This window comes from Heteronotia binoei, chromosome 7, assembly GCF_032191835.1.
Source record: "Heteronotia binoei isolate CCM8104 ecotype False Entrance Well chromosome 7, APGP_CSIRO_Hbin_v1, whole genome shotgun sequence".
In the NCBI taxonomy this organism is placed as follows: domain Eukaryota; kingdom Metazoa; phylum Chordata; class Lepidosauria; order Squamata; family Gekkonidae; genus Heteronotia; species Heteronotia binoei.
In genome coordinates, this window is record NC_083229.1 from 69,253,276 (window position 1) to 69,829,991 (window position 576,716).

Below are 576,716 nucleotides of genomic sequence, written 5' to 3' on the forward strand. Positions count from 1 at the left end.
AGGCTAGGGAAATGTATAATAAAAGTGATTGCTTTGTTATATTTAACAGTCTATTTCTTTCTGTGTTGCTAAAAACACCTGCCAGGTTAAATTAATTAAAATATAATTGGAAAGGGTGCCAACAATTGAATTAGTAAAGTGCTTTTCTAGAAGTTTCCATTTGGTTTTGACAAGATAATTGTTTGGGGGAGGGAGAAGCACATATCTGAATGTCTTGTTTATTGAGGGCTAGTGTACAAAGTTAAAAAATAATTCCTAATGAGAAAGCTGTGAACTCACTTCCAGTGCTTTGTAATAATACAAATACAAACTGAATTATTTTGATTAATTATTTTCTTAAAGGGTAGTACCTGTTCTAAAACTGTTGTGGTTACTTATATGAAATTATTTATATGAGGTCCTAAAACTGGCCCTTTATCCACTTCTGCTCCTGTTCAGAGCCTCCTTGTTCTCTGTTAACTTTAATATAATGTACACATGGGGACCTGCAAGAAATTGGTGGGGTGGCTATTAGGGATGGGCACAAACCAGCTCATGAACTAAAGTTTGTGAAAAATTTTGGCCTGCTCATGGTTTGTGAAGCATTGTTTGTGGAAGGGCAACTGGCACGAATATTCCATAATTTTGGCCATTCATGGCAATCTGTAAATGGATTTATTTTCAGTCTCCCCTGCATTGAATTGTTTACTGAACTTCAAAGCAACAGCTTCTTCGGACATGGAAACACCAATAGGAGCCCTCCAAAACCTAACCGGCACTGCTGGCTGCCAATAATAGAGTTCCAATTCTGTTCTATAGGATCAGAATGCTATATATCAGCTCAGCTCCCCAACTTCCCCTCTGTTGACGGTTGGCAGTTAGATAATGCTCCCTTTAAGCTGTGGAGTCTTGGGAGCAAAAAATCTACTTTGTGAGTTTCTGGCATTAAAGTTGTGAGTATGCAACTTGGCTGCTGCATAAATTAGTTTACTCTGGAGCCATCCTTCCTGAGCTAAGACAAAAATGTGTGAGCAGGAAACTAAAAAACTTTGACCTAGCTCACACTAGTTCAGCTTTGTCGGAACACTGATGGCAACCCAAACTCCTTTCCTGGAGGGACCTCCTGCTCCCCCTCTGCTTCTCCCTGCTGAGAAAGTGTGGGCCTCTTCTTCCTCTTGCTGGCTGTCACTCTTTCCTCCAGCAGCAATATAGTTGGGGCACTCTTTGCAGGTGTCTATGGAGGAAGACAAATGTTAGGGGGTGTGGCACACCTGGCATTCTGCCACACAGGGGTTACTGAGGATGGTGCAGCAATGTTTTCAACTGTGGGCTTCCTCCAAGTCTGTGACTCACTGCTGTCATAGTCCTCCTCTCCAAAAAAGTGTTAGCACAAAAAGTGTTAGTTACAGTGCTAACAGGTCTTCTGCCTCTGTGGAGAGCCCCAGGAACACATCTGGGGAAGTAGGCTACAAGACCTCTGGTGATGCCCTGCTAAGACCAGGCTCCAGTGGCTTGCAGGATGGGCTTGGTGCAAAGGGTAGAGAAATTCTTTCCCACATGATGAGCACCCTTTGCGTCCACTTTTACCCTTATGGCACACACAGGTGTTCACTCAGAAGGGGTGGGAGGGTGTAAATTTGGAAGACCTTTTGGGAGTCTGTAACTGGGACCCCAGAAATGTAGTCCACCCCTAACTTGGAGAGATTGTAGGGGACTGGGCGGCAGCGTGAGGTTCCCTGTGTGTACCTTGCAGTAGGTTCATTCTATTCACTGCCGGGCTTAGAGCTGCCAAGCTCCAGGTGGGACCTGAAGATTTCTCAGAATTATAAATAAACTCCAGATAAAAGAAAAAAATGGCTGCTTTGGAGGGTGAGCTCTGACAGTAAATCTGGCTGAGGTCTCTTCCCTGCCTAAATCCCGACTTCCTCAACCTCCACAACAAGATCCCTATTAATTTCCCAACCTGGAGCTAGCAACCTTTGTCAAGCCTGGACCCAAGGATTCCTCCCTCAATATTTTTTTTTTTTTAAAAAAAGAGTTTAAAATAAGCCTGGAATGATAATGATGTATCCTCCTTAGGCACCTTTGAATATATAATACTGATGTATTTTCTTGATTTATAAAATGAAAAGCACCCAAATACAGTGTGTACTGTTAAACATACAAATGTTAAAGACAATATGTAATGGTATCATTATGAGTTACATCTCAGTGGGTTTTCCAAATGGGTCTTCCACTGGCCAAGAATGAGGTCTTCTCTGGATGGTATTATCAGCTTAGAGTTGCCAGGTCCAACTCAGGAAATATCTGGGGACTTTGGGGGTGGAGCCAGAAGACTTTAGGGGTGGAACCAGGATCGAGGTTGTGACAAACACTGTTTAATTCTGAAGGGGGCTCAGGCCATCACATTTAAATGGACCACACTCCTTTTAAATGCCTTCCTTCCATTGGAAATAATGGAGGATGGGGACCTTCTTTTGGGGCTCATAAAACTGGATCCCCTGATGCAATCTTTTTGAAACAGGGAGGGGGGGGGGTGAGGAGAGGCATCAGCTGCTATGCTGAAAATTTGGTGGTTTTACCTAAAAAACCATCCCCCTGAGCCCCAGATACCCACAGATTGATTCTCCATTATACCCTATGGGGACCAGTCTCCATAGGGTATACTGGAGAGCCCAGCAGACATTCAACTCCCCCCACACACACTTTCTAATAAACCTGAAACAGGGGAAGGGCCTCCAAACCAGGGGATCCCCTACCACCAATTGGAGATTGACAATCCTATGTTGGACCTCATAGGTTGTGATAGTGACTACTTATCTCTCCACTGTCTTTTAATCCAATTGTTCCCTCAAAGAGATCAGTGAGGAATGCATGATGGAGCCTTCTTCCATTTTATGCTCACAAGCACCATATGAGGTAGGTTCCACTGAGCATAGTTGACTAACCTAGTGAACTTTGTGGCTGAGTGGCAATTTGTGCCCAGGAATCTCCAGCCACAGCCTAATATTGTATTGTATTGTCTCTGGCTAATACTGCCCCTTTGGCTTAACTCCCTGTTCTTGGCACAAAATTAGTTCTTTCTACCAGGACACTAAAGCATGTTATATGCCACCTATAAATTAATGGGAAGCATGCAGTGATATACAATGACTTACAAAATTTTAATAGATGAGTTGATGGATTGAAAGTCTTTTATTAGCTGACCTAAGTACTGCAGGCATCAGAAAAAATGGTCTTCATTAGTTTTATTTATTACTTGAATTAAAGCAACAGCTCAAGGAATATTACTATGACCCCCTCCCCACAAAATACTGGATGTGCTGTACAGAAAAGAGGAGGTGATAATCCATTCACTCTGTGATGGTGAAGAACTATTTCTACTGTGTACACTTTAATTTCCTTGCGATTGAAAGGGAGGACAATATTCTAAATACATTTCCTGCTGAGCAGCCCCATAGCAAGGAACCTGGGGAGATGACAGGTGGTAATTAAATTTAGTCACTAATAATAACATGCTTCCTCCCAGGCAAGCCTCATGCATGCCAAGGAGCCCTGCAGCACTGGCTAGGACAGGCTGCGGGCAGCACCATGGAGAGTGTCCTTTCTGAGTGTGCATGCATCAGCAAGTAAAAGGAAGGTATTTAAAGCTTCCAGCACGACACAGGGAAGGTACTTAAAGTTTAAATACCGACTCTTCCCTCCCTGAGTTGTGCAGCAGTAGTGGCATGCACCAGCAAGAGATGGGAAGATATTTAAAGAGACATATGTCTATTTAAATACTTCCCTTTTATTTGCTAACACACACACACACACACACTTGGACCGACAGTCAACATGGTCATCATCAGTTGCCCCAGGCTCCCTCCCCCTCCTGGGCAAGAGGAGAGGGGCCAGGAGGGCTGGGGGCACTGGAAATTGGACAGGGAACACAACCCTATGTGCCCATGCTGGCTATGGCCCAGCTGCTGAAACTCATTCAACTTACTTAAGAATGATGAAGATAATCAGCGACCTGGAAACCGTCCTTTGAGGAAAGGTTGAGGGACTTGGGAATGTTCAGCCTGGAGAAGAGGAGGTTGAGGGGGAATATTATTGCTTTCTTTATGTATCTGAAGGGCTATCACTTAAAGGAGGGCAAAGAGCTGTTCCTATTGGCAGCAGAGGATAGGACTCGCAATAATGGGTTTAAATTAAGGGTAGGAAGGTACTGGCTTTTTTATTAGGAAAAACTTTTTAATAGTAAAAGTTGTTCAACAGTGGAATCAGCTACTGGGGGAGGTAGTGAGCTCCCCCTCCCTGACAGTCTTTAAGCAGCAGCTGGATGAACACTTATCTGAGAGGCTCTAGGCTGATCCTGCATTGAGCAGGGTGTTGGATAAATGGCCTGTATGACCCCTTCCAACTCTATGATACTATGAGATTTTAGACTGAAACAGCTTCTTTCTATAACCTGCTTCTTGGACCTAATATTCTGTACAACAAATATGTATGTTGCATTTATGGAGAAAGCCTAAGCAGTTATATTCAGAAGTAAGTCCCCATTTTATTCAATTAAATTTACAGCCAGGAAAGTGCTCTTAGGAGTTAGACAGGTTGGTGTGGTCTGGCTGTGCCTCTAATGACATCATTTTATTTTGTTATGGGAAAATTTTTAACAAACATCCCATCTTGAACTGGCTTCACCCCATGGTCAATCATTCAGATTATTGCTGCATGTCAACCATAGAATGGCCAGCTGGCCAGTATCCTTTTTTGTTGTTGGTTTTTCATGCATGCACATAAGTGCATAGCCAAAGCACCAGTTCCTTTTTGAAAGCTCCACAATCCCTCCTCCAAATACTATGGGCCCTCTCAGCTTCCTTCGCTGTACTTCTCTTCCTTGGAATACATGGGGGGAAGTGTAAGTATCATGCAAATTTACATAACAGTAGCCCCATTGTTTTCAGTATGTTTACTCTTGGGTCAACCATAGGATGCTCTCAAACAGCAAGTCTGAAGCTGAAAAAAATATAGGAGCCTAACTAGGGTCTATTTCCATAGGTTTCCACCCCAAGAATCAAGGGAGAGGAGTTTGGGGGGAATTTGTTGCTCAAAAACAACTTCCCTGGGGGCTCTCAATCCTCACAGAGTGTTTGAGTGAAGAAACATGCAAGCGGTGATTCAAAACCCTGGAGCAAAGATCTGCTTATGTGCACATAACTAACTGATCAAAAAAGCAAAAAGGAAATCTAATTATATCATTACTATCTCTAACCCATATGATATTTTCCAATCCCCCCTCCCTCTGTTACTAGACTCCCACCGAGGTTATATACTTAAGTTCAGTTATAAAGGTACCCTTAACCAATCAAAGTTCAATATCTTTCTTTTCTCATATTCATATTAAAAAATTGTCCAATGACTTTTTACATTCCACTCTTTCTCTACATATCCTCTAAATTTCTTCCACTCCTTTTTAAACACATCCAAATCATAGTCTCTTAAAGTTCTTGTTAATTTGTCCATCTCACTCCACGATAAAACTTTCACAATCCAATCCCATTTCTCTGGTATTTTTTCTTGCTTCCACAACTGCGCATACATTGTCCTAGCAGCTGAGAGCAAATACCAAATTAGAGTTCTATCTTCTTTTGGAAATTTTGCCATTTGTAATCCCAGCAGAAAGGTCTCTGCAACTTTCTTAAAGTCGTATCCCAAAATTTTAGAAATTTCTTGTTGTATCATCTGCCAAAACTTTTTCACTTTTTCACAAGTCCACCACATATGAAAAAAGAACCTTCATGATTTTTACATTTCCAACATCCATCCAACATCTTTTTACTCATCTTTGCCAGTTTTTTCGGAGTCATATACCACCTGTACATCATCTTAAAACAGTTCTCTTTAATACTCTGACATGTTGATATTTTCATCGAGTTCTTCCAAAGATACTCCCATGTATCCATTTGAATTTCTCTATTCACATTAATTGCCCATTTAATCATTTGAGATTTTACTACGTCTTCTTCTGTAGACCATTTCAATAATAATTTATATACTTTCGATATTAATTTTTCGTTATCTCCAAGCAGAACCCTTTCCAATTCCGTTTGCTCACGTATAATTCCTTCAGATTTAACATCATTTTCCATCAAGCTTTTTATTTGTTGCATTTGAAAACAGTCATACTTATTATTTAACTCTTCTGCAGATTTTAATTCAACTTTATCACCTTGAATCTTTAGCAGTTGATTATATAACATCGCTCATTCTTCATCAGATTCAGCTGTTATTTTTATTACTACTGCTGGCACTATCCAAAGCGGCTTTCTCTCATCACCATATTTCTTATATTTTATCCAAGTATTTAGTAAGCTATTTCTAATATAGTGGTGAGAAAAAAGACCATCCATCTTGTTTTTCCCATAATACCTATAAGCATGCCTGCCGAATTTATTCCCTTGAGCTTCTAGCCATAACAGGTTTTTTATTTAACAGCATTATCCAATCTTTTGTCCATGTCAAGCAAACTGCATCATGATACAATCTTAAGTCTGGAAGCTGGAAACCTCCCCTCTCCTTAGCGTCTGTCAAAATTTTCATCTTAATCCTTGGTTTCTTCCCGGCCCATACAAAATTGGAAATCTTCCTTTGCCATTTATTAAATTTTGCTATCTTTCACAATTGGAATAGTTCGGAACAAATACATTATTCTTGGCAAAATATTCATCTTAATTGCAGCAATCCTGCCCAACAAGGACAAGTTAAGTCTGTTCCATTTCATCATGTCTTTGTCCATCTTGCACCATAACTTTTCATAGTTATTTTTGAACAGATCAATATTCTTCATAGTTATTTCTAGACCCAAGTATTAAACTTCACATCCCGTCAAAGTCTGCAATTCTTTCTGTCTGCTTGATTGCATATTTTTACATAAAAATTTTGACTTCTCTTTATTTATGTATAATCCTGCCAATTCTCCATATTCTTTTATCTTAGCTATCAACAAAGGTATCACTTGAATCGGATTTTCAGTTATAAACACAATATCATCTGCAAATGCTTTATATTTATAAGAGAATCCTCTAATCCTTCTATTTCTTTGTCATCTTGTACTTGTCTTAACAAAATTTCAAGAGTCATTATAAACAACAATGGTGAAAGCGGACATCCTTGTCTTGTACCTTTGCTCACCTTCATTTCTTTTGTAAGATCTGCATTTATACACAATTTTGCATATTGATCCATGTATATTGCTTTCATCATTCTTATAAAATGTTCTCCCAAACTTATTTTTTCCATTACTGCAAACATGAAGTCCCAGTTCAAATTATCGATGGCTTTTTCTGCATCCACAAAAAATAAAGCTGCTTCTTTTTCTGGATGTTTCTCATAATATTCTACAACAGCTCTTACATTATCTCTTATTTGCCTTTTGGGGAGAAATCCAGCTTGATCTTCCTTTATAAAGTTGATCAAATATTGCTTAAGTTGTTCTGCCAGAATTCTTGTGTAAATCTTATAATCATTGTTTAATAGTGAGATTGGTCTATAGTTCTTTACATTTGTGACATCTCTATCTTCTTTGGGGATCAACGAAATTACAGCTTCTTTCCAGGTATTTGGAATTTTCCCTTTTTCTCTTATCGTATTCAACAATTTTTGCAATTTTGGTACTATCTCATCTTTGAGAATTTTATAAAATTTAGTTGTATATCCATCTGGCCCGGGATCCTTGCCAACTTTCATTGCCTTTATTGCTGCTTCTATTTCAATTTTTTCTATTGGGTCATTTAAAGCCTTTTTCATATACTCAGTCAGAGGTGCTATTTTGATATTTCATAAATACTCTTCCATTTTTTTCTTTTCTAATTTTCGCAACTTTAAATAAATTTGCATAATACTTAAAAATTCTCTTTTAATTCCTTCTTGATCAACTATCTCTTTTCCATGAGCCATAATTTTGTTAATAATTTTTTTTCTTTTTCTTCAATTGCCAGGCTATGTATTTCCCGGGTTTGTTCGCGCCTTCAAACGATTTTTGTTGCAAACTTTTAAAATTCCATTCTAATTCTTTATTCAACAAATGTCTTACTTGGGATTGTAGTATTGTAATTTCCTTTATTAATTTCTTTTTTTCCTGGACTTTTTTTTTAATCCCCCTTCTTTTTTCTTTATTTCATTTTGTAAACCTAGCAACCGCTCTTCTTTTGCCCTCTTATCTTTATTGTTCAATGTAATTAGTAGTCCTCTCATAACTGCTTTATAAGTATCCCAAACTGTTTGAAATTCTATATCATCAGTCTCATTTATTTGAAAGAATGCTGCAGTTTCCTTTTCTAGAAATGTCACAATATCTTTATCTTGTAGCAAGTCCTCATTGACTCTCCGTCTTCTTGTTTTCTTTTGCAATTTTGTAACCCAACATATTGGGTTATGATCTGCACAAACTTTTGATAGAATCTCCACTTTTTTAGTTATGAGGCCCAAACTTTTGGAGCCCCATAACATATCTATTCTGGAAAAAGAATTATATCTCGCTGAAAAGAAGGTATAGTCTCTTATTTCAGGATTAAATTTTCTCCAAATGTCTTCTAAATTTTCTTGTTTAACCAACTCAAAAAAAGAATTTGGCAATTTTTCTTCTTTATCTTTCTTTTTTCGGCTTGATCTATCTATACTGTTTTGTATTGTTCCATTGAAATCACCCATCATCAAAATCTGATCATATGACATTTCGTCCAACTGTCGATTAATATCTTTAAAAAACTTGTCCTTTGCTCCATTGGATGCATATAATCCTAATAACAACTCTTTTTTTTGCCTCCATCATCACTTTAACTGCAATATATTGGAAAATATCATATGGGTTAGAGATAGTAATGATATAATTAGATTTTGTTACCATATGTTATCAATAAAATTGTTTAAAACCAAAAAAGCAAAAAGGAGATGAAATGGAAGGGAAGGTTCAAACTTCCCAAATGGGTTCACAGCAGGGGAGTTCAGACAGCTGGAAATGTGAGATGAAAGTGCTGATATCCATAAAGACCAGACTTCGAACTCTGGTTCAAAGATGGGTCAGAACAGGGTGCCAACTGGGAAAAGGGAGGCAGATGTTGCTGTTTGGCTGTGCACTTTATATCTGGAAGGGAACAGCAACCACATCAATCAAACTGCTTGTCTGACTGCAACCTTAGAGACATGTCCTATTTAGTCTTTCTGCTTGTCTATCTCATGATTTCATTAAATTGAACTAGCACCTGAAAATCCTCTATCCCTATGTTAATTCTGTGCTGAAATAATTCTCCTCTGCAACTACTCTTAGGTCATATTTGGTTTATGTCACTGCAAATGCAATAGGATCTGGTTTTAACAATGCTCAAAGCAAACAATAAGGTGAGGGAAATAGACTGATTTACAACAGGTCTGTGCAATGTGATTTTCCTCTTTCTGGAGTGGGACATTAAATATCTATTTCTATGTGCATTCAATAAAAGCATTTTTCAACAGAAAATTATTAGCTAAAAAAAAAGAACTGCAATCCTGCAAACAAAAAGGTCTCTCATATCTATCTATCTATCTATCTATCTATCTATCTATCTATCTATCTATCTATCTATCTATCTATCTATCTATCTATCATCTATCTATCTATCTATCTATCTATCTATCTATCATCTATCTATCTATCTATCTATCTATCTATCTATCTATCCATCCATCCATCCATCCATCCATCTATCTATCTATTAGGGGAGGGACGGTGGCTCAGTGGCAGAGCATCTGCTTGGGAAGCAGAAGGTCCCAGGTTCAATCCCTGGCATCTCCAAAAAAGGGTTCAGGCAAATAGGTGTGAAAATCCTCAGCTTGAGACCCTGGAGAGCCGCTGCCAGTCTGAGAAGACAATACTGACTTTGATGGACCAAAGGTCTGATTCAGTATAAGGCAGTTTCATATCTATCTATCTATCTATCTATCTATCTATCTATCTATCTATCTATCTATCTATCTATCTGTCTGTCTGTCTGTCTGTCTGTCTGTCTGTCCATATTTGTATACCATGAGCAAAATAAAGGTTGATTAATATCTGGCACTCACTTTCAGAAAAACAACATAGCAATTCTGTTACGCAGAGTGTGTGCTGGGATTTGGAACAGACTGTGCAACAGTTTTACAGCTTTGAAACTTGCTTTACCTAACCATATCAACATTTTAAAATTGTGTTTGTAATCACAAACAGGAGACCTCAAGAGACAAAATCCTGATTGTTACTTTTGGTACCCAAGGAATCTTGTGCATTCACTGTGAGTTTTCCTTTAGAATAGCAGACTTCTAACCCTTTGAATTCAAAAAGTAATTTAACTTGTGGACTCAATGATTCTTGGCAATCTGCTGGAAAGATTCATTCATCACACAAGAGGCCAAAGTTCAGTGATGGAGAAAATGTCACCCTGGTGTAGAAAGCTCCCTGAACTGGTCAAGTGATCCAAACCTTAATTTAAAGTTTATGCTTCTACTTTGCTTACTATATAATTTCAATCTGATATGTGTGTTGTTGCTGTTTTAATTTTAAGGTAAAACTCTTTCCTTTCTAGCTCTTGAAGTTTTAGTAAGAATTTGAAGGGATCCAAAGTCCTACGAATGGGAGGAGTTCACAGAAATGGATTTTCCTACCACCTCCTTCCCACAGCAGCTCCTTACTACCCTCCTTTATCCAGAATCTTCTGTCGAGGATCAGACACACACATATACACACACAGAGAACATTATCCAATGTGACATGGGCACCGAAGCAATAAGGGGGAATTAACCAAAATATCCACCCTTCAGTCATGCACAAAATTTATGGAATTTGCACTGGCCACACAACAGCATACACCATTCTTGCCACCTCACTCCCTGAGTCACCTGGTATATTGTTCTTTGACTTTACATGGGAGAGGGCTCCTAGGGAAGGGAAGCAGCTTGCTTCCATGAAGCCCTTCTATGTACAAGAGTTGGAATCCAGCCCCTTGAATATGTAGGCAATGTCTGCAGAACACCCAGAAAAACTAGTGCCACCAGGTTGCCATTTCTGGCAGATGGAAGAGAGGTGGTTACCCAAGAGGGAATAAAAAGAGAATTGTTTAAGTACTATGCCAAGTTGTTTAAAGGTGTTAAAATAAAGAAAGAAAAGATGGATGAGTATTTACAAAAGATAAAAATAGAACCCTTAACTGAAAATATGCGAAAAGTTTTGAATGATCCAATTGAAAAAATAGAAGTTGAAGCAGCAATTAATGCAATGGAAAATGGAAAAGCACCTGGGCCAGATGGATATACAGCTAAATATTTTAAAACCTTTAAAGATGAGTTAACATCAAAATTGCAGAAGTTGATGAACATGATAAGAACAAAAGGGAAAATACCAAACACATGAAAGGAAGCTGTTATTTCGTTGATACCTAAGGAAGATAGAGATGTCACGAATGTAAAAAATTATAGACCAATTTCGCTATTAAATAATGACTATAAAATATATAAAAGAATCTTGGCAGAACAGCTTAAACAACTTTTGATAAATTTTATAAAGGAAGATCAAGCGGGGTTTCTTCCCAAAAGGCAAATAAGAGACAATATCAGAACTGTTGTAAATATTGTAGAATATTATGAAAGATATCCAGAAAAGGAAGTAGCATTATTCTTTGCGGATGCAGAGAAAGCATTTGAAAATTTAAATTGGGACTTTATGTTTGCAGTAATGGAGAAAATGGAGCTGGGAGAAAGCTTTATAAGAATGATAAAAGCAATATACACTGAACAACGTGCAAGGCTATGTATAAAGGCAGATCTTACAGAAGATATGATTATCAGCAAAGGTACAAGACAAGGTTGTCCACTTTCCCCATTGTTGTTTATAATGACTCTTGAAATATTACTGATGCAGATTCAAGAAGAAAAAGAAATAGAAGGATTAAAAATAAAAGGATTTACTTACAAATACAGATCATTTGCAGATGATATAATGTTTATAAATGAAAACCCCATACAAGTCACACCTTTGTTGTTAGACAAAATACAAGAATATGGGGAGTTGGCGGGACTTTGTATTAATAAAGAAAAATCAAAACTTCTATGCAAAAATATGCAAATAAATAAGCAACAAGAATTGCAGAGACTAACGGGCTGTGAAGTCACCTCCAAGGTAAAATATTTAGGTGTGGAGATAACAATGAAGAATATTGATTTGTTTAAAAATAATTATGAGAAGCTATGGTGTAAAATGGATGAAGATATGTTAAAATGGAATAAACTTAATTTGTCACTGCTGGGTAGAATAGCTGCAATTAAAATGAATATTCTACCAAAAATAATGTATTTGTTTCAAACTATTCCCATTGTGAAAGATAGTAAACAATTTGATAAATGGCGAAGGAAAATTTCAGAATTTGTGTGGGCTGGGAAGAAACCAAGGATTAAAATGAAAATTTTGACAGATGCAAAAGAGAGAGGTGGATTTCAACTACCGAATTTAAAATTATATCAGGAAGCAGTTTGTTTAGTGTGGATAAAAGAATGGATAATGCTGTTAAACAAAAAACTCTTAGTGCTGGAAGGTCACGGAAATAAATTTGGCTGGCACGCGTATTTGTATTATGGAAAAAAGAAGATGGACGGTTTTTTCTCTCACCATTATATAAGAAATAATTTGCTAAATACGTGGATGAAATATAAGAAATATGGAGATGAGAGAAGACCATTATGGATAGTGCCAGCTGAAGTAATAAAAATAACGGCTGAGAAAGGTGAAGAAAAGTGGTTATATAATCAATTATTAAAAATACAAAGTGGCAAAATAGATTTGAAAACTGCTGAAGAGTTAAATTATAAATATGGTTGGTTCCAAATGCAACATATGCTGTTCATCACCTCTAAGAAGTGGGCACCGCGTGCCTCCACCATCCTGATGGATGAAGCACCAGCATGCCACGAGATCATTCTGTCGAGACCAGTGCGAGGGGGCAAGGGCGGTGGAAACCCCGGCGAGAGGGGGGATGACTGTCCCAAGAGGGATGAGGATGAACGGGGTGTACCTAGACCAGATGACGACTATCCCGTTGGATCTGAGTCGGAGGAGGAAGATGGGAGTCCCCCTAAAGAGATGGTCATTCTAAAGACCGTGAGGGGAGAGATGACTACCATGGCGAGAGAACTACGGGATGAAATACAAGTGAACGCTACCTTCATGGCGCAAGAGATGCAGAGTCAGATCGATCAGCTACTGCTGCGCTACTTCGGGAGAGCTCCACCAGCCCCGCCCGCAATGCTGGCACCACCGACACCACTGCCAGCACTGGCACCTCAAATGCCTTCGGCAGTACTGGCCCAACCAGGGGCCCCAGCACCAATGCCGGGACCCCCGACCCCTCGAGACTATGGAAGGGGCAGAGAACTGGATGCCACCTTCGACGGCGACCCCGAGGAAGTGGAGTACTTCATCATTCAAGCCAATAGCTACAGGCATTATTGGGGGAACATGTTCCCTGATGACTTTAGTCGAGTGGACTACCTCGGCTCCAAACTGAAGGGGGCAGCGAGACGGTGGTACGTGAGTCTGTACGAGATGAGGGGGCCTGAGCTCGACACTGTGGCCGGGTTCTGCAGGCGCTGTTAACTCAATACGAAGATCCCCTCCAAGAGACCAGAGCCATCACGGCCTTACACGACATGCAATAAGGGGCGAAGTCGGTACAAGAGTACACAGCTGACTTCAGAGCACAGTCAGCTAAAGTTCAAGGTTGGAGAGAAATGATGAAGATTGAAGCATACTAGAGAGGGCTGAATGCAAGCCTACTAGACCGAGCCCTGCAGCAAGCCTGCCCCACCACACTCATGGGCTGGGTACAACTGGTCGGTGAGGTAGAAACCAATATGAAGCAGGTGGCCCTCCAACGCCAACTGCAGCAAGGGGGAAAGGGGGGATGTGAGGCTCGGTTGGGAGCCAAGACCGACGGGAAGAAGGGAGCGGCCCAGGGAGGGACCTCCAAAACTCCCCCTGTGTGCAAATGCTTCCAATGTGGGGACCCAAACCACACTGTTACTAAGTATCAGTTCCAATACCTAGCTCGGCTGAGTCACATGGATTATCAATAAACCACACTTTGTTTCAAAACCCAAGGACTGGTTATTTTGAAATCTCATGCTTGACAGGGTTCCATCATGCTGTATTCACTGCACATTTTTCTTTTTCTTTTTAAATCCTATTACAGTTCTGATTGCAGTCACTAGGGGCACAGGAAAGGGACAGCACAGTAAATAATATTAACTTTGACACTGGCCTAGGCCTTTCTGAAAGTTTGCTACCAGTTTAGGATAAGCCTAAACTGCTTCCCAGATCCTGCTAAACCCATCAGCCAAGCCAGCATTGCAGCCAGGACAAGCTACAGCCAATGCCAGTATGCAGCCCGCAAACAAGGCCTATGGTTTCCTTTTTCCTTGAGTTCCACCCAGCTCCTGCACAGCCAGATCTTGCAAAGGGGCAACCTTGTTAGTGTGTGGTAGCATAATTTAAAAACAAATAAACAAACTTTAATTGGTTTTTCATCCATTTATCTAACTCCTTCCCATACTTTTCTCCTTCCTTTTGCTGCTTTCCTTCTATAATATCCCATTCTTCTAATTTCCCCCTATTTTTCAGTCAACATCAGTAGGATATAATACCATAGAGTCCACCCTCTAAAGCAGGAACAGTTATTTATAGAGTAGTTGAATATCCCAGTGCTCTCCAGCCCCCACCTGGAGGTTGACGCCTCTAGTTCCACTGGAGGAAATGGCTACTTTGGAGGGTGCAGTCTATGACATCATATCCTTCTGAGGTCCACTCCCCTCCTCAAACCCTAGTCACAAATCTCCAGGAATTTCCTAACCTGAGGTTGGCAACCCTATCTCCTTCCCACTGAACAGCCAACCTGTGTCTATTTGCCCCTCTGTCTTAAACTTTCCCTCTCCCCTCTTTTTTAATCTTTTACCAACCTACCTTCTATCTGCCTCCCCATCTTCAGCTATTTTTCTTCATTTATATCCCACCTTTCTGCACAGTGGTGGCCAATCATTTTCCCTAGGGCTGCCAGCTCCAGGTTGGGAAATCATTGAAGATTTGGTGGGTGGAGTCTGGGAAGGGTGGGAATTGTGGGAAGGAGGGACTTCAGCTTTGTGGAAAGCTATAATTCCACAGAATGCACATTACAAAATACCATTTTCTCCAAAGGAACTGATCTCTGTTGCCTGAAGATCTTTTGTAATCTTAGATCTCCAGCAATCATCTGGTGGTTGACAACTCTATCTCCTTTTATCCTCACAACTACCCTTTGAGGTTGGTTAGATGAAAGTGTGTGACTGGATTTACATCACCTAGTCAGCTTGCATGGCAGGCAAGTGATTTGGATCTCCCAGACTCTAGCGTGAAGCTCTAACCAGTGTACCACATTAGCTTTCATTGGTGGGCTATGAACAGCAGCAAGCAGCCAGACCTATGCAAGCCAGTGTAATTCAGGTAGTAGCAGATAGCTTGATGGTTGCTGCCAGCCTGGCCATGTGGAATACTTTCTGAAAGGCCAAAATAGGATGGGACAGGGTCCTACCCCCATCTCCTTTTACAGATAAACACTGATCCTAGAATGCCATGGTCGCCTAGCAACAGCTACTGAAGGAATCGGTGATCCTTTTATCATTTTAGGTTCTTTTTAAAATGCTTTTTGATGGGTTTTTTAAATCCAGATTTTTCTGCACCCCTGGAGCATTTTTTCAGGCTTGTGGAAAGCTGTTTTGCCCATTCACAGTTCCAATCACCAAATTTAAGTATCTTCAGATTTAGCCAACTTGGCTATTGGTATATAGGTGATAACAGCCAGCCAAGTGATTTGTTACAATATTTAGTTTGGATCAGCTTTTGATAAAGTTCCTCATCAAAGGCTCCTTAGAAAGCTTGAGAGTCATGGAAGCTTTTGATAAAGTTCCTCATCAAAGGCTCCTTAGAAAGCTTGAGAGTCATGGAAAGCTTTTGATAAAGTTCCTCATCAAAGGCTCCTTAGAAAGCTTGAGAGTCATGGAGTAAAAGGACAGGTCCTCTTGTGGATCAAAAACTGGCTGAGTAATAGGAAGCAGAGAGTGAGTATAAATGGGCAGTCTTCGCAGTGGAGGACGGTAAGCAGTGGGGTGCCGCAGGGCTCGGTACTGGGTCCCATGCTCTTTAACTTGTTCATAAATGATTTAGAGTTGGGAGTGAGCAGTGAAGTGGCCAAATTTGCGGATGACACTAAATTGTTCAGGGTGGTGAGAACCAGAGAGGATTGTGAGGAACTCCAAAGGGATATGTTGAGGCTGGGTGAGTGGGCGTCAACGTGGCAGATGCGGTTCAATGTGGCCAAGTGCAAAGTAATGCACATTGGGGCCAAGAATCCCAGCTACAAATACAAGTTGATGGGGTGTGAACTGGCAGAGACTGACCAAGAGAGAGATCTTGGGGTCGTGGTAGATAATTCACTGAAAATGTCAAGGCAGTGTGCATTTGCAATAAAAAAGGCCAACGCCATGCTGGGAATTATTAGGAAGGGAATTGAAAACAAATCAGCCAGTATCATAATGCCCCTGTATAAATCGATGGTGCGGTCTCATTTGGAGTACTGTGTGCAGTTCTGGTCGCCGCACCTCAAAAAGGATATTATAGCATTGGAGAAAGTTCAGAAAAGGGCAACTAGAATGATTAAAGGGCTGGAACACCTACCCTATGAAGAAAGGTTGAAACGCTTAGGGCTCTTTAGCTTGGAGAAACGTCGACTGAGGGGTGACATGATAGAGGTTTACAAGATAATGCATGGGATGGAGAAAGTAGAGAAAGAAGTACTTTTCTCCCTTTCTCAAAATACGAGAACTCGTGGGCATTCAATGAAATTGCTGAGGAGACAGGTTAAAACGGATAAAAGGAAGTACTTCTTCACCCAAAGGGTGATTAACATGTGGAATTCACTGCCACAGGAGGTGGTGGCGGCCACAAGCATGGCCACCTTCAAGAGGGGGTTAGATAAAAATATGGAGCAGAGGTCCATCAGTGGCTATTAGCCACAGTGTGTATGTGTGTGTGTGTGTGTGTGTGTGTGTGTGTATATATATATATATATATATATATATATATATATATATATATATATATTTGGCCGCTGTGTGACACAGAATGTTGGACTGGATGGGCCATTGGCCTGATCTAACATGGCTTCTCTTATGTTCTTATATGTGGGGGCCCAGATGGAGCCTTTGTCTGAGGGCCTGTGTTGCTCTCAGCAGCCCTATACTGTTCCATCTTATGTCAGATTCAAAGAGGACAAGAACGGAGCAAAATCTTTTCAAACAATATTCCAGGCAGAATGCAAACCCAAATGATTTATGGATGTATTTAGACAGAATGTGCTCAGTTGTTAGTAATTGCTATGATAATAATTGTTATATCAGAAATTGGGATCAGCGGTAACTGGATACTGAATAATAAATGTTAAATCTTCAAATAAATAAAAGAATAATTATGTAAATTTGTATTTACAGCATGATTTGCTATTCAGTTATCCATATACATATATTTGACTTTAGAACAGTTGATAATAAATACTGATGTTTGAATCTGAGATGATTAATCTCTGCCAGTTTTCCCATGTCAAAGGGAAGCTGGCCACACTGTCTTTATATATGATAATGCTGAAACTAATAAATGCTATCATTGCATAATTATGCTTCCAGAGAGGGAAAAGGAGGAGAATTCCTCTATGGGGAGTGGAAACTTGGCAGAAAAGCTATTCCCACAGTTGCTCCACTGCGTCTCTCCAGTATCTATATAATCATTCTGTATTAGCCATTTGCTTTATTGGCATGCTTAAACATAAAATCTAACTTCATAAAACTGAGATTTTTTTTTAAAAAAAAGTATTATGCATTTGGCTTTTTTAAGTAGAGGGAAAATAAGCAGAATTATCATGATTGTTCACCATTTTTCAGTATGACTGTGTATACATTGGGCAATTAGCTCCTCTACAGGAGAATCTGAACAAGGTACAAGGCAGGATAATGCAGGGAAATGAAAGAGAATGTGTCTAGGAAATAAGGTTGTCAGCTCTGGGTTGGGAAATACCTGGAAATCTGGTGGGTAGAGCCTGAGAAGAGTGGGATTTAGGGAGGGGAGGGACTTCACTGGGGTATAATGCCACAGCCTCCACCTTTTAAACTGGCCATTTTCTCCAGGTGAATTGCTCTCTGTCACCTGAAGATCTTTTGTAGTCCCAGAAGATCTCCAGACATCACCTGGAGGTTGAAAACCCTATCTCCTTTTATCCTGGAAGGTAAACCTCAGAGCTGTAAACCCAGGAGATCTTTATCCACCAGCTGCAGGTTGGCAACCTTACTAGGAAACCATTAGTTCAAGTGAATGGTTTTAAGTGGGGGTGGAAGAGGGAACAGTTTCAATAAGTAGTTAATATTCAAGGTTCAAAATATATCCTGAGAACTGGGATTTGTATTTCTGGTTTTTGTTTTTTGTTTTGTTTTGTTTTTAAAACACCATCATTTATTCATTAGAATTCTTGTGGAAGACTGGAATGTGTGTTGTTAGTTCCAGGATCCTAAGGTGAATTGTGTTAGTTTTGTGTACATGCAGAGGCAGCAAGGATACCCAAATCTAAGGAAATATGGTATCCCATGCCTTTGATAGCTGCAGTTAACTGTACCTTATGCAGTCACATTTCCAGAAATGGTTAAGAGTTGTTTATCATGAGAACAAGGCTGGGAAGTAACGATCACTTTTTCAGGTGTTCATAAAAATCTGTATCCCAACTAGTATTAACTTTAACAATGAAAAGCCCCTATGGAGTATACAGTTCAATGCAAATTCAACCCAGCACTGTCTAAAATGGTTGTTACTCTTGCTAAGCTATAATCAGCATAGTTTATGTTAGTATTATACTATTATACATTTTATTTAACACATGAAAGTTGCTGTTTCAGAGTGGGATGAACCTCAAAAGCCACCTTCTCATTAAAATATAGGGTTTTGTGCTGAACAGCGTACATTGCAGTCCAGGAAAGCACTTTGCTAAGTGAAAGATTCTGCTGTGCACCATTCTGCAGCTCTGCCTTAAAGTGATAAATGCATTAGCATCTGTGAAAAGGAGATGAGCTATGGATCCCCTCTGGTACTACAGCATCCTATAATGTTCTGCTCCTTTGGAAGAGACAACCTCAATGTGGGTAGAGCAAACTTGAGGAAAATGTTTCAGTCATTCCCATTTTCCCACTTTTTGTTCTCCTTCTGGCTGGCATGTCTTAGCATGCCTTAGACTAACTAGCCATCCACCTTTCCTGTCTGAGCTCCCTTTTTTTACCCTGTAAAGACTTGGGCCCAGGGCCGGATTAAACCCTATGGAGGCCCCTAGGCAGTCAAAATCTTGGGGGGCCCCTCACAAATCATCAAAGTTGGAGCACCTGCCGCGCCACCTGCAGCCCCTGCTGCAGCCTGTAGGCATCTTCTCAAAAGCCCCTTTGACAAAGCTGTGGGGGAGAGGCAGAGAGAAGTAAACTTGCTGACGACACCAGAAGCAGCTGCACCAGGCAAGTCAGGCAAAGAGGACTCAGTTGCTGACTGTAGGCGTACAGGCTAAGAGGGCTGCAAGCAGGGGGGGAACTGAGGGGGGGGGGAAACCAGCTCGGGGCCTTTAAAGGCATGGGGGCCCATAGACCAGTGCTTACTTGGCCTAATTGTTAATCCAGCCCTGCTGGGGCCCAGAATTTGTCCTGACTCTTTGCAGCAGGTGACATCATCTGGGAAACTCCGTGGAAGGTACAATGTTTCACTTGCTAATGAAAAATCCCTACTTCTCTCCAAGGGCAAAAAGACTCAGCTGGCCTGTTCAGAGGTGATCTTGCTTCCCTTTTCCCTTCTCTCACCAGCTGGGTGACTGTGACCTCTTAAGGATGGTGCAGCCAGACGTCATCACCAACTCTGTGTTCATCCCAGAAGTTCATACTCCTTTAAGGACCCCTTAAAATGAGTGGATCGTCCTAGCTGAGGTGTGTCACAACTCCTCTTGCATAAGTTCAAAAGAGCAAAGACAGACTCCAGGCATGTGTCAGGAAGGCATGTGTCAAATGATTGTGCTACTGAACTACCATTATTGCCACTTTAAAGACAATTCCAAGTCGGAGCTAGGACTATCCATCCCCTTCCCTCTCTTGGCAAATGCTAACAGTATGGAAGACTGCCAAAACAGATGAGCCCTTTCATATAGCACACAAGATTTCACAAAACAGGTCCCATTTCCCCTTTCAGCTCAAAAACAGGCTAGGCATAAAGCAAATTTGACTAAGGAGTGCTGAGTATCCCTTAAATACAGAAAACTGCTTCTGAAAAATCTATTGGATGCTAAATAATCAGCAGTTGGTTCATCCACGTGAAATGCAGAGATTTATTTTAGGTCTCAGATTGCTCACTAACTCTTCACTCGGCTTTGACCCAGTGCATTGTGCTTTATATTAGCTTTTCAGGCACCATAAAGGTTAATAATCTAAATGGCCAGTAAAATCTGAGATCTCAGGGAAAACAGAGCTCATACTTGAATGTTATTTGGATCCAGTTTTCCTTAGTTCTTATTTCATTTCATTTCAGGCAATGTCTTCATGACTTCTTAGTCAGTGGCGTAGGGAGGGGGGGCGGGGGGGGCGGGTCCCCCCAGGTATGGGAGGTCTGGGGGGCCCCTTGGCAATGCCAAGGGGCCCCTCAGAAGCCGGCTGCCTGGCATCCCGGCGGGAGGTTGCCATCCACGGCTCCTTGACGTCCTGCAGCACATCGCTGCCGCTCTGTTCCGTTTCGCGCCCCTTTGCGCTCCGGAACATGGCCGCCATCCTCGTGAGCCGCCCCAGCCATGCGCGCCTCTTTCCCCACCGGGGAAGACCAGCGCCGCTTTCTGCCGCTCCTCTGCGGCCCGCCCCTACAGGGCACGTTGCCGGCAGCCGAGGCAAGACCCGAAGTCATGCCGGCTCCGGAGGACGCCTCTTCGATGCTGCGCCGGCCACTTGTGGGAGCGTCGTCCCCCATAAAGGCGTCCCAGAACGAAGCGCCTGTCCATCTCCTCGCGCCGCTCCTCTGTTCACGCCGCGGCTTCGTGCCTGAGCCGCTGCGGCGCTGTTCTCCTCGTCGAGGGAGGAAGAGAAAGGAGGAGGGGAGGGCAGTTCTTGTAAAGAAGAGAGGCAACAGGAGGAAGTTCAAGAGGGAAAAAGGTTTGTTTGTTTTTTTTAAAGGTATAAAGAAAGGTATACAGGAAGGGATAAGAGGGAAAAAGAAAGAGTAAACAACGAGGAAAAAAGCTTAAAGGGATAGGAGCCTATCCTAGAACTTGCTCTCCCTGTCGAGGCAGGAAAAAGCCTTGAACATTTCACTAAATATAGATTTTTATTTGTCAACTTGAGCCTGGAGTGTATCTTGGCAATGAATGATGGAGCTGGTGAAGGCCTTTGGCTTCATTTTGAATCAGTGACGAAAATAATACTGGAGGTCCCCAGCTCCCTCCAACTGCTTATTGGCTGCCCTGAACTACCTGAGCTAGAGGTCATTGTTGCTTAAGTTAATCAGTCCTGATGGTTTATGGCTATTCTAGTAAAGGACAAGTACTCCCATGTGCCCAGTCATTTATTTTCTATTTAGGCATTTCCTTTGCTTTTATTGACTTAGAAAGGAAAGATATGAATTCTGTGCTTAGAATAGGGTCCAAGAACTAGTCTGCAGTCAGACAAGGTGGTGTTATTTTGGAACACATCATGCTTACTTGCTCTCATGCCTTTATCTTGTTGCCTCAAATTCATTTCCCACACATATGTCTCCGCCTGGCTTCTCCAATACATTTATACTATAGAAAATGGTGGTGGTAGTGACCCCTAGCAGCCACCTCAGTAAGGGCCTTAGTTAGGACAAGCAAAGCAGGGGAATAAGAAAGAACAAACAGGACAAGTGATCAGGCTAGTGGAAGTGTAGAAGGATTAAGAAAGGAAATAGTCCAGAGGAACCGAAGAGGATATGACTAAAGAGGTTGGTCTCTTGCATTCTGGCTCCTGGAGCAGCATGCTCAGCTGATAATAAGAACATAAGAAAATCCATGTTGAATCAGGTCAATGGCCCATCCAGTGCAACACCCTGTATCACACAGTGGCCAAAACCCAGGTGCCATCAGGAGGTCCACCAGTGAGGCTAAAACTCCAGAAGCCCTCCCACTGCCGCTGCCCAAGCATCAAGAATACAGAGCATCACTCCCTCAGGCATAGTGTTCCATCTATACTTTGTGATTAATATCCACTGATGGACATCTGCACCATAGGTTTATCCAATCCCTTCTTGAACCTGTCCATGCTGTAGCCACCACCACTTCTTGTGACAGTGAATTCCACATGTTTACTCTTGAGTGAAAAAGTACTTCTTTTGTCTGTTCTAACCTTGCTGCTCATTAATTTCATTGAGTGCTCTCAAGTTTTTGTATTATGAAAAAGGGAGAATTAATAATAATTATTGTATGGCATTGTATGTAGTATATGCAGGATATCTGAAGATTATCTGGCAACCTTAACTCTTTTAGATGACAATAATACCAAGATTTACCAACACAATAATACCAAAATAATACCAACAAACAATGATATCAACACCCCTCATTAGTACAATGTTTCACAGGGTGGGTTAACTCTTGGCAGCAATTCTAGCAGCGCACAAATCCTCAGAGGAAAATTGATTCCAACAATAAATAAAGGGCTTGGTGCAAAAGAGTGCTCGTCTAGAAAATGATTGGATTCTCATTTGAAAGCCCATTTCCAGAAGACTCCGCAAGGTCGACCTCCGACGTTTCACTTCCCTTTCTCAGAGGGGAGTCTGAAGTTCTTCCACAATGTCCACACCAGAAAAGTATCCTGTTACATCACTTCCTGTTTCCAGCAGGGCTCCCTTGCAAGTGGTGGCCATCTTGCGGAAGTGACATCACCGGAAGTGACATCATATCCTGTTTCTGGCGGCGTGCACACACATAGGGGGGCCCACATAAATCTTGGGCCCCGGGCCCCCAAAGCCCTAGCTACGCCCCTGTTCTTAGTAAAAAGCACATTTCAGTAACATTGTTCCTTTTTGATTTGATCACAGTTTTCCCTATGGGACATTTCTATATCCCCATGTGCAAATGAGATACCAGATAAAATGATTTAATGTATATGCATTATTAAATAAAGGCACGGTCTAATAAAAATTACTGAACTTGAGCCTAGACGTGTATGTCACTGTCCTTCTCAGTCCTCGAATCTGTGACCCAACTAACTGCATCAGCAAAGTACCTAAAGGGACAAAGATATTCAAGGTTTTGCCCATTTTTAAAATAAAAGATTAGTACATTAATATAGAGCAACAGTTACATGTGAAAATACAAATGAAAAAATATTAGGAAATTAATATTTTAAAGTATTTTGCTAAGAAAATACATTACATATATTATATGATGCAGGCTTTATTTTTACCTTAAATATAGTCCGGAGATAAACCAAAAAAAAGCATAAACAGTTCACACCTCTAGAAAATATGAATCTCTTTAAATTCCTAACATTTTGTGTAGGACAGAAGGCTGTTCAATTAATTAAAGCAATAAAGATGATAATGCTGAATAATTTATTTGAATAAAGACTAAATTTTAGAATAAAGACTTATTTTAGTCCCAGGTCAATAATTAGAGTAGCACCATTATTTTTCATCTCACTGAGAAGTCAAAGGATTTTGACATCTGTTATCCTCTTGAATTGCAAGCACTGGCTTGGTTTTTCAGCTAGTTTATGCTCAATTGTCCTGATCTAACTAACAGATACCAGTATACAGAAGCAGATTCCCACACACATAGCTGATAAGGATGAGTCTCAGCAGGCATGTTCCCATTCACGTTGCAAAGATTATGTAGGTGCTATCAAATCGGTTGGGTGAGCCTTTTCACATGTATCTGAACCATTTCATTTTGGTCCTCTTTCTGGGTGTTCAAGTCATTATTTCATGGAAGTCAGCCAAAGATGAACTATCCTGAATACTTTCACAAGTAAAGATTAGAACGGTTTGTGTCCTGTGGTACCTTTAATCAGGGCTTTTTTTCCTAGAAAAAGAGGTTCCAGAACTCTCAAGAGAGAAATTAAAGAGAAACACATGGGTGCTTCTCATGAACTTAATTTTTTGGGGAGAATTTTGTTTCTATGATGAGATTCCAGAACTCCATTCTGCCACATTCTCCCAGAAAAAAGCCCTGCCTTTAAGACCAATGAAGTTTAATTCTGGGTATAAGCTTTTTTGTGTATCAGATACATTAAACTGTTTTCCTAAAGCCTTACATATAGGTAGAGAGGGGGAATAGTTGCCATGAAGGACTAGCTAGAGTCAAGATGCATAAGTAACTGGGCATTATATGTACAGAGTCCTGATTTATTATTCATAAGTGTATAACATTTATATGTCATCTCTTCAGTGACCTTGCCTGAGAATGCTCAAAAAATAAACAATAAAATCATACCAAAATAAAATTATTGTTAACAACCATTAATAACAGCCAATGGAGAGGAAAGATGGCATCTTGCCAGATCTTGGAAGCTAATTGGGGTTGGTACTTGGAAGGGAGACCACCAAGGAAGACTCTGAAGAAGAAGGCAATGGCAACCCACCTTTACTTTTCACTTGCCTTGAAAGCCCCTTGCTGGGATCACTATAATTTGGCTGTGACTTGATGGCATTTTACACATTGTAAAATTGTAAAGATAGTTTAGAAGATCAAACCCTCATTAAAAGCCTGGGTAAAAAGAAAGCCTGGGTAAAAAGAAAGATTTTGACCTAAAGGAGCATAGGATAGTCTCCAGGTGAGTCGCCAAAGGAGTGTTCCATGGCTGAGGCACCTACTGAAAAAGGCTTGCAGTTGGGGGCACAGAGAATATGACTTTGGAGGAGGATTTTAATTGGTTGGCTGGGTAGTACAGGAGGTACCAATTACCCTGGCTTCAAACCTTTTATGACCTTATAGAACCAACACTTTGAATTGTGCCTTTGTAAGCCAAATTGCCCTCAATGAGAGGATACAGCTCTATCAATTGTACTGTCAGGCATATATATGTAGCATTTTACAAGTGTAAAAATTCTGTTATGAGCTAATTTACACACACAAGCACTCCTGTGCTACAACCTCCTCATGCAATATTACTAACTTTATGTCAGAATATGTCTTTCTTCTGCCATAACCTTCTTCTTGGTGAATTTCCTACTTTTCTTTTAAAACATTTATTACTTGTGTTTCCTTAAGCTCAAGACAGTTTCTAAAAACTGATTTTTAAAACAAAACACATACTCAGTTGACATTACAGTAGTGAATTACTGTTCAGGCTAGTTGGGACCAAGTCTCACTTTACCTTTGAATCCTGTTTTAATATGTTGCTGTCAGTTGGTAAACAGCTAGTGTTAATTACATTGATGGCAGTAGATACATATGCAGACTCATGTACTTTTTGTAACCATCTCCAAATGGCAAAACAGCTGAGCCATGGCAGCGGTTTGTTCAGTTGTTTAGATCGGAAACAACTGAGCCACAGGAGCAGGCTGCCCCCTCAGCTCAACTGTTTCAAGTACAAACCTCACAAACTTGTTTAGTTCATATGCAAGCTGACTGGGTTCTTGAGGTTTGTGTTTCAGTTCATGGTTCGCTCATGAACCACAAACTGAATTGCATTTTTGTGGTTCATGCCCATCCCTAGTTGGGATGCTAAACCCCTTCAGTGGCTGCATCGTTAACAAACCTTCTTTAAGGGGTGACGTTGGTTTGTTTCATAAAGCAAGTAAACACTGCATAAAAATCGACATGGTTTTTAAGTAATAGATTCAGCATGGACTGAAGAAAGAAATCAAAGCATGAAAATATTCATTTATCCAGTGTCATGCATTGTTATGCATTCTGTTTATGAGCCAATGTTAGTTCCCCTCATACCTAGTATTTCTCAAACTTCAGGAAGGTACCCAGGTATCTGTCACTAATATTCTGAGGGAGTATATTCTGAGGGCTACACTGTAGGAAGACCTCAGTATTTACTTGGCTCTCTGTATGTAGGTTTAAGTCCTCTGGGAAAAATCAAGTTTTAAGCTTTTAATTGTAAAATATGACAGATTTATTATTACAACAATATTAAAGTACTGACCAATGCTACAGTGATCACACTTTCTCATCAAGCTCTTAGTTAATTTACTGTAGTATTAAATAGCTTTCACATTCCAGGCCCTACTGCTGAGACTACCTGATGAAGATTGACCTTACTTGTTTGTGGAATATTTCTTCACAAGCATGTGTCTCAAAAACACTCATTAAATTCCTGCCCCCCCCCCCCCCCCTGATGGGAGGTTCATGCAATCAAGGCAGGATAGCAGGCTGGCTGTCCTGCTGAAGAGAAGTGCAGGTTCACTTGGTTGCAATGCAGATAAGTTACCTACTGTGTGACCTTCTTTGTGACTCAAGTTTAAAGTAGACATGACTGGCTTCTTCCCCCCCCACACACACACACGCACACTAAATTGTGGCCTCATGTAGCTCCAAATTGGACTGGAACTATGCTGGGAAAGAAAAGGAGGTTTAATATGTTCACGTCCACATGGTTTCACTCATCTAAACCATTCTACCCACACTTGGAGGGGGGAAATGCACACAACTTACTGATCTTTTTTCTCTTTCAAGACTAATAGCAGCAGGAGGGGATGCCATTTTGCTAAGCTATAAGAATTAAAACCCTTTGCCCTATCTGAATTACAGCAGTATACAACTGCAATTTAGTTTTATAACAACAACAACCTTTAATGGCCGACCACAACACCACAAACAGGCAAGAAAATAGCAGAAGAGCTTTATAAAATATTGGGAAGCCTCATTGTCTTGTCATTTAACCTTCACACAGACATAAATGTGGTAGAGGTGATGGGAAGATATAGAGAAAACTCATATGTAATAAAGAGCTAATACATTTAAAGGGCACTTCATGATCCTCTCCTTCCTCATATAGGAAGCAGAAAACATAGGCTAGCAGAAAATGGGTGAGATCACACAAGAGAGTTGACCTGACCAAGCTTTCCCTCCAGATTGAATGTCCATGATCACATCCACACATCTGCCCCCACAATCACATCCACACATCTGCACCATACTTACCTCATTTTAGGATGGACTGGGACCAGATTAAATAGCTACCAGGAACTTCCCAGTAGCAAATATTTAAAATGCATGCAGGACACATTTCCTGGCTGTATGAATAACCAGGACATGCAATGCACCTGCCCCACATGTGCAGGAGCAGTCTAAATGCTCCTCTTGAGCAAGTGCAGCCCATGCCTCTCCCAGCAGCAGGATGAGGGTTATGTGAGTGCCATAGTATGCATCAAAGAGCACCGACTTTTTCAAAGCCAGGATACTGCCACAGCAAATTCCCAGTGTGATCCCAGAATTATAGATTTCTCTGTTATGAGTGCATTCATGTTAGTGGGTTCTGATCTCAAAGAAGATGGCAGTGGTCTTCTTGATTATTCAAGTGCTGTCTGTTTTCTTTGAGGGCAATTATTATTGGCAAAAGATGAGATAGCTGGAGAGCATTACTGATGTAACTAACAGAAATTTGAGCAGACTTCGGAGGATGGTGGAAGACAGGAGGGCCTGGCGTGACTTGGTCCATGGGGTCACAAAGAGTCGGTCTCGACTGTGCAACTGAACAATAAAAATTATCCTTTTAATTATTAAGTGGATTGATAAACGTGATGGTTAGCTAAAACTTTTTGACTGGATTAAGTTTTACAGTAAATTTCATGTAGAAGATACTTTATAATGTTTAATTATAATGTATTAGCCTTAGGCAATAATTAGTTTTCCTTTGTTTGGTCTTGGTAGCTCTGTGAACATTTTCTCTTGCTCATCTAGATGACTGATTCATTATGGTATAGTCAGTCAGGTTTTTAGTTTGAGTAATGTGCCAGTTCCCTTACTGAACTTTTTACAAATTAAAAGTCATATTTGTGTCCCCCCCCCCCAAGTTATTTTATAACAAGCTTTTAAAGAAATACAGGTTTGGCACACTTCAGTAAGTTTATAGTCTATTTATACTACTTTTGGTATTTTAATCCTAACAGTATGTGCACATATATGCCATTAACATAGGAGAAATTTGTAATTTAAATATTTTGAATAATTTGCATATAGGACCACTGATTAAGACAGTTTGTTGAAATGTCTTTGGTCTTCTGAAGTGATTGCTGCATATTTCTTAAAACATATTTATTTTGAATAATCAAAATACCATGGCACTCACATAACCCTCATCCTGCTGCTGGGAGAGGCATGGGCTACACTTGCACAAGAGGAGCATTTAGACTGCTTCTGCATGTGTGGGGCAGGTGCATTGCATGTCCTGGTTATTCATATTTATTTTGTTGACTTTTAATAGGCAGCTTGTTTATACCAGTGACATGCCCAAGCCAGGACTCAGAATATTGTCCAGAGACTGTTACAGAGCATAGTTTTCACATAGACTGTGTTATGATGCTAAAACTGAAAATTAGCATCTGTGATAAAGTTGCCATCTAACTACTATTGAAAATGCTCAACCGTCATGGGTGTAGAAAATCACAGAGAGAAACCAGGAAGGCAGCCAGTTGTCACTTGCATAATAAATGACTTTTTTTTTTGCTAGCCTGCGTTTGTGTTTTCATTTGAACTCTAATTTCATCTGGTGTATTTATTTCTTCCACCTCTGTGGACCATAAAATAGTTTTGCAATGTTGTTAGTATACACTTCCTAGCTATGCTACCTCAGCACTTCCAAGAACAATGATTTTGCTTTGAAAACAAGCTACTCTGAATGCTCTTCAGCAAATTCAAGTTGGATTTGTATAACAGACTCTTCAAATAACTTTGCTACTGTGTACAGCTGACTAAAACCTGATATGCTTTTAATACTTAATGCTGTCAGTATTTGAACATGCTTAAGGCAGATTAATAATTAATATTGTACTCAAATTTTATTTTTTTTCTTCTATTGATGTATTCACTTTTTTATTCCAGCTTATTCTGAAAGTTCAAAGTAGATACACAGAAAATATGAGATAATGTTTCAGATTATATCAAATAACTGTTGTTGACACCAAATACTAGCTCAAACAGAAGAACCTTGGATGCTGCTCAGGAAAATCCTAAAGGCTGCAAGATGACATGTGAGACTTCGTTAATTCCCCAAGGGTGGCCACCTTGGTATATGTCCTTGTTGTTTGGTCATGGTTCACCTCTTGGGTTTGTGGGGGAAGGTTGATTGACAACGGTTACATCAGAAGACAGTGGATATCAATGATTTCATCTCTAATATAAATAGCTTCTAAATTCTTTGTGACCTTATATCAGCTCAAGTATACAGAATTATCTGATAAAAAGACAAAAGCAGCCAGTCTGAATCCTGGAGTGCCAGTACAATAGCCTTCTCACTGATGCATCTTTATTTGGATAGGAATTGTATCATTTATATACCTGTTTCCAAAGGCAGTGGCAGTAAATAAAATGCATTATGGCCAGTTCTCCTGATATTGTGCTCATTTTTCTTAGATAGTTCTGATGTACAACCCATAGCTCCCCACCAATGTTAAGGAAATCCCTTCCTTTTGTTTTTCTTGCCCTGTGCAATTTGAAATGCATATTATTTCTTAAGGTCCTCAGTACATGTTTCAATAACATCTATGGAGCTTGTGAGGGGCCTAAATGTACATCTGGCTCAAGGCAGCTTCAACTGATACTGGCAAAACAATGGGAGGACTTGGGAGGGCAGAGAAAAGTGATTTGGTGTCATGTAAGCCAAAATGCCCTCAAAACGAAGTTGGGGAATTGTCAGGTGGGCACCTGGCTTAATCAGGATCTTTTACCTGTGTATACAGGATTCCACGTCCAGAAATTAATGCTTAAAAATATTAGGGACTCTAATTAAGTAAAACAATTAAAATCTATTCCAGAAAAATATAGGCTTCCATACAAGATAAAATACTCATAAAATCATACATACGGTCCTAAGAAAAATAGAGAGAGAGATAGAGACAATGCATGGGTAGATGAACAGGGTGATATTTACCAATCATAGTCTTCAAGGAAGGCTCCAATGGCGATGAGCGAGGAATTGGGAGAGGGGACCTGAAACTTGGCCTTAGAATCGGGGATGGATCTAGACAGCGGAATTGGGATATTGCTAGAAGCACACCTGTGGGTATCTAGTCCACAGGTTATAAGGACTATCTTGAGCCCTTAGGGGATGGGAGATACGAGGGAGGAGAAAGGTGGTCAGCTGATGCATGACCTCCCAAAAAGGGGAGGCTTCGCAGTGACCATAAGGCTGGACTACTGTGATAGCCAATAGAAAGTTCATTGGTGGCACCTAATTGGGTGCCCATAACTGACCAATGGACAGGCTTGGGTTCTGGTTACCTGAGTGAACTTTCAGGTTGAAATGGACCAGGGTGGGGATGCTCCAAGGTGACAGTACAGAGAAGAATGAGGGAAATCACTGGGTGGAGGTGTGTTTGAGTTTATCACACTTATCTAAGAGGGTGACAATAGATGACCAAATTGTTATCTAAGGTAACACCCAGTCGGTAAAAAGACACTTGGCTCCGGGTGAAGATATTCTTCCTCTTCTTCAATCTTCTATTGTCACCAGTGTTTTGTCCAAGGTTTCACTGGACAAAGACAGTGGCGGTTGGACAGTTGGCCACGCCTAGGGTGGGTTGATTGCCTGCAATCACAGGTGACATCTGGCAAGTACGTGAGCCGTTCACTTCGCTGGAATGGAGTCTGGCCTGGTAGGAAGATGGCTGTGTGTGGTGTTAGCCCTCCACAGTGGATTCCATGGTCAGTGCTTCAAAACCACTGTGATAGCTCCTGGCGGCGCAGTCTGTATGACGAGATGGACATCATACAGAACGGCGGGAAGCCCTCTGTTCTCCTGGTGGGCACTCTTGTACCGGTTTTGAGTGCCTTCGTAGCATTATGGCTGCTAGTACTGCTTAAGTCCCTTTGCCCATAGATAGGTTCACTCACACTCTCTGGCCAGACATGTGTGAGCTACTTCTCCAGGTGCTCTGGCAACCAAGTTGGTGACTACAATGTTCTATAAGGGGTTTTTCCTCACAGTCACACTGATGTTCAATGTCTATTCCAGCATGAAACTGGGTATGATATCATCATATCAGGGTGACGCTGTAGAACTAATTCCAACCTTTATGGCTTAATCAAACCTCTACAGGTTAATCCTAGAGCATTTCCTAAGGAGATGATATCATTCCTGGTTTCACAGTGGAAGTGACATATGGTGGTGCAACACTGCTATGCCCCCCCCCCCATGGCCTATCCTCACTCTGCCTTCTCCTACTGATTTTGAAATGTCTGTGGGTTGAGGGACCCACAGTCTTCCTGGATGTTTCAGTAGGTAGCTATGAAACTGCATCAGCTTGCTTGATAGGGAAGTAATATATAACTAGAAGGGCAGGAGGGTGATAGGTTGGCCATTAATAGTGTAACATTTAGACTGCCTCACATGCATCAGACTTGCTGTCATGTTCTCAATCTTTTGTCTCGTGTGTATTGTACAATGCCTAATGGTTTCTGATTAATCTCTCTGCTACCTAGTATGTTCTCTACTGGAAAATGGTTTAGAACTGCACTGTTGACTTTTGTTTTATTTATGCTTATCCTTTGGTGTAGTGGTTAAGTGCACAGATTGTTATCTGGGAGAACCAGGTTTGATTCCCCATTCCTTCACATTTTGATGTGGCCTTGATTCAGTCACAAGTTCTTGCAGAGCTGTTCCTCTCAAGAGCAGTTTCTGTCAGAACTCTCTCAGCTCCACCTACCTCACAGAGTTTCTGTTGTGGGGACGGGAAGGGAAAGGAGATTGTAAACCACTCCGAGACTCTTTTGGGTAGTGAAGGGCAAGGTATAAATCCAATCTCTTCTCTTCTTTTTCTTTTATATATCTAACATTATTTGCTGTAGCCATATAAACTTTTCATGCTATTTCATATGTATTCATGTATCATGCATCTGACTCAGGTTACAATTTGTTTTTGAAAGGTACTGTGCAAAAGTACCTTCCAATAAATTGCTTAATTTGTATCAGTCAGTCAAAGGAAAACCATGTGCCTAATTTGTATCAGTAACGTAATGGAGTCCATGTCTTCCTACAGATAGTCACATACTCATCAAGGAGATAAGAACCCACAGGAATAAATACGGGCCTTCTGCTTAAGGGGACCAAACTAACACACATGGACTCCTAGGGGAGGAAGCAGAATGCAGTTCCTGTAAGGCCTACCAGTACAGGCAGGACCAAAAGCAGAATAAACAGCCATGTGAAGATAAACAGGAAAACAAATGACAGTAACCCCTAGCCATCACCATAATTTGTTCATCTGAATTAGGTCCACTTTGGCATGCAGCTTCCTTGCTTTCTACCAGAGTCTGGCAGAAAGGGAAGAAAAAGAACAGACAGGTGTAGGGTTGCTAGGTACAATTCAGGAAATATCTAGAAAGTTTGGGGATGGTGCTTAGAAAGGATATGATATAACTTTTGTGATGTCATGTCCTATGATGGCACTTTCAGGTCAAAGGCACTTCCCAATCCCCATCCCTTCTGATAAAGTTCTTTCCAGCATGCTATACTCAAACTCCTTCCCATCCCCACTTTTCATTCACCTTATGTTACTTGTAGGCTTACTAGGCCTCCTTCCAGTACAAAAATAGCAAAAATCTGTAGACTACCAGTGCATGCTTTATCAATATAAAAACTATTCTGGATTACACTCACAGCAGTTTACCAAGGGAAATGAAGGGAGAACTTTTCTAAAAACAGAGGTTCTGGGACTGTGTGGAAGCAAATTATTTACAACATGCTAACTGCCTTCTGAGTAGACCTCCTTAGACTATAGTCTCTCTCACACACAAACAAACAACACCCCTCCTTTCTTTGTTATACCTTCTCCTCTCCTTTTTGCCTCTTCTTAATAACACTGGCTCTCACACACACTTTCTCTCTCTTTCAGTCACACCAAGCCCTCCTGATACATGGAACTCCTTTAGTCTGAGCAGCAAGGAGAGAGCAGCTGTGTGCAGCACAGAAGCTCTTGGGCTGCTGTTTTCAGTCCTGTCCCGTATATGGTTAATGAAAAGCAATTGCCTTCCTTCAATCCTGCCCTTAGCTCTCCTTCAGATTTCTCAACATTCTAGAGAGCTTGTACTGCAGCTGCTGAAGACAGCTGTGGGTTTTTTTGTTGTTCAGTCACACAGTTGAGTCTGACTCTTTGTGACCCCATGAACCAAGTCACGCCAGGCCCTCCTGTCTTCCACCATACTCTGAAGTCCACTCAAATTTGTGTTAGTTACATCAGTAACACTGTCCAGCCATCTCATCTTTTGCTGTCCCCTTCTTCTTTTGCCTTCTCTTTCTCAGCATCAGGATCTTCTCTAGTGAGTGCTCCCTTCTCATTTGGTGGCCAAAGTATTTGAGCTTCAGCTTCAGCATCTGACCTTCCAGGGAACAGTCAGGGTTCATTTCCCTCAGGACTGACTGACTTGATCTTCTTGCAATCCAAGGGACTCTCAAAATCTTCTCCAGCACCGCAATTCGAAAGCATCTATTCTTCTGTGCTCAGCCTTCCTTATGGTCCAACTCTCACAGCCATACATTACTACTGGGAATAGTATGTATTTTGACTGTACAGACTTTTGTTGGTGGGGTGATGTCTCTACCTTTTATTATACTGCCTAGGTTTGCCATAGCTGTTCTCCCAAGGAGCAAAAGTCTTTTAATTTTATGGCTACAGTCACCATCTGCAGTGATCTTGGATCCCAAGAATGTGAAGTCAGTCACTACTTCTATGTCTTCCCCTTCTATTTGCCAAGGAGTGATGGGGCCAGATGCCATGATCTTTCAAGCTTACTAAATGCAGGAGCCTCTCCATACCCCCTCCCCAGAGCCACTTGCCCAAGAAGGACTGAAGCAGGGGGGAGACTGGAAACTTCATAATAGCTGGGGCAATGAAGCAACTTGCCCTAAATGCCACACAGACAGAGGAACAGCATAGGGGACCCTCTACCCTTAAACTTGTCTGTATTCCTTAGACACTAGGAGGAAGGAACACTAGAGCATTCCTTTTTGGCTGCCATTCCCCCTCCCCCCGCAAGCCTGATAACACCTGAAGTGAGGGAGGGGCTCCAAATTGGAAGATTCCCACACCCATTGGTGGACTGGCAACCTTAGCCAAGTGTATTGAGAAATGGAGGGTGGCCCAAAGGTGGAAAGAGGTGGGAAGGTGGTAATGTGTGCTGGCTAACCTGTTTATGCACAGTTATTATCATCAGTTATTATCATCAGTTATTATCATCCTGTGACCCTGGCATGATTATAGCAACCTTGAGCTGTGTAGTTTCATTCTCTTGTTTACTTCAGTCTTCTGTCATTGCATTCATCAGCCTAAAGCAATGATGGCTCTTTTGATACACAGAAATGCACCCTAGAATATGATATAGCTATGTACCCCTGGAATATAACACAGCAATCCCCACCTGAACTGGGATGGTCTCTTTTCCACAGAAGAGAGGCAAACCCAGTCTGATCTCTAGGCCCCTAGGCAGGCCGGCATTACACTGAGTCTGGTTCACAGGCTTGGCAAACATTTTGGCTGTGCTGAAAGGCTAAAAGACAACCATTTTTCTGATCCTGGGAATGAAGAGACCCAGGCCCAGATAAGGAAATATAGTGGGCAAGTCTGTAAAAATTACTTCACCCTTTTGGTAACCTTTCATGTCCTGTTTTTAGACCATAAATAAACAGGACACGAACACCCCCTTGCAATTCCTAAACAAATGGCCTGGATTGTATGGTCTATTGTCCCTGAGGAAAGACAACAGAAACACAAAGGTTAAAGGCTAAGTGCCATCTTGTTATGGTGAATGTGTGGTATATCTCCAATCTGGTCTCACACTTCTGTCAGGGAACTAGTAACCATAGAATCTATATTTTTCTTTAATTACTGCTGAAGGCTATCAAAGTGAAGCCATCTCCAAACACATGATGAATGGATGTCCATCCTGACACATAGAGAGAGATTCATCACTTCTCATGAGCTTCAGGGGAACCAGCCTCCACAATAACATAAACCATAAAGCCATTTGTCCAAAGTAATTAAAATTCCTCTTTTGGGGTTTGCATGTATCTGACACCCTCCTTTTCATTGGATACTTAGAATCTCTTGATGTGATGTAATTTACCCTACAAAACAGGCCATCTTACCTGTTAGGAGAGATTCCCTTAGGGTTCCCTTCCAGAGGGCTCTCTTCCAGCCTGCCTTCCCCCTGTCCCTTGTTGAGAGGGAGTCCCCTCTCCCTCTGACTGAGCCTACCCTGCAAGGACTAGGTAACTGTATCACCTTCCCCACCACCACCTATCAGCTAACCTCTGTAATTCCTCTTGTATGTTTGAAAATTCTTTGATTGGGATGTAACTATTTAAAATCATTTTTTCAATAATAAAATCCATTAACTTAATCAAGGATTCCAGCAGTCTGTCTCCGTAAACACTGACAGAGATCTTGCGTACCTCACCTCCCGTAGCCTACCATTTTGAGCTAAGAAAAATTAATATTCCCCAATAAAAAGCTGGTTGAGGTAACACTTTCTGTTTTGTTTGCTCACATTCCCCTTCTGTGGTATAATTGTTCAGCAATGTCCATTTTCATAAGGGTTATATTTTCTTGCATACTGCAACACACAGCAGAGGATGCCACTGATGCTGCAGCTCTCTCCTCACACCTCATGTAGACAACAATATGCTCATACTTTCTCATGGAAACATGTTAGAGTCCTTGGTTGGAAAATATGCTAACCTTATAAGGTGGGAAGAAATGATTTTTTTACCTCACTGGTAAGTCATTTCTATGGAATATATGGCCCTCACATAAATACATGTCTGTTTGTCTCACATTATCTAAAACACACACAATCTCTAATTTGAAAAAAGAAATTTTGAAATGAGGCTAAGAGCAAACACATATGGGGATGGCCTCAAATTCATTGGCTACTACTCAAAGAACTATGCGAATATTTCTGCATGCTAAATGGAATATGAACTTTCTTGAGTAACAGTTCCCCATGCTTCAGGACAGTTCTTTTCAAATTAAGTAATATTTTTGAAGTAAATTGTGACATGGCATGGACTCTTGTGTTGAAAAGGAAGAAGTCATAAGTCATATAGGGTATGCGCAGAAGCTTAGGTGGACTGATAGAGTTATTCAGCTCCTGACATTGCCTTATTGCCATGGCAAAAAAAATCCATTTAGAAAATCTGGAATCGGTTGAGAGGCTGTTGCCACAAAGTACAGGAAATGTTATTTTAAGCATTACTTCACCTTAATAAAGTTACTCTAATTTTAATTAACTAGATATTTGAACTGATTGCTCAACAAAAATACATTTAATGAATATGAAATAGCAAGCCAATCACAGACCTTCAAACTGAGCAATCAGATTTAATGTACACAATGAATATTTCCCAAGTGTTACCTCAACTGCAAATGGTTATTAACAGAAAATAATCTTGATTTGAATTCATCGACTAAATAGCATGTCCTCTTTGCATGAGAATAAAAACACATTTTACTTTCCTGAAGGTGCCTCATCAGATGAGCAAACTGCCAAGGATGATTGGATTGTAGTTTCCTCTGTCAGCCCCAAAGGCAGATCTCATATTTCCAAAAAGGAAAGGATACTTCCTTGCATACTCAGAACAGTATACCTATGAATATGAAGTAAATCCTCTGCAGTCTCCCATTCCCTAGTCCCCACCCTCCCATTCTTAAAGGTAGGGAGTTGTATGTTTGGGGATAATTCTCATAGAAGGCTGATTTGTGATCACAGTTTCAAACCAGGCATGGTTCTGAAAGAGCATAGGCCTAAATCAAAATCGGCTGAGGCTTTCTGAGTTGGATGGGAAAAGCTCTTCTGCATTCAAAATTTAATGGCATTACTGGAAAAACATGATGTGCTACAGATAATTAATTCTGCCTGGAAAGGGTGCTCTGATTATTTGGAATACCATCTCTGTCATGCAGTTGCCACTATTGTTCATTCCTGTGTTTTCAAAAAGCATTGCTTGCTGCATGTAGCAGTGTTGTCTTTATTAAATCATGTAGTAAAAGTGACCCATGTTTGAACTCTCTTTTGGAATTTACATGCCAGAACAAGATTCCCAAATAACAGCAGAACTGTATTCAGGAAGGACCTGAAGCATCATTACATCAGCTAAAGAACTGTGACATCCAGTAGCTATCCTCAACTAAATGCACAGTGACACCAAGAGAAAACAGATTCTGGCAAAATGAATAGCACAACAGAATGACAAAATAACCTGTCAGGAAATGTCACCTTTATCCAAAGGGGTACCTCCATTTCATTAAATAAATGTACTTGATCCTACAGTATTAAAATACATCCCATAAGTCAAAACATCGGGAACTGGTGCTCAAGGTGACCACAATGAAATATCAAGATGTGTGGGGGAATAGAGACACTAGTCTCAAACTAACATTTTGGTAAAATATAGTTACTAAAGCTACAATGCTTACTTGAAAGTAAATACCATTTTAAATCAGTGGTTTTTCACTCAGTGTTACTGATTTATTTGTTTTTAGTGTCACTGCATTACCCTCATATTGAGATGGATTAGAAATTATATATGATAATTTTATCTAAATAAGGTGGAGGGAGGAGAATTTATTTAAAATCAATGAAATTTAGAAAGCTGAAGAGAGAGAAGATTCAGACACACATCCAAGCGATGCAAGAGATGCTCAGAATCACACTATAAGAGTTGAACATAAAACTACCAATAAAGAATAGGTAGGAAGTAAGTTCAGAGAACAAGAGGGCTGGCAGCATTCTCTGAGCAATTATGAGGATGTGACCATTCTGTGAGACAAGAGCAGAAATGAGAAATCCATTCACACTCAATCCGTTCACACTCAAAGAGAGCAATCCTAAACAGGTCTACTCAGAATTGTGCTATGCTCTATTGAATGGAGTCTATTCAATGAAACTTACCTTCAGGGGAGGATTCTTAAAACTATGCTGGAATAATCCAGATAGGAGCAAGCTACATGTACTTTATGGGGAATAGCAGATATCAAAATGTAGCCAATATTCCCTTTAAGCTGAGTTAGTGTGAGCTAGGTCACAGATTTTTCACCCCTGGCTCACACATTAGCTCAGGAAAAATGGCCCCAGAGCACACTAATTTATGCAGTACCTCACAACTTGAATGTTGGTAGCTCACAAAGTAGAATTTTTGCTCACCTGACTCTGCAGCTTAGAGGGAACATTGAATGTAGCCCCAAGTTAGAATCTGATTGCACCAGCATGACTTTCTTCAAAAGACAGCAAAAATGTTGCTGAGCTGACACACATTTCTACTATGTCTTTTATTACTAGCATCTTTTTCAAAAAAATCAAAGCACTGTGGAACTGTCCTACTCTAGCCTGCAGGTCCTGTTCCACCCTGCCCTCCCAGGTTTTCTCAACACCTGTAGGGGCTTTTTTCTCTCTGTGTTCAACTGCCGCAGCCACCACCTGATCTTTGCCCACTGGGAGGGTCAGGACTCCCAGCTTTCCTTCCAAGTCCTGAGGCCTTGCCGCTGTGTCTCCCACTACCCAAGGTCTGGTTACCATGGGGACAGCTTGATGCTTTGTGAACCAATGGGAGTAGCTACTTGCCAACTGATTGCCCTCCCCTTCCTTCTGGCACTCATATTGAAATAGCATGTCAAGGACAGTGGAGGTCTATGTGGCACAGAGAACCACTACCAGAATCAAAAAGTTATAAAACATTTATTAAGAAGAAAATATTCACAAGCATACTTTTAGCACAACACCAAACTGAGCAAGGGATTCAAAATAAAAGAGTAAAATGCAGTTCCTCCTTCCCTCCCTCTACACATGCAAATCTAAGTCAAGCTCCCCCACTAAGCAAACTAGGTGGTTGCCTAGGGCGCCAGGAGGGGGAGCCGAATTGGGCTTCCCCCTGCCCAAGACAACCGCCTAATTTGCCTCCCTCCCCGCCCTGTCGCCGCCACCAGCTCCCTCCTGCCTGCTGCACTCCCACCCTCCCCCAGAAGCTCACCCTGCCATCGCCAAAGCTTGCCCACTGCCAGCTCCCTTCCGCCCACAAGCTCTCCTTGCTGCAGTCAGCTCCCACCTGCCTGCTGCGCTCCCCCCCAGAAGCTCACCCTGCCACTGCAAGTTCTGCCCCCGAAACTTGTCCTGCCACCACTGCCAACTCTAGCTGCCCCCCTTCCCGCTTGCACTGCTGCCACCACCGCTAGCTCCCACCCGGCCCCAATAAGCTCCAATTGGAAGGACCCTGAGCCATACCCGCTTCGAGGTCTGCCTGCATTTTGAAAAGACCTCTGGAAGAAGTTTCTTCCAGAAAGAAGGGGGGGAGAAACTTCCTCCACAGGTCTTTTCAAAACACATGCAGACCTCGAAGGTGGCATGACTGGGCATCCTCCTGACGAGCGAGGGGGAGGGCGTGAGGGGGAACACCTGCCTGGGTGTGCCTGCCTTTGGGCCAGCAAATGCGGGCTACTCGCAAGTAGCCCATGCCTGCCACTTACTCATGAGTACCCCATGCCTGCAACTTACTTGCAAGTAGGCCCCCACACCTGCCACTTACTTGCGAGTAGGCAGCGGGTGCTGGGCTATTCGCGAGTAGGCAGCAAGCCTGGGGTCTCAGGGGTGGGGGCAGAGCTGTGCTGCCCTGCCTAGGGTGCAAGAAGGGGTCGGGCCAGGCCTCCTTAGAGAGTTACAGATTTTTTGTTACCTTCAAATCTTCTTCATGTGAGCAGGTCAGCACAGGGCAATGGTCACCTCCTCCAGACCACAGTTAAGAGATTTGTCTGCTTGGATGGAATCAGCATCAAAGAGCCCATTCCTCCTTGCTCCCAGGACTTTTATCATATCGCATCTTTCCCCCATCCACTGACCAGGTCAGGCTAGATCAGTGATACTTTTCCTGAAGTCTCTGGAAGTTTCTTCTTGAAGTCCAACTAGTACTTAATATCTCCAAATCTCTGTTCCCTGCTGGGGGTGGGGAGAGCTTGACCATCTTATTGTCTTTTGCTCAGACCTATTAGCATTTCTTAAAAGGTGGCTGAGGTAAGCCAGAAAGCAATTGAACTGTTTTCCCCTCTCCTGCCTGTTCTCTGTCCAGAGAGAAAAACTTTTTAAAACATGAAGTGAAGGTTTTGCTCAGTTTAAACCTCTAAAAGAAAAAAAGGTATTTCTTCACAGTTCTTTCCTAAGCAAAACCAAGAAGTTAAAACAGAGAGTGATAAAAAATACACAACTGAAGAAACTGTGAAGCATTCTCTCAGGTGGCCTTCAGCAAACCAAAGTGCTCACCATTCCTAAAGGGGAGGGGGGATCTTCTGTATTGAAAATAAAAACTGAGGGAGATCAATATTGACATGCTGTGAAAAAACCCACATTTACAGTTACTGCAGAGCATGTCACATTCAACATAGTCCACAGAGCAGCTATTATTTTCTTGTCTTTATGTACACTTTCTTCAGAAAGCAGTTGGCCAAGACCCCCTAGGCTCTGTATCAACACATCTACTTTCAAATGACCTATACATGGCTGCCTTTTCAGTGGATGTTGTGTCTGGGTGTGGGTTTGTTTTTTTTTAAGTACATACAGCTTGGCCAAAGTCTAATATTTTGTGTTCAAGTGATCTTTCTGTTAAAATACTATGAGCAATAGTTTTCTTTATTGGTAATACTTCTAGGGGTGTGCAGACAGAAACTGCTGACTTTAAAGACTTGGGGGGGGGGGAATGAAAGGGATGGGAGCGGGTTTTGTTCCACAAGGTCTGCAAAGGGCACAAGAAGGCAGCCTATCCCAACCTCTAGCAGGCTGATTGAAGCCACCTTCTGGAGCCCTTTTTCCATTGGCTGCTCTGATTGTTAGCACCTGCAATTTTCCTTGTAGCACTAAATGGTGCTGCACTTTTCTGTTTATAGGTCTGTTGTGAAGGAAAAACAGAGGCAGAAGCTATCTTTCAAGATCCTATTTGGAGAAGAGTCTTAGTGGAGGCTGTTGCTCACCTCAAGTATGCATTGGCTGTTTGTGGGCCAGGAGGAAGGGCTTGATCTTGGGCTGATTCCCCATTGCCTTGCGAATGACCTATATATGGCTGCCTTTTCTATGAATTTTCGTTTTCTCCGTAGAAAGAATGCAAGGTGTACTTTGAAAGGGGGTTAACATGAATTGCATTTGAGAGGAGCGTGGTATCTGAAGAAGTGTGCATGCACACGAAAGCTTAAACCTTGAATGAAACTTAGCTGGTTTTAAAGGTGCTGCTGGACTCAAACTTTATCATGTTTGAAAACAGAATTGGTGAACTTTCTTTTGGAATTCTAGACCCTGAGCTTTTTTCTGTTTCAGCCTATAGAAGAATCTTGTTCAGAATGCCAGCTAGCTCTCTTGCTCGCATCAGATTATCGTGCTACTAAAACTACATACTCTGCCAGCTTAAAGCCTTGAGTGAAACTTTTTCACTACCAGATAGTTCTCTGGAAAGTGGGGGTAATAATAGCTCCTTCAACATTATGCAATCATAACAGTATTGTTGGTTGAAGTCTTGGTTTCTGTTGGCACAGCCATTTCAAGGGCTGTTTTGGCCTTTTATGGATGACTCACCGGGGCTAGGCCTGGCAGCAACTACTGGGTGATTGGATACCATACAAGTAAGGTTTCCATTCCTCAGGCAGGGGCAATGGCAGCATATGGACATTACACCATCATGTTGGGAATGTCAGTCAGCAGTGCTCCGGTTTGAGGGCAAAACTCTATGGTTTGAAGGCAATTTTACCATAGTTTTGCCCTCAGACCAGAGCGTTGCTATGCAACATTCCTGATGTGATGACATCACTTCCACATGACATCATCATGTTAGTGACATTACATGAGGATATTGCTGTTTGGGGGCAGAGCACTGCCCCACTTCTCAGAATGCTTCCTTCCACCCTCCATCGACCACCAGTGAGTCACAGGGACCTGGTAACCATACACAGAAGTTCTGTGACTTGCCCAGACCCAGCTGCTTGCTACTGTTATACAGCAGTTACCCTACTGAAGGCAGTGTGTCATAGCAGCTATAGTTTCAGACTAGGATCTGGGAGACTCTAGTCTCCCCTGATACTCTGTGCTGCCCTGCACATCCTTGCAGGTGACCCACTGCATGAATGGGCCTGGCTCGGCATGCAGTACCATCCACCATAGTTTCCAGCAGGTAAGGCTGCACAAGGGAGGGAAGGAGGGAAAACTGTAGATGGGCAGATAAAGGTAAGTTAGCTGGTGGGTGGGAGAGAGAGAAGGAAGAGAGAAATGGGGAGAAGGTATGGAGGTTTCAGGGAAGGGAAGGGAAAGAGGAAATAATGAGGGTGGGGGATATTAGATGCCTCCTGCAAGTCCTTGTGGATCCCCTGCTTGTGCCTTATAATTGGGTCAAACTAATATACCTCACAGGGTTGTTATGAGGATAAAATGGAGGCAGGAAGAATATTGTAGGCCATTTTAAGTCCCCATTAGAAAGAAAACTGGGGTATAAATAGCTAAATAAACAATCTATTAAGAGCCCTAAAAACACAGTTCAATACTTTTGCTCCATTTATTCACACCTAATCCTTTGACAACAGTTGCTTTTTATGAAGTGTAGCTGCCTTCAGACATCATTATTATAACAAGTCCCTTTTTTTCCAAATTTTCCTAGACATCATCTTTGAGCCCTATCCAGAGGTTCAGCATAAGTATCTTATGATATTCCACTGGTTCTGAAGTTTTGTGTGTGCATATATAAATGTGGAAATACAAGTTGATATAGTTTTCTGATCATTATATATGTGGACGCCAATATATTTTTGAACAGATCTGAGTTGTGCATTCCTTCATACTAGAGATCATTTGTTATCCTTTTGCTTCTAATAGAAATGTTTCCCACTATGAATGTGGGATGGATCAATACAACAGTTTCTTCAGCAAAGAAATACTGAGAGATTAATTATTAAGAGAGAGTGGTAATTTCTCAATTGCCATTTTTCCCAACCTTTGATGCCTTCCTGATCTCTTTCTATAACTTTTGGCAGTGGCCTCCTTTATTCAGAATTCACCACAGGCACAAACATGTGAAAAATATTACAGTGCATCACCCATCTATAAAAGGCAAAAGGTACATACAGTCCCAGTTCTGACTGAGGCCACATAAGGATGAGTTTAACCTTTAACTCCTACTTGGTTTGATTAATTAAAACTGGGTTCCCTGGGCTGTAAGAGTTGTTAAAGGAAGAAAAAGACTGTTACATATCATCAGAGTCCTTTAAAGAGGGGAGAAGATGTATCTTTTCACCATTTTAAACATTAATAGCAGTAGAGGGAGTTTTGTTTAATTAGCAAAACTGTGTTAAGTTGATGAGTTGAATCTCTTCTTCTGTTTCTACTTGGCTTTGACCCAATAAAGGTCTACCCACTTTTGTCATATCAGTTCCTGTCACATGTCTAAGTACCTCAGACTACATTCACATGTACATTCTTCACATGGCTGAGAAGCTACAACCAGCCAACGACATATCTGAGCGCACAACTGAACATTACGGTGTCCATGAGCCTGATCTATAGATGCTACACCATTCTACATCTGCACCTGGGCCATTTAAACATGCCATGAGGTCTCAATACTGATCAGACCTACAGCATGGAGGACTCATGTGATCATCTTCCCCTCCTCCGTGTCTTTTCAACAGGTGGCTGTTCTGGAACTTGAAAAGGCACCAGAGAGTGCATGTCTTAAATGGCCTGATTTCAGCTGTAAAATGGCAGAAAGATTCATGGGCTGAACATGTAAGCAACATAATCTCTAGTTGTGCTCAGAAATTAGGAATGAAGCTAAACCTATTTAAAAATTAAGCACCCTTTATACCTATGTTACCAAACCCATTTTAAAAATTAAGCACCCTTTATACCTATGATACCAACTCCACTCGCAATTCGATTTTCCACAGTATGCTCATGGGAATAAGCTGATTTCACTGTCTCATTTTTCAGCACAAGAAATTAGTGTTTGTATTTGTGACCAAACTTCTATTGAGGACCTTTCTCATGCCATGTTTTATTGCCCTGATTTTAACTCTGAACGGAATAGGTTTCTGGGTTTTATTCTGTTGTCTCTTCTTGGGAAGTCAGATCAGGAGAAACTAGGTTGTTTTACTATCTGATAGAGATAAATACACTACTTTTCAAGTTGCAAGGTTTGCGGCTGTCGTCATGGAAAAGAAAATGAAGACCGCGCCTCATTGATCGCTCCCTATTATCACTCTCAGTTCTTTTCTAGTGTAGTCCTGGTTAAATTTTGTTGATGTTTTAAATTTTAAATTTAGATTGTTAAGGTTCTAAAAGTTTAGAATGTATAGATTTTTAGGTTTTAAAATTTTTATTGACATTTTATTCTAGATACTTTAGGATTGTATGATTTCTTATCGTAGTATGGAATGAGGTACTGGATGCTGCCTTGTGTTTTCTCTTTGTTTCCTTTTATCTTATTGTTGTATTTGGTTGGTTGCTATGGCAATATTTTGCTAATGCAATAAAGATATTTATTTATTTATTTATTATTATTATTATTTTAAAAATTAAGCACCCTTTATACCTATGATACCAACTCCACTCGCAATTCGATTTTCCACTGTATGCTCATGGGAATAAGCTGTTTTCACTGTCTCATTTTTCAGCACAAGAAATTAGTGGCATATATAATGAGTCATTCTCATCTTGACATATGAAACATCGCTCACATCTTGAATAAGTAAACACATTTCCTCCACCACCAAAATTTGCTAAGGTGGTATGTTCAACACTACCAAAAATGTGCATGAAAGAGCATCTTGCCTTCTTTATTACAATATTTAATCATGTCCATTGTTATGAGCCACAGTTATTTTATTACTGAAATGACAATTCAGCTTGTGTTGTATCTTGCCCTTCTTGCTGTGTGAGGAGGACAATGGAAACCATGCTGAGAATGGATGTGTTCCTTTGAGGATGGAATTTTCTATTCACAAACCTACTTGATGTTCAAGGGATAAGCTTTCATAAAAAGAGAAACAGGATTGTTGTTTTGTGGGTGACAACTGATGTCTTCCTCTTTTCTATCAATTATTTGTCCCATCATAAAGCTCCACCATATTATACCGGTAAGGGCTTGCTGCTTACTGAGAACTCTGCAGGGTATGCTTACCTCTTTGTTTATTTCTTTTAGAGAAAAGCCTGTTTTTCTTTCTCTTTCCATGATTAAAACAGTCCTTTCAATTCAGCCCTATGGGCTACTTTCACTGGGGAACAATACAATGAATAAAATTAATCAAAGTGGTAACAAAGGATCAGAGTTCTTTTCACCAAGTGTCATTTCTGCAAACACTGTTATGAATTCTTTTAATATAAATGGATGTATGTTATCCAGGGGAACATATACACATTTTGAGGTAGAAAAATTGTTTAGGAGCTTTTGGGGGGGGGGGGTTATGATGAATCTGCTTTATACATTTCATGCTCAAGTACACTGAATATATTATTTGTCCAACCTAAAAAAAGAAAAGAATTTTTGTATACCAGAGGTATTAGGGCTTAACTCCTTCATTTCTGAATCAAAATAAATCTGGTGCCTTTACCGCTTGCTAGTGACAAACCTTCCCTCAACTGCAGTTGATAATAAGTTCATTGAAGTAATCTAGTGGGGTAACTTCTGTTGGCTTCTCTGCCAACTTTTTTGAGCAGGAATGCACAGGAATGCGGTTCTGGCTAGCTTGGCATCAGGTGATGTGGCCTAATATGTAAATGAGTTCCTGCTGGGCCTTTTCTACAAAAAAGCCCTGTGTGAAACAATGGTGATGTCAGGGTGTGTGACCTAATATGCAAATGAGTTCCTGCTGGGCTTTTTCTACAAAAAAAGCCTTGTGTAAAAGTAACAGAGTACTCAAGGCTTTACAGCAGAGGAACTGGGGCAAGGTGTGACAGCAGACTTAACAAAGTTACATGGAGTCAGCAAGTAGTGCTAAGACTAATGAATAACTTTTATTCAGGACTCATCTGCATATTAGACCACACCCCCTGACATTACCATTGTTTTACATAGGACTTTTTTGTAGAAAAAGCCCAGCAGGAATTCATTTGCATTTTAGGCCACACCCTCTGATGCCAAGCCAGCCGGAACTGCATTCCTGCTCAAAAACCCCCCTGCTTTTATTAAAAGAAATACATGCATGGTAGTACAAGTAAGAAAAACAGATAGATTACCTATTCTTGCTAACTAGGTGGTGCTGGATGCTGGTCACATGTCTAGCTTCCATGGAGATGGAGAGATCATGCTCCTTATTTGTGTGTGTGCAAGAGAAAGGAACTGAGAGAGGAAATTGCACCTTAAGAATAGCATTCTGGTTCAAAGGAAAGTGTCAGACAGCAGGAAAGAAAGGATGCTCTGTGTGTCCTGACCTCTCTATCTGTCTAAACTCTTTGGTGCCATCGCTCATGTTTGAGACAGAAGACAGCACAAAGTCCACCACTTCCAACAACTTCAACCCACTTTTAGAGTTTGATGGCTAATTCATATATGCCTTTTTGCCAGAATAAAAATTTTATGCTCCCGTTCACTATGCAGATCTCTGCTGTAACTCACCCTGAGCTGGCTTGCGGGAAGGACAGGATATATATTGAAGAAAATAAATAAACAAAATAAATAAATACATAATTAAATGTCCATACAGCATCCAGAGGTGGATGTGGAATAACAGGCACAGCTCAGTGTTGCACTTGTGTTTTCATTCTCAAATCCCACAATCAAAGCTCGGCCTCCAGACCTTTCTTTAATGGCTCAGATCAGTTGCTTGGAAAGGAAAGCTAGGTTGGTTGAAATATGTCTTACATGTGGCCTTTCAGTAATGCCATAAATAGATGGCCCACTTGTCATTGTGCTGTAGGTTCAGTTTAATAAATCCTGGCAATTGTCATGGCTCTGACGACCTGAGACCACGGAATAAATTAGAACAGAATACAAAAAACCCCTGCTGCTTGACAAATTTAGGGTGATATTGCAAACTCTTTTCATGAAAGCTTATCCCTTGAACATCAAGTAGGTTTGTGATTAGAAAATTCCATCCTCAAAGGAACACGTCCATTCTCAGCATGGTCTTCCTTGTCCTCCTCACACACCAAGAAGGGTAAGATACAGCACAAGCTGAATTGTCATTTCAATAATAAAATAACTGTGGCTCATAACAATGGACATGATTAAATATTGCAATGACGAGGGCAAGATAATAAATAATAATAATATCATTTTATTTATATCTCGCCCTCCCCGCCGAAGCAGGCTCCGGGCGGCTAACAACATAATCAATCTGTACAATGAGTTATACAACAAATTTTAAAATCAACGTTCAACTTAAAACATTCCAATTTAAAATTAACATTTCTGGTGCTATTCTATTAGATTGCAAGTATGTATGATGGCAGAATCACTTAAGGCGAGTCCATCAGTCATTCAGTCAGGTAAAGGCCATCCTAAAGAGGAAGGTCTTGCAGGCCCTGCGGAACTGTTCAAGGCTCTGCAGGGCCCACACTTCTTCTGGAAGCTGCTTCCATAGGTGTAGAGCTGCAATGGAGAAGGCCCGTGTACGAGTATTCTTTAATTTTGCCTCCTTCGGCCTGGGGATAGTCAGTTGGTTCTTCCCCACTGACCTCAGTGCTCTCTGGGGTTCATATGGGGAGAGACGGTCCTTCAGGTAGGCAGGTGCTCGACCATATAGGGCTTTAAAGGTAATAACCAGCACTTTGTAGCAAACCCGGTATACAACTGGCAGCCAGTGCAGTCCGCGTAGCCCCGGCTGTATGTGCTCCCATTTCGGTAGCCCTAATAACAGCCTAGCTGCTGCGTTCTGCACCAGCTGCAGCTTCCGGGTTTGGCACAGAGGCAGCCCCATGTAGAGGGCATTACAGTAATCCAACCTTGAGGTGACCGTTGCATGGATCACTGTTGCTAGGTCCCGACGCTCTAGGAAGGGGGCCAACTGCCTTGCCTGCTTCAGATGAAAAAATGCCAACTTGGCAGTGGCTGCTATCTGGGCCTCCATTGATAATGAAGGCTCCAGTAGAACTCCCAAGCTCCTGACTCGGTGCACCGCTTTCAGTGGCGCACCGTCAAAGACCGGGAGAGGAATTTCTCCTCCCAGAGCGCCGCGACCCATGCAAAGGACCTCTGTCTTTGTTGGGTTCAGCTTCAACCCACTCAGCCTAAGCCAACCTGCCACAGCCTGCAATGCCAGGTCGAGATTCCCTGGGACGCAGTCAGGCCAGCCGTCCATTAGCAGATAGAGCTGGGTGTCATTGGCATATTGATGGCACACAAGCCCATATCTCCAGGCAATCTGGGCAAGGGGGTGCATGTAGATGTTAAATAACATCAGGGAAAGAACTGCTCCCTGTGGCACCCCACAATCTAGTGTGCACCGCTGGGATAGCTCACCCCCAATTGCCACCCTTTGTCCCCATCCCTTGAGGAAGGAGGAAAGCCACTGTAGGGCCGACCCCCTAACCCCTATGTTGGCGAGGCGGTGGGTCAGTAATTAATGGTCGACCATATCAAATGCAGCCGACAGATCTAACAACATCAGCACTGCCACGCCACCTCGATCCAGATGCCGCTGGAGGTCATCTACCAAGGCGACCAGCACTATCTCCGTCCCATGGCCCAGGCGAAAGCCGGACTGGCAGGGGTCTAGGATGGAAGCGTCATCCAGGAAGCCCTGCAACTGCAACGCCACTGCCCTCTCTATAATTTTACCTAAAACCGGTAAATTAGTTACCGGCCAGTAATTTGCCAATTCAGCCAGATCTGCTGTACTCTTTTTCAGGAGGGGACGGACCATAGCCTCTTTCAAGGGTGTTGGAAAACGCCCCTCCAAGAGCGATCTATTTATAATGTTCCGTAAAGGACATCTAAGCTCCCTCTGGCAAGATTTAATCAGCCAGGAGGGGCAAGGGTCCAAATCACAAGTTGTTGGGTGTGCAGTCGAGAGAATTCCATCAACTTCCTCGAGGCTGAGTGTGTCGAAGTGATCCATAACTAAATCAGAAGACAGGCTCGGGGCCTCAAGTTCATGTACTGTATCAAATGTGGTAGGCAAGTCCTGGTGGAGCGACGTGATCTTATCTGCAAAAAAATTTGCAAAAGCCTCACAGCCTATCTCTAATTCTCTCACATTTGGTCTTCCTTGAGGCAGTGTAGTAAGATTTCCAAGTATTCTAAATAATTGTGCCGGGCGTGAATTTGCAGACACAATCCTAGCCGCAAAGTAATCTTTCTTTGCAACCTTGACTGCCATCTCATAAGACTTCATAAACGTTCTATAGGATGTTCTCGTCGCTTCATCACGAGTATGCCGCCACTGCCTCTCTAGCCGTCTGAGCCCTTGTTTCAGCTGTCGCAGCTCCGAGGTGTACCATGGAGCCAGCCTCACACGAGGGCGCAGAGGGCGTCGAGGTGCGATCTCATTGATAGCCCTGGATAGCCGGTTTTGCCAGGTCTCAACCAGGTCATCAAGGGAATCGCCAGGGGGCCAGGGATCCCGCAGAGCCATTTGGAACCGTTCTGGGTCCATCAGGCTCCGCGGGTGAGCCAAAATAGGCTCTCCGCCCATACAGGGTTGAGGCGGCGTCTCCATACGGGCCTTGAGGGCTAGGTGATCCGACCATGGCACCGCTTCTGCTGCGATATTATTCACTAAAATCCAGGACGCAAAGATCAGGTCTAACATGTGCCCTGCCTGATGCGTAGGAGTCGTAACAAATTGAGAAAGTCCTAGTGTCACCATGGAAGACACTAGACCCATCTCTTGATTGGAGGCTGCATCATCAGCGTGGACATTGAAATCACCCAGGACCATAAGCCCTGGATATTCCAACGCCCAGCCCGCCACCGCCTCCATCAGGGGTGGTAAGGTGCTGGCTGGTGCGTTAGGCAGACGGTACACCAGCCAGATCGCCAAGCCCTCTCCAATATCCCATGCTAGGCCGGCATATTCAATGCCATCGATCGTTGGGGCCGGGAGAGCCCGGAAGGAGTAACCCTCCCATATGAATAGCACCACTCCTCCCCCCTGCCCGCTAGTCCGTGATTGGTGAAAGACCGAGTAGCCCGGGGGGGTCATCTGGGTGAGAGCCACCATCTCCCCATCTCGCACCCAGGTCTTGGTCATGCAAGCCAGGTCCATGTCCTGCCGGAGCAGGAACTCCCTAAGGATCGAGGTCTTGTTATTTACAGACCTGGCATTGCATAACACCAATGACGGAGATGAGCAATTCCTCTTGGCCCCACTACCTGTCACTGCTGGGATGGGAAGTAGACTGGAAGGAGGTCGAGCACTGTTTTGTCTCCTCCTCCTTCCCTTATAATTCTGTCTATTCCCACCGTCATTCCTTCCCCTCCCCAGGAGCACTGGAATCTTCTGGCAAAGCATCCACACCTATGCCCAGTATGGTCTTACTGATACTAGGACAACCTGCCCTTCCCACCTGGCTAATCTGAAAACTTACAATTTAGGTTTCCACCCCACCATCCACTTCAACCCCCTAATTATCAGACTCACTATTTATTTAATCGATAATTAATTAATATAAAGCCCACCCTAATATTCCCCCCTAATTGATTAGTTGAGATTAATTAATTTCATTCTTAGCATTTTAATAAGAAAGTCCCCCCTAATTCCAATCCCCCCAATTAATCTGCTAAAAAAATATAAATATATAAATATATAATGTTAAATCCGTAGTACCAATCAATTGACTAATATCTAATTAATTAATTAATAATAGTTTCCAATCAAAATAGTGGTCAGTAAAAATCTATTGTTCAGTGGAATGGGAGTCCAGGATCCCAAATTAGGGAGGAAGATAGTAAAGTGCTATTTTTAAAGTGTCAGTGCTCAGCTATTCACGAATGTTCTCAAAGTGCGGGTGCAGTTCATATGGATGTGGCTTTCTCAGGGGCTACTAGCATTCGCAGCTCAGGCGACCCGGGGGGGGGGGTTCTTGTCCTGTTGTGCTGTATCCTAGTACTAAGGCACTTTTGTGGTGTCAAGAGTTGTTTTCAGGTATGCCTGAATGCTGACTGGTGGTTACAGTATACTGGAGATTATTAATCACTGGCAGGATCTCAACTTTTAAAAAAGAAATTAACTCTGTGGGGCTTGAACAGACATACAAAGCTTCCTTATTCTGAGGTCCACTTCTCTATTAAAAGCAGTATTATCTACTCTGACAAGCAGTGGGTCTCCAAGATCTCAGGGAGATCAGACATACTATCTAATCCTTTTAACTGGAGATGCCAGCGATTGAATTTGGGACTTCTTTGTATGTGTTTTTGTGTTTGATTGAATTGTTTAAACATTTTATATATACTTCGTTTTAAATTCTGCTTTAATATCCCAGATGTTTTAATGTTGAAATGTTTAAACATTTCTTTGGGGACCCTATTTTTTAAATAATTGTTTTAAATAAGTAAGTCAATAAATAACTAAATGCTTTGCCATGGGCCACTTATTCCACTGAGAAACACACACACACTACAATATGCTCTCCTGCTCACAGAGGAATTTTTTGTTCATATGAGTAAAAACTGTCCTTCCATGAAAAACAGATTTTTTTAGCAAAAAGACCCTTTGCATGCAGCACCCAAACTGTAGATTTCTGTAGCAGAGTTTATACAGATTCTATTTTTAAAATACCCTCAAAAATAAAAGATTCCTACTCTTTTACATCTTCAATATCATTCCCTAATGTCTGTACAAGCAAATCATCTGAACAAAAGGGAAACATTCAGTGTTTGAAAGTAGGCACTTCAGTTTAATTGCTTGTGACTTGTCCAGTGTTTCTGTATACGACTAGAGTGATCCAATTTCCTCATGTCATTAAATAATGGAAACATCCATAATAATGGCTCAGATCCCTGTCACATTCATTCCCTATGGACATTTCCTCTCAGAACAAGAAATCCTTATGTTCTTTGTCAGTTTAGACAATTAATTGCATGCTCTGCTTAAGCACAGTTCACAAGAGGTGATGGAAGGCCAAACTTGCCTGAAGAGATAAAAACAAGAAAGAAAACACAACTCTTTACCAGCTAAAACCAGGCAAATATGAAAATCCTGTAATAATCTTTTCAGTACAAACACTTGCTTTCTATATAGATTTGTATATACAATTTCCTTTTAAATTTCACTTTTTGCAAAATCCAGTAACAAGTCAAGGAACGCATAAAAAAATGCACTGCCTTTATTAAAATTCATGTGATTTCCCTTGAAAAACTTCAGATGGCAATATGGCAGCTGCTCTAGAAGCCACTATTTGAATGTTTATTTTGGACAAAGGGAAGTTTACCTGAATAAATCAGATTAGCTGCTCTTGACATGCAGCAGTATGAGAGATGGTAAAATTCTGATATGGTATGGGCTATGCCAGTTCAGAATGTGGTAATATGTTAATGCTCTCCCATGTAAAAACTCCCTGTGAATGAAGGATTATATATACAACTGGAAGTTTAGCATGGCACATTTCCTGTTGTGTTTATATTCTATTTACAAGGAATGATTTGTATTGTGAATTCTGGAAAATGCAGTTCCTTACCTTAATCTGAAGTGGTGTGGTTCATTCTACCATCCTAGCACTTTGTCATTTCATTACTATTATAAGAGAAAATATCACATTTTAAAGACACTTCTGAGCATTTGAATAATCAGTACCCTCCCCCCCCCCCAAAAAAAGACAAATTAGACTGGCTTTACCATTTTAGCTACCATTTCAAATTATTGTACCAGTAATAATGTTCTGCTAAATATGCCTTCATTTGTTTTTATGTACATTGTGCTGCCTCTTTTCAGATTCCTTACCTAGGAAAACTATTGGTTGCCACTTATTGCCTGTTGTCACTTATCACCTGTAGGATTCCACCTGTCTTCTTCCTGCTTGCCATTTATTTATGTCCACTACATTGTTGTCTATTGTTCTACCTGACCCTGCTTTGCTGGATTCTATATAAACCATGCCACTGAGTGTCTCATATAGGTGAAAGAAAAAAGGAAGTAAACATGGGTGTTGTTACATAACTACATACCCATGTACTTCAAATAGTCCCCCTAGCTCATTTGCCAAATTGGACCTTTGTGCTCTGTGCCAAGAGTCTCCTCTGTTTCCTCATTTCCTATGAGTCAAATAGCAGTATGCATAGCCCAGCATTTAACCTGGGCTCATCAGAACCTGGGAGCTAAGGAAGGTTGGCCATAGTCAGTATTTGGCTAGGACAACTTGGGTTGCTATGCAGTGGCAGAGGGCAATGGCAAATCACCTCTACACATCTCTTTTCTGGAATACCCTGTAGATTGGATCACCATGAGTCTTCTACACCTTGATGGCACATTCTTGTAGATCATATCTTCCTCTCCTCAGGTCTCCAGGATAATACAATATAGGCTCCCATATCTCAAGTTTCTGTCACCTTCTAAGTAACAGATATTAGCTAAGGTGTGAGCTGGTAAGTGAGTGAGTGTCCTCAGATCCTTTTAACAGTCAACAAAAATGGCAGTTCTGTAGAGGCTAATGACCCAACAGATTAGGCTCTGTGATCCACCTGAAAGTATAACCCATGAGTTTAAGACCATAAGTTGAGAGCATTCATCCATTTAGTTTATTGATGTCCATCAGCAATTTGGGCAAAGAAAGATTTTTGCTAATACTTAGCATTTGAGAACTTAGGAAAGACAATGACTGACCCAGGTTTAGGGGGTGACTAGTTCACCACATGTAATAATTGCCAGTAGATTTGTGTGTATTTGTCAGACTCATCCTATTTTACTAACTCATCGATAGTCAGGAGTGATCCACTCAGGGTGGATCATTTACTCTTTTGATTGAATATGTGTTTTGTAATGTAATATAACACTTCTTGAAATTACCATCACTTTAGGATAACCTCCCCAGTACTTTTTCCATTTGTAATTTAGTTTTTGTGGGAGTTCCAGTTAAATTTAACTATTCATGCTTCTAAGAGGACTCTGGCTCATGAAAGCTTATGTGCTAATCTTTGAAGTGCCATGGAATTCTTTATGTATGTAAAGTATAATCATTTTAATAAGCTTTGTGGGTTGAAGCCTTAAAAGCCTTTTGAGGGCCCACACATTTAATATATGTTTGTAATTTGTTTTTATCTCTTTCTTAAATTGATTGAGTTGATGTGAATCTAGCTTTTGCTAGAAATTAAATTTGAACATATTCCTCTGTTGTGATTATCTGCCAGTAGTTCATTTTAATGAAATATTTGCTTTCCTGATAATGATTGATGAATCATGTGTTGTATAACTATTTAAACAAAATGTGATTTTTTAAAAAAGTCTCTCCTGTCTATATCAGCAAATTAAAGCTAATCATTACAAGTTTTCAAATGCATTTAATTTTAACTGTGTTATTAAAATTAAGCATGTATCTAAAATGAAAGAAGAGATGCCTTTAAAAGCATAGCAATAAAAACTAATGTATAAACCTAGAACAATAAAATAATGTGTATAACTTTTAAACAATGTAATGATTTTAACTAAGAAATCATCATTCCTCTGCAAGGTTTGCACTAGTGAATAGTTTCCTACAGATTCAAAAGCTGTCCTATTTTATGAACATATAATGATATTCACTATAGTCATATAATTGTGTTGTTTCCATTGTGATAGATTTACAGTCTAAGGCAATTGGTTTCAAGATCATTTAGACTGTAGTAACTCTGCATAGGATTGCACAGACAGCATCCATTACAGAATGAATATCTTTGTTGGGAGGGAAGGTGCTTGAATGTTATAGCTCTCCGGAGGGGGGGTGTAGAAAAAGCCCAGCAGGAACACATTTGCATATAGGCCATGCCCCCTGACATCACCATTGTTTTACACAGGGTCTTTTGTTAGGAAAAGCCCATAAGGAACTCATTTGCATATTAGGCCACACTCCTTGACATCACCATTGTTTCACACAGGGATTTTGGTAGTGAAAGCCCAGCAGGAACTTATTTGCATATTAGACCACACCTCCTGATTCCAAGCCAGCCAGAACTGCATTCCTGTGCGTTCCTGCTCAAAAAAAGCCCTGTAGCTCTCTTTTACTAAACTCATGTCAGGCACACTGCAAACATGGAGCTCAGTATCTGGACCAAACGATTCTCTTCTGTAAAATGTAATTTTATTTAATCTTATGTGTTTTCATGAACAAAGTTGCAATACTCCATCACAGTTAAATGAAAATACACTATGGGAAAAGAACGTAGAGAGCAATAATGGATGCTTTTATCAGTGACAATCCTGTGTTGGAAGTAACACATTGACTCTATGACAAGCTTCTAACAATAGTGTAGTGTAGTCAAGAGAATGGTGCAGTAGTTAAGAGTGGCAGATTCTAATCTGAAGAACCAGGTTTGATTCCCCACTCCTCCATGTGAAGCCTGCTGGGTGACCTTGGGACAATCACTGTTGTCAGAATTCTTTCAGTCCAACCTACCTCACAAGCTGCCTGTTGTGGGGAGAGGAAAGGAAGGTGATTATAAGCCACTGTGAGACTCCTTAGGTAGAGAAAAGTGGGGTATAAAAACCTACTTCTATTATTTATTTTATTTATTGAAAACATCTATGCCACCTTCACACCCAACTCACAGTTTCCCAAGGAGGCAAACTGAACATTAAAACATTAAATATTAAAGCTTTAAATGTTTCAGACAACAAAACATTTCAAATCTTATAATAGTGTTTAAAATCCAAATATATAAAATATTTAAAACAAACACTTAGAGATATATAAACACACAAATAGGTAGGAAGAGGACTAATAAGAGTTAGTGAGGTGCCGAAGAAAACCCACTGGCAGAAGGCAACAGTAGAAGGAAACATACACATCTCCCTGGAGAGGGAGTTCAAGTGCCATGACTGATAAAGCCCTTTCTTGAGAAGCTATGCATCTAGCTTCACATGGCAGTGACACCCAAAACAGAGCCCCAGAAAATGACTGGTGTTGTTAGGCAGGTTTATATGGAAATAGCAGTCCTTGAGGTACCCTGTGCTCAAACCACATACAGCTTTAAAACTCAACACCAGCACCTTGACTGTGGCCTAGAATCAAATGGGAGCCAGTGTAGATGGAATAAGACTGGAATTATATGATCCCTATGACCCACTCCAGCCAACATTCTGGCCACTCCATTCTATACCAACTGTAACTTCCAGACAATCTTCAGGGGCAACCCCACACAGAGCCCCATGTCTACTGTATACACATAATACAAAATCATGGTTTATGTTAACTAAAGTTAGTTTGTGAAACTAGAATTCAGTTCCCATATTCAGTTCCAGATTGCCTTGAGAAATCCTAGTTTCAAATAGGGTTGCCAGGTTTAGCTGGTGCCGGTGGGGGGGAGCTCTCTGGGAGTGAATGCGGTGGGGCAAGTCATACATCGATGCTCTGGTATTTTAGGCAAAACTCTATGGTTACCATAGCATCACCACATGACGTTCTCAGTGTGGTGATATCACTTCTGTGTGATGTCATTATATTGGGGACATCAAATGAGTTCATGGCTGTTGGGGTTTGGGTTTCCCCTTCTGGCCAACTAGTTGGTAGTGGGCAGAAGCCTTCAAAACCAGGGGATTCCCAGTCCTACCTGGAAGCTGGCAATCCCAGTTTCAAAGCATGGTCAATCTCTTAAAGATATATATATATATATATATATATATATATATATATATATATATATATATATATATATATATATATATATATATATATATATTTATTTATTTATTTATTTATTTATTTATTCAAAATATTTCTAGTCTGCCTCATCTCTTCTGACTTAAGGTGGAGGCTGACAAAGCTGCATAACTGCAAAGACACATACACAAATGTCTAGTAACAAGATTAAGATAATACAAACACACACTGTAAAACACATGATCAAAACTGCTAGAACAGTTTACTCTTCATCAAATACCTTCTGGAATAAAACTATCCTACATGCCTGCCTAAAGGCAGGAACTGAAGGTACCATCCCAGAAGAATGGACCTACCACAGCAAAGCCCATGACTTAAAATGTTGCAATAAGGACAGGTATATTGTCATATTGTCATAGTGTCTTTGTTAAAAATTGAATAAAGAAGCCCTTGGTTGGGGGGAGGGGGAGGATGACTGCATGGGGACAAGGTATGTAGCTGCCATGCAGACTGGAAAATCTACATAGCTGCCATGTAGATTGGAAAAAACATAGCTGCAACACAGACTGGAAAATCTGAATCTTCCCACTCGCAGCAGCCATCCAGGCTTTAATTGATCTTTTGCAAAACTTTAGAACAAAGGAAGTTTGAGAAAGATAGAAAAAGCCAGGGAAACACTAGCAAGTAACACAATTCTGTGAGGAAGCGGGGGAGGGGGAAACCCTAATAGTATTGAACCCAAAGCAGCTAATGGCCTGACTATCACATTTGATACAGGCTGGGGGCCCCAGAGCTAACCTGTTTAGTCTGTAATGTGTGGCAGCACCATTGCCACACAGATGGCCAATCCAGCTGTGGGTCAGGTGAGGTGGGATAGTAGCAGACAAGCTCAGGCACCTGGGTAGTAGGTGGGTAGGGCGGAGGGAGAATAAAGGTTCTGTGGAGAAGGCCCGGCCTGTGCCTCACTGGGCAGGTTGCACATCAGGGCATGTCCTCTCCTCAATGATTTTCTTGCTATGGGGCTGCTGAAGTGCAAATAAAAAAATTAACAACATAAGCTAACTGGGCAATTGGCAGGAACCATTTCCTCAGTAGTGAAATTCCATGCATTGACTTTTTTAAAACTGCACATTATGTGAAATTTTCCTCAGTAGATTTTTCCTCACCATGCATTTTTGGAACTCACTAAAATTGGGGGTTACAAAAATGTGAGGTAAGAAGAAAACTTTAGATTTGTGCCTGGTGAGAAAAAAATCTGCTGTGGAAAATTTCACATAAGTTTTAAAAATGTCAATGTGGAGAATTTCACTACTGCAGAAATGGTCAAGAAGATATTGAAATATAGCTTCAAAATGACCTGTGAGATTGGACATAGGCTCCAAGGAGCCCCTTTTTAAAAAGTAGCTCTTGTTATCAGTACTTTTGACAGAATGAGCAAAAATCATAATGAATAAGCAATTAATGTCATAAAATACAGAGATGTTGGAAATACTGTGAAAAGAATGGCATTCAAATATTAATGTTTGACTGGAGAATGTTGTTCAAAACAATACGAAAATGTATGTGCTAAAGATTTTTGTTTGTTTGTTTGTTTAAGCCCAAATGGGAAATAACTGGCTAGGAAAAAGCACTGCTGCGATGGGGCCTTAGGGCAGCTGCTATAATTGATCACAGATTAAATATGAGCCAAAATGTGATGCTATTGCCAAAAAGTCAAATTTCCCAGCAGATTATGCTTGGGGAAAAAAATTAATCTAAAACCTTTAGAGCCACTGTTGCCAGGAGTCATGCTGTGTTCCCATTTAGCTTTCACATAATAAAAAGCATCCTAGAGATCTGGAATTGGAACTCAAGGACAATTAGTCATTGAGCCCTAAAACATGTCATTTTTTCCCTTGGACATTTTTATGCTATGAAGCTGATACAAATGTTGAGATATTTCATGAAATTAAGTGGCTAGACCATGATCTGAAACTACATAGCTTAGTTTAATAGATAAAAATCTGTTTTTCTATTTCTCGATTGCATGTTATACAAGCAAAAAGAAAACACAGAAGATCAATAACAAAACCTGAAAAGTTCTATGAAAAACACAAAGAACAACATGTTGGTAGTAACAAGATAGGGCAAAATGAACACCCAAACTCTAGCAGAGAGATAGGGTGTACCTGCATGCTCTTGGTAGTAACAGGGTTTTCACATATAATCTAGAGGTGTATGTGTGTGGAGGGAGAGGGTGGACAAGATTCCCAGGAAAGGTTCAAAGTTCTGCTGTAGAAAACATTGAAAATTGCCAAACAAATAATATAAAATAAAACCTCGCAGCAAATTAAGAGCATTTTATTGTTACCTTTTTTTTTGCTCATAACCAACATGCAAATATAGATGTCAATATTTATAACTTCTTCTCTATAATAAGAAAAAGACATGACTTACTATTTGGAGAAGTCTAACTGCTGCCTTTACTCAATTTATATGACACTGTAAAATGGAAAATGCTCAACATATCTGAATTTTTCTAAATTATTTGGCTGCTGCCAGGCCTTCATACATGAAACAGGACAAATAAAAAGTTGAAACCCAGTCCACATCCTAGATCCTTTGAATTAGGGGTGTCTAGATGGTAGCTCATTGCCTGCTGCAGTTCATACAGCCCGTAGAAAACCCAGCAAAACATCATGAAAAGATCTGCTGTAGCCTTTTTAAAAAAGATTTTTATTTCTTTATGCTGCTTAACTGTCCATGTTCTGGTTCTCGAATAGAACAAAACTTGGTAACAAGAGGATGGTGAGTAGCTCAGTTTTTTAAAAAATTATTATTATTTTTAATTCAGAAGTAGCTCTTTGGTGATGACTGCCTTAAATAATACCAACATGGTGAAAAGTGGAAATGATCATACAAGATTTATCTTGCACATCTTTTAGTCTACTGATTGGAATGTTTTCTATATAATGATATAAGCATAAATATCATTAAGCACACAAAAATGAATTCGTGCAGCAAAACTACTCATCAGACCTATTATCATTTCAAGACTATAACTGAACATGGTTAGGGAGGTCTTCCTAAGGAAAAAAATACTGAAGCCAAGTCAAAAGTGCTTGATAGACTGAACACAGATTAAAAGTTGTGGCTGACATTTAAAAGCAATATTAAATCATTTTGTTGTGGTTTCTCACCATATGTCCTTTGTAAACACGTATCTACCCTGCAGCACTTACTAAATTCTGTAACGATTAGTCTTTATGGTGACCACATAAATCAATGCGAAAGAATGTGGACCTGATAATACACAGATGGCTTCAGAAGCCATCATGTTTTCCCATCATGTGCAGATATTATTCCTTTTTGTATTATTACTTCACTCATAATTTTCCCTTTCTGGCCTTGTATATTTTAGGAGAAAGAGAGGCAGGCAGGCAGAGAAGCTCCTTAAAGAAAAAGCAGCATAGTATGTGTGGGGGTATAAAATTGTGTGGAGGATTAGGGCAGCACATCACCTAAATCCACTGGACTGGGAATTGCTGGAGCAATTTTCCAAAGGCGCAATGGGAAACAGGGAGACAGAGAAGCCCCCTAAAGAAACAAACAGCCCAGTGTGTCTGTGGGGGAGTATAAGATGGCTTGTAGGACTGGGGCAGTAATTCCAAGTGTATTCCAAGACCGGCTGAAGCATTTCCCCCAAGGCAGATAGGGAGACAGGCAGTCAGAGAAGCCCCCTAAAAAAAAAAAAAGCAGTCCAATGGGGGGTATAAAATGGCATGAAGAACTAGGGCAGTAATGTCACCCAAGTACCCAAGGCTGACTGGAGTAGTTTCCCAAGGCAGAAAGGGAACCAAATAAGGCAGTCAGTAAGAGAAGCCCCCTAAAGAGAAAGTGTGGGGGGAGGTATAAGATGACATGGAAGAATTAGGCAGTTCTCAAGGCTGGAGCAAATCCCCCAAGGCAAAAAGGGAAACAGGCAGGTAGGCAAGCAGGCAGAGAAGCCTCCTAAAGAGAAAGCATCCCAATGGGGAGTATAAAATGCAGTGGAGGACAGGGGTAGTAATGTCACCCCAAGTCAGCAAGGCTGCATGAAGCAATTTCCCCAAGGCAGAAAGGGAAACAGGCAAGCAGGCAGAGAAGCCCCAAAGAGAAAGCAAATCAGTGTGGGTATGGCAGAATTTATTTTGGGTTGGCCCTCTTTACGATCTTTATGATCTTAACCATAAAGCTTTTTCACACAGCCTAAGTATTCCGGTATGGCAACTGGTCAGTTACTGGCATTTCAGACAGACCCGATTCAGTAACTGACTGCTACCGGAATACTGTTACCTTTTCACACTGTCCCACGGCTGTCCCGGTAGTGAGGCATGCCCGAGTTGTTATTAACAAAGAGCAGCTTCTTTCAGTTTTCAACTCCTCCTTCCGGGTTGAAATCGCTATGGGACGCTGTATGAAATGTCCTGTAGTGATTCTGGGAGTGCCGTTTTCACGCCCTTTTTTGCCTGCCATTGAGATACCTGAGATCGCTGCGTGCCAGTGATGTCAAAATTGTACAGGGGCAAATTCTTTTGACGGTTAGGCAGTCCAAAACAGACCAGCATCAGAGGGGCACGATTATTACAATTGGCCAGTGTGTATTACTAGATTTGTGCCCAGTCAAGGCCCTGGAGCAGTATGTACAGCTCAGGGGGGGAGGGCGATGGCCCCCTGTTTCGCCATAGTGAGCCCCCCCTTACAAAATATCAGTTTTGGGCTGTGACAGGCAAGGCATTGGCTGAGTTGGGGTTGGGGGGTGTCAGGTTTGGAATACATTCATTCCGGATTGGTGCTGCTTCCACGGCAGCAGTGATGGGCTACACCCCCTCCACCATACAGCGTATTGGCCGGTGGCGGTCAGCAGCCTTTATATCCTATGTGCGCCCGTTGGTCACTTAGGATGGTGCAGGAGCAGTTTGGTTTTTTGTTGCCCTTTGGCATATTTCCGGGTGGTGACATTTTTCTGTTTTACAGGTGCTGTGGCTCATAGGGAGAGGTGTCGGATCCTCATATGCGGGCACAGCATGGTGTTCTGGGCGACCCACCAAGCCAGGAGGTCGCCAGTGGGCACCCAGCTGAGTCTCAGCGAGTGGGCAACGGTGGAGTGGCTGGGTCGCCATGACCTGCGTTGGCCAGGGATCATGCCACTGTTGTTCCGGGGAAGGATGGCGCCTCCTCTTCATATCCTAGTCATCCACCTGGGTGGTAATGACCTGGGATTTATGAAAGGGAAGGCCTTTTCTTTGCAGGTGCAGACAGAGCTTTGGGCAATTAAGCGAAGATAGCCGGGTGTTATTTTGGTGTGGTCTGCAATTCTGCCACGCAGGGTTTGGCGGTCTGCCCTTTCCCCCGGGGGAATAGAACACGCAAGGTGTAAGGCCAACCGAGCCTTCCAGAAGGCCATGGAAAGGGGCCTAGGGATATTCCTTCCCCATCCAGCCATACGAGTCGAGAATGCTGACTTGTATAGGCCGGATGGGGTTCATCTGTCTGAGTTGGGCAACCGGGCCTTTTTGGAAGAGCTTCGGCAGGGGTTACTGTTGGCTCTGGGCCGTCTAGTGGGCGCTAATACCTAAGCAGAGGCTTGGCATTGGCGGTGGCAGGATGAGGTATTGGCCACAGTGTTTTCAGGGGAGCACCTATGGCTCAGCACCAGTTAGTGCGGGTGGTCTGTATGAACTGCAGATGGACTGTACGGCTCAATGCGGGGAGTGCAGATCACGGCAAAGCCTCACCAGGGCGGATCTTTCCAGAGGGATTGATGCTAGCCCAGGTGGAGGCGGGCTTTGGGCCTGGCTGCTCAGCACCAGCCAGAATACTGGGCTTGTGCTGGGCGCAGGGTGGCTCGCCCTCCCAGGACAAGGCAGGGTCATGGGGCTGACCCCAGGGCTTGTCCTGTTAAGCCATACCCCTTGTCGTTCTAGTTTGCTCAAGTTTGTTTCCAATAAAGCAGCCCAGTTTATCCAACACACTGTGTCAGCCTCTCCATTCCAACTGGGGGTGCAAATTAGACCTTGGAGTTGTAGTGGGTAGCTCAGTGAAGTGTCAGTGCATTATGAAGTGAAAAAAGTAAGCTCTGTGCTGGGGATTATTAGGAAAAGGATTGAAAATAAAACCATTAATATGTTTTTATTTGCCCCTGTATGGTGCAACCTGATTTGGAATCCTATGTGTATTTCTGATCACTGTATCCCAGAAAGGACATTGCAGAGTTGGAAAAAGGACAAAATAGGCCAACCAAGATGACTAAGGGACTGGAGTATCATTCCTATAAGGAAAGGCTTGGGACTTTTCAGTTTAGAAAAGAAAGAGCTAAAGTGGAACATGATGTGTATGTGTGTGTGCCATATGTGTCAATTGCCATCAAGTTGCAGCCAAATTATGGCGACCCCATCAAGGAGCTTTCATGGCAAGTGAGAAACAGAGGAAGTTTGCCATTATCTTCTTCCTCTGCAGAGCCTTCCTTGGTAGTCTCCCTTCCAAGTACAAACCCTGCTAAACTTCTGAGATGATCTGACAAGATCAGAGTCTATCATACTGCCTTTCCTCCCAAGGTGGTAGATGTTTATAAAATTATGGACAGAGAAATTATTTTTCTTCTTCTAAAATACTATAACTCTAGCATCTAGTAAAGCTGATGGGCAGTAGATTCAGAATGGACAAAAGGAAATACTTCTTTACACAACAAGTAATTAAAATATGGAATTCACAGCCAGAAGATATTGTGTAGCCACAGACATAGACAGCTTTAAAAGGCAATTAGATCCACGGAGGATAGATTTATTAGTGGCTACTAACCAAAGTGACTGAAAGGAGCCTCCATGTTCAGACACAGTCAGCCTCTGAATCTTAGTGCCAGTAGGCAACATCAAGGAAAGACCCCATTTGTTGGACCTCCAAAGTAACCAGTTGTCCACTGTATGAGACAGGATGCTGGACTAGATGGGCAATTGGTCTGATCATCAGCACTGTTCTTCTGTTCTTAGACATCCAAATGCAGCCTTAGTATTTTAAACCATCCAGGCTACGGGCAAGTCTTTTGTCATGAAGAAAAGAATGTTATAATTTCTTCCCAAGTCCTGAGACATTCAGGGAAAATGTGGGTATATAAATGTTAAATAAAATCTCAGTCTGTCTGCCACTCAGTGATGTTGCTTTACTGAGGACATAGTGGAAAGCAGGATATTCTGGAGGAACTCTGAGACATGTGGGTATTTTGTTTTGGGTACCAAACTTTTGATACTATTCAGAATTTCAACTATTTACTATCCACTGCAGAAAGCTGTTGTTTCCTAAACCCAATATTATTATGCCTCCAAAACATTAGTTATGTCTCTCATTTAAAGACTCCTATAATCAAAGCCACCATGATAAATATGAATTACAGCTGCTTCTCTGAGAAAGGTTAATAGCTTGTTTATCAAACAGAGACAACTTTCTTGAATATATGTGGCATTCAGCCGCCATGTGGGCCTCATTAGATGTTTTGGAAAGGAGGTTTTTCAATTTCTTTAACTTTCCTAAATAGCAGAAGTACTTTCTTGCAACAAGGTTCTAATTAACCTGCATCTGACGCAAAATCAGTTCAGAAATCCATCCAGGCAGAGTTTTATTTTATCATTTATATAATAGTCATTGTTTTCTAGCCTGAGAATTAAAATAAAGGCTTAGGTGAAAATATTGCTTAGATCATTAGGAACCCTATATTAGTGCTATACCAGGAGAAAATAATATTCTAACAGTAGTCATATTATTGTATCAAAATATGCCATTTAGTTTTTGGCCAGAAAAGACCTACCTGACAAACAGCTGAAAAAGAAGGGGCAATATCTCCCAGTTTCATCTGAGCCAACTCTGCAGTTTAGTTTTTGTGCTTATGAGATGAGCTAAGTAGCTAGTTCAACTTCAGCAAACTATATTTCTGTAGCTTTTTGAACTTGAGGCTTCTGTGGCACATCTTAAAGCTATTCATATACTGTTTGCATGAAGTGGAAGCAATATTCCAAACACTCTTGCTCCATCATGAATGCATATATTTATTTTATTATTAATTAAAACATCTTAACAACAAAATGAATCACAACATACATAAAATCAAATGGAACACAACAAATATAGCAGAGTGAAAACAATTATCATGATGTTAAGTCCTATGCTCATTTATAAAAAGCAAATAAAAACACTGTTTCAGGAAATATAGATTGAACAATCATTACAAAGAAACCTATATATGGAGGGAATTTTCCCATGTTTATGACATTTCATTCACTCCAAATAAGAAATAAGAGGCATCCACTTATCCAAAAAATGAGATAAATTAGAAACTGAATCTGCAGGGTTTACCGTTAAAGAGATTTTCTCCATAACCATAAAGTCCCAAGTTTTAACCTTCTACAATGTTAAAAATAGAGATTTAAGGTTTTCACGGCTGGTAACATCATTAGGGTTTGTAGAATCTTTCGGGCTCAAGTGCCATGTTCTACTGGAGAAAAGATAAAGTTTGAATATTTAGTGCGTCTGAGTGAATGCATATGATGCCCAGACTTCATGGCAGTCATTATTAGTGATGGGCATGACAGGGGAAAATGCAGTTTAGTTAATGGTTTGTGGTGTGCGTGGTTCGTGAACCATGGACTGTCATGAACTTTTTGACGCTAGATTGGTTCATTTCATGGTTCATGATATGGCAGAATGCCCTTCCAGCATGTTAGAGTCACCAAATTCACAGGGAATCTTTGGCTGACTCTCCTCTACCTGCCTGCCAAGGTTGGTGAGAATGGATTTATTGGGTCCAAATTACATCCCCCCCCAAAAAAAAAGAATGTGTCCCCAGGAAAGTGACTTCTGGGGAAATGACAGGTGAAGGTACAGGAGGTTCAAGAGTATACAGAACAGGTCCTGTGCAAGCTAGAAACACCAAATTCAAAGCAGATCTCTGACTGAATTTCCTCTACATGACCTCTAAGATTGGCAAGTATTGGATTTACAAGGTCTGAATTATGCCCCCCCCCCCAAAGAAGGTGCCCCAATCTTCCATTTTTTTCCCAATGGAGGGGGAAAAGCAAAAAAGAGAGAGAAAAAGCAGCAAGGGCAACAGAAACCCCACAGAATAGAATCAAAGTTCCAGGGAATCTCTGCATTAGAAACTGAAGGTGGAGGGCATTTTCCAAGCCCAGCAAAACCAGTGCACAGTGTCCAGCAGAACCAGTGCCACTATGGCACTGCAAACCTACACAGACTAAGGTCAAGCCAGGAAAGTGATTTGGAATGTCAGGCATAGGTTCAAAATACAGAATGGACCCTCTGCAAGTTACACACACCAAATGCACAGGGAACCTCACTCTGCCACCTTCTCCTTACAATTTTCCAAGTTTGGAAGCAAATTACATTTCTGGAATTCTGGTTATGGACCACCCCCCCCCCCCAAAAAAAAAAGACTCTCCCCAGTGCTCACTCTGGAAAAGAAAGCTACAGTTACAGGAGTCTGTGGAATGTCTCAGAAAACTGACCAGTGACACCAAACTCACAGGGAAACTTCTCCTGAGCATACTCACACCCCCAGCCAGACACTGGAAGCAAGGCAAGCATCCCCTATACACTCACAGCCTTTCCAAGTCTCCAAAAGGCAGGTTCTGAAGGACAGAAAGACAGACATCCCCTGAGTTTTGACAGGGGCTTCCCAAAGTTACCCCACAACAGCTTGGTGCACACCCGAGCCTCACCCGACGAATGAAAATCAAGAGTTTTCAATTTTAAGAGATGCAGTGACAGAAAGGTAGACATGACAAGAGACTTTCAGCAGGGACTCCTCAAATACCCCATGATGATAGCTTGGCAGACATCCCAGTCTCATCAGACAAGCAAAGGTAATGTGCCCAGTGACCACAACTCTCACAGCCCCCCAAGGGCTGAAACAACCCATGGCAAAGTCTTCTACTGTGTAGAAGAAAAGAAACACCTCTCAGGCTGGCTGAGCCACCCATAATTCTACTTAGGCAGATTTGGAAGGACAGAAAGGCAGACATGACAGGAAGCTTCCAACAGGGGCTCCCAAAAGTTACCCCATGACCACTTGGCAGACACCCCAGATGCACCAGACCAATGGAAACCAGAGTTTTCCATTTTAAGCGATGCAAACTGTCCTTGATAATAAAGAAAGACTGCATTTCTTGGCCAACCAAGTGTTTATGGAGTGAAGTGTTGATGTTATGTTCATACACTGAAATAATGCATGGGGACTATTTCAAGTATGTTTCTAAGTAGCACTTATGCCTCTAGGATTGGCTCCTCTACAATCTCTCCAAGTTGGGGGCAGATTATGTTTGTGGGGTCCCAGTTATGGGCCCTTAAAAAAGGTCTCCCATATTTATACCTTCTCACTCCTGTTAAGTGAATGAATGAATGAATGAATGAATGAATGAATGAATGAATGAATGAATGAATGAATGATTGAATGATTGATTTATTGTACATGACCATTAAGTGGTATCACCTCTGTGTGCCATGGGAGTAAAAGTTTGTGCAGCTGTGTGAAGTGTGCTAGTCATCCACCCCTTACATACCACAGGTCACTGTCCCCCAGGCACCAAAGCCATCCTGCCATGCCACTGGAGCCTGGCCCTAGGAGGGCATCACCAAGGGTTTTGGAGCCTCCTGATCTGTCCCTGGGCAGCAGGAGTCAGATGAAGAACTCCACCAATTATATGATTGCATGTTTAGTGGAGCAGAAGAGTTCTACACAGGATGTCATCTCCTCCCTGACCATCCTGCATGGAAAAAGCTTAGCATCAGCTGCAAAGATGAAATGATAGTGAGGGAGTACCTAACCAAGTTCCCTGAGACCACCAATGCTGATTCCCTGGAGTACTGGTCACACAAGCCTGTCATCTGGCCTGACCTCTCTTGTATAGCCATGAGCCCTAGGTTCACCTAATACCCAAACCCCAGCAGGGGGGAGGAGTTCACAATCTGGAGGGTATAAAACCTGGGCCCTCAGTCAAGGCACCCAGTGGCTAAGCCTTACTGTTCAGCATGAGTAGAGAGACAGGGTGGCAAAGAACCCTGAGTCTACCTAACACCTAACCCCAGCAGGAGAGAGGAATCACAATCAAAATGTGGGTCCTTGCTCAACCAAGGCACACAGTAGCTAAGCCCTACTACTCAGCATGAGCAAAGAAATAGGTTTGTAAAGAGCCCTGAGTTCACTTAACACTCAGACCACATAGGAGATAATGTTTTTATCTGCCAGATCAGGGGACAAGTATCAGTATTTCAAATTCAGTATCTGCCCTTCTGTTGACTTTCGTAAAACCTGCAGTACAATAAATATTTCTAAGTTCAGAGACCCATTTTTTCCAGAGTTCTTAATTACTTGGGAGGGGTAACATACAAAACAATGGCGTACTACTTGAAGCTAGGTCCATTTGTTGGTATGGTCTTTCTTAATGTCAACTTCTTCTTCATTTGTAGTTAGTTAAATTGTCCAAGAAACTAGCTCCAAAATGTCCCATCAATGGTACCTTTCACTGGTGAGGTTAGCAAGGATGCATTTAAAAAAAAAAAAAACCTCCAAGGTGCTTGTAGGTTTTGTAATGAAGAAAAGGTAAACTTTATATATAAGTGGTGTGCTTGTGCTCACATACAGGGTGTGTTCATACACTCTAAATAATGTGCTTTGCAACTGGATTTTTTCTGTGTAAGAATAGCAAAATCCACTTGCAAACAGGTGCCATGTGAAAGCACCCACAGTCTTGCCCAATTCCCTTCCTCACTGCAGTTCCATTCTTCATAGCCTTTGTCTACATTGGCTGCATTAGCCCAAGTGTAATCTTTTTGGTCATCACAAGGGTTCTTTTCTCTTTTTTGACAGAGGAAAAGTTTATAGGATCTAATATTTAAGTGCAATGGACAAAACCCCTTGATTTTATCTCAAAGATTATGGATTAGAATTGCCCATTATCTTGGCAGCATTATATCTTGCTTTATTTAAACCAAACAGAAGAAATTACGGTATAACAACTGACTTGTTTATTTAAAATAAGGTTCAAAAACAGTCTGTTTAGATACTACTACATTTCAAATCAGTGGGGTGAAATCAAAGCAGTGGGGTGCTGCAGGGCTCAGTACTGGGTCCCATGCTCTTTAACTTGTTCATAAATGATTTGGAGTTGGGAGTGAGGAGTGACGTGGCCAAGTTTGCTGATGACACTAAATTGTTCAGGGTGCTGAGAACCAGAGAGGATTGTGAGGCACGCCAAAGGGATCTTGTGAGGCTGGGTGAGTGGGTGTCAATGTGGCAGATGAGGTTCAATGTGGCCAAGTGCAAAGTAATGCACATTGGGGCCAAGAATCCCAGCTACAAATACAAGTTGATGGGGTGTGAACTGGCAGAGACTGACCAAGAGAGAGATCTTGGGGTCGTGGTAGATAACTCACTGAAAATGTCAAGACAGTGTGTGATTGCAATAAAAAAGGCCAACACTATGACTTAAAAAGAAAATTCTTAGAATAGCAGCCTGTAAGCTTGTCTCTTCTTTAGAAAATCATGGGATTCTTGGAGCTGTGATCTATCAGCTTCTGATAACTTTCAATGAGTTGTCCTTGATACAGTCAAATTGCACAAAACATGTAAGATCTAAGCCACAGGAACCTATGATGTGATCATATCTAGATCATGGGACTGCCTTTGAAAACTGTTAGGAAACTTCAGTTTGTCCAAAATGCTACATTGGCATCTAGATACAGGGATCATATGTTTTTGTAAACCACTTCAAACAGGACTCTGGAAAGACAATATAAATTTTCTACATTAAATATATAATAATGAAACAAAAAGGTATTTTGTGCTTTAGTAATCTGTCTACAAAGAATAAAGCGCTATCCCTTCGCACCACTGAGTCATTTGTGCAACTTCCATACCCCAACAATATACATTTTGAAACTGTCTACATACAATGCAAAATCTGCCTCCCAATTCTTTAACTTGTCCACAACAAAAATTCAAATGCTTCCAACTATTATGAGCTTTAATCATGGCGCTATGAAACAATACAAAAAGAAAAAAAGAAATGCAGAGAGGCTGGAGTGGAAGAAAAGGGGAAGAATAAGAAATAACAGAATTTTGAAAGGGACATAGCAATCAACTTTTCTGTTTTACTGAGTGCAAATCTTCATTGGGAACAGTAGCTTGGAGACTTAAGACCACATTTGTTCAGCAATCACTGTCTTCTCTCTCATCAAAATCAGTTGTTTTCTTTGATTGATTGAATCAGTACATTTTCAGTCCTTTGTCCTGTCACTGGAGAATTTCACTGCCAAAGTGAGTCTTTCTTTTAGACACTCCCTAGGCAATAGTTAATTAATAATCTAATTAATCTGCCTACTTCATTGTTTAGCTTATATGCAGCTAAGTAACATTTGACCAATAATAAAGGACCAATGAACTGTTCATTGTTGTTGTTGGTTGAACCACTTATCCAGCAGAACACAGGAATTTCCTCACCAAAACCATCACATTCCTGCTTTTTTATTGTTATATTTATTATTTTAAACTGTTTTTCATTGTTGCTATAGTTTATTTGTCTTTATGCTACTAATGAATTTGTTTGGACATTTTCTTTTATTGGTAGCCATCTCAGAAGTCATATGGCCAAGAGGGTTTTTTTTTTTTTTGTGGAATATAACTAGTAAATATTGCAATAAGCAAACTCATGGGATTTAGCCACACAAATTAGATAAATTAGATAAACATTCAATTTAATTCAAACAGCTTTCTGTGTTAGTTCAGGCTCATTGGAAAAGTGCCACCAATGCTTTGGAAATTGCTTTTGATTATATGGAGGGCTGCTTGGTCCAAACATTATATTTGCCCATGTCAGCATGTTTCCATTCTGCTTGCATGGATACAAAATGAATTAAGAGCTTTTAGGACTGTAGTAAAAAAAAAAAAAGACATTAAAATTTACTACTAAAGGGGGGAAATACAAAGGGCAACTTTTGGAAGTAAAATAAACAAATAAATAACTGCATGGCCAAAATAATCAACAGAACTGCTAATGGATGAAATCCAAAATCTGATAGGAAAAAGGTATTCTGTATTCTTTGTCTGTGAGCAAGCTAGCTCCAAAATAAACTGGCTAATATGCCCCAAAGCAGCAAATCAATTTGCCAGGTCTTCTGATGTTTTCTAAAGAATTATTCACCTCCTCCAAGTCCAGTCCTACATTATTGCATCAAAGCACTAAGCAGATTAAGGGCAACATTTATCCCTTGGGTAACAAAACAGCATTCAGTTTTAATTACAAGCATGAAACAGCCACAAAAATGTAAAGACACAGATTACGTTAAGACATCCTTTAATCGGACCAATTTGTTGGTCTACCAGGTACAGTTATTTAAAATTAACCTGAAAGTGAGCTGATTCCTTACTTAGTACATTAGCAGGCAAATTATTTGTTTGGCTTTAGAATGCCAAGTTGCTGAGGCTTTTCCAATGTCACTGTCAACACTGAGTCACTTTATGCATTCATCTTAAGCATTTGGAATCTTTCCAACTTTTGTTGTTGTTGTTGTTCAGATGGCCTTGCTCTTTCTTTTTTCCTCATGAGTTGTATTGCTTTGTTCTTTTTTCTCCTGTTGGTCACAATCTATTCCCACTTGCTCTTTGCCACGATATCCTAACAGTGTCAAATGTTTCTCTTCTATTTTAACTTTTAACTTTTCCTAATCAATATCTTCACCTTTCTTCCTCTATCTGATTTCTGTACAATCTGAAAGGCAAAGGAAAACACCAAAGCAAGCTATATTTAGAAGCCTGTTGTCTACAAGATCAGTTTTGTCTACAAGATCAGTTTCCTGCACTTCAAAAGAGACACTGGCAGAATATATTGTTGTTGTTTTTAATGGATCCAGTCCCTCCCACACATCATGTGTCAGGAACTGAAGGATACAGAGAGATCTGCAAACATATCAAACATGGAATGTTTAGCCTGGAGAGGAGGTGGCTGAGAGGTGATATGATCACTATCTTCAAGTACTTGAAGGGCTGTCATATAGAGGATGGTGTGGAATTGTTTTCTATGACCCCAGAAGGTAGGACCAGATCCAATGGGTTGAAATTAAATCAAAAGAGTTTCCGGCTCAACATTAGGAAGAACTTCCTGACGGTTAGAGTAATTCCTCAGTGGAACAGGCTTCCTCAGGAGGTGGTGGGCTCTCCTTCCTTGGAGGTTTTTAAACAAAGGCTAGATGGCCATCTGACAGCGATGGAGATCCTGTGAATTTGGGGGGAGGTATTTGTAAGTTTCCTGCATTGTGCAGGGGGTTGGACTAGATGACCCTGAAGGTCCCTTCCAACTCTATAATTCTATGATCCTATGGTGGTTTTTTTGGGGAAAGAAGTTACATGTCCATTCTACCACATGGAAATTAGCAGATTCACAGGTGCATAAAGTAGCTCAAAGAGTAGGCCCCTGATTAACAAATAAAGGCAAACTGAAACAAACCAATTTGGATCTAAAGTACTTGAGATTGTTTATGGCAAAAGCATGTGGGTAGTTTTTATCATATGTGGTGGCCATGCAAAACAATGCAGACTTATTGGGCAAAAGTACATGAACTTTTACAGAAAGTTTTAAAGATGACTGTACCCTTTAAACTGTGAGCCAAAGCCCTCTTTTCATCCTATACGGACATTGTGTTTTCTGCCTACCTGCCAGGATGCCTGGACTTTCAGTTCTTACACACATCTATACATGGGCATAGGCCAAGCTGCCAGTTTCCTGCCAGGCCTATGCGAGCTGTTTGTGCCTCAGTCATCAAGGCTATGCTCCCACAGAACAACCCCAACCCAGCAAGAAGGACTCCCAGCCTGCTATTGTGCTCAAGTCCCCGGCTCTGCAGAACAAGAGATCACGTGGCCGCCATGAGCTGTCCAGCTATATGGTTTTCAGCCCTCTTGATGGAAGCCATCGCAAAGGCTAACAGCATCTGCAATAATCTTCCTGCATCTTGGGACGCCATGAGAGCAAAGCAGGAGCCTCACGTACCAGACATGTAACCTGGACATTTTCATAAAGCAATCAAGCTTATCTCAGTATGCATCCCTCCAGCTATTCCAAGCTGAACATCACACAAAAGACTTTGCCAACCAAGATGAGTCAAAGACAAAGACCAAGCCAGACCCAGAGACCAATACCATTATGTAGGTCGGGTGTCACTTTAGATAACAATTCGACCCTATATTATCCCGTCAAATAGCGTTGTTTGATTATGCTAAGTCCATTAATCCTGTTATTTTCCAAATGTCACCATGGAGCTTCCCCTTTTCTGAGGTAACATACCACATGTCCCAGCATCATAGCCCACCTGACCCTTGTGTCACAGGTCACCTGACCTCACCCCCCTGAGGGCACATGGTAATCCTTAAAAGATCTGACCCATGGCTCCTCAGGTGCGCATCTGACAGTATTCCTACCCTGCTGTATAGATTCACCCCCAAAACCAGATCAGTTTCGGGGCCCCAATAGGAAGATACACTGGCCGTGTCTTGCTCCCTCTTCCCTTTTTCGTCGCTATTGGAGCTTCAACTGAAGACTACGATAGGTAAAGTATCACCTTGTCTGTGTTCCCCCCTCATATTACCCCTATCAATTTCCTTCTAATTCTCCTAGGTCTGTGTAGGTGTTGAATAAAATTTATTCCCTTGTATGTTTTGAGAGGAGTGAAATAATGAAATGAGCTGAAACAGGAGGAACCAAATGTAATGTCTTAGTGATTGTTAAGGTGCAAGGAGCAGAACCGGGTACAAACATTTAGTAACCATAGCACAGGGGTAGTAGCCATTGTTAAAACGCAGAAACCGAAAAGAAATAACACGGCTGAACAAGCCATGGCAACAGTAAAGATTAATAGCAATCGAGATTAATAAGCAGCAAGTACGCAGGCGTAATCAAGTAATGAATATTAACTGACACACCCCACCTCGGGGAAAGGTAAATTTAAATGCACATGCAATGTATGTAACGGGAGGGGTACATGTCAAGGAGGGGGTGAAGTAGGCGTGCCGGGTAGCCTGTACCCTCTAAGTACCTCAGCCTATGGGGAAAGGAGGAGGGACTCATCGGCCGGGAGTAAAGGATAAAATGGCATGTATGGAACTAATCAGGGAGCTTGTTGAAAAGCGACTCCCCTCTTTCTTGATATCAATAAAGTTGTATACTTCAAAGGAGACTCCCGACTGACAGCTCTTTTTCTTTGCATCTCCTGGAGGGGCCAGGGGAGGCATACAAATTGTCTCTAACATGTTTGACTGATTTTTCTAATAAAAGCCATTTATATTTTACCAAACATTCTCCTTGTCCTTTGGAGGGAAGTTCTGGAAGTCATTTCCTGTATACATAGGTTCTGGATCCCGCCGAGCCATAGTTTCCACCACTCTAATTCCTCTACCTCTCATTGAGGGCAATTTAGCTTACAAAACTTGTATTATTTTTGTTAAATATGATATCACAAATAACCAATACGAATTGTAAACATTTGGTAATACATATCGTAACTGCAGCTAGAATAATCTTTGCCAAATACTGGAAAAAGAACTGATACAGAAAATATTAGAAACAGCTGAAATGGACATATTGACAGACATTTTAAAGAATAAACCTAAACAAGAAGTGTTGGAGAGATGGACTCTTTTCTATAAATGGATAAAGAAGAAATGAAAATGGGACTTTTCCTTAGAGTTTAAAGGTGTTTAAATGTTTACCACTTATGGGTTGAAAGAGAGTGAAGATATTTATTGTTTCAAGAAGTATATTGTATGTTCTCATCCCTCCTTCCCACCTTTTTCCATTTTCCCTCCCCACCCCCCGGTTTCACTCCCAATTGTATTTATAATAACAATAAAATTCTTTGAAATGTCAACAAGATTGTTTATGGCAGAAATCTTACTACCTTGCTTTCTGGAGGCAGTGCAAGACACCTGAGCCCCTTTGAGAAACTCTCTATTGCAACCATTTAAGAATAGTGAATGATTGTGGTGGGGGGGAAGGAGAGAACAGAAATCAGCATGCCCTCCTATACATATTCAGAAGATTGGATTCAACCCTGTATAACTTCAATGTATGTGAACAATTAAGATTAAGTTATTTTGTAGTGTGCTGCAGTCATCAAAACAGTATTGGTTATGAAAGTGATGTATTAGGGTAAAAGAGGACAAACATGATATCCTTTTCCCTTAAAAGAACACCCTTTTCTACTCCAGATCTTTACTATTGTTCAGTCCACCTTAAAGAACTATTTAGGAGAAGTCAATTGGCTGTCCTAACAAATAAAATAGTTTCCTGTAGATTCCTACCCTAAAGCATGACTTTAAAGAGCTCCTCTTGCAAATTGCCAGGACCACTAAAAACCTTAGGGGATGATAGTGGGTGAAGAAAAGGCATCAGTCTTACAGCTTGATGAAGCCTCAGAGTACAGCCTCTCCCAAAGTAGGGGGTACACAAATTAAGTACAACTGGGAAGTCCAATTAAACTCAGCATAGCTTGTTTATGAGTAAATGTATTTAGGATACAGATACAAGGGTGTAAATCTGATGGTTTATAATCATGCTATGCCTGTTCAGGAGATTACTAAAACCAAACCTCAATCCTTCCCCCTTTTTTTCTTTACAATGTATACTTTTTGTACAGAACTTTCAGTATTTAAACCCAGATCAGCAACTATATGATATTGTGGAACTAGTGCACAATTCTATAATGGATGCAGTTGGGGGTCTGGTAACTCCCTACTGGCAAGATGGAAAGCTCTCCTGGACCATCGGGAGTTCTAAGATAGCTGAAGTTGGGTCCTTTGGTGGCAGAAGGCCTGTGCACAATGCAGATATGAGAGGTTTTCTGGCAATGCAGTCCCAGCAGCCTGAGTCCCCTCTTCATTCACCAGGAAGGCTCTCTGCTTGCAAGATATCAGTTTACAGGGGCCCTGAGGCCTGGCATTGCAGCTATGGGCCTCCATCCCAGTGAGTCTGTTATGTATTGAACATGTACCGCATGGCAATCTCTGCTAAGGGCGACCTATGGGTCCCTGGATGTGGCTCACCAGACGCCCCGCCCATCAAGATCTACGGTGGGAAGTTTGACTGGCCAGGATTGGTCTGGTCAGTCAAGGGGGCAGTTCCGGGTAATGTATATAAGCGGGACCCGGCCCGCGTGTTCTCTCTCTTGTAATGTGCTACTGAATAAACCATGTTGCCTTCAAACCGTCTTGGTTCTCAGTACATTACAGAGTCACTCCCCAATAGGAAATAGCACATAGGCAAGTAACATATTATTATTTTATTGTATTTACTGCTTCATTGCTTTACTTGTTTCAATTTACCATTCATTCTGTATATGGCTGGGGGAATAAAGGTCTCTCTCTTTCTCTCTCTCTCTCTCTCTCACACACACACACGCACTACTCCAAATTGGGCCTCCTGCATACCGTAAACAGATGACTCCCAAATGAGTTAATTAACCAGGAGAGACATATCTCAACTGATAGGCAAGGTGGATGCTGTGTGAATTACTGGCCCTACATGTGAATCTCTTTGGGTAACAAACTATAGTCCTATTGTAATATAAAGTTCTGACCTCATTGCGTAGCACAGAATTTTCAGTGCAGATATGATGGGATGTAGGTGCAAAAAAAAATACCATTAAGCTCTGCTTAAGCTGTTCCTACTGTACATTATAATGACCTCAAACTCTATCATTATGTATTACTTCTCTATTCTAGAACAGTGGGCCAACAGTGGTCTTCTGTAGCTCCCTTTTCTATACCTCTTATTAAAACCAATGATTATGTGGTAGTGTTGCTAACCTTCAGGTGGGACCTAGTCTAAAGATCTCTTAGAATTACAAATAATGTCCAGACTTCCTCCACTGGAGAAAATGCCTGCTTTGGAGGGTGGTGGATATTTTTGGCAATATAATTTAGGTCTGTTCCCTTCCTAAATTGTCATCCCCAAGCTCCACCCCCGAACCTCCAGGAATTTTACAATCCAGTTTTGGCAACCCTATTATATGGTAGCTATTACCAAGAAAGGCATCACAAAGCTAACATGACAGCTGTGCCAACAACAAAGTTCTTAATGCTGACAGTTTCTGATTTATACATTAAAGAGTGGTATAGGAACTACTTGCATGCAGTTGCATCCTATGCCACACCAGTAATATCTATAAAGGAAAAAAACTGTGGGTCAGGCAACTAGATTTTCATACTTCTTTAGGAATGTATAAATTGTTTCTAAAAGTTGAGCCTCACATCTATATACGATTAGCAATCTGTGTCTACAATCTGTGAATATCTAAATCTGCAGATCATAGAGGCTAAACAGATCTTTCTGTACTCCACAGGTGTACAGAAAAAATGATTTTTTTTTAAATTATGGGGTTTAAATAGTTGAAGGAGGCCAGGAGCCACTTGGAGTCCAGCAGTGGGAGCAACACAGCCTGGGGCTCCACGCTAGGCCCAGTGGCTGCACAGTGTGGGAGCTCAGTAGGGTATGCTGCCAGCAGTACCAAAGTCCCTCAGTCACACTGGGCCCTTCATAAAAGTGGCTGGGGTGAAGTCTGCAATGGTAGCATACCCTGCTGGGCTTGAAGCAATTCCAGATGAGCCAGGAAAGACTGTCCCCCAGTCACTGCAAGTTGCAGAGAACAAGAGGACACTGTCCTGGCTTGCCTGGGGCTGTTCCAGGTGAGCCACAGAGAGCAGCAGGTGGCAGTCTCTGCTAGCTCACTTGGAACTGCTCCAAGCAAGCCTCAGAAAGATGCCAGGCAGCCCAGGGCTCTGTGCTGGGCTTGGTGAGAGAGTGTGAAGGGGAGATGTTTATTTTGAATGCTTGACATCTTCTTTTAACATGAAATACAACCAGTTAAACAAATGGTGAAGTTATCACATCAGAACAGATCAAAGCTAATCCCAGATTTGGGGGATCATAAGAAGAGTGTCTGGGGAACCCCTGCCTGCCACCATGCCCACCGCTCATGCTTCCCTTCTTGCCCACCTGCCCAAGTGATCCTCCCCCAGCATCTGCCCATGCATCCTTCTCTTGCCTGCTCACTCATGGTGATGGTGCTGGGCAGTGCATGCACCTGGGAGTGTGGCTGGCAGAAAGGTACACAAGTCAGCAGAGGAGGAGCCCTGCCAATAGTCCTGAGCCTCAATGGTCAGTAACACTCATGGTACCTATTCCTCCACCCTCATACACCAACATAAGAACTGAAAAACTACCTTGCTGGAACAAGCCAAGATTCATCTCAGCTTGAACTCTCCACTAGTGCCATTGCACAGTCTTCTGAACAGCAGATCATTATTACCAGGGGTCGTTTTGTAGAAAAAAAGGTGGTGGAGCTCATCCAGGGATTGTTATGCAGCTGCACCTCCTATTCAATGGACAAGGTGGGAAAGAGGAGGTGGAACTGTCAGAAAGGTTTAGGAGCTGTGCTCCTGTGAGCTCCCACTGAATCTGAGGCCTAATCATTACCATTTGTCCTCGGTATCTGGGGGGGGGGGGGAGGGCTGGGCTTCCTCTTGGGTATCCTGCCCCCCAGGGAGAGTGTATGCGCAATACATAGCCTCTCCTTTCCCGGTGTAGTGAACGCCGCGTGGTCACTGTCCGGCTATGCCTGGCAGATGGTCACTGCAATGGCCTCTCCTGCATTACTGCATCTGTGGCAACACCTTCCCGCTGGTCCCCCCCCGTTTCTCACAGAGTTTGCCACGTCATGGTGCGACCGAATGTCCGGCGGTATAACCAGATGGGCAGGCTGGGCTCACCAACCTTGCCAGCCAAGAGAAGGAAACCATGGCAGATGACCCCAAGGTGAAAGGGTGGAGCCAGTACCGCGCACACTGTGCTTCACCTAAAAATTCCTCTGTGCAGGCCTGAAGGGCATAGCCACATCCACAACACACCAAGTCCTGCAGCGATGGGCAAGGGGTGAAATGGCAGGTGGAAGATGCCACTGGAAGCCGCAGTCCCGATCCTGCATGTAGGCGGTTCAGGGTACTGGTCGCCTGATGCTGACCCGGAGATGAAAGCATTTTTCGGCAGCACCCTGAACGACCAAGCAGCCTTATCTAGGGACAGCACTGCTTGCTCCACACGGAGAGGGGCCTAGAAAAGGTGGCCTAAACAAAGCTTGTCTCCCCCACCCCAGTTGGCTAGCCGCGGTCAACGGGCATCCTTACTTGCGGTCAAAAAATAACAACAAGAAAAGGCATGCGCCTGCCTCACAAAGTGTGCAAAGACTAAAGCTTGCATGTTGGAACATCAGAACCATGTTTGACACAGTAGACAGTGGTCGCCCTGAACAACGCTCTGCTCTAGTTGCCCACGAACTTCTCAGGTTGAATATTGACATAGCAGCTCTCAGTGAGGTCCGTTTCCCTGAGGAAGGTAGTCTTCAAGAACATGGTGCTGGCTATACCCTCTACTGGTCGGGTAAGTCAAAGGCTGAGAGCCGCCTTTCTGGCGTTGGCTTCATGGTCAGGAAGTCCATTGCCTCCAAACTCAAAAACCTGCCAACAGGTCACTCAGATCGCATCATGTCCATGTGCCTCCCACTTCAAAACAAGCAGCATGCAACACTCTTCAGTGTGTATGCCCCAACCCTTCAAGCAGATCCTGCAGAAAAGAACAAGTTCTATGCTGATCTACGCAACCTCGTACGGAAGACCCCTACAGAGGACAAGGTGATCATCCTTAGCGACTTCAATGCCAGAGTAGGTAAAGACTCGGAAGCCTGGAAAGGAGTACTTGGCAAACACGGCATTGGCAACTGCAATGATAACGGGCGCCTCCTGCTAGAATTCTGCACGGAGCATCAGCTCACCATCACCAACACTATCTTTCAGCAGAAAAACAGCCTGAAGACAACCTGGATGCACCCACGGTCCAAGCACTGGCACCTTATCGACTACATTCTGGTGTGCCAGAGAGACCTTCGAGATGTCTTACGCACCCGAGTAATGCCCAGTGCGGAATGTCATACGGATCATCGTCTTGTACGCTGCAATCTCCGTCTTCACTTTAAACCCACACCCAGGAGAGGAGGTATCCCTCGGAGGAAGCTTCAGGTTGGCAGCGTTCAGTCAGCCAACGTTAAAGCTGCCTTCCAGGCAAAACTCCAGTCAAGAATTGAGGACCCCAGTTGCCCCACAGACCCTTCTCCAGAAGCACTCTGGGAACACCTAAAAACTACCATCCTGTTGATCTCTGAAGAAGTCCTTGGGTTCTCCACAAGCAAGAACAAGGACTGGTTTGACGAGAACAATCGAGAGATCCAAGAATTACTAGCGAAAAAGAGATCTGCCTACCAAGCACATCTTGCTCAGCCCTCCTGTCCCGGGAAAAAAGCAATCTTTCACGCTGCATGTAGCAACCTCCAGAGCAAGCTTCGAGACATTCAGAACGAGTGGTGGACCAAGCTTGCAGAGAGAACCCAGCTGTATGCAGACACTGGTGATTTAAGAGGGTTCTACAAAGCCCTGAAGGCAGTATATGGCCCATCATATCAGGCTCATATCAGAGTCCCTTGCGTAGTGCAGACGGCCAAGTGCTCCTCACAGACAAGGCATCCATACTGAACTGGTGGTCGAAGTATTTTCAGGTTCTCTTCAGTGCCAACCGCGTAGTTCAAGATTCAGCAATCCACCTCACCCCACTTCAACCAGTGAAAACAGAGTTGGATGAGATCCCCACCCTAGAAGAGACTGTTAAAGCCATCAAGCAACTGAAAAGTGGCAAGGCAGCGGGAGTTGATGGAATCCCACCAGAGATCTGGAAGCATGGGGGCACAGTACTACAAAGCACACTTCACAAAGTACTTGTCACCTGCTGGGAACAAGGCAAACTACCACAGGACTTTCGCGATGCAGTCATCATCACTCTACACAAGAACAAAGGGGAAAAGTCAGACTGCTCCAACTACCGGGGGATAACCCTGCTCTCCATCGCAGGCAAAATCCTTGCCAGAATACTCCTGAACAGACTGGTGCCCATCATTGCAGAAGAACTCCTCCCAGAGACCCAGTGCGGCTTCAGAGCTAACAGGAGCACCACCGACATGGTATTTGTTCTCAGGCAGCTCCAAGAGAAATGCAGGGAACAAAACAAGGGTCTATATGTGACTTTTATCGACCTTACCAAAGCTTTCGATACCGTTAGCAGGAAAGGCCTGTGGCAAATCTTGAAACGTTTAGGATGTCCCCCAAGGTTCCTCAGCATGATCATCCAGCTACATGAAAATCAGCAAGGCCAAGTCAGACACTGCAACGACCTCTCGGAGCCCTTCCCAATAGGCAGAGGTGTAAAGCAAGGCTGTGTTCTCGCGCCAACTCTCTTTACGATCTTCTTTAGCATGATGCTTCAAAGAGCCGCAGTAGATCTAGATGATGACGATGGTGTCTACATCCGCTATCGCACTGATGGCAGCCTGTTCAACCTGAGGCGACTAAAGGCTCACTCCAAGACAATGGAAAAACTTATCCGAGAGCTACTGTTTGCTGATGATGCTGCACTCGTCTCCCACTCGGTATCAGCTCTGCAGCATATGACGTCCTGCTTTGCAGAGGCTGCCAAGCTATTCGGCCTAGAAGTTAGTCTGAAGAAGACAGAAGTTCTCCACCAGCCTGCACCCCAGGAAGATTATCACCCTCCCTGCATCACTGTGGGTGAATCAGTTTTGAAGACAGTCCAGCAGTTCAGCTACCTGGGGTGCATCATCTCCTCAGATGCCAAGATCGACAAGGAGATTGACAACAGGCTGGCAAAGGCAAACCGTGCATTTGGCCGACTGCACAAAAGAGTGTGGAGCAACAAGCATCTGAAAAAAGGCACACAGATCAATGTTTACAAAGCGGTTGTGATGACAACCCTCATCTACGGCTCCGAATCGTGGGTTTTATACTGTCATCACCTGCGACTCCTTGAGCGCTTTCATCAGCGCTGCCTTCGCACCATCCTCAACATCCACTGGAGTGACTTTGTGACCAACACTGAAGTCCTCAAGAGGGCGGAGGTTACAAGCATCAAGGCACTGCTGTTGAAGATGCAGCTGCACTGGGCAGGGCATATTTCTAGGATGGATAACCACCACCTTCCCAAGATTGCTCTGTATGGCGAACTTTCCACTGGCCATCAAAATAGAGGGGCACTAAAGAAGAGGTACAAGGACTCCTTGAAGAAATCCCTTGGCACCTGTCGCATCAACCATCACCAGTGGTCTGACCTAGCCTCAGATCGCAAAGCATGGAGGCACACCATCCACCAGGCTGTCTCTTCCTTTGAGAAAGCACGCATAGCTGGTCTTGAGGACAAAAGGAGATTGAGGAAGAATCGCACTGCTACAGCACCAACCCCAAATCAGACTTTTCCCTGCAGCCACTGTGGCCGGATCTTCCTCTCCCACATTGGTCTTGTCAGCCACCAGCGAGCCTGCAGCAGACGTGGACTACTGCACCCTTCTTAAATCTTCATTCGCGAAGTCAAGCCGAGATCTGGGATTCAGAAATCTGAAAACAAATCTTCCATTTCTGGTGTCATAATTAATAGCTATCGATAGGGCAATAAAACTATTTAACCTAGTGACCAGGGGTCATTTTGTAGAAAAATAGGTGGTGGAGCTCATTAGCATAACTCATTAGCATATGCTACCAGCCAAAAGCAACCCAATACAAGAAAAGAGAGGCCTGGGTGAGTGAGGCCTGCATAGCCCTCCCCCAGTCAAAAGGCCAGTAAGCCATTCGTTACCCAAAGTCACATAAGGAGTGTATAAAGGGTAGTACAGGCTTCTCCAGGGGTTAATGAGGGCTACTGGAGGTGTGGCAAAGCTCCTGGTGGCTGGCAGACTGCCCGCTCTCCTAGTCCAGGGATTATTATGCACCTGCACCTACTATTCAATGGACAAGGTAGGGAAGGAGGGGGGGAACCATGAGAAAGGTTCAGGAGCTGCATTCCTGTGAGCTCCTGCTGAATTTGAGGCCTGCTAGTGACCATTACTAAATTGTGTCATAGTGAATTCTTTTAAGCTTCACAGTGGCTGAAGAAGTAATTTCTTTTGCCTGTACTACAAACTTGCCCCAGCCCAGGTATATTCCTTTCCAACGAGTAGCTTCTTTATGGAGACACTCCAACAGATCCTTTTAGTCTTCATGTTGGGAAGGCACAGGGGAATTCAAGTTTTTTAGAGTTTAATAGATAGAAGACACAGTTCTGAATTAGGCTAAATAAGATTCAAATTAAATTTAGAAGGCACACATTATAAGCTGAGATTCAAAATGAAGTAGTTAAAAAAGTATTTTATTTTCTATTTTCATTTCTGCTTGATTACAAATCAAGGAAACAAAATGGAACAGAAGGAAGGGTTTTCTTTGTGATACAGTAATGAGTTTAAACAGCTGGATGAGCTGTGAGTCACAATCACAATACGAACAACCACCAAATATAATTAAAAATGAAATAAATATTTAGATAATTTTATCTTATCTCTTAAACTTCAGTATTTATAAAATATATAGTGCTTTACATTACATTTGCTCTGTCCTCTTCTCATTACAAATTAAAATTCAGTCATGAGACATTACTAATATACTGAAGCAATAAGAATAAGCCAAAGTTAGACAATTTAAATATGGGTTGGGTGGGGAAAACAATTCTCAGCTGTATTATTCTACATTAATATTGTGCATCTTCTGGAAAAATAGTCATTTTTCAACCAATATATACATATTTTACTTAGAGTTATATTTATATGATTAAACAAATGTAAAATATACCATGAAATATATAAATAAATTTGATTTTTGCTGTGTTCAGTAGTGTCTGGGGTTATTACTATCATTTAAGAAAGAAACGGAGTTGGTAGATAGTGTTTGCAACAGTTATCAGGAAGGGGCTCAAATTAAAGCCAACCACATGCCCAAAAGATCAAAGATAATTCTTGTGAATATGATTCTATTGCTCAAATTATTGTTACATGCTATGGCCAAAATGCTGTAAGGTATGTGCATGGAAACCTAACAGAATGGCTGCTCTCACTGAATGAAACCTTATTAGAATTATTCAGAGTTACGACCCCAGAAAGGAAAACACTTTTATTCGTATTGATTCTGTATACTAACATGGGCCCCAGGTCAGTGACACGAACAAGTGCATGAGTGCATGTGCAAGAGGTTTCCTCTATCCCTAGGGGTGGTTTCATTCATTTCAATGTAGATCTGTTTCCATAATGCTAAATATAGAATGCATTTATTTACTTTCTTACCTTGGACATGAATAGAGCAGCCTGAACCATGCATCACAGTACATGGTGTGATCTGAATCAAAGCACAAAGCTGAAATCCTGAACAAGGGTACTTGTGCATAACACTTATTTCTTACTGTTGTCAAAATTTGTTTTCCTCATGGAAACTAGTGCCATCTAGAATATGATTCAGGTAAGGTTTTAAACTCATGCAAGAAATATTATTTATAGTCAAGCAAGTACTCATAGCACATGCCTGGAGCTAATCATATCTTCAAGCTAATCATATCTCCTGCTGGAATAAATATTTATCTCTGTATTTGTGAGTGCTCCTGTCTGCCCTATACTCCAGTGTTGCAGAGGCCCTTGAACCAACTGAAATATGCCAAGTATAGCTAGCCCTGCTAAAAAGTAGCAAGAACAAGAGTTTTAGAAGCTCTTCTAGATGTTCCCATTCTTAGTGCTCATTCAGAGTGGCATTTAGAGACTGATAAAATATTGAAAACGGTTACTAGCTCCCAATACTGCAAAGAACAGAGCAGAGGTTTCTCACTCACTGTGTACATCCAAAGCGACTTATTTGGATAGCAGCTGAATCAAATATTTTCCTCTTCCACCCCTCCATTAAAAGGTTCAAAAGAATTCTATAGGTACTGTTTGTTTTTTACTCCTCCTGAGTTGATCAGAAAAATAATGTTCCCTATATCTTGAAACCTGCTGATTACAACTGAATGAAATGTTCAAATTAGGCTGCAATTCCCATCATCATCTATGCTAAAGAACAGGTAACTATTTGAACCACACTTGTGGATATGACATGGATTCAAAGAAAACCCTGAACCATCATAGTGAAACATACCATTGATGCAAGTGGATTTTGAGACAGAATATTTGGCATGTACATGATAAACACCATCGCAATCGCAGCAAGTTGGAATTTTTCAAACTATTATCTTGTGTGATAGCTGTTACAACATCTGTTGAAATAGGCTAGAATCCAAAGGATGCTTATCAACCTTGCTCCCTTCTCACTATGTCTTTTTTTATCCATTTGAAATGGATAGAATATCCAGAGTTTCCATATGCCATATAGAAGCTCTAGTCAAAAGGAAAAATAGGAGGAGCCCCACGCACATTTAGAGGCATTTAGGTGAGTTCCTGGAGTTCAGTGGATTCCAGTTTTGGCTTTAGTTTTATAAAGTTTTACACAGATAATTTCACCTACATAAGGCAGATCTGCAAAACAGAATTTTGCAAAAGATGCACATACTTTCTCATGTTTAAAAAAACTAGGCGTAAAATGATCATATTTTACTAAATGAAACAATTTTTTTTGTGTTGGCCATTACTCACAATAGCTGCAGCCTCTACGTCCTGGGGTATGCGCACATACAGTTTCTGTCATTATTCTCTCTATTAACACATAGTGCAAGCTAACAAATCATCCAAATGATTTTAGACAGTCTCCAAGTTCAAAACAGGATTGGTTACAGAGCATGAGCCAGGCACATTGAAAGTACACTGAGAGTTTGAATTGTATATAATTTCATACAGGTATTTTCACAGGGATTAGGGAAATTTGGAATTTAGCGTAATTTTGTACTCATCAACTGTTAATGTAAGTATCAAAGTAAGCTGAATGCCACATTAATTACACATACAAGAGAACTAGACACACAGCCATAAAAATAATCCTTATTACTAATTATCTTGAAATGGACAGACCCACAGGTCATATTTTACATACAAAAGGTCTGCACCCCCCCAGTTAAAAGGATCTCTGGTTGCAGGGCTGAGAAATGCCTCTTCAGGAAGCCTTAAAGAGCAAAGTCCAGTCAAGTAGACAATACTGGGCAAGCTATATGAGGGCTGGGATGAGGCAGATTCATGTTTGTATGGATTACTATGAACATAATTTTTTAAAAGTGACACACAGTTTGACTAAAGATGGTAAAGTTTAATAATAATAATAATCCATCCTTATTTCTTTTAGAAAGTCCAAATACAGCAGCTCTAGCATTATCCCACAGCCAAACTACTACACAGTAGCCATTATATTAGAAATCTGGCTACATCAATAATCTCCTATTAATATAAACCTTTTGTCATATTTGTTATTTTACAGCCTGTTTAAATTTCAAGAATTTTAGTTTTGCTTAGCAAAATAGAGTTTTGAACTTAATTACAGTAGGACCATCATGATTGTTAAAATGGTTGCTACTGTGGAACTTAATAACATAGGGATTACTGTAAGTTTATTGGATGTGATAACAGGTATTTTTAAGGCACATTTATAATAATTCTCATTAACAAATACTAATCTTAGTAAGCAATTTAAATCATTAGAAGGAGCAAAACATAACAAAATGCAGCCATGCTCAGAGCTTTATGTGGCCTTTTCTTATTTCAGGTAAAGCTAGTAGATAAGATTTTGATGTTGCCCTTGATTCTAATCACAATACATTTGTTTAGTGAATTTTTTTTTTTGCAGTTGGGACATTTGAATACAGGAAGGAAACTGAATTCCCAGAAGCTAGAAATCAAGATATTCAAGACATATGGACCCCCCATGCTCTCTCAGACACATTACTCCGAATTTGTAATTAAAACAACATAACATGGACTCGCACAGTAGATCTGATGTATTAACTGGCATGATGACTCATGTGTGGAAGGACCATCTGTGTGAGACAGGGGTGAATTATTATAAACTCAGCTCAAATGCCAATATAGTTTAGACCCTGTTCTCAAGCAGTTCCTCAATGCCATCATGTGTTCCTACAAGTGCTGCTGCTTCTTTTCCCTTCCCACTTCTCTCATGGTCTAGAGGTATCACTGGAGTCTCACTCTCAGAGACTTCTGTAAGATAATGCCTTCCTACATATGAAACTCTGAACATGAAATGTAGCAGATTCTTTGTACTGGGATGCCTCCAGTGAATATTAAATGTAAATATGTGTGGGAGAGGAGAGGAATGTGGAATAACCTGCATTCCTGTCGCTGTTGCCTCAGCAACCAGGTCCCTTGGGTGGAGGCTGGTCAGCACCTTGAGAGGGGAGATTTTGTGTGAACCATATTGTACTCCCGATACCAGAGTGTAACAAAGTCCCAGCTTTGGAAATTAGCTATTTCCTGATTTTTTAAAAAACAAATAACTTGTTTTAAAGTATCCCATTCAGAATAAGGACAAGGAGTTAGCCTATAATTCACTGTATTTTGTCTCTGAATTTTAAAGTATTCCAGATACAGTAGGATTCAAAAGAGTGAGTCTGTTAGTGTGGACGGTCATGCCTTAGCAATATCCTTCATGTTGGACAAACAAGAGCTCTTGGGTGAATCATGCATTTATTGCATGCCTGATGTCCTTAAATGTGTGATCTGCAGATAGGCAGAGACTGACTGGCTCAGAAAGCCACCATTCATGAGATACAAAGGGTACCCAGGGCTTTTTTTTTTTTTTTTGCAGGAATGCACAGGAACACAGTTCTGGCTGGCTTGGCATCAGGGGTGTGTGGTCTAATATGCAAATGAGTTCTTGCTGGGCCTTTTCTACAAAAAAGCCCTCTATGAAACAATGGTGACAACAGGGGTGTGGTCTAATATGCCAATGAGTTCCTGCTGGGCTTTTTCTACCAAAAAAAGCCCTGGGGGGACTTAACATGTTACTATAGGCTCAAAGGTATGAAGTAGGGCAAAATTTTGTTTTACTTAAATGGCAACACTCTTAACTCTGGTAATTTTAAAAAGCGTGATTGTTTCAAAAGCAATTAACAATGTGCAACCAGTATACAAGTAAACCATCAAATCAAACTAATTCCAAAATTGGTTGGATCTTGTATATCCACCTACTAACAACAGCATTTTCTGCTAAGTCAAGGAACAAGAGCCAGTTACTAGAAATAATGGAACAATTAATGCATAAATATATCGCAGACATTCCTAAATGTTAGATAGGGATGCCAACTTCCTAGTGGGACCTAGGCATCCCCCAGAATTACAGCTCATCTTCAGACTACAGATATTAGTTTCTCTGGAGAAAATGATGCTTTGGTGGATGGAGTTTATGGCATTGTATCCCACTGAGGTCCCTGCTCTCCCCAGGCTCCACCTCCAAATCTCCAGGAGTTTTCTAGCCTGGATCTGGCAACCCTACATCCCCATCCCACCACTGGCCAGGGGGGGGGGGACCTGGCAACCCTAACTATCACTGTCTTGCGATATAATTTATACGTTGTACATCAGGTGAATATTTTGAGTTACAGGCTTCTATTTATAGCATTGATCCATGCCAGATATTAATTATATTTGAACATTTGGCTGATAAATGTCTTACGCTACAAAAGTGTCATTAGGTATGTGCATGGACTCATACAAATGCAATGAAGCTTTTACAGTTCTTTCCTAAGCAATTCTCTAAGAAAGCATCTTGTGATGCATTATAGGGATGACAGGTTTTTAGAAGTCAAAGGTTTGCAACTTTAAAGCCATGATTCTCAAGTAACTACCTGTGGTATACTTCAACTAGCTCAATCACAAATTTTGAGGAAAATGAAAAGTTCTATTGCATGGATGGATCTCTCTGTGAACTTTTATGCTTCAAGGCCAAACAAGCAGAATCTAAAGGGTTGAGCACATTAAATAGCATTGATTAATATTGAGCCTAGGAACAGTTAACTGTATAATAGATTGTGCCAATTCTATCTAGGACAAAACAAAACTTATTTATGAAGCTACTTCATAATGGCTATTTGAAACCTCTTCAGTTTATGTGCATTGCCTATATAATAGAAAGCAAAACATACTGCTTGTTGATTGTACATTCATCTCAAACCAATTTAAATATCTATGGTCTTGCCTTATGTGTTCATTGTTATATAAACATTGCATGACAGGAATTCTTTCATAACAATTGTATGGTTTCCAAGTTTTACTGCAGAAAATTAGAAGGGGGGAAATTGTTCAATTTAATAAAAAATCTTTATTTTTGTAAGGTTATTTTTAGCAGCTCTGAATTAAATAATGGAAAAACTAAATATGAGTTCCATTCCTTGGTTTCCAGTTGGAGATACGAAAATCCGCTTTAAAACTGAAGCCTTGTGCGACTTTTATTGTGTCTGTAACAAAATAAAATACTTGGGAATTGATAACAGCCTGGTAGATTAAGACACTTCTGTATAAAAATGACCAACAAGAAATAATTAAACAGGTTTCACATTGGCTTGTAATTTATCCATAAATGAAATCACACTGACTGAAACAGATTTCAAAAACACCCCCCACAAATATCTAGAAATACATTTTTTTCTGATATAAGGCCATGATCCTCAAGTCGCTAATTCTGTATAGTTGCACTATCTTAATGGGACAATTCCAAACTCACAAATAGCAGATATAATTGTGTACCTGTGGCCATACTTTACCACTTTAGTTTGCAGGTTGGAACTCTGATGTTAGAAATTTGTCACATACACACAGATCTACACACACAGAAAACTAACATGTCAAGGAGAAAGTCATGCTATAACTATTCTCCACAACATCTCATTTTCTAAATGCAAGGCAATTTTTGCATGACACCTTGTGAGCTGCAACTGCCATATGAAATTAATTCAGTCCTCTAAAGTTGAACAAATGTTTGTGAGAACCAGGCTAAAACATTACAGTGGCTTAAGTATTATAGTATTTGAGCTGATGGCTTAATTATGCTTATATGTCCTTAGAAAAACTGTTGTACTAATTTATGGCTATATTTTTATAATTATTATTACAATTATGGGGGAAAGCAAAATAAGGAATGATGTGAAAAGGACACAGATAGGAATTTGCAACAGCATTTAAGGTGCTTTCTTTGCTAAGTAAATATAGCAGCATCTTTTCACTTCTTTGTTGAGCCTTTGCTTGCAATGATGTCACCTATAGCCTAACAAGAGGACATTTGTTTCGATCCAGAGCTCATTGTGTTATCATATAAAACACTGGTAAACAAGAAAATGACAGTTCCTTGTGTACTACTATAGAGACTTGAAATTTGTACTAAATACTTAAGTGCATTGTTGGATCATTTGTTTTTTGTTCCTTCTGTTTCCAATGTCATTCAAGCACAATCAGACTGTACTTAAAACATCTTTGTCCACTTCAGGTATTTCCTCTTGGACTGTGTTCCAGTGCCTTGCAAAATTAGGATTTAGTTAATGACCCCATGCGACCCACATACTGCTGAATACTGCCACTCAGTTGAAATAGATCTCACTCTTGCTGTTCTTCAAAGGACTAGGCCAATGAATATTTATACATAATGTTATATATTCTTGGAAAGTGGCAAGTGCAGAAATGGGTGATATCAAGTTGTATACTTCAGTTTGTTAGCGCCAGAAGATGTAGCAACAGCAGCTGTAGCCGCAGATGCTGTGGCTTGACTGCCGACATAAAGTGGGTCCAAACATGCTACTTTGGCAGCAAAGAATGAATGAATACAATGCAGGACTGCAAACAGATTGGAGAATTCCAATTCCTGAAAGGGAAAGGAAAGAGATTAAATGTAAGAAGAAATCCATCCATTCATCCATCCATCCATCCATCCATCCATCCATCCATCCATCCATCCAAGCACATTTTCCAATGCCATGCTGCAGTGACAAACTGGAAGAATCTTAATCATATCATATAAGAGCTCTGTTGTTGTTTTACAGCAGAGCACCAAACCATTGGTTGATCTGTGATAAAACGCTTGCTTTGAATAACACAGTACAATTATAAGTGGAATGGTAACTATTTTATATTAGAACTAGGAGTAAGGCCCGTTGTGAAGAAAAAAATGCAATGGGCTCTAGAAAGAGGCTCTGGGCAAGTGCCTGCCACCCTTGCTGTCTTCCCACCCACCCAAGTTAAGGCACTGACTCCCCCGCCACACACACACATCTCAAGGGGATCTGATCTCTGCCATCTAGAGAGCAATTGTAAATCTGAGTGAACTCCAGTGGTTCCCCAGGAGGAAATGGCATTGTACCTGTCTGAGGTTTTATCCCTCCTCAAACTCCACCCTTTCCAGGCCCCACTCCATAAATCTCCAGGGATTTCCTAACCTGGAGCTGGCAACCCATCTCCTTCCCTTTATCTGCCCCTCTGACTTCAGCTTTCCATCGCCTTCCCCCTCCCTGCAGCCTCTACATGGGAAAATGACAGTCTTTCTTCACAGTGGTGGGGGTGGGGAGACCAAAGCAGTTTACATCATTCTCCTCTCCCCGTGTGATCTAAACAACAACTCTGTGAGCCAGGGCTGGAAGTCTGTGACTGTTCTGAAATTACCCAGTCAGCTTCCACAGCAACCTGGGACTGGCAGACCCTGCTCTGATGCCCTAACTCTATGCTCTCCTCAAACTCCACCACAGAATCTCCAGGAATTTCCCACCAACCTGGAAAGTACCACTAAAGGCCTTTGGGTTACTGGCTCCCCAGCCTTGCTGTCTTCCCACCCACCCAAGTGAAGGCATTAATTTCTCCCCCACACACACACCTCAAGGGGAGGTGATCTCTGCCATCTGGAATTTCCTAACATGGAGTTGGCAACCCTGCAGCCTCTACATGGGATATGGACAGTCTTTCTTCACAGTGTGTGTGTGGGGACCAAGCACCTGGAGGTTGGCAACAGTGGTTCCTTGGGAGTAAATGGCTGGTAGTATCAAGCAGCTGACACTGTGGAGAAAGCCATTGCAAGCCTCCCTTTCACTTCCTCTGTTTATCTGATGGTGTTGGTGGCCCCTCCCTGCTGTCAATGAACATTCCTTGAAGAGATGTAACTGCTACTTTTTGTGTGGATTAAAGGGAGGAAGGTAGACAGACAGAATGAAATAAAAAGACTGAAAGACAAAGAGAAAGAATGAGAGAAAGAACAGAAGGGAAAAGTAGAAAAAAGAGGGGGACAAAGGAGTTGAAAGAAAGAAAAATGAGAAAAAGGAAGATAGATAGGGCTCTGAGGAGTGGAAGTAGTGATCAGTAAGCCCCCAGTAGAGAACTGTTTCCCTCAGAGGTCAGTGGCTTTCTGATGGTGTTCTTGCCTGATGGGGCTGGTGGTGAGTGGGGGAGTGCAGAATCAGCCAATGGCATGGCAGAGACAGATTGCAAGCCAATCCTGTAAGAACGTGGGGGAGGCTGCAGCTGGTGGGTGACAGAGAGGCTACCCAATGGTAGTGGAAAGTGGTGACAGATTGTCAGCCAATAGTTGGTGCAGTACAGTCCTGGTAACTGCAATGAATCAGGATGCCAGAATTTGCCACCATGACTTCGGTTTTATGACTAAAGGATGCAGTTTCTAGCATTGTTACAAAACTCAGTCATGGGATGGTATAAAAAACTAATAAAGGTAGGGAAATAAAAATCCCCAATACTATGTTCATTGGTTTGAGATTTTCATAGATCACATGCCAAGATGAAATGGTAGCTCAAGGGTTTTTAAACCACATTTCAGGGTTTCATTTTGAGGACAACAAAAGGACCACATACCCATGAGATGTAATTTAGATTGTGCCTGGCTCAACATAGTTTTCTGCAAATCATTACTTTGAGACCACATACTTTAAAAATAGCAGTGATTGTCATGCTTACTACATATTGCTAGGATTACTTTGGTGATAAGATGGTTTGATTAAAATTAAAGGGAATTTAAAAATAAAATAAAATAATGGTTGATTAAACCCCTTGAACACCCCCCTCCCTTTGGTATCACTTCTGAGTTTATTTTGTAATTTACCACATTTGTATATTTCCTCTAAAGAGGTCAGACTAGCTCACAAAAGGGATAGCTCCCTTTATAGGTAAGTTAGACAGCCAAAGTGACTCAATAAGCTACATAGCCAAGCAAGAATTCGAAGCCAAACCTCTTAGATCTACACCATAGTCAATATTTGCTAGACCAATGCCTTGCTTCGGAGAAATCTTTTTTAGGTTTCTTCAGATTGATTTCTGAACCCTACTGCTACCCATTCATTAGCACACATTCACCACTCATATTAGTTAATATATGCTATTTCATAATTTTAATCTAATATCTGTTCACTAGTGATAACACTACTACCAGCATGTATCCTACCACTCCACTCAGCAAAGTCTGAAGGTTTCCAGTTTTCCTCCAACCTAACAGAAGAACCACACAAGTTGGAAGAAGGCTTGAAACTTGCTATCTGGGATGACAAGCCACCAATAGTATCATTTGCTAGTAATCTTTGCAACACCCCTGCATGTTTTGACAATATTACTATATTCTCACATTGCAGATGAGTGACCAAAGCCACAAACTTCCAGTTTACCAATGAACGACTTATGGCTGAAGTATGATCTTAACTGGGAACTCACACATCATACTTTGAGCCACTATACTTCATTAGGTCTACACAGTAATAAACACACAGGTAGCATTTTTCATTGCAATTTAAAAGAAAGGAAAAGTTTTCATGTGCTAGTTATATTAACCTTTCTCCTTCTATTTTGTGTAATGTATTTCATCCACTGATTTGAATGAATAAAGAGAAGATTGGTGAGCTACTGACTTTCATTTAGAAGATAATAAATAAATGTAATGGGAAGTACATGTAGGCCTCACTAAAAGGGAATGGAGATTTGACAGTAATTCTCCTCTCACCAGCCACCAATTCTGGTTGTTACAACATTTGTGAACCTGAGAACAAAACAGTAACACTATTTTTACTAACTACAGAAGCTGTGAATAGAGTGTGAATTTAAATTACTGAAGGAGGATATGAAATGGCTGAGAAGCTAAATTAATTTTTTGCCTCTGTCTTTACTTTGGAAGATGAGAAGTGTTTGCCTGCTCCGGAACCACTTCTATTGGAAGGGATGTTGAAAGACCTGAGCCAGACTGAGGTGACAAGAGAGGAGGTCCTACAACTGATGGATGAATTAAAAACTAATAAGTCACCAGGTCCGGATGGCATACATCCAAGAGTTCTGAAAGACCTCAAAGTTGAACTTGTGGATCTCCTGACAAAAATATGTAATCTTTCATTGAAATCTGCCTCCGATCCTGAGGACTGGAAGGTAGCAAATGTCACCCCCATCTTTAAAAAGGGTTCCAGAGGAGATCCGGGTAACTACAGGCCAGTCAGTCTGACTTCAATACCGGGAAAGTTGGTAGAAACCATTATCAAGGACAGAATGAGTAGGCACATTGATGAACACGAGTTATTGAGGAAGACTCAACATGGGTTCTGTAAGGGAAGATCTTGCCTCACTAACCTGTTACATTTCTCTGAGGGGGTGAACAAACATGTGGACAAAGGAGACCTGATAGATATTGTTTACCTTGACTTCCAGAAAGCTTTTGATAAAGTTCCTCATCAAAGGCTCCTTTGTAAGCTCGAGAGTCATGGAGTAAAAGGACAGGTCCTCTTGTGGATCAAAAACTGGCTAATTAATAGGAAGCAGAGAGTGAGTATAAATGGGCTGTCTTCGCAGTGGAGGACGGTAAGCAGTGGAGTGCCGCAGGGCTCAGTACTGGGTCCCATGCTCTTTAACTTGTTCATAAATGATTTGGAGTTGAGAGTAAGCAGTGAAGTGGCCAAGTTTGCGGATGACACTAAATTGTTCAGGGTGGTAAGAACCAGAGAAGATTGTGAGGAACTCCAAAGGGATCTGTTGAGGCTGGGTGAGTGGGCATCAACGTGGCAGATGAGGTTCAATGTGGCCAAGTGCAAAGTAATGCACATTGGGGCCAAGAATCCCAGCTGCAAATACAAGTTGATGGGGTGTGAACTGGCAGAGACTGACCAAGAGAGAGATCTTGGGGTCGTGGTAGATAACTCACTGAAAATTTCAAGACAGTGTGTGATTGCAATAAAAAAGGCCAATGCCATGCTGGGTATTATTAGGAAGGGAATTGAAAAGAAATCAGCCAGTATCATAATGCCCCTGTATAAATCGATGGTGTGGTCTCATTTGGAATACTGTGTGCAATTCTGGTCACCACACCTTAAAAAGGATATTATAGCATTGGAGAAAGTGCAGAAAAGGGCAACTAGAATGATTAAAGGGTTGGAACACTTTCCCTATGAAGAAAGGTTAAAACGCTTGGGGCTCTTTAGCTTGGAGAAACGTCGACTGCGGGGTGACATGATAGAGGTTTACAAGATTATGCATGGGATGGAGAAGGCAGAGAAAGAAATACTTTTCTCCCTTTCTCACAATACAAGAACTCGTGGGCATTCAATAAAATTGCTGAGCAGTCGGGTTAGAACGGATAAAAGGAGGTACTTCTTCACCCAAAGGGTGATTAACATGTGGAATTCACTGCCACAGGAGGTGGCGGCGGCTACAAGCATAGCCAGCTTCAAGAGGGGGTTAGATAAAAATATGGAGCAGAGGTCCATCAGTGGCTATTAGCCACAGTGTGTGTATATATATATATATATATATGTGTGTGTGTGTGTGTGTATAAATTTTTGGCCACTGTGTGATACAGAGTGTTGGACTGGATGGGCCATTGGCCTGATCCAACATGGCTTCTCTTATGTTCTTAAATTAAGTGTTCACTGGGACATTTTCTGAATGGAGTTTCAAAGTAGCCAAACACCATACAAAATCTTTTGAGCTTTCAAAAACAAGGATATAGAAAACATTTCTAGTGTCATTTAAAAAATATAAAAGCTGCATTGGCCTAGGAGAAGGAGGGTGGCTGCTGCTCAGGAGATTGGGGTAGGGAAACCTGCCACATAGAAGCCCCATTGCTGCTGCACTTTATCAGCAGTCACACCAGCAATGAAGAAACCAGACAAGCCCCTCTCCATGTGAAAACCACCTCAGTCTGCATTACATGCTCCTTCCTTCCTTCCTTCCTTCCTTCCTTCCTTCCTTCCTTCCTTCCTTCCTTCCTTCCTTCCTTCCTTCCTTCCTTCCTTCCTTCCTTCCTTCCATAGTAAAAAAATCCAACATTCTGGAGCAGCAGCCTAAATTTCCTGTGAGAGCACAGACCCTCGCAGGTGGCCAATAGTGAGGCCTCTATAGCCTGCTGGGGAGGGATAATAGCGGGCAGCATGCCAGTGGGGCAACTCTGTACAAAGGTGGAGGTGCCCATAGAAAGGAAGAGAAAAAAACAGAAGCAACCTCTTTCCCTGTCCATTCCAAGGCTCATCAAGCCACCTCTGTAGAGAAACGGTACAACCAGGGCCCAGTCAGGGGGACACCCCCCTCCAGTAACCAGTCACTGTATGACCCTCTCAGTTTTATACCTAACAGCATAAGGACAAAGCTCAATCTATATTCAGTTTTTCAACACACTCACTGACATATCTTGGACACACTACCTTCATGGGTAAAGTTGCTTTGTTCTCTCTACCAATAGAGAGAAGTAGAATTAGCTAAGGTACAGCACCTAATGGAAATCTAAATTTCAAGAAGGTTTTGTGCTAAACATAAACTAGCCTCCTATTATTGTCGTAATTTATATCCTTGGTAATCTAGCCTTACAGGAATGAAGCACTGTGTGTTTTCTTGGCTTGTTTTCCATACTGTAGAAAAAATATATATATTGTGCTGAAAATCTCTGTATAGTGGTTATAGTGAGTAACTCAATACTCACTCTGAATGACATTTAATAAACTGTTTTCTGCATCCATTATGAACTGATCTACAGAATAATTCATTCAAGAAATCAATCACAAGGTTTGTTGAACAAATGGACCATTAAACATATATTTGTATATTTGCAATTTAACTATCAGCCTGTAATTCACAAGGAAGCAAATGATTTCTTTAGTAAGTTTTGTGTTAACTACCAGTACCAATAACAGTATTAATATGGGTTTCATAATATATTTCAAAATTGAATCAAAGTTTTATATCCTATACATCTGATTGATGTGACAAATGTACACAAAATAGATTTAAAATCAAGCATATCTCCTGAGTTGGGATCTTCCCCATTCTGAATGCATCTTAACAGATAAAAATTACTAGATGCTACCTGACATACCCAGATTCATGAGTCAAGTAGCACCTTTAAGACTAACAAACTTTTATTCAGAATGTAACCTGGATCTATACCTAGATTCATGTTACAGCTACTAGCAGATAAAATATTATATGACTGGCTGAATATCAATACAGTTCTGTAGCTCAACATAATAGATACAGTATGTACAAAGCAGCCTGATCAGAATCTGTTCTAACAGAAAATGTAGAATGCTCTGGCTTGCATCTCAAATGGTTTTATGAGGGGACAGAGTTGCACACACAGATTCTTATCCAGATGTGACACATGAAATAGTCTCAGCTCAAAATTACAACCACTGTATTCCTTGTGAAGAAATTTGTGAATTATCTTCACTAGCGAAAGTCGATATATCTGATCTTAGCGATTCTCAAGTTGAACACATTAAGCTACCTTATGCTGGCCCTGTTCGCAAAGTACATTTAACTTACATACACCAGAGGCCTTCTGCTGGATAAGCAAGTGGCAGCTGTGGCCAGGAGCATCTTTTACAAGCTGTAACTTGTAAGTCAGCTGTGGCCTTTCCTGGGCACCAAAGATTTGGTCACTGTGGTACTTGACCTGGTTATATCTAAATTAGATTACTGCAATGTGCTCTACATGGGGCTGCCTTGAGATGTGGAATATTCAATTCATACAGAATGCTGTAGTCAGGATGGTGGATCATATTGCTTCAGTCTTGGCTCATCTACACTGGCTCCCTATTTGTTTCTAGGCACAATTCAAGGTGCTGGTTTTGACCTTCAAAGTCCTATATGATTTAGCAACAACATACCTGAAGGACTATGTAATCTCTTATGAACCTGCCCAACCAGTACAATCATCTTTGGAGGCCCTCTTCAGGGGCCCCCACCTTCTGAGATTAGGTGAGTAGAAACTTGGGAAGGGGCCTTCTTGGCCATGGCACCAAAGTTCTGGAACTCTCTTCTCATTTAGATTTGTCTGCCTCCCTCTGGCAGATTTGTGTGCCTCCCTCCTTCTGCTGGCAGACTTTTTGGGGGGTTGTTTGGCATTCCCTCAGTGAGCCTTCCTTCTTAACCAATGTTTTTATGTATTGTGTGTATTTAAGCTCTGTTTTTATTTTTTTAGTGATGAGTTTTACAGGAGTTGATTTTAATAGTTTTAAAATGTGATTTTATCATATGTGTTTTAAATTGTTAGCTGCCTTATTTATTTAAATTTTGTAAATAAATAAATCTGTATGTAGTGTACACTTGATGGTTCTTTGTATATGTTTTTTACGTTACAGTCAACATATATACAACTGAGTGTGTGATAAAATCCAGGTACTGATCTTTGGATTCATTTATAAACTGGTGTTGGCTTTTTCTCACAAAGAAAATTCAGTTCAGTACCTTCAATGGCATACATAAAAAAATACAACAAAAAATACAGATTGAAATGCTTTGAAATACAATAAAAATCACCCAGTAAGAGATGTCTTACAAAGAAACATACAGGCAGAATATTAATGCATTCATTGTAACACGTGAATAGGGCTATTTAGATTATTTGTCTATCATTGGGTGTGATTAGATGAGCAGATTGCTACAGCAGGATCTCAGCTTTAAATAAACCATGTGAGTTTGGGGTGGTTTATGTTGATCACACAGTGACTTCTAAGCTGGCATCATAGTGCAGCAGGCCTGTGGTTTGTTGTCTACATTGCTAACATGCATCAAACGATGGGCCAGCAGTTGGGTTGACTGATTTTTTTCTGGCCAGTTCTTTGTCACAGTGGGGTGACATACATACAACTTCCAAAGGAAACGCTGGAAATGGAGTGGAATGATTACACTTCTCAAGCATTTCTATGGTGCGCCAGGGTGATCAGATGACTGGAAACCCACCATGGAAAAGCTTCGCCAGGGAAGCCACCCAGATTTGCTGGTGGCTCTTTAATCTGGATGGGAGCCATTTTAGTGCAAGGCAAGGGTGAGCAGGTGCACAGGAGCCAGATGTGATCATGCCCTTTTAATCTGGAGGGGAGCAGTGGCTGTGATCATCTGATTGCACCCAGTATCAGTGCTGCCTTCTCTGACTGTCATCAACTCTCTAGGGTCTCAGGTAAAGTCTTTCCCATCTCTTTCTACCAGATCCCTTTATCTGGAGATGCCAGGGATCAAACTAAGACCTTCTGCATGAAAAGAAGATGTTCTAGCACTGCTCCATGGCCCCTACCCTGTAGCATCTGAAGAAGTGAGCAGTGACTCATTAAAGCTCATACTCTGCCACAAATTTTGTTAGGCTTTAAGTTGCCACTGAACTCTTGCTTTTTTTCTACTACCCTATAGTAAGTAGTCCATGTTACCCCTAATGAACACAAAAAAGAAGCAGCTCATTAATACATGCACAGCCAGCTCTAGAAAAATAAGGAAACAATTTCTTTCCCTGTTGCACGGAACCTCACAACTGTGTGCATATTATATTGGCATTAAATGGTAGTAGCAACAATAAAAGGAGAGACCAACTTAAAATGATACACTATGTCATGGATTCAGCAGTATGCAAGCAGAACTATAACGAGACTTAGGTCGTTTTCGCACTTAGCGTTTGCTCCCCTTATTCCGCGGCGCAATTATGTCCGGATCATTTTTCTCATTTTCCCACTAGTGACTCTTTGCGGAGTCGCCTTCCCTGAAGCCCCGGCTCAAATCGTTTTCCCACTGGCATCGACTTGAGTTCGATGCCCTGTCAATCATTTTTTTTTAAGCGCAAGTCTGGTTGCGTAATGACGTACTAACGTAACATCGAGCTGTTCCCTCCCCTTCTTTTCGTGGACAAACCGCATCACGTGTGCTGCTGCTGCTTATGGATTGGCTGCAGCTGTAGAATCCTCCACAGCCCTTTATGTATTAACAGAAGCATTCACAGTGGAGAATCCTAGCACTAGATTCCCCCCCCCCCCAAATTCTGAAGCACTAGATTCCCGCCCCAAATTTCCTCCGCTCTCTTTCCCCTCCCCGGCTGGCGCTTGCAACGGGGACCTGACTGATTCCTGCTGCCAGAGCTCCCCCCCCCGCCCCATTCTCTCCTTCCCCTTCTGTGGCGCGTGTGAAGAGCGAGCTCGCGTCTATTTTCTAACCGAGCGGAATGTAGCCAGGGAGAAGAATGCAGGACTCCAACTTCCCATTTTATACATGGCGATTTTGTGCAGGTCCAGAAATCCTGGTGGCACAGCTGAGGGAGGCATTCCCTTTTTAAAACACACACACATGAACGCTTTGGCCCGCACCGGCACTAGATTCCCCCCCCCCAACAATGGTCGTTTTCGCATTATCGAGATAACGCAACAGCGAAATAACGCAACTAAAGTCAATAATAATAAAAAAAATCTAACGAAACCAATTGAAGTGGCAATTGAGGCTATTCCAGGAGGGTTTTTTTTTTTCCTATTTGTAATTTCGAAATATCGCTATTACACAAAACTGTGAAGTTTAAAAAAAAAATGGCCGTGCCGGCACTTTGGGGAAGCGCCGCGAAAGGCTGATGATTGGCCAAGGGGGTGGATGGGGTGGGAGGACGGAAAGGGAGAGGGTGCCGCCCACACAGCAGTTGATCCGGCGTGGATGGATTTCCCACAGAAAACTCCGCGGAGTGGATCCGGAGTGGATCCGGAGGTTTTCAAAAACTCCGGAAGGAGGTGGATCTAGATACTCCGGCGTGAAACCCCTGCAGCGCCGGAGCAAACCGCAGCGCCGGAGCAACAGGTGGGAAAACCAGGAAAAGATCCGGAGGTAAATGGGGTGCTACGCCGGAGTAAACGCTAGTGCGAAAACGGCCTTAGTGAAGTTCTGCTCGCACAAGATTGTGTACAACACCTGACCATTTCCTCTCCATATACTATAGGGCCCAGAAATTTGTTACACAAAATCTTATGCCAGTGGAAATGCAAGTGGGGATATTGTAAGTTTGACCTAGCATAAGTAGCATCCATGGTTTTTCTCTTCCATTTCCACTTGTGCAAGAGCTCTAATGCAAGTAGAAATTTCGTGCTGGATCCAACCCAATATGTATTCAATTCATGAAAGATTACCGAACCACTTGACTTGGCAGCCTCATTTGAAATTAGAATTAATAAGACAATTTTTCAACTCAAAACGGTCATGCAGGTGGAGCAATTTGTCTAGTTAATTTTGACAATGAACTACTTAGTCCTAGTGAATGGTGCAGAGGTAATTTTGTTATTATGGAGCTTTCCTGGTACTTTTGTTTATTTGCACAGTTTGATTGTTTATATTGATATTAACTAGGGATGGCCATGAACCAAAAAAAGAACTGGGCTGGTTTGTGGTTTGTTTTGAAGTGGCTCATTTGGATGTACTATGCCCAAAACAGAAAATTAACTAACTTTCCCCCTTGGTTATTCATTTGGTTTGTGGTTCATTTTTCCAGGCAGCCCAGCGCTGATTCAATTAATTACTAGGCAACATTGTGGGTAGACCTCTGGAAGCCCTAGAAATACCCATAGCAATTGTCCATAACTTGATTGGCAGTTCTGAGAGCCAATCATGGAGCTCCCATTCTGCTCTATGGTAGCAAACATACTGACTCAGCTGCTTTTACTTTGCAGCATGAAGAGAAGAGTTAGTTGTCGTGAAAGCTGAAGCTGAGCTTTCCTGGGAGCACCTGCTTTGTGGGGCTATGACTTGGACATTTCAAATCCAATCAGCAAACTTAGAGGGCAGGTGAAGGAGAGTCTGCTGAAGACTCCTGGTGAGTTTGGCATCTCTAATTTGCGAGGGGGCTGTTCCACAACTTCTGAACCAAATGAACCATGAACCAGTTCAGGAAATCAAACAAGCCATGAACCAACACGAACACCATTTTCCTGCTTCATCCACATGCCTAAATTATGAATGTATTGAATATAAAACCACTGAAGTGATTTGGGAATCCAACTCAAGCATCATGTGGCAGTTATTTCTTGCACATAGGCAGCCCTTTTATACTTTGATCCCATAACTTTAGGAGCAGGTTCAATCTGTCAGGAATTCAATTCACTTGTAAGGGTTTTATAGTTCCAGCTCCACTTCTCTGCGACTCTCCTTACAAAAAAGAGAAAGATTCCCTAAAAGCTTATAAGGCCATTCCATTGTTAATTACTGAAAAAACTTACCAGCAAAACCTAGACTGTTCTGGTATTCTCTTCTGAATCCACACAATGAGACTGTTCAGACGCACAGTATAATCAGTTGTTGCTGCTGTTTCATACCGGATTAAAAGTGGCTGATCAGACAGCAACATCTGCCTCCCAGTATTAACTCGTAGTAGCCCCCCCCCCAATCCTTCTCAGAACCGAAATATTTTGTTACCTGCTCCTTTGCGGTGTTTTTTGAGTTCTCCGGTTTCACCTCGTAGTTCCCATCTGGATAGTTCTTGACCAACTTCCGGATGTCTGAAGGCTGTCCCAGGGCAAAAGGAGCCTCAGACATCCGGTTTATGGTCGCCATTTTTTTTTTTTTGCTACTTAGCAATATGTGCATAACTGCATAACCACATAATGTTTTAACCTATGTGCATGCGCATGATGCGCATAAAAGGAGAAAAAAGAACTGCATGGTGCCGTTGTGTGGACGGCAGAAGACGGTTTCACCGCGGAGTGATTTGAATTGCAGTATGGCAGTCTGATCGATAATATCCGGAACAAAGATATTCAGAACAGAACCAGGTCAGTTTAACACAGACTCAATGCGCTGCGTGAACAGGGCCTATGGCTGTTTCTGCACCATGTGCTTGCTTCTCATTCTCTGTGTGCTGTTTTGCCTTGGGTCTGATTTGTTGGTTCTGTACAAGTGCCTTATCTCCAAGGTTTCTTTTCAGTTGCTGCACAAAATGTTTTCCACATTCACATCTAGCTTGATCCTTTTCGGTCACTCCCCTGTTCTCGTCATTGGTTGTTAGTGCCACACTCTTCCCCACCTTAATTTTTTTTAAAGCAAATGCATGGTTATGATATAACTCAACCAATAGGCGCAAAGCTCACTGTGTGGATGAGTGAAACCAATAGGCGCAAAGCTTACTTTCGCAAAGCTCACTGTGTGGATGAGTGAAACCAGCCTGCAAATTGACTTACCACCATTGCTTAAACTGAGTTTTTAAAATTTAATTTAAAAACAAAAATCACCATCTTGGATCCCCTCTCCCCTCTGCAGAGCCTTAATGTTGTCACAGCAACCCTCCCCCCCCCCCCGCAAGAACCCACAGCACACTATGAGCTAGGGGGATGGAGAGCATTTTAGCTGAATTGCAACTGGTGCTTGCCTGGCACTCTCTGGCAGCTGAAATGCCCAGATGGGTATGTGGAGTTGAGGGCAACCAGAGAGTGAATGAGGCATGTGTTGTCACCCCCCTCACCTCCACTGAGTTTTACTGCTGCTGCAGGGCATGCTCTGATTATGGTGGCTGTTGCAAGGTGCCTGGATAGGTGTGTGGGGTCAAGGGCTAGCAGGGGGGGATGAGGGATGTGGTGCCCACTCCCTCTGCAGAGCCTTACAGCACATGAACACTGGATGTTTTGTGAATGCCACAGTTTTAGGAAATGAGCAATATACAGCAGCTGTTTCTGTGGATGACGCTTCACTGGAAGGCTTCTTCCTAAAAATGGTTACAAAGGGCAGCCCTCTATCAGAAGAGAGTGGTGTGAAAAGGGGGTTCACTGCATTGTAAAAAAAAAAGGGAGGCGTGAAAGGTGTGTTGTGGGCAGTCGTGTCACAAAGCAATCATCAAAAGAGGGTGTGGAAAACAAAGGATGATAAAGAGGGAATACTTGCCTCAAATGGAAGAATTCCATGTCTGTAGTTGCTAATAGTCAAGGCAAGGAAGGAAAACCAGGGAAAACAGGAGTATGAAAACCACAGGAGAGAAGCAAAAAGAAGACTTGACCTGCATCAGTATGTGGGGAATCATTTACTAACTCTGAATTACTTTGCTGGCTTGCATCGGGGATAGGTGAGTGCAGAAACAGCCTGGGAGTCCTAATTTCTTATGGGTGTATTTGGTCAGAATCTATTGTTTTCTGGTTCCACCCTATTCATATATGAGTCAGCAGGGCTTTTTTTGAGCAGGAACACACAGGAACGCAGTTCTGGTTGGCTTGGTGTCAGGGGGTATGGTCTAATATGCAAATGAGTTCCTGCTGGACTAAGCCCTGTGAGTCACCATCCTGCAAATTCAAAGGTTGGAATTAGGAAGCAATGAGAAGACAAAAGAAAAGAAGTCAAAAGAAACTTTTGACTGCCTGGCAAGGTGGTTTTATGTTAGCCTCTAACTTAGCCGCCCTTTGGCAGGGGAGGGCAGGATACAAAAATAAATTTATTATTATTATTATTATTATTATTATTATTATTATTATTATTATTATTATTATTATTATTATTATTATTATTATTATTACAGAGTATATATATCTAGCAATTTGACCTGCAAAGTGGTAAATTTTTACCCAGATATACTTATACCACCAGAAAGAACTGAATCATAGCATAAGTAGTCAGATTATCCATTAGACCAGAAGTCCCCAAACACTGGGCTGTGGACCGGTACTGGTCCCTAGCCAGCTAGCGACTGGGCCATGGAGCAAGGCAGAGCAGATCCGCCACCCCTTCTGCCTGCACAGGACCCAGGCAAATGAAAGAGGCACCGCACCTCGGAATAAGGCCACTGCCTCTTTTGTCCCAGGCTGGCAGAAGGGGCAGAGTATATATCTGGCAGAAGGAGCAGAACTGCTGTGACCTTAGCATACCCTTCATTTATAGACTCCTGCTGATCAGCTGGGGTCTTTAAATGGGAGGGGAAGGCAGACTGGCCTTCTGCCACCTGGCCACCTAGCAGGGAGGTGGCAGAAACAGCCCCAGTCTCCCCCCCATTTAAGACCCCCATTGGGGGCAGGGATGGGGCACGGGTGGGGGAGAGCAGCCTAGGGTGGTAAAAACCCCAGTACTGCTTCCCATACCGGTCCATGGAAAAATTGTCTTCCACTAAACTGGTCCCTGGTGCCAAAAAGATTGGGAGACACTGTATTAGGCAATACAGAAATTACATAAATAAGATCCTGCTTATAATAAACTAAACACAACAGTATAGACCACAGTCCTTAATCATTTATCCAGCAAATTTGTAAAGCCATTTTATACAGTGCAACCCTATTACCTGCACAGAAAAACCCTCCTGAATAGTTCACTTTTGTATAGTCTGCAGAATTCCAGGAGAGTGGGAGCTTTCCTGATCTCCATGTGAATTTATGGACATGCCAGAATTAGGAACACTGAATGTGCCTCCCCTTTCTTGTGCCTCAGAATGCTGTTCTATACCAAAAGTTGGTAACTCTGTTATAGAACAGAAATAAAACTTGAGTATGACCTCAAATTACAAGTCCAAGAACCACCCCAAATATTTACAAATATATATGCATAATTAAGGATTAAATTCAAAACAAGGGGGGCAATGCAATCATATGTTAATTTATTTTTTTTTTTCATCAGAAAACTGAAATAGTCTAAGCTAAATTTAGGTAGGCAATGATGTCCAGCACCCTGACTTGGATATCCCAGATTTGCCTGATCTCATCAGATCTCAGAAGCTAAGCAGGGTTGACCCTGGTCAGTATGTGGATGGGAGACTGCCAAGGAATACCAGTGTTATGACGTGGAGATAGCAGTGTCTCTTGCCTTGAAAACCCCATGGCATCACCATGTCAGCTATGATGGCAAAAAAAAAAAAAAGATGTCCAGCACACAGCATGCAATTTTGCATTTTGGCAGGTCAAACAAGAAGCACACTTTTGAAAATGCTGACAACTTTATAAAAAATATTAAATAGTAATGTCACTAGAGGTCATTCCACTGCTGCTTGAAATATAAATTCCAAAGGTGATTGCTTTGGGGGGGGACCCAAAGTTGACTTTGATGAATAGGTGTTATTTCACATCTTCAGGCAGCAAGTGGCTTTCTTGGATTAACATCAATCCTGGTACCTCTAGATGGCTACATTCTTTCAGAATACAGAAAGGCTGCTAAACACAAAGCAGGCTGTGGAGAGAATGTTGAAACTGCAATTGAATATCTATATAGTGCCATGGAAATAAAGGGGAGGCGGCAGAGTGTTGCATGCTAATCAAAAATCCGTTGGTTTTGGTTGCATTCTCATATATTCTTAGTCAATCACAGTGTACAAGCTGTAGGGTTGCCAAGTCCAATTTAAGAAATATCTGGGGACTTTGGGGGTGGAGCCAGGAGACTTTGGGGGTGGAGTCAGGAGACATTAAAGGTGGAGCCAAGATCAAGGCTGTGACAAGCATAATTGAACTCCAAAGGGAGTTCTGGCCATCACATTTAAAGGGACGGCACACCTTTAATTGACAAAACAGATCTTTCTACAAACCTGAGAATGGTATGCAGAAAAATCAGAAAGCTAAAGAAAAATACTCTGGGTGGTTTGTGGCCATTGCTAGGCAATCACAACACTATTGCCAGGTAAAGCCTTGGTTTCTCTCAGTAAAAGCACTGGGACAAGGCAGCACTCTTTCCAGGGCTGTTTGGCCTTTGAGAGAGGACTCATCATGATCAGACCTGTAATAAATCCCTAGTCCAAGGGTGTTTGCTTAATGGGGCTGCAGAACACAAAATTACAAAATCCTGACAATGTGAACCTTCACTCACCAGTCTGGTAAGGTGCCACCAACCCCTTTTACCATCCCAACAGTCAGAAGACAAGAGGCAAACTTCTAACCTTCCTGGAACTAAACAAGAAAGTCAGCCCTGCAAGGTTGGACACTTGCAAAAATGAGTTTCCACAAACAATTAAACTGTAGGCAAGCACTTGGCCTAGGAACTGAAATTAGGATTGAAGCCACTTGAGCACAAAAGTTCACAAATATAATTAAAAATAGATTTATTTAAAGTGTGCAAGAATATTTCAAAAGAGAACAAGCAGCAGGAAATCAGATCAATAAAGTTATTTGTATGAGACTAACTACACAAAAATACAAATTGCAAGATGTTACCATTCCAAAGTTGCTCAGCAAGCAAAGTCTGTCTCCAGAGTTTGCATGGGCAGAGTGTCTGATCCATGTCAAGTAGTTTTCAAAGAATGCATCCAAAATCAAGGAGCAAGAAGCTACTCATGCCTTGCCAGTTGTGAACTGCTAATTGAAAAGGCTAACACTGAAGATGGGATCCAACGTGGTTTGGGTCTGTAAGGAGTGGAAAGTGGTCTAAAGGCCCCACCAGCGTGACTACCGCCAGGCCAGCCAGGGACACTCACCTGCTGCTGCTGCCGCGGGAGACTGCCGCCCGAGTGGAGTGGAGCGGCGCCGATAAGGGCGCGACGGCGCCAACGCCAGGCCAGCCAGGGACACTCACCTGCTGCTGCTGCCGCCGCCGCGGGAGACTGCCGCCCAAGCGGAGTGCAGCGGCACCGAGGAGGGCGCGACGGCGCCAATGCCAGGCCAGCCAGGGACACTCACCTGCTGCTGCTGCCGCCACCGCAGGAGACTGCCGCCCGAGCGGAGTGCAGCGGCACCGAGGAGGGCACGACGGCGCCAATGCCAGGCCAGCCAGGGACACTCACCTGCTGCTGCTGCCGCCGCGGCGGGAGACTGCCGCCCGAGCGGAGTGCAGCGGCACCGAAGAGGGCGCGACGGCGCCAACGCCAGGCTAGCTTCCCCTTCTCCCGCTTCCGTTTTTTTAGGGAGCGGGGGGAAAGGCTGGAAAACCTGGGGTCCCCCGCCAGGGCGGGAGGGTTGGCAGCCCTAACAAGCTGCCTACTTCTCAACTCTAAAAACAGTTTAAAACCCCCCAAAGCCATATCACAATACAAACAAAAATAAACAAAAGACTAAAAGCTTCATATAACTGTCTTCTATGTAAGTCTGCTTGTAACATACAGATACTAAAATTTGCTGACATAAATTACAAAGGTCTTAATATATTTCCTTGAAGAAGGCTGAAACCACCAGCTTTTCAGCTATTCCTTTAGTATATTTGGCATCTCTTCTTGGTTTTGGTTTCTATAAAACTTTCAGAGCTCTTCTGAACATAATTGGACATAAAAATTTGAACAATTCTAATATATACATATGTTGGAAAGGGAATGGAAAGGTCCCCTGTGCAAACATTAGTCGTTTCCAACTCTTGGGTGACGTTGCTTTCACAACGTTTTCATGGCAGACTTTTTACGAGGTGGATTGCCTTCCCCAGTCTTTTACACTTCCCCCCCAGCAAGGTGGGTACTCATTTTACCGACCTTGGAAGGATGGAAGACTGAGTCAACCTTGGGCCAGCTACCTGAATCTAGCTTCCGCCAGAATCGAACTCAGGTCGTGAGCAGAGAGTTCAGACTACTGTACTGCAGTACTACTGCTTTACCACCCTGCGCCATGGGGCCGCTTCATATATGTTGGAGACATAGATATATCTCCATCATTATAATAGTTCCCTTATAGGGTCCTTAATCCATCCACTATTAAATTACTTGTTGAATAAACAAGTGATTCCCTTTGTCTGTACAGAACCTGCTGTCTTTCAACTTCATTAGATGCCCACAAGTTTGGGAGAGAGAGAAAAAGTTCTCACTACTCATGCATTTTGTGCTGTGGGCAATTTTATATACCTTTATCATGTCTCCCCTCAAATACATTTTCTCAAAAAGGTCCCCAGACTTTTTATCCTTACAGGAAATATGCTTTCCTTAATTGTATTTATTGCCTTTGTCTGCACTATTTCCAGCTCTGTAATGTTCTTTTTGAGATACAGCAACCAGAATTGTAAATAGTACTCCAAATGAGATGGTAACTGGAAAAAAGCCCAAAGGAAAAAAAACTCAAAGAAAAAACCCCATGGACATAAATGTTTACAGGAAAAAAAGCCTAAATGGAAATAAACCCACATGGCAAGAAGCCCATACTGAAATAAGCCCATATGGAATAGGGTTGCAAAGTCCAATTAAAAAAATATCTGGGAACTTTGGGAGTGGAGCCAGGAGACTTTGGGGGGACCAGAAGCAAGGTTGTGACAAGCACAATTAAACTCCAAAGGGAGTTCTGGCCATCACATCTAAAGGGACCACACTCCTTTTAAATGTCTTCCCTCCTTTATTTACTAAATGATACTGAGTGGGAGGTTAGCGAGGCTATGGCAAAATTTTTGGCTGACATCCTTCATTTTAAATCTGACCATGTATGAATGCATTTGTAAACTCGATTTCTTTTTGATTTTATCCCCAATGTTTACATTTTTTATATTCTGTGTATTTTCATTTGCAACTGTTATGCCATTAAAGGTTTGGTATGGGTGGGCCTTCCCTCCATAGGAAATAATGAAGGATAGAGTCATCTTCTTTTAGGGCTCATAGAATTGGACCCCCTGGTCCAATTCTTTTGAAACTTGGAGGATATTTTGGGGAGAGACACTGGATGCTAAGTTGCAAATTTGGTGCATCTACCTAAAAAACAGCCTCCCCCCAGGATCAATTCTCCATTATGCCATTTTTAATTAATTCCATGTTTATTGATTTCTTCCTTCCAGATACTTGCCAGAGTCAGCCCTGCTTAGCTTCTTAGATCTATGAGGCCTTAACTACTTCTGCTATTTAAGAAAGTGAGAAATACAAAAATACAAAATATTGTGCACAAATACTCTTAACTGGTGTAAATAAAGTTCTATTATAATGAAATGAACAGCCTACAACAGTGGGCATACATTCATACAGTATAAATAGAAATAGAAAACAACAGTCTCAAAACAATATTCCAAGGAGGACCCCACACAGTCACAGAGTTTTCAAAATGAGTACAATGACTCAAAAATAAAGTTCCACAGGAGTCCCTCCGTTGTTTGTTGACTTCTGAAGGACAAATTCTAGCCTTCACGCAAACCCCGGATTTGATTGCGTTCCGCTGCTCCTGCAGCTTCCTCGTAAGTCAACTGAAAAATCCAGCCAAGTTCTTTCTCAAACGCCCATTTTGATATCTTAATGGGCGTTTGAGAAAGAACTTGGCTGGATTTTTCAGTTGACTTACGAGGAAGCTGCAGGAGCAGCGGAACGCAATCAAATCCGGGGTTTGCGTGAAGGCTAGAATTTGTCCTTCAGAAGTCAACAAACAACGGAGGGACTCCTGTGGAACTTTATTTTTGAGTCATTGTACTCATTTTGAAAACTCTGTGACTGTGTGGGGTCCTCCTTGGAATATTGTTTTGAGACTGTTGTTTTCTATTTCTATTTATACTGTATGAATGTATGCCCACTGTTGTAGGCTGTTCATTTCATTATAATAGAACTTTATTTACACCAGTTAAGAGTATTTGTGCACAATATTTTGTATTTTTGTATTTCTGTATTTCATATATTGTGCTGCCACTGTTCTTTTGCATTTAAGAAAGTGAAGCAGCAGGAGGAGGCAGTGGTAGCAGCTGAGGGGGAAAGATATCATAATTAACATAAGAAGAACCCTGCTGGATCAGACCAGTCTCCCCAGTTGGGGACCAGGGATATAAAAGGATTAGCCTGTTGTGACCCAGGCCATTTATTATCCAGATAGTGCCAAATATGTTTTACCAACTGTACACATGGCATGCCAAAGTGGGTAATTCATATCCACCATGTATGTACATTTTACTTCAAAAAAAGAACATGGACATCTATAATAGAATGTTTGAAATAATGAAGCTATTGATTCCAGATCTGTCACCTCAAAAGGTTTTAGTAGATTTTGAGAAGGCTTGTATGAATGCAGTGAGGATTGCCTTTCCACACACTGAGGTCAAAGGGTGTTATTTTCACCTCTGTCAGAGTCTCATTAGGAAAATCAACAGTGTTGGCTTGAAAACTGAATTTGAAATTAATATGAATATAAAATTTACACTGAAATCTCTTGCTGCATTAGCTTTTGTTCCAATCAATAATGTGAGAACTGTTTTTGATGAGCTTGTTGCCACATTTCCAGATGAAGTCAGCTACAATACAGTGCTCACATACTTCTTTTTGACATATTTCGAGGGTGCAGCAGGTAGAGATCCTCAGTTTCCTATAAGAATATGGAATCATCATGATGCAGCCCTGGAATGGTCACCAAAGACTATAAACTGTTGTGAGGGATTTCACAATGCTCTTAATTCCTTGTTCAATTGCAGTCATCCCAGTGTGTGGTCTCTATTCGATGGACTGCTGAGGGACCTGGCTTGTCACAAACTAATGTTGGCTAATGCACAGGCAGGTCGCCTAGAGGTAAAAAAAGAGGAAATATGAGGCATTACATGACATGGTTGCCACTTCTGTGCAACAATATTGGCAGGTGGAAGATAAACTTAGTTACTTAAAGAGTATGGCTAATTTGCAATGAAGAATTATATCTGAGTTATTGTTGTTGTTAAATAATTGTTGCTTTTATTATTAGGGTTAGATAGTCTTTTGTCGTGGTCACTTGTATTGACATTAAAAAGTTAAAAAGTTAAAGTATTTAATTTTATTTAAATATATTTTTATGTAGAGTTTAATTTCTGTTATTATTGCTTTTCCTTCTTAATAAAGTTCATTGATAACAAATGGTCACTTCTTGTCACATGTGAATATGACATGTTTTAATCCTAAAATAACAATACAAAAATAACAAAATGGTCACTTTTTGTTGCATATGAATATGACATATTTTAATCCTAAAATAACAACAAAATATTATTAATGGTTATCCACAATTATAAACATCTATGATGCTTTACATATTTTTCCATGTGGGATTTTTTCCACGTGGGCTTTTTTCCTCTGAGCATTTAAGTCCATGAGTTTTTTTCTATGGGCTTTTTTCCTTTTAGCTCTTTTCCTTTGGGCTTTTAGAAGAAGAAAGAAGAAGAAGAAATTGGATTTATATCTCGCCTTCCGCTCTGAATCTCAAAGTGGCTCACAATCTTCTTTATCTTCCTCCCCCACAATAGACACCCTGTGAGGTGGGTGGCGCTGAGAGTGATCTCAGAGCAGCTACCCTTTCAAGGACAACCAATGACCCAAGGCCATTCCAGCAGGTGCAAATGGAGGAGTGGGGAATCAAATCCGGTTCTCCCAGATAAGAGTCCGCACACTTAACCACTACACCAAACTGGCTCTTCTAGAACCAATGAGACTGTATCAGAGATTTATGCAGGGGTGGCCAATGGTAGCTCTCCAGATATTTTTTGCCTGCAACTCCCATCAGCCCCAGCCATTGGCCATGCTGGCTGGGGCTGATGGGAGTTGTAGGCAAAAAACATCTGGAGAGCTACTATTGGCCACCCCCTGATATAGGGGCATTATAACATTAGAGGTTTTATATTCATTTCGTTTCCTGATTATCTTTAGCATGGAGTTTGCCTTTTTTCTTGAGCTTTCTACTACAACCTCAAGATCTCTTTCAATCTCAGTCTTAACCAGTTTTAACCCATCAGCATAAAGTTAGGATTTTTTTTTTTGCTCCACTAAGCATCACTGTAAATGTACCTACAATGAATGTCACTTACCAAGTTGCCCACTCACCCAGTTTGGAGATTCCCTCCTAGAACCCCTCACAATCTGCCTTGGTTTTCAGTAGGGATGGGTACGAACTGGGAAAATGTGGTTCAGTTTGTGGCATGCCTGATTCACAAACCATGAACCACCAAACTTTTAGCCATCAAATGAACTGGTTTGGTTATGAGGTTTATGATGCAGTAGAATGCCGTCCAGCATGTTAGAGGCACCAAACTTGCAGTGTATCTCTGGCTGACACTGCTCTACCCGCCATAAGGTTTGGCAAAGATTAGATTTATGCAGGGCTCACTTTGTAGCAGAGGTTATTTTTAGTCACAAGTTACAGACCAACAATTTCACATCTACAAACATACACATGATCTTAGACCTAGGACCGAGAAGCAATTTCATTTCTGAAATACTTAAGAATCTTCTGGTGTATGTATTCAGTTCTGAAGACTTACTCATTTTCAACATGCCTAGTAGTCCTATATCTCATCACCTCAGTTTGACTCAATTATTCAGATACCTTTTTCCCAAACACCCACTTCATTGGGAGTATATGCCCCACATTTTCCACACCTAAAAAGATGGGGGGGGGGGATCAGTTTCTGTTGTCTTCCCATCTTCCTTCCACAGTCCTTTAATTCCCCTGTCAATTTCTCTGTTTGCCTCCTTAGTAAAGTTCCTGCTCCAAATAATAGTTGAAAACAACCATAAAGGCATAATTTTAGACTTGGTGATACCTAATGAAGTATGCATCAATTAGTGTGGCTTTATAGTCTCCCTGGATCTTAGAGACATCTGACTCTCTTAATCCCCCCCCCCTTTAGTTTACTCAGGACTACTCCCACGTCTGTAAAATACCTTCTTTTGAAATAATACCTTCTTCTCAATCAGTGCAACATCTCTATATATTACCTCAGGTCTCAAGCCCCACTCTGAACCAAGGTCAGTACCCCTCTCATCAACTCTTTGACCAGGTAGTATCATCATCATCTTAATTGCCCAATCAGATAAAGCAATACATCAGATAATACAAAAGTTAAAATGGTATAACAATTCAGGTTTAAATAATACAATTTCAAAAAACAAAAACAACCCAGTGGCATCCTGCTAATTGAGTTCTTCTCCCATATCACCAGAGTATATTTACAGATAGTTTTTATGGATATGTATAGATATTCTTTTTGTTTAGGATGCTGGCTTTTGCCGTAAATATATCGAGGGCGGGAAGAAAAAACTTCTGGACAAAAAAGAAGGAAAGAAAGGTGCCAGCTGTTGCTGTCCTCAATCAAAAGCCTGATGGAACATCTCTGCCTTGCAGGCCCTGCAGAACTGCGTAAGGTTCTACGGGACCCAGATATCAGCTGGCAGAGTTCCACCAGGTTATGGTATTTACAAACCTTATTTCTATGGCATGACTCAACCTCACATTTGCAAAGTAAATGTGAGAATTGAAGGCTCCTGGTATTATAACATTTTTCATTCAGACACTTCCCTTATTTCTCTTTTTAAGATCTCCCTCATACTTTTGATCATGAGGTCAATACTACACCTTCATTTTAAAGCAACCCTTAGCAATGGACATATTTTACTTATAATGACTCCATTTCCCAAAATGACCCCATGATACCACCTTCTCATCCATGCTTTGAGACCCTTAATATCTAGCTGGCCCTACCCACAGACTATCTCTAGTATAGCTCTATAAGAAATGGGACTAGAATCTCAGGGAAAGCAGGTTTTGCAATTAGGAATATTGGGTTTACATTTGTTTATAGTAATATTCTTACTGGTAACATTATATCTGAACATGGTGGCTTCTTAACATAAAAGTAAAGTAAATACATGTGTTAATTTTCTGTTCATATAGATTCCATAAGGATTTCGTGTTAAAAGGACTAAAATAAAGATAATGAAACTAGTTTGTTTTGTAATAGGTTTGGGAGCAGGATGCTAAAAATTTCAGCTAAGTTTTATAGAAGACATCAACTTAATACTTTAGCTAAAAAAAATAACCTAGGGAATATTAATTGTTTCAAATAACATGCTGTATTATTAAAAGTTAATACTCTCAAATACTTTTAATGGCTAGTAATAGGAGATAACCTGGATAGAGTTAGTATGGAAAGTAAGAACAGGCTTGCCATGAAAAATCACTACAGACCACTGCCCTAGAGGACTGTCCTTTTCTGATTCCCTCCACTCCCAGAGGCTCCCCAGTCCCATCTCCCCTACATCCATGGGGTGCTTGGTTGCCAGTGTTGCCTCAGTCTTATGTGGTTGCAACAACCTTCCCTGATAGGTGCATCATTACCTAGACCTGTGATGCTAAGGTTCCTGCTTTATTCACCCAGAAGATGTAGCTCATCATTAGCTGACCCTAGGTGGGCTTAGGTGGCTTCTGCCATGCCACACAAGCAGGGGATGATGCGTCACAGCTATCAGAGGCAGTGAGAATGAAGCAGCATGGACAACTGAAGCAGGACCCCAGTTTTAAACAGAGATGTTCAAACGCCTGCTGGTTTGGTTCATGTCCTGTCCACCAGCTGCTAACAGGGAGATAGTTTTTATAATGATTGATTGGACTATTCACTGACCTGTTTGTGAATGTTTGGCAGGTTGCTCACTGTATATTCCTTCCCAGCAGTGCAATTGGATTTTCAAGCAGCTAAGGCCACCATTTCCTCTGCCATGCCAATGGGAAGGGTTTTTTTGAAGACTTCAAAAAATTGGCAACTGCTATTGCAAATGTCAATACTAAGTTTTATTTTTATTTTTTTATTTATTTCATTCGATCTATATCCCGTCCTACCCCACTGAAGTGGACTCAGGGCGGCTCTGTGATTTCTGAATTCCCAGCATTCATTTGTGTTTTTAAAAAGTAAGTATGTAGCCCTTTTCCTTGCAACAAAAAGTGCTAGAGACTAACTTGTGAAAGCAGCCGAAGTCTACTACAGTTTGCTAGAATGTTAGCACATGTTTGCAACAGCAATTACCATTTTTAACAAAGTCCTCCAGTAACACAGCAGAGAGAAAAGGGTGTCTTGTTTTCTTCACTGCAGCCATAGTCATAGTAAGCAGTTATATCAGTCACAAATCATATAAATGGCATGATTTAAAAAAAAAAAACCATACTGTTTGATGTCCTGATTGAGGCTAATGGCTGCCATTCTATTTGGATCAGCACTACTTTGACACAAGCTCCATTGTGTAAACATCCAATGCAAACCCATCCAGCAGGCATTCACAGCTTGGCAGGAACCAAACACATGGGGCTCATGTCAGATCAACGCCTTCAAATTTGGCAAGTTCAACTGTCAGACACATCTGATGCAACATTACTTAGTTTCAAATTTGGCTTGCTTTTGCAAAGTCCCAGATGGTGATGGTGGAAAGTGTAGCCAATTGATGGTAACCCTGCAAGGTTTTCAAAGCAAGAGATGAACAGAGTTGGTTTCCTATTGCCTACATCTGCATAGCAATCCTGGACTTTTTTTGGTGGTCTTCCATAACCAGGACTGACTCTGTTTAGGTTGTGAGATCTGACAAGATTGGGCTGACTTTGGCCACTGGGAACTTTAATGCTCTCATTGGTTCTCCAACAGTTAACTAGAGATTCCAAAAGATACAGGTATAACAAGCACACCAGTAAACCTGCACCTTTTCCTGCCCTATTCACCAGGGAAAGAGCCACTGGGGTTTACTTCTTTGTAAGTAGTGAAAGTTGAAATTTTGGGTACTGGGGAAAAAAACAAGAAAATGAGGTCATGGCTAGTTCCATAAAAGAACTTCCATAAAAGAGTCCTTTCTAGGGTTGCCAAGTCTCTCTGCCACTGCAGCAGGGGAATTTTCTTGTGAGTGCAAAGCGCACACAGCACAATGTTACCTGGTAATGACATCATCATGCTGGGCATGTCATGCTGAGGACACTGTAGGATTTGCAGAAAAAACTCTATGGTGTTATAGAGTTTTGTTGTAACTCCTAGAGCATCCCCAGCATGATGTGCCCAGTGCAATGATGTCACTTCTGGGTGACATCATTGTGCAGGGCTTGTCATGTGACAATGGGGCCCTTTGGGGGTGGGGATCCCCCAGCAGCCTGCTCCATGCTGGTGGGTTGGGGCCCCCCAAACCGGGGATCGCCTGCCCCTGATGGGAGCTCGGCAGCCCTAATCCTTTCTCCTCCCCCCCTTTTTAATTAATAGATTTTATTTTATTGAATCTAATCCAATACAAAGGGAACATAGGGAACATAGAGAACATAGGGAAAATAAATAACAGAAATATAAATCTAACATACAAGAATCCAATTTAGATCATTGGATGCATATAACAAACAATTTACAAACGCAATACATAATATTTTAGGTATTAAGAATTAAGAAAAAGCCTACAATCATTCTATTAGGCAAAAAGGAAATATTCCCAAAGAATTCCAAAACCAGGGCTCAAAGCAAATCATAATCTAAAGCCAAATTATTTTTGAAGAAAGGGTTATCCATTGTCTTACCCGTTACATACTGGTCCCATAACTTATCATACCACATTTCAATCATGGGAGTATGTGGGGGTTCCCAATTTTTAGTAATCATCATACGAACTATCGCCAACATTGTCAAGATTAAAGATTTCTGATCTTTTCTCACCAATTTATCAGGCCAGATATCAAATAAAAGAAGTTTAGATCTACTGGAATGATTACTCCTCTCCCCTAATTATCATAAGTTATCACCAACTGTGAAAGCAGTTTATAACTTTGCATCTAAACCTCATGAAATGCAGAATGGGTTCATGTGTTTCACTTTATTGAATAAACAGCTTTTATTGTCTTATTAATTCATTATTTGCTCTGATTTAGATGACGCAGATGCTTCTCAATTTCTAAGTCTACATTTAAGAAAAAGCACATTAAAGGGTCATCTGTGTAAGTCTGTTGCACTAAAAATAAAGACTAACAAAATTCTATTCCAGCATATTTTTGTTGTCTTTGACCCTCTTGCTCAAATGCTTATGCCGGAATAAAAATTCACTCCAAGTTAAATTCTTCACTTTTCAGTCATTACATCTCTGCTTAGCATTCATCTCTAATTCAGAAAGCAATCTGTCTGTCTATCTATCATCTATCACCTATCTATCTATTGTCTGTCATGCACACAAACATTTATGAATATATAAACATTCATCCAAATATATATCTTTTCTTCTTCTCCATTGCCCCAATTGGGCTGGTTATCGCCGTCCCAGCACGTAGGGGACGTTAGAGGGCAGAGAAGGCAAGGATTCCCCTTATGGCAACCCTCCCCCAATAAACACAAATACTTTCAACCTTTTGCAATACAATGGCCTTAACTTTACTGGTTACAGAGGTAAGAAGCCTTGGAACAGCAGGGCCCACCGGATCCTGGCATTGACTGAGCTGCCTGCTAGTTGATGTACCCTGGCTCACCCCAGGTGAGCTGCTGGGATGGGGGAGAGCAATGGGATGTGGCAGGATGTCAGATTCCACAAGGATGATTGCCACTAAGTAGCCTCTCCTGCTATTTGAGCATAAAGGTAACCCATTGGCAGCTCCTGAGCTGTGCGTGCCCCTTGCAAGTCCTCACCCCAAGATTCCTTTGTATATATATTCTTCCTTCCTAACACTTCCTTCCTTTGTATATATATTCTTCCTGTATATATATTCTTCCTTCCTAACACTCAGAGAGGGATGGGTGAGCAAATATCTCATGCAGCACGGTGCGCTGGCTGGGTGGCATGGTGCATTTTACTTTCCAGAGGCTCCCCTTCCCCCTTCCCTTGGCCCAGTTCAAGCTCCATCATAGGACACCCTGGGAGGGGGCTGGTGGTTTTTTTATGCCCTTGCAGCTGTCTGGCCCCCAGCTGCCCATGTGGCCACCATTGCCCCGCTGTCTCTCCTTGCCTGAACAGGACCACAAACAGGCCCACAGGTGACTCAAGGACCCAGCTTTCTGACAAGATAAATCTCTTAAGGTTCTGGATTAATATTATCATTATTACCTTTGCTTCAATTTGCTTAGTATCTGGATTTTGAAACAAAAATTTGATTTTACTCTTGCCATCGTCTGAAGAACCTTTAAGCTGGGAAAACTTGTATCTCCATAGTACAACCTACAGGAAACAAAATCACAGAAACACATCAACAAACCAAAAAGAAAGAGAGGAAAATATCCTTCCTTGTATTCCTTCTAAACTACCAATCCTATTAAATTAAATGCAACAATGTTTTCTAGTATGAAGCCTCTTTGATTGTAAAGCTGTATTATACTGTGACAGTGTTTGGTTCAGAAAGATTTCAGCTGTAAAATGTTCTTTGAAACTCTTTAGTTTTACAGGACCCTGATTAATTCAAGAAAAAAAAGTCATAGTTTATATCAGAACTCTGGTTAACCAGATTCATGTCCTGATCATTGACATCTCATAACTTCAAATACTTATTATTAATTCTTGGACAATATGTTCATGTTAACCTTGTTCTCAAATAAGGGTCTATTTACAAATTCTAACAACAGACCACAGACCCTCAAGCCATTAAATAATTTTACACACACCCCCGCCCCCCCAAAAGCCCTTATTAAGTCTTAAAAAATCTCAGTACCAAATAAATGTTAAATTTCTATCAATCTTGGCACAAAAGTTATAGCCATCGAAAAAGGGCCTGTCTAAGTTTATTTATTTAGGGTATTTCTATGCTGTCTTTTCAGAGTTCTGCTTGAGGCAGCTTATAAAGTTTCTCCTGATATAAACCTGGGCTTTGGGCAGGCAGTTTAAACCATGAATCAATGCCTGAAATCAGCAATTGACAGGATGAGAGCATGGAATCAGAAATTTAACCCCAGAAGACTAAGGCACCCTCTGTCAGGGTGGATTTTATGCCTTCTATAAATAAGGTTGCATCATCTTTGAAAACCCAGGTCTTCAGCTTGGGTGTGATACTAGATCCATTGCTGTTGCTTACTGAGATCTTAACAATATCCAGACTAGACTATTTAAATGCATTCTTTACATATTACTGCCTGAAAATGTTTCAGAAAGTGTAGATGGTCCACAACATGGCAGCCAGATTGCAGCGGGTGGGGTAAAACTGTAACTAACATGTTTTCCTCCCTTGTTTCATCTATGCAGGTTTCCAGACTCTATTGAAAACTCTGTTTCCAATATTTAAAGGCCTCAGTGGTCTGGGACCGCAATATTTTAGGAATTGCCTTCTCCCATACAGATCTACCTGCATGCTGAGGTCATCTTCAGAAGTCCTTCCCTGTGTGTCCCCATCACTGGAGATAATGTGACTGGCCACAAGGGAGAAAGTCTATCTGATAGCCATGGATCTTTTCCATCTTCCCTCTTCATGAATCTTTAGCCCTGGATCTTTTTTATCTCCCTCCCACTACCATTCTGTGTACAGAAACCTCTGGCATAATTGGAAAATCCACCACAGATAAGTGAACAGGGTAAATGTCACCAAATACTTATGCTTCACAGCAGCACCCAAGACTCTGTGGCATTTTTTCCATGGCATTCTAGTTACATTGAATATCAGCTTTTCAGAGGTCTGAGGAAATGAGCAAGATCCTTGTACATGACCACCTGAAGTTCCAAGAATCCAAACTGTTGTCAGATAAAATGATGGATTTTAACAAATTTTATTTAACTGTTGCCTTTAAAGCGCACTCATACATGAACAGTCTAGTTAGCCCACTGAAGTCAGGGGGTTTAGGGTTGGACTGTCAACTGATTATTTAGGCTGACAGTTACTAAATTTATAGATTAGGAATAGTCCAGGTGTTTTACTTTTAAAACCAAGAGTGTTTTACCGCCACTTGCACCTGCTGGAATGGCCCTGGGTCAGTCATAGCTCTGGCAGAGGTTGTCTTTGAAAGGGCAACTGCTATGAAAGCCCTCTCAGCCCCACCCCCTTCACAGGGTGTTTGTTGTGGAGGAGGAAGGTAAAGGAGATTGTGAGCCGCTCTGAGACTCTGAAATTTGGAGTGGAGGGTGGGATATAAATCCAATATCTTCTTCTATCTTCTTTTAAATTTGTTGGGGAATGTAATTTGAATTCATAAACTTGTTACTAATTATTCACAGAAGGGTGGCCTCTTAAAAGATGGGTCAGGATTAGCCCATGAACTTTTTCTGAAGCTGGATTTGAATCTAGTCTTTTTAGACTTACACTGAATGTAATTTCAATTGAACCAACCTTGGAAGTAAATAATAGTAACAACATCATCATCATTATCTTATCTTTGAAAAATAATTTTAACTCTCTAAATTCAGGATTGTGTTCTTTAAGGAACTAGATTTAAATTGTGAACCTTGTCTTGACCATTTGTTAAACTTTATTTTTCCTTTGGTAAAAGTGGTGGTTGTTGTTATTGTCTATCATGGGCATGTTGGTTTTATGCTTTATCAGTGTGTCTTGAAGACAGTTGAAATGCCACAGTAATTGAACAGCATATAGAATTTAAAAAATTACATCTGAAGCTTTGTCTTATTTTTTAAAACAAAACAGCTCCTTCTCAGAAACAATAAATGATGGATTTATGATGAAATGAATACATATGTGCTCCTTGAACACACATATTCCCTGTTTCTCAAAATGGAAGGTCAGAGAAAGAACACAGTATTGCAGTTGTGCCAATAGAAAGAATAATACAGAATATCAGCCTGATTGTACACCTCAGTCATATCCCATACCAATAAAACAATAGTAAATTGCAGGATATGGCAATGTGGTTGAGGAGGAGCGGGCTGAAGTTGAATCCAGCGAAGACAGAAGTCCTTTGTCTGGGTCGGGGCGCCCGGGAAGGGGAAATACCTCTTCCGGTCTTCGACGGGGCGCCGCTGAAAGCGGCGCACCGGGTTAGGAGTCTGGGAGTTCTACTGGAGCCTTCATTATCAATGGAGGCCCAGATTGCAGCCACTGCCAAGTCAGCCTTTTTCCACCTGAGGTGGGCAAGGCAGTTGGCTCCCTTCCTAGAGTGCCAAGATCTGGCAACGGTACTTCACGAAACGGTCACCTCGAGACTGGATTACTGTAATGCCCTCTACATGGGGCTGCCTCTGTACCGAACCCGGAAACTGCAGCTGGTGCAGAACGCAGCGGCCAGGCTACTGTTGGGGCTCCCTAAATGGGAGCACATACAGCCTGGACTGCGCGAGCTGCACTGGCTACCAGTTATATACCGGGTTCGTTACAAAGTCCTGGTCATTACCTTTAAAGCCCTATATGGTCGAGGACCTGTCTACCTTAGGGACCGTCTCTCCCCATATGAGCCCCAGAGAGCACTGAGGTCAGCTGGAAAAAACTTGTTGACCACCCCCAGACCAAGAGAGGTGAAGCTGCAATGCACCCGAAATCGGGCCTTCTCCTCTGTAGCCCTGAACTTATGGAACCAACTTCCAGAGGAAATGCGGGCCCTGCGGGACCTTGAACAATTCCGCAGGGCCTGCAAGACTTTCCTCTTCCGACTGGCTTTCGCTGACGAGGAAAGTAATTGCTAATGAGACCGCCATCATAATAAAGAACAAATAGCAATAGCATTAACATTTTTATTAAATTAATTAATTTTAAACCTATTAGAATTTTTAATGTTGAATGTAACCTGTCTCTGTATAATGGAATGTTACTGTTAGCCGCCCTGAGCCTGCCCCGGCGGGGAGGGCGGGATATAAATAAAATTATCTAATCTATCTAATCTAATCTAATCTAATCTAAATTGAAATTGAATCTGGCTTCAAATTATAGTTTCTTTGTGGAATCTCTTATTTCCTTTCCTATTTTTCAAGATTTTTTATTTTTGTAAACAAAACAAAATAGTTTGTTGGTAAATGTCAATCATTCTGTTTCACAGAAAAACTTGTTGTGAGAAAAATATTGAGCTGCTTCATTGTAATATTCTCAGTTGTGATAAAAAGGATGTTGAAGTTTTTAAAAGGAGCTATGTCATTCTTGAAATTTAATGAACTTTATTGATACTGGAATGAATTAGTTTCATGGTTAATTAAAGATACTGGAAGCCTGTTGACCACAGTGATTAATTACAGATGTAATAACTAATTTGTACCATTAAAATATGTAAATAGCTATGAAGTAAATAGATATGATTTCAAAGTAACTTATTAATTCTGATGTATATCCTTAGCAGCATTAACTGTAACTAAAGCCCTGACCTGGGTAGCCTAAGAGAGCACATCCTCATCTTGGAAACTAAGCAGGGTTAGCCCTGGCTAGTATTTGGATGGAAGACCACCAAGGAATACCAGGGTCATGACACAGAGGTAGAAAATGGCAAGCCACCAGTGAATGTCTCTTGCCTCGAAAACTCTATGGGATCACCATAAATCAGCTATGACCTGATGGTGGCAACAACAACAATCAGGTTAAAACAGAAAGTGCCAAGGCAGGACTATAGCTGAACTTCAAGAAGACAAGAGTAATGACTACTGAGGAATTACATAACTTCAAAGTTAATGATGAAGAAACTGAAATTAAGATTTTCTTTTCCTTGGCTCCATCATCAACCAAAAATTCTTTAGGTGTAAGGATGTGTCACTGGCAACCAAGATAAAGATAATTCATACTATAGTATTCTCCATTACTATGTACGGGAGTGAAAGTTGGACAATGAAGAAAGCTAACAGAAAAAAAAAGCTGATTCATTTGAAATGTGGTGTTGGAGGAGAGTTTTAAGGATACAATGGACCACCACAAAGACAAAAAAGTGGGTTCTAGATCAAATCAAGCCTGAACTCTCTCTGGAAGCTAAAATGGCCAATATAACTTTGGTCACATTATGAGAAGACAAGAGCCAATGGAAAAAAACAATAAAGCTAGGAAAAGTTGGTGGCAGAAGGAAAAGACAAAAGACCCAGCATGAAATATATTGACTCAGTGAAGGAAGCCATGACCAGTAGTTTGCACGACCTGAGCAAAGCTGCTATTTATAGGGTGCTATAGAGGTCATTAATTCACAGGGTCACCATAAGTCAGAAGCAACTTGATGGCTCTTAACACACACACACACACTGTGTGTATTGTTATAATGTTTGAGCCTGCAGCAGACGTGGACTATTGCACCCTTCTTAAATCTTCGTTCGCGAAGCCAAGCCAAGATGATGATTGGAGAACTGAATGAAGTACTGTTAAATACTGGGTTAGATATGGAGGAGGATGTTCAGTGGAGTGATCAGCATCTTTTATTATAGATACAGCATGGCAAGTAAGAACAGAACTAACTGGAATGGACCAATGGGGCCAACTATATACACATTGGGTTCCTGCACTGGCACACCATAGGCCTGTTTGAACCAGTATGGGGGACTGCAATTGGTCAGAGAAATGCAGGGGCTAGGATCCTGCTCCCATTGTTATGATAGTTCCAAGCTCTGTCTGTAGGCTCCAATGAGCCTCTGCAGGAGCACCAGAGCGCACAAAACCCCAGACACAACAAGTATCATTTTCAAATGTCTTTGGATAACAATAAAGTCCCACACTGACATATCAGCATATCTGGCGGTCATATTTTTATCCTGCTTTTCTGTCCAAGAAGCCTTGGATGGCTTGCTTGCTTATGTATGTATGTTAATGTGTATTCCACCCTTTTCTGCAAGCGGGCTCAGGGAGGATAACACCAAAAGTTAAAACAATTAAAAACAACAAGCTAAAACATAAAAATACAATAAAACAAATAGCACATATGTCACAGGTGATGGTTTCCATTGGGTGTATTCTATATATCAGTACAGCACTTGGTCCAGAGATGGAATAATAAATTAAGGTAAGATAACATAGCATCGACAGCAAGGGAGGCCAAGCAGACGGAAATAAGGATGTCCGCTGCCTCGACCGAAGGCCTGGTGGAACAGCTTCATCTTGCAGGCCTTAAGAAATGGCATCAAATCAGGTAGGGCCCAGAGGCAAGTCGAACATCCTTTGGGTCAGGGACAGTCAGAAGATGCTTGTCACTTTATTCTCACAACAACACTGTGATGTAGGCTAGGCTGATGATGTCTGACCTAAGGTCATCCAGCAATCTTCATGGCAGAGCATGAAACTGAATATGGCTATTCCAGATCCTATTATCACAATACTGTGATGTAAGTTAGGCAGAGAGACACCCAGCAACAGATCAGGAATTTGAATATGGTGATTCCAGATCCTAGTCCAACATGTAAACCAGTATACCATACTGGGCTGGATTCAGACTAAATTTTTCCTCTGTGGAACAGAACTTTCATGTCTCTTCCCTCCCCTTGCAGCCCACTCATATACACAAAATGATGGGAAGAGGCCAGGAAAAGAATAAGCATGATTGTAGCATACATCTAATACTGCAGATACTCAGCTCAGGAGGACACAAAGACCAAAAGTGTCTGCTGCCCCAACAGGCAGTGCAAGGACAGGGAAAGTGTTTAGCTTAAACCGTGCCTACTTGCTTGCTATATGCACCTCTTTATTGTTCAACACCCTGTATTCTACAACAGTAGCTAGTGGCATGTAGAAGATAGAAAGAAGGTTGCAAGGCTGAAAGGACATCACTGTGTTATAAGCATAATACACTGCCAGCATAACCCACCGTCCAAGTGGGGGGCACAGGAAATCTATCTGGGGTGACCATGAACCACACCAATCTAACCTTTGGTACTGCTGACCAATAACACATGATATTGTTACCTTGCAGGAGCAGTGCCTCTAGAAGCAGCCCAGAACACAGTGCTGCTCCCTACAAAGGATGGTCATGTCCCTCAACATGGGCTGCCCATGATACAGAGGGGGTGATGGCAATCTTGCAAGAGTGGGCAATCTTTGGAGCCACCTTGCTTTTTGTTGTTACTACAGAATGTTATTTCTTCTGTTTCTTGTGACTTTATGCAGGCATCCACTCAACAGAGGGAGAGGCCAGGAAAGAGTTTATTCACACTACCAAATAATGCCAACCATCTGGTGAGTCTGCAGTGTGTTCACCCAATGTGACCAGCTGCCAGTTGCTGGGTTGCCAGTTATCTTGTTCTAACAATTTTTTGTTCAAGCTGCATTACAGATTTTTTGCATTGCAGATCTGCATTACAGATTTTTTGTTCAAGCTGCATTACAGATTGATGAGCACAATTGTTCCTTTATGGGCATGTAGCGATAAGGATAGCTTTAACTATGGTTCTGTAATCTGCCTATGCAGTATGCAAAGGCAAGGGGGCAGTGCTGTGAAGATTTATGAGAACAACAATAATCCTGCAGATTGGCCAAAGCAGGCTTTTAGCTCAGGGCAAAACCCAACAAAGGCTGTCTTTGAAGGGTTCTGGGGACTGAGCAGTCCTTGAGCTAATCTACAGTTCACAGCTCAAGAAAGCTCCTTAGCTTTGGGAATAAAAGAGGCACAGCTTGGAGTAACACTTAAAGCTTAAGCAGAGTCACATATAGATGTACAGTTTAAGGCCTACTGTTCTCAAAGAGAGAATGCATCAAGAGATTCTATTTAAGCTTTAGCTCAGTTGGGAAGTATATTTCCCCCCAAACTTGGCCAAAGAAGCTCAGTGATTGCACACTTTTTTTGTCCTTTGGGTTAACTGGCTCTCAGTTTTGATTAAAGGACTTGAATAAAAAGGTGAAATACTTCCAGCTTTCATGCTATTTGCTTAGCTGATTGATTAAAGCCTCCTCTTTATTGACAATGCAGATTTTGACTGGAAATTGAAACTCAAGAGAATTTGACTTGGCTCTTTTAGAAAAATACCACACAAGGTGTTGAACACCCATAGAAAATAGATGATGGTGTGTAAGTCTTTACAAGCTAAATCTGTTCTTTAGGGCAGGTAAATACTTTGGGAAAATTATCTGCAGTGTTCTCCAAGAAGTCCTGAGGTGTGTTTTTGAACAAATCAATGGGAAGGCACCGACTTCAGTGAAGTATAAATTGGGGTTGCAGTAATCACAATAATATAAGAGCTGATGGTATGTCATGGGCCTGTTAAAACAAATTATTTGCTTCAGGTGAGTAAGATTTTAAAAGGCAAGAGAAAATATTACAAGGACTGAGGCTGCCTCTAATGGTGTATGTCTGCTAGGCAGCTGAGATTTCTCTTACACTGATAGCACCGGTAGTAGAATATTTTGATTAAACTAGTTGAATTAGGTTTCGTCTGCCATGAAAACATAAATATGAAACTATAACTGTGTCTATAATGTCTATTAATACAGTTTCAGATTAGAATGATAAAATCTTTTAGAGGAAACTGCAACACAAGATTTCTTAGAGGAAGAAAGCAGAGCAACAAAAGGAAATAAATAAATTGTGCTTGAATTACTGGTTACCCAACTCTGTGACATTACAGGCATGACATTTGACCAGGAGTGTGGTTTTTTCTGTAACTAGATTATAAAACAATCACCCTGATCTAATGAAAGGAATGTACAACCTGTTTCATATTATTTGCTAGGTAAAAGCAGCTGGTCCAGGTACATTCTTTCACATGCTTGCAGACTGCCATTAGACATTGGCAGGGCTGTTAATTTTGGGAGAAGGACTTCTGTAATAACAATGTAGGCATATGTTCTAACTTTGCTGTTTCTTGTTTGGATTAGGTCAATGCTTCATATAATTAAAAACGTTGACAATATATTTTAATATTTTCATTTCATGCTCCCGTCTATGTGTAGTAGGTTGTTTTTACAACATTTCTGCAGCGTATAGCTTCAGCTCCTTGGGACTTGGCTTCCCATATTGCTCAGGGAAAGGGGGGAACAGAAAAGGAAAGGAAAAGGTGGACGAAGAAATTCAGTAAGTGTAGAAAATGAGCTGTCCTCTACCTCAGGATACAAAAATATGGGGATTTTAACAAATGCATAGTGAGTATTTGATAAAGGAAGAGAAGCTGCAGCAATGGACTTCAAACAATTACTTAATTTTCAACTGAAAAATGTAATACTTTGAACTAACATGCCCATACCATAAAGGGTTCACTTCTCATGGCTTTACCTTTGTTGCAGCATCAAAGCATACAAAGCCCATTCCAAAGTCAATAGTAAGCCCCATAAGATGACTCTCCAGCACACAGGCATATGTTTTGCACTAGAAACAATTGGAAAAAAACAGTATGTTAAGTAGTACTTTAGTCAAGTACATACAACTCAAAAATATGGTTGCAGGTTGGGAGAAATACTTCAACAGGTACTCATGTTCAACAAACTTGTGAAGTAAAACGCATTACACACATTCTTGACTCTTTCTTGATGACAAACAGATGAGACCTTGAGAGATCCAAGATCAGATATCCTGGAGGTGTAATAGCGGTAAACAGTAGGTTTTGGAGACCCTGATTCAGACCAGGGCCATGGCATGAGAAGAGTGTCATGCCATGCACTGTTTTCCTGAGTTCAGTTGGCCCTGGAGCTGTTATGTGTCTTGCAACACTAAGATGGTTTCCCTTGCATCTTAGCAGCATTCAGATCACCAAAATAGATGAGCAGGAGAAACCATTTTTTTATTACCTTCCCATCCTGCAGTAGTCAGCCCCACCACAGCTTCTCAAACAGACAAGGGAAGAGACAGGCTTCCCTCCTTTCTTATATTACATTGTCTCTGATGCAGTAGGGGAGAGTGAGGAAGAGGAGTTCTTTTCAGGCCTAGATTAAAATTGGAGCAGGAGAAGAATCTAGGGCTGGTATGCTTACCTTCATTTTTAAGGAGAACAAAATTTATTCAGTACATGTCTACCCTCTGAGGAGCTCAGGGCAGAATATATGTTGTTTTCCATCCTCCCATTTTGTCCTCACAGCAAACCTATGAGAGGTCTTTAAAGAAAGTGACTAAACTTAGGTCACCAGTGAGTTTTATGGAAAATTGGAATTTGAACTGGGTCTTACAAATCCTAGTTCAACACTCTAATAGCTACATCTCGCTGTCTCTATATGTTGCTGACATTCATATTTCAGGTTTTGGAAGTTCAAACATTAGCAGCAGCATCCCCTTAAGATATACCTAGGGTTTCAAATCACCCTATGAGTGGGTGGGGGGAAAAGATACCTGCTGTAGCATGAAGACTAGGATGATTCTTACTGTACCATTCTAGAGAACCCTGACAAGTCAATCAGTGCTCATATCACCATCTTCTTGCTAAATGGATTGATAGTTAAATTATATTTTGTAATCAGCATATACGGTATTTTATATGGTTTAAATAGTGTTTTATTATTAGAGTGATTTATGATAGCTTTTTCATATATGAATTACTGACTTTAAATGTAAAGAAAGAATAGTATTAAACACAGAACAATTCAGGATGCTGCTTAATTGATCAAACTATGGTTTTTGCAAAGCTAGCACTTTCCCTGAAGCTGACTTCTACTTACAGCTGTAGGTAACCACAGACAACATTTTAGTCTGAGAAAAGGAGACTATGTTCTACCGCCACGCATAGAACATACTATTAAAGGTAACAAAAACAATAGGCAGATAAGCCACTTAAGATGTAGGATGGTATTACTGTAACTTTTTGGCTTAGATCCATATGAATTTGGGGAGGAGTAATACAGTTGAGGCAGGGGTCTCCTGATACAGGTCTACCTCCCTGCAGCCAATCAGCTGGGCCTGTGGGAGGAACTTATCCCCCAAAAGAGAGAGATCCATCCAATGTGTAGCAATGTGTCTACGTCACTGCCCAAATGACCTTGAAGTGACATTGGGGTGATGCTCCAGAATTTGTGCAAAAACTTTATGGTAGAAGCCAAATTTACCATAGAGTTTTTGCCAAAATTCCAGAGCATCACCCTGATGGCATGAACTTGATGACCTCACTTCGAGATCACATGGTCAGTGATGTAGACACACTGTTGTATGTCAGATGGGCTACCCTGCTGCTCCTGGTAAAGTCCCTCTTCCTCTGCCAGTTGCCAGGAGGGGCCCAGCATCCTTAGTTAGTAAGGTTACCAGACAAGATTATCACTACAGTTACAACCTACACCATTCCAGAAGATGGTTAACCTTCAAGAAAAGCTGTTCAAGGGTTCAAGATGCTTTAGTGAACCAAAAGCCTGAGAAGTTTATGTCCTCATGCTGTTATCTGAATCAAAGCATTTGCCTTAAAGGAAACTTTGCAGAAATGTATATGATGAGACCTCCTTTTGTATACAAATTCTGCATAGTGCTTCTTTATCTACAGGACAATGCACAACAAAGAATGTACCTACGAAGGTCAATTATTTCATGGAATTATAAATAATCAAGAGTCAGAGAATGGAAAACCTTTAGATTTCTGTGATTGTCCTTGCAGGGTCTATTTTCGGTTTGTACCCAGAAAAATCTGGAAATGAATTTTTAGATTTTTTTTGTACTTTCATTTAGACTTCAGGTGAATATACCATGATTTAAAAAACTTCTTTCCAAATAATTTATGAACATACAGGTATTTAAAATGTATTCCATCACAAAAACTGCAGAATTTAGATTGATAAATTATTCAATTTCATTTAGCAGTTACTAACACAGCTACTAAAATAACTGATTCCTGATATGTTTGTCATTCTAAAGGATTTACTCTTTTAAAAACATTTCTATCCCTACCCCCATGTGACATTTTGTTCTGTGTTATTAAACACTGGGACCGATTCCACACTAGGCTTGTTCTGATGTCAGAGTTCTTTCCCTTACAACACTTCCATCCGATTTTGACAAGCTGCCCTGTGGCTGTGACTTGACCCGCCTTTTTCCCGTGGCAAGCAGAAACCAGTTTTCAGAGAATCTTGCTTGCCACGGGAAAGAGGCAGGCCAAGTTGCTGCAGTGCAGCAGCTTGTGTGAAATTGGATGGAAGCATTGGGGGGAAAAGAACTCTGACGCTGGAACAAACCTAGTGAGGAATCAGTCTGGGATTCAATTAGTGACACATTTCATTATCAAATTGCTCCTTGCAGAAATGTTGGTTTCTGGTTCATAATAGAAAACATAAAATCTCATCTTGTATTATGTATTTTCCTTTCAAATATTACTGTCTATATATGAGACACTGTAGTACTTGAAAGGGCCATCCTGTTCGTAAGGGTTAGGTGAAAGTTTTAAATTTTTAGATTAAAATCAGAAACGAAAATGAGGGCTGCTGGGAGTGAGGCAAAGCTTCTGGTAGTTGGCTGGCTGCCCGCTCTCCTAATCCAGGGATAGTTATGCAACTACACCTACTATTCAATGGACAAGGAAGGTGGGGAGGAGGAGGGGGTGTCACAAAGGTTTAGGAGCTGTGCTCCTGTGAGTTCCTGCTGAATTCGAGGCCTGATTTTAAAGTGTGATTTTATCAAGCATGTTTTAATTCTTAGCTGCCTTGGTGATCCTTAATGGCAGAAAGGTGGAATAACATTTTTGTAAATACAAAAAAATAAAATAAATTCTGCATTTGGCATGGGTTTGTTGTCTGGTTATTTCTCTTATAAATATAGGGCTTTACGTATGAGAGCATAATTCTGGAGCCTTTTCTGTTTTGGCTGGGAGAGCTCACGCTTAATAAAACATCATTGTCCTTTAACTGGTAGGGTAAGATAATGTGAATATCAGTGGCACCCTACCCCATCACCAGGCAAACCTGAAATAACACAAGAGGATTTCATTATGAACTAGCCTGCTAACATTCGGTAATTTTACTACGTGCGAGCCACTAGTAAGATAATAACTAGTGCTGATTACACCTGCCTCTGGCATGCTGTGAAAACAAACTTGTCCTCTCTCCTACCCTGGAATTTAACCCATTATAGTCTGGCTAGAGTCTGGGTAGGGTTATTAATTTCGGTTTAGGAAATTCTTGGAAATTTGGGGGTGATGCCTGTGGAGGGTGGAATTTGAGAATGGAAGGGAGCAGGGATGTGATGCTACCAAGTTTGCCCTCCAAAGCTCCCTGGAGTCTGGAGAGCAGCTGTAATTCCAGGAGAGCTCTAGCCCTGACCTGGAGATTAGTAACCCTATGTCTATGATAAACAAAACCAGAACATCATTCATTTCCCTGTAGACATATTTCAATGTTCAGGGATAAATTGTATACAGTGTAGCTGTGGGAAAGACTTAACTTGAAGAAATAGCATCACAAATTGATAGTTGTTACAGAGAGAAAGAGCAATCCAGAAACTGCCAGGCTACTATATGATTAATTTATCTCAGGTTTTCCAATGTGGATTTCTGGAGCCCTTACCAGAACCGTGAGATAGGTCAGGTTGAGAGAATGTGATGGCCCAAGTTTTCAAGCAAGTTTTCAGACAGAATGGCATTTAAACCTGGGTCTCCCAGATCTTAAGAGCCCTGTGGCACAGAGTGTTAAAGCTGCAGTACTGCAGTCCTAAGCTCTGCTCACGTCCTGAGTTCGATCCCAACGGAAGCTGGTTCAGGTAGCCGGCTCCAGGTTGACTCAGCCTTCCATCCTTCCGAGGTCAGTAAAATGAGGACCCAGCTTGCTGGGGGGAAAGTGTAGATGACTGGGGAAGGCAACGGCAAACCACCCCGTAAAAAGTCTGCCGTGAAAACAATGTCACCCCAGAGTCGGAAATGACTGGTGCTTACACAGGGGACCTTTCCTTTCCTCCCAGATCCTAGCCCAGTGCTCCAACTGCTATACCACACTGGCTTTCACTAGAAATTGTATCTCCTAAGAGTTATTCCTTAGACAGTCTGAACACACTTATGAGCTTTCTCCTAGAAATAGCAGTGAGATTGAGAACCCTGGGGAGAGTCCATGGCATTCCCTGATAGGAGGAAATGAATGTGGGCATACATGAAATTGACAGGGGAGAATTGTCTACAAAAAGATTGGGCTTAGAGGTGCAGGTTTATCATTGTTTTTCAAAACTGTAGCAGAAAAGGAGCCTCAAAATCATTAAAATCAATATTGGATATAACATGTAATGATTTAATTTAAAAAAAATTGGACTAAAAAAATCGAGATTTCTGAAAAATTCTGGAACTGAATATTTTGGCAGTAGTGGGATACAGGATTTAATTTTTTGTGAAATCTCAAATTTTGGGGGGATCCAATAGACCCGAACTAGGGGGAAAAAAACTGGGAGAGAAATTGCATGCCACTACATAACACATTTCACAAAGAGCCACTGAGAATTGCAAGGATTTCCAAGGATTTAACCTTGAAATTGAGGGCAGCCAGGAAAAAAGTTCCTTCAGTCAGGCCTTTAAAACTGGCTCCCATCAGACCACACCTCTAGGCTTCTGGTCAGATCTGAGAGAAGACAGGAGGGGAAAGGTTTCTTTCAATCAGGCAGTGTCTGCCTGGTCACACCTCCAAGCTTCATCCCTTGGAATGGAGAGAAGGGAGTAGTAGGAGGAAGTTCTTCAGTCAGGCAGCCTCCGCCAGGCCACACCTTCAGGCTTCTTCCCTATTAGCCATGATTGAAGTGCTCATTGTCGTGATACTCATCCTAATAAATGACCCATGGTGTCTAAGTTTGCATGTGTGTGTAAAGTGCTGTCAAGTCAGAGCCAACTGATAGTGACCACATAGGGTTTTCAAGAAAAGAGAATAACAGGGGTGGTTTGTTATTGCCTGCTTCCATAACTGTGTGCAGTTCTGGTCGCCGCACCTCAAAAAGGATATTATAGCATTGGAGAAAGTCCAGAGAAGGGCAACTAGAATGATTAAAGGGCTGGAACACTTTCCCTATGAAGAAAGGTTGAAACGCTTAGGACTCTTTAGCTTGGAGAAATGTCGACTGCAAGGTGACGTGATAGAGGTTTACAAGCTAATGCATGGGATGGAGAAAGTAGAGAAAGAAGTACTTTTCTCCCTTTCTCACAATACAAGAACTCGTGGGCATTCGATGAAATTGCTGAGCAGACAGGTTAAAACGGATAAAAGGAAGTACTTCTTCACCCAAAGGGTGATTAACATGTGGAATTCACTGCCACAGGAGGTGGTGGCGGCCACAAGTATAGCCACCTTCAAGAGGGGTTTAGATAAAAATATGGAGCACAGGTCCATCAGTGGCTATTAGCCACAGTGCGTGTGTATATATAAATTTTTTTGCCACTGTGAGACACAGAGTGTTGGACTGGATGGGCCGTTGGCCTGATCCAACATGACTTCTCTTATGTCCTTATGTAACAATACCCTGATATCCCTTGGTAATCTCTCATCCAAATACTAGCCAGGGCTGACCCCTAGCTTGTGAGATCTGATGAGATTTGGGCAAACCTTGGCCATCCAGGCCAGGGTCAGATATAGACATTTTTATTTAAAATCCCAAGGTGCCCCTTTGAGTCGTGGATGAAACACAGGTTATTTTAACATGATTATGAGAACTGAGACCCATTAGACTGAGCGGAAGGTCTATTTTAAAAGGCACTGGCTAGCCAGGTTCAATGTTCTAATTTAGCAGATCAATACCTCTGACTATGCTAGATTTGCTCCATCAGTCATTTTACCTGAGGGTCAATCTGTTGCTTTCTCCAGCTACAAAGCTTTAAGTAAGCAAGCACAACTTTTAAGTAAGAAATATTGAAAGGTTAAAGATTATAATGGGCTTTGAACAGCTGTCAAAAACTGGTAAAGGGAGATTAATGAATACCAGAGGTTAAAATGGTAAAGGTCAGCTTCCAGTTTCTTGATCTTTGGCTTCGAGCCAGAGGTTTTATTTCACCTATAGTTTCTCTGTTTACTTTAATTAATCCCTTTAGCTGTGAACTGGGAGAGAATGAATAAGGAATATTGCCAAGAGAGTACATAATGTCAAAGATCTTACAGCTTTAATATAAGCCTTAAAAATGTAATACCCACCGTAAAAAGAGTGAATGATTTGGTTTTGATTATTGATTTCACACCCTAAAACCCATAAAAAACCTTTTCAAAATGAAGGTTTCCTATATTACAGGGGGCTCAATATTTAATCTTTCACTACCATTATGATCCAAAAATATAGAATCTTAAAATTGGATCCATGAATAATTCAATAGCTATGGTTCAGGAGCAGAGCCTAAAGCATTTCATTTCTCAGACCTAAGACCTGCAGCACAATGCAGTTTGGCAGGAGGTGTTTGATTCAGAGAAAGAATGATGTAGTCTAAACCCATCCAAACCCATTTTGAAATGGAAGATGACTTTCAGATTCTTGGGTCATAAGTTTATGCCTGAATTCTGACTTTTCAAACATTAATGACCGCACAGATATCTCTATTATATTCCTTTATCTTTTTGGGAGGGGGGGTTGTATGTGAGGGGAAAATGATAATACACATGTACACTGATTTAAAAATATTTCCAGAGAAGAGGCAAAATCCTTCTTAAAAACAAGAAATAGTCAAATTACTCATTATGGACAAAAGCTGTTTGAGCTGCTATACTGATGGGTTTCTGGGATTGAGTACGTATGAAGCCTTTACTGAGACAGAAAGCACTGTCACCTAGAGGTTACAAGAGGTGTATCATATTTGCATTTTTTTAAAAAAATGAAACGAAAACCTGATAGTTTTTTAAGGTAAAGATGTTGGAGCATGTTTTGATAGACACAAGGAATTCAAAATGTGTTAGAACTGCTGCTAAGCATGCTATGAATTTTAAAAGAATCAACTAGAATAAAGTTATAGATACTGAGCTGGAATCTTTTCAGAGAAGCGGGTAAAAAGGGGTTTTTCCATTTTGGGTTAGAGTTGTTTCCTGTAAGTAAAGTGAATCTAAATTCAAAAAAAGCCTTCCTCTTGTGCAACCTTTAGCTCAAACATGATTTAAAAAAAAAAAATCTACCTAGGATAAGTGTAAATTCTTTCAAGCACTTGAAGAATTTCACTGCTATTTTCCTTCCACACAGAGATTTTGGATCAACCATGTACCTTTTAATTCAAGACACACCATTCAAATATCTGAAGCATAGTTTCCTCCTAGTCTATTTTTCTGTCCCCCATTCTTCTCCACTCCCCTTTCCAAAGCCAATCCCTTTTCAGCAGTCCAGATGTGTTGATTCATTACCTCATAATTGTCTGGTACTATGACTAGTTTTTCCCCAGAACCCAATCACTCATATGCATTGCTTTATCTTCACCCATTCTATAGTGAGTTTAGAGCAACTATTGAGCTCCGCCATGATCCTATGAGGTTGATTAAATCTAAGATAACTCAGAGAGCTTCACAGATAATGCAGAGATTTGTTTTTTAAAAAACAAAATATAAAGTTTATTTAGAACCTGTCATATACATATCATTCCACAAAAGGGGAGGGAGGGAAAAGTGAAAATATTCCGGGATGTGTAATAAATTTTAACAGTAAAATTCATAAAAACAAAAACTTCTACAGTTAAGCGCAATATCAACAAAGAATCAAGGTAGAGAGGGTCAACATTACATTTCAAGTTTGATCAGAAAATCCCCCCCTACGGAATGTGTTGAAATCTACTCTATACCACAGGGGAAAGACCACTACTATTCTCTCTAAAGTATCTGAGATCTGCCAACAAGAAAGAGAAAACTACTCCATGTTTGCATACAAACTAAGTAGGGAAAGGAAGGAGCCAGAACAAATTCATATATGTATCATTCCATACAAAAGAAAGGGAAAAATATGGAGCACAGGTCCATCAGTGGCTATTAGCCACAGTGTGTGTGTATATATATAAAAAAAATTTGCCACTGTGTGACACAGAGTGTTGGACTGGATGGGCCGTTGGCCTGATCCAACATGGCTTCTCTTATGTTCTTATGTCCCAGCTTTGTGGAAAATTCTGAAATCTTAAAAAAGAAAAAGACACTGGCAGGGTTTTAAAACCTCCCAATAATAGAAGCATTGTAGCATTGGGGTATGTTAAAAGATCTGTCTGTTCATGATTCCAATGTCCAATTTATTTCAGATTTCCCCACAAAGCTGAAGCATTTGGGGGTTTATAGAAAGATCTGTGTTGTTTGCTTCTGACTCCAGTCTCTGGATTTAAGCATTCTCAGATTTGGTCATGTTGAGATTTAGATATGTTGATATAACTACTGCCATGTCTCAGCAGGAAGACTTACTCAGAAAGGTCTTCAGAACATCAAACAACATAACAAAAAACTGTAACTCAACACTGCAAGTAGCCAAAGCCACATCTTGGCTTGACTGGCAGTGGCAGCACCTCTCTCATCAGTAGTTTCAGAGCTATGGTTGCAAGAACCCTAGCATTAAGCAAATACAAATGAAGCTGCTTGAATAAAAAGCCAGTGGTATATTAGTAAAAAGTTTTTGTAAAATGTACTATATGAACATTCTGAAGTAGCTGGAGGCTTTTTTTTAAACCCATCATCTTGAGTATCACACATCATTACTAGACAAAATGAGCACATCTCAGGTGTCCTACCTGTATTCGTTCAACTTCTAAAAAAGTTGCTGATTGGAAGGCCTTTTCCCATAATGTGAGTTCACATTCTAATTCCACAGAAAAGTAGAGATCCTCTCCGTTTTCAGATTGGACACCAAAGCAATGTTTCCGCCGGTCCAGTAGATCACTGTCCTGATGAAAACCTGGAGTTATATAATCTTGCATACATCAATTAATATTTCTTATGGTACAGGCATGTTAGATTCAGAACTAGCTTACAATAATCATTATCTACTCTGTACTGTCCTCAGTCTTGATTCACATTAACAAATTTTCACTTTAAGCAACAGCATAGAACCCATAGGTGCAATGTTCAGAGTTCTTTCCTAGCTAATTTCCATGGAAGGGGAAATCAGCTCTAGAAATAACTTCTAAAATACCTTTAACTACGATATGCAGTCTGCACATAAACACAGAAAAGAAAACTGACCAATGTTTTAGAAAGATCCAAGTAGGTAGTTGTGTTTACCTGAAGTAGTAGAACAAAATAGGAGTTGATTGCACCTTTAAGACCAACTTAGTTTTATTCAGAACGTAAACTTTCGTGTGCATGCACACTTCTTCAGACGAAGAATGTATATATTTATGTTACATGTTAAGAGGTAAATTAGTTGGACAGGAAAAACTTCTGGGAAAGAAATGCCCTCACATTGACCCAGGTTTATTAGCAATAGAATAATTAACAGGCATTCTCACATTCTGACATGTTACTGTTTTATGGTTTCCCATGCTAATGCAACCCAGATCAAAGGTTTTCTGAATTCGTTAATTTTACTATTCTGCTATTTGATTTTAACTTTGTACCACTTTGCATTCTAAACCCCACCAGCTATGTGTGGCTCTGCTTACTGTACCTTATTCCTCGTCTGAAGTGTGCATGCACATGAAAGCTTACGTTCTGAATAAGACTAAGTTGGTCCTAAAAGTGCAATTGACTCCTATTTTGTTCCAATGTTTTAGAAGTTATACCACAAACACTTTCTGTTAAAGCCAAAGATCATACCTAAAACAAAAATAAATGCATATTTTGGGTTATTAAACCAAGGTTCTTCAAAGAATAGCATCACACCCCATTTTAAGAACCAAGTTTTTCCTGACAGTATTAGATCATTTTTCACTAGTGGAGCTTCAGCTAGTTTTTGCATTTTATGGGTCTGTAAATTGAGTAAAATGCTTTGATTAGATAGATGATAGATTATCTATCTATCTATCTATCTGTCTGTCTGTCTGTCTGTCTGTAAATCTCTTCCTCTGGGCAATGGACAAAATTGGTACTGACTAACCTCAGAGAACTCTGGAAATAAATGGATCCATAAATCTCTGAAGAGAACCACCCCAATGGGTCCACCACTCTTGCCCAAGACCAAGTATTCCTTGATATCTAGAATTAAGAAGGAAGTTATAACAGCGCGCCTCGCGGTCTCACTGGATCACTTCTATATGCGGCTTATGGCTATCCCAGTCCCTCTTCAGCCTCAGTTCTTCCTCTGAATTTTATGAAACGCAAGGGGTGGGTGTAATATGGATTTCTCACTACTAGTCTCTTCGGGGTTTTTGTTTTGCTTTCAGATGGATATAAACTTAGTTTGTAGGGGACCACAGCAGCTTTGATAATTTTCCCAATATACTGGCACCAGAGAACTTTAAGGTAAACCACAGAAATTTATTAACGTAAACACACCGTCTTCAACTGGGGAATGGGAAATATATACATGGGCTATATTGTATCTCAAGCAGTTAACAAGTTCTTCGTAGTTCAGGCTTTATAATATCTGGTTCACTTAGGTCTCTCAGGTTTCACAGATCATACAGCTTTCACTCTCCAACACCATTCTGGGTTGGCCTCTTGGGTATGATGTGCCAAGTCCCTTAAGTCGACTGGTGTCTCTTCTCCCAGCCCTTCAGACTTCTAGACCCACATCTTTCCCTCAACCACCTCTTTAGCTCTTAAGAGAAGTGTCTCTGTGTCTATGACCTCTCAGGTCTTTTACTGTGACTCTTCTCTAGTCACACACAGCCCTGTGGCTGTCTAAATAGAGTGAACAGTGAGCTTTGCTTCTCTTGAAGACTCAGCTCAGCTCCTTCTCAGACCAACTGCTCACTTCAGCATTCTCCCTCAGACTCCGTCTGACACTAACTGCCCTCAGCCGTTAGCTGTCAATCACCTCTGAGAGTTCCGAGCACTCTGGCCCCCACCCTCAGGTCACCTGACTCAGGCTGTATGCGTCCTTAGTTTTCATGTTAACCCGTTCATTACTGTCACAGAAGTTCTATTGCTCAGAGGATGTTTTCAGGCAGGAACGAGGATAATAATCTAAAGTTATTGATTTTTTAAATGGAAGGGATCTTATACCTTTAACAATAGATGAAAATTTGCAAGTGAAGATTTCAGTGTCGTTCAAAAATAGTGGAATGATAGGCAGAATGTTATATACTAGCAAATATTAAGCTTGCTAAAATGTCTGACATAGGATTATAGGAAAAAATATTGCAATCCTCCTAGTACCTCTCATTATTCAACCCCTACTAGGATGTATTAGAACTGTTGCTTTATAATTATGTTTTCATAGGATTCTACAGCTCTGCATTGCTCATTGTTTTTGAGAATTTGGATTTAATTAGTTCAGTGTTTCCAATACTTTGTTGTCCAGACTCCCTCATCTTCATGTATATTGCCCCTTGATATCTATGCCCCCCAACTACTTTATCTACATGTCCCACTTGGCCAGTAAACAAGGTCTGGACCATAACTACAACAAAAGACAGTTAGTCATTAGAAGGACAGCAACAACATCTAAACCCATAATGCTAATTGAAACTAAATGTCTCAGGGAGAACCCTCAACTTGTCCAAAGTTTGGTGATCAGATAATTGATAAAAGAATTGTGGTGGTTAATCTGAGGGCTTTTGGTCACATCAAGAAACTTCTGTATTAGCATAATGTTGAACTAGGACCTGGGAGACCCAGTTTCAAATCTTCACTCTGCCACTGAAGCTTATTGGTTGACCTTGAGCCAGTCACATACACTCAGTCTAATCTACCTCCCAGGGCTGTTGTGAGGATAAAACAAAGGTGAAAAATACAATTTAAGCAGGTTTTGGTCCCCTTTTTGGAGAAGGGGGGTATAAATGAAGTAAATTGTGGCCCCCCACTGGTGGAACCAACTTCCAGAAGTAAGGGCCTTGCAGGACCTTGCTCAGTTCCGCAAGGCCTGGAAAACAGCTCTATTTTGACTTGCCTTTAGTTGAATTACAGTATGATGCCCAACACTGCTGAATTTAATGAAATCAACGCTAGCACCAAAATTGTTTTAAATAATTTTAAATTGTTTTAAAATAATTTAATAGGTACTAATTATTGTTAACAATTTTAAATTGTTGCTTACTGTTTCATTGTTTTAGTTGAATGTTGTTAGCCGCCCTGAATCTGCTTTGGCAGGGAGGGTGGGATATAAATTTGAGAAATAAATAAATAATCTCCCAAAGAAAGGATTTCCTGCTTCAAATGTGCAGCACCAATAATCTGTTGGACTGTCGGCACTGCTTTCAAAGTCCTACTTTACTGATAAATGAAAAAAGCCTCCAAACCCACCCATTTCTATTTGGAAACCTCCCTGTTTCAATCTTATTTGGGACTTTTTCAGATTGTTGACACATCCCTCCTTCCATTTTTTTAATTTCAGTTTTAAGCAGTTTTATTTGAAGTTTAAACATGGTACAGTTATGATGTGACGTGTTTGTCCCTCCCTCTTACCAAGCCTAGAAAGAGAATAAATCTTCCTCTCTTTCTCTTTTACAGATTTTGCTACCTAGTCTATAACTGAGACCAGAATCTGCCCCCAACTGGATGATATAGTCAAAGAGCTTCCCATTGACACAAATTACTTGTTTCTGCTTCTTCTTGCTCCCTTTTGGGTGTGTGCTTGGTCATGGTGTGCTCTGACATCACCCATGGAATGGAGCCAACCTAGTCATTCCCAAACTTTTTCTGACCACTGCCCCCTTGGTTCCATAAACTCATTCCCAGTGCCCCCTGCCCTACCATTAAAAAACATTATTAAAAATAGCAGTTCGCATGACCCACTAATGAAGATAATAGCAATAAAATTCAAATAAGCAACTATAAATCACACATTTATTTAAAATCCAATTAAAATTTATGAACTTCATCCAGTGATGCCAGCTTTTCAAAGTCTAATAATGGTCATTCAGTAAGAACCCTTGATACCACATTTAATAACTATTTCATTGTCTAGTAGATTGTTAATGAGATGGATGGGCTTGATGAAGTGATACATATTTCCCAATGTTTGCTTTAATTCTTTTAACAGGAGTCTTAAATCATCACATTTAGTAATCTGAAGTCAATTTCTTTACTTGGAGAAACGTTGGATGACCACACTAAAACTGTATGTCCACCAAATATGATACTGAAAATTCAACAGTGAACTTCTTAACCACTGTCCATAGTGCAGGACAGTGATCAGAAATTTCCTTCTGTAACCAATACTCTTGGTAGGGTTTCTTAAACTTTGGCTTCAGATTAGTGTCATTTTATAGCTGAGTTAGTTTTTCTCCACTCCACCTCAACTTCTGAGTTCTCCTTGATAAAATCAGAACACAAATTGTTGCATGTGAATATGACACATTTTAATCCCAAAATAACAACATAAAATAGGTAATACCTGTTCATTCTTATAAATGGAGGTGAATGGTTATCCACAATGATGTCTATAGTGCTTTACATGGCATTTTCCCATGTGGGCTTCTTTCCATGTGGACTTTTACCGTGTGGGCTTTTTTCCTGCGAGCATTTATGACAGTGGGTTTTTTTCTGTGAGCTTTTTTCCTGTGGGCTTTTTTCTGGTTACCAACTAATATATATACCTAATATATATAACTAATATATATACCTTTGATTTAGTACGCAAAAATATTCTCTGATGATGGAATGTTACCACAACTTAACTATAGGCTTGTGACCCTTTCAAAAAGGGTCACAATTTTTTGAAGAAAAAGGAGGAAGAATTGCAAATCAATAAACTGTATAGCATGACTGTCAGATACTCATATTCCAGTATCATATAAGAGCATCTAAACTATTCCAATTGCAAGCAGAAGCTTCTATGAGAAGTTAAGCTGAGGATTATGGGGTATTCATTTTCAAGATAAATATCAGAGAGGGGCAATACATTGCTTTAATTAATAATGTTTTTCACTCTGAATGAAGGACATACATTTGTTTCCAGAACAGAATATTTCATTAGCCAGCTGTTTTCACAAATACTCCTCAAATGCCAAACAGTGGCATTATCATGACTTCAGCCATAAGAACACAAAAGAACATAATAGAAGCCATGCTGGATCAAGCCAATGGCTCATCCAGTCCAACATTCTGTTTCAGACAGTGACCCAAAACCAGGTGCCATCAGGAGGTCCACCAGAGGGGCCAGAAGTCCCCTTACTGTTGCCCCCACCCCCAGCATCAAGAATACAGAGCATCATTGCCTCAGACATAGAGTGCCATCTATACCTTATGGCTAATAGCCACTGACGGGCCTCTGCTCCATATGTTTATCTAATCCTCTCTTGAAGCTGTCTTTGCTTATAACTGCTACCATATCCTGTGGCATCTGTGGACCCAACCCATCAAGTTGCCATTCCTTTTTTGGGATCTTTGACAGAGCTCCTTTTCCAACATGAATACATAATGTAGGTTTTAACTGGTCTGCAGGCAGGTTAATTTTGAGGGTGCGTTGGCGGTGCATGTGCAGAGTGTAAAACAGAGTGCTGTGCAAAAGTATACTCCGGGAAGAAGGTGAGCCACACACCAGCACCTAGTATAAAAGTAGTGTATTTACAGACTATATACAGTACAACTAGCGTGGTGAATAACATTAAGCTGAGTGACAAAGTGCTATGCCAGGGACCAACTCTCGACTGAGAGGAATACAGTCTGGCACTGTAGTGCTTATATATACATGCCAGCCAATCATGGCAGTCCAAACAGTTGCTGACTTCAGCCGGTACTTTCCCCTGGTTACAGTCCAGCCAGAACCGGCTTGCTGACAAGGTTGATCTGACCTCACCTGTCAGATAGATCCACCTGCTTCTTCTTGCTTCTGTCATGCTGTGGAAGGAGGACTCAATACACTGACACACCTCCTAGTCTGATGTACATAGCATGCCCAGTAACTTTACAACTTTACAGTGTTCATTTGCATTTAGACACTTTACACATAAGTCAGCAGCATTTCCATCATACAATCTGCACTTTGCCAACCTCCCCCAAACCCAGGAACTTGTTTCACACACCAGTTCCTGTTTGGTACTGAGTTCAGACATTCAGTCACAGACCCACTGTGACTCAGCAGAGAGTTATACCTCCTCTTCATTGCTGAAAACCGTGCCTGCCTTTTTTCACTCTCCAGCTTTACCACCTCCTGATAGAAGTCAGGCTCAGGCACACTAACAAAATTTACTTCTGGAAAGCCATATCTCTCCGGAGGAATACCTTTGGTTATTCTGGAGGATACCCATGACCCCTGACCAGAACTGGCCTCACTCCCTCCTGAAGCCACCTCCTGAGCTGGAGATTCAGGTTCCAGTTTTACCTCCCGTTTCTCTGCCTCAGAGCTGCCCTCTGAGCACGGCAGTAAAAAACTTTCGCTTTCCGAGCCGTGCAGCGTTGCCCAGCTGCAGTGTTCATTAAAGCTTGCTGACCGGCTGTATGTTATCTTCGCCTGCTTGTTACAAAAGCGATAAGATTTTGTTCCTGGTTCGTAGCCCAGGAAAGTTAAACATTTCGCCCGGTCATCTCCCTTCCTCCTGTGTTTTAAAGGTACATTAACCCATGCCTGGGTACCAAACACTTTTAGGAATCCCAAATTGGGCAGTTTTCCATACAACCTCCGGTAAGGTATATCATTTGTGGCTCTTGTCCACACCCTGTTACAAATGTAAGCTGCAGATTTCATAGCCTCAGCCCAATATGTAAATGGTAGACCAGCATCCTCCACCATGGCATACATATAACTTTGAAGAACGGCTCCCTTTCTCTCCGCCAGGCCGTTTTCCTCGGGAGTAGCAGGGTTAGCCAACCTGTGCTCAATCCCTCTGCTCTTTAGCCAGTTCTTAAAGTTATTTGAGGTGAACTCACCCCCACGGTCTGACTGCACAGCCTTGATTTTTAAATCTAGCTGCCTTTCCACAGCCTTTGCCCACTGTGTAAAACATTTGAACACGTCAGACTTGTGTTGCATTGTGAACACCCAACAGAACCTAGAATGGTCGTCGGTCACGGCCAAGCAATACCTGTTCCCCGAATGGCTCTTGGGGAAAGGCCCCATCATGTCTAGGTGTAGCAGTTCCAGAGCCTGCTTTGTCACCCTAGAGCTCTGCTCTGCTTTGCTACAGCACAAGCCTTGCTTTTTATTTTCTTGCAGACCTGGCAATCTAAAAAGCATTTGCATGGCTTCACTTTTAAATCTGGCAGCAAAGACAGGTCTTATTTACAGCATGGAAGCCGCAGTGCCCTAGCCTGCGGTGGAGTAAATGCACACACCTGTCATGTTCAGGCACGTTTGTGACCTGAGCAGCCCTGACAGACTCACTTCCCAGCATATAAACATTTTCAACCCTGTGGCCAGTAGCCAGCAATTTCCTCCCTCCTCCAAGAATCTTACAGCATTTCTGAGTGAACAGAACCTCAAGCCCTGCATCATTTAGAGCACTGACACTCAGTAAATTCGATCTCAGAGTGGGAACACATAATACATTTCTCAGTTTACAGTCAAGTGAAAGAAAATCAACAACTCCCTCACACGGCACAGCAGCCGATGACCCATCAGCCAGTTTGGAATGTTTAGAGTCCCGCAGCAGACCTCTCTCATTGCAGAGATGACTTGTAGCTCCTGAGTCTAGTATCCACGGCGACCCAGCACACACTGCAGATGATGTAACCAGCCGAGCTTGCTTCTCACAGCTGCTTGTGGAAATCTGACTCCTCTGCCTCTGATGACGATTCTGCCTTCCAGCTTCAGGACAGGCACGCAAGAAGTAAGATGCAGATCCACATTTGTAGCAACGCCTCACAGCCAACGCTCTCGGCTCTGCCTCCATCTTTGGCTGCCTGCCAGCAGCATGGACCGGCTCCCCTCCAGACGCTCCTGCAGACACACGCTCACCAGCTGACACTCCTGGATGGATAACAGCAGCCACTCGCTCCTGGAAGTCGTATAGATGGGCACAGACATATTCCATCGTCAATGCAGCCACATCCACCGTCTCCAGCGAAGTAATGAGTGGAGAAAACTCCAGCGGGAGGGAAGATAACAGTATATAAACCCTGTCATCGTCCGCAATCACTTTCCCCCGGGTCTCTAACTCAACAAAGCAGTCGGTCAAGTTCTTAACATGCTGTCTCACACACCCACCAGCTGGCATCAAAGTGCGGAACATCTTGCATGTCAAGGCCATCAGGGAGCCTGCAGTAGTTCTCACATACACTCCACTGAGCGCATCCCACGCAGCCTTTGCAGAGTCCTTGCCTCTCACATAGATAAGCTGGTCGTCCCCGACAGCCAGCACTATGTTTGCAAGTGCTTTCTCTGCTAAGACAGTCTCAGCTGGAGATAATGCAGCAGGGGGGTTACTCACGAATGTCCACAGACCCTCACGCTTTAGGAAGTGCTCCATCCTCAAGCTCCATACAACGTAGTTGGTAGATGTGAGTTTCTCCACCATCACGGCAAACTGTTGTTGAGCCATCACACCGACTCCACCAGACAGCTGGCTGCCGTCCTCCCCCTCGCTCTCAGAAAGAGATAGCTGGAATTCCTCGTTTCTGTCCTCCACGGCTTCTCTCGCCTCCGGCTCCACCACAGCGTTCCGACAGCTCTCAAACAACCTCTGCGCAGCGGAAGCGTGCTGGGACCATAACCCTATTGGCGGTGCATGTGCAGAGTGTAAAACAGAGTGCTGTGCAAAAGTATACTCCGGGAAGAAGGTGAGCCACACACCAGCACCTAGTATAAAAGTAGTGTATTTACAGACTATATACAGTACAACTAGTTCGGTGAATAACATTAAGCTGAGTGACAAAGTGCTACGCCAGGAACCAACTCTCGACTGAGAGGAATACAGTCTGGCACTGTAGTGCTTATATATACATGCCAGCCAATCATGGCAGTCCATACAGTTGCTGACTTCAGCAGGTACTTTCCCCTGGTTACAGTCCAGCCAGAACCGGCTTGCTGACAAAGTTGATCTGACCTCACCTGTCAGATAGATCCACCTGCTTCTTCTTGCTTCTGTCATGCTGTGGAAGGAGGACTCAATACACTGACATATTTATCATTTTTTAAATTGTTTTATGCTACAGAATCATGCCCTTAAAATTAGATCTCGTGTGCAAAATGTTTGGGATTATAGCACAATCTAATGTTTTTATGATGTTTGGGGTACATGTGCATTTGTATGTGTGGAGAGAGAGGGAGGGAGACAGAGGGAGAGAAAGGGAGGAGGGGATTGTTTGTTGCACTGTTATGATTCTAGGAAACAGGCAGCAAAATAAAGAACTTTTCGGTAAACTGGTTTAATTGTTTTCATTTGCAAACTTCAAATAATTTATTTCTTCCATGAAATTATTTGCCAATATTCCAAAATTATTCTTTTTTGCTGAATAGAGTAAAACCCAATGCATGAGAAACATGCAAAAATGAGGGAACCCATAATCTTAACTTCTCTGTTAACTAACCTGTTATGAGGATTCACTGTTATATATTTGCCACTTTACAACCATCAGCTCTTGGGGATTCTAGTTTAAGGTCAGTAAAACATCTACTAATTTAGACTGTGCTATAATCCCAACTTTCCCAGTTTCCTGAATGTACTTTAGATTGTTAAAGGGATATATGATTATCTTCTAAAATCCTGCTGAGTTGCTGAACCCACTTATGGTTTAGATCCAAGGTACTGCAAGAGGACAGTTTACAGAATGAAACTTTCCTGTCTCCTCACTAATTCAAGCAGCTCTCAGAATCTCCCAAAATTCTACTTTTGGTGATCAGATGATCCTCGTGAATAGAATAGTCAGGTGATGTGGGGGGTCTACAGGAGGAGGAGGGTACTGGCAAAATTCCTGCACTCCTTCACCAATCGAGGTGATGTTCTGTTGCCACAAATTAAACCAAAAAAAAGGGAAAACAAATTAAACATATGTAAAATTTTTCTTGGCCACAGTCCTGTGTCACATAGAAAGCCATGTGAGAAACTGCCTCTAGTATTGTTTTAAGGGATTTAAATTATGATATGATAGCTCATATATTTTCTCTTGCTTCGTATTCCTAAATCCATCTTGAATTTCCCCAGTTCTTTAAACTTGCATTCCCTTTACTTTTTTAAAGTCTGACTTTTCAAGTTCACTTAAGAGTCACTGAAAACACTGTCATTACAGCTAGCCTGCATATGAGAAGTTTCATTTTCTTCCAATAGGAAAATAAATTTGGAATGAAAGCTAGAGAAGAGGTCTGAAAGTAAAAAAGAGACCATGCAGCCAAGTCCTTATCTTTGTGTGTGTAAGGCCAATATCCACAGGACTTATATCAAGAAGGATACATAGTTCAAGCCAAGGCCCAGTAGAAAAAGCTGAGAGGTCACTCATCTCATATTTTCAGAAGTGTGATGTTCACAACTGAAACTAAATGCTATTCCTACCTGCTATTTTTTGAAGTGCGGTAGGTCTGTTGCACATTGCAGAACATCAATGAAGTGGGTGTACCAACTGATGAAGAGCAGAAACCATTTCATTATACTGTTGCTACAAAAAAATCCACTCTGATTATTTTCAGCTGTGTCTACCATCAACTTTACAAAATGTAACAAGCCCCCCCTTGTGCTCTCAAGTAATCAATGACATCGAACTTCTTTCAATGAAGACTTTTCTCTCTCAAGAGATGAGGTTCAACTCTTGTAAGTTTCTAACAAGAACATCTGCTTTCAGTCATAAATAGGTAGATAGAAGCCCCACTTCATCTCTTTCAGTATTAAAACCCAATTATTCAGGACAAACATTATGTAATGCATGTCCATTAATTTAGGTGGTTTTATAAGGAAATTAGACAAATGAATACAGAATAGCTGTTAACACCCACTACACATGATGAATAAAACTGAACCTTTACACTATTATCCAGGGCTTTTATTGTAGAAAAAGTCCAGCAGGAACTCATTTGCATATTAAGCCACACCCCCTGACACCAAGCCAACCGAAACTGTGTTCCCATACATTCCTGCTCAAAAAAAGCCCTGCTATTATTTCTGCTGAACTGATACAGACTTCATGTCCTCTTCATGGGTTTTCCAGAGGTAGATGCTTGGCTGCTGTAAGCAACAGAATGCAGGATTATATGGAACTCTACTCTGATATTCCAGGATTGCTCTTCTTTTATTAAATAGATATCATATGATCTGTCTGCCTGCCTGCCTGCCTGTCTGTCTGCCTGCCTGCCTGTCTGTCTGTCTGTCTGTCTGTCTGTCTATCTATCTATCTATCTATCTATCTATCTATCACTAATGGTGGTAATCAAATGGAGCTCTCACATTGGCTTAGGAGTGCATTCCATACACTCCATAATCCATTCACCCATCATGGCTCAGACAGTGTCTCTGGCCTCCCATTTGCTGACTCCCCTGCTGCCACCTACTGTAGGCCCAGGAATGTTGAACAAACCACCAAAAAGAGTCTTACCTCAGAGACAGACACATCTCCAACTCTTCTCTGTGTCCTCTCTGTCAACCAGCCTCACACTAGCAACAGACCTCTGCCGCCCCATCAACAATCCACACAGATGCACATGAAACTTCAGAAGACGACAGAAATAGCCAGGGAGCTGCCACCATTGTAATACAACTAGGTGGCAAGGCCTGGCCCTGCTGAGAGCATTTCCTCAGAGGCCATGGCTCTTTCTTCTCACTCCCTCTCTCCCCTCTCTCCTCAGAGTTGCCTCTAGCTGTTGCTAGGCAACCAACTTCTGTCAGTAAAGGGAGAGCCCTCTGGTGAATAGAATGGGATACAGTCCACTCTCCAAAGCAGTTCTTTTCTCCAGGATGGTGAGAGAGAGCTGTTGTCTAGAGTTCAGTTGTGATCCCAAGGTCTTCAGACTCATCTGGAGGTTGACTACTCTATGCCTGGCAGCACCCTCTGGGTGACTTGATGCCACCTGGCTGGCATGACTTAACTAGGCCTGGCTGCTTGCCTCTGTTCAGCAGGAGCCCCACTATGACAGCCAGTGTGACTTAGCAGTTGCCAACTGCAGGTTTGCAAATTCTTAGAGATTTGAGGGGTGGAGCCTGGAGATGGTGGGTTTGAGAACGGGTGGAACCTCAGACAGGTACAGTGCCATAGACTCCACCCCAAGCCAGCCAATTCCTCCTGGGGAACCACTGTTGCCAATCTCCAGGTGAGAATGGAGAAAAAAAGCTCAACCGGCTCCGTGTATGTTTAACTTACACACACTTCCTATATTTGAAGTATACTTCAATAAAGTCAATTTCACCACTCTTAGGTTGCACTTCTAGTTTATTATGTAGGCACAAAACAATAAGCCTTGAAAAAAGTGTGAAATATTTCAAGTTTCTGTATATTCACACCAAATACATTCTCTTTCTTCCGCAGTCAATTAAAGCTGTAGCGCAGCGCGACAGGATCAATCGATTTTATTTTCCGTTTTGCTTTCTTGCTTTATCACCAGCATAAACTTATTCAATCATCCCAAAATGTTTCTCTTATATCCAATGCTCTACTCTCATTCTTTTAGCATCACCATAGATTCCCTGGAGAAAGCAGCAAACCCAAGAGTTCCACAGAACAAGATCTATACACACACACAAGCCAAAACTGTGGGGAAAAAATAACAAAAAATCCTAACACAGTTTCAACTATTGAAAAACGGCTGTTTTGCAGGGTGAACTCTGTGTCATTATATCCTGATGAGGTCACTTTCTTGTTCTTCCCACCACCCAAGTGAAGGCATTATAAACAGTTGAATGTCCCATTATACAATTGTGTATCTCTCTCTCTAGAAATATAATGATGACACAATCCTGTAGACATTTCTGATGCCTTCCTTCCCTTTGACAAGCTCTGGAAGAGAATTGTTATTGCTTCATGTCCCATTTTCCCTTCAAACAATTGGTGCGAGATTTGCCTTTAAAGCAGTCCCATTGTTGTGTTCAGTTAAGCAAAGAGGTATCTGCATTAGTAATTGTTGATTGTTGCTTAAATGACTATTGCCAAGGAGAGCCATTGGGGGATAGCAAGAAAACTAAATGAGGGAGATGATGAGAATGAAAAGAAGAAACTGGAAAGCAGATTTGGACAGGAAAATCAACTGCCTGAGGCAGAAACAAGGGAACAGATTTAACATAAAAGGATGCCTATGTTTTCAACAATAAATGCACATGATGCAGGAAGATTGGGCTAGTTCTAATCATTGCCTTGAGTCCAATTGTTTGTGTGATCAGAATTACTTGTGAACATAGCGTTTCCAAGAGCAGAGCCTTGTCAAGTCTAAATAACATTGACTAGATGCTGCAACACTACATCACTTGAGACAACATGGCATTAAGACTGAACTGATGTGAAAAACTGCTTCATGGCTTCATGATACATATCAGTTTTGAATTAGGCATAATAAGCATACACCTTTAACACTTCCCACATAAATCAGTAAAGTCAAATCTATTTTGCTATTGCCAGATGCCACAGCATAGTAATATTGGACAAATGCTAGCTTTCTATTCTACCACTGTTGGAAAACATGAGCCAAACAGCTATTTCTCCATATATAATCCTAGAAATCATGTTCACCAACAAAGGAAAGCATTACTGCAAACATACATAGAATGGCAAATCATAACTTCTTTTCGTTACATCATTATCCATCTGCTGGTTTGCATTTTCATACATATTAAATGTATTAAGAAGATGATATTGGATTTATATCCCACCCTCCACTCCGAATCTCAGAGCAATCTCCTTTACCTTCCTCCCCTACCATAGACACTCTGTGAGGTAGGTGGGGCTGAGAGGGCTCTCACAGCAGCTGCCCTTTCAAGGACAACCTCTGCCAGAGCTATGGCTGACCCCATGTGGTTTACAAATGTATGAATTTAAAATATGGTTCTTAAGGTCATTGGCAAGAGTGCTGTGAATACACAACATAGTATCATTAATGAGTTTTCCTTTTTATTACTTTAAAATACAGAGAGAATACAGGAGTAATGAGAGACCTACAGGGAGTAATAAGAGACCTACTCTATGAGAGGTGCATCTCAGCCCTGCTTTGAAATTCTAACCTCTTATTCCAGATCAGAGTCAGCATAGTGTAGTGGTTAGAGTAGGATTGCCAGGTCTCCATGGCATGTAGGGAGTGGGAGTCTTATGGGAGTGGGGTGAGGTTCTGCCCTCAAACAGAGACATTGCAAAGTGATGTCCCCAAAATGATGTCACATGGAAATGACATCATCACATCAGGGATACTGGCAATGATGCTCTGATTTGAGAGTGAAAATATATGGTAAAATTGCCTTCAAACCATAGAGTTCTGCCCCCAAACCAGAGCAACACCCCCAGTGTGATGGTGTCACTTCATCATGCTGTCACTACATTGCTGTGTGATGCTGCTGTTTAGGAGTGAGGCCTCCCAAAGTGGGGGGATTCCCTGTCCCCACTTGGTGAATAGAAACTAGGATCTGGGGAACCTAGGTTTGAATCTCCAGTCTAACATGGGTCCTCGCTGGCTGACCTTGGGCCAGTCATGCAATCTCAATCTAACCTACTTCACAGATGTAGGTGGTGGGTATTGGTGTTGGTCTGAAGCAATGAAACAAAGTTTTAGTCCAGTGGAATCTTTAAGACCAATGAAGTTTAATTCTGGGTATAAGGTTTTAAAAGCTTATATCCAGAATTAAACTGTTTGTCTTAAAGGTACCACTGAACTCAAACTTTGTTCTACTTCACAGAGTTCTTGTGATGATAAAATGAAGGTGAGAAGAATGATATAAGCTGCTTTGGGTTCCCATGGGGAGAAAAGGAAGGTATAAGCTATGGTGTGGCCTTATTTGGAATACTGTGTATTCTGATTGTAATATCTCAAAAAGGACACTGAAGTACAGGAAGAAAATACAAAGCCTATTAGAAGGTTGAAGCACCTTTCCCATGAGTAAAGGCAGAAGAGTCTGGAATTTTTCAGTCTAGAAAAAGGATGACTGATTGAGGTTTATAAAATTATGTAGGGAATGGAAAGAGTGGGCAGAGAAAGCTTTTTCTCCCTCTTTCATAATATTAGAATTCAGGGCCCCTGAATCAAGGGTATCCAATGAAATTGTACAGAAATAATTCAGAACAGACAAGAGGAACTATTTCTTTACTCAAGAAGTAATGGCAGTGAACACATCTAGCTTTAACAGGGGATTATGGAAATTCATGAATGAGAGGTCCATCAGTGGCTACTTGACCTTGGTGACTGAAGGCAGCCTCCATATAGATAGGCAGCAAACCTCTGAAAACCACGGCTGGGAGGAAACAGCAGGATTGGGCCTTGGCCTCTCTGGTCTGTTTGCCCTTCAGGGCAACTGGGTGACCACTGTGTGAAACAGGATGCTGGACTAGATGGGTAGGTTCTTTTGTTCTTATAAATGAAGTACCGTAAATCAATAAACAAACATATATGGATTGACCGTGGCTGTTCAATGCCCTAAAAAATACACCTTGTGTTTCTTATTTCATCAGATCCTGCCAACACAGTTCAGATTTAATAGTAAACCCCTGAAATGATGCGAACAAGCTTTGAAGGACAGTTGGGCTCACGTACCCAAACTCTGCTTAATCTCCTTACTTGCACTAACACAATTATGGAAGCTTCTTCAGCATCTGTTCACACAGTAGCAAACCATAGTTTGCTGTTATGCCAATGAGGACAAGATCCTATGGCAAAACATTGTCTTCTTTATTACCTTCTCTTTAATTAATTAATCATTAAATACCAGTTATTTTTCAAATCTGATCAACTCAGATACACCCCATTTTTTAATAATTTCTAGTTGTAGGTCACCTGAACAGGGTCAGAAAAGGGTCCAAGAAATTTGTACAACTGCTCATAGAAATGGACATGAATCACAGAAATCTTAAACTTCTGGTATTCAGTTGAAAACCACTACAGGGTACTGTCTATAATTATACATTTCTTTCTTTCATTCATTCATTCATTTATGGAATTTTTATCCTGCCCTCTCCTACAAGCGGGTTCAGGGCAGGTCACAGGAGATGGATAAAATTGTTAAAATAATACAAAATATACACATTAAAAGTCTTTAAACCCAACAGCATTAACACCCTCCCCCCCAGCAAACTAACTATAACCTTGAACTTGATCCAGTACTCAACTGGGCATCAATGCAGCTGGCAAAGCAGTGGATGGATATGCACCCGCAAGGGCATCCCAGTCAGGAGGTGCACTACTGCATTTTGAACCAGCTGAAGTTTCTGGGTCAAATTCATGGGCAGCACTGCATAGAGCGAGTTATAGTAAGTGAGTAATGGTCACTGGAGGTGACCACTGCATGGATCAATGTGGCTAGGCTGTGGGAGAAGAGATGGGGACCAGCTGCCTGACTAGCCACAGATGATAAAACGCTTACTTAGCAACATTCGTGACCTGGGCTTCATTGACAGTGAGGCATCCAGGACCTCTCACAAACTCCTCACCATTGACATCAATGGTGTCTTACTAACAGCTGGGAGTTGTATCCCCATCTTTCCCCCCATCCCCGGCTCAGGCACAGGACCTCTGTCTTTGATGAATTTAGCTTCAACTTACTCTGTTGAAGCCAACCAGCCACAGCCTCCAATGCCCAGCCAGAATATATGGGGAGGAGTCTACCCATCAAGATATATAGCTGGGTGTTATCAGCATACTGGTGACAGCCCAGTTCAAACCCATGTATCAGCTGGACAAGGGGCTGCATATATATGTCAAATAACAATGGGGAGAAGATTACTCCCTGAGGGATGCCATATACCAGAAGGTAATGTGGATACACCCTCTCCCCAAGCGCCATACTTTGTCCCTGAGCATGGAGAAAGGAAACCAGCCACTGCAAAACTATCCCCTGCATTCCCATGTTGGCAAGACGGTCTGTGTCTATGGAATGACATCTATATATATGGTGAAAGCATTTACATGTGAAAATAGATTAAAATGTAATTCAATTTTATACCTGAAGCAGGTATTGGGATTGTACTTCCTTAGTGCCACACAGCCACTATGCCTCTATTGGGATTGTACTTCCTTGGTGCCACATAGCCACTAGGACTAAACTAGTGGTTCCCAGCAGTTAATGTTTCCTTGCTGGTTAACTATAAACCGTGGGTAGTATGCCTCTATAAGCTTCCTGCCTTCAAAAGGAGAGGAAACAAATTATGTCTTTACCCTTGAGGTGGACAGTATCTGCCCCATTCCAGGAAAATGGAGAGAGCTCCATTTTCACATTAGTCAGATGAGAATGGCTCCTTCTATGAACTTAGAAAGGATTTGCAGACCCCATGTGTATCCCCATGGACCTCAGACCTCAGTTTGAGAAATACTGTAATATACAATTTGCTATAAGATGTCATTTGTTAATGCTTAAAATGATCTTATGCAAAACATATTTCTGAAGCAAGCAAGTTTCTTTTCATTGTGAAAAGTGCTCTATTGTAAATTAGATTGGACAAATAAACAGTACAGTTATTTTCAGATTATTACAGTAACAGCCAAAGGCAATAAACTGATATAATAGGTATTGTAGAATTATTTTAGACTTTATTATATACAGTAGGTCATATTTTTAAAAACAGTTAGAGGAACTACTCAATTCTAACAGATATTTTTCATATTCATCTTTAATACCCGTGAGAAAGAGTTTTGCTTTGAAATGCAGCGTTCTTGAATAATCCTTGAATAGCCATTGGATATATATATTGACACTATATATTTAGTGTCATGTTAAACCCAGTTCTAGATTATGCCCATCACTCTGGTCTTTTCCACACACACCACTGTCTGGCATCAACTTAGTTTCAGTGGGAATTTTTGTTACAGCTGATAAGGACCCTTCAAGATATCTCTCTTTCCCCTCCTTCAGAAAATGTTATAGTTTAAGTCTTCATACCTTGAATATTTTGTACATAATCTCATATACAGAAAAAGTTCTTTCAGCTCGTGTCCAGTCCCACGTAGTAACCTTGGGTGAAAACACATGAAATATAATTGCATTGGTTTTTCATTCAAATATATATGATGGGATTTTGGATCTATCAACAAATTTGGATCTATTAACAAATACCCATGGTGGACAGATGATTAGAAATTACCTCTGAAATGTCTTCAACATTTTATAGATCAGGTTTATTTTTCCTAACAATATTTGTACATAATAACATGTTTTGAAACCTGCAATAAAAATGATCAAGGAGTTAGAACATATTTCTAAAAGCTAAAAAGTTTGGGACTTTTAGAAAAACAGGTGGCTAGGAGATGACCTGGTAAGAGTTTAAGAAATTATGCATGTCGTCGATAAACTGGATAGTGAAAAACATTTTTTTTCTCCCATAATACTAGAACTCAGAAGCACCCAATGAAGCCAGTGTACAAGCTTCAGGTCAAACAAAATACTTAACAAAACAATTAACACATGGAACTAATTTCCAGAGGATAAAGTTGATGGTGACTAGCTTATATAACTTTACAAGGGGTTTAGAAAATTCATGGAGAAAATGAATTTAGCTATTCATACTAATCAATACCATCCAATAAACTCCTTTTAAAAAATAAAATATTTTTGCTGCCTTTCATATTATAGATTACACTATCCAGCTCTTTGATTGGAGAAAAGGATGGAAGTTAACACGAGTCAGTCTTCGTTGGTTTTGATTGCATTGGAGAGGTGGCATAATTTGCCTGGGAACGTGACCATGTTTCATGTTCAATATTTATATGATACTGCTAAATGAGATCATCTGGAGCTCTGGGTTTGGGTGTCCTCAATATGTCAATGATACTCTGATCTATATTCCAATAACTAAGCCTCAAGATAAAATACTTGAAGGACTGCCTCCACTCACACTGTCCAGCCTATCAGTTACAATTAGGGATGTGCATACACACACAATCAGTATTTTTCAGGTTCTGGTATACTGAATCTGAAAAATATTGATATTGCCATTTTTGGCATCATTATACCCTATAGGGACCATTATAGTAAATGGTCTCCATAGGCTATAATGGAGTATCTGGTGGCCTTGGAGGGCCCATTTTTTGAGGTAGAGGCACCAAATTTGCAGCATAGCTGCTGATGGCTCTCCTCACCCTCCTCAAGTTTAAAAAAGATTGGACCAATGGGTACAATCTTATGGGCCCCAGAAGGTGCCCCCATCTTTCATTGTTTCCAGTGGATGGGGAAAAGACACATAAAGGGACCACAGTCCTTTTAAATGTCTGAGAGTTCACTTTGAAGGCATTTAAATGGACTGAGAACCCTTTACATGCCCTATAACTGTGGGTATCTGGTGGCTCCAAAAATCCTGAGTATTTTGTTGTTTTTTTTCCAGGGCAGCCATTTTCAGATAGTTGAATCACCAGCCCCCATAAAGTATTTATTTGGGGTTTTTTTACTCAGTTTATACTGAGCACACACCCCGAGTTACAATCTCTTCTTTCTAAAACCTGCCTTCTGTGTACCTACCTGAAGAGCTGAAGTGTATGGTAACCAGAGGTAGTGTTTGTTAGTGGTGACACTTTATTTTTTTAAATGCCCCCCTTCAAAGTGACTCTTTCTCAGACACCAGGACAAAATATTTCTTTTTACAGGTTTTTAACTAAAGGTTCCCATCTTCTTTACCTGTCTCTATGGCCAAGTTCTAGACTGTGAACTATATTTTAAATATTATTTGTAGACTGTTTCATGTGGTTTTATGCCTAGGCTTGTTTTATTGATTTCACTTACTTTTTAAAGAAAACACTTAATCTGACTTTCCTAGGAATCCTACACATAGTGGCTTACAAAATTAAAAAAAAACATAAAACATGAAAAGGAAATTAAAATTCAGCACTAGAGCATAAAAACACAAAGCACCAAGAAAGTTAAAATGAAATTAAGAGTTTTCAGGATAAAAGCTATATAAAAATGGTGTTATATGAACAATGCCTAATTAAAAGCCTAATTAAAAACAATGTTTTGCATGGCACCTGAAGTGTAGTGTAGGTTTTAACTGTAGTGCATGCTCTAAGTGAGCTTCATGGGGGAGGGCATTTCACAGGCAAGGTGCCACTGCTGAAAAAGTCCTTTCTCTGGTTGCCATTCAGTTCGCATATGAAGGTGAGTGCAGAGAACAGGGCATGTGAGAAAATCTTAGTTGGCAGGCTGAAGCATGGGAGGAGACAGTCCTTCAAGGATCCTGGTCCAAAATAATTTTGAGCTTTAAAGATTAGAACCAGCACTCTGAATTGTGCCTGAAAACAAAAGGACTGCCAGAGCAGATTTTCAGCATGGGAGTGATATGATCTCTATATCTCACCCTTGATAGTAGTCTGTTGATTGCCTTTTATGGGTCATTTTCAAAGGCAGCCCCATGTAGACCACATTGGTTATATAATCTGGTTATATAGACCACAAACCACTGTAACTGGTGTATCAGTCAAAACTCATAAAATTACATTGTGTAACAGAGGAGACCTGAGGCTCCAATCACAGGCCAGGATCCAGAAGCATTCCAAGCAATAAACCTGCTCCTTCAAGGGGAGTGCATCCTCCTCTGTGGCAGATTTACTCCTCAGTCCTTGAACAATTTTATCATTGCCCAACAATATCTTGGTCTTATCTGTACTGAACTTCAGTTTTTCAGCCCTCATCCATCTCATTACCTTCTCCAGGCACCTGTTCAGGACTTCCACAGACCCACTTGACTGAGCTGTTAAAGAGAAACAGAGCTGGGTGTCATCTGCATATTGGTGGCACCTTACTCCAAATCCCCCTGATGATCTCTCCCAGCAGTTTCACAGATGTTAAATAGCAGGGGGCACAAGTTAGAATCCTGCAGGACCCCATAGCATAAATGCTAAAGAGCTGAGCAGCAGCATCCAAGAACCACTTTCTGGAATTTTCTCTATTAATTATTACTGAACCCAATAAAGCATGATATTGCTATTCTTCCAGTAAAGTATGATCGCTCCCCCACTCCCAACCCTCCTAGCTTTCCAAGAGGGTGCCATATTTGTTGGTATCAAATGCTGCCAAGTGGCTCAGGAGAATCAACAGGACTGACTCCCTCATTAGTTTTCTGGCAAAAACCATCAGGCAAACAAAGGCCATCTCCTCCAAGATTACTTGAAGTTGTGTGACTACCAATGGTTGTGTATTAATAATGTCTATATTTTTATGATTTTTGTATCATTTTATATTGTGATCCACCTCAAGTAGGTATCTTTAATAAGCTCTGTGTGTGTATGCCCTTGAAGATGATTAGAAGGTTTTGGCTTCAGCAATTATTGTAGCTCTGAATGTTTGTAAGGGATTTTAATTAATTGTAGTGTGAATGCGCACTAGGGATTCTTTGCATGCAATTTCATCTTTTTAGTTATAGCTGTATTTAAGTAAGCATTTTATATGTTGTATTTATTTATTTGATTTGATTTACAACCCACTCTTCCCAAAACTGGCTCAGAGTGGATGTCTATAAAAATACAATTTTAAACCTTCTAAAATGCAACATACAGCTAAACAAAATCAATAAATAACAATAAGATCAATAAAACTCTGAGTACCTAGAAAAACCAGATACAGCTTTGAAGTACACATTAAATAAAGATCCATATTGAGAAGCAATGTACCCTTGAATATCAACTGCAAAGAAGTACCAACAGAGAGAAACTCTATCTTCCATATCCCAATTAGTGGGCCTTTCTGAGGATACTCTGTTTGGTGATTGTGGGAAACAGCATGCTGGACTAGCTGGATCTTTGGTTTCATCCAGCAGGGTTCTTATGTTTTTTACCATAGCCTCTACAATTTGTGTTTTGAGGTCTTGTAATGATTACCTTCCTACATGGCATCATTATTTTAACTTTCTACATCAAGGAATTCTAAAAAGGTGTTTTCTATTTTGAGACACATTTCCACTAGGTTCATGAAGATCCAAGCATTATCTGGATATACTGCAGTACCCTCCTATTGAGGACGGCAATCACTGCATAGCAAACAGCAGAGTATCCTTATAATAACATATTCTCATTATTATATCATCATTGGACACACTGGTCAAAGTAAAGCCCATTTAAAGCTCTTGATTTCATGATTTGCAAAAAGTATATAGTACATCCTTGTTTCAGGGAACTGAGAAAATAAATGTAACTAATTTAAATAATTATGCAGGAGCACTGAAACTGGAAATAAATCATTAGGGTTTGTAGAATCTTTTGGGCTCAAGTGCCGTGTTCTACTGGAGAAAGTTTTCCTTCCAGACGTTTCGTTCTCAGCTGCGGAGAACATCCTCAGTGGCGTTGCAGCCGGAGCAGGTGCTCAGACCTTCTTGGCTGCTGTGCATTGAGTGGGGCCAGGGCTGCTGGAAATAAATCAGTAGGGACTGTATTTTGGCCTTGTATATGTGAGCTAAGGATTTTTTTTTTTTTTGCTTAAATGTGAACAAAATTGCATCCAAGAAGATTCAGTCAGAAAGCCTAGTTTGAAAGCAACTTTTCTCATGCCACAGAGAAAGCTCCATTTCCTTATATTCACAGCATTTGTAGACTGAAAATTGGACTATAGTTCAGTGCAAACAGGGTAAGCTTTCATCTTGCTTGTTAGTTTCTGCAAGTACGACAGTAAAGAGGTCAAAGTGTTTCTTACAGTACTGGGAACAATCAGGATTTATTTATTCCCACAGCTGTTTTATGTTTATAAATCAGTTTCTCACCACCATCATTGACTTTCTTGGCCTAGGAATGAAATGTCTAGGAATAATAAAGTCTTTATATGAATATCATCAAATAAAAGTTATCTACACATTTAACAGGCAATCAGTAGCAAGTAACAATACTTACTGGAGGTGCTATAAATTTATAAAGTGAAGAACCCCTCAGCGCTAGAAATTTTGGTGTATACATTCGGTCTTGAAGAGAATCTTGTTCCCGTTCTTCTGTCCAGCCCATGTACACTATCTAGCAGAAAAACCAACAGTGTTGACAAATTTTACATATAGGCCCTTAAATAAACAACATATACTAATACTCCTCATGCAGACAACTAATTACCTAACCACACAACCATCAGTTCAAAATTCTTGTGAATGCCCCCAAGATTCCCATGCCACAAACAGCGTTTTCAGCTAGTAATTCTGTAATTTTAGCACAAGAATAAGGAATGGGGCAATCAGGAGAAACTGTTATTATCTGAAGAGATACTGTGCCATCTGTTTCTCAGTTCAAAGGTATCATTATGTTGTGAACTAGGAAAAGCCTGAAAATTCTTCCAGTATATCTGTTGTTTAACAAGCTATCTGGCTGGACCGATGGGAAAAACAGGTTGCTTACCTGTAACTGATGATCTTTGAGTGGTTATCTGTGCAATCCCACACATGGGTACTGTGCTCAGCCACGACCCCAGCTCGCACAATTCAAAAGCTCACCTCAGGCTTTTTTCCCAGCACATTCCTCGCCCGTCCTGCGGAGTAGACATGCTCTGCACATGCCTGGGACGGGGGAGGAGCAAGCCACCCACTCAGTTTCTTCCAGCCACTACTGACAAGAGAATAGAAGTAAGCAGAAAGGTTCAAACTGGTTGAATGCAAAGAAAACAAACTGTGCCAGCAGCAGGAAAGACTGGGTGGGCGTGTGTGACTGCACAGATGACCACTCAAAGATCATCAGTAACAGGTAAGCAACCTGTTTATCTTCTTCGTGGTCTCTGTGCAATCCCACACATGGGTGATTAGCAAGCTGTCTCTAGTAGTAGGATGGAGGGTGCTGGTATGAAATAACCCAACTGCAAAATATCATACCTGCAGGAGACTTTTTTGAACAGGCTTGAATGAAAAATAGAATGAAGAACTGCTTGGCCGAAAGAGGCATCTTGTCTGGCATGAACATCCAGTGCATAATGTGAGATGAATGTCAATGGGGAGGACAACACTGCAGCTGCACAAATGTCCTCTAAAGATGCCCCATGAAGGAGAGCTGACAAAGTGGTCACAGCCCTAGTGCAGTGAGCTTTCGGAGGATCAGGTAAGGGTTGTTTACAGAGCTCGTAGCATAGTGAAATTGCAGACAAGACCCACTTAGAGAGGCGTTGCATTGAGATTTTTGTGCCCTCATTGGGTTTTTCGTAGGCCACAAAAAGACTGGGTACCTTCTGGAAAGAGCGAGTCTTAGACAGATAAAAGGCTAACACTTTGCAGACATCTAGGTTATGTAACGCCTTTTGGCCTGCATCCTTAGGATCCTGAAAGGAGAGTAGAACTGTAGAACTAGATAAATGATTATACAACTTTAGGGAGAAAGGTAGGATCTGGACATAAAACCAGCTTGTGTCTATGAAAGACGGTATAAGGTGAATCTGCGCAGAAAGTGCAAATGTCACTAGCCTGCTTCCCCGAAGTTAGGGCTACCAACAATGCAGTCTTCCAAGTAAGTAACTGAAGAGAAATAGAGGCCATAGGCTCAAAAGAGGCTGCATAAGGCATGAGAGAACCAAGGACAAACTCCAGGAAGGAAGGAAGTTTCTAACTGGAGGGTGTACACGAAGTAGTCCTTTTCAAAAATGACTTGGTAATAGAATTTGAGAAAACAGTCTGCCCATTAATAGGAGGGTGATAGGCTGATATGGCAGACAGATGAACTTTGAGTGAGGAAAATCCTAGACCAGAGTCACGGAGAGTCAGAATATAAGTCAGTATGTCTGCAATCGATGCAGACTGGGGCGCAAAATAGTGTAGGGAGGCATAAATAGAGAAACGCTTCCACTTATAATGGTAGGAGTGGCAGGTAGATGGCTTCCTCACATTAATAATAACCTCTCGAATCGAAGGGGGAAGCATCAGAAGTGTATCTTCCAGGCTGTCAGTTTCAACATGGCCGGATCGTAATGAAGCACTTTCCCGTTCTGTTGGGACAACAGATCCTTGGTCAGAGGGAACCGGTAATGGAGAGAGAACAAGTAGTCTGGTGAACCATGGCTGTCAAGGCCACTGTGGTGTTACCAGGATACAGTCTGTTCGGTCATCAAGAATTTTCTGAAGGGTCCTGCTGATGAGGGGTATTGGCGGATAAATGTAATGCAGACCGCCTGACCATTTGCGGAGAAAGGCATCTTGAAAATCTCTGCTGGAAATATTTGGAATAGAACCCTGTTCTGTGATGGTTGCTGGGAACAGGCTCTATGGCTCCCTTGTCCAGGAGAAGCAGGAGTTCGAATGAAATGATGAAATCAAGTTTCAAGTTTATTTCAATTTATATCCCGCCCTTCCCACCAAAGTGGCTCAGGGCGGCTCACAACACATAAAATCTAACATAATTTTGAATTTAAAACATCTTACACAGTTAAAACAGTAAAATAATAAAACATTTAACAGCGGTCTATCAAAACTACACTCAGTTTCCAGTGCCAGTTAGTTATAAGCCAGCCGGAAGAGGGCTGTCTTACGGGCCCTGCGGAACTGGCCAAGGTCCCGCAAGGACCTCACCTCTTCCGGCAGCTGGTTCCACCAGAAAGGAGCCGTTACAGAGAAGGCCCTGTCCCTGGTGGATTTCAGGCGAGCCTCCTTTGGCCCGGGGATAACAAGCAGATTTTGAGATCCTGATCTCAGTACTCTCTGGGGAACATGTGGGGAGAGGCGGTCCCTAAGGTAGGCAGGTCCTAGGCCATATAGGGCTTTAAAGGTAATGACCAGCACCTTGTACCGGACTCGGTATATTATTGGCAGCCAGTGCAGAACCCGGAGCCCTGGCTGAATGTGCTCCCATCTTGAGAGCCCCAATAACAACTGGGCTGCGGCATTCTGCACTAACTGCAACTTCCGGGTTCGGCACAAGGGCAGCCCCATGTAGAGGGCATTACAGTAGTCCAACCTCGAGGTGACTGTTGCATGGATCACCATTGCTAGATCGTCATGCTCCAGGAAAGGGGCCAACTGCCTCGCCTGCCTAAGATGAAAAAATGCGGACTTAGCAGTGGCTGCTATCTGAGCCTCCATCATTAAGGAAGGCTCCAATACTATCCCCAAACTCTTGACCTTGTGCGACGCTGTCAGAGGCGCACCGTCAAAAACTGGCAGGGGGATTTCCCGTCCCGGACCACGACGACCCAAGCAAAGGAACTCTGCCTTTGCCAGATTTAGCCTCAGCCCGCTCAGCCTGAGCCACCTAGCCACGGCCTGCAACGTCCGGTCCAAATTTTCTGGGACGCAGGCCGGCTGTTGATAAGCAGATAGAGCTGGGTGTCATCAGCATACTGGTGACAACCCAGCCCATACCTTCGGGCAATCTGGGCAAGGGGGAGCATATAGATGTTAAATAACATCGGAGAGAGAACCGCCCTTTGAGGCACTCCGCAATCAAGTGTGCATCTCCGGGACAGTTCACCCCCAATCGTGACCCTTTGTCCCCAACCCTCAAGGAAAGAGGAAAGACATTGTAAGGCCAACCCCCTAGATCCCCGCATCGGCGAGGCGGCAGGTCAGTAACTGATGGTCGACTGTGTCGAACGCAGCCGACAGGTCCAACAACATCAGCACCACTGAGCCGCCCTGGTCCAGATGCCATTGAAGGTCATCTACCAGGGCAACCAACACCATCTCTGCCCCATTGCCCGGGCGAAAGCGGGACAGAAGGGGATCAAGGACGGAAGCATCCTCCAGGAAACTCTGTAGCTGCATCGCCACTGCCCTCTCGATGAGTTTGCCTTAAAAGGGCAAATTCGAGACCGGCCGGTAGTGTGCCAATTCGGCCAGGTCTAACATTGTTTTTTTCAAGAGGGGACGGACCACCGCCTCTTTAAGCGGTGTTGGGAAATGCCCTTCCATCAGGGATCAATTTATGATATCCCGTACAGGATATCTAAGCTCCCTCTGGCAGGATTTAATAAGCCAGGAAGGGCATGGGTCCAAATTGCAAGTTGTTGGGCATGCAGGTAAGAGGATCCTGTCAACTTCCTCCAGGCTGAGAGCACTGAAACCATCCAGAACACAATCCAAAGACAGGCACGGTGCCTCGGGTTCGCAAACTGTCTCAATATGGCAGGGAGGTCGCAGCGGAGCGACGCGATCTTATCCGCAAAAAATTCGCGAAGGCCTCACAGCCACTCTCCAATTCATTAGAATTTGGTCTGCCTTGTGGCAGCATTGTAAGACTCCAAATTATATTGAACAGTTGTGCCGGGCACGAAATTGCGGATGCAATCTTAGCTGCAAAGTATGTTTTATTTGCGGTTTTGACTGCCATCTCATAGGACTTCATAATCTCTCTATTAGATTTCCGAGTCGCTTCATCTCGAGTACGCCGCCATTGCCTCTCTAGTCGTCTGAGTCCCTGTTTTAATTGCAGCAACTCTTGGTTGTACCAAGGTGTCGGCTTTAAACGAGGGTGCAGAGGACGCCTAGGTGCGATCTCATCAATGGCTCTGGAGAGCCTATCATTTCAAGACTTCACCAGATCATCTAAGGAATTGCCAGGGGAGCAGGGATCCCACAGCACCATCAGGAACCATTCCGGGTCTATCAGGCTCCGCAGGCGAGCTAAAATACGCTCTCAGCCTAAACAGGCTTGGGGTGGCACATCCACACAAGCCTTGAGGGCATAGTGATGCGACAGCACTGCTTTAGCAGTAATATCATTCACTAAGACTCCCGCCGCGAAGACCAAGTCTAACATGTGCCCCGCCTGATGAGTGGGCATTGTAACAATTTGGGAGAGTCCCGGTGTCGCCATGGATGACACCAGGTCCATCACCCGATTGGAGGCCGCGTCATCGGCATGAACATTGAAGTCACCCAAGATCAAAAGCCTTGAGTACTCCAATCAAGGGGGCGAATCGAACTCTATGGTGTATCCGTGCTTTATGACCTTCAGGACCCACACGTCTGTGGTGATGGATTCCCAGGCTTGCAGGTAGGGGTGAAGTCTTGTTGAAGACAAGGTGCCGGGTGAGTCAAAAGGACTGTTTAGGAGTCTGAGAACATTTCTTAAACGACTGTGACCTGGGCTTGTGTTGAAAAGCCTGCTTGGCAGGTGGGGCCTTGCACTTCCAAAACTCGGATTGTTTTGGAGATCTAGGGCGTTTATAAAATAAGATGGTTTCCAGTTACGGGGATGATACTGTTGTTGTGGAGGTTGCTGTGGCACTCCCAGGCGCTTCACACATTTCCTGCTGCCATCCACGGATGTAAGGAACCCATCAGTTGTGGTACTGAATAGACCTAGACCATCGAAGGGTAAGTCTTCTATCTTGTGTTGATATCTTGTTGTAAGGATGTGCTGCGTAACCATGCATGGCATACTGAATTTATCTGTTGCTTACTCACTCTGGAGAGTTTGTACAGAAGATGTGTCATGGATTTCTGGGAGGACTCAGGAAGAGATGGAACAAGACAGGTCAGCTGGCTGGTCAAATTGAAAGCATAGGTGGAGAAATAAGCAAGGTAATTGTGAATTTTTGCAGTTGTAGTAGTCATGAAGTAGAGCTTATGACCCAGAGTGTCCAACTTTTTCCCTTCCTGGTCAGGAGGAGCAGGATGTCATGTTTGCTTAGACTTTGAAGCTGAATGGACACTCACAGAGTTAGGTGGTGGGTGGGTAAAAAGGAATTTGGAATCTGGTGTGTGAATCCTGTACAGGGATTCCAAGTGACAAGCATTGGGAGGGATGGAGGCAGGCTTGTCACAGGCCTCTCAGAGACCGTCCAAGTGTACCGGCAACATTGGCAAATGAGAGCCAGCAGGGAGGTCTGCTTGAACAAGGTCATGGACAACGTCAGGTACCCTGGGAAGATCTGTAGACAGTTTAATGTTGAGAGCTTTGGCAATATTAGAGATCAAGTCAAGATATACTTTGGAGCCTTCAGACAGTGACAAATCCAAAGAGGGAACAACAACTGAAGCAGGAGAGGCTGGGGCCTCATCTTCCAATGAGCAATCTTATTGGTCAGTGTTGGACTCATCTGGGGCTTGATGATTACTAGGATGAGGATCTGGTAAGTATGCATCCTCAGAGTGTTTGTTCTCAGGGTGCTTGTCCAGAGGTACAACAGGTTGAGCTGGTAAGATAGGTTGAACTGGAGAAAGTCTAGATTGAACTGGAGAAAGTTTAGGTGGTTGCACGGGTTCTGGAGCTAAACCAGGTGACCGATGCTTAAGTGGAGAACAACATCCATTGGAGATAGTCTCGCTGGACTATGACGGCACCGAGGATAGTACTGAAAATACCGTGACGAATAGTATTCTTCCGAGGAAGGAGAGTGGGAGAAATAGCAGTGACGGTGTCGACGGCCATGCGCTCTAGGAGATGGAGACCTAGATGAGGATGGACTATCAGATTGCCAATGATCACGGTGGGATTGAGGCGAACCACGGTATCGACAAGCTACCTAGCCAGCATCATGTGAAGGAGAGTATCAAACCCGGGACTGAGATCAAGAACAAACACCGGTGGTCATATGCGTAGCCATGTCTCTGTAAACCGGAGGGTATTTGTGCTGTAGAGTACGAGAACGACGGGGTTGAAAACCCCAGACACATGCACTGATGACTCCCTATAACGCGGAGAGATTGCCATGTCTAGAAAACTGTGGGTGTCGAGGATATTCAAATTGAAGGCTCGACCCCGAGATTGGGACAAGTCACTTGGTACGGGTTCGAGAATTTCCTCAGGAAGATCCAGATGGATGGATGGTGATCTCGAAGGGATTTGAATTACAGCGGATGAAGCAGTGTCAGAGTTCATGTTCAATGGAGCCGAAAGTTCTGACGGTAATGTCGGCACAGACGCCATTGTGGACTGGCTTGGAACCGTGGATCCCAACTTCAAGCCCGAGGAACTCAACTTTGAACCTGAGGGCACCGCTGTTGTGGAAGGTGTTTGATCTCAAGTCGAGGAGGTGGAAAGCAAACCTGAGGGCACTGCTGTCATGGAAGGTGTTTGGTCTCGAGAGGAGGCGGAGATCAAACCCGAGGGCACTGCTGTCGCAGAAGCAGTTTGGATTCGAGTCAAAGAAGTGGAAGTAGAACCCGAAGGGCGTGAATCAGGAGCAGCCCAAGCACGGGACATGAGACTTCTTGGATGGAGTTTGCTCAGTGTCCATGGCCCGCTATGAATGTTTGTCAGATTTATGCTTCCCGGGAGCCAAAGCCACTGAAGCAACTGACGAGGCTGAGGCCATTACAACTGGTAGTGAGGTGCCAGAGTCGGACCCGTGGGACATATCAGGGTGAAGGGAAGATTCTAGAAGATGGCTTCTCAGTCTAGTCATGTGTTTTTTTCTAGCTTGTTTCCCAAAACTACTGCAATGCATACAAGTCTCTACAAGATGTGACTTCCCCAAACAAAACAAGCAAAACCAGTGTCCATCAGTCGAAGGGATCTTAGTCGCACACCTAAGGCACTTTTTAAAAGTGATCTTGTCTCTTCCTTCCATAAACCCGCCTGGGAGGGCCGAAGGGCGGAGGGAAAAAGGGAGGGAAATCCGAAGTAAAAGAAAACAAGCCTTTTTTTTTTTTTAGAAAGATCCAAGAAGAAGAAGGAATGGAACAATACCAGTCGAAGATGAAGGGAAGGCCTGAGGGAACGACGAAAGATGGAGCTCAACGAGAAGAGGTGTTGACGGAGCGGTGGTAAAGAAGAAACCAAGTGGGTGGCTCGCTCCTTTCCTGTTCCAGGCATGCACAAAGCATATCTACTTCCCAGGACGGGTGAAGAATGCGCTGGAAAAAAATGCCTGAGATGACCTTTTGAATTCTCCGAGCTAGGGGTCGTGGCTGAGCACAGTACCCATGTGTGGGACTGCACAGAGACCACAAAGAAGATAACTTGGATCACATGCTGAGTACTCCAGATACTGGATGTTGGGTAGATTCACAGTCCACACCATGATCTCAGAACTTTGTGAGTACCAATTTACAGTTCCAATTTATATGTAACTGGGCCTATGCTAGATATAGCTTTTTGTACTGTCCTTGATGTGAGAGCTCTGCACCTCCCCCTCCCCGTCTCCTCCTCTTCCCTCCCTTTGGACCCTCCCATCCCATGTCATTTCCAATGCCGGAACTGGCTCTAGTGCCGCGTTCCAGCTACCTAAAGTCCCCCCTCCCTGGCCGATCACTCAATTGCAGGTAAAACCACGCCACAGGGCCAGGATGCACTTACAGTCTGTCAGGATCAGCATCCTGACAGGGTGACCCCGCTGCTGCTGACTCCTCCCCTCCCGGCTTCCTGGATGGAAGAGGAGTCAGAGGCAGCGGGGTCGCTCTTTCAGGACGCTGATCCTGACAGTCTGTAAGTGTGTCCCAGCCCTGTGGCGTGGCTTTACCCACAACTGAGTGATCAACCGTGGGGAGGGCTTTAGATAGTCAGAACGCGGTGCTAGAGCCAGTTCCAGCATTGAAATTGGCATGGGGTGGGGAAGGGTCCAAAGGGAGGGAGGAGGAGGCGGCGTGGTGGGGAGGGGGAGGTACGGGGGCACAGAGCTGTGGAGGGGGAGATGAAGGGAAGGGAATGGAGGGACGGGCAGCAGCAGCAGTGGTAGCGGGCAGCGGTAGCAGCCAGGGAGGCAGGCAAACTAGGCGCTTGCCTGAGGCACCGGGAAGGGGGTAGGGAGCCCAATTTGGCACCCCCACCCTCCCAGCGCCCTAGGCAACCGGCTAGTCTGTCTAGTGGGTGAGCCGGCCCTGGGTGTGTGGGCAAAGGAGTTCCTGCTCCAAAAAAGCCCTGGAACTGGACAACCAATGATGTCATTTCTGTGCCAATATTTCAAGACGAGGCTGTCAGTTTTTTGACAAGGAAAATTGTGCATATACCCAATACCACACAGCAACAAACTTCTGCACCTTAATCTACATTAATATAAGTATCTTAGTTTTCTGCTGTCTGAGATAATTTTTTTAAAATATAAAGCACACATTTTGAGGTAAACAAAAGGAATTTTATTGTTTGGACAAGAACTTTCTAATACAAACACAACAGGAGAAGCAACACATTGAGTTATTCTGCTGAACTGTGTAAAACTGAAAACAATAATGTATTATAATACACAGTGTAGCATATTAACAATGGATACAATTAGAAACATTTAAACAGTATGTCAACAGTACACAGGAATTAGAGTTTGTTAATTGGAAAGCAATTAGTATGTTATTGGTTGAATAGTTAGTCTTAGTGAAGGTTGAAACCCACATACAAAGAAGTGTACATGAAAAGGATGGCACTAACTTGTATGAAATAAAATCTAGCATATAGAAAAATGTATGGATAATAATTTAGAACAAACTGGACACCATCAAATTCCATCCTTCCTCCTCACTAACCTATTAAGTCAGCCACTTGGTGGCCACCCTGCCCACATGCACCATCTCCATGGCTCCAGCTGCTCTCTAACTCACACAGAAGGGGGGGATGTGATGGCATCAGCTCGGTTCTTCCTTCCTGTCTGCTTCAGACAGGCGAAGAGGGCAGGACAGATCCAATTCCTCCTCCCCCATCCCTTTCCCCCTTGAAAGGTCCAAGAAGGTAGATAAGATTTCTGTTGTTGGCTACTGAGAGCCTGATCCCATGCTTGTGGGTTTGCTTGGAAATCAGTCAGTTCCATTCACCTTTTATGAGGCAAAAGGACAAAGCAGAACTTGCCAGTTGCCAAAAATATTGATGCCCCTAAAGTTGCCACAAGTTACTTTTTATTGTACTGCAGCCTGTCTACATTTTAATTCTTTCCTCCTACTCTTCTTGAATGGTGAATTTAGAGGGAGAAATTTGTGAATTTCCTACATTGTGCAGGGGGTTGTACTAGATGACACTGGAGGTCCCTTCCAACTCTATGATTCTATGTCCCTGCCCCCTCTAGTCAGTGGAGTCTCTTGTACATAGTCTCTTATGTGCTCCACTTTGGGCTACAATGATAAATGGACTATACTTCCTCTAGCAACATTAGAGCAAAAGATTCAATTTCACCTAGAGGATTCTAATTCCCAACATAATTATTTTATTGCTCAATTTCTAGAATCTGCTGAGAAGTGTTGAATGGAGGTGTTTTTAGACATGGCTTTTATTTAAGTTTTTAGGAACTTAACCCAATATTCTGGGAACCCATTTATATTTCAGCATCTCTAGAGATGTTGAGGGGTTTTTTTTTCAATTGAGTTTATTTCCTTAAGGATTTCTTTTCATTTTTTTCCAATTTGAAAAAAGCCCCATAAAGTTTTAGGGAGCACTGAAAAAAAACTGCTATGAAATATTCTTATTGAAATAAGTGGAGTGCTTTCTAAGACAAGGTTTTCCTCATTCAAAGATATAGAGCTTTTTCACACAGCCTAAGTATTCCGGTATAGCAGCTGGCCAGTTACTGAACAGTAACGGGTTTCTGCTGGCATTTCAGACAGACCCGATTCAGTAACTGGCTGCTACCGGAATACTCTCACCTTTTCACACACTCCCACGGCTGTCCCGGTAGTGAGGCGTGCCTGAGTCGTCACAAACAAAGAGCAGCTTCTTCCACTTTTCAACCCCTCCTTCCGGGTTGAAATCGCTATGGGGTGCTGTGTGAAATGTCCAGTATCTAACCCGGGAGCAGTTTTCGCGCCGTTTTTCGCCCGCCGGCGCACGCGATCTCCGGCTTTTTTTTTTTTTGGAACGTCAGTTTAGATCGATATAGCGATATATCGCTATATCGACCTGTCAAAACAGCACCACCATAGGGATGGCTAGGCTCCGTTGAGATGCCAGAGATCGGAGCCTAGCCATCCCTATGGTGGTGCTGTTTTGACAGGTCGATATAGCGATATATCGCTATATCGATCTAAACTGACGTTCCAAAAAAAAAAAAAAGCCGGAGATCGCGCGCGCCGGCGGGCGAAAAACGGCGCGAAACCGGCTGGCACTGGTGGAAGCGAGATAAGAGCGGAACAGTGTGAAATGGCTCGCTTCAATCACGCTTCAATCACGGAACCCTACTGGGGAAAAAAACATGTGTATGAAAACTCCCATCGCTGTCTTGGATTACTGCAAGCGGCACAATACCGACTCCCTTCCGGTTTCCACCGGTAAGTGTGAAAAGGCCCATAGTTTGAAGATTTGTATGTAAGTTAATCTATAGCTTTAGAGAATTGGTTCTATTAGTTGAAATTCCAATACAAATATCAAAAACACAGATTCCAATGGTTGGTTTCATTTAACAAACTTTGGAGACTTGCTGCATTAGTCTCAAAACGTGAAATGCATAATTAAGATCACTGAACTAGCCACTGGTTGGAGATTCATCAATGTTTTTCCTTAAGATTGTTTACATTTCCCTATTCTTATGTCACAACATTATTTAGCAGCAATTTCTCACAATTAATAGATTGCCTTTTAGCATTTTCCTGTTCAATTCTTCATGGAAATCACATTTTAATAAACTTTTAAAACTATTACCACCACAGATATTAAGAGACCAATATAAAAAAATCAAAGAAATGAGTCAACTAAAGTTAGTCATGACCAATTCCCAGGGTTTCAATGGATGTTTGACATCTCAATGAGGGCCAGGACCTTTTCGACCCTGACACCTGCCTTGTGGAATGAGCTCCCCCTGATGATCTGGGCCCTGCGGGACCTATTTCAATTCCACAGGACCTATAAAACAGCTCTTTCACCAGGCTATCAGCTGAAGCAGTAGATGTCACTTGTTACTGGCCTCCCATTCCACCTCAGTGCTGTAGAACCTGCTGGACCTGGACAACAATTTGTAATTTTTAGCTTCCAATGTTTAGTCTGCAATTTTAGATTTTATATATTTTAATTCAGTTCAGTTTGCTTTATTATGGTCCATGACCAAATACACAGCACAATGCAGGCCAACAACAACCACATACAAATTGTAAAAATCAAGATGGACCTAAATAGGTAAAACTAAGATATTTAAAAAATAAATGTGAAAATAAAATATAGGACATTAGTATGAATAATGAGAAATGACAAATAATACAGTAGTGGTCAAACATTTTCTAGCTTAATAAATATAGTACATATAATAAAAGGTTTTAAAATTATACAGCTCCAGAAAAAATATTAGCTAGAATACACTGGTTAAAATTACAATCTGTTACCTCGACATTAACTTGTAAGAACCATAAAATGCAATTTGATTGCATGGGAACAAAATTTGGCAACTTTATGCATGGTCTCTGTATTTATATCAGTTTCAGTAGCATTTGTGATGGTATACAGAGTACTCAGGCATTTAAGAAAAGATAAAATACAAGCTTGGAAATATTCAAAAAACAGTCAGTTCAGGACTCCTCCTTTACATAATCCTCACGAATTCTCCTAGCTGCCGCCATAAATTTGGCACAATTAATTGTGAATTGGGGGTTAAAATCTGATAACAGCGTATTTCTGATTTTGAAATCAGAAAACCCGAGACATCCCTCCAACAAAGAATAAATGTATCTGGCTCATATGCCAGGGTATAGGCCACACCCAAACAAAACATGGTCAATCGTTTCAACTTTATCTGCACCACAAGGACAAACCCGCTCAGCCATAGGCACCTTTCTAAGCAGCCCTCAACAACTGCTGAAGGAAAGATATTACAACGGGCCATAGAAAAGGCCCTTCTGTGGGATGGTATTGTTAGAGTTGAGAGATAGGGGGCTGGAGCTAACACATATCTCCTTTGAGGGGGAGCTAGATAATCCGGGACCTTGGCAATATCATTCTGTCTCTCAATGTCTTGTAGTCTCTGTTTGACTACGGCCCTGGCTTGATCCAGGGTCATTATCTGGAGAGATTCAGATGAAAAGCCAAGCGTAGACAATTTCTGATGGATGGCTCTAACCCAAGAGGAACAATAACTATCCTTTAAAATCAACGATATGATATTCCTGGGGCAATGGCTGAGATTAAGCCAAGTGGTGATTGAAAGTAGGCGTACCCTAGCCTCTATCCTTAGCAAGCCAGTTTCCAAATGTAGTACTGCATTGGAAACGCAGGTTGGAAAGTGGAAAATGGCTCTCAAGAATTTGGACTGAATTTTCTCAAGGGGATCAAAACTTGATAAGGATGGACCCAACATAGTTCCATAAGTGAGTTGGGGTATTGTTTTGGCCAAGTAGAGTTTTAATGCAACTGGTATAAAATGCCCCCCTTTCGTGAGAAAAAACCTAATGGTTTGCGACCAGAATTGGCAGCACATTCGTGGTGAGCCTTCTTTGACCCTGAGGACTGAATCATGACCCCCAAATATTTGTAAATTGTTACCTGTTGTAGACTATGACCATTTATATTCCATCTCCTTAGCCTAGGTTTTGGGCCAAAAGCCATTACTTTTGTTTTCTGATAATTAATCTCTAAGAGGTTATGATCACAATAAAGACCAAATTGAGCTAATCCCTTCTAAGGCCTACTGGTGTTCTAGACAGCAAGATTGTGTCATCTGCAAAGAGTAAGGCTACCAGTTGCCTATCTGCCAGGGAGGGGGGATGAGTATCGACTAGATGGAGGTTGCTGATCATATCATTAATAAAGATGGCAAAAAGGGAAGGGGCCAGCATGCAGCTTTGCTTGACTCCTTTTAAAGTTGGAATAGGGTCAGTAAGGAGACCTTGCTTATTGCACCTGACACTAATAGACGTGTTGGTATATAATGCCTGGATCAGGAATAAAAGTCTCCTGTCAATTGAGGTGGCACTTAACTTCTCCCATAATTTCCCTCTGGGAATGGAGTCAAAAGCAGATTTTAAATAAATAAAGGCTGCATAAAGAGAAACCGTTCTGCTGGTTGCGTATTTTTCTATCAAATGTGATAGAATCAAATTATGTCCCAACGTGGATCGTCCTTCCCTAAACCCAGCCTGCTCATCTACCAAATACCTTTCTTGAATCAGCCAGCACTGCAATTTCTCTAGAAGATGGCTAGCGTATAGTTTGCCCAGAATACTCATGAGGCTGATTGGCCTATAATTGGCTGGATTATCCTTCTGCCCGGACTTAAAAAAAGGAATGATGATAGCCTCTCTCCAGGCCTCAGGTAAATCCCCTGTCAAATCTATATTTTATATATTTTAATTTAGTTTTAACTGTTGATTGTCTTCTATGACATAACCCACCCTGAGCCTGTTCTACGAGAAGGGCAGGCTATAAATAAATAAAAAAAATAGCAATGGCTAAATTTATTTATTTATTCATTTTATCTAGATAGCAGCTTAAAACTGAGAAACTGGAATAAATACAACATTGACCATCTTTCGACAATACACTAAGCACGTCAAATTCCCTTTTCATTATTATGCAGCTTTATATGGATGTTAACTGCATTATTTAAATTAATTTATTTCACACTCCCAGGGATTTAACAGATTATACACTTTAATTAATTTCCTTTCTTGTAATAATTAATTTTCTTTTAATTTGTCACAAGAGAAAATTTGAAGGCAAATTCCTTCCAATATTGTCTAACAATCTCATGTTGACACAAAGCTTGTTAGAATAAAAAAATATTGTTTATTTCACAGTACAATTAAAGACACCACACTTACTGAATGCAATCCATGATACATCATTGACAAAATTTCCATAAATTTTAATAAATACTGAAATATTGGGAAACATACTCCCTGCCTAGGCAATTTGCATGTAGAATGCATTATAATAATCTACAGGAAATGCATTGGAATGGCTCCAAAAAGTTCAAAGTAGACCAATTACAACTTCATTATTCCTTATTATTCTGGAAGTGAACCAAACCACAGAACTGGAAATACTGTTGAGCCTAAAGCAAATATAAACCAAACTGATTTGCATTCTTTTGCTTTATATAGTTCTGTTCTGAAACAAACAGTGGATAAAATGTTTAAATTGTACTGCTTAAACAGCCTAAGAGTAAAATATAATTGTATTATTTTGACAATGCCATAGCAGTGTGAGAATGCATGGTAGGTAGGAGAAACTGAAACAATGTAGGACAAACTGAAAATTTTCAAATAAGTTTTGCTTAGTAATCAAATCAGTATTACATATTAGATCTGGACAAAAAAAAATTAGAATTCGGAAATGAATATTTACTAGATCAGACTAGCTCTTGGTTTCTGCCACTTACACAGTATGAAAAGCCATATTGTTCATTTATGAAGGTGTCTGTATGTGTTGGGTTGTTATAGAAACAGAACAAAAAACAAATTCGTGTGTCCATTTAACCATGAAACTCACATAAATGTTATTGATTATGTAAATATACATGGCTTAAAACAATATTTTGACTATTTTTAAAAATACATTATTATTTTTTGCTGAACTTTTACAGAACTTAGCCATGGACTGACTTAGCATTATCCCTCACTAATTCCATTTGGCTCTTAGATTTATCTCTGGAAAGAACCATCTGAGCCCTTTCAAGATGATTTTAGTTTGCTCAAGGACCTAGTGACATTCTTTCACAGTCTCAATAGAACACATTTTTTCATAAATTCTTTGCTATGCGAGCTTCTTATAATATGATATGCTTCTTATAAATTTTGGCTAGAGATTCCCCATGCATCAGAATGTCATGAATTGCCTCTTACGTCCTCTGAAAATCCACAGCAGAATGTTTTATACTGTAAAGACTGTAGTTGTGAATGACAAATTGAACTGAGATGTGGGAAGATTTAGTGAGCCTGGATTAATTTATTAATCTCGGGGAAGTGGAAATGAAGCATGTTTTTGGAAAGCCTTCTGAGTGTTGAATTTCCTGTGGAACAGTCCCACTTCCATGGATAATACTTAGCCAGCTAAATAATGGCCTCCAACAGGTTGCTGCCCATTTATATACAGGCACTGAATGGCTGTGGATAAAGAGAAATTTCTTATTAATTCCCTAATTAAGTCATTTGTTGTTGCTGTTCACTTTCTCTGAGCATCTTTAGATTTCTTGCTGTGTGGCCTGATTCTGGCTACTGAAACCTGTCCTTTCCTCCACATAACAGCTCAACAAAGATACCTATTTCACTCTAATTTTAAACTCTGCTCCCAAGCGATACTCAACTATGTTACTTCTGTTTTCTAGTCCTTCTGTCCATTGCTTCCAGGCAAGCAAACTGGTGTTCTTTGTTTAATTTCTTTGGACCTGTTCTTATGCTTGAATCACATTTACTTTCTTTCCAGAATTCCCTTCACATCCAAACAGCAACTCAGCCTTAGTAGTGACAACGCAAGGTCACCTACACCAGTTCCTTACATTAAATTGTGAATAAAAATAAATTAAAAAGTTAATGTTTAATGTACATATTCATTACTCTGAAGAACAAGTAGCATACTAATACCTTAAAGTTATTAACAAATGAGGCCAAAAGGCCTACAGATTTGAGAAATGAGTATTACTAGGCAAAGCCAGTTGGGACTGGGAGTGTCCAGCTAAAGATCTTGCTGCCACAGCAAGATGAAAAATGTATCTAAGCCTCTAAAGGGGGATGATTTTTTTCCTCTACTGAGTAAAATAACATCGGTATGTTTTGAGCCTAAGGGCGTTTTCGCACTGACCTTAATTGGCAGCGACGTCCCTCTTCACCGCGCAGGATCTGCACGGATTTCGCGCTAAAAACCAGTTTCCATTTGCGCCGCAAAAGCCGCGGGACTTTGCGGCTCTTCCGGGTGCTCCGCAGCAATTGGTGCGAAATCCACGCAGATCCTGCGCGGTGAAGAGGGACGTCGCTGCCGATTAAGGTAAGTGCGAAAACGCCCTCAGTCTAATAGTATCAGATCTTCATACAAATTCCAGTTCTGCAGGTTGGCACTGGAATAGTTCTTCGGCTGAGGAATGACAACTTTAAATTTTATTATTGGGGAACAAGGGGGAAGCTGGGGAGCATAAATTCCCAGCTCTGTCCTTTTGGCAAAGGAAGTGGACAACTTTTCAGGACGTGTTTACAGCTTAATACAATTACTGCTAGTAAAACAGTAAAAAAGCAGTTGGAATCTTAATGCATTTAGAAGTATCAACTCACCTATTTTTTCACTGAACTATAGTGGCCACTCATCCCTCCCCAACCCAAAATTTCTCACTACAGGTCTACTGTTAATTAATATGTTTTTGAAAGACAGCAGCTCATCCTAAACCAGCCTAAATTGTTGTCTTCTTCTTTTTTCAAAGCATCAAGCATTTTGGCAACTAGTTTTCTTTACACGCTCTCTCTGACATTGATAGGTAACCAAAGCATTGCTGATTTATTTACCAAATTTATATGCTGCCTTTCTAAAAACCTTGAATAAGGGTGTGGAAATGTTTTCAAGAGGTTTGTCTTAACATTTGTTATATATTTGTGAACATATTTATGTGCACTTCCTTAAGAATTATTAATTTAATGTTATAACTGTTGTTATTTAAAGGGTAGGCATAGGACCTTCTAAGCAAATCTCTTTCCCCTATATGGTGACTTTTCATATCTTCTCTGTGAAAATAATCTCTCTTTTGATTTCTGCTTTCAGACTTAATAGTCAATCTGCCTTGTGAACAGGAAATGTAAAAAACAAACAAAAAGCAATTATATCAAGGCTATGAGACACACATGCACGTGGATTATGCATTTTCAACCCACTTGGAGTATTTAGTGTTTGGTGTTGTGATCTGTGAAACAAAGATAAAAGAATAGCTAAAGGAACACCAACATCACAATTAATCAGCCTTGAGGATGCATAATAGATACAGAATCCTTGGTATAATTATATTGCAATGGAGAGGGTAATTTATCTTTTTAAAGAGAAATCAATGGTTGTAATTGAAAGAGGACAAAATAATCAAGCAACTCAATTTCATTTTCAAGTCCTGAAAGAGTAAAATATGTACTTAGGCTTCACATAGTTACATTACAATTTATAAATATTGGGTGGTATCCAGAAAAAAAATCCACTTTCTCTAGAAAGCAGAAGTATTTGAAAAAGACTGAGATAACTGTTTGCACTAATTCAAGTTCATTGTACTCCAACGGGCATGTGCAAAATCTTGTGCAACCTATTTCTGGGCACTGTATAGGGAAGAAAATGCTAGGTGTTACGCAAAAACTTGCACAAATGCAAGTTGAGTCAACTCATTTTCTTACTTATGTAATTTTTCTTCCAAACCCTTCTGAGAGGCAAAAGGCTGTGATTACACACACACACTCAACTATAGGACAAACTGAACAAGATGACAGAAACTGAATTAGTTTCCATTCATATTTGTCTGGGTCCTGTTCAACTGGACCCAGACTTAGCAACACTGCCCACAAGGGCCACAACACGCAGATGACCAACAAGCTTCCACATTACCACAATTGGGAATACCAAACATCATTGAGATGAGGAGAAATCATTCCCTTTGGGCAGTACCAAAAGATATTCTCCACCAATCCCAACATTCCTTCCACCCTAGAACCCACCATCCCTCCCCCAGACCCATAACAACAAATTCCAACCTTCTGACAAGAGGGTGGGTACAGAAAAAAGCTGAACTAAGACACCCTCTACCCCCAAGAAGTCCCTATCCCCACTCCATCATTTAGTACAGATCACAAACTGCTCTTTTCCTATTGATGGTCCACCTCTACATTCCCTACAAAGAAAAGAAACAGTTCCAAAACCAAGTTCCAGTCCAAGCTGAGAAAAGGGGACTGTGTCTAGGGAACACCAGGGAAATCCATGAATGCTGTTTGGGGAAAGAAAGGATGGGGCAGTGGCAAGAAAGAGAGAGGAAGGAGAAAAATAACCATAAATAGCAAAGTACCATTTAAGGGAGGGAAGGGTGGGTCAATGAAAAGAACAAAAATGAGCAACTAAAGAGAATCAAACTGCCACCCCAGAGCAAATTCCAATATATCTCCCCCCTCAAAAAACAACATACCCTTGTGGTAGCAGAAAGCATTGTGTTTCAAAATTTGAAAACACACTTTCCCACGTGGTAGGAATAGGACAACCATATTTTGCTAGTGTAAAAAGAGGACACTGTTCACCAACAATATTTTTTTCTTGGATACCCAGTCAAATTAGAATTTCTTGCTGTCAAATGAAACTGCAGTAAACTCTCAGTCATTGTGGATGGTTTCTCTCTCTCTCTCTCTCTCTCTCTCTCTCTCTCTCTCTCTCTCTCTCACACACACGGAAAACTATTACAAATGTATATACATAACTGCTTACTTTTACTGAAATGGCAAGTTTGCAGTGAAGCAGGAAAGAAATAACACACTAACCAAATAACAAAAGAAATTCTTCCCAGTACTAATTTACCTATCATTACACACTTTTACGCTTACAACACCAATACCTGTATACTTATGCTGAAGTGGCACCTGAATACTTGTTGGAAGATATTATTTTCCTAAACAGAGTTGGTTGTTCAAGTACGTATTTGTAGAACTGCAAAGCATGAATAGTCACATAGGTTATATCGCAGTAACAGACACTCTTTATAGCTTCAATGGCAAAACTGTTCCTTTCATCTGTCCACTGGGCATTCATTAAAGAAAAATATTCTCTCAACATTTGCATTATTTCCTGGAATGCAGAAGAAAAATTGTGCTATTTTAAGCAACTCAGAATGGCAGTCTGTGTTGCAGAACTTTTGAAATTATTTAAGCCACTTGTCACTAACTGGGGCACTTTTGAAGTCTTCATCTATTTGAGCATTTCAGCAAAAGTCTTCAGGTTACTGCACTGGTTAAAACATTTTACATCATCCACCACCATGTCTCAGCCACCCATGTGTTTTATGGTATGCTAAACATAATCAAATGAAAGTGTATAAGTTAAAGTCATCCAATGAAAACAGTCAAACATGAAAAGAAACTCTCAAATTCTGCAAATATTCCAAACACATTTTCTACAAGAAGCATCTTCCATAAATAGACTAACTTGTTTCTCCAGTCCATCTTTCTTTCCTTTGCTTAGGATCTCAGTGAAAGGATCTCAGCGGTTTCAATTTTACGTTGCAGCGTTTGACCAACTGACTACAACAAAGTGAAAACTTCCAAAAACTGAATCACTCCCAATCCTTCTATTTCCTGGATTTTTGTACAGAACATTGGCATAAAGGAATGTAAGTGCCACAGATATGCTTCTGTAAAGTCATTTTCAAAGAATTTTTTCAATATGGATGGTGGATTTGACTGAGACAGAAAAAAAAAAATTCACCTCTTGAAACATCTGCAATAACCACTGTATGACAGGGAAAAGCGATAGCCATCGTGTTCTGCTTTGTGACAATAATTGTCTAATTATTATCAATGAATTCACAGTAACTCCATATTCTATATGGAGAATAATTGTAAAACTTCATTATGATGCATTCTGCGTCTACAGACAACGTGACTGCCCCATGTTGTATGCAGTGAAGGGTATGTGCTGGACAATCAACACCAGTACGTCTCTCTTTAATTCACGTGTCAAGACATGGAAGACATTTTTGTTACCACACTGATTGATTCCTCCAAAATTAGTGTTTATGTTGTCACCAGAGAATACAATACACTTTGTAAGGATGTCATAGTCTTTTAATGCTTGTGTAACACTATAATTTCCAATTTTCAGCTGTATCACTTTTGATTTGATACCATGAACTTTTAAAAAATATTGTATCACAACAGGGAACAGTTTCTGTGACCCATGGTTGCTGTCATCTGTGGAAATACCTAAGCAGAATATTTTATTTACATCTTGAATTGCCATAACAACAGAATGTGGAGCAAGTACTCTATTGATAAATGCCTGCTCTTGTTCTTCCACAGGAAACCTTTTCCACTATGTCTGAATCAGAATATATCACATTTAATTTTGAAGTGCAATCTAAAGATCTATGAGGTAGGTGATGTTTTACTGCATGAAATGGCAATACTCCTTCAGTTGCTATAATTCGGTCTTCTGCTTCTGAATTTTGTTTGATAAAGAATTCACTGACCTTTAGAGCCTTAAGACAGCTCTGGACTTTTTTCTTCTGCTTGTCCCTGTTGACATGTGCTTCCAAATTATTTTGTTTACCACAGACACAAAACTCTTGAATGTAGTGCATTCTGTTTCATTTCTGCCAGCACTGAAGCAATGAATGTTATTTTAAGTTCATTGCTAAATTTACACTTCATCTTTGGCATATTCTTAGTCATGAAGAAAAAATATAACCTGCTTCACCATCCACCTTGCTGGTCTGGATATTCCAAAGGGCTTCTCTCCAGCACACAAGGTTGCTCACCAGCAGCACTAGCCAGTAAATGCAATGAAAAGCCTCCAGTGCAAACTCACTCGCACTCCAAGGAAGAGAGATGTTAACTAGAGCCCAGAGCTCATTCACACAGATAGATTCAGGTGGGTAGCCATGTTGGTCTGAATCAGCAGAACCAAGCTTATACATTTTGCACATGAAAGCTTGTACCTTGAATAAAACATTATTGGTCTTAAAGGTGACACTGGACTCAAACTTTGAGTCCACATAGTCTTGGACTAATAGATAAGATAATTAACTTGGATTTGAAATTCAAGAAGATTAAATCTTAAAGAGCACATAAACACAAAGCATTCAGAACGGAACAGAAAACAATGCCTTCAGTTTTCTCTCACACACAGGTAGAAGTTTCCAGTAGAGAACCCAAACTATTTCCAGTCATGATCCACTGCTACTGCACAGCTAACAAGAGGAACACCAGGAATTTCCAGGACCCCTGCACTTCCTTGCAGTGTTTGGGAATATGTGCCATTGCTGTGGGGAGGGAAGGAGTCAAGGACATGGAACAAAGCAGTCCACAAACCTAAGAAAACACTACTAGGAATTCGTGCTGGTGGAAAAATGGAAGTTTCTCTCCACTGGGGAATTGTATGGCAAAACAGGCTCAGTCTCCCAACAAAAAAAGAAGACATTTTCATCATTTTTAAAAATAAAAAGAGCTCCAAAGAGGTTGGTCATAAAAAAAGAAGAGGTCATGTCAGCTAAACCAATGGAGGGAGGGCTGTCCCTTTTATTTTAAACATCAATTGCAATGATCCACCAAAATATGATGGTCAACTGTATCAAATACCATTGATGGGCCTAATATCAGCAGAGATGGATGACCTGTTCTTTGGGGATACTGCTTTCTAAAACTAGTGATAATATCCTGGGCAGGGGGGTGAGAATCTCTATGCATTTTGTCAAAATGGGATAGAAATACATCCCAAGAATGGCTTTTCCTAATATTATTCAGTACTACAAAGCCACAATATTAGCCCACATGGTCAAACTGCTTTACCATCAACCCACTCCTTTATGGGCAGCTATCGAAGAAGCATATCCCCGCCCCCCAATCAAATATTATGAATTACTCTGACTCAAAAAGTCTGAATGCCCCTCCTGGCTTTTCATAAACCCCTTTCTCAAGGCTCTACTGAACATTTGGGACACTGAGCAACCTCAACTGACACCAAACCCATCTATCATCTATTCTTTTATGAGTCATAGATGGTTTCCACCTGCCTAATCACCTTGCCCTTTCCCCATTTGGAGAAGAGCTTCGAAGGTTTATTTACTTGATTTAGTTTCCTATAAAAAAAAGAAAAAAAGAAATTCTAACGAAAGATGAACTCGACAAAAAACTCTCTCACTTGACACTTTGGTTTGAATACTTTCAAATATTTTATCTTCTAAACAACTCTAACATGCGAGAGACCATCTTACGCCCTCCTATAAATCCTTGATTCTTCGCTCTGCTGATTCAAATAAAGTTCTCATTTCCTGCATATATGAAATACTACTTTCCAAGTTAGAATCCTCACTACCCTCTTACTCTTTTAAATGGCACAAAGATTGTAACATTTCTCTTACCCAGGAACAATGGTCTTCCATTTGGTTCTCTGATGCACTACAACCCAATATAATGAACGTATTCCAACTAAACTTTAAATTGATGGCACGGTGGTATTACACTCCTCAGTGCCTTTCCTGTATATCACCACAATTCTCTTCCCTCTGTTGAAGAAGCTGTGGTCTTAAACCTTCTTACATTCATTGCTGGTGGGAGTGCCCGGAAATCAACCGATTCTGGAATCTTATCTTAGCTCAGATCACCAACATCACTAATCATAGAATCACATAGAATCACAGAGATATCCAGAGTCATCTAGTCCAACCTCCTGTACAATGCAGGAAACTCACAAACACTTCCCCCTAAATTCACATGATCTTCACTGTTGTAAGATGGCCATCTAGCCTCTGTTAAAAAACCTCCAAGGAAGGAGAGCCCACCACCTCCTGAAGAAGCCTGTTCCACTGAGGAACCGCTCTAACTTTCAGGAAGTTCTTCCTAATGTTGAGCCGGAAACTCTTTTGATTTAATTTCAACCCATTGGTTCTGGTCCTACCTTCTGTGGCCACAGCAAACAATTCCACATCATCCTCTATATGACAGTACTTGAAGATGATGATCATATCACCTCTCAGCTGCCTCCTCTCCAGGCTAAACATGCCCAGCTCCTTCAACTTTCTTCATAGAATTTGATCTCCAGACCCCTCACCATTTTCGTCGCCCTCCTCTGGACCCATTCCAGCTTGTCTATATCCTTAAAATGTGTTGCCTAAAACTGAACACTATACTCCAGGTGAGGACTTACCAGAGCAGATTAAGGCAATACCATCACTTCACGTGATCTGGACACTATACTTCTGTTGATACAGCCCAAAATTTCATTTGCCTTTTTAGCCACCAAATCACACTGTTGACTCATATTCAGCGTGTGGCCCACTAAAACCCCTAGATCCTTTTCACACATACTACTGCTGAGACAAGTCTCCCCCATCCTATAACCATGCATTGGATTTTTCCTACCTAACTATCATACTTCCAGCAAAGCAGGACCTCATCTTACTTAACCACTGGTCTAATTTCTAAGTACCTGCCACTAAGAAAAGACAGGTTGCTTACCTGTAACTGTAGATCTTTGAGTGGTCATCTGTGCATTCACACTCATGGGATAGAGCGCCTGTGCCGATCCCCGAATTGGTACCTAAAAAGTCCGGGATTTTTTCGTGCTCGGCACCAACGACTATGCGCAAGCATCCCAGTGTGCATGCTTGCTGGTGCCAGCGCGAGGATCCCGCCAGTTCCTTCCTCACCGCTGGAAGCCCCTACTGGAGGGAGACCGTCAGCAGTGGGGAAGGAGGGTGGGTAGTGTGAATGCACAGATGACCACTCGAAGATCTACAGTTACAGGTAAGCAACCTGTCTATCTTCTTCGTGGTCTCTGTGCTTCACACTCATGGAAGATTAGCAAGCAAGACATACCTGGAGCCGGGAAGATGGTCAACCGGAAGAAACAGCTTGCACCACCGCAGCTCCCAGACGAGTCCTCTGTTGAGCATGCACGTACAGCGTGTAGTGCTTCATAAAGGCATGCGGAGAGGACCAGGTGGCAGCCTTGCAAACGTCCATCAGGGAAACGCCTTTCAGAAACGCCACCGACATCGCCATCACTCTTGTAGAGTGTCCGCAAATAGGCCCGGGTAACGGCTTCTTAGCCAACAAATAACACAGTTTAATAGTCTCAGTGAGCCATTTCGAAAGCCGCTGAGATGAGATTCTGGAGCCTAACTTAGGAGCAGCATAAGAAACAAAGAGATGCTAGTCCTTACGAAAACTCTTGGAGCGACTCGAATAAAACAATAAGGCACACTTAATATCTAAAGCATGCAACCTACGTTCCTCATCTGAGGAAGGTGTAGGATAAAACGTGGGCAACCAAACTTCTAAGTTAAGGTGGAACTGAGAAACCACCTTGGGGAGAAAGGAAATATCAGGAGCTAACGACACTCCAGACTCCTGAAAAGCTAGATATGGGTAGTCACAATGCATAGCCGTGAGCTCCCCTGCACGGCGTGCTGATGTGATGGCTACCAAAAAAGCAGTCTTCCAAAATAGGAGATGTAACGAGCATGTGGCCATCGGCTCAAAAGGATGCCGAGTCAGCCTGTCCAACACTAGAGTCAAATCCCACAAGTGTGGGGGTGATCTCAAAGGAGAATAAAGCCTAAGCAAACCCTTCAAAAATCTCTTATTATGAAGGTGTGCAAAAACTGAATGCCCCTCCACTGGTTCATGGAATGCAGATATTGCCGCCAGATAAACTTTAATGGAGGAAAAAACAAGGCCAGCATCCACCAGAGATAACAAAAACTCAAAAATAACTGGCAGTCCCACCCTCTGGGGCGAAACTGTAGGATCAGCTAAAAACTGAAGAAACTTCCACCACTTCCTATCATAAGAAGCGTGGGTAGACAGCTTCCTGCTATTCAGGAAAACGCGTTGGACTCTGCTGGAGAACTCACAGGCTTGATGAACCACGCTGTCGGCTACAGGTGGGGCATGTTGTGATGGAATACATGACCGTCCTGAGCTGGCAGAAGATCCGGTTCAGCTGGAAACTGGTAGAAGACCCCCCTCGCCAGTTGGAGCAAGATCGGGAACCAGTTCTGCTGAGGCCACCATGGAGTCACCAGGATGCTGCATGGTCTATCTCTTGCGATCTTGTTGACCACCCTTGTCAATAGTGGCAGAGGTGGGAACAGATATAGGAACCGACCTTCCCACAGGAACAGCAGACTGTCTCCCAACGACTCTGGATCCAAGCCCCCTCTGGAGCAGAACAGAGGACACTTCCGGTTCTCGGCTGTGGCAAAGACGTCCACCTGAGGATACCCCCAGAGCTGAAACATGGGTTGAAGGAAGCGCCACTGTATCTCCCACTCGTGCGGGGAAGCCGCACCCCTGCTGAGGGAGTCTGCTTGCAGGTTGAGCACCCCTGGGAGATGCGCAGCCTTCACAAAGATGTCGTGGTCCAGGCACTCTGACCAAAGTTCCAGTGCCAGCGCACAGAGCCGTTCAGAAACTGTCCCTTCCTGTTTGTTGATGTAACACAGGGCAGTGGTATTGTCCGTAAACAGAGCAACAACCTTCCCCGCCACCATGGGGCGAAAGGATCGAAGAGCAAAATGAACTGCCAGCATTTCCAAGTAATTTATATGGCAGTGAGTCAATTTCAAAGGCCAAGGGCCCCCACACACACAAAGCGTCCATGTGGGCCCCCCAATCCCATAAAGACGCATCTGTTGTGATCGTCACTGTTGGTACAGGTAGGTTGAAGGGAGCTCCCTGACAAATGTTGTCCTTTGATTTCCACCACTGCAGTGTTTGAAGTGTCACACGTGGAATTACAAACCTCTTTCGAGGTGAGTCCCTTAACGGTTGAAACTGACGAAGAAACCAAAGTTGTAGGCCTCTCATCCTCAGCTTCGCAAAGATCAGCACGCTTGTAGTCGCCGCCATCAGCCCCAGCATGTGCTGCAGCTTCTGCGCCACGCCCCACTTTCGACTCTGCAGAAGTTCGACAAGGTTGATAATGTCCATTGCTCTTTGCTGAGGCAGGAAAGCACGATGAAGGTTCGTATCCAGCAAAGCCCCTATGAACTGAATTGTCCGTGATGGAGTAAGGTGTGATTTTTCCAAATTGACCTGCAGACCCAAGGTGTGAAGAAGATGAAGAGTGATGGCAATATGGTTTGACAAACTTTCCTTTGACTCCGCCACAAGGAGCCAATCGTCGATGTATGGAAAGACGACTATCCCTTGAAGCCAGAGGTGGGCAGCCAGAACGCTCATCATCTTCGTGAGCACCCGAGGTGCAGTGGACAGACCGAACGGAAGGGCCTTGAACTGGAAGTGTTGAGAACCTACTGCAAACCGAAGGAAACATCTGAATGCAGGATGGATGCTGACATGGAAGTAGGCATCCTTGAGGTCCAGCGTTGCCATCCCCTTGGTTGATGAGGGGCAGAATTGTTTGCAGAGTGGACATTCTGAACTTCTGGTTCAGAATAAACTTGTTCAGATTCCGAAGGTCCATGATTGGTCTCAGACCCCATCCTGCTTGGGAACCAGGAAGTAATGAGAGTAGAAGCCTCCCGTCCTGGCCTCCACTGGGACTTGTTCTATGGCTTGTTTCTGTAGGAGGTTGCTCACCTCTGCCAGCAGAGGTGGGGAAGGGGGTGTGGTGATTACCACAGATTGGTTCAGAATCTGAGCAAAGTCTATTTTGTAGCCTTCCGTGACAATCGAAAGCGCTCACCTGTCCATAGAGATGGACTCCCAGGCCGACAGGAATGGGCGGAGGCAGATAGACGAAGAAGAAGTGGGGACGGTGATGCGTGCTACCAGAAAGTCAAAGGCCCTGCTTTTGAGGGTGAGTGCCCTTGGACTTGCCGGTGGTCTGTGCTGAAGCGTATTGGTTTCTATTGTTCCCCCTGTATGGGGACCTACTCTCAGGTTGGGGAGAGCGAGAGCTGAAGAGGCCTTCATCCTCGAAGGGCAGATCTTCAACGAAGGCCCTGGTGTCTTGCTGGAGGGCCGTTGACCTGAGCCAGGATTGGCGGTGGAGGCAGACAGCAGACGTGATGGTTTTCACTGAGACGTCCACGATATGCTTTGCTGCAGCCAGTTGTTGCTTGGCTACAGCAAAGCCTTCTTTCTGCAACTTTTTTGCAGCGGACCTCTTCTCCTCACTCAGGGAAGACAGGAGAGGGGTGAGTTGTTCCCACACTGAGTATTGGTATCTAGCCATGCACGCAGCATAGTCAGATACTTTTACTCCCAGCGCTCCAGCAGAATGAAACTTCCTCCCAACGTTGTCCAACTTCTTTCCCTCCTTGTCAGGTGGAGAGGAGTGAGTCTTGCGGGCCTTTGACGAAGAGGATATGACTACTGAATTGGGTTTCGGGTGCGTGAAAAGAAATTCAGCACCGGCCTCTTGAACGCGGTACATGTGGTCCAATCTTCTTGATGACACAGGTGTAGAAGCAGGCCTCACCCAGGGCTCCTTCACCACCTGTAAGATGACCTTCGTAACAGTCAGGGCAACCGCTGTAGACGTATCCCGCTGCATGATGTCGAATATGGTATCGTCTATGGGTTGAGGTTGTGTCACCAGGAGAGAGAGGGAGAGTGCCATCCTCTTCACCAGGTCCCCATATGACTTCAGATCCTCTGATGGTGAAATGGGAAGATCCTCAGCGGCATGCGACACTGGCGAAGGTTCCAAAGCCCTGTCCGGATCGTCGATACTGACTTCGGAGTCCGATGATGAAAACTCTCTCCTCAAGGAATGTTCCGAGAGCACTGGTGTTGACTTTCTGATGGGTGACCAGATCGACACCGACGACCTAGGCTGGACTTCCTCCACCACCATGTCGCGTCTTTCGGGCAGAACGGGCATCAATGCCGAGGGACGCCGCCTAGAGTGTTGAGAAAGCCTCTACATATGGGATGCCTCGGATTGCTGGTCCCAATCTGCAAACTCACAAGGAGGGTACCATTGGTATGGCAGGTATGGATAGGGGTAGGGGGGCCACTGATGCTGCTCCCACGGTGGAAGCGGTGGGAAGCAGCGAGCTACGGTGGTCAGCTCTAGCTCTCTCCGACTTCTTGCCTGATCCAACGGTGTCAACGTCTCCATCGGTACCGACACCTCCACCTCCAAGACAGAGTCGCTCTCACTGCGACGCCTCGACCCCAAAGAATGAGAGCGCTGAGTGAGGTCGATATCTTGCTTCGATGCCGATAGAAACAACTGCTGCGAAGCACTGCTTCTAGACACCGAAGGGCTACGATGTGGAGACGCCAAGATCTCCCTTGGTGGAGCGGTTGACATCAATGTCGAAGCGTCATGAGAAGGGGAAGCAGTGCAGGACGATCTCTTCTTCCGCTTCTCCTTGGATTTCACCTTCTTCGGTGCGGATGATCGGGTCCCTAAGTCATCCCGACGCTTCTTAGCTGGGGTGTCCACTGACCCTTCAGATGGTCATTTTGTGGAGTGCCTGCGCTCGACTGGCATCTCGGTCCTGATCGGCGATGTATCGGCCGATGTGACTGTCGGGGCCACGGCCTCTCCCATCGGTACCGACGGGCCCAATGCCATCTTTTTTGGACAAAACTACTATAGCATACTCCTGGAAAGGCTCCTCCAGCTTATCTCTTGATACCCGGCTATCAAAAATTTGGGACCATATTGTTATGGCCAACTCAACCAACACGGCCAAAAGCCTCGCTGCTCGATTCTTGTGAGTTTGTTTAGAAAAACTCAGGCATTGCGAGCAAGAATCAACATGATGTCCCTCGCCCAAACAAAGGAGACAGAGGGAATGGCTGTCAGGAGGGGCAATCTTCTTTCCACAAGAACGGCACCTCTTAAAAAAACCCCAATGCCTTTCCATAGATGCCAAGGAAAAACCCACACAGGAAAAAACTCTGAGGGGAAAAATGGGGGAAAACTGGGCCCTGAAGGGCCAAGTCCAACTTTTTTTTAAACAACATTAACTATCTAACAACTAACTAACTAACTACACTAAGAAAATAACAAACGGGCTATATACAACAAGAAATGCAATCCAAAGATTACTTTACCGACTGGGGACACGAAAGGAGATCCTCTCAGTGCAGCAGTCAGAAAGGAACTGGCGGGATCCTCGCGCTGGCGTTGGCGAGTATGCGCACTAGAACGCCTGCGCATGCCCATTGGTGCCGAGAGTGAAAAAATCCCGAGCTTTTTAGGTGTCGATTCGGGGATTGGCACAGGTGCTCTATCCCATGAGTGTGAAGCACAGAGAGCACAAAGAAGATTCTCTTATAATTAAACTCCTAACCACTGCTAAAACTACTATAGCATACTCCTGGAAAGGCTCCTCCAGCTTATCTCTTGGTACCTGGCTATCAAAAATTTGGGACCATATCGTTATGGACAAAATCTCAGCAGGCCTGAACCAAACTGACCCGTACCAGGCTTCCTCCAGTTATGTTGCCATTTGGCTTCCTGTTCTAGAAAAACTTGATAATGACCCACTTTATATAAATTCTATTACAAGACATCCAATTTATAAAGATTTTTTACTACTTTGATTCACCCAAGGCATATATACAATGTTTTTTATTAACTTAGAGGTTGTTATCAATCACCTATTTAAGTTTTCCTGAGATTTATCGTATATATAGATATTATTTTTTTATAAAACTTAAAATTGTAACTGTTAGTTCCTCATGGATTTCAGTTCCCTTATATCACTTCTGACTGTACTTTGAGAACCTAACTTTATGATCAATAAAGCTTTTTTCTTTAAAAAAAAGAAAAGAAAAATATATTCACCCCAAATGATGCTAAAAGGGTTTTAATATAGACTTTGTTCAGAACCTATACGTTTGCTCTCATGGGGTAAATGGGAGCTCTGTGAGGCTATTCCAGGTTGGGAAATCAGTATGAAGTTGAAGGCTTAAATCACTCTCATCCCAAACAGCAATACCAAGCCAAATACCTGTGGTATTAAATTATTATCAGTAATAACAAAAACAACTTGAAAGCTAATTCATAGAGCTGCAGCATCTCATTACCCACTGCAAACCCACTATACCTACCATGTAGTTCAATTTTTATTTGGTGGCTGAGAGAACTACTTTGCACTATTGATTATTATATGGAATTACATGAACATGGCTAATGGATGAGTACTAGATTGGTAGCCATAAAATTCATTAAGGACTTTAGATGCGTTACTGAACCAAGACTGTAATCATGTACCTTCTTATTATTATTTTTTTTGGGGGGGGGGGAAATGCATGCATTTGTGTGAGTAGATCAACACATTCAGTATTGCAACTTGAACAGTCCATTTTAGTTACATTTGGGGAAGCTTAGAAAGTTGTTCTCTTGACTTAAAAAGGATCATTGGAAGCAATTTGAGAATCTCCCTTTAAAGCCAGCATGTGAAAACATGGAAAACCTTTTCTTTGGCATATGGCACCATTGGTTGCATTGCTAGCTGAAGTACCTATAAGATGAAGCTTCTTGTAATATATAGTATTTATATAGCAATGTTAAGTGCTCAAAGCTCTGTTCATAGATAGTACTGGTTCCTACAAATCTTAAGGCATTAATGGAGACTAATATTCTTGCTTTCATCCAGCAACACCCTGAGGGTGGGGCTGGGGGGGCTGCAGTGGCAAATGAGTTTCAGACAAAATATCCCCCTTCACTGAAGAGGGAAGGAGCATTTTCACCTGCTTCCCTTCCCTCACTAATCATACAATGTGACATTTTGTCTTCTGAACCTTAGGATAAGCTTTTTTTGGAATTAAAAGTGGGCTGCTGTAGGGAAAATCCACTTTTATTCTACAAATACCTACTTAAAGCATAGGCCCAACTCATTATCTACTCTTATTGATTTAGTGGGGTAGGTGAATGTTATTATTCAAGTAGTGAACATGGATCAGTGATGCGAGGGGTAGCTGCCTATTTATTCATTTAACTGCATCTATAGCCCCAGTTTCCTGTGAAAGTATTCAAGGCAGTTTATCATATGAAGCACTGAAATAAATTAAAAGACACAACACCTCAGAACTATAAAGCAGTAAAGCAGCTTTCATGGAAGCTTTACTGGCTCCTCCTCAGCTTAGCCTAGCAAAGATTATCTAGAGAGTTTATGGAAGAGGGAAGATGTGAACCAGGGATCTTCTGGTTGCCAGCTCAGTCTGTTTAGTTGCTTGCTTTGCTATACTATGCAGAGGTTACTTCAGTCTAAACTAATTGATTTCTGGAGTACCCCTGCATAGGATTGAACTGTAGTTCGCTTACAATGATCCAGATTAGGAGTCCTCAACATGGTGTCATGGGCGCCACCAAGTCCACTGACACTTTTTCTGGTGCTCACCAAGTGCTTTTATTTTAAATGGGCAAAGCCAAATGAGACTTTTGCCCAGCAAGGCTTCTTATTGGCCAGTGGAGATTTGATTGGCAGTGCAAATTTTCAAAAATGTTAATTGGCAGCAGTTGCCACCACAGCAAAAAGATCTTCACTGCATGACTGAAGATTGAATGTATTAATGAAAATAACTGCTAATACATTTAGCAGTATGCTTTACAAATAAAAGCCCTATGGTGGTGGCCAAATGGAGCTCTCCCAGTAGCTTAGGGGTGTATTCCATGCACTCCATAAACCACTGGCCCATCATAGCTTGTTCAGTGTCTCCACCATCCCATTGGCTGAGAGGCTGACTTCCCTGTTCCCCATCCAATGCCTGGACTGGGAACATTGAGAATACTCACCAAAGCACTCTTACCTCAAAGACGCTCTACTACAGTTTCACGAAGCATTTTCCCAGAGGCCATGGTGGCCATGTCTTCTCTTTCACTTCTGCCCTCCTTCCTCCCCTCAGCCTTGCCCAAGGACAGACAAGGATTGGGCCACTGGGGCTAGCACTGAACAGAGACTGTTGCTAGTCAACCAAGGTTGCTTCTGTCAGTTAAAGCAGGAGGGGAGTGACCTCAGCTGGTTATAATACCATAGAATCCACTCTCGAAGGCAGTTATTTTCTCCAGGGGGAGAGTGATGTGTTGTCTGGAGTTCAGACTTCACCTGGAGGCTGGCTACCCTATGCCTGGCTGCTTGGTACTGTTCAGCAGCAGCAGCCCCCCTATGACAGCTAGTGTGGCATAGGAGATAGGGCTTCAGAGTGGGGTCTAGCTGACCCAGGTTCTTGCTGTGGAAGCTGACTGGGTGATTTCAGACCAGTCACAGACTTTCATTCTAATCTACCTCACAGGGTTGTTGTGCAGATCAAAAGGGGAGAGGAGAATGATGTAAGCTGTTTGGTTCTCCCCTCCCTTGAAGAAGAAGAAGAAGAAGAAGAAGAAGAAGAAGAAGAAGAAGAAGAAGAAGAAGAAGAAGAAGAAGAAGAAGAAGAAGAAGAAGAAGAAGAAGAAGAAGAAATTGGATTTATATCCCGCCCTCCACTCCAAAGAGTCTCAGAGAGGCTCACAATCTCCTTTACCTTTCTCCCCCACAACAGACACCCTGTGAGATGGGTGAGGCTGGAGAGGGCTCTCACAGCAGCTGCCCTTTCAAGGACAACCTCTGCCAGAGCTATGGCTGACCCAAGGCCATGCTAGCAGGTGCAAGTAGAGGAGTGGGGAATCAAACCCGGTTCTCCCAGATAAGAGTCTGCACACTTAACCACTACACCAAACTGGCTCTCCTTTCTCTTGGAGAAAGATATTGCTTCTTTAAGGTAGAGGTTGCAGGGAGGGGAAGAAGATGGAAAGCTGAAGTCAGAGGGGCAGATAAAGGGAAGGATATAAGGTTGCCAACTCTAGGTTGGGAAATTCCTGGAGATCTGAGGCCTTGAGAGGTTCGGATTTGAGGAGAGGTGGGACTTCAGACAGGTAAAATGCCATATACTCCACCCTCCAAAAAGTGGTGGTTATAGGTAACTGCTTACTCTTCTGCAACTCACTCCAACCCCAAAGTTGCACTGATTTATTACCAAAGTTGGGGGAGGGATAAGGTTTCCAATCCCCAGGTGGGGGCAGGGGATCCCCTGGTTTGGAGGCCCTCCCCCTGCTTCAGGGTCATCAGCACCGGGGGAGGGGAGGGGAGGGAAAGATCTTCTGGGAACCCTGTTATTCCCTATGGAGAATTATTCCCATAAAAAATGGATAATTGATCCACGGTTATCTGGGGCTCTGAGGGGGACTGTTTTTTAAGGTAGATGCATCAAAATTTCAGCATAGCATCCAATGCCTCTCCCCAAAATGCCTCCCAAGTTTGAAAAAGATTGGGCAAGGGGGTCCAATTTTATGAGCCCCAATGGAAGATGCCTTATACATTATTTCTTATGGAAGGAAGGCATTTAAAATGTGATGGCCAGAACTCCCTTTGGAGTTCAATTATGCTTGTCACACTCTTGCTCCTGGCTCCACTCCCAAAAGTCCCCAGATATTTCTTGAACTGGACTTGGCAACCCTAGGGGGGGATGTTATTTGCATTCTAAAGAAATTTCTTGCACTTGAACACTTCATAATATTTTGTTCCAAAGGTTCTCAAAAATGCATCCTATTAAGAATATTTGAAGGATGGATAAGCCTGGCACACACTGACTGGAAAATAAGCTTTTGTGCACTTTCAGACAAATGGACGGCCACCAGTGGACTTAGAAAGAAAACTGATGAGGATCATTAACAGCTCAAAAATTGCATCATTTTGTTTGTGTTGACTTAGCTTATTGTCAGAGCAACACTAAAGCAGCAACTTCAGGTACATAGGCAAAATAACTTTCTGTTTCTCATACATCTCTCAAAAATGTTCTACATTTATTTAGATCACTTTATAATACGTGCTTTATTTACCTTCATGAAGCACCCATACCAGGAGTCAAGTTTCCATGGACAGTAGCAAAGAGATTCTTCATATTTCAGAGGTCATGAGAAGGAAATGGCCACGTGGATCATCCAAACATTAGAATGCCTAGATATTCTGAATACTGAACACATATAATGCCTATCATTCTTTGAATAGGGTTGCCAAGTCCAATTCAAGAAATATCTGGGGACTTTGGGGGTGAAGCCAGGAGACTTTGGGGGTGGAGCCAGGAGACATTGGGGGCGGAGCCAGGAGCAAGGGTGTGACAAGCATAATTGAACTCCAAGGGAGTTCTGGCCATCACATTTAAAGGGACAGCACACCTTTTAGAATGCCTTCCTTCCATAGAAAATAATGAAGGATAGGGGCACCATCTTTTGGGGCTCATAGAATTTGACCCCCTGGTCCAATCTTTTTGAAACTTGGGGGGTATTTTGGGGAGAGGCACTAGATGCTATACTGAAAATTTGGCGCCTCTACCTCAAAAAACAGCCCCCCAGAGCCCCTGACACCCGCAGATCAATTCCCCATCATTCCCTATGGGAATCGTTCCTGGAGGTGCATAATGGCTATGGGGGTGGAGCTTCCCCCGCCGGCCAGCTGGCTGGGGGAGGGGGAAAGCCTGTAAAACCAGGGGATCCCCCGCTGGGACCTGGGGATTGGGAAGCCTATCTTTGAAAGAATTCAGGGCAGCATCTTATCCTTGCAATAATCTAATGAGGTAAATTTGACTAAAAGAGGGTGACTGATAACTTAAAGCTTCATAAAACCAATAATCTAAAGTTTTGATAGAAGCCCTGGGAGGATTAAGGGATTTAATGAGCGTCATGTAATTCAAAAATAAAACAAACAAAACAAATCTGAAAGAAATGGTATTTTAAAAGTTGTTACCTATAACTGGATCAAGAACACTACCACTTGTCCTTTTTCCTGACCTGAAGCTTGACTTTTTTAATCTATGCTTTCTTGATTTAGGGTTGTTTTTTTTTTTTTAATGGGATATTTAAGAACTCACCCTAGGTGCATTTGCTCAGAAGGCAAACAGAATAAGGTGTTTTTAATATATTTGATAGTTATTGTATTTTGTTTTTCTTAGGCTGTTACCTACCTCAGGTTTTAATTTGTCAGGAGAAAGGAAGGTTTTGTTGTTCAGTCGCACAGTTGAGTCCGTCTCTTTGCGACCCCATGGACAAAGTCACGCTAGGCCCTCCTGTCTTCCACCATTCTCCAAAGCCTGCTCAAATTCATGTTTGCTACATCAGTAACGCTGTCCAGCCATCTCATCTTTTGCCATCCCCTTCTTCTTTTGCCTTCTGTTTTTCCCAGCATTAGGATCTTCTCCAGTGAGTGCTCCCTTCTCATTTGGTGGCCAAAGTATTTGAGCTTCAGCTTCAGCATCTGACTTTCCAGGGAACAGTCTGGATTGATTTCCCTTAGGACTGACTGATTGGATCTTCTTGCAGTCCAAGGGAATCTCAAGATTCTTCTCCAGCACCACAGCTCAAAAACATCTATTCTTCTGCACTCGGCCTTCCTTATGGTTCAGCTCTCACAGCCATACTTTTGTTAGGGTTTACAGATACTTTTAGCAGAGTAGTGTGGAGAGAACCACAAATAAACAAGCCAGGCACATGTTTTAGCTTAAGAATAAAGTAGTTTACTTTTACTATGAGGAAAAGGTAGACTGGGATTACTAGAAAACAAATAAGGATTCATTTTCCTTTTCTAGCTTCTAGACTACATCTCGACTCTCAGGAGTCCAAACTCTAACTGCATGGAGATCTGAGGACTTTACACAAAGGACAATAAAACTGACCAAATGGTTTCCCTCAGACCACCACCCAAATATATGGATGAACCTATTAGGGCTCTCCCTGAATGGTTACTCTGCATATTGACACCTAGCCTTAGCGGGAAGTACGTGCAGACATTCTCATTGGCTCTACCTCTCACTGGCTAAACATCAGCATGCATATACAAACATTTAATTAACTCATGACAACAGGAAGTGAAATTGCATCAGAAACCCAACAATATTACTACTGGGAATAACATCGCTTTGACTATACGGACTTTTGTTGGCAGGGTGATGTCTCTACTTTTTATTATATTGCCCAGGTTTGCCATAGCTGTCCTCCCAAGGAGCAAACGTCTTTTAATTTCATGGCTACAGTCACCATCTGCAGTGATCTTGGATCCCTGAAATGTGAAGTCTGTCACTACTTCCATGTCTTCCCCTTCTTTTTGCCAAGGTGTGATGGGGCCAGATGCCATGATCTTAGTTTTTTCAATGTTGTGTTTCAAGCCTACTTTTGTGCTCTCCTCTTTCACCCTCAACAAGAGGTTCTTTAGGTCCTCCTCACTTTCTGCCATTAGAGTGGTGTCATCTGCATATCTGAGGTTGTTGATGTTTTTTCCCAGCAATCTTAATTCCAGTTGTGCTTCACCCAGGCCAGCATTTCGCATGATGTACTCTGCCTATAAATTAAATAAGCAGGGTGACAATATACATCCTTGTCGAACTCCTTTTCCTATTCTAAACCAATCAGTTGTTTCATACCCCGTTCTGACAGTTGCTTCTTGACCCTTATACAGGTTTCTCAGGAGACATGTGAGGTGGTCTGGTATTCCCATCTCTTTAAGAACTTGCCACAGTTTGTTGTGATCCACACAATCAAAGACTTTAGCGTAGTCAATGAAACAGAAATAGACGTTTTTCTGATACTCCCGTGCTTTCTCCATAATCCAGCGAATGTTGGCAATTTGATCTCTAGTTCCTCTACCTCTCCGAAACCCAGCTTGAACTCCTGGTAGTTCCCGATCGACATACTGCTGAAGCCTAGCTTGTAGGATCTTTAACATGACCTTGCTGGCATGTGAAATGAGTGCAATGGTGTGAAGGAAGGTTTATACATAAATAAATATATTTAATTGTATTTAATCATAAATAATAATTGCTTAACCTACTGACTCTGCAGTGGTTCTGGGTACAATTAACCAATCACTTCTTATTCTGAAGCAGCAGCAGCTGAAGTTCTTCTGAAATTCAGGTTTCAGCAAAATTGGTCTGTGGTTGCAGTCTCTCCATTTGCTTGCCAGCTTGTGACACAGACTCAGTGAACTGTCTGCACCCCCCCCCCCTCAAAGGTACCAATTGTCTTTAGACACACAGCATAATCAGAAGGGTACTGGTTTTGTTCTAAAGGGCATGTATGTCTATCAGTAAAGATGCACAAAGCAACTAAAACAATACTTAGAAAGAGAGAGTGAGTACTGGCAGTGCACCAAGTGGCAAAGCTTTTTTTTTTTTGCCATCTGGTCAGTTCACAAGACAGGCTATATTCATTTCAAGGGAGGCAGTTGTTATTCTTTCATTCACACCCAGCAGGCAAAGGGTGCTTAGAGAAGGTGCATGCCCCAGCATGGGGTCCTTGTATTAAGGCTTTCAGAGGCTGATTGCAGATAGCTGGGTCAGGGAGGCATCAAGCTGCCCCAGAGGAAGCTGGCTGGAAAAGCAGCAGACTGGAAGGGTCCAGACTGCATGCAGCCCGCCCCTGGAATAGGGACGGGCTGTGTGAGCCCTGGAGGAGCTTCTGGAGTGCTCATCTGCCTCCTGGCTGCTCCCCAGGCACTTCGCAGCCATCCAGACAGCCAGGAAGTGCCTCAAAGCCGCTTCAGAATTTAGGCATCACTTTGTAAATGGTGCTTTTCTGAGGTGGCTTTGATCAGGCCCTGGGTGAGCTGCAGTCAGGATGGGGATGGGAGGCAGATGTGTGCACGTGGATGCACTTTTTTGGTCTGCCTGCCTTCCTATCCCTGGGGCAGCTTAAACCACCCATCTGTTATCACCCATGTTTTAAACCCACACAATCTTTCTAATTTTATGAAAAGTTATATGAAAAAATTTCACTTCACTTAGGCCAGTGTGTGTGTATGGGAGAGTGCACATGTGTGTGTGTGCTGGCCACTGGTGCTAGCCACTGCAATTAGCTGTAATATTATTATTTATGTGATTTTAATCTGCTTTACCTGTTTTTAAATATTATTATTTATATAAACATAAGAACATAAGAGAAGCCCTGTTGGATCAGGCCAATGGCCCATCCAGTCCAACACTCTGTGTCACACAGTGGCAAAAAAACCCCCCACCAAGTGCCATCAGGATGTTCACAAATGGGGCTAGAAGCCCTTCCACTTTGTCCCCCCCCCCCCCGGCCCAAGCACCAAGAATACAGAGCATCCCTGCCACAGACAGTTCCAATAATATGCTGTGGCTAATAGCCACTGGACCTCTGCTCCATATTTTTATCCAAACCAGTCTTGAAGCTGGCTATGCTTGTAGCCGCCATCACCTCCTGTGGCAGTGAATTCCACATGTTAATCACCTTTGGGGTGAAGAAATACTTCCTTTTATCCATTCTAACCTGACTGCTCAGCAATTTCATTGATGCCCATGAGTTCTTATATTGTGAGAAAGGGAGAAAAGTACTTCTTTCTCTACTTTCTCCATCCCATACATAATCTTGTAAACCTCTATCATGTCACCCCGCAGTCGATGTTTCTCCAAACTAAAGAGCCCCAAGTATTTTAACCTTTCTTCATAGGGGAAGTGTTCCAAACCTTTAATCATTCTAGTTACTCTTTTCAGGACTTTTTCCAATGCTATAATATCCTTTTTGAGGTGTGGTGACCAGAATTGTACACAGTATTCCAAATGAGACCACACCATCGATTTATACAGGGGCATTATGATACTGGCTGATTTGTTTTCAATTCCCTTCCTAATAATTCCCAGCATCGCGTTGGCCTTTTTTATTTCAATCGCACACTGTCTTGACTTTTTCAGTGAGTTATCTACCACTACCCCAAGAGCTCTCTCTTGGTCAGTCTCTGCCAGTTCACACCCCATCAACTTGTATTTTTGGCACCAATGTGCATTACTTTGCATTTGGCCACATTGAACCTCATCTGCCACGTTGACGCCCACTCACCCAGCCTCAACAGATCCCTTTGGAATGCTTCACAATCCTCTCTGGTTCTTACCACCCTGATCAATTTAGTGTCACCTGCAAACTTAGCTACTTCACTGCATACTCCCAACTCCAAATCATTAATGAAAAAGTTAAAGAGCATGGGACCCAGTACTGAGCCCTGTGGCACCCCACTGCTTACCGTCTTCCACTGCAAAGGTTGCCCATTTAGTATATTAGTATATTTAATTTTTTTAAAAGTGTTTCTTGTACATAATTTTTTTGAGATTTTGTTTCTAAGTTTTAAAATTGACAACAGATCTCTTTAAAATAACCATACCAAGCATATACACTGCCACGGCAGCAATCCTTTCACATTCTAGAAAAGCATATGGCAGAATGGCAGAACACAAACAATTTTGTACTTCACTGTGCCTTGCACAAGGTAAATTGGAACTCTATCTCTAGGGAAAGATCATAAAAATCATAAAACATCCCTATCAAGTATCTGTAAACAAGAATTTATTTTAAGATCCTGTAAGAGTGACATTTGGAGCACTTGACTCATTCATGCTTAGCCACAATTATTTCCATTTTTAATTAGAAGTATTCCCTAGTTCTATTGTAGCTGTAAAACTCCTCTCAGCTGTCTAGAAATATGAAGCAGCCTTGGGACCAGGACATTCAACAATTACAACCTTTATAAATTAGATGAAATTATAGATGGACACACACCACATTTCACAAAGTGATCAATACCTAAGACTTTAAATTGCATTGATTCAGGACTCTGAAAGTTTCTCTTTCCCCAAGCTCCCATAATAAACAACACTAGTGTTGTGTTGGGCTATATATTTTGAGGTTAGGAACACTAGGTTCAATGTATTCATTATTACTTGACAGATTTTCAATACTCTAATATAATGAGAAAGTAAAATAATGCTAGATCCCCTGCAAATTATACCCCGAAGCTGAAAATTATTTTTGTTTACTAACAAATGCTGAAAGCTTAAACATACCAGTAAAAATATCGTGTTGCTGATTTTTTATCTTGATATCAGAACAGAACACACCAAAACTATACATTTCACAAGAAGAGTTTTAAATGACTGCTTAAATCTAAGCTTTGACTCTTGATTTTTGCATAAAATCCCTGAAGGAATTCAGCCTGTTGGGGGAACTGGTGGAAGAAGGACTGACCTAGGAACTGAGGTGTCTTCTGTTCTGGATGGGATTACACTCCCAGAAAAGTTTGTGGGTGCTGCCGGACGAGGACCTGCTGTTGGATAAGCAGGTGTCAGAGGTGGTCAGCAGTTCCTTTCAGTAGCTTTGACTGGAGAGCCCATTGCAGTGTTTCATGGTCAAAATACATCTTGCCACTGTGGTGCATGCTCATCTAATATCTAAACTATTACAATGCCCTTGAAGATTGTCCTGAAGCTACAATTGGTGAGGAATGTTATGCATTACGGCCAGAATTCTGACTGGAGTGGGTCATTTGAATGTATCACCCCAGCCTTGTTCTATTGACACTGGCTCACATTTGCTTCTGGGCCCAATTCAAGGAACTGCTTTTGATCTCTAAAGCTCATATTGCATGGGCCATCATATCAAGGACTGCATACTCTCATGTGAATCTATCCAACCTCTATGACCATCTTCAGAGGCCCTGCTTCAGGTGCTACCCCAATAAGAGCCTTCTTGGTTGTGGCATCAAAACTGTCGAATTCTCCCACTCCCCGAGATTTTCTATCCGCTTCTAGAATTATCTTGCACCAGTGGGTGAAAACTGGCTTTTTCTCACTGATTCTCATTGGTTATCCTTCTTGTTCATTTGAGTATGTGTTTTGCTTTAATTGTTTTATATACAATAAATTAAATAAAATAGTATCAATCTCAGTATAAAGACTGGGGTACTTACATTATTGGAAGATACAACAAAACTGAAAAAGCCTTAGTTGCCAGCACCCCATAATACTATTCAGCAAGCAGTTCAGAAATTGTGGTTGGTCCTACCACTTCCCTAAACAAAGATTTTATGTAGCTATTAAAATAATTATACTCCACCTTTCATTCTGGTTCAAGTTTGAAGCTCTCCTCTAATCTAAGGATTTTTTTCTCCTAGTTAAGTGGGTCTTGCATTGAAGAAAGAGTCACTTCAGCTGGAGGAAGGATACCTACAGGGTGGTTGGAATCACCCCATTGACTGTATTTGGAGTTTGTTTAAACTATTTTTCTGCTATTGAACCAAAAATAGAAAATGAAATGTTAAGGCAGACATGCTGTTTTCTTCAGTTCAATAACTAAATGGATTAATTATAGTCTTACCCACCCAAAAATATTTTGGGAATAAAGATACAATAGCTTAAGAAATACTGTCTGACAAAGTGTGAGGCGGACAAAAACAAAAATATGTTTTTCATGTACTATTTTTGTAAACAGTAATTTAATAACCTAGAATAGTTCAGGTTGCAATGACATCACACTTAACCATAATTACAGAAATGGAATCTGGTTTTTTCCTGGTTTTACAACTGCGCTTTGTCCTTCCCTATTCATGCAGAGAATCATGGTTAAAACTAATTTTTGTTACTCTGATTTTTGAGAATTCTTGGAGAGAAGGTGAGGTGCCAGAAGATTGGAGATGGACACATCTTCAAGAAAGGGAAAAGGGCGGATCAACTATTGACCCTTGAAATCTATACCTGGGGAAATGTTTAAAACTCATCATTAAACAGTCAGTCCTTGAGCAATTAGAAAGGATGGTTGTGATTACTAAGAACTAGTATGGATTTCTCAAGAACAAGTCATGTCAGACTAACCTTATCTCTTTTTCCCAAGAAAGTTACTACCTTGATGTATCAGGGGAATGTTGTAGACATAGTTTATCTTGATTTCAGTAAGGCTTTTGATAAGAAGACATTGGATTTATATTCCACCCTCCACTCAAGAGTCTCAGAGCGGCTCATAATCTCCTTTATCTCCCTCCCCCAAAAGAGACACCCTGTGAGGTGGGTGGGGCTGAGAGGACTCTCACAGCAGCTGCCCTTTCAAGGACAACCTCTGCCAGAGCTATGGCTGACCCAAGGCCATGCCAGCAGGTGCAAGTGGAGGAGTGGGGAATCAAACCTGGTTCTCCCAGATAAGAGTCCGCACACTTAACCACTACACCAAACTGGCTAAGGTTTCACATACTGTTCTTGTTGACAAACTGGTAAAATGTGGTTTGGATCCTATAACTATTAGGTGGAGCTGTAACAGATTGAACCTAAAGAGTTCCTTATTTTTTTGGTGGTTCCTCATAATCCTGGAGAGGGAGGAGTGACATGTGGAGTGCCTCAAGGATCTGTCCTGGGACCTGTTTTGTTCAACATCTTTATAAATGATTTGGATGATGGAATAGGGGGAATGCTTATTAAATTTGCAGATGATACTAAATTGGGACTCGGGGTAGCAAATATGGCAGAAGACGGAGTTGGAATCCAGGATGATCTTGACAGGCTGGAAAACTGAGTTAAAACAAATAAAATTAATTTTAATGGGGATAAATGGAAAGTTCTGCATTTGGGTAGGCAAAACCAAATGAATCTTTATAGGATGGGGGAGACTTGTCTTGGCAGGAGTTTGTGCAAAATAGGGGTCTTGGTAGGCCATTGAACATGAGTCAGCAGTGTGATGCAGTGCTAAAAAGGCAAATTCAACTTTGGGGGGCTATATCAATATAAGTATAGTGTCCAGATCACGAGAAGTGAATGATATTGCTTTACTCTGCTCTAGTTAGACCTCACTTAGAGTATTGTGTTCAGTTTTGGCGACCACAATTTAAGGAGGAAATAGACAAGCTGTCACATGTCTAGAGAAGGGCAACAAAGATGGTGAAGGATCTGGATACCAAGTCCTACGAGAAAAGGTTGAAGGAGTTTGGTATGTTTAGCCTGGAAAGGAGATGATTGAGAGGTGATATGATAATCATCTTCAAGTACCTGAAGGGTTGTCATACAAAGCAGGGGTGGTCAACAGTAGCTCTCCAGATGTTTTTTGCCTACAACTCCCATCAGCCCCAGCCAGTATGGCCAATGGCTGGGGCTGAAGGGAGTTGTAGACAAAAAACATCTGGAGAGCTACCATTGGCCACCCAATACAAAGGATGGTGCAGAATTGTTTTCTGTTGCTCCATATGGTCAGACCAGAACCAATGGGTTCCAGTTTTAGTATATGTGCTGCTAAAGTGAGCAAGGTGATATTATGTCAAAAGTTTTCAGTTAAACATTAGGAAAAACTTCCTGACAATTAGAGCAATACCTCAGTGGAATAGGCTTCCTCAGGAGGTGGTGGGCTTTCCTTCTTTGGCGGTTTTTAAACAAAGGTATAATGGCTGTCTGATATCAATGCTGATTCTGTGAACTTAGATCACAAGAGGGAGGGCAGGAAGAGTTGCATCAGTGCTCAGTTCTTGTGGCCCCTTCTTACATGCCCAGGGAAATGCTGGCCACTGCTTTGGGGTCTGGAAGCAATTTCTCCCAGACCAGTTTGGAGGGCTTTTGCCATCTTCTGGACATGGAACAGGGGTCACTGGGGTGAGGGGGGCAGGTATTTGTGAATTTCCTGTATTGTGTATTGGGTTGGACTAGATGACCCTGAAGGTACCTTCCAACTCTGATTCTATGTTACTCATATAGTGTGATGATGTACCAATGCAGATTTGCAAGTTATCAAGAGTTAATTTTCTTCCATTGCCCACTGGGTTAAACTCTGTCTAATCTCAGTTAATGGAAGAACAACTATCTCTGGTTAACACATGAGTCTACATTCATACGATATAGGTAAATGAAATTAATTTTTAAACATTTTTTTTCTGTGGATGTGAGAAGGGAAACTGGAAGAGTAAGATACATTCATTAACCCAGCAACAATCTAGATTTGTGCACATTTTACCTCAACTATAGTTAGATGCAGGCCTCATTTTGGGCAGGAGCTCACAGGAGTGGAGCTCCAAAAACTCTAAATTTTATTGTGCTCTTTCTTTCTTACCCCCCTCCCTTAAAAAAAATACTTGTTTCTGGACACTGTGGAAATTTTGCTGAACTCTAAGATTTGACAAAACTTTTAAATATTTTTCCCCACAAAAAATGGGGAAATGAACAAAACATATAAAGCAGACAGATGGAAATCTTCATCGTGCCACTGTGGCTACATAGGAGAAAGTAATTTAAAAAGTATGATGGTTCGATCCTGGTGGAAACTGGGTTCAGGTAGCTGGCTCAAGATTGACTCAGCCTTCCATCCTTCTGAGGTTGTAAAATGAGTAACCAGCTTGTTGGGGGCAAAGTGTAGATGACTGGGGAAGGCAATGGCAAACCACCCCGTAAAAAGTCCACCAAGAAAATGTCATGATGTGACATCACCCCATGGGTCGGTAATATCTTGGACTTTGCACAGGAGTCTACTTTTATCTACTTTTAATTCAAGAAGCATTTAAAGGTAGATGCTGAGCTGATATAATGTAATACGCCTTCTGGTGATGTCAGGGGTGTGTGGCATATTCTGGGAAGAATACTTTCCTGCATGCCTACTGTCATTAACAAAATCTGTTTAATTTCAGTTGGCTTGTGATTGATAATTTTCTAGTGATTGAGTCTATTTTTTATTACATCATCTGCTAATGAGATTCAACTTGAAAATTGATGCAGACTAGTTGCCAGAAAAAGGCTAAAGTTCATGTTTCAGTGATTTCTAGTCACAACAGTCTGTTTCATATAAGTGATTGTGCGGCTTATCAGCACTTGCCAAACTGTCATATGGAGTTGCTCAGTTAAACTGCAAAATTAATTTAGTAGCAACTTTTCAAATGGTGCATGTGAATCCCCTAAGATTTAATATCAGAACCAAGAGTAATCTAGGTAAGGAATATGAGAATGAGCCTAAGGTAACTGTCCTTCTATCCAGCACTTTTTTGTTAAAAATGAAGACAAAGAAGCGCCAATACTCACATATAAGGTTGCACCAATTTCCAGGAACTTGGTAGAGCTCCCCCACCAAGGTACTCAGTACTAGTGAATACCACTCCCAAAAGCCCTACTTCTGTGTAAGAGTCTTCAGCTCTATTACTTTCTGCCCTCTTCTCAGTATAGTATTTGTCAAATATCCTAGATAACCATCTGTTTAACAGGAAGCCAGCTAGTTAAATAAGACTTACAGACCCAGACATATAAAGGTGCTTCTACTAATTTAGACTATTGGTCTATCAAAATTAGTATTGTCTCCTCTGAAGGACAGTGACAGTTCGGGGCTCTGGTGGAGGTGTTTCACATCACCTACAACTTTTACTTTGGCAATGCTGGAGACTGAAATTGGGATCTTCTGCATGCAGAACAGCAACCCATCAAACCAAACTGGCTACCATAATCATCACCCGAACATTAGGCACACTTCTGATATCAGGAAATGATCTGAAGATCAGCATCTTTAAAGAAGTAAATACTTTTAAACATCTAGGTTATATTCATTGGAACTAACAGCTTCTGGAACATATTTCAAATACATAGGGAACAACATAAAAAAGGCAAACACTTAGAGTTTCATTTAAAAATAAAGCCTCTCAGAAGTTGAAATTGTAATGAAAATGAGTTCTATTACACACCACCTTCTTTTGTAGTTTTCATTTTTGAATGCTCTCCTTCCTTAGTTAAGTAGAATGCATCATAATAAAGGCATCATAGAATCATATATATGTGGAAATAATGCTTAGTAGTGAGAATAATGCAAAGTAATGGAAATAATGCTTAGTAGCCTAGGCAGCTGACAGTGTAATATGAGGAAGTCATCCTAGCATAACTGGCATACTATTATGCTCTTCTGCTTAATTTAACAGCAAGAACCCAGTTTCCACATGTGTTTTTATGCACACTTAGCAATACTTGCTTCAACTTTGCACCTTCTTCTTAGTCATGAGCTTGATAAAAATCTGTTCTTTCACAACAGATAGTGACAATGGAAACAAACACTAAGACATAAAAGTTGAATAGCTGCCTGTTAAGAAATACCAAGTAGATGCTCAAAGGAGTAATAGTTATAAATATCAAATAATTATCTTCCAGAGACAAATATTTTAATGGAAGAACAACACACATATCAGCTTGGTTCACACAAAATCATTGTTTAATTAAACTAACTGAGGGTTAGTATAAAAATTTAAACATAGGCTGGTTACGTTATGTCAAGCCAGGATCTAAAATCCTGGTTTGAAGTTTATTAACTGTTCTTACCTATGATTATTCTTACCTAGGATTTAACATGACATAAGAACATGGACATCCTGGCTTGTCCCCCAACATCAGCCTTGCCACAATGCCAGCCAGAATACCAGCTGGGTCTTTGTGAAGGTGACAGGAGGGGGAAAAAATAAAGACAACAAAGCCAGCATTTGTTGAGGCATACTAGGTGTAGCACTATTGTTTGTTAGCCAAATCCTGGTTTCACAAAGTAACCACAGTTAAATAAACAAACTATGGTTTTGTGCTAATGTCTGAACTCAGCCACTTTCTCTATAAAATGGGTGAAATCCAAATAATGAGACGTTATCTTAGAGGGTTTCAGCTCCTAGGAGAACGCCCACTTAATCATAGCATTTTGTAAAGACTAATGATGGAAGAGTTACAATATACATTATGTTAACCTGAAAGTATTATTTCACCACGAACATATTTGTATAAGTAGTCAGCTCCAGCACTGTCACTCAGTCATTAGACAGCATCCTCTTAACCTGTCAGCAACACTGAGCATTGGACCAAAAATATAATACAATGCAACAACAAATAGCATCTGTTTAAGTATAAAAGAACTGGCTGACAGTGGCAATCATAAGCTATACATTTGATGTGATTAACAGAAAAAAGCAAGGCAGTCACTCGTTACCTTCAAGTGACAAAGACCCTGGAAATTTTTTCTTTGTTTTGAATATCTTCTACCAATGGACTGCATTGTAACAGAACATCAGTATTAAAAACCATACCAATAATATCAACTTGGTGACTGGAATTATTATTACTGAAATTATTGTATATCATTGAGATTTGATGTATGAATTATGATGTATGCAGTCTTTCATGATGCAAATGAATTGACTATCATTTCATTGAGTATAGTGTGCATAGGAATGATTCTTTTGTCCCCACTCAGCCATGAAGTTTAATGGGTGACCTTGGGCCAGTCCGCCCACCCAGATCTATCTCAAAGGATTGGTGTGAGGAACAATAGAGGCCGGCAAAACTATATGTATTGCCCTAGACAGATTTGGGATTCAAATATCAGGCTGCCATCCTTTGGTGGGGTCCCACTGGTACCATTGACAGAGATGAAGAGCTTGGGATATTCCTGGATGCCTCGTCCAGGTTGCCACTACTGCCGGGTCTGCCTTCTTCCATCTGAGGTGGGTCAGGCAGTTGGTCCCATACTTTGCACCCCAAGATCTGGCCACAGTGATCCATGTGGCAGTCACTTCCAGGCTAGATTATTGTAACTCTCTCTATGTGGGACTGTGGCAGAATTTATTTTGGGTTGGCTCTCTTTATGATCTTAAACATACTCTTTATGAAATTGGCAACAAGAGTTCTAAGCTTTTCAGCAATATTAAGCATTCATATTTCTCTAAACAGCAATATAATTGCTCTCAGCAGCTCTAAGCTGTTAATCTTTGTTGCAGTTATGGAATTTGGCCAATAGAGGTCTCAGTCTTTCAGAACCATGGAGCCTCTATATGAGGGCTAGATGGGGTAACTGGATGAAGATTCAACCAGGATGGCAGGAAACAAGATGGAGGGAGCAGCCATTTCCAAAGACCCAGAAACTGGGTAAAAGGACAATCTCAGCCATGATTGTTTTGAAGTTAGCTCTGATTGTTGATAGCTGGCCATGAAATTGTTTACAGCTGAGTGACGCAGTAGATGTGTGTATGAGGTCACTAGAGCCTATATAAGTTGTGGATTTTTTGGCTCACACTGCTGATCTGGACCAGAATGTTGCTAGACTGCCTCTGTGTCAGATTATGCCAAGCTAATTGGGATTTAGATTCTGGGCTGACTTCATGGTCAAGCCATGAGTCTAACAACTCTTATATTGCAGATCTCTAATACAGAATGGGATTTGGGATTTAGGTTTTAAATTGGAAAATGTAGACTAATAGGGCTAAGTCCTGTTTGGGACTTGGATTTTTCAGTATGCTCTCTGCTTTATTGTATTTTATGCTTTATGCTCTAACTGTGTAAACTGTTTTCTGTTCTGCCTTTCTATCCATATATTTGAAGCTGGTAAAGCGGAGTGGCTATGAATGAGAGCTATGAGCTTGGAATCTTGATTCAAATCACACTTCAGCCACAAACAACCACAAACTTCTGTTTCTAAGCAAGTGTAAAAATTGCTCTGAAAAAGAAAACGAAGTAAACACATGAACACACATGAACACCCATTAAGACATGAAGCTGCCTTATACTGAGTCAGAACACTGGTCCATCAAAGTCAGTATTGCCTCATGTGGAAGTTTTTCACTTCACCCTTTAAACTGCAGATGTAGAGACTGAATTTGAGATCTGAGGATGTTCTGAGGATGTTCGCCACTGAGGATGTTCTCCGCAGCTGAGAACGAAACGTCTGGAAGAAAAACTTTCTCCAGTAGAACACGGCACTTGAGCCCGAAAGATTCTACAAACCCTAATGAACTTGAGATCGTCTGCAGGCAAAGCAGAGGCTCTTACACTGATTCATCTAAACAGAAAAGGAGTCTGATAAAATCATTTGCTAATCTGTGATCTATGGAATCCAATGTCTCTGAGGCCTAGCATATGTAGACTTTACAACCAGAGCTGTAAAAACATGTATTTGTGAACACAGAAGCTACATCAGACTACAGAAATGGCATGCAGCATTAGCTGAACACTTTCTGACCTTGGGTCATACAGATAAACAGCAGCTGCACTTTTGGGTGTTAGAAACGACCCAAGCTTTCAGTCTACACCAGCATTTGAGAGCAAGAGAAACTCACTGGATTTTTACTCTGACTAGCCTGTCCCCACATTGCTGCTATCTGTTGGGAGAAACCTTTTGATATTATTCAATATTGTGCTGTATAATTGATCTTTTCCAATATATTTGGGTTTTGGGTTTTCCTGTGTTCTGTGGGTTGTCATTGATGCTACATAATACTTACTTTCCCCCCATCCTGATCCCAATGCCTGACAGATAAGGTAGAGGGTACTGTACTATTACACCACTATTTGCTCTGGCTTTACAGAACTTTTCTGACTAAGCAGGGAAGGTAATTACAATTTGTATGAAATATTGCTGTGCTTCACTTTTCCATATCTTGACAGGATGGATGGATAGATGGACGGACGGACCTGACCATGGCTGTGCATTCTTAAAAATGATGTTTTTGACCAATATTCTTTCCCTTGGTTACAGACAGTAATTATCAGTAAGTAATATTTGAAAATGCTCAAGAGATACTTGGATAAAACCTTATATCCAGAACTCCAGGTGTGAATTGGATAATCTGAGGTTTCTTTTGGCAGGGGTAGATTTTAATATTACCCTGGCAGTTGCCAAGTTTTTTCCCCCCTATCAGTTGATTAACATTAAAATTATTAAATATTTATAGTATATGGATACATATACTAATATATCTATTTTATCTTTTGTCTTAGTGTGACACTGTTCAGAACCAAATCGGCTGTATGAGCAGTATCATTAAAGTAAATAATATATAAACTGACAATACACATTTTTCCAAGCAAATGATTTCTCAATTTATCATTTCTTATATATATTTTAAAAATCTATTTTTCCCCCAAGTTTGGTGTAGTGGTTAAGTGTGCAGACTCTTATCTGGGAGAATCAGGTTTGATTCCCCACTACACCAAATGGGGTGAATATTTGTTACCTTTGGATGCCATTATAGCAGCCCCGTAGCCAGGATTTGAAAAATGGGAGGGAGCCCTGATTTTTTTTAGGGGGCACATACTGGCCCCAACCTCCATGGCCTTCTCTCCTACCACCACTGAGGAGAAAAGCTGCCAGCTCGCTGCCATACAGCCTCCTCCCTCCCCACAGCTGCCCCAAGGTGATCCCTTTCCACCCCTCTTCCAGCAGCTCTGGTGGGGAGCCACTCAGAGGTTTAGATACGTGTTGCACGGTCACCTGCCCTTACCTGTAACATGATCCACTTACGCAAGCCTGGCAGGACAAGGGGGAGGGGTGGAAGGCGCCACCAAGTCGCAACTGACTTCTGGGGCTACAAGACCTCCAATTCAGATTTCTTCCTGTCGGAGGGCAAGCCAAGGCTGCCCAAGCGCAGCTCCCACCCTCGCTCAGGTGGCCATTGAGACCAGGCCAGAAAACCCCTGCAGGTGAACATCACCTCTCCACTGATCCCCAGCCCCGGACTGCAACCAGGACCTCCACTTGTGTACACCAGCCTACCCTGCTCTGTCTGCAATGGAGCCATTCGCCCCCTACCCCCGCCCCCCCCCCCCCACTTGAGGGCCAGAACAGCCTCTTCTTGCAGGTGCCCTCTAACCCAACGTGGAGCTTAACTTTCAGTCCTGAGTGCTGAAAGTGCCCAGTTGTTTCTGCTTGCTGGGGGGGTCAGAGATTTCTTCCAGCCCCTAAGCAAGCAGAAGCAACAGGGAGCTTAACTTTCAGTCCTGGGCACTGAAAGTGCCATTGCTTCTGCTTGCTGAGGGGTCAGAGATTTCTTCCAGCCCCTAAGCAAGCAGAAGCAACAGGGAGCTTAACTTTCAGTCCTGGGTGCTGAAAGTACTCCGTTGTTTCTGCTTGCTGAGGGGTCAAAGATTTCTTCCAGCCCCTAAGAAAGCAGAAGCAAGGTGGAGCTTAACTTTCAGTCCTGGGCTCCGAAAGTGCCCTGTTGTTTCTGCTTGCTGAGGGTTCAGAGATTTCTTCCAGTCCCTAAGCAAGCAGAAGCAACACGGAGCTTAACTTTCAGTCCTGGGCTCCAAAAGTGCCATGTTGTTTCTGCTTGCTGAGGGGTCAGAGATTTCTTCCAGCCCCTAAGCAAGCAGAAGCAACAGGGAGCTTAAGTTTCAGTCCTGGGCTCCGAAAGTGCCCTGTTGTTTCTGCTTGCTGAGGGGTCAGAGAATTCTTCCGGACCCTAAGCAAGCAGAAGCAATGGTGTATGATGACGGCAGAATGGAGAAGGATGCAGTCGAGTGCACTGGAGGCTGATTAGGGGCACTGGAGGCTGATTAGGGGCCCCAAGTCAGGGGGCCCTGCCTAGCAGTCAGGGGGCCCTGCCTAGCAGTCAGGGGGGCTGTTCCCCCACAGGCCCCCCCATAGCTACGGGCCTGCATTATAGTATAGTATAGCATAGCATAGTATAGTATAGTAATAACTGAGGCTATTGTAAAGGTCAATGTCTGCTTTTAGCTTATTGTGAAATAAACACAGATTTTTGCATATTTGTTGATATCTGTTAATTTTTAAATTGACTAACACTATTATTTGGCTTGTACATTTATGGTGTTTTAACCTTTAGGTACTCAATTCAATTTGTTTTGGGTTAAGTTTTCCTCCCCATTTTCCAGTTATTGTTTGGAATAAACCTTTGGTCACCAGCGGTAACAAAGATTGCCAGTTTTTAGTGTGTTGAGAGGTAAGCAGAATGGCCAGTTCAGTAACCGCCCCCACATGAGTTGGTTGAAATAGCTGCAAGCTTAGGGTGCTGTACAGTTAAACCAGATTCTGGGCTTAGTTCTTGCTGTAGGAGAATGGAACTCCATCTTTGCTCATTGCCTGCTAGCTCTCTTACTGCTTTGTTCTCAATCTTTTATAAGCCCTTTGGCCCTCCCTTCTGTATATTATCTCTTCAGAGAAGCATGATCTGTCCCATTTTGAAGAAGATGAAGATTATGAAGATGAAGAGGAGACTTCACTTGGGAGTCTCAGAGCAAAACAGATACCCCATGAGGTAGGTGGAGCTGCTCACCAGCAGGTGCATGTGGATGAGTGGGGAATCAAATCTGGTTCTCCCAGAATAGAGTCCATGCTCCTAACCACTACACCAGACTGGATTGCAGGTATAAATATTTTCATCTTGTCAAATAGGCTGCTTGCTTATTCGCCACTTGCCTACTTCAGCTGGAGCTTCCAGTTGACCTTCTCTCTCCTTAAGCGACAGGGGAAGGAGCTTCACAATGCATAACACAGATATGCCCAGGTTATTTCAAGTATTAGTATCACTACTCTCAATGTAAAAGGACACTTTGTAGACTGAAGACTAATTTCTAAACTTCTTGCAAAGGAACCTGGAATTCACAGATCACAGAGAAATCCTTGTTGGCGGAGTAATTAACACAGCAAGGAGCATAACCTGATTAAAGAGTAGATAAAGGTTTATTAAAAAGTTAACATACTTGATAGGAAAAAGGAGAGATAGAGATAGATTCCTAACTATATATCTGACTGGGAGAGAGGGGAGACTGGATGAGGCACTTCCAAGAAGAAGCTGGAAATTGTCCTAAGCGTAGCAATATGGAGACAGACAAGGAACTACATTTAAAAGGAAAGAAGGTGCTGGGCAGGGGTGTGCATTCGGTTCGGATGAACCGAATTAGCCGCCGAATCACCACTGATTCAGCTGTATACGGAATCGGCTGCAGCCGATTCCAGTTGGGGCCCATTATGCGGCAGCAGAGTACGGCTCCCTGTATACTTCCGTATATATATTCGGAAGTATACGGAATTCAATGCAAAAGGCGGGAAAGTGGCTTCTGCAGCCTCAGGGGAGCTGCTTGCCTACTTTCCTGCCTTTGGTAGCATTTTCCCGCCTCTCCCAGAGCCTCCCTGGGATCGAGGGGGGGGGAGGGGGAAGAGGAGCCCCAGCAGCCAATCCAAAGCATGCATTTGCAAAATGCATTGCAAATGCATGCTTTGCAGGGCTGTTGTGTAGCTGATCCCCCAGCCATGAGCAACATTGTTGTTCTTTTGATCTTTTGCTTACTTGGGTATCCAAGTAAGCACTGTTGTCTGGCCAATCAGAGAGCAGTGCTATTTTTTGAAACTGCTCTCTGTAGGGCCAGAGAACCTTTTTAAGGAGTCTTCCTGGCTGGACTCCTCCATTGCTGCTGTGTTGCTGTGTGTTGGTTGGTGTGAGAGATTGTGCTGCTGCTGGCTGGCCCTTGGCTTCAGCTGCTGCCTGATGCTCTCTCACTCAGCCTTACCAGACTTCCCTGGAGTACAGAAGACAAAGTAAGACAGTCTTGGGGCTCTTGTTTTTATTTTAGTTGGTAAAAGGATTTTTTAAGACTCAGAGTCCCTTTACGTATTCAGATTTGGGTGGTGGTGGGGTAGCTTATTTGGGGTTAGGGGTTTCTGCTTGGGGAGGGGGCCTGGGGTGGGGGTGAGGTTGCCAATTTGCCCATATCTTAATTTAATGAGAGGACTTTTAAAAGTGCAGTGTCCTTTTACTTCTCCTGATTTGGGTGGCTTGGATTTCTTTTTTTTTTTGTGTGACCAAACTTTTTATTTTGCAATATATTGAGATAAATTCATCTCTACAAATTCAAATATATTTCTCCAATACATTACATATTCCCCCCCCCACTCTTATTCATGACCTCCGCCGGTACTTAAAACAAATTAAAAGCATATTAAAGGTAAATTCACACTTGTAAAATCTTTAAAAATAAAAAAAAAATTATCATTCACTAACCTATTCTCTAATAATCACTTAGCACTTATTAAACACAACGCTCATAGTTACTGATTCAGTTCCAGAGTTCCCCCTATCTTAGTCTTATCTTAACTCTCATATATATATATATGTTTACCAATACAAAAAGTAATTTTTCAATAACCTTTTCTCTATAATTCGCTTGGTATTCATTACGCACAAAACTCATAGTTATAAAATCAACTCCGGAATTCCCGCTATCTTATTCTTATCTTAACTCATATATGTATAATTACCATGTAACTATATCTTACTAACTAAATAATCACAATTCCTCTTTATCATTTAAAGTTCAGTTAATGTTGTCATAAAAGACTAAATGACTCTTCACCCTCCATTATATTTCCACGTAACTTTGGGATTTACTTCAGTCTTCTTTAAACTTCTCCAAATTATGTCATTTAAGATTCTAATAAGTTTGTCCATTTCACTCCAGTTAAGAACCTTTAAAGCCCAGTCCCATTTTTCAGGTATTCTATCTTGCTTCCACATTTGCGCATACAGTGTTCTCGCAGCTGAAAGCAAATACCACAACAATGTTCTGCCTTGCTTCGGAAAGCTTTCCATTTGTAATCCCACCAGAAAGACATCTGGTGCTCTCCTAATGTTATAACCCAAGATTTTCGAGATCTCCTGTTGAATCATTATCCAAAATTGTTTCACAACATCCCTGGGTAGTTTACGCTTTCTGGCAAGCTCTGAATTGACTCTGTATGCATCATCACATAAACGCTCCATCTCCCCCGGATCTTCTTCCAAAAATTCAGCTGTAATTGTGACAATATAAGTCTTCACATCCTCTTGTTCATTCTCAGGCACTCCCCTTAGCCGAATCATATTCTCCATCAACTTACAGTCTTGTAGTATTGCTTTTTCTTGCATTTTCTTAATGGTGGCATCTTGATCTCTAATTTTCACTTCTGTGTCAGCAGTCTTTTTAGCTATTGCTTGAGACTCTTTCCTTAAGTCATCAATTTCCTTCTTAAATTCTTTCTTTACCTCTTCAGTAGTGGAGTTTATTTCCTTAGTTAATTTCTTCTCACTTCCAGTTATTAAATCCCTCATTGCCTTCAATATTCTTCCTTCCATAGCGTACAATTGATCATAAACTTGTTTAGACATTTTACCCTCTCTCACTAAGGCAGCTCTTAACCTTGTAATTCTTGATTCCAACTTTTACTCAGACATTACTGATTGTCCATTACAAATAATGGGTTTTTAATTGGTATCTTCACTCCCCAATCTGATAGTTGCATTTAACAGAACAGAGCATGCCCTTTTCAACAAGCCTAAAAACACCGTCCTCGAAGCTTCCTAGCTCAAGATATTAATTTTTAAAGTTCCAAGCCTCTCTTTTTAAAGTTTTCCTTTTACCCTCTAAGGCTTATTTTCCAATTTCAAGCACATAGTCCATGTTATTTAGCCCTTAGGGGATTGTTTATATAAATTTTGAATCCTTTTATAGTCCACTTTCAAGTTATTTAGTGAAAATATTTTGGCCTTTCTGTAATTAGCCTCCAATGTTTCTCTATGGTTACTGACTCTTGCAAGTATCCGGATACTTGGATGCTCCTCTTCGCTCCACACTTACTTCCTGACTCTCTAGCATTGAAGTCTCATAATGATTACAGAAAACGTCACTTCCTGTTTTGAGGAGAGAGACTGCAGCTTTGTTATGACTGGGGTTTTTTTCCGAAGCCACAGGAATTCATAACAGCAAGTATTTTTCTGCACTTTTCTGCTTTCTTTTGAGTCCAAAAAAACCACTTCTACCCCCTTCCACTTCTCCTTGATTTTCCACTTTGAAAAATAGTTCTGGGTCCCAGATCTTCCCTTTTAACAAGCTTAAATTGAACCCGGAGTAGCAGATAAGGATCGTTACCTTATTTAACGACGTCTATTCTCTCATTATCCTGTCCACTTTATCTCAGATGTTGTTATAGTCCATAGGAAGTTGAAGCCTTAGTGAGTTTATGTCAATTTAATTACTCCAAGGATTCTTTGTAGGCGATAGAATGCAATTCTTCATCGGGGGAATCTTCAAAGCCAAAAAAAAAACCCTCCTGGGATCTGGCTGACGAAAGTGAATCCCCCTCAAAATAAACATGCATGCCATAGACAATTTCCTTTACTGGAAAAAGTAGACAGTAGGCTTTAAAAAGCCTTTTCTGTCCAAAAACAAAGATCCTGGTCTGCTCCACACAGGGAAACAGGACAGCTCACCAAGCTTCAACCCCGGAAGTCCATGGGTGGCTTGGATTTCTTGGGGTTAGGGTGAAGGGGTTTTTTTGGGGGGACGGGTTGGCAAAGTTCCTATATTGTTAAAAGTTAAGTTTTTTACTGTTTTAAAAGTATTCAGTGTCTGATTTGTTGCTGCTGTGTTGTGCTGCTGTTGTTACTTTTCTCTTCTGGTTCTTTGGGGGGGGGGTGCTGTTTGGCCTAATTTTCATTGTTTAAAAGGCCACTTTTGTCCCCCTTTTCCTGGTTCTGGTTTTAGGGGTGTGTGTGTTGACTGATTTAGCCTGAGGTTTCTTATTGGTGAAAAGGCCACTTTTTTAACAGTTGAGTTGCTTGGCCTTTTCTCCTGTTGTCCCTTTTCCTGGTTTGGGGTGGGGGGTGGGTGGGGGTGTTGTTGACTGATTTGGCTTGAGCTTTCTTATTGGTGAAAAGGCCACTTTTTAACAGTTGAGTAGCTTGGCCTTTTCCCCTGTTGTCCCTTTTCCTGGTTGGGGGGGGGGGGCTGTTGTTGACTGATTTGGCCTGAGCTTTCTTATTGGTGAAAAGGCCACTTTTTTAACACTTGAGTTGCTTGTCCTTTTCTGATTCTGCTGGTTTTGTTTTGGTTTTTTTAAATTACCTCTGGTTGGTGTTGGGGTTGGCGAGGATGTGTGTGGGCTGTGTGGGCTGGGTCACTTTCTTGTTTTTATAGAGTGATATTTGGAATCTGAGTGTGCTCTCGGTTTGGCTAGGGCCACTAAATAGGCTGCCCCACTAATAAGGGTGTTTTTAGGGCTTGTGTTTTTTTGAAATTAAAAAAAAAATTAATCCAGTTTAGGGCTTTATCTCTTTTCAAAATTCAAGTAGGCCAGATAGGGGTGATTTAAAAAGATTTTAGGTTTCTCATAAAAGGCAGCATGACTACTGGACCACATCAGGCTCCCTTTTAAAGAGACTAGGGTTGCAGCAGTGCATCTTGCTTTCAGCCACTAAAAGCCGGTGCATCCTTAGATTTCCATAGTTTGCAAGGAAATCAGGTTTGTCCCAGGATCTAGTTAGGAGAAGTTTAACTAGCAGAATATAACAAGGATTGCCTTCATCTCAAGGTAGCCTTTTAAAAACTGTAGCCAGGTAGAGGCAGGGTCACCTAGTCTCCTAAACATTACCAGACTACTACTACCCCAACCCAAAGAGGGACAGGTTAGGGTAGGGACCAAAAAAACAAACAAACAAGTCTTGGTGAGAGGGTTCTTTAAAAAAAAGTCAGGGCACCTGTTGGTTCAGGGTACAGTGCAGTGAGTTAGGTTTGTAAAAAACCCCACTCTTGGTTCAGTGAGACTGGCCAAGGGTGACATGAGTGACAGACAGGAGAAGAGGGGCCCTGGGGGCAAGGCCAAGGAGAAGGCTAGAGGGGTGGAGGGGAGGGAGAGGACCCAGGTCTCCCCACCACCTGTGCATGGGGCCACTCCACAGCAGCCTACCAGCACTCCGACCTCTGGCTGGAGTAGTGTGATGAAGAAGAAGGCCCGCCTTGGGCCCTTCATCGAGGCTGCTTCTGGGGCGCTCCCAGCAGAGATGCCATTAGATGCTGGCACTGCGCAGGGGTCTGCTGCTCAGGCAGTCTCTCCTCCAGCTGATGTCGCTCGGCCTCAGCAGCCAGATGAGGGGCAGCAAGAGCAGCCCTCCTTGGAGATGAGCTTTGGGGACAGTTTTCTGTCCAAAACGATCACCCCAAGGAGGGTGCAGAGTGTCATGCAGGAGCTGGAGGAGAAGCTAGTTGAGGAGGAACAGCCCCCTTCTTCGGTTCCTTCGGGCACCAGCAGTCCTTCAGGGGATGGCCAGGAGGGAAGCCTGCATGGGGTGGAGGGGGAAGAGATGGAGACACACAAGGTGCCTCCATCTCCGCCCACTTCCCCCCGGCGGCCAGCCCCTCCTGCCACCCCAAGACACGATGTGTCTGCCCCGAGCACCTCAAAGGAGGTGGCTCTGGACACCCAACCTGCCAGTCAGTTTGAGCATCCGTTCACCTCCGAAGTATGGAAGCATTTCCAACTTATGGAGGATCCACGCTATGCGCTGTGCAAGCTGTGCAGGGCCCGGATCAGTCGTGGGCGGGACCCTGCCCACCTGACTCCGGGGGGGGGGGATGTGGAATAACGGAAGATTGGTATCACTTACCGTGAAGCTTCCTTCTCGGTGGACTGGCAGTGGGTCGGTCCGACTACTGGGTATAGGCTCCTCCTCCTCGTCACAGGGTCGGGTGCTCCAATCGATCCGGAGGGGGAGTGGCCTATACCACCCAGGACGCGCCAGTTGTATCCAAGCCGCATCCCCCTAATAATAAAAATTTTCACCACCTCCCCATTCACGTACAGAGACGAATAAATGAGAAGATTAGTTTATTACAGTTCAACACACCATACAAATGGCAGATTGAAAGAAAGTCACTGTTAAGCAAAGCAAAGGTAACATCCTCCCCACAGGGAAAGCACCATTGCTCCAGGATCCATCTCCAAAACTCAGGAAGCCGCTCAACCTTTAACGGGCGGGCCGGACCGACCCACTGCCAGTCCACCGAGAAGGAAGCTTCACGGTAAGTGATACCAATCTTCCGTTCTCCGGTGGTCTGGACAGTGGGTCGGTCCGACTACTGGGACGTAACAAAGCTGAACATCCCCGGGCGGGACCGGCTTCCCTGTTTAGAGTGCATGCTGCAGCACACGCCTCCCAAAGGCCGCCTCCGCTGAAGCCCATTTATCCACTTTATAGTGCCTGGTAAAGGTATGTACCGATTTCCAAGTCGCTGCCTTACACACAGCTTCTAAGGACGGAAAGGACCGGTACACAGCTGATGTTGCAGCACCCCTTAGAGAATGGGCCGTGATCCCATCTGGCGGGGTTTGACCTTGGGCCTTGTAAGCCAAAACAATACACTCCCGTAGCCACCTGCTAAGGGAGGAAGTGGAGACCTGTCATCCCTGCGACTACTTGCTAAATGAAACAAACAATGCATCAGACTTCCTCCAATCTTTTGCGCGATCAATGTAAAAACTAAGTGCCCTCCTAACGTCTAAACAGTGCAGCTCCCTTTTCTTGGGAGACTGGGGGTTGGGACAAAAATTTGGAAGAACCAACTCCTGGGACCTATGAAAGACAGAATTAAATTTAGGAATGAAAGATGGGTCTGGCCTCAGCACCACCCTTTCATTATGGAAAACACAAAGCTCCTAGTCGACCGACAGGGCCCTTAACTCAGACACTCTCCGTGCTGTAGTGATACCCACCAGAAAAATTGTTTTTAGAGTCAGTTCCTTCAGTCCACAGGAAGCCATAGGTTCGAAGGGACGCCCACACAACGCAGTTAGTACTATATTCAACTTCCACGAGGGGAATCTATATACCTGTGGGGGCTTAAGGAGAGCAACACCCTTCAGGAACCGTTTAATGTGCGGATGCGCTGACAAGGACTTACGTCCCCGCACCCCCTGTATAGACGATATGGCCGCCACCTGACGCCGTAGCGTGCTGGTAGAAAGCCCCTTGTCTGCCCCTTCCTGAAGAAAACCTAGAATACCATTTACCTTCACCTTCATCGGATCCCACCCCCGTAAGGTAGACCCCGAAGCAAAAACCTTCCAGGTGGTATTGTATATCCTATTAGTGGAACACTTACGCGATGCTAACATAGTGTCCACCACTCTGGTGCTACAACCTAGTTCCTTGAGCTGTAACCGCTCAACTTCCAAACTGTCAATTGCAACATGTCTGGTTGAGGATGAGACATGCTGCCCTGTGTCAGAAGGTCATCCCTCCCTGGCAGCCGTCAAGGAGGCTGAATAGACAACCTCAGGAGCTCCTGGAACCATGACCGTCTCGGCCAGAAGGGAGCCACCAACACCATCTCCGCCTTTAGTTCCACCACCCTCTGTAATTACCCCCTGGGTAATAGAGGAAGGGGCGGGAAGGCCTACACTAGTCCCGTCAGTGCTGAGGGCATCGGTTCCTTCTGCCTTTGTGTCTCTGACCTTGGCAAAGAACCTGTCCACTTGGCAATTTTCTGCCGTGGCAAACAAGTCCACCGACACAGGTCCGTACCTGTCCACTATTAGACGGAAGGTGTCCCTGTGTAACATCCACTCTGTTTGTTCCAGCCAGCGTCTGCTGAGCCAATCCGCTAGCAGAGTGTCCTTCCCTGGAACATGCACCGCTTTGATTGACAGGAGATTGACTTCGGCCCACTCGAAGAGAACCTTCGCCTCGGCATGAAGTGATTTCACCCTGGTTCCTCCCTGTCGATTTACATATGCTTTGGCGGTTGAGTTGTCCGTTTTCACCAGGACATGGTGACCCCTCAGAACTGCCTGCAACCCTAACCGGATCACCCTGAGTTCCAGGAAGTTGATACTGCGCTTCATCTCGTGAGGCTCCCACTGACCCTGGATCATTTGATCCTGTGAGTGAGCCCCCCAACCCCATAAACTGGCATCTGTAGTCATGCAAACCCTCTGAGGTTCGCGAAGCGGGTAACCTGGACTGAAAAGACCCGGGTTCAACCACCACTGTAACTGGGACGTCACCTCTAACGGTAGTGTCACCAGTTTGGGAATTTTGTTCCTTATAATCTCCTGAAAAGGCCGCAGAAAAAATTGTAGGGGATGAGTGTGGAATCTGGCCCAAGACAGTAGATCCTGAAAGGATACCATCATCCCTAAGACTTGTGCTAACTTCATGACTGGCACCTTCGGTTGCTGTAACACCCCTTGCAGAAGGAGGCAAAACTTCTCCCGTCTCTCTGGGGTTAAGAAGACTCTGTCCACCTTTGTATTTATTTCCACTCCCAGATGCACTAGTATCTGAGAGGGAAGCAGATTGCTCTTCTCTAGGTTCACCACGAAGCAGTGAGAGCGCAACATGGTCACTGTCTGCTGCATGCCCTCCAGGCATTGCTGGTGGGACCCTGCCTTCACCAGAATGTCGTCCAGGGAAGGAAATAGGGCCACACCCCGCAATCTCAGCTCCGCCACCAGGGTCACCAGAATTTTTGTGAATACCCGGGGCGCAGACTGCAGACCAAACGGCAGGGCTCGATATTGAAAATGCTTCCCCCCGTAGGAGAAACGTAGAAAACTTCTGTGTGATTCCCAAATGGGAACATGCAAGTAGGCCTCTGACAGATCCAAGGAAGCCAGAAAATCCTGAGGCTGAATGGCTAGCAATACTGACCGTAGTGTCTCCATCTTGAAATGTTTTGTCAGGATGAACTTGTTGAGCCATTTCAGATCCAGAATGGTTCTGAACTCCCCGTTCTTTTTGGGAACTAAAAATATCACCAAATAGACTCCCAAACCCTGTTGAAGTACCGGGACGGCCTCCACTGCCCCTATATTCACCAAGTGCTGAATGGCCGACAACATTGCTCTGTGAGCAGATAAATCTTTTTTCTGGGGAACCCCTCGAAAATGGTTGGGGGGAAGAGAGTGGAATTCCAAGGCGTAACCTTGTTCCACTACTTCTAGAACCCACTTGTCCTGAATTGACTGATTCCAAATGTCTGTGAAAAGGGAAGGACGACCCCCTATTTTGTTTGTCAACTGGTGAGAGGCATAGTCACTGGGATCCTCCTTTCTTGGAGGGATTTTTGGAACCCTGATCTGCCTTCCCAGAGTAATATGGTTTGGGATCACGCCCCTTCTGCTGCCACTTGCCTCTGAAGGGACGAAAGGAACCTGGTCTGGATGGTTTCTTCGAATCTCGAAAGGAAGGAAAGGACTTCCTCTGTTTCGACTCTTTAGTCTTGGAAGGTAAAACCTTCTTTTTATCCTTGTTCTCAATGAGGTATCTATCTAGACCCTCCCCGAACAACAAGGCTCCTTTAAAAGGCACCGCTGCCACCCTGGCTTGGGCTGCAGTGTCTACCTCCCAATTACGCAACCAAATGTTGCGTCTGGCAGCTACCCCACATGCCATGGCCCTGGCCGCCAGTTGCATGGTGTCTAATGAACTATCTGCCACGAAGGCAGCGGATAAAGCAATCTTTTTAACTCGTCCTTGAACTCCTTAGGAGCTCCACTGTCTGCTGCTGCCAAGTTATTAGACCACGTGCACATTGCTCTGGCAAACAATGAAGACGTAGTGGCTGCCTTGATGGCCCAAGATGTCGCTTCAAACTCTTTGCGTAAGGCCTGCTCAACCCTCCTATCGCATGGATCCCTGGGTAAACCATCTGCGTCCATAGGAAGGACCGAATTGGAAATCAGGCTAGTTACAGGGTCATCCACTGTTGGTAACTTTAATCTCTTAGTAGCCTGTGGAATAAGCGAATAAAGTTTGGAGAGAACCTGCTGGTTTGCTTTAGGCTTAGTCGGACGTTCCCATTCCGCTTTGACTAAGGCAAAAAAGGCCGCAGGCAAAGGAACCCCTGTCTGAGCACTGCTCAATTTTGGCATCATCTCCCCTGAACCTGTGGGGAGATCAGGATCCAACTCCTCATTTTCTTTAGGAGTGGGTACAAAGTTGAGGGTCCTCAGTACTTTGGGAAGCAATTTTGAATAGTATTCAGAAGGAAAGAGCCTAGATTGAACAGTGTCAGTCTGCTCCTCCTTGTCTGACAGTTCACCCTCCTCCTTATCTGACTGCTCAGAGTTTTCTGATTCCTCAGCTGAGCTCAAGAGGGGGGAATCCAAACCCAAAGGAGGCTTGATCTTAGAGCGTCCTTCCATAGTGTCACTGGGACTAGTATCTCTGCCCCTTTTCCCTCCATCCTTCTTTTTTGGTTGTAGGGAAGCAGGGGAGTCCAGCTGCTGACGAAGGTCCTGTCCCAACTCTTTTAGCAGCTCTTTCTTAAGCCAAAGGACTAAATTTGACTTGGCATCCTCTCCTGTGAGGTCAAGATTCTGAGCCTCCTGTTGAGGAGTCAGAGCCCCAGGCAGAAGAGGTAGATCACATTCGCTGTGTGAGTTGCTGTGTGAGCTAGCCGCCATTTTGTAGCTTCTCACGTCCCTATAAGGGAAGGAAAGGCAAAAGCAACTAAAAAAGAAGCGGGAAAAGGCTCAGAATGGAAGACAGAATGTCTCCGTTGCGCCCTCTATTGGGCCTTTTGGTATCTTGCCTTCCAGTCAGGAACAAACCCCCTCAGAGGCCTCTCTCTCTCACTCCTTTGCCAAGCCTATACGACTAGGCAGTCCGAAGGAGAGACAACGCGGGCAGCCTGGGGACCCATCTGAAGCCCCGTGGACTCGCGCGCAGCCCTGTTGCTGTAGGGCGGCTTACCGCGCTGCCTCTGCGCTTGCCGCCTCTCTTTCCTTCCGGCTTGGTTCCAATCGCGACTGCGAGGGAACGAAGCGCTGCAGGCATCTGCCGTTCGCTCAACGTCTACTCGTGAGTAGACCCTGCAGACTGCCGCCACCGGTGTTGTTGGGACCGATCCCAACGCTTCCGGTCTGTTTTGTTTCAGTAATCCGGATCTTCTGCGCTTCTCAGCAAGCGCCTGGAGAAAAACCGTCCTGCCTCGTGCAGGGCCGGGAGAAGAACTGGCGCGTCCTGGGTGGTATAGGCCACTCCCCCTCCGGATCGATTGGAGCACCCGACCCTGTGACGAGGAGGAGGAGCCTATACCCAGTAGTCGGACCGACCCACTGTCCAGACCACCGGAGAACCTGCGGAAGCACCACCTGGGGGTGCTTCTTAAAGGGGAGAAGCAGGCTGGTGCTGTGTTGCCCAAGCGACCAACAACACCACCCAGCCAGGAGGTCCGTCCCATTGCGACTAGCTCCGCTCTCCAGGAGCGTTCCGTGGGAGAACAGGGACGCCAGGCATCTCTGCCTGAGATGTTTGGTAGGGTTGGCACCTCTGTGCCAAGAGGGGGAATCAGGCACGGCAGGAGGGTGATCGCCAGGTTGATCGCCCATGGGCTTCCATTTTCAGTGGTCCAAAATCCTGGGGTGCTAGGGTTGCTCGAGTACCTGGCGCCCTAGTACAAAGTTCCTGCTAGAACCACCATTAGCAGGACCATTGTGTTAGCTGTTTTCAGGGCGACCAGATCTGTGGTGAAGGAGCATTTGTCCCGTGCTGCCGGGTGACTGTTCACTTCACCTCAGATATCTGGAGCTCCCAACATGCGTTCGAGGGGTATCTCTCCCTGACTGCGCATTGGTGGCAACCCAGAGAGTTGCAGGGTGGGGGTGGCAGTAGTGACAGGCAGGGTCAGGGCCGCTGGGCCGGCTATCGCTGGGCCTTGCTGCACGCCGAAGCAGTCATGCACTGCACACGGCAGACATTCTCAGAGCCATCCTCTCACGGCAGTTAGAGGGTTGGGTAGGCAGTGGGGACGTCACCACAGGCTTTGTGGTGACTGATGGTGGCTTCAACATCAAGGCGGCTGTCCAGCGTCAGGGTCTAAACTGCCTTCCTTGCATGGCCCACCATCTCCACCTTGTGCTTAAGGACGCATTGGGACAGACAAAAACCCAGGATCGTCTTTATCTAGCCGTGACCCATGAGTACTGACTTCTGCTCCAGAAAAGTCAGCACATCACGGGTCACTTCTCATGCAGCAATACGGACTCGTATCGGCTGCATGAGAAACAGACACTGACAGGCGTACCAGGGCACCACCTGATCGGTGACGTCAGCGCATGCTGGAACTCCACCTGTGCCATGCTGGAGCGCATGGTGGAGCAGAGAGCAGCCCTGGATGCCTTTGTCTCTGAGACGAGGGTCTTTCGGGATGAGAACCGTCTCACCCAAGAGGACTGGGTGATCATTTCTCAGACTGTGGAGGTTCTTGGGCCCTTCAAGACCTACACAGAAATGCTCTCGTCTGACACGGCGAGCATCGCACTAGTCATCCCCATGGTCCAGATGGCCCATGAGGACCTGGCCTCGTTTCTAGAGCCAGCTCAAGGCCGTACAGATGTTCTTCCAGTGGTGCGCGCCCTGGTTGTTAGTCTGCAGGAAGGGCTTGAGGCCCACTTTCAGACTTTCACCCAGGATAAGGTCTACATGATGGCGACCATGTTAGACCCGCGCCTTAAGGGCACAGTCGCCGAGTGGGCCAACGAGCTTGATTGCTGGCGAGACGAGCTCTCCCAGAAGGTCAAGCGTCCAGAGTCAGGGCGGGCCCAGTGCTGGTAGTTGAGGAGGAGGGGGGTGGAAGCAGCTTATCTGCCACTTCCACTGCTGTTGTTCATCCCCAACCTCCCCAGCTAGGCAGTGTTTCCCACCAGACTCACGCCACGAAGAGTGCTGAGGGCGGGTCGTTGGCCCCTCTAGGAGCGGTAGGGCACCGAGAGCAAAGATGGGTGCTGCAATGGTGGGGGACTATCTTTTTGAGCCCCTCGAGCTGCAGGAAGCGTCTCCTTTGGACTACTGGGTCACAAAGGAGGGGGTCTGGCCGATCCTCTCCTCCGCGGCCAGCCCTCTCCTCCGTGGTTCCTCTCCTGCCCACCGACGAGCGTGCAGAGCAAGCGCGTCTTTTCACATATGGGCGACATTGTCTGCCCACATCGCTATCGCCTGCAACCCTGGACAGTTGAGCAGTTGGTCTTCCTGAAAGTCAACTTGCCTCTGTTCGGCTCCCTGAACGTAGACTTTGAGAGTCAATGAAGTGAGCACCTACTTGTGCCTGCATTCTCTCTTGGCCCGCGCTTGGAAAGTGGTTGTAAAACGCTCCTCCACTAAAAATTGACTAGAGTCCAAAGACAGCCCAAAAACTCACTCTCAAATTGATTGGCAGTGCACCCCCCCACCCCTCATCCCTCCCCAAACCAAAAGTGAATGCTGGTTTAAAAACTGCAAAGCGATCCAAATTTCTCCAGTCCTACATCCACACATGCCTAATAATACTGAAAGGGCCATTGCAGCCCCCAACTGTAACCGACAGCACCCACAGGCTCAGCCAGGATAACCCAGGTTTTTTTTCAGGGGAAGGAGGAAGAAAGAGGGAGGTGCCAGTGATGATAACAGGCAGCCAGCAGCCATACCAATGCTGAGGTCCCTCTAATGGGACAGTGATGCTGGTGTGTTACTGCTGAGCTGAGAGAGAAGGAATGGTTGCCTTCCTCTCACACAATCTGAGGCCCTCCCAGTGATCTTTCTCATTTGGGGTGCAACTCTGGCTCACCTCCTCATGGTGCACCCTGGGTAACGCAAATAATAATAATAATAATAATAATAATAGTAATAATAATAATAATAATAATAATAAGAAGAAGAAGAAGAAGAAGAAGAAGAAGAAGAAGAAGAAGAAGAAGAAGAAGAAGAAGAAGAAGAAGAAGAAGAAGAAGAAGAAAAGAGCCTGGACCAGCCAACCATCCATCACTCAAAGTAAGTCAAAATGCTTCTTGCTTTGTGTCAGATATAGAATGATGTGGAGCTCATTAGGTGTGGTGGTCCACCACTTCTCTTGTTTGAGAGTTGTGCTGTTTGGGGCAGGGCTGGAGAGCTGGTTTCTGTAGATTGTGTGTTCTGTGGCAGGGAAGCTGGCACCTGGGTGAGAGACCCAGAACCAGCAGGCTTGTTGTGGTTGGCCAGCTCTCCCCGTGGTGTTTGGGGCAGGGCTGGAGAGCTGCCATCTGGGTTTGCTGCAGCCAGGTCTGCAGAGCAGACCTTGAGCAGATTGTGTTTTGTGTGGCGGTGATGTTGGCAACTGGGTTTATATTGGTTCCAGGCCTGCACTGCAAGGTTCATAGAGTAGAGGGATGTAGTGCATTTGGGTCCTATAGAGATTCCCTGGTGTGAAGTTAGGTTTGGCTTTGGGTGCCCCAGGAACTGGACCCCTGGTCCAATTTTCTTTTGGCCTTGTGGGTTTTGTGGGGGACAGTGCCCTGAAGCTGCACAGCAGTTTGGGGGGCTCTCCTCAAAACCTCCTGCCCCCTAGAGCTACTTTTCCCACGACAATTACAGTGAGGAAGTGGCTTTAATTGTTTTTTTCTCACCATTGGGAGCAGTGTTCCTTTTGGGGTGCCCACAGATGGGTGCAGTCTTTTTGGGCCAGGGAGGTTTCATGCTGGGGAGTCCCCTAAAGCTGCCCTGCAGTTTTGGGGCCTCTCCCTCAAACCCCCCTCTGGCCAGAGCCACTTTCCCCACAGCAATTGTGGGGCTAATTGGGCTTTCCCCATCATTGTTGGCAATGGGCCTTTTGGGGAGCCCAAAGACAGGGACCCCCTGGCCCAATCTTTTTGAGACTCGGGCGTTTTGTAGGGGAGAGTCCCCTGCGGGTTTCCTGCAGTTTTTGGGGCTCTCCCTCAAACCCCCTGCCCCCCCAGTAGCCTCTAATTATGCCCTACGTTGCCATTGATTTCAATGGCCCATAGGGTATAATGGTGGAATAGGGGCACCCTCTTTGGGTGCCCCTGGAATGGGATCCCCTGGCCCAATCTTTTTGGGACTTGGGGGGTTTGTAGGGGAGAGTCCCCTGCAGGTCCCCTGCAAATTTGGGAGCTCTCCCTCAAACCCCCTCCCCTCCAGGCAGCCTCAAATATACTTTATTTGCCGTTGATTTCAATGGCCCATAGGGTATAATGGGGCCTTATATTGGGAAATAGCTGCGCATCTACTGTATATGCAGCTATTCCGAATGTGGTATTCAGCAGTATATGGGATTCCAAAATTTTTTTCCCTGTATACTTCCGAATCTGCTTAATTCCGATTTTTTTTTATTTTGCACATCCCTAGTGCTGGGCACACTATCCTATCTAATTGTCTTCTTGGTCCCCCCCTGCAGGGTCTTCTCTTCTTCTTTGTACACCAGACATTGCCTTTTCTAACAGTTCTCACCAATCAAGGATTGAGATGAAATACAAACATTTGAAAACAGAGCAATATTTTGGTTGGTTTTCCACTGGTATGGAAGCAATAACCCTCAAACTGGGTCTTTCCCAATATATTTTAGACATCTGACCTTTTCTGATGCTGTGTGAAGCTGTATCTGGCTCCTGACAAGGTTTTCAGAAAGTGTAAGACAGGGTTTCTTATTATTTCATTCAAAGTAATTGATTTTCCACAGCAACAATAACAGTCACAGCTGTTGGAGGGTCAGGGGGACTGGGAAGCACCTGGGCTTTCCTTATTCAATGGATAATTCCATTTCCCTTCAGGATTTAGTTTTTTGGATTTTTAAAAATTCCTACTTTCCCCTTCTCCCATCCCTTTGGCTTTTCTTCTCTTTTAATCCCCTATCTCTTTCTGCCTCCCCAATTCTCCCCCCACCTTCGGCTTTCCTTCCTTGTAAAATAATAATTTGGGTTTTTTTTCTTTCTCCCCATCAGGCTTTCTTTTATTTCTTTGTATTCTTCTTCTCTAGTTCTTTTGCAAAGTGAGAAGTGCACTATGGTGTCTGGCTCCGCCTGCTCTGGTAGTCTTTTTCTCACCACCCATCTCAAAATTTCAGAGTTGCCCAAAGGCTCAAAAAGGTTGGGGACCCCTGTTGTATGTGGTTCAGAAAAGATATGAGAAATGCAAAAGGGATTTAGAAGCTTAGAGAAGGTTAGATTTTGAATCTTTCTCTAAAGAAAACATTTACAGAAACCTCTGTTTCTTCTTGAATTCAAAACTTAGTACTGTTTTCATCTCCCCCAGGTGCTGACATTTTCTGTCATTGATAAACAGCTGCTCAGCAATGATGATTTCCAAGAAAAGAAACACACCTGTGTTTCCTTGTTCTAGCTTGGCAGGCCAAATATAGAAGTCCTTATATTTCACCTTGACATTCCTAATTTCAATGCACACTGGAGCCACCTTCCACTCCAAACAGTGGAATTTCCTTCTTTCCTTATCTTTCCATATATCACTTCACAGTTATAGATTACAAACCACTTGTAATCTTGTGGTGAGCTATGGATCTTCCATGATTATTAGTAAACATAATTTAGAATAATGTTCAGCACTGTAAAAATAAGTTCATTATTTAGTGACGTATATTCAGCTATTTACCTTTTCGGCTATTTACCTTTTTCTTCAGTTGTTGAGGTTTACATAATAGATAGGAATACATTTTAAAGTTTGACTATTTATGTCAAAATAAATTAATCACAAGGTCAACTCAAAGAATCACAAAGCAAGTGAGGCAATAGTTTTCTTCAGTTTTTCTTAGTACTCTTTATAATGGTGCAACTGAGTTATTTCAAGGTTAACAGGACTAGATGTATGCAGTATAGTGAGTTATTAAATTTTGGTGGTAAAAACAGTTTCCATTTTTCAAAATCCTACAAAGTCCACTTTGGTAAAGATAGAAGAAGACTGTAGATTTATACCCCACCCTTCTCTCTGAATCAGAATCTCCTTTATCTTCTTCTCCCACAACAGATACCCTTGTGAGGTAGGTGGGACTGAGAGAGGTCTCCCAGAAGCTACCATTTCAAGGACAACTCCTGCAAGAGCTATGGCTAACCCAAGGCCATTCCAGCAATTGCAAGAGGAGGAATGGTCTCCCAAATAAGAGTCTGCACACTTAACCACTACACCAAACTGGCTCGTTTTACAGTCCAAGCTTGTTTTACAATCCAAGTCACTTTTAATCAGAAACATAAGAAGAAAAACAGGTTTGTGATAGGACCTAATTTTGGTTTTTATCCATTATTTCCACATTCTAGAATACACTGTACTTTTGCTCAGGTAAATCAATAGCTCAGGTAAATCAATAGCTGAATTCAATAGCTTTATCATTTTTTTTCACATATGAAGACAGGATTCTGCATATGGAGCACTTACTTACCATAATACAACCAGTTAATGCAACATCCTTGCCTGAGGAATAACATTGTTCTATATAATCTGATCCAGGAAACCTGTTTTTACTTAGCATCTAGTTTACAGCCATAGACTCAGGGCTTTTTTTCTAGCAGGAATGCACAGGAACACAGTTCAAGCTGGCTTGGTGTCAGGGGTGTGGCCTAATATGCAAATAAGTTCCTGCATAGACTGCAATCTGATGGATTTCAGAGGAGCCTACAAAGTCAATGAGATCTGTGACTGAGATTTATCCCACCAATTGAACAATTAAAATAAAAACATTAATTCACAAAGGCCTTGGTTTGACCTCTCTGCATTCAAGTGAGTCATTAATAAATTAGAATATCTAATAAAACACACTAAATAAGCTAGCATGTATCCAATGAAACACAGGTTTTTTACATTTTGTTGTCTCTGCCTGCCACCACAGTCCCTTTCAGTCTCTAAAATACTATTTCTGGGGTATGCAAATACTATTTCTGGGGTATGCAGACTGTGTGTATGCAAATCTGCCAACAGGAAAGGAGGGGCAGGACTTCTCATTCCCTCTTCCTCTACACCTTAGCCCTCTGATCCATGCAGCTTTTCATCCACGTGGAGTCTGCAATAATCTTTGTGGATGCTGAAAGGGGCTGCAGGAAGAGAGACGAACAAAGAAGAAAATTCATGCCTATTCCCACTGGGGCTTTGTTGGATACAAGCAAACAACACCAGCACCAATGCACAGCATCTCAACATATCTCCCCTTCCACCACTGGCTGATGTTTTTCTATTAGACATACTACAACTATATATTAATATTTCAAAACATTTATCTCTTTTCTTACCTGCTGGTTTACGGGAAAATTCCTGTTGATTTTTTTAATCTATAAAATTGAATGCAAAAAAATTATTAATACATATAAGCATATTCAGCCATGAAAGTCCACAAAACATATAACATAGCAGCATATTTCTTCCTTTGATAAATTCACAAAGAAATTTCCCAGTATACATTTACTGATGAAAAATAAATCAATTAATTTTGTTCCTATATCCACAGAATTAGAATTGCAAAACTCTAAACCCTGAACATGTTCCTTACACAAAGTTTTGCATACTTTGGTATTGTGCCACCTAACTCCTTATCATCTTGTTACTTACTTAATTTCAGGGCTTTTTTTGTAGCAGGAACTCCTTTGCATATTAGGCTACACACCCTTGACGTAGCCAATCCTCCTGGACTTTACAGCACGCCCTGTACTAAGAGCCCTGTAAACTCCTGGAGGACTGGCTACATCAGTGGTGTGTGGCCTAATATGCAAAGGAGTTCCTGCTACAAAAAAAGCCCTGCTTAATTTTATGTTCATATTTAATTATGTTGGGCACTAACTTCATGGACTATTTTTTGAAACTGGCAATATCTTACAGTTTATACTGCAAACATCAACCAGGAAAAAAAAAGTTTTAGATTCAAGGGTTTTTTTAAAAAAAAAATGAAGCAGTAATACTCAGAAACAGAAAATATTTAACTGAATTAGCATCTTAACAGACAATTGTGGGAACAACTTGGGGAAAGAATTCTGTCTCTAATATTGAAGGAACTGTCAGTATCCTATATCTTTAAGGTATATTGGAACTGCCAAAGGATTGTTTAACCCTTGCATACAGGTGTTTAAGTGTTAGCATGTGATAGCATGTGAATGTCATTAACCAATGAGAAATGGGATTGGTTAAGGGGAATACAAATACAGTAGCTTAATGTCTGTTCAGTGTGGAGTAGGAAAAGATGGATAGAGCGTGGCATACTGATGGACTGATAAAGGAATTGATGATTGTGGACTGTGACTAGACTATTCTGTTGGAATGAGTATCTGTACCTTTGCCTGGTTGGACTGATTGTAAGTGTATGATTATTGGACTGATTCTTGACTGAGATATCTGCCTGACCCTAATACAACTTTGTTGAACCGGCTGTCTTTGTGAATGTCTTCATTAGAGCAACAACTGAGATTGGTCTGACCAGAGTGGCCCTGAGGGACGCTTCCACTACTACTCTATCAGAAACAACATACTTAAAATAGTTCAACAAAATTCTCTTTGGGGATGCAATTCATATGGTATTTCTAATTTGCATAAACTTCTTTGTGAAAGTCCTATTCTCTATTCCTTTAACATCACTTGCACAAGAAATATAGTTTGTAGTTACATAAAAATGTAATACTCTTCACATTTTCTGGGGAAAATGCTAGGCTGATAATTTCTATTTAATAATTTACTGGTATTTATCTTAAAAACAAAGCTAAGAATACTGAATGGACTGTACTGAAAAAAAATTAAACTATAAATTGTCTTTCCAGGTCTCATTTTTCTAAAGGGAAATATGCTACCTGCTTTTGAGGCATATTTTGTGGAGGGTGGCAGCCTCAGTAATTACTAAGGAACGTGTGGTGGAAACACAAGAAAAATAAATTAAACCTCAGTAAAATAATGTACCATTAGTGGATATATCATCCAGTTTCATATGCATTAATCATATAATGAATTATACCTTAACTAACTAACCCCATTTCTAGGGTTGCCAAGTCCAACCCCAGAAATATCTGGGGACTTTCGGGGTGGAGCCAGGAGACTTTGGGGGTGGAGCCAGGAGACACTGGGGTGGAGCTAGGGGGGAGGGGGGGAAACGGCGAGCCGCCCCGTCTCGGAGAGGGCGACGCCGCTGCGCAGCTGACGCCTCTTCTCCACTCGCCGTGGCTGCTCCTCCGAGATGGGCTCAGCCTGAGCCCATCTCGGAGGAGCAGCCACGGCGAGAGAAGAAGAGGCAGCAGCGGCACGGCGGCCTCGCCCGCTCCGCCTCTGGGTGGAATCGGAGGGGGGGTGGAGAAGGGCCCAGATTCGCGGCTCGCCATGCTCCTGGCCTGCCTCGCCCCCCCCTGCGCTGCTGCCGCCTCTTGGCTGCTCCTCCGAGATGGGCTCAGCCTGGGCCCATCTCGGAGGAGCAGCTGCGGTGGGCGGGGAGGGGGCGACAGCGGCACGGCGGCCTCGGCCGCTCCAGGATCGGGCGGCTTGCCATGCTCCCCGGCGCCGTTCCCCCTCCCCCCGCTTCCATTTTTTTGGGGAGCAGGGGAAGAGGGTGGAAATCCTGGGGTCCTCCGCCAGGGTGGGAGGGTTGGGAAGCCTACCCATTTCAGTCTTAGGGAACCAGAATAAATTTAGGAATTTTAGGACTGTCATACCTAGAAGGGCCTTCAAATACAATCTAGTGCACTTATTTTTTCACTCATTTTCACTTATTTTTTCACTCATTTCTAAAATCAATGTTTTTGTATCAAAGAAAAATGAACAAAACATAATGAAGATATTACAGTACAGTATAGACTATAAAGCTCTTTCTTCCTAAATAATTTTTAAAAATTATACATCCTTCTGTTTCGCAGATAATATTTTGTGCAAGCATGTTAGTTAATTAGACACAACATTTCCTCCAGTGTTTACCTTCACACTCAGTATGTATCCATATAAATACTTCTTCTAAGGTTAACAAAATCAGGTTAACCTCATGTCTACACAAAATGTAATAGCAGATGCTTTTAGACAACCAAAATATCTCATTGTAAACCCCTCTATGCAAGTCACAAAACGTGTGAGGACGTAGATGGGCAGAGGATGAAACACTCTAAATGCACAGATTGATATTAATAAATATTTTTTTTACTTATAATAAAAAGTCCAAAATGTATGTAACATTTAAAAAGATAGAAAGAAGAAAATATACAAAACTGCCAAAATGGATCAAAACAGACATAGGAAAACAAACATTCACCTTTATTGCATAAATTACATTATATAAATTTTTACACACACAGAGTATAATAAGCTGACAGTCATGCATATTTTCCAAGATATTGGGAGATTGAGATGGGTGTTTTTGGGCTTAGCCCCCAAAGCCCCACCACCAGCTACAGCCTTACCAGTCATAAGTGATACAAATGGATTCTTTTGTCCCTGTCATAACTCTTGATCCTTTGGGATATTGCATTTGCCAAGGATAAGCCAACACTCAGGAAATACAAAAGTTGTACTTTAATGCACTTATATCACTTACAACAGTCAGTTCCAGAAGTTTAACAGTCACTCCACCCAATGCCTCCATCTGCTTTCAGTGTGACCAGTTGGGTCCTTCACTACTATAACAGCACCCACCTCACGGTCTCCCTGGATCGCTTCTATGTGCTGTTTATGGCTACCCCAGCCCCTCATTTCACCCTCAGTTCTTCCTTTAACAACTTTTACCTCAGGAATATAAACCTCAAGGGGTGGGTATGATATGGATTTCTCTATCTTAGTATCTTCGGGGTTTTTACTTTCAGATGGATATATAATACAATTCGTAGGGGACCACAGCAGCGTGGATAGTTATCCCAGAATATAGGCACCAGAGAACTTTAATGTAAACCACAGATATTTATTATAACACAAAGTCTTAAACTGGGGATATGGGTGATATATACACGGGCTATAAAGTAGCTCACTCAGTTAACAAGTTGCTCAGTTGTTTCAGGCTCTCTAATATAACTTTTTCTTTCTCTTAGGTCTCTAAGGTTTTCAGTTCACATATAATACACTCTCCAACACTAGCAAAGGCTGGCCTCTTGGGTGTAATGTGCCAAGTCTCTCAAGTCGACTGGAGCCTCTACTCCCAGCCCTTCAAACTTCTAGACCCACATATGTTCCCTCAACCACCTCTCTAGCTCTTAAGAGATGTACATGTGTCTGTGACCGTTGAGGTCTTCACAGTGACTCTCCCTTTTAGTCACACACAGCCCCTTGCTGTTTTTATAGAGCTAGAAGTCACCTTTGCTTCTCATGAAGACTTTCCACAGCTACTGTCCCAGCTCCCTCAAAGACCGACTCTCTCTGACTCTGTCAGGCACCAACTGACTGCCTCGGCTGTTAGCTGTCAAACTACTGAGAGTTCTGAGCACTCTGGCCCCCACCCTCAGGTCACCTGATGCAGTCTCTGTGCGTCTTCAGTTTTCCTTGGTTTTATGTTTAACCCATACCTTACTGTCACAACTACCTTTAAAAATAAATAAATAAATAAACTTCTGTCCGGCCAGTGCACTCTCATTGCTGAGTTAAGCCATATGGCAGTCAGATTGCTAAAGACTGGGGGAGGTGCCACCTGCAGCAGTCTTAAGCTAAGGACTTGGGTCTCAAGATTCTCATGCTCCCAAGCTTGGATGGCTACACTCCTTCCTGGCTTCCTGTGGGCATGAATCAGCTACCTCTTCCTCAAATACTTCAGTTTGAGCATTTTATCTCTCTTTCTCCGGCCTTGTATCTCCCTTCCCAGTTCCTGCTTCCCTGTGGTTACCCCTTTGCACTTTCTCCCAAGGATGCCATTACCCCAGAGCAGGCCTTCATAAGGAGCTAGTACTAGTTGTCATTCTTCCTCTTTGTTCCTCCATTGCTCCTGCAGATCCACATGTAACTGAGCAGATATGAAATGGACTAACTGAAAAATGAGACAAAAAGACTGATTCCCTTGGTTACAGTAATTGCAACTTGTTTATTCAGCAGGCTGCCTATAACCTTGCAGCCTTGTAAATGCATCCTAGAAGTAAAACCACCATACTTCCTAATTTTACAAGGATTAAAAATTCCCCTTTTAATGCAGAGACCAGAATGCATTTTGGGCTGCAGTAGAGGAGAGTGATAAAGGTTTTCCATAAATATAAATAATTCTGTCAGTAGAAACATTACAAGTCAGATGAACTCCACAGAAAATTTTAGGTTCCTTCTCCACACAGCTCAGTTTTGCCTTTATGTTATAGAAGAAACTGGGAATCTTCTTTAACATTAATACTCTGTGCATAGATCAGTTGGAATAAATTTGTTTGTGAGCAAATAAAATTGATCTGAATTCCAAAAGATTGACTTTTTATTATCTAATAAACATCAGGAAGTTGGCAGCTCATGTTTTAGTATTGTCATAATGTTAGCATAGCTATATATTTTTTAAAAAATATGAGTAGGCTATCAAAATATGAGAATATATTGAACTTGGTAGCGAATCACCCCCTACCCCCCCCCCAAACATTCAGCTCAGACTGTATAATAATTACTCATAGTTTAGAATTACACAATTTTATTGCATAAGCAGACATAGTTATGAAGGCTTTTGTTTTAACAATTTTTAATACTGGTTCTGTAATGTACTGACTGATGAGACGTGTTGAAGGCAACATACTTTATTAGCGGTACATCACAAGAGAGCGAAATGCGGGCCAGGTCCCGCTATATATACAAACCCCTGGAACAACCTTCAGTCTGGCCAGGTCCAATCCTGGCCAGTTAAACTTCCCGCCACAGATCTTGATTGGCGGGGTAGTTTTGCATGCTACATTGAAGACCAGTGGACTTCCTCTGGTCACCTCTGTAGTGTCACTGTGCAGTAACTTCAGGACCGCATTGCAAGACACAACACTCCTCCCCCCCCCAGTTCAAGACACATAGTCCTTCAAGTAAGCTGGCGCCCTGCGCTCCCTGCTTGACCTCCTTGGGGTTATTTGGGGCGTTGGAGCGGCCGCCGGGAATGAGGTTTCCTCTTGGGGACTTGACACCGGTAGAAGGCAGTCCGACTCTTGTTGCTGTTCTGGAACCTCCGTTCTTGGCGGGTCGTGCCCTCCGCTGTATTGCTCTTCCACCCGCATGGTCGGCAGGATCAGCGCCCTCTGAGCCGCTTCCAGGGGTGTTGTGGCTACCTCTCCTGGTAGAAGTCTCCCACCTCTCGGGGTTGGTGGGGTCAAACTCAGCAAGGTGGCCCGTCGTTACACTCGGGTTCGCCATGGCGGCAGCGGGCGCTTCCGTCTCTCTCGGCTGCGTGCCTTCCTCATCTCCAGCCAGGTCAGTGACTTCCTGCCTGGGGAGTTACCTGGCTGAATCCCATCCTCGTCGCCAGTGTAATGTACTGAGTGACGAGACGTGTTGAAGGCAACATTCTTTATTAGCGGTACATCACAAGAGAACGAAATGTGGGCCAGGTCCTGCTATATATACAAACCCCCGGAACAACCTTCAGTCTGGCCAGGTCCAATCCTGGCCAGTTAAACTTCCGACCACAGATCTTGATTGGCGGGGTATTCTCGCACTTTACATCGAGCGACCAGTGGACTTCCTCTGGTCACCTCTGTAGCGTCGCTGCGCAGTAACTTCAGGACCACATTGCAAGACACAACAGGTTTGAAAAAGCCAATGAAATATTACGGTTAACCAGGAAGAATGAGATTGCATTTTATAAACTGTATTGCCAGATCACTTTCAGTTAATGCTTAACTTTCACACCTTTGGTTGTGTAAAGTATGAAATAATGAGCAGAAAGTAAACCATCTTAGAATCATACCTTCCACTTTTGAGTTTTGTGGGTGGGGAGCAGTAATGATACTTGTTTCTGTTCCAGTGCTGTGAACCAACTTGTGATTGCTGCAGGGCCGTAGCCAGGATTTTACAAGTCAGGGGGCTTTTTTAAAAGTCAGGGGGCACCCTTTCCCATCCACTGCAGGGCTTGCCACTTCTCAGAAGCTTTGTAGGGTAGGGGCAAAAGCTGGAGGCTCTGAATGTGGCCAAGTTGAGACAGCCACCCCTAAAACTTTGGAATGAAGAAGGGACTGCACCTTGCATGCTAGTGGGGGGGCGGGTTCCTTCCACTCCCTCTCTCCTACCCTGGCACTTTGCACCCAGCAGCTCTATCCATCCTCTCCCCCCACCACCAGCCCATTCCACATGGCTTCCTCTGCCTCCTTCCTCTCTACCTGTTGCTTTTGCTGCCACAGTGAACTGTACCCTGCTCAGCTCTCCTGGCTCTGGCTGCCACTGATGACGCTTCGCCGGCTCAGCCATGGCGAAAAGAAAAAGAAAAAAGCAGACTGCATGCTGGAGGTCCCCTGGAAGTCGGGGGGGCTCTGCCTGGATGTTGGGGGCAGTCACCCACAGGCCCCCCTATGGCTATAGGCCTGGATTGCTGTGAGTGAGGTGCCCAGAGATGTCACTTCCTTACTTCATCCTTACCCACCCCCCACTGATGTTCATTCATGTAATGCTTTGAGGATGTAACAGCCACAAAAAACTGCTTCTACCAGATCACGGCACCATGACATTAAGGTAACAAATGCATCTATCACATGGCTCAGCTGGTGTAGTTACAAGGTCTCCATTCTAAAAATAAAACTCTATAAAGGATAACTTACATGTTACCTTACTGACCCATGTGATTTACACTTGCATGCATTGTGGTAAGTTACTGAGTTCTAGATATACAAAGCAGCATGTGTTTTATGATTATCTGTTAATAAGGCACTGCATGAACTGGTGCTCAATTACAGATAATGGGCTAGGACTCCATAATTAGAATTTAATGGTACCATCTACATATAAATAAATGTTGAAATCATTTTCTCAGAACAGACTTTTGTTAGATTATCCACCAGGTAGTTTACTCACATACAGATCAGAGTTTTAAAAAATCTTGAAGAAGATTTTTCTTGGACTTCCCTCAGTTCTTGTCCTGTCCTCAACATTTTCCTTGCTGCATCTCTGTTTCCATTAAAACCACACAATGAGACAGGCGGCTTGTTCCTATTAAGCTATGTTGGCTCACTGTGCCAACATTCTGCAAATACTGAGAGAAACAGAAGTCTACCATAATAAAATCAACTGGATTAGATACAGGCGACTAGGCACAAATTTAAGTGACTCTCTGAATCAAACTGAATACTCAGAAAAGATGAAGCAGGCTCTGAACTATCACTTAGCCACCAACCAAAAATAATACCCTCCACATGAAATCTTGGATGGGAAACTTTTTCCCACCAACACACAAAAACTTCTTTTGATTGGATCTAAGTACATCCTGCTGCTCAAGCTCCTCTTTATCCCTCTTTTTTATCTCTTTCAAATCTTCCTTATATACACTCCCATAGAACTTATATGAAAACCAACTTTGAACTACCCAATAATAATCCCATTGTACTTTTGCCCACCACCTCTTGAATGAAACACCACACAAGTCATGGGAATTTTATTTATACATAAGCTGATCTGCACCAACACATTAACGTATGGGTTGCATTGTGATTGCAAAACAAGCCTCCTAACAGGGCAGACTCACCCCAGCTCTGAGCCAGGTCCGGGATTCTTCTGGACCTTACTCATCACAGCCTGTGTGCCAGTGCATAGAGGGCAGGGAGGGCATATTCCAGCCCATGGCTGCCTTAAGGCTCATCATATACTTCCCCAACCTCAAAGATCCCCCCAACTGAATGACCCTGACTGTAAGGCCCACAGGTACCTAGTATGAAGACCCCACCCCTCATCACAGATATCTCTGGGTGCTTGCCAACTCAAAATCCCCATAACCCATACTTTTCCTGACTTCCCAGTTAGGGCCTAACCAGCTTTGCCAGCCCTATTTATACCTCACCCCCTCTGACCATGCAGAGTGGGTAGAAAAAGGCCCCTCTTGGCAAAAAAAAGACCCAAAAATTCCTGCTCAGCCCCAAAAATGACATTGTGATTTCACATGGTCTAAAAAGAGGGTGGGTGGGGAGCTTGCACTGGGAGAGGGAGGGCAGCTGCTGCCAGACCTAGCCAGTGAGCTAGCCCTTGATTGCCCAGTGTGCCCACGCTGAGCCTTAATTGGCTTGCCTCATCCTCGTGCTTCATCTAAGGAGATAAGAGGCAGACAAATGCTGGCACTTGCTCCATAGGCAGGCAACTATCATGCCACCACAGAATCAAAAGTAGGCTTGCCAACCTTTAGGGAAAGCCTGGACATCTTCAGTCTACAGAGATCAGTTCCTTTGGAGAAAATGGCTTCAATGGAGGGTGGATTGTATATCATTACATCTTGCTGAGGTCCTTCCCTTTACAAGCTCTATCATCAAATCTCTAGCAATTTCCCAACTGTCAACCCTAGTCACAGGTATCAAGTCAGGATGAACTGGTTTCTCACCATAAATGATACTGTTTGATATACAGTATGTCACAGAAGTGAGTACACCCCCTCACATTTTGTAAATATTTAAGTATATCTTTCCATGTGACAACACTGAAGAAATGACACTTGGCTACAATGTAAAGTAGTGAGTCTATAGCTTGTATAACTGTGCAAATGTGCTATCCCCTCAAACACCCAGCCATTAATGTCTAAACTGCTGGCAACAAAAGTGAGTACACCCCTAAGTGATAATGTCCAAATGGGGTCCAAAGTGTCAATATTTTGTGTGGTCACCATTATTTTCCAGCACTGCCTTAACCCTGTTGGGAATATAGTTCACCAGAGCTTCACAGGTTGCCACTGGAGTCCTCTTTCACTCCTCCATGACGACATCATGTAGCTGGTGGATGCTAGAGACCTTGCGCACCTCCACCTTCCGTTTCAGGATGCCCCACAGATGCTCAATAGGGTTTAGATCTGGAGACATGCTTGGCCAGTCCATCACCTTTACCCTCAGCTTCTTTAGCAAGGCAGTGGTCGTTTTGGAGGTGTGTTTGGGGTCGTTATCATATTGGAATACTGCGCTGCGGCCCAGTCTCCAAAGAGAGGGGATCACGCTCTGCTTCAGTATGTCGCAGTATATGTTGGCATTCATGGTTCCCTCAATGAACTGTAGCTCCCCTGTCCCGGCAGCACTCATGCAGCCCCAGACCATGACATTCCCACCACCATGCTTGACTGTAGGCAAGACACACTTGTCTTTGTACTCATCTGGTTGCCGCCACACACGCTTGACACCATCTGAACCAAATAAGTTTATCTTGGTCTCATTGGACCACAAGATATGAGTAGTAAATAGACCCCCCCACATTATTAATGAAGGGGGCGTGGCCAGTGACATCACTTCTGGTGACATCACCGGAAACTGTGTCAACTCCATGCATAATTAATGAAGGTGTGTGGCCAGTGACATCACATCCGGTTACATGGATGTAATATGTAAAAATAAAATTTAATAATAATACATCACTGGAAACTGTCATCACTGGAAACTATGTCATGACCCCAATGACATCACCCAGGTCATGACCCCAGTCATGTGACCTAGTCCTGCCAATCACCATATATGCCCCACCATAACATAGCTACCCCACATATTTAATTAAGCATCTCCCACCAGGAGGTGTCCTATCTAGCCCCACCCCCACATGACCTAGCCCCGCCAATCACCATCTATGCCCCACCATGATGTAGCTAACCCGCATATTTAATTAAGCACCTCTTCCAGGAAATGACCATCCTGACTCACACCACGTGGCATAGCCAGGCCAATCGGCATCTACGTCCACCCCGCTGTGACGTGGCAACCCTGCATATTAATTGAGGAAGCCAGAAATCACATATGTAGCCCCCTCCCCTGCCCCCATTCTCCAGCACCACCCACTGCAGCGTCATTGAACTTCTGCCTGTGGCATCCCACCCTGGAAAATGGGGGCTGCCACTGAGAAGGCCTGAGTAGATCCATGTGACCCCTCTAACAACATGTCCGGTCATCCCTGGCCAATACCAAATGGGCTGGGGCCCACCTCCCATCACCAGGTTATTTTAGGAAAGAAGCCATTTGTGCTTGAACACACGTGTGTGGGCTCTTGGTGAGAACATGGAAACTCCGGCCAGACCCTTGGTACTTTCCAGCCCGCTGACATTGGTGAGACAAAATTATAAAAGGAGATATGTGAGCAGTTCTGAGGATGAAGAATTTGTTCCCGCAAAGCTCCATTTCCCGGGGCCTGTTTTAGATGAACACGTTAGTATGGACAGCAGGGAGACAACAGCTGACATGCTAGCTAAAAATGGCATTTCCCAAATTTTGCAAGACTTCCTGGAAGATTTCCCAGACAGCACCCAAGTACCCAGCAACTTATTTCCTACAGCACCCAAGTTTTCCAAGAGATTCCTGATTCCCAAGAGCTAATTCCAAGCGAGCACTCTATGGCACAGGTAATTTGAAAAAGGGGGAAAGGGGGGGGGGGTAGAAAAGTTTATTGGAAACAGATTTTGCATAGTGCTTTTAACTGAAAAAAAAATGCTTTTAATTTTCTAGTATTGAGCCACAAATTCCAAATTGAGTATTTGCACTGAGCCACAAATTCCATATATAATATTGGCTGAAGCCCCAGAGGAGAATATTCCTTCAGAGGCAAAGCTTTGGACCCCAGTTGTTGAGTGTTGTGTAGTGGGTGTGGGGGCTTGTCAAGGCTTGTAAAATTAAAATAAATGCTGTTTTTTAACAGGAGCAGCAAAAAATTCCATTTGGCATGATGCCCGGGGAACGAGTCATTGCCATGAGAAAGTTTTTAAGCATGGAATTTTTTTGAAGATTCTGACTGTATACCACCCTGAAAACAGAAATCAGCAATGTCAGCATTAGTTTGTGCTGCGGTCTATTCAATATCAATGTATCAATGAATTTTTATATGATTCTTGTGAAGGATGCCAGCTTCAATCGCCCAGACAGAAATCTCACGCATGTGTTTCTTGGTCTGAACAAATAGTAGACTGCAAGGTGAAATTTGTAATTGATGAAATGTCAGTACATTCGATAATGCAAGTTGTGACCTCGGTTGCCTATTCATTGAAATGTCTGCTCTTCATGCAAGAGAATATGGACCAAATATTTAATTTATTAAATAAAGTTGGAGACAAATCGAATTTGCACAAAACTCTTGAAACAATTTTGAAAAACTCTGACAGTGCAATGGTTAAATATGTTGAAGGCTATATCAAAGATTTGCATTTTCATTCATTTTTTCTGCGCCAGAAAAAAATGGCGTTTCTGTGATGTAAATAAAAGAGAGATGGTAGCTGCTTTTTACTGTCTGTTTTTGAAATAAACCTTGTAAATAGACTGCAACTCCATTTTTCACTGTCTGTAAATGAAAAAGTCTGTAAATAAAAAGGAACCGTTTTAAAGAAATCAGTGTTGTTACTACATGCCCAGGCATGCCCCCATGAAATGAAGGGCTGGTGGTTGCAAGGGAGGGAGGCAGGGGGCTGCACTCTGATTAAATCTGGCAGCATTTAAAAATTCCTAGGATGGTTAGCCCCCCTATTTACTGGCTGCTGTTTTTTAAAAAAAAGTTTGGGAAGGGGGATTACAAGGGAGAGAGGAAAGGGGCTGTGCTATGATTAAATCTGGCAGCATTTTAAAAATTGCTAGGATGGTTAGCCCCCATATTTTACTGGCTACTGTTTTTAAAAAAAGTTTGAGACGGGAGAGCCTAATTTTATATATATATATATATATATTGCAGTGTATTCTGAAAAAACTACTTACCCTCTTTCCCATGTGCTTCCTGAAACCATGGCTGCTTTTTCTCTGAAACTGTGTGGGAGGGGAACGGAGGGGGGTATTTTGCAGTCACATGGATGGAACCTGGTTACCTTTACAATTCAGGGACAATTTCTATTGGATTAGCAAGTCACATGGTCAATGGGAACCAATCACAGCGCTCCTTCACACACAGTAGTGGTCAGTTGGTCGTAATTAGATTAGGGGGGTGAGTCACATTATTTTTGGCCAGAGGAGAAGGTCAGAAGACATCTTTACCTTGAGGCTGAAGGTAAGCCATGTGCTATTTTTCCTAAATGATTAGAAATTAATACTGCTTGCTTGTAAATTTTGTCTGTTTGAATCCTTTTACTGTCTGTAAAGCAGCTAGTCTATGGCCTGTTTGCCCCAAGCATGCTTAATGAGAAGAAAGAGGGGATCTACTCCTGTTTTTTAATTTAACAGACGTTTGCAAACTGCAAGGATATTTAGCTACCCTTTATGGTGGCTGTTTTGAATGGCAGAGGTTTGTTTTATATATTTTACAATATGCTTTTAAAAAAGAGGCAGATATCTTTCCTTTGGCTCTGAGAGGCCAAATGTTAACACAGGTGATGGCACCTCTCTCAGCACAGAGGTAAAGCCTGCTGCCACTTCCATTTTGCCAAATAACAATGTCTCTGAGTGTGCAAATGATAATTTAGTTCATGGTGCCCCTCTTAGCACAGAGGTAGAGCCTGTCGCCATCTCCAATTTGGCAAATAACAATGCTGCTGCTGAACAAGGCCCCTCATCACCCCCACAAAAACCGTCCCCTAGCCCTGACACACCAAAGGTTTACCTAGAAAAAGTTGGAGAGTGTGAACGACATCTTGCAAATTTGCCAATGGATCAGTATTCAGAGGCCTTCAGTTTTGTAAACTTAGAGCAGTTAAGCCACCCCGCCCTCATACAAGAGGCAATACGGGAAGCTATTCAGGGCCTTCTTAATGATATGAGAGCTAGAGTCCAGAATAGTGAATTAGTGCAGCTCCATATTGACGGGGCGGGGCTAAGTAATCCCTTGCATTCTGTAAGGAGGCCAGCAAGTGGCTTTCCTGCTGATGAGTTTATAAATCAGATGTTAAACCTCATGCAGAGTAATGCTGAAATTCATCTTCATGGAACCCTGCACTTAGTTATGACGGTAATAAGGAATAGAGGGGGGAGAGGGAAGAGAGTTATAAGTACTATCCTCTATAGTGATGTTATCAAAAAGAAGCAGCAGCATTTATTAAATCCAGATCATGGCAATCGTATTCCGTGTTTTGGGATAAGTTTCATTGGTGTTATGTCAGAGAAGTTGGTAACCATCCCTGAATTAACAGAAAGGGTGCGGCTGTTGTAAGAGAGCTTGGGTTTTCATATGAGCAGGAGATATTATTATCGGATGTTGCCACCTTTGAAAAGCATTTAAAGGTAAATATAGGAGTGGGATTGAATGATGGTAAAGGTTGGGAAATTTTTAGAACAGGGTCGCCTGTATACCAGAGAACCCATTTTGTTTTGAATCATGAGAATCATTATTTTGGAATAATTAATTTGAAAGGGTTTTATGGCCAGAAAAAATTATTGTCAGGTGTGTGGTAATGTTTATAGCCATTCACATCTGTGTAAATTCCGCTGTCGTATGTGCTTGGACCCCAAATGTAGTCCTCAGTAGAAGGTACAATGCAATAACTGCAAGGTATATTGTAAATCCCGGATCTGCCTTGAAAAACACAGGGATCTGCCAGACATCTGCAAAACCAAAATATATTGTAAATCATTCCAATCCTATGCTCCAAAGAAACATACATGCTGTGTTTGCTGGTGTAAGCAATGTAAAGAGCCTGTTGGGATATAAATAGCCACCGCTGTTTCATGCTTCCTCTTAAAAAGGTTGAAATTGGCAACAATGATTTTTTTACGCTTTCGAATGTATGCAAGATACTGGTATACATATTCCAAATTATACAATGGGGCTAGAGGAAAGTGATACCTGGGAATTCAAAGGAGAGGGCTGTGTGTCAAGCTTTGTTAAAAAATTCATCAACAAGAAATTCAAGAATTATAACTTCCTAGCACATAATGCGAAGGGATATGATAATTACTTTATCATTAGGCAATTATTAGTAGAAAAGATGGAAGTCGACCTGCTTATGCAAGGGGAATCATGTGCGTCACGCTTAAGAAGCTAGGCATCAGATTTCTGGATAGCTTAAATTTCTTGCCAATTAAGCTGGCCAAATTGCCACAGGCCATGGGCTTCTCTGGATGTAAGGGGTTCTCCCCCCATTACTTTAACACCGCTGCTAATTGGGAGTATGTTGGGCCGATGCCTAGGATGGCGGATGATAGCATGATGAAGGGTGAGAAAGCAGAGTTTCTTTCCTGGTACATGGAGAACAAAAACAATGAATTTAACCTACAAAAAGATCTGGCCTATTATTGTCAACGGGATGTTAAAATCCTGAGAAAGGCTTGTCTCTTGTACAGGGAGGAAATTATATCCATGTCAGGAATTGACCCTTTTACCCACATAACTCTCGCTGGGATGTGCATGGCAATGTATAGGCACATGTTTTTGAAACCTGATACAATTGCCCTCCTGCCACATGACCATTACCACAGGCAAGAAAAGCGTTTTTCAACCCCATCTGTACAGTGGCTAACGTATATTGAACACAAGGAGGGTCTTCAGATACAGCATGCCCTGAAAAGAGGAGAACTAAAAGTAGGAAATTATTTTCTTGATGGTTATGCGGTGGTTGGGGGGTGGCCAACAACCTTTGAATTTAATGAGTGCTTTTTCCATGGTTGCCCCACATGCTACAGCCCCAGTGCTAGAAACCCACTGACAGATTCATCCTTTCCTAACTTACACTATAAAACCCTGAGGAAAGAGAGTTACTTGAAAAGCCATGGGTATGCTGTTAGGTCCATATGGGAACACGAGTAGAGGAAGATGGTAACAGCTGACAGGGAGCTTGGAGGCTTTCTGAGTGAGAAGAAATTTCTATCACCGCTGCTCCCCAGAGATGCTCTCTTTGGGGGCAGAACAAATGCTATTTGCCTCTATTACAATGCTGAAGCTGGTGAAAAAATACATTACTATGATTTCACCAGCCTGTACCTTTTTGTCAACAAGACAAAGAAATATCCAATTGGACACCCCCAAATTATTTATAAGGACTCTGCCCCTGTATCTGAATACTTTGGCCTGGTCAAACTGAAGGAAGTGCCATCTTGAGGTCTCTTTTTCCCTGTATTACCCTATAAGGTGGGGGGGCAAACTTCTGTTCCCCCTCTATTGCACATGTGCAGAGACTAAGCAACAAGAGCCTTGTATGCATTCTTCACTGGAAAGAGTGCTAGAAGGCATGTGGTGCACAGTGGAACTGATGAAGGCATTCAAGAAGGGATATCAGATAATGTCTATTAGCGAGGTGTGACATTTTGAGGAAAGCTCTGAAGACCTGTTTTTTGAATACATTAAAGTGCACCTTCGCCAAAGACAGGAGTCTTCTGGTTATCCTAGTTGGTGTACAGATGAGGGGGAAAGGGCCAAATACAGGATTACCTAGAGAAAGAGGGTGTTCAGTTGTGTCCTGAACACATAGCTGTCAATCCTGCAAAGAGGCAGATTGCAAAATTATATTTAAATTCCTTGTGGGGCAAGTTTGGCCAGAGTTCAAACTTGGTAAACACTACCATAGTGAGGGATGCTACCAAGCTTCTAGAATTTGCCTTTTCTACAGCATATGATGTGTCAGGGTTTGACATAATTGACGATGAAACAGCAAGCGTGTCCTGGAAATACGCAAAAGATACAGTTACCTTAGCTGGCAACACGAATGTTCTGATTGCATGTTTTACAACATCCTATGCATGGTTAGAATTGTATGAAATTTTAGACAGACTGCAGGACTGCGTTTACCATGACACGGATTCAGTTATTTTTGTCAGTAGGGAGGGGAATGTTATTCCAGCTCTCAGATTATTTAGGAGATCTCACATCCAAACTGCCAACAGATGAACATATCACAGAGTTCACGTCAGCAGGTCCTAAAACCAATGGTTACAAATTGTTGAGTGGAAAGGTGCGCATGAAAGCCAACGGCATCACCCTCAATGTTTCTAATTGTGAAAAAAGTTAACTTTAATACCTTGAAGGATACACTGCCAAGCAGACATCTAAAGAGATCAGAGTCCAGCGACCCTCCATCATAAGGAAAAAGAATCAGTGGCTTATTGAGACAGGGCAACTTAAGAAAACCCTCAAAGTTGTTTATGATAAGAGGGTCCTTGGGGACAAATACAGAACATTGCCATACAGTTTTTAAAATGGATATACAGTGGAAACATCCATTTTCTGCAGTACTGGCAGGGCCTAGCAATTGTGACAAGAGGGTCTTTGTAAAAAGTATTTTGGACAATGCTCAACATGTGCTTTCTATATCACCTGATAATGTCGTGTGATTTTATGATGAAATCCTCTGTAAATTCACATCTGTAAAGTTTGTTGAAGGGCTGCCTGAAACCCTAAATGATGATCAACTGCTCCTTGCTAATAAAGTAAGTCTGATTATTGTGGATGACTCTGCTTGTCAAAACCCTGAAACTGAAAGAGCCTTTACCAATTACGTGCATCATCGGAATCTGAGCATTATATTTATTACTCAGAATATTTTATTTCATGGAAAAAGCACCAGAACCATAAGTTTAAATACAAAATACCTGGTTCTGTTTAAAAACCCCAGGGACAAATTACAGATTGCCACTCTGGCCCACCAAATGTACCCAGGGAAGTCCCAATTCTTTCTGGAAGCCTTTGAGGATGCAACAAAAAAACCTTATGGGTATCTGGTGGTGGATTTAAATGCGTGCACGCCATATTCATTGAGGTTAAAAACGGGGCTTTTCCCGCCCCAGAGGCCTGCTGCGTATGTCTTAAAAACAAAACAAGCCCCCAGTGGACACAAAAAGAAACAGACGGTACACTAAACAGTCTGTCACCTCCGAATTCTCCAAAGTGTCTACATGCCCAGCCATATAAAGAGGAATCTGCCCCTCCTAAAACTACTTATCAAGACTACCTCTCAACAAAAGAAAGCCATTCTATGCTCAGCTTCAGATGATCTGGTCGCAGCGATCTCAGAAATTGCACTCAATACCTTAAAAGGGAACATTCCTCTTTCATCATGTCAGGTGTGTGTGTGTTGAGGAAAAGGTGACATTTCATTAAAAAAATTGAGTAACAAGGGAGCACCACTGAAAAAGAAGAAACAGCTGGTGAAACAATCTGGCAAATTTATAGGGCCTCTGTTAAGCTTTCTTATTTTTCTCTTAACGTCCTTTTAACAAGCTGGTGATGGAATATACAGAAAAAATATACTTGGTTCCTAGCCATCAGCAGGAACAATTAAGAAAAACCCCTCCCTTTAAAAAGAAGATCAGAGCCAATGCAATGCATTCCCTAGATACTGAAATGAAGGGTGTTTTCCGAAGGCAAGATTTATCGGAGTTTCAAAAAGTAAGCCTATTTGAAACTGCTGCAAAAATGTTTAGCTCATGTGAAGCAGGGAGAAACTGAAAAATCTAAACTGAACCTGCTTCTGCCTCAGCCAGAGACAGCCTCTGGCAAAACCAATACGAGTTCTGATGTGGTCTTCCAAGAAATAATAGACAGCTTGCCTAACAGGTTTAAGAACAGCGCAAAGATGCTGTTAAACAAAATGAAACAGAACAAAATTATTTCTTCTTGGGATGGCAATTGAACCTTTGTATATTGAGGTGAAAATATAGAAGGATCTCATCTTATGGATTTGGTGAAGGCAGTCACTCAAACATATGATCTGCCTAGCCATCGCAAGCCTTAAGTCTGGGATGCTTTCATGAAGGCTATGGCTGAACTAAATGTGCTATCTTCTGTTGTGGGCAACACGGCTAATTGCCATGCTTTGGAATACCTAAAGAACCCCACCTCCATTCCAGAGATGCCACAGCTGTCTCGCATAGCATCTAAAAAACACAAAGCTCTCACACCCCCTGGCTGGATAAAGAGGGATCTTGTAATCATGTAAATAAATGTTTTTTAATTAAAAGAAATTTTGTTTGTTTAGTTTTTTTAAAAAAAAATGAACAGACAAAAGGTCAGATTTTAAGTCCACAAGGGGGCGCTTTATTGAAATACAATGTTGTTGTTGTTGTGGAACTCACTGCAAGATACACAGGCCTGGGGTTGCACAAAGGAGTTTAGAGCATGTCTTGGCATGCCCTTCTTTTTTACAAATTGCTCTACCATTTGTTCATTCTGTGCTAAATCATCAGAGTACAGCTCTTGAATCTGTTCAAAAGAAAGGCCTTTACTGTGCAACTGTAGAAAAAATATGCAGTGATATCCACAGACCACAGAGTCAGATGCCTGTAGTTGACTTGGTTGGAATGCAGTCTCTGTCAAGTCTATCTGTAACTCTGGCTCAGTCAGAGAGCATTCTGGTTAGAACCAAAGTATATTCAATTGCTGCTAGCTCGTACCTTCCCTACCCCTCCGTTCCTGTAGCAAGTGTCCTTGCTTTGAAATGGAAAGATATGAAAGTCTTATCTGTGCCTTCTCAGGCCTGGCTCTCAGGAGGGAGTCAGGAGCCCACTACAATCAAGGCCATGCAAGCCTGAGAACGAATTGGTAACATCAATGTGTGAATGTGCCCTGCATAATCCTCCCCCCTTAGGAATCCCTTTGAAGTGTCCCATATATGCAATGTATCTACAGGTTACTCTTTAGTCTTTCAATGCTGACTTAGCTTCAAGTATCAGTATCAATAAAGTAGTTTCTTTGTATCAACAACGACTCGTTATTGAATCTGCCGACTTGACAGTCTCATTGGCATTTTTTCTCAAAAATCTCACAATGGATTTAGGAAATAAAACACTGCTAGGTGCATGTCCATATGAATCAAAGAACTTGCCGCACGTGTCCTCTGTCAAGTTTGCAGATGACACTAAATTGTTCAGGGTGGTAAGAACCAGAGAAGATTGTGAGGAACTCCAAAGGGATCTGTTGAGGCTGGGTGAGTGGGCGTCAACATGGCAGATGAGGTTCAATGTGGCCAAGTGCAAAGTAATGCACACTGGGGCCAAGAATCTCAGATACAAATACAAGTTGATGGGATGTGAACTGGCAGAGACTGACCAAGAGAGAGATCTTGGGGTCGTGGTAGATAACTCACTGAAAATGTCGAGACAGTGTGCGATTGCAATAAAAAAGGCCAACGCCATGCAGGGTATTATAAGGAAGGGAACTGAAAACAAATCAGCCAGTATCGTAATGCCCCTGTATAAATCGATGGTGCGGTGTCATTTGGAATACTGTGTGCAATTCTTGTCACCGCACCTCAAAAAGGATATAGCACTGGAAAAAGTGCAGAAAAGGGCAACTAGGTTTGAAACACTTTCCCTATGAAGAAAGGTTAAAAGGCTTGGGGCTCTTTAGCTTGGAGAAACGTCGACTGCGGGGTGACATGATAGAGGTTTACAAGATTATGCATGGGACAGAGAAAGAAGTACTTTTCTCCCTTTCTCACAATACAAGAACTTGTGGGCATTCAATGAAATTGCTGAGCAGTCAGGTTAGAACGGAAAAAAGAAGGTACTTCTTCACCCAAAGGGTGATTAACATGTGGAATTCACTGCCACAGGCTACAAGCATAGCCAGCTTCAAGAGGGGGTTAGATAAAAATATGGAGCAGAGGTCCATCAGTGGCTATTGGCCACAGTGTGTATGGTGGTGGTGGGGGGTGGGTGGTGGTGGTGGGTGGGCTCCCTCTGGGAATCCTACCCCCCCAGGGAAAGTGCATGCGCAATACATAGCCTCTCCTCTCCCGGTGTAGTGAACGCCGCGTGGTCACTGTCTGGCTATGCCTGGCAGATGGTCACTGCAATGGCCTCTCCTGCATTACTGCATCCGTAGCAACACCTTCTCGCTGGTCCCCTCCGTTTTCACAGAGTTTGCTACGTCATGGTGCGACCGAAGTGTCCGGCGGTATAACCGGATGGGCAGGCTGGGCCCACCAACCTCGTCAGCCTAAGAGAAGGAAAACTCTAACATCAAACCCGGGCAGATTGAGCTTGTTAATGTAACACCTACCACCTGGAGGACTCACTGCCGGCGTCCCGGCTTACTGGGCCATGGCAGATGACCCCCAGGTGAAAGGGTGGAGCCAGTACCGCGCACACTGCGCTTCACCTAAAAAATTCCTCTGCGCAGGCCTGAAGGGCATATCCACACACACAACCCACAACGCATCAAGTCCTGCAACGATAGGCAAGGGGCGAAACGGCAGGTGGAAGGTGCCACTGGAAGCCGCAGTCCCGATCCTGCATGTAGGCGGTTCAGGATATTGGTCGCCTGATGCTAACCCGGAGACGAAAGCATCTTTCGGCAGCACCCTGAACGACCAAGCAGCCTTATCTAGGGACAGCACTGCTTGCTCCACACGGAGAGGGGCCAAGAAAAGGTGGCCTAAACAAAGTTTGTATCCCCCACCCCAGTTGGCTAGCCGCGGTCAACGGGCATCCTTACTTGCGGTCGAAAAATAACAACAAAGAAAAGGCATGCACCTGCCTCACAAAGTGTGCAAAGACTAAAGCTTGCGTGTTGGAACATCAGAACCATGCTTGACACAGTAGGCAGTGGTCGCCCTGAACGACGCTCTGCTCTAGTTGCCCACGAACTTCTCAGGTTGAATATCGACATAGCAGCTCTCAGTGAGGTCCGTTTCCCTGAGGAAGGTAGTCTTCAAGAACACGGTGCTGGCTATACCCTCTACTGGTCGGGTAAGTCAAAGGCTGAGAGCCGCCTTTCTGGCGTTGGCTTCATGGTCAGGAACTCCATTGCCTCCAAACTCGAAAACCTTCCAACAGGTCACTCAGATCGCATCATGTCCATGCGCCTCCCACTTCAAAACAAGCAGCATGCAACACTCTTCAGTGTGTATGCCCCAACCCTTCAAGCAGATCCTGCAGAAAAGAACAAGTTCTATGCTGATCTACGCAACCTCGTACGGAAGACCCCTACAGAGGACAAGGTGATCATCCTTGGCGACTTCAATGCCAGAGTAGGTAAAGACTCGGAAGCCTGGAAAGGAGTACTTGGCAAACACGGCATTGGCAACTGCAATGACAACGGGCGCCTCCTGCTAGAATTCTGCATGGAGCACCAGCTCACCATCACCAACACTATCTTCCAGCAGAAGAACAGTCTGAAGACAACCTGGATGCACCCACGGTCCAAGCATTGGCACCTTATCGACTACATTCTGGTGCGCCAGAGAGACCTTCGAGATGTCTTACACACCCGAGTAATGCCCAGCGCAGAATGTCATACGGATCATCGTCTTGTACGCTGCAATCTCCGTCTTCACTTTAAACCCACACCCAGGAGAGGAGGTATCCCTCGGAGGAAGTTTCAGGTTGGCAGCCTCCAGTCAGCCGAAGTTAAAGATGCCTTCCAGGCGAAACTCCAGTCAAGAATTGAGGACCTCAGTTGCCCCACAGACCCTTCTCCAGAAGCACTCTGGGAACACCTAAAAACTACCGTCCTGCAGATCTCTGAAGAAGTCCTCGGGTTCTCCACAAGGAAGAACAAGGACTGGTTTGATGAGAACAATCAAGAGATCCAAGAATTACTGGCAAAAAAGAGATCTGCCTACCAAGCACATCTTGCTCAGCCCTCCTGTCCTGGGAAAAAAGCAACCTTTCGCGCTGCATGTAGCAACCTCCAGCGCAAGCTTCGAGACATTCAGAACGAGTGGTGGACCAAGCTTGCAGAGAGAACCCAGCTGTGTGCAGACACTGGTGATTTAAGAGGGTTCTACGAAGCCCTGAAGGCAGTATATGGTCCATCATATCAGGCTCAGAGTCCCTTGCATAGTGCAGACGGCCAAGTGCTCCTCACAGACAAGGCATCCATATTGAACCGGTGGTCGGAGTATTTTCAGGTTCTCTTCAGTGCCAACCGCGTAGTTCAAGATTCAGCAATCCACCTCACCCCACTTCAACCGGTGAAAACAGAGTTGGATGAGATCCCCACCCTAGAAGAGACTGTTAAAGCCATCAAGCAACTGAAAAGTGGCAAGGCAGCAGGAGTTGATGGAATTCCACCAGAGATCTGGAAGCATGGGGGCACAGTACTACATAGCTCACTTCACAAAGTACTTGTCACCTGCTGGGAACAAGGCAAATTACCACAGGACTTTCGCGATGCAATCATCATCACCCTATACAAGAACAAAGGGGAAAAGTCAGACTGCTCCAACTACCGGGGGATAACCCTGCTCTCCATCGCAGGCAAAATCCTTGCCAGAATACTCCTGAACAGACTGGTGCCCACCATTGCAGAAGAACTCCTCCCAGAGAGCCAGTGCGGCTTCAGAGCTAACAGGAGCACCACCGACATGGTATTTGTTCTCAGGCAGCTCCAAGAGAAATGCAGGGAACAGAACAAGGCTCTGTATGTGACTTTTGTTGACCTTACCAAAGCTTTCGATACCGTTAGCAGGAAAGGCCTGTGGCAAATCTTGGAACGTTTAGGATGTCCCCCAAGGTTCCTCAGCATGATCATCCAGCTACACGAAGACCAGCGAGGCCAAGTCAGACACTGCAACGACCTCTCGGAGCCCTTCCCAATAGGCACAGGTGTAAAGCAAGGCTGCGTTCTCGCGCCAACTCTCTTTACGATCTTCTTTAGCATGATGCTTCAAAGAGCCGCAGTAGATCTAGATGAGGACGATGGTATCTACATCCGCTATCGCACCGATGACAGCCTGTTCAACCTGAGGCGACTAAAGGCACACTCCAAGACAATGGAAAAACTCATCCGAGAGCTACTGTTTGCTGATGATGCTGCACTCGTCTCCCACTCGGTATCAGCTCTGCAGCATATGACGTCCTGCTTTGCAGAGGCTGCCAAGCTATTCGGCCTAGAAGTTAGTCTGAAGAAGACAGAAGTTCTCCACCAGCCTGCACCCCAGGAAGATTATCACCCTCCCTGCATCACTGTGGGTGAATCAGTTCTGAAGACAGTCCAGCAGTTCAGCTACCTGCCTGACATCTGATTACTCATTTTTGCCAATTTCTTAGGTGTCATATACCATCTATATAGCATTTTAAAGCAGTTCTCTTTAATGTTATAACATGTAGATATCTTCATAGAGTTCTTCCACAAGTGTTCCCATGATTCCATTTGTATTTCTTTGTTTATTTTAATTGCCCATTTTATCATTTTATCATTTGAGATTTAACTACATCATCTTCCGTAGACCATTTCAATAACAGTTTATAAATTCTTGATATCAATTTGTCATTATCACCAAACAGCATTCTTTCCAATTCCAATTCTCTTTGTTCTTGTCTTATACCTTCATTTTTAATGTCCTGTTCCACCAAGCTCTTAAGTCGTTGCATTTGAAACCAATTATATTTATAGTCCAATTCTTCTACCGATTTTAGTTCAACTTTCTCACCATGCATCTTTAACAATTGTTTATATGACAACCACTTCACTTTGGAGATATCTGAATATAACTTTATTACTTCCGTTGGCACAATCCAGAGTGGTTTTCTCTCATCCCCATATCTTTTGTATTTTAACCATGTATTCAACAAGTTTCTTCTTATATAGTGATGTGAAAAAAACCTGTCCATCTTATTTTTCCCATAATACATATATGCATGCCAACCAAAAATATGTCCATGACCTTCTAGTGTCAGTAGTTTTCTATTTAATAATGTCATCCATTCTTTAATCCACACCAAGCATACTGCATCATGGTATAGCTTTAAATCAGGCAATTGGAAACCTCCCCTTTCTTTTGCAACAGTCAAAATTTTCATTTTAATTCTTGGTTTTTTTCCTTTACTAAATTGTCTGTAATCCTTCACAACTGGGATTATCTGAAATAAAAACATAATTCTTGGTAGAACATTCATTTTGATTGCAGAAATTCTGCCCAGTAAAGACAAATTCAATTTATTCCATTTTAACAAATCTCTATCAATCTTGCACCAAAGCTTCTTGTAGTTGTTTTTTATACAAATCTATATTTTTCATAGTAATTTCCACACCCAGATACTTTACTTTTGGAACAACTTCACACTCAGCTACACGTTGTAATTCTTCCTGTTGATTCTTTGTCATATTTTTGCATAATTTTTTTGATTTTTCTTTGTTTATATAAAAACCTGCCAACTCTCCATATTCTTGTATCTTATGAAGCAGCAATGGTATTACACAAATAGGATTTTCATTGATAAACATTACATCATCAGCAAACGCTCTGTATTTATAAGAAAAACCTTTCAATTTCAATCCCTCTATCTCCTTATCTTCTCTTATTTGCATAAGCAAAATCTCTAAAGTCATTATAAATATCAATGGAGATAGAGGGCAACCTTGTCTCGTACCTTTGCTGATTATCATTTTTTTCATCAAATCTGCATTTATACAAAGTCCTGCTTGTTGTTCAGTATAATCGCCTTGACCATTCTTATAAAATTTCCCCCTAGTCCCAATTTCTCCATCACTGCAAATATAAAGTCCCAATTCACATTATCAAAGGCCTTCTCTGCATCAGCAAAGAATAATGCCACTTCTTTTTCAGGGTGCTTCTCGTAATATTCAACAACATCTATAACCATTCTAATATTGTCTATAATTTGTCTCCTGGGAAGAAATCTTGCTTGCTCGTCTTTAATGAAATTATTCAAATGCTGTTTGAGTCTTTCTGCTAATATCCTAGTATATATTTTATAGTCGTTATTGAGTAATGAAATTGGTCTATAATTTTTTACACTTGTAAAAAATGTGTCTCTATCTTCTTTCGGTATCAATGAAATTACTGCTTCCTTCCATGTATTTGGCACTTTCCCATCAGTTCTTATTATATTAATCAGTTTTTGCAGTTTTGGTACTAATGTCTCTGCGAGGACTTTGTAAAATTTTGCTGTAAAGCCATCTGGACCCGGTGCTTTTCTCAATTTCATTGAGTTTATTGCTGCTTCAACTTACATTTTTCCAATTGGTTCATTTAAGACCTTTTGCATGTTTTCTGTTAAGGGATTTACTTGTATTTTCTGTAATAAACATTTATTTTACTCTGATCCACCTTTTGACATAGGAACAACTTAGCACAATATTTATAAAATTCCCTTTTAATTCCTGCTTGGTCCACAATATCTTTGCCATCTGATACAATGTTGTTAATAAATTTACTCTCTCTCTTTTTTTTTTTTTCCATTTGCCAAGCCAGGTATTTTCCTGGTTTATTTGCTCCTTCAAAAGATTTCTGTTGCAATCTTTTAAGATTCCATTCTACTTCTTTATTTAGCAGATGTCTTAGCTAGTTCTGTAATATTGTAATCTCCCTTATAATTTTCTTTTTCCCCGGTCACTTTCTATGTTCCTTTTCCTTGTTAGCAATCTCTTTTTGGATATCCAACATTTGTTTCTCTTTTGCTCTTTTGTCTTATTATTCAATGTAATTAAAATGCCTCTTATTACAGCTTTATACGCATCCCACATCGTTTGAAATTGTATGTCCTCTTTTCATTTATTTGAAAGAAAGCTTTCGTTTCTTTTTCTAAAGACGCCACTATATCTACTTTCTACAGTAAATCTTCATTTATACTCAACTTCCTAGTCTTTTTGGCATTCTTTGCCGACCACATTATTGGGTTATGATCTGCCCCCACTTTAGGAAGAATCTCTATTTTTTTCGTCATAAGTCCAAGATCTTTTGAAGCCCATAACATATCAATCCTTGAGAAAGAATTATGTCTTGCTGAAAAAAGGAGTAATCACGCACTTTAGGATTAAATTTCCTCCAAACGTCTTCCAAACTTTCTTGATTCACTAAGTCAAAAAAAAAAAAAAACTTTGGTAATTTCCCTTCTTTGTTTCTTTTTCCAGATCTGTCTAAAATATTTTTAACTGTTCCATTAAAATCTCCCATCAACATTATTTGTTCATATACCACTTGGTCCAATTTCTTTAAAGAAAGAGTCCTTTGCCCCATTTGGGGCATAGAATCCCACTAACAATGTCTTTTTGTCATTTAATGACACTTCCACGGCTACATATCATCATCATCTTTAAAAACCAGTTTGGGGTTAAGTTCCTGTTTTATGTAAAAAATCACTCCCCATTTTTTTCTTTAGCCAATGAAAAAAATTCTGTACCCAATTGCTTGTTCCATAAAAAATTGTAATCCATTTGTTTAATATGCACTTCTTGTAAACAAATTATATTACATTTTTGCTTTTTAATCCAATGAAATGTAGCCTTTCTTTTTTGTGGTGAATTTAGTCCATTTACATTCCAAGATAATAATTTGTAATCCATAATGATTCTTCTCTTATTCTGTATCCCCAAAAGCCCTATGTTCCTAAAAAAATCTTCTCTGGTCTTGGACATTGTTAATTGTAATCCTCTTTCTTTCCAATTCAAAGCTTAGACTTTCTGGTAATATCCATCTGTATCTCAAACCTTTGTCATGTAGTTTATCAGTTAATTTCTTGTACAATCTTCTGTCATTTATGACCTTTCTTGGCAACTCTTTCATAATTCTTACTCTGCTTCCTTCTACCTCCATTGCTTTTTCAAATCGTGTACTTAAAAGTTTTCCAACCATGTCTCTTGATACAAGTCTTACTACCACATCTCTTGGTAGCTTATTTTTTGGCATACATTGAATTGATCCTATATATAGTCATAGGAATAGCTAGATTGATCAGGGTCCATCTCCAAAAATTCAGCAATTATTCCTATTATATATGTCTTCAACTCAAATTCTTTATTTTCAGGAACTCCTTTCAGACGTACCTAGTTCTACATTATCTTACAGTCTTGTAGAACTACTTTCTCCTGCAACTTAGTAATCATGGAATCTTGATCTTTTACTTTATTTTCAACTACATGCACTTTATTTATTCTTGCTTGTGAGTCTTTACGAAGATCCTCAATTTCTTTTTTAATTTCTGTTTTCACCGCTTCTGCACTTGATTTAATGTCTTTTCTTAATTTTTTTAATATTTTCAGTTATTAATTCTTTCATCACTTTGACCAATCTAGCCTCCATGGCTTCACGTTGTTCATTTACTTTGGCCATCTTTATCTCTTCCAAAGACCTGGCCCTTGGATGAAGCTTCAGTTCCCCCTTATGTTCAGACATTACTGTCCTCCCATTATAAATATAGGCTCCAACGTTGGTCTCTTCAATTCAAAATTGAAACACAGATTCTGATAGCTTGAAACACGCCCTTTCCAATGAGCCCAAAATCGCCATTCTAGGAGCTTCCTAACTCCAGATATTAATTTTTAAAGTTTTAATTTAACAAAATGACATCCACGATTTTTCCTGGCTCCTTTTTAAAACTTTTTTCCTTTTATCTTTCAGCCCACCAAAATTAATTCTAATTATATAGTCCAATGTGTTTCACCTTATTATAACAATATCTGCCAGCTCCACCAAGTTTTAAAGTCCCATTCTTTTTTTTTCTTTCAATTTTTGATCTTCCTTTAATGGCCGCCGAAGTTTTCCTATGATTAATTAGTCCTAGAGGGATCCAGGAAGTTGAAGACTTGACCTTCTTTCAATGGCTCCCTCCTGCTTTTCTTCCTGTTTTACTTCATGCTTTTCTAGCCACGAAGTTCTGTTCTATGATCAGGTATTCTCGTGATGTTTACACCACTTCCTGTGATGTCTTCCATTGCAGCAACTCTGTGACGACGGGGGTATTTGCAGAAACTGCAAGTATTCCGAACATAAGTTTTTTTGTTTACTTTTAACTTGGCTTTTTAGATCCTAATAGTCCCAAAATTACCCCCTTCCCTTCTTCTTAACTTTAGAAAGTTCCAAATTTTAGTCCTTATTTCCCAGATAGCTTGTTTTAGTCCCGGAGTGATAGATAATGATCTTCTTACCTTGGGATCAAATCTATCCTCTTTAACACTGTCCTTGCTGAAGATAAATGAATAGATACTAAAATAGTCCAAAGAAGGCTTGAATCATGATGGGTTTAAGTCAATTTAATGACCACGGAAACCTATGTAGACGCTGGAATGCAATCATTCGCTGGGGATCCTTCAAAGCCTCAGAGAAGCCCCGCTGGAACTCCTTGTCAGCCAAAGTAAATCCCCTCAGAATTTCCAAGGCATGTCTTGGCCTTTTCCCTATCTGAGAAAAGTAGGCAGTTGGCGTTGAAATCACCTTCTATGCCCAAACACAAAGGTTCCGGTCCGCTCCTCTTTTGGAGAAGCGTCCTAACTCTCCATGATCCAGCTTTTTAAGATGACCATCTTTGTGTGCTTAACAGACCAGGCCTTTCCACAGATGAAAGTGAAGCTTCACGATCACCTTACCAAACTGGAATGGCACGTTCTTGTTCTGGTCCATCTTTATTTCAATAGTGATGGTGTCTATGTGGTGCTTATTCACAGGAATATAGTGTGGCTTGTCATAGATATTATTGATACAGTCGCCAGTCTCCCCTTGCACAGTGATACAACACAGTAATGGAACATATGCATCACCCACAATTTGGTGATCCACAATGTCTGTGTAAATGTACAAAATGTTGAACCCCCCTGTGATGTCTGCTGTAAAGTTTATATTTTGGATCGCCTCATCTGGGGGTGCCCCTAAAAGGTGAGTCAATTCTTTAGAAGCTGAAAAGGTATAAGTAGGCAGTGCTCTTAGACCGATCTTCCTATACCGTGGGTCATAGTCCATGCTCAGTTCAGGGGGGGGGGGGTATGTGACTGTATGGTGTTTCACCACCAGGTCAGGCACGTTTTTATAATAGCTGCTACTGAATCTGTATTTCCACTGTTTCTCCTTCGTAATGATTACAATGGTGGAATCTTTGGTGAGGGTCTTCCAGCTGTGAGGATACTGTATTTCCACAAGCCCAACCTCCCAGGCCCCTGGAAGGTCCAATGACCATGCAAGATGGGTGGTAAAGGCTGCTGTAGTGTTCTGTGGAAAAACACTTGTGCATGAGTTGCTAGGAAGGGTGATAAAGAACCCGCTGTCAGCTCTGATTGTCCTGTGAAAGCTGTGGTTGTAACTTTTAATAAGCAGCAGCAGCAGTGTTACTGATGTGAAGATTACTGAAAATCTGGATAAAATTCTCATCAAGCTGTCAAAATAAAATTAAAAAACCAGCTCAGTGAAAAAGTCCATCACCCGCCTTCATTATATACTCATTCACAAACACTGCTTTACTTGATTACCTCTGAGTTTGACACCGCATTCTCTTGTTCCATGGATTTGTCTAAAATCTCTTCGTTTTCACTCCCCTCTGGAGTTTCTGCATCATCTTCAAACTGCTCAGCAGGGCCCCGGTAAATACACCACAGCGGGTTGGGCATTCCCAAGTCCATCTCATCTTCAGGCCAGCTGGAAAGTGCCATCCACATATCACGCTGGCTTCCCCATAAAGGCATTATCGTGTTTTCTGTTCTGCCATTTACCTCTGGAGTTGCGGAGTGCTTGGGCATCTCTGCAGCCTCACTGGAGACCAGGTAAGTACAGCGCATAGGGACAACTCCACCAAAGTACATAGTAGATGCAGAAGAGATGTCAAAAACCAGCTGCCTGGCAGGAGCGCCAATGTTGTTGAAGCTAGGCCTCCCCAATGGTGGTGATGTGGTGAATATCAAGGACCTGGCAGGAGTTTCCATGTTCTCAGCAAGAGCCTGCGCACGTGGGTTCAAGCACAAATGGCTTCTTTCTTAAAATAACCTGGTGGGGATGGGCCCCAGCCCCCCAGCCCATTTGCTGTTGGCCAGGGGTGACCGCACGTGTCACATGGACCTACTCAGGCCTTCTCAGTGGTGGCCCCCATTTTCCGGGATGGGGTGCCACAGGTGGAAGTTCAATGACGCTGCAGTGGGTGGCACTGGAGAAGGGGGCAGGGGAGGGGTCTGCATATGTGATTTCTGGCCTGCTTAATTAATATGCAGGGCTGCTACGTCACAGCGGGGTGGACATAGACACTGATTGGCCTGGCTATGCCACGTGGTGTGAGGCAGTAAGGTCATTTCCTGGAGGAGGTGCTTCATTAATTAAATATGTGGGGTAGCTATGTCATGGTGGGGCATAGATGGTGATTGGCGAGGTGAGGTCATGAGGGGTCGGGCTAGTCAGGACACCTCCTGGTGGGAGGTGCTTAATTAAATATGCAGGATAGCTACATCATGGTGGGGCATAGATGGTGATTGGCGGGGCTAGGTCATGTGACTCTGGGGTCATGACCCGGGTGACGTCATTGGGGTTATGACCCTGATGACGCAGTTTCCAGTGACGTAACTGGATGTGACGTCACTGGCCATGCCCCTTCATTAATTATGCATGGCGTTGACACAGTTTCTGGTGATGTCACCGGAAGTGCCATCACTGGCCACGCCCCCCTTATATTTTGCCTTTTCTCTTCCAAGTCTGTTTACTGCAATTGCATCGCATTCTTCCCTGTGTTTCACCTCCAATCCCAATATTATTATTTCAGGTTACCCAACCTACTGCCCAGGGTTCAGTTTCCAGGGTTTGACAAAGGGCTGCTGTAGTAGGCTTTGCAGAGCCAGCTTGGTGTAGTGGCAAAGAATGGTGAACTCTAATCTGGAGAACTGGGTTTGATTCCACACTCCTCCACATGAAGCCAGCTGGGTGACGATGGGTCAGTCGCAGTTCTCTCAGAGAGCTCTCTTAGCCCCACCTACCTCACAGGATATCTGCTGTAAAGAAAGGAAGGGAAGGTGATTGTAAGCCATTCTGAGGCTTCTTTTGGCAGTGAAGAGCGGGGCATAAAACCAACTCTCCTTCTCGTCTTGGGGAACAAGAGTTAACTGAAGCCATTCAATCAAAGACTGGAGAAAAAGGAGGAAGCTCCGTCCACCTTCAAAACCTGATGGACTTGTAGAAAAGAGTAAGAGCCCAGTAGCACCTTAAAGACTAACAAAATTTGTGGTAGGGTATGAACTTTTGTTAGTCGCTGCTCACTTCTTCAGCAGTGACTCACAAAAGCACATACTGTACCATAAATTTCATTAATCTAAAAGTGCTTTTCTATTCTTTTCTACTGCTACGGACAGACTTACACGACTACCCATCTTGATCTATCTCTCAGGTCCTTTTGAACTTTCTCTGTGCAAGCAAGGTCAAAAGTAGCTGAGAGCTACTAATGTAGAGCTACACTAACTATAGCCAGAAATTCTTGCTGTGGTTTTGAAAAGAGCTACAGGTATTCTTTAGCTCCAACTAAGGTGTAATTTGTACAGCTTAATCCTGGATCATTTGGCCTATAAGGCTTTCAGGCAATACCTTTTCATACCGGTTGAGAATTTCCCTATTTTGCTTTATTCTGATTAGTTTTCACTTTGCTTCACAATGGTATGAAGAGTCCATCTCTATGTCTCAGTGAGCTTATTCTTATTTCTGAGACACAAGTAAATTGACACAATTGCCAAGAGCAAATAAGGATGCAGTTCAAATACAGATCATCTGATATGGTGCACTTCAGCTTGTTTGAATGTTTACAGAAATCCGCATAAATGTTTTGACATTCTGACACTGCTTGTCAAGTGAAACTGCAATCATTTATGACCCAGCTAAATTATCTTATGCTGAGATGCTGAAAAAAATAGTTAACCACAACAATATACATTCCAATAACCATCTTGTTACGTTAAATGACTCGCAGGCATTTCTAATCATCTTGCATTGTTGTTAGCATAAATGAAGTGATATTTTCTTCTAAGTTTATGGCTAAATGTTCTTTTTGTCCTTAAATGTCCCTGTATAGCAGAATACCTGATCCCAGAGTATGCTGTCAAATATCTAAGTCTTATTGCCATCTAACATTTAAAATAATATTATGACCAGATTACAGGTCAATTCCCCATCATAGCAAAAAGACATTTTTGGACCTGGGGCAAGAGGGAATGTGGGAGGAAGCATGGGAAGAATAATACATTACCAACACAAAGCTGGAATAAACTATGCCCACAACTTTATTAATTAGCAGCAATTGAACATATGAACATATGAAGCTGCCTTATACTGAATCAGACCTTTGGTCCATCAAAGTCAGTCTTGTCTTCTCAGACTGGCAGCGGCTCTCCGGGGTCTCAAGCTGAGGTTTTTCACACCTATTTGCCTGGACCCTTTTTTGGAGATGCCAGGGATTGAACCTGGGACCTTCTGCTTCCCAAGCAGATGCTCTACCACTGAGCCACCGTCCCTCCCACTGGCGAGGCATATGGGATGGATCCATGCATCCAGACGACCCCTGGTCATCTGATGGCAATTCTCCCCAGCCCGCCTGTTGGGTGAAACCACAAGGGATGGAAAATTTTGGGATTCCACATGGGTACAAACCACTGCATGATTCCTCTGCCACCTGGGAGTGAAGCTGGACAACAGCATCCAACTTGGCACATCCCCTAATGGCTCCACCCCTAAAACCTTAACGGGATTCTCAAAGTGGGGAGAGACAGGCATACAGCTACTGCTTCCCTCACAAAGAATCAGGGTAGACTCTGTGTCATTATACTCTGCCAAGGTCGGCCCCTCCATGACAGTCAGTGTGATGTAGCAGTTAGTGCTTCAAAGCAGGGTCTGCCAGACCTAGGTTCTTGCTGTGAAAGCTGACTGGGTGATTTTGGACCAGTCAAAGACTTGCAGTCTAACCTACTTCACAGGATTGTTGTGCATATCAAAACAGGGGAGAGGAGATTGGTATAAGCCGCTTTGGCTCACACTGTGGAGAAAAACCATACTTTTCATAGGTAGAGGCTGCAGAGAGAGGGGAGGAGATGGAAAGCTGAAAACTGGGGCCCAGATAAAGGTCGGTTGATGGTTGGCTGGGAAGGAGATAGGGTTGCCAACTCCAGGTTGGGAAATTCATGGAGATTTGAGAGGTGGGGCCTGGAAAGGATGGGAGGGATGGGACCACAGACATATGCAATGTCATAGACTCCATCCTCTAAACCAGCCATTTTCTCCTGGGGAGTTATTGTTGCCAATCTCCAGGTGAAGGCTGGAGATCTCTCAGAATTACAACTGCCCTTCTAGAGGAAGAGGTGGTTGTGGGATGGTAGTTAGAGGGGGGTGGGAAGACATCAAGGGTGGGAGGAGTGAATGCCTTCACTTGTGTGGGTGGGAAGACAGCAAGAGTGGGGTGCACTTGCTCAGAGTCTTTTTCTAGAGCCTGTTGTATTTTTCTCCACAATGTGCCTTATTCCTAGTGTTAACATAATACTATAAAATACAGAGAACAAATTCAGCAGATAAGTTAAAAATATAAGAAACAGTTTCAGCAATAAAATATACCATGCCAAGAATGGTGCATAGGTATTGCAGATGCCATCCCCATACAAAATTGTACTGTATAGTTTGTCATATGGGAGGGGTGGATATGTGGAAGTTAGTACCTGTGTTGCTTTATGTGGGAAGATCACGCAATCAGCACACCAACTCGATTCTCTATAATTCTGATTACACAAAAGAACGCAGGCTTCTCACACTCGGGTTTACCACATTCTTGTTCCCGGAACGAATATATCCCGGACGGATGCCAGCTTGCATTAATTCTTATAGACTATACTGCCTTGTGTTGGGCACATGTTTCCTGTTATGCTTTAAGTGTGGGTAACTTCAGTGTGTATAAAATAAAGGAACCTGGCTGAGAAGGGAGGCTTTTCCTCCCATGAGCAGGCTTTTTCTCCCGATACATTTGTCGAGTGGTCATTCCCACAGATTTAATTTAAGCCAATCCAAACAATTGGAGGGGTGGGGTAAAAAAAAAAAGGACGTTTCTCATTTTTGTTCATATGGTTTCTGGAACGCATTGGATCTATTCTGTGTATGTGTTCTTTTAAAACATACTGTATGACAACATTGTTTTAATCATCATTTAATATTGGTAGTTATAATTATGGTGCTAATCAGAAGGAAATTAAATTGAGCTAAATAAAATGTTGGATGGCATTCTAATAAAATTATTTACTCAAAATACCAAAAATAGTTTCAAGCACAAGATAAAATTAGAAAAAGAAAATAGCCTAGAGTAAGTACAAATTTTAGCTATATCTTCATTCATCAAATTTGTGGTGAGAATGATGGCCTTGTTCAGTGAAAGTACTATCAAGATGAATAAACAGTGATGGAATAGACTTATGTAGCATGGAATTTTACAGATGGCAGATGAATTCGTATCTGTCATGTTTCTACAACATATTGACTTTCCCATATTGTCACCAGCTGGAATAGTTCTGTCACTAAAAACTACAGAACTCTTCATTGCATTCCCAGCACAAGAAATTAAATTAACTAAGCGCATGTGGAAGATATTGAAGATTTAAGGAATTCATTTAAGAAATGAAGTACGTTAAATGATGCTTTGATATAACTTAATTCACCTTATTTAGGAAAAATGTAAGTTGTTTCAACCACTTTGTAGTAGTTCAACTTGTCAGAATCGTATGTGGCAATTTCTTTACCAAACTCTCTGTTATTTCAATTGTCACTCCAATGAATAAATTATGATGAATTATGAAAAGTAAGTCACAGAACTGCTTAATCCCCTGAATATTTAACAGTGATGAAAGAACAATGTATCCTAAGAATATATATATTCATTAGGCTACTTTAAAATTTCCTAAGAATAAAGGGGCAGACCTAGCTACCATTTCCACAGGTTAAAAAAAGGGAGGGGAGGATGAAATGAACAAAAGCTAGAATAAGGAGGGGGATTAGTTGAGACTGAGGAGGAACCTGGCCAGATTCAACTCAAAGTACTTCCTCATGACACATATCCTTCAATTCTAGCATCTAATAAAATAAAATAAAGGCAATTATTAGGATAATCTCCCCTCCTCTTCCCTCTGAAACTGGAGTCATCTGGTGGTGGTGGGGTTTCTCAGCATGCATTGTTCAGTGAGAGCTAAATCAAAGTTCTTCTCAAAGTGGCTTACATCATTCTCCTTTATTTTGAAACAACTGGTAAGGTAGGTCAGGCTGACAGTGCGTGACTGTCCAAGGTCACACAGTGAACTTCCACAGCACAACGAAGATCTGAACCTGGGTTTTCCAGATCCTCATATGAAACTCTGAGTACTACACTGACTTTCATGTGGTGGCTGCTCTTGGATAGCAGCAAGCTCTTGGGCCTGGCTGAGTTATGGAGTTGCCCAATAGTTGCTGCTAGACTTGGCCTCAATGGGGTCTTCCTCAAAGGCCAAAACAGCTCTGGCAAGGGCCTTGCCACATCCCTCATGCCTTTTGTTGACAGAAACCAATGCTGAAAGCTGGCAATACTGTTATGGTTGCCCAGTTATGGTCACTGAATGCATTCATTTCTTAAAGCTACAACACTGCTTTTATCATTTTGGAGGGTTTTAACTGCCATTTAAAAAAAAATCAGATTTTTCTGCAAATCTGATGCTTTTCTCAAGTTTGACAGATCTGTCTTGCCTATCCCATTCTGCAGATTTAAGTATCCACAGATTTAAGTATCCATTTGACAGTTAGATATATTAACTCTGGATCAGACCATTGATTCCTCTACATCCATCTCCATCAGCAGCCCTCATGGGGCATACAAGCAGAATACAATTAAGCAATGGGATCTGTCTTTGTTGTGCTCTGCTTGTCTTCAGCGTCTTGCAAATATCTATCTATCTATCTATCTATCTATCTATCTATCTATCTATCTATCTATCTATCTATCTATCTATCTATCTATCTATCTATCTACAATGAAACCAGTTAAGAACAAATGAGATGTAGTTTACAGAGTGATATGAAGACTACATCACACAAACTAAGATTCTCTCTACTAATGTTGATGGGGTGTGATGGAGGACAAAAAGGTGAGGGCAGGAATAATGGCCACTTGGAAGATGGACTGGGTATTCAGCAGGACACAGAAGCCATTCCTATTTCTCTTTACTAAGCATGTTCCAGACTAAATCCACTATCCCAAATAGTTCAAATATTTAGCAATGTAGGAAGACAGCTAGGAAGCCAAATGTATTATTGATTTATCATAGCTAGCTAATGCTCCTCAAGGCAGTATCTGCATTTTTTTTTTGTGGAGGCACAAATGCAAAACAAAGAGTTACCTCTATGCTTCTGTGCCTACATATCTTAAAACAGCATGTTTGCTGTAAATTTCTTTCTACCTTTGCTTCCCGTGAAACCAACCAGATACAGGACAAAAAAAGAACACAGTCATGAAACTGATTACACAGCTATCTGAGGATAACTTTCCATCACTTTAAAACAATCTGAATTGATCAGAGACTTGATCTGACTTATCTGGGGATGCTTCAAGTACAGTTTATATACAAATATTCCTGAGCATAAATTCATGAGGCCTTTATGGCAGGAGCAAATGTGCCTAGGAAATCTGGTGAATTACTCAAAGACATACTCACATTGTGCTTTGTGAGGTTGGAAATATTCGTTGCTATTGCTTGTAGCCAGTCAATGCAATCTTCAGCAGAAAGACACTGAATTATGCCACTGCAAACACCATCCACTGCTATTACTTGGAATGCATTTTGCCTGTAGACACATAATACATTAGGACTGAAGACAGTTGCATCTGCTTCAACATCACCAACTTAATAATAGATAGAGAAAAATTTTAAAAGTCCCATCCATACATGCATGCCGCTTCCCTGCACAGTAAGAATCTGCCATTGAAGACCTGCTGCTTTCCCTATTGTGTGAGTCATTCCTTTCTATATTTGGCTTTGTATGTGGCACATCTCCAGCTAAATCTTGGCAAAACTCACAAAACCAACTGAACACAAATTGCTCACATTGGGAAATGTGCTAAGGACACACAGCTTGAAAATGAAGACCCTGGAGCTAGATGTTCATGTCAGTGTCCATGACGTAATGCGACAAAAGCCTATAGGCTCCTGTACTATCTTTTAAAGGAAGGGGGGAACCTGAATTTGTGCAGCAGCAGGAGTACGGTTTTTAGACAACACACCCTTTGCCTCCAGCAATGGCATGATCAAATATATTGTCCTATAACTACATAATAAAATGGGAAGAATGTGCTGGCAACAGATTTTTAGTTGTCCAATACAAAAGGCAACAGTTAATAATTTAATTTATAGCACTACCAAATACTCTTGCTATTTGGGATGCTTTATATTACAAATCCAGTAAAATTCAATACATTGTATTTGAAACTCATTTACAAGGTAATGACATACCACATGAAAAGATCTTTTCACTCCCCCAAATAGCAAACATTCAGATTTCTTACAAAAAAAAAAGTGCAGCAAACAAAGTGCAACCCTACACAGAGTTAGGCAATGAGTTTAAATGGCAGTTACTCTGTTTAGGATGGCATTATAAGAGAGTATAAATTCAAAACAGGAACCCACATTTCTCACAACTCTAAAATGAATTGGGGAATTACCTATGGAGAGTGGCTTGTGGCCACAAATAACCACTGGGTTAAAGTACTAAGAGCACAGCTCAAAAATAATTAGATGTTTATGTCTTTTAGATATTGATAATTTTTTTTAAAAAAAATAAGTTGTGGGGGATAATCATCATAGCAGCCCTACCACCATAAGGGGAAGGGTGCAAAGAGCTGATATGACAAGCCCAAGCACAGTTGGGGCAAGTCCTGTCCAGAGTTTAGGTGATTCATGGCAAGATGCTGTTTCAGTGGTCCCCTCCATTAAATACATTATTTTCTCTAAAGCAAAACTATATTCCTCCCAACAGGTATACCATAAAAAAGAGGGATCATCTTACATTCCTATATAAGTTACAGTTGTATCCAATAAAAACAATGTCGTATAGATGGAATTGTTCATTCCAGGTCACCTTCTTTTAGACTAAATAAATGCTGCTCCCCTTTTCTAGAAAGGAGTGGAGTCAGCAGGCACACAAATAGACAGTGGAGGGGATCACATGCAGCCAGTCACTCAGGCATGACTGCTGCTAGCAAGAGCAGCCACCATCATTTGCACTGACTGCTCTCAGCATGTCTGACTCTCACTCAAACAACAGAGCCACTGGCATGCAGGCCTTTTTTGTAGCAGGAACTCCTTTGCATATTAGGCCACACTCCCTGATGTAGCCAATCCTCCAATAGATTACAGGGCTCTTGGTACATGGACTACTGTAAGCTCCAGGAAGACTGGCTACATCAGGGGTGTATAGCCTAATATGCAAAGGAGTTCCTGCTAAAAAATAAAAGCCCTGGGTATGAGCAAGAATGTGAAAAGCAAGCAGTAAGCAAAAGCAGCAGCTGCGTCTTTATCTTCTATTCTTAGGCAGGCAGAGGAGGAGCCATTTATGGCTACATGGAAATATGCACCACAGAAGATTGGAGCAAGAGCGCTACTGCCATTGCCACCCCCAATTCTGAGAGGAAAGCTGCGTGCTGCCATTTACACTCTCACCCAATCTGCAAGTGAACTCAGAAGGCATTTAAATGACTTCTGTGTTCACTTGAGAGTCATGCAGCAGCAGTGTGGCTTGCAAAAACCATTTAAATGTCTTCACACTCTGGAACCAGCCTATCTTTGGGACAGCCACTTCTGGCATAATCCCGCAAGAGCATTACATTATGTTGGTAACAACACACTGACAGTCCCAGGGCCAAAGAGCATTTGCCTAGCCTTAACCCGAGCTAGAGCCTTTCTGGCGATAATTCCTGATCTATGGAATATACTTCTGAGTGACACCTGGGCACTGCAGACTTTAGCTCAATTCTGCAGAGCCTACAAAACAACTGTGTCTATAGGCGTATGGGTGAGACCGCAGAGTTTTATTTATATACTGCTTCTTGTTTTTTGCCTCCCCCTCTTTCCAGGACAGTGGAATTTTTAAAGAAGTCTTTTACAAAGTGAGAAGGGAGGTATGTGACAGCCATTTTCACTTTGGCACCACTTTCTGTGGTAGCCATTTTGGGTCCGGAGATACGGACTGGGTTGTCACCAATATGCTGATGACACCCAGGTCTATCTGCTCATGGATGGTCGTCTGGACTCTGCCCCTGATGAACTGGGTGAGGCATTGCAAGCTGTGGCTGGTTGGTTGCACCAGAGCCAGATGAAGTTAAATCCATCAAAGACTGAAATCCTGTGTCTGAATTGGGGGGGGGGGCAGGAAGTGGGATCAGGCTCCTGCCCTTCAGAGGTGAAGAGCTTGGAGGTATTCCTGGATGCCTCTTTATTTATGAAGACCCAGGTTGCCACCACTGCAAAGGCCACCTTTTTTCAACTAGGGCAGGCCCGGCCGTTGGTCCCCTACCTTACCTCCCCTGATCTAGTCACAGTGATTCATGCAATGGTCTCCTCCAGATTAGACTATTGTAACTCTCTCTACGTGGGGCTACTCTTGATCCTGCTCCAGAAACTCAAGCGGGTGCAGAATGTAGCAGCCCAGTTGTTGGCATCGAGGTCTACATGAGTGTGGATGCATCCAGTGCTGCGCAAACTGCACTGGCTATCCCTCAAGTACTGGATCTGTTTCAAGGTGTTGGTCTTTACCTTTAAGGTCCTTTACGGCCTGGGGCCTGCATATCTTTTGGATTGCTTCTCCTCATATGAGCCCCCCACTGGGCTCTGAGGTTGGCTACAAAACATCTTCTTGTGATCCCTGGTCCTAAGGATGCCCAACTGGCTTCAAAGGTGAGGGCCTTTTCAGTCCAGGCCCCTACCTGATGAAATGAGCTCCTGCTGGAGATCCAGGCCCTGTGGGACTTATCCAAATTTTGCAGGGCCTGAAAGATGGAGCTTTTCTTCCAGGCTTTTAATTGATTCAGCGGGCATCACTTCTCCCCGCAAGTTACCATCAATGTGCTTAAGTTGTGCGGAAAGTTTTCAGCCTACATACTGTTGCGTGGTTTGTTGCCAATTGTATGAATTACTGTTTTCTGATCTGATTTGAAATATCTGTAGTTATGATGTTGGTTAATTTTTGATGTGGATCATTTTAATGTTAAGTGTTGTAAGCTGCCCTGAGCCTGCTTTCAGGATAGGGTGGGGTATAAATTGAAAAATCAAATCAAATTAAATTTAGTTCTAGTATTGCAGGAGCACTCACTACCCCCTCTCAAAATTTCAAAGGTGCCCAACGTCTCAAAAAGTTTGGGGACACCTGATGGGCCTATTTGGCAATTTCAGAAATAGTATAATAAAAAGGGCAAATAGAAACAATGATTCTCAGTAAAATAAACAAATATTGCTTTAAAGTTTAATAGTTAATAAATGATTTCATTTTTTACACTTCCTTCGTACTGTGTGTAAAAGCACAATCTTCCCTGTTGGGTGGCTCCAATTAAAATTTTGTTATTGTTGTTTCAAAGATGATCTACTTCAAACATTACTTAGGTGAAAGGGTTGGAGAACTCAGAATTGATCCACAATGATTTTCACATTTCATTTCTCCAATATTTGGCCATAAACTAAATGTAATGAAAGACTGTGATGCATACATCAATAAAAGGAGAGGCCATTCAAGTATTCTGTGTCAATGCTTTCCTCAAAGTTACATTCTGTGCTATACTGCACTTCGGACTGATTTACTGCCCCCAAATGACAGGTAATTATGAAGCCTGCAGAAAACCTTTGGATTCTGCAGATTAAAGGCCCAATTTCTTCAGCTAATAGTCTTTCTGGCACGCAGCCTAAAAAAAGTTCATGGGTCTGAGTGGCTGAAGAGTCACAAGAGCTGGACAGCATTTCATAACCAAAATCCAACTTGGACTTTGCAAGTCTAGAAATTGTGTCATGATTCAATTCCTCTGTGATGAATTTGAAGTTGAGAGTACAGCATGTGATGTTCAGAAATTGTAACAATGTCTATTTCTATTACTTTTAAATCCTGCTCTTCCCCCAGGGAGCTCAGGAAGACATTTCCCCTTGCTGTTTTATTTTCACAACAAGGTAGTTTAGGCTAAAAGAGCATGACTGGTCCGGAGTCACTCAGTCAGTTTCATGGCCCACCTAGAGCTCCTGCATTTGGACTCCAACTCTTACTTCAACTGACTACTGTATTGCACCTCTTCTTAGCTAAATCATTCTGTTATGAAAAGGCAAAAGAGTGGGTCATAGTTATTACTATTTTCATCAACAGATAATTGATGCATATATGTATTTTCTTATTTCTCAAAACTAAGAATATATGCCCTGCACACAGTATTTCAGGGGGGAAGGCTGCTTAGTATAGCCTGATTTCATCAGAGCTCAAAAGCTATACAGGGTCAGTACTTGGACAGGAAACTGCCAAAGCAGACTCTGCAGAAGAAGCCAATGGCAAACCACCTCTGCTTTTCACCTGCCTTGAAAGTCCCTTGCTGGGGTCACCATAAGTTGGTTGCAACTTGATGGCACTTACCTATCATATATCTATATATATCTATATCTATCTATATATATCTATATCTATCTATATCTATCTATATCTATCTATATCTATCTATCTATCTATCTATCTATCTATCTATCTATCTATCTATCTATCTATCTATCTATCTATCTATCTATCTATCTATCTATCTATCTATCTATCTGAGATACATAGGTAAGTGCTAATGGTGGTGGTCAAATGGAGCTCTCTCATTGGCTTAGGGGGTGTATTCCATGTACTCCAGAAACCATTGGTCCATCACAGCTCAGGCAGCATCTCTGGCCTCCCACTGACTGACTCCCCTGCCCCCACCTACTGTAGGCCCAGGAATATTGTACAAACCACCAAAACAGTCTTACCTCAATCTTATCTCCAACTCTTCTCCATGTCCTCTCTGTCAACCAGCCTCATGAAAGGCATCGCTGGCAACAGAGCTCTGCCGCCCCATCAATGGCTCGCATAGATGGCCTCCCAGCACACACAGCCTCCAAAGGCTGCAGAAATAGCCAGGGAGCCACCGCCACCATAATGCGACTGGGGAGCATTTCCTCAGAGGTCATGGCTGCTGCCTCTTTCCTGTCACTCCCTCAATCCCTCCTTCCCTCACCCCTAACCAGAGGCTTTTGCTAGGCAACCAAGGCTGCTTCTTTCAGTAAAGGGAGAGGGCTCAGGTGAATAGATTGGGATACAGTCCACCCTCCAAAGCAGTTATTTTCTTCAGGGTGGGGAGAGAGATCTGTTATCTGAAGTTCAGTTGTAATCCCAGGAGATCTTTAGACTCCACCTGCAGGTTGGCTTCCCTATGCCTGGCAGCATCCTCTGGGTGACTTGATGCCCCCTTGCTGGCATGACTTAACTAGGCCTAGTTGCTTGCTCCTGTTCAGCAGCAGCCTCCCCCCCCCGCCCCAATGACAGCCAGTGTGACTTAGCAGTTGCCAACTCTGGGTTGGGAAATTCCTAGAGATTTGAGGGGTGGAGCCTGGGAGGGTGGGGATTGAGGAGGGGTGGGACCTCAGGTATAATGCCATAGACTCCACCCAGGGGAACCTCCAGGGGAACCACTGTTGCTAATATCCAGGTGAGGGCTGGAGATTACTCAGATTAAACCTGCTTTCCAGATGGCAAAGATCAGCTTTCCTGGAGAAAATGGCTGCTTTGCAGGATGGACTATGTGTCATTATACCCTACTGAGGTTGCTTCCTTGTTGTCTTCCCACTCACCTAAGTGAAGACATTTGCTCCCCCTCCCCACCTCCAGGGGAGCTAATGTCTGTCATCTGGAAAATTCCTGCTTTAGTCCCCACTATGGAGCAAGACTGCACTTTTCATAGGTAGAGACTGCAGAGAGTTGGGAGGAGATGAAACTCTGAAGTCAGATCAATTCCCCTACTCTATGGTATACCATAACACAAGTCAAAAAACAAACAACAACAAAAACAATAACAGATCATGCCACAAGCTCACACTGATGCTAAATGCCACAAGGCTAAATATGACAAGAAAATGTGACAACAATACACTGCAAACAAAAGGAATGCTGACCTTCAGCATCTGGGTGACTGCTGTCATGCCCCCCCGGGTCCTGCATAACTATTCTTCTGACTAGCATGACTTAACTAGGCCTGGATGCTTGCTCCTGTTCAGCAGCAGCCCCACTATGACAGCCAGTGTGACTTAGAGGCTGGCAGCTCCAGGTTGGGAAGATTTGAGGGATGGAGCCTGGAGAGGGTGGGGATTGAGGAGGGGTGGGACCTTAGACAGGTACAATGCCATAAACTCTATCCTCCAAACCAGCCATTTCCTCCCAAGGAACCATTATTGCCAATCTCCAAGTGAGGGCTGGAGATCACTCCCCAGATGATAGATATCAGCTCCCCTGGAGGTTGGGGGGAGTGAATGCCTTCACTTGGGTGGGTGGGAAGACAGCAAGGGTGGGAGGCACTTGCCCAGAGCCTCTTTCTAGAGCCTGCAGTATTTTTCCTCGCATGGGCCTTATTCCTAGTATATGCTGTATTCCATATGAGGCCACAGCACAGACCTATCTGTATGTACATTGCTGTTTTATTTCCATTTGATTTCTTTATAATCTCTAGCATGGAATTAGCCCTTTACTGCTTTATGCAAACTAAATCATTGGGTTCATCAAACTAGCCACTACACTTCTAAGATATCTTTCTCTCTGAGTCTCCACCAGTTTAGACTCCAATCAGCATATAATGGAGCTTACAATTTTTGCTCAATATGCATCACATTGCATATACTGTATTTACATAGAGCTTCATTTGCTATATTGTTGCCTACACACCTAATTCTTTACATCAGCTCCAGATTTCACAGTCCTGAATAATTTGGAGTTGTCTGCAGTATTGGCCATTTCACCTCAATACGCGGTCATTTATGAGCTAAAATAGTACCATTCCCAATAGTGATCCTTGTGGGACCCCATTTCTTACTTCCCTCCACTGTAAGAAAAATAAATTTTTATGGAACAGTAATTAAGGTTTAAGGTTTATTGGAGTTATATCCTGCCCTCCCCACTGAAGCAGGCTCAGGGCGGCTCACAACCAACAAAATAAGAACAATTTAACAGTTAAACAATAAAACAAGTTAAACAATTAAAATTGTTAAGAACAATTAAAATAGTCTGGTGCTAATTATTTTCTCGCTTCAGAGGGCATTCAGTCTAATTATTTCTCTGATATCTAAAACCTCATAGAAAATTGTTGTACCTTAGAGTATTAATCAGGGCTTTTTTTGAGCAGGAACACAGTTCCGGCTGGCTTGGCATCAGGAGTGTGGCCTAATATGCAAAGGAGTTCCTGCTAGGCTTTTTCTACAAAAAACCCTGTGTGAAATAATGGTTATGTCAGGGGGTGTGGTCTAATATGCAAATGAGTTCCTGCTGGGCTTGCTTTTTTTTTTTTTTTTTTTTACAAAAAGCCCTGGTATTAATTAGATTCATGTCTAGCACTAAATGTGTTTTATCATCTCTGTCATAATATCATTTTTGCCTATTAACAATTTTTTTTAATGCAACAGTGACAAAAAAAGGAGAAAGAAATATAACTAACACACACACAAAGTATGAATTGTGTATCTACATACCTGCACATATCTGAACCTGGGAGATACTGGGAGAATCGAGAGTGAAGAAGGGGTATTAATCGGAGATCACACCACCTTTTCTCCCATCTAAGCCCAGGAGATGTAGGCCATGATGAACAGGAAAGTGTGTCCTGAAAAAGGTTGTAAACACCTTTGATGTCATGACATTAACAACAGTAAAAAAAGAAGACGAATGCTCATTTTCTTTCATTATTATTGCCTATTTAATCTTAGTAGAGATCTTCTTCCCTACCAAAATAGTGTTCCGGCCAGCTCTGCCACATGTGCATTGGATTTTAAGTCTGCTTTCCTTTTTTCAGTTAGAATCAAGGAAAAACAATTTACTCATAATATAGCTTAGTGGAAGGGCTGACAATTGTTATTCTTGCAAAAAACACTGCCACGAATTATTAACATAAAATTGGTATTGCAAGCAGATACATTTAAGGGAAATTGAGACAGAACAATAAAGCTGTACGACCACACAGAGCCATGCAACTTTTCCTATGTGTTACAGTGCAAGGAATGCAGCATAAAGGAACACAGCTCAAATGATAACATGGATTTCTTTCTTTCTTTTTTAAAGGAAGCTATTTTAGCAATATGTAATTTCTTTAATACCATTATTTGGCACTGAACCTCCAGGATAGTTAATGATAGTTGCAGGGGTTCAGCCCAAAGGCAGCTCAAATCTGCCAGCCCAAGTATCAGTTACTGGAAGTAACATGACTGGTTACATACAACCTCCCAGGGTGCCAGCACACATCAGATGTTGAAAGCAATGGAAACCCCAGACTACATTCCATACATATGAATAATAAATGCTCCTTATGCAAAGCTAGATAGGTGCTAAAAGGAACAGTTTTATACTGCAGGGATTCTTGGGAAATGCAATCTGTCTATGCTTAACAATAGACTTTGCATTTCCCCAAGGGGACCATTTGGGTATACACTAGGTCACTCACTGTCACAAATGATAAACAGGTTTTACCCTCACTGGAGTATTGCTCTGAACTGCAGCACTTTACTTGTGCCCTCCCTCAGAAGTAAATGAAAGCCAGTAATTCATATAGAAGAAAGTATAAAAATAAATTTCAGATCACCATTGGATACAGACCTAAACTGGTCCCTGGTGACCTCAGAAAGTGGGGCAGGGAAACTATTAAGAAATGAACCAGTTATTTGCATGTCCCCACCATAAGAGTTCATATTACATTTTCTAGGATAATTTATTTTCTAAATATGGTAGCATGATTTTAGTCCAATGGAAATATCTGCAAAGATTTACTGATGAAACCCTTCCGCCTCCTATGAGCACAAGAAGGCTCTGTCATTATTGTTGAGAATGGAACCCCCCCCCCTTAATTTATGCTCACAGCTGTCTCACACTGAAAACAGCAATAACAAAGATTTGTAAGGCTTATGACTGTGCTGATCATCTTATCCAAGAACTGCTGTGAAAATTCTACTTCTATTGATACTGTAAATGAGGGAATAGATAACCCAGTGGAAAGAAAAGACGGCATAACCCTTCAGCAAGTTATCCTCATCTTTGAAAGAATATTTTCTTTTCAATATTTTCTGATCCTTCAAACACCTAAAAGAGAGGGGGAGAGTTACAAGGTTCTTGGGGAAAGCTATTAAAGTATTTCTAGCCCTTGCAGCAACAAGGTGTCAAAATCTTGTTGATTGAATCTTTCTTCCAGATGTGTCTAGTCTCTTCAGAAGGCAGGACAGTACAGAATAATGTTACAACCTTTCGGGTGTTTGTCTGAGCCCCTGGGTCCTTGAATATAGCTTGTCACCACCCATGATGTATTACTAAGTGACATTGCAAACAAAATAAGGAAGAAGAAAACAGTCTTCTATGAATTTTGGCCCTGATACCTTTAAGAAACACAAAACCCTACTTTTATTTCCAAATTGTTTCAAAGTTAGATGAGGTTTTTTCATTTTAAAGTTTACATTTAATTTAACATTCTTGTTTTCATTTTAAATAGTTTATTTATGGATGTAGTAGTAACATGATCTGAATAAAATGGAAAATGTTATGGAAATTTAGTATGGTATTACTCAATAAATTAGAATGCAAGAAAAGTAGCAACAGATCGATGGATACCCTACTTGGTTAAAAATGATCAGAGAAAAACAGCTACAAGTGACCATCATATGTCCAATATTAATTCATTTTAAAATGGATTAATTCTGAATCAGCAAGACATCACTGAAGTGCACACTGGGGACTGTGGATCTCCCAGTCTGGATGGGACTCCACCTACCAGCATCACACTACTTGGGTGGCAGAATTATTCCATGTAGGCTGGGGTGGGCCACAGCCTACATTTAAAAATGGAGTGTGCCTGAGGCATCACAGAAACATAAGAATTATAATCTCTGTGTCTTGGGTACAGAAGCTACAGAAGTTGGATGAGAATAACTCCACTTGTATCTATCTCAGAAACTGGCATATACCAGATTAAAAAAATTACCCTGAAAAGCTGATTTAAACTTTTGCAGAGAAATAATTGGAATAAAAGCAGGGAAGGATTGGTTGTTAAAGCAACAGGTAAAAATCTCATTGGGCCAATGGCCTGAAGGGGCCACCGTAGCCAGGCATCATCTCCCCACTACAGACACTCTCTGCTAAGGACATCCCAGTGTAAAGAGGGGGATAGGTCAAAGCGCCCACTACCATCAATTGGAGATGCACAAAAGGAGTCTCCGGCCTGGCATCATCCCTGTTGAGCACAGTGAAAGACATGCAAAGTCCACCCTTTACTACACTTCCTGACCCTGCCCTTGCTGTGCACAGGGACACGTCTGCCAGACCATGCTGCAGTGAGGAATCCCCCCCCCCTTTGCCCAGCTTTGTGTTGATGGAAAAGATGCCCATCAGGTCTTGTGATGGTGATGGATTTATTTTTAAATGAAGTTGCTTTCACATTCAACAATGTTGGCATACTCCTAGATTCTATATTTACAGACAACACTGCCCTCTGGGAATCTGTCTTTCTTTCATTCTTCCACATTTTTGCATGTTTATGCCCATATGCCTGGAAGTCATGGTGACCTCTGACAACTCCTGCTGGGGCATGGAGGACATTCAAAGAAGTGGCTTTATAGCCTGCCTACACCTCACAACCATGGTGTTCTTCGGAAGTCTCCCATCCAAATACTTGCCAGGATTGACCTTGCTTCGCTTCTGAGATCTGATGAGATCAGGCTTGTCTGATCAGGGTTCTGGGAAATTTTCATAAATTAAATTGATAATGAGATATTTTATTGTCTTACCGTATTGTTGGGATGGTAGTTAAGATGTAATCCGCTGTCGCACAAAGGTGATGATGTGCCACTACTCTGATCACTAGGAATACCTAATGAAGAAATAAATGTATATCATAGTCTACTGAGCCACAACTAGCCAATAGTTAAGAACTGTACTTGCTTACACATTGTCATGGTTGGGACACAATTACACACAGGAATGCTCTTTAAGATGATTTAGCATATTGTTAGGAAATTAAACCTTGTTGAAAGATTTACATGCAGTGTAGTCATGTAAAGAGCTGTAAAATTCGCTCAGCATTTCTACCATGATTTCTCAGGCTTCCCAAGCACATGGCAGTATGGGAGCTCAATGTATGTTTCAGCTGTTCAGAAATGTATTCAACCAAAAAGTGGCTCAAAATAAAACAAAATTGGAAATTGGTAGACTGAAGCAAGGACAGCTATATACATTTGATAAACAGATCTACATGCAAAATAGCCTGAAAACCTGTTTAAGGTTTTGGAAATTGGTAGACTGAAGCAAGGACAGCTATATACATTTGATAAACAGATCTACATGCAAAATAGCCTGAAAACCTGTTTAAGGTGGGCAGAGCTCATGTATGCTACCCTGAACTCCTTGGAGGAAGTGTGGGATAATGTGAAGTACGGAAATCGCAAAGATGCAGGAAAACGTTTGCGCTGGCTTAGCGACGGAAGTAGCCGGCGCTTCTGGGTGCGCCAGCGCTTCTGGTGCGAAATCCATGCAGATTCGCCGGCGTGAGGAGGGTCGTGGCGCCAGTAAAACGTGAGTGCGAAAACACCCAGAAAATGTCATACCAAATTCTAGAGGGTAGCTCTGTTAGTATACTGCAGACGAGATAACTAAGCATCTGAAGGGACTGGTTCAGCCAATGTAAAACAATTGTAGAGTCATTCTTTGATTGGACTGGCACATGATATACTGACGTTTGTAAAAAAAAAGAATTTGCCAAATATTTTATTATATTCACTATTATTTCAAAGTAAAGCTATGATTTTATATTATAAATAATATACTTAATAATATTACACAAACAAATTTCAAATATCAACAAATTTGATTACATTTAGGAAGCTCAATCAATGTATCATTTAACAAGTTATTCAATGCATATGTGGTTCCTGGTTCACTCTGCTAAAAGTGAACAGACTAGATCTGGAGATATTCAATACGTTCTAGATTATTCAAATTAATGTCAAACCATATTTACACAATCATCTTCAGTTAGTCACCATATTAATTAATGTTTGTTACTCTGAATTAATCTGAAAAGAGCAACTAAAACACACAGAAATGGATATAATTTAGCTAAGATGGAATCCTGCGTCAACATCCAAAATGTATTAAAATTCTATGTGAGAGACAGCTGCTTCCAAATTTTCCTATTTCCCATTAAGACTAATAAATTCACCACATACTAATCACCACAGAGTGTATCTCCACTTAAGAACACTATGACCCTTCAAAGTATGTATCTTCATCCTTCGTTATCAAGTTTGTGGGGGTGGGGGGAACCACCTCGTCTACATCTCTGTACTATTTTTTGTTGACTGAAAGATGATACTCAAATACTCTAGTCAAGATCCAAAACAGATGCAAATGGTTGTTAACTCAAATAATTAATGGCACTCAGAGCAAGGTATAACCATTTGAAAGCACAGAATGATTTCTAAAATCAAGATTAAAAGTTACTGCTAATATAGAGTTGGTGCTAGGGAAAGTATCATACCTACACAATGATGTCATCTGTGTGTGGGGGGGGGGAGAGAACTATTGCTAAAAGCTGTGGCTCCACATGCTCAGAATCCAGTTATGGTTCATTGATGGAATCACTTTTTCAGCTTTATAATTCATTCAAATGATATACACAGATATTTAATGACATGAACAGGTTGACAAGCACCTGTTCTTACTGCCAGTTTGCCATTCCATCAACTCAGTCTACAGATGGGAAACCATGCTTGCACATATGGAAACAGACTTATGAAAAACAACACATATGAAACTTGCACATATGAAAAACAACAACAACATGAATTAGCCTTGAGGCTCCCATGAATGATGATTACTTAATTATTTCAAATAATTATTAATGCTTACATGCACAATCCTCATTGAGGGGCAATTTTAGAAAAGCAGGAGCTCTTTTGAGAAAGGACACAGTTAAGTTCACCTCTTCTCCAGCATTTCGAAGAACTTGGACCTGAAGATTAAAATAGTACACACCACTCAATTTATTCTCTTATTTAACAAATATTTAAAAGAAAAGACTACCAAAAACACGCTTGCAATTTAACATCCAGACTCCCTTCCTTCTACAAGATGCATCTGACAAAGTGGGCTCTAATCTCCGATGCTAAAATAAACCTGGTTAATATTTCCAGTGCCATAAGATTCCTATGTATTTTGCTTCCTTAGTGCTCACAATAATTTGCTGCCTATCTAGTGCTATGTGTAGTATCACAAATAAACAGGGATTTTAGATTGGCCTTAAATCATTTAAAGTACATATACACTGAGATACCAGTGCTATGTCTGTCCCCTCCTGCCCCTCAGTATAAAAGCAGTCAGGAAAGAACAATTTCCATCAAGGATGCAGCTCAGAGGGGTTAACCCCTCTTTTCCCTGACGATTTGTATTATTTCGCCTTGTTGCTTTGTCAGGATAAATCATAGGCCATCGATCCCCAACAGCACTGTGGCCTATTCAATTCAAGCCTCAGCAAAAGTTGGGTCTGTGTCAACCAAATTTTGAGAAACTGTCTTCAAGCATGAGAGAAAGAGAAAGAGAGAGAGAGAGAGAGAACTGATGGAAAAAGTCAACATCATAACTGAGAACAGAGGAGAGGAAGGAAGTCCGTGCACTATAGGAATATGGTTGAATTCACAGAAGAGTAGGGTTGCCCAGTCTGTGCTGGAAAATATCTGGAGACTTTGGGGTTGGAGCTGGGAGAGGGTGGGGTTTCACCAGGGGTGGGACCTCAGCATGGTACAATTTTATGGAGTCTACCCTTCAAAGAAGCCATTTTCTCCAAGGGAGATCATCAGTCCAGTCTGTTTATTGCAATTAGCCAGTGGCTGTTACAAGTCTACAAAAATTTCAAGGAAAAGCAAGTCAACTAGATATTAATGAACATACTAAGCAAAAGGGTGTAATAACAGATGCAATACAATAGCAATAACAATGGAGATCAGTTGTAAAATATGAAGATTTCCAGGCTCCACCTGGAGGCTGGCAACCCTATAGCAGAGTAACCTGTATTGCTATAGCTGTTGGAGCCATGATCCAACCAACAGATTATAACCTTCTTATCACATGGTTATATATTGCCCCTCCATAGGATTTTATGCCATCTTTAGCTGTATAGTGGATGTATTTTATGGCTCATACTTAGGGTTGCCAAGTCCAATGGGGACTTTGGGGGTGGGGCCAGGAGACATTAGGGGTGGAGCCAAGATCAAGGCTGTGATAAGCATAATTGAACTCCAAAGGGAGTTCTGGCCATCACATTTAATGCCTTTCTTCCACAGGAAATAATGAAGGATAGGGGCACCTTCTTTTGGGACTCATAGAATTGGACCCCCTGGTCAAATCTTTTTGAAACTTGGGGGGGGGGTATTTTGGGGAGAGGCACTAGATGCTATATTGAAAGTTTGGTGCCTCTACCTCAAAAAACAGCCCCCCCCCCTGAGCTCCAGATACCCGCAGATCAATTCTCCATGATTTTCTATGGGAATAAATCTCCATATGGAATAACAGAGTTCCCAGCAGACATTTCCCTCCCCTCCCCCCGCTTTCTGATGACCCTGAAGGGAGGGCCTCCAAACGGAGGGATCTCCTGCCCCCACCTGGCGATTGGCAACCCTATGTGAAAGCAACGTCACCCCAGAGTCGGAAACGACTGGTGCTTGCACAGGGAACCTTTCCTTACCTAGAAATTAGCAGCGGAGCAAAGCATATGCAGAGAACATCTACTGAAGGGTTGCAAACTTGCTCATGCCAATACTGTTGTCACAGCTCACTGCTCAGGCAAAGGCGTCTCCCTCCTCTTTGCAAACCAGGCAACCGGTGGCGGGCTGAGCGCACAAAGGGTTCACCGCCTGTTGCATGCATGCATGTGGTCTGCTTTTTCCACGGGAGGGAGCGCGCAGAGCCCCGAGCCAGTGCTAACTGCTGGGCGTTTTTTGTGCAGCAAGAGAGCTGCAAGCTGGGAATGGAGGTCCAGGCCAGGAGGTTCCTGCACGCTCCTCCGCCGCTCATTGGCTGCCGGATCCCGCCCCTAACTCCCCCTCCTGTGGGGGCGGGCAAGCAGATGCCTATTTGCCCTGAGCTGGGCAATCGCTGGACGAGTGCTTTTTGGCCAAGGGCGCATGGCTTAGGTGCCAGCACCCCCCTCCCGCCAGCCATGGCCTGCTGCCGTTCCCCCGAGGGCTGGCACCGCAGCAGTCCCTCCTGCTGGGGGTCTCCCCCTGGGGGGCCGTCGAAGACCAGCCCAGGCGGCTCCTCCAGCAGCAGCAGAGGCCGTTGGACCCGCTGGAGAGCCGCATGCAGGCCCACCCAGAGGAGATGGAGAGACTTCGGGACCCCTTAGTGGACGCCTCCCCCGGGCACCAGCGCCCGGCCCCAGAAGCTGCCCGACGTGGCCCGAGCCGGCGGTAGCAGCGACGACAACGAGGAGCCTCCCTCCCCTTCTCTCATTTTGCCTCAGAGGCGGAGCGGGCAGTGCCGCTGCCTCTTCTCCGCTTCAGTGTAGCTGCTCCTCCGAGATGGGCTCAGAAGGACCCGGACTCGCGGCTCGCTACACTCCTTGGCACCGTCCCCCCCCCCTCTCCCCGCTTCCAGATTTTTGGAGAGCAGGGGAAGAGGCTGCAAATCCAGGGGTCCCCCGCCAGGGAGGGGGGTTGGGAAGCCTAATCGTACTGTATTTATTGTAATTATTATAATATTTACTATATTTTAATGTTTTAGAATGCTGTATGTTTTACAAATTGATGTTACCTGCTCTGAACCAGTTCCAAGGAGAGTGGGTAATAATAATAATAATATACACAATTGCATCCATCCAAATTTTGTAGTTTGATGCGTAACCTATTTCAAAGTTAGAAGATTTCTACTCTACTAAAGTAGAATAAGAAAAGTTTGGACAAGGTCTTTACATACCTAGTCACAGAAGCCTATTCTAATTCTCACAGGAACAGATCTAAAGGTCTGTTTTGCCAGCATAATGGTATTTAAACAGACAGAATGATACTTCTATTGATGGAGGAAGGATTTCCTCCCACTAATTCCCCCTTTTGGTGACTCACTCTTCATCTTCCTGTTCTCTGTAAGAGTTCTTGAACCCTTGAAGCAGAATTGGACTGCGCTGGTAATGAGTAAACAGGGTAGAGGAGGGGCTGTAGCTCAGTAGTAGAGCATCTGTTTGGCATACAGAAGGTTCTAGGCTCAATCCTTGGAATCTCCAGTTAAAAAGGATCAGAGATTAAGTGATGCAAAAGTCACTACCTGAGACCCTGGAGGGGGCTGCCTGGATGGATCAATGGTTTGATACAGTATAAGGCTGCTTCATATTTGCACTTCGACTAGTTTATCTGAAGGGAAAAAAGCAGTTCACAACAGTGGTAGTTTGTATGGCAAAGATTAAAAGTGTATGAATGTGCAGGCTTCCCAAGTCTCATGGATAGAAATAAACAGTGCTCTTTCCCCCCTCACATTACAAAACAGCAATTTCAACTGTCTATCATTTAAAGTCTATCATTTCTACTGTTACATGAATTGCTCATTCAGTCATTTCATCCATTTTGTCAGATCTGTTTTCACTAGTCTAATAGTCAGTTCATCAAGAAATGATATGACTGTCCCTGGGCAGTTCTCGCAGAGATAGGTGTGTGTTTCATAGTTATTTGACATAGTGCAAGCCACGTAAACCTTGCTGAGTGTACCTTTCTCAAAGTAGGACATCTTTGATCATAGAAAATATCAAAATTGATGTTATTTACAACCTTATAGGCAGGTAGTACACAACTGAAAGACAAAGATAGTAAAAAAAATACAGAACTCCACAAATTTGACAGGATGTCTACCTCATAGCAGTAAGAAACATAAGAATGTTAAAATAGCTTAGATATACCTAACTGAAGTACAAGTAATGTCATAAATGCTTTCATGCTCAAGTCAGGATAGAATAAGAGCTGTGCTGGTCACAGAGCATTTCAATTGCCATGATCTAACTTAACACTTTAAATGTTTGTATGTTTGAGGGGACTGTCATTGAAGGGATAGCTACTGTGGGATATTACTGAGAAGATGGCTTCTCTCTTTATGATTGTAGATAAAATTGTATGTGTTCAAATACATCAAATCCAAGGAGTTCATGGCTACGATAGTGCTCATCATCACAGTCACCCTGTTGATCAGATGGCAGAACCAAGATATTATGTCAAACGTGTTTCTAACCAGAAGTTTATTTAAAGTAGAAACAGAATGAGTGAACTGTGATCCAGTGGACAGATACTTGGATACCTAGACTGTGGCCTGAAGATTCCTGTTCATGTGTAATCTCAGTCAGGAATGGCAATTGAGGTGTGAACTGGAGCTGGTTCTGCGTGAAGTCTCAAATGAGCAGACTAACCAGATAAGAATGTTGCTGAAAAATATCTTTATTACACGGATGTCAGCAGGTAAATAAAATCACAAGAGGACACTGCCTAAGATGTCATTGGATTTAATTTTAAGTGTGTTGATGATTCCTTCATTCTATGGGAGGAAGTTAACAATGGTCCGAAGTAGATGTGTTTATCAGCACTGCAGACAAAATGTTCTCTGACTATATGCAAGTCCTGTCAATTCTAGGTATCTTCCTCCTGATTCTCCTTGATGATGGCTCTCTCCTCTTTCCTGCAAAAGTGCATTGAGGTCAATCGGGTACTCCAAGTAAGCATCACTTTCAGCTCTTGGGCTGGCTCATCAGTGCCTAAAGATGACATCATTTATGGGTGCTGCTGGCACTACAGCATCACAAAGACTTCAGGCACTGAAGACAGCACATCCTTATTTTCTGAATATATTTGGCTAGCATTAAGTCAGCAAAAGAACTCTTATAAAACTTAATAATGGTTACAGATCTTTCAGGTGGCTCTATTTTTTTAACGTCATGATTTCCAATCACCAATATTTGCATTTATATTTTAAAACAGAAGTAGACCAGTGACTACTGATTTAAATATAGCATCCTTCTGCTATAGGAATATAGACACACCACAACAACATGCAAGAATGCATGGAAATATAAATAAAGTTCTGTAAAATAATAAGTTAAAAACTGAAGATGCTACTGTCACTTTTTCATGATTTTTACTAAGTAGCATTTGACAGCATTAATAAATGTCAGTCAGAGAGGCACTGATTTAATAAGGAAACTGACTTTATTTGTATTCTGGACTCATCCACCATAACTCACAGCTTGGAATTGCTGAATACTCTGCATACAGCCTTCCATATTTCATAGTGTTGCAACAGCAACTCATCAAACTGTTTACAGAAATGACAGAAGACACAAAGCACTACAAGCAGAGGAGTCTGATTTTTTTTTCATGCCTGGAAAAAAAAAAGCTGCATTGTATTTCAGCCCCTTCAAAGTTCTCACAATCCATTTATACTAAACCACCTCTTTGTCTAACTCCAGCAGCAAATAACAACACAGAAAATTGTTCAGATGCTATGAATGAATAGGAAAGCAAACTCAGAGAGAGAATTTGCCACTAAAAGAAAGTTACAAGAAAAGTGGTATTCAAAGGGATGCCTTTGTTATTTTATGATTTATCATATACAGGGGAAACCCTTAATATAGTATGTCTTAGTAATGGGTCACACTCATAAATACTTGAGTCACTGAGACCTTCATAGAGTGGAATAGTTGCAGAGGCACATCTCTCATCTCTATAAATGGTGTCTGTACAGAGATAGGCTTTCCTTGTTGCTCATGAGGCTGCCGATAAAGTGCAGTGTTAACAGAGCTTCCAAGTAGCATGTTTCCAGTCTGCCCCAGTTTGCCAGTAATGGCCATCCGTTCTCTCTTGCCACTGGAGCTTTTTACTCTTTATTTTTTAAATCAGTAATTGAATATCATTATATTAATATAACATTATAATAATATAGATTCAGGTGGAGTAGCTGTGTGGTCTGAAGAAGCAAAACAAAGTTTGAGTCCAGGGGCACCTTTAAGACCAACAAAGTTTTATTCATGGTATATGCATTTGTGTACAAGTACACTTCTTCAGTATCTGAGGAATCAGTATCAGTGTATTCCTTGGTACCTGTGAAAATGTGCTTGCACATGAAAGTTTATACCATGAATCAAACTTTGTTGGTCTTGAAGGTGTCACTGGACTCAATTATTATAATAATATGTATAGCAGGTTCTCTGAATATCCAGCTTTCATTTTTTAAAAAGGTTCTAGCCCATTTTTCTGTGTGGATATTCTTTTCCCCATATGCCTCCACAATGCAAGGAGGTAAAAATGTACTTTAGAAATTAAACATGGGAATGCAGATAACCCATTACACATATAGTTATAACAGTATATCAATACAATCATTTTTTAAAAGCCCCATCCCCAAATGGCAAGTGTGGAAACGGCTGCTGAATGGACAAGATCAGGGAATATGATTGGCATGTGGGAAATTCTGAATTTTCCCACAAGGGAACTGTCTCCCACGGTGATCACACAAAAAACTTCACATCAAAGCAGGTTTGAGAAGGCTGGAGAAAAGCTGGGGGAAACCTAGGAGGTACAGGAAAGTATGTGGGGAATGCTGTAGGGAAGCAGAAAAAAAAATACTTCCCAACATTATTGAACCCAAGTTGGTAAGTTATGGATGATATCAAAATTGTGGGCTTGTAATTGTTTCCCCATATAGCATCTTATAATGATGTAACCAAGCATCTGGCAAAATAGGGTTATTAAATATATTTGGTGACCTACGTAATGGATCAGAGACTAGTTTCCAGAATAATACTTTGTTTTTTTCTTTAACTGCCTTCCAAAGTTCCTCCCAAGAAGCCATAATGTCTTCCTGTTTCTTTCTTCTAATGAGGGCCTTATATGGGACTTTTTGGTGTTTTAAAGCTATTATGGATGTTGCTTCAGGGTTAGTTCTATATTTTGCAAAGTTAACATTAGGGGTATACTTTGCCCTTTTACATTCTGCATCAAACCATGGCTTGTGTGTGCCAGTTCTTTGGTTTAAAGGCCCCGACTTAGCTCTTTTTAATTCCTTCTGTATCTCCCTTGAAATTAATTATATTCCTCTAGGCAGGTATCAATATTGACTGCATTCACGAATCGGTGAAGGGTGTTATTAACAGACTCAGAGGACAAAAAAAGGCCTATTTTCCTTTCCAATGAGGATGTCCATCTAGGGTGATTATAGCTAGGGCCATCTGTTGGATTTAGCCTATGAATACCCCTATGAATTTGTTGCATATTCCTACTCTAGATGGAGGAACACCTCAGATGAATACACTCATGCAATAAATAGCTCTGTGTGAGCTACTGTTCTGTTTTGGCATACCACAATACCCTTGTTTTCAAGGTGCATCTCATAAAATCCTCAAGGCACTTATTTTTCATCACATTTATACAACACTAATGCTAGTTCTAGCTTTATGAGAGATATCGAAATAACTGCTTAGGCTTGCAATGTGTTCTCCTTTATTTCTTTTCATTTAATTAATTAATTAACTTCATTTAAAGCTCACCATTCTTGCTATGACCTGCAGATTACATTCCCCCTGCCCCTCATACATTTTGATCAGTTGTATACACTTAAATCTTAGGTTTACATTACCCAGCTTAATTTATAAATGGCTCTCATACCAAAAATTTAGTTTAACAACTACACTTCCGTGCTGCTTACTCAATATCTTTAAGGCACTTTCATAAGACACTGAATAATGCACTTTCAATTCACTTTCAATGCACTTTATAACTGAATTTTACTGTTTGAAACAGAAAAAATTGTCTGCAACAATCACTAACATATACTGAAATTGTATTACTCAGCATGTGTGAAAGAGCAGTAAGAAGTATCTAAATGGTTCGAACAAGCAAAAAATATTTTAAAAACTTGTATGAACTTTTACCCCCTTTTCTTTGCCAATAGTTATCTTAGTTCTCTGGAAGTTTGACAGTGACACAAAGCAAAATCCTTTGACAAATCTGTTTTTGAAGTAATGCTTTTGATCAATACTTGCAGCTACCTCAGCTTAGTGTGTAGGCTGATCTGCCTTCAATTTCTTTGAGAAAGATATTTTTGTATTGCAGTGGATGCTTTCACCAATGAAATTATACTGTCACCTACAAACCATGTGAAAACTTCCTTTCCTGACTACTTCAGCCTCTCCACATAATGATAGCCTTTCATACCAGATGAATAATTGCATTGCATCAGAGGCATAGATTGTAAAAACTCTGAAAGTAGTTTTTGCTCACTGACAGACAGTTTTGTAATCAACTATGATGCTAATTCAGCAATACATGAATGGGCAATATTAGCAATACATGAATGGGCAATATTAGCAATATTTAATTGCTAATAATAAAAACAGGGACTATGGAAGGCATTTCCTGAATAAAAGTTCAGTTTCCCACCTTGAATAATCACCTCATGGCTAAATCACCTCAGTTTGGGCTGAAACAAAAGCTTTGGCAGTCTAAAATCAGCTCACAGATTTTACAATGTCTGTACTTTGATAAAATGAAAATTAATACCTATCTGCCTATTTTAAAAGTAAATCAGACTGATTAGAATTCATGTATAGAGGAAACTCATGCCTCCATTGATCATGTTATGGATGATGTTAACCAGAATATACAAAACTGTTCCCGACAGCTGACACATAATGGAGTTATCTCTTAGCAACTGTTCCCATTTCATGTATACAATGAGCACTGGTCATATAAGTTTACTTTCAAGAACAAATACTTATGAAGGAGGTTCTCTTCAAATATATCTCCAAATGTCTTTGGCAAGAAGGAAGATTTTATATATGTGGATGAATAAATAAAACAAAAATGTTGAAGTCAGCATTCTAGATCCATACTGAAAAAGAAACTGGAATATAATTGGTCTACACTGTCCAGAATGTCCACAGAGGCATAAGAATGATATCTTGCATTCACTGGAAATGATCATGCTTATCACAGTCAATATTTAATTTTGCTTCACAGCAGTTTTTACTTTACTCTACTTCATATTCCTAACTAGGCAATCATCCCAGAGAAATCCATGCTTGCCAGAAGTTAATTAACATTCAAGATGTAACTTTTATTTTAGCAATGCTTTTACAGATGAACACATTATAGTCATTATTTCCTCTTGAACAGGGCCTCTGGGAGTGGGTGGGAGAAAAATTCTTGGGGCCCAAGTCAGCTGGAGGGCCCCTGAAGTCAGCCTCATACAGTATTCAGAATGCCTTGGAAAGAGATAGGCATGAACTGGCTGAAGAATTAAAAGATATATTTTTTTTAAGTTTTCAAGTTTTATTAAGTTTCATAAGGGAAAAAATTAGGAGTTGGGGGAAGGGAATGAGGGGAGAAATACAAAAAGGGGAAGGAAATGCATTGAAATTTTTTCTACATTGAGAATTAAAACATATTTCTAATGTTATGGGTCTCATTCTCTAGCACAAGAACCATCTGAGAACCGCACAAGGATCATCACTCTAATTTGTCTTTCCCCTCCTACCAGCCCTCATTTTCAACCTGAGGAAAGTTTATTCCCAGTGTCATGGGACTCATATGGCGTAATAGGCAGATGAATTAAATGGCTTCTTCCTCTTCCATCAGAAGAGCCCCACTCATACAAGTAGAAGAAGGAAATGATTTCATTCTTTTCCACTTTTCCACTGCAGCCTCCTGACCCACATAACTGCTATTCCATGTGCCTCCTCAGAATAAATGTATCCGGGGTCAGATTGGCTGGTTGGGGGAAGGGGAGAGCTGGGAACACTTTTGACCCTGTGAAAGACAACCCAATATAAGTGTAGCAACATGACATTTAATGTTCTTTAACAGGAGAGTTATTTCATTATGTAAATTATTATGAATCAAACTACTAAAGGATAAATGATAATTAAGTTTTTCTTAATGTGACTACAGAATCATGTATTGTATAAGAATCACACTGTACTTAGAAAAACTGTTGTCACAGACTGATTCCCCACTAGTCTCGTTCCGGTCTCACATTCCTCTTTCTCTGTGGTGCTTCTGTCCAATTTAGCACAAGCTGCTGTGGCGCTGTGATTTGCCCTGCCTCTTTCCCATGGCAAGCAAGATTCTCTGAAAACCAGTTTCTGCTAGCTGTGAGAAAGAGGTGCGGTGAGTTGCAGCCCCACAGCAGCTTGTGCAAAATCTGACTGAAGTACTGCAGAGAAAAGGAGCATGAGACCAGGACAAGGCTAGTGAGGAATCGGTAACAGTGCTGACTTAACTATATTTTGCTGTGATGAAGAATCGTATCTACTATTTTGTGAAGTGTTTCATCGTTTTTAGCCTGATATATTTTTAAAAGCTTCTTTGATATTTGCATCCACATAAAATGTGCAATCAGTCAGTAATAGTTTTCATTCTCTTTAGATATCCTGCATTCTGTCAATGAGTAGAGTTTATTCTTGAAACTTGAAGCCCTGTTCATACTTAGTTTTTCATAAATGTGAAATACTTGACACAGAAGTAGTCATACAGAAAAAAAAAAGGTCACTGCTCCAGTTATCATGTTGGATTAAGAGGTCTGTTTTAACCATTTTGATTGCCTCTAAACTGTTGAGAACCAGATATTGGTAGTATCCATCTATGTAGTGAGGCAATGTACCTCCATAATCAATTGGAAATGTAGGGTTCTGGGAAAAATCATTAACCACCAACTGCTCACACATTTCTAGTCACAAATGACCACAATGAACAGTCAAATGAATCTACTCCAATACTAAAATTATAAATTCTAATATGTCGCAATATTGCTTAATTTTAGTTGGATTAAGCTATAGAAGCTATACTAGCAGTACAGTTTATTAATGTTGTGTATCTGGACTGATGATTTGTTTCTCTAGTGCTCCTGCCTAGCTCATTGGAGCCTTGAGGACTGAGCTTGGAGAGTCAGGAACAATGGGCAGTAGGTTCCCTGCTGCCCTGCTCCAATCATGGACCCCCTGCTAGTTTGAATGATCCAATGGCATCCAAGTGCGGGAACCTTGAACTGTATATAGTTGGCCCCATTGACCTAGTAAAGCAGTCTTCTTTAGCTACTAGTTACCATTCTGTAACCTAATAAAGAGAGCTATGATCACTGTAACCTCATCTCTTCCATGTGTTGAACACACTGTATTATAGATGTGTCTGATGTCTATCCCACGGAAATATATATATATATATATATATATATATATATATATATATATATATATATATATATATATATATATATATATATATATATATATATATATATATAATTCTTTTATGTGGAAACCTACTCATCTTAGACCAATTGATACAATAATTTTTGTATCACAGGGGCTGCTTACAGACGGTCCATCCTGGGAATTTTATATTTAACCCTTTTAAAAAGTCACTTTAAAATTTGTTAAAAGATTTACAGTTTGGCCTATTTGTCTTGCTTTTTGTATTCTTTATAAACCTGGGAACAGAACCTAGCCACCTGTCTTGTTGTCTGGTGGTTCCTATCTGACAGAAGATAATCTAATTTGAGTTTATTTGATCTGCCAGGGGATGGCAGGCAGGTGGATCTAAAAAGCATGTCTACACATGCACATCTGCCTGCTGCCCTCGCCTCCGAGACATCCCCAACTTACCAGGAGCTAGCTCAAAAAGTGGTGCCTTTTCACTGGGGCACCTCCCCGGCTTTCTGGATGGCTGGGAAGTGCACGAAGAGTGCCCGGGGAACTGAGGATGGAGCTTATGAGGGCTCCACACTCCCTGGGCACCCACAGCCCATCCCTCTTCTGTGGGCCATTGGGACACTCCAGAACACTTCTTTTCTGGCTGGCTCACTTATGGGTCAGATTGATGCCATCCTGAGCCGGCCATCTGTTAGTGGTCAAAGTGATTTTAGAAGAAGAAGAATTGCAGATTTATATCCCGCCCTTCTACCTGAATCAGAGACTCAGAGTGGCTTACAATCTCCTATGTCTTCTCCCCTCACAACAGACACCCTGTGAGGTGGGTGGGGCTGGAGAGGGCTCTCACAGCAGCTGCCCTTTCAAGGACAACCTCTGCCAGAGCTATGGCTGACCCAAGGCCATGCTAGCAGGTGCAAGTGGAGGAGTGGGGAATCAAACCCGGTTCTCCCAGATAAGAGTCCGCACACTTAACCACTACACCAAACTGGTTTCTAACAACACTGTTAGGGGAGGGGCGGTGGTTCAGTGGTAGAGCATCTGCTTGGGAAGCAGAAGGTCCCAGGTTCAATCTCTGGCATCTCCAACTGGAAAGGGTTCAGGCAAATTGGTGTGAAAAACCTCAGCTTGAGACCCTGGAGAGCCGCTGCCAGTCTGAGTAGACAATACTGACTTTGATGGACCGAGGGTCTGATTCAGTATAAAGCAGCTTCATATGTTCATATATGTTCATATGTTCATTTGGAGAATGGATTCATCACCTAATGTGCTGCCCTGCTATTACATGCTCAGCAGATTCTATACCCTGGCAAGTAGAAATACTGTGACTCTTTATATTCATATGGAATTTGTGATGAGAGATTGACATATGATAGTACTGAGATCTCTGTGTAAACGGACACATACCAAAATGGTTGAAGAGCACGGGTTAGGCCAGAAACAGGGCAAGATACCATTAAAAATAATCATTTTGTAAAGGAAAAAGGTATTGACAGAAAATGAGACCTTAACAACATTCAGGCTTTACCTCTGTCACCTACATCAAAGGATCACCATATTTTTACTTGAGCTCAGATAACAGAAGAATGGATTCTTCTTTACACAGGGATAATATGTCTTAGTTTCTAAAACAAAAATAAAGTGCACAGTTATAGATTCAGGTTAATGGAGCTTGGTTTACAGTTTCCCCCTCATTTAGTATGGCTATTAATGGAAGCCATGGGCGGGAGGGGGGAACAAGACTCTTAGGCCGTTTTCCCACTGACCTTACTCCGGAGCGACGTCCCTCTTCACTGCGCAGCGTCTGTGCGGATTTTCCACCAACTGCTGCGCACAATCAGGAAGAGCCGCGGCTTTTGCGTCACAGATGTAAACTGGTTTTTAGCGGTTTACATCTGCGACGCAAAAGCCGTGGCACTTCCTGGTTGTGCGTAGCAGTTGGTGGGAAATCCGCACAGACGCTGCGCAGTGAAGAGGGACGTCGCTCCGGAGTAAGGTCAGTGGGAAAATGGCCTTAGACTTCTGTTGGCCATTATGACTATTGACCAAAGTGCCGTTCTGGCACTCCTCCTTTTGTTTTAAGTTTAAGATGATTTGTTCTATGGATGGATATTCTAAACTGGGCACACAAAGCAAGAGGCTTCTCTCCCCCCTGGCAACTAACCTATCCAAGAAAGCATTTGTCAATGGTCTGTCCACTTACTCTCTTATCTCCCATGGAAGAGAACTTTTTAGCATTATCAATTTCCCTTTTATGTTCTGAACTCCTAGTAATATGATTTTCTACCTGTTTTAAATAATACATTAACAACACTTATCCTCATGCACTTTGTTTATTACTAGTATACACATATTTCAAATTTATATTATTTCTGAAATACTTCCAAATACATAGAGGTTGGGCTTCTGACAGCATTTACTACTATTATAGGGGTGTGTGTGTGTATCTATACACACTCTAGGAATCAATTAAGTACACAGAGCCTTGGATGTTTCTTAAACACACACACGCAATTTGATGTTAGATTTCCTACACTGTTCGAAAGTTAATTTAGTCCTGACTGAAATAAAGAAAAAAACAAAGCTTTTTGTTTCAAGGTGAGCAATTTCAGTGGGGGGGGGGGAAGGCAACTACTTTTCTTGAACAATCTGGGAAGAACAGCAGAAAATGGGTCACAAGCAGGCAACACACACACACACACACATTACAACATGGTAATTATAGTTGGCCCAGACCTCAATAACCCAAGTTATACTTTTGTTATCAGATCTTGGAAGCTAGGGTCTGCCTTGGTTAGTTACTTGAATGAGAGATCACCAAGGAAGTCTAGGATAGCTATGAAGAGGCAGACAGTAGCAAACCAGCTCTGAAGGTCACTTGCCTTGAAAATTCTACAGTTTTGTTTTTCCTCATTACATGATCAGAATATAACTGGTAAAGGTTTTCCAGTCAGAACTGGCATAGAATGATAAAATTACAAGAAAACAACACAATCAGTAATCAGTTTGAATTCTCTTTACTGATGCAGAATACTGCAGCTCAGCTACTACTGGGAGCTAGATGGAGCACACATATTACTCCTATCCTGCAGGCATTTCACTGGCTGCCCATCAGTTATTGGGTTCAGTTTAAGGTATTAGCTATCACCAGGGGTTGCTTTGTAAAAAAATAGGTGGTGGTGCTCATCCATGGATTGTTATGCAGCTGCACCTATATGAGAGCCAGTTTGGTATAGTGATTAAGTGTGTGGACTCTTATCTGGGAGAACCGGGTTTGATTCCCCACTCCTCCACTTGCACCTGCTGGAATGGCCTTTGATCAGCCATAGCTCTGGCAGAGGTTGTCCTTGAAAGGGCAGCTGCTGTGAGAGCCCTCTCAGCCTCACCCACCACACAGGGTGTGGTGGGAGGGGGAAGATAAAGGAGATTGTGAACCACTCTGAGACTCTGAGATTCGGAGTGGAGGCCAGGATATAAATCCAATAACATCTTCTTCAATGGACAAGGTGGGGAGGAGGAGGGGCTGCAGCAGAGAAGATGCCAGCTGTTGTTCTGGGTCTGGAGCAATGTCCAGCATCCTTCTTTGCTGCAGATAGTGCTACAGCAGTTGCTGGCCGCAATCACTGGTAGCTGTTGCAGAGGAGGATGCTCCTCTGTGTCTGGGTGCGGTGGCAGATACCACTGTAGACCAGAGGATGGATGCTGTCCTGGGCTCAGTGGATGTCAGCAGTTGTTATGGATGTGGGCATAGCAACAAAGAACACAGGCAGCCGCTGCAGGCTGAGTAGTAGGGGCTGGGGCCTAGAACTTCACTAGCCTCAGCGATGGGATGGGAGATATGGGATTCCTCCACTAAGGGGAGAATGGCCCCTCCACTAAGGGGAGAATCTGCAGCCATGGGGGGGGGGAGGGATTCCCCCCAGTGAGTATTGCAAGTTTTCACTTGTCATTCATATAAATTTGCTCATTTTTCCAACCTGAAACACCTCCAGCACTGAAGCCAGAATTTGCTGAAACAAGTCAGAATTCCTTGATCATAACAGACTCAATTCGGGTTTCACTAAGAAATAAGTCATGGTTTCTCCCTACTTCTGAAGCAACTCAGGGAATAGCTTCTCACATTTAGGTAAATGTCTATTAGGTAAATGTCTATTTGTTACCTGCAGCAATATGGTTACACAGTTCTGGTACAATAATGCCATTATTCATTACACCATAAGCTTTAACTGACTCTTCTAAGTCAACTGAAATAAAAAGGTTTAGAAGGGTACAAACAGTTTAAGGTTGCACTGATATTCTTGTTACTAAGGCTGTGGGGAAGGTTCAAAAAGAAGAGAGAGCACTTGCTTGTGACACAGCTGGATTCTAACTGATTTCTCCATAGGAGAGAGGTTGGCTGTTCTAATTCCTGAAGAACCAAAGGAGCCATGTGTTCAGAGTTATCCTGGAGTCTTTAAAGTGCCCTGAAAAAGAGGCTTTTGAAAATGCATAAGTTTTGAGCTCTGCTGGGTAATCTATAAACTAACTAAACAGTAACAAAATGCACTTATCAATCTGTATTTTTCTTTTCTAAATATTATTTCCTATTTTTTCACTGCAACAAACAGTCTTTTATTATTTTGAAATCAGTCAATGACTGTTAGTTTGGCATCTATGTTTAATGACAAGGAATGCCTAGATTACACAATTGCCTGTTGTTTTTTTTAAAGGACTAGTTTTCTGTATGCAAGGCCACATCTCCCTCATATTGTGAAATATAAATTCCGACAATGCAGAAATACCCCTTGCCAACAAGTAAAAGCATTTCATAGGACTAGGCTGAGAATATTTGTTCCATGAAAATACAAGACAGAGTTTAAATGCAGTAGAAGGGGTTGAAAAGTATGCTAATCAGAGGCTTTTTTTGTAGCAGGAACTGCTTTGCATATTAGGCTTCTGGAGCTTACAGTAGGTCCTATACTAAGAGCCCTTTAAGGTCTTGGAGGATTGGCTACATGAGGGGTGCGGCCTAATAGGCAAATGAGTTCCTGCTACAAAAAAAGACCTGATGCTAATTATATAACAGTGAGTATACAGGTTATATTAATCCCCTGCAATCAAGTAACAGACCTGAGGAAAACTCACATTCACTGCAGCAATGCAAACAACAGCTTGCACCTATACAGCAGTTTCATTTAATGTGCAGATATTAGAAAAGGTCAACACGTTCTTGGGCTAAGAAATGAAGACCCAGAAGATAAAAGAACTTGTCTCTGTTCACATTGCCTATTGTGAACAAAGTGGCAGACCTATAATTGGGTCCTTGCTTAACCTTCTTCCACACATATTTCTATAGCTGGCTACAAGAGACTGGGAGTAGTAAAATTTTGTGCAAATAAGATAAAAAGGGTATAAATGATAAGATGAGAGTTGCAAAATGTCAAATTCTGTATAAACCAGAATTTTTTCTCTGTTTTATTTATAGACACTCATTTGTATTTATAGACACTCTGTTTTATTTATAGGCACTCATTTGTAAACTGTATTATGTTTTGTGTTAAGTCTTTTAAACTAAAAAAATAGAAATATGAGGGAGGGAGGGAGGGAGGGAGGGAGGGAGGGAAGAAAGAAAGAAAGAAAGAAAGAAAGAAAGAAAGAAAGAAAGAAAGAAAGAAAGAAAGAAAGAAAGAAAGAAAGAAAGAAAGAAGAAAGGAAGAAAGGAAGAAAGGAAGAAAGGAAGAAAGGAAGAAAGGAAGAAAGAAAGAAAGAAAGAAAGAAAGAAAGAAAGAAAGAAAGAAAGAAAGAAAGAAAGAAAGAAAGAAAGAAAGAAAGAAAGAAAGAAAGAAAGAAAGAAATGTCATATCTCCATGAGGGAAAGAGCTAGAGATTTTCTTAAAAACAAAAACTGGGATTTCAGAGAACCTCCTAAGCCTACTGGTGCAAAATCTCAGTAATATATTAATGTATCACTGCCTTTTTAAAAAGGGTGTGTGCTTTGTGGCTCCATTAAGGATACCACTGATGATGAAAGCACCCTCCCTTGAAAATCCTCATTACTGAAGGCATGTGGAGAAGAAAATAAACTGAGTCCATAAATAAACTATGAAAATACACAGGGAAAACAGGCATACAGAATAACTGTTCCCATACTGATACTGATGCTTGTGGATTGACTCCCAAGAAAATCAGGAGTAAGTTGTGTGCAGAAAAGTCCAATATTAGGCAGTATTATTTAGACAGGGCTTTGAAATACATAAATTTTCTATAACAGCTTATGCTTGTAGAGGTACTTAATTTCCTGTGACTAGGGTTGCCAAGTCCAACTCAACAAATATCTGGGGAATTTGGGGGTGGAGCCAGGATACTTTGGGGGTGGAGCCAGGAGACTTCTGTGATGTCATTTCCTGTGATGTCACTTCCAGGTCAACGATCAAGTGATGTCACTTCCACTCATTCAATGATGTCACTTCCAGCACACTCCACTAAAACCCCACTGCTTCCTTTGACATCACATTCTGGGCACTCTCCCAAACCTGCCTTTTCCTCTGAAGAAACTTCTTCCTACCCCCAAACTTCAAACATACTGTCATATATAACTTCCCACCCCCACTTTTTCCCCATTTTACATTACCTCTAGGCCAGGGGTGGTCAAAATTGCTTAATGTTAAGAATCACAAAGAATAAATATCAGATGTTTGAGAGCCACAAGACATGAACACCAGCTGTTTGAAACAGGCACGTAGGCAAATAGATGGGGGCAGGGCTTGAATTCGATAGGAGCTCACAGGAGCACAGCACCTGAATCTCCAGCCAGGGTCTGCATGCAGTGGGCAGTTCTCTTCCCACTGCACACAGATTCCGGGACACACACAAATGAGATATGCTACTGAGCTCCCGCACCTTTTTTTCTACAAATGACCCCTGGATGGGGGAGGAGGGACGGAGAGGTGGAAAGAAAGCAACTTTAACTTTAAATACATTCTCCAAGCTGCCAGCTGGCTTGGAAAAATGATTTAAAGAGAGAAATGCCTTCTCCAAACTGGCCAATGGGGCAGCAGTGGGGGCTTCAGGAGCCACACAATATGTGTGAAAGAGCCACATGAGGCTGCTGAGCCTCAGTTTGGCCACCCTTGCTCTAGACTTTTAGGCCTCCTGCCAGTGCAAAAATAACAAAAACTTTGCATAAAGCATCAAGGATGCTGTAGAACCTTACTGATGGGGAGAGTTATAGACGAAATAGCAAAACATATATTTACTTGTACCAAAATAAATAACCTAACATATATGAACATATATATGAACATATGAAGCTGCCTTATACTGAATCAGACCCTTGGTCCATCAAAGTCAGTATTGTCTTCTCAGACTGGCAGCAGCTCTCCAGCGTCTCAAGCTGAGGTTTTTCACACCCATTTGCCTGGACCCTTTTTTGGGGATGCCGGGGATTGAACCTGGGACCTTCTGCTTCCCAAGCAGATGCTCTACCACTGAGCCACCGTCCCTCCCCCTAAACAGGGGGACAGGAGGGAGGTGCCAGTACAGCAATCATCACTGTCCTTATGCAAAAGCTTGGTGGAACATCTCTGCTTACAGGCCCTGCAAAACTGTGAAAGGTCTCGCAGGGCCCTGGTGTCTTTTGACAAAGCATTCCAAGTCGGGGCTGTCTTGGCCCTTGTTGAGGACAGCTGCATCTCTTTAGGGCTGGGGATCACCAGCAAGTTCTGACCAGTAGAGCACAATGTCCCTTCCAGGGACATAGTGAAGGAGGCAGTCCTGTAGATATGTTGGTCCCAGACCCTCAAGGCCTTGAAGGTCATAACCAGAACCTTGAATTTGACCTGATACTCAACTGGAAGCCAGTGCAGGACTTGTGCTGCCACATTCTGTTCCCACGGGAGCTTCCGTGTCAGAGTCCAGGATAGGCCAGCATAGAGCAAGTTACAGTAGTCTAAGTAGTCTAACCAAAGCACTCTGGATTGGTTTGTTTTTAAAGAAGGTCAAATTTCAGCCGAAAACAAAGCAGGACAAAAGAAGAGAGTTTGACTTAAAGCAGCAAATGGGAACTCCAGCAGATACATTCCACTCAGCATACACACCAAGCATAATTCATAGCTCCAAAACAGACCAAAAAAACACCTCACCACCACAAAAATGCAGTGTTAATTTGAAAATTATACTGCCATCAGTTTGTACTTTAACAATAAGAAATAATGCCAACAGAATACTTTCTGCATATACTCCACAACTAATTTAAGAAGATATATACAACACACAGGTAGAGGCTATCCAACATATAACATTAGTATTGTTATCAGCTTCATTTATAGCCCACCTTCCTCACTGAGACTCAGGACAGAATACAAAAAATGAAAAGCAATTCAATCAGACAGCAAGAGCCTTTAATAAACAATATATTAGGACTACAATTACTGAAGTGGAGAACAATGCAAATGAATTACTTGGTAAAATATTCAAAAACAGTATAGTGCAGGGGTGGCTAAACTGTGGCTCATGAGCCACATCTGACTCCTTCACACATATTGTGTGGCTCTCAAAGCTGACTTGGAGAAGGCATTTCTCTCTTTAAATCAAGCCTAGTCAACCAGTGGCTTGAAGAATGCATTTAATGCTTTCTTTCCACCTCTCCCTCCCCTCAGCTAATTGCCTGCCTGCCTGCCTTCCTGCTCTCAAACATCTGACATTCATGTCTTGTGGCTCTCAAACATCTGACATCTATTCTATATGGCTCCTACATTACACAAGTTTGGCCACCCCTTGTCTAGAGCATGGCATAAAAGTTCTGCCAAAAGTGAAGCCCTTTACACTGACTTTAGTAGGAAAGATAAGCATGCAATGTTGATTCTGTTAACTTCTTCCTGAATTTCCTGCATTGTGCAGGGGGTTGGACTAGGTGACCCTGGAGGCCCTTCCAGCTCTATGGTTCAATGATTCTATGCACTGAACTGCACACTTCACATTATGCAAAATGCACAACAGAAAACTGTATGAACCTAGGGATGCCAGCCTCCAGGTGGGACCTGGGGAATCCCCTGGAATTACAGCTCATTTTTAGACTACACACAGGAGAAAACTGCTGCTTCAGAGGAGGGACTGTATGACATTATACCCTGCTGAGATGCCTTTCCTCTCCAGGTTATGTCCCCAAATCTCCACAAGTTTCCCATCTGGATATGGCAACCCAACTCCCCCATTCCCTGCCAGTGACCAGGAGCTCCTATATTTCTTTTCTGTGGAACGTAGCCTTTTGATACTTTTATTCTCCTAGCAGAAACTGCCTGCATCTTAACTATGATATATAACTAAAAGTACTACTGAATTTGTTTACTTTGCAAATTAAGTCTGTCAACTGAAAACTTAAGGGAGGGTATAATTGTGTTTCACATATCTCCTTCCCTGAATCATAGGGCAGGGGTGGCCAACAGTAGCTCTCCAGATTTTTTTTGCCTACAACTCCCATCAGCCCCAGCCATTGACCTTGCTGATTGGGGCTGATGGGAGTTGTAGGCAAAAAACATCTGGAGAGCTACTGTTGGCCACTGCTGTCATAGGGCGTTCCGGCCTCTCTTCTTTACAGTGCCAGTTGCTGGTTTGAACAACTAGCATCCACTGGATGTTATTTTGCTTTGTAATCAGTTCACAAATGTCTAGGAATCAGGCCTTGAATTCAGCAGGAGCTCACAGGAGCACAGCTCCTGAACCTTTCTGATGGTTCCCCTTCCTCCTCCCCACCTACATTCCTTGTCCATTGAATAGTAGGTGCGGCTACATAACAATCCCTGGATGAGCTCCATCACCTATTTTTCTATAAAATGACCCCTGCTAGGAATTATTAAAGGCTGCCAAAGAAGGAAGACACAACTAGATTCACAGCAACATCAGTCCCAAAGCAATTCTATAACTGGCATAAAGAAATCTCTTAGCACCTCTGCCAGCCAAATCCAAGATGAAAAACTATTTCTTTGTATATGTCTCATGTCCACCTTTTAAACAGGCATGTGGGCAATCAAGGACCAAACCCAGACATATTTGCATAGCTGGAAAATATCCTTCACAACAGGCTGTTTTTAAACATTTGTAACTATTCATGGCTCTGATACGTTGCATGATTGTACATAGCAAACTGGTTCTAAAACAGAGAAATAACTTATCCTTTCAGTTCTCCTGGAGATTAGCACAGAATAGCTCTTGTCCCCTTCTGACCTTTGTAGTTTGGAGATGAGCTGTAATTTCAGGGGAACCTCAGCTCCCACCTGGAGGCTGGCATCCTTCTAGGATATGCTGCAGAAAGGCTTCTGTTCTTGGTTTTTTAGCTCCTTGCTTCTCTGCCTTCTTTCTATTCTCCACCCCCCCCACTGTGCAAGTCTTTCCTTCTGGAAAATCCTCTTCTGTGCCTTTGATTTTAGTTTATTTTTAAATCCAAAACTGGCCCTGAAATCCTGTTGCTGGAGCCCTATGTTTTGTCCAGGTCCAAACCTCTCCTCCATGCCCACCTTTACACTAAAAAAAAAAATTACAACTTACAGTGCAGTTGGGAGAGAAGAAGCAAAAGTTTGTTTGGGAGACCACATGGAAGGAAGCTGAGGAAGGAGGAGGAAAAGCTGAGTCTGGGAGGAGCAAGAGAGACTTCGGGAAGGAAGAAAGGTGCCGAAGTGGAACTGAGTGGGAAGGGGAGGAGCTGAGGTGTGGGGGGGGAGCTAGGGAACCTGTTTAAAGGAGACGGGGAAATTTCTTGATCCAAATGCCATACGAGGCAGGCAAGTCCCAACTCTTCCCGGTTTTCTTAAAACCCACGAGTGAACACATAGCTCTAAATAAAAGATCCCAAGCCGCCCAGCCTCAGTGAAGCAACGAGCCCGATATATCCTCCACCCCCAAGCCCCAACGGCAAAGTGAAGCCTGCCCGAAGAGCCTGCATGCTGACCAAGTCCCAACTCTTCCCGGTAGTGCCAACGGACCACCCGTGCACTCACCCACCCCCAAGCACATAACTTCTTGCTCCCAGTCCCCCACAGCAGTACCAAGCAAAGGGCTAAATTGCATTTCCCTCTGCCCCCAGCTCCAACTGCAAATCGAGGCAAATCAAATATAAATTTTAAAAAAATAAAAACCCCTCTGCCTGCAGCAGAGCCTGCATTGCTATTGCAGACTCCAGCTTTTTCCAGCAGCAGCAGCAGCAACCCGGCAAGGACCTTCCCACACTCTCCCATGTTGCCTCTTGGAGTCCCAACTAATCTGCTCTGCTGCAACAGCCACCAGCAAGGGGCCCTAATACATTCTCCCCCACCCTCAGTCCCAATGGCAGAACCACGGTGGCCAGCAAGGGCCCGCTAGCCACTTGGGGACTCAACAGCAGCCTGGCCTGTATGCCCCAACTAAAGAAAGAGAATGCCTTACCTCCTTGAACCTTCAGCTCAGTGGTGCAGCAGCGTGGCTGCTACTCACCTAAGCCTACTCTGCAGACTTGTGGGTTTAGGAGAGGGACACAGATGACCAGTAAGGAAGTGCCCAGCACCAAATGAGAGCTGCTGTGAATGGGTGGAGCTAAGAAGGTGGGGCGAGCCCATTCCTCTCTCCAGTCAATGCCTGCAGATGGGCAGTTGGAGATTTGTGTTCTGACTGGGGTGTCACCGGTAGAGGCAGTTAACACAAAAGGGAAGTTGGAGCATTGCTCTTTGGAGGACTCCTGCTGAGCTGCTCTGGGATCCTCTCTATGGTTTCCATAGAGTTCAATTCTAGAGCGTCGCACATGGCCGCCATTTTGTCCCCTGCCGGGGGTGGGGGCCTCAGCGGGGGTGGGGCCTCAGATAGGGGGATCCCCTGCCCCCAGCGGAGGGTTGGCAAGCCTACCTGTGACACTTAGTATTAGTTGTTAATGCAACCATCTATTTGGTTTGGCTAATGTTGTGAACCATCCTGAGTGAGACAGAAATAAGGGAATGAAATATTTTAATAAATACAAAATAAATAAGTTTTGTTTTTCTTCAGGTCCCCAAAATGTATCTCATTATAAATAACACATACCAACTATTGTTTCAGTGATTTATACAAGAGTCATCATCCACAAAGTTTCCACACATGGTCAAAGACTGGTAAACAGATCTATACTTTACACCTATGCCTGTTCCTCAGATGGGAAAAATAAGTATAGTTGGCTATGCCAATTATAATTGAAAATTAATCAGTATAATCAGGTTAACAAGAAAGCCAGAGTAATTCAGCTTTCATTTCATATAATGATTGACTGGCTTTGCACACAAAACAATGGCATAGTAGAATGGAAGCACAAACTAAAAAAAAAAGAAATTGAACCTTTTCTTAATGCACCAACACTTCATTTTTATTTTTTATTTATTTGCTCACCCACTGAGAGATTTCCTACATTCATTTAACTGCTGACAACAGTAATCTAATCCCTGTTGGAACACCAAGGCTTGAGGATACGATAAATAAAAATCTTAACCTCAGTATACCCAAAAAAACAAAAACAAAAATGCAGCAAGAATTAAGCTGCTTTTAGAGAAAAAACACACTCTGAAAGTTGTTGAGCCACATGTAAAATAAGACAAAATGAAAAGCAAAGCACGTTACAAGAAATAGGATTAGGAAAATAATTCCAGTCTTTATGGAACATTGTATAATAATGTTTTCTTGGAAGTACATAATTTGAACAGGAACCCATAAGGCCTTTTTCCTATTTTTTCCTTAAAGTTTAGCAAGTACTGTTTTTTAAAGTGTTGTAGTTCTCTTACATCCTAATCATAAACACATAATTGTACATGGCAATCCCCTCTTCTGAACTAATTCAGCTCAATTACTTTGAGAGCCAGGAAATGTTCCCTCTAAGTTGCAGAGTTTTGTGAGCAAAAATTCTACTTTTTGAGCGACTGGCTTTGGGGTGGAGCCAGGAGCAAGGCTGTGACAAGCACAATTGAACTCCAAAGGAAGTTCTGGCCATTGCATTTAAAGGGGGCATGTTCCATTTACATGTCTTCCCTTCACTGGAAATAATGAAGAATGGGGGTATCTTCTTTTGACGCTCATAGAAGTGGACCCCCTGGTCCAATCTTTTTGAAATTTGGGGGTGTTTTAAAGAGAGGCACCAGATACTATTCTGAAAATTTGGTGCCTCTACCTCAAAAAACAGTCCCCATAGAGCCCCAGATACCCACTTATCAATTCTCCATCATATTCTATTGGGACTGGTTTCCATAGGGTATAATTGAGTGCTCAGCGAGCATCCTCACCCCACTTTCTGATAACCCTGAAGTCTAGGGAGGGCCTCCAAACCAGGGGCTCTGTGCCCCAAACTGGGGGTTGGCAACCCTAGATAGAGCCCCAGGATCACGGCCATCTCCAAGCCAGAGCCACCTCAATCCCAAGAAAGGGATGGCCCTCACTTCTGTTGCTGAAGCTGGAAAGGCAGTATACAAATCTTCTCTGGTACTTGTGGACACAATTACTCCAGCATGACCTTGTCTTCCTGTTAAGCCTGCAACATTCTGATTTATGAATGAACATGGGACAATGAAATGATTGGGCACATGGCTAAAGAGCACAAGTGGACAAAAAGGAAGTGTGACTGATGACTGACAATGTATTATGTGCCTAATCTGGGTGGTGATGTCAGTGAAGGAAGCTCACTTCTCTGCCACTATTGCATTCATGCAGTGTTACCTGGCACAGCTTTTCCAGGTTCTGAGAGGGTTTGTATCTCAGAAACTTTAGAATGTAGACCCAGAAAATTTACAGGTACACTGCGGATCTTCAGAAATGCGTTTTACAAATCTTTTGTGTGTAGAATGATTTAGGCCAAACCTGACATGATGTTTTTAAATAAGTCAGCTTTTGGGGACTACTTTTCCCATGCCACATAGCAGATGCAAGGAACTATTTTAAAGAACTGCAAGGGCCCAATTCAGATCAGAACTGCAGCATGAGAGAAGGAAGAACTTCTGCATTTCCCCCTTCCTTGTTTTCTCATGCTGAAACAGCCTCAGGAAGCTATTTGGTACATTATGCAGTTGTCCATGCACTGAATACTGCACATTCAGCTCCAAAACTGGGCCAATAATGGCCTTCTGAGCCTAATTCACTTAAAATACCACATCTAGTTTAGCCCTTCAGTTTAATCTCAGGATATTAATGGAATGCAGTCTGGTCCTAGTTGTATAGATTATTTTCAGTTAGTAAGGCTTGTTCCTTGGAAATATGCAGCTCATCATGACTAGGCTTGAACCTCATCCATTGAGACTAATAGTATTGAGCCAGGTCAGGTTGCTTCTGTGGGCGCAAAATATAACAAATGCCTCTCTGCAGAAGGGTATATATAGCTCTAATGACATTGAAAGAGTCTGAAGATCTCTCCTAAAGGGGACCCAAATGGTCTAAATAAGTACGGTCCAGTGGCATTCTTGGGCAAGCTGCTCAAACTGGTGTCAGCCACATATCTTGAGGTGGTTTTCTAGGATTACCTAGACTCATTTCAATCAGGATTTATGTCTGGATTTAGAAGGAAATAGCCTTAGTAACACTGAATGATTTCTACTTCATGAGTGATTATCCTGGATCTCAAGATACCATTCACCATGGTATTGTAAAGATGTTAACTCAATGTGTCAGTTGATGGCCCTTTACACACACATTTGTTTTCAGGTACAATTCAAAGTACTGGTTACAGTACCCTGTGAGACCATATGTGACTTGTAGCTGAGGCACTTGAAGGATCACCTCCTCCATACCGTCAAGCCCACTTGTTACAATCATCTTCTCAAGCCCTGTTCTCTGTGTTCCTGTATGCAGATGTGAGATGGGCAGTGACTAGAGACAGGGCTTTTTTATTGATGGTATGTCATCCTTAAGAACCCTTGAGGCTCACCAGGCATAAACTGTGAGCCAGTTTGGTGTAGTGGTTAAGAGCACAGACTGGGTTTGATTTCTCATTCCTCTACATGCAGCTGTTGGGTTGACCTTAGGCAAGCCACAGTTCTCTCAGAGATGTTCTCAAAAGAGCTCTGTCAGCCCCACCTACCTTACAGGGTGTGTGTTGTGGGGAGAAGAATGGAAGGGGATTGTAAACTGCTCTGAGACCCTGGGTGAAGGGTGGAGTATAAATTCAATCTCTTCTTCTTCTTACTCTCCTTCAGGCACCAAGCCAATATGTTTCCTTTCACTCAACATTTTAATGGAGGGATTTCATCTTTAAAATTGTTTTTGCAAACTGTTTCTAGCCTGCGGACTGTTTATTAAAATTATTTAGGCTGCTGATTACTTTATGCTATTTTTACCCTGTCTGGGGTTTACAGTTAGTTTACTATTTTTTTGCTGTTTTATGATGTATTGTATTATTTTACTTTGTGAGCTGCCCCAAACACATCTCTGGGGAGGCATCATAAAACTTGGTAGAAATGCAAATACGATAAATAATACTGGGGAATACTGCAGTGAGTTAAACAATTTCATGAAAAGGACATACTATCAAAAGATTGAGTCCTTTGGCAAACTGAGAGGGAAAAGACTGATGTACTTGCAAAGCAGCTCACTGAACATTCTAATAGGAGTGCAGCAGTGTCTGTTTACAGTATAAACATAATTGTTTAGAAAAAGGATTATAAACTCACCACTTCTTCGTGCCTGCATTTTCTTACATTAATGCCATTGATCTGTTAAGGAAGATGAAATAATATGTTGAATGTAACACTTCTCACATACTGGTGCATTTACATTTATAGGAATAAATCTGATATTGGTAGTAGGGCTTATTTACATTAGGGAGGCCCAGCACAGTCAGCAGAAGATCATGAGAGGAGTAGTCATTAGTAATGACATAACAATTACTTAATATAACAATGATATAATAATGACTTCCTAATCAGGACTGGTTTTCCTGGTTTCTGTAAGATGACAGTTATTATTTAAAAACAACAATGACAACGTCCAAGCAGCAGCAGGACTGGGGATTCCTGGCCCGCATGAAGGAGGTGGCAGCTTTGACTTACCTGCAGAATTGCATCTCCTATGAATAGCAAGCCTGAGAGTTCCGCTGTGAATAATAAGTGACATTTCAATTTTTTTTCCTGGAAACATACTGAGAAAATTTACTACATGGTCTTTAGTATACACCCCAGACTGAAATCACAAAAATACAAAGCATCCTTAATATTTGTTTTCATATTTGCCTTACAGTTCTTATGTCTAATAATGTCAAGGTTTGAGCCTAAAGTGAGTCATAAACTCATGACCTGAGCCTCAGACCAGGATTTTACAGTTGTTTTCTATCTAGTCCCAGTCAAAGGACAGAACTGCTGGGAGACCTGCTCTTGTTCACCACAGACTGCCTTCTACATGTCTGCACATTCAACATCACCTTACCCTGCTCTTAACATGATTGGAACAGAGACCAACACAAAGTAGATTAGGGATAGACAATCGCTTTTCCTGAGCACCAAAAAAACTGCAATATCTACCTATGAAGGTGTAGGAAGTAGGATGACAGACAAAAGGAGGGGGGGATAACAGGGCCATAATTAACCAAACATACTGGGAGCAAACTGAGTCCCAGTGGTATAACCAGCACCACAGCGACTTGTTTTAAAGAAGTGACCCTCTGCGTTGAGCAAAATGAACATTTATACCACTGTTAAGCACATGTGCCTCATCTTGAGTATACCCTGGACTCTAAGATTCTGTAATGAATACACTGAACACTGCAAGGAAAGGAATCATCATTTCTTGGGAAACATCCGAGGAGTGCTTAACATCTAGCCAGCAAGGCATTTATGCTGCACACAATGTCAATGTAAAACATCCTTGCCACTCAAATTTAGAGCCATGGCTCTAATAAAGGAAGCTATGAAATCAGCCTAACTAAAATTTATGCATGCTATTATTATTTACAAAATGTATACCTGCCTTTATGCCATCATCATGGCCACAAAAGTGGCCATGAAATTGAAGGGATAATTTTTTAAATCTTGCAATTGGATGATGTGGCACAGATACATACCTCTTTGCTCTTTGGAAATTTTGGAGACCACCACTGGAATGTTATGCTCTGCTCCTCCCTATGAAATGAAAATAATCATAATTCATTGAGCTATTTTGAGCTTTAAAATATTACATGCATTTAAAGATCTTACTTAATTTCCAGATTGCGTTATTTCAGGTGAGGGGGAAATAATGTTGTCTAGAAGATATTGGATTTATATCCCGCCCTCCACTCCAAAGAGTCTCAGAGCGGCTCACAATCTCCTTTAACTTCCTCCCCAACAACAAACACCCTGTGAGGTGGGTGGGGCTGAGAGGGCTCTCACAGCAGCTGCCCTTTCAAGGACAACCTCTGCCAGAGCTATGGCTGACCCAAGGCCATGCCAGCAGGTGCAAATGGAGGAGTGGGGAATCAAACCCGGTTCTCTCAGATAAGAGTCCGCACACTTAACCACTACACCAAACTGGCTCTACTATACAATACTGCTTTATAGTAAAGTTTTCTAAGGCAGTAAGCTCCAGGGGTGTGGGGAATTTTTTTTTCCAATTAGGGTCCATTGGACAAAAAAGAAGGTATTTCTGAATATTCCCAAATATGGATTTTGTATTGGGATTCAGGTAAATATTCAGGAAACCTGGATTTATTTAGCTCTATTATACTCTATGGGGACTATCCCCAAAGGATATGATGGAGAAGGGATTTAAAGTTTAAATGCTTGCTGAGTTGACTTGCCACATCATGCTGCCGTTGGGGCATGACTCTGTGAGTCAACTCAGCAAGTATTTATACTTTAAATCCCTGGCTTGTGGGTAGTGGGTGTACTTGGTGAATGCTCTGTGACCAGCACCCCAGAAAGGTGCTTTTACAGGGGGGAGAAGGTAATAATAATAATAATAATAAAATTTTATTTATACCCCGCCCTCCCCACCGAGGCAGGCTCAGGGCGGCTTACAGAGTGTGGCACAAGCCATATTAAACAATAAAACAATTATACATTTCTGTACCATTTAAAGTTTACCATTAAATTTACATAATATAAAAATCTAAAATCAATCTAAAATAATCTTATCTTATTGCTAACTCGATTGTTGATGTTATTGATGGCATGGTGTTCATTTCAGGTTTCATCTTGGAAGGCTAGCCGGAAGAGGGCGGTTTTGCACGCCCTACGGAATTGGCTAATGTCCCGTAGGGCCTGCACCTCTTCCGGCAGCTGGTTCCACCATTGGGGTGCTTTTATAGAGAAGGCCTGTTCTCTGGTTATTTTTAGTTTGGCCTCCTTTGGCCCAGGTACTTCCAGAAGGTTTTGTGAGCTGGGTCGCAGTGCTCTCTGGGGAACATATGGAGAGAGGCGGTCCCTAAGGTAAACAGGTCCTCGGCCATATAGGGCTTTAAAGGTAATAACCAGCACCTTGTAACGAACTCGGTAAATAACTGGCAGCCAATGCAGTTCCCGCAGCCCAGCCCGCACATGTTCCTACCGAGGTAGGCCCAATAGCAGTTTGGCTGCTGCATTCTGCACTAGCTGCAGCTTCCGGGTTCGGCACAGGGGCAGCCCCATGTAGAGGGCATTACAGTAGTCTAGCCTCGAGGTGACCATTGCATGGATCACTGTTGCCAGGTCATTGCTCTCCAGGAAGGGAGCCAACTGCCTCGCCCGCCTAAGATGGAAAAAGGCGGATTTGGCAGTGGCTGCTATCTGGGCCTCCATTGTCAAGGAAGACTCCAGTAGCACTCCCAAGCTCCTGACCCTGCGCACTGGTATCAGTGACGCACCGTCAAAAGCTGGAAGGGAGATCCCTCCCACCGGACCACCACGCCCTAGACAAAGGACCTCTGTCTTCACTGGATTCAGTTTCAGCCCACTCGACCTGATCCAGTCTGCCACGGCTTGCAGCGCCTGGTCCAGGTTTATAGGAACATCGGCAGCCCGGCCGTCCATCAATAGATAGAGCTGGGTGTCATCCGCGTACTGGTGACAACCCAGCCCATATCTCCAGGCAATCTGGGCAAGGGAGCGCATGTAGATGTTAAATAACATTGGGGAGAGAACTGCTCCCTGAGGCACCCCACAGTTGAGTGAGTGTCTCTGGGACAGCTCCCCCCCAATTGCCACCCTTTGTCCCCGACCCTCCAGGAAAGAGGAAAGCCATTGCAAGGCTAGCCTCTGAATCCCTGCATCGGCGAGGCGGCGGGCCAGCAGCCGGTGGTCGACCATATCGAACGCGGCCAAAAGGTCTAACAACAGCAATACTGCCATACCGCCTCGGTCCAGGTGTCGCCGGAGATCATCCATGAGGGCGACCAGAATTAAAAAAAAGGTAAAAAGGAAAAGCTTGCTCATGATGGTAGCAAAAGGGGGGAGCAGGAAGTGGACCCCTGGATGTTGAGAGAGTGCCCAGGAGCACTTGTGGATACTCAGTTGGGACTGTAGCACCCTGGGAAGGCAGGGTTTGACCCAGGGAAGCAAGTGATCCACAAGGAGAGAGGATACGAGAGATTTGACAGTGGTTGTGGGGGTCCTGCTGGAGTCAACTCAGCAGGGATTTAAAGTCTACATGTTTACTGAGTTGACTCATAGAGTTATCACGCTGAGTCAACTCAACTTTCTAGCCATGCCTGAATAATATCAACTTTCATTCGCATGTGGCTATTTTGGTAGCTGAATGCAGATCACTGATCTGTATTTGGCTGAATAAATTTCCAAAAAATACTGATATGCCTTTCGAGTATATATCTGACTTGGTATACATCAAGTGCACACCCCTTGTCAGCTCTATTTTTTTTTGGGGGGGGGTGTCTCTTGGTAGCACAAACAGAATGGAATAATGAAATGCAGCTGATAAGAAAGCAAACTCATGACAGGTTTCCCCAAATTCTTCACAAATTACTGTATCAACCACACATCATAAAAGAAAACATTGGCACAATTCTGAAACAGTGACCATACTGTGATCATTTTCTTGTCAGGCTGACAAGGAAAAGATTTTTAAAAACCCATACAATAGGAATCAAGTCATCTGGATGTTAGATTAAAAGGAATGTTAAGGTTCTCTTTCTGGCTTTCATTCTCTTTGTTCTCAGTCCCACATGCATGAAACTTGATAAGAAAAATGTACAGGTAACATGAAGTAGAAGAAAGGGAATATTTTAACAAAGATAACAACAGGTGATCTATGAAGAGCTGGAAGGTATAACAAATAAAATAACCTATTCAGTTTGACAAGCCTTTAAAAAGTTAAATTTAAAGTAAAGCAGAATTAACACACACACAATACATTTTAAGCAAACAAGAAATATCAGTGCTAATCCTTTACAGCATTTCTGTTTTAAGAAACACTTTTATTGGTCTTTCCATAAACAATCAACTTGGTGCTAGCTTGTATTGTGACATCAATAATCACAAATGTACTTTCTTAGGAAAGTACATCAATTAAAGGGGTGGGGGTCCATGGCATCTTCTGACACCTTTCCTAGTGCCTACCAAGTTTTATAGAAAGTGGGCAAGGCCAGGTAGGACTTTTGCCCAGATAAGCTTTTGATAGACTACTTAACACCTGATTGGTTATGCAAGTTAAAAAACAAACAAACCATTGCTATGGTAGCAGTGGCTACTACAACACAAGGATCTTTACTGCATGACTGACAGTATGCTGTATTTATATAGGGACATATTTTTAAATAATATGCTCATTTTTAAAAGAATCTTGTTAAACAATCTTTCTGTCTGAAATTTTGAACAGTTACTATTAGAGTTCTGTATAACCTCACTCCTTCACATTTTGTGGTTGGCTCCACCTCAAAAGGCAGCCATTTTGTGGTTCTGTCCACCATCCTGTATCAGGAATCCAAAGGTGCCTGCAGACTGAAAAAGGATGGGGCAGGCTGAGACATGATTTGAATTAACCATCCATTTGAATAGCTCTGGTATATTCAGGTAAGTATTTTCCTCCCAGTGAGAGTTGGGTTCTCTGAAGAAATCTAATATGTGAAGAATTCTACAACTAATACTTAAAAAAAACCAAGCCAGATGTTTTATAATTTATCCCACAAACTGTGGAATTCAGCGTGCTAAAAATTAATCATCACTGAGATGCAACTGTTCACTTGCTAGCTAAAGCATTATGACTGCATGCTAATTAAAAATGTTTGATTTACTCTATCCAATGGAATAATCATGTGCCATTTATGACATGGAGTAGTCTGTCACACTATTTGATTGAGTAAATCATATTAATTAAGGCACTTTCAATTCATATTTGGTAGTATTTAAGACCTCTGTCACATCAAGTCAAATGCAGACCAAAAATAACATCCAGCAGGATACAGCAGGAACTCATCTGCATATTAGGCCACACACCCCTGATATCACCATTGTTTCACACAGGGCTTTTGTGTAGAAAAAGCCTAGCAGGGGGCTAATTTGCATATTATGCCACATTCCCTGATGCCAAACCAGCCGGAACTGCATTCCTGTGTGTTCGTGCTCAAAAAAAGCCCTGGGAACCTATATATAAAAGCATCACTGAGTGTGTTAGGGCACTGGGAGGCCCTCTAGGGAGATTTTGAAGGAGAGCAAGAAGCCAAAGAAATAAGAAATTGATCCCACAGTAAACTTGTCTTATTCTTGTGTATGGGTGTTCCCCCCTTCTCTGCCACCACTTACAGATAGAGCCACAGTTTGGATTTATTTTTTTGTTTCTTTCTTTCTTTGGCCTACCTCAAATTTGCTGTAATGTTTCAAATCAGACACTTCAACAAATTGGAAGCTTTTGCCTACAAACCTGAAACCAGGATAAAAATATGGATTCTGACTTGTGGGCAAGGAGTAGATTTCATTGGTGGGGAGGGCACCAGAAATTATGACATTACAACCAATAAAGTTGAAGACCTCCTAAAACAGAAAAACTTCAATGAACGTTCATATGTGACAGGAGAGATTACATTAGCCTAAGGGTTAAATAAGCTTGTTCTCATCCTGAAAACAAGTCTGTTTATGACAAATGAACACAAACCAGAGCACTTTCTATAGTACTGTAGAGACAAAGCAAAGCTAGAAAAGTAGATTAGTAACTGAAGAAAACAGAGACACCAAGGTTAATGTCTTCTAAATAAAGGCCCAGAAAATCAGATGTGCTAAAAAAAAATTAGCTTGGCAAATGGATCTGCTGTTTTTGGAAACAAAAAGGCACAATAGCTACACTGAGTACTCTGATTTAGTCATGGGGTCCTCTGGATTTCTGATTCTTTCTGTAACACTGAAAATTAAAGAATTAATTTTATAATATGCTGGTGGATACTAATAACATCTGCATTGTTCTTAGGTAGGTGATCTCAAATTAGGCCAAATTATTTTAGTTACACAAAAGGAAATAACAGTAGGAAGAAACTTTCTTTATGTTAAGAGAACTAGTATCTTCCAGGGCTGGATCTGGGGGAGGGGGGGCAGAGGGGGGTGCTTGCCCTGGGCACCAATGGAGGGGGTCACCAAATGCGGCATGGAGCCCATTGTATTCTATGAGGGCAAAAGATAGAATGGCCCATAAGGGGATGCCATTTTTTAATTTTGCCCTCCCCCTCAAAAAACATGTAGATCCGGTTCTGGTATCTTCACTAGGCTTGTCAGTCCCCATAGGCCTATTGGCAATTAGACCTTATTTCAGCAGGTTTGAGAACTCAAGGTCAGTTTACATTCACCACTTGGCTCTTAAATGGCCATCCCCTGCTGAATTAAGCATCAGCCAGCAAAATTGCTTAGAATCTATTGAAAATATTAAGAGTTGAAGAACGGAACTGAAAAAAGCCTTGTCTTGAGTAAAGAGCTTAGAGGAAGATTAGAATTGCAGCTGCTGGCAGATGAGAAAAATGAAGACTGTATTCAGGGAATTGCACTGCTGTATTTTTATTTATTTATTTATTGTAGGGAATGATAAAGTCTCTTGGCTGCACCTCCAAAGTCCTCAGATATTTTTTGAGTTGGACCTGACAACTCTAATCTTCACAGCAAAAATGAAGAAATAAGTTTGGAGCAGGAAAATGTCAGGGAATTTTTGGCTACAAATGTTCAGAATTTCAAATTCCCAGCTTTAGATGCTTTGATTACATTCTCTCTTGCAAAACTGAATTGTAAAAACTCATGCAAAATATAATTACAAGTAAATACGACTTATTTAAAAGGGACAGGCAAATGAGAAAGGGCGGAGGCGTAGCAGTATATGTGAAGGAGGTATATACTTGTGAGGAAATATGTGAATCTGAGCACAGCAGCTCAGTTGAGAGTCTCTGGGTAAAAATAAAAGGAATAAGGAATAACAGTGATATTATTATGGAGATCTGCTATAGACCACCAAGCCAGGCAGAGAACTTGGATGAGATACTCCTACAACAGATTGCAAAGTTCTCCAAGAGAAGGGATACAGTGATCACGGGAGATTTCAATTACCCGGACATCTGTTGGAAGTCCAACTTTGCTAAAAATGAAAAGTCAAATAGATTCCTGACGTCTTGCTGACAACTTCCTTTCCCAGAAAGTGAAGAAGGAAACAAGGGTATCTGCTATCTTGGATTTATTCTCACTAACAAGGAAGAATTGATTGAAGAAGTGGAAATAGTGGGCACCCTGGGCAGTAGTGCATGTGATTTTGGATTTACAGTCTTAGGGAAGGGAAAAGCTATATGTAGTCAGACTTATAGGTTGGACTTCAGATAAGAAACTTTGATAAACTTAGAACTATGCTGGGTAAAATCCCATGCTCAGAAATACTTAGGAAGAAGGGGGGTTCAGGAGGGGTGGGAGTTTCTTAAAAGCGAAATAATGAAAGCGCAATCATAGACGATTCCTCTGATAAGAAAAAAATGTTAAAAGCATAAAGAAGCCGAGTTGGCTCGATAAATGGCTCTCTAAAGACTTGAGAAACAAAAAAGACTCCTCTAGGAATTGGAAGGAGGGCCTTATAACCAAGGATGAATATAAACAAATCACCAGTGCTTGAAGAGAAAAAGTTAGAAAAGCTAAAGCTCAGTATGAGCTTAGGCTGGCCAACGATGCTAAAAACAACAAAAAAGGGTTCTTTTCTTATGTTCAGAGTAAGAAAAAGAACAAGGACACGGTAGGCCCATTACGAGGGCAAGAAAGTGAAATTGTATCAGGTAATGAAGAGAGGGCGGAACTGCTCAATTCCTATTTTTTCTCAGTCTTCTCTTCTGAGGGAAACGGTGCTCAACATGGCAAAAACAGAACATATAAGGAGGGTATGAAGTTCCATCCTATGATCAGCATAGGGTAGTACATAAACACCTAGTTTCTTTAAATGAAGCTAAGTCCTCAGGGCCAGATAATTGCACCCATGGATTCTAAAAGAGCTTGCGGATGTAATTTCTGAGCCTCTGGCTATTATTTTTGAGAATTCTTAGAGAACAGGAGAGGTGCTGAAAGATTGGAGGTGTGTGAATGCTGTCCCCATCTTCAGGAAGGGGAAAAAAGACAATCCAGGTAACTACTGACCCATCAGCTTGACATCTATACCTGGAAAAGTTTTGGAACAAATCAGCAGTCGATCCTGGAACATTTAGAAATAATAGATGTGATTACTAAGAGCCAGCATGGGTTTCTCAAGAACAAGTAATGACAGATTAACCTGATCTCTTTTTTTGAGAAAGTGACTACCTTGCTGAATCAGGGGAATGCTGAAGACATCGTTTATCTTGATTTCAGTAAGGCTTTTGATAAGGTTCCACGTACTATCCTTGTTGACAAGTTGGTAAAATGTGGTTTGGATCCTGTTACCGTTAGGTGGATTTGTAACTGGTTGACAGATCACACCCAAAGAGTGCTTGTGAATGGTTCCTCATCCTCTTGGAGAGGAGTGACAAGTGGAGTGCCTCAAGGATCTGTCCTGGGACCTGTTTTGTTCAACATCTTTATAAACTATTTGGATGAAGGAATAGAGGGAATGCTTATTAAATTTGCCGATGATACGAAATTGGGAGGGGTTGCAAATACAGTAGAAGATAGAAACAGGATACAGGATGAACTTGACAGGCTGGAAAACTAGGCTAAAATCAATAAAATGAATTTTAACAGGGAGAAATGTAAAGTTCTGCATTTAGGTAGGAAAAATCCAATGCATGGTTATAGGATGGGGGAGACTTGTCTTAGCGGTAGTATGGGCAAAAAGGATCTAGGGGTCTTAGTGGATCACACATCAATGGTGTGATGCGGTGGCTAAAAAGGCAAATGCAATTTTGGGCAGTATCAACAGAAGTATAGTGTCCAGATCACGTGATGTGATGGCATTACTTTACACTGTTCTGGTAAGACCTCACCTAGAGTTTTGTGATCAGTTTTGGGCACCACATTTTAAGAAGGATATAGACAAGCTGGAACAGGTCCAGAGGAGGGCGACGAAGGTGGTGAGGGGTCTGGGGATCAAGTCCTATGAGGAAAGGTTGAAGGAGCTGGGGATGTTTAGCCTGGAGATGAGGTGGCTGAGAGGTATTATGATCACCATCTTCAAGTACTTGAAGGGCTGTCATATAGAGGATGGTGTAGAATTATTTTCTGTGGCCCCAGAAGGTAGGACCAGAACCAATGGGTTGAAATTAAATCAAAAGAGTTTCTAACTCAACATTATGAAGAACTTCCTGAACGTTAGAGTGATTCCTCAGTGGAACAGGCTTCCTTGGGAGGTGGTGGGCTCTCTTTCCTTGGAGGCTTTGAAACAGAAGCCAGATGGCCATTATGGGTGTGCATTCGGTTTGGCCGAATCGAAGGAACCTCCAAATCACCCCTGATTCGGAAGTATATGGTGCCGTATACTTCCGAATCTAATTGGAAGCCATTATCCGGGAGCCGTATATGGTTCCCCGTATACTTCCAAATCGATATTCAGAAGTATATGGAACTCCATGGAAAAGGCAGGAAAGGAGCTTCTGCAATCTTAGGGGAGCTGCTTGCCTCCTTTCCCACCTTTGGAAGCCTTTTCCAGCCTCTCCCATAGCCTCCCTGGGATCAGGGAGGGAGGGGGAGAGGAGCCCCAGCAGCCAATCCAAAGCATGCATTTGCAAAATGCATTGCAAATGCATGCTTTGCAGGGCTGTTGTGTAGCTGATGGCTGGGCTAATCCCCCAGTTGCTGTTCTTTTGTTTACTTGGGTATCCAAGTAAACAGTGTTCTCTGGCCAATCACAGAGCAGTGGTATTTTTTGAAACTGCTCTGTGTAGGGTCAGAGAAACTTTTTAAGGAATCTGCCTGGCTGGACTCCATTCCATTGCTGCTGTGTTGGTGTGTGAGAGAGATTGTGCTGTGCTGGCCCTTGGCTTCAGCTGCTGCTGCTCTCTCTCAGCCTTGCCTGACCTTCCTGGAGAAGAGAAGACATCTAAGGTAAGACACTCTTGGGGTTCTTGTTTTTATTTTAGTTAGTAAAAGGACTTTTTAAGACTCAGAGTCCCTTTACTTATCCAAATCTGGGTGGGTGAGTACTGGTTAGCTTATTTGGGGGTAGGGGGTTCTGCTGGGGGTGGGGGCCTGGGGTGCGGGGAGTTGCCAATTTGCCCATATCTTAATTTAATGAGAGGACTTTTAAAAGTGCAGTGTCCTTTTACTTTTCCTGATTTGGGTGGCTTGGATTTCTTGGGGTTAGGGTGAAGGTTTTTTGGGGGGAGGGGTTAGTAAAGTTCCTGTATTGTTAAAAGTCAAGTTTTTAACTGTTTTAAAAAGATTCTGTGTTTGATTTGTCGTTGCTGTGTTGTGCTGCTGTTGATCCTTTTCTCTTCTGGTTCTGGTTCTTGGGGTGGGGGGGGCTGTTTGGCCTAATTTTCATTGTTAAAAAGGTCACTTTTTAACAGTTGAGTTTGTTGGCCTTTTCTCAGTGATCTGTTTGGATCTATTCTCTGTTGTTGCTGGTTTTGCATCCTGTCTTGTTGTTCCTTTTCCTGGTTCTGGTTTTGAGGTGGGTGGGTTAAAAGTTAAGTTTCTTTCTGTAACGTTTTGGTTTTTTTAAATTACCTCTGGTTGGTGTGTGGGCTGTGTTTTTTTTTATAGTTATTTTTGGAGTCTGAGAATCCTGTGATCCTGTGAATTTAGGGGGAGGTGTTTGTGAGTTTCCAGCATTGTGCAGGGGGCTGGACTAGATGACCCTTGAGGTCCCTTCCAACTCTATGATTCTGTGATTCTAAGTCTCCTTTTAATTATTTTTAAAAGTCTCCTTTTTCACTTTTATAAGGCTTTAGCTATAATACAGCATTTAGCTGTTAACATGATCAAATAGGATAACAGACCAACAAAAAAGACTAATTTTAAGACTCCCTCTCATCAATTACAAAATGAGAAAAATACAGGTCAACTTGTTCTCTGAGTCACATTTTAAAAGATTAATTCTGGGAAACTTATGCATGCATTAATGCTATTTTGCATTCATGTGCAGTAACTTCATCTAGCTCTATAGCTGCAAGTGTTATGATGTCTTTTAGATAAAAGGAGGTCATGTTTCAGAGTTCAAGCAAGTTATTCAAAACACCTTTCCTTTCTTTTGAAAGAAGCCTTTATGGGCCTTTCATGTTTCTTAAGCTTCACCTTGACACAAGGGAGAAAAAATAAATTCCCCTGTGAATTAACAATTCTATCTAAAGCAAAACAAAATTGATGAGGAAAACATTATTACTGATGAGAACCTTCCATGGTAACACATCCACCTGGTGTAACAACTTTACAGTTCAACCGTAAGCAAAATTGCACCCTAATAATTCAGCTCCCTTCAACTGATATTGAAAGGTGCAGCTCTGCTTTGGATACCACTGGTAATGTCCTGAAGCAAACACAAAAGAAGTCTCATAGAATCTTGAAAACTAACAGATTTATTTAATCTTTTGTAGTCCGTGAAAAGTGGTACTTCGGTAAATCTGTTACTCTTCATGGTGCCAGAATACCCCTTTTAGTTATTAATGAGCAACTAAGAAAATAATACTAAATTCCAGATGAATTCACTGGATGCTCTGTGTGCCTGTCACTGTGATTTAGCCATCATTAATGAGAATTTATAATTGAAATGTCTGGAACAAAAGACAGAGCAGTTGCCTATCTACTTTTTAATTTATGTATCAAACTTTAGAGAACACCCAAACTGAATCTTAATGGAATGCTGCCTCTCCACCCTCCTCTAAACCCTGCAGCCCTATCTTAAAAATAAACACATTTAGTGAAGCCTTTCAGATCTCATTGACTGCACTGTTACCTGCGCTTTCAAGCACCTTTTGATCTCATTAAAAACACTGTCTGCAAGACAAAAGACACTTCTAATGTAATACACAGAACAATAGAGAGAATACATACTACCTTTATACTTAATCCAAATCCTCCTACAGTTTGTCTTCTGATTGTTACAGTTCTTTCCTGAAATGAGAAAACAGGTTCAGTTATGTGTAAACTATCATCTCTTAAAATATCTACAACTACACCTAGCCTGTGCATCATATTTTTAAAAGTGAGTCCCAAACTCCAATATTTAGTTTAAATTTGTTATTAGAGAGAGGAGGAATCGAGTGTTTTCCCCTACCTTTCATATGTTATTGTTCGTAGGCATATTAACTGAACTATTTTAGTCTGGGCCATTTACAATTTTCTAAAACATAGTATTTAACTGTAAAGCAAAATTATTAACATTAGTACAAATGTTTTCAATTTCATAAAAGTTGTACCAGTAAAGGCTGCCACATGCATGCATGTAGTCCTAAATGATGTTTATGCCTCCTTTAAAGAATGTGGAATGTTAGACTGGCCAATCTATGCAAAATAACTCACAAGCAGATGCACCTCCAGTCTTTTACCAGTGGCCTCTCCCCCTTACGCAGATTGCAAATCCATTTTCACTCATGTAGTAATGACAAATATGCATATATATTTAAATGAAGAAAGGTAAGTGGCTGCAATAATACTTAAAATGTAACCAGAAAATATATAGCACAAAGTAGCTTCTTTAATGAAACCAAGTTTACAGATTACCCACAATTCCTAAGTACTAAATAACTGCTTTCCTCTTTCCCCTTTCAGAGAGATAGAGATTCCTATACCTCTAGTTGTGGAAGACAGTAATTTTCCATTCTTATGTAAATTAGGACATAACTCAGCAAATAATAATTAAAAATTCAGAAATAATGTATTCAAGGTTGATGGTAGAAGATTAATCCAATCAACTGAAATCATTAGATACAAACAACAAAATATGTGAAAAAAATTTCAGGTTGTGATTCCCAGCCTCCCAGTCCAAAATTTCACCATGTTACCTCCCCGTAGAATAAAATGCATACAAAAGCGGTAATCCTTTGTGCCAATCACAACCAGGCATCTTTGATTGCCCAGACAGTTCAGTTCATAAACTGTATACAAGCTGCAATCAGCACAGTTGAAATTTTGACAAACCATCGTATTCAAATAATTTGCATATGTCATGGGGGGGAAATACCTGATTGCACATGCAAATTCCCATACTGCTTTCCCACAGCTTCCCCCGTCCTATCTCTTGTTACTATTTTCCTTCCTACATACATGTATGTTTCATAGTGAGTGACCCACAGATCTGAGGAGTCTCCTGCTGAATCTTATTAATTCGTTCATTCATCATCTGCCTTTCTCACTGAGACCCAAGGCAAATTGAAAAATATAAATGAACAATTCAGTCAGATAACATAAAACATTCAATAACAATGCAAAAGGCCTAGAATTGCAGAATTAGACAACGCAAACAGAAATTGTTTAATATAATTAAGGATTAAATCAGTTCAAAATTAGTTTGCATATTTATTGTATATTTGTTATCAAGGACTATGAGTAGCTTGATGACTATATAAACTATATTAAGTGATTGTGAAGAAGAAGAAGAAGATATTGGATTTATATCCCGCCCTCCACTCCGAAGAGTCTCAGAGCGGCTCACAATCTCCTTTACCTTCGTCCCCCACAACAGACACCCTGTGAGGTGGGTGGGGCTGGAGAGGGCTCTCACAGCAGCTGCCCTTTCAAGGACAACCTCTGGCAGAGCTATGGCTGACCCAAGGCCATTCCAGCAGGTGCAAGTGGTGGAGTGGGGAATCAAACCCGGTTCTCCCAGATAAGAGTCCGCACACTTAACCACTACACCAAACTGGCTCTCCAACACCAGAAAGAAGATGGGGGTGAAGAAAAGTGCTTTTGTGAAATTATGTTTATTAAAATATAAATAACTGTGTTTGTAAAGTTAAATCATAAAATTCTTTCTTCAATAAATATATATGTAAAAGCAAAAAAAAGAAATTGTTTAAGACATGAGATAGATTATAAAGGTATAAAACAGTGCAGTAAAAGCAATACAATGCATAAAATAAAGATTGCATGGTGGTGAGTTTTTTCACAGAAAAGGCAGGTGAACTGTCTAGATAAAGAATAATTTGAGCATACATTCTTACAACTCTTATTATGACTGTTCTCTTGTGGAAACCATTTTTTGCCCAAGTGAGCACAATATGTCCATTAGGGATAAACTTCCTTCTATCTGAAGAAGTGAGCAATGTCTCATGAAAGCTCATACCCTGCCACAAATTTTGTTAGTTTTAAGGTGCTGCTGGACTCTTGCTCTTTTCTACTGATATAGATTACCATGGCTACCCATCATGATCTAGGGACAAGCTTGTGGGGAATAAATTTTCTCCTTTCAGCTGCATCACTCCTGCTGTATCCTAAGCCAGTCCTGAGGGACCCCTATCTTTCAGGAGCAGCTTTCAAACAGAAAGGTAGGGGAAGCAAACATATTTTCCCAAAGATGGACTCCATTTGTGGTTCTTAGAAAATAAGTCTATGCCGCCTAAATCATGCCAAAAGTAGTTCAGTTCAAGGCAGAACTAAGAAATGTTTATGTGACAGTACAAACAGCAAACAAAAATTAGTTGCTGGTGTAAAATAAATATAATGTAAAAAATAAATATAATGTATCAAAAGCATTTATTTGTATGGGTTAGGGGGAGAAAATGACAAGTTCCCTCAAGCTTTATACATTTCCCAACAATCTGTCACACTCCTATGGGACAATAGGGCAACCTTAAACACACACACACATACACACAGAGGGGGAGAGAGAGAGAGAGTCCTTATCCTTAATACTGATTTGTCCTATAATACAGTCTGCACTTCATTCTCATTGAGATCCTTGGGGAAGGACGGTGGCTCAGTGGTAGAGCATCTGCTTGGGAAGCAGAAGGTCCCAGGTTCAATCCCTGGCATTTCCAAAAAAGGGTCCAGGCAAATAGGTGTGAAAAATCTCAACTTGAGACCCTGGAGAGCCGCTGCCAGTCTAAGAAGACAATACTGACTTTGATAGACCAAAGGTCTGATTCAGTATAAGGCAGCTTCATATGTTCATATATGTTCATCCTTGTAATATTATAAAAGGGGGGGGGGGGTATGAAGGTAAAGACTTGATTCTCAGTGCTTGAATTTATAAGAAGACATTTTTGCTCCCACCCCAAAGGGCATCTCTGTGTGGATCTCTTTATGTTCTTCTGCATATAAGTAAATGCTTGACATTCTTTTGCCTACAAGGAAAAAAAAAATGTAGTGCTGCATTTGGGGATGATGCTGGAAGTGAAGATAATTATTCCTGGCCTAATTTTCACTGATGCAAAACACACAATATGTTCTTGTAACAGTGAACATCCTGTGAAAATATGCTTAGCCAAAGTCAACTGGACACATCTGATCAGTGCTACATAACTATTATAAACCATGTGCGGGGTGAGGGGGAGTCAGTGTTGTATACATAAGATCTCTTTCTCAGCCAAGATGAAACTAATCATTTTGGATTTCTTCAGTTTCTTAGTAAAGGCTGATATGGAGTCCTCTCTAACAATTGCTCTGGCAAGAAAAGTAACTTACATAATTATATTCATATAAATAGCTAATGGTCTATGTGTTTAATCTGCACATAAAGTTCAGCCAGGTTAACTAAATGGAGCACCTCATTTGCTATGATCTAAAATAATATTCTCAAGATATAGGCTAGCTGTAACACTGCAAGAATATCCACTCATATAACTAAATAAAAACAAATGTTATGCATGTGTGCCAAGATATTATTCAAATGTCAGGTACAATATAAATAATAGATGTTCTAGCGTATTAGTGAAATGCATTCAGGAAAATGATAAATCTTTTAATAAATAAAACCAGATTGGGTTTGGCAGTACAATGGAAATTCAATGGCTTTTAAGGTCATTTAAGGAAAGGGAAGAAACAATCCAAGAAAATTTTGCAGCCCTCCAAGGCCAGTTAAAGCCACAGTTAGGTGCAGTGTATCAAAGATTTGCTTGAAAGGAAAACCCCGGGTTCATGACCTCTAACCTCTGCCTTTCCTTCACAACTCATATTTTCTTTACATCTTTTCTGTCTTCTAGTATTTTAAATTATAAATTTGCAAGTAGAACCCATCTTTTAAAAATGACAAATTGTTCAGAAATTTAATTATTGGCCAGTATCCTTGGATGAAATGTGTAGTTTTCTAGCATTCCTCTCCACTCCTTCTACCCTTCCTGATTAGGAATGGGCACAAACCAGAAAATGAAGGTTTGTCCATTTGCCAAATGGCTCACTTTGTGAGGTTTGTGATACGGTAAAATTGCTCCCCTGTGGGTAAGAGATACTAAACTTACAACGAGTCTCCAACTGACTCTCCTCTACCTGCCCTTCAAGTCTGGTGAGGATTGGATTTAGGGGAGTGAGTTACAGTCCCCCAAAGCAGCTGCTCCCAGGAAAGTGCTCTCTGGGGAAGTCATAGCTGCAGGTTCAGGATTGTGTCAAATGGACCCCCCGGGAAGCTAGAAACATCAAACTCATAGACCTTCCTGGGATGACCTTCTACCTCCATTGTTGCTGAAGATGGGCAATCCTTTTCCTTGTGGCCATTGTGGTTCAATGTGGCCAAGTGCAAAGTAATGCACATTGGGGCCAAGAATCCCAGCTACAAAGTCCTTTTCTCCCTTTCTCACAATACAAGAACTTGCGGGCATTCGATGAAATTGCTGAGCAGTCAGGTTAAAACGGATAAAAGGAAGTACTTCTTCACCCAAAGGGTGATTAACATGTGGAATTCACTGCCACAGGAGGTGGTGGCGGCTACAAGCATAGCCAGCTTCAAGAGGTCCATCAGTGGCTATTAGCCACAGTGTGTGTGTGTGTGTGTGTGTGTGTATAGGGTTTTTTTGGCCACTGTGTGACACAGAATGTTGGACTGGATGGGCCATTGGCCTGATCTAACATGGCCATTGGCCTGATCTAACATGGCTTCTTAGCCAGTTTGGTGTAGTGGTTAAGTGTGCGGACTCTTATCTGGGAGAACCGGGTTTGATTCCCCACTCCTCCACTTGCACCTGCTGGAATGGCCTTGGGTCAGCCATAGCTCTGGCAGAGGTTGTCCTTGAAAGGGCAGCTGCTGTGAGAGCCCTCTCCAGCCCCACCCACCTCACAGGGTGTTTGTTGTGGGGGAGGAAGGTAAAGGAGATTGTGAGCCACTCTGAGACTCTTCGGAGTGGAGGGCGGGATATAAATCCAATATCTTCTTCTTCTTCTTCTCTTATGTTCTTATGTTCTTGGTCCCGGGAGGTGGTCACCTGGAGGATTCAAAGTGCCTGCCCCTCATCTTGGTTTTCCAACTCTCCACCCCCTCTCCTGAGTCAGACCTCCCATTGGGTCTGGCGAAGGAGGGGGGATACAAAATTGGAAAACAAGATGAAGGGCAAGCACAGCAAGGGCAGTTGATAATAATTCCAATGTGTGGGACAGTGCCAAGAGGTGTGAAATGTTTGGATTATAGGGTCCAAAGTGCAAAATGGGGAAACCAACAGGAGGTCTAGTGCAGGAGTGGGGGTGAAGATTTGGAAAATCAAGGTGAGAGGCAGGCACAGCAAAAGAAGCTGATGGTGTTAAGCCCAGCAGGAGATGCCTAGAGGTATAGAAGTTGAGGATCTTAGAGTTCACAGTGTAAAAGGAGGATCTAACTGGAGGTCTAGCTCATGAGGGGGGGGGGGTGGAAAATTGGAAAACCAAGATGAGGGGCAGACACAGCAAAGGCAGCTAATGATGCTAAATCAAGGTGTTGGGGGGGGTGCCCAGAGGCATGGAAGTTGGGGACCCTAGGGTCCTAGGGTCCATTGGGCAAAAGGGGTTAGAAATTGAGGGTTCAAAAACCCCACTGAAGTGGACTGTGGGTCCTCAGCCAAGGAACCCACTGTTAGGGCCTCTTTGCTTTGTTTGAACAGAAGGATCAGTGCCCAGGCCCGAGTAAGCACCAAACACCCCCACCCCCACTGTTTTCATACTGAGGAATGACTTCCAGTTCCCTTTCTTCTCTGCCTCTAACTCTCTCCCTGCCTAATTGCCAGCTGCAAAAATAACTCTGTGTGAGCTGGGTGTTTATATCCATTCTGCTCTCTTGTTGGCAGCCAACACTTCCTGTTGAGCTCTGGAGGCCACTGCAGAAGGGCTGCAAAAGTATATTTCCCCTGTTGTTTTGATGATTAATTGATTGGTGCCAGCATGTCTGCCACATGAACTGCTAACACAAACTGCTTGAAGCTCACTGAAAACCACGGAGGTTTGTGGGAGGTTCACTGCAGACATGAACACACAACCTCAGTTCGCTAACAATGAACCATACAATTTTTGTGATGAAATTAGGTTTGTGATGAGGTTCATGCCCATCCCTAGCCTGGCAACCCACACAGAAGAATAGCTGCATGGGCTGAGGCACTGCACTGAGGATGGGGAAGAGAGTTAAATTGCTTCCTCCTTTCTTGTCAATCAGCAGAGTTCCATAAGTGAAAGATGTAGAAGAAGACCTCTAGCCCCCTCCTCCTCAAATAGCAATTCTTCCATACAGTTCCTGCAATACCAGGAATCATTTTCAGGAGCTCAGAAAATGCTGCAGGAATGGAGAGGAATGTTAGGAAATACTATTATTGTGACTATTTTAGTTGTTTCACAAGATTTATTATTTCAGTTGTTCTACTGAAAGTCATCTTATTCTGATACTGAAAACAGTACTTTAAAACAGATGCCATCCATGCTACTCCAACTTATATCCCAGAACAAAATTGAGAACTGGAACTCTATTTGTTCAGTTTGCAAAAAGCAAAATGTTTATTTACACAGTTTTCCAATAAAGCCTCACTAGGGAAAGACTGATGGAATGAAAGAAGTCAGCATTCTCACCTCTTGATGGAAAAGCAGCTTCACCAAACACATCCATGGCCAGTCCTGACTTCTTTCAAATCCTGACTTCCTTCAAATGTCCTGTTGACTTCATTTGTTATTGTGACATGTACCTAGTCAATCTATCTCCTAAACTCTCTCCCTTCCCTGTCATTAAGGGCACATGATTTGTTTCTTCAAGACTCTGCACAACCTTCTACCCTTGAATAAATAATTATTTTACTTCCTGTTCCTTTTGTTCAGTCTTAGCATATGTCTAGATATATCTTTCCTACAGGTTATATATAGTTCAGAATGTCACACCCACCTCTAGGGGTATGCATTTGGTATAAACTGAGCCAAATAATTACTCAAATAATACCTTATCAGTATTATTCAGGTATTTCCTAAACTGAATCAGATTTGATTCACAAGGGGGTTTGGACTAGTTGGCCAATCACTACACCAAACTGGATGAGGCCCTTTTCAACTCTGTGATTCTTTGGCTTTTATTCAGATATATTTGGCAATACTGAATAGAAGTTCTAGAGGGATTTAAACTTTAAAGGGATAAACACCTTCCATTTCTGACTCTTTTCTGCTGTTTCTGGCTTTCCCCACAATTTGCTCCGGCTTCCAGAGCAACAGGAGAGAGGGGGAAGAGAGAACTCTGCAGGCCAATTGCTAATGCCTTTGAGGGGGAGCTTAGAGCCAATCCCTAAAATGCATTTTCAAATGGCATTGTATTGCAACTTCACAAGGTTGTTACTGGCTTCAAATCTGAAGCCCAGCTACCTATCTTGTTTTCCCTGACTGTTTCCTAGAAAACTGGTGGGCGAGAGAAAGCAGTGGGAATTTGGCAAATAGAATTTCTAGTTGGGAGGAACATACATTGCTCTTTAGCCAATCATGGAAGTTAGTTCCTTTTTGAAATTCTTCTGTGCAAGGGCAGAGAGCATAAAAGATGGGGTCTAGCCGAGCTAGACTCCATTGCTGCTGGGAGGTTTGGTTGGACATTTTGTGGCTGGCTTTTGCTTCAGCTGCTGCTCTGAGCCTGACTCTCCTGCTGCCTGACAGCCTGTTTGTGGACTTTGGATCAAATTTTGCCTGCCCGGAGAAGGCTGAAGACAGCGATTGGTTTGACTTATTACAACAGCATTTAAAAAAAAATCTTATTTTACTGTAAGTTCTTCTTTAGGCTTGGTGAGTGTATTGTGGGAGGGGGTGTGTGTGAGGCCAGCCTGGCCTAGAGCCTCAGACCTTTTGGTTCTCTTTGTTTAGATTTGTAGGCCTTCTGTTGTGTGGGGTTTTTTTTTGTACTTTGCAGTTAAAACCAGTTTTTAACAAGTTTCCTTATTTCACCTTTGGGCTTAGAAGAAGAATTGCAGATTTATACCCCGCCTTTCTCTCTGCATCAGAGACTCAGAGCAGCTTACAATCGCCTTTATCTTCTCCCCCCACAACAGACACTCTGTGAGGTGGGTGGGGCTGAGAGGGCTCTCACAGCAACTTCCCTTTCAAGGACAACTCCTGTGATAGCTTTGGCTAACCCAAGACCATTCCAGCAGGTGCAAGTGGAGGATTGGGGAATCAAACCCAGTTCTCCCAGATAAGAGTCCATGCACTTAACCACTACACCAAACTGGTTTAGTGAGGAGGCTGTGGGATGGCAAGGTCCACCTGGCCTAGGGGCTCAGGCCTTTTCCTGGTTCTCTTTGATTAGGTTGTACACTTCTAGTTTGTAGTTATTTTTGTTGTTTGGAAAGGGCTGCTGGTGGTGGTGGTGGTGGTGGGGTTAGGTCAGAGACCCCCAGGGACCTTTTGCTTTTTTGGGGGGGTAGAGGTTTGTTTGTTCTGTATGTGTGCTTTTGGTTTCAACTTAGGTGCTGCTAAATAGACTTTCAGTAATAAGGGTTAGACTGTTTAACTTTTAAATAAATTTCAGCTTTGGGTTTAGGTCCTCCCTAACTAGGTCAATGCTAGGAGAATATTAAAAGAGGCAAGGTTGTCTTCAAAACAGTGGTACAATTAGCCTAGATTTACTTTAAAAAACAGTTTGTTGTTTGGTGCTCTGAGTTTCAGTGAAGACAGGCTAGGCTTCCCAATCCCCAGGTCCCAGAGGGGGATCCCCCGGTTTTACAGGCTTCCCCCCTCCCCCAGCCAGCTGGCCGGCGGGGGAAGCCCCGCCCCCAGAGCCATCATGCACCTCTATGAACGATTCCCATAGGGAATGATGGGGAATTGATCCGCGGGTATCGGGGGCTCTGGGGGGGGGCTGTTTTTTGAGATAGAGGTACCAAATTTTCAGTATAGCATCTAGTGCCTCTCCCCAAAATACCTTCCAAGTTTCAAAAAGATTGGACCAGGGGGTCCAATTCTATGAGCCCCAAAAGAAGGTGCCCCTATCCTTCATTATTTCCTATGGAAGGAAGACATTTAAAAATTCGTGCCGTCCCTTTAAATGTGATGGCCAGAACTCCCTTGAAGTTCAATTATGCTTGTCACACCCTTGCTCTTGGCTCCGCCCCCAATGTCTCCTGGCTCCACCCCCAAATTCCCCAGATATTTCTTAAATTGGACTTGGCAACCCTAAGACAGGCCCTTATAGATAAATTATTTGTCCTGTAGTTTTTCACTTTTCAGGAGGAAGCTCCTGTACTTCCATACAGGAAATCAGGCCTATTCAAACAGAATGTAATCAGGAGAAGTTTAATAAAGAGCCTTACTCTTTTAAAACAGTTTGCCACATTCCATCTCAAGGATAGTTTCTTAAACCATTGTCATGGACAGTGTAGGAAAAAGAAGAGGAGAGGAGAGGAGAGGAGAGGAGAGGAGAGGAGAGAGAGAGAGAGAGAGAAGAAAGAAAGAAAGAAAGAAAGAAAGAAAGAAAGAAAGAAAGAAAGAAAGAAAGAAAGAAAGAAAGAAAGAAAGAAAGAAAGAAAGAAAGAAAGAAAGAAAGACTAAAATTGAAACAAAGGTAAATTAGGCTGTTCTGAAAGACAAAAATAGTTTTAGGTTGGGAGGGTTCATAAAAAAGGCATCAGAATCTGTTAGGTGAAAGTTGCAATGCAGGTAGTTAGGTGCATAATACCTTTCCTACGAGTTAGACAGAGTTTGGTCGGGGGTAACATGTGTGTCAGGAAGGAAATGTGATGTGACCTGCACATCAAGGGCAGAATTGCTGAGTAGGCCAACACGTTTAATCTCTGGAGAGATGAGCTCTCCCAGCAAGTTGAGTGCATGTGGGCCTAGAGGGACACGTTAGCACAAACTGAGGAAGAGGAGGGAATGAAAACTCTACTGCTGTTCATCCTTCACCTCCCCCACTAGGCAGCATCTCCCTGTGGTTCCCGTCATAATGACTGTTCAGCTGGAAGTCATCTGGCGGGTGTTCAGTTCCTCTGGAGGCTCATGAGACAGGGCATGGCAAATGTGATGGTGAGGGAGCACTTTGAGGAGCCCCATGAGTTGCAGGCTACCTGTCCACTAAAATACCAGGCCACAAAGGAGGTGGTCTGGCCAGACCTCTCTGCCATAGCCCAGGGGCTCCTCTCATGCCCTCTGACAAGCGTGCAGAGTGAATGTGTTTTTCTCCATGTGGGCAACATTGTCAGCCCACATTACTCACACCTCCTCTGGACAGTTGAGGAGTTGGTCTTCCTTAAGGTCAGCTTGCCACTGTTTGGCTTCCCAGTCCTGAGGGTGACTGAAATGAGCACATACTTGTTCCTGGCCCTGTTCAGATGCACAGTATAATCAAATGTCACTGCTGTTTCCTTCTGGATTTAAAGTGGCTGATCAGACAGCAACATCTGCCTCCCGGTATTAACTCATGGTAGCCTCCCCCCCCCCAATCCTTCTCGGAACCGAATTATTCTGTTACCTGCTCCTTTGTGGTGTTTTTTGAGTTCTCTAGTTTCACCTTGTAGTTTTCTGCGTCTGGATAGTTTTGCTGCGATATTAACCAACTTCCGGATGTCTGAAAGCTGTCCCAGAGCAAGACATCCAGTCCCAGAGTCGCCATTTTTTTAACTACTTAGAAATATGCGCATAACTGCATAACTACATAATGTTTTAACCTATGTGCATTATGCATGCATGCGCATAATAGTGGAAGAAAAAAAGAACTGCATTGTGCCGTCATGTGGACGGCAGAAGATGGTTTCACCGCGGAGTGATTCGGATTGCAGTATGGCAGTCTGATCAATAATATCCAGAACAAAGATATTCGGAACCGGGTCAGTTTAACACAGACTCAACAGTGTGTGAACAGGGCCCCTGTATCCTCTCTCTGTCTGTACTAGGAAGCTGGGACAAACACTCTTCCCAAAATTAAAATGAGAGTAGAAAGAAGTACGGTAGTAGGGATGCTAATCAGTTGCACTGGCACAGAAATGCCCCAAACTAGTAATAAAGACTACTCAGCCACAAGCAGACCTATAAACAAAGTACAAAGTATGTGACTGTAAGGTACGCATTGAGCACTAATAACAGCAATTTATTATTAATACATATAAATAATCATTGTAAGATTACAAGCAATATTGCACATGTATTTCACTCAACAAAAATTCAAAAGTTTCCCAAAGCGTGACACATCAAACAGTGATTTCACATATTTTTTCCAGTGGGAGAGAGCCCTAAGGCAGTGACTATTCAGTTCACAATTCCATATTCAAATCAGATGAGTAAGGCATCCAGTTCACAGCTCCTTTTTCAGATAAGATGAGACGTGTTGCCAGCTCTGTTCCATTATTCTTATCTTAAAGTTCCAAATAAAGTGCAACTGAGATCCTTCAGTTACAAATTTACTATTTTCAGCTTCTTCCAAACAGCTCTTCTATACAATTCCCCTGAGTCAGAAAAAAAACCTTCTCACCTCATTCCTTAAACTGTCAGCTTCTGGCTGCTGCCAACCCCTTCTATTGTTTTTCAGCTGCTCTTTTTCAAGTCTCCATCTCTGACCATTCTTTCTGCTCTCATTGGCTGAACTTAGGGAGAGGCTGAACCTAGCCTGTCCATCACATAACTGTTCTTATAGAATCAAATTAATGAATTAAAATCATTTTATTCATTGTATGCCTTCATCTGGCTCTCATCTCTGCTCGCTCTCATACCTGCCCTTAGCCTCTTCACTGATCTTCTTTTAAAATTTCAATTTCATGTACTGTGTGTCTCTGCTTTCAAACTGTTCAGTATTCTATGAAGGAACTTCAACCATTGATCTGACTGGCTTTTTCTATTGCTTTACCTAATTAAATACTGGAAACTCACTTTTGTATTGTTTCTTTTTATTCTTGAGCCTTCTACTGATAAACAAATTATTCCTCTTCCTTCCAAACATACTTGATTTGTTCATAAACATCAAGATATGGTTACATCTTTTTAAATTTTTGTACAGTTTCTATAGTAACACATCATGGGGGGAGTAGCTATGACAATATGACTCTTCAGCCCAGTACCTATCTCAGAATATTCAAGTTTGCTATATGAATTACACCTGGAGAATGTTCAAGTGTTAAGCTCAAACTGACAATTCAAATAGCCTGCTGGAAACAGAGGTAGCTTTCATTCCCCATTTTCCCTTCCTATTCCTAATAGCAGAGAGGGAGAAATAAAACAATCTGTAGGCTAATACAGGTCTGCCCTGATAGCCCAGGTTTGCCTAATCTCATCAGATCTTAGAAGCTACACAGGGTGGACCATGGCTAGTATTTGTATGGGAGACCACCAAGGAAATCCAGTGTTACAATGCAGAGACAGGCAATAACAAACCTTTTAATGTCTTTTGCCTTGACAACCCCATGGTGTTGTTATAAGTTGGCTTTTTAGAAAAAAGGTTATTCAAGGAGACAACACAATAAGATAAGAGAGATCTTTGACATAGTTACCTAGGCAATTGAGAAGTCTTTGCCTCTTTCCCAGCCTGGCATATTTGTATAAGACTGTTGCTGGGAACAAGAAGTGCTAGCTTTAAGAAGAGGGGAGTAGTCATTCTTTGGGGGAAATTTGGAAGCAGCCATTCAAAGGAGACATGCTTTAGAGAACAGTCATATACTGGCCACTGGTCGGATCAGACATGCACTAACTATTCTAGAAGAAGAGTAAACCTGAAATAAACATCAAATCTGGAACAAATAAGAAATTTCTGCCCCTCTCCCAACACCAGAAAGGTTAATTAGATTGAAGGACAATGGATGAATTTTTGTTTGTTTTTCTTTGTTCAAATGTTGTAGTTGGAGGGCAACTGTATCTTGCACTCTTATATGTTTTCACTGTGTAAATACTTAAAAGTAATTTTTAAATTCTTCTTTTGAAATTGGAGTTGTTTTGTCTCTGAATCAATGAGAAAGCCCCATATCTGGGATCACAAGAATCAAGGTATAAGAGAGAACATCTTTAACAAGCAAGATTTTAAGCCAGGGTTCTTTTTAAGCCTGAGGGCACCTTTGAAATTTTGATGCAGAGAGGTGAGTGCAACTAAAAAAGGGATGCCACAGGAGGTGGAGTCAACAACAAAATGCCAGAGAGTGAAGTTACGCATGAATCTAGTAGCAATTCTTCATTTCAGGTAGAAGCTCTGTTTATGAACATATTGTTTAAAAATATTTTATTGCATTCACACAACTTTATTTCAGTGATTCGTTGAAAATCCTTGTGTTGTGGTGGCAGCTAGTGCTAAAGCAACTTTAAAAAATCTGACCAGCCAATCAGATCTTCAATGACCAAAGATAACTCCTTCTGGGCAAAAGCCCCACTTGTCCGTGCCTACTTTCTAAAAAAAATAAAAGTAGGCACAAGGAAAGGTTTTGGAGTGTGCCACAGCACTCATGGGTACCATATTGGGAACCCCTATGTTAAGCATTTCCTTCAACCTCCATGTAAGGAGTGGATGCTGATACTTTTTAAAAGTCTGACATATGCCAACTGACTGCAATTCTATTAGAGGCCTGTAGCCGTAGCAATGAGAAAATAGAAAAGAACCCTGACCTGGATATCCCAGGCCTGATTTCAGAAGCTAATCAGGGTCAACATTGCAATTACATGGGCCGGAGGCATCTTTGGATTACCAGAGCCAGGAGGAAGGGGCAGGCTTTATTCAGCCACCTCTATAAATAATCTCCCTGTCCCCAGTTGGGCTCAGTCAGCAGAGGTCACTATGACTTGTTCATTAATGATTTGGAGTTGGGAGTAAGCAGCGAAATGGCTAAGTTCGTGGATGACATTAAATTGTTCAAAGTGGTGAGAACCAGGGAGGATTGTGAGGCACTAGGGATCTGTTGAGTCTGGGAGAGTTAGTGTCAACATGGCAAATGAAGTTCAACATGGACAAGTGTAAAGTAATGCACATTGGGGTAAAAAATCCTAACTATAAATACCCATTGATGGGGTCCAAACTGGCAGAGGCTGACCAGGATAGAGAACTTGGAGTTGTGGTAGATAACTCATTGAAAATGTCGAGACAGTGTGTGACTGCAATTTAAAAAGGCCAATGCTATGGAGGGGATTATTAGGAAGAGTACTGAAAACAATTCAGCCAGTATAATAATAAAAAAAAGGTGCAAGGTAGTCTTACGAGGTGGTTTCCCCAGTCTTCCCCAGTCATCTACACTTTCCCCCCAGCAAGCTGGGTCTTCATTTTACCGACCTCGGAAGGATGGAAGGCTGAGCCAGCTACCTGAAACCAGCTTCCACTGGGATCAAACTCAGGTCATAAGCAGAGAGTTCAGACTGCAGTACTGCAGTTTTACCACTCTGTGCCACGGGGCTCTAGTGCAGCCTCATTTGGGGTACTGTGTACAATTCAGGTCACCACACCTCAAAAAAAGATATTATAGCATTGGAAAACGTCCAGAAAAGGGCAACAAGAATGATTAAAGAGTTGGAACACTTTCCCTATAAAGAAAGCCTAAAGTGCTTGGGGCTCTTTAGCCTGCAGAAATGACAACTGGGGGGTGACATGATAGAGGTTTACATGATTATTCAGGAGATAGAGAAGGTAGAGAAAGAAGTACTTTCCCCCCTTTCTCACAGTATAAGAACTTGTAGGCACTCAGTGAAATTGCTGAGCAGTTGGGTTAGAATGGATAAAAGGAAATACTTCTTCACCCAAAGAGTGATTAACACATGGAATTCACTGCCACAGGAGGTGGTGGCAGCTACAAGCATACATGGCTTCAAGAGTGGATTGGATAAACATATGGAACAGAGGTCCATCAGTGGATATTAGCCACAAGGTATAGATGGAACTCTCTGTCTGGGACAAGTGATGCTCTGTATTCTTGGTGCTTGGCGGGGGCAACAGTGGGAGGGTTTCTAGACCTCCTGATGTCACCTGGTTTTTTGGCCACTGTGAGACAGAGTGTTGGACTGGATGGGCCACTGGGCTGATCCAACATGGCTTCTCTTATGTTCTCGACTTCCAGGTGCACACACACAGACACACACACACAAATACAAAAATACCAAAAGAATAGAAAGAAAAGAAAAAGGGGACTGAGTTGATAAAGGTTGGAGGTGAATTCCCATTGAGGTCTACCAACGAGGGATCAGTCCCACCCAAGGAAATCCCTCATTTCCAATGGGAAGGAGGAGGAGGAAGAGCCTATCACTTAACTACTACACTGAACTGGCTATCAAAGGGCTTACCACACAGTTTACCACAGTACCATATAGATATGTTGCAGAGATTCTTTCTAAACCCGCGTTTATTGGATTGATCAAATAATCAATTGACACCACACAATGAAAAAGAAGAGTGAACTGGGAATTGTTAATAATTAATAAATGTAAAAATAGATAACCCAGCATAAATATTTCATTTTGGAAACAATCAGAAGGAAAAAAATGATACTTACACCGGAATAGAAAGGTTCACCAGACACACAGATGACGTCTTGTTCTTGGATTGTCAAAATATCTTTAGCTAAGTGCAGCCGCACTTTGAAAGGTTCCTGGTTACCATCCTGCAGCAAACAAATTCCTGTTTTTGTCTTCAAAGGAAGAACAGAATAAAAGTTTGCCTTAGTTTCCAAACTGCATACTGATCACTCATGTTGTAAGATCAAAAGGATTGTCTTTTTCTATTTTTTTGTTTTTAAATTGGTATAGTCAGTAAGGCATTAACAGAGGCTGGTGACACTCCAATAAATTTCCCAAACTTATTGGTTGAAGAATCAGTTATCACCAATACACAGAAACAGTGAAATAATCCAATAGCAAATTAGTAAGCATTAATGTTTTAGCAACTTGAAGGCTTGATTCATACAATGATGATTGTTAAAGTATCTACTCATCTATTATACATTTGGTTTCAGCATTACCTGGAGCAAAAGTCAAGACAGGTATTTCAGCATCTTAGGTAAAAGAGTTCAGCCTTGCACATTAAAGGGGCATGATTCAGTCAAGCATTCAAATCTATATTAAGCTCAAAGCCATCTAATTAAAAGTATTTCAATTACTCATGAACCAGGAGCTTTTCTGAGATCACAACAGGGCATTGGAGTGGTACAAAGGATGCACTTGATTATAATCCAGTAGCTCTTACCTATCAGAAACATGTTTTCAAATGTGTTTACAATCGAATGCGTTAATTGCTGAACTAATGTGTGTCTGAATCCAGCTGGTCAAAAGCATCATCTGGAAGGAAGCTTTCTGAGTCAGAACATGATATATATCTTGACACTTCAAAATGGATGTGAAACAAGCCACAGAGTAATACTCTGCTGCTGCCAGCCTCCAGGTGGGTACTTGAGATCTCCTGGATTTGCAAATGATTCAGATGACAGAAATCAGTTTCCCTATAGCTACTTGGGGGAGGGGACTCAATGGAATTATAACCCACTGAGCTTCCTCCCCAGGTTGCACTCCCAAAACCTCAAGGAATTTCCCCACCTGGAGTTGGCAATTCTTCTGTGCCCTTTAAGCTTATCTGTCAACATCAATGAGACTGTTTTCCTACTGCTTTAAGCATTGTTTCAAGAAGGGCACTAAGCTATTAAATTGGCACTCTCCTTTATGCTGGAGATCAGATACTTGTTAAACTTCAACAGGCACCTTTCACATGATACATACTGCTAAGGCTCAACCAGGTCTTCCTATCAGTGAATCTTATACCCTTAGATGTGATACATTGCTGCTCACCCATTCATGCCTGCCCATCCATTCCAGATATCTCTGCCCTGTTAAGATATGGTTGCCAACTCCAGATTCAGAAGTACCTGGAGATCTGAGGGAGGAGCCTGGGAAAGTGGAGTTTAGGGAAGGACATCAGTAGATTATAACACCATGTAGTCCACCTTCCAAAGCAGCCAGTTTCTCCTGGAGAAGTAGAATAAATGTTTTAAATAAATAAATAAGTGATGCATATAGTCTGGAGATCACTTGTAATTCCAGGAGATCTCTAGTCACAACTGGAGGTTGGAAAACCTATTGTTAGAGCTGCTAAAACTTCCCCCGCTTCATCTATACACCGCTCCAGATTAAAGATGTCTGGAGGTAGATCTGTCTGTTTTGACTCCTTTATAACCATAAACTTCCAGCTGTAGCAGTAAAAAGAGATACAAATTGGACCACACAAACAGAAAGGGGGAGTGTACTTTCCTTGAGTATAACATCCCAAATTCATACTCCATACAAAAGAGGCAGATTTGACATTCTATCCACCATGCTAGGAGACGAAGAAGAAGACTGCAGATTTATACCTCGCCTTTCTCTCTGAATCAGAGACTCAGAGCAGCTTACAATCTCCTATATCTTCTCCTCCCACAATAGAAACCCTGTGAGGTGTGTGGGGCTGAAAGAGCTCTCACAGCAGCTGCCCTTTCAAGGACAACTCCTGAGATAGCTATAGCTAACCCAAGGCCATTCCAGCAGTTGTAAATGGAGGAGTGGGGAATCAAACCCAGTTCTCCCAGATAAGAGGCTGCACATTTAACCACTACACCAAACTGGGTATATTACCATCATGCATTTAGAAGGATGGCCCTTCTAGAGATGGGCATGAACTGGCTTATGAACCTTTGTTTGTGATGAATTTTGGCTAGTTCATGGCTTGAAGTTTGCGAACTGCAGCCCAGCGATGAACCTCCACAAACTTTTAAAGCCGTTCATGAAGGTTTGTGGGAAGCAAAAAGCAGGGGTTAAAATCCCTGCTTTCTCCTCCCTGTGAAAGCCACCAAAACAGCTGAGCTGTGAGAGCAGGCTGCTCCCAGCTCCTCAGCCATTTAGATTGAAAACCCCAGCCCCAGAGACTGGCTGCCATAGAAGGCCCCTTTGAACCGTGGAGCCACATGGAGCAGTTTGCTTTACATGGCTCAGATGTTTAAAGGGGCTCTCTTGGGTTCAGCTCCAAGCTGTGGAAAGCCTCAGAAAGCAGTGGTTTAAATGGCTCCCAAATATTTAAACCAAATAGCTGAGTGTTTAGTTTAAATGGCTTGGAGCTATTTAAACCCCTGCTTTCTTCTCCCTGTGAAAACTGCTGGGGAGCAGAAAGCAGGGGGCCATGAACCCATACAAACTGGTTCAGTTTGCAAATCAATTTTCCAGTTGGTATTGGTTTATGATTCAGGCATGAACCACAATCTAAACCGCAAAAATGGCAATTTGTGCTCATCCCTAGACCCTACTTCTTTTTATGATCAGTCAGTTGTCATGACATGCCAAATTACAGGGAACAAGAAGCTATAAAGATACAGATTTACCATTTGTGTATGTTTTTATTTCTGGGAGTAACGTGTTATGTATTATGTCTACCAAATACTGGGATTCAATAAACTATCTGTAACATTCAGGCAATTAACTGGGGGGGGGGGTACACACCCAAGTGCTTGTACAGTATATAAGCTTCAAGAGATGGGCAGAAATTTAAATCTCCAAACATATGCAGATAATGCAGTTTTCTCACTCCCACCTATAAGCAGAGAATGGACTACCAGTCTGAGGAAGCACCAGTTACAGTGATAAGATACTATGTACAGAGCACAAGGCTACATTTTTAAACCATCTACAGATAAGGAAATATTTATTCGGATGTGCTGAACACCACTGGCCAATTTGTTGCCCCATCATTCTTTAGTCCACTGTGGTATTATAAACTGGCTTCAGGGAGACAAGAATAAAATGTTGCTTTGCCCTGGGCAGCAGATCAGACTGAGCTAGTCTGAAAAGTTGTTTCTTTCTATATACAATTTATTGAATAAGGGCATTGTCAGGAAATGTATCTTGGACACCAGGAGAGAAGAAGAGAGACATTTTAATTATTTTATAAGTTCCATCAGCCAAAGAAAGTAAGATGTGGAAAAATGCTTTTGATACAAACCTCCTAGGATCTTGTAATAGGAGCTGTGGACAAGCCCCAATACTTCACAAGTAATCTGAAGACTGCCTGAGGTAAGATTATGTTTGGAAAATATTAAATTGTTTATATAGTTGTTCTGCTTTACATGACTGCACACTTCTGACTTGGCTGATTACTCTATAAAATCTCGTGAGAAGCTTTATGGAAAGAGCTGTGGGCAAGAATTAAGTGGCACATAACTATATAGCAGAAATAATTAGGCATCACAATGAAATGAAAATACAAGTCAGCATTGTGACGCATGTGGGCATACTTTATTAACACATTGAACAAGGAAATCAAGCATGAGAAAAATCATCCTATTTGGGGCTATGACTGGTTGCACCTGTGCAGAAATCTAATTTACATGAGCAAACTATTACGTAGTGAGGTCTTAGCAGTCGCTCTATTACAGTATGGAAATTACTGCTATTGAATCTTCAATTCCATTGCATCCCTTCCCTTCCCACATTAAAGTAGTAATGGTGAACATAAAGTATGTACACTCTTAAGAAAGGAAAGAAAGATGATTTAAGATCTAATAAAACTTTAAAAAAACAAAAAAAACCTATCCCTCTAAATAAACTCAAATTAATGTTTTGAGGGGTTTTTTTCATATAATCTCATAAACTCAGAGACAAAAAGACAAGCAAAGAATTTTGCTGCAGCTACTGCTCACCAGTGATGGATGAACACCCCCACAGCTTGATTCAGAACTGAGCCTGGCAAACTAAACTACCCATCCCACCCCCAATCTAAATAGTAACTCACCCATCGTCCAGCCAAATTCTGCACTCTAATATCTATCAAGCTCCTAAGGGGATTTAAACCCCTCCACCAAATCATCATGACCACCGCCCCACACACACACACTCATGAACACTCCATCCACTCCTATTCTGTTCCCACAAATGTACATGGTAGGGGTATGGCAGCAAAGTCTCTTGCTAGAAATCACTGTCAATCTCCCTTTCTCCCTTCCAGCTCCTAATACTACAAAAGCAATTTCCCAGGTGAAAGGGAGTTGGGGACCACAGTATTCTCACATACCACATCTATAACAGGTGCTCACAAAACCATGTTTTCTAGCTGAGACATCATTAGTACAAGAATTGGGTGTCAGGAGATGGGGATAAGAGGGAGAAAGAAGGTAGAGGCTTTCTTTTCACTGCTGCTTCTTCAGCGCCACTGGATATGTTTTGGAGAAAGGAAGAAAGCTGCAGGGCAAAAGTAACCTTCCTTCCTCTTCAGGCTTTCTCAGAAGCCTACAACCAAGAAGCACAGGTCATAGTGTTGCCAGCCTCTAGGTGGGGCCTGGGGATCTCCCACTTTTACAACTGATCTTCAGCTGGCAGAGATCAACTCCCCTGGAGAAAATGTCTGCTTTGAAGGGTGGACTCTATGGCATTGTACCATGCTGAGGCCCCTCCCGATCACAAACCCCACCCTCTCCCAAATCCAACCCCTTCTAGTCTCCAAGTATTTTCCAACACAGACCTGGCAACCCTAGTTGTTAAGGTAAATAACAATCAAGGCGTTTAAAAGGTGTGTAGTCCCTTTAAATATGATGGTCAGAACTCCCTTTGGAGTTCAGTTGTGCTTGTCACAACTTTGCTCTTGGCTCCACCCCAATGTCTTCTGGCTCCACCCCAAAGTCCCCAGATATTTATTGAATTGGACCTGGCAACCCTAGTAGGCATGGTGAGCTGACAGGTAGGACAAGAAGTTGAGAAAGAGCTACAGCTGAAGTAAAGGAGTAGAGGGAAAACAGAAATGGAGCTTGTGGAGGAGAACCTGCAAATGAAAAGGGTCCTCTGTATATATAACACACTTGATCTGTTCCATATGTTTGAGATTCAGAATAAATTTTATATTAAAGTCTAGTTAGCTGACAACTAATTTGTCATCTCCGAAACATAATTAATCTATCTAGATATTTCTTACTGAAACATATAGAACGTAATACTCACTTATAGGGTATTATGTTCTTTATGTTTTAGTAAGAACATATAGAACATAATACCAACCCACCCCCAAATTACAAACATTTGACATTACCTCTTCACATGCAGTCCTGAAATCCATGTGCTATGGCACAGAAGAGGTATTTGTCTAAAAGAAAAGAAATTTTTATTAGAATCAAGTTACCAGCTATCAAACACTGAAAGTAATTGAAAAACTTAGAAAAAAACTGAAATATTGTATGCCACAGGACTTAAACTTTGTTTTCCTGCTTCAGACCAACATGGCTACACACCTGAACCTAAGGGTTTGAAAGCAGCAGTGATTAAAATGGGCTACAATGAACCAAAAAATTATATTTTCATCTGAAATATGTGCCTGCCTGTGTATATTTTTTGAGTTATGTTTTATTTTTACATTATTCACTTATTGTTGTATTTTAACTGTTTTACCATGACTGTGATCCGCCCTGAGCTCATGTGGGAAAGGGCGGAATATAAATCAACCAACCAAATAAATAAATTAAACACATAAGAATATATCAATTAATGCCACAAATCTTCCTAGTGTAGATGAAGCATGCTAAACTGATTAATTAAATATGATTAAAAGTAAGCAGATCTTTTCAAGTACCTCCATCCTGATATATTAGGCATTCAAAATTACTTTTCATTATGACTAAACTTTTGGTAGCACTGATATTTTTAAAATTAAAAAAAATCTATAGCAATAATGCCAGTAAAATAATTTTACAACTGGTACTTATAAACTTGCTTCTTGTACCCAACTGACTAATGTTCCTGTTTTATCCTAAATTTTAAACCCATATATATATATATATATATATATATATATATATATATATATATATATATACACACACACACACACACACACACAGAATGCATATGGATAAATTAGATTGCTTTCAATTGGACTGAAAAGTTTATCCATATGCATTCTCTGTAAGCAACTGTGTATCATTTATCAGAGGAACATGCTCTTTTTCATCTGAACATGTTAGTTTAAGAGCAAAAATATCACTCTCTATCATGTGCTAAAGTGCTAGCTTTCTTAATAGTGAAATAACCTGTGAAATGCATTTCCTTCCCTCAAGGTACATAGTATAATTCAGCAGGTATTTAGGTCAGACTGCTTCATGCACAGGGCCATTTTGTTAAGGGGTGGGGGGACGTTATCAAGGAAGGCCAATTATAATGGCTAGCTGAGGTACAAGTGTATCTGGGGGAAAACAGTCATGCAAAAAGATGTATTTATTTTCAAGGCAGAAAACTTGCTTTGAAAGTCTGCTGTAAACATGTTTTATTATAGCATTAAGTAAATCAGCTGTGCTATCAATTATCACACAGATACCAGAGATCTATTCCATATCCAGAGCCACTATAACCCCCCCCCCCAAAAAAAAACTATTACAACCCTGAACAAGAAATAATCAGGCCTGGATTACTGCCCAAGTGGCTGCTTTGGCCTCCAAACTTGCAGGAGGCAGCAACATGAGAAGAGGCAACAAAGCACATACTCTTGTATCTCTCACCACCTTTGGCATATGCACAGCTGGCTGCAGAGAAATGTGCCTTCTGGATCATGAGGAAGGCAAAAAACATGGCAGAGGATGGTGGGCTGCTATAGCAACTGCAGTGGGGAACGGGTTGGGTTCCCATAACTGGAGCTGGAGAATAATTCTTTTTGACAAAGCATTAGAAAAGCTACCATCCAGTTTGCTTTGTGCTTGCCACAAGATTTATTTGGAAAGGCTTAATGTTCTGCTGACCAGTTACTGCTAGGGGGCCTTGCTGAGCACATGGAATGTGTCTCAGTAAGGTTTGGCATTATTGTGGAAAGGTTCCTTTAAGTCACAGCTCCCCATGCCAGACCCCCCCAGTGGGGGTCCCCCACCTCTCCATTACTGATCAGCTGGCTGGCAGGGGGGATTTACTACAAAAAAAGGTAGCCTCACCCAATGTGTTAGCAGCAACCCTGCTGTGACTTCAACATGACCCAGATGTGGTATGGGGATGTTGGGGATGTCGAGGCAATGCTCTGGTTTTGGGGCAAAAACTCAATTGTAGAAGCTAGAGTTTTTACCCCCAAACCAAAAACTCTGTGATAGAATTAGCTTCTTCCCAACATCCCAGACATGCCTATGTCACTTCCAGGTCACACTGGAAGTCACATTGAGGACGTTGTTGAAATATAGGGCGAAACTCCCAGCTCCCAGAAAGCCCACTCCCCATCCCCCACTGGCTGCCCAGAGGGACCTGGCAAAACTCGATTTCCATAGAGAACTAAAGGCTAACTTATGTGCTCTGAATCACTCATCAGGCCTGAAATGAGAGTCTGGGATTTTTCAGAATCTAAATCTATCTGCATGCAGTACTGGTATTCTTGGAGCCACTTTGGTGTAGTGGTTAAGTGTGCGGACTCTTATCTGGGAGAACTGGGTTTGATTCCCCACTCTTCCACATGCACCTGCTGGAATGGCTTTGGGTTAGCCAAAGCTATCACAGGAGTTGTCCTTGAAAGGGCAGCTGCTGAGAGAGCCCTCTCAGCCCCACCCACCTCACAGGGTGTCTGTTGTGGGGGGAGAAGATATAGTAGATTATAAGCCGCTCTGAATCTCTGATTCAGAGAGAAGGGTGGAGTATAAATCTGCAGTCTTCTTCTTCTAACTCCCCAATGGAGTCATCAAATGGCTAGCATAATGAGGAGGTGCTGATGTTCCATAAGGGCTTGGTTTGGCTTGCAGCATGAGTGACTGGACTCATACTGTTCCTCAGGTTCAAGGTGGTTGGGCAGCATGGACACAGAATGTGTTGGTCATGCCTTGGATAAGTTAACAAAATACTCATATTCTTTATCAGGCTCATTGTACTTGGCCTGCATGGAGTCATTAAAGACTATTTATTGATCTATCAAATTTATACCCCACCACTCCCTTGACAAGGAAGGTTCCCTGACAATTGGGTCAGAAGAGTTTTGCTGTGGTTGTGGGTTTCCACTCGTTCTGTTCTTTTCACTTTTTTGTATCACCTTGAATTGCATACCAGTATAATCTGCATTGTAGTCATTTTATATTTTGCTCAAACGTCTATCTAAGTGTGCATGCTTTGGCCTTTCACTTGCTGTAACTTTCTCAAGATACGCAGGAGGAAAACATAGACAGTGTACTGGGAGAGACAGTCCCAAAGGTATGCTTGTCTCAGACATTGTAGGATTTTGAAGATTAATGCCAAAACCTTGAACCTAATCTGATATTCAATCTGGAGCCAGTGTAATTGGAGGAGCACTGGTTGAATATGGGCTCTAAAAGAAGTCCCCATCAGAACACACAGATCTGCATTCTGGACCAGTTGCAGTTTCTGGGTCAGTCTCAAGGGTAGCTCTGCATAGAGTGAATTACAGTAGTCTAATCTAGAGATGACAGTTGCATGGGTCACTGTGGCTAGGTTGGGGACAGGAAGGGGACCAAATGCTTAACCCAGCACATATAGTAAAATGCTAGTTTAATTACATTTGTGACCTGGGCTTCCACTGAGAGACAGGAATCTAGGATCACACCCAGACTCTTGGTCTATGCAGGTGTCAGAGGCACTCTGTCAAGAGTTAGGATTTGCTATTCCAGAACAGTCAGAGGACCATCTTCAATGGATTTAGTTTCAGATGGCTCTGTTTTAACCAACAACCATGGTCTCTGGTCCCTTGACCTGAGGCAGCATTCAGCCAGCTGCTCATCAGCAGATATAGCAGGGTGTCATCTTCATACTGTTGACACCCTACCTCAAAACTCTGCACCAGCAAGGCAAGGGGGTGCATAAAGATGTTAAATAACATTGGGGAGAGGATTGCCCTTTGGGGAACACCACACACCAAAAGGTGTCTTGGTGAAACCTTTTCTCCTAGTACTACCATCTGTCCCTGATCTTGGACAAAACAGACAAACCCTATCAGGTTGTCCCCCAAATCCACACATCCCTTCGTAGTGGTAGATCATGGTTGACCACATCAGAAGCTGCTGACAAGTCAAGTAATATCAGCAGCACTGATCTGCCTTGATCCAGCTGCCTGCAGAGGTCATCTGTGAGAGTGACCAATGCCGTCTCAGTCCCGTGGCCAGGGTAGGAGCTGGATTGGAAGGGGCTAAAGTGTCATACAGGAAAATTTGGAGTTGTTCCACCACCACCTTCTCACTTTTACCCAGGAATGGTAAGTTCGGCACAGGCCAACTGGCCTCCAGTTAACATGCTGTATGAATGTTGGCAGGCAGGTCCTGGCAGAGTGATAAGACTTTATACACAAAATAGCTTGCAAAGGCCTCACAGCTAATTACTGAATTACAAACAATTTAGGGACTTGCAGAAAGAGAAGTTAATGACCTAATTACCCTAAATACTTGTGCCGGGCAAACCTCACAGATGCAATGGACACCATATAGAATTCCTTCTTAGCAGCCTTCACTGCCATCTTATAGGATTTCATAAACATTTTATAGGATGCTCTTGCAGCTTTGTCACAAGTCTGTTACCAAACTCACTCTAGTTGTCTGTGCTCCTGTTTCATTCTCCATAGCTCCTTGTAATGCCAAGGGGCTATTTTGGTACAGGGGTGAAGAGGACATTAAGGAGCGATTTCATTGATGACTTTAGAAAGATGGCTATGCCAGTTATCTATTGGTTCGTTTTCTCTCCCTTCCCCCCCTCACACACACACACACAGATGGTAGCTGAAGAAAAATAATTTCAGGGGCACTGCAAGCAACTCCATCTTAAATACTTCTCTGTTGCATGTAAATTCAGCCGCATTCAGAGCCAAGGTACTTGAAACGCCTTCCTCCTATACTATCCAGCCTGCCAGTTCTCACAGACTCTGCTCTCTGTTACTTCCCTACAGAGGTGATGAATCAGATAAAGGGCTTCTTCAGGGGTGGCACCATCTTTCAAATGCCCTACTCTACTCTACTCTGCTTTGCTCTACTCTAGTCTTCTGGACACCAGGCCAAAACATTTCTATTTATCCAGTCTGTTAACTAAGAGGTTCCATTTTTTTTTCCTTTTCTAAAGCTGTTTTATGGTCTACTTCTAGCCTGGAGTCTATTTTGAGAAGGTTTTTGGTTGCTAATTATTTTATACTCTGGATGTTTACTGGCTGGATTTTTTATATAATTTTTTATATAATTTTTTTATATAATTATCTGATATTATATAAGATTTGGTCTTGTTTTATTTTGTGACCCACCTCAAGAGCCAGTTTGGTGTAGTGGTTAAGTGTGTGGACTCTTATCTGGGAGAACTGGGTTTGATTCCCCACTCCTTCACTGGCACCTGCTGGAATGGCCTTGGGTTAGCCATAGCTCTGGCAGAGGTTGTCCTTGAAAGGGCAGCTGCTGTGAGAACCCTCTCAGTCCCACCCACCTCAAAGGGTGTCTGTTGTGGGGGGAGAAGATATGGGAGATTGTAAGCAGCTCTGAGTCTCTGATATATAAAAGGGTGGGGTATAAATCTGCAATTTTTCTTCTTCCTCAAGCCATAACTCTGACAAGGGGCATACACACACAAATGACAGTACTCAAACAAGTTCCTATCCAGATGTAAATCTAACCCAGACCTGTGTAACTTCAAAAAGGTATTGCTTTGTATGCCTTTCAGACCTTATGCCTGCTTCCTCAATGATGTGCATTAAATCTGGGTCAAAGCAATGCAATAAATCTCTGACCTCCAGAGGACAAATACAGGATTGAAGATGGAAGGAAACAGGCCATATCTAAAAGGGCAGGGGCAGGGGCGTAGCTAGGGCTTTTGGGGCCCGGGGCCCAAGATTTATGTGGGCCCCCCTACGTGTGTGCACGCCGCCGGAAACAGGAAGTGATGTCATGCCACCGCCGGAAACAGGAAGTGACATCACTTCCTGTGACATCATTTTCCCCGCGCCACCTGCCGGAAACGGGAAGTGACATCACTTCCTGTGACATCATTTCCTCCGTGCCACCTGCCAGAAGCAGGAAGTGACATCACTTCCTGTGGCATCACTTCCCCCAAATGACATCATTTCCCCCAAATGCCACTGCCGGAAACAGGAAGTGACTTCACAGCACTTCCTGTGACGTCCCCAAAAATCCCCCAAATATCACCGCCGGAAACAATTTTGTTCTCAAATCCTGTATATACTTCATCAGTATATGGGATAAGGCACTTTCTCAACTGTGCTGCATAATGCAGCCTATTTATTTTGTCCTGTTTGCTCTGTTGGCTCTATCTGCGCCACCTTCATCACTTTCGGGGTGTGGATCCCCCAGTGGGGTGGGCTCCCGACTCCCTCCGCCGGCTGTTTCTGATAGCTCTGCGCCCCCTCTTTCATTTGATATGTGTCCCGTGCGGGTGCCACCCTCCCGCCGGGAGATGCCGCAAAATGAGCCCCCTTGAGGCTTATGGCGGCAGGGCTCGGGGGAAGCGAGCTAGACTGCTGTTCTTTTGAGGGGTTATAGAGTGTTTCGAGCCCGTCCCTGTGGCATCGGTCCCATCGTTGTGGGACCCAGGGGGGCGGCGCAGCGACCCACCGAAGCAGCCTGTCACTAATAACACAGGTCAAGATGCAGGACAGGAACCCGGAAGTGACCGACAGGCTGCTTCAGCGGGCCGCTGCGCCGCCCCCCTGGGTCCCACAATGATGGGACCGATGCCACAGGGACGGGCTCGAAACACTCTATAACCCCTCAAAAGAACAGCAGTCTAGCTCGCTTCCCCCGAGCCCTGCCGCCATAAGCCTCAAGGGGGCACATTTTGCGGCATCTCCCGGCGGGAGGGTGGCACCCGCACGGGACACATATCAAATGAAAGAGGGGGTGCAGGGCTATCAAAAACAGCTGGCGGAGGGAGTCGGGAGCCCACCCCACTGGGGGATCCACACCCCGAAAGTGATGAAGGTGGCGCAGACAGAGCCAACAGAGCAAACAGGACAAAATAAATAGGCTGCATTATGCAGCACAGTTGAGAAAGTGCCTTATCCCATATACTGATGAAGTAAATACAGGATCTGAGAACAAAATTGCACCAGAAGACACAAACACAAAGCTCCCTTACACTGAATCAGTGCTTGGGTCCACCAAAGTCAGTATTGTCCACTCCAGTCACAAACACAAAGCTCCCTTACACTGAATCAGTGCTTGGGTCCACCAAAGTCAGTATTGTCACATAAGAACATAAGAGAAGCCCTGTTGGATCAGGCCAGTGGCCCATCCAGTCCAACACTCTGCATCACATAAGAACATAAGAGAAGCCCTGTTGGATCAGGCCAGTGGCCCATCCAGTCCAACACTCTGCGTCACATAAGAACATAAGAGAAGCCCTGTTGAATCAGGCCAGTGGCCCATCCAGTCCAACACTCTGCATCACATAAGAACATAAGAGAAGCCCTGTTGGATCAGGCCAGTGGCCCATCCAGTCCAACACTCTGTGTCACATAAGAACATAAGAGAAGCCCTGTTGGATCAGGCCAGTGGCCCATTCAGTCCAACACTCTGTGTCACATAAGAACATAAGGAGGGAGGGAGCGAGGGAGGGAAGGAAGGAAGGAAGGAAGGAAGGAAGGAAGGAAGGAAGGAAGGAAGGAAGGAAGGAAGGAAGGAGGGAGGGAAGGGAGGGAAGGGAAGGAAGGAAGGAAGAAAGGAAGGAAGGGAGGAGGGAGGGGAGGAAGGAAGGGAGGAGGGAGGGAAGGAAGGAAGGGAGGAGGGAGGGAAGGAAGGAAGGAAGGAAGGAAGGAAGGAAGGAAGGAAGGAAGGGAGGAAGGGAGGAGGGAGGGAAGGAAGGGAGGAGGGAAGGAAGGAAGGAAGGAAGGAAGGAAGGAAGGAAGGAAGGAAGGAAGGAAGGAAGGGAGGGAGGGAGGAGGGAGGGAGGGAAGGAAGGAAGGGAGGAGGGAGGGAAGGAAGGAAGGAAGGGAGGAGGGAGGGAGGGAAGGAAGGGAGGAGGGAAGGAAGGAAGGAAGGAAGGAAGGAGGAGGGAAGGAAGAAAGGAGGGAAGGAAGGAGGGAGGGAGGGAAGGAAGGCCGCCCCCTCCCGCCAGCCCCCCCCCCCCGCTTTCGGCCCCCTCCCTCCCTGCCTGCCCTCCTTACCTGCTTCCAGGGCGGCGGCGGCGAGTCCGGCAAGGCGGCGAGTCCGGCGGCGAGGCCGCTGGAGGGCCTCCAGCGACCAGCGCCGGCTTCTCCGACGCCCTCCCCGGCCTCCGCCTGCACTGGAGGCCCGCGCGCGGGGCCCTGCAGCGGTCGCGGAGCCGGGGAAGCGTCGGAGAGGCCAGCACTGGTCGCTGGAGGCCCTCCAGCGACCAGCGCCGGCCTCTCCGACGCTTCTCCGGCCTCCGCCACCGCCGCCGGGCCCCGCGCGCGGGGAAGGCGGCGAGTGCAGCCGGCTTCTGAGGGGCCCCTTGGCATTGCCAAGGGGCCCCCCAGACCCACCAGACCTGGGGCGACCCGCCCCCCGCCCCCCCTTCTTACGCCACTGGGCAGGGGGGAATCACCAGAAATCAACACTCACAGGTTATCAGATAGTAATTAAGGACCTTCAGTGTAACTTAACCAAAATGGGCAGTTATTCTTTATTTGCAGGTCTTTTCAGTTGCATCCTGGTCTACCCATTTCCAAGTTGTCTCTTCTGTGAGTGCATCTGGGTTCAATATTCTGTGCCACGTTGTTTTTCATGTCCCCAAACAAAATAATCTTTTCTATCCTTGCACCATTTGCTTGTCCAGTGGGAAAAATTATTCCATGAAGTGTGTGCTTTTGTTCTCTCTCTGGCTGCTGGCTATATGTTCCCACAGAACTCCCAAAGCTCCCTGTCCAACAGCCCCTGCCTTTTGAATTTCTTTCTGCCAGGCTCCCTTTGGATCTTCTTCTCTAGTCTTCTACTGGTTTATGGATCCCAGGAGTGGTAGATATCCTTCTGTTTTCTCTCATCAAATCTCATGTCCTTCTGACCTAGGGCTGTCGCTTAAATCTATCTGTTCTCTCACTCCCCTTCTCTTATTCCTTTATTCTTATAATCTTTCCCACAAAGATGGATAACGCTCATACTCTCTGTGGATGCTATTATCATCTTTCTTCAATCGCCCACCCAACTAGATTCCTCATTTAGTTCCTCCTAAACAAAATTCCTGGCTTTGCCTCTATTGAGTCTCTCTCTGTCCCTTCAAGCTTTACAGTTGTGCCTCATCACCCAGCCAAAGATCCGTATTACTGACATCTGGGTCATTACTCTAAATTGGCATTTATAGAGCTGTCAACTCTTGGGAAGCATTTAAGGTTACTGCTTCACAGACGGTTTTGTTTAGGCTTGAACAAGAATTAAAACAGGGCCAGCAGCTCTACAGTTCAGGGGTCCCAAGAAACTACAGGACCATATTCAAAGGGATGTAAGGAACATAACTTATAAATAGTTTATAGAACAGAAAACATGATATAAAGGATTCCGTGTGGTATAGCAGTCAGGCTGATCTAGGAACAAAGAGTCACTTTTGCTATCAGTTAATTAGGAAGTCTTAGTCCAGCCATTGCCTCTTTTGCCTCATCTTCCCACTTGCAGCAGGGAGATAATGCTGACATAGTTTAAAGGATAATATAAGTTAACATGCCGACAATGCAATCCTATACAGAGTTACTCCATTCTAAGCCCATTATTTATTCATTTAAAGCAATATGTGGACTAATAAGCATTTGCTTCTCCTGATAAAAAAACTTTACTCTGAAACCACTTGACAGGTTAGATGCTTGAAATATGGAGACCTAACTTCTAAGCTTGCAATTACAGTGGGTGTCAAGCAAGGCTGTATTGTGACCCCTATATTGTTCAACCTTTTTAAAAATGATTTGGCACCCTTTATGAGCTGTGTTAATGGACATTACCCCAAATTAGGGAAGAGACACATCCCGTTATTGCTATATGCTGATGATGCTGTTCTCTTTTCACTTTCAAAAGTTGCTATGGCCCTTTTTAGTTTATTGTGACAAGAACAAGCTTTCCCTGAATTTTGGAAAGTCCAAAATTATTGTGCTTGGCCAGAGTTGGAAGCCCTCCAAATGGACTATACGAGATAACCCCATTGAACAGGTGAAGAGCTTTAGATATCTAGGTATTCATTTCCACTACAAGGCTAACTGGGCACTCATATTAAGAAGTGGTAAGATCTGTGAATAGTAGTGAACTCGCAATCTCCCGTTTTTTTCTATACTAAAGGGAACCAATTTATACCTGCTGTTCTTAAATTCTTCAACTATAAAATATGTGCCAAACTATTATATAGTGTCCCAATTTGGATTTCTGCCCTCAATGAAACAGTTGAAAGAGTCCAATCTAAATTTTGTAGGAAAATTTTAGAGCTTCCAGCTTGTGTACCTTATTCAGCAATATGCCTTGAGACAAACCAGAGACATTTAGCCACAAAGGCATGGATCTCCACTTTCAAATTTTGGCTGCATCTTCATTTCAAAAGTGGGCTTAATAGTCTCATTGCACATATACTGCATGAATCTTATCTATCTGATTGGCTGACCCACACTGAAGAAAAAAATCGCATCAGTGGGGCTTAGCATTTTTTAGAGAAGCATGCTTTTGTCATGATTAAACAGAGGTTAATTGACATGGGGATTCAAGACCTTAGAAGTCTCGCTTCTGGGCACTGCTCTCCCATGCAATGAGGGATTCCTTTTAGTGGTTCACTTACAGAGTATTTTTCTTGTTTGGTTGACCCCCACATTCGAAGGGTGTTTATGTTAGCTCGTTTTAATGTGCTTCCTTCTGCCGTGCTATATGAGAGGTTTAAAAAAATACCATTCCTTGATAGGCTCTGTCTCTGTGAGCTGAAGGAAACTAAAAGAACAGGTCATGTACTTTTATCCTGTAGATTCTACTGTGATTTACGTGCATCTTATCTGGATCCTATATTGCAATTCCTGGAGGGTAAATCTGATGAAAGCAAGATAGTAAGCTTTCTAGCCTCAAATAAGGCTGAAACCATCGAAGTGGTGGCAAACTTCCTTTACTGTGCTTATAAGAGGAGAAGTCTGTTTAGAATGTTTAATTAACCGCCTTTTTTCCTGTTTCCTTGATTTGATACTGTTGTTGTTATGCCAATAAAGGTTCTGTGACTAGCTCACAAGATTATTCATTTAAAATATTTATACCCTGCCTTACCTCTTCAGACTCTAAGTGGCTAACAAAGTTATCTCACAGAATTAAATGCAATCTATACAGTTATATCTATACAGAAAATTTGCCCTCTAATTTTCAGAGTTCAAAAATAAATAAATCCAGGTGTTGGTACCAGAGGCAAGTTATGAATTATTAGGAGCTAGAAGCTGACAGTGTGATTCTCTTGGGCCAACTATCATGGGAGTTCACAAGCTTCCTGGCATTTTTTAAGGCTGCAGAATGTAAGGATAAACTGCTGAATTGAGATGGAATCTGTTTTTGCATTCCTGTTTGGCACAGAGGGCTATTAGAACGTTTCCTACAACAGCAACAAAATTGGCAAGATATAAAATGCTTCACAAATGCTTCTAAGTAAGACATCTTCAAGGGCAGCCCCACATACAGTATGTTACAATAGTCCAATCTGTAGGCTATGGTGGTATAGATTAGTTCGACTAAATCAGCAAAGTCTAAATAAGAGGTCAGTTTATAAGCCACATGTAATTGAAAAGATGGTGCTCCTAGCAACAGCATCATCCTGATTATACACTGACAATCCCAGATTTAAGAGAGCCCCCAAGCTTTGATCTTGATTTACTAAGGAAAGTTTAACCCTATCTAAGGCTGGGACTTGACATTTATTTCATTTGGCTTAGACTGGAGTAACTGTATATGATTGTGCCCCCAGGAAAGTGCAGGTTCAGGAATATGTCAAATGAATCCCCTGCAAGTTGGAGCCATCAAACTCACAGTGGACTCCCCTGGATGCCCCTCTAGTTGCCCTCCAAGTTGTATGCAGATTTGCTTTAGGGAAGGGGGGGAGATCCTAGGGTCTGATGTGCAAAAGGGATTATTGTGTCAAGCCTGAGGCATCAAACTGGCAGCAGACACCACCAGAATGTCACCCTCCAAGTTCCTCAAAGCAGATTGGTTTGGGGGAAGGAGGAGATCCTGGGGTCCATGTCAAAATGTGTCAAATGCCTCCCACCAGCTAGAGGCATCAAACTGGCAGCAGACTTCCCCAAGATGCCCCTCTACTTGCCCTCCAAGTTATGTGCAAATTGGCTTTGGGGAAGGGAAAGATGTGCAAAAGAAAGGATTATGTCAAATGGCACCCTGCATTTAAACTTTAAATGCCTTTAGTTCACTCACTGAGTCCTCCTGCCACTTTGCAACTGCAGAAGGGCTGTAGAAGAACATCCCCCCAGTTGCCTTGATCATTAATGCCTCAGTGCTGTTTTGCCTGGCCCACAGATTGCCCCCAATGGGCCAAAGAGACTGCCAAAAATCAAAACATGGTCCATGGGTGGTCCTCATGCGGCACTCAGAGCCCTCTCTGTGGGCACGCATGCTCCCTCACCTCCCCCCAACTGCCCTCCACCTTCCCTCCCTCTCTGGTGAGGGAGAGAACCTCCTATTCTCTCCCTCTCCACTCCGTGGCCCCCTTCTCCTCAGAGGCATGCCAAGCTGCACTGCACCAAAGCTGGACCCTACTGGCTTCGATGCGGCTGGTGTGCCTTTTAACTCTTTGAAGCCTGCGCAAGAGAAGACTTCACTCCCTCTCACTTCCGGCTAGAAGCTGGTAGGATCCAGCTTCGGCACAGCGGGGTTCGGTGTGCCTCTGAGGAGGAGGGGGGCCATGGAGTGCGGTTGCATTGCAGCTCCGGGAAGGGGGGGAGGTGGCGGTGGCACGAGCCTTGTGCACAGGGGGGGGGGCAGGGAGCACGCATGCCCACAGAGAGGACTCTGAGTGGCTTGGTTTGGAGAGGGATTTAAAGAAACAAATGCCTTCTCCAAGCTGGCCGATGGGGTGGTGGGGGCTTCGAGAGCCACTCAATAGTTGCAAAAGAACCATCCGTAGCTCCCGAGTCATGGTTTGGCCACCCCTGCTCCAGGTGGTAGCTCGAGGTTGCAAGCTTTTACAGCTGATCTCCAGGTGACGGAGGTCAGTTCGCCTGGAGAAAATATCTGCATTGGAAGGTGGACCCTGTGGCATTATACCCTTCTGAGCATGGGTGCAGAACAGGGTTGCCAACCCCCAGGTGGTGGCTGGAAACCTCCTGGAATTGCAATGAATCCCCAGGCGATAAGAGATCAGTTTTCCTGGAGAACATGGCTGCTTTGGAAGGTGGACTCTATGGAGTTATATCTCATTGCAGCTCCTTCTCTTCCCAAACTCAGGCTCCGTCCCCCAAATCTCCAGGTATTTCCCAACCCAAACCTGGCAACCCTAACTGGACCTCCTTCAGAGACACAACAGAGTACTCCAACCTTTTTGAGCTTGTGGACATCTTTGGAATTCTGAAATGGGAGGTACAACCACAATGCAACCCCCAAGCACAACACACAGAGGAAAATTCCTTGCAGGTGTTCCTGTAGTTTTAGGGAGGGGGATAGATGGGACTCACTAGGGCAGGGGTGGCTAAACTTGCTTAACATAAGAGCCACATGGAATAAATGACAGATGTGTGAGAGCTACCAGACATGAATAAATGACAGATGTCTGAGAGAAGGGAGGGAGGGAGGGAGGGAGGAAGGAAGGAAGGAAGGAAGGAAGGAAGGAAGGAAGGAAGGAAGGAAGGAAGGAAGGAAGGAAGGAAGGAAGGAAGGAAGGAAGGAAGGAAGGAAGGAAGGAAGGAAGGAAGGAAGGAAGGAGAATAGATGGTGGGAGGGAGCAGGGAGGGAGAGGTGGGAAGAAAGCAACTTGAACTTTAAATGCATTCTCCAAGCCACTGGCTTGCTTGGCTTGTAGAAGTGGTTTAAAGAGACAAATGCCATCTCTGGTGGGGGCTTCAAGAGCCACACAATGTGAGTGAAAGAGCCACGTGTGGCTCCCGAGCCACAGTTTGGCCACCCTGCACTAGAGAGATGGGTATAAGGCAGCTTCACGTTTTCATGTGGCCAAGACCTGGTTGCGTTTCGTATTTCAAAACTGTTGTGGCACAGCCCAAGCTGAAGGAAAGAAAAAGAGAGCATGGATGTGGGGGGGGGGGGGGGGGGGGGAGAGATCAGGATCTTGAATCAAGCACATTTTTTTGAAGGGATGTGGGTATATTACAGGAAATGTTGGATCCCACTAATCTGGCAGAAACAGCGGCCGGGATCTTCTCTGGTTTAGGAGTGGAAAGGGAGGAACTGCGGGCTTCCTTGTTTTCAAATACGATTCTTCTGATAGCAGTATATGAGCAAAGCTCTTTCAAGCTACAGGGACCATAAGGCAAATTGTTGATAAGCTGTTTTTGAACTGTTCTGGTTTCTCAGAGCATCTCTGACAAGTGTTTGTCCAGCTGCTGCTTAAAGACTGCCATTTAGGGGGTCAATTGCACTGTTGAACAACTCTTACTGTTAAAAAGTTTTTCCTATGCCAGTCCTCTCCTCTGCTGCCAACAGGAACAGCTCCCTGCCCTCCTCTAAGTGGCAGCCATTCTAATACTTCAAAAGAGCAACCATGTCTCCCCTTCCAACCTCCTCTTCTCCAGACTGAATATCCCCAAGTCCCTTAGCCTTTCCTCATTGGGCTTGCTCTCCATGGTTACTCAGAAGTAATCTACAGTGAGCACTGTGGCACCTACTCTCTACACATGCACAAGATTGCAGTTTTAGTTTAAAGAAAGAAGACAACATTGGATTTATATCCCACCCTTCACTCTGAATCTCAGGGTCTCAGAGCAGTTCACAGTCTCCTTTATCTTCCTCCCCCACAACAGACACTCTGTGAGGTAGGTGGGACTGAGAGAACCTCTCCCAGAAGCTGCCCTTTCTAGGACAGCTCTGTGATAGCTATGGCTGACTCAAGGCCATTCCAGCAGCTGAAAGTGGAGGAGTGGGGAATCAAACCCGGTTCTCCCAGATAAAAGTCCATGCACTTAACCTCTACACCAAACTGGCCCTCCTTTCTCACATCAGACTTTCTAGTTAATACAATTCAGACTATCCCTGAAGTTTCCAAGGGTAGCTGTGCTGGTCCATATTAGAACAACTAGATTTGAGCCCAGGAGCACCTTAGAGACCAACAAGATTTGGGGCAGGTGGCACAAGCTTTCCAGCATTAGAGCTCCCTCGATTAGATTAAAGGAGCTTTGATTCTCAAAAATCTTGTTCTCTAAGGTGCTGCTGGACTCATATAAATCAGTGGACTCCTTTCATCAACTTAATTTATTAACTAACATCATGTATCACCTGCCTTCCTCCCCACAAAGGACATTGAAGTGGTTTGACACACTCTTCCCTTCTCTTTTATCCTCACAACGAACCTATGAGGCAGGTTAACTCAGAGTATATTACTGGTTCAAGGTTTCCCAGCAAGCTGCCAGGGCAGAGTGGGCATATGAATCAGGACCTCCTAGATCTGATTTGGACACCCTAACCACCAGCTCCTACTAAACACACAATATTTTAATGTATTCTTTTTCCCTAATGGCAACTAGAATGATGTTTATAATGTATGTTACATGTTCAAAAGTAAATTAGGTGGACAGGAACTTCTCTGGGAAAGGCATGTTCTGTTTAACCCAGACTTGCAAGCAACAGAGCAATGAACAGCCTCCATTTATTGCCTTATGACACTCTCACCATCATTCTCCCATTCTGACATGTTACTATTTTGTTGGTTTCCTAAGCAAATGCTATACAGACCAAATGTTCTTTCAGTTTGTTAATTTCACTATGAGTTGTTTTTCCTAAGCTAAAACCTCAGTATTCAGGTTAAATTGCCATGTTGGCACTTTGCGATACATAAGTTGGTTTTGGGTTGCAGTTTGGGCACTTGGTCTCTAAAAGGTTCGCCATCACTGCACTAGGCAAATGGAAGGTCTGCCCTGATCCATGCAAAAATTATGTCCATGGTCTGATCCGTGTCCATCTCTACAGCACACACCCCTGATTGCTTTTCAGAGGTTCATAAGGTTCATGGTGGGAAGTGGGGGGAGAGGGATCACTGAAATCTCCTGCATCCTACAGCTCCTTTGGGGGCTCTGTTGGGCAGACTGGTTTGAACCTGTCTGCCAAGCAGAGCCCCAGCTGAGGCTATGGTAGCACACCTTGCAAAAGGCATTTAAAGGGATGTCCCCTTCCCTTTGAATGGCTTTTAAAAGGTGCACTGCACAAGTGAAATCCAAGCACTTAGTTCACCTGGAAGTGAGTGAACTTGCTGCTTGGAATTCACTCGAGCACAGCACACTTTGCAAAAGCCATTTAAAGGGAATGTCCCTTTAAATGGCCTTTGCAAGGTGCACCATGCATGAGTGAAGTCCAAGCAGCAAGTTCACCGAGTCACTAACCTCACTATGAACCGGTTCAGTAACTGGGGAGGTTCATGAAGGTTTGTAGCTCATGTGGCCCCACAAACCAAATCAAACCTCTATTTTCCTGGTCTGAGCCCGTCCTTTGTTCAGTTATTAATAATGCTCATGCTTTAAAAAAAAACCCTGAATGGCAATTAGTAGATAACAATTTTTAATGGTTAATACATTTTAAATTGGTTCAAACTAGATGTATATTTTCTTGTCATTCATGATTCATTTCAATTGCCTCTTTTCCTTATCAATGGACCCTATTAAGAATTTACCGTAGAATCACTGCATTTGTTCTGACAGAATTAATGTGTATCTAAGTTAATGCTGCTATTATCTTCAATTCCTGATTGAGCATTGTTCATAATGAATATGTAGCATATGCACTGTGATGAACCATGCCTCCCTTCATCCATTTTTGATGCAGTGCCATTTAAAAATCCAAAAGCAGGGCAAGCTGAGAATCACACAAATAATCTAAATGTGCTCTATGCATTGACATACTAGGGAAAACCATTAGCTTTTGCTAGGAAATCTATCTGTGGAGAATTTATGGAAGGTGTGTGCAAAATTCAGAGAACCACACTTACTCAAAGAGATGATGGTCCCCAGAAGTACTAATGCTTAGAGTTCTGATGGTGGCAGCAAGTGCAGTCAACTTAAGACAACCTCATAGAGTTTTCAAGGACAAAGATGAACAGAGGTGGTTTGTCATTGCCTGCCTCTCCATAGCACCGCTGGATTTCCTTGATGGTCTTCCATCAAAATACTAACTACTTTGGGCTTTAGCTTCTGAGATCTGACAAGGTCAGTCTAGCCTGGGCCTTCCATCCAGCTCAGGGCATCAGAGTTCTACCCTTGACATTTTGCAAGTTTGGTCCACCCAAAAGTGCTCATGATTTTAGGTGGACTTTTAAAGATAATTTCTATTGTGTATTTTTTTTTTGGGGGGGGGGGTCACTATTTAGAATGACTGGCCATGGCAAAGTGTTTAAAGCAAAGGAGGAGTAATGAAAATCAAAATATTATTTGTTAAAGAAGACTGGATCTCGCTACAGCCAGAACGAGTGGAGAGGCCTGCTATATAGAGAGCCAGGTTGGTGTAGTTGTTAAGTGTGTGGACTCTTATCTGAGAGAACCGGGTTTGATTCCCCACTCCTCCAATTGTACCTGCTGGGATGGCCTTGGGTCAGCCATAGCTCTGGCAGAGGTTGTCTTTGAAAGGGCAGCTTCTGGGAGAGCCCTCTCAGCCCCACCCACCTCACAGGGTGTCTGTTGCGAGGGGAGAAGATATAGGAGATTGTGAGCCACTCTGAGTGCAGGGCGGCATATAAATCCAATGTCGTCTTCTTCTTCTATATTGCCCAAGGACAAATCCTACCTATGAGCTTTTGGAAGAGAGGGTTAAATATTAAGATATAGGCAGAAATTTAAATTGGCTGTGCCTAGATATTAATATCTTACAATGAATTTCCCTTTGTTCTGCATGATTGAAGTCTTCCAGGTGCTGATTATATAACATGCAAGCATAGAAAGAGAACGGCCATTGGACTTACCGTGAGGGATCCTTCTCCTCAGAGGTTCAGAGGACATCTCTGAGTAATTCCAACTGTTCCTTCAGGGAGGCAGGAAACGGAAGATTTGTATCACTTACCGTGAAGCTTCCTTCTCGGTGGACTGGCAGTGGGTCGGTCCAACTACTGGGTATAGGCTCCTCCTCCTCATCACAGGGTCGGGTCCTCCAATCGATCCAGAGGGGGAGTGGCCTATACCTCCCAGGCCTCGCCAGTTCTCTCCCAGCCCTGCACTGAGCAGGACGGTTTTTCTCCAGGCGCTTGCAGGAAAGCGCAGAAGATCCGGATAGTAAAAAAAAAAAAAAAAAAACAAGTAGAAGAAGCAAAGCAAAGGTCGAAAGCGTTGGGGTTGGTCCCAACAACGCCGACGGAGGGCAGGACTGCCAGGTTTACTCACAAGTAAACCGAGGGACGAGTGGCAGAGCCCGGAGAGCTTCGTTTTCTTCACAGTCGTGACAGAAACGAAGCGGGAAGAAACGGCGGCAAACGGAGCGGAGCGGTAAGTCTCCCTACAGCGTGGGGACTGCTAGCGAGCCGTCGGGAGTACCGGGAGTCCCCTTGCCGCCCACACCGCTTTACTCCCAATCTGCCTCGCGTCGTATGCTTGGCAAAGGGGGGAAAACACCATGGAAAGGCAAAGCAAAGGTCGGAAGCGTTGGGGTTGGTCCCAACAACGCCGACAGAGGGCAGGACTGCCAGGTTTACTCACGACCGACCCACTGACCAGGCCACCAGAGAACACTTTTTCACCTTCCTGTTGGCACCTTCGGAATAATCCCACCCTCAGTTGTGGGACTCCGAAAGCAGTGTTGTCTTCCTTCTAACTAGAAAGACTATAAACACAAATTAACAACATGCAACAGTAACAGTGAACTCCAAAAGTACTGAAGTTAGAACAGTACAAGGGAGAAAGGGCTGTAGTAGATGGATCAGAATAGAATACAGACGATGAAGAGAAACCTGGGAGTGGCGAAATGTCCTCCGAACCTCTGAGGAGAAGGATCCATCACGGTAAGTCCAATGGGCCATTCTCCCTCAGAGGTTGTCAAACATCTCTGTGGGACCTCCCAGAGCAGTCCTCTAGTTGGGTGGGTCTTCATCATTGGCCTCCCCAGAACGTGCTGTAACACCTTTCTCCCAAAGGCTGCATCTGCCGAGGCCACGGAATAAATCTTATAGTGTCTTACGAACGTAGATGGGGAAGACCAGGCAGCAGTCCTACACAACTCTCCTACTGAAGCTCAGTTCAGAAGAGCTGCATTTGTGGGGGCACTTCTAAAGGAATGTGCCATAATTTCCTTAGGGATTTGCAATCCTGATGCCCTGCATGCTTCACTAATGCAGGCCTTAAGAACTGCACAGATTGACAAGGTGGACATCTTATCTCCAATTCTGGGAGGAGAGATGTTAATGAACATATAATCCGTTTTTCTAATTTCTGTGTACATTTAAAGTATGCCAAATGAACTCTTTTGGATCTTTGGGTTGTGGGCAAAAGGTAGGTAGGTAGATTTCCTGTGTGCGATGGAACTTAGAAGCGGCCTTGGGCAAGAAAGAGGGATCTGTGCGCAGAACCACCTTTTCTTTATGGAACACACAAAGTCCAGCTTTGACCAAGAGTGCCCCCAGTTCTGAAACTCGACATGCTGACACTATGGCTACCAAAAACAGAGTCTTCATTTGAACCCATTTTAAAGCAACCTCCCAAAGAGGTTTAAAGGGCTTCTTTGTAACAGCCGACAAGATGGTATGAAGTCGCCAAGATGGGAAACGATGGACTGTTGGAGGTGACTTTAAGTTAGCACCCTGCAAGAACAACTGGATGTGCGGGTGTTGAGATAATCTGTACCCTCCTATGAGAGGTAATAACGTGGACAGGGCAGCTATCTGCCTTCGTAAGGTCACCAGTTTTAACCCTGACTCTAGGCCCTCCTCTAGAAAGGCTAATAGAAGAAGAATAGCGAGGGAACTTTCTTCCTACGACACCAGCGGACAAAGGCCTTCTAAGTGGTATTATATATACGAATGGTAGAAGGTTTTCTTGATGATAGCATAGTGTCTGTCACCTCAGGCAAGTAGCCTAAGCCTCTGAAGATTTCCCGCTCAACCTTCACGCGGTCAAGTGAAGCCACTATGGGTCAAGGTGCCAAACTGGACCCTGATGAAGCATGCCAGGAAGTACTGGCAGGGAAAACGGAAGGTCTATTGACAGTTCTGTCAACATTGAGAACCATGGACGCCATGGCCAATAAGGAACTACCATGATGATCTCCGCCTGTAATTCTCTCACCCTCCGGAGAACTCCAGGAACTAGAGGAACCAGAGGAAATGCATACAGAAGACCCAGAGGCCATGGTGCTGTCAGAGCGTCTGTCTGCTCGGCATCTGGATGAAAAAACCTAGTGAAGAACCTTGGTAGCTTTTTTTTTGCTTCTGAAGTGAATAGATCCACATCTGGTTGATCCCAGCGTTGACCAATGAGATCGAATAGGCTTGGGCTGAGAGCCCACTCACCCTGGCAGATTACCTGTCTGCTCAGCCAGTCTGCTTGTGTGTTGTCCTGGCCTCTGATGTGTTCCGCCCGTAGAGAGGTCAGGTTCTTTTCTGCCCAAGCTAGAATCTTTGATGCAGTTGTGAGGATTTGGAACCCCCTTGATTGTTCAAGTACGCAGTCAAGATTGTTGGAAGTTATATTGTCCATTCTGACAAGTACGTGTTTCTGAAACTATTGGGTCTTGAAAGCAACCAGGGCTAGATGTATGGCTCTGACTTTAGGAGATTGATGGGAAGTCGACCTTTGGAGTGCAACCACCTGCCCTGGACTGGTCTGTCCTGAAGTATGGCCCCCCACCCCACCCCAGTTGGCAACTGTGAACAGCTCTAGGGGTGAGGGGGAGTGAAACATCTTGCCGTGGCAAAGATGAGTCAAGTCTGTCCACCACTGTACGCTTTTCTTGACTGGGAACAGAATAGTCAAGTTCATGTCTTTTCTCTCCATGATGTGAAGCTCAAATGGTTGTAGGAACATCTGAAGAGGTCTGGAATCTGGCCCAATGGATCATGTTCATGGTCGAAACCAATAATCCCATCAGTTTGACAAGCAACATTAGTTGTGATGATTGACTCTGAATGACCTTGGTAGCTAGATCCCTGATGGTCCTGGCCTTGGACAGAGGAAGAAATAGTGAGTTGCACATGGAGTCGATCACCAGTCCTAGATGCTCCAACCTCTGGCTCAGCTGCAGCAAACTCTTTGATATGTTCACAATGAAACCGTGCGACTGAAGGCATTGAATGGTAAGGTCTGTGTCACGAAGAGACTTCTCATTGCTGTTGGATATGACTAAGAGGAGGGATGGTGGCTCAGTGGTAGAGCATCTGCTTGGGAAGCAGAAGGTCCCAGGTTCAATCCCTGGCATCTCCAAAAAAGGGTCCAGGCAAATAGGTGTGAAAAAGCCTCAGCTTGAGACCCTGGAGAGCCGCTGCCAGTCTGAGAAGACAATACTGACTTTGATGGCCCAAAGGTCTGATTCAGTATAAGGCAGCTTCATATGTTCATGTTCATATGTCATCCAGAAGGGATGGATATGGACCCCCTATTTTCTCAGATGGACTACTGGATTTATTAAGACCTTGGAGAAGACTCTGGGAGCTGTTGATAGGCATTGCCCTGTACTGGTAGTGTTGATTCAGTACTACAAACCTCAGGAAGCGACGATGAGAAGGATGGATAGGGACATGAAGATAGGCTTCCGTAAGGTCTATGGAGGTGAGATACTCCCCTGGCAAAAGCGAGTCCATAATGAATCTCAATGTTTCCATTCTGAAGTGACGTAATTTGATATAGCGGACAAGAAACTTAAGGTCTAAGATGGCCCTCCAGTTGCCATTCTTCTTGGGGATGGTGAATGGAGTACATCCCTTTTCCCCTCTCCGACCCTTGGACAAGTTCAACTGCTCGAATGTTGAGGAGGTGTTGAAGCGCTCTTATGGTAATGAGGAGTTTGTGAACTTGCTTGGGGGTAGGTGATCTGACAAATCTGCCTGGTGGAAGATGGTGGAACTATATTGAATATCCCTGTTTTACAATTTCTAAGGTCCATTGGTCCGCCTGAGAGATTTCCCAGGCTGACGAAAAATGGAGCAGTCGAGCTCCCACCAGTATCTGATCGTAGTCATGCCTGCTTGGACTCAAGTTCTCAGTCAGACTTGTCCGATTTGGAGAAGTTGTTTCTGTTGAATTTTGAGCCAAATGAACTTCTCTTGTAGGAATTATTAGATGTCTCCCAATTAGACTTCTTTGAGTCGATGTAAAATCTGGCCAGGGAATGCTGAATCCGAAAGGACTGAGGACCCCTTCTACCATTTCTCCGAATGGATTTCGGCATGGCCTTCTTTTTGTCACGAGTCTCTACGAGGATCTTATCTAAAGCATCCCCAAAGAGACAGTCCCCTTGGAAGGGGTATGCTGCCACTGTAGACTTAGACAGAAAATCAGCTTGCCAAGCCCGAAGCCGTAAGAGGCATTTAGCAACTGTCGTGGATGCCATAGCCTTAGAAGCAAATGTCAGGATGTCTAAGGTAGCATCGGCGGTGAAAGATGCCACCTTGAGGATGCACAAGGTGCCCTCTAATAGACACCTATTGTCTTCTGGTAGCATCTGGATTAATTTATGTACGCACACAATGGATGCCCTGGAAACCAGGGAGGCCGTAGAGGTCACCTTCACCATCATGGCAACCGATTCATATAGTCTTTTCAAGGTTGCCTTTGCTTTTTTTTCCAGGGAATCTCTAAGAGAACCCTGGTCATCCTCAGATACTAGGCCCGAGGGTTGTAGGGCTGCTACCAGGCTGTCCACTGTTGGAGCCTGTAATAACTCATTAGTGTAAATAGGGAGGGCATACAACTTCTTGACTAGGTGAGGGAACTGCCTATTAAAAGCTGGCTTTTCCCAGTCAACTGTCTTGTTTTTCGAAATATTCTGGGAAAGGAAATACTTGCTCAGAAGTTTCCCCCCAGGGCAGGAACTCAGTATTTCCACTGGTTCTGTATTTGAGCTTCTTTGTTTTAGCCACCTTGGCTTCCTCATCGATGGGCCCCTCCTCAATTTCTAATGCTGAAAGGGTCTTGGCTAGCAAATACTGATAATCTTCCTGGCAGAAGAAATGACTAGACTGTTCAGGAATTTTAACTTCCCCTGTTCCTCCTCTGAGAAACATTCCCCCTCTTCCCAATCGTCCTTATCAGAGTCAGAAGCTATAGAGTCCAATTCAGAGGGAAGAGGCTGAGAAGGTTGTAGGGGAGCCTTTCGTGCTGCCTTTGTAGGCCAGGTGAAAGTGGGGAAAGAACGAGGGAGATCTAAAGGGCAAGGCGGTCCCTGTGGAAAAAGCCCCATTTGGGCACAAAAAGATCCCATCTCCTCTTGCTTCGCCCGCCTAATAAAGAGCATAGCCTCTGGATTCAGAGGGATGCCTGTCGCTGGTACATTACCCCCGTTTGGATTTAGAGGCTCTTGGGTGTCTTCCTGTTGTAGCTGCAGGGTAGTCCACACCTCCGGAGTGCCTGCCATTAGGGGTCGGAAGGTTTGAGAGCTGAGCCTTGCACTTCCAGAATGGCCATCGCTGTTCTCTGCTGCCCTGAGATACAAAGTCGGGGCTTCCATCACGCGCTGTTTCTTGGTACCGGCAGTCGTTTCATCTGCAGCCGCATTGGGAAGGGCACGAACAAGCCGCAAAGGCAGGTCAGCACCTCTGACAAAGCTCACCATTGTGAGAGGCACGGTGCGCATCTCTCCCTCCTCCTCCAAGAGGAAGCCGTCCCTGGGCCCAAATTGCTCTTCTCCGCTGTTTTTTCCCAGCAAGGGGGAAAGGAGAGAGAGAAAAAGGAAATAATATAAGGTGTGGAAGGGAAAGAAGAAAAAGGCTTAGCCTAGACTATGTGCTGCTGCTCCCTGTAGAGGCAGGAACTAAACTGAGGGCGGGGTTAGGCTTCCCAAATCCCCCGCTTTGCCTGGTGACCCCCGATTTGAAGCCTTCTTCTCCCGCTAGCCAAAACTCTGGAAAGCGGGGGGGGAATGGCGGCCCTTCCCACCCAGCCCCGATCTCAGCAACTTTTCCTTGCCCTGCCCTTCCCACCCAGCCCCGATCGCAGCAGCCTTTCTTCAGTTTTCCCAGGCTGCTTCCGGTCCCAATCAGCTGGCTGGCGGGAGAGGGGGGGAGAGAGGGAGCCCCGCCTGCAAAGGACCATGTGCCTTTGCACCTCCAGAGGCTTGACTTGAAAGGCTTCCATTTAGGATGGTGTGTCTGTGTGTGTTTCTGTGAAGAAGCTGGCAGCAAATGGTGAGTTGAGAGGCTGATCCGCTGCTTCAGACTGGCCAGAAAGAGGGGGGGGGAGAGGGAAACGTCTTCATTATTTCCTATGTGATCGATTCTCATAGGGTATAATGGGGAATTGTTCTGGAGGTTTCAGGGGCTCTGGGGGAGCTGTTTTTTTAGGTAGAGGCACCAAATTTTCAATATAGTATCTAGTGCCGCTTCCCAAAGTACCCCCCAAGTTTCAAAACGATTGGACCAGGGGGTCCAATTCTATGAGCCCCAAAAGAAGGTGCCCCTATCCTTCATTATTTCCTATGGAAGGAAGACATTTAAAAAGGTGTGCTGTCCCTTTAAATGTGATGGCCAGAACTCTCTTGGAGTTCAATTATGCTTGTCACACCCTTGTTCCTGGCTCCGCCCCCAGTGTCTCCTGGCTCCACCCCCAAAGTCTCCTGGCTCCACCCCCAAAGTCCCCAGATATTTCTTGAATTGGACTTGGCAACCCTAGGCGGGGTTATTCCGAAGGTGCCATCAGGAAGGTGAAAAAAGTATTTCCTGCCTCCCTGATGGAACAGTAGAGAAGGAACCCACAGAGATGTCCGACAAACTCTGAGGGAGAACATGTGTTTACAGAAGGTACTCAGTGGAAAATAAGGTACTTGCATATTACTGTGGAGCCAGCAGTCAGTGTGGTTGTGAAAGTGTTGGACTATATCTGGTAGACCCACGTTCAGATCCTCACTCTGCCATGAAACTTGCTGAGTCAGTCATTCTTGCTCAGTTTAATGTTAGTAATAGCATTATTGTGAGGATAAAATACAGGGGAGAACCATGTATGCAGCCCTGAGCTCTTTAGAGGAAGTGTGACATAAAAATTTGACTGATAAGTGGTCATGTGATACTATAAGAATATCTGTCTTCCTCTCTGGAGGTCTTCTCACTTGGCTTCATTCATAACCGGAATTTAACATACACAGGGCCGGATTATTATTCTTGCTACTTGCCTAAAATGAAATGTGTGTCTGTAGGTGGTGAAGATACAGGACCGGAATAAGGAAGCAACATTATAAGACAAAACACTGAGTTATATAAATCCACAGTCTTGGATATTTCCCTGCAATTAAACAATCACCCTATTAACTTTTTTTTTTTGAAAAAAAATCACAACCATTAACAGAATCACAATACATTAAGTCATAGCAGTCATCCATGCATTTTCTTTCCTGTCTAGCACAGCTAAAATAAGTATATTCTATCAATTATGTACCTGAAGGCTTATGTTTTATGTTAGATCTGCATATTCTTATTCCAAAAGTCTGTGAATTGTCAAACTTAATTTCTATTGATATGACAGATACAGAAAGAGATAAAATTTGAAGGATGGAATATCCATTTATATTGCTTGAAGCCATTTGTTATCAAAGATAGCAGGGGTAAATGTCAGCATTATACAGAAGGTCTGTGACAAATTAAATTAGTAATGCAAGAACAGTGGCTATCACATTATAACCCTACACGTTAATGTCAGAAACAAATATAATTTAACAAGTTACAAATGCCAAAATGTCCTCCAGGAGAATTGAAATGTAAGACCAGTGGATACACATAGAACACTGCTAGCAAACTGTCAATCTCCAAGATGGGGAAAGCCTGTCACTAAGGGAAGATCCAGACAATAAAGTGGGCTAAGAACAACTGTGCAACAGAACAAAATGCAGGCCTATTTTTAGCAGTTGCTGACATTTGTATAGCCCAGGGAACAATGAGCTGCATTGCCATTATTGTTAGCAACAGCAGTGGCATTAGGGAGCATGAGGACAACAAGCAGAGAGTACGCACTAAAGAATTTACATTTAAATTTGGTATAAGGGGACAAAGTGGCAAGATATCCTAGATGCAAAGTAACAGAACATCCTAAATGCAAAACATGCCCTTCATCCACATTCTGTGGAAAAGTTTATTATACTTGTAAGGAAACCCAGAGGTACCAGCAGGGCCAGTGCCCGACTTCTGGTACCCAGGGCTGGGAGGGTGGGGGCTGGCCCCTCCCTCCCAGGCAATTTAAATTGCACAGGAGGGCAGCCAGGAGCAGTCACTGCTGTTCCCATTCCCAGGAAAGGTCCCATGCCCGGGAAAGATCAGCTGATCAGTGCTTTAAATTGCCCGGGAGGCCGGTGCCTGCTCCTGGGCACTCTCCTGATCACATGGAGTGCCAGCAGAAGCAATTGTGCCAGTGCCCCTCTACTTAAAGAGCCCATCAACCAGCTGATCAGTGGGGTTTTTAAATCACACAGAAAGGACAGTGGCTGCTCCTGCCACTCTTCCCATGCAATTTGAATTGCTGGTGGTGGTTGGGGCAGGGGCAGCCTTCAAGCACCTCTACCATGGCTTGAAGGCCACCCCTGCCCCCTGCTTCAAATTGCATGAGAAGAGTGGCAGGAGCAGCTGCTGCCCTTCCCATGCAATTTAAAGACCCTGCTGACCAGCAGGTCTGAGGGCTCTTTAAATGGAGGAGGAGGCTTGCCTGGCTGCTTCTGCTGGCGCTCCTGCGTGATCGGGAGAGCACCCAGGAGCAGGTGCCGGCCTCCTGGGTGATTTAAAGGCCCTGGGTTTAGGAAAGGAAGTGGCAGCTCCTGGGTGCCCACCTGCATGATTTAAATCACCCAGGAGGGAGGGGGCAGCCCCACCCTCTCAGGGAGTGCCCAATATGGCATCCCCCTGGGCCAAGCCCTAGGTGACCGCCTAAGGTTGCCTAATGGATGCACTAGCCTTGGGTATTAGACCTACAGCCTGTAGAACCCTAAAAAGAGTTATGCCCGTCTACACTCATTAAAGTCAATGGTCATAGAAGGGTGTAACTACTTCCTTTCATTGTACCAACACTCCATTAGCAACCTGTTGCTTTTGAAAAATAGAGAGAGAGAGCATTTGTAGTCTGTTTTTTTAACTATGGTAGTAGATCTATAAGCTTATAAAAACTGTAAGAATAATGGAACAATAAAACTGTGTTGACCATTCATGAAGAGTCCCTCCCTCTGTCAATCTCAAGCCAAACTACAGGCTAGTCTAGCAACAGAAATGTATTGCCATAACATAACTGCAACATACCACTTGAACACTTGATAGAGCAGAGTTGAGAGAAAATCCAGCAGCCATCCAAAGACGCTCTCAGTCATGGTGGTCCTTAATCTTTTAGGGCCAACTTGAAAAGAAGAACAGAAGAGAAAGAAAGTGTTTATTAAACATACAGGAGGTTTTTAAATTACTGTGTTTTTTTAATCCCTGAAGAAAACATGGATGATTCACATATTGCAGAATAAGCAAGCAACTTTCAACAAGAACAGAAAAAGAATAGCTATATAATTTCCTTTATTAAATACAGTTACAATGGAACAATACTTAGGTGAAAATTATACTACCACTACTTATTATTAGTAGTAAAGAAAATTACCAGTAAAAAGGAAAATTACCAGTAAACTACCAGAAAATAAGTGCATCAGCCTAAATTCCCTGCTCTCTATAAAAGCTCCAAGGGCAGAGTTGTGGAATGAAGGCAAGGCTATAGTACAGGGGGTGACTAAATTTGTTTCACATAAGAACCACATAGAATAAATGTCAGATGTTTGATAATGATTAATAATTATTATTATCAGTGCTGGCATAAAGTTAGCATAAAATTAATATTATTAATAATTTTATAGTTCCTAGGATAGGGTACAAAAGTGGAAATGAGGTCATTCCTGCATAAAGACAAAATATTGTGCAGATGGAGAGAAAGATATAGGAAAAACAAAACACAAGGGCAGGTAGGAGAGCAGGAAAATAACAATTTGCATTTTACATATGTAAGGGAATTTATAAACTATTTTTCTTTTTGTTTATGTTCTCTTTGTGGAACAAAGTTTGAGATTAAGAACATAAGAACATAAGAGAAGCCATGTTAGATCAGGCCAATGGCCCATCCAGTCCAACATTCTGTGTCACACAGCGGCCAAATATATATATATATATATATATATATATATATATATATATATATATATATATATATATATACACACACACACACACACACACACACACACACACTGTGGCTAATAGCCACTGATGGACCTCTGCTCCATATATTTATCTAACCCCTTCTTGAAGGTGGCTATGCTTGTGGACGCCACCACCTCCTGTGGCAGTTAATTCCACATGTTAATCACCCTTTGGGTGAAAAAGTACTTCCTTTTATCCGTTTTAACCTGTCTGCTCAGCAATTTCATCGAATGCCCACGAGTTCTTGTATTGTGAGAAAGGGAGAAAAGTACTTCTTTCTCTACTTTCTCCATCCCATGCATTATCTTGTAAACTTCTATCATGTCACCCCTCAGTCGACGTTTCTCCAAGCAAAAGAGCCCTAAGCGTTTCAACCTTTCTTCATAGGGAAGGTGTTCCAGCCCTTTAATCATTTTAGTTGCCCTTTTCTGAACTTTCTCCAATGCTATAATATCCTTTTTGAGGTGCGGCGACCAGAACTGCACACAGTACTCCAAATGAGACCGCACCATCGATTTATACAGAGGCATTATGATACTGGCTGATTTGTTTTCAATTCCCTTCCTAATAATTCCCAGCATGGCGTTGGCCTTTTTTATTGCAAACGCACACTGTCTTGACATTTTCAGTGAATTATCTACCATGACCCCAAGATCTCTCTCTTGGTCTGTCTCTGCCAGTTCACACCCCATCAACTTGTATTTGTAGCTGGGATTCTTGGCCCCAATGTGCATTACTTTGCACTTGGCCACATTGAACCACATCTGCCACGTTGATGCCCACTCACCCAGCCTCAACAGATCCCTTTGGAGTTCCTCACAATCCTCTCTGGTTCTCACCACCCTGAACAATTTAGTGTCATCCGCAAATTTGGCCACTTCACTGCTCACTCCCAACTCTAAATCATTTATGAACAAGTTAAAGAGGATGGGACCCAGTACCGAGCCCTGCGGCACCCCACTGCTTACCGTCCTCCACTGCGAAGACTGCCCATTTATACTCACTCTCTGCTTCCTATTACTCAGCCAGTTTTTGATCCACAAGAGGACCTGTCCTTTTACTCCATGACTCTCAAGCTTTCTAAGGAGCCTTTGATGAGGAACTTTATCAAAAGCTTTCTGGAAGTCAAGGTAAACAACATCTATCGGGTCTCCTTTGTCCACATGTTTGTTCACCCCCTCAAAGAAATGTAACAGGTTAGTGAGGCAAGATCTTCCCTTGCAGAACCCATGCTGAGTCTTCCTCAATAACCCGTGTTCATCAATGTGCCTACTCATTCTGTCCTTGATAATGGTTTCTACCAACTTTCCCGGTATTGAAGTCAGACTGACTGGCCTGTAATTTCCCAGATCTCCTCTGGAACCCTTTTTAAAGATGGGGGTGACATTTGCTACCTTCCAGTCCTCAGGAACGGAGGCAGATTTCAATGAAAGATTACAGATTTTTGTTAGAAGATCCACAAGTTCAACTTTGAGTTCTTTCAGAACTCTCGGATGTATGCCATCCGGACCCGGTGACTTATTAGTTTTTAATTTGTCTATCAGTTGTAGGACCTCCTCTTTTGTCACCTCAATCTGACTCAGGTCTTTCAACACCCCTTCCAATATTAGTGGTTCTGGGGCGGGCAAACACTTCTCATCTTCCACGGTGAAGACGGAGGCAAAAAATGCATTCAGCTTCTCAGCCATTTCCCCATCCTCCTTCAGTAATCCTTTTACCCCATGGTCATCCAAGGGCCCCACTGCTTCCCTGGCTGGTTTCCTACTTCTAATATATTTGAAGAAATTTTTATTGTTGGTCTTTATGTTTTTTGCAATCTGCTCCTCATAGTCCCTTTTTGCCTGCCTGATCACAGTCTTGCATTTGATTTGCCACTGCCTGTGTTCCCTTTTATTAATCTCACTTGGACTGGTTTTCCACCGCTTAAAGGAGTCCTTCTTACCTTTTACAGCTTCCATTACTTTGTTTGTTAACCATGCTGGCCTCTTCTTATACCTGTTTGTGCCTTTCCTAACTTGTGGTATGTATTTTATCTGAGCTTCTAGGATTATAGTTTTAAATAGTCTCCAAGCTTCCCCAAGGGTTTTGACCGTATTTACCTTTCCTCCTCACATGCCTCCTCATCTCAGAGAATTTACCCCTTTTAAAGTTAAATGTGGTTGTGGCGGTCTTTTTGGGCAACTCCCTATTTATACAAATGGTGAAATCAATAACATTATGGTCACTGCTCCCAAGCAGCGCAATCACTTTTACGTCTCTCACCAAGTCTTGGGCATTACTTAGGACCAGATCCAGGATCGCCCCACCCCTGGTAGGTTCTGAGACCATCTGCTCCATAGCACAGTCATTGAGAGCATCAAGAAACTCAATCTCTTTCTCTCGACCAGAACACATATTGACCCAATCAATCTGCGGGTAGTTAAAATCACCTATTACGACACAGTTTTTACGTTTAGCCGCTATCTTTAATCCCTCCATCATATTATAATCGTCCTCTCTCTTTTGATTTGGTGGGCGATAACAAACTCCCATAGTTAAATTTCCTTTTGGGCCCTCTATTTCAACCCAAAGCATTTCTAAAAGGGAATCTAATTCTCTGACCTCAGTCTTACTGGACCGTATATCCTCTCTGACATACAGAGCCACCCCACCTCCAACCCTTCCCTCCCTATCCTTCCGATATAACTTATATCCAGGAATCACCGTGTCCCACTGATTCTCCTCATTCCACCAAGTTTCTGAAATTCCCACAATGTCTATGTTTTCTCCCAACACTAAACATTCCAATTCACCAATTTTACTTCGGACACTTCTAGCATTTGCATACAAACATTTATAATTTCCCAAGCAAGCTAGGCCCGCCACCTCTCTCCTGCCGCCTCGAGACTCTAGCAGACAGTCCATACTGTTTGTCACCATCACAGTGGACAACTCTGATCCGTTACTCGGTAGAAAAATGGAAGCCAACCCTTCATCTCTTTGAGACGAGTCCTCCCGAACCAGAGACATTCCATCTCCTGTCGGCTTTCCCCCAAGATTTAGTTTAAAAACTGCTCTGCCACCTTTTTGATTTTAAGCGCCAGCAGCCTGGTTCCATCCGGAGACAAGTGGAGACCGTCTCTTTTGTACAGCTCCGGCTTGTTCCAGAAAGCATCCCAGTGCCTAACAAACTTAAACCCTTCCTCCTTACACCATCGTCTCATCCACACATTGAGGCTTCTAATTTGCGCCTGTCTCTCCTGCCCTGCACGTGGAACAGGTAGCACTTCCGAGAAGGCCACCTTGGAGGTCCTGGCCTTAAGTCTCCCACCTAGCAGCCTAAATTTCTCCTCCAGGACCTCACGACTGCATTTCCCCACATCGTTGGTGCCAACATGCACCATGACCACAGGCTCCTCCCCAGCACTGTCTATCAGCCTATCTACTACACGCGTAATGTCCGCTACCTTCGCACCAGGCAGGCAAGTCACCATACGGTCAATACGCGGTTTCACCACCCAGCTGTCTACTTGCCTAAGGATCGAATCACCAACTACCAAGACCCCCCCTCTCCCCCTGCCCAGGGATGGTTCCTTGGCGCGAAAGGATACCCGCTCACCAACCGAAGAAGAGGTCCCTTCTGAGGGCGCATTCCCCTTATCCTCAGCAAGGTGCCCTGTTCCCTCTAGACCCTCACGCTCTCTGGCAGCAACGGGGCTGCCACATTCAGAGTGGGGCTCATCTAATACGCCCCCAAGAGTCTTCCCCAATTGCCTAACTGACCGTCTCTGCTTCTCCAGGGCAGTCACCTCGGCCTCAAGGGTACGAACTCGTTCCCTGAGGACCAGGAGCTCCTTGCATCGAGCACACACCCAAGACTTCTGTCCTGTGGGCAGATAGTCATACATGTGACACTCAGTGCAAAACACTGGAAAGCCCCCACCCCCCTGCTGGCATTCTACCTTCATGATATATATATTAAATATACAGTCCTCTTTAAATGCTGTTGTTTACGTGGCTCCCCTTCTGGAAGGTCAACTTACCTTATTGGGAGAACAAGGAAATCAGGGATCTGGGTTCCTGGTCCTTAGGAAGCCCCCAGGCAAAGAGCCACAGGCCAAGAGCCCTTTAGCTCTCGCCCTTCGGCTCGCGCCAAAGGCTTGCGCCTTTGGCAAGGCGCAGCTTAAAATGCAAAGAGGGTGGAGCAGACCACTCCTAAGCAATCATCAACAATTACTCTCAATCAATCAATCAATCAATCAATCACTTTCACCTTTAGCCCACTCACCCAAACGTACAGCAGTTCCCCAGCTATCACAACTCAGCCTTTTCAGCAGTCACCCAAGCCTCAGAATGAAGTCTTTCAAAACGCAGAAATTCTTAGCAACTTCTCCAGCTGTCTCAGCTTATCAGAGCTGCTCTGCTCTGTTCTGTTCCTCTCAGGCCTCTCTGAGATGTGTCAGGCCTCTCTGAGATTAAAATAAACCATCCTGTTTTTCAAAGGCCTTTGAGAATATTACTAGGTCATATGCAAACACCCTATCAGCCACACAAGACACATTACTCAAATTCCAAGGCAGCTGCTCAGAGAAGCAACATTCAAGAATTTACAGAAGCTTTCTAATTCTGTACAACTCACAGAATAAGAAGGGAGAAAAATACTTCAGTACAAACTAGAGATAGGAAAAAGAGAATAGCAAAGGTCAAGTGAGCTAGCAGATCTAGGCCTGGGCACCAAAAGGGTTGAAGAAGGGATTCATTGGGCGATACCAGACAGGCATTTAAAGCTGCCCCGGAGACGGGAGGCAGGTGGATAAAAAAAAGTGCGTCCACATGTGCACATCTGCCTGCTGTCCCCGTCCTGCCCCGGTACCGTCCCAGGCTTGCCAGGAACCGGACGGGGACAGCAGGCAGATGTGCACATGTGGACGCAAAGTGGTACCTTTTTGTTGGGGCACCTCTGAGGCACCTCCCCAGCCATTCAGAAAGCTGGAAGGCACCCAGAGAGCACCTGGGGAGCCGTCGATGGGATGCAAGAGCATTCCAGATGCTCCCTGTGTGCCCACGGTCCGCCCCTTTCCTGTGCACCATCAGGAAGTTCTGGGGTGCTCTATTTCCGGCTAGTTTTCTTTGGGGCGGCTTGAGGCCACCCCAAACTGGCCATCTAGTATCAGCCATCATGTACCTGACAAAGAGGAAAATTACTACTAAACTACTCAGAAAATACATGCACCAGCCTAGATTACCTGCTCTCTATAAAAGCTTCCAGGTCAGATTTGAGGAATGAAGGCAAGGCTATAGTACAGAGGTAGCTAAATCTGTTTAACATAAGAGCCACACAGAATAAATGTCAGATGTTTGGCCACAAGACATAAACATCAGATGAAAGAGGGAGGGAGGAAGGGAGGAGGAAAGAAAGCAACTTTAACTTTAAACAAGCTGGCTTGGCTTGGCAAAGTGATTTAAAGAGACAATGCCTTCTCCAAGCCAGCCAATGGGTGGGTGGGGGCTTTGAGAATCACATGTGGCTCCTGAGCCACAGTTTGGCTAACCCTGCTAAAGTAGTTCAGCTTGAGGACTTTTCTGGGTGCTCAATGTGCTGACTCCAAATAGGGGTGTGCAATTTTTTTTTTTCCAGATGGGTAGCCATGTTGGTCTAAAGCAACAGAACAAGTATTCCCGCCCCCCCCCCCCCGCCAGGTTTGGGTATACTGTACCTGAAAAATATAATTAGTCCCAATATTCCCAAACTGCAAACACCAGTATGATATTCAGATTATTTGGGGGGGGGAGGCGGGGAGGGCAATTTTTCAGGTCTATTATTCCCTATGAAAAAACCTTTTGCATGGCTTGGGTGATGGTGGTGGTTTAAAGGTACAGGCAATAGAACTGCAGCACAGTTGCTAGTGATTGCCCTTTAAACAACTCCCAAGTTTAATGTAGATTGGACTAAGAGGTTCAATTCAATGGGCCCCTGAACAGGGTGACCCAGCAATCCTCCATTATTTCCTATGAAGGGGGGGCAAGCTGCTTCCGGGTCAAACACAATTACTGGTCAAATGTCTCCCTTGAAAAAATCCACAAGATCAACAGACCCATTGCAGAATCAAAAAATCCCAGTAGAACTGCAAGTCAATGTGCCAAGCCAAACAGAACCCAAATCAAGTTGGTAGATCTCTGCAGTGGAAACTCAAGATTGGAGGAACACTTTTGCACTGCAATACAAAGAAGCCCAGAAAAACCCAGGGCCACTGTGGCAGTGCAAACCCAACAAAACCAGTCAAACCAAAAAATCTCTGTAGCAGAAACTCAAAGAGGCATTTTTGCAAGCCCACTAGAACCAGCTGCAATGTACAGAAACCCACCAGAACCAGTGCCACTGTGACAGTGCAAACCCAATAGGACTAATATTAAACCACAGAATCTTTGCAGTAGAATCTGAAGGGGGGGCATATTTGCAAGCCCAGCAGAAACAATTGCAATGTACAGAATGCCCAGCAAAACCCAGTGCCACTGTGGCCATGAAAGCTCATCAGGACCGATGTCAAACCATAGAATCACAACAGAACAACTCCAATTGGGGGAGGGGATTTTGCAAACCCAACAGATCCAACTGAAAGCCCAGAAAAACCCAGTGCCACTGTACAGAATGCCCAGAAAAACCCAGTGCCACTGTAGTACTGCAAGCTCAACAGAACCAAAGTGAAACTACAGCAGAAAAAAAATCTTTTCTCACTGGGACTCAAGGTGGATTACACAGACTTGCATCAATACAATCAATAAGATGGAACAATAAACTATGGGATAGGATTTTGGCTGCAGAACCAAACAGAAGTCTAAAAAACAGAGATGAAGCAAAGCTTAAGTGTTAATGTAACACATGAAATGATACAAATTTACATAATAGGATCCAACTTACAGAAACTATACCTAGTAGTATAGATCATAGTCCATAATTATTTTTGCAAGTTGCTTTGTGAAGCATTTTGTACAGTGCTACCCTAGGTATGGGCACAGAGCCAAACACCAGGCCAAAGTCCAGCCTGAGCTTTGCCCAGTTCAGGACTCATGAGCTGAGATTCAGGGAAGACACCTTCCCCAGACACTCACCCCGAGCTTTTTGGTCAGGCCTGGGATGGCATCCAGCAAAACTTGTGCCTGCCACTTCTGGGTAGCATCAGACCCTGTCCTTGGTGTGCCTGCATTTTCTGGATCTGGCATAAGCACGTCACCTAAATGCATGCATCATTTCCTGAAATGCAGGCTTGCAAATGTGGGGCCCAATGCTCCCCAGAAGTGAAAGACACATGTTGTTTCTGGGTAAAGCCGGTACACCAGGGTGGGGCCTGATGCTGCCCAAACCAGTTCTGTTTGGGTGGGGCTTGGGGCCCATGGGTTCAATTTGGGGCCACCTGGCTCACAAGCCCCACCCAAACCAGGATTTTCCATCTGTGCTCATTCCTATGCTACCCTACTGCTTTCATAGAAAAACCCTATTGAATAATTCACTTTTGTATAGTTTACTGAAAGTCAGGAGAGTGGGAGTCTTCCTAACCTCCTAAGGCATACCTATTTCATAAGATGGAGGCCTAGAGTTGCCAGTTCCCAGGTCCAGGCGGGGGATCACCCACATGGGTGATTCTCTCCACCACTAGCCAGCTGGACAGCAGGTAAACCCTGCACCCAAACAGTGACATCTCTGATGCAATGGCACCAGTTGGAAATGGTGTTATCATGCTGGAGATGTCACTCAGGGACACCCTAGTTTGAAGACAAAACTCAATGGTTTGAGGGCAATTTTACCATAGAGTTGAAGATAATCTTACCAGAGTTCCCTGATGTCAACACATTGGCAACATCACTGCTCGGGGTGCAGCCATCCCCCCTCCCAGAAAGCTCCCTCCCTTCCCCTGCTGGTGAGAGGTAAAGACCTGGCAAGCCTATAACAACACAACAAACAAAGCACATGAACAGACAGTTGCTGATTTTGCCCATTTGCAGGTTAACAAAAAAATATAACTAAGAGGGGGAATGCTATGTCTACTACATGGTAGATGTCATATATTCTATTTAAAGCCACCAAAATTTATTTATTCATTTATTTAATTTTAGGTCATTTATAATCCATCCTATCCCAAGGAGGGCTCAGGGCGGATAACAACATTATAAAAACAACATGAATAACAATTTAAAAGTGTGAAAAAAATAAAAGGCAATAAATAAAATAAAAGGCATTTGATAAGCAGGGTCCCCCGATCGGTAAAATAGGTGCTGGAACTTTCAAGAGGAAAATGAAAGAGAATCACATGGGTGCCCCTCATGAACTTTTAAACATTTTTTTTTATAATTTTGTTTTCAGGAAGATGTTCTGGAACTCTGTTCCACTGCATTCCCCCAGAAAAAAAAGCCCTGGCAACCAGTGCAAATGTCTTAATTAGCAGGCCTCAGATTCAGCGGGAGCTCACAGGAGCACAGCTCCTGAACCTTTCTGAGAGTTCCACCTCCTCCTTCCCACCTTGTCCACTGAATAGTAGGTGCAGCTGCATAACAATCCCTGGATGAGCTCCACCACCTATTTTTCTACAAAATGACCCCTGTTAATTAGTATGTATCAACCAGGGTGGTTAAAAGCATTTGATTTTCAAAAAATAAAATAAAATGGATTTTTAAAATTTAAATTGGTTTTTTAAAAATTTATATCAGATTTAAAAAAAAAACAATGTTTTTTTGAGGAAAAATCTATCTAAAGAGTTTTCATCCATTTGCAATGTCATGCTCTCCCAGAGGGTTCTATAAGATTATTTTAGGTAGTTTTTCTGTCTAGAAGATATTGTCACAGATACTTGTTTTTGCAGTTCTCAAAAGGGTGATTTGTGTCTTCAGACACACCATGCCTCTTCTTCACAACAAAAATGTTATAAAATAAACATACAGAGTCGAGAAAAGGACTTTAATCTCATTGTTCCTCTGCAAATCTATGTACACAGAATCAACCCCTTACTTCTTAAGTGATAAATTTCAAAAAGTTTAGTGAATAGAAGATTGCTTGGAGTGGAATAGATCTGCACAAGGAGCTAAGTGTGAGGAAGAAAGGGCAAGCAGTAAAAATAAAAGTGAAATGTTTTGAGCAGAATACTCCACAAGTCTTGGGATTTTAGTGTGTATAATAGCCTGAGGGTTATCATAGTATTCTCTCCCTAGAGAAGAAAACCTATAAAGGCAGCAGGTTATAAAAGGGAGTGTGTGGGGGAGTGTCTCTGTGTGTGTGTGTGTAACCAAATCAGTAATTTTGATAAAATTGTGAAACTAATCTGAAAAGTTATTAAACTAAAAATGAAACCTTCACCTGGTTATAAATATTAAGATTACACCAGCAACAATGAGTCTTTATGTAGAAAACCATGATTTAAATCTAGTCTTACTATGATACAGTACACTATACATGTAAGCTTAGAAAGCTGTGGAAAAATACTGACAACTGCAGCTAGATTAACTTTTGCTAAGATTTGAAAACAAAATATATTTTTCATACAAAAGCTTTCAACTCAAGGTTTTGCAGAAGAATGAAGATGCTATTAGAATAGATTTACAATGGGAGGAGTGAATGCAATAAATTTTGTGTAATGTTCCTTTTAAAGCAATGATTGGTTACGTGTTAACTGGTTTAAATAAACAGTTAGACAGGTTGATCTTTGTTGAATTGGTAGAATGTTGTTCTATCTTTGTTTTGTAGTAATCCTCGTTAGTGTGTGTTTAATAAGCCAATTTGTATTATACCTGAGTAAAAAACAAAAACCTGACTAGTTATCTTTAAATACTGTGGTATATTTTAACATGTATGACAAGAACACTGCCAGGAATAAAACATCGCAAAGAAAACAGTGCTACCTTTCTTCTTTTTCTACAGGGAGAGGTTACTGAAGTTTCTCACCACTAAGCGTTTTCTTGATGTTTTAGTTATTTATTAGAACTAAACTTGGGATTTAATTTCCTGGCAGACCGTATTTCAGAGCCCGCAAACCTCATAGTACATGAAAGGAAGACACAAGGTTGAGTAGCAGTTTCCCAGGGCATTTTAGCCTTGCAAGTCAAATAGGCACTAGTCTGCAGTTCCAAGCAGCTTTCCCATCAAGAAAGCTTTGAAGTCAATGAAAGGATCTCCTTCTCATTACCTATTCTACTATATGCTTCACTTACATTTGGTTAGGTCTGATCTCAGGAATAATACCAGCTTCAATGTGTCAGTGAAGCTAAATATGCAGAGAGGAGTTGAGGCTTGTGATGTACTCAACTGAAACTACACTTCAGCGCTATAAGTGACATAACTAAAAATACTAAAACATTACCCAAAGAAACTGAAATACTGGAACTAACCCTTTCTTTGTAGTAGTAGCATTTTCCATAGATGCCTGGTTAATTTTTTTCTGGATATGTTTTGTTATGTATGTAATTGCTGCTAAGCAATGGCGTTGCTGCCTGACTCATTGGAGCCAGACAACCTGAGCTTGGGGACTTGGGAACAATGGGCAGCACGATTCTAATCCCTGCTGCCCTGCTCCAATCATGGGCCCCCTGCAGGTTTGAATAGACTGCTTGCGTGGGAACCCTGACTGTTTATATAGTTGGGGCCTGTAGGGCCAGTTTTCAGTCTTGTGTGCTTTGACCTTACTATGCTGAAATCAATAAAGAGCTGATGATTCACTCCCCCTTGACTCATCAGTCCACTGAACCCACTATACAATATGTTTGAAGCAATAGGCAGACTAATAGACAGAAATACACCTTGGTATGAACATTTTTTGAATATTTTTCAGGAGAATAGAGTTAATTCTATAGAAGAATCTGATCTTAGCTTGAATGATAGTTTAGAGTGGCCTCCAGTACAAGCAGCAGAGGCTGAATCCCTGAGTGCTAAAAAGGGCTTTTTTGTAGCAGGAACTCATTTGCATATTAGGTCGCATACCCCTGATGTAGCTAATCCTCCAAGAGTTTACAGGCTCTTAGTACAGGGCTCCGACAATGTCTCATGTATGTCTGATTTGGCTTTCATAACAAAATGAGTTTGACGCCCTCAAAACTTTTAAGATTCCAATTAACGTAGCAGTAAAACAACGCTACATCTTAGCTCCCTTATTATTTAATCTTTTTTAAAAAATGACTTAGCTCCCTTTTTGAAAGAAACAGAAATATTAAAGCTTTCATAAATGCCAACAATATGCTAAGTCTCATACAAGAGACAACATAAGGTCTCTTCTGAAGAAAAGGGCAGTTTACAGGCACTGAGTTCTCAATTCACTTTGTAGCAGTAGACTGCTGAGCTTCTATGGAACCTCATGGTTTATGGAATGAAAGAGATTGACACACACAGTTAACTACAATATGGAAGTATATACACAAGACAAAAGTCCACTGGCAGACTCCAGAATAGGATATACTGAATTTGTGTTCAAGACAGTTTTAAATACTGAAAAATGAAGAATTAAAATGTTCCTTAAAAAAAAAGTTTCTGAAGATTTTTTATTCTTATTTTTAAGGGATCTATAGCTGGCTCCACAAATAATATCTTTTGTCACTCACCTTCTACACTTTTTTTTCTTGCCCCTAATGAAACAGATTTGCCAGTTTTTGCTTAAACATTATTTCATTTTTCAACTTCCTCCACTTTTATTCCCCCAATAAAAATACTATTGTAAAAGCAAAGTGATAACCAGCCTCTTAGCTCTCAGAAATTTGCCTGGCCAATCTCCCCTATAATATAATTATCCAAACAAGCAGGCCATGGTTCACCTACTTTCCCATTGGCTGAGCTGCCTGCTGCTCAATCTCAATGGAGAGTAACTTTCACCCTCTAGCCATTGGCTGAGCTGCCTGTTGCTCAATCTCAGTGCGGAACAAGCCCCACCCTCCAACCCCAGGACAGACAAGGATTGAGCCACTGCTTTAGAGAGGAGAAAGCCTTTCCTTGATTGGCTGAGGAAGGGAGGAGGATGTAAAGAACCAGATAAGCCTTCCTTCAATTGGCTGAGGGAGGAAGAGGGAAACAGCCAGAGAAAGCCTTCTCTCGATTGGCTGCAGGCTCCTCCCTCTCCTCCTCAGGAAGGGAAACAGAGATGGGGAAAATGGCATCCCATGGCAGCAGCCCAGATACAAAGAGAGACCTAGAAAGAGGGAGGGAGGGAGAGGGGAGAGAAAGCGAGAGAGAGAGAGTGAGAGAGAGAGAGAATGAAGTTCTGTGCTTAAGACCAACAGCGTTATAAGAGAGACAGTGTTGTTCTAAAAGGTATCACTAAAGGTCTTTGAAGGAGAACTCATTGAGGCCAGTCCTAACTAGGGATGTCAGTTCCAGGATGCTGGTAAATTCCTGGAGATTTTGTGGTGAAGTCTGAGGAGGGCAGTTTGTGGAGGGGAGAGGCCTCAGCTGAATATAATGCCATAGAGTCCACCCTCTAAAGCAGTTATTTTCTCCGAGGGGAGACAGATCTGTTGTCTGAAGTTCAGTCATGATACCAGGAGATTATCAGGCACCACCTGGAGGCTGGCTACCCTAGGCCTGGCTGCCTGCTACTGTTCAGCAGCAGCCCCCCCCCCCCCATTATAGCATCCCTATTACATAAGAGTTAGGGTTTCAGAACGGGGTCTGCCAGACCCAGGTTCTTGTTGTGGAAGCTGACTGGGTGATTTTGGACCAGTCACAGACTTTCAGCCTAACCTACCTCTCAGGTTCTTGTGCAGATCAAAAAGGAGAGAGGAGAATGATGTAATATGCTTTGATCTACACTGTGGAGAAAGACTGTACTTTTTCTAGCTAGTGGCTTCAGGGAGGGGGGAGGAGACGGAAAGCTGAAGTCAAATCAATTCCCCTACAGAAAACAGCAGCACAGGGTGGGCAGAAAGACAGCAGAGGGGGACACACATCTAGAGCCTCTTTCTAGAACCCATTGTATTTTTTTCACAACAGGCCTTATTCCTAGTTAAATAATAATAATCACAGAATCCAGTCATTGCTTTCAATCACGACAACTGAAACTTTCTATTTTTTATTGCTTGTGAGTGCCTTGGTTGTTTATATAAAACCAAATTATTAATGTACCTGTAGATGATAGCACAAGACAATGGTTTGGCATGAAGGGTCAAATCCCAGATGGCATGACAAGAATGAGAACTGATATATATTTGCAAAAGTCTGTCATATAGTACTGTGTTTGTGATGCTTTATTAGATACTTTTGACACGGTTGACCACCAGCTACTGACTGACCGCCTCACCGATGTGGGGATACAGGGATCTGCCTTGCAGTGGCTGACTTCCTTTCTCCAAGATCGGGGACAAAGGGTGGTGATAGGGGAGGAAGCATCCCAGAGGCACTCCCTTAGTTGCGGGGTGCCGCAGGGAGCGGTCCTATCCCCGATGTTATTTATTATCTATATGCGCCCCCTTGCCCAGATTGTCAGGAGGTATGGACTGGGTTGCCATCAATATGCGGATGACACCCAGCTCTACCTAATGATGGGTGGCCAGTCCGACTGTACCCTGGAAAATCTAGACCTGGCATTACAAGCCGTGGCCTCCTGGCTCAGACTGAGTCGGCTGAAATTGAATCTGACGAAGATGGAGGTTCTCTACCTGGGTCGGGGCGGTCCGGGGAGAGAGATCCAGCTGCCGGCCCTTGACGGGGTGCCACTAATACCGGTCCCCAAGGTCAAGAGCTTAGGCGTGCTCCTTGAGTCCTCCCTTACAATGGAGGCTCAGGTGGCAGCCACTGTTAGATCTGCCTTTTTCCATCTTCGGCAAGCATGGCAGCTGGCCCCTTACCTGGACCGCAGCGACCTAGCGACGGTAATCCATGCTACGGTCACCTCAAGAATAGATCACTGTAATGCTCTCTACATGGGGCTACCCCTGACGCTAACCCGGAGACTACAACTAGTGCAGAACGCTGCGGCACGGCTGTTAATGGGGCTACCACGACGGGAGCACATTCGGCCAGTGCTGAGAGAGCTGCACTGGTTGCCTGTTGTGCTCCGAGTTCGCTTCAAGGTGTTGGTATTAACCTTTAAAGCCCTTTATGGTCAGGGACCTGCCTATCTACGGGACCGCCTTTCCCCATATATCCCCCAGAGAGCACTGCGATCAGGGACAAAAAATCTGCTGTCTGCCCCTGGCCCAAAAGAAGCCAGGCTATGCGCAACAAGATCTAGGGCCTTCTCGGTGGCAGCACCAGAACTCTGGAACACCCTCCCAGAAGCTATAAGGGCCCTGCGGGATTTGTCGACGTTCCGCAGGGCCTGTAAGACCGAACTGTTTAGACAGGCTTTTCTGGTTGACTGAAAATGGGCTGCCACCGGACATCCTACAGAAGCTGGTGGTCATAGTCAGAACCCAATACCGCCAGACTGGATTGAGATAGCGTAATAGTTTTAAACTGATAAATGTATTATGGTTTTATATGTTTTATGGAATTGATTGTTTTTATGATACTGTAAGCCGCCCTGAGTCCACTTGCGGAGAGGGCGGGATATAAATGCAAAGTAATAAATAAATAAATAAATAAATAACACCTGTTTCATAAGGGGAGGAGTTTTATGAACATATGAAGCTGCCTTATACTGAATCAGACCCTGGGTCCATCAAAGTCAGTATTGTCTTCTCAGATTGACAGTGGCTCTCCAGGATCTCAAGCTGAGGTTTTTCATGCCTATTTGCCTGGACCTTTTTAAGTTGGAGATGCCGGGGATTGAACCTGGGACCTCCTGCTTACCAAGCAGATGCTCTACCATTGAGCCACCATCCCTCCCTCAATTATAGAACATCTGTTGTCATGCAGGTCTCAGGTTCAATCCCCAGTATCTCTAATTAGAAGGATCACGTGAGAAATCCCAGGAGAATTGCTGCCAGTCAGAATAGACAATACTGACCTTGGAGGACCAATAGTCCAGATCAGTATAAGTCAGTTTCATACTTCAAGCCACAAGAACGCAAAGGCCTGTATGTTAAAAGTAGGATGCATATGTTATAAAATTGTTACATGCTAAACTCTATATGATACAATTCAGCCCAAATTTTGTGTTGATGGGCCCACTTTTTATTTTTACTCCATACAGTAGATAATAGTAATATTTAATTTTCTAATGATCTTTGATATAAATTGTTAGCAAACTAGGATTTTAATTATTATAACAGAAAGCTGCCACAGGATGGTTGCAAGGGAAAAAAAATGGAGGAGGAGTGCTTTAAGGAAGAACAGCAAAATGAAATAATTAAAATTAAGGTATTGGGGGGGGGGGAGTATAGAGGTGGGAATAGGCAAAAGTTAAAGGGAGGAAGACCAAGATATGGAAATGCTCGCTCTCCTTCCAGCCTGTGTCTCATCCTGATAGTAGCAGGTAGTGGTGCCAAGAGAAATTACTCACTTTCGTCCCTGGTGCTGTGCAATGCCAGGTGCATTAATAATAAGACCATAGTCCTACGAGACTTCCTGCAGGAGCAGGCAATGGACCTGGCTTGCATGACCGAGACCTGGGTGTGAGAGGGAGACATAGCTCTCTCTCAAATGGCTCCACCTGGGTACTCAGTCCTTCACCATTCATGAACTAGCGGGCAGGGGGAGGGGTGGCACTACTCATTTGGGAGGCTTACTCCTTCCAGATGCTCCTGCCCCCAATGATCACCAGCATAGAGTGTGCTGGCCTGTTATGGGATGTGGGGGAGAGGTTAGCTATCTGACTGGTGTACCATCCGCCTAACGCACCGGCCAGCACCTTACCGTCCCTGATGGAGGTCGTAGCAGGCTGGGCATTGGAGTACCTTAGGCTTTTAGTCCTGGGTGATTTCAATGTCCATGCTGATGATGCAAATTCCCTACAGGTGATGGGCCTGGTGTCATCCATGGTAACACTGGAGCTCTCCCAGTATGTTACAACCACTACCCATCAGGCTGGGTGCACACTGGATCTGATCTTTGCCACAGGAGTTATGGTGGACCGGATCACTGCTGAGGCAGTGCAATGGTCAGACCACTATGCCCTGAAGGCCCGTATGGTTGTGCCGCCGCAACTCTGTTTAGGTGACGAGCGCATTTTGGCTTGCTCGCAAAGCCAGATGGATCCTATGTGGCTTCAAATGGCTCTGCAGGATCCTTGGCCTCCTGGCAACTCATTAGATGAACTAATGGAGACATTGCATCAACAACTCTCCGCAGCCATTGACGAGATTGCTCCCCAGGGCCCTCTTCACTGCTGCTCATGGCTTGCACCGTGGTACACCCTGGAGCTGCGGCTGATGAAACGGCAACTTAGACAGCTAGAGAGGCCATGGCAGTGTGCCCATGACGAAGCAACAAGAACATCTTATAGTCTGTTTATGAAGTCGTATGAGATGGCTGTCAAGGCTGAAAAGAAAGCTTACTTTGCGGTCCAGATTGAGTCTGTGAATTCTCACCTGGCCCAATTATTTAGCACAATTCAGACTCTTACAGTGCAAGCCAAACAATAAAGAATTGGAAACTGGCTGTGAGGCTTTTGCAAAGTTTTTCACAGATAAGGTCCTGTTGCTCCACCATGACCTCCCCATCATTCTTGACTCAGTAAGCGAACTTGAGGCCCTGAGCACGACTTCTGGTTTGATCCTGGATCATTTCATACCACTTAGCTTGGAGGAAGTTGACAAGGTCCTCTGTACTGTATGTTTCACTACCTGTGATTTGTACCTGTGTCCGTCCTGGTTGACACGTGCTAGCTGGATGGGATTGTGAGCCCCATTGCAGGAGATTATCAACAGGTCCTTGATTGAAGGAACCTTTCCCATGCCCCATAAGGAGGCGGTGGTATGCCTTCTCCTCAAAAAACCATCCTTGGATCCGGCCGTATTGGCAAACTATTGGCCAGTGCCAAACTGGCCCTTTTTGGGTAAAGTCATTGAGAGGGAAGTGGCAGTTCAGTTACAGAGATTTTTGGATGATGCTTCCGTCTTAGACCCATTTCAGTCTGGCTTCCTGCAGGGCCATAGGACGGAGACAGTACTGGTCGCCCTCATGGATGATCTCTTAAGACATCTGGATCGAGGCAGCTCGGCAGTGTTGTTGTTGTTAGATCTGTCGGCTGCGTTTCATACAGTCAAACACCAGCTACTGTCCTGCCGCCTTGCCGATGCAGGGATTCAGGGTCTGCCCTTCAACGGCTTACCTCTTTTCTCCAAGTGGACTAAGGGTGGCCATAGGGGAGCAATTGTCACAGAGGCAGCCACTTGTATGTGGTGTGCCCTAGGTGGCGGTTCTCTTCCTGATGCTGTTTAACATCTACATGCACCCCCTTGACCAGATTGTCCGGAGATATGGTCTGGGTTGTCACCAGTATGCAGAGGACACCCAGCTCTATCTATTGATGGGGGGGGCAGTCCAGCTGTGCCCTGGAAGATCTGGACCTGGCATTGCAAGCCACAGTGAAGTGGCTCAGACAGAGTCGACAAATTGAATACAGCGAAGACAGAGGTCCTGTGCCTGAGTCGTGGCAGCCTGGGTAGGGAGATCTCTTTGCCAGCCTTTTATGGGATGCCATTAGCACCAGCTTCAAAGGTCAAGAGCTTAGGGGTGCTCCTGGAGCCTTCACTGACAATGGAGGCCCAGGTAGCAGACACTGCCATATCCGCAATTTACCATCTTAGGCGGATAAGGCAGTTGGTTCTGTACCTGGAGCGCAACAACTTAGCAACAATGATCCATGCAACGGTCACCTCAAGAATAGACTACTGTAACACCGTCTACATGGGGCTGCCCCTGACTAAAATTTGGAGGCTGCAGCTGGTACAAAACACGTCAGCCAGGTTGTTAATGGAGCTACCTGTACGGGAGCACATTCACCTTGCGCTGGAAATGTTGCACTGGCTGCCTGTGGCATTTCGGATTCGTTTCAAGGTGTTGGTTATAACCTTAAAAGCCCTATATGGCCTGGGACCTATCTATCTTCAGGACTGCCTTTCCCCATATGTACCCCAGAGTGCACTATGTTCGGGGTCCCAAAATCTTCTTAAGATCACCGGACCAAAAAAAGCTTGATTATTAATCACCAGAGCCAGAGAGTTCTTGGTAATAGCCCCCGCTCTGTGGAATGCCCTCCCTGAAAACATTAGGGCCCTGTGGAACTTGTCACAGTTCCACAGGGCCTGTAAGACCGAATTGTTTAAACTTGCTTTCAACAGTTAAGGGGAGGTGGCTATTATTCCACATCACAGGGCAATCTCACTGAACTGTAAGAACCGAAACCAAAAACACTGGAATGATCAGAATATCAATGCACATCTTGAACGTAAAGAATTGTAAAATGTATGGAAATTATTTCATTGTATATCTTGTTTTAAATTTTATGTCGTTTTAACTGTTGTGAGCCACCCTGAGCCCATTAGAGGAGGACGGGATATAAATTTGATTAAATAAATAAATAAAAATATTATTTTAAAGTAATAAAATATTAATTGAGTAGATAGAAAGTTTAGTCAGAGAGCAACTATATAGTCAGTATAAATAAAAGTCCATGTGATATAATATACAGGAGTCACTCTGACAAAAGTCACATACATGTTGCATTGGGGACATACAATTCAGATTTTATTTTTTTATTTTTTAAAAAAATCCCAACTCTGCAGTAATAAATATCAAATTAATTGTGTCAGTTCCAAGAACAGCTTTACCTCCTCTTCAAAGTAGGTCAAGGAACTACTAAATCAGCTATTCTGAGTTAATAAAACTGAATTTGACTGCAAACACATTTCAAGTCTTAACATATATTTATTTCCCAATCATTTAATTTTTTTAAAGTCTCCAATTTTTTAAAGACTAATCTGAAACGCAAAAGTGGTTAGAAATGCTGTTGCTGTTTGAAAGATGGAGCTATTGGGCCATGAACACATTTGTTCTCACTTGGAGAGAACTCTCTGAAAGTATGTCAGCATTAGATCACACAGGAAAATCTTTAGAACTGTTTGAAAACATTCCCCCCCATTTATAAGAGACATGCAGTATAGAGAAAGCAATGTATATTGAAACCATAGAACTGACTTAGATGAAGACTGAACTTTATCATAATTGAGGGAAGTGGGACAGACCATGAGATTCAAGGAACATTTAAAACTTTTCAGGCCACTTTTCTACAATCTTGAAGAAGATTATAGCAGAGAAATGATACTCAAAACAGACCCACTTGTTCTTACCACTTAGATAATGAGCTGGAGCCAAGAGACAAGCCAGTGGATTCTGCATGCTCATAGGACTCCCCAAGTAAAGAGAACATTTTTTTTGTTAAGCAAAATAAAGAAAACACCTGAAATGATAATGATTGAGCATGCTGATTATACTTCAGAAGGTACATAAAACAAAGGACTAATGAACTTGGGGTGGGGTGGGGGGTTGAGAAATAAGAAAAACAGGAAAATCCCTTAACAGCTTAAAGCAGGGATGTCAAACTCATTTGTTATGAGGGCTGGATCATCACCTTGTTGGGCCGGGCCACGTGTGTCACAAAATGTAATACCAGGTAGGGGAGATATAAACTTTATAAAGAACACAGGCAAACACACACACTCTGCCTAATCCACCTCACTGGCTTGTTGAGCCTCAGCCAACAGAAGGAAGAGAGGCTTGGCTCAGTAGCTCTGCTGTGCAATTGACAGAGCCTGAGAAAGCTAGCTCTCCTTCTCCCCCACTTCCTCCCCAAGGGAGGAGCTTTGCTCTGTAGCTCCTGGCAAAGCAAGTTGTGATGCAAAAGGATGCATGAATACATATTATCCCTCAATGGGAGTATGATGTGCTGAGATGGCTGCAAGATAGACTCTAACAGAAGGGTGGGTGAGGCTGAAGTCTATGAATGATAGTAGAAAGTCAAAGAAGGAGAAGGAAGCAGACAAAAGTGAATTGCTTGTGGGCCTGATAGGAGCCCTCAGGGGGCCTAATTTGGCCCCCGGGCCACATGGTTGACATCCCTGGCTTAAAGTCTCTGAGAGCACAAATTACTGTCAGGAACTGTGCACTATGCAGATCCCACCTAACAGCTCAGAAAGCTATAAATTCTAAAGCAGTGTTTCCCATTTGCAGGGTCATGACCCAGTACCAGGCCGTGGAAGCCTCACTACCGGGTCACAAGAAAAGCCAAAGCTAGCCCCGCTCCCAGCAAAACATGACCTCTGCTCTGTTTCCTTCCTTTCCCCGTCTCTCTGTTGTGCAGAGAAAAGCTAGCCTTGAAGACTGACACAGGCTGCAAAGCCTGCACTCCATTTGGCTTCCTTCCCCTATCTTTCTGTTGTGCAGAAAAAAAGCTAGCCTTGAAGACTGACACAGGCTGCAAAGCCTGAGCTCTGTTTGGCTTCCTTCCTTCCTCCATCTCTGTGTTGTGCAGAGAGGAGCTGGGCAGCCTCTCCTTCCTTCTCCCCCCCTCCCAGTGTTTAAGAGAAAAGCTGGAGTCCACTGGCACTTTAGACCCATGAAGTGTTCTTCAAGGTATGGGCTTTCATGTGCCTTGCAGTATGCTCTTTTGGGGATATTTCCCTGGGAGGCCTGGGCAGCAAAGAAGGGGGGGAGGTTCAGCCGGGAGGGGCAGAGAGTGGGCATTCCAATAGCTGTTTTTTTTTTTTTTTTTTACCAAATGACCCCTGGGCAGAATTGTTGCTGGCTAGGGTCATCTGATGTGAGAAAGGCTTTTCCCCCCTCCCCCTGCTTCTTTCTTTCTTTCCCTGCAAATGATGCTCTGTCTGTATTCTTACCTTACCAATTCTCTGCTACCTTTTACAGCAATTTCCCAGTGTTTCAGCCAAAGAAAAGTATGAAAAATAGTTGTTGAAAGATTTTCTTGAAACCAAGCAAGCTTGGTTGTAGCCTGAGGCAGGGTTCCAGTAGTAGCAGCTGAAGGAAGGACCTACTAAATGTGTCTGCATATTTTGAGGTGGAGCAGCTGCCAGGGCCCAGTGTGGGTGGTACACAGTGCTGGCATTCCTGATGGCAATGGCAACAGCACTCCCAACTGCATACACTGGCCAGTGCTGTTGAGGAAGGGGTGTGTAGGTGGTGCAGGCAATTGAACATGGGCATTAAGAGTGCTTGCAAGCTGAAGAAGAACACACAAACAGATAGGTGCATGCAGGTGTGGGAGTGGAAAGAGAGGACCATCCACTTCCTACTTCCATTTTGGCTCAGCAGGAGTTTCAGATAGATTTTTCTGAAAACAAAGTTACTCCAGAAGAAGAGGCAGATTTGGGGGAGTGCCCTGGAAGTGACATCACAGGAAAAGGTGGAGTTTTGGTTCAGTGTGCCCCGGAAGTGACATCACTCGACACCACAGGAAATGACATAATTCCTGTCTTCTGGCTCCACCCCCAAAGTCTCTTGGCTCCATCCACAAATTTTAAGTGGGCCATGAAGGAGAAGTGTAAAAATAACCAGGCCACAGGGTTTGGGAAACCCTGCTCTAAAGTCTCAAACCACTGAAGAGTCATTTTATTCAAATCTATTTTTTCAGCTCTACCATCCTAATTAATTGCCAAGTAAAAGGGTTGTTATGAGGGCCGGATTTGACATAAATGAGACCTTGTTGGGCCAGGCAGGGCCATGTGTGTACCTATTTAAGATTAGGAAGCAATGATATTATTTTTTTAAAGGACACAGAAAAACACGACTAAAGATTTTTTTTTTTAAACCAAGCCTTAGAACATGCTTAAAACATAAGCACTTGTTGCTCTTAAAGGTAAAGGTGCTTACTTTGTATTTCTCTTGTGGGATACAGGAAACTGGACAAAGGAAGCTCTGGCTCTTTCCTTCCTTCCCCAGGGGACCAGGAGAGGGAGGAGCCTCAACCAGTGGAGAAAATGAGGTTTTGCTCTGTAGCTCCTGTTTGATTGAACAAGCCTGGCAAAGCAAGTTGATATGCAGAAGGAAGCAGAGGTCATGGATGACCTCCGACGGCAACTGGATCGAGGCGGCTCGGCAGTATTGCTGCTGTTAGACCTATCGGCGGCGTTCGATATGGTCGACCACCGGCTGCTGACCCGTCGCCTCGCCGACGCAGGAATTCGGGGGCTAGCCTTACAGTGGCTCTCCTCCTTTCTTGAAGGTCGGGGACAAAGGGTGGCAATTGGGGGGGAGCTGTCTCAGAGATACCCACTTCATTGTGGAGTGCCTCAGGGAGCAGTTCTCTCCCCGATGCTGTTTAACATCTTTATGCGTCCCCTTGCCCAGATTGCACGGAGGAATGGGCTGGGTTGCCATCAATATGCAGATGACACCCAGCTCTATCTATTGATGGACGACCGGACTGGTGATGTCCCAGCAAACCTGGACCGGGCACTACGAGCCGTGGCTGACTGGCTCAGGCTGAGCGGGCTGAAGTTGAATCCGGCGAAGACTGAGGTCCTTTGCATGGGCCGCGGCGAGCCAGGAGGGGAGACTATTCTACCGGCCTTTGACGGGGCGCCACTGGTACCGGTGCGCAAAGTCAAGAGCCTGGGAGTGCTACTGGAGTCCTCCCTATCAATGGAGGCCCAAGTAGCTGCCACTGCTAGATCCGCCTTCTTTCATCTTAAGAGGGCGAGGCAGTTGGCTCCCTTCCTGGAGCGCGCCGACCTAGCAACTGTGATCCACGCAACGGTCACTTCGAGGTTAGACTACTGCAATGCCCTCTACATGGGGCTGCCCTTGTACCGGACACGGAGGCTTCAGGTAGTCCAGAACGCGGCGGCCAGGCTGTTGGAGGGACTACCACGGTGGGAGCCTGCACGGCCTGGGCTGCGTAATTTGCACTGGCTGCCGGTTGTCTACCGTGTCCGATATAAGGTGCTGGTTATCACCTTTAAAGTCCTATATGGCCGAGGACCTGCCTACCTAAAGGACCGCCTCTCCCCGTATGTACCCCGGAGAGCACTGAGATCTGGTTCCCAGAACTTACTAACAATCCCTGGGCCAAGAGAAGTTAGGTTGAAGGCCACTAGGGAGCAGGCCTTCTCGGTGATAGCCCCTCGTTGGTGGAACGATCTACCAGAGATGGTGCGAGCCCTGCGGGACCTGAACCAATTCCGCAGGGCTTGCAAAACATTTCTCTTTCAGTTGGCATTTGAGACAACATGTGGTAATTGAATTGATATAGAACCGGATCAACGAATGAACAGATATTTAGCCATCCTAAATACATCTGGATTACATCATTCTAGCACCTACCTTAATATATCTTATTATATTTTATTTGTTTTTATGTATTTTAAATAACTATTTGTAATTAATGTCAAATTATTATGTTTTATGAATCATGGGACTCCCATGTCTGTTATACTGTCCAATAAGAATCATGGGATTCCCGTGCCTGTTAGCCGCCCTGAGCCCGCCTGGCGGGGAGGGCGGGATATAAAAATAAAAAAAAAAAAAAAAAAAAAAAAAAGCAAGAGAGAGGGAGAAGGAAGCAGACAAGAACAAGTTGCTCGGGGGCCTGATTTGGCCCCCATGCCACATTTTTTACACCCCTAGGCTACAACATCTCACAGTTTTAAAAGGGTTCAACAACAGGAGGTGAAAATATCATTATGTGCATCCCCTTGATAGGAAAATAATAACATTCATTTATTCAATAGAAAAGAAAATCTAGAAGCCCCCACACTCTCCTCAACACCTGTCTGACAGCTGAATTATTTTCGAATTGCTAGCTTCCTGATGCGGTTGGTGGTTAGGCCATTTCCTATTGCAGCTTCTCAAAAGCTTGCTAGTATTGGACCCACTCCCCCTCCCTCACTGTTTTTCTATATATTAGCCTCTTAAGCCTGCAAAAGTAAAATGCTTCTTTTTTCTCTTTATATGTTAACAAGACAACTGTTATAAGTATTGTGGTTTATAATATTCAGCATAAATAGTTGAGTAGAGCATAGGGCAAACAATTAACTGGCCAGGCAGTGTAAGACCCAAGGAAGCCCCCACCTCAGCTCGGTGTGTTCTTTTCTCTGCTACTGACTTTTTGCCTCCCTCAGTGTGGTTAGGCCATTTCCTATCACAAGTTTCTTAGCAACCCTAGAGTTAAGACTTCCCTTTCTGTTTTGCTCTTTACCTTTCTAGCCACCAAAAGTAACTTTTTTCTGGGGAAATGTTTTTCATGATCTAAGTAAGCTGACAATTAGCCACTAGGGCAAAATTAGTTTTAGAGCTGTATACTCAGTTGAGTCATGCGCACTGTTACTGCATAGGTAAGAGGTGTCAGAACTGGAAACATCAAAGGGCACCTGCAGATGTTTGTGAGTGGTTAAAGTTCACAAATATGGAGTCGGTTGTGCTAACTGAGTACCATTCTAGCTAAGCATATAGATAAAGTTGCAAGTTCTGACAAGAGGAAGTGTTGCTGGGTGGAGATATTTGTAACTTTTTACCTTATATGGCCAAAGCCCTGAGCCAACGGCCGGTCGAGGTAGATTGTGAGCTCCAATGGCAAACAGCCACAGAGCTAGATAGGAAGTAAGTGACGTCGGGGATGTCTTATAAGGCAAGGGGCTTGGCTGATTCAGGTAGAGAGGCAGCCTTGATTTCTATATCTCTCTCCTTCTGCAGAAGTGAAAATAAAATGGTTTTCTCTGAACAACAAAGCCTCCAGCCTGGTGATTGGTATCTGGGAGTAGGGGCATTGCCCCCAAAACCGGTTGACACCCTGAACTTAACCCTGCTCAAGGAAACTCAGCTTCCACAGGCATAAAGAGAAGTTAAAAAAAAAACCACAACAGTCATCTGACCTCTCAGGTTTGACGTAAGAGGAACAATATCCTGTGCACTTAGCTTTAAACCTTAGCAATCACTGTTATAAGTAGGGTTGCCAAGTCCAATTTAAGAAATATCTGGGAACTTTGGGGGTGGAGCCAGGAGAGTTTGGGGTGGAGCCAAGATCAAGGCTGTGACAAGCATAATTGAACTCCAAAGGGAGTTCTGGCCATCACATTTAAAGGGACCGCACACATTTTCAATGCCTTTCTTCCATAGGAAATAATGAAGGATAGGGGTACCTTCTTTTGGGGCTCATAGAATTGGACCCCCTGGTCCAATCATTTTGAAACTTGGTGGATATTTTGGGGAGAGGCACTAGATGCTGTACTGAAAATTTGGTGCCTCTACCCCAAAATGCAGCCCCCCCCAGAGCCCCAGATACCCACGGATCAATTCTCCATTATTTTCTATGGGAATAAATCTCCATAGGGAATAATAAGAGTTCCCAGCAGACATTTCCCTCCCCCCCCTCTTTCTGATGACCCTGAAGCGAGGGGAAGGTCTCCAAACCAGGGGATCCCCTGCTCCCACCTGGGGATTGGCAACCCTAGTTATAAGACAACTGTACTGTACTGTAGTTATAAGACAACAAAACCTGTTGGTAGTCCCCGGGCCAAAGGAGGCCCGTCTAAAATCCACCAGGGACCGGGCCTTCTCAACAACGGCACCTTACTGGTGGAACCAGCTGCCGGAAGAGGTACGGGCCCTGCGGGATCTAGGGCAATTCCGCAGGGCCTGTAAGACAGTCCTCTTCCGGCAGGCCTATGACATTAACTGACAATGAAAACATCCTGGATGGAACAAAATGTATTTATAGGCCGCCGGTTTTAATTATCCTATTTTATCCTGCTTTTTATTAACCTATAGTTTAATTGTATTTAAATGTTTCAACCTGAAGTTGTCTAATTTATCATGTTGTAAGCCGCCCTGAGACACTTAGGTGAGAAGGGCGGGGTATAAATCTTAATATAAATAAATAAATAAATAAATAAAATACTGTAGCACTATACAGTTAAGATTCACAACAAGGCAAACAAGGTGCTGTTAATGAGGCTATAGAATTCCTTGTAGGTCCTCTCGGCCTGTAAAAGTAATTCACACATCGAAGGCCCGAGATAACAGCCTCCAAAGTGTGACCTGAAATGCTTCAAGGAGCACATAGGCAAGAAGTCAGTCGGAACAGGAACACTTTGCAACTGTTTCTAGAAGCAACCAAAGAGCATCAACTTCAGATATAAGGGGGAAACCCCTATAGCTTTGGGAATGCCTATAAATGCCTGCTTCCCCACCCCAAGTTTTCACCTCCCATAGTGCTAAACTGTGAAGCAGGATCTAATTCTGCCAACATAACTGGTGAAACACTTATACAGGGAGATCAAACCCATAATATTGGTCTCAGCCCATCAAAAACTGTAGCAGGAAAAACATGATTTTGAATTGGACCTTGAAACACACTGGCAGTCAGTGCTTCTGCCCAAGAAGTTATAGACTCCATCCAATTAATGTAGCTGGTAAAACCCCACTTCTGGCCACCACAGCATCTATGTATTATGAGACAACATTAGGCCCAGAAGCATTCCAAAACTACAAACTGTCCAGAGAAGGAAACTGCAATTCCACCAAATCACAGCACTGTAAAAGGCCTGAACATGACCTACTAGCATTGCCACCAATATGTATGGATTCATCTTCAACCTGTTTGACCTTATCTGGCCACTGTCTGCAAGCACAGATGGCAGCTCCCAGATGCTCAGAGAGACAGAAACAGACAGTGTACTTGGAATCAGAATACCAATGATATTTCATTCCAGAACTATAAAGGAGATGTTACATAGCAATCATGCAAAATAGCAACTATGATCAATTTATTCGATACCTTCCAACTCTGTGACAATAAGCTCTAAGTCCCTGGGAATTTTGTGTTCAGCTTGGCTTAACATGGCTTTGTCCAGCAGCATTCTCTCGCTCATATTCATTAACACCAAACTGGCTCCATCTGGTTTTCCAAAACTAATTCTCACAAGCTTGTGTGAATTTTGCTGCCAACCAGATCCTCCTTGTTGCTGGGATCCATCCTTGTGCCCCAGTCACTTCCTCCTAAGTGGCTAATTAACCTTCAGATGCACCTGCTCCCACAGCTGAATGCCCTAAGCTACAAGGATGCTGGTAGCTTAAACACTGCTCTACTGCTAGGCCAACTAAACATAGCAGCAGCTGATATGCCCTCACATTAGGCTGAAGGAAACACTCATTTATGTTCATGGTGATGACTCATTATGCTGACTTCTAATTTACAGCTGAGACAATTCTTCATGTGAATAATACATGTAACACAATCACTTGGTGTTAGTACAAATGGACTATTCATTATTTCCAATTAAAATAATACTGATATTTCATATTATTATTAGTTACAAACCAAATACCTTGGGATTTGAGCAGGGACACTCCACTTATGAATAAGCTCATCAAATGAAAACCCAAGGTTGGAAGTTCAAGCCAATCTTCTGTTAACCATCAAACCTCTTAGCATTATATTAGCATTATATTTCCACAGCATTATATATCTACAGAGGCCAAATGCATATATAATTGACAATATGGAAATAGAATTTCTAATACGCCAACAATGTATTTCTTTCCAAGTTTATTCACAGTACTCTTCATTTTCAGATTTCTGTGGAACTAAATAATAAACTAATTTCTCATCTGTGCCATGAAATTCACAAACTAGCTTTGTGATACCTTACTGAGATGTCACATGGTTTAATAATAAGGCATGTAGATACCTTGATATTGTCCTGTTGGCTTAGAAAAAACACTTTAAACATCAATTAATATTCTTACTGCACTGGATCAGACCTGACTATTACAGTAGAAGACAACCAGAAATAAGCAGTGTACATAAAGAGGACAGAGTGCTGACAGCACCAGTTCTGGCAACATCAGACCCTGCCATGGGACTCAATTTGAAGACTTAAGTGGGAAGGTCCTTGAGAGAGAAATACCTGAGCCAAAATCCTCCAAGCCCAGCTTCCTAAAATCCCTTTGAACAGCCAGCAGCTGCCACCGCCCAAATCCTCCCAAGCTCTAGACTAGACTTCACCACTAGAAGCAATACACATAGTGAGAATTTCCGGAAAATGCTAGACTGCGAGTCAGTGATCTACCCTTCTAAGATCCATCACTGTAGCAAGGAGTGTGAAGAGTGAGTGCCAAATCAGATGCAACCCCCCCAAAAAAAATCATGGTTAGGATCTCCTCTGTTTTTTAAAGCTAGTTAGGTAATACTTTCCAAAGCTGCCTGAAAATTCGAGAAGTCACCTGGTAAGGTGTGCAATTTTTGCTTTCCATGCCTATTCCATTATTTTAAGTACCCTCTATCTTGAAAACAGTCATCTACAGTTAATCATAGTAAATCTCATCACAGATGTTTTACATCACCTCCATCTGTTTGGACCTCTATACTGAGATGGGATAGATAAAAATGCTCAGTTGTCCTAGAAATACAATATGTCACATAAGTGAGTACACCCTCTCACATTTTGTAAATATTTAAGTATATATTTTCACGTTGTTGCAAATCTATGAAGCTTCCCTTCTTTCCAATCAAGAGACTTTCCAAACGAAAGAGGCACAGAAGAGTTGATGTGCAGTTTTTTTTAATTGTTTTTCACATTAATGTGAGGAAGGCGAAAACAAACCCTTCATCCCCTCCTCCGTTCTCCTTCAAAATTCTTCCCCATAGTCACAACATCTTATACCTTTCTGTAAATAAAGGCCAACTTAGAGATTGGCTACACCGGTCTTCTTCGCCTTTGACATTCTGATCACATTAATTGGTCAAATAAATCCCATATCCCAACTTAGAAGCGAGAGATGAATAGATATTACCCGGGGTTGCTAATATGAACCCTCATGCCCCATTTTCCCATACTTCATATCTGCGGTTTCTCCTCCTTCCCAGTTCGGCTCCAGTGTAGGTCTCCTGGCCCAATTCCAGGATGAGTAAGAGCAGAGCTTCTGCTGTAGCAGGGGGATTTGACCTTCTCCAAGAGACAGGCTCCCAGGGACTCCCGAAGGTAGAAAAGATAGCTTGCTTTCCACTGAAAGATGTTTACAGAACAAAATGAAGATAACAAGTCTCTGCTAAAGAAGAGACTTCCTCTCATATCTAATAGGCCTAGCAAAGATTCTAATAGTAGCCCATTGTTCTTTGTTAGGACTTTGGAACCAAAATCAGAGAAAAGGCACTAATACATTGAACATATATATATATAAAATACTTCATTAAAGAAGGTTAGTGCAATTGAGTTCTATGAACAAGATTAGTTAAATTCTATTTGGCACTCTGTCCATCTACATCCAACAACTCCCTCCTTTTTGATTGAAATGGAGGGGAGATGTCTACACTACACTTTCATCAACTCCAGATCTCTTTCCGTGTACACTTTTTTCTCTCCTTCGTTCTCTTCCCCTGTGGGGGAGGCCGTAGGTCATTATTTTCAAGCATGATATAAGCATATATGCATTGGATACAGGTGCAAAAGCATACAAGCAAAATGAGGACAAGCAAACATGAGGACAAGTTTGACCCTTGACCCCAGGTTTTGGAACCATTCCCCAACACCTCCCAGCAGGTCCCCAAATACTCCTTCACTGATGGTATCTTAGTTTACCTTTGTTGTTCTTTCACATGTGCTTCCAAGGATTTGGGAATGGTCACTTGAATTTAGACAATGAACTACAGTTCAGATAACACACTCAAACTTTTCACATCCATGATTTGCTCTAAGGAGCAAGGGATCTATGGCCATTCTGGTGTGTGGCTTTCTCTGTTGTTCTGAGATCTCACCACAGATTACTCATGGCTTTTGATGTTCCATTAACCCTTTTACCACTAGGCAAGCTAACCCATTTAAACTTACTTTCCATTTTCTGCTGCCACACCTGGCAGTTCACACAAGGAGCTAAGACTGCATATTTTGTATCTGTGAGTGAACAACCTCCTGGTAAACAGTTTTCATCTAGGATTAGGCTCCTCTGAGTCCTATCCCCTTTGCATGGTTTTTTCTTCTCCTGTGTGTGTGTGGTGTTCCCTCTTCCAGGGAATAATCAGTCTAGTATGCTTGCCAAATATACAAGGACCTTGGTAAACCCTTCCTGGAATGTACCAGTCCACATAATAGAAACTGACTCATATGTCCATTCCTGGGGTATAGAGAGAGTATGCCTTATTACATTCTTTGTATCCCAGGTCCAAACATTTCCTTCTTTTTTCCTTTATGGACCAGAGTCACAACCAATAAAAGCATAACAGATAGCCGCTGGCAACACTTTAGAAAACCCAATCCCAACTCTCCTTCTCTCAGCTCCTGTGAGGGGGGCCCCGCCCAGTTATAAACAAATTCAGGGTTGAATATGTCTGCTATCTGTCTCGATGGAGTCCTGACTGTTCTGGGCATTTTGGGAATTCCCCACAAACAGGATGAGAACAACTCATCTCCTGTTAAACCATTGTCTATGCAAAAGCTAGTAAGATTCAGACTTCTTGCCAGTCCCACCCACGGATTCATCCTCGTACTCCATCCAGGTTTTTTTTCCTTCCCCTCAAGTGCAAATTCCAGTGGAAATGTAAATCTACTAAGAACCTTGAGATCAGTCACCACAAAGCTCAAATTTCTGGTGAAGGGCTCCATTTCCCTTCCTTCGACCTGTGCAGTTAAAAGTTCAGTTTTGGGCAACCCAAATGGATCAGGCTGGCCTGCTCCTCCATTTAGCAGGGAAACGATCCCTTTTAACAACTCCGGGGGCGTTACATACTGGCCACCAGCAATGATAACACTCAAATCCTCTCTCGCCCCACCAGTCTCTTCCTCAGTCAAGTGAGGATAAAACCCTGTCTTCAGGATCCACAGCAAACACATCAAAGGCAGTCGGATAACAAGCAGGGTTCTGCCTCTGAGTGTATTTCCCAAACACACCCTCCAGATCCTTTAAACCTTCTCCAGTCACCCTGACCCTCTGCAAGAACTATGAATGTAACCCGCAACTTTCACCCTCCCCACGTTATTCTGCGATATAGCCTCTCACACAGCTGCACAGTCCTGAGAATGTTGTCTCTTCTGGACCATTCATATTCGGCATGTAGGCAAGGAGTCTTTGTCTGGATCAGTTCTTCCTGGCTGACCTCCTTCTGGTTTTGCCAAAATGTCCTTCTGGCCAAATCAGGCTGCCAAGTCAGGATGTAGATGCATTCAGCTGGTGACTGCAGGCAGTTACAGTCTGTAACTGTGAAGACACTTCTGAATCTGGGTCTTTTGCATGTCTCATTTTTCTGATGTTTCAGGCTGGGTCTGGCTGGGTGCTGGAGATTGGCACAGTCCAAGGGGCAGGCTTTGCGACAACACACCTTTCCTGCTCTCCCTTCCAGAGCTCAACAGTGTAGCCACATCTCTTCTTCTGGTGTGCAGGAAGCTCTTACCAGTTTATCTCCTTTTAGTAGTCACTTGTCTCAGAGGTAGGAGAATTACTCCCTGCCTCCTGAAAGTTCATGCAAACTGCACTGTTTCCGATCAATGGAGAAACAATAGACAACCCCAAGTGGCAATGGGTTATACTTGACTTCTAGTTATTGACAAATGGTCTTTTCCCAGAATGGGGTGTAGAATCCTACCCCTGGAACCGGCCAGTATAGTTCTATGGTGTACTTTACTCTTGGGGGGGTGGTTACTTCTCTTGTTCACTGCAGTTGCTTGTTGGCCTCCCCGCTTTTGATACTACTGCTGCTTCTGTTGCTGAGATCAAAGCCTTAAGTTGTAGCAAGGTTTTACCTCCTCCGGCTGGTCTTCTTCGGCATGTAGACTTGCTTCCTGTCTCATCTGCTTCGTCCTTGTCTGCCTGCAGGGGCACAGGATCGATGTCGTCTGTTTCTCGTCCTGGTCTGGTTCCACATCCCAGGGGTCGTCTGCTTCTCATCCTCAGCTTGTCACCTTGCCTCTCACCATCTTCTGGAGTGTTGGTTCTTTCCACTCTGGTGCGATGAATTCACCCTTCAGCTGCTGTCATTTGGAATCACAGGCACTTTGGATGCCCCCCTACTGGTCTCACTTCATCAGGACCCAATCACCCATCTGGAACTCATATACTGGACCGCCGTGGCTGTGATGGCTGGACCCCAGATGATGCCCTGTACAAAGAGAAAAGACTACACAACAGACACACTTCTATCTAACACCTTATCTCTTCTTTTTACATTAACAGTCTCCTTTTCTGGTTGGTCTAGAGGATAGGGATAGGGTCTCTCACATAAAACCCTAAGAGTGTCAACCCTAGCTTGCCCCAGGCTGCTACCCTTATACATGTGAGTGCAATCAACAACAGCTTTGTCCATTTTATGCTGGTCTTCATTAACACAGTCTTCAGTGTCCTGTTCAGATGTCCCACTTGGTTCTTAGTGCTTCTGGATGACCTCTGGAAGTAGTGTCCTGTGATCTGAAATCAAAGTCCTGGTCACTTAAGCAGTTCATATTCCTTGCAGTTAGGATTATGCACAGGAGTTCCTCTACGCAACCTGTGAGACATTCCACAGATACTATCAGGTATTCATACTTTCCAGTCCTTGATAACTCTGTGTTATTTACCTATTGAATCTCAGAAAAGTCTCTTAGTCCATAGTCTTGCTCCTGGTATTACTCCATAAGCGTCTCTCCCCTATTAGTTCCCCCAGGTGTGTAGATGCATAAAATATGTATTACCTTTCTCAGGAGGGGACATGTACCTCTTGTCCCATGAACCGTCCTGGTTGATTCTCCTCTGCACCTTCTCTCTGTGCAGCCTTTTTTTCATGTATGCCCATCTGTCAGGCCATTTGCTGATCCTTCTTTTTTGCTGTATTGGCCCAATGCATGCAGGTGTCATTAGATGCTGGTGTTCTTTGGCAGCATCATATTCCCTAAAAACAGCTAAAATCTGTTTCTCATGAGCTATTGGTTTCCTATTTGCATGTAGAAAGTTTTCCCCCTTCCAGAGTCGCCCCAAAAAACTTAAATCAACCCAAAAGTATCCTTATTGCCCTTTTTTCCTTTAAAGGGCCCGGTTTAAAACACAAGTTTTGCTGCTGTGCTGAGATTGTTGGGGGGAAGTTCTTTTCTGTCCTTACTATGTAACAGTGTACCTTTCGTGAAACTGGTTACATATGAACATATGAAGCTGTCTTATACTGAATCAGACCCTTGGTCCATCAAAGTCAGTATTGTCTTCTCGGACTGGCAGCAGCTCTCCAGGGTCTCAAGCTGAGGTTTTTCACGCCTACTTGCCTGGACTCTTTTTGGAGATGCCAGGGATTGAATATTGATATATTCCATCAATATAGAGTTCCAAATCGGCATTCTGGATAGGGAAATCTCAAGTCCAGGTGAATCATGTTACCTCCAGGCAGTTATGTGTCAGGCCTCCCTCTAGTAACAGGATTCTGTCAGTTGTCTGCCACTTTGCTGTAAAAGAGATGCTACAGAATGCAGATAATAAACATGATTTTTCTGCCTTTGCTTCGAGGATTCTACTAGGCCTTTTCTCTCATGCACAAATAGCTGGTTTCCCGCTTGTCTTTATTCAGATGTTAGACAAGTCCTAGTTTTCTCTCCCCCCCGCCCCCCATATGCCTATTGTTAGGTATAATGTACGCTTTATTTCATCTATACTCCTTTAAATGCACGGAAATCATGTTTCTTTCTATGGAAGGGGGGGTAAGGCGGAGGCAGCCAGAATTTTTGTCTTCTGTCTGTTGGTTTGCAAGCCATCCTCCTGTCTCCATTATCTGCTTTTTCCCTTCTGTGAAAGTTCAGCCTTATCAGTATAGTCTGGTCAGTATGCTGGAATGCTTCTACATGGATCTCTTCATGGCACTGGTGAGTCTGTGGGTACATGCCCTCTATCTATCTGTATATCGTAGAATTCTAAAAGTTCTATCTGCCTTATGTTTTTGGGAAGGGTTCCTTGTCTGTATTTTGGGTTCTGTGTATTGTGGGGTTTAGTATCAGCTGCAAACTTGGCTCACATCGAGTTGTGGGCTCTCTGGCTTCTGGAAATGCATGAATGCCTAAGTACTTAACAGTTTGTAGATTGCTTTTAACCAAATGTAGGTTGTTTATCTCCCTACCTGAGCCTTTTCTCTGGGCCTCAAAAAAAATCATGTTCATGCTACCGTAACCCTATAGCACCCCCCCTCCCCCGGGAAAACAATACCGGCTGGGATACCTGCAGCCCTTTTTCCTCTAGTGACTTCCTTTCACTGAACTGTAAATCTGTTTCCAAAAAGTGTTATACGGCAGTCAGGAATTAAATCTCATGGTCGCCATCGGTAGGTATTCCTGAAGGGACTCCTGTATATTTGGACACACACACCCTCCCCTCTCAGGCTTTTCTCTATTTGAGTCTTGGAGGTGTGTGCTGTATTTATTTACTGCCAGCAAAACAAGCTGCATCTGCTGTGTCTAATAAACTTTGCCTGCTCCTTCTCCATGGCTCAGAATTCTTCATTAGAGAAAAGGGGGTGAATATCACTTGTGGCTACAGGGCTGGTTGCCTGGTCTTTCTTGTTTGTTCCTCGCTGTACTGGATCTGCCCATACCCAGTGGCATGCGAGAGTTTTGGCATAGGTTTGGCATTGGCAAGAAGGCAAAACAAAAGGGCCTCTCCCTTCACAATGCAGGTACTGGTTTGGTCATTGGGGTATCCTACAACCTCAGTCCTTCTTCCCCATCTTGGTCCCATCCCCTTGCTTCTCTTGGGAGCCTACTTCAAGGGTTTGGTTTTCATATCTGACGCCTCTATGTTCAGGTCTATGATCATGTGCACACGTGACGGGTTTTCTTCTTCTCTTGTATTTGCCCTCCCACTGCCTTTCCCTTTAAGCACATGAGGAGTGCTGGAAAGTTAATGTTTTCTCCCTTTCCTCTTTGGAATTCCTAAAAGCTTTCTGCTGGGGGGGGGGGGGGGAAGGGGGCGCTCTGGCTAGATCTGGTATCAAGTGTTCTCCTTGACCCTCAAGACTGGCCTAGCAAGCGTGCCTCTGTGTTTACTATAGCTGTCCCTAAATGCCTCAGTGTGTGCGTGCATGAGTTAATGTCAGGTATGTCCTTTTTCCCCAGCGTTCTGAGGCTAGCTTTAGCCGTATCCCCTCCCACCAGAGTCTTAGAAATTCAGGTGCCTAATCTTTCCTTCTTCAGCGTCATGCTTCTTTTCCCCATAGGCACTCTTGAACCTTGATCGGTAGTTGGGATTAACAAATTCCCCAACGGTCTCACTAATGTCCACTTTTCCTTCTTCTGGCTCCAGACAGCTAGGGTGCCCATTCTTTGTCTCCTGACGAAGGGAGGGGACAGTGAGTGATGCTGTTCCCACTTGCCTTTCTCTGCTTGTCTCTGCTCTGTTTCTTTCCCTCTTGTTTTCTTTTGGCAGGATCTCATCTAAGTGCTGCTGGCACTGGGGAGCTACAGTTCATTGAGGGAACCATGAATGCCAACATGTACTGTGACATACTGAAGCAGAGCGTGATCCCCTCCCTTCAGAGACTGGGCCACAGGTCAGTATTCCAACATAACGACTCCAAAACGACCACTGCCTTGCTAAAGAAGCTGAGGGTAAAGGTGATGGACTGGCCAAGCATGTCTACAGACCTAAACCCTATTGAGCATCTGTGGGGCATCCTGCAACGGAAAGTGGAGGTGCGCAAGGTCTCTAACATCCACCAGCTACATGACATCGTCATGGAGGAGTGGAAGAGGACTCCAGTGGCAACTTGTGATGCTCTGGTGAACTCTATGCCCAAGAGGCTTAAGACAGTGCTGGAAAATAATGGTGGCCACACAAAATATTGACACTTTGGGCCCCATTTGGACATTATCACTTAGGGGTGTACTCACTTTTGTTGCCAGCAGTTTAGACTATTATCTATCTATCTATCTATCTATCTATCTATCTATCTATCTATCTATCTATCTATCTATCTATCTATCATCTATCTATCATCTATCTATCTATCTACATATTAATATATATATTAATGGCTGCGTGTTGCATAATTCTGAGGGGACAGCACATTTACATTGTTATACAAGCTGTAGACTCGCTACTTTACATTGTAGCCAAGTGTCATTTCTTCAGTGTTGTCACATGAAAAGATATACTTAAATATTTACAAAATGTGAGCGGGTGTACTCACTTCTGTGACATACTGTAAGTTGTTTGCCTCCCTGTGGTCTGTCCAAGGTGCTTAGTCAGTTGTTTTCTCATCCTAGTTCATATCCTACTGGGGAATCTAATTCCTGTCCCTAGAGTAGACTCTGTATTCTAAACAGATTACATTCTATGCTAGTTTCCTATTAATAGCCCAGATACCCTTCTAGACTCAGCTTGTCCAAACAACCCACCTGACTCTTTTGCACAGGACACTGAAATGTTGATACAAATACCTTGAGTATTTATTTTTAAACTGATAGGCAGGATATAATTTTTCTAACAAATCTTGTACACAATGATATCCTTTTACTTTTTGCTTCTACAATATCAACTGATAGACTTCTGATTAGGACAGATTTCTCTCATCTGCACATAGTGTACATGCTAACAAATATTAAAAATATGGGCAAAAACAAACAGTTGGATTTTAAATTTGACTTGCAAAAGATATAGATTGCAAACTACTTAACTGTAAGAACAGTATGCATATGAAATCTTGTGCTCCCTCTTTAAATCCCAGCAATTCATTTGGTACTAAATGGGCCGGATCCTATGGATATTCCACTGGCACAAAAAGTTCATATGATCTTACACAATTCCCTTCTCACCACAGCTCTTCAACCCAGCTAGCTTTTGTCTGTGGAAACTTGAGTGCCAGCATTTCCTTGGAGGGGTTCACAGGAAGCTACAAAAAAAAGGGAAGGCAGGAATTTTTGAGTAATTCAATTCTGCAGCAAACTCATGTGTGTTGCAAGAATATAATCCCAAGATTCCCCTCCTCCAGCTACCAAGACTCCTTCCAGATATCCTCACATAGTAATAGCTTATCCTTAAATAACATATTTCACATAGTTAGGTAAATGGTGGTTACAACACAAAGTTATCTGTTTTTCCTCCACCTGTACTCCCAAAGATATTGACCTGTTGGCTACAATTTGGGAATATTTGTTTCTCATTTGCAGAAATGAGAGATAGAGTATGCCAAGAAGAAAGGGAAGCAGATTGCTATGAAGAAGTTAGTGTCCTGATGACTTGAATGACTAAGCAGACAAATCTAACAGGATTCATTGATTTTTCACATCATCCTGTGTGCCAGTGCATTTGTATCAGGTATTGTTAATTTTATTTGTATCTCACCCTCCCCGCCGAAGCAGGCTCAGGGCAGCTTAAAAGGTGCAGCTGTTCTGAAAATGGCTTCCACCATGAGATGACACTGGCTTTGTACTAAGCTATGAATCTGGTAAAGAATGGACCTGATGAGTCAGGGGAAGGTTCTTTAATTTTATTTCTCTTGTGTGCAAAATGCACTTAAATCAGGAACCAGAGGGCATCCTTGTAATATCTCTTTTTTTCCTGGGAAATATTTAGATGAAAGATGTCTAAACATATGATATCCCTGCTATATAAGATATAAGGTGTTCAAAAAGATGAACAGCCGGCTTCTTTTCAGTCCCGTGATAATGTATATTTTAGACTTGGGGAACACCAAAGTCCTGAACTGTGGCAAGACTTGATTTACACTAATCAACCTGTGTCAAATTATATAGTTCATCTCATGTATTAAAGAATGAGTGAGGGGCACTGTGATGGAAACATGTCAAAAGGTACATTCTGGATAGTATGCAAACAATCACAAACAGAATTCTACTCAGGGCTTTCTTGTATGTTCCTTTTTGTTGCATCTCCTCCTCTCCAAAATCACTCATGAAAATCAGTTTTCTGGGAACAGTATGAGACGTGACACAGCAAAAGGAGGGATCTGCACTGGAAGCATTTGCACAAGCAAAGGTTTGAATCCAGAATGTTAAAGAAATCCAACCTGTTCTTTCATGTTAGAAAGGGAAAGAAGAGAGCATTTTCTTCAGCTCATCAAAGCACTGAAAAGATTCTTTCTGATCTCCAACACAAAAGGAAATAAAATAGCACTATGCAAGACAAAATCCATTTATCAGGCGAGCAGTTCCTCTTATAACAGAAGAAAAGAAACTAATGTGTCATCTGAAGTGTGCAGTATTGTAAATGGAAACATATTTCTCTAAGCAATAATAGTTGGCCAGTAACCTTCAGAAGCTTCTGAAGGGGTTCTCAACTACTGTTTTCTTGATAGTAGAGATAAAATTTAATTCTTCCCTCCCCAAGGCTGGGCAGAAAACTGATGGCTATAACACTTGTACTATTTTCAGCTGTACTTGTATGTTGCACAACAGTATCAGTAAATGAAGCACATTTGAAAATCATGCTTGTGCCATGCAAGATATCTGCACGCTGGCTGGCAAACCTATGCAGTTCTAAATATGGAATGGGACAGACTGTGAAAATGGGGTAAATTCCACAGGACATTCTAAATTCTACAATAACTTTAACCAATTATCATCTGCACTTATAATTTCATCAGTCTGGGAGAATATCCCTCAGCCTCATTGTGTGTAAGAAGCAAACAGTGACAATCCTGCACAGACAACTCACCCTTGCTCTTATCACAGTTCAACATGTGCTTCTTAACAGGAGTTACTCATACGTTCAATGAAGAAAGGGTGTGTTGAACTCCTTTTACAGCACTATAATAGAACAGTCTTTGTTTATCCTTGGGAAACTGGAGACCACTGCAAATCTATGCCAACTATATTCACTGGTTAGGAACAGAAACTGACAGTTTCCCTGGCTAGCAGAGTGAAGCCATCTGACTGTGTAATCCAATTGCCAGGCATATAGCAGCAAATTCACTGCTTTCCCTACTGCCACAAAACTAAACCACATGATCAGACTGTATATAAATAAGGATGAAAAGGAACCTATTTTTCATTTAAAATTGCCTACTTGTAAGCATGCTGAACCACTGTGGCCAACCATTTTCAGGAAATCTGCAAAAAGATTATGGGACAGAACCAACCCCTATTCATTCACAGCTTATGGTAAGAGGTATAGTGTCGCTGAACTTGAAGGTTCTAATGTAGCTATAACTTTTGTGAATTGGTCAAAACTTAAAGACATCCAAGTTACTGACTGCTACCTACAGAGATACTACAGTATGTCATCCAGCAATGTGTACACATTATTTGCTACGCTTTGTAATAAAATTCAGCCTAAAATGGGTGGGGGGAGGGGAATCTAAGTATCAAGATGGACTGGAGGGACTTGAGGCATGGCATGTTTCTGTTGAGACTCTTGCTGACACAGCACTACTGGGTGCTGCATATTTCATCAGCCTATGGTCTTACCAGAAGGGCAACACCAGAAGGGCATCAGCCCTGTAGTGGGGCCAGTGACTGTGACTGACCTGAATTTAGGTCCATTTGCATCAAGAGGAGAATAGAAGGTCAACCATGAGTAGAACATTGTATGAAACTAGAGCTAACTATTAATTGGAACTAGCACTTAGTAACTTTTTAAAAACAGAATGGAGTCACTTTCATAACTTGAAGTTTTTGGAGTTAAAAAGCACTGGCATTTGCAGTACTGCTCAATCTTGATTGAATAATTTATTGAAAACCACTGCAGAAAATACCCCCTCCCCCTGGAAAGGGGGACTAGACTCTACAATGGATCATCTCCTATGATCAACTGATTTACTGAGATTACAACAAAACTGAAAAAGAAATTGAACTGGATATTGGCAATAGTTATTACCCCTAGAAATTCATTTGGACATTGTTTTGAAATCTGTATTACCAGTTAAAGTACACATTATTATCCTTGAGATAATAAAATTTTGATTAACATTAACTACAAATAAAAGCCCAACTGCAACGGCAATTCTGAGGATTTTCACTCATTGGATGTACACAGGATTGGTTCACACTGTCTCTGCTGTGCCATTGGCTGATTCTGCTCTCCCCTGCCCACAGCCAACCCCATCAGGCAAGAACCCCAGCAGAAGGCCACTGACCTTCAACAGCGACTGTTCTCTGCTGACAGGGAGCTTACTGATCAGTACTGCTTCTCCTCAGGGCCTGTTGTAGGAAGTCCGGGGGGGGGGGGGAGTGAATACCTTCACTTGGGTGGGTGGGATGACAGCAAGGCTGGGGGGGGGGGCACTCACCTAGAGGCCTTTAGTTATATCTTTCCAGGTTGGTCGGAAATTCCTAAGGTATCACTACAGGCCTCTGAGGGAGGCCTTTCCTCTTGGGAAACTACTGTTGCCAGTCTCCAGGTGAGGGCTGTAGGAGCTGACTGGGTGATTTCAAACCAGCCTAATCTGCCTCACAGAATTGTTGTTGTTCAGATCAACGCGAGTAGAGGAGAGGGGAATGCTGTAAGCTGATGTAATGGCTGATGACTCCTCCCTATTAAACGGTCAGAGATATACTGTTGGTCTGAAAGGTCTCACTACAGGCCTCTGAGGAAGAACTCATTGGGGCTGCTCCTGACTACGCTGCCAGTTCCAGGTTGGTGAGAAATTCCTGATGATTCTGTGGTGGAGTTTGAGGAGAGCACAGGAATTTGGGCTTCAGAGTGGGGTCTGCTGGACCCAGATCCTTGCTGTGGAACCTGAGTGATTTTGGACCAGTCACAGACTTCCAGCCTAATCCACCTCACAGGGTTGTGAAGGGAGAATTATGCAAGCTGCTTTGGTGCCCCCACACACATACTGTAGAGAAAGACAGCCTATGTAGAGGCTGCAGGGAGGGGGAGAGAGGTGGAAAGCTGAAGTCAGAGGGGCAGATAAAGGAAGGACATGGGGTTGCCAACTCCAGGTTAGGAAATTCATGGATATTTAAGGTGTGGGGCCTATAGAGGGTAGGGCCTGTGGAGGGGTGGGACCTCAGACAGGTAAAATGCAATTTCCTCCTAGGGAATCACTGGAGATCACTCAGATTTACAACAGTTCTCTAGATAGCATACATAAGCTCCCTTGAGGTGGGGAGAAGTTAATGCCTTCACTTGGGTGGGTGGGCAGACAGCAAGGGTGGTGGGCACTTGCCCAGAGCCTCCTTCTAGAGCCCATTGTATTTTTTCTTCACAACGGGTCCTACTTCTAGTTTCCTATAAATTATGATGATGAATTAACAGAAATGGTGAGCATTTAATCACTGACCCAATAACTTATTTACTGATTTAATGAGGATGTTCTGTATTTCAGGGAATTTGTATTATAGGAGGTATCTATATTGGACTTTCATAAAGTAGTGATCTGCTCTTCTTTCCTTCTGTATCAAGAGACAGATTTAGAGATTTATTCTATAATAGCTTTTGGTGGAATCTATTTCTCTTTGTCAGTTTTTGTCTTGATCCTTTAAAAAATAATCATTTATACAGGAGTAGAAGACAAAAATTTTATTATAGGAGTAAGATGCCTTCAAAAAGTTTTATATTTCTTTGGAGAGTGTGCCTTCAGAAAGTACTGGGATAATTGTCAAAATACACATCATATGATAGTTAAATTTAAGATATTTGAGGAGTGTTTCTCTTAGAAACTAGAAAATTCTAGAATTGAAATGGAAAATAAACTTGACTTGCTTAAAAGTCGGTAATTAAACTTTTTAAAAATGGAAATTTTGATTAGAATGCAAGAACATAAAAACATGAGAGATGTTGGATCAGGTCAATGGCTCATCCAGTCCAACACTTTGCCACACAATAGCAAGAAAACCCAGGTGCCATCAGGTGATCCACCAGTGGGGCCAGGACACTAGAAGTCCTCCCACTGTTGCCCCCCCCCCGCCCAAGCACCAAGAATACAGAGCATCACTTGCCCCAGACAGAGAGTTCCATTGATACCCTGTGTGGGTAATAGCCACTGATAGACCTCTGCTCCACATGTTTATTCAATCCCCTCTTGATGCCATCTATTTATGTAGCTGCCACCACTTCCGGTGGAAGTGAATTCCATGTGTTAATCACCCTTTGGGTGAAGAAGTACTTCCTTTTATCCATTTTAACCCGACTGTTCAGCAATTTCATTGAGTGCCCACGAGTTCTTGTACGGTAAGAAAGGGAGAAAAGTACTTCTTTCTCTACCTTCTCTATCCCATACATAAGCTTGTAAACCTCTACCATGTCATCCCTCAGTCATCATTTCTCCAAGCTAAAGAGCCCCAAGCACTCTAAATCATTTACGAACAAGTTAAAAAGCATCGGACCCAGTACTGAGCCCTGAGTTCCCCACTGCTTACCTCCCTCTACTGTGAAAATTGTTCATTTATACTCACTCTCTGTTTCCTATTAATGAACATACGAAGCTGCCATATACTGAATCAGACCTTTGGTCCATCAAAGTCAGTATTGTCTTCTCAGACTGGCAGCGGCTCTCCAGGGTCTCAAGCTGAGGCTTTTCACACCTATTTGCCTGGACCCTTTTTTGGAGATGCCAGGGATTGAACCTGGGACCTTCTGCTTCCCAAGCAGATGCTCTACCACTGAGCCACCATCCCTCGCCGAAGCCACCGTCCCTCCCCCAGTAATTAGCCAGTTTTTGATCCATGAGAGGATTTGTCCTTTTACACCATGACTACTGAGCTTACTTAGGAGCATTTGATGAGGAACTTTATCAAAAGCTTTCTGGAAGTCAAGGTAAACAATGCCTATTGGGTCCGCCTTGTCCACACGTTTGTTCACCCCTCAAAGAACTCTAACAGGTTAGTGAGACAAGATCTTCCCTTATAGAACCCATGCTGTGTCTTCCTCAATAGCTTTTGTTCCTCAATGTGCCTACTCATTCTGTCTTTAATAATGGTTTCCACCAACTTTCCTAGTATTGATGTCAGACTGATCAGCCTATAATCTCCTGGATCTCCGCTGGAACCCTTTCTAAAGATGGGGGTGACATTAGTCCTCAGGAATGGAGGCAGATTTTAATGAAAGATTATGTATTTTTGTCTGGAGATCTACAAGTTCATATATGAGTTCTTTCAGAACTCTTGGATGTATGCCATCCAGGCCTGGTGATTTATCAGTTTGTAAACTATCAGTCAGCTGTAGGACCTCTTCTCTTGTCACTTCAGTCTGACTCAGGTCTTTCAACACCCCTCCTGAAATCACCAGTTCTGGAGTGGGCAAACACTTCTCATCTTCCACAGTGAAAATGGAGGCAAAAAACACATTCAGCTTCTCAGCCATTTCTCTATTGTCCTTCGGTAACCGTTGGTCACCCAAGGGCCCCACTGCCTCCCTGGCTGGTTTTCTACTTCTGATGTATTCAAAGAAGTGAAGGACTTGAGAATAAATGTTGATAAATGGAGAAAGAAAGCTGAAACTTCAACATAACAGTAAAATATACAATATAAACACTAATAGGAATGAGGAAAAAAATACAAGGAAAGGTTGAGGATCTTGACAGCAAAATACTTAGGGATAGTACTAAAATTATTAGACTGAAGTAAGGTTGCCAGTTTTGGGTTAAGAAATATCTGAAAATTTGGGGGGGTGTAGCCTGGGATGTTTGGAAGGAGAGGGATCTAATTGGTAAAGCAGCTATTTTTTTCAATGAAACCATTTGCTGTAGTCTTAAACTCAGTTGTAATAGTGGGAGATCTCCAGATAGCACCTGGAAGTTGACATCCCTAGACTGAAGGGGAAATATGAAAGTAAGAAATAAATAAATAAATTTATAGAATATCTTTTTGTAGGCATTCTTGGTGCAGATTACCCAGAATTAATCAGATGAAACAGTTCAGTTTTAAGATAGATTGATCTTGTAAAATATTTGTTTACTGGCACTAGAAGGCATTCAGAACAAAACTAGAATTAGAACAATCAGGAGTTAGAACAACAAAATGTGTAAAAAAAAAATCAAACTCCTTCACTGAATGTTAATGGTTTCAATGTACCACATAAAAGGAGAAAAGGTTTTTTTTCATACTTCAATGAAACAATTTATTGTCTTATAAAGCAAAAAAAACCAACCCCTCATATCAAAAATTCACAAGTCTCACTTACTGAGTGTCCTAAATTAGGTACTTCTGCTGCCAATAGGAGTAGAAATGTATATTAGGAAGCCTTATTTCTCTGTCTCTGAAACTTTATATGATCCAGAAAGTAGATTTCTTTGTGTGTGTGTCAGTCTGAGTGTGTGTGTGGGTGAAATTAATTGCTCATGATCTGAACTCCCCCCCCCCACACACACACACACTAATTAATAAACCTAGGAGTTTGGGGTTGTTTTTTTTAACAAAGTTGATCAAATCCTGATTTACAAAGAGAACATTGATTGTGGGAGATGATTTCAACACTACTATGAAAGTTAGCTCCAGGATTAGTACTCACACATTTGAAGCTCCGACAGCCTGCCGGTGGGGGGCTTGAATTTAGGAGCTTTTGTAGCTGATCCTTCCTGGTTCTTAACTCCCCCCCCCCCCAATCCTTCGTTGAAGCTTCTTGGCCAGTATTTTTTTTAAAATCATCCTGCCAGTTATGAGGGTGATCTGATATCCTGGCATTTGCATTAGGGGATTCCAGTTTTATTTAGGCCATTTTAATTGTACAGCAGGGGCGGTTAATCCTCACCTCAGTTTGACACATCTCTTCAGGGGCCATTTTGAATTTAATTCCTTTGCTCGGATACAACGGCCCTGTAGGCTGTTCTTTGGTGGCCATTTTAATTTAATTCTGCCCGGATACAACAGCTCTGAGGCTGTTCTGTGGTGGCCATTTTGAATTTTAATTTTTCTGCCTGGATACAGCAGCTCTGCAGCTGTTTTTGGGTGGACATTTTGTGTGAAATTGGGGCAACCATTTTAGGTGGGGTTGTTGGGTCCTTGTCCTGGGGAGGGGAAGATATGACGGTGGGAATAGACAGAGAGGTGAGAGAAGGAGGCTGAGACAAAACAGTGCTCGGCCCCCTTCTAGTCTACTTCCCATCCCGACGGTGACAAGTAGTGGGACCAAGAGAAATTGCCCGCGTCCGACACTGGTGTTATGCAACGCCAGGTCTATAAATAATAAGACCGAAACCATTAGGGACTTCCTGCTTCGACAGGACGCAGACCTGGCTTGCGTGACCGAGACCTGGGTACAAGAGGGGGAGACGACGGCACTCTCCCAGATGACCCCCCCAGGTTACTCGGTCTTTCACCAGTCCCGGATTAGCGGGCGGGGGGGGGCGGGGTGGCGGTACTCATACGGGAGGGTTACTCCTTCCGGGCTCTCCCGGCCCCAAAGATCGACGGTATTGAGTGTGTTGGCCTTGCGTGGGATGTCGGGGAGAGGTTGGCGATCTGGCTGGTGTACCGTCCGCCTAACGCACCGGCCAGCGCCTTACCATCCCTGATGGAGGCGGTGTCCGGCTGGGCGCTGGAGTACCCAGGGCTTCTGGTCCTGGGCGACTTCAATGTCCATGCCGATGACCCGGCCTCCACTCAGGCGATGGACCTAGTGTCTTCCATGGCGACACTGGGACTCTCCCAATTTGTTACGACTCCCACGCATCAGGCGGGGCACACATTAGATCTGATCTTTGCGACCGGGATTCAAGTGAACGAAATCGCAACGGAGACGATACCATGGTCGGATCACTTAGCCCTCAAGGCTCGTATGGAGACGCTACCACAACCCTGTAAGGGCGGAGAGCCTATTTTGGCTCGCCCGCGGAGCCTGATGGACCCGGAACGGTTCCAAATGGCTCTTCGGGATCCTTGGCCCCCTGGCGATTCCCTTGATACCCTGGTTGATGCCTGGCAAGATCGGCTATCCGGGGCAATCAACGAGATCGCACCTCGACGTCCTCTGCGCCCTCGTTCAAGGCTGGCTCTTTGGTATACCTTGGAGCTACGCCGGTTGAAACAAGGACTCCGACGACTAGAGAGGCAGTGGCGGCGCACTCGTGACGAAGCGGCGAGAACATCCTATAGAACGTTTATGAGGTCTTATGAGGTGGCAGTCAAGGCCGCGAAGAAGAAGTACTTCGCGGCCAAGATTGCGTCTGCAAACTCGCGCCCAGCACAATTGTTTAAAATAATTGGACAGTTAACCACACTGCCCCAAGGCAGACCAAACGTTAGAGAATTGGAAATAGGCTGTGAGGCTTTTGCGAAATTTTTTGCAGATAAAATCACGTCGCTCCGCCAGGACCTGCCCATCACCTTGGATACAGTATGTGAGCCCGAGGCCCCGTGCCTGTCTTCGGATTTAATCCTGGATCACTTCAGCCCACTCAGCCTGGAGGAAGTTGACGGAATTCTCTCCTCTGCACGCCCTACAACTTGCGATTTGGACCCATGCCCCTCCTGGCTAATTAAATCCTGCCTGAGGGAGCTTGAATGTCCTTTACGGGACATCATAAATAGATCCCTCTCGGAGGGGCGCTTTCCATCATCTCTAAAAGAGGCTTTGGTCCGTCCCCTCTTGAAAAAAAGTACAGCGGATCCGGCCGAATTGGCAAACTACCGACCGGTCTCTAATTTACCATTTTTAGGTAAAATTATAGAGAGGGCAGTGGCGTCGCAGTTGCAGAGCTTTCTGGATGACGCTTCCATCCTAGACCCTTGCCAGTCCGGCTTTCGCCCGGGTTACGGGACGGAGACAGTACTAGTCGCCCTGGTAGATGATCTCCAACGGCACCTGGATCGGGGCGGTGTGGCGGTGCTGATGTTGTTGGACCTGTCGGCTGCGTTCGACACGGTCGACCATCGGCTACTGACCCGCCGCCTCACCGATGTAGGGGTGAGGGGGTCTGCCTTACAATGGCTTGCCTCCTTCCTCGAGGATCGGGGACAAAGGGTGGCAATTGGGGGCGAGCTGTCCCAGAGGCGCACACTGGATTGCGGAGTGCCTCAGGGGGCAGTTCTCTCACCAATGTTATTTAATATCTACATGCGCCCCCTTGCCCAGATTGCCAGGAGACATGGACTTGGGTGCCATCAATATGCAGATGACACCCAACTCTATCTGCTAATGGACGGCCGGCCTGACTGCGTCCCAGAGAATTTAGACCGGGCCCTGCAGGACTTGGCAACCTGGTTGAGGAAGAGCGGGCTGAAACTGAATCCAGCGAAGACAGAAGTCCTTTGTCTGGGTCGGGGCGCTCGGGGAGGGGAAATACTTCTCCCGGTCTTCGACGGGGCGCCGTTGAAAGCGGCGCACCGAGTTAAGAGCCTGGGAGTTTTACTGGAGCCTGCATTATCAATGGAGGCCCAGATTGCAGCCACTGCCAAGTCAGCCTTCTTCCATCTAAGGCGGGCAAAGCAGTTGGCTCCCTTCCTAGAGCGCCAAGATCTGGCAATGGTGCTTCATGCAACGGTCACCTCGAGACTGGATTACTGTAATGCCCTCTACATGGGGCTGCCTCTGTGCCGAACCCGGAAGCTGCAACTGGTGCAGAACGCAGCGGCTAGACTGTTGCTGGGACTCCCTAAATGGGAGCACATACAGCCTGGGCTGCGCGGACTGCACTGGCTGCCAGTTACATACCGGGTTCGTTACAAAGTGCTGGTCATTACCTTTAAAGCCCTATATGGTCGAGGACCTGTCTACCTTAGGGACCGTCTCTCCCCATATGAACCCCAGAGAGCACTGAGGTCAGCCGGGAAAAACCTGCTGACTGTCCCCGGACCGAGAGAGGTGAAGCTGCAAAGCACCCGTAACCGGGCCTTCTCTTCTGTAGCCCCGAGCCTTTGGAACCAACTTCCAGAGGAAATGCGGGCCCTGTGGGACCTAGAACAGTTCCGCAGGGCCTGCAAGACCTTCCTCTTCAGACTGGCTTTCCCTGATCGAAATGGAAATTGCGAAGGAAACCGCCATCAGAAAAAGTAAACATAGCACTAGCACTTTTAAAAATTAACTTAATTTTAATGTTTAATCAGATTTTAAGTAAATGCTGATAATGTTTAATGTAGTTTTATTCACTTGTATAAGTTAACTCCGAACTATGTTGTTAGCCGCCCTGAGCCTGCTCCGGCGGGGAGGGCGGGATACAAATAAAATTTGTTGTTGTTGTTGTTGTTGTTCATCTGCCTCTAAGGAAATTAGGACCAGCTGGGTTTGTGGTGCATTTTGAAATGTCTGGTAAAAAGGGAGCAGGGAAGTCAAAGGGGAAGCAGCTGGTGCATAAGGCGCCTAAGCCCATGCAGAAGCGGCCTCCACCGCCTTCATTTTTGGATGACTAGGGGGAGGATGAGGTAAATGCAGCCATTGTTTTGAGGCTGCGGGCGTTGGAGCAGGCAGCGGGGTTGCCACCTTCGTTAGTTCCTCAGAAGAGGGGAGTTTCAAAAAGGGCTTTTCAAGCTAGTATTCTAACAAGATTGTCCATTCTAGAGGGCAGGTCTGCTGCTGGCGCTGGTGGAGCCGTGGGTGTTGATACTGGAGCGGGTCCTTCTTCAGTTGTCGGAGCAGGTGCTGCTGTGGTACCTTCTGGGTTGCCAGGTAAGGCTGGTGATGGTTTCACAGCATATTCGGGGCTTGTTTGGCCATGGGGGCCTTTCGGACCTGCGGCTCCCAATAGTGTGGGTAACGTGGCTGGGGGCTCTAGCACCCCTTCCGCTTTGGGTGCAGGGTCCCAGGCTAGCTGGGCGTGGCTGCAGGGCCAGTTTGTTCCTTATGGAAGTTGGACTGGAGCTGGGCAGCAGGGTGCGGCTCCTGCCCTAACTGGGGGCTGGGGTTTCCCATCATCGTATGGGGCGGTCCCATTTGGAGCCATGCCTTTTGGTGAGGTTGCCTTGCCTTTAGGAGATCACCTGTTGCCAGCCACTAGGGACAAGATCCTCAAGGGAGAATATGTGGACATTTTCTCCCTTTTGTTTAGGGAGCTAGAAAAAAAGGATAAGGAAGATCTTGATGATAAGGAGAAGGAGAAGCTAAAGAAGAGGAAGGTTGATCAGACCTGGGCCAACTGGCTTCCAGGGTTTTTTATTTATGCAGGAGTGATAGCGCGTGCTCAGCCCTGGTGGGCGGCAGTGCTAATCCAGTACATGGACATCATATACAAAGAGTATACGATGTTCAGCGGCCCGGCCTAGATTCAATATGACCAGGAATTCAGGATGAGGGCCGCCTTGTACACTTCCCTTCCATGGGATCGGATACATCAGCAGTTGTGGCTGCGGGTGATGTCACCAGTGTGGCCCAATTTGGGCGACCGTTCTGACAGTGGCCATTTAGTGATTAAGGCTTCCTCTTCTCCTGCTACCTCTTCAGCTTCCCGCGGGTCAGCGGGGCAGGCGGTTCAACCCCGCTTGCTTTGTTGGGAGTTTGGATCACAGGGGGTGTGCAATCGGAAAGGTTGCACTTTCAAGCATGAATGCCCCGTGTGTGCCGGCCCACACTCATTTAGCAACTGTCCAAGAGTTCAGCCGCATAAGGGTCAAAAGAGGCAGGGCGGGAGTGGGGGTTCCTCCCAAGCTGGAAAAGGGTCCCAGCCCAATAAAGGTGGGACCTCTTGAGCGGTGCCTTAATAGGTACCCACATAGGGCTGACAGTTTGTATTTGTTTGAAGGTTTTACATTGGGTTTTAGAATTCCTTTTCAGGGTTCTCAGGTGCCAACTTGGTCTCGAAACCTTAGTTTGGTTAAAGGTTTAGAACATGTAGTGGAGGCTAAGATTGCCAAGGAATTGGCTGAGGGCAGGATTTTGGGTCCATTTTCTAGTCCTCCAGTGGTTAACCTTAGGGTTTCTCCTTTGGGGGAGGTACCAAAGAAAGCGGTTCTTCCGTTAATGATGCGATTCCTGGGGAACTATGCTAGTTTGGTATACTACCTTTGATCATGCCGTGGGCGTCGTTCAACACTGTGGTCAGGGGCTGAGCTGGCAAAATGCAATATCAAATCTTGTCTTCTCCCTGTCCATCCGGATGATTTTGAGCTGTTGGGTTTCTCTTTCGCAGGGAAATTTTACATGGACAGGGCGTTGCCTATTAGCTGCTCTGTCTCATGTGCGGCTTTTGAGTGTTTCAGCATATTCTTGGAGTGGGCTGTGTGCGAAAAAGTGGGTTTACAGGATGTGGTCCATTATTTGGACGACTACCTGTTTGTGGGTCCTTTAGGGACTGGGCATTGCACTCAGTTGTTGTCTGGCTTTATTGAGCTGGCCGCTGAGTTGGGTGTGCCTTTGGTTGAGGAGAAGACTGAGGGCCCAGCCTTGTGTTTTTAGGTATTGAGTTGGACACCCTGGCGCAATCATCTAGAATACCCCTGCAGTAGCTGGAGGATTTGAAGAATAGGATTAGTATTGTCCTCCTTTAAGAAGAAAGTGACGCTGCTTGAGCTTCAGCAGTTGGTGGGGCATCTTAACTTTGCTTGCAAAGGGGTTGCCCCTGCAAGGGCCTTTTTTCGCAGGTTCTGTGATGCTATGGTGGGCCTTCGCTAGCCACAGCACAGGACTAGGGTTACTAGCAGCATGAGGGAGGACCTGTGGGTGTGGCAGGAGTTTTTGGAGTCCTTTGATGGGGTTTCTTTTTGGAGAGAGGACATGAGACTTGAGGCGGAGCTTCAGGTTATGTCCGATGCTGCTGGGTCATTAGGTTTTGGGGTTTACTTCTGTGGACATTGGTGCATGGAGGTTTGGCCTGATTCATGGGTGCAGGCTGGTTTGAGCCAGGATCTCACTTTTTTAGAATTTTTTCCAATTTTGGTTGCGGTTTGGTTGTGAGAAAGTGATATGGCTGATCACACCGTACATTTTTGGTGTGATAACACGGCGGTGGTTCATGTTATTAATTCCCTTTCATCCAAATTGCAACAGGTTATGAGGTTGATGAGGGCCTTCACTCTGCGTTGCCTGCAGCTTAACATTTTATTTTTGGCCAAACACATTCCTGGGGTGAATAACGAGTTGGCTGATGCTCTCTCTCGTAAACAGATGGAGAGGTTTCATCAGCTGGCCCCGGAGGCCGATCAAGACATGGCGCCAATGCCCCAGGAGCTATGGCTGATCGGAAAGCTGAGGCCTGCAGAGCGATAGGCCTAGCCATTGCGCCTAGCACCAGGAAGTCTTATGAACATGCTGTGCGGCAGTTTGAAGACTTTAGGGCTGAGGTAGGGTATCGCATTGTCTGGCCTCTCCCAGTGGAGCAGTTGCTCCATTATTGTGTTTCCTTAAAAGGTAAGGGATTGGTCGTGCGATCCATCAGAGGACGCCTGTCTGCACTGGCTTTTGCTAGCAAGGCGTTAGGGTATAAGGAGGAAACAGCAGACTTTTGTCTTCGAAAGATGCTGGAGGGGTGGTCCAGAGAGGTTGGGCCTAGTTCGGACAACAGGAACTCTATGTCCCCAGAGATGCTCAAGGGTTTGAAGGGGGTTTGGAGTGCAGTTTGAGTGTCTCATTTTGAGGCTGTTTTGTTTCATGCAGCCTCTTTGATGGCCTTTTTTGGGGTGCTTAGGATCAGTGAGTTAGTGGCAAGCTCCAGGAATGATGTTTCCAGTAGAGCATTGTCAATTAGGGATGTTAGGTTAGCAGGGGGTAAGGTGGCTCTTACCATCCGGCGTTCTAAGACGGACCAATTGGGCATTGGGACTGTAGTGGAGTTGGGTCCATGTTCGGATGTGGAGCTTTGCCCGGTTTCCGCATTGGCTGACTACTTGGCTGTGCGGGGAGGCTGCGAAGGGTTGTTGTTTTGTCATTCTGGAGGCACCCCTCTGACAAAATATCAGTTTTGGGCAGTGAAGTCTAGGGCCTTAGCTCAGTTGGGGCTGTCTGGAGTGAGGTTTGGTACCCACTCCTTTAGAATTGGGGCGGCCTCTACGGCCGCGGCCTTGGGCTATTCTCTTCGTCCATCCAGCGCCTTGGCCGTTGGCGGTCTCGGGCTTATAAATGTTATATTTGCCCTTTGCTCCATTCTTAGCTTTGTTATTGGGAGCTGGGGTAGTTTAAGGTTTGGGTTTTATAACTTGTCTGTTTTTCTCTTTAGATGCTGTTGTTCCTGACTGGAGGAGCCGAGTTCTCATCTGCGGGCACAGTTATGTGTTTTGGGCGGCACATCAAGCTCGGAGAACTTCTGTTGACTCTCAGCTGGGGCTCAGCCAATATGTTACTGTGGAATGGCGAGAGCGCCAGGGTCGTCAGTGGCCTAGTTTGCTTCCGTTGTTGTTTCATGGGAGTGTTCTCCCTCCCCCTCAGGTTTTAATTATTCACCTGGGGGGGAATGACCTCAGGCTGATTAAAGGCAAGGCTTTGATCTTGCAGGCTCGAGATGATTTCAAGTACATTAGGAAGAGATGGCTTGGTACCATCATAGTCTGGTCAGCCATGATTCCGCGCTTGGTGTGGTGCAGTGCTTGGAATCCTGCTGGGACAGAAAGGGGTCGTTACAGAGCAAATAAGGAGATTCGTAAGGCATTGGAGGGTGGTTTGGGCCACTATTTGCCCCATCCGGATATTTCTTCGGAATATCCTGACCTTTACAGAGGGGATGGTGTGCATCTCTCGGAAAACGGTAATATGCTTCTTCTGAGGGTTCTTTGGCAAGGGCTGGTGTTGGGTTTGGGCCTTTTGGTGGGTGCTAAGCCCTAAGTAGAGACTTGGCCTTAGTTGTGGCAGGTTTTACTGGGTTTATGGTACCATGCAGCCTGGGGAGGATCGGTTAGCCTCCCCCTTTTGGGGAGTTAGGGGGCTGGCAGGATCAATCTTTGGGTATTGGTGACCCGAGATGTATGAATGCAGACTGTCCTGGAGACTCGGTCGGATGAGTGCCTTTTGCTGAGGCGCGTCTGGTGACTGGGCCCTCCGGCGCAGGCCTCCCTGCTGGGCCTGCCTGATGGGAGCTGTGACACACAGCTCCAGCTGGGGGGCCGGGTCTCTTGCCCACGAAAAAGGCAGGGGAGCGGTCTGTGGTGACCCCTGGCCCTGACCCGGCTGCAGTTGGTTGCACTTGTTGTTGTTAGGTTATTTAAATAAAATGGCCCATAGTTTTACCAATTCACTTGTGTCCACCTCTTTATTCCGACTTGGGGGGCAAAGTGCCTACCACTCTATACAACCACTCTTCTTCAGGTTATGGGTTATATGTAGGTCAGGATGTCACACTTGTCACCCTTCTTGAAAGAGAGTCATGACCATCTCACTCTTTTCTCACACTCCCAGAGACATCCACAGATATGATAGCCCAGCTTCCTTTAATAATCAGACCACACTTACATGGAGCCACTGGGGTTGGTGCTTAAACATTATTTCAATCACTCACTGCCACCATCCACTCATATCCTATAATGTGTATAGACAGAGATATTAAGTTGTGTGTTCATATCTTTCCCTCAGACCTGCAGCCCAGAGCATTAATCAAAACAAGAAACTTTTATCTATTAGAGCAAACCACTGAGGAAAGGAAAGTCTAAAAAAACATTTCATGTCTATTGAACTTTTGAACTAAGGTCCTATACATACATCTGGGATCCTTTAGTTACAAATTTACTAATTTTAGCCTATTCCAAGTCACTCTTTTATACAGTTCCCCTCAGTCAGAAAACTCTCTTTTCACCTCAGTGCTTAAGCTGCCTACTTGTGTGCTGCTAACCCCTACTGGGGTGAAAGTAATTGTATACGCTGTGAGATGCTTAGATATCACTAGTGCTATATAGTATAGTCTCAATAGTAAGAATACCATCCTAGTCTTCCTTTGCTTACAGTTAAAGAATTTATTGATGACAAAGCTACATAGCGGAGATTTCACAAGAAAATTAACCCCCTTTAAGAACTTTATGGTATATACTGAAAGAGGCTCACTTTCAGCCTTTTATGCTATGAACATCTTCAAATAGAGTCCAGTTCATAGGTCAAACACAGAATAAGCAATCTGGCAGCAAGAACAGATTTGTGGGTAAATTCAGAAGTGAGAGTCCAAACACAGGTCAAGAGGAAAATCACGCATCTCTTCCACAGTCAGTCTCCCTCTTTCTCCAACCTCTATAGCAGAGATGCTCATCTTGGAGCCGGATTGCATCATGCAGGTGTGTGAGCACCCATCCTCACTATCTGGATTCACATATATCTGGACTACTGCCTTTTTTCCAGAATCTCATGTTGAACCCCATCTATGTTCCAACAGTTCTGGAGATGGGAGGGAGGAGAGATGGATGGTGGGATGCTTCCTGATTCTGAGCCATGGGGCTGAACATCTGGAATGCTGCTATCAGGCTGCAAATCATTATTTAGCAGCGCAGAAGTAGCTTTCTCTAGCAGGCTGTCTATAGCTGACTGTGAGCTGGGACCTTTTTCATATGCCAATTCCTCTTCTGAAGAGTCCTCTGCCCCTTCAGAGTTAACTGTGCCCAGCTTACCCATGATACATTGATGGAATCACCAATGTTCTTCCTATCTTTAGGAAAAACTGGGTTTATTTTCCTCAGCTGGTATATCCCCTTGTACAGCTGCATAATTACACAAAATTGCAACCAAGATCCTCGAAGTTAATCTTCCAAAAAAGTTAAGATGGCAACTCTATCCATACATCAAACTACATGGATACAACCCATGGGGGGGGGGGATCATTTTAATAGAACAGGAAGAAGATCAAAGGACTGTATGGTGCAAAAGCAGAAGGCAAAACCCACATAATTAACTGCTTTTAAGAGAGCCAGTTTGGTGTAGTGGTTAAATGTACACACTGTTATCTGGGAGAACCGGGTTTGATTCCCCACTCCTCCACCAACAGCTGCTAGAATGGCCTTGGGTTAGCCAAAGCTATTGTAGGAGTTGTCCTTGAAAGGGAAGCTGCTGTGAGAGCCCTCTCAGCCCCACCCAGAGAAGATATAGGAGAGAAGATATAGGAGATTGTAAACCGCTGAGTCTCTGATTCAGAGAGAAGGGCAGGGTATAAAACTGCAGTCGTCCTTTTCTTCTTCTCAGCAACACATGACTGAAGTCCCAAGAAACGAATGATTTTACTATAATGTCATAATATATTACAATCAACAAGGGACAGTTTTCCGTCATAGAATATTGAAAGGAAGAGGAACATCCATTTGGCTAAGGAAAAACATTTCATATAAAAACTCTGATGAAAAGTATTCAGAAGGAGCTGAAAAGCACAAAGGCAAGGGAGGGGAGAAGTTGTTGCCTGGGGCAAATGAGGGCTATATGTTCTAGAGAGCTTCAGAGGCAAAGGAAGATGAAGGCCAGGAAGCCAAAGGCAAAAGGAAACTGATCCAGGACAACCATATGGTTAGGTGGTGACTGTTGCACAGTGCTTGGGACAGATGGAGCTCTTTGCTGCTGGACAGAAGGCATGGTGAGAGGTAAGGAGAGCTGAATTTCATGTAGCAGCTCAAAACTAACAGCTGGATCCTTGCCTGGCTGTTTCTAATTGAACAGCAGAGAAAGACCAAGAAAGATTATTGTAATAAATCTGCAAACAGTATTAAACTGAAGAAATTTAAAATGCTTCTAGAAAATGCAAATTTTCGAGATAGAATCAGTTTTCCATGCCAATTTCTCCCTTCTACTGATGACCTCTGACACTCCCCCCACGCCCATTCTACTCCTTTGGGTATTTCTGTCCCTCATGAAACAACATTTTGTGGTTAAAACAATTTTATTTGGTAACATAAGGTAACAAATTATATTTCTTGCATCATTGATAACTTCTTTTATCTATCCCATATATTACTTTCTACCCACCCCTCCCCCCGTTACTTGACCTCCGCCAGTGTTATTTACTTAAAGTACTAATGTTTAAAGGTACCCTTAACTAATAAAAACAAAAATTAATATTCTTTTTTCTAAGACTTAATCATTATCAAAAATTGTCCAATGTCCCTTTATTTTCCACTCTTTTTCTACATATCTTCTGAACTTTTTCCACTCCATTTTAAAAACTTCTAAATCATAGTCTCTTAAAATTCTTGTTAATTTGTCCACTTCACTCCATGTCATAACTTTTACAATCCAATCCCATTTCTCTAGTATTTTTTCTTGCTTCCACAACTGCGCATATAATGTCCTAGCAGCTGAAAGCAAGTTCCAAATGGAAATTTTTCCATTTGTAATCCCAACAGAAAAGTCTCTGCAACTTTCTTAAATTCATATGCCAAGATCCTAGAAATTTCTTGTTGAATCATCTGCCAATACTTTTTTGCTCTTTCACAAGTCCACCACATATGATAGAAAGAACCTTCATGTTTTTTACATTGCCAACATCTGTCTGGCATCTTATTATTCATCTTTGCCAATTTCTTAGGAGTCATATACCATCTATACATCATTTTAAAACAGTTCTCTTTAATACTCTGATATGTTGAAAGCTTCATAGAGTTCTTCCACAAATATTCCCAAGTTTCCATCTGTATTTCTTTATTTACATTAATTGTCCAGTTAATCATTTGAGATTTCACTACTTCATCTTCCATAGACCATTTTAAAAGTAATTTAATATTTAAAAGTAATTTAAATAATTTTGAAATTAATTTTTCGTTGAAAAAGCAGAACTTTTTCCATTTCTGTTTGCTCTTTTCTTATTCCTTCAGTTTTAATGCCATTCTCCACCAAACTCTTTATTTGTTGCATTTGAAACCAATCATATTTATTATTCGGCTCTTCAGCACTTTTCAATTCTATTTTTCCACTTTGTATTTTTATTAGTTGATTATATGACAACCACTTTTCTTCACCGGTCTCAGCTGGTGTTGTCTATTTCTTTATCTTCTTGAATTTGCATCAGTAATATTTCAAGAGTCATTATAAACAACAGTGGGGAAAGTGGACAACCTTGTCTTGTGCCTTTACTAATTATCATGTCTTCTGTAAGATCAGAATTTATACATAGCCTTGCACGTTGTTCAGTATATATTGCTTTTATCATTCTTATAAAGCTTTCTCCCAACTCCATTTTCTCCATTACTGCAAACATAAAATCCCAATTTAAATTGTCAAATGCTTTCTCTGCGTCCGCAAAGAATAATGCTACTTCCTTTTCTGGATGTCTTTCATAATATTCTACAATATTTACAACAGTTCTGATATTGTCTCTTATTTGCCTTTTGGGAAGAAACCCCGCTTGATCTTCCTTTATAAAATTTATCAAATATTGTTTAAACCGTTCTGCCAAGATTCTTGTATATATTTTATAGTCATTATTTAATAATGAAATTGGTCTATAATTTTTTACGTTCGTAACATCTCTATCTTCCTTTGGAATCAATGAAATAACAGCTTCCTTCCACGTATTTGGTATTTTCCCTTTTGTTCTTATCATATTCATCAATTTCTGAAGTTTCGGGATTAACTCCTCTTTGAAGGTTTTAAAAAAATTTAGCTGTATATCCATCTGGCACAGGTGCTTCTCCATTTTTCATTGCATTAATTGCTGCTTCAATTTCTATTTTTTCAATTGGATCGTTCAAAACTTTTCCCATATTTTCTGCTAAGGGTGCTATTTTTATCTTTTGTAAGTACTCATCCATCTTTTCTTTCCTTATTTTAACACCTTTAAATAACTTGGCATAATACTTAAAGAATTCGCTTTTTATTCCTTCTTGATCTACCACCTCTCTTCCATCCACCACAATTTTATTAACAATTTTACTTTCTCTCTTTTTCATCAGTTGCCAGGCCAAATATTTTCCGGGTTTGTTTGCTCCCTTGAAAGATTTCTGCTGCAATCTTTTCAGATTTCATTCCAGTTCTTTATTTAACAAATGTCTCATTTGCATTTGTAATATTGTAATCTCCCTTATAATTTTCTTTTTCCCTGGCCTTTTTCTCAGTTCCCCTTCTTTTTTCTTTATTTCATTTTGAATGTCCAACATCTGTTTTTCTTTTGCCCTCTTATCTTTGTTATTCAATGTAATCAATATTCCTCTCATTACGGCTTTATAAGCATCCCAGACCATCTGAAATTCTATATCCTCTTTATCGTTTATTTGGAAGAAAGCTTTAGTTTCATTATCTAGAGATGTCACTATTTCTTTATTCTGTAGTAAATCTTCATTCAATCTCCATCTTCTCAACTTCTTAGACAATTTTGTAATCCACATTATTGGGTTATGGTCAGCCCCAATTTTAGGTAAAATCTCTATTTTCTTTATTATAAGGCCTAAGTCTTTAGTGCCCCACAACATGTCAATTCTGGAAAAAGTTTTATGTCTTGCTGAAAAAAAGGTATAGTCCTTCCCATTTTTTAGCACTGTCCTTTAAATTTACAAAATTCAGATTTCGCCCCTTCTCCCCTTCTTCTTCCAAGCTTTCTGAATCTCTATTTCCCATCTTCTGATTTTATTTTGTTTAACTTTAAATAGTCCCAAAATGAAGATAGTCATCAGTACCTTTTTCTGCAGTTATTCAGATCCAACACCGGTCTTGTATAGCTTTAGATGTTTAGCAGTCTCAAAGAAGGTTAGGATCCTGTTGAGCTTATTTCAAATAAATGACTCTGGAAACTTCTGCAGATGATGAATATGCAACTCGTCTCCAGAGACCCCTCAAAGCCTCAAAGGAGACTCTCCCTGGGACTCCCTTTTAGCCAAGGTAAATCTCCTCAGAGTTTCCTGTGCATATCTTGGACTGATCTCTGACGGAGAAAAGTAGGCAGTAGGTATTAAATTGAACAGAAGACCCAGCCTGCTCCCCTTCTGAGAAGCAATTCAGCTCGGCATTTTCCAACACCAGAAGTTCTCATGAAACAACATTTTGGAGACCATTTTAATCTGCAGCAGGAGGAAGGAGTAGAGGAAGTCCTGATCTGCAGGTGGAAGGCCTTTTCTCAACAGAGGGAACAGATATTTAACTACATTTTGATCAATATTGGTCAATTTTTTAATCTGATAAAACAGATACCCTTACAAAAATACTTTTTCACAACTGAAATTTTAGTAATGGATCTGCATAAACATGAGTTTTATTTTGATCTCCATGAAGTCTCAAACACTTGCAATGCTACCTGAATATGAAAGGAATCAAGCCATGCATCTTTCTATTCTACACCAGACAAACTGCTTTCATAAGATCATGTGAAGTGTAAAACATGTCTTTATTAACACTAAACTCCTAAAGTGCTACTACAACTCAGCCTTGATATTTCTTGGTACACTGAATGTTATACAATAATTTAAAAAGGCATATTGCCACACTTTGCTCCTCTGTGTGAAGCTTTCTGCAGGAATTGCATATGGAAGTTACCACATAATATTAAATCCTAAACAGAAGAAAGATTGCCTCTTCTAGAGAGTGGCCCTGATAAGTCCTTCCTGAAAGGCCAAAACACCTTTGGAAAGTGTCCTGTCCTTTGTTTCTGACTTTTACTGACAGAAACCAAGATTTGAAGACTTTCAATACTGTTGAGTTTACCAAGAAATAGCCATAGAAAGCATTTGTTTCTTAAAGTTACAGGCACTGCTTCTATTATTTTGGGGTGGTTAACCCTATTTTTTTGTTTTTTAAAATGATTTTTCCCCAGTTCAACAGTTTTACTTGAAAAATAAATAAATAGTTACAGAATTAACACACATGGAACAGTGTACAGAAAAAACAATAAGCGACCAAGTATTGACAATTAATGAATCGCCAATAATGATAATATAGTACTATCTAAATATACATTACATCCAGACACAAACTCCTTGCCCAACGCATAATTCAAGACGGGCAACCATTTATCTAATAACGAATGTGGTCCAGATTTTTAACAGTTACAATAGTATCAGCCAATTTATCCAAAACAAAGTACTCCCAAAGTTTAGTACACCAAGTTGTCAAACTTGGCAGCTCAACTGCCTTCCACCCTATAGCCATGGTACATTTTGCTGCTGTGAACATCAACATAATTAATTCTTTTAGTGAATTATGAATTTTAAAATCTTTCCATATATTCAAAAAACAGAATATGTGGCTTAAGGGGTAATGCAAAACCAATTATATTTTTGATTTCAGACAATATAGAGGCTCAAAACCTTTGCACAACAGGACAGGACCACCAATTATGGAAAAAGGATCCCCTCCCACCACAGCCCTTCCAACACCAAGGGGAGATGGTAGAGAACATATGTGAAAGATGAAGTGGTGTCAGGTACCAATGCCACAAGACTTTTAAAAATTATTTTCTGCAAATCTGGAGCTTTTCTCAGGTCTGTTCTGTCCATGGCCCCAGTCTCAGGATTTAAGTATCCACATACGCCTTGCTGACAATTAGATATATTGATTTTACTTTCAATTACTATATGATTAAGTAAATTCTAACTGAACATTATTCTTGATGACAGTTTGCATAAATTCTAAATTACTGTTATAACTTTAGTTAGAATGGAGACAATTCTTTTCCTGAAGAACATAATTACTTTCCCACCAACTGAGATACTGTCTGTGCTTTTAATCACAGAAAACACAGTAAAATTAGTATTGTGCCCCAGAGGTATGAATACCATATTGGCTTCAGTCATCCATTTTTCATTTAATTTGTCAGGAAGAATCCTAGTTTGAATTTATCTTTTTATTTATTGCAAAAAAATTTGGCTCTGATGCATTCAAGAGTGGTTCCACACACATTTCAGCACTCTAACATAGAGTTCTTATCTCTTATTAGCTAACCGTGCAGCAACCATTTTTAAGCTTTCCATGTGCCTATTAATAGTTTTCCTACCTCCAAACCATATGGTTGCTGAGATAAGCAACCAATTGAAAACTTCAAATACAAATACTGTCATATTGGACTTGGGTGTCATCATATTGGACTAAACTATTAGTTTATTTAGTAAGAATCCTGTTACTAAGTACAAACTGTGCCTAGATCCTTCAAATATAAATCCAGCCATCTCTCCTCCTACACTGCATATAAACAAATAAGCAAACCAAATTGGTCCATAGCCCTCTTCCACCTGATTCTCAAACTTATTAAATAAATTTCATAGTCAAATTCTGAACATTTCCCATGCCATATCAAGGCTATCCCATATGAAAATTACTCCATTGAGAGAATCTTTTGAAAGCATCCAAGTCCACACAACTTACATTGTACTGTGTAAAAGCATTGTATAGTGAAAAGCAATATCTTAAATCACTGAAATTTTCCTGTTAAGGTAATATTGTTTGGCTTAGCTGCTATAGATGATTGTCATCAATCACCAGTAAATAACCAATAGTGTTCTGTTTTGGAATTTCACAGAAACAGATTCAGTAGTAATTTTTAATCAGTAGAACATGGGCTGTTTTCATTGTTCCAGCCCTTCCACTTTAGACCTCCAACTATTATAATACTTTCTCGTGCTGTTCCTGTGGGTCCCTTGTAAAAGACAGAAATCCAGAAAATGATTCTGAAAGTGACATATGGATATCCTTTATGGTACATTCCATCGTAACTGGAACCTATCCAAATTAGGATACAAATTATGTAACTTCTCTTTCCAACTTCATTGGTTAGGTTCTGTCATTAGAAAAAGACCCAAGATTTGTGATTCTCTTACTGGACAGATAATAAAGATGGGTATTAAGCCAGATACTCTTACTGGACAGATCATAAAGATAGGAATAAAGCCAGAAAGATTGGCATTCCTCCATTGGTACTTTGAAGATGTTTGGGAATTGTAAACATTTCCACACTGGTTCCTTCCACTGGTTCCTTCAGGCTAGATGCTTAGAAGATTTCAATGAACTTAAAAGAATGCGACTCTGTCGGAGATTGCACTGATAATATAATATAATATAATATAATATAATATAATATAATATAATATAATATAATATAATTAATATAATATAATATAATATAATATAATATAATATAATATAATATAATATAATATAATATAATATAATATAATATAATATAATATAATATACTTGTATTGAGGTATGACGTTCATACTGTTACCCAAATTGATAGTCTCATATTTAACTGAAGGAAATTAATGTAATTGGAGACAGAAAGAGGGGATAACTAGGGATCTCCACAAATGCATACCAGGTTGTTTCTTAGAGAACTCTCAAAATAAGCCATGATTCTATGATCCTACTGCAAAAAATCAGTTTGGGGAAAGGGCTGAACCAGGATTAAAGGTCTAGTGCGGAACTCGCCCAGGTTGGAGTTCAATTTACTTTTATTATCCTTTGTAAAATAGAAGTTCTTTCATCTTAGAAAAATGGAGCACCATGATTCGTTGGGACTACGCATCAACCTTTGGCCTGTCAAACCATCAGTCAACTGCTCTTGAGTTGCATTGGCTGACTCTGCTTTCCCCCACCCACTGCTGGCCCTATTATTAATACATAGCTACAATGATTTCACATCACAATATTTTCAGGTCACAATGACATCAGTAAGGATGTGCCTATAACCAGGGCTTTTTATGAGCAGGAACGCACAGGAACGCAGTTCCGGCTGGCTTGGTGTCAGGGGGTGTGGCCTAATATGTAAATGAATTCCTGCTGGGCTTTTTCTACAAAAAGTCCTATGTGAAACACTGGTGACATCAGGGGATGTGGCCTGTCTTGCAAATGAGTTCCTGCTAGGCTTTTTCTACCAAAAAAGCCCTGCCTATAACCACCAAAGAACAAACATTTAAGAAATTATGAAATTTTGAATTAGAGTGAGTATTATCTAAAAAGCACAGCAAAGAAAGAAAAAAAAGCAGACTTTTTAAAAACTAGTGGCATATTGGGGCTCCCAACTGGAGGCAGGCTGCACAGCCTTGTCTCCGGGGGCCATTTTGCCCCTTCGTAAGGAGGAGGAGTGGGCAGGGCATTATGGGAAGTGAGGGCGGAGCAGGCATGCCTTAATGGCTGTCTTCGCTTCTGCCTCCCAGTCTTTGCCTCGTGCTCGGGGAGCGGAAAGCTTGGACGAGCTCCTTCTGTCCTGCCCGGCATGGGGCCTTTTGGCGCGCTGGTTTTTGTGCTGCAACACGGCGATCCCTCGGTTGAGCTTCAGAGGAGGGGCCTGTAGCTCAGTGGTGGTGGTTTCCTGGTGGCCGCAGCCATTTTGGGGCGTCGAGGAACGGAGAGCACCGGGTTTTTGGCTGTGTGGAGGCAGTGGGAGCGCTTTTTGGTGCAGCGGTTTGCTGCTGGCTGGGTTCTTTAGCTCAGCCAGCGTTTTTTTCTCTGCCTTTTCCTGGGGGTTGTTTTTCCTCTGTATCTGGGAATATCAGGTCTAGCTTTGGGGCCCTCTTCAGTCCTTCCGTCCTGATTGTTGGGGTGGTCTGCACTGTTGCTGGGCAGGCCGTTTAGGGAGTCTAGTTTTGGGGCCCTCTTCATTCCCCTATTGTTGGGGTGGTCTGCACTGTTGCTGGGCGGGACGATGGCCATTTTCCCTCTTATTACTCCCCTGTTGCTGGGCGAGGCAGCAGCCATTTTTGCTGCTTATTATTTCCCTGTTGCTGGGCAGGGCAGCGGCCATTTTCACTGCTTATTACTTCCCTGTTGCTGGGCAGGGCGGCGGCCATTTTCACTGCTTATTACTTCCCTGTTGCTGGGCAGAGCGGCGGCCATTTTCTCTGCTTATTACTTCCCTGTTGCTGGGAAGGACGGTGGCCATTTTCTCTGCTTATTACTTCCCTGTTGCTGGGCAAGGCAGCAGCCATTTTTTGTTAGTCTCTGCTTAGAGTCACCCCCTCCCCTTTTTTGCAGGCTAGATATTGGGCTTGCTAGCAATGCCTAAGGGGTAAGGAAAATCAAAGGGCAAGAGCCCTGCACCAAAATCCCAGCCTCGCCGGCCAGTTTCTTATAAGTGCCCGGCGCCTCAGACTATGTCGTCTGAGGATGAGGATGACTCCTTTGAGCAGTCTGTATTAGCTAGGTTGGCTGCTTTGGAGGGTTCTAGTGGCAAGCCCCATATCACAGAGGTTGGGGGTAAGAAGGGTGTTTCATTCAAAGCTGTCAAGGCTGCTGATAGGAAACGGTTGCAAGAAGAGATTCTTAACCGCTTGTCTTTTCTTGAGAGCAGGTCCGGCCCTGTTGAGACGGATGGATAGGGTGGCCATAATATCTGCAGGCCAGCCAGGGACACCTTGAGGGGGGGATAAATGTGTGTGTGCGCGCGCAAAGCGCGTGCCCGCCGGAAACAGGAAGTGACGTCATGCCACTGCCGGAAACAGGAAGTGACATCACTTCCCGTGACATCGTTTTCCCTGCACCACCTGCCGGAAGCAGGAAGTGACATCACTTCCTGTGACATCATTTCCCCCAAATGCCACTGCCGGAAACAGGAAGTAAAATGAGTACCCAGCTTGCTGGGGGGAAAGTGTAGATGACCGGGGAAGGCAATGACAAACCACCACCTAAAAAGGTCTGCCGTGAAAACGTGAAAGCAGCGTCACCCCAGGGTCAAAAACGACTGGTGCTTGCACAGGGGACCTTTCCTTTCCATTGGTAATAACGGCTAGGAGCACCTTCATTGGAGGCTCATAGAATAAGACCCCCTGGTCCAATCTTTTTGAAACTTGAAGGGTGTTTTGAGGAGAGACACCAGATGGTATGCTGAAAATGTGGTGCCTCTATCTCAAAAAACAGCCCCCCAGAGCCCCAGACACCCGACAATTCTCCATTATACCCTATATCAATTCTCCATTACACCCTATGGGAATCAGTCTCCATAGGGAATCATGGAGAGCCCAGCAGACATTTCCCTCTTCCCCTCTGCTTTCTGATGACCCTGAAGTGGGGAGAGGGCCTCCAAACTGGGGGATCCCTTGCCCCCAACCTGGGGATTGGCAACCCTATCCCTCAGGCTGCTTTCACGGCCAGCGGCTGGCCAATCTCGACTCTCGTCCGGCTTTCCTCCCTGCCGCGCTCCCCCCACAGGCGCTCCTCCGATCCTGAGGAAAGAGCAAAAGCAGCCCTCCCTCCCAGCAGAGAGACATGCTTTGCAATCCATTAAGAGAATACTGGCACATTCAGAGTTTCTGTAGTAATTCATTCTGCCCGCATTCTATTACATCCTATGAATGCAACAACTCCTAGTCATTGATCCCAGTACTAATATTATTGGTCATTTCAGGAACGTTATTTGTGGGCAGTGTAAAACTTTTACTCACTTTATCTTCCACCCTCAAATAACTATTACAAAAACAACCTAGATTCTCCTTTCCTAAAACTAAGAAGTATTTCCTGATGCCACCCTGCCACCCCAGATCTGAGGACTCTCACATGCCTCTATTAAAAGATGCTCAGAAGTACTTTCCACAACTTCCAATGGCAAACAGAAAAGGATTTCACACACACACACACACACACAAAAGATTGCCTTTAAAACACTATAACTCTTTCTTGGGTTTTGCTGTAAGTTCTATGGAACTAGACCCTCTTTTTTGTAAGCTCTTGGAGGATTGGCTACATCAGGGGGTGAGGCCTAATATGCAAAGGAGCTCCAACTAGAATTCCACCTCTGAATAATACCCATCTTGATAGACCAAAGGTCAGTATAAGACAGCTAGAAAGCAGTATAAGCAGCTAGAAAGCGTCTTTGGCTTGGCATGCAGAAGGTCCCAGGTTCAACCCTGGCATCTCTAGTTAAAAGGATCATGTCATGTGAAGACCTCCACTTGAAACCCTGGAGAGCCAATGCTAGCTTGAGCAGACAATACCCATCTCGCTAGACAAAAGGTCAGTCTACAGCAGACTGGAAGAGTCTGTGGCTCAGTGGCAGAGCACCTGCTTAGCATCAAAGAATCACAGAGTTGGAAGGGACCTCCAGGGAAAAGAAAGAAAGAAAGAAAGAAAGAAAGAAAGAAAGAAAGAAAGAAAGAAAGAAAGAAAGAAAGAAAGAAAGAAAGAAAGAAAGAAAGAAAGAAAGAAAGAAAGAAAGAAAGAAAGAAAGAAAGAAAGAAAGAAAGAAAGAAAGAAAGAAAGAAGAGAGAGAAGGAGGGGGAAAAAAGACAACAGGGGGTTGGTCTTTTCCACAACAAGCCTCTTGTCGGAGACAGATATTATTTCTCTTTTAAAAAAAATATACACCACCACCACCATAACAACATCCAGAGAGCCAACAAGCAACCTTTACACCAAGCAGCCTAAGCACCCTGTGATAGACAATTTTACACGGCAAAGTGGGAGAGGAAACCCCAATTTTAAAAAGCAAGCTGGCCTAAGGATAGGGTTGCCAAGTCCAATTCAAGAAATATCTGGGGACTTTGGGGGTGAAGCCAGGAGACATTGGGGCGCAGCCAGGAACAAGGGTGTGACAAGCATAATTGAACTCCAAGAGAGTTCTGGCCATCACATTTAAAGCGACAGCACACCTTTTTAAAATGTCTTCCTTTCATAGGAAATGAAGATGTTTCCCTCTCTCCGCCCCCACCCTTTCTGGCTAGTCGGCTCTGAAGAGGGGATTGGCCTTCCTACTCACGAGTTGCTGCCAAGGGAGGTGCAAAAGCACATGGTCCTGGGGCTTTCCTCCTCTCCGTTCCTGGCTAGTTGGCTCTGAAGGGGGGGATTGGCCTGTCTACTCACGAGTTGCTGCTACAGGAGGTGCAAAAGCACATGGCCCTGGGGCTTCCCTCCTCCCCGTTCCTGGCTAGTTGGCTCTGAAGGGGGGATTGGCCTGTCTACTCACGAGTTGCTGCTACAGGAGGTGCAAAAGCACATGGCCCTGGGGCTTCCCTCCTCCCCGTTCCTGGCTAGTTGGCTCTGAAGGGGAGATTGGCCTGTCTACTCACGAGTTGCTGCTGCAGGAGGTGCAAAAGCACATGGCCCTGGGGCTTCCCTCCTCCCCGTTCCTAGCTAGTTGGCTCTGAAGGGGGGATTGGCCTGTCTACTCACGAGTTGCTGCTACAGGAGGTGCAAAAGCACATGGCCCTGGGGCTTCCCTCCTCCCCGTTCCTGGCTAGTTGGCTCTGAAGGGGGGATTGGCCTGTCTACTCACGAGTTGCTGCTACAGAAGGTGCAAAAGCACATGGCCCTGGGGCTTCCCTCCTCCCCGTTCCTGGCTAGTTGGCTCTGAAGGGGGGGATTGGCCTGTCTACTCACGAGTTGCTGCCAAGGGAGGTGCAAAAGCACATGGCCCTGGGGCTTCCCTCCTCCCCGTTCCTGGCTAGTTGGCTCTGAAGGGGGGATTGGCCTGTCTACTCACGAGTTGCTGCTACAGGAGGTGCAAAAGCACATGGCCCTGGGGCTTCCCTCCTCCCCGTTCCTGGCTAGTTGGCTCTGAAGGGGGGGATTGGCCTGTCTACTCACGAGTTGCTGCTACAGGAGGTGCAAAAGCACATGGCCCTGGGGCTTCCCTCCTCCCCGTTCCTGGCTAGTTGGCTCTGAAGGGGGGATTGGCCTGTCTACTCACGAGTTGCTGCTACAGGAGGTGCAAAAGCACATGGCCCTGGGGCTTCCCTCCTCCCCGTTCCTGGCTAGTTGGCTCTGAAGGGGGGATTGGCCTGTCTACTCACGAGTTGCTGCTACAGGAGGTGCAAAAGCACATGGCCCTGGGGCTTCCCTCCTCCCCGTTCCTGGCTAGTTGGCTCTGAAGGGGGGATTGGCCTGTCTACTCACGAGTTGCTGCTACAGGAGGTGCAAAAGCACATGGCCCTGGGGCTTCCCTCCTCCCCGTTCCTGGCTAGTTGGCTCTGAAGGGGGGATTGGCCTGTCTACTCACGAGTTGCTGCTACAGGAGGTGCAAAAGCACATGGCCCTGGGGCTTCCCTCCTCCCCGTTCCTGGCTAGTTGGCTCTGAAGGGGGGATTGGCCTGTCTACTCACTAGTTGCTGCTACAGGAGGTGCAAAAGCACATGGCCCTGGGGCTTCCCTCCTCCCCGTTCCTGGCTAGTTGGCTCTGAAGGGGGGATTGGCCTGTCTACTCACGAGTTGCTGCTACAGGAGGTGCAAAAGCACATGGCCCTGGGGCTTCCCTCCTCCCCGTTCCTAGCTAGTTGGCTCTGAAGGGGGGATTGGCCTGTCTACTCACGAGTTGCTGCTACAGGAGGTGCAAAAGCACATGGCTCTGGGGCTTCCCTCCTCCCCGTTCCTGGCTAGTTGGCTCTGAAGGGGGGATTGGCCTGTCTACTCACGAGTTGCTGCTACAGGAGGTGCAAAAGCACATGGCCCTGGGGCTTCCCTCCTCCCCCAAACACCCCAGTTTTCCCTCCCCTCCCCATCGTACCTTCTTCTCTCTCCGCTCTTCCATCTCTAGTTAACTGCAGTCGGGCGGGAAGCCTGGAGGCGGAGCCTCCAGGGCAGGCAGCAGGGCCCAATCTGGTGAGAGCCCTGGTGCCTGGCATGCCCCCCTCGCCTTCCAGGTGCCCCTGTGATTGGCTGGGGGAGGCAGGCTGCCTTGTAATTGGCTTCATCATTAAAAAAATAATGGAGAAAAAATGACGGACAGGGGCACTGGCCAATCCGGGACTCTGAATGAGTCCCGAGCTTGGCCAATCGGGACACGGGATTCAGGAGGCGGGGGCGGGACTTTCCCGGGAGGGCGGGACGTTCTGGCCACCCTACGGATGGAGCATCACCTCTCCCAGTGGAAGTTCCTGATGTGGACGCCTGGCAAGGTGTGCAGTTTGGTAGGGGCAAGTCTGTACAATGCATTAATGTAGCTTGGCCCTGGGGGCCATGGAGGCAGTCAGATACATTTGGGCCTGTGGCCAATAGGTAGTCTGCAGTGTTTACTAATGTTCAGCCTTAGGCTTGTGGTTTTAATTCGGCTAATCCTCTAATGTCTTGGGGTGGCATGCCTGGCCAGTTTCCTGGACTATCCTCAGCCCCTTGCAGTGGCTGGGGTTTCCCTTATCCTTGGGGCCCATCTTACTCTTCGGTGCCTGCTAAGGCCTTACCTTTTGGTGATCTGGCTCTTCCCTTAGGGGATGCCTTGTTGCCAGCCACCAAGGATAAAATATTAAAGGGTGAATTTGTGGACTTTTTTTATCTGCTCTACAGGGAGCTTGAGAAAAAGGATAAGGAAGACCTTGATGATAGAGAAAAGGAGAAAATCAAACGGCGTAAAGTTGATAGGACCTAGGCAAATTGGGTGCCCAGTTTCATTATTTACGGGGGAATAATTTCCAGGTCTCATCCATGGAGGGCTGCTTCCCTTTTCCAGTATTTTGATATCATATACAAGAGCTACACCAGCTTTAGTGGCCCTGCCCGGCTTCAGTACAATGAGGAATTCAGGATGAGGGCCGCCCTGAACCCATCCCTTCAATGGGATCAAATTCAGCCACAGTTGTGGCTGCACGTTATGTCTCCAGCGAGACCTAATCTCGGAGATAGGTCAGACAGCGGCCATGTTGTGCAGCGCACAGCCACTGCCTCTTGTTCCCACGGTAATGTGGGGCAGGTGGATCAACCCCACTTGCTCTTCTCGGAGTTTGGATCGCAGGGGGTATATGGAAGGAAAAACTGCCCATTTAAGCACGAGTGCCCTCTGTGCGGAGGGTCTCACTCCTTTATGAATTGTTTCCGGGGTAAACCCAGGAGGTGGCTGCACAGGCAGGGCTCTGGTGGGACAAATAAGCCTTTTGGGAAAAGGCCCCAGCCCAATAAGGGTGGCAGTGCTTGAGGCCTGGCTCCGTAATTATCCTGAGGTTGAGAATAGAGTTTACTTGTTCAACGGTTTTAAGTTCGGTTTCAGAATGCCTTGTCAGGGACCTAGAAGGCCGTTTATGGCCAATAACCTGAAGTCAGTTACAGGTATGGAGCATATAGTTCGACAAAAAATAGGGAAAGAATTGGCTGAGGGCAGGGTGATTGGTCCATTTCCTGCACCTCCTGTGAGTTCTCTGCGAGTCTCTCCTTTGGGCTGATTGCACGGATTTATACAGGATTGCTGGCATCCATCTTTCCAATAAGGGAAACCACGCTTTTTTGGATGACTTAAAACTTGGGCTTCAGGAAGTGCTAGGCATTTAGTGGGCGCAGCTGCCTAAGCAGAGGCTTGGCCTCACGGTGGCTGGGTTTTTTGCCTAACTTCCATTATGCAGCTCGGTGAGCACCAATAGCACCCCAGTTTTGGGGCACGGGGTCTAGCTAAAACATTCCTGGCCCATGCGGCCTAGTTGAGTGATGAAGTGGACTGCCTCGGCTTTGCATGGATTGATCCGCCCTTCAGCTGTGCGGATGGGGGCTGGAACTCCAGGGCATAACCTTTGCTAGGCCGGCCAGGTACGAGCCATGCATTTGGGCAGGGTGGCTCGCCCTTCATGTGGCAGGGGAGGGGTATTTTGTCCCCTGACCCTGCCATGCTGCCTGTTATGTTTATAGCCCTTGTTGTTAATTTAATAATAAAGAAAGTGGCCCTTAGTTACCCAAACCCTTGTGTCCGTCTTTTCCTTCCGTCTATGGGGGCAAAGAGAGGTCCTTTATTTTAATCTTATAGTTCAGCAGACTAACTGAGATAGTGAAACCCTAGCTACTCATCTTTTGCATAACTAAGAACAAATGACTGGATTCCCAATATATGAGTGAATAAAAAACAAAAGTGCATGATTTGTAGCTCACATTGTTAAAATGTTGCATTATAAATTAAACTGAATGGTAATTCACAAAATACTTTTCAATGAAGATAGAAGAGAAGACATTTTCAAAGATGAAAAGAGACATTTAAAAGATTTTACTGTGCCGGAAATACAAGATTCCACTTGCCAACATTCAGAACAAAGTTGGAGTCCAGTAGTATCTTTAAGACCAACAAAGTTTTATCCAGAATGTAAGCTTTCATGTGCATGCACACTTCATCAGATGATGAAATGGAGTACAGTGAGCAGAGTTGGTTGGCAGTGGTTAAGCATGCAAAATACTACCAAGTTAGAATCTATGGCAAAACAATACAATTAACAAATTGAAAGAACAACTAGTTTGGTTTAGATACCATTTGTTGTACTGGAAAACAGCAAAGTAAAAAAATAGTCAGAATTGAAGAGTGATGGTGAGAGTGTTAAATGCTCTATAGCTCCTCAAGGCTGGGTTAAACTGAGGTTAAACCTTTTTCTCATAGGTGTTCCTGTCTACCTATTTTTACTTTTTAACTTATTACTTTATAACCATCATCCCAGTTTGCCAATACAAAAAAGAATACATTAGAATATAGTGGAAGATGAGTTTAGTATATGTAATGAGATAAACAACCAATTTCCCTTATTTAAGTTCTAAAAGTTAAAAAGGTGGCTTTTGGTTTCTTCTCTTCAAACTTCAGCTTTTTAAAATCAGATATTTAAATCCACTTTCTTTTCCCTCCCTTGTTGGGACTTTTCACTAATTATTTTTAAATTAAATTAAAACCAACCTTTTGTGGTCTTTATGGATTCTCTTTCAGTGACCAATATCAAAATCTAATGCAACCAGCCTAGACAAAGAAAATGAAGTATAAACTTGCTCAGCAGTAAGTGATTTGAGATTTTTTTTTTTTTGGGGGGGGGGGGTTACTTTGTAGGTAAGTCCAAGAAAGTTCAGCAAGCATAGAACTGAGTCTTGCATCAAAAAGTATGACAACCACTGAGCTACAGCAACATTTTGTATAAGGAAGCCAAATTAGAATACCATGTCAACTGCACAAAATATTAAGTTCCCCAAAAACTATGATGATGCAAGAAAAGTCAGAGCTGACTTTCAATCAAGCTTCTTTTGTATTCCATTTTAGTAAGTGGTTGCTAATTTTGATTTCAGGCAGATCCATTTTAGTAACTGGCTGCTAGCAGAATTTATTTACCTGTTCATACAAACCCACTTGTGTTGAGTTAGCAAAGCACAGTTTAACCGCTTTTGTGGGAAATGGCTATTTTCCATTTTCATCCCCTTTGTTGCACTTAATTGCTGTGGTGTGCAGCTTAAACCTACAATGCTGCTTTCCCCCCACTCCTTTTCACAAAGTGATGTTCCTTGGACTTTTTTTCTTATAAGTTCTAAGGTGAGCACTATTGACTCCATTGAGTCAATGTATCAATCAATCAACATTTTATTTATATCCCGCCCTCCCCACTAAAGCAGGCTCAGGGCAGCTAACAACATCAAATACAGTAAATTATATAATAAATATTTAAAAACAGTAGCTAATTTTAAACAGTCTAATTTAAAATTTCTAAAATTAACATTCTGGTGCTATTTCAGCATGATGGTGAAAATCGCTTAGGCAAGTCCCTCTGTCATTTTAATCGGTGAAGGCCATCCCCAAAAGGATGGTCTTGCAGGCTCTGCAAAACTGTTCAAAGTCCCGCAGTGCCCGCACTTCTTCTGGGAGCTGGTTCCATAGGTGTGGAGCTACAATAGAGAAGGCCCGCATGCGAGCACTCTGCAGTTTTGCCTCCTTCGGCCCGGGGATGGTCAGCTGATTCTTCCCTGCTGACCTCAGTGCTCTATGGGGTTCATATGGGGAAAGTCGGTCCCTAAGGTAGGCAGGTCCTCGGCCATATAGGGCTTTAAAGGTAATAACCAGCACTTTGTAACGAATCTGGTATGTAACTGGCAACCAGTGCACTCTGCGCAGCCCTGGCTGTATGTGCTCCATTTCGGGAGCCCCAATAACAGCCTAGCCGCCGCGTTCTGCACCAACTGCAGCTTCTGGGTTTGGCACAAAGGCAGCCCCATGTAGAGGGCATTACAGTAATCCAATCTAGAGGTGACCGTTGCATGAATCACTGTTGCTAGGTCCTGACACTCTAGGAAGGGGGCCAACTGCCTTGCCTGCCTTTGATGAAAGAAGGCTGACTTGGCAGTGGCTGCTATCTGGGCCTCCATTGATAGTGAAGGCTCCAGTAGAACTCCCAAGCTCCTGACCCGGTGCGCCACTTTCAGCAGCACCCCATCAAAAACCGGGAGAGGTATTTCCCTCTCCAAAGTGCTCCGACCCACACAAAGGACCTCTGTCTTCATCGGATTCAGCTTCAACCCACTCAGCCTTAGCCAAGTTGCCACGGCCTGCAGTGCCAGGTCCAAATTCCCTGGGACGCAGTCAGGCCAGCCATCCATTAGCAGATAGAGCTGGGTGTCATCTGCATATTGATGACACCCAAGCCCGTGCCTCCGGGCAATCTGGACAAGGGGGCGCGTATAGATATTAAATAGCATCGGGGAGAGAACTGCTCCCTGAGGCACTCCACAATCTAGTGTGCGCCTCTGGGACAGCTCACCCCCGATTGCCACCCTTTGTCCCCGACCCTCGAGGAAGGAGGAGAGCCATTGTAAAGCCGAGCCCCTAACCCCTACGTCGGCGAGGCGGCGGGTCAGTAGCTGATGGTCAACCGTGTCGAACGCAGTCAACAGATCTAACAGCATCAGCACCGCCACGCCACCTCGATCCAGATGCCGCTGGAGGTCATCTGCCAAGGCGACCAGTACTGTCTCCATCCTGTGACCTGGACGAAAGCCGGACTGGCAAGGGTCTAGGATGGAAGTGTCATCCAGAAAACCCTGCAACTGCAACGCCACTGCCCTCTCAATAATTTTACCTAAAAACGGTAAATTAGAGACTGGTCGGCAGCTTGCCAATTTGACCGGATCGGCTGTACTTTTTTTCAGGAGGGGGCGGACCATAGCCTCTTTCAAGGGAGTTGGAAAATGCCCCTCCAGGAGGGATCTATTTATGATGTCCCGTAAAGGACATCTAAGCTCCCTCAGGCAAGATTTAATTAGCCAAGAGGGGCAGGGGTCCAGATCGCAAGTTGTTGGGCGTGCAGAGGAGAGAATTCCATCAACTTCCTCCAGGCTGAGTGGGTCGAAGTGGTCCAGAACTAAACCAGAAGACAGGCACGGAGCCTCCAGTTCATGTACTGTATCCAATGTGATGGGTAAGTCCTGGGGGAGCGATGTGATCTTATCTGCAAAAAATTTCGCAAAAGCCTCACAGCCTATTTCTAATTATCTCACATTTGGTCTGCCTTGAGGCAGTGTAGTTAAGTTTCCAATTATTCTAAACAGTTGTGCCGGGCACGAATTTGCAGACGCAATCCTGGCCGCAAAGTGATCTTTCTTTGCGGCCTTGACTGCCATCTCATAAGACCTCATAAACGTTCTATAGGATGTTCTCGTCGCTTCATCACGAGTACGCCGCCACTGCCTCTCTAGCCGTCTGAGCCCTTGTTTCAGCTGATGTAGCTCCAAGGTATAACATGGAGCTAGCCTCACATGAGGGCGCAGAGGGCGTCGGGGTGCGATCTCATTGATCACCCTGGATAGCCGATCTTGCCAGGCCTCAACCAGGACGTCAAGGGAGTTGCCAGGGGGCCAGGGATCCCGTAGAGCCATTTGGAACCGTTCCGGGTCCATCAGGCTCCGGGGGCGAGCCAAAATAGGCTCTCCGCCCATACAGGGTTGAGGCAGCGTCTCCATACGGGCCTTGAGGGCTAGGTCATCCAACCATGGTACCACTTCCACAGAGATATTGTTCACCAGAATCCCGGATGCAAAGATCAAATCTAACATATGCCCAGCCTGATGCGTAGGAGTCGTAACAAATTGAGAGAGTCCCAGTGTCGCCATGGAAGACACTACATCCATCGCCTGATTGGAGGCCGCGTCGTCAGCATGGACATTGAAGTCACCCAAGACCATAAGCAATATTCATAATTGGTACAGCACAGACATTTTCTGCAGTTTTTGAGGCAATAATTCAATAGCAAGAAGTAACATTTATGAGAGACTGTAAAACAAAATATTGCAAGCATGCAAGCATGCTAATGTTTTAAGCATGTTTTATTTTAAGGGAAAAAAATCTTTAATTGCATTTGTGCCCTTTATAAAGTTCAGGGCTTTTTTAGTAGAAAAGGCCCAACAGGAGCTCATCTGCATATTAGGCCACACACCCTGACACCAAGCTAGTTGGAATTGCGTTCCTGTGCATTCCTGCTCAAAAAAAGCCCTGCTTAAATTTATGTCTGCTACCTGACTTTACATTTCAAGACATGTTTGAAACCCCCCGCTTCTCTATCACTGTTCTTAAAATTAGGCCAGCAACATAATAACACCCAGTTTAGAACAGTAATGTGAAGAAAGGTCAGATTAACAGCAGCTACTGAACCATCAGTGCAAATCAGAGAGGATCACCTGCATGCAAGTGGCACATAGTGAATTTTAGCACCAGAATCTCATCCACTTGCTAAATAATAATAATAATAATAATAATAATAATAATAATAACAACAACAATAAATTTTATTTCTATCCCGCCCTCCCCACCTCGGCAGGCTCAGGGCGGCTAACAACATTTCATAAAAACATACAATGGTTAAAACTTTTAAATTTAACAATATAAAACAGTAAATATTAACTTAATAACATTAAAACAATCCAGTAAGTGCAGTTATTCAGCGGTGTGGTCTTAACCGCATTGGCGGGTGCTTAATTGCCGATCTTCTTAACAGTCCAGGTATGCGAGTTTAAAAAGGGCGGTCTTGCAGGCCCCGCGGAACTGGTCAAGGTTCCGCAGGGCCTGCACCTCCTCAGGGAGTTGGTTCCATAGGGTAGGGGCCACGATTAATATGCTAGGTCAGGCTAATAAAGTGATTAATATGCTAATAAAGTGATTAATATGCTAGGTCAGGCTTTCCCAAACTTTTATTTCCTGTGGCCCAGTTATTTTTACACTTCTCCTTGGCCCACTTAAAATTTGGGGGTGGGGCCAAGAGACTTTGGGAGTGGAAACAGAAGACAAGAATTATGTCATTTCCTGTGGTGTCAAGTGATGTCACTTCCAGGGCACACTGAACCCAAACTCCACCTTTTCCTGTGATGTCACTTCCAGGGCACTCCTCCAAATCTGCCTCTTCTTCTGGAGTAACTCTCTGAAACTCCTGCTGAGCCAAAATGGGAGTGGGAAGTGGGCAGTCCTCTCTTTCCACTCCCACACCTGCATGCTCCTATCTGTTTCTGTGTTCTTCTCCAACTTGCAAGCACTCCTAATGCCCATGTTCAATTGCCTACACCACCTACACACCCCTTCCTCAACAGCACTGGCCAGTGTATGCAGTTGGGAGTGCTGTTGCCATTGCCATCAGGAATGCCAGCACTATGTACCACCCACACTGGCGGCTCTACCTCAAAATATGCAGACACATTTAGTAGGCCCTTCCTTCAGCTGCTACTACTGGAACCCTGCCTCAAGCTACAACTATTTTTCATACTTTTCTTTGGCTGAAACACTGGGAAATTGCTATAAAAGGTAGCAGAGAATTGTACTGCAATTAATGAATTAATTTCAGTTATATGAAGTTCATACAAGCTTTTCTGTAGTTATTCCAAAAAGGATATTTATGAGGGGCCTGCAGCTTTTTAATGGCTGCGTTTCCCATGCCTTTAAAAGCAACCTGTTTTGCACATATTTAGCCAGTGAACTTCTTTTTTAATATCTACAGAAGTTTAATTTTGGTGTCAGACAGCTGTTAAAAGCAGGACCAGTAAAATAGTGCCAAGTTCATAGTACCATCACTTCCAGTGCTGTTGAGATATACTGCAGTAATCTCCAATAATCTCTTTCTGCCCCACACCTCTCAGTCTCACTCACTCACACAGAAATCTCATAGAAAGGCCAGCTGGCTACAACTGGGGGTGCCAACGTTTCACTGACAGAGCTCCTATGTCTGCAACAACAGTATGATGAACAGAAAAGTTTCATCTAGTAAAAATGGAGGAAAGAAAGAAAGGGAAAGAATGAATTGGAAGGAGAGGAAAAGAAGACATGAAAAGAAAGAACATAAGAGGAGCTATGTTGGATCAGGCCAGTAGACTATCCAGTCCAAAATTCTCTCATACAATGCCCAAAAAGCACCAGAATGTCCACCATTGGGTCCAGAGCACTAGAAGCCCTCCAACTGTTGCTTCCCCCCTCCCTCCCAGCACCAAGAATACAGATAGAGCATCACTTGCAGGGAAAGAAAGAAAGGAGGGGGGGAGGGGGTAAAAGCCTTTCTCACCATCAGATGACCTCAGCCAGCAACAATTCTGCCAAGGGGTCGTTTGGTAAAAAAAACCCAGATACTGGAATGCCCACTCCCCGCCCCTCCTGGCTGAAAAAAACACATACATCCTTCTTTGCCACCCAGGCCTCCCAGGGAAATCTCCCCAAAAGAGCATACTGCAAGGCACATGAAAGCTTCATGGGTCTAAAGTGCCAGTGGATTCCAGCTTTTCTCTTAAACACTGGGAGGGGGGAGAAGAAAGGAGAGGCAGCCCAGCTCCTCTCTGCACAACACAGAGATGGGGGAAGGAAGGAAGCCAAACAGAGTGCAGGCTTTGCAGCCTGTGTCAGTCTTCAAGGCTAGCTTTTCTCTGCACAACAGAGAGACAGGGGAAGGAAGGAAGCAGAGCAGATGTCATGCTTTGCTGGGGGTAGGGCTAGCTTTGCTGGGGGCGGGATTAGCTTTGGCTTTTCTTGTGACCTGGTAGAGAGGTTTCCATGGCCCAGTACCGGGTCACGACCCTGCAAATGTGAAACACTGTGCTAGGTTACTGTAAGCAATCATCAACTGGTAAAATATATGTTCAGTGCCAGCTAGACAGGACAGTCTTCTATGATCTTTCATAACACTCAGGAGTGGGGGGGAGGCACAAATTCTTCCTCCAATATTGTGTTAATAAAAAGTACCACTGAAATTCACAGTGATTTATCTGAAACTTTGTACCAAACAGATGCAATACCATAATTTTGGATGTAGTAAATGAATATGCAAAGCCATGTTTAGCAACAGCAAGCAACTGAAATATATTCAGTCAAGCACCTTCAAACCTGCAGCATGCTTTGCCCAAATAATTCCCAACCAGTGATATGAAAGAACCATTTAGAAAGATGAATGATGCTATTAGATCAATCACTTACAACTTGCATTTAGCCCTAGACAAGTCAGACATTACAGGGCAATAGAAAGAATTCTCAGAGTTCATTGACCAAACAACAACAACTAAGGCAAAGATCAGAATCAGTTACTGGAGGAGAGTATTATGTACTCCACAGTTCTCCAAGTGCTGAGAAATTCCAAAGGCATTCTAACATTTGGGGAGATAGAGCACTGGAGTCATATGGTGCTTCTGTAATATTTCCTTTATGTACAAAAATGTACAGTTAGAGCACAAGTGGAGACAACAAAGCAATCCTTTAGGACAACAAATGCATTACTCTCCACAGAGTTGAGAGGATGAAATGGAGAAAAATAGGATGTTAACTACTGTGGGTATCCCACTGGGGAGAATATTGTGTAGCATGCGTTTCACCCGGTTCACATAAATCACAGACTGGGGTGGTGATGCTAAATCCTCCAGCTGTTTGTATCCATTTGTAAAGAAAGAGGATATTCTTTAATTGTCAAATGTCAGTTAACCCTTCTAATTGCAAACATGTCAGTGACTGTTCTGATCCTGGCTGACTCTTGAGAGTACAAGCAAACTGAATAGTTGGAGCTTGGAGCAAGCTCTTTGGGATAACTTCTACTGATGCTGTTCCAACCAGCACTGTAAGCACAACTTCCTGACAGAGGCTCACCCTGAGTAAAAAGTGGCAGCAGCATGATCATCCAAACAACATTGACCAAACAACAGCAAAGGCAAAGATCAGTATCAGTTACTGGAGGAGAGTATTATGTACTCCACAGTTCTCCAAGTGCTGAGAAATTCCATACTAACATTTGGGGAGAAAGAGCACTGGAGTCATATGGTGCTTCTGGAGCACTGGAGTCATATGGTGCTTCTGGAGCACTGGAGTCATATGTGCTGTTTGCACATCTTATAAAGAACTCACCTAGTTGCACCGGTAAATGCAATGACACTTCAGTCATCAAGACCTTGTACATCACTTTGATATGGGTAGTGTCTCGAAGGCAAGCTTCTGCTTCCCAAGAGAGCCCACCTGGAAAACAGTTATATAATAGGCTGCTAATGCAGCTGCACACCTGAACAGGGCAGGGAGGGAACAGCTGGAGAATACAGGCAAGTAACCAACTTAACTAAGCAGGCAGCAGAAGATGACATTTTGCACTTTCCTACATTTGAACTCAAAAGTCCCACCAAGTTCAGTGCAGCTTACATCCAGTTTAATGTATATAGTACTTTAGCTTTAAAAATATTATTGTCAGTTATTCCTCCTCCACATCACTCCAGGGCTACTTTCCCTGTGAGTAGCAAGGGAAGTGAAGAGAAAGGCCAGTAAATCACCATCAGAGCTGGTACCAACAACAGGAATTCCTCTCATTACTGTCCAGAGAAACATGGTGGATGGGTGAACTTCAGACTCAACAACCACAAAGTTGAATACCTCCTGCGAATATCCCAAAAATGTATATGGAGTCAGCAATTTTTAGAACACTGAGCCAAAACATATTTCTTGGAAGTAAGTGCCAGCCTCCCTAGGATGTTTCCAATAAATCTGTTCATGAATTCAAAGGGTCTTTCTGTAGAGGGAATACAGTCATAGTTAATGTTTGTGGAAGTTCAGGAAGCTTTCATTGTGCTGTTTGTTGAGCCTATTATATGGCACTGCTTCTCTAATTTTGTAATCCAGTCAGCATTGTCAGCATATTATCATATGAAGTATATTATTTTAGTACACTGTCATCTAATTATGTAATTTTTTTATTGTATTGTTAAATTATGTATATTTCTTCCCTCATTACATTGTTTTTAATTTTCTCAGTGAGATGTTGTTGTTCAGTCACACAGTCAAGCCCGACTCTTTGCGACCCCCATGGACAAAGTCATGCCAGGCCCTTCTGTCTTCCACCATCCTCCAAAGTCTGCTCAGATTCGTGTTAGTTACGTCAGTAACACTGTCTAGCCATCTCATCTTTTGTTGTCCCCTTCTTCTTTTGCCCTCTGTTTTTCCCAGCATCAGGATCTTCTCCAGTGAGTGCTCCCTTCTCATTTGGTGGCCTAAGTATTTGAGCTTCAGCTCAGTGATAGGTGGACTATAAATTAAGTGAATAAACAAATGAAGATTTAAAAATAAAGTGACTCTTTTTAGTATCTTTCTTTTTTTGCTTATTCTTTCAATCAGCTTTCAGGTCTTTAACATTCAATTTATATTTCTTCTTCACTTCATATCTCCTTATCATCCTGCCTTCTTTGTTTGTTCACTGCATTCCAGATCATACAAAGTTCTTCTTACTCTTATTTTAAACTCCAAATTTCTGATTCCTATTTCCTTGCTTCTTCTCTTGTTTTTTTGTCACTTCTCCAGCTATCCTCACTCATCTCTACCTGCATGACATTTGCTTCAGTCTTTTGCCTTCCTGAATGTTTCTGTTTTAATGTTACTTTTTCAAAGCTTAATAGTTTAGCCAAATCAAGTGATTAATTGCTGTAACCATCAATTTTTATGGAAGTACAGGGCCTTTAACTTCTAATCTCTTCTAGTCCTGTTGCCCCTTTTCCTCATTTGTTTAATTTAAGAGTTCTGGAATTAGCATTTGCTTTAACAACAGCAATCTTGATTGCCTATTTCAAAAGAACAGGCTACAAGAGAAGATGCTCATTTTCACATATAAATAGATTGCATAAATTCTCACACAAATTCCAGCGACAGTGGGGATTATGTGTAAGAGGGAGAAAAGTACACTCTGGAAAACTGGGCTAAAACCAATAAAATGAATTTTAACAGGGAGAAATATAAAGTTCTGCATTTAGGTAGGAAAAATCCAATGCATGGTTATAGGATGGGGGAGACTTGTCTTAGCAGTAGTATGTGCAAAAAGGATCTAGGAGTCTTAGTGGATCATACGCTGAACATGAGTCGGCAATGTGATGTGGTGGCTAAAAAGGCAAATGCAATTTTGGGCTGTATCAACAGAAGTATAGTGTCCAGATCACGTGATGTAGGAGCCAGTTTGGTGTAGTGGTTAAGTGTGCGGACTCTTAATCTGGGAGAACCGGGTTTGATTCCCCTCTCCTCCACTTGCACCTGCTGGCATGGCCTTGGGTCAGCCATAGCTCTGGCAGAGGTTGTCCTTGAAAGGGCAGCTGCTGTGAGAGCCCTCTCAGCCCCACCCACCTCACAGGGTGTCTGTTGTGGGGGAGGGAGATAAAGGAGATTGTGAGCCACTCTGAGACTCTTGAGTAGAGAGCGGAATATAAATCCAATGTCTTCTTCTGTTCTGGTAAGACCTCACCTGGAGTATTATGTTCAGTTTTGGGCACCACATTTAAAGAAGGATACAGACAAGCTAGAACAGGTCCAGAGGAGGGCTACAAAGATGGTGAGGGATTTGGAGACCAAGTGCTATGAAGAAAGGTTGAAGGAGCTGGGCATGTTTAGCATGGAGAGGAGGTAGCTGAGAGGTGATATGATCACCATCTTCAAATACTTGAAGGGCTGTCATCTAGAGGATGGTGTGGAATTGTTTTCTGTGCCCCCAGAAGGTAGGACCAGAACCAACGGGTTGAAATTAAATCAAAAGAGTTTCCAGTTCAACATTAGGAAGAACGTCCTGACCGTTAGAGTGGCTTCTCCATGGAACACGCTTCCTCAGGAGGTGGTGGGCTCTCCTTCCTTGGAGGTTTTTAAAAGGAGGCTAGATGGCCATCTGACAGCAATGAAGATCCTGTGCATTTAGGGGGACGTATTTGTGAGTTTCCTGCATCATGCATGGGGTTGGACTAGATGCCCCTGGAGGTCCCTTCCAACTCTATGATTCTATCACATATAGAGTTAGTGGCATGCATAACCATGCATTTATTTCAATGGACTGGCAATTCCATTTGGAACAGGGGGCAGTGACTTCACCAATCCCATCCACTCACTTTGCCCTTGTTCTACCAAAAGTCCTCTTAACCCCAAAACAATTTTTTTGTAGGATTCAGTGGCCTGCAACAGGAGAAGAAAGCAGAATGCCCAGTCTACAGAGCTCATGGATAGCTGGATAAACATCATTAACTATTTTCTGCTTTTAAAGTATGAGACTGATTCCTCACTAGCAGTTGCTCCGTCCAGAAGCTTCAGCTTTTCCCAGCTTAAGCGATCAATTCCCCACTAACTGCTATGCAGGCGCATTTTGATTTGTGGCTCCTTCCAAGTTCCCTCACAGCTTCTGGATCTCCAAAAAAACAAGAGCAAGAAGCTGCAAGGGAAATTGGAGGGAACCGTGGTTCATAATGTGCCCATACAGCAACTGATGGGGAATTGATTGCTTTAGCCAGGGAAAGCAGAAGCCCGAGGGCAGAGCAACAGCTAGTGAGGAATCAGTCTGAGAGAAGGCATCATATTTACAATACTAAGACTCAGCATATGAGCAAAACAAGCTAAAATATATAGAAAACTGTCAAAACCTTTGGTGTCTAATGTTTTTTTTTTCTTGTAGAAGTGTTATGAGGAGTTTATTAGATGTTGTAAGCCATACCCACTTGGGGACTGGAGAAAATTCCTTTCTAAAGCAAGAATAACCTACTGCATGGCATTTTTCCCTCAGGAGGAATTCAGCAGTAGTTGAGTTTTTCAGGACTTAGGAAACTGATCAACAGTTCAGTAGGGCATTTAGACTCAATCTTAAAGCCTTCTCATTCCAATCAGTTCACAGAAATAATAGTTTTATGATGTTGTCAAAGAGCAGATGAGTTTGCTTCCTGTCTCTCTGACTATATATAAACACACAGGAACAGAGTCTCCCTTTCTTGTGTTGTGGTATTCAGAAGACACAGGGATGACAGACTCATCTGTTGCATGAAATAAGTATTAGCTTTAAGGCACAGTGAATGAGACAAAAATAACATCATGTGGATTTGTGTGTTTTAACTTTCACAATATATGAATCAAGAACTGTTTTGACAAAGTGAGACATAGGAAAAAGCAAGAACACTAATCCTCTCATATAACCCTCAAACAGAGATTAAGAAAACAAAAGATTTATCACAGAAAGGCAACTGGCAGTATTGAGACTATACATGGTTGATGAGGAAATTTTATCCCCTCGGCAGCCTTAACCATTTTTTTTGTTGAAGTATTGTAAATGTTGTACCAAAACTTCCATACACAAAGAAAAGAGACAAAAAAAGGTTTTGAAGTTGGGGAAAATGTCACATTTTTCTTGCACTTCTTGTTAAAGTTGCACAATATTCTAGTACAGCTCAGAGCATTTGCTCAACAGCTATAAAGCTGTTAATAATGCACAATTATATAAACTGACCATTCATGATAGGATCACTTTTGTTAAATGGCTCCTATATCTCTACCTCTAAAACAGAATGGCCACTGAGAATGCAGGATTTGAATATATGGAAAGGCTAGAACAAAGGCAAAACCCAGAATATAATATAATATATTAGGGGAGGGACGGTGGCTCAGTGGTAGAGCATCTGCTTGGGAAGCAGAAGGTCCCAGGTCCAATCCCTGGCATCTCCAAAAAAGGTTCCAGGCAAATAGGTGTGAAAAGCCTCAGCTTGAGACCCTGGAGAGCCGCTGCCAGTCTGAGAAGACAATACTGACTTTGATGGACCAAAGGGCTGATTCAGTATAAGGCAGCTTCATATGTTCATGTGTTCAATCCCAATCTCAATTTATTCATATATATTTGTAACATTAACCTGGAAGATAGATTTGGCATGTTTACATTATGGTTAAAAAAAAACCCCTATCTGATGTAAACTATCATTGGCTAGGTTGAATATCAGTTAAGCCAAACATACTCCTAAAATTCATATTTATATCCATGAATCCCTTAAAGATATATAATTGAATCTTGAATAAAATCCAGTCCTGTAATAAAGTTATCTGAACTGACAGGGAGCCTAGTATAGAAAATGTTAGAATGCAATCATTTACCCACATTCTATGTAGGGATCATTACAAGACAAGGCTAGCTGCACTGATTTATTGCTTTGGAATATAGGATCCACAAGGAAGCTGGGACCTGGCACAATCAAATATATATTCTCCATCCAGATATGGATGGATAAAAGATGCCACCCAGATCCAAAAAGAAATATGGAAATTCTGACTCATGGGATAAATACAAAGCTCTTTTGGAGATGTGACATTCATGGTATATGCTCATGATGTAAAGAAGGATTGTTTCAAGGTTCAGTAATTTTAAGCCATGGATAAAGGCAGGTCTCATAAGACTGTTTATTTTTTACAAGAATGTTCAATTTTATCCCTTCTGGAGGTATAACACAAAGCAGGAATTGTATCTATTATAGCATGTTAGTACATGAAATTTAAGATTTATTTTAGCTAGATAAAGCTGGAAAATATAATATCTTAGTCTGTCAAAAAGGTGTTTTAGTAGAAACAGAGAGAAAAAAACAAGTATATAAAGGAGTTACTCAGCCCCCTATGGCATCCTTGTCCAGGACTCTCCATCCCAGAACCAGCAGAAAATGACAACAGTAAAACAAAAACAAAAACCCTACCCTATGGCATTGTCCACAGATGCCCACAGTGGTCAGTAAAGGCAAGTTCCCTGCCAGCTGCCATGCACTCACTGGCCCCCATCCAAACACACACACCATATCCAAAGGTGGCACCTGGAGGGAAATATAAATTCTGGACCATGTGCCTATAGGCCACATCAGTCAGCCATGTGGCCATGCGACTTACAGTCTCTCATCATGGTGGTGGTAGAAAAGGTCCTACTGGATGCTTGTTCCTTTCTACTGCTACAGGCAAACTAACACAGCTACCTATCTTGATCTATCATCATGGTAGCAGCTCACTCACACTCAGGTAAGGGGTGTACCATGTAGAAGCACAACTCACTAACAGAATACATAGGTGGAAGAGCAGCTACAGAGAACTAGCAGACTCCTGCAGACCTAATTCCCCCCAAGGGGGTGACTTTGCAACCGCAAGGGCACATCTTGGTTTCCTCCCACAGGCATGACAATTCAGAGGAGCTGCTGCAGAACAACATTGTCAGCATGGCCCAATGCTCATGGCACAGACACTGAGGCAAGCTGGCAGACAGTGGCAGAGTGCCATTTACAGACCAATCTTAGGGAGGCCTATTCAAGTGCATGGCCCATGACTGCCAGCAGTGCCAATCCCCTGGGTAGGCTTGCCAATCCCCAGGTCTCAGTGGGGGTTCTCTTGCTTTTGCAGGCTCCTTCCCACCCCCAGTCAGCTTCCAGTGGGAGGGAACCCCTGCCCCCAAAGCCACTATGTGCCTTTCCACCTTGGAAGGCTTAGAAGACTTGGGAAGGGTGTGGGGTTTAAAACTTTGGAGCTAGGCTGAATGGGGGTGGGGTGAACCTGCAGACCAATGTGGCTGTTGTGAGGAAGGGAAAGGAAGGAGCCTCCTCCCTCTGTTTGTTTTACAGCCCCTCCAAAATTTGTTTGCGCAGTAAAATAGAGAGAATCTCTGTGTTAGTCTGAAGAACTTGGTTGAGGTTACAGCATTCAACAACTCCCATGGTGAGTAAATTGCCCCGACGAGATCACAGAGTGTGTGCTTCCAAACTGTGTTTATTTGGGCTGTTTTGTGTTTGTTTGAGTGTGTGAGTGTGTGTGTATGTGAGAGAGAGAGAGAGAGAGAGAGGGAGGGAGGGAGGGAGGGATGGAGGGAGTGCAGCCAGGTGCTGCTGTATTCAGGGGAATTGCACTGTTGTATTTTTATTTATTTATTCTGGGGAATAGGAAAGTCTCCTGGCTCCACCCCCAAAGTCCCAAGGTATTTTCTGAATTAGACTTGGCAACCCTACCTCAGGAGATATTTGTAGGACTGCAGACCAAGTTAACCACCCACCACTGAGGCCTAACACAGCTGGGCCCTGGGGCACCACACTCAGTCCACCCACAATATGGTTAGCAGGAATGGGCACAAGCTCATGAGCCAAAATTTGGGCTGAACTTGGGCCAGTTTAGAGCTCGGGAACCAACGTTCAAGGAAGGCACATCCTCTGAACATTTATTAAACTTTTGGCCGGTTTGGTTCAGCTGTTCAGGGCTAGCTATTTAACCCTTCAATTTTGATTCCCTTCAAAATGGCAGGAAGCAAAACCAAAGGATTAGATGAAGCACCTTCCTAGAAGATCCCATTCCCTTTATCACAGCCTCAGCAAGCAGCAGATGGGAGAAAGGAAGAATGGAAATCCTTTCTGGGGTGATTTCTGCTTCTCCTGGCCCTGGCAAGCTGTGGCTGGGAGAAAGGTGGAAGGAAAGTCCCTTCCAGAGTGATCCCCACCCCTTTTCTCCCAGCCATAGTGAACTGTAGCTGGGAGAAAGGGGGAACCAAACTTGCCGACTGGTCTAGTTTGTGTGGGACTGGTTTGGCAAGGTTCGGGGTGCAGTTCTGGGGGCTACCCCAAACTGCCTTTTTTAGGTTTGTCCCCATCTCTAATAGTTAGCTCTGATTCTCTTTTTGCAAATATTTATTTAAAATGTTTTTAAATGGATAAGATTACTAGTACAATGAAAATTAACTGTTTATCCTGAATAACATGAGAAAACTGGGGAAATTGTTGTTTATTAATATCTGTGAATTCTATGGTACCCAGGCCTCGGATTCAGCGGGAGCTCACAGGAGCACAGCTCCTGAACCTTTCTCACAGTTCCACCTCCTCCTTCCCACCTTGTCCATTGAATAGTAGGTGCAGCTGCATAACAATCCCTGGATGAGCTCCACCACCTTTTTTCCTACAAAACGACCCCTGATGGTACCTGTATACTGAAGAGAAATTTGTAGCACGTTGCAGGTGTCCAACAGCACTTGAACAAATAGTGCCTGATATCACTGCATAGATTCTGATCAATACAAGTTCACTATAAAAATGACTGTCAGCTAGTACAAGGCAAAACTCCTATACACGGAACTCCAGCAATTAAATAATTAAGCTAGGAGATCCTTGCTCTCTTCTCAAAACAACCAGGGGGGTCCAGTATTAGAGAAGGCATATTAAATAGAGGAATATAAATGCATCTGTTCAGTAATACTGAAATTCTGAAACAGTATAACAAGGCTACTTGCTACACCACTGCTGCCATGGTTTATGGGAAGCATGCCACATGCAGCTTGGGCTGTGAACATTACCTTAAAATAATGGAAGAAAGGCACACAATGGCTTCCACATCACTAGAGTTATATCTTGGAGGGGGGGAGGTAGGACATTGTTCTAAACTCTGTACTGAATCCTTAATTCCTTTCAGGCACTATTCAAGTTGATGATTTTGCACATATTATGCAGTAACAGGCTAGAACATCTACTCCTCTTAAAAATTAATCCTCTGGGTTCCATTACTTTCTTATGTATTCCCTCTGAGCCAAGAGTAACTGGTAATTTACACCAATGAGCCATTCTTGGCAGAATATTCATTACCAAATGGCATGCCAAAATCTATACAGACTCTTAAGGACACTGTTTCAGCTGGCTTTTAATGTGTGCCATTCAGCAAGAATGGGACAATTTTTTATTTCATGTCGTATACAACTTCTTATGCTTTCATTTATATTCATTTGGTTTACAAGATTTACATCTCGCCTTTCTGTCCTTACAAGGGCCACCAAGGTAGCTGACAATTTAAAGCATACAATATAAAATTACCTTATAAGACTACTAAAGTCACTCCTCCCTTCTAAACATACTTCATCAAACATACTTTAAAAAACACAAAATACATTCAAAACAATTAAAATTCATACAAAACATATAAAACGTATGGATTAATTGGAAAATGTTTTCTATTGTAAAATGCGGATGAACGTTATAGTAGATTTATAAAACGTATGGATTAATTGGAAAATGTTTTCTATTGTAAAATGCGGATGAACGTTATAGTAGATTTATGGAACAATGTGGTTGATAATTTGTATTACTGTTCGCCATAGAATTTAATTGTGAATGTGGCAGAAAATAAACAAACATATAAACACTGGTCAGGAAGGAGGGATAACTGAGGAAATACCAACCAAAACAACAAAGCCTTCAGCTACTGCTGGAAAATAGCAACAAAAGTGGACAGACAAATCTCCCTGGAGAGAGTTTCAGAGCTTTGGTGCCATGACTATGAAGGTCCTCTCCTGGTTGCCACATGCCTAATCTCAGAAAGCGGATACACTCAAAGTAGGGCCTCCAAAGATGATCATAATGGTTGGACAGATTCATAAAGGATTAGGTGATCCTTCAGGCATGTTGGTCCCAAATCATATAAGGATTTGAAGACCAGCACTTTGAATTGTGCCTGGAAACAAAGTGGAAGCCTGCATAGATGGGCCCAAACTGGAATGATATGACCCCTCCAGTCAACATTCTGGCTGCAGTGGTTTGTATCAATTGACATTTCCAAACATATCCCAAGGGCACTCACATACGCAGCATATTGCAGAAATCTAATCTAGATGTAAACAGGGCCAGATCTTTTCTGCCCAGGAAAGATCACAGCTGCTTAACCAGTCAAAGTCAGTAACGGCACTCACATCCACAGTTGCCACCAGCTTATCCAACAGTAGATCTGGGTCCAAGAGCGATCGCAGACTATGAACTTGTTCCTTCAAGAGGAGTGCAACTGCATCCAAAATGAATGATACCTGAAATCCTGGGTCAGGTCTTTGACCAAACAATAGCATTTCCATATTGTCAGGACTAAGTTTCAGTAAGCTTTCAATTAGCAACTAAAATATTGTTCTTGTGTGACGAGGGCAGAAAAACAGTTTTAATTAATACAGTATATTGCTGCAAAAATCAATGCTATTTTAAAACTCTGTGAATGATAAGGCAAATTTAGAGAAAGTTTTTAATAGAGCAAAAATAGTTGTTTTCTGCAAAGTAATGCAGGCTGGATTCATATTCATATGTCATAATTTAAAATTCAAAGAATTGTTTCAGTTTCCTTATTTAAATGGCTAACATCTGCACATTACGTCAGTTTCAAAAACCAGAGCACTGGACATAACTACTGTTCTGACAGTTCAGAACTAACATCAAACCGTAATTAGTAGACAGAATTGTAAATACTTTTTAAATAAATAAATAAATAAATAAATAAATTTTATTTTTATATCCCGCCCTCCCCCACCAAAAGGCGGGCTCAGGGCGGCTCACAGACATGACTACGTCATGATTCAATTAAAAGCAGATAAACATTATGAATACAATACAATTACATATATAGATTAAAATACATAAAAATAGGTGCTATAATTTCTGGTGTCACAATTACATATTATCAGCTTCAGTTACAACATAAGATGGCTAGAGTTAGAATGATTTTATCAAGTTAGTCTGGTCCTAATTCAAATGCGAGTTGGAAAAGAGAGGTTTTGCAAGCCCTGCGGAACTGGTTCAGGTCCCGCAGGGCTCGCACCCCCTCTGGGAGTTGATTCCACCAGCGCGGGGCCACTAATGAGAAGGCTTGCTCCCGAGTTATCTTCATTCTAGCCTCTCTTGGCCCAGGGATTTAAAAAATATGCTGATTTTCTGACCAGTTTGCATAACTTAAGCTTTCTTAGCCATACACTTATATGGAGTCTATTAAAAAAATCAATCCACTCATGCTGTTTAAATTCACTGCAGAGATACTGATGATCTTCTATTTATTTGTTTGTTTTGCATCAAGTCACATCTAATTTATGGCACCTTGTGGGGTTTTTAGAGACAAGAGATGTTCAGAGTTGGGTTGCTATTGCCTGCCTCTGGGGTCACAGACCTGGACTTTCTTGGTGATCTCCAATTCAAATACTAACTAGGGTTGACCTTGCTTAGCTTCTGAGATGTGATGAGATCTGGCTAGCCTGGGCTATCCAGGTCAGAGCAAATCAAAGCTGCCAAAATCCAGGAGCAAACCAGGGACCTTTAGATCTTCAGTCTAATATTCTCTCAATTTAGCTGTTTTGGTTTACAAGTAATCTGCATATGGTAGATGTACATATGGAAAAACAACACTGCCATCTTAAACACCCTTCTAAACCCATGCTAAATCCATTGACTTAGAAAGGTGTAGCTCTGATTAAGCTAGCACTGTAAGACAGCTTCTCATCAAGCACTGTTTTTGTTCATATAAAACAATGCCAGCTTAGTAAGAATTCATGTGCCTGTTAAATTATATTTAACCACAAAGAGTCTAGCAAAAGTCTATGGAGCAAAAAAAGATAATTGTTAGAGATGTGGCTTTTTCAGGAGCACACGTGGGAAATATTTTTAGAGCTGTCCAATGATGCCTGTTTCTGGCATCAGAACAAGGCCCAGAGAAAACTGCTTCAAGCAAAGGTAGAAGGGAATAAGATGTATTGGGGGGGGGGGGAATACTCCTACCCCACTTTTTTTGTTATGTGAATGGCTGGATATGTTTTTTAAAAAATGTGGATAACCCTGACACATCCTCAAACTCCCACACAGTGACACATTTCAGGCAAATTTTAATTTGTACATTTCTAGGGTTTAAAAAGGTAAAGGTAGTCCCCTATGCAAACACCAGCTGTTTCCAACTCTGGGGTGACGTCATATCATGACATTTTCACAGCAGACTTTTTACGGGGTGGTTTGCCATTGCCTTCCCCCATCATCTACACTTTACTCCGAGCAAACTGGATACTCATTTTACCAACCTCAGAAGGATGGAAGGCTGAGTCAGCCTTGAGCTGGCTACATGAACCCAGCTTCCACCAGGATCAAACTCAGGTCATGAGCAGAGAGCTCAGACTGCAATACTGCAGCTTTACCACTCTGTACCACGGGGCTCCTCCTAACGTTTAATTTTCCTTTAAAAGCATGTTTGGCGTCTCTTCGGCATCTATTGTAAACACAATAATTCTCCCTTTCACATAGTAAATGAACCATCAGAGAGAAAACTTGGCAATAATGCTTGCCTTGACATCTAGTTTTCTAAAAGAGAAGGGTTTTGTTGTTGTTGTTGTTGTTTAATTTAGGAGTCCTCAGTCATGTGAGCCCCCACCTGTAGTCTGAAACTATACATCCAAGACACAAATTAGGCTGCAGCCCTTCTGATAGGTCCCTAGGTCTAGCCATGAGGCTACAGAATAGGCTGTGGGATTTCAGAGTGCAGGTAGAGGGATTCATATTTTTAATGCTCCTCCCGTGAAAAATACTCCCTGCAACTAAAACAGTAATACCTCATGAGAAATTAGTTAGTTCAGCCTTCCAAATGGTGTACTAGTTTCCATATACAGAGAATTAATAATAATTTTATTTTTTTAGAACTCTTAATGAATACTACCTGGTCAAAACAATTTCTTGCCTACTGTTTAGTTTTCCAGTATGCTCCAAACCTTCTTTTACTACATCAAATGGCAAAACTTACTTCTTTGTTGCATTATTTGCCCAAATAATAAGCTATAAAAACTGTTTTCTGCAAAAGATGCATCATTAATGAATGGTCTTTTTATATCCAGACTGCATAAATAGCATACCAGCTCTGTAAAAGTCTTTCTGCATCAAAGATTTTTTTTAAAAAAAACCCAAAACCAACCCACAACCCTCTTTTAATTGGCTTTCCAATCTTTGGTTAGTTGCTTCTTAAAATCCCCCCTGGCCTTCATGCAGCTCTACCAATGCTCAATTCTCTCTGCCACTAGAGTTGGCTTACATTTCACCTTAGGTCAGCTGCTGTCACTATGATAGAAAATGAAAGCCAGAGTATGTTAACTCTAATCGACTCCCTTTACAGCATTCTAATTATGTGCCAGCATTACTTTCACTGTTAAGAAACTGAATTGCTTCAGAAGAGAATACTTGAATGAAAATCTGTTCTCTCTTAAACTCACAAGCGGTATCAGAATATTAGGCTGAGGAAATTTGATGCATATTGGACATGTTACAACTGAGCCTCCTTTCAGGCTGGCCTCTCTCTTTTCCTCCCTGGCCTAACTCCGTGACCATTCACATTCATGTGGGGCCAATGAAGCACAGCTTGGACCATTTACAGCACAAAGGCTGAGAATCATCAGCGAAAATGCAGGAACATATCTGCAAACTAATGTTGTAAATACAGTGACACCCCAGAGTGATATGAACCCACCTGAGTGCCAATTGTGACCAGTGCCTCATTAGCAGTTGCTCCGCCCCTGGGCTTCTATTTTCCCCAGTTCAAGCAATCAACTCCCCATCAGTTGCTGCACAGCCGCATTCTAATCCATGGTTCCCTTCAATCTCTCTCACAGCTTCCGAATCTCAAGAGAGAAAGAGAGGGAGAGAGAGAGGGAGAAAGAGCTGCAAGGGAAACTGGAGGGAGACATGGATCAAAATGCACCTGTGCAGCAAATGGTGGGGAATTGATCGCTTGGGCCAGGGAAAGCAGAAACCCGAGAACAGAGTGACTTCTAATGAGGAATAGGTAAATGTTAGACTACTGTTTCTTGACAACTAATCAAACACTTCTTGATGCAAAGACTCTTTTGACAAAACTATTTATTTCTAACAAAAGACGAGTTACTTTTATCTAAGAAAGTTTCTCCTTACATGACTCAATGAACAGTTTTCAAGGCAAGAGATGTTCCGAGGTGGTTTGCCATTGCCTGACTCAGTGTCATGACCCTGGCATTCCTTGATGGTTTCCCATCCAAATACCAGCCAGTGCTGACCTTACTTAGCTTCTGAGATCAGAAGAGATTGGGCTACCCTGGATGTATACCTTGGGGGGGGGGGGAGGATTTATACCCTACCCTTCACTCAGAGTCTCAGAGCAATTTATAATCTTCTTCCATTCCTCTCCCTACAACAGACACCCTGTGAGGTAAGTGGAGCTGAGAGAGCTCTGAGAGAACTGTTCTTGAGAGAACAGCGCCGATAAAACTGTCAAACACAGGAATCAAACATAGTTTTCCCAGATTACAATCTGTCACTCTTAACCACTACACTAAACTGAATAAAATATACTGCAAGTCTAACTTATTTTTTTAAAACAACAGAAAAAAGCAAGACCCTGAATGTTCTTTAGACATTACTTTCTAGTTAGTCCTTCTCTATTTTCACTCTTGACAGTCCTTTTGAACTCAATTCACCCACTCTTAAGCAGGAACTATGTTATGTGTGTGTTATGCTCAGGGCTTTTTTTGTAGGAAAAGTCCAGCAGGAGCTCATTTGCATATTAGGCCACACTCTCTGACATCACCAGAAGTGACATCACCCTTTCAGTAGGTTACTTTTCGCATACTGACACAGAACAATATAGCATAGGCGTAAAGTATATGGGGGCTGGGGAGCTGCAGCCCCCCCCCCCGGATTTTCCTACCCAGGGCTAAGCCCCTGCTGGGCAATCAGCACAGGAATTGCAGCTTCAAAGGCATGAATAGGGTGATAAAGGCTGTGTGTGGTTTTCCCTCTGAGCTTCAAAGTCAGTGAATGACTTTATGAATGACTTTACAACCTCAGCTCCTTAGGAATGCTAATTGAGCTTCCTCCATGCCAAAGTCTAGGTGTCAATATGCATATTAACCAGTATTGGTAAACTCTAATTTGGTAAATCAATACATTGCCAGACTGGAGTCAAAGGGGTGAGGAGATCATAGCTCTTGCAGCACACGTGAGATACAGACCTCTCTGAGATCCATCCAGTCGATCTAGAGTGTTGACAGACTCTCTTGATATTATAAGGTAATTGGGAGATCTGTAAAAGTTTTCACTTGTATCTTTGGATTCTCTGGATTAATTACTAAAGTACTGATATTCAGCACATATCAATCCTTACAAGTTTGGTGTCTGTTGGAAAATAAAGCCTGGCTAGTGGCTACACCCACTTTTAATGCACCAACAGTCAGACTGCAGGCTCTCTTTGGTGGATTCAAAATACTTGCTTGGTTCCAATTTACATTTGGGGGGAAAGTGAGATTGAGTGCAGCCATGAAGATCAGAGGCCTTAAAGAACAAAATCTGAGGCCAGTAGCACCTTTAAGAACCAACCGAGTTTTATTCTGGCATCAGCTTTTGTGTGCATGTACACTGTTTCATTTAGATTGCACACACACTTATTTTATCTGACATGAGCCCTTTTTTCACTATTAATCATTGATCTTATTTATTGTTTTGCTGCTGTTGGTTTTATGATATGACCCATCCTGAGCCCATTTTGTGGGTAGGGCAGGATATGTTGAATACATTAAATGAAATGAAAGTTTGATTTCTGAGTATAAGTGAAAACTGAATTATTTAGGTATCAACAGCAGCTGTAAACTGTAGCATATACTGAATTCAACATGTAGTTGATGTCGGTGACAGCCAGTTTGGTGCAGTAGTTAAGTGCATGGACTCTTATCTGGGTTTGATTCCCCACTCCTTCACTTGCAGCTGCTGGACTGGCCTTGGGTCAATCATCACTTTTGTAGGAGTTGCCCTTGAGAGGGCAGCTGCTGTAAGAGCTCTCTTAGCCCAACCTACCTCACAGGGTGTCTGTTGGGGTGGGGGGGAGGTAAAGGAGATTGTGAGTCATTCTGATTCAGAATATAGGAAAGGATATAAAGCTTTTCTGTATTGCCTTTTACTGTCAAATTTGTGACCATTGGTTTGTCCTACGCACATGATATTTATATTTGCAGATCTTAAAGTGACTATTCTAAAAGTGAATTTCAAAAACAGGACCTGGGATACCACTATAATCACTGGCAAACTTCCAACTTTTCCTGGGTTTGGCCCAGTCCATGGGCATTGCGGGGGGGGTGCTCCCTAAATTTATAGCTTCTCTTTAAATTCATAGGTAGTGATAATGGAGGCCCCTCCCTGTGATGTCACTCACTCCTCCCTATGATGTCACTGGATCAAATGCCTCTAGCTGGGTTCCAGCCCCCCCCGGCCCCCCAGGTAAATGAAAAGTCTACGCCCTGCAATATAGTGCTATCAGCTGCATTTCGTGGATGTGTATTCTCACACAGCACAATGAGAGACCTTGGGAAGTGATGCATGGGCAAGTCCTCAAGAAAAACCTGTGGCACTACAGGACTTGTAAAAAAACCCCTCCTCCTTCCTGGTTCCTCTTCCCCCCTCTCCATTTCCACCAGCTCACAGCCAAAATGTGCATTTTCCCAAGCCAACCAGGCAGGCAAGAGTTGAAAAAAGGCATTGCATGGGGGGGGGGAGCAGCCCCTGGATTTGGAGGGGAGGGGCAGGAGAAGGAAGCCGCCATGGTCCCTTTCCCTTGCCTTCCAACTGACAACTCGCTGCGGGGGGGAGGACCCAGAGTGCGCAGCCACCCCTACTCCTCCCAGTGGTACTTAATCCCCATCTATGCCTCGTCCCCTTTGGCAGTGGCACACAGACAGATCCAGGCCAGCCAGGTAGAAAACGGAAGGCAGTGTCCAGGGCAGAGCAGTTGCACCCAACAGACTGCCAAGAACAGCTAGCAGCTGGAGAGGGAGACGTGGTCAGATATAACATCTCAAGAAGCTGAAATGAAACCCAGGGTTTTTAGACTTCCATGTAAAGGGCCATCAACTGGGATCTGGTTTTGGCAACACTTCTGAGTGTTTCCAAGACAAGGGGTGCATTGAGGTTCCTTGCCATTGCCTGGTTCTGCAGCCAGGGCAACCCTGCACTTGGTTGGTGGTGGTTTCCCATCCAAATGCTGAGGAGGGCTGAGCCTGATAAGCCCCCTAGATCTGGCAAGACCAGAGCAGCCAGGGCCATTCAGGTCCTACTGATAACTCAGAATTCAGTGCCACCAAATTTAATGGGGCTGCTTCCCACATAAACGTGCCTAGGATTGTCACCATCAAATACCTCAAGATTAATGGACTTCCAAGCATTCATTAACTTACTGGCTTCTTAATCACCAGGTGGGGAAGTGTTCCACTGGTAGCATTTTTAAAGGTGGGGGGGGGGGGTATTGTATAAATTAATGGGCTAAGATGACAGTATTTCTGGCTGGCTATCAGGCATGATGGTAAAATAGAACTTCCATGGTCAGAGGCAGTATGCTCCTCTGAGAATGGGATGTTGCTGGGGACAGAAGTGCATAACACGCATGGGCATCTTCAGAAGCAGCATCTAGCTGTCTAGAAACAGCAGGCTGGATTTGATGGACCTGGCTTAGACACTTGGGAAAAGATAGGTTGCTTACCTGTAACTGTAGATCTTCGAGTGGTCATCTGTGCATTCACACTCATGAGAATTGGTACCTAAAAAGTCCAGGATTTTTTCGCGCTCGGCACCAATGGGCATGCGCAGGCGTCCCAGTGCGCATGCTCTCGGCCGCCAGCACGAGGATCCCGCCAGTTCCTTCCTGACCGCTGGAAGCCCCTACTGGAGGGAGACCGTCAGCAGTGGGAAAGGAGGGTGGGTAGTGTGAATGCACAGATGGCCATTCGAATATCTACAGTTACAGGTAAGCAACCTGTCTATCTTCTTCATGGTCTCTGTGCTTCATACTCATGGGAGATTAGCAAGCAAGACATACCTGGAGGCGGGAAGACAGTCAACCAGAAGAAACAACTTGCAGCACCGCAGCTCCCAGACGAGTCCTCTGTTGAGCATGCACGTCCAGCGCGTAGTGCTTCATAAAGGCATGCGAAGAGGACCAGGTGGCAGCCTTGAAAACGTCCGTCAGGGAAACGCCTTTCAGAAATGCCACCGACGTCGCCATCGCTCTTGTAGAGTGTCCGCTAATAGGCCCAGGTAACGGCTTCTTAGCCAACAAATAACACAGTTTAATAGTCTCAGTGAGACATTTTGAAAGCCGCTGAGATAAGATTCTGGAACCTAACTTAGGAGCAGCATAAGAAACAAAAAGATGCTGGTCCTTACGAAAACTCTTCGAGTGACTCAAATAAAACAATAAAGCACGCTTAACATCTAAAGCATGCAGCCTACATTCCTCATCCGAGGAAGGTGTAGGGTAAAACGTGGGCAACCAAACCTCTAAATTAAGGTGAAATTGAGAAACCACCTTGGGGAGAAAAGAAATATCAGGAGCTAACGTCACTCCAGACTCCTGAAAAGCTAGATACGGGTAGACACAATGCATAGCCGTGAGCTCCCCTGCACTGCGTACTGATGTGATGCCTACCAAAACAGTAGTCTTCCAAGATAGAAGCTGTAACGAGCATGTGGCCATCGGCTCAAAAGGACGCCGAGTCAGCCTGTCCAACACTAGAGTCAAATCCCACAACTGTGGGGGTGATCTCGAAGGAGGATGAAGCCTAAGCAAACCCTTCAAAAATCTCTTATTATGAAGGTGTGCAAAAACTGAATGCCCCTCCACTGGTTCATGGAATGCAGATATTGCCGCCAGATAAACTTTAATGGAGGAAAAAACAAGGCCAGCATCCACCAGAGATAACAAAAACTCAAAAATAACTGGCAGTCCCACCCTTTCGGGCGAAACTGTAGGATCAACTAAAAACTGAAGAAACTTCCGCCACTTCCTATCATAAGAAGTGCTGGTAGACAGCTTCCTGCTAGTCAGGAAAATGTGTTGGACTCTGCTGGAGAACTCACAGGGTCGATGAACCACGCTGTCAGCTTCAGGTGGGGCACGTTGTGATGGAATACATGACCGTCCTGAGCTGACAGAAGATCCGGTTCTGCCGGAAACTGGTAGAAGACCCCCCTTGCCAGTTGGAGCAAGATCGGGAACCAATTCTGCTGAGGCCACCATGGAGTCACCAGGATGCAGCATGGTCTCTCCCTTGCGATCTTGTTGACCACTCTTGTCAATAGTGGCAGAGGTGGGAACAGATATAGGAACCGACCTTCCGACGGGAACAGCAGACCGTCTCCCAACGACTCTGGATCCAAGCCCCCTCCGGAGCAGAACAGAGGACACTTCCGGTTCTCGGCTGTGGCAAAGACGTCCACCTAAGGTTACCCCCAGAGCTGAAACATGGGTTGAAGGAAGCGCCCACTCCTGCGGGGAAGCTGCACCCCTGCTGAGGAAGTCTGCTTGCAGGTTGAGCACCCCTCGGAGATGCGCAGCCTTCACAAAGATATCATGGTCCAGGCACTCTGAGCACAGTCCCAGTACCAGCGCACAGAGCCGTCGAGAAACTGTCCCTCCCTGTCTGTTGATGTAACACAAGGCAGTGGTATTGTCTGTTAGCAGAGCAACAACCTTCCCTGCCACCATGGGGCGGAAGGATCAAAGAGCAAAATGAACTGCCAGCAGTTCCAAGTAATTTATATGGCAGTGAGTCAATTTCAAAGGCCAAGGGCCCCCCACACATAGAGCGTCCATGTGGGCCCCCCAACCCCATAAAGACACATTTGTTGTGATCGTCACTGTTGGTACAGGTAGGTGGAAGGAAGCTCCCTGACAAATGTTGTCCTTTGATTTCCACTACTGCAGTGTTTGAAGTGTCACAGGTGGAATTACAAACCTGTTTCGAAGTAAGTCCCTTAACGGTCGAAACTGATGAAAAAACCAAAGTTGCAGGCCTCCCATCCTCAGCTTCGCAAACATCAGCACGCTAGTAGTCGCCGCCATCAGTCCCAGCATCCGCTGCAGCTGCTGCACCGTGCCCCACTTTCAGCTCTGCAGAAGTTCGACAAGGTTGATAATGTCCATTGCTCTCTGCTGAGGCAGAAAAGCGCGATGAAGGTTCGTATCCAGCAAAGCCCCTATGAATGAATTGTCGGTGATGGAGTAAGGTGTGATTTCTCCAAACTAACCTGCAGACCCAAGGTGTGAAGAAGACAAAGAGGGGTGGCAATATGGTTTGACAATCTCTCCTTCAACTCCGCCACAAGGAGCCATTTGTCAATGTATGGAAAGATGACTATCCCTTGAAGCCGGAGGTGGGCAGCCACAACGCCCATCATCTTCGTGAACACCCGAGGTGCAGTGGACAGACCAAATGGAAGGGCCTTGAACTGGAAGTGTTGAGAACCTACTGCAAACCGAAGGAAACGTCTGAACGCAGGATGGATGCTGACGTGGAAGTAGGCATCCTTGAGGTCCAGCGTTGCCATCCAGTCCCCTTGGTTGATGAGGGGCAGAATTGTTTGCAGAGTGGACATTCTGAACTTCTGGTACAGAATAAACGTGTTCAGATTCCGAAGGTACATGACTGGCCTCAAACCCCCGTCCCGCTTGGGAACCAGGAAGTAACGAGAGTAGAAGCCTCCTGTCCTGGCCTCCACCGGGAACCATTCTATGGTGTGTTTCTGTAGGAGGTTGCTCACCTCCACCAGCAGAGGTGGGGAAGGGGGTGTGGTGATTACCACAGATTGGTTCGGAATCTGAGCAAAATCTATTTTGTAGCCTTCCACGACAATGGAAAGCGCCCACCTGTCCATAGAGATGGACTCCCAGGCCGACAGGAATGGGCGGAGGCGGATAGACGAAGAAGAAGTGGGGACGGTGACGCATGGTACCAGAAAGTCAAAGGCCCTGCTTTTGAGAGTGAGAGCCCTTGGTCTTGCCGGTGGTCTATGCCGAAGCGTAGCGGTTTCTGTTGTTCCCTCTGTATGGGGACCTACTCTGTTCCAGGGAGAACTTTTGATATGCCTTCTTTGACCAAGGTTTGTTCCACTGTTTTGGTTTTGCAGCTCTGGAAGATGCCGGGACACCCAAGTTTTTGGAAGTTTTTATGCTTTTATCCATTTCCTGGAGAGCATTGCCAGTGGTAGAGCTGAAGAGGCCTTCACCCTCGAAGGGCAGATCTTCAACGAAGGCCCTGGTGTCTTGCTGGAGGGCCGCTGACCTGAGCCAGGAGTGGCGGCGGAGGCAAACAGCAGAAGTGATGGTTCTTGCTGAGACGTCCACCATATACTTTGCTGCAGCCAATTGTTGTTTGGCTATTGTTGTTTGCACGCAGCATAGTTAGATACCTTTACTCCCAGCACCCCAGCAGAGTAAAACTTCCTCCCAACGTTGTCCAGCTTCTTTCCCTCCTTGTCTGGTGGAGAGGACTGCGTCTTGCGAGCCTTTGACGAGGAGGATACAACCACCGAATTGGGCTTTGGATGCGTGAAGAGAAATTCAGCACCAGCCTCTTGGACGCGGTACATGTGGTCCAACCTTCTTGATGACACAGGTGTAGAAGCAGGCTTCGTCCAGGGCTCCTTCACCGCCTGTAAGATGACCTTCGTAACAGGCAAGGCAGCCACTATAGACGTATCCCACTGCATGATGTCGAATACGGCGTCATCTACAATGGGTTGCGGTTGTGTCACCAGGAGAGAAAGGGAGAGTGCCATCCACTTCACCAAGTCCCCATACGACTTCAGATACTTCGATGGTGAAATGGGAAGATCCTCAGCGGTATGAGACACTGGCGAAGGTTCCAAAGCCCTGTCCCGATCGTCAGTACCGACCTCAGAGTCCGACGATGAAGACTCTCTTCTCAAAGAATGTTCCGAGAGCACCTGGCTTTGACTCTCTGATGGGTGACTGGATCAACACCGACGACCTAGGCTGGACTTCTTCCACCACCACACCGTGTCTTTCGGGCAGGACGGACATCGATGCCAAGGGACACCGCCTAGAGTGCTGGGAAAGCCTCGACATATGGGAGGCCACTGGCACTGCTCCCACGGTGGAAGCGGTGGGAAGCGGCAAGCTACGGTGGTTGGTTCCAGCGCTCTCCAACTTCTTGCCTGATCCAGCAGTGTCAACGGCTATATCGGTGCCGACACCTCCACCTCCGAGACAGAGTCACTCTCAGTGCGACGCCTCAACCCTGAAGAATGGGAGCGCTGAGTAAGGTCGATCTCTTGCTCTGACATCGATAGACGCAACTGCTGCGAAGCACTGCCTCTCGACACCGAAGGGCTACGATATGGCGACGTCAAGATCTTCCTCGGTGGAGCAGTCGACATCGATGTCGAAGTGTCATGAGAAAGGGAAGGAGTGCGGGACGATCTCTTCTTCCGCTTCTCCTTAGATTTCACCTTCGGTGTGGATGATTGGGTCCCTGAGTCTTCCCAACGCTTCTTAGCCGGGGTGTCCACTGACCCTTCAGAAGGTCGTTTTGTGGAACGCCCGCGCTCGACTGGCATCTCGGTCCTGATAGGCGATGTATCGGCTGATGTGACCGTCGGGGCCGCGGCCTCTCCCATCGGTACTGACGGGCCCAATGCCATCTTTTGAGGACGAAGTGTCGACTCAACCAACGCAGCCGAAAGCCTCGCCGCTCGATTCTTGCAAGTTTGTTTGGAAAAACTCAGGCAGTGCGAGCAAGAATCCACGCGATGTCCCTCGCCCAAACAAAGGAGACAGAGGGAATAGCCGTTGGGGGGGGGCAATCTTCTTCCCATAGGAGCAGCACCTCTTAAAAAAAGCCCAACGTCTTTCCGTAGACGCCAAGGAAAAAACCCACCCAGGAAAGTCTCTGAGGGGGGAAATGGGGGAAAACTGGGCCCCAAAGGGCAAGTCCAATATTTTTTTTTAACAACACTAACTATTTAACAACTAACTAACTATACTAAGAAAATAACAAACGGGCTATATACAACAAGAAAGGCAATCCTAAGATCACTTTACCGACCAGGGATACGAAAGGAGATCCTCTCAGCGCAGTGGTCAGAAAGGAACTGGCGGGATCCTCGCGCTGGCACCAGCGAACATGCGCACTGGGACACCTGCGCATGCCTGTTGGTGTTGAGCGCAAAAAAATCCCGGGCTTTTTAGGTACCGATTCGGGGATCGGCGCAGGCACTCTATCCCATGAGTGTGAAGCACAGAGACCACGAAGAAGATCAGCAACCTCCCAGCATACAGGATCTCCCTGTGAAATCATTAGAAATTCAGGAGAGAAAGTATCTTTCTACCTTGTACATAATGGAGGACACATGTGAGATTTGCTGCCCAAAGAAATTATAACTAATGAATTATGGCTTTAGAGAGGCTCAAACTTGACATCCACCTAACAATTAGCCACCAAAGAGAAAAGGAGCCTCCATGTTCAGAGGCAGTTTACCTCTGACTATCTTTTGCTGAGAGCCAGTGTGATGGAGTGGTTAGGAGTGTTGGACTCTGATGTGGACAACTGGGTTCGATTACCTCACTCCTCTGCATGAAGCCAGCTGGGTGACCTTGGGTCAGTCACAGTTCTCACAGAACTCTCTCAGCTCTGAAAAAAGTCTAGCTCACCACCTAGTGGTGTATAAGGCTAAAAGAGCTAGAATTTGCAGCTGCCAGACAATCCTAGAATCTCCTGGCTATTCTACACACAATGTCATATGATAATTAATTACCTGTGGCTGGTATTTTTATTGTGTGTGTGTGTGTGCATGCACACCTGGAAGTCATAAAATCAAAGAGTTGGAAGAGACCTCCAGGGTCATCTGAGCCAACCCCCTGCACAATGCAGGAAACTCAAAAATACCGCCCACTAAATTCACAGGAACTTCATTGCTGTCAGATGGCCATCTAGCCTCTTTTTAAAAACCTCCAAGGAAGGAGAGCCCACCACTTCCCAAGGAAGCCTGTTCCACTGAGGAACCACTCTAATTGTCAGGAAGTTCTTCCTGATGTTGAGCCAGAAACTCTTTTAATTTAATTTCAACCCATTGGTTCTAGTCCTACCTTCTGGGGCCACAGAAAACAATTCCACACCATCCTCTATATCAGGGGTGGCCAATGGTAGTTCTCCAGCTGTTTTTTGCCTTCAACTCCCATCAGCCCCAGCCATTGGCAATGCTGGCTGGGGCTGATGGGAGTTATAGGCAAAAAACATCTGGAGAACTACCGTTGGCCACCCCTGCTCTATATGACAGCCTTTCAAGTACTTGAAGATGGTGATCATATTACCTCTCAGCCGCCACCTCTCAAGGCTAAACATCCCCAGCTCCCAGGCTAAACATCCCCAGCTCCTTCAACCTTTCATCATAGCACTTGGTCTCCAAATCCCTCACCATCTTTGTCGCCCTCCTCTGGACCCGTTCCAGCTTGTCTATATCCTTCTTAAAATGTGGTGCCCAAATCTGAACACAATACTCCAGGTGAAGTCTTACCAGAGCGATACCATCACATCACGTGATCTGGACACTATACTTCTGTTGATACAGTCCAAAATTGCATTTGCTGCAATTTTAGCCACCACATCACACTGTTGACTCATGTTCAGCATATGATCCACTAAGACCCCTAAATCCTTTTTCCACATACTACAGCTAAGACAAGTCTCCCACATCCTATAACCATGCATTGGATTGTTCCTACCTAAATGCAGAACTTTACATTTATCCTTGTTAAAATTCATTTTATTGGTTTTAGCCCAGTTTTCCAGCCTGTCAAGGTTATCCTGAATCCTGTTTCTTTCTTCTACTGCATTTGCAAACCCTCCCAACTTAGTATCATCTGCAAATTTAATACGCATTCCCTCTATTCCTTCTTCCAAATCATTTATAAAGATGTTGAACAAAACAGGGCCCAGGACAGATCCTTGAGGCACTCCACTTGTCACTCCTCTCCAAGAGGATGAGGAACTATTTATAAGCACTCTTTGGGTGCGATCTGTCAACCAGTTACAGATCCACCTAATGGTAAAAGGATCTAAACCACATTTTACCAACTTGTCAACAAAGATAGTATGTGGAACCTTATCAAAAGCCTTACTGAAATCAAGATAAACTATGTTTACAGTATTCCCCTGATCCAGCAAGGTAGTTATGGTCCCCAAAAAAGAGATCAGGTTAGTCTGGCATGACTTGTTCTTGAGAAAACCATGTTGGCTCTTAGTAATCACAGCCATCCTTTCTAAATGTTCCAGTACTGACTGTTTGATTATTTTTTCTAAAACTATTCTAGGTATAGATGTCAAGCTGACGGATTGGTAGTTACCCAGATCCCCCTTTTTCCCCTTCTTGAAGATGGGGACATTTGCCCGCCTCCAATCTTCCAGCACCTCTCCTGTTCTCCAAGAATTCTGAAAATTAATAGCCAAAGGCTCAGAAATTACATCTTTTTTACAAGCTCTTTTAGAACCCCTGAATGCAGTTAATCTGGCCTTGAGAACTTTTAAGGAAACTTGATGTTTATGTACTACCCTTATTCTGATCCTAGGTTGGAACTCCATACGCTCATTATATGTTCTGTTTATGCCATATTGAGCACTGTTTCCCTCAGAAGAGAAGACTATTTGGAGGGGATAGGTTGCGGTAAACAATTTAAGCAATGGGAACAAGCTATCTACACAGAACAGAAAGCAAGAATTATTGTGAATGGAGCACTGACGGATCAAATTAAAATCGAAAAGGGAACAAGGCAGGGCTGTCCGCTGTCACCTTTACTTTTTATTTTGATGTTGGAATACTTAAATGAACAAATATGGCCTGATAAAGAAATAAAAGGAACTAAAATAAGGGGAGAATCCTATCAACTTCAAGCATTTGCTGAGGAATATATAAAATTGGAAGATCCATTAACATCCATAAAAAGACCTAAGGAGAAATTGGAGGAATTTGGAGCAGTTGCAGGTTTTAAAGTGAAATATATATATATATATAAAACAGCCAGAGCTAAAACATTGAAAGCAGACAAGTATGACAGATTGTTAAAAGAAATCAAGAATGACCTGGAGAACTGGCAAAATTTACAAATTTAATTAATGGGAAGAATTGCAACAGTTAAAATGAATATCTTACCAAGAGTACTGTTTTTATTTCAAATGATACCTATTCCCCTGTCCAATTTTTTTTTCAACAATTAAACAAAAGGATTTCTATGTTTATATGGCAGAACAAAAAACCTAGAATTAAACTATAAGCATTGCAGGATGCTAAACAACGAGGTGGTTTTGCTTTACCCGATTGGCAGACTTACTACAAGGCATGTACATTACTGTGGGCAAAAGAATGGATTACTTTAAAGAACAAAAAGTTGCTAATTTTGGAAGGCTTTGATTTAGCAAGTAGCTGGCACTCATATCTTTGGTATCAAAATGTGTCGGTGAAGAATGTATTTAATATTCATGAAATTAGAAGATCAATATATTTAACTTGGAAGTGGATAAAACCCCAAATATATAGACATATTCCAAAATGGATATCACCTTTAGAAGTATTGAGTCAACCAAAGATATTAAACTTTGAAGAAATTCTTACATATGAGAATTTATTAGATGAGACTGATACTTTAAAAATAGAAAAAAATAAAATGCTAGATTGGTGGACAAAAATACAATTAAAATTGAGATATATGAAAGACAAAGAAATGGGTTTTGCAAAACAAAACGAATTTGAGCAAATCATAATAGGACCAGAAGAAAAAAATATTTTAAAAATGTATAATTATTTATTAACTATGAAAATGCAGGACAAAATAGTAAAAGACAACATGGTGGAATGGGCACAAAATATCAGCTATAATATTGATTTAGCTACCTAGGAAAAAGTACGGAAAGGAAATATTAAGATTATAAGATCAGTCACTTTTCAAGAAAATTTTTACAAGATGTTTTATAGGTGGTATAATACACCAGCCAAATTGGCAAAGATGCACTCAAATGTTTCAAGTAAATGTTGGAAGTGTCTAAAACTGAAAGGATCATTTTATCATATGTGGTGGTACTGTGACTTAGCGAAAAATTCACAGTTGCCTACAGAAAATTTTAAAGATTAATTTACAGCAAAAATCCGAGATGTTCTTATTGAATATTTGCCAAGATTCGCTTCCCAAACTGATAATCAAATTCTTGATCCATGCAGTAACTGCAGCAAGAATAATATATGCAAAACAGTGGAAAATGCAAAAAATACCTAAACAAGAGGACTATTGTTCAGAAACTCTTAGAGACAGCAGAAATGGATTTTCTTTCTGCAAAATTATGAGAAGAAAATATACAAGACAATAAGAAGATTTGGCAACCATTGTATGATTGGTTGGGTGTGGAAATTGAGACAACTAAGCAGTAACATATTTGTATACAAAGAATAAGTAAGATAAGGAGTGAGTACTGTATAATATACTGAATAAGATGAAGCAATTATAAGAAATGTATATTTATAAGCCAAAGTAAGAATTATAGAGAGATAGAATGTTATAAGAGACAAAATAGAAAATACCAATTGTAAATGATGGAGTGGTGATTGAATCATATGTACATGTAATGAGAAAGAAAAAGTAATTAAGAGAGGTATTTGTTCTCTTCCTCCAACCCTGATTTCCCATAACTTCCTGTAGAATCTCCCCTTTCCCCTTTCCTATAACTAAAACTCAATAAAACTTTCAATTTTAAAAAAAAAAAAGAGAAGACCGGGGAAAATTAGGAATTGAGCAGTTCCACCCTGTCTTCATTACCTGTTACAATTTCACTTTCCTGCCCTCACAATGGGCCTACTATGTCCTTGCTCTTTTTCTTACTCTGAATAAAGAAAATAACCCTTTTTTGTTGCTTTTAGGATCTTTGGCCAGCCTAAGCTCATACTGAGCTTTAGCTTTCCTAACTTTTTCTCTACAAGCACTGGTGATTTGTTTATATTCATCCTTGGTTATAAGGCCCTCCTTCCAATTCCTAAAGGTGTCTTTTTTATTTCTCAGGTCTTTAGCGAGCTGTTTATGGAGCCACCTCGGCTTCTTGAGGCTTCCTTCTAAAGGCATGTCTTCCTAAGTCATGTCAACCTTTGGTGATGACCTTTACTGGGGGCCTGGAGGATATTCAGAGAGGTGACTGAATAGATCCTGCCCTCCCAACTTCGTTATTTCAAGGAGGTCTCCCATCAAATACTTGCCAGAGTTGGCCCTGCTCAGCTTCCAAGATCTGACAAGATCAGGCTTGCCTGGGCTATCCAGGTCAGGGAGCAATTTCAATTTCCCCACAATTCATCTGTTTTTGAAAACTGGTTATTGGGTTGGGGGGGGGGCGCAAGTATGCTTTGCCTAGGGTGCCAAATAGTTTAGGTTTTATCCTGGTCTCAAAATTTCTAATGGGCATTTATGAAAACTCCCACTGTATAAGTAACAGGATCCCCAACTGAAGGCCTAATCACAGCACACTTGCTGGCAAATACAAGCTGACTATTTTAAAAAAGAAAGAAAAATCCAGTGTTGCTTAAATCTTATAAAGCTATTTCAGAAATATGCAGAGTACTGCACTTCAAATATAGCATTTTGCCATAACAAAATTGTAAAGTTGTTTATAGTTCAAAGGCAAAGTGCATACTGTAATAGTATATATAAGTAGGAGGCAATGAAAATTATCCAAACATAAAAGTTCAGTATGGTTCTTTATTCACAGAGCAATACTTCTTTGAAACACCAATGAATTTTTAATATAATCATTAAACTGGCCATTTAAGTGATTTTTCCCCCTTTTAGATTGTTTTTTTCTAGTTATTATGGGAAGGCTGGGTGGGAAAAAATCCCTTTAATTCCTAAAACAATGATTTTGAAGCCTTGACAACTGTGAGAAGATTCTAAAGTGGAATTGTGCATAATTGTTACACTTTAAGGTTTCTGAATTATAAAGCACTTTTTAATAAATTCTTTATAAATGCTATGTCCACTACATTCATATCAGGCACAGAATCCTAACGTAGACTTTTCTCCAGCTGCATTTCCTACCAATGAGCAATACTGTGAGAATATTATGCGCCTGGAAACAGATCTCAGCACAAACTAGTACAAAATAGCATTGAATACCCATGATATCTCCTAAGAACATAACCAGTGAGGGACAATATGGCCCTGTTCACACAGCATGTTGAGCCCATGTTAAACTGACCCGGTTCTGTTCCGAATATCTTTGTTCCGGATATTATCGATCAGACTGCCATACTGCAATTCAAATCACTCCACAGTGAAACCGTCTTCTGCCGTCCACACGACGGCACCATGCAGTTCTTTTTTTCTCCACTTTTATGTGCATTATGTGCACATGCACATAGGTTAAAACAATATGTGGTTATGCAGTTATGTGCATATTGCTAAGTAGTAAAAAAAAAATGGCGACCTTAAATCAGATGTCTGAAGCTCTTTTTGCTCCGGGACAGCCTTTAGATATCCAGAAGTTGGTTGAGAACTATCCAGATGGGGAAACTACGAGATGAAACCGGAGAACTCAAAAAACACCACAAAGGAGCAGGTAACAAAATACTTCAGTTCCGAGAAGGATTGGGGGGGGGGGGCTACTACGAGTTAATACCTGGAGGCAGAGGTTGCTGTCTGATCAGACACTTTTAATCCGATATGAAATAGCAGCAACAACTGATTATACTGTGCGTCTGAACAGCCCCTACATCTCTCTCACTTGTGTAGGCCTTAGGAGGCTGGAGTCCAAGTTAACAACTTCTGTAAAGAAGAATCTTTAAGTATTAATTATGCTAAGACAACTGTGGTGATTTTTTTGGGGGGGGGGGGACCTCTGCAAATTCTGGTGTCAGGTTTGAATTGGAAAATACTGGAGACTTTGGGGGTGGATTTAGGGGAGGGCGGGGAGAGACCTCAGCATGGTACAATACTGTACAGTCCACCCTTCAAATCAGCCATTTTCTCTAGAGGAGTTGATCTCTGCCAGCTGGAAACCATTTGTAAAAGCAGGAGATCTCCAGGCCCCACCTGGAGGCTGGCAACCCTACTCCCTAAGCAAGCAATGTAAGAACTTATATATTTGATTACCTCTTGTGAAACAGTCTCCTGGAAGGCCCACATGGAAATCATAAAGGATTTTTTTGGACGTATTAAAATTTTATTGTACCAAAGAAGGCCTTTGATTAATCCTACATTGAAATTGTATCAGAGCAATACCACAATTCCTATACGGAAAATAAATCTAGGGTGGAATGATGTATTAATTATCACTCTGAAAATCTTTTTTCTTTCTTTTTTTAAAATCCTAGTATTGCCTAAGGGCACCAAAGCTCCCTTCAGCCTTCCTTCAATAAGGGCCCAAGTGCACACAGCTTTAATTAACTTTTGGTGCAAGCATCTCTCTCCAGGCTCTCTTCTCTCAAAGCAATGCTTCACCCTCCTTCAGAATGGCAACACTGAATCACCAGATATAACAGTATTCTCATCTGCTATTCCCTTTCAGCTGATCCTTAGGAAGTTCCTCATGTTAGTCCCAAGCTCAACCGTCAGTCATATAATACTGGGCTCCAATTTCCCCCCCAGGTATAAACAAAGTAAGACATCGTGTTGTATATCTCAGATTATACCTATTTGAGATTACCAGCAAAATACCTGGAGGTGGATTTTCTGCCACATTGCAAGGACATTGTTTATAACTCAGCCTTTTGAACTTTTGAGACTTGTTATTGATTTGTTATGTGTTGTTGATATTGTATAAATATTATTTGCATGATTTTGTAGCAATATTGAACACAGTTTCTTTGCAGTTATTTTAAAGGCTTTTCACTACTGTGTTCCCCTTTTTTCATTTGATGAATTTCCTCCTGGCATCTAGAGCAGTTCAGAGTGCTGCTGTTCAGAGTGCTGCTAACTCACCTTCAGTTCCTCCTAATTGACTCAGGTGTGAAAGATGCGGGGGTTTTTTCCAAGGAGACATGCAAAAGCTCTGGGTTCCTCCAGCCAACAAAGCAGTAGAGCAGGGGTATTAAACGTACAGCCCGCAGGCCAGAACCATCCCACCCAGAGCTTTGATCAGGTCCACAGGGCTCTTTTCTCCCCCCCTCCTTCCCCTTCTGTCCTTACCCTTTGAAGCTCCCAGGCTGTGTCTCTTTGAGTTCCAGGCTCTTTGAAGCTCTGAGGCAGAGTCTCTTTCAGCCTGGGAGCTTCAGTGAAGCTCCCTTTGAAGCTCCCAGGCTGAGTCTCAGTTGCTAGGCTCTTCCTGCCTTTCTTTGCTGGCTGCTGTAAGGAAAATGTGGGGTGGGTTTTAAGGTCCATTCCACGTTTTTCTTGCAGCTTTGTCTTTGCTTTGCAATGGTTTTGAATGGAGTGGAGATTATTGCATTTTCAGTGTTCCTAGAGCCAGCTGAAATTCATGCTTCCTGGAGTTGTATCCTTGCAAACAAAAGGTTGATGCTTTCAGCCAGCTGTTGAATGGCCCTAATCTAGTGAGTGAGTACTCTAATGTGGGAACCCACAGACAAAGGGGGATATTATACTGGAAAGCCATTGCCAATCTGAGTAGATTTGGGGGTGGGAGCTAGGTGGGGGAGACGCTTACACTGCCATTTCATTGTTTCCACAGAGACAGAACCTTTGCTTTTTCTTGATGTTTTATTTTAAAAACTGCACTGCCAAATTCTACTATTCCCCCACCTTTCCAACTTAAAATATTGGAAGAGTTTTAAGCATGTTTGTATTTAAAGTTTAAAAATAATATCTTTAACTGTGTTTATCTGTGTCTCTTATAAAGTTTATATCTCCACTATCAGGCATTATATTTTATGACACACATGGCCCAGCACCACAAAGTCCCATTTGTGTCAGATCTGGCCCTCTTAACAAATGAGTTTTGACACCCCTGCAGTAGAGGCCACCATGGCTTCTTGCAGAGACTGCAGCAGGCAGCTCTTCCAGGCCCAAGGCAACCCATTGCAGTTCGAGCAGACAACTTTCATGCTGGCCCCTGTTCTTGTGCCTGGAAGAACCTCCCTTCTGCTGGAGAACTGTTGCTGCTGGGAAATGAGCCAGTTTTGGCTCACTGGGATGGGGGGCTAAACCTGGTAAATCAGCTTCAGACTTATTTAACTTCAAGGATGGGAAAATGTCATTAGCTTTTGTTGAAAGTGGAAGTTATCTAACCAGTTCTGGATTGTTGTTAAATAAACAGAGACCAGTGGCAGGATGACCACATTTCCAGTGATGCCAGGGGTGTGGTCTAATATGCAAATGAGCTCCTACTGGGCTTTTTTGATAAACAAATCCCTGAAAAGACACAACCACAGGTGATGACATCTTCAAGAACTTGATAGGAACTTTGAATAAAATTGGTGCCAACTGGACAAATCCCACAGATGGAGCACCACAGATGGGTGGGGGGGGGAGCTGGAATTGCTGTAAAAATCAGAGAAAAATTGGTAGCTGCAAATCCAAAACATCAGTTTTCCAATTTCCATTGTATTTTGCACCATGAAACTCTGTACAGCAAAGCACTGAGGATGGATAATATTATGAGTGTGTCATAAAAACTGTAAATTCTATTCAAGCCAGAGGTTTCAACCATAGGCAATCTAATAGTTTTAGAGGAAAGCATGATTAGAAACGGGGTACCATATCACACTGGAGTGTGATGGTTACGTTGTGGAGCTGTAGTGAAATCCTTATATGAACTGCAAAGTGAAATTTATGGATAAGAAAGGGAAGTCTGACCCTGACTTATAAGATAACAAATGACTTCAAGATCTTGGTTTTAGGACAGATATTACAGAACATCTGAACTGTTTCAACACAAAGATGCAGGGTCAAAATGAAGTTGTGACAACATTTTATGAGAGAATTTGTGTTTTTGAGATGAAGCTTCAGTTTGGGAAAAACAACTTCAAGAAAATAATTTGGCTGACTTCCGGGTTTCAGCGCCTCGTCTTTGGCGGCGGTCCACAGAGTTTGTCTCTAGCAGCCCCCCAAATCAGGCAGTTGGAGGGGTGCCACAGCTGTGGTATCCCTAGGGGGACCCAGGCAGGAGTTCCCTGACAGTAGGGAGCTCGACGGGGGGCTGGGGAAAATGGCGGTGGCCATTCCCGGAGCCTCCTGTCACTCCAATACTCCACTGCAACGATCGCCATGATGGCACCAAGAGGTGAATGCCCGTCCGCTTTCCTATCTTAGCGGTTCTTTAATGCATTTTTTTTCTACTTCAACTACTGAAACTCTACCTTGCAAGTAAGTCTACTTTTCAACTTTACCAACTAATGGAATTCCTATTATAAAACCAAACGTGAGTGTTCAGAAGGATGAGAGAGGAGGATAAAGATTCCCTCTCCCCCACAAGAGGAAGAAAATTAAAAAGAACAAACTTATAAAAATTGTCATTGTTTCTAGCAACACGAATTGAACTGAATATATATATTTGAATCGATTTGGTTTACAATTAAATAAGCATTAATTAGAATTTTAACACATTATATTTGAATAAAAGCTGAATGTGACTTTAAGTGAGAGAAGTTCATCTGATGATCTATCGGGACTGAAGTGATTTTAATTGGAATGTAAGAGAATAACATATCTTAAATGGAGATTTGGAAGATTGGTTAATTGGGATTTTGAGCTATTCATCAGCTTTTGTTACTGGACTGAACTATACTGTGGGGAAGATGGTGCTGCAAGCTGAAATGGATGATCAAAAGGACTTTATGGCTACCATATCTTCTATACAACAGGAAATCAGTCTTCTAGCAGAGTTGATAAAAGATTGGGTGAAAAAGTTTCTTGTGAAATACAGTGAAACTGAAAATCTACAGGAGCAAATATGTCAAGGTGTTCAAGATTTTTCTAATGAGCCAGGAAAAGTGAATAGACAAGTGTCTGAAAATATGCTGAATGAAATTAAAATGGAGGTGACTAGGGTTGCCAATCCCCAGGTGGGGGCAGAGGATCCCCCGGTTTGGAGGCCCTCCCCCCGCTTCAGGGTCATCAGAAAGCAGGGGGAGGGGAGGGAAATGTCTGCTGGGAACTTTGTTATTCCCTATGGAGATTTATTCCCATAGAAAATCATGGAGAATTGATCTGCGGGTATCTGGGGCTCTGGGGGGGGCTCTTTTTTGGGGTAGAGGCACCAAATTTTTATTGGAGCATCTAGTGCCTCTCCCCAAAATACCCCCCAAGTTTCAAAAAGATTGGACCAGGGGGTCCAATTCTATGAGCCCCAAAAGAAGGCGCCCCTACTATCCTTCACTATTTCCTGTGGAAGGAAGGCATTGAAAAGGTGTGCCGTCCCTTTAAATGTGATGGCCAGAACTCCCTTTGGCGTTCAATGATGCTTGTCACAGCCTTGATCTTGGCTCCACCCCTAATGTCTCCTGGCTCCACCCCCCAAAGTATCCTGGCTCCACCCCCAAAGTCCCCAGATATTTCTTGAATTGGACTTGGCAACCCTAGAGGTGACATACGCAGTTTTGAAGGAGAAATGGAAACCACGAGCTACCAATGCTAACACAAGGGGGAGTGATTTTGTTTTAGCTTTAATGTTTCCCATAGAAGTGATGAGTGATCCAAGGGGAAAATGTGTGGATTCAACAAAAATGTACAGGTCCATGGAAAGCTATAAGAGGATCAAAACTTGGAAGGTTTTTGAGAACAAGGGATTATAAATTTTATTTTTTATTTGGCTATTATTGGTACAATAGAATGGAAAAGGTGCACTACTTTGGAATGGAAATCTGGACTTTTACAATTTGAATGATCGGCTTGTTATTTTTAACTATGGATTTTCCCTCCTTCAACTTAGGCAGAGCAATTTAGCAGAGGCTGTGTTATAGCGAATGTATTGTTTTCTCCTTAGGCAGTAAATAAGTGTGTATGGTAGATTGGAATTTCTTGTTTACCTTCCGCTTTTTTATAGGTAACATGACATCTGGGTATATATTGTCTCCAAAAATCTTTTTAACAATTTTGAATAATTTGTTCAGACACATATTCTATTGTTGTCAATTTATAATAATTTAGAGAACATAGGTATATTATAATTTTAAAGATCTGCTCTTTATTATTAATTCTAAAACCTGCCTTTATTGTCTGTTATAAATAAAGTAACATGGTTATGTTATGATGAAGTTTTATTTTTCTTTGTTAGCAAATAAGCTAGTATGACAGACAAAGATTATCTATTCATTTTCCTCATTTACTTTTGTTCCCCCTATTTTCAAAATCAGTTTGCTTTTTTGTTTTTCTTTCTTTGTATGTATTAAGATCAAATAGATTCGATTTATAAAATGACTAATAGAATTGTATAACAGCACAAAGGGTCACAAAAGGATTGTAGAATTTAATGGTAATACTTAGGTAAAACTTGGAGACTTGCAGGTAGCTCGAGCTTGGTACTTTCCTTTATAGTAGAAATAACTATAATATGTATACTCTGTTTTTTCTTTCTTTTTTCTTGTGTTTTTCCTTTTTATTCCCCTTTCCCTTTTACTTAAACTTAATAAAAACTTGACACAGAAAAAAAGAAAATAATTTGGCTCATTTTTCCACCATGAAATCTCTATCCAGTGATCATATATCTACAGAGAAGTACAGGAGAAAAATTTCTGAACTCCAAAATGAATTTCAAGAAAGATTTTCTAACTTCTGAAGCCTACACAGAGATTTTGGAATTTCTTATAATCCATTTTCTATGGATGTCTATGAGGTTCCAGAGGAGCTCCAGATGGAAATAATTGATCTGCAGTGGGATGCTATACTGAAGGATAAGCTTTCTGAAATTGACATTAGAATATTTTGCCAGTTTTGGGTCCTAATTATATCTAATTTAAGTCTTTTGCTTCTAACATTCTGTCAATGTTTGGGATAACATACATCTGTGAACAGCTGTTTTATGTAATGAATGTTAATAAATCAGAAGTAGGCTCACAGCTTACAGATACACCATACTCATGGCTGCTACAGCACAAACACAAACAGATTTTGATGCAATAATTCAGATCAAGAGGTGTCAGTTATCGAAGATTGTTAAAGCAATTATTGCAAAAGTGTTAATTTTTAAGCATGTAAAAAGAATATTGTTAATTGTGTTTGTCTGCATCCTTTATAAAGTTTCTATCTCCAATACTTGGCATTACATTTTATAGCACACATGGGCCAGCCGGACAAAGTCTCATTTATGTCAGATCCAGCCCTCATAACAAATGAGTTCAACTCCTTTGCCATCAAGTCCACCCTCCAAAGCTGCCATTTTCTCCAAGAGGCAGACCTCCATTGCAAGTAACTCTGGGGAATCTCCAAGTCCCACCTGGAGGTTGGCAAAACCCTCCGGGTGACTTGATACCACTTGACTTGCATGACAGGCCTGGCTGCTTGCTATTATACAGCAGCTACCGCCTTAGGAAAGCCAGTGTGGTACAGCAGTTAGAGCTCCATAGGAGGGTCTATGAGACCCAGGTTCAGATTCCCACCTTTCTGTGGAAGCTGATTGTGTGAATTTGGCCTGACAAATACTTTCAGCCTAAACTATCTCACAGGGTTGTTGTGCAGATAAAGAGGAAAAGAAAATAATATAAATTGTTTTTGTCTCCACTTTAGAAACATGTTGTAGTTTTCCTAGGCAGAGGCTACAGGTAAAAGGGGGGAGATAGGAAGCAGAAGACAGAAGTGTTGGATAAAGTTAAGATGGCTGATGAGTTGAAAGGAGACAAAGTTGCCAATTTCAGGTTGGGAAATTCCTGGAGATTTGAGGGGTGGAGTCTAGGGATGATGGGGTTTGAGAAGGGGAGAGACCTCAGACAGGTATAATAGCATAGACACCACCCTCCATAACAGCCATTTTATCCACAGGAACTATACCACTGCCATTCTCAAAGTAAGGGCTGGAGATCACCCAGAATTACAACTGCTTTCCAAATGTAAGAGATACTTCCTCTGAGAAAATGGCTGCTTTGGAGAGTGGAGTCTATAGCATTATATCCTGCTGAGATTGCTTTCCTCCCCAAACCCCACCATCCCATATCTTCAGATATGTCCCAATCTGGAGCTGGCAATCCTAAAGGGAATTAATCTGTATAGTTGGGAGATCCACTGTGATTCCTGGAGTCACTGCTGCCACTGCTGCTGTGGGGGGAGAAGCAGGTGGGTGTCTGGGAATGCCACCACCACTGCTCTTGCTATGTGGGGAGAGAAAGAGGCAGGAGGCCGGGAGAGTGATGGGGCAGAAAGCAGAGTGATTGGGTGGGAGGCAGAAAAAGAAAGTGACGGGGTGGGGTGGGGTGAGGGCAGAAAGAGAGAGGATGTTATAGGCACTAAGGAGAGAGAGTTAAAAAGGGGTAGCAGGAGGGAGAAAGAGTATGAGCGAAGTCAGGGGACAGCAAAGATGGGAGGAATGGAATAGCCACTCCTGCAAGTTTCTTGTAATTCTGCACTTGTATATTAAAATTTGATGCACTGACATTTTTCTCAAAATGTTGCAGGCATGAAGTTTTCTAAATTTCATAAATGCCTAGAGCAGCAAGAGTTGAACACACTGGATACAATCAAAAATTCCCATCCATTAAATAATGGCTCAATGAAATTAGAGACCAGTGTCTTACAGCAAGGAAAGAGATAAATAGGGTTGCCAGATCCAACTCAGAAAATATCTGGGGACTTTGGGAGCTTGGAGACTTTAGGGGTAGAGTGAGGAGACTTTCCCATTCCCTAAAATAAATAAATAAAAATACAGCAGCACATTTCCCCTGAATACAGTCTTCATTTCCTCGTTCCACAGAAGCTCTACTTTCCCCTGAATACAGTCTTCATTTCCTCGTTCCACAGAAGCTCTACTTCCATTAAATGAAAGTGAACACACACACACACAAAGCTGTCAGACCCAGAGGCAAGGAACGGACAAGCAAAGTTCAAGATCTTTATTCCAGCATCATAGGCAGATACAGGCGTTGTCGGAACCGGCTCTCCCGCCAGTTCCCTGCTCTTATAACCCCTTGCCTTGACTGTTACAATTCAAGCCAAGCACGCCAAGCTGCAGCAGGGATTTTGCACAGGTTCTCTTCTACTCTATCATCACCCCAGGTGCTTGTTATCTACCCCCTCGACCACATCTCCACTGGCTCCCTTGACCTTGGTTAAATAGTAACATGCGAGTTCCCAGACATGCCACTCTCCCTCTAGATAAGCAGCGGGGATGCTTCAAAGCAATCAGCTAGCATAGCAAGCACAACCGTTAGCATTGTATAACTGTTAGCAATTTGGATACATGTGGTAAAAGGAACAAAGATGGAGTGACTCTTGACAAAAGCAGCCAAAATTTATTTTATTTATTTATTTCTGTAGATTTATAGTCCGTCCTTTCCCATAATGGGCTCAGGGTGGATTCCAACATGATAAAACCATTAAAACCAACAATAAAACAATCAGAACAGTTAAAACAATTAAACAATACATTAATTAATAAATTAATTTAAGGCAGCATGGATGGTGTGAGCATATAAGACATGATTACCATAGGCAACTTAGATTGCCTAGAGATGTCAACAGTATTGGCTCGATTTTTAGCAGTCAAGGTAGCAACTGTCATTTAGCAGTCAAGGTGGCAATCATTGCTGGGAGGCCAGTTAGATGGTATAATAAAATTAGGATTCCTGCCTGCCTCAACCATAGGCCTGGTGGAACAGCTCCGTTTTACAGGCCCTCCTGAATGGTCCAAATCTCCATAGGGAGCTGATTCCACCAGGTCAGGGCCAGGGTCGAAAAGGCCCTGGTCGAGGAAAGCTGGGTGTCCTTTGGGCCAGGGATGGTCAGAAGATGTTGACTGGCCTATCGTAATAACCTTCGGGGCTCATATGGGGAGAGTTGATCCCATAAGTATGCCGGTCCCAGACCACGCAAGGCTTTAAACATCAATACTAAAACCTTGAAGCGGATCCAGTACTCAATTGATAGCCAGTGCAAACTGTGCAGCATCGGCCAACTGCTTGCCCATAAAGGCAATACAGTCAGCAATCATGCCGCTGCATTCCGCACCAGCTGGAGTTTCTGGATCAATCTCAAGGGCAAGTCTGCGTAGAGCAAGTTACAGTAGTCGAATCTGGAAGTGACTGTTACATGGATCACTGTAGCTAAGTCCCGAGGAGCCAGATAGGGCGCTAGTTGTTTCACCTGCCGAAGTTGGTGAAAGGCAGATCATGCAGCAGCTGTGACCTGAGCCTCCATATAGAGGGTGGCATCCAATATCACACCCAAACTCCTCACATTCTGAGCTGGCACAAGAGGTGCACTATCCAGGGTGGGGAGTCGGATGTCCGATCTTAGCCCCCCATGACTCAAGTACAGGACGTCCGTCTTACTTGGATTAAGCTTCAGCCAGCTCAGTTGTAACCAAGCAGCCACTGCTTCCAATGCCTGGTCAGATGGTCTGGGGCAGAGTCTGAACAGCCGTCCATCAGCAGATAGAGCAGGGTGTCGTCTGCATACTGGTGACAACCCAGCCCAAAACTTCTGGCAATCTTAGCAAGGGGGTGCATATAGATGTTAAACTTCATTGGCAAGAGAATAGCTTCCTGGGGTATGCCACATTCTAGTGGATAACACAGGGAGGTCTGCTCACCAATTGACACCCTTTGTCCCCAACCATGGAGGAAGGAGGAAAACCACTGTAAGGCTATCCCCTGAACTCCAATGTCGGCAAGGCGGTAGATTATTAGATTGTAATCAACCATGTCAAACACTGCTGAAAGATCTAAAAGCAATAGCAGCACTGACCCGCTGTGATCCAGATGACATCTAAGGTAATCTGTGAGGGTGACTAGAGCAGTCTCTGTCCCATGACCAGGACGGAAGCCAGAATGGATGTATCTTCCAGGAAGGTTTGAAACTGCTCTGCCACCACTTTCTAAATTATCTTGCCCAGAAACGGTAGATTCAAGACTGGGCGATAATTGGCAAGGACCATCGGGTCCAAAGATGACTTCTTCAAAAGCAGACGAACCACTGCCTCTTTAAGCTTGGCTGGGAATACCCCTTATGACAGGGATAAGTTGACGATCTCAGCCAGGGGAACTTGAATGTCATCTCCACCTTCTTTAACAAGCCAAGATGGACATGAGTCCAGAGGACAAGTGGTAGGCTTCACTACAGCCAAGATCCTGTCCACATCCTCCTGAGAGAGACAGCTGAAGTGGTCCAACATGGGACCTAAGGATGGACAACAGGCTTCCAGTTCTTGTACTGTATCAATTGTGACTGGGAGATTATGGCAGAGAATCGAGACCTTATCTGCGAAATAAGTTGCAAAAGCCTCACAACCAATGTTCAATTCCCTAACCTTTTGGTTGCCTGTCAGCACCATAGTCAATAATCAAATTGTTCTAAACAACTGAGCTGGGAGCGATTTCGCAGATGCAATGGAGGCCGCATAGAAATCTCTCTTAGCGGACTTCATTGCCTTCTCTTAGATCTTCATAAACATTCTATAAGAAGTTCTAGACTCCTCGTCATAAGATCTCCGCCACACTCGCTCCAGCCATCTAAGCTGCCGCTTCATCTTCTGCAGCTTCAGGGTATACTGTGGAGCTGCTTTGGTGCAGCAGTGAAGAGGGCACCGGGGTGTGATATTGTCGATGGTCACAGAGAGTCGGGAATACTAATCCTCCACTAACTCATTTAGCGATCTGCCAAGTGGCATCGGATCCCACAGAGCCTCCCGAAGCCGCTCTGGGTCCAGTTGGCTCCACGAGCAAGCATAAATCTGCTCCCCCTAAACAGGAAGAGGGCTGCAGGTCCAGTCAGGCTTTCAGGGCATAGTGACCATGGAACTGTATCAATAGCAATCAGATCTGGTGTTATTCCAGCCCCAAAGACCAAATTGAGCATATAGCTGGCCTGGAAGGTGGGAGCTGAAACAATCTGGCTGAGTCCTAGTGCCTCCATGGATGACACCAGGTCCTGGGCCTGCAAGGATACTGCATCATCAGCATGAACATTGAAATCCCCCAGGATTAAGAGCCTGGGGAAGTCCAGTGCCCAGGTCAATACTGCATCCAGTAGGGCAGGCAGGCTCTCTGGGGGTATGTTAGATGCCCGGTACACCACCCAGCCAAACTCTCCTCAGCTTCCCATACTAGACAGGCACATTCAATGCCCGTGATGTTTGGGGCAGGGAATGCCCTGAAAGAAAAAGACTTACAAATGAGCACTGTAAACCTCCCCCGCCCCTGGCCGCCAGTCTGTGATTGGTGAAGGACTGAGAACCCATGTGGGGTAAACTGGTTCAGGGCGACATACAAAATAAGCCCATTTTGCAAGCACACACTTTTGTGATCTCACTGGGGCAATTCACTCACATTACTTAATATAACCTTCTGCTGTATTTCAACCAACTTCTTCAGACTAATGGGAAAATGAAAGACAGTCTAGTGGGTGGAGTTTTCATTCAAACAACAGAGGGACAGAGAGCATGGATCTGTCTGCTCGCCCTACCAGTTTGCAGCTTTCCTTTGTCAAAATGTAAAGGCACACACATTCAGAAACACAAACAGTTGCAAGTAGGGTTGCCAAGTCCAATTCAAGAAATATCTGGGGACTTTGGGGGTGGGGCCAGGAGACTTTGGGGGTGGAGCCAGGAAACATTGGGGGCGGGGCCAGGAACAAGGGTGTGACAAGCAGAATTGAACTCCAAGGGAGTTCTGGCCATCACATTTAAAGGGACAGCACACCTTTTAAAATGTTTTCCTTCCATAGGAAATAATGAAGGATAGGGGCACCTTCTTTTGGGGCTCATAGAATTGGACCCTCTGCTCCAATCGTTTTGAAACTTGGGGGGTACTTTGAGGAGAGGCACTAGATACTATATTAAAATTTTGGTGCCTCTACCTCAAAAAACAGCTCCCCCAGAGACGAAGCTATCAGGAGTCTCGCTGTTGACTCTGCTAATAGAAACCTCTGTGTAAACAGGGAGGGATTCCAACAGAGATCAGAGCCCTTTTCTCTTTCATGAAAAATTAAACATTTTTTTCAAACTTTTGGGAACTCACACCCACAACCCCCTGGACAGTAATTAACTTCTTCCTGTTCTGTCGACAGCCCAGTTTTCCAAAAATACAGAGTGGGATGGATTATTTTTCAAAGGAAGTGTTATTGAAACACTTCTCGGCCATGTCCTAAGAACGGGGAGGGGGGAACTGTCACAGTGTGACCTAGGAAGTGTGGGTTGAGGACATGGGCATTCATCCAGGACAGCTAGGTCCTCGCGGGGTCCTCGCAGGGTACTCAGAGGCTGCCCCATCCCCCCCCTCCTCCTCCTCCCAGCTCTGAAAGGCGAGGCCCCGTGCCCTCCGAGCAGCCGTGCGGGCGCCCACCCAGCCTCATCCCTGCACATCCCAGCCGCCTCCTCCTCGCTCGCCCGCTGGAGAGCCGGCAGACGCACGCCAGGCTGCCCCGGCTCCGGCAGCCTTGGCGAGGTAGATGAGGAAGGAGGTGAGATGGCCGAGCTCAGCCACCAAAGGGAGGCCCACCCCGGTCCTGTGCTCGCCCTCCTGCCTGGCACTCACCACCTGGCGCGCAATCTCGGTGGCCGCCTCCAGAAGCCCTTCGCCGCCGCCTCCAGAAGCCGAGCGAGCTCCTTGGTGCCGTTTCCCCCCCCCCGCTTTTATTTTGGGGTGGGGCGGGGGAAGAGGGTGGAAATCCTGGACCCCCCCCCGCCAGAGCGGGAGGGTTGGGAAGCCTAGTTGCAAGCCTCTTCTAAACCTGCCAAAATTTGAAGGCATATGGTGGCTGTTGGGGGGCTTCCCTCCACCAGCCAACTGGCTGGTGGTGGGGAGGAGCCTGAAAAAACAGGGGATATCCTGTCCAGACCTGGGGACTGGCAAGGCAAAACTGAATCACTTAGTAAGAAATGTGGTTCTTATATTAAATGTTATAATGAAAATAGGTTATCCTTTGAAGTGAACTATTGTTTTAATATCACTACATACTTATAAATGGAAGAGAAAAAACTGTACTCAGCAGAACCCCACCTCTAGTTCACTATTTCATTCCCCCCACCACACACACATACACACACACACACTTCTCTAAACTGAATCATTCTTGCAATACCATTCTGTACATGAAATTGTAATTGGTAGTGGGATGGGAAAGGCTAAATAAATAGGTGAATAAAGAAATTCAGTCTTCTATTACTTGACATGATCATTAGCAAACACAGTTCATCACAGATGTTTAGGTGTGTGTAATGCCACAGTGGCTTATGAGAAAATGTACAATGAAATGTATTAAACTCTTTGCAGATAATGCTTTCATTGTTTTTTACTGTCCTGGGCAGTGAAAGCAAACAACCAAGCTGTACATTTTTAAACATTCTGTAAGCAGGAACCATCACTTTACACTCAGGAACATTTTCAGGTTAGCTTTAAGTAAGGATTTTGCAGTAACTGCTTATGAAGCTTTTACCATCTCCTAGTATCCTCCGGCATTCTCTTTATAAATTTTGTAATCTAACCTGCCCTATTCCAAAATGACAAGGAACATTACACTATGCACATTAAACTACAAAACTGAGACAGTCTATAACTGTTAGCTGACATGTAAGTTGAAAATATGGGAATTTTTATTATGATAAATGGCATAAAATATGACAACCAATTTTTTGATAGATTTCAAAGGATAAAGAATTATTTGGAAAGTCACATTTCACAAAGATAGACAGACAGATGGGCTGATGATAGAGGAAGGAAGGAAGGAAGGAAGGAAGGAAGGAAGGAAGGAAGGAAGGAAGGAAGGAAGGAAGGAAGGAAGGAAGGAAGGAAGGAAGGAAGGAAGGAAGGAAGGAAGGAGACAGACAGACCAGGCATCCCAGCCTGCTCTTAACACACACACACAAACTTTGTCTCAGATCATTACCTGCCCCCCTCCAATACTAAGGCTTTGATTCCAAATCTAAGCAACCAGAAAACACCAGATATCTCCCTTGTTCAATGAAAACAATGTACTTAATTACACAAACACATGAGAAATACACAAAGCACTAGCAATACATATGGCAAAAAAGTCAAAATGTTGTAACACACACACTGTTGCCAATAAATACAATGGTCAAAAATAAATAAACCAAAACCAGCTTCCGTTTGTTCTGTTAAAGACAAATCATGCAGCAAATCATGCAGCAAATTATGCATGTTAAATCATGCAGCGAAACTCTGAAAAAGCCTAAAATGGTGAAAACGAGGTTTAAGGTTTCTAGAAAAACCCGTTTGCATCTTTGAACTTTTATAAGAATCTATCACACATCAAAGAATTTTCAGACCAGAGTTCACACCTTGATGCAACACGAGGAGGTCCATCTTCTTCACCTATAATACAGGGGAGCGTGGATAAACGCTGAGGGAAGAAACAAGAGAACTGCAGTTGAGGGACTGGTTAAGAGACTAACACATTTTGTCGGAAGGTTTACCCCATTCTTGTATGTTCTGTTTCTGCATGAATATACTTTTGTATATGAATATTTTGTAAAAAATTGATATTTTGGATATTTTATCTTTGGAGTATTTTGAAGTTTGTGGGACATTTTGCATGGCGGCTTGCCTCCTTGCCTTCCACCTTTTCCATGTACTTCACTCTGGTTGCTGAATCTCCAGATGAAGCCTGGAGATCTCCAGGAATTACAGTTGGCCTCCAGAATACAGACATCAGTTCCTAGAGAAACTGTCTGGTTTGAGCTGTGTGACCCTTCTGAGGTTTCTCCCCTCCTCAAACCCCACCCTTACTAGAGTCCACCTCCAGGAATTTCCCAACTTGGAGATAGCAATCATAACAGCAGTCCACTCAGGCAATTCCATCTATGTGTAGGAACACTTATAAGCCCTTCCCTCATGCTGTAGTATCAACTGAAATTAGTCCTCTGCATGCCTGATTTCAAAGGAAAAGCTGGACACTCTGTCCATGGAATTCCAAGTGTCACATATAATAGATCTGTTAGGCACAGATATGTATGGATTCATAGCTACTTGAATGTTGACGAAAGCATAAAGGGGAAATGTTAGTGGGTATCTTCTTTTATTCTTAATTTAGCCTACTTTATTTCTAAACACAGTTCTTTATTCAAAATCCTGCTCAGTATCTTCTTTACCAGAGACAGAAATGAATGGAAGCCTCAGCTGGCAATTTATGATAAGCAACTTCATCATTTCTTGAATTATTGAACCAAAGGCTGATATATGATTTAACAAGATTAGTATAGCAACACTTTAAGCATTAATGTAATTTAATGCAGTATTCTGTTTAAAGATGAATGCCATACACAGGGGGAAAAATAAAAACCTTATGTGTACCAACAGGAGACTTTTGTGATGCTCTAAATATGCCTGTGGGAAATGATTACCATGTTTATTGTACAACTTGATACTCTGCATGACTGATATTTTTTCTCTCACTGCTTCTGCTTAGAACCATAGTGCTCATTAGTAATCTACAGGAACTGTGGGTATAAAGTGTCACAGACTTTCCTCGGTTATCACCGCATAGGCCTCATGTCCATATTTCACATGTTAAATAAATACCAGGGATGGGACACACTGCTGTCACAAACTGTGTTACAAACTGTGATGTGCAAAGTTTTGGAAAAAAAATATCTGTTGGTTGAAATTATTAGGACTGGCTTTATAAAGTTTATCACAGATGAACTACATTACAAACAATATTAGCCCATCCCAGAGTGCGTTTTATAACACACTGTCCAATTAAGTGAGGCATGCCACTATCTCCAAGACAAACATATTGAACAGAACTATTCTAAGTTTATAAGTGCATTTCTGAATGTACTTGGTCATGGCAATGATGATCCATGTTCCATGTCATAAAAAGTAGAATATCAGAAACAGCCTAGATACACCACAATAATCCGCAGTCCCTATAACCAATGTACAAGCCTTTTTAAAAAAAAAAATCCCAAAAATCAGTGTAGTGTATAAAAACTTTCTAATATTGAAAGATTATTGTTAAAGACCATAAGGTGAACACATCTAGCTGTTCCATATCAACATATAATCCTAGGGTTGCCAGGTCAACTCAGGAAATATCTGTGGACTTTGGGGGGTGGAGCCAGGAGACTTTCACATTGCAGATAGATAGATAGATAGATAGATAGATAGATAGATAGATAGATAGATAGATAGATAGATAGATAGATAGATAGATAGATAGATAGATAGATAGATAGATAGATAGATAGATAGATGCAGTAGTAGTAGTAGTACTAGTAGTAGTAGTAGTAGTAGTAGTAGTAGTAGTAGTAGTGCAGGTCCCCAAATATAGTTTTCAATTTCTCCTCCTCCTTTTTGCCTTTTTTTGTTCCCCATCAGCTGCTAAATGAAATTGAACACACACTAAGTGAAAATAAATACACACACACTCACAAAGCAGCCAAAATAAACAGTTCACATACCCACACTTCTGTGATCTTCCCAGGAGAATGGTGTAGATAGCTTTACTCACCAAAGTTGCTGAATGTAACAGTCTGCTGTATTTCAACAATATTAGCCCATCAGGGGGTAGAGTTTTCCTCTATCCCATAATCAGGTACTAGTTAACTTGTTACTATCTCTTTATTATCCAAAACAGCTTCTGAAAGGAATGCAAAAGGAACAGTGGGACTGGGCTCTCTTGCTTCCTCTGTCACACACATGGCTCCGCCTCCTCGCCCTACCCCCTGCAGCTTCAGTCTCACTGAGATTTAAAGGTGCACACACACCTTTCAAAGCAGAAGCAGTTTACAAGCTTCTAACCCTGCCAAGATCTAAAGATGCATTGTTGGGGCAGGCTTCAAAACCAGGAGATCCCCTGCCCGGACCAGAGGACTGGCAAACCTATATAATCCAAAAGACACATTGGGTCAGTGAAAAGATCTTACTTGCCCTCATTTCAAAGAAATGTTTGAGTAGGGTGATAAAAATCTGAGTTCCACACCCTCCAGTATATCACTATAAAAATCATAGAGGTGATCCAGAGCACAGTTACATACATCAGCCTCTAACTGAAAATGAATCAATGAGGTACACTGAATTGCAGCATCAGGTTACCCTATCTACATGCAACCAAAAAGAAGTTACAATAGCCAAACACTGGTTCCAGGTTCTATCCTCAAGGCCTTTTTGTGTCTGACATTTCTTCTCCCCACATTTCACTCTTTGCTTTCTATTAAGTATGAAAATTTCTATGCCTAGTTTTGGAAGTTCTACATAATTGTCAAAATGAATCAAGCTTTTAAATTCATTTATAGGGATGAATACAATCAAATGTGGCAATTTAAATCCAAAAATCTTCCACAGTTAAAATCCACTGAAGTCTTTATGAAGTGATTCATGAAAATTGATACATACAATAAATAAGCACAGGTGGCTGGCAAATTTTTCTGTGGAGAGCATTACATAGGCTACCAGAACAGAAGGAGTCCCATTATATTTTACATTATCATTTTCTTTAAAAAAATGGAACTTTAATATTTACAATTTCAAAACTGTGGTCAATGCACCTAGCAATAGGATTTTTTGTCTTTTCCAGGGGCAAATATGATCCTAAGGATGACCACAAAGAGTGGATTTTCAATCAGAATCTCCTGATATGAAGAGCTAGTATGATACAGTGGACCAGGTTGACACTGATATAAATTCCCACTCTTTTGCTGACCTTGTGCTGTCTAACCTACCTTACAGAGATATTGTGAAGATATGTAGAACAGGAAACAATACGTAATGATCCAAACTCCTCAGAGGAATGATGGGATAAAATATGTGAAACATGGAAGTCTAGTTTGGCTCCAGATTAACTCATGAACATGGATTAAAAATGAATTAAATCCTGAAAACAGACTGTTCACGGTACTTGGTCAATAATGCTCCATCCAGTTTTTATGTTTAATTCATGCTTCATGGTCCTAAAACAGACATTTAGAAGTATATACATTATTTTATATGATCACAAAGGGATTTTCATCATCATCTAATTTTACTTCCAAGCCATGTTTTCTTCTCAACTAGGGAAGACAGTGCCTAGTAGCTGATTGAAAGACTACTAGAAAGAGGCATAAAACAATGGACTAGACTCCCTCTTCAACAGCTCATTAGAAACAGTGATTTAGAAGTCAGAAGTTACCATGAAACTACAGAACCCTGCATTCCTCAAGGGCTAAGGCTGTAATTTTCAAACCTTTTAAGGTTTATCATCCAAATATAATTGATAATCTATAATGTCATATGCATACATTGTTTTTATCTGTATTTTGAAACTGTAAATTATATTATGAACAATTTTGTGCTGAAAGGGAGTACATAAATTCTGTAAACAACTGAACATGTAATTGAGGAGAATGAATTGCAGTGTTCAAAACCCTGAGTAGTAAAAAGGAGCAATTCTCATCACTATGCTCAATCTACTTCTCACTCTTCTGGGAAACACTGTTGAAAAAGTTTGCCAGGGTGTTAGTAACCCACAAAGCTCCACAGATACTTCCTTGGAAGACAATCCCAAATTTGTATAAAATTTCATTTTAGATGAAATTTTAATGACAAGTCTAAAACCAGCCAACTAGCACTCTTGTTTCTGATCTAGGTATGATATTTCCAAAGTGTGAGTGCCACGGCAGTAAGATATCACCCTCCAATCTCTAGGCCAAACTATATTAACATTACCAGCCTTTCATAGAACCTTTGCTATGTAAATCAGTTATCTGAACTAGTGACATCAGTAGGAATAGGCACGAACCAGCTCACAAACTAAATTAATGACAAATTTCGGCTGGTTTGTGGTTCGCAAACCAAAGTTTGTGAACTGAAGAGCCGCCACAAACTTCCACAAATTTTATGGCAGTTTGTGGTGGTTCATGGTAGTTCATGACTCTTGGGCCATTTAAATCTCTGCTTTCTGCTCTGAGTGGTGGGGAGCAAAAAGCAGGGGTTTAAATGGCTTTGAGCCACATAACCCACTGCTTTCTGCTCCCCATGAAAAGCAGCAAGGAACAGAGAGCAGGGGTCATGAACTGCTACAAACCAGTTCAGTTCACAAACCAGCCTCTCAGTTCATATCACTTTGTGGTTCAGCCACAAACCACGAACTGAAACAAACTGCAAAAATGCAGTTCATTCCTATCCTTAGATGTCAGACATTAAGACTTGGATACACTGCTAGATGTCTCACTGGGTTTTTCCACTGGTGAAAATGGGAAGATGCTCCACTGACCACACAAAAAAAGCTAAACTGATGATCATGTGTACCTCATTGTGAGAGAAATCTGTGACAATTATTGATGCACTGCTCAAATTACCTACTCCATCTTGCATTATCTGTTTCACTTTCTGTCCCTGATTATAATCCTTAATCCTGCTCCAACCTCTTCTCTTGCTATGCCCACATATGGGACCTGCTTTACTCATGTCATTGCTTCTGTTGCAAACAGATATAGTCTATAAATTCATCTGTATTGTTGACCAGTTTGCTATATTAAGGAGCCCTGTAATAAGTGAGGCAGTTAGGAAAGGTAAAAGACAATGCAAGCAGAATAGAGAAAGATGTCACAGTATACTTACAAGCAATGTCTGACTGGGAGGAAAAAAACAGCCTCTGAAAAGAGCTCCACATGTCAGTCCACTGCTGGCCCCACCCCCTAAATGGAGGTGGAAGGAAGGGAAAAAGAGATCACTCTCAGCAACAACTGATAGAAGGAGAAAGGGAAAGAGCAGGCTCACCATGACTTCATTTTGAGCTGATGACATAATTGTACAGGAACCAGCAAGCCCCTGCATAGCTTCTTCCAGTCTTTGCTCACAGAAGTAGGGTTCCCAGCCCTACCTGGCTGCTGGTGAGGAGACTTCCCTTGCATGCACTTTGCGTGCGTGGCATGATGACATCACCCAAAAGTGATGTAATCACACTGGGCGCAGGGTGGGGGGCAAGGAAAGACGGAGAGAGAGAGAGAGAGAGAGAGAGAGAGAGAGTTGGCTGCAGTCAGCAGGAGAGAGAAAGCAAAGCACCAATTTCTCTTTTAAATGTGGATTACAAAATTTTTGCCACAATATTGGCACAACGCTTAAAGAAGGTCTTACAGATCATAATACACCAAGACCAGGCAGGTTTACTCTCTAGAAGATACCTGAAAGATAATGTTAGAACAGTAGGTAATATAATGGAATACTATGAGAACCATCCAGAGAAACAATTGGCATTAATCTGTCTGGATGCAGAGAAGGCCTTTGACAATGTTCACTGGCAATTTATATTGCAACAACTGAAGGGAATGGAATGTGGTGAGAACTTTTTGAGAACAATACAATCAATATACTCCTCGCAAAGGGCAAAGGTGATGGTGAATGGTGAATTAACAGAAGCAATATCTATTCAAAAAGGTACAATACAAGGTTGTCCACTGTCACCCCTTCTTTTTATTTTGTGCTTAGAGATAAGAATAACCAAATAAGAGAAGATGCAAGTATCAAGTGAGCGGTGATCAAGGGTGAACAAAACAAAATGAGAGCCTTTGCGGATGATCTGGTTTTTATATTAGAGCAACCAATAGATTCAATTGACTGTTTGATAAATAAGATTAACCAATTTGGCCATTGGGCAGGACTGAAGATTAATTACCATAAAACAAAATTCCTGATGAAGAACATGACGACAGAACAAATTCAACTTCTTCAACATAAATCAGGATTCTCTTATGAGAAAAGAATTAAATATTTAGGTATATACATTACAAATAAATGCAGTAGTTTAAAGATGGATAACTATGATAATTGCTTAAAGAAATTAAAAAAGACCTGGGAAAATGGCAAGATTTGAATTTATCCTTAATGGGAAGAATAGCTTCAGTAAAAATGAACATTTTGCCAAAACTGTTATTTCTATTGAAAACTATTCCAGTACTTCTAACTAGTGTGTTTTTTCAAGAACTGAATAAGATGGTCTCTGACTACATTTGGCGAGGGAAAAAACCAAGAATTAAGCTAAAGATATTGCAAGACTCTAAACTGAGAGCAGGCTTGGGCCTCCCAGATTGGCAATTGTACTACAGAGCTGTTATTGAATGACAGGAGATTGTTGTTAGAGGGTCACGATCTCAATTTGGGTTGGCATGCATATTTATGGTATCAAAGAGTAAAAGGGCACTCTTATTTTAAGAATCACTGGTTCCGGAAATCTCTGTATCATACATGGTTATGGTTAAAACTGAGAATCTATCAGAAAATTCCAAGATGGGTATCCCCAGTGGAAGCATTTACACCTTCAAATCTTATGAAACCTAACCAGAGTTATAGATATGAAGAATTGTTGAAAAAATACTGAAAACCAAGGAAGAGTTAGAAGATATGGATATTAAAATGAGTTGATAGTTAAGATCACAAGTTGAATCAAGATATGCTAAAGATAAGACAACAGATTTCAATACAGAACAATATCCATTTGACAAAATTTTGGGGGGTCCTCAAGAAAAACTAATTTCCAAACTATACTCATATTTATTACAGATGAAGATGCAAGATGAGATTGTGAAAGATTGTATGGTCCAATGGGCTAAGAATCTGGGGCGTAATATTATGCTAAAAGAATGGGAGATGTTATGGAAATTTAATATCAAACTAAGTCAGTAACCTTTAAAGAAAATCTGTATAAGATGTTCCATAGATGGTATATAACCCCACAGAAATTGTGTAAGATGTATACTAACATGTCTAACAACTGTTGGAAATGTACTAAACATGTCGGGTCCTTTTATCATATGTGGTGGACCTGTGAGGTGGTGAAAGACTATTGGAAGATTTTCCATGAACTATTACAGAAAATTCTGAAGACGCAGATTCGATTTAAACCAGAACTATTTTTATTGAATATATATCCTAGTGACTATTCCAAAGAGATGAGACATTTGTTGGTGCATATTAACACAGCAGCTATAATTCTTTTGGCACAGAGATCCGAAACTTCAGGAGATCCCCATGAGATTGGATTTGGTGGGGAAAATTCTGGAAACGGCTGAGTTGGACTATTTATCCCAGCTGATGGCTGGGAAATCTAAGGAAGAAGCAAGAAAATATTGGGTGAAATTAGATGCTCAAGTCTTTTAAGATTCTTTGATGTGAACTTCTATCTCCTGTAATCTGTATTATAATACCATTTATATTGGAAATGTAAGTTTAAATAGATATTTTAAAAGAAGACTTACAATCACTAAAACATACTATCTAGATATTGATGATTTAATGTAAAGAGATAACAATATGTGATAATATTTGTACTTTAAGAAAGCATATTACATGTGGATTAGATTATTACAGTATTGATATTTGTAGCTCTATTTTCTATTTCCCTCTTACCCGTTCCCCCCAACTTTTTGGAAAACCAATAAAAATTTTCAAACACGAAAAGCAGAGAAGATAAAAACATACTTGTCTGATACTTTTCAAAACAGGAACAGGACCAGACAGCTGCACTTCTAGAATGCAATGAATTTGTGCAAATGGATATCATATAATTTTAAAAAATTATCCAAAGAAGCCATTTACGTATTGTTGTTTTAGCAAGTTTAGCCCAGAAATGACATTTTGGTACTGAATTAAATGCTGCTCAAAGACCCATAAATGTTGTGTAAAAATGGCCACTGAGTGGGGATGAATATCGGCTAGATTACGTAGAACAAGACAGAAATCAAGGGCTGAAACATCCCAGTTAAATCATGTTTGTTCAGGGCTCAATATGGATTCCAACATCACCCAGTTCAGAAATTTGGAAGAAAGAAGGGCCTCATATACCTTTTCTATTATGGACCAACAAGCTAATAAATCCAAACTTTGCAGAGTCAGTTTTGGCCCCTTTTATAAATAAGAACTCTTATTGCATGTTTACATATTGGTAGGATAAAAACATAAGAAGTGCTGTGGTGGATTAGACCAATGGTCCATCTAGTCCAGCATTCTGTTCCAGTTACCTCTTGGAAGTCCACAAACAGGAAGACTGCAATAGCATCATCTTGTCTGCCCCCACCCAGCAACAAATTTAAAAAAGCATACTACCTGGTATTGGAGGGAGTAAATATCCATTATAATTAGGAGCCATTGATAGCCTGACTCCCCATGAATTTGTCCACCCTCCTTTTAAAACCTTTCAAGTTGGCAACCTGGATCACATCCTGTGGCAGCAGGCCTCTCCTTTCAGCTTTAGTGGATGACCCTGGGTTCTTTTATTATGGTACAGGAAGAAAAGTTTCTCCCTTTTCATTATCTAGATGCTATGCATAATTTTATAAACCACTATCTTGTCTCCTCCAATTATTAGAAGGAGATTGTGACTGGGAAGGACAGCCATGAAGAACCTAGAAAAGATCCTTAAGCGTAAGGATATGTTGCTGACAACCAAGACCCAAGTTAATTCATGCCATAGTATTCCCCATTATTACATATGGTTGTGAATGTCGGACAACGAAGACAGCTGTCAGGAAGAAAGTAGATTCCTTCAAAATATCGTGTTGGAGAAGATATTATTGATATTGTGGATCACCAAAAAGACAAATCAGTGCATTCTAGATCAGATCAAACTCTAACTCTCTCTGGAAACTCAAATGACTAAACTGAGGCTATCATACTTCAGTTACATTATAAGATGACAAGAGTCAGTGGAAAAGATAGCAATGCTAGGAAAAGCTGCAAGCAGCAGGAAAAGAGGAAGACCCAACATGAGATGGACTGACTCAATCAAGAAAGCCATGGCCCTCAATCTGCAAGACCTGAGAATGGCTGTTACTGATAGGATGTTTCAGAGGACATTAATTCATAAAGTAATCATAAGTCAGAAGTGACTTGATGGAACTCAATGCACACACAAACAACCCCAAGTGTTTTTAACCAATCCTCATAGAACAGCTGCTCTAGCCTCCAATCTTGGTTGCTCTTTTCTGCATCTTTTCAAGCTGTACAATGTTCTTTTTAGGCTTGGTGACCAGGACTGTACACAATATTCTAAGTGCAGTCTCACCAGAACTGCACACAACATTCCAAGTGCATGCTCATGAGAACTGTACACAATATTCCAAGTGCAGTTCCACCACAAATTTGTGTAAAGGCAATATGATAACAGCAGTTTTATTCTCTACTAGGAATGAGGCCCATTGTGAAGATAAATACAATGGGCTCAAGAAAGAGGCTCTGGGCGAGTGCAGCGGTAACTGACAATCCAGGCCTCCTTCCCTGGCCAATATCCCAAATGGCCTCCAAAGTTTACTCCCCTGAAGGCTGTAACACAGGCATCAAAGATCAACCCAGTTGGGCTGCAGAGAAGGCTACCACTACATGAATCTCCAGGTGCACTAATGTGAAATCCCCCCACGGGTGCTCCCCTCTGCTTCCCCCAGCTGATCTCCCTAACACCCAGATACTATTAGATATATGTAAAGCTGCCTTATATGGGTATTCCATAGATCAGTCAATGATGGGGACTATTTTCAAACAGAGGCCTTCTGGATTGGCCTGTGGTGTTACAGGTGAGGACAAACGTGTGAGAGAGTGTGTGACTTGTACATATGGCTCAATGCTGCATCATTGATTGGTTGGTGCTGCTGCCCTATGCTGACCATTGGCCCATCAAGGTCAGTACTGTCTACTCAGACTGGCAGCAATGCACCTATTGCCTGGTCCTTCAACTGGAAACACCAGGGACCTTCTGCATGCCAAGTACAGATGTTCTACCACTGAACCATGGTCCCTCCCCTAAGTATTAAGCAAATCACTCTCCCTAAGTATTAAGCAATCACTCCCCTAAGTATTAAGCAAAATCTTGCAAATCTGCACACCCTCCATTGGTTACCCACCAGTTGCCAGGACCCATTCAAGGTTCTATCACCTACAAAGTCCTTAATGGCACTGGAGCCACATACCTGCAGAACCACCTCTCCTGCTATGCTCTGCCATGACAGCTACACTCATGTAAACTAATCCTCATGAAGGTGCCAGTCTACGAACAAGTAAAACTAGCAGCTGCCCACACACATTCCCTGTGGTGGATCCCATATTATGGAATAGCCAGACCCAGGCTCTTGGGAAGGCCCCTAGACTCCTGTCATTTAATAAAATGAACAAAACTAAATTGTTCAGGAGGTCATTCTGCTTCTAGCTAGAAGAGCATTTTCTGAGTCACACACAGCTCCCTTTCCATTTGAGTCTGAATCCTCCACTGCAATATTCAGTGCACCAAGAACATTACTGCTATTAGAAACATTGAAAAGCAAAGAGAGAACATTTTAACCTTGCAGGACATTCAGTTGATGACCTGTGAGTAGCAGTTCTCTTACAAAGGAATTTCAAAGGGAGATTAGAAAGAGACTGCTGAATTGCAGCTGATAAAGAAGCTCAAGGCAATGCATCCTCGTGGATTGAATTGAAACCTAAGTTTCTTCTCTTGTTACCAGTGCCTTCTATTGTTATTTGGTGTCTAAAATCACTCTACTCTCCGAGATATAAGAACAGATGGATTCACATTGTAACTGTCTGAAGACGTGTATAGTGACTCATGAAAGCTGACCCTGACACAAATTTTGTCAGTTGCTGGACTCTTATTCTCTTCCACTAATAAAGAATACAAGCTATGCTGTTAGGTCCCCCCTCCCCAATCTGTAAGAAATGGAAAGGGATCTCTCCCTCTCTCTCTCTCTGGCATTCCCTCCTCCCTCTTCCTCTATGTCTCTGAAGAAATATGCAGGAACACAACAGCTTATACCTGAATACAATGGTATTGGTTTAGACTCTGTTGGGGAATTTACATCTTTGTTACCTCTATTATTATGAATACTCTTTGAGTTTTACCCAATCAAGAACTTACCACAACTTCTCATAACATAACTTTGTTCCCAGCGGCTAAATTCATGAGACAAAGACTCAGTGTTCCTTAAACATATAATACGTTTTATTTCTCTATGTACCCAAAATACAGTAGGGGAGAAGAAAAACAATTTCCAGTTCTCAGATCCTAAAACTTATAAGCGTCTACCTTAAACCTGCTTCTACTTATACCTGCTAAAATCTAACTTCTACCTATACTTGCTAAAATCTAAGCCCAATATGCATTTTCCAAGACTAAGTACCAAAAGCTTTCAGAAAACCTAAGTTCTCTCAACAGGTATCTGATAGAGATCTCTACTAGAGAATTTGACTAGCCTCCCCAGAGAACGGCAGCAAGAAATAGAGAAAAAAATCAGTCTTTTTATAGCATCATGTGTGATTCCGTCCCATCAAAGAGCCTTTTAACATAAACATCTTGCCTATAAATCTTTATTTTGACATATCCCTCAACATCTAGATAACAGACACACTTAAGTGTTGGCTACTTCCCAATACCCCTTCGATACCATCTGGGCTCCTGATAGTGTCCAGTGAGAAAATCTGGATAAGGTCAGTTCCCATCTCTTGGTAAATCTAAACATAAAAATACAAACAAAGTAATGGAAGCTGTAAAAGGTAAGAAGGACTCCTTTAAGCGGTGGAAAGCTAGTCCAAGTGAGAGTAATAAAAGGGAACACAGACTGTGGCAAATCAAATGCAAGACTGTGATCAGGCAGGCAAAAAGGGACTATGAGGAGCACATTGCAAAAAACATAAAGACCAACAATAAAAATTTCTTCAAATATATTAGAAGTAGGAAACCAGCCAGGGAGGCAGTGGGGCCCTTCGATGACCAAGGGGTAAAAGCATTACTGAAGGACGATAGGGAAATGGCTGAGAAGCTGAATGCATTTTTTGCCTCCGTCTTCACCGTGGAAGATGAGAAGTGTTTGCCCGCTCCAGAAGCACTAATTTTGGGGGGGGCGGAGCGTTGCAGGAACATGGCAGACGCAAAATAAGAGAGCTCTGCTAGCCTCCTTCCCCGATTGAAGCCTACCTGAAGTCACAGACTCCGATGTCAGCAAAAACGAAAGGGAAAACGGCTCGTCAAAAGAAGAAGCAGCTACATAAAAAAATAACTCCTGTCTCTGCTTACTTCTCACCAGAAAGCTCAACAAAGGTCGGTGATCTAAACTTGTGCTCTCCGCTTGAATTCAACATGGCCTCCAGCCCTGTTAACTCTCAGCCTAATATGCCAACGACCCCTTCTCAAGAGGAGGATGGTCCAATTAACCGGAAAGATCTGGATCTTTTGAGATTAGATATCCAGAAGCACTAATTTTGGAAGGGGTGTTGAAAGATCTGAGTCAGATTGAGGTGACAAGAGAGGAGGTCCTACAACTGATAGACGAATTAAAAACTAATAAGTCACCAGGTCCAGATGGCATACATCCAAGAGTTCTGAAAGAACTCAAAGTTGAACTTGTGGCACTCCTGACAAAAATATGTAATCTTTCATTGAAATCTGCCTTTGTTCCTGAGGACTGGAAGGTAGCAAATGTCACTCCCATCTTTAAAAAGGGTTCCAGAGGAGATCCGGGAAATTACAGGCCAGTCAGTCTGACTTCAATACCGGGAAAGTTGGTAGAAAGCATTATCAAGGAAAAGAATGAGTAGGCACATTGATGGATATGGGTTATTGAGGAAGACTCAGCATGGGTTCTGTAAGGGAATATCTTGCCTCACTAACCTGTTGCATTTCTTTGAGGGGGTGAACAAACATGTGGACAAAGGAGACCCAATAGATGTTGTTTACCTTGATTTCCAGAAAGCTTTTGATAAAGTTCCTCATCAAAGGCACCTTAGAAAGCTCGAGAGTAAAAGGACAGGTCCTCTTGTGGATCAAAAACTGGCTAATTAATAGGAAGCAGAGAGTGAGTATAAATGGGCAGTCTTCGCAGTGGAGGATGGTAAGCAGTGGGGTGCCGCAGGGCTCAGCACTGGGTCCCATGCTCTTTAACTTGTTCATAAATGATTTGGAGTTGGGAGTGAGCAGTGAAGTGGCCAAGTTTGCAGATGACACTAAATTGTTCAGGGTGGTGAGAACCAGAGAGGATTGTGAGGAACTCCAAAGGGATCTGTTGAGGCTGGGTGAGTGGGCGTCAACGTGGCAGATGAGGTTCCATGTGGCCAAGTCCAAAGTAATGCACATTGGAGCCAAGAATCCCAGCTACAATTACAAGTTGATGGGGTGTGAACTGGCAGAGACTGACCAAGAGAGAGATCTTGGGGTCGTGGTAGATAACTCACCGAAAATGTCAAGACAGTGTGTGATTGCAATAAAAAAGGCCAACGCCATGCTGGGAATTATTAGGAAGGGAATTGAGAACAAATCAGCCAGTATCATAATGCCCCTGTATAAATCGATGGTGCGGTCTCATTTGGAATACTGTGTGCAATTCTGGTCACCACACCTCAAAAAGGATATTATAGCACTGGAAAAAGTCCAGAAAAGGGCAACTAGAATGATTAAAGGGTTGGAACATTTTCCCTATGAAGAAAGGTTAAAACGTTTGGGGCTCTTTAGCTTGGAGAAACATCGCCTGTGGGGTGACATGATAGAGGTTTACAAGATAATGCATGGGATGGAGAAAGTAGAGAAGGAAGTACTTTTCTCCCTTTCTCACAATACAAGAACTCGTGGGCATTCGATGAAATTGCTGAGCAGTCAGGTTAAAACAGATAAAAGGAAGTACTTCTTCACCCAAAGGGTGATTAACATGTGGAATTCACTGCCACAGGAGGTGGTGGCAACTGCAAGCATAGATAGCTTCAAGAGGGGGTTAGATAAAAATATGGAGCAGAGGTCCATCAGTGGCTTAGCCACAGTGTGTATGTGTGTGTGTGTGTGTGTGTGTGTGTATATAAATTTTGGGGGGGCCACTGTGTGATACAGAGTGTTGGACTAGATGGGCCATTAGCCTGATCCAACATGGCTTCTCTTATGTTCTTAAATTCCCCAACAGATCTCTCTCTCTCTCTCTTGTTGGGTCTGGTTTAGGATGGCTAGACTGGTCAGCCAGCTGTCCTTATCTTCAATTAGCAGAGTGCTCCTTCTGAGCTTCAGTGCAGCAGCATGGCCTAGTCTAATGGTTACCACACTCTCTCACAAACTGCAGAGAGACCCCTTTCTTTAAGTTAAGAAACCAAAACTGGTAGATTTATTGAACAGGAAACATAACATAAAAGAGTGTCTAAACCAGGGGTGTCGAACTCATTTGTTATGAGGGCTGGATCTGAAATAAATGAGACCTTGCTGGGCCAGGTCATGTCAGGTTGGGCCAAGCCATGTTGGGCCGGTCCATGTGTGTACCTATTTAAGATTAGATAAGAGATAAAAAACTTAAAACATGCTTAAAACGTTAGCACTCATTGGTCTTAAAGATGCTTTCTTTGTATTCTCCCATGGGATCCAAGGAACTGGGCAAAGGAAGCTTTGGTTCTTTCCTTCCTTCTGCAAGGAACATCGGGGGAAGAAGTCTCAGCCAATAAAAGGAAGAGAGGCTTGGGTCAGTAGCTCTGCTGCCAATTGAGAGAACAAAGCAAGCTATTCCTCCCTAAGGGACGAGCCTCAGCCAATGGAGAAAATAGAAGTTTTGCTCTGTAGCTCCTGTGCAGCTGAACAAGCCTTGCAAAGCAAGCTGTTATGCCAAAGGAAGCAAGAGAGAGGGAGAAGGAAGCAGATGACAGCCAGTTACTCAGGGGCCTGATAGGAGCCCTCTGGGGGCCTGATTTGGCCCCCGAACTGCATGTTTGACACCCCTGGTCTAAACTATTCTAACTAATGGGAGTCGCATTGGCCATTATACAGAGGCTGATCTTAGGGACATGTTGCATATCTTACTTAGAAGATCAGCAATTTCATATTTGACTTCTTTAATAATTCTAGGATGGATACTATCTGGCACTAATGATTTCTTAGTTTGCAATTGCTGTAAGTTCCTCCCTTGTCAATATTTGCCTAAGTTCCACACTGACCTCTCCTAAAAAAAACCATATATTCAAGAACAAATATTTGCCTTATATCTTCAGCAGTGAAGAATTTAGTAAGCTTCTTAGCAATTGTCGTATCCATCTTTAGTACTCTTTTAGTTCCACTGTCATCTAATGGTCTACTTAGGGTTGCCAAGTCCAATTCAAGAAAAATCTGGGGACTTTGGGGGCGGAGCCAGGAGACTTTGGGGGTGGAGCCAGGAGACATTGGGGTGGAGCCAGGAACAAGGGTATGACAAGCATAATTGAACTCCAAGGGAGTTCTGGCCATCACATTTAAAGGGACAGCACACCTTTTTAAATGCCTTTCTTCCATAGAAAATAATGAAGGATAGGGGCACCATCTTTTGGGGCTCATAGAATTGGACCCTCTGGTCCAATCATTTTGAAACTTCGGGGGTATTTTGGGGAGAGGCACTAGATGCTATACTAAAAATGTGGTGCCTCTACCTCAAAAAATAGCCCCCCCAGAGCCCCCAATACCCGCGGATCAATTCCCCATTATTCCCTATGGGAATCGTTCTCCATAGGGAATAATAGAGTGCCCAGTAGACATTTTGCTCCCCCCCCTTGCTTTCTAAAGCAAAACACTCCCTCTCTTCATGGGGGCTGGAATGACAATCACAGGTCTAGGCTGCCCCAGGAAGGCAGCTGAGGCAAGGAACATAGCAGTGGCAAGGGACCTGAGAGCATCCTTATCCCCCCAGCTCCAAATGGAAGGTAAAGCCCAGGCATTTAACACACACACCAGCATGGATGCAGATGGCTCCACTCTCACCCAATCAAGCTGCCTAGTGGCAGCAAACTGAGATCATCCTTCCCCCCTCCCTTCTCAAATGAGAGGCAAAAGGGAAGGAAAGGTCCCCTGTGCAAGCACCAGTCATTTCCGACTCTAGAGTGACGTTGCTTTAACAAGGTTTTTCTTTTTACGGGGTGGTTTGCCATTGCCTTCCCTAGAGAGGCGAAAGCCAGGACATTTGTCCCCCCTCCTCCACCCTGAGAGCGTGGATTAAGAGGGCAAGGCAGCAGCCTGAGAGCATCCTTCCTCCCCCACCCCCAAACAGGTGAAGCCAGGGCATTTAGCGTGCCCCCGGCCCTCCCCCGCCGCCGATCATTGATCCGCCCCAGAAGGCAAAGCCAGTTAAAAAATTTTTTAAAGAGCCAGAGAGAGCTTGAATGCAGACGGCTCCACTTTCTCCCAAGTAAGCTGGGCGACTGCAGCAGCCTAAGAGCATTCCCCCCCAGTCCTGAATGGGAGGCAAAGTCAATTTAAAAAGAAAAAAAGAAAAGCCCGGAGAGCAAGCTGGCAGCCCCGACCAGAATGAAGCAAAGGCTGGCCCACACACACACACACACACACACACACAACCAACACCCCTTCCAGAAAGCACATAGCTGTTGAACTACTGGGAGGGGGCCAGAGCCCACAGCCCTCACCCCCCAGAGTATTTTAATCCTTGCTGAGTGCAGGCTTCCCTCAACCCCCCCCCCTCTGCCTCCCCCCAAGCAAATGGACATTTAAACCCCGAGTCACCAAACCTGCCCAGCAGCCGCAAGAGCCTGCCGCCGCCCTCAACCCACACCCCCCGGGGAGGGTGGGAAAAGGGGGTTGCAAAGCTCGGCCCTGTTGCGAGGAGGAGGAGGCGCGTTTGGCTGAGAAATAAACTCGCCTGCTGTTCAGCACCTTTTTTATTTCAGGGGTCTCTCCCGCGGTGGGCTTTTGCGAATGCCCCTTTCGGTGTTCGCAAGGGAGAGGGGGAGGCTTTAAAGAGAGAAATTTTCCAGGAGTTCAGCTAAAGTTAAAATAAAAGTGAGTAACATGAAACTCGATCCCAGAGCAGAGTGGAAAGCCTGTGTTGGCTCTCGGCATGTGTGACCTGCCCCTAACACAGGGAAGGCCCCACAGCAAGAGCAGCCCATAAAACTCGGGGCTTCAGTGGGCTCCCCTCCCTTCACCGGCCAGCTGACTGGGGGCGGGAAGCAGCCTGAGAAAACAGAAGAGCTCTGGCTGCTGCGATCGGGGCTGGGTGCGAAGGGCTGCTGTTCTCCTCCTCCCCTCCCCCGCTTTCCCTTTTATGGCCAGCGGGGGGAGGAGGCTCCAAATCGGGGGTCTCCAGGCCTACCGGGGGATTTGGGACCCCTAGGTCTACTTGTTTCCATAGTCAATTTCCTGCTCTTGATATATTTAAAACATTCTTTACGCTTTGAGTTATACGGTCCTTAAAATCTTTTTTTGCACCTCCAATTTCTTCTTGCACTTTTTTTGTACAATTTTGTGTTGGTTTTTGTTTGCCACATTTGGGTTGGCCTTCCAGTTGCTGAAGGAAGCCTTTCTCACTTTAACAGCTGCCCTCACCCTACTCATTAGCTTTGCTCACCTCTTAGACAGTACTAATTTTCCTGAGCTGTGGTAAACATTCTGAGCTTCTAGTATTGAAGTGTGATTAAGCCCCAAGCCCTGAAAAATCTGACCCCCTTGACTGTTCCTTTCAACTTATTTTTATCAGATTTCTTTAGAGATATTTTATCTTTTGAAGTCAAATATGACAATGTTATAGCTCCCGGGCACTCTTTCACATACATGTAAATTAAATTTGATGCCATTGTGATCGCTGTTTCCAGCTCACACTAGGTCTTGAGCAGCGCTATTGATTATGAAACTGACCAGAGGGAAAGTGACCCTGAATTAATCCAGGGTTATTCCCCTCTGATCAGTTCCAAGATCAGCTGTTCAAGGGTGCAGTCATTTATGGTATCTAGAAATTTTACCTCTTTGGAATGACTAGAATACGTATCCAGTCAATATGAGGGTAGTTAAAAGTAATCCATTATTGCAACTCCTTCTCCTATGAATTCCTCACTGATTTCATTTTCCCTCTCAGCATCAACCTGAGCATTTTGGTCAAGAGTCCAACAGCATATCTGCTGAACTAAATTACTTTTGGGGCATGCATTGTCACCCACAGCAATTCTTCAGAGATGTCAGCCCTTTTTAAGGTTTCTAGTTTGTAACACTATGCCCCACGACGTACATAGCAACACCTCCTCCAGTATGTCTCTCCCTGGCGTTCCTGTAGTGTTTGTATCCAGGGATGACTGTATCAAACTGGTTCTCTCCTTTCCATTAGGTTTCTGTTATGCTCACTAGATCTATGTTTTCCCTTAAAACCAAGCACTGCAATTCCATTTGGGGTTGGAGGTTTCTGGCATATGCATAGAAACACCTCCACATTGTTTTTCTCTAGAATACTCTGGTATGTACCTTTTCCACTGTGGTCCTTTGGCCTCTTTGACTAGGTATCTTGCTTTACTTTATTATCCCTTTCCTTATCTGCCCAATCCCCATTTGTGCAATCAGAAGCATTTTCTCTTAATCTCTTTAGGATAGTTCTGCCAAATGAGATGCTTCTGAGTTCCTGTTGGCTTTCCTTCTGGGTTCAGTTTAAATACTGTTCTGCCACCTCTTTCATGTTACACATGACTACTATGGTTCCATTCTGCTTCAAGTGTATCCCATTCCTTTTGTACAGGTCCAGTTTGTCCAAAAATATCTCCAATCCCTAATAAAACTAAAGTCCTCCTCTCCACACATCATCTCATTGATGAACTGAGACTCCCCAACTGGCTCTGCAAATAGAACAGGTAGCATTTCAAAGAAAACTACTTTGGAGGACCTGGCTCTCAGTCTCCTGTGAGGAGGAAACTGAAAGGAAAGGTAAATACGGTAAAAACCCTTGGGGAAGCTTGGAGACTATTTAAAACTATAATCCTAGAAGCTCAGATAAAATACATACCACAAGTTAGGAAAGGCACAAACAGGTATAAGAAGAGGCCAGCATGGTTAACAAACAAAGTAATGGAAGCTGTAAAAGGTAAGAAGGACTCCTTTAAGCGGTGGAAAACCAGTCCAAGTGAGATTAATAAAAGGGAACACAGGCAGTGGCAAATCAAATGCAAGACTGTGATGAGGCAGGCAAAAAGGGACTATGAGGAGCATATTGCAAAAAACATAAAGACCGACAATAAAAATTTCTTCAAATATATTAGAAGTAGGAAACCAGCCAGGGAAGCAGTGGGGCCCTTGGATGACCATGGGGTAAAAGGATTACTGAAGGAGGATGGGGAAATGGCTGAGAAGCTGAATGCATTTTTTGCCTCCGTCTTCACCGTGGAAGATGAGAAGTGTTTGCCCGCCCCAGAACCACTAATATTGGAAGGGGTGTTGAAAGACCTGAGTCAGATTGAGGTGACAAAAGAGGAGGTCCTACAACTGATAGACAAATTAAAAACTAATAAGTCACCGGGTCCGGATGGCATACATCCGAGAGTTCTGAAAGAACTCAAAGTTGAACTTGTGGATCTTCTAACAAAAATCTGTAATCTTTCATTGAAATCTGCCTCTGTTCCTGAGGACTGGAAGGTAGCAAATGTCACCCCCATCTTTAAAAAGGGTTCCAGAGGAGATCCAGGAAATTACAGGCCAGTCAGTCTGACTTCAATACCGGGAAAGTTGGTAGAAACCATTATCAAGGACAGAATGAGTAGGCACATTGATGAACACAGGTTATTGAGGAAGACTCAGCATGGGTTCTGTAAGGGAAGATCTTGCCTCACTAACCTGTTACATTTCTTTGAGGGGGTAAACAAACTTGTGGACCAAGGAGACCCGATAGATGTTGTTTACCTTGACTTCCAGAAAGCTTTTGATAAAGTTCCTCATCAAAGGCTCCTTAGAAAGCTTGAGAGTCATGGAGTAAAAGGACAGGTCCTCTTGTGGATCAAAAACTGGCTGAGTAATAGGAAGCAGAGAGTGAGTATAAATGGGCAGTCTTCGCAGTGGAGGACGGTAAGCAGTGGGGTGCCGCAGGGCTCGGTACTGGGTCCCATGCTCTTTAACTTGTTCATAAATGATTTAGAGTTGGGAGTGAGCAGTGAAGTGGCCAAATTTGCGGATGACACTAAATTGTTCAGGGTGGTGAGAACCAGAGAGGATTGTGAGGAACTCCAAAGGGATCTGTTGAGGCTGGGTGAGTGGGCGTCAACGTGGCAGATGCGGTTCAATGTGGCCAAGTGCAAAGTAATGCACATTGGGGCCAAGAATCCCAGCTACAAATACAAGCTGATGGGGTGTGAACTGGCAGAGACTGACCAAGAGAGAGATCTCGGGGTCGTGGTAGATAATTCACTGAAAATGTCAAGGCAGTGTGCGTTTGCAATAAAAAAGGCCAACGCCATGCTGGGAATTATTAGGAAGGGAATTGAAAACAAATCAGCCAGTATCATAATGCCCCTGTATAAATCGATGGTGCGGTATCATTTGGAGTACTGTGTGCAGTTCTGGTCGCCGCACCTCAAAAAAGATATTATAGCATTGGAGAAAGTTCAGAAAAGGGCAACTAGAATGATTAAAGGGCTGGAACACCTTCCTTATGAAGAAAGGTTGAAACGCTTAGGGCTCTTTAGCTTGGAGAAACGTCGACTGAGGGGTGACATGATAGAGGTTTACAAGATAATGCATGGGATGGAGAAAGTAGAGAAAGAAGTACTTTTCTCCCTTTCTCACAATACGAGAACTCGTGGGCATTCGATGAAATTGCTGAGCAGACAGGTTAAAACGGATAAAAGGAAGTACTTCTTCACCCAAAGGGTGATTAACATGTGGAATTCACTGCCACAGGAGGTGGTGGCGGCCACAAGCATGGCCACCTTCAAGAGGGGGTTAGATAAAAATATGGAGCAGAGGTCCATCAGTGGCTATTAGCCACAGTGTGTATGTGTGTGTGTGTGTATGTATGTATGTATATATATATATATATATATATATATATATATATATATATATATATATATATATATATATATATTTGGCCGCTGTGTGACACAGAATGTTGGACTGGATGGGCCATTGGCCTGATCTAACATGGCTTCTCTTATGTTCTTATGTTCCTTCTAAAATAGGATAGTTCCTGAGAAAATAATTTCAGTAAAAAGGGGGCCAGCAACTTACTCCACCATAACAAATTAACATTCAAAAGATCAATTGCTATTAAACTGTGCTTCAGGGCCTTACCTGATCTCATATGTTTAATTAAGGAGCCCACTGTCTCCAGAAGAACTGGGTGCCATGGATCAGTTTTATGAGATTCAATCAAGAAGACCCTTTCTAAATTCAATCTAGAGGCCTTTTCAAAGTTAAGAGGAAAAGTTTTGTTCCCAAATCCCAGGGGCAATACATGACCATACATTAGACACTGCAGAAAGACTGCAGAACTTTGTGTCTCATCAACCAGGGCGTCAACAGGATTTAGCACAAATGAGTTTTCTACCCTTTGCACTTTTTGTACTTTATCAAGTGTCTAAAATTAAGGATGGCTGGCTCTTTATCAACTTCCCTTTCCTTAGCATCCCAAGATTGGGCTTGTTTCCTCTTCTATGTATTCTCACCACCTGTTTTTGACATCTTTTGATTGGACAGTTCTTTCCTTACTTGCTTTTGATGATGCCTTAATGAGCAGTAAATAGTGTTCGATTTTTTTTTTTACTTGCATAAATGCATGCATGGTGTGTCCCTTCATGCAGTCCTCTTTTAGCTGTTTGCAACACTCCTCCCAATGAACCTCATTGTCTTTCCTTGCTGCGCTCTGGAAATCTACAGTCTTCTTGCTTCTTCCCATTTTCGAGCTGCTTTGGATGCTTTTCTTTGCTCTGCTATTTTTATGGTTCCACATGAGAGTCACTTGCACTTTTTCTCTGGCTTCTTGTATGGTATATGTTCAGCTATTTCAACAGTTGTCTTGATCTTACAGTGAGGCATTTATTGCCTTTTGGACCCAGTCTGCCAGTCTCCTCCATCCCCAGCAGATTCAAGCAACCAAGAGACACAAGGGTCATAATAAGCAAGTGGTAGGTCTCAGATTCCAAGAATCCTGCCTACATCCTCAGACTGGACAAGGTGAAAAGTATCCCATGCAACTGGAGAAACTGGCACCCTGGGATTATTTTCTTCTTTAGTATATTTCTATTCCGCCTATTCCCCGTAGGGCTCAGACCGGAGTACAACAAATAATAAAACAATAAAATACAATAAAAACATTTTAGAAACATTTTAGAAACTGAACAGCACTCAGAAAATTTTCCATATCACCTATTGCCCAGCCTGGCCGTCTCACATCATGACAAAATGTTATTCCATAGAGATGGCAGATATTATTTCATTTTATAGCACAGATGACAGTGCCGACAGATGATAGTCTTTATCCTGCTACTACTAATGTAGAATCCAGGTCATAAAGGATATGATAGATTATATCGACACAGTGTTTAGCAAAACAATAACAGTGAGCTGCAGATCAGTCCCCCTCCTCTTCTTGGCTGGAATCCAACAAGCCCCTGACCGCTGGAACAGCCCAACAGGTCAGCACTGTGTAAATGTAGAAATGTGTAGAAATATTTTTCCTGCTACCATCACTGCCACAGAGCTCTGGCCTATGTCCTGTCAGATTCATCCCAAGTCTTTCTCCATTGTTGCTCTAACCATCTCCCTTGTCTTTTCAGGATCTGCAGCCCCTCAGTAAACCAAGGAACTATTTAGACTCTTAGACCTGAAAGAGGGTGCCTAGGAAGGACTGTGTCAAGTGCTCAGATCATTTCTGCATTCCAGAGGTCAACCAGGCCATCAACAGGAATGCCAACAGAGGAGCACTTCTCCCCTCCTCCAATAAGGCAGAAGAAATCTGAGAAGCTGGTATTTGGATCCAAACTATTAAAAAGCTCAGGGCCATGTCACACATTACATTTTTTCTAAATGCTGGCAACCAGTTTTCTACTCATATATAAGCAAAAACAAAAAAGCCCTCTTTAGTTTCTTACTTCACACAATAGTATATTTATCTTATTGAAAACGTACCAATTCCTAAGAAAAATGTCCAAAGGAGACTAAGCAACATTCGAAAAATGAGAGAGCCCAGAAAATGTTTGGTTTGAGACTGGCTAATTCTGACAACTAATATGGTGTGTGATTGATTGTGAAAACTATCAGATAATTAGTGTTTCCAGCTGAAGATTTATGAGTATTTAAAGTTATTACAAGGGAGACAGGAAATGGGGAGGGACAGTGGCTTAGTGGTACAGCATCTGCTCGGGAAGCAGAAGGTCCCAGGTTCAATCCCTGGCATCTCCAAAAAAGGGTCCAGGCAAATAGGTGTGGAAAACTTCAGCTTGACACCCTGGAGAGCCGTGCCAGTCTGTGAAGACAATACTGACCTTTGATGGACCCAGGGTCTGATTCAGTATAAGGCAGCTACATATGTTCATATGTTCAAATTGCAATGTTGTCCACCAGTATAAAAATAACGTTCTGTACCTTAAAAAGATTCCCCTATTATAAGGCAATTGCAATCCCAGCTGCATATCTCAGAGAATGAAAAATGTTAAAGCCTTAAAATACTTTCCCAATACAAACTTAAGGAATGAATGAAATAGGACCAGATATTTTTAAATAACCTTGACAACAAATATATTTCTAGCATCGTCACCATGACAATATTTAAAGTGCAGCAGCTATTTTTAACCTGTGTAACAGTATAGAGGAATGCAATATGAAATCACTATATGGATAAACAATTTTGGTGTTAATACCGGCAGCAACTGTATATCGCACTTCAAAACAGTAAATTCATCGCATTGCCAAATACAAAGAAGCTACAGTTATACGTTTCTATTAAGTGCATCACAGAATACATGGGCAACTAGCAGAGACAGAGCGGATTCATCTTTTTAAAGGTCTCCAAAGCGATGACGAGATAGACCTTTGTGAAAGCATTCCAGAGTCTTTCAAAACAACTTTCTCTTTATATTTTATTTTCAGGGACAAAGTCATGTCTATGAACTTCCTGCCTCTCTAGCGTTCACATTCCTGCCTGCTGCCAAGTTTAGCATCTAGAAGCAAAACCATCCCAAGTACAGGGGCTGGGAAGGAGCAGGGGGAATGTAATATACACTAAGCAGAACTCAACCAGTTTCAGCATCAATAGGCTTACCTAATGATGCTGAAAAAACACTCCGCCTTCCCTTTTGTTCAAGGTTTAGATGCATTTTTGTCTGGTTCTTTTTATTACTGTGGGACCACCAAAACAATAAAATAGCTCCAAATACTAACAAGCTAAATGCCAAATTTTAATTATGTTTTCTTAATTAAAAACTGAAATTAAAATTTAGCTTATTTAACTATTCAAGATAATGAACACACAAACGAGTTGTGTATATCTAGGAGAAACCACAAAATCACTGAACTTGGCATCGATATGTAACCAATCACTAAGAAAGATCTGTAAAAGAAATAATTCAATTTTCTAATAACTTGGATTTCTCTACTTTCTGTCTTTATGCTTCAGATGTTAGCTTATCCAAATGAGGTAGCCAGAAACAGTAAATAAGATAGTAAAAAAGAATATGGGTCTTTTGATTATGGCATTGATAATGTAAACCATTTGTTTCATGATACTAATTCCATAAAATGAAATCATATCCATACAACCAAGCAATTATGCACGGAAGATGGATGGATCACTTTCAGTCTTGATTAAAAGTTACTACAAAACTACCATAAAGATTAACTTCACTGTTCTGCCCTGAGTTTCACATAATTTGTGATCTTTGCTAAATGTTAATAGGATGTAGAATTTTGTTTATTATTTAGCAACTAATAAAACCAGGTTGGAGTGGACTCTGTGGATCTGTTCCATAAGTGGAATTTTCTCAGCACAAGGAGCCTCTTACATTAGAGGAAGACTCCAAAGTGCCAAACTGAGCAGAATAGATCTGCAGGATCCAACACATTGGCCCCGCAGACGGAAGGAAGAGTCGGACACAAGGGTTTGGGTAACTAAAGGGCCACTTTCTTTATTTATTACATTAACACAAGGGCTATAACATAACAGGCAGCACGGCAGGGCCAGGGGACGAAATACCCCTCCCCTGCCACATGATGGGCGAGCCACCCTGCCCCAAAAAATGCCATGAGAGAGGCAGTGTGAAAGAGCAGCGTTTCATACTCTGACACACACACCTAGCCCCAGACCGATCGTAAACCTCTAAAAACTGCAGGAGAAAAACAGTTGCCGAGAATCCCGGCAGGGCCCAACTTCTCTAGACCAACCGTCCAACCCTTTCTTAATGCGGAAGTCACCGGTATTCTCCTGGAAACCCAAAGCCACGCTAGCGAAGGCCAATGCAGATAGCCGGCCCCAAATAGATCGTACTGCTAACCCTCTGTGCTTTAAAAATACACTATAATGGAGTAATTGCTCCACCAGAAGGGGCCACCCCTTTTGTAACCAACTTTGCTCCCAAAACTTTGTTGTACAATTCTCTGGTACTAGGAGCAAGGGCAAGACTTATTGCTCTGCCGGCCTCAACCCGCCAATCATCCATATCCTGGGGAGCATCATTGTCAGGAGAAGATCTGCATCTAGGGCCAGCTGGCGAAACCTCTGCATCTGTTTACGAAAGAAAACGTCAGCCACCCCATTAGCCATCCCAGGCACATGCCTGGCAAAAAATAAAATATTAAGCCTCAGGCAATGGAAAATGAAGGCCCGCACCAGCCTCATCACCCTGTGGGATTTGGAAGTGAGGAAACTGATAACATGCACCACGGCTAAGTTGTCATACCAAAAGTGGACTGCATGGTTTGCCAACTCGTTCCCCCACAACCAAACAGCTACCAAGATCGGGAAGAACTCCAAGAAAGTCAAATCTCTGTTCCACCCCGCATCTACCCATTCCTGGGGCCATACCTCTGTGCACCAGTGTCCGCTAAAGAAAACGCCAAATCCAAGGGACCCAGCTGCATCTGATGCTATTTGCGGCTCAGCCTCCAGCTGTAACTCAGCCCTCCAAAAGGAGATACCATTAAAGGAGGTTAAAAAACTTCCTCCATAGTACAAGGTCCTCCTGGATGCTACGTCAAAAGATATGTATCGCACAGTACACAAATTCTCTGGTATGGCGTCATTCACCGATTCCCCTGGGGATAAGATAAATGGCGAATCAATCTGAACTCTCCTGGGGCTTTCTTAGGCACAATGCCCAACATGGAAACTCTCAAGGTACTCCCAGGGGGTGTGGAAAATGGGCCAATCATCCTACCCTCGGCTAATTCCTTCCCAATCTTCTGACGAACTATATGCTCCATCCCTATAACTGACTTCAAGTGGTTTTTTTTTGTGACCAAACTTTTTATTTTGCAATATATTGAAATAAATTCATCTATTCAAATTCAAGTATAATTCTCCAATACATTACATATTTTCCTCCCCCCCCCCACTCTTATTCATGACCTCCGCCGGTACTTAAAACAAATTAAAAGCATATTAAAGGTAAATTCACAATTATAAAATCTATAGAAAGAAAAAAAATTATCATTCACTAACCTTTTCTCTAATCATCACTTAGCACATTAAACACAACGCTCATAATTATTAATTCAGTTCCAGAGTTCCCCCTATCTTAGTCTTATCTTAACTCTCATATATATATATTTATCAAATAACCATGTTCGTAAACCCTTCTTAAATCTTCGTTCGTGAAGCCAAGCCGAGAGAGAGAGAGAGAGAGAGAGAGATGTTCTACTAATGCTTTTATCACAATATCACAATTCCTCTTTATCATTAAAAGTTCAATTAATGTTGTCAAACACTACTAAATATCCTTACACCATTATAAAATTTTTATACAAAGAGTTATCTTTCAATAACCTTTTCTCTATAATTCACTTGGTATTTATTAAACACAAAACTCATAGTTATAAAATCAACTCCGGAATTCCAGCTGCCTTAATCTTATCTTAACTCATATATGTAAAATTACCATGTAACTATATCCCACTAACTCAATAATCACGATTCTTCTTTATCATTTAAAGTTCAATTAATGTTGTCATAAACTACTAAATGACTCTTCACCCTCCATTATATTTCCACGTAACTTTGGAATTTACTCCAGTCTTCTTTAAACTTCTCCAAATTGTTGTCTTTTAAGATTCTAGTAAGTTTGTCCATTTCACTCCAGTTAAGAACCTTTAAGACCCAGTCCCATTTTTCAGGTATTCTGTCTTGCTTCCACATTTGCGCATACAATGTTCTCGCAGCTGAAAGCAAATACCACAACAATGTTCTGTCTTGCTTCGGAAAGCTTTCCATTTGTAATCCCACCAGAAAGACATCTGGTGCTCTCCTAATATTATAACCCAAGATTTTCGAGATCTCCTGTTGAATCATTATCCAAAATTGTTTCACTACATCCCTGGGTAGTTTACGCTTTCTGGCAAATTCTGAATTGACTCTATATGCATAGTCACATAAACGCTCCATCTCCTCCGGATCTTCTTCCAAAAATTCAGCTATAATTGTGACAATATGAGTCTTCACATCCTTTTGTTCATTCTCAGGCACTCCCCTTAGCCGAATCATGTTCTCCATCAACTTACAGTCTTGTAGTATTGCTTTGTCTTGCATTTTCTTAATGGTGGCATCTTGATCTCTAATTTTCACTTCTATCTCATCAGTCTTTTTAGCTATTGCTTGAGACTCTTTCCTTAGGTCATCAATTTCCTTCTTAAATTCTTTCTTTACCTCTTCAGCACTGGAGTTTATTTCCTTAGTTAATTTCTTCTCACTTCCAGTTATTAAATCCCTCATTGCCTTCAATATTCTTGCTTCCATAGCATCCAGTTTGTGAACTTGTTTAGACATTTTACCCTCTCCCACTGAGGCAGCTCTTAACCTTGTAATTCTTGATTCCAACTTCTACTCAGACATTACTGACTGCCCATTACAAATAATGGGTTTTTAATTGGTATCTTCAATCCTCAATCTGATAGTTGCATTTAACAGAACAGAGCATGCCCTTTTCAACAAGCCTAAAAACGCCGTCCTCAGAGCTTCCTAGTTCAAGATATTAATTTTTAAAGTTCCAAGCCTCTCTTTTTAAAAAAGTTTTCCTTTTACCCTCTAGAGCTTATTTTCCATTTTCAAGCACATAGTCCATGTTATTTAGCCCTTAGGGGATTGTTTATATATATTTCGAATCCTTTTATAGTCCACTTTCAAGTTATTTAGTGAAAATATTTTGGCCTTTCTGTAATTGGCCTCCAAGGTTTCTCTATGGTTACTGACTCTTGCAAGTATCCGGATACTTGGATGTTCCTCTTCACTCCACACTTACTTCCTGACTCTCTAGCATTGAAGTCTCACAATGATTGCAGAAAACGTCACTTCCTGTTTTAAGGAGAGAGTCTGCAGCTTTGTTATGACTGGGGTTTTTTTTTTTCAAAACCACAAGAATTCATAACAGCAAGTATTTTTCTGCACTTTTCTGCTTTCTTTTGAGTCCAAAGAAACCACTTCTACCCCCTTCCACTTCTCCTTGATTTTCCACTTTGAAAAATAGTTCTGGGTCCCAGATCTTCCCTTTTAACAAGCTTAAATTAAACCCGGAGTAGCAGATAAGGATCTTTACCTTATTAATGACGTCTAATCTCTCATTATACCGTCCACTTTATCTCAGATGTTGTTATAGTCCATAGGAAGTTGAAGCCTTAGTGAGTTTATGACAATTTAATGACTCCAAGGATTCTTTGTAGGCGATAGAATGCAATTCTTCATCGGGGGAATCTTCAAAGCCGAAAAAAACCCCTCCTGGGATCGTTCGTCAGCCAAAGTGAATCTCCCTCGAAATAAACATGCATGCCATAGACAATTTCCTTTTCTGGAAAAAAGTATAGACAGTAGGCTTTATAAAGCCTTTTCTGTCCAAAAACAAAGATCTTGGGCTGTTCCACACAAGGAAACAGGTCAGCTCACCAAGCTTCAACCCCGGAAGCCTAACTGACTTCAAGTTATTGGCCATAAACGGTTTTCTGGGGCCCTGAAAAGAAATTCCAAACCCGAACCTAAAACCATTTAACAAATAAAGCCGATCTTCATCCTTTGGATAATCACGGAGCCATGCAACAAGCACTGTCGCCCTTATTGGGTTGGGACCCTTTACCAAATGGCTCATCTGTGCTGCCCGGGCCCTGCTTGCGCTGTCCCCGCCTGAAACTACCCCTGGAACAATTCGTGAAGGAATGAGACCCCTTGCAAAGAGGGCACTCATGTTTGTATGGGCAGTTCTTTTTACCACACACCCCCTGGGACCCAAACTCCCAACAAAGCAGGTGGGGTTGAACCACCTGCCCCGCACTGCTGCGGTCACCAGAAGCAGTGGCTGTGCGATGCACAACATGCCCACTGTCTGACCTATCACCCAGGTTAGGTCGTGCTGGAGACATAACCTGTAGCCACAGCTGCAGCTGAATCTGATCCCACTGAAGGGCTGGGTCCAAAGCTGCCCTCATTCTGAACACCTCATCATATTGAAGCCAAGCCAGGCCAGTAAAGCCGGTGTAGCTTTTGTAAATGATGTCGAAATACTGAAAAAGGGAAGTGGCCCTCCATGGCTGGGACCGGACAATAATTCCAGTTAAAATAATGAACCCAGGCACCCAGTTCGCCCATGTCCTATCCACTTTACGCCTCCTTTTCCCAGTCGTCCAAATCCTCTTTGTCCTTTTTCTCCAGCTTCCTACAGAGCAGAGAAAATAGGATCAAGAATTCCCCTTTCAATATCTTATCCTTGGTAGCCAGCAACAAGTGATCACCAAGTGGTAAGGCCAGATCACCAAAAGGTAAAGCCTTGGCAGGCACAGCAGAATATGATGGACCCCAAGGATAAGAAACGCCCCCCCCAGCCAGCATATGGTGCCCTGGACGCTCCTGGGAACTGGCTGGGCAGGCCTCCCCAAGGACCCCACAGATTAGCCAGGTTAAGACCCCAAGCCCAAGGCTGGGGATTATTAAAAGCTGCAGGCTGGCTATTAACAACCAGCCCGAAGGTGGCAGACTGCCCCCACGGCCAAGCTGTGGTAATGTGTTGTGCAAACTCACCCCTACCCAACTGCCAATTCTGCACGGCATCCGCAGCGGGCACCTCCGCTGGAGGAGGAAACACCCCCTCCATTTTGTCCACAGAAGACCTGCTTTCAAGGGAAGACAAGCAATTAAGGATCTCCTCCTGGAAGCGCTTATTGGCAGCCTGCTTATCTGCCTTAGAAGCCTGACCACCCAATACAACCGTCTGCCTCCTACAAGAACCATCCAAGGTGGCTGTTCTGTCTAAAACAGCTCAAAAGAGCCATCCTCCTCATCAGACGATGAAGGAAAAGGTGCTGAGCGCTTAGGAACAGGCCACTGTGATCTCGGCGCAGGGCCTTTGCCCTGTCCTTTAGGCACGGCTACTCAAAAATGCTATAATCTTCATCCAATGATGAGGGCTGTGGCGCAGGGCGCTTAGGAGGTGCAGGTCGCCTAGGCTGTTTAGGAGCAGGGGACTTACCCTTTGGCTTTCCTTGCCCTTTAGGCATGTCTAACAATACACGAATAAAAGCCCTTAAAATGGCCACCTACAATAAAATTACAAAAATGGCTGATTTTCTGCCCTAGCAACAGTGGGCCAAAGAGCTAACAAGCACAGAAATAGCCTTCAAAATGGCCGCCTGCAAGAAAACCTCAAAAATGGCTGATTTTCTGCCCTAGCAGCAGTGGGCAGAGAGCTACCAAGCACAGAAAAAGCCTTCAAAATGGCCACCTGCAAGAAAACTACAAAAATGGCTGATTTCCTGCCCTAGCAACAGTGGGCGGAAGAGCTAACAAGCACAGAAATAGCCTTCAAAATGGCTGCCTGCAAGAAAACTACAAAAATGGCTGATTTTCTGCCCTAGCAACAGTGGGCAGAAGAGCTAACAAGCACAGAAAAAGCCTTTACAATGGCTGCCTGCAAGCTCCACAAAATAGCCACTGATCAGCTCCAGCAACAGCAGGCAGAAAGACAGATAGCCCAGAGCAAATACACCCTAGGGGCAAGGAGAGGAGGTGGAGGGGAGAGCGCGGAAAAGATGGTAACCCTCAGCAAAACCTAAAACAGCAGCCCCCTAAAAAAAGCCCCCTCCACTCAAAGTAATAAGATGTGTGGAGGGAAGGGAAAGGGGTCCCAAGGAGCACTTTCAATCTGCGCCACAAAGCGCAGTGCCCACTTTACCTAAACCCTTCCATAAAAAGGGGGGGAGGAAAACACCAGCCACGCAAAACTGCAGAGGCTGGCTGCAAACCACTGCATCTCAGTGACGCTCTGCCGTCCACGCCGAGGTTCCCCGATGCTCCACACACCACTACATGTCCACGGCTCCCATGCCGCTATGACTGCAAGCGAGGAACAAGGGCAGGTGATCCACGGCCTCTAGCTGGGGAGAAGCTGCAATGAGCTCCTTCCAACCTGAGCATGAGGTGAAGACTGAGAGGAGGGACCGGAGCCTGCCTCTAGGCGTGCCTGCTCCGCCCACACCTCTGATGCTGCCCTGTCTGCTCCTCCTCCTTGCGAGGAGGCAAAACAGCCCCCAGAAGCAAGGCTGTGCAGCTTGCTTCTGGATGGGAGCTGCATTTTCTTGGTATCATTATTGGATGTGGATAATCTTGCCTGTCAGGATATCTACTACATCAACTGTTGATTAATATTTATAAGAAATACCTATCAAAATGTCAAAATGGAGTGTCTAATAAAATCCATCCAATTGGAACAGGAACATCAATATCATTTGAGTATGGTCTATGTTGATTGACTATTCATTTCTTATGCCAGTGACTCCAGTGACAGGGTGGAGAAATTTTATCAGTGAAAGATAATGCGGTAGTCTGAAAGCTGCACATCTTTGAATGTTTAGAAAACAAATTCAGAACTTGGAAAAAACAATACACACATGCAACTAAGGAAGGGGGCAGATGTGTGTACATGCATACACTTGAATTTGGCGAAGCCCAGTTTCTTGGACATGTGGATCTTTCGGCCCCTGGGGATTTTGAACTTGGTCCTGAGAAGTGTCTCACTGGCATGCTCCTTGTTCTGCACCTTGGTGCAAATGAACATGATGACCTGGCCAATGTATGATGTTCTTATATTTCCCTGTATGATGTTCTTATATTTCTCATTTCATAAGTCTACATATGGAATCTTACGAAGCACAAAACACTTGTGCCAGGTTGAGTCACTCAGCCCAAATTAAGAGATTCAACAGCCAGAGTGCTAAGAAAGGGGATCCATAGATCTTTATTGTTTACATATTGATATGTGGAGGAAACAGTTATTTCTGTCTGTGCCAACAAACTTTCCAAGTTTTCCTCAAAGCTATCTTCACAAACCATAATATTTTTATACCTTTCTGATAACAAAAAGCTGGCACAGTTAACTTAGGATACAGTGTGATGATTGGCCCCAGAGTGTGCACTTTTGGATTTTTGTCACATTTTATTGGTTCAGAGGACCCAATCTCTATTCTTGGGTATAGGAATTCACCAAGAATGAGATAATTCTCTTTGGGACCCCTTTGATCTGTACCCAATGTTAGCTCACTGGCATTAGGACAGAACTTTTGTGATTTTCTAGCCAGGGGTGTTTTTCGGGTTCCTTTGTTTGGATATTGGGCACAGTCCCAGAAAATGTGTGAAAAGCAAAACTTCCACTTCAGCAGGGTCATTCTGACCTTTTAGGCTAGGGGGTCTCTCCAGAGGTATCACAATTGTTGATAGTTAAGAAGAATGTTTACAGAACAGAGAGTGCAGAACAGTCTTCCCTACTTCGTCTAGCTCTTGTAAATGTGAACAAAAAGTGGTGCCTTAGCATTCCACAACATGGCAAATAGGTCTACATATGGAAGCCCCCACTCCTGAAAAATGGAAAGGATATATTTCCTTGATAGGACCACTTGTGATGAGGAAAGGTGAATCTGCAGTGGAACTGTAGAAGACAGCAATATGGATTGCATGGAAAAAGGCACTGTGCTGAATTGCCCATTTGCAGTTTTTTGTTGCCTCCCCAGAGAGAGACAATGGCACCATACCACCCTGTTTGTTGAGAGAGAACATGGTGGTGGTTGTATCTGTCTGCACCTGCAGTTTTGTTGTGGAGCAAATTATGATGATGATGACATTGAATATATATCCCGCCCTATATTCTGAATCTCAGAGCGGTCACAATCTCTTTTACCTTCTCCCCCCACAACAGACACCCTGTGAGGTAGGTGAGGCTGAGAGAACTCTTACAGCAGCTGCCCTTTTGAGGACAACTCCTATGAGAACTATGGCTGATCCAAGGCCATTCCAGCAGCTGCAAGGGGAGGAGTGGGGAATCAAACCTGGTTCTCCCAGATAAGAGTCCATACACTTAGGAAAAAGGAAAGGTCCCCTGTGCAAGCACCAGTCGTTTCCAACTCTGGGGTGACATTGCTTTCACAACGTTTTCATGGCAGACTTTTTACGGGGTGGTTTGCCATTGCCTTCCCCAATCTTTTACACTTTCCCCCCAGCAAGCTGGGTACTCATTTTACTGGCCTCGGAACGATGGAAGGCTGAGTCAACCTTGGGCCGGCTACCTGAATCCAGCTTCTGCCGGAATCGAACTCAGGTCATGAGCAGAGAGTTCAGACCACAGTACACTGCAGTTCTGCTGCTTTACCACTCTGTGCCATGTACTTAACCACTACACTAAACTGGCTCTCCAGTTTGCTAGTACATATATTTAAATCTGAAAAAGAAGCAAGAGCATAATTAATCACCCTTAGTTCAAGACAACTGATGTGCTTCTTAGATTCATATTCTGACCAAATACCTTGTACTGAGGTATTCCCACAATGTGTACCCCTACCAAAAACAGAGGTGTCTGTAGTAACCACTGAAGCAGAGAGCTGAAGAGAGAGAAATCTGGAAACATTCCTCTTGGCAAAAGAAAAACTGAGGGAAAATGTCACCTCCCCACCTCATTGCTGGCAGGAAATGCAATGATCATGCACCAAAGGGGAAGAGCACCCTCTCTACTCCTAGAAAGCTAGAAATTTCTCTCTGTTGCATACTCCCATTGTAGGACTGAACAGAAGACCAAAGAGAAACAATATACATGAGAGGGAGAAAGAGGAAAAAATATAGAAAACAAATGAAGGAAGCATCTTAGCCTGAATATGTTGGCAGAAGAGAAAGAGAGAACAGAATGAAAGCAAAACAAAGTTTGAGTTCAGTGGCACTTTTAAGACCAAAATCATTTTATTCAAGGTATGAGCTTTTGTATGCAAGCACACTTCTGCAGATGCAATGAAATGAAACTAGAAATAACAGTCTGATGATAGAAGAAGATGATATTGGATTTATATCCTGCCCTCCACTCTGAAGAGTCTCAGAGCGGCTCACAATCTCCTTTACCTTCCTCCCCCACAACAGACACCCTGTGAAGTGGGTGGGGCTGGAGAGGGCTCTCACAGCAGCTGCCCTTTCAAGGACAACCTCTGCCAGAGCTATGGCTGACCCAAGGCCATGCTAGCGGTGCAAGTGGAGGAGTGGGGAATCAAACCCGGTTCTCCCAGGTAAGAGTCCGCACGCTTAACCACTACACCAAACTGGCTCTCCACATCGACAGACAGACAGACAGACGGACAGAGACAAGTAAATTAGCAACAAAATAATGAAGAAAGTTATGGCTACCTGTTCCCAAGAGTGTCAAGTATCAATGGAATGGGGCAGCTAAAAGATGGAAAACCACAGAAAACCTTAGGAAAAACAACAAACTTCAGTTTTCAGAGTGATCTGACAGAACACTAAATTTTATTAGCACTGACAATGCTGAAGTTAATCAGCTGTATTCAGGCTTCAGGACTGAGGCTTCAGTGATTCCTGCCTGGCCTTTCCTGGCAATTAAAAGACTTTTATGAGCTTTAATGAAAGCAGAGTACTCTTTCAAAGAAAAGTTCTCTAGGTTAGTAGAGGTTTTCTGACTAATATTTTCTAGACAATTTCTACTCTTCTAAGCATACTGCAAATCATTCCAATTGTCAAATTATTATTTACACAACATATTTAAATCTGCTAGTACATTTTGTGTCAGAGAAAGAAGATTCAGATAAATGATTTGACAAAAAGCTCTTTGCAACAGAAATGGCACATGCAAACGAATCACTATCAAAGAACACAATACCAGTTCTGCAATCTACTTAATACTCAGTATAGTAAATGCAATATATGGAACAGAATTCTCAGAAAAAATCCAGCCTTGCCTACTGCATGTCTGTGGTCCAAGCTTCTAAGAATGAGCACTTTTGACAATGCTAATAGCTATTTCAAGTATGGAGAGTGTCACCTATTACAGTGAAATCTTAACAGATTATGTGGGAGAGCAAATGCTATACACAACAGAATTATCTCTCCACTTCATAGGGTAGGAGGTCACCCCCACATAAATTTATATGGAAAAGGGAGCTCTTTTGATACTATTACAGAACATTAACCCCTAATGTACCTGAATGAAAGAACTCCTGCAAACTATAGATACATTTAATAGTTTGCTCCAGAAATTTATAACAGAGAGACAGCTGGTCCCCAAGCAGAACATTTTATTTTTTTTATTATTTTTTTTATTTTAAAAGACAGGTTGCCAAGCAGCCACATAAGGAACACAAACTTCAGCAGTGATGTTCAGATGCTTTAAATACTTAAATCCTAAGTGTGTGGAAGAAACACCAATAATTGTTGTTTTTTGTTACTTGAGTGACAAAAAAATACCCAGCCCTGGTTCACTATGGGCGTTTTCCCAGAGCTTACCTCGGAACGAGATCCCTCTTCACTGCACAGCGTCTGCGCGGATTTCCCACCAACTGCTCCGCATAACCAGGAAGTGCTGGACCTTTTGCATCGCAGATGTAAACCGCTAAAAACCAGTTTACGTTAGCGACACAAAAGCCACGGCTGTTCCTGGTTATGCGGAGCAGTTGGTGGGAAATCCGCGCAGACGCTGTGCGGTGAAGAGGGACGTCGCTCCGATGTAAGCTCTGTGGGAAAACGCCCCTAGACTACCTCTCTGTCTATATCCATCTTTTCCTCTTGCAGAGGAAAAGCTTGGGGGAAGAAGCAATTGGCACTGAACAAATAAAGCTGCCTTATACTGAGTCAGACTTTTGATTTATCAAGGCCAGTATCATCTGTTCAGACTGGCAGCGGCTGTCCAGGATCTTAAGAAAAGGTCCCTGTTCCTTTCACTTGCATTTGCTGGGGAATTCAACCAGAGACCTTAAGGGTGCAAATTGTATGCTCTACCACTGAGACACAGCCCCTCCCCCAAGGAAGAAGCAATGCCAAGAGAAAACAGAGTTGCACCTACCTGTAACTGTTGTTCATCAATGTCTTCTGTGCAGACACGCATTGGGACTGTGCTTGTGCAGGTCTGCCATGGACATTTTTTTCTAGCTTAAAAACTCCTAAGAGGGAACGCCACACACACCTCTTTCAGATCTGGTGCATGCATGGAATTTCCACCTAATGTGTCACATGCTGCAATGGCGGATTGCTCCCTTCCCTCCATTTCCACTAGATCGCCACAAGCCCTCTTGGCACAATAGGACCTCTGAGAGTTCATAGAGGGGCAGGAGGAAGGGAATGTGTGTATGTGCAGAAAGAAGAGAGGGAGGCAACAAGATTCTGGGGAGGGTTGCTCTTCCATGTTTGTCCTAAGGAACACTCAACAACAAGATAAGGTCAACAAGGTGCTCTTTTATTTCCTCTAGCCCAATCTTACAGCTTGCTCCTACACCAGGGAGTTGCTTCACTTCCTGCACCCAGCTGTCTGGTTCCCTTACCCACTGCATGCTATCAGGTTCTCACATGTTTCTGTGTGCTCCCAGTTCCCCCTGCCCATGACTGCCCTTAAATCTTAACCCAAGAGCCACCACTCTCAGGAAGCCCACAGCCTCTCCAACCCAACTGGATTCCTGCTCACAACTGGGCCACCCCTGAGCCTAGCAGCCAGCCAGGAGAGGGCTTTCTTGGTCATGGCACCAAAGCTTTGGAACTCCCTCCCCAAGAGATTAATCTGCCCCTTCTGTTTCTGTCTTCCATCAGTGGGTAAAGATTCTTTCCTAACCAATACTTTGTATGTTTTGTACATATTTTAAGTGCATTGTATGAATTATAACTGTTAATTTTAATAATAGTTTTAATGATGTATGTTTGGGAGGGGGTGATGTTAATGGTTTTATAATGAGATTTTATCATGTATACTTTAAATTGCTAGCCACCTTGGCAATCCTGGTAAGGTAGAAAAACAGGATATGAATTTTGTAAATAAATAATTATTATATTTGTGGAGAAGACTATCATGTATTCATAAACTGTGTCAAAAGCATGCATGATCAATCGTGCCAGCCTCCTCATAGTCTCCCTGAACCCCGGAGCTATGTCTCTTAGCTAATCGATCATCCTTCATTTGTTTTGGTAAAACTACCAAGTCACTAATGACTTTTGCAGTATCAGCCCTCACAATGATTTCATACAGTCAGCAGGCTAAGTGAGTTCTGTTTTCATCTATGTTAATTTATTTACTCCATGCTGGTGGCAGCTGCAACATCATGCCCATCAATGAACTTCGTAGCGGCCTCTTCCGATCCGTTCATTTAGGTCATGATGCAGCCTTCAAAGAATAGACTAGAATGTACTGATCAAAAATGACATCCACTTCAGTTGTGTGATCTCTGAGGAGTCATACCACAGGCCAGAAAATGCCTGAGCAGATTCACTTAATGTCTGATGAGACTGACAAGACTATTTTTCAGATCATAATATGGATCTTCATGTGTCCACTCTAGTGTTAAGGATGTAGATAAAATTCACCTCTGATGAGGTTTTCTCTGTCCTCTGGGTAAGAGAATTGTGAAGATCCCTCTGTATATTAATTAGAAATTTCCTACACTTCAAAGCCAACCATCCATATTTAATTAATCATGTCTTCATATTACAAGCTGCAATTGGTATTCCTCACTCCTATGCCATTAGGAAATTATTGGTGACATCGTATAGCCATATATTTTGTTGTCAGGGAGACCAGAGGTATGCTGCTGTTAGCAGGTTCTGGGACTTTTGTAGATGCTATTCTGAACGCAACAAACCTCCAATGTTTTAGTGTGTGTCTTTTTTACAGCATTTGCAAAGGAAGACAATCAGAGCATATAAATGAAGATCCATCACGATCACATTCTATGTAGAATAGATCTTATATCCTAGATGCTTGATTACTTGGATGATGTAATACAAAACTTGTTCATGGCTTAATTAATCCATCTGATTTCAGAGATTCCATTGTGGATCTTGTATATTTTACTTATTTCTTTGGGGAGATCAACTTAAATTCTGACATTCCATATATCAAACTTTACAAAATAAGTTAAGAACATACAAGAAAAGCCATGTTGGAACAGGCCAATGGCTCAACCAGTCCAATATTCTGTGTCACATAGTGGCCAAAAAAACCCAGGTGCCATCAGGAGGTCCATCAGTGAAGCCAGGACACTAGAAGTCCTCACACCGTTGCCCCTCCCAAGCACCAAGAATACAGAGCACCACTTGCCCCAGGCAGAGAGTTCCAACAATACAATGTGGCTAATAGCCACTAATGGACCTCTGCTCCATATGTTTATCCAATCCCCTCTCGAAGCTGGCTATGCCTGTAGCCGTCACCACCTTCTGTAGCAGTGAATCCCATGTGTTAATCACTCTTTAGGTGAAGAAGTACTTCCTTTTAAGTTACCAAATATAGAATACGCTTGAAATATCTTTAGTGTGCTTAAAATGTGTAGTGTGGTTAAAACAGTACTGCAGTCCAGAACAATATTTTTTTTGCCATAACTCTCAGTTTTTGTGTCATTCAAGACCTTAAAGAAATTCACTTGGCAAAGACAGAGCTCTGTCCCCATTATGTCTTCAGTTGAACAGCTCCTTGCCTTCATTTCATCAAACAGTGAACCCAAATATATTTATTACTTTCTGAGCTGTCATAGGAGTAGCATAACCTATGCCTCAGTGATATATAGCCTTGAAAACCCTGTAAGGTCAGGGTTTGTTTGTTTGTTTTCATCTGACATCCACCCATATCTGTGTCACTGTATGCAAAATTGATTTGGCATTCTCAAACACAGCAATTCTGGTAACTCATTTTTACAGCAATTTTTAGATATTAGTTAGCCTATAATAACCTACCTCAGGATTGCTGAGAAAATACAATGCAGCTTAGATCAGCTCATAGGAAGAATAAAATATAAAATCTAACTGTATGATCTAGACTTTGGGTTCTCTTCCAAGATACTTGGCTCCGGGCTCCACACTCAAGTTCAACAAATTAGGCAAAATTCTTTTATTATTATTTTTTTAAAGCAAGGTGACCTCAAATAGCAACGATTTACCAGACAAAGAAAGTCCAGCATCTCCCAAAGGTTAACAAATTACAATAAGACAATAAATTCAGCCAAGACTAACTCAAATCCCCAAAGCAAGGGAATAACCTGCCGCCAAAAATGAGGGATAAAAATCCCTCCCCACCTTGGCTTTTATCCTCAGGAAAACATGTTAGCACACTATCCCTCCCTCTATCCAGTCCAGCTGTTAATTACGATACCAAGGACTTTTTTTAGAGCCCAGCAGGAACTCATTTTCATATTAGGCCACACCTCTTGACATCACCGGAAGTGACATCATGCATTCAGTAGGTTACTTTTTGCATATTGACACAACAGTACAGTGCCATCAGCTGCATTTAATGGTTTTGTGTTCTCACACAGCCCAATGAGAGACCTTGTTTCACCCCTCTCCCAACACAGCTGGAGAGAGAGAGAGAACCATGTGTGCCAGAGCGGGTAGCAGGAGGCTCAGCTTCTCCTGGGAGGAAGAGCTCATGGGTGGTTCCACATCTCTCACTCTCTGCACAAGCCCATTGGAGGCTGGAGGCAGCAAAGAGGACAGAGTATGTGGCTGCCTAGTGCCTTCCCTCTGCCAGAGACCATTTTTTTTTAAGTCGGAGCTCTGACCAAGCCAGCTGGAACTACGTTTCTGTGCATTCCTGCTAAAAAAAAAAAGCCCTAACAATAACTCAGCTTATCAAAATGAAAACCCAGGTGGTTCCTGCAACAACTTGTAAGGTCGATCCTTCCCCTCTAGCCCTCATTTAGTTCTTCAGATTTGCTGTTTTGCACCTAAGCCGGTCTCTTCTTTACACTAACAAATAGAAAGGGGAAAATGTTAGCCTGTAGATAAAAGACAGTATCATGTTCTATGTTAGTGTGGCTCAAAATATAAAGAAGCTTAAGCTAAGCAAAGCATCCCACTCCCTCCTGCCCAAGGTAGCCTACCTGTTCTCTTCTGAGAAACTAACAGGGTCTATTTCATGGCTGTGCATGCCATAGCAATAAGGCAGTCAAGTCTGCGCAGAGTAATTCCAGAGAATAATCATGTTAGTCTGTTATAGCAAAAAATAAACCTTGAAGTCTGGCAGAAAAGAAAAGTATAAGCTTTCATAGACTAGATCCTCAGGTATGTCAGATATTACTGTGCATATGTCTTCAATAGAAGACACTTTATGTAAGAAAGCAAGAAAAAACAAACAGGGTCAAGAGGTCATAAAATGCAAGCAGTATCAAATGAAATATAATTAGTTACGGGTAATATAGTTTTGATTAGTTCTGAACCACACTTCACCCACAGTTAATTATATTTCACCTGGTATATCTTGTATCATGGTCCTCCTGGCCCTGGTTTTTTTTTTCTCTCTTCTTTTATAATATGGACATTAGTTGATCAAATCGAGTACATTTTTGTCGCACCATTCAATCTGAGAAGCCTAGGGTGACATATAGGATTCCCCCCATCTCATTTTACCCTGTGAGGCTGCTTAGATTGGGAGTGCAAGATTGACCCAGGCTTTCCCAAAGAACTTCATAGCACAGCAGATATTTGAGTCCAGGTCTCCCACATCCTGGTCTGGAACTCTAGTCAGTATACCATACTGGTGCTTAGACCGACTGATCATTAGACACAGAGTGCTAATGAAGATTCAAATGCAGTATTTATTCAAAGTATCCAAGAAAGTATGACAAAATTTTATGTTAGTCTTCAAGGCAACACATAGCTCCTGTTGAATTTTGGGAACACCTACTGAAAGTTATAAAGCAGGTCATGGGCTCTTTCATTTTCTCACAGAAACATCCTTCTGTTTACTCCCTCTTTTCCTGTTGTTAGATGTCTTTCTTCTTTCCCCTTCCTTAGAAAAAAGAAAAATGGCAGGCATTCTTGTTGCTTCTTTCATCAAAAAGGTTCTGTGTCCTCACAAAGATGTTCTTGGAAGAACAGAATATGCTATGGAAGGATATTAAGTGGCTTTGTATTTAAAAATTAACTTGATTAATTTACCCAAAGAGGAAAATTCCTAATCTCATTATTGAAAAAAAAGGTAGTACACAACTGCTGTCCTTTTACAACTCCTTAAGGTGGTAAAAAATATATATCATCATGGGATCTTTACACTAACAAATAGAAAGGGGAAAATGTTAGCCTGTAGATAAAAGACAGTATCAATCCTTTGGAAACATGCCAGTCTTTCATTTTTTGGGAAACATGACTGAGATCAAATTCATTTAAAAAATAAGAGGTACAGACATTAACACATTGTGTTGCTATATGGCATGTTGTCCCCAAAGTCCCTTTTTTTACCTGAAGCCTGATTCTACCTCCCACCTCCTCTCCCAAATGCACTGACTGAATTGTAAAATGCAAGAAATCCCTAATAAACAGGGCACAAGAGAATCCACAGCTAATTCAATCATGTTGGCAGGAGGTGTCCAGAGAAAAGCTGAGGGGGAGGGGGACTTGAGATAAAACTCCAGCGGTCATTTTGTAGAAAAATAGCTGCGCTTCTGTGAGCTCCCACTGAATCTGAGGCCTGCTCTACTCAAAGACCAACACTCAGAGGTAACCAGACACTCAGAGGTAACCACACAGTTAGGAACTTTCAGTAATCTCATCATTATTCATTTTTGCCAAACCATAAAAACACCTTCCCTTCCAACATTAACAAAACTTCTTGTTAACCATTTAACTAGACGTCACATAATCATAATTAGTTTGTCCAGTGCCTCACTCAGAGGTTGTCACAGGCCTGCTGCGGGAGGAAGATTTCCTGCCCACAGAGGGCATTGCCGGCTGGTACTCCTACCATCAGCAGTAGAATTTTTTTTTAAAAAAAAAAACCCACTGTTGGTGATGTTGTAGCATTACTTCTGGGGAAACCCCCAAAAGTGGCATCACTTCTCCCTAGGAATATTTGTAATCATCAATGAACTTCTGGCAATTCCTAGAGAGCTCTAACATCACTTCTGGGTTTGTCTGGAAGTGACATCACCCCATCACTGACTGCTACTTCATATTCCCTGCAGTCTTCCTCTGGTTGCCAGGTCAGGTTAGGACTGGCAAATTGGTTCAGAAATCATTGCCCCTATTTGGGACAAGACAACTCCAAGAGCTGCAATCATGTCTAGTCTTAATCAAATCCTGAGTCCCAGAGCAGTCCATCTTGGGCACAGCTTGGACATACACCTAGTCCACTTGTTTCAGAATCTTCTCCATGTGCTTTATCTTTAATAAACTTTATTCTCATTTTTATTCTTTTTAGGATCTCTCTGTATTCTATTACACCGTACACTGTTATACCCTCCACAGTTGCAGCAATACTCAATTTCCATGTCAAATGGTATTCCATTCAGTCCTCTGAAGATTACTGGGCTCAGGAAGAGTTCTGCTCCTTAGGAGATACTACTTCAGGTTTCAGCCATGCTAAACAGAAACAGAAGCTTTAAGAGTGAGACTGCAGAGTAGAGAGAGATTCACCTCACTAGATTCCTCAGGGATTGTGAGCTCTGTTAGAGGAACCGGACAGATAATTGAATAGAGTACTAATGTGTCCACAGACAATAGTAACATGATATCACAAGTAACATGACACAGTAACACAACACAACATGCAAGTTAACAAGCCTAGAAACAATTTGCATAATTCAGCACTGACAAAGGCTGTCAAACTTTAAGTGAAAGAAAATTAAACCAGAGCCATATCACTTCAAATGTCTTCCAAATTTCTGAAAAACCATTAGGAAAATTGTGTTCCAAGTACTGTATCAGAAGTGCACACTTTTTTCAAATGATACCAACCCATCTCTCCCTTCCCCAATATGTTCAGAGCCTATTAACATACAAAAATTAGTTTTAGGAAGACATGGTACATGAATACCTACAAGGAGTTTGCATTAATCTACATACAGTGATTCATACATATTTAAAATCTGATGCTAATCAAGGCCAACTGAAATGAAAAATGAAGCCCATCACATGTGCATATATTAATATTCAGTCACACATGCCGTCACAGTAGACAATTTATCCTTCCTTACACCCATAAGGAATTACTCTACCTAAATCCTCTCTACAGCATAAAAAAAGCAATGGACAAAACTTAATTTCTATAACAAGAGGGGAAGGAGGCATCATGCCTTTCAGGAAGTTACTCTCCCTGTTTGGAAATTTTACTCCACTCCTTTCTGAGTTTACACTGAGGCAAAGGAAACACACTTTACTGGGGTTATCAGGTCTCTTCCTCCTGTCAGCAACCCCCACTTCCCACTGACATCAGCTGGCAGGGGATGGGGGTTTAATTTAAAAAATGATATCTTGCCATTCTAGAAATTGCCATAAATTCTATGGTAAAACCATAGTGTGACAAAAGAGTTAACTTTCACTTCTCCCTAAACTGTGTGATAGAAGTTGCAGAAGATGGTAGTGTTTGTGACATTTCTGGCAATTCTTAGAGTAGTGTGAAATCACTTCTGGGTTTTTCCAATGGCACTCCCGAATGTCTCCAACCCCCATCCTAAATATTTTCTCCTAACATTCAACAGTTCATCTTTACATCTGTTAGCCATAGGAAGTGAAGAAGAGAAAAGGAAGCAGAGCTATAGTCAATGGAGAAAGGGACCAACAGGAAGACAGTGAAGGAAACTGAACATAGAGTGGAGAAGCCAGAGTTACTGGAGAAGGTAGCATAATTTTGCCCCTTCTGTGAGTCCTAGTGTGTTTTCTTATTATTATTCCCTATTACCTTGCCATACTATCCTCATTACATGCTCTGCCCAGCCCTTTCTTTCACAAATTTTCTCCCTCCCTTCTTAAAGAAGAAACAAAAAACAGAAAAACAGGAGGAAACATGAGGAGTAGGGTTGTCAGTCTCCAGGTGGGCCTGGAGATTTCCTGCTTTTACAGCTGAACTGGCAGAGATCAAGTCCCCTGGAGAAAATGACTGTTTGAAGAGTAGGCTCTCTATGGCATTGTACCATGCTGAGGTCCCTCCCCTCTCCACCCCCACAATCTCCAGATGTTTTCCAACACAGACATGGCAATGAGGAGCAGTATGCAATGACTCATTAATGCAATCTGACATAATATCTAAAATTGAGAAAGAATGCCCACTTTGACAAACAGCAGATTCCTTGCAGCATGAAAGATTATGTTACTATGACAGGATTCATATTCAAGATATCTTGTTTGAAAGACTATATGCTTTTACTCTGATACACTTGCCACACTGAAATGACATAAGGTGACGGCCACCACCTTACATGGATTTAAAAAGAGGAGCTGACAGACTCACAGCAGGTAAGGCTATTGTTGAATATGAATCATTAGAGCAGAATGGGATCTCCAGGTTCAGGACAGGGCTATCACCTGACTACATGTGAAGCACCAATGAGAGGAAATGGGAGGGGGAATTCAGGCACATATCAGCATGCTGAAGTGACTCTACGGTCTTATGAGTGAGTTTTTGTAAATCCCAGAGCCAACTATGACATCATTTTCATTTTTTACTGGAGGCGGACTTCAACACACTAGCATCACACCAGCACACCAGTCTCCACCACCTAATCACTACTGGAGGTTGCTCGCTGCAGCCTGGTAACCATAGTTCAGAGGTTAAATGCCTTTGCTAACCAGATGGTGGAGAGCAGTCAGCTGGAGAGAGCTGTTGAACGCATATGATGTTTGTGGGCTGGACCACTGATCTGATGAAATTGTTAACTTTTATATTCACGTGGAAGGAGATTTTGAAGTAGCAGAGGTTCCAAGGTTCATCCTGGTTCATGGTTTGTGAGGTGCTGTGGAATTAGGGCTGGATTGAGTCTCAGTTCCAAGATGAACCTCCATTTTCCCAGTTTGTGCCCACCCCTAGTTTTACTGCAACCCAGTTTTTTAATATAACTAAAGCAAATTTAAGCATTCTATTATAGATCACTAATAATTTGAGACAGATATTTAAAACCAGCTATACTGACACACATACACTCATCAACAAATAAGTAAACACACACACAAAGGAACTTTCCTTGGATTTTTGTCACTTGTAACAAAAAAATAAACGTAACTATAAACATAACTATAATAGAATTGAAATCAGTAAATAGAACAAGTAAACCATATGTTTAAGACAGATAGCAGGTTTACTGTAACATCTGAAAGAGGAGTCAAACGTTTTGGTAGTTTTAATGCATTTATTTACGTATTTCCAAAAATATAATTGCACAAAGCATGACATAAAGATACTTATACATAACAAGTCATGTAATTAAAGAGCAAGACAGACATAACACACTGTTCTCATTCACCTTTCCTCAGCAGGATCTCTCAAAATGAAGCACTTATACAGTGAAAAAAATCATACTTTTAATCTCTCTGCCACTACTACTAAGCAGCAAGTGGCATCTGTTAAGTGGGTGGCTTATAATATCCTCGTGAATCTCCTTTCATTGTGGTTCCTACACAATATCCCTTTTTAAAGGTACCAATTAATCTTTGACTCGTACATCATATCTCCGGCATGACTACAAGTTCAAGGCTTTTTGTTCTGCTTGAGTTCTCCTATGAGCAACTCTGAAATCACCTGTGTATCAATGTGTGTGAACCTGAATGAGTTAGAAAAGTAGCCAGGTGAATAACTCAGGGACACAGCGGAGGACAGAGTGTGAGGAAACAATTACAAGAAGTCACTCAGTAGAGAAACAGAGAAAAAGAGAGTTCAGGAATTAATAACAGTTTTAGCCTTTTCCTTATTCCTGTCTAACTCAGTTAATTACTCCCCACTTGAAATTACCTGAAACAAAATAAGAGCAAAGAGGAAAACCATAATGTGTCTATCACAAATTTTCTACAGAACATAAACCAAAGTATTGTTAACGGTAGAAGCCAGACTCCTCTTAATGCTCACACAGTACAGTCCTGAGGGGGGACTAAAAGCGCACAGAGAGCTGATGGATCGCTTCACTGGCGTATCTCTATGGTGTGCCAATGTACCACCCCAGTGGTACTGTGCCCCAGCCCGGCACCAACATAACAATGACATGGATCAACACCAGTGCACACAGCAGGGAAAGCAGAGGACCCAGGGAATATCAAGAGTTACTCAGCTCCTTAAGTCACCCAGCTTGGGAATTCCACCCTCCCCCCCCAAAAAAATGGAGGAAAGTAACACCGTCAAAAATCACAGTGCAGCCCACGGCCTTACAACAGGACAGACCAAGCACACACATCCAAAGGTGTGGTCCCAGCCAAAGGCCTGGTGGAGTACAGGTTGCCAACAATATTCACAACTTCCTTCTCCCCCTTCTCCCATCTGTTCAAAGTGCATGGGGTGGGGCAGTTGAAAGCGTTCCAACCCCAGAGCCTCCACCACCTTGGGGGAAATCAGCTCCTTCAAGTCCTTCAAAATGTCAAGTCGGCTGAATTCAATAACGAGTCTCTTGGTGAAACAGAGCAGCAAGTTTATTGTAAACAGAACTAGAGACCATGGCAAAGATTGAAGGACTAAAATACATAGGCTCTAAACCAGCATTTAAGGTATAGATGAAAGGAATTCCTACGGTGGGGGTAATCTATGCAACACATTTTCGCACTAGGATGCTACTCCCTTCGTTCCCAGGCCGGAGCCTCTCCCACAGAGAGCAAGGCTGGGAAGGCGCCCTTATCTTATTCACAGGTTAGCATTTCAAAGCAGACTACACAACAAAGGCTTCTCTAGTGAGGGGGCAGGAAAGTGAGCTAGCAGCAATCGGTGTACACTGTAAAGTACCCAGACTCCTTCACTTCAGAACCAAACTTAATACAGGTATTGAGTAATTCATAGCAGACTTGACACCTACCCCACAGTCTGTACCACCTGTTATTCCCTCTGATCATGTCTGCTGGTCTGTAGCTTCCGTACATCTTTGCAGAACTCAGGATTCCATTGACAAGCTCCGTATTCTGGAAAGCAATGCTGCCTTTTATCCAAGAGTTACACATACAAGCCAGCCTGTACTCACCTTCCTTGCATAGAAGATGAAACCTGGTGTGATGTCCACCCACAACTTCTCTCCTAAGGTCTTGACCTGTGAGAGAACAGGCATCCCCTTGGAGCCCAGCTGCAGTGCAGAGATCAGCACATGGTCCAGCCCTTGAATCAGGGGAATGACTTATCCAATCTGTCTGTAAGGGTGCAGAGCATGTTTGTAGTGTCCTGAAAGGGACTAAGGACACATGGCATTTGGAGAGGGTCAGCCAGTGGCTGAAACTGATGCTGAGCTCCTCTTCCCCAAGCAGGATGGTCATGGAGGAGATGACTTCCTGAACCACACCTGCTCCACCAAATGTGCGATCATGGTATAGGTAGGAGTTCTAGCAGGGGGATAAGTTCAGGCTCCTCTCCTTCCACTGCCTCTCACAAAGCAGATGGGCAGACTTGATGTTGTGCAAGAAATGGGTGACCAGGTGTCAGCAGTTCTGCAGCAAGGCCCTTATTGCAAGGGTGGCAGCTTCCCAGGTGGCCCTCACAGTGCTCCCCCTCCCCAGAGCACCGTTCATCACCAGTTGGAGCATGTGCACCAGGCAGATGATGCCCTTAAGATGCACAGTTTTCACCACTGCTAGTGTGTGCATGCCAACATATGTAACCATGTAGCCACGGACAATAATAATAATAATAATAACAATGTTGCTGCTGCCCACCCACTCTTTCTAGATATCCTGTATCATGGCAACAATGTTTTGTGCCATGTACTCTGCATCCATCCCAAGCATGGAGAACTACTTTGCAGCTTGGTGGCAGGACTGTTCCCTTCTGAGGCCTAGGCTGTGTTCCAACAATCCAGACAGATTCTCTGGTTGCCACCAGTGGGCAGTGCTGGCTGCTCCAGAGGTCTGCTGTAAAGTGCACAGCTTTGCCTTGCACTCTGGAGAGCTGTCCCTTGATAATCACCAATAAAGTGTGGTGCATGGCAGGCCAAACTGATTGGTCCTCTGTGACAGGACTGAGTACCAGACAGCTAGGTGTTTCAGCAGCCAGCAAAAGGCTATATCTGCCACAAGGGAGAAGGGTTGGCCATCCACAGCAATCTTTGAAGTTTGGTAAACATTTTCTGTGAGGGGAGACAGTCTGTCTGGAAATGTATTAATTCATGAACCTCCACAAACTGCTTGAAAGTTCATGGAAAGTTTGTTGACCATGCTGGTTGGCCTGCCATGAACTTCAGTTCATGAACCATGAACTGGTCAAAATTCATCACAAACTTTTGTTCATGAGACAGTTCATGCCCATCCCTAAAAATAACATCAAAAAAGGCATTCTACTACCAGCTTAATTTTACCCTTTCTTTGTTAGTACATTCTTCTAAGGGTCTTGGGTAACTTTATTTTGTCTCGAGCAGGGCGTGAATTCAGCAGGAGCTCACAGGAGCACAGCTCCTGAACCTCCAGCCAGGGTCTGCATGCAGTGAGGAGTTCTCTCCCTGCTGCACACAGATCCCAGGTCATATGCAAATGAGATATGCTACTGAACTCCTGCACCTTTTTTTCTACAAACAACCCCTGGTCTAGAGGAATGCCTGCTACCTTGACTTGATTGATCTGATCATATGAATCCATGCTATGGTTACCTCGAGGCTAGACTACTGTAATACATTCTATATGGATATGCCCTTAAAGACAATGTAGAAACTCCAGTTGGGGCAGAACAATGCAGCCTGGTTATTATGGGGCAACAGGAGGATCACTCATGTCACACACTCATTCTGCAGACCAGTTAACAAGTTTAGTTCACAGTTCTGGTTGTCACATGCAAAGCCTTGGTCTCACATACCTACAAGACTACCTCTCCCACTAAGTGTCACTGTGACAGCTTCACTCATCTGAGCAAAGTCTTTTATAAGTGTCACCCTGCAAAAAGGTAAGATCAGTAGCTGCCCATTTGTATGCATTCTCAGTGGTAGTCTCACTTTGTAGAAGTGCCTGCCTGACAAGACTGGGATTGCATTGTTTGTTGTTTAGCTTTCACTTAATTGCCCTGCACCTTGTAATCTACTTTTTTTTTAATTTTTATAATATATCTCAACTTAGTTTGTTCTTCACATTGTTTTCTGTCATCCCAGTCCTATTACACTATTCACTGGTTATCTTATGTTGTCTCATTGCACTAGTTTATATCCTGTAATCTACCTTAATCCATGGTGAGAAAGGTAGATTGTAAGTAAGTAAGTAATTTATTTACAGGCTGCCTTTATAAAGTAAATAAATATTTAAAAAAAAAAAAAGCTGTTCATCAGTTCAGAGTCAAGATGTACATACTAGGCCAGCCAGACAGCCTACTGCAAAGTGCAATGGCAAGCTTGTCTTTGCTTTGAGTCAGTGTTCCCTCTAAACTTAGTGTGAGCTAGCTCACAATTTTTTAGCCTCTGGCTCACATATTTTTTGTCTTAGTTCAGGAAGGATGGTCTCAAAGCAACCTAATCGCTCGCTAACAACTTTAATGCCAGTGGCTCACAAAGTAAAAATTTTACTCACAGTTTAGAGGGAGCATTGCTTTGAATGAGAGAATATGATGATATTAAAGCAAAAATGGAAAAGTAATATGCAATTAAAAGGTCAAGCGTTGAAGAGATGCACCCATGCAGGAAATAAGAAGTAGGGTATCAATGACGTGTTATGCTCCATTTCAGAGAAATAGCAACTTTAACCGCAAAAGCTAGAAAAACAGGAAACATGTTATGCTTGGGTGCAAAAAGCACTTAGTTAACAAAGCTAAACCACCTTCATAGGAAACTTTGGTGGCAAAGGAATATGCTAATGAATCGTATCATGTAACCCACGCTTTTGCTCAAAGTAGCACCTTGCTCATGATATAAAAGTGCGTGTAACCCTCTGAGAGGGGTTCAATTCTTCAGTCATTAGACCATCGGGTCATTAGCACTAATAAATCTGCTTCAAGCTTCACCTGTGTGGTTCCTGCCTGGTCTTTTCCCCGTTTTTTCCTGCTACAGTACTAGTTACACAACATACATACAATAATGACACATGTATCTATTTGCCATCCAGCTCTTTGTACTGTAAGCAAATTCATTACTATTACTGTATGCCAGAAAAGAGTTATTTACACTACAAGTGTTTGATATTTTACCAATATATTCAGAGATAAATAACATTTCCTACCCCACACTGGGGGATGTAGGGTGCAAGAAAAGGTTGTTTTCCTGAATTTCCTTCACTACCCATGTCTCTTACCAAAGTAGAAACACCATATTACATTATATGATATAATTAATAAAGTCATAAAATTACAAGCCATGTCTCCAGTTTAAAACCTACTGAAATTCTACTAAGGAAATATTGCTGTTTCTACTCACTAATATTAAAATGGCTATTAAAAAAGGCATTGGCTACTCAGAGTAATGCTTTCTTGTCATCTAACAATGACTTATCGACATCTATCTCATGAAGGTAAGGACTTTTCAGCTCCTACAAGAGACCCTTGTTCGTGCTTCAAAAGATAATCTGGTTATAAATGGATATTATAGAATCTCTCTTTGCTAACATAATCTCTTCAAAAGCCTCCTGAACATTTTATCTGTTTTCACATCAAGTGTGATATTTCAGCTACATCACTCAAAACTTGCACTACAGAAAGCGCTAGCTGGGAAGCAATCTGTTTGAGATCTCAGATCTTAATTCAGCTTTGGCTTTTCTAATGAATATTTAAGCTAGTATTTTATCCTTTTATGAAGTGCAACACTTGGATAGTATGATATTGAAGTTGAGGCATTGTACAAAATTGTTATTGGTAGTTTCTTCTACAAGGTGAAAAAAAAAACAGAAGAGTTGTGAGTTTCCCAATATCCCCTACAAAAACCCCCCAACCAAATACTTATATCAGGAAATAAAATATTAATTGGAAGTCTTTAAAACCAATAAAATAAAACAGGAGTACAGGAACACCTTAAAGACTAACAACATCTATTGTGGCATATCTATTTACTTACAGCATAAGCCCATATGAGGCTGCCTTATACTGAATCATAACAGTGCCCCATCAAGGACAGTACTGTCTATTCAGACTGATAGTAGCACTCAGGCAGTGTTCCCTCTAAACTGAGTTAGCATGAGCTAGCTCAGTTTTTTTGCCTCCAGCTCAGGGCCAGATCCAGGGGGGGCAGAGTGTCAAGTCTGTCTGTAACACTGGCTCAAGCAAAGAGCATGCTGGGTAGAACCAAAGTATAACCAAATGCTGCTAGCTCATCCTCTCCTGTTCCCCCCTCCCATCAGAGAACTGTTCCTGCTTTGAAATGGTAATGTGTGAAAAGTCTTATCTGTGCCTTCTCAGCTCAGGCTTGGGGGAGAGGAAGGAGCCTGGGAGTATCAAGGCCAAATGGGCCTCTAATCAACATGAGAATGTATTTGTAACATCTATGTGTGAATGTCTTCTGCACAATCCTCCCTCCCCGTAGGAATCCCTTTGAAGTGTACCTTATATGCAATGTATCTACTGTATGTTCTTTAGTCTTTTCAAGACCTGGCTTAGGCCACAAGTATCAGTATCAATAAAATAGAGTCTTTGTATCCACACCAACTCATCATTGAATCTGCAGACTTGACACAGAGGGGGGTGCTTGCCCCGGGCACTGACAGAACGGGGGTGCCAAATTGGGTATGGAGTCCATTGTATTCTATGGGACCACAACATAGAATGGCCCATAAGAGGCCCCACTCAAAAAACATATAGATCCGGTCCTGCTCCAGTTCACACATTTTTGTCACAGCTCAGGAAGAATGGCCCCAGAGCGAACAAATTTATGCAATAGCCTTAATGTCAGTAGTTCACAAAGTGGAATTTCTGCTTACAAGACTCCATGGCTTAACAAAAGTATTGGTCTCAGGTACAGGCCTTTCATATCACCTACTGATTGCTCTTTTTTTAACTGGAGGTGCCAGGAATTTAATCTGGAACCTTCTGCATTCAAAGCAGAAGCTGTTCCACTGAACCATGGCCCCTCCCCATATAAACTTTCATGAGTTAGCACTCACTTTGTTAGATGCATTCATGAAGGCTGCAAACAGAAAGGTAGAGGGGAAAAGTGAGAGATATTACAAAGAGAGGTCAGATTTCTAAAAGCTCCAACTGTAATCAATCCACGCAGAGTGGATTCGCCTCTCTTTGCCACATTCCACCCTATCATCACCCATCTTTCTGTCACTTGCAGCCTTTAATATAAATGCTTTTTATATAGCATTTTTTTAAGTGCTGGAAGAACAGATTACTACCGAAATGTGGTGCCAGAAGAGGGGGCCATTTTGCCATTTCACTCCCTTCTTTCTCCTCTTCCATGGTGCATTTTGTTCACAAGGGTCCTCCAACTGTCACATAGGTTTTCTGGAGCAAGCAGGGTTGCCAGGTCTGTGTTAGAAAATACCTGGAGACTTTGGGGGTGAACCAGAAAACGGTAGGTTCTAGGGAGGCGAGGAGCCTCAGCATAGTACAATGCCATAGAGTCCATGCTTCAAAGCAGCCATTTTCTCCAGGGGAGTTGATCTCTACCAGCTGGAGATCAGTTGCAAAAGCAGGAGATCTCTAGGCCCACCTGGAGGCTGGCAACTCTAGGAGCAAGCTGCTGGAGGCAGCAGATTGTAAGGAAAGATCCTTTCTACCAACTCTCTGTTTTTCCACTAGACCCAAAAAAGTGGGATGTGAAAAGAGAAGCTTAAACCTTTCCATCTCTGATTTCACAGTGTTTGTATACATACCGCTATTTCCTAACTATGCTAACAATCATAGCATGACTTTCCCCTTCCTTTAATGTTCTCGCTTATTTATCCTCTCTAGCCTTGACATGCCACCCTTTTTCAGTCTTTACAGCAAGTGCAGTTTAGAAGCCAACACTCTGAAACTATTCAAATTTACTTAGTCAGATAAGCCTTCTAGTATAGAAGCCCTCAAGACTCCTATCACTTTATAATGCAGATTGTGGCAGTCAAGTCAGAACAACTCCATGCCAAAAACAGAGATACATCATCATCTCTGAGGATGCTTCACAGACACATAGCACTCAACAGCAATAAAGCAAGGAAACACTGGAGCAAAAATTGGAGCAGCAGGTTTTGCTTTTTCTAAAATTTCTAGTCAAAAGTCTCACACACCCAACTGTGGGAAAACTGGAGACTCAGTTATGTCTATATATCTTGTCTCTATATATCCCTGTCAAATAAGAAGTACATTTAATTTGCTCCAAATATTTTATTTTGCCAGCATCAGAAACATGATGTGTTAAAATTAGCTAGAAATACATGAACTGAACAATAATATAAAAATAAAACAAATATAAAACAATAATGAGCATGAATTCCCAAACAAAAAATATATCACAGCATGTATGACCAGGAAAAGTTGTAACCAGATTGACTTATGCTACCAAGAGTATTGCAGTTGACATGAAAATCAATTCACGGCCAGAGAAGAATTTATCACTGAATGTGTTAGCTGTTCATGTATTGACCTGCATTTAATTTTATAATGCATCTCTGAACTTTGAACCACCACAATCAATCTATGTTCCCTTGGGATCGATTTAAGTGTCAATAGTGTGTTCACACCTTTAGCTTACAAAGACTAACTGCTGCTTAATATTTAGCAATTCACATTTCATTAATAATATGTCAAATACAAGCCATTTTAGAAATCCTAGGCCAGCATCCTTTTAGACCAATGGATCTTCGATTTGAAGGAGGCTAGTGCCTCAGTTAAAGATTCTGTGCTGGTATTGAAAAGAGTGTGTGTGAAAGGAGAGATTCACAGAAGATTTTGTAACAAGATTTCTTAGATCAGCTTGAGAAGACAACTGAAAATTTAGGGTTTGTAGAATCTTTCGGGCTCAAGTGCCGTGTTCTACTGGAGAAAGTTTTCCTTCCAGACATTTTGTTCTCAGCTGCGGAGAACATCCTCAGTGGCGTTGCAGCCGGAGCAGGCGCTCTGACCTCAATGCACAGCAGCCAAGGTCAGAGCGCCTGCTCCGGCTGCAACGCCACTGAGGATGTTCTCCGCAGCTGAGAACGAAACGTCTGGAAGGAAAACTTTCTCCAGTAGAACACAGCACTTGAGCCTGAAAGATTCTACAAACCCTAATGATGTTACCAACCGTGAAAACCTGAAATCTTTGATAACTGAAAATTTGTTCACAATGCTCAGATTGAACTTTGTCAGCATACCCCCATTCACAGAACTCAAGATTAGACAGTTCACACATATACAGCCTTCAACGGGCATCATCATAGGATTTAAGGTGAATCAGAAGTAGGAAGGGAAAACTAGCAGGTACATCCAGTTAGGTTGGAACTGAACTATTATCTAGTTGTGTGACATCCTTTTTCAGATGGCACAATGAAAACTGCACATTAGCAAACATGGTCACACCGTAAATTGTATTATAGCGGGGGGGGGGGGGGGTCAGTCCCATTTCAAAGTGGACTTTTTCAGTGTTGAAGTACTCAGGAACATCCTACTACTTTGTCATGACTGCAACATGCATTCATTCAGTCAATTAATGTGAGGTGATTGAAGGCCATTACTATTTCTAGATTTCCCACTTCAATCATTTCTCTTACTTGTACTTTCATTTAAAAAACTGACCTCAGCACTCTGGTTAAATAGGTGACAGTATGACCCAAGTTTTAAGTTAAGTATGACCCAAGTTTTAAGGCCTTGGGAAGGCCTTTCACATTTTCCAATATATTTGACTCTATATTCTTTGACATACAGAGCAACACTACCCCATGTTCTTCTACGTCCTTCAGGTCCAAATAACTGAGAAGACTTAATTCTTAATTCAAATGTGGAACATCAGCCTAGCAACCAGATGCAGATTAGTCTGTGCTGTTGAGTTCCTCACAGCAACCTACAGTTGTGAAAATTGGACCATGAAGAAGCAAGACAAGAGGAAAACTGACTCATCTGAGCTGTGGTGCTGTAGAAGGCTCCTGCACATTCCTTGGACAACAAAGGTGACAAACATGCAAGTATCAGAGTGCCTAAAACCAGACATGCCAATGGATGGGGAAAATATCACAAAATTGTGACTGACTTATTTCAGCCTAGTCATGTGGAAGAACTCACCAGAAAAGGCAATTAAGCTTGGACTGGTTAGTGACAAAAGAAAACCAGGCCGCCAATGAACATGGTGGCTTAGACAGCATAAAAGTCAACACCAACCTGAGCATATCTCACATGCAGGGGACCAGGGAGGGCCTCTACAGGCTGCCACCATTCTGGTACAGGTCTGTCTGGGAGGGCCCAGAGCACCCACCCAACCCCTCTGTCTTTCTTCTCAGCAACTGAACAGACATGAGGATCAAGGCAGTATAACAAAAATAAGTTTACTGTAAGTGCTCAAGAACAAATAAAATGGTTGTAAAATTATTACTGCAATGGGGAAATGGGGGAAAGCAGTAAAACATGATACAAAGAAAAATAAAAGCCCTGACACAACTAACTATACATTCCCTCCTTCTGATGTCAATTCACTCACCCTTCTTTGGATGAGGGAACTCTCCTGCTGTAACCTCTCTCCAGCTCAGCCCTTCCAGACAGAACCTCCTCCCTCCATAGCTAGTCCTTTTTATTCTTTCCTCCCAGGTCCCACCCCTCTGTTCTTCACTGGCAAGTTTTCCCTCCAGAACTTCTGTTCACCCAATCAGAGGGACAGAAGGGATCCTAGGAGATGTAGACTCACGAGTAACTCGAAGTAGACTTCTCCAAGCCTTCTAGTCCTCATGGGCTAGGCCCAGGGCATGATGGTATGGAATAACTCAAAGAAACAGTATAAGATAAGAAAACGTGAAGAGAGCTGGCCCATAGAATCATCAAGACAAAATTTAACAATTCTTAATCCTGGAGTCTGAAGCATTTTAAAAAACTTGGGGAACATGTAGGCTTCCCAACCCTCCCACCCTGGCGGGGGACCCCAGGATTTCCAGCCTCTTTCCCCGCTCCCCAAAAAAATGGAAGCGGGGGGAGGGGGAACGGCACCAAGGAGCGTGGCAAGCTGCCCCATCTCGGAGCGGGCAATGCCGCTGCGCGGCTGCCGCCTCTGGCTTCACAGTAGCTGCTCCTCCCTCGCTCCACCCTCCCTCCCAAGCCCAGCCGGCAGGCAGCTTCGATTCCCTCCTCAGTGGGTGTCGGCCTGGGCCTCGGAGTGCCCGCCCCTCCTCCTCCTTCTCCACCACCCCCATTTCCCTCCCTTTCATCCCCCCTCCCTTGTCCGACTCCAAATTGTCAATCAAGCGCTGGGGCTGAGGCGAACGGCGGCAGCGGGTGGAGAGATGAGCAGCTACGCCACAGCCCAGCGGCAGCCATTCGTGGGAAAATAAGCCGACCTGCTTCTCCCAGCTCCGGCAGCGACCGGCCTTCTCCCCGCCGCTACCCCAGCACCCCGCCCTCCGTCCCTCCCTCCCCTCCTCCTCGAGCCGCGCCTCAGCGGGCGTTAACGCGGGATGAGCGATCAAAAGAAGGAGGAAGCTATGCCCTCAGAGGGGGAGAATTCACCTGAGGCAGAAAACATCAGCAACAATAAAAAAAGCAAACCTGGAGCCTCTCAGGATTCTCAGCCTTCTCCCCTGGCTCTCTTGGCAGCCACTTGCAGCAAAATAGGGACACCGGGTGAGAATCAAGCAACTGGACAGCAGATTATAATAGATCCAAGTCAAGGTTTGGTGCAGCTTCAGAATCAGCCACAGCAATTAGAATTAGTGACAACTCAACTTGCTGGAAATGCTTGGCAGCTCGTTGCTGCAGCTCCTCCTGCTTCAAAAGAAAAGAAGAGCCCCCCCCGCATGCACTTGGCAGGCGCATCCACTCCCTCCCTGGGCTGCAGAAAGGCTGTTGTGCCAGACTTTGAATTCTGAGCTCCCTTTCCATTCTGCACGAGCCCAGGCATCTCCGTTGCCCACCCCCCATCTCCTTAGCCTCCCTCTCCTTCCTCAAAAGGCACCCTTGGTTCTCCCTCTCTCTCTGCCTCATTCCACAGGTCTGCCCCTCCTTGCTGAATTCAGCAGCAGTAAAGAAACACAAGGCTTCCCCCTCCCACACCAGGTCCCACTCAAGAAATATCTGGGAACTTTGAGGGTGGAGCCAGGAGACTTTGGGGGTGGAGCCAGGAGCAAGGGTGTGGCAAGCACAGTAGTTCTGGCCATCACATTAAAAGGGGACCACACAGTAAAGCTGCAGTACTGCAGCTGGAGCCCTCTGCTCCCAACCTGAGTTCAATCCCAGCGGAAGCTGGTTCAGGTAGCCGTTTTCAGGTTGACTCAGCCTTCCATCCTTCTGAGGTCAGTAAAATGTGTCCCCAGCTTGCTGGGGGGAAAGAAATCAGAGAAGGGGAGGGTGGAGGGAAGGAAGACATTTAAAAAGTTGTGAGGTCCCTTTAATTGTGATGGACAGAACTCCCTTTGGAGTTCAATTGTGCTTGTCACACCCTTGCTCCTAGCTCCACCCCAGTGTCTCCTGGCTCCACCCCCAAAGTCTCCTGGCTCCACTCCCAAAGTCCCCAGATATTTCTGGAATTGGACTTAGCAACCCTAGGAACATGAGAATGTTTATATTGAAGACTGATTTTATATTTATATTTCAGAGTATATTCATTTATTTGAAAGTTCATTGATTAGCCCAGATTTGGTCATAAATAGTTCTTTCTTTAATTTATATGAATTAACTGGAAAAAGCCAGAACTGGTATGATATATGACAATTCCCCCTGGATTTTGAAAGTTTTCTGTTAATTTAGATTATTATGTATATCCAGCCATTCTTCTTTAATGGTAATGGATTATTAGACAGATAAGGTCTTGACACTGGGTAACGATTCTTTAGAGTATTTTGAGATTTTTGTGTCTACAGTGATACTAACTGAATGTTATTAAATTATTTATGCAACTGATGTAGACATGTGCATCATCTAATTTTGTTTTTCAGTTGGAGAAGCCAGCTCTGGCCTTGGGCATTTTTTAATCCAAATGTATACATAAATTTTTAAAGTATACAGAGTACTAAGGATTCCACTGTGCTTCACAAGAGTTACCAGAAAAGTAATGTTTAGAATTTCATGAAGCTGTATATTTCATATCTAAGGACATGCAACTTCAAAATTTTGTTTCCATGGATACTCACCACATCACAATTGTAGCCTAAGGTTCCAATGTCAGTCACCAGATAATTTCTAAATATATGTAAAAGCTGCATACTTCTTGTCCTAAAACAGATATAGTCTCACAAAATGAAAGCTAGATAGGCACTTGCCCATCTGTTGAATTTTAAAAAAAAAAAAATTAACACAGGACACCCACCTAGCAGTTAAAGACTGATATTTTTAGAACTGGCATACTAAAGCTGTTTAAATGAAGAGGATTTATTCTATTTTGCTAAATGTGTGTCCAGGACCCTGGGCATATGGGAATAATTTGTGTTTATGCAGACAGAGACAGAGTGGTGCTGTCTGTCCTGTCCTGGAAAGTTAGTAGTACAATCTAGCCTGAACTTTACTGGGGTTGTGTTTGTTTTAGTGTTCCTATTGCAAATAACGTCCACTAGCAAACACCCCTGCACAAGCAGTTCAAATCAAAAGATATTTTGCAAACGTAATGATACAATTACTGAGACTCTCACCCCACTGAATTCCATGAAAGGACAAAGATTATTTTCTGAATATTAAAATTGCAAAGCCACACCTTCTAAAATTAGGACGGGTCAGAATGAATGGATGTGGATTTGTATTTCTATATAATCTCTGACTCGGGATCAATATGAATTACTTCAGGCTGTACATGCCAAGATAGGTACCATTTTCCTGCCAATATCTACCTCTGTGACACAGTAAAAATGCAAGCACAAGGGCAGAGCAATGGTATGTCATTTTGACTTCAGGTAGAAAACATGTCTCAGGGAAATGTGTATTTCTGTAATACAGGTTTGCATCCTACCACTACACTAAGCAAAGTTTGAAGTCTTCTGCAAGCCTAAGGAACCTCTCTAAGGAAGGCTACAAACTTTGCTGAGCAGCTTAACAGACTGTATTACATTGCTTTTCTTCTCTTTTCAGATTTCCTGCTATTCAGCAAACCATTTTCCCCCTTTTCCCAAGAGCACTGCTTTAAAAAAATACCAAATATGTAAAAGAACCACTGCTCATGAAAAAAACTGTGTTACACTGACCTCATCTAGATTTATAATCTTACTAGAAGATTTGTTTAGTGGCTTAGCTCTAGATTTTTTTTTTCACGGCCCTGTAAAACAGTCTCAGATCTTTACTTCTTCAGTACAAGGAAGGTGGAACATTGCGTGTTTTATTGCAATGGAGGGCAAATCTCATGCAGGAAACAGCTTTGATCCTATACTTTCCATCCACTCATGCAACATTATCTTCCCTTGTGATGGCAGGTCTTCATTGTGGGGCATGTTCTTCCAGCACTAGGCTCACACATGACCAGCATTTACATGAACTAGAAAGGACCAAGCATGAGAGTGACACACGCTAAAACAGAGAACTAAATCCCCAATAGAGGGCAGTGATTATATTAAGCAGGATTGTATTAAGCAGGGAGTCAGAGAGGGGAAATCATCCTGGCCAGCTGTAGGACCCTTCTGTTTTGAGGTAGTTATAAAGTTTGGGCATGGCGATAGCTGCCAGCATTTGGCCTGTATGCACCGTGTTTGGATAAACTAACTACTGTATTCTGTGGCAGCCCTTTGTTGATTTGTTTGTTTGTTTTACTTACATTATTATATAGTGTATAGTTCCCATTGTTGAGAGCCATTTTGTGACTCTTTGGGAAGGAAAAAAAAGATATAAATGTTTAAATGAATAAAGCAACAAAAGCAGATGATAGGTATGGCTTGTTCCTAAGGATACAATTCTTACATAGGTGGGATATGACATCAGTTCAAATCCCTGGCAGCTCCTGATGCAGGGCAAAATAGCCATAATTTTAATGTCATATGCTGGGCTCAGACAATGGAGCAAAACTGTTATCTTCACAGACTGTTTGAAGTCTTTTCAGAGGCATCTGGCTTTCAGCTACTTGGATGTAAAGTCACTTTTGAAAAAGTTAAAACTGAAACAGAAACTAACTAACCGGTGCAGTGCAGTGGTTAGATTGCCAGAGTAAAAATGAGGTTCAAATCCCTACTCAACTGAAAATATTACTGGTTGACTTGGGCTAGTCACACCTTTCTCCATATAACCTATCCCACAGGGTTCTTGTGAGAGTAAAATAGACCACCCTATTTTTTCATCCATTCTAATTTCACTATTCTTTGTCCTATAAATTATTCCAGAGCTTCAGGTAACCATCCAAAATGTGTCCTCTCTGTAAAGGTTAAATTGACTTTATTCAGTATTAAACCAGAATCCACATTAGTGCTTTTATATAATGCTAAGCCCAATTACGTGTGTCTTGATTACACATACAGAAATCTGTTTAACACAGAAATGCTTTAGTCAGCTGATAATCCCATCCAGATGTCAAACACAGTGAAAATCTGTGATATGTCTTTAGAAGTGTGTTAACTAGAAAAATTATATTCATTTGTTCTTTTACTTAACTTTTATTACTATATATGCTGTAGTCTTTTTTATTTAAGTTCATATAAAACTTCAAACTCCAACAGAAGAATCCTTCCAAATAGTTCATATTTCCAAAAGTTCTTAGTAGGTAACGTATTTAAACTATTGACATAAAAGTTTTAGAAATGCGAAAGATATGGAATTGTAACTTCCAGAGGAAAGGAAGAATATATGTTTGCCCACTACCTAACTTCTTTACTTCTATCTCCCCCAGCCACCTAAAGGTTTTATCTTGCTCGAACTACTTTTTCTTCTATCTTCTATCATCAGTTCTGATATCTTTGTTTGCCTCACTGTTTTTCACTGGAATTAAACCTAAACAATTATGACCTTATACTTAGCTTGCTATTTCTGTTTGCCTCTGTTAAAAAATTTCATTGTATTGTATGATTGTATGCCAGTTTCAGGGCTGCCAGCATTGAGGTGGGGTCTGGAGATCTCTCGCTTTTACAACATCTCCAGCTGGCAGAGATCAGCTCCCCTGGAGAAAATGGCTACATCGAAGGGTCCCCTATGGCATTGTATCATGCTGAGGCCCCTCCCCTCCTCAACCCACCCCCTCTTGGATCCACCCCCAAAGTCTCCAGGTATTTCCAACACAGACCTGGCAACTCCAGCTAATTTACTGTTCAACTTCTGCCTTATACGGACTGGTAAGTTTCGTTCCAGTTTGTCTGAAGAAGTTTGCATGTACACGAAGAAGTGTACACGAAGAAGAGAGGAGATTGGATTTATACCCCACTCTTCACTCAGAGTGGTTTATAATCTCCTTTCTCTTCCCCTCCCTACAACAGACACCCAGTGAGATAGGTGGAGCTGAGAAAACTCTTCCAAGAACTGCTCCTAAGAGAACAACTCTGAAAGAACTTGCAACTGACTCAAGGTCACACCAGCAGGTGCATCTGGAGGAGTGGAGAATCAAACCTGGTTCTCCCAGATAAGAAGAGGCCATGCTCCTAACCACTACACCAAACTGATGATGTTTTACTGATGCAAGGCCACAAGAGAGGAAACATGAGTATATACAAGAGCCCAGCATGATGGGTTAACATAAAAAAGAAAACATTTTGTATCAAGAAACTGAAAAGCAACACAGAAGTGCCACTGCACAGTTTAGATCATACATCACATAAGCACTAAATAGCATTAAACAGCATCCTAGCATACATCAGAATTGATCAAGGAGCACTAATTCAAAAAACACAGCCATCCTAAGCAGAATTATATACTTCTAAATCCAGTGAATTCAATGTGCTTGGAAGGGTGTAACTCCTTAGGATGGTACTGTTGGTCAATAGCATTAAATTAGCCTCCAAGCAGGCCAAAATAAAAGTTCTCACCAAACCAGTAATATCTTATGTCGGTGGCTCAGGACCCCAAAGTAGCTTGCAACCTCTCATAGATGGGTCACAAGTAGCGTTGCCAGGTCCTACCGTGCTGCTGGTGGGGAGATCCTGAGTCACTCCTGGACTCTTCTGCTATGTTACAAGACCATAGAATGCGGCCAAAAACCAGATATCACATCAGCGATGTTGGGTGGTGACGTCCCTGTTTGGGGATGGGGCTCCCCTGCTGGCCAGCTGGTTTGTGGTACATTGGAGCCCAAAGACCGGAGAATCCCCTGGCCAGATCATTGCCTGGCAACCCAAGTCATAAGGCAGGAGGCATGTAACTCTGGGAGGTTCAAGGACAAATTTGGGATGACCTCTATGTTATGTCACAAAATACTGCACGCTACTAAATAATGACATAGACAGACCGACAGATCGAAGATAAATAGATAGACAGACAGACACTAAATGTGAAAAATGGAGGGGAGGGGAAGCTAAAAGCTTGTGAAACGTTAACTCTGTAGGAATCTTGCATTTTTGTGTTGAGGACAGGGGGAGGTTTAGTGACTTTGCAAGTAGGAACTCAAGAAGTATAGCAAGAAACTGTGGTCCTGAGCAGTACAATAAGTTTAGAAGTGGGTTCTGTTTTCTACAGTTTGAGAACCGCTATCTTATCCCTTTTTCTTAAACTATGAAACACATTTAAAAATACATAATTGTCTAGTTTATCATCATCAGTCTACATTGTGCTAAAAATTCAGTTAAGACCTCTTCCCAGCAATACGAACACTCATCAGTTATAATGAATATTTCAGTGTTGCTGGCAGATGCCTTTAACTGAGAAACTTACTCCTCACATAGGGTTGCCATCCGTCCCGATATATCGGGACTGTCACCGTTATGGACCTTCTTGTCCCGACATCCCAACAAGACCCAATTTTGTCCCGATTTGCACCATGCAAAGCGCTTTGAACACTGACTGAAATGCTAAACTACAGCTCCCAGCAGCCTTTTCGCACCGCTCTTGGGCTTCTCAACACAGCCCCGCCCCCTCCACCCTGTTCAGCAGCTTTTTTGGAGGAGCAGAAAGCCCGGCAACAGCAGCCGGCGAAATGCTTGCTTCTTCTACGCATGTGCCAAAGAGCCAGGAGGAGGGGGAGGAGGAGGACAACTAAGGAGAGTTCGGCTCATTTTCTCCCCCCGCCCCTCCCACTTCGAAACCGGCATTTGAGGTAGCAGCAGCAGTGGCGGCAGCGGTGTGCGCTCTTCAGGCAGTTTGAGAGGAGGCGTGAGACCCCCTTTAGAACGTTGCGGGGGAGCAGCCGCAGCACGCAGCTCAGGTAAACAAATTAACGGTCACTCAACTGCCTTCCCGTTACTTTCTGGGCAACGCGGCGCGGAGTTGGGGTGGGGTGTCCCGACGAGGTCCCAGCTAGATATGGCAACTCTATCCTCACACCAAGGTGGAATTATATTTGTATGTCTGAAGACTATGTATCATGGTCCTATGTGCGCCCCCTTGCCCAGATTGCCCGGAGGTTTGGGCTGGGTTGCCATCAATATGCAGATGACACCCAGCTCTATCTACTAATGGACAGACGGCCCGACTCCGCCCCAGGGAATCTGGATCAGGCTTTGCAGACTGTTGCAACGTGGCTTAGGCTGAGTAGGCTGAAGCTGAACCCGATGAAGACAGAGGTCCTTTGTGTAGGTCGCGGCGCTCTGGGGAATGAAATATCTCTCCCGGCCTTTGATGGCGCGCCATTGAAAGTAGCGCGCCAGGTAAAGAGCTTGGGTGTTTTACTGGAGCCTTCATTATCAATGGAGGCCCAGATAGCAGCCACTGCCAAGTCAGCATTCTTCCACCTGAGGCGGGCGAGGCAGTTGGCCCCTTTCCTAGAGCGCCGGGACCTTGCAACAGTGATCCATGCGACGGTCACCTCAAGATTGGACTACTGTAATGCCCTCTACTTGGGGCTGCCTTTGTGCCGGACCCGGAGGCTGCAGCTAGTGCAGAACGCGGCGGCCAGGTTGTTGCTAGAACTCCCGAGGTGGGAGCATATACAGCCAGGGCTACGCGAACTGCACTGGCTGCCGATTACATACCGGGTCCAGTACAAAGTGCTGGACATTACCTTTAAAGCCCTATATGGCCGAGGACCAGCCTACCTGAGGGATTGTCTTTCCCCATATGAGCCCCAGAGAGCACTGAGGTCAGCTGGGAAAAATAAACTGACTACCCCTGGGCCGAAAGAAGCTAAACTTCAGAACACTCATGCACGGGCCTTTTCAATCGCGGCCCCGTCCCTATAGAATCAGCTCCCGGAGGAGGTGCGGGCCCTGCGGAGCCTCGATCAGTTCCGCAGGGCCTGCAAGACCACCCTCTTCAAGCTAGCGTACACGGACTGCTGAATTGTGGTTGTTTATAAAGGGAGCCGCCAATATGGTTCTGTTTAAGGACCTATGTTATTATGTAAACTATGTAAACTGACAGAAATTAGCGCCGGAAATACCATCACCACTGTCAGATTAAGTTACATTTTAATTGTATATTGACTGGTTTTTAATAATGTTAATTTTAAAGCCCTATATTTATTGTTCTGTATGTTTATAAATGTTGTTAGCCGCCCTGAGCCTGCCTAGGCAGGGAGGGCGGGATATAAATAAAATTTTATTATTATTATTATTATGTATAAGCCTTAATGATAAAAAATACTGTATCTGCAATCTGAGTAAGTAAATTAAATACACAAAGCAACTGTTTTTCATTATCTATAAATCTGTCAACATCATTCAGTAAGAATAATGAATCATAAGTATCATGGCTTACACTGCCATAATGCCAGATGTACTGAACAACAGCATATGTTCAACAGAACAGGAGATCTGAAGCAAAACTTTAGCAAACAGCCATGAATCACTATTTTACAACATACATACTGCTTTTTCCAGGGAAGTATACTATAATCAGTGCACCAGGGTCAATATTTAGTGTTTTGTTATTTTCCTTGAAGCTATTTGATTTAAGTTCCCCATCCCCAGTTTACTCCCAAAAGTAACATTCTAATCTGGTCTGCACAGTGCAAATCTACATCATGTTGTAGATACGCATGAGCACTAACACGCCCAACACATGTAGCTAACTTGAAGGGCTGCTGTATACCAAAACTGCAAACTGCAAAATTAACATTATTGATCTAATGCCCAAGTTCCAGCCTCCTTAGCCAAGCACTTCTTTAGAACCTTTAGGGTAGACTCAAACACTAACACTCATAATAGTTTGTAGGAATGTCACACGACCCAGAGATGAGGTTCACGTACCAGTCTGTCCATGCTGCTCGCATCGCTGTCTGACAGTGGTTGCGTTGTTTTATTTTATACATTCTTTCTTACACAATCATTTCTTACACAATCAACGTGCAGAATGAAACAACCGATGTTTACATAAGCTTGTAACTCCAAATGTGGATTCCAGGAAGGAGGTGAAAGGGCAGCACATTCTGAGACCCTCAGCGTTCTTGCATAGGTCAAGGTACATGAAAGCTTAATGCTGCCTTCTGAGTCTTAAGATGGAGGCAGAACAAGGTTGGCCAGGCCATTGTCCTTCCTTCAATAGTTCACTACTCCCACATGGACACTTATTTAAGAGTTGGCTCAACTGAATTTCGCATAAATTATCTCCATGCATACATGCTATCAGACCTGTCGGCTGCATTTGATACAGTTGACCATCAGCTGCTCTCCAGCTGTCTTGCTGACGTGGGGATACAGGGGTCTGCCTTACAGTGACTTTCCTCTTTCCTCCAAGGTTGGGGACAAAGGGTGGCGATTGGGGAATTATCGTCCCAGAGACACCCACTTATTTGTGGGGTGCCCCAGGGGGCAGTTCTCTCTCCAATGCTGTTCAACATCTATATGTGCCCCCTTGCCCAGATGGTTAGGAGCTATGGGCTGGGTTGTCATCAATATGCTGGCACTCAGCTCTATCTATTGATGGGTGGCTGGTATGGTTGCACCCCAGAGAACTTAGACCTGGCACTACAAGCCGTGGTATCATGGCTCAGGCTGAGTCCACTAAAGTTGAATCCGACAAAGATGGAAGTTCTCTAAGTTGCAGCGGCCCAGGAAGGCCGATCCCTTTACCAACCTTCGATGGGGCGCTATTAATGCCAGTACTGAGGGTTAAGAGCTTGGGAGAGCTCCTGAAGTCCTCCTTAACTATTTGATTTAAGTTCCCCATCCCCAGTTTACTCCCAAAAGTAACATTCTAATCTGGTCTGCACAGTGCAAATCTACATCATGTTGTAGATATGCATGAGCACTAACACTCCCAACACATGTAGCTAATTGAAGGGCTGCTGTATACCAAAACTGCAAAACTGTATACCAAAACTGCAAAAATAACATTATTGATCTAATGCCAAGTTGTTTAAGGGCTTAACTACACAATACATTGCTTACAGAATAATGATTCAAGATAAATTGTCCATCAGGGCCCTGCAGGACCTATCGTAGTTCCACAGGGCCTGCAAGACTGAATTGTTCCGGATGGCATATGACATCTAAATGGGAGAGGGCTGCCACCTCACCTGGACCTATCATGTATTAGTACCAACTGCCTAGGATCTGAAAACTTTGGAAAAATGAAGGCACTATATGATCCTGCCTGGTATAGATGTAGTAGCACCACTGTGATTCTGTTTGATTGTTCTACTGTTTTAATATTATTTATAAATGTTGCCTTTGTTTATTTTATGCCATTAGCCACCTTGAGTCTTTGTAGAATAGGCAGGATATAAATCTAACATAATAATAGTAGCAGTAATGATAATAATGATAATAACAACAGCAGCAGCAGCAGCAACAATAACAACAACGGCTGTTGGATTATAAAGACCAAATTTCTGGGAAAAGATATACTACATGGGTACTGAAGAGTTCTTTTTTTCTATTCTGTCTGATTTTACTTAAACAGGTTCTTGGTGACAAAAAGATTAATTATCCATAAGATTTAGCTAGATGGTACTTAACACATCAAAATTGTTTAGAATTAAGCTCAGTACTAACTCAGTTTGTTGGAAGGGCTGTGGCATGATAGACTTTATACACTGCTGGAGGTCTTCCCTGTAATTCAGCCATTTTGGACAATGTTAGTCTCTAAAAATTGCAGAAACTTTGGGATGCTTGGTTCCACTCACTCCTGAATCGGTGCCATCAAACTTTCTGCCAGATGATGTATCTTTCTCTTTGAGAAAATAACTTATCTCCTTCTTGTTGCTAGCTGGAAAAATTTTGTTAGCCCAGAATTGGAAAACACCTAAAATGCCTTCTTTAGAAGATTGGTTTATAAAAGTAAGCGATATAATGATTCAAGATAAATTGTCTATGCAGATTTTAGTAATGGAGTCTCCAGGTTATAAAAACAATTTACTTGAAAAATGGTTTCCTCTTCTTGAATTTGTGAATTCTGCCTCTGCTGATATAACTATACCTCCAAAGTATTTAGATTTTATAATTTTATAAATGGAAAATAGAAATTTCAGTTAATGTATTATTTTTTCTATGCACAATTCATGGATGATACTTTTATAAGATGATGTACGATTTATTTGTATTGTTATGATGTTCCATATTTGTTATATTAAAAATAAAATTAAAAAAAGACTTAGGAAGCACTGCTGTTCATCTGTTTATCTCCCCAATACCCATTTTTAGTAAGCCTACCTGGTAAGATATTTAAGTGTAGCCTGTTCCCCGGTCACTCGAACAGACTTACGCTTTCAGTGGTGTGTCTGATGATGAAGTTGTTTAAGGGCTTAACTACACAACACATTGCTTACAAATCCATCTTAGCTCCTGCGGACTAGATTTGTACTGGGAGTTTCATGTTGTTGTGTATTGGTTGCTTTGGCTGCTGATTTGTTATATCTGTTAGTTGACCTTGAAGTATACTTTCATTGCCCTCCAGAACCCTGATGCCTACATTTGGATTAGCTGTTCTTTTAGAACCAGCCAATCGGGACGCAAGGCATTTCTCTCAGGAAATGCAACTCAAGGATCCCGGAGAGACCAATAAGGTGGATTGCTGCCCACGTAAGGGGGGATGTTTAACTCAGGCCAAATGAATATAAGGAGTTGCCAAGTCTGACTCAAGAAATATCTGGGGACTTTGGGGGTAGAGCCAGGAGACTTTGGGGATGGAGCCAGGAGCAAGGGTGTGACAAGCACAATTGAACTCCAAAGGAGTTCTGGTCATCACATTTAAAGGGACCATGCTCCTTTTAAATGTCATTCCTCTATTTGGAATAATGAAGAATAGAGGCACCTTTTGGGGTATTTTGAGGAGAGGCATCAGATGGTGCATCTGCTTTAAAAAATAGCTCCCCTAGAGCCCCAGATACCCACAGATCAAGGATCCCGTTCTTTGAACCCCAAAAGAAAGTGCCCGTATTATTTCCAAATGAAGGGAAGGCAGTTAAAAGACATATGGTCCTTTTAAATAAGATTGGCAAGACTCCTTTCAGAGCTCAATTGTCCTTGTCACACCCTTGCTCCTGGCTGCACCCCCAAAGTCCCCAGATACTTCTTGAGTCGGACCTGGCAAACCTAGTTCTTACCTGTATATGTGTTCTAGGCAACTGTTCATTTTTACATTTTTATAACTCTTTGTAGACTAGTAATGTTCCCACCCTTCTTCAAATGTATTTAATGCCTCTACAGGTTGGTATATCTATTCCAAGAATATCAGTACTCTTTTCTGAGATAAAGCAGAGTTCTACTCAGCAATTGGGCTTCTAGATTTAAAATTAATGGTTAGAGAAATTAACACTGATTGATATGTTTCTGCTTTTGCCATGATTTAGATGGTTATCTCTGACATGCTTCCTTTTCACTGTGGTTTCATTGTGTTGGTGTCTCTCCATCATATCTCATAATAGCAGCCAACAAAGCAGGGCACATTCCAAAGTTTAAGGGCTCCATCTGAAACTGCTACTAATTTCCCTTACTATGAACTCCTTGGGGAACTAATGTGCTCATTCAGATTACCAAATTCATATTTGGGGGGGAGGGAGCTTTTCACCTCTGCTTAAATTATGTAGCCCTGTCTTGTTCACAGAAGCAGGCTTCTGTATGCCCCTAGTAGCCAACACAACTATATCTTTGTAGAGAAGGGCTTCAGAGAGTAGGAGAATTTACATTCATTTTACATATGAGGCATATATAAGGCATAGGTTGCCAGGTCTGTGTTGGAAAACTTTGGGGCTGGAGACTTTGGGGGTGGATCCAGGAGAGGGCAGGGTTTGGGGAGGAGAGGGGCCTCAGCATGGTACAATGTCATGAAGTCCACTCTTCAAAGCAGCCATTTTCTCCAAGGGAGCTGATCTCTGCCAGCTGGAGATAGTTGTAAAAGCAGGAGATCTCCAGGCCCCACCTGGAAAGGTGGCAAGCCTAAAAGCAATATTTGGCTTTAGCATATTTTGACTTTGCAAACAAGTGTAGTGCAACAGAGATTTTGAGTCGGAGTGATGCCTTAATGTGTTAAAGATAGTAAAGTTTTCCATAAATGAATCTTACAGATTAGTCTTCCGGAATGCTGCATAATTTACAATAGCTAAAAATTAGTTCAATTGTTCTGCATTTCATACATGGTGTCCTCATATGACACACAGGAATTAGTGGGACGTGGAACTGAGAGAATTCAAAGCTCTCAGATCTTTCTGTTTTTAGAATTAAAAGCCTATGTCATTTCTTGGCAGACAAACTCTGATGCTATTTGGGTAGGACAAGAGTTTATGAGAGGCCTTAAAAATCTAAACAAACTATTGTCAGCTTTTATTGGTAATTATAGTTTTGCATTGAGTTTTGCTTTGTACAAGGTGGTATGATATTGGTAATTATAGTTTTGCATTCAGTTTTGCTTTGTACAAGGTGGCACGATAGCCATGCATTTGTTCCACACCTGCCCTGTGTTTGCGCACCGTTATTCACCTGACACCTACATTTGGAACCATGAGATGATTTTACCCACACATGACTATGCTGCCACCAACCTGAAATGCAGCAAGATTTTCCCTGCTGCACAGTATCAGTAACATTTTCATATTTATGCGATTAAAATTAACGCAGCTTGCAGTCTGCAAACATACATATGTTTGCTGCTAGTGTATCTGTACATTCCTTGGTTTTCTCTGCACATGAAAATTCCCTGATGCTCTCAGTCTGGATTAATCAAAATGTTATGTTTACCCTTTTTTTATAATCATGATGCAAAACCTAAATTTCTTTAAGGCCTGGCAGTAACATACTTTTGAGTTGTCACTTACTGAGCATTTGTTTTTAAACATAGGTACTTTGGTGCTGGCCAAAATTCCCTGTAACACATGTACGCAGGCAAGGTTTAGCATTTTTAAACTTTTATTAGTGTTTCAGTTGTAACCATTGTAAAAAGTATATCAGAAAACTGTCAAAATATACTATGGATTTTAAAATGATGCACCAGTTGTAGCCAGAAAGTTTTGAAGTAGACAAATTTAAAAATACTTGTAAATCTGTTATTTCACTCTTAAATTTATGGTATGATGTATTTCTAGCCCTTCAGCAACAAATTTAGTATAAGATTAAGAAACCTTGAGATCTTGTGTTAGAAAGCATGAAATTATTTTACCCCCACCACAGTGTTCACTGTTTCACTATATATAATTCAACAAATTTAGACTCCAATACCAGTATTTCATGCATTTATGTTTAAATAAAAAGGAAGAGGTAATAATATATATTTAGGAAACAGTCTCTGATAAATTCCTGGGTATTTTCTAGGTAGGGATGTTCATGCATTTACTGCCAATGTTTTATCTTATAACAGCTACACCCAAGGTCTCCACTTCTGTTGAGCTTGCAGGCAATTATGAAATTTTGAGTATAGCAGCCAAGATGGCTTGGTCAAATCATAAAACACAAGGAGGCTCCAGTTCAAGCACTGCATGTGACTGGGGAAATTGTTTCTGAATGGGCAGTCATTGCAGATGTCAAGCATTCTGGGCTCTGCTGAAGCACATTCTGCTCCAAAGAAGTGGAACAAATCTGGGATGGAGAAATAATCCTGGGCTTTTCTACACAGGTAATAGGGTTACACTGAAAATGGTTCACAAACTTACTTGGATAAATGCTTTTTGTAAGTAAGAGCCTATTATGTAATTTTCTGATAAACTTTTTACAAGGGTTACAACTGAAACACTAATAAAAGTTTAATAATGCTAAATGCTTTACACTTAATGAGTCATGTTGATACTTATGCTATGGTTCTGTTCTTTCTGCTTGGTTCCAGATTTCTACAATCCTAATCCACTGTCCCATTTTGTTGACTCTACTGATTTACTTTGTAATCCACCTTGGGTTCTGTGAAAAAGGCAAACTATAAATAACATAAATAAATAAGAATGCAGTATACATTGAGATTCACATCAGGCGCTTTCCTGCATGAGAAGACCATTTATTGAACCACTCAAAATATCAAGTTACAAGTAAATTCATACAAGTCAATATATGTGTGAAGTGATGAGAAACATACTACCATACAGATACTTCCCTACTCAGTAATGCTAAAGAACAACTGGAGGGAAAGAATCTAGGAATACATGCTACCACCTATCTAAATGCAAGCTGGATGTCACATCATCTGCCCTGATCTTTGCATTTCCCATCACAACCATTCAGTTCAGTCAGTTGCTTGTAAGAGTCTTTTATTGCTCTTACTGAAATTATTTACCTCAAATGATTTAATTTTTTTTTAGAAAAAAATTAATCTGCTGAAATGGTTCATAGGAAAGGTTAATATATTCATACCAGAAATCATGAACTAGGCCTGGATGCTAAGCTTCCTGGCAAGGCACCATTGACCTAATTCACACCAATGAACAGCATACATAGCCAATATCTCCTGTGCTTGCAAATGCTCAGCAATATTTACTTGAAGATGAGAACTGGACAGTAATTTCATGGGGATGAGGGATCCCATGAACGCTTTCTATATCCAGTACCTTCTAGCAGCTGGCTCACCACCACACTGGACAATTCCCAGAAAGGGAAAACATTATTGGTTTTCCATGAGTTTTGGGTTACATAAAATTCCAAGGCCCTCCCCATAAGACTCCTCCAATCTCACTCACCTTTAGGCAGCTGCTGCCACTGCTACAGTTGTTAACACCAAGCAGTCTGGTGGCAGCTAGCTGAGGGATAGGCCAGTCCCTTGGCTGCCTGTACTGGTCTCACTTCTCCCCCTAATCCCAATGCCTCAGTTGCTGTTTTAGCAGCATCTAAGACACCAAAGTACACCATGGATGCCTAGCATGAATTTCTCAGGATCTGTGAGATTTATTGTATCTAGGTTCACCTCAGTGACTGCTAAAGCAGCATCCAAGGCATGGCAGGGAAAGCAAACAAGAAACAGAAGCAATCAACAAGCCTGCTTGCCCAACCTGCTAGTTGTCTGGCTAGTCCCTCAGCTGCCTGCCTGACACAGCAAGAGCACCTGCCACAAGGTAAATCTTGCTAGGGAGAGGGAGGGAAAACATTTCTGGTTGTCATCATACCCAAGGCAGAAAAGCACTCAGGGTTTTAATTGCTCACTCACCTTCTTGTTGTAAGTGAGCATTCCAAACCACCAAAGCCCATATTCAGAGCATAGGAAATACAAGTTTCAGCAGCATCTCTACAGATTTCTAAATAATTTCCTATTCAAAATATTATTATATTTAGCCTAGGGTTTTAATTGCTCACTCACCTTCTTGTTGTAAGTGAGCATTCCAAACCACCAAAGCTCATATTCAGAGCTTAGGAAATACAAGTTTCAGCAGCATCTCTACAGATTTCTAAATAATTTCCTATTCAAAATATTATTATATTTAGCCTAGAGGATAAATGTACTAAAACTCACAATTATTCCTCAGAGGGAGTCATAATAAAAAAATTGTAAAGTATTTTGCAAATTAGGGCTGCTACAGAATGTATTCATATAATTCATACAAGACCTCTTTCTGCACAAAATTATGCAAGAACTGTAGTCAAAGTTACAAAAATTAATTTTAAAAGTACTGTGATCAAGACGCCACAAATTTTCCTGAACATAATGCAGCCTCAAATGATGAGCGGCTATCTATAATCTATATACAACCTAGTGAAGCATTTGAATTAGTTTAAATTATAATGTGTAAAAAGGAAGGTTTTTTTATCTTTAGACAAGGCTTGATTTTTTAGCAAGAGAATTCTCTGAAGATGACAATGACCTCAAGTCTGCCAAAGAAGTTATCTTCAGCCTCTGGATATTGGCCTTACAGGACTGCCACAGCAAATCTGTCCCAAAATATATTATCTGACTTTTCATTACATGAGGGATGGCACTTCATCTTCAAAGCCACCAATATAAGTGACAGATCACAAAGGAAGAGTGCACAAATGTCACCAACAAACTAGCAAGAATTACAAAGAAGGGCTACAAGAAGACTCCATAACTGACTAAAACTATTTAATGCTTCAGTACATGTTGTATAAAGATTTTAGCACATTAGATATATTTGTAGTCATGCAAAGGCTTCTAAATATGCCCTAACAGAAGTCAGTAGAGTTTGAGCAAAAATATATAAATACAGTGCCATTAATGTATGAGCAAATTATATAAGCCAAGTAAACGTTTTAAAGAAAGCTTTGAAAGAATACAATTTTAAAAGACTGTTAGGAGCATTCATTTTAAAAATTGCTAGTATTGAACAGATTCAAAACACTTAGAGGCTGTAACCCTCAGATACATTCTCTATAGGATCTTTAGTGGAAAAGACTTTTGCCTTAGTGAAATACTCCTTGTATAAGTGGAAAGCATCATCGCTAACAGAACGTAGCCACAGAATCCAATCTGTATTCATAAAAACGTAAATCTGCAATTGAGAAAAAATTAAATGGCAAAAAAGATGAGGTAGACAACACACAATAGAATGGAATATTATGGCAGAGGGTGAATGAGGTTAATTTTTGAGAACATGTTTAATTAGGACAAACATACACAATTCTCATTTGGCCAAACTCTCCTGAAACTAGGTTACAAGTGACAAAAAAAGAGCAAGTGATACTCAGCATTTCAGAAGAACCTAGTTCATGTTGAGGACTGAGATGCAAACAATGGATCTGAGATTGAGAATGAGGAAACAGAAAGTAACCGAGCTTGATAGCAAAGATGACTTAAAAATCCTGATATTTTCAAGAGGGTCTTCCCCCCTAGTGGTTGAATGGAGTTTTTGTATAAATACAGTAGATAGCATTATTAGAAAATAATCCAAATAATAGGTTAGGGTTGCCAATCCCCAGGTGGGGACAGGGGATCCCCCGATTTGGAGGCCCTCCCCCCACTTCAGGGTCGTCAGAAAGCGGGGGGAGGGGAGGGAAATGTCTGCTGGGAACTCTTTTATTCCCTAGGGAGATTTATTCCCATAGAAAATAATAGAGAATTGATCCGCGGGTATCTGGGGCTCTGGGGGGGCTGTTTTTGGGGGTAGAGGCACCACATTTTCAGTATAGCATCTAGTGCCTCTCCCCAAAATACCCCACAAGTTTCAAAAAGATTGGAGCAGGGGGTCCAATTCTATGAGCCCCAAAAGAAGGTGCCCCTATCCTTCATGATTTCCTATGGATCGAAGGAATTGAAAAGGTGTGCCGTCCCTTTAAATGTGATGGCCAGAACTCCCTTCAATTATGCTTGTCACAGCCTTGATCTTGGCTGCACCCCCAAAGTCTCCTGGCTCCACCCCCAAAGTCCCCAGATATTTATTGAATTGGACTTGGCAACCCTATAATAGGTTCAATTTAAACCTCAAAATTTTCAGTTAAGTATATTGGTCTGGTGATAGAATCCAAAAAGTAGATGAGAAACCATTTGAAGTGGGAAGGGAGCCTTGTTGGACATACAGATGCTCACACTTTGGTTTAGTTTCACTGTTTCACTGGGATCACAGAAGGTATTCTGGACAGTCTGATTTCATTCATATGCAAAATCTATCAGCAAAAAGTGTCTGCTCCAGACCCATTTGGCATCACTGAGGATATTCTCCCATGTATGAGAAGACCAGAGATTCCAAAGGATCTTCAGAAATTAACTGTAATCTACAATAAATATAATCACAGCTAATTCTGTTATATTCCTGTGGCACAATCATGAAAGAATCATAACCATTAGGCTTATGCTAAGGCAGGGGTGTTGAACTCATTTGTTATGAGGGTTGGATCTGACATAAATGAGACCTTGTTCGGGCTCAGCTATGTCAGGGTGGACCATGTGTGTCCTTATTTAAGATTAGGTAGCAGAGATATAAACTTTTTTTTTTTTAAAGGACATAGACAAACATGACTATTTAAAAAAAAACCCTTAAAACATGCTTAAAACATTAGCATTTGTTGGTCGTAAATGTGGGTTTTTTGTATTTCTCCCATGGGATCCAGGGAACTGGGCGAAGGGGGAGGAGCCTCAACCAAGAGAGAAAACTGAGGTATTGCTCTGTAGCTCCTGAGTGATTGAGCAAGCTTTGTAAAGCAAGCTGAGATGCAGAAGGAAGCAAGAGAGAGGGAGAAGGAAGCAGACAAGAGCCAGTTGCTTGGGGTTTGATAGAAGCCCTCCAGGGGCCTGATTCAGCCCCCGGGATGCATGTTTGACAACCCTGTGCTAAGGATTGCAAAGGGCTGTTTTGCAGCATACATAAACCAGAGAGCCCCAGAAAAATGACACTACCACAATATGGACTGTTCTGCAGTGGCATCTGGAAATGTGACACAGTAAATCCACCCTCACCCAACTAAAACCTCTACTGCAAATCTGAACACTGCAATGGACTAATGGTGATCAAAGCTTCATACTTACAATATAGAACATTCAATATACCAGGGGTGGCCAACGGTAGCTCTCCAGATGTTTTTTGCCTACAACGTCCATCAGCCGCAGCCAGCATGGCCAACAGAGGTTCATCTACCAACAGGAAGAAGAACTATAGCTTTGACTCAGCAGGCTAAACTACGAGAAGATCTATCCAAGGACATGGAAGCAGATGAATGAAAATTTGAGCAAACTGCTGCATTATAACAAAATGGATAATCTGAACATAATATTGATCAACATTAATGGCCTTAATTTCCTTTCTAAAAGATCCAGAACCTTTAATTTACTAAAAAAAAAAAAAGCAGACATCATTTGCATACAAGAAACCCACATAAAGAAACAAGGTGAACACATTCTAAACAATAAGAAACTAGGTAAGAAAAAGGAGAAGAAAAAAGGTACAGCAATTTATATAACAAATCCACATATCAATGTTACAGAAGAACTAAAAGCTCCCGAAGGGAGATATTTGATGCTGAAAACCAAATTAACTGATGGCAGGCAGGATGAATAGATTAGCATCATTATATGCACCAAACAATGCAACAGAAAATTTTACAAGATTTTTTTTCAAAAACTGTTAGACTTCTAAGAAGGTAAAATTATTATTTTTGGAGATATGAATGGAGTCTTGGATCCTAAAAAAGATAAAGTTAAGAAGACAAAAAGGGGGAGACTCCCTAAGATTGCAGTTTGATATATGGATCTGCTACATTTAACTGATACCTGAAGAGTGATGAATCCTAAATCCACAAGCTAGAAAATCCATTCCATGTTTTCCTTTCAGTTTTGCTGTTTGCTGCAGCCAGCAAAGGCAAGACAAAAAGAGCTGAGAACTGAAAGAGCAGGGAACCTGGCAGCACCTCAGCAGCCTTGGAGCTTCAAAGGGGGAGGACAGGAGGGGGAGGAGGGGAGAGAAAAGAGGCCTGCAGGCCTGATTATAGCCCCTGGCGGGCCGGATGTGGCCCACGGGCCAGACATTTGACACCCCTATTCTAGAAGATCTACCCCTTTCCTTTGGCCTAAATGGGAATCTTATTCTATTACCCAAACCTGCTTGCCAAACTTTCTCCCAGCTCTGTGTCTCTATTCAAACTGCTCTAAGCTAATGCTAAATTCAAACTGTATTCAGTCACAGCTGAAATGTGACTTTGCCAGCACTAAACCCTTTTCTGTCAGGGCTTTTTCCAGATGGTCCAGTACAGTTCCCAGTCAAGGCAGGAATCTGATTCACACTGACTGTGATCACACACACTAAATAATGTACTTTCAATCCACTTTTCAATTGGATTTTGCCAGTTCAGACAGGAAAATCCAGTTGGAAAGTACAGTGAAAGTGGATTGAAAGTGCATTATTTAATGTGTGTGATCACAGCCACTCTTCATCATACAGCTCTCAAAAGACTTTTTTTCTGCTCAGCTGCTATTGACCAATCAAATTGCCTGGAGCTTCCTGTCACTAAAAGGTTTGTGACTAATTAACCCTTCACAGGGTTAACCGCTGTAGTTGTATGTATAACATTTTTAAGCCTATTAAAAGAGTGCACTCCGTCACACATACCAATTTCATCTTTGTTGTTTAGTCAGCAGGTGACTGCTAGTGGCCATGCTGGTCTAAAGCAAGATACAAAAACAAAAGCCACATATAATACTTTATTGGGACCAATTGACATGATACAGAGTAATGTATAAGCTTTCATATTCTCCAGAATGCTTCAACAGGCTGAATGCTTTTAAAAAGGAGAGAATAGTGCATAGGTCCCTTCAGCCATTGGCAGGGAGTGGGGTGGTAGGTTTGCCAGGTGCTGGAGATATGGGGATGGAGCTCCTGGAGATATGAGGAGGGAGCCTGTATAGGACAGGGACCTCAGTGGAGTATAATGTCAGAGTCCACCCTCCAAAGCATCAATTTTCTCTAGGGGAAGTGATCTCTGTAGTCTGGAGATGAGCTGCAATTCCAGGGGATCCCCAGGTCCCACCTGGTGACTGGCATCCCTAACTGGGTGGGAGTCTCAAACCAGGATCTTAAGGACTTGACTTGCAAGCATCCTGTGTGAAATGAAGATACAAAAGTCAGAAGCTGATCAAATTCTCTAACATTAGAAGGCGGACAGAAATCCTACAAAAGACTGTCAATAGTGGTGGAAATGAAGTAGCTGGTGTGTTAACAATAATGTTAAGCACTTTGCAGAGTAAAAAGTCAACAGAAGTCAAACTGGAAACAACTACCCTGTGTTGTAAGGAAAACCTATAAGTTCAGGTCTTTTCCGAAGTGTTTTTTCCTCCTATTAACAAATTCTTTTCTTCACCAACTGCAGTTAAATAGAGGCTGCAGGTAACCACATTGATCCAAAACAAAACCCAAAAACAGAAGGTGTGTAATATTTTTGACCACCACATTTTACCACGAGTACCATTTCAAACCTTCATTGTACCTTCATTCAAAGCTTCTGCAAGACATGGTCTTAACATCATGGCTTATTCAATTTCCCCCTCCTTTTTTTAAGCAATCCAGTCTAACACAAGTTCTGGAGAACTTTAAATCTTGCACAGTGTTCTGTATCATTTTGGTTGGGCCTAATACAAGGTTATATGGCTTCTGGCTTTATTCATTAGGGCACTTTCACACATGCTAAATAACGCATTTTCAATCCACTTCAGCAACCATTTGCAAAGGGATTTTACCATTTCACACAGTAAAATCCAGTTGCAAAGTGCACTGAAAGTGCATCATTTTGTTTGCATGAAAGTGTGTTACAGGTCTCACAGAGATATGGCAAGAAACGGACTACAATGGATAGACAGCAAAACGGATGGCAGGAAAATCCTACCGTTGTACCAGTAATACTTGTAAATTGCCTTTAAGAAAAACTGGTAAGATTTTTATGGTCAGAAAAGAACAGCCAGTCCAATAAGCACAGGAAAGAGCTCCCTGCTATGCTGACTAAATGGCCAGCACAGAAAATGTGCAAAATACTGTGAAGCACAAAGAGTATGAAAGTACAGGCATTGCTTAATGAGTCTGATTCACAACTCTCCTTAATATTGGTGCACTGTGGACAACATATGAGTATGTATCATGCTACTACAGAGCTGAATGTTGCTTGACAGACATGTGTACAAAGAGTTTTCTTTGGATCATTCTGCTGTGACGGAACCAGAAAATCCTTTAAACATGGTACTCAAGAAGTTGGGACATGTCAACACAGCTGCAAAGGTCACTAATTCAAATCACCAGAAATGATGCTGCAAGGCATCACTTATGTCCAACATTTAACTGAAATAGTCAAATACCACAGGAGTAGTTGATTAATCTTATCTGTCATTAGCCATTGCCTGGTTGCAAGAATCTCATCTGCCTGGTTGCAAGAATCATTCAAATACTAAAATAGCACAGATGCAAGTGATGTGGAGATGACAGAACAGCAGTTAAGCACACTGGAGCATCCACAGCGGAGCACAAAGAAGTGGAATATCTCCCCATAAATGATGATGCTCCAAGTGAGACAAAAATGTTCCAAGTTGACAGAGGAAAGAAGAAATGACAGGAACTGTGTTTAGCAAGCACAAAACTTCTCACCAAAAATTAAATTATATCAAGACATTCATGTTGCAGTACACATCTTGTCATACAATCTGGTCCTGGCTATTGCAAGCATATGTAAAAAACCTAAGATTGCTTATACTAAGACAAGACACCAAAAAAAAGTACTTCTGGAACAGGAAGTGTCTACCTGATAGACTGCATGAATAGTATAGTCTCATCACTTGTACAAAGGCTATCACACATCTTGGACAAAGGTATGATTAAAGAAGTTACTTCAAATTATATATTCAGATAATTAAGCACCTTTCTAGAAACAGGCAGTATTTCAAGATGTATTACATTGCCTCCAATAAATCTGAAGAGTGTTTGGCTTCTTGAAAATAAACTTGGGAAGATCTGACACAGTTTTTAACAGGTTCTACCAAGGAAAGAAAGTTCTTATAACCCACATTTGTTTGCCCTAAGGAGTCTCAAAGCAGCATTCAACTACATTCCCTTCCCTTTACCACAACAGTTACCTTGTGAGGTATGTGGGGTTGGCAGAGTACTGACACAATTGTGACTGGCCCAAGGTCACCCAGCAGGCTTCATGTGTAGGAATGGGAAATCATACCTGGTTCTTAACATTTCAGTCTTAACTGCTTTTAACCACTACACGACTAATACCACACTGGCTCTTGCTGACAAAGAATCTATCAAATTATATTCTTCCCAAAAGCAAACATGATTTGTCAGCTGACTGACCAAATGCATCACAAATTGAGATACACCCATACCTAAAAGCAAAGTATATCTAAGAGAATAGCAACTTTGTCTTACTTCCTGTCAGAACACGTGATGCTCCACAATCAAAAGAAGGACAGCTATGCAGTCACAGAGAGATTCACCCAAACAAAAGAAGTCTACTGTTAATTATGAAGAAATCTAAGAATGAACATACTTCATGGAATTAACACCTGTGTGTGTTTTGAACAACTAATGGTTATCAGCTGTGACATACACCTTATATTATCCCCTTTCATGGAAAGCAGCTGTGTTTTCCAAACAAAGTCTAGCATCACAGTGTTGCAGAATGAAATGAGATGTTGTTAAACTTATAAACCAGTATTTATCCTTTTTGGGGGGGGGGGAATTAGCAATCAATCACTGGCTATGAGACTGTTAGCCAGTTTTATAGGATTGGCCAGAGGGTGACCAAAAGGTATTTCATGGACACCCTAGACGGGAGGGGGGTGCAGTCTAAAGCAGAAAAGTCTGTACATGATCTGTACCTGCCCAGGTCATCAACTACACTTAACTGCACTTGATCGCTGTTTCAGAAAAGCAACAACAATTTATCAAAAAACACCAAGAACTGGTCTGATAGCCATCAGATGTCCAGTGACCGAAATGGTTAATCTTAAAAAGAGCTGCTGCTTTCAACAATGAAATAAATTCTCATACACTTAAAAACTGTAACATACATTTGCAAGAAGTTCAGAACTTCTGGGTGTTTCGGTTGATCTGGATTTTTCCCATGTACAGGGGCATGCTCTTACAGCAAAAGATGAAAATACATGAAGTCATAATGAAGATGACTATATTATCCCTGATTCTTATTCCATGTATTCCATTATGTATTGTTATTAATGTATGACTAATGACTATAGCACTGTAGCCCATTGTGTAGCAAGTTGTTCCTTGTAAATCTTAGAGATAAAACCACAGTGGGCTTAAATTGCTGACACTTTTAGAAGAAAAAGCTTTAAGACTTGTTAATGAGCTTATAAATAACACTCAAATGACATTGTTGTCATCTTTATAATTGTCATCAGTTTCTAACAAACAGTCCCCCCCAAAGTGATGTTAGATGATTTTGCCATCACACTTCATCAACTGAGAACACACAATATGTAATTAATACCACATAAAAAGAATTGTCAATTTTTTCCCCTGTTGATGTTTTAATTTTTACTTTTTTAACATGTTGATTCTTCTGAGGAAAAAGAAAGGGAAACAAGTGAAATACAGATATGCTTTGAATAGGGTTGCCAAGTCCAACCCCAGAAATATCTGGGGACTTTGGGGGTGGAGCCAGGAGACACTGGGGTGGAGCTAGGGGGAGGGGGGGAAATGGCGCCGGGGAGCGTGGCGGGCCGCCCCACAGCTGCCGCCTCTTCTCTGCTCGCCGTGGCTGCTCCTCCGAGATGGGCTCAGCCTGAGCCCATCTCGGAGGAGCAGCCACGGCGAGTGGAGAAGAGGCGGCAGCGGCGCGGCGGCCTCGCCCGCTCTGGCTCTGGGGTGGAAGCGGAGGGGGGTGGAGGCGGGCCGGGGGCGTGGCGAGCCGCAAGTCCGGGTCCTAGAAGGGCCCGGATTCGCGGCTCGCCATGCTCCTGGCCTGCCTCGCCCTCCCCTGCACTGCTGCCGCCTCTTGGCTGCTCCTCCGAGATGGGCTCAGCCTGGGCCCATCTCGGAGGAGCAGCTGCAGTGAGCGGGGAGGGGGCAGCAGCGGTGCGGCGGCCTCGCCCGATCCAGGATCGGGTGGCCCGCCATGCTCCCCAGCGCCGTTTCCCCCCTCTCCCCCGCTTCCATTTTTTTGGGGAGCGGGGGAAGAGGGTGGAAAACCTGGGGTCCCCCGCCAGGGCGGGAGGGTTGGGAAGCCTAGCTTTGAAAGGTTTGAATCATAGAGTCACAGAGTTGGAAAGGAGTCCAACCCCCTGCACAAATACCTTCCCCCCCCCCACATACACACACACCCAGTGACCCCTGCTCCATGCCCAGAAGACGGCTAAAACCATCTTAGAAGAAGTTTAGAAGGACATATCTTTGTTGAGTTACAGTAATCTGTAGAATCTGAGACAGCATATACATGTGTACAGAATGAGGTGGCCCACACTGCAGTCTAAAAGGGAGGGATACCATTTTTTCCACTGTGCAAGAATTTAAAACCATGATATCCACTTACTGTATGGGCTGGCCATTCAACCACATCTTTCAGCACCATATAGGAGGCCAATCTCAAAGTGTTACCTTTTATCCTTTCAGTGACCTGAGAGACTCAAGAACATTTTCTTCTGTTTCTTAATTATTACAACTTGCACTAAATATCCAACAAGCTTCCCTCAAAACTCTCTGTATCATTCCTTTTTAAAAGGCACTTTCTGAAGTGTTTTAAAACAAAAGCATTCAGTAGTCAATGAGGCCTAAGGACTACATTTGAGAAACTGGATTCCAAGTCACATTTCCATCATGGGCATTCTGAAGGGCTCAACAAGCCACTAACTTACTCATAGACTCAATGTCCCATCTGTAAAATAGGAATGTAAGACCTACCTTACAAGCTAAATTGGATGGGAGGATGAAGTGCAATGAGGATCATATATGACTTGCAAAGTAGAAATTCAATAAATTGCAGTAGTAGCAACTGAGAAAAAGGAAAAGAA

At 42.7% G+C, this 576,716-nt stretch overlaps 1 protein-coding gene across 3 annotated transcripts; it reads right to left on the reverse strand.

The window, feature by feature from the left end:
* Positions 1–89,348: 89,348 nt before the first annotated feature.
* On the reverse strand, positions 89,349–369,866 carry SNTG1 (syntrophin gamma 1). 3 transcript variants are annotated; one of them, XM_060243818.1, is made up of 18 exons: positions 369,773–369,866; positions 342,390–342,443; positions 336,853–336,987; positions 321,119–321,175; positions 309,805–309,862; positions 308,798–308,841; positions 308,420–308,461; positions 281,486–281,588; positions 279,367–279,449; positions 276,076–276,206; positions 268,018–268,147; positions 231,021–231,059; positions 160,218–160,334; positions 155,293–155,364; positions 137,059–137,211; positions 127,740–127,832; positions 118,765–118,875; positions 89,349–90,780 (listed from the first exon to the last, which is right to left on the reverse strand). In XM_060243818.1, the coding sequence occupies exons 2-18, from the start codon at positions 342,414–342,416 to the stop codon at positions 90,610–90,612; spliced, it is 1,566 nt and encodes a 521-aa protein (XP_060099801.1). In that variant the 5' UTR covers positions 342,417–342,443; positions 369,773–369,866; the 3' UTR covers positions 89,349–90,609. The 3 variants fall into 3 exon arrangements, with proteins under 3 accessions (XP_060099801.1, XP_060099803.1, XP_060099804.1); XM_060243820.1 differs by lacking the exon at positions 231,021–231,059; XM_060243821.1 differs by lacking the exon at positions 127,740–127,832.
* Between the last annotated feature and the right edge of the window lie 206,850 nt (positions 369,867–576,716).

Coding starts and splice junctions, on each gene's coding strand:
- SNTG1 (XM_060243818.1), bottom strand. CDS start 342,416: ATGGATTTCAGGACTGCATGTGAAGAG. Junction 309,863..321,118: donor GATTTGGATTAAGTATAAAG/GTAGTATGTATT, acceptor TTCATTTCATAG/GGAGGAGCAGAGCATAACAT. Junction 231,060..268,017: donor CCAACCTCACAAAGCACAAT/GTGAGTATGTCT, acceptor TCAATTTTATAG/ATTAAAAAAATCAACAGGAA.